At 42.2% G+C, this 576716-nt stretch overlaps 7 protein-coding genes and 8 long non-coding RNA genes across 25 annotated transcripts; 8 read left to right on the forward strand and 7 right to left on the reverse strand.

Annotated features, from left to right (window-relative positions):
* Positions 1-22122: 22122 nt before the first annotated feature.
* Positions 22123-29393, reverse strand: LOC145419211 (uncharacterized). Of its 4 annotated transcripts, none has more exons than XR_013904914.1 (4): positions 28920-29393; positions 28530-28568; positions 23027-23116; positions 22123-22836 (listed from the first exon to the last, which is right to left on the reverse strand). XR_013904914.1 is itself a non-coding variant. In XM_080296809.1 (4 exons), the coding sequence occupies exons 1-4, from the start codon at positions 25747-25749 to the stop codon at positions 22516-22518; spliced, it is 1590 nt and encodes a 529-aa protein (XP_080152935.1). In that variant the 5' UTR covers positions 25750-25764; the 3' UTR covers positions 22123-22515. The 4 variants fall into 4 exon arrangements, 1 of the variants encoding a protein (XP_080152935.1); XR_013904913.1 differs by having other exon boundaries at positions 29058-29392; XM_080296809.1 differs by lacking the exons at positions 28530-28568; positions 28920-29393 and adding exons at positions 24478-24633; positions 24727-25764.
* Positions 29394-30004: 611 nt separating this feature from the next.
* On the forward strand, positions 30005-435903 carry LOC113016963 (NACHT, LRR and PYD domains-containing protein 12-like). Of its 3 annotated transcripts, XM_080296779.1 has the most exons (8): positions 30005-31660; positions 31765-33550; positions 38897-39070; positions 66009-66206; positions 131562-131738; positions 162382-162558; positions 164934-165110; positions 165786-166263. In XM_080296779.1, exons 1-8 carry the CDS (start codon positions 31387-31389, stop codon positions 165796-165798), a joined length of 2976 nt encoding a protein of 991 aa, XP_080152905.1. In that variant the 5' UTR covers positions 30005-31386; the 3' UTR covers positions 165799-166263. The 3 variants fall into 3 exon arrangements, with proteins under 3 accessions (XP_080152905.1, XP_080152907.1, XP_080152906.1); XM_080296781.1 differs by lacking the exons at positions 66009-66206; positions 131562-131738; positions 162382-162558; positions 164934-165110; positions 165786-166263 and adding exons at positions 51180-51356; positions 215410-215583; positions 435429-435903 and having other exon boundaries at positions 30006-31660; XM_080296780.1 differs by lacking the exons at positions 131562-131738; positions 162382-162558; positions 164934-165110; positions 165786-166263 and adding exons at positions 85433-85606; positions 86282-86756 and having other exon boundaries at positions 30007-31660.
* LOC113017486 (uncharacterized) lies at positions 177872-179387 on the forward strand. Its single transcript, XM_026160638.2, has 2 exons — positions 177872-177970; positions 178406-179387. Exons 1-2 carry the CDS (start codon positions 177903-177905, stop codon positions 179385-179387), a joined length of 1050 nt encoding a protein of 349 aa, XP_026016423.2. The 5' UTR covers positions 177872-177902.
* Positions 230795-232307, forward strand: LOC113018304 (uncharacterized). Its single transcript, XM_026161360.2, has 2 exons — positions 230795-230893; positions 231329-232307. The coding sequence occupies exons 1-2, from the start codon at positions 230826-230828 to the stop codon at positions 232305-232307; spliced, it is 1047 nt and encodes a 348-aa protein (XP_026017145.2). The 5' UTR covers positions 230795-230825.
* On the reverse strand, positions 237561-242194 carry LOC113018301 (uncharacterized). Of its 3 annotated transcripts, none has more exons than XR_013904926.1 (7): positions 242055-242194; positions 240745-241923; positions 240172-240618; positions 238883-239013; positions 238521-238628; positions 238294-238415; positions 237561-238151 (listed from the first exon to the last, which is right to left on the reverse strand). It is a non-coding gene; the product is annotated as an uncharacterized LOC113018301 (long non-coding RNA). The 3 variants fall into 3 exon arrangements; XR_013904925.1 differs by lacking the exon at positions 242055-242194 and having other exon boundaries at positions 240172-240388; positions 240494-240618; positions 240745-240759; XR_013904927.1 differs by lacking the exon at positions 242055-242194 and having other exon boundaries at positions 240172-240388; positions 241366-241761.
* Positions 247165-247701, forward strand: LOC145424007 (uncharacterized). The gene is made up of 2 exons (XR_013904957.1): positions 247165-247444; positions 247548-247701. It is a non-coding gene; the product is annotated as an uncharacterized LOC145424007 (long non-coding RNA).
* LOC145424003 (uncharacterized) lies at positions 319663-321567 on the reverse strand. Its single transcript, XR_013904952.1, has 3 exons — positions 321470-321567; positions 320986-321112; positions 319663-320045 (listed from the first exon to the last, which is right to left on the reverse strand). It is a non-coding gene; the product is annotated as an uncharacterized LOC145424003 (long non-coding RNA).
* Positions 321645-322337, reverse strand: LOC145424002 (uncharacterized). The gene is made up of 3 exons (XR_013904951.1): positions 322124-322337; positions 321839-321967; positions 321645-321721 (listed from the first exon to the last, which is right to left on the reverse strand). It is a non-coding gene; the product is annotated as an uncharacterized LOC145424002 (long non-coding RNA).
* On the reverse strand, positions 323420-326441 carry LOC145423976 (uncharacterized). Its single transcript, XM_080296817.1, has 6 exons — positions 325359-326441; positions 324991-325219; positions 324612-324777; positions 324444-324526; positions 324098-324277; positions 323420-323849 (listed from the first exon to the last, which is right to left on the reverse strand). Exons 1-6 carry the CDS (start codon positions 325388-325390, stop codon positions 323709-323711), a joined length of 831 nt encoding a protein of 276 aa, XP_080152943.1. The 5' UTR covers positions 325391-326441; the 3' UTR covers positions 323420-323708.
* On the forward strand, positions 360298-364629 carry LOC145424041 (uncharacterized). The gene is made up of 2 exons (XR_013904997.1): positions 360298-360825; positions 364545-364629. It is a non-coding gene; the product is annotated as an uncharacterized LOC145424041 (long non-coding RNA).
* On the reverse strand, positions 366327-367185 carry LOC113016969 (uncharacterized). Its single transcript, XR_003271339.2, has 2 exons — positions 367062-367185; positions 366327-366919 (listed from the first exon to the last, which is right to left on the reverse strand). It is a non-coding gene; the product is annotated as an uncharacterized LOC113016969 (long non-coding RNA).
* LOC145424011 (uncharacterized) lies at positions 378691-382553 on the forward strand. The gene is made up of 2 exons (XR_013904961.1): positions 378691-381329; positions 382454-382553. It is a non-coding gene; the product is annotated as an uncharacterized LOC145424011 (long non-coding RNA).
* LOC113016971 (uncharacterized) lies at positions 393621-398231 on the forward strand. Of its 3 annotated transcripts, none has more exons than XR_003271342.2 (3): positions 393623-397059; positions 397188-397965; positions 398038-398231. It is a non-coding gene; the product is annotated as an uncharacterized LOC113016971 (long non-coding RNA). The 3 variants fall into 3 exon arrangements; XR_013904950.1 differs by having other exon boundaries at positions 393642-397330; positions 397831-397965; XR_013904949.1 differs by having other exon boundaries at positions 393621-397965.
* A 12121-nt stretch (positions 435904-448024) lies between the features above and the next one.
* Positions 448025-449876, forward strand: LOC145423971 (uncharacterized). Its single transcript, XM_080296812.1, has 2 exons — positions 448025-448110; positions 448546-449876. Exons 1-2 carry the CDS (start codon positions 448043-448045, stop codon positions 449624-449626), a joined length of 1149 nt encoding a protein of 382 aa, XP_080152938.1. The 5' UTR covers positions 448025-448042; the 3' UTR covers positions 449627-449876.
* A 95060-nt stretch (positions 449877-544936) lies between these two features.
* On the reverse strand, positions 544937-545842 carry LOC145423981 (uncharacterized). 2 transcript variants are annotated; one of them, XR_013904917.1, is made up of 3 exons: positions 545467-545842; positions 545260-545315; positions 544937-545128 (listed from the first exon to the last, which is right to left on the reverse strand). XR_013904917.1 is itself a non-coding variant. In XM_080296822.1 (3 exons), the coding sequence occupies exons 1-3, from the start codon at positions 545536-545538 to the stop codon at positions 544968-544970; spliced, it is 354 nt and encodes a 117-aa protein (XP_080152948.1). In that variant the 5' UTR covers positions 545539-545842; the 3' UTR covers positions 544937-544967. The 2 variants fall into 2 exon arrangements, 1 of the variants encoding a protein (XP_080152948.1); XM_080296822.1 differs by having other exon boundaries at positions 545260-545380.
* Positions 545843-576716: the final 30874 nt, after the last annotated feature.

Here is a 576716-nt window from a genome sequence, read left to right on the forward strand (position 1 = left end):
AGTTGAGGCTCAGGTGTGAAATGTCTGGTTTTCAGGGTTTTTATCGCTTTTCAGCGTTATTTTGTTATCGTTTTTATCATTAACTCGGTTTTCCTGGGTCTTTTCACGTGTGTTATGAATAAATCTTCTTTTTCGGTACCGGTACTAGTTTTATTTTGTTGTATTTATCCGTGACACCTTAAAGGCCGGTCCGTGAAAATATTGTCGGGCATAAACCGGTCGGTGGTGCAAAAAAGGTTGGAGACCGCTGACCTAGATCACGTAAATTACACAATTGAAAGCATGAAAGCATATGTGTATTGTTTGTGTATTTATGCACAAGCATTCATATATATTCAAATCATTAAAAAAAAAAAGTTCATTTGCCTGTTACTACCACACACCAAATCTGGTCGTTGGTACTTGCTGAACTGAGAGACACAACAGCAGAGGTCACTATTAATGCTATAAAAGAGGCCTTTGCAAGACATGCAGTTGCCGAGACTGTGGTATCGGACAACAGGCCGAAAGTTTCATCAGAACAGTTCAAGCACTTTGCTAAAGAGTACCAGTTCACACATGAAACGAGCAGCCCCAGGTACCCCCAAGCCAACGGGGAGGCAGAACGCGCTGATCGTACCATTAAAGACTTGAGAGGACTGTGACTACAGCAGAGCACTGCTAGCGTGCAGGGCCACCCCACTGGAACATGGGCTCTCACCGGCACAGTTGCTCATGGGGAGACACCTGCGTACCTCTCTGCCACAAGCTGCTGCGAAGCTGGTGCCAAAGTGGCCCGACCTACAGGCTTTTCGCGAGAAGGATGAGGAGGGGAGGCGTGAGCAGGCAAAACACTACAACCGCAGACATAGAGTCAGGACAGAAGGTGTGGATTACTACTGAAGGAACCACTGGAGCAGTAGTTGGACCTGCCAGTGCTCCCAGATCTTATGTGGTAGAGACAGACAGGTTTTCTAAGGAGAAATAGGAGCCACCTCACACCAACAGGGACTGTTACCAGATCTGGTCGAGCGGTGAGACCTCGTGTAAGATTGGATGTGTAATTCTCTGAAGTTATCCATTCAGGCCCTATTCAAAGCTGGCTTAGGCTGTTAGAGATGTTTACAATTATGTGTTTCGTTTAAATGTAAGTGAACAAGTGAGAGATGTGTATCATTTTAACGTTTGATAATGCTCTGCATTCCTGTTCTTGTGAGCTGAGTGAGTCATTGTGAAGTATGTCTTTAGCTAAAAGGAGGTGTAGCAGGAGACTACTGTACCCATAAGGCTGTGTGTGTGTGTGTGTGTGGGGGGGGGGGGGGGGGTATGATCTAAATTATAATATTGCTGACTGTCTGAGGCAAAATTTCCCCAAATCGAATCGAATCGAATCATGGATTGAATCGATTCGGGCAAGGGCGTCGATTTGGCATGGACGGAGGGGACATGTCCCCACCAATATCCAGCGATTATTGAATTGTCCTCACCAATAATTTGATCTCTTTGAGTAAAGAAAAGCAAACCTGATAGAAAGAAGAAAAAAAAAATCTGTCAACGTCTCATTCACCCAGCGGTGCCGAAAGAGTTAAATTACGTCCTGTACTGGAGTCCTACCTCATGTGACAAATATGGCCAATGTGATTGGCTGAACCTTTCAGGGAGCTCTGTTGAGTTTTAGCAGCGGCAAGCCTGCGCTCCCAGGAGGAGAGGAGGACGGCAGCAAAGAGGAAGAACCTGGATATAAGAAAGTATTTTTCAGAGAAACCTGTAAGTCACTTAAAGCCAAGTTCACTCATAATGTCACGGTCTGGCTGGCAGACCGTGGGGGTGTAGGGAAGGAGGACACAGGCGCGGTGCTCTATGTACAAGCAGTGCGTTTATTTACAGCGATGGACAGACATGACAATAAATCCCGTGCTCTCCCGACTCCCGTGACGTGTCCTCTTCCCAGTGCTAGTGCTCCTGTCTCCGCTTCTCCGTGATGAGCACCCCGTGCTCGCTGTCCTCTCGTCTCCCCGTAACTCCTGGGGACATAAGAGAGAGGAAGCCGTCAGACACACAATAATGCAGCAGACTCAAACTAGGAACTGGTCGAGAGACTGACGTGAAGCCACGCAATGATCCAGCGTCGGAGAGAGCTCCACCACACTCTCAAATAGCTCCTCCGACAGGCCTGATCAGCTGCAGGTGTGGCCAATCACCTGCCAGGGCCACACACACACACACACACACACACACACACACACACACACACACACACACACACACGTCTACAAGCAGGGAGAACGAGGGACAGCAATACAAAATACATACATTATAATATTAGTCCATAACTGCTCAGGGTCCTGGGTCTGACACATAAAATGTGTCCGTCACAATAACGTTGCAGGCTATGCTAGGCTTTGGCCCACATCAGTCTAAAACTGTATGTAACCATGAATAACGTGTTTTGGAAACTAACAGCACAACATGCAGCACTGTTAGTTCTCTCAGTCTCAGAGCAGCGTTTCTAATTCTAATCTAAGTGAAGCTGTCAGAGAAAACAGCAGCCTCGAGCAGCCAGGATATTAGTTTACAGAGGCTGTTAGAATTATATGCCTAACGTTAAAATGTTGGTGACACAAGAATTTCATCTTAATGGCACTGACGTATTCATAGGTCATAGTTATGATTTTGCAAATATTCCACCTTGTAGTGCAGTTTGCACAACTTGTTTTAAAAATGCACTCAGCCTACAAACATTACTGATCAGTCAAGATCTGCACAAAGTGACAGACACACTGAAGCAGCTCCACATTTTATTCTTATTGTCATGTATGTCCTATTTGTCAGGTGACAGAAGAAGCAACACAAAGCTCAGAGAGCAATGGTGACACAAGATCACAGGTGGAATTGGATGATGACGCAGAATGAGAAGAGCGAAAGTGGATCGCTAAATGAAACGGATGAACCAGAACTGGTTTGTAAAAATGCTGCAGCTTCAGTGGTGTGGAACTGGTTTAGCTTTCGTCCGTCAGATACACAACAAAGCACTATTTTTGGTAGAGCATGCTAGCGGGCCGTCGTTATTACCGTGTTGTTTGGAAAATACGGCGCACTTAAAATCAATCCTTTGATTTTTCTGAAAGTCGACAGAGCCCCTTATAACCCCGTGTGCCTTATGTATGAACTCTGGTTGTGTTTACTGACCTCGAAACGATTTTATGTGCACGGCGCTCGAAAATCTGTCAGATGTTTCAGTACGACTTTGCTAAGCTACCACCGCTTGATGGATTGTCGGAGCGTTACGGCTGTCGTAGGCAGGAGCCTCGCGGAGTGAGCCATGTCTCCGTGACGACCAGGACACAGCAGTCACGGACGATTGGCTGTGCGGCGAGAAGTAGGTTCAGTTCATCTATTTTGTTGACGACCGACCGTGCGCTGGTCAGAAAGATGCTCGGGAGCGGTGGTTTGAAAGGCTGCTTCTTTAGCCTGGCCAGCAGGCCCGACAGGCATCCCCGCTTTTGTTTGCGTTCCTTCCGCCGCCTGCGTTTCTTGGCAGAGCCGATAACAATCCACGGAGCACCCGATGTTCTCGCTATCTCTGGGGGGATGTTGTGCACCCTCTGATAATCACTGGTAATGGGGATCTGGCTGTTATATCCGATCTTGCATAATTCCAGATGGTTGTAGGAAAATTTGGCTTCACAATAAGGAAAACAAAAGAAGAAGAAAAAGTGGAGAAACAAAAAAGAAAGGCACCCAAGTGGAGAGCATAGAGCCGCTGCGTCTGTGCGCGCCGCCATCTAGTATACTTCTTCTAGTACACAGCCTGGAGGTGTGTTTGGGGTCATTGTCCTGTTGAAAACTGGTCCCTAAATGCAATTTCTCAACGAGAAGTTTGGGCTCGGGTGAGTCTGCGTGCTGAAGATATCTACCTATTTGGAACCATGGTAACAGGGTTCTGGCTGATCGGAGCTGGCTTGAGAAAGCGGAACCGGCTGTTCAAACCCCCACAAGGCTGCCCGCTGGGATTGGAACGATGGGAGAGGCGTGAGTTTCTCAAAATGGGCTCATTGAGTCAGCACGGATAAGATCTTGGAGAGGCTACGGCTGCTGTGGATACTCAGAATAAGATCTCTGACTGCAGACTGGATACATCTCGGAAAGGCTCGCTCGGAATAACATCTCTGGGCGCAAATTGGATGACATCTCGGGGAGGCACACTGCCGTGAGTTCTCAGAATCGGCTCCTTGAGCACAAGAATGACAACATCACAGAACGCAAGTATGGCGAAGCTCGCGGCTCTCCAACGGGAGATTGAGAGACCAGTGTTGGACTGTAGAACTGCTCTGAAATTCATATGAGCTGTTCGCACTAAAGTAAAAAGCACCATCACTTATGCGGAGACCCTCTCGGCGCCAGCTGTGGGCTCAAGGCTGGAGCCGAACAAAAACACCCTGATAACGACTGTGTTGAGTCTGTTCCTTCCCATTCCATGCAAGGCCACCTGGGTTGGCTGGAAGACTGTTTACTTAGCCTGGCAGGGCGAAGGACACTGTCTCAGCTGAACCCTGGACACGCACACACATACAGGGAGTGCAGAATTATTAGGCAAATGAGTATTTTGTCCACATCATCCTCTTCATGCATGCTGTCTTCCAAGCTGTATAGGCTCAAAAGCCTACTACCAATTAAGCATATTAGGTGATGTGCATCTCTGTTGATAGGTTTGTAGCTTGAACCCATCCGCTGGAACGTTGAAGACAATATAATTACACTGCAAAGCAAGACACAAGTAGGCAAAGACTTCATGTTTCTCGTGCACGGGAGAAATGACCGGACAAAGCGCCATTCCTTCGCTTGACCCCAGTCACTCTCGTCCGTCCTCCCGTACCACTGTTCTTTTATTGAGGTTACATGAATATGCATAGGTTCATTAACATATGACGTCTACATACACACAAAGAGTACCTTGCCTGTGTGTGTGTGTGTGTGTGTGTGTGTGTGTGTGTGTGTGTGTGTGTGTGTGACTTGTGTGAGGTCAAGATGTGACCCTGTGAAGACTCCCCAAAGCTGGTGCCAGAAGTCTGGGTCCATCTAACAAAAGGCTCTTATACTTAAACAGATATACGTGTGTTTGCTATACCATAAATCAGCAAAAGAAGATACGACCTCTCCTCTGTAGGGGAGTGAACTCACCCCCTCTTCATGCTACACAGAGTTGTTACAGACCTCCTAGAATGAGACATTCTTTCAATCTACAAATGATTATATACTTCTAAGCATATATAAGTAAATATTTCTAAGCATAAATGACAATCAACAATACAAAACCTATCACTCCCTATTCTGGTATTTTAAAGAGTACTTAGCAGAAATATTAAACAACCTAACTAATAGGGTTGCAAACTCCCAGCAAAAAAAAAACTAAAGGGAACCATCGCCCACCCTCTGCCTCGTGGTGCTAAATCCACATAATCGACTTTAATTTAATGCATGTATTTAAAAAAAATGCACAGAAATCAATTATTTTTCAACAACAATTAAATAGATTCAACATCTTTCTTCAACAGAACTGCAGACTGCACAGATGGTATCTTCCCAAAGGAAAAAGTACTATAACTTACTAGGGTATATATTAGACTTAATAGTTACTATATACAATATTAGATTTCTATACATTTTACGTTAGATAAAAACTTTGGTTATAAGATTCAGATAATTATTTATTAAAAGCGAGACATTTTAAACGAGAATAAGAAAGAAAAGTATTTCTTTGTGCCCCCCTTTTCCCTGTTAATGCCCCAGCTGGCCCCCTGGCAAAACCGTGCTAGACCCGCCCCTGCACAGTTACCAGCTGTCAGCTACTTATAGCATTAGGCATTAAAGTAATATTAAATAAATTCTAACAACAGCTTATCAAGCTTAAACGTGCTGCTGTGGTTTATCTGCTGGTTTCCTCTTTCTGGCGCAAAGTGGGAAACAAACAAGAGAGACGGAACTTGCGATCAGCTGATCATTGATTAGTTTCATGATTGAAGTAGCAGCAGGAGAGGGAGGGGGAGAGGAGACGCGGCAGTCGCTCCATATATCGGTTGTTAAGCTTAACGTGGGAATGCGTTACAAACATTGAGAGAGAAACTTACAAACTTGCTTTACTTCTCTAGGACAGCTTTCACTGAGAAGAAATGCCGATTTGGAAACATGTAGCGAGGCGCTAAATGCTCCACCAGACAACCGAGAGGTCTCTTGTTGTCACATGCAAGAAAGCATGCTCTGAAGAATATCCAGGTAGATAACTGTGGCGATATGTTGGTTATATTACTTTAAAGTGCAACTGGCTAATTCTTATTTTAGCCAACTCGAAAAGTAAAAATGATGCAACGACCTTGAAATAACACATTTATCTCACTGAAACATGTCATTTAAATAAAAACATTTACTGAAATTAAAATAAATATACTGAATATAATATGGCTCAGATTTAATGGAATATAATGATCCTTTTGTGTTGCTGTTAAAGAAAGGGATAATGTGTGAATACTGTTTTTAAACTATGGGCTACAAACTAAATCCTTTTATTATTTCTGTCCTCGGTTTTAACTCATTAATAATCATTAGGATGAAGCCCCCTAAAAAACAACGTAAAGGTCATGAAAATGTAAACAATTTGGCATTTTGATGATGCATCATCCACATTAAAAAGTAGAGATCATATCAGCCCTGTATTTACTTGTATCGGATACATAAAAAATCTTTCCGTATCGCACAGCACTACAGAAAGCTCTTTTCTAGGGTTGTATTAAACATCTGTAACTACCGTAACTCCTGATCCATTTCCTCAATTAAAAGAAGTCCAATGATTCCTGAGAGCAGCAACTCTGCACTTTTCATTAATATTTGCATCATTACGGTAATCCCAGGTACATTGTTGCAGCAGCCCCGTGAAGGCAAAGGTTGAGAGAATAGTGAGTGAGCGTGATGGAACAATGTTATCACACGTTTGGCTTCTTTTTACCATGTTTGTTTGTTTTGTTCTTTCATGTGTTATTTACCAAGATTTGGATGGTGTTCTGCCTCGAGTTACCATAATGTCCCGAACATCACAAAAAAAGCACAGAGTTGCTGCTTTCAAGAACTGCTGGAATTTCTCATTTGCCCCAATGGTTCAAGACTCAAGTTAGGCTAAAAACACTGGGACCAGTTTAAATGGGTTCATCTGTGTCAGCTGCATCGTCACTGCTGCTCTTATGTTATGTGTTTTTGTTGAAAACTAGGTGCTGTTTGGCCTTAATGATGTCAAACTTTTCATTCACTTGTTTGCTCCTAAATACGTTTCTATTGCAGGTCTTTTCCAGTTGAAAATGTGAGTGAGCACTACACAAATTACTGACACTGAAATACACTGAAAAGAAAAACAACTAAACTAAATCCAAACAAAAACAACTAAACGAAGTAGTTACACACGTTATAGAATATATATACTGGGCATACAAGCCTGGCCTAAGCTTTCTGTCAGGAAGACTGCAGCAGTCCAGGAGTTGGGTTAACTGTCTTTAAGTCCCACAGAAGAAATGTTTACATCAAAGTGCTTGCCAGGCTTAATCCAAATTAGGTACAGCCATACTTGAACTTATCATTGTATAGTATGTGGGACTATGAGCAATGGTTTTCTGGAAACAGAAACAGGCAATTTTATCATTAGTAGAGTCACAAATAACTAGAAAAACAATTGAAAACATAATGTACTCAACACAGCAATATCTCACAATATCCACAAGGGGTCACTATAGCTCATATATTGCCTAAATAGCACGTCATACAAATTGCCAATCATAAGGCACGGACATGGCAAGCTAGCCACAGTTAAACTAAACAATAGAAAAGTCCTTTATTTGTAATCTGGATGTAATGACTGCGGGAGATTACAGCCACTGCTATTAACTTAGTGCCAAATAATCCTACCAACATGGTATCAAAGAACTGAGGCATAACTTTAACATGCACAAACAATTATAACAGCTTCATGCGAGTCATCCTGCCAAAAGGACTAACACTCACAGGTTCATAAACACACAACTTAATCACACGAAACAACTGCGATGCTCTGCAGTGGCACCTTTAGTCACTCCCACTCTGCGTGCTGAGCACATGCCCACTGATACGCTTATTTCCTTTGAGTGTGCTTGATTTCTGCCTCTAGACATTCTGAGGCCGAGTCAGAGCAGGAAACTTGAGCACACGTGGTCTCATTAAATCAGACAGCTGGAGTCATTTAAAAAGGATCTTTTAAGCAGTGCTGTCCCTCAGCTTCATAGTAGATCCATCTATGGATCAGTTTGAAAATCCTAGCTGTCTTCTTTCTAGTTATCATGTTACAAGATTTTAAGAAAACTTGAACGCTGATCATGAGTTGAATGCCACTGATCTTCAAAATCATCCAAGCTTTTTGATAAATGCACACAAAAGTCGGGTGTCCATGCCACCCGCATGCAAGGTGACAAAAATACCCCAATCAGCCTTTCAAGCTGACAGCTAAAGAAACCATTTCACCAGATTTAGCTTCTTGGATATTGTGTTCACTGTACTGTGTTCAAAATGTACTTCTCATTTAATAGAAGAAATGTAATCATGTCAATATAGAGGATTTCAAATTCTCACTCCTGTTAATTAAAAAAAAGAAAAAAGTAGGATAAGACATGAGAAACTCCTTGAAAAGGACAGTCTCCATTATAGCACCTCATGGAAGCTTTGTTAGACGACCTGTCATTAAAAACTAGAAAGACCATCCAGCATCGGGAGCTTTCAGACTTCCAGGTATGACAACAAGCCTATTGCTGGTTTGCCCACTCTGACTGTGTCAGTATTTGCTCCACATACCAACTGCTCTGACCCTAAAGTAAGCCAGAATCCCACACAGCCATATGTAGGCACATTCCAACCACAAAGAATAACTGGGGATTCTTCATCCTGTAAACATCCTGAACAACTGGTTTTGGTGGTTTGATGGGAACAGATCCTCACCTGATCAGGAATACCAACGATCACCCCACCACTCATGTCTTGTGGGGAAATGTTTGCAGTCCTCAAGCTGTGAAAGTCATCAGGTGCAGCAGTCATGAATACCATGTAAACATCCCTGTTGGTAGGACAAAGAAATAACAGTGGGATTCATTCGAGAAAACAGAACTTGTTTGATTCCCTGTCTGACAAAAAGAAATTAATGCAACGTAAAAATTAGATTTAAAAAATCAGCAGCATCATATGTAACCAGGTCCTAAATTACATATTGTTATAATTACACAAAATTTGTTCTAAAGCCCAAACTGCTCCTGGTATATCTGACTTTTAGCACCTCCAAGCCTGTAGTCATCTTGGTTATTAGTTAGGCCCCTCCCCCGTGTGTCGCTATGTGTATAGGCACTGTTAATGCTAGCATGAACAGATCATTCTTGCTGGCTGTTGTAGTGGCTTGAGCTAACTCTCATCCCAACTGTTTATATTTGGTTATAGGAGCTGGAGTGGGCATTAATGCTCCACAATTTACAAGCTGGGACCTGCCGCTAATCCATGGTTAAAGCCTTTACCCACATCAACACTGCAGGCAGAGGCTAACATCTGCAATACTATTACAGTTTTTCTCGATTGCTAAAACACATTTCTTGAAACTACGCCTCATATCCTCACAACAGTAAACACAAATCCATAACATCTCACTCAATTCCCCAAACATCCTATTTCCAGGTCAAAATGAAGCTCTACACCCAAAACTATTCACTCCTGCTGAAAAACCAAACTTTGCCCTCAGACATCAAACACAAGCCCTCAAAAACACACACACTACAACAGAGTTTTGCACACTGGTACAAATAATTCAAAACAATAGTTCCAAAACAATTAGGTTGCTTATGGTTCTCCCCTTCAAAACCCTTGTCACATGATAAACACAAAAAGACGCAACCAATGTATGTACAGTGGCACATTGTCATTCATGTACTATACAGTACAACACACACCAGAAACATTATCCCACCTCAGCATCTTGTCTTTGGTCTGGGTCAGGCCAGAGAATCTCATCCACATCACAGGCTATATTGGCCCCAGCCAGGCAGCGGGGGTAAAATCCTCTTGCATGCCTGATCCACCCCTGGCATGCATCTACTGATATGTCTAGGCAGGCCTCTTCCATGGCCTGAAGGAGGTGAACACGGACATAAGGTTCTCGGTCATACACTTTCCACCGCCATGCCGAAAATAACTCCTCTATCGGGTTTAGAAAGGGAGAGTATGCAGGCAGAAAGATATTAGAAAACCTTGGGTTATTGGTAAACCAGTCACGAACCAGAGCAGCGTGATGGAAGCTGACGTTATCCCACACAACAACGTAGTGAGGCTGCTCTGGCTGTGCTGGTTCCCTATAGTCCAGCTGGAACATATGTTGTCTTAAACCATCAAGAAAAGCAAGGAGAAGCATAGTGTTATAGGGTCCTAGTACGGCATGGCGGTGGAGTACCCCTCGTTGGCTGATGGCTGCGCACATAGTGACATTCCCCCCATGCTGACCAGGGACATTTACAATAGCCTGATGGCCAATTATGTTCCTCCCCCTTTTCCTTCTTTTGGTCAGGTTAAAACCTGCCTCATCCACAAAGATTATTTCATGGGGAACAGGCCGTCCTTCAATCTCAAAGATTCTCTGCAAAACACATAACACAGTAGAGTCAATCGGTACCCTGAACCACAGTTCAAGAGTGCTGAAATGGCAGCATAAAATGGTAAATGGCCTGTATTTATATAGCGCTTTACTAGTCCCTAAGGACCCCAAAGCGCTTTACATATCCAGTCATCCACCCATTCACACACTGGTGATGGCAGCTACATTGTAGCCACAGCCACCCTGGGGCACACTGACAGAGGCGAGGCTGCCGGACACTGGCGCCACCGGGCCCTCTGACCACTACCAGTAGGCAACGGGTGAAGTGTCTTGCCCAAGGACACAACGACCGAGACTGTCCAAGCCGGGGCTCGAACCGGCAACCTTCCGATTACAAGGCGAACTCCCAACTCTTGAGCCACGATCGCCCATAAACTGCCATGCTGTGATGGTACACAATACTTTATACAGTATCAAAACTCATACCTGAACATATTCCACACGTTGGTTTTTCACTCTGTCAGAGTTTCGTTCGAAAGGGACTCGGTATGCCTGTTTCATCCGGAATTGATTCTTTCGGAGGATGCGGTCAATTGTGGAGAGGCTGATGGCATTTATGCCTCGAAAAAGATGATCATCCTCAATCACTCTCCTTTGAATCTCTTGCAGCGGATTACATTATTTGCAATTACCATGTTTACAAGTTCCCTCTCTTGCTCCTCCGACAAAAGCCTTAACCTGCCTCCACCAGGTGGTCGTCTCTGTGTCCTACAAAAATAGAAGCAGTCATTACTGTAACTGTCACACATTCATTTTACAGGAAAATAATGGAAACATACTGAAACTCAAGACACATAAGTTCAGTAACTTAAACGTTACTGTACAAAGCAGTCTTACTGCAAGTACACCTACCTGTTTTCCTCCCTGAAGCTTCTGATGATGGAGGCAACAGTGAAGCGACTCAAATTTGGTTGTACTCGTTGCCCAGCCTCCCTCATAGTCATCCCATGGACAAGGACATGGTCAACTAAAGTGGCTCGAATTTCATCTGAGACTGACTGTCTTCTTGCCCTTGCTCTTCCCCTTCCTTGTCGCCATCGTTCTCCACCTCCACCTCCTTCACCACGTCCTCTTTCTCCACCACGTCCTCTTCCTTTGCATCTCTTTGGATCCATTGTTTCAAACCTGAATGAGCTGACTTTGGCCCTTTTATCTATCCATCGCATGTTCTGATTGGTGTGTGCTAAATTTTGAATCCTAGTGTTTCCACCTGGTTAATTGTGTGCTAATTGAGCTCAAGCTATGCTGACTTAAGTTAACATTATTGCATGCTAGTGCTTTCTAAATGACTGGTGTAAGCACTGTAAAATGTAGGGATTTGTGTGTAGAGTTTTGCAGTAACAGTTCACCAAATTTGAGTCATGTGTCAAAGCAGGGAATAGTGTTTATAGTTCAGGGAAATGGGTGAGCTTTTTGAACAATAGCGTTACGGTTTTGAAATTTTAGTTTAGAGGCCTGGTTATAGTGTTTAAGCAATCGAGAAAAACTGTAATAATTACACATAACTGTAGCAACAACAAAGAGAGGCTCGAACAAGAAAGGCTTGAAACCCTTAGAAAAGACTGATCAGAGTTGGTTCAATGAACTCTGATCATGTTCATTCGGAGATAAGCTCGTGTGTGTTTAGAGACAGAAAGCCATCATGTTACCAGGATTCTCCAGAGAAACACAGAAATAAAGAGCAGAGCCTCCATCTTCATTTAGTGGACAGAGGAATATGATCACAAATCAGTGTGGGCCAAAATTTGTATCTTAAAAACTAGGAGGGGATAAAGTTATACCAACATACTGTAATATTTTTATAATATACACTAGCAAACTTTCATGCTGTGTGTGATATTAAAAATATTGTATTGTGTGATATCACATTCTATTGTGATACAGCATTTTAATCTGACCTTTGATTTCTAAATGCCTCATTAAACTGTCAAATGTACAAATATAGACAACTGTGGGATTTGTCTAAAGTATTTGCATATGCCATAGAAATGTTAGCACTCACAGTTTACTGGGCAAGGTTTATGCAACGTTTCAACAAGACCAGTCCACTTATGACAAACGCGATCATACAAGCATTATAGTACGATGCAGTCTCTGCATGATATGACTATCTATTCAGCTGTAACCTGACAGGGACAAAGTCTAGGAGACAGAAACTGAAGATAGACACCATTTACTGATGGACCTGTTATATTAGGTGACAATTCCACGTGAAAGTCAAAAGAAATGAATACATACAGGGCAAGTCTTTATGAGGCAAACATGATGTGCATCTCACACGAAAGCGATTTAGGTGATTTTCTGTGAGAAATGTGTAAAAAGATCCGTACTCTGAATTTCAGATACTATTGATCTGTTTGTTGTGTGTCTGAGGGTTTACGCAGGGACGTTTTGTGTAAGCACTGATTGCTACAGTAGCATCCAATCAATGCTTACAGTGCAAAGAAACTGGCCTACAGTCTGACAGCTGCATTAATGTCTACACAATCTAAGAGTTTGAAAGATGGACACACGTGAGATGATCATAAATCCACAACAGAATCCTTTCTGTCCTAACATACTGATGAGAAAATAACTGAAGCACTCGTGTCAAGAACAACAACAACAAAGGGAAACATGCCTAACTTGGATTTCAGTGATTGTGAAAACAAACCTATGCAAATGAATTTCCTCTGTGCGCTTTGCCTAATTCAGGAAATCACTATCAGTCAAGTTGAGTGTGAGTCAGTGAGTATGTTATGTTCACATAGACTGTTACCTCAGGGGCTAACTTACCAGATGAAATGAACCTTTATGGAACGGAAACCCAGAATTTGTTTCAAGTCACATTTTAGCTTAACCTGCATGGTGGAAAGTGCCTGTACCAGAGACATGATTGTTGCTGCTTAGGTTAAAATATCTAGTATATGTCAATAATGTAACAAAAAAGAAGAAGAAAATCTGTGGCGGTGTAAAAGTCCCACTAAATGCGTCTCTCGGTGTACATCTAAACTATATAACGATTAACCGCCAACTGTGAGTTCAATTTAAATTTTCCTTTACAAATGTGTGTTTGTTTAGGAAGGAAAGAAATGTGTGCGCACAGTGTTCGGCAATATAGACTCAAAGGCAGCAGCAAGACTGGCACGAGACTATTTCCACTGCACTGAGGGTGGGAACTCCAGGCCTCGGGGCCGCTGTCCTGCAGGGTTTAGATGTGTCCTTGATCCAACACAGCTGATTTAAATGGCTCATTTTGAACGTTGACATATACATCAAGGAATGGACCAGCCACTGCACTGATGTTAAACCAGTTCAGAAGTTCATTTATCATCATGAACCACCAATTTATGAGCAGACAAACCAAAGTACACTCCAAGATTCAGTTGCTTGTAGAAGCACGTTTAGCAGCAACAGCTCAAAGTCATTGTTTTCTGTATGACTATCAGTCTCTCACATCATTGGGGAGTCATTTAGGCTCACTCTTCTTTATAATGTTGCTTCACTTCATTGAGGTTTGCACAAATTTGTTTATGCAAAACTCACGACCACACTACTTCTATTAAGCTGAGCTTTAAACTTTCTAAAATATAAAACCTGCTAGACACCGGTGTTGTGCCAAAAAGTGATTGTCTGCCAAAAAGTGATTTCTGGTATTTGCCAAAAAGTGATTGCTCGTATTTAAACTGCTATAAGTAACTTGTTGGGCTATAATATGTGAAACATATGTCAAATGCTTCCCTCATGGATGACATAAAGTCATCTTGAGCCACAAACAACATTCGTGTAACAAGGTAGAAGCCGCGATCAGTTTTTGGCAGCGACTTTTATATAAACTTTATTTATGTAGTTAAAAAAAAATCTCATTAACATTAAAAATGTCTTTTGTAAGAGTAAGTTGGCCAAGAGGAAATATTACAATAGTTCAGTAAAAATATTTTAAGTGAGGATAAAGGAGCGGATTGGTTATAATGTAAGTACAGGGTGGGCCATTTATATGGATACACCGTAATAACATGGGAATGGTTGGTGATATTAAAGTCCTGTTTGTGGCACATTAGTATATGTGAGGGGCAAACTCCTCAAGATGGGTGGTGACCATGGTGGCCATTTAGAAGTCGGCCATCTTGGATACAACTTTTGTTTTTTCAATAGGAAGAGGGCCATGTGACACATCAAACTTATTGGTAATGTCACAAGAAAAACAATGGTGTGCTTGGTTTCAACGTAAACCTCCAGCAGAACCAGGCTCAGGGAGGGGCGGGGCCATCTGCTGACCGGTTGGGGTGAGAGAAGAAAGACAGGATGAAGACATGCTGTGGAAGCGAGACAGAGATTAATAACAGATATGATTCAATGCAGAGAGGTCTGTTAATACATAGTGAGTGAACCAACCAACCACAGCATCTGTGGTGAGAGAGTCATCAAGGAGTTCAGGCACTCCATCAAGCTCACAGTCACAGACTCAGGTGAGATTCTAGAGTTGCAGGGCTTCCTCCAGAGCAGCTGTTAGAAACACAGCTGCATCTTCTTTCTCTCACACACAGAAAAGAGTGAGACAGAGTGAGGCATCAGGGAGTTTAATTACCAGCTTTAAGACAAATGAATGAGAGTGCTGAATGATAGCACTCATGAGTGGTGCAGCATGCTTTAATTACTACCCACTAGTGAATGTGTCAGCAGCTGAAACTGTATTAATGGTGATTTAAAGAAACGAGTCCCAGTGTGTAGACCAGGCAAGCTGCTTCACTTGTAACACACTGGCAGAAACCCCAAGTCAGTTAGGATGACTACCTGAACATTTGAATGTTTCCACTGGTCACTGAGGTGGTACGTTACAGGGATCCAGTCTGTTCATTTACAGGACTCTACTAGAGCTGCTTTGCATGACTCACAGTTTAAATAATGCTTCTTTGTCTGATGCAGGGCCTTGGTTCACCCCATCAGTCGTGCAGGGGGTCGTCTGCTCTGCAAAAGTGCACTTTAATGTAAACTGTGCAGCAGTGCTGCAAACTAATCCAGACGAAATAAAAGCACAATGTCAGGAGCTACTGCAGTTCAGCATCAAACGTAGGCCAAATCAATCATTAATATGATTTTCATGATCATCTTGTTTGTCTTAATGTTCTTATGATTCAAAGAAACATCCAGCAGCTGTGAGATCGGCTGTACTGATTTAAAATGGAGTGTGTACGGCCCCAAAGCCTCTGAATGAGCTGCAGATGTGTTTCAAACTCCTGTAACAAAAGCAAACATGTCTGCATACCGGCTAACTTTGTCCACACACTGTTTCTGCTCTGCAGGTTTCACAGATGAAGATGCAAATAGTGGAGGATACGGGGATGGAGGAGATTGGGTTGGACTTTCATTAATATTTTGTCTGTTAGTTTGGGCTGTTTGTTGTTCCTGCTGCTTCCGCTGTCGTCATAATTACCTGCAAGGAACTAAAGCCATTATAGCAGCATCCTCCTGAAAACAACATCTGCTCTGCTTTTCCACAAGAATGAAGATGCAGAGGTCTGGCTTTAGGATCTGAGCTCAGATAACATCTGGAGTTTAAAGCATCATTTTAATCTTCTTCTGCACAAAATGGCTCAGTCGAGTGCTGCCAACTCCAAGAGGTTTTCGGAGGATCGGGTGATGGAGATCTATAAAGTAGGAGTAACATTATATAGCTACTATGTCAAAATTCTATAGTATGGTATATGATATGGCACAGCCCTGCTGTAAAGATCAAATGTGTGACAGTGAAAGGTGCTACAAAGAAGTCGGGAGAGAAATGCTGCAGAAAAGTCTCTTTAGCAAACAACGAGCAAACATAAAGCCCGTCCATTTCACATTTAAGGCAGGTAGTATGTTTGTTTTTCTAATGTTGACAAACTGACCCTCCATCCATCCACTTCTGCTGATCCTTTTCAGGGTCGCGGGGGCGCTGGAGCCTAACCCAGCTGTCTTAGAGCGAGACAGACTGAAGACCTGTCCAGTCCGCTGTCCCTACTAAGTGCATGTCCTTGAAACAGTGGAATAAAAACTAAAGCAATGACAAATAATGATCCTCATCATCAACATTACTACCGAAATGTGAACTAGCAAGTACAGCCTGAGCTCATAGAAACAACATCTTTGTAATCTGTAACAGTTTTGGATTTTTGGACATGTTAAACAACTTTTAAAGGGTTTTTCACAAAGATGCTGAACATTAAATGCAGGATGCCACAGACATCCATTTTAGCCAACAATCTGCCATCTTGACCTCCAGTGTTCAAATAAAACGGAGACATTGTGACATCAGCAGGAGACAGAGATCAGCTAGAGACACGCAGACAGTTTAAGCAGGCTGCTGTTCAAGTGGAGGCTGGTATGAATCCTGCTTCTGTTTATGTTTCCTGTTGAACAAAAACTTGACCAGAAACTGACATACCAACTTTCAGACTAGCAGATCCATCCTCCTTCCCTCCATCCTCTGTGTGTCCTTCTGTCTGACCTGCAGCTGAGAAACAGGTGTGAGGTGTCAGCTGTCAGGTAGGTGATGAGTGAAGAACAGAACAGAATCTATTTCCTCTTCAAACTGCTGTTAGACATGAGCTGTGTTCCAATTCGTCGGCTGCATCCTTCGGAGGACCCGGCCTTTGCGGTCTACGTGGGCCGGGATGGTGGGGACAGAGAGGCTGTAACTATATCTGCTGGTGTCACTGTGACCTCAGAGCAGTTTACATGAAACATGAAACGAATTACAACTTTTGCGATATTGACCAGCTCATGATGCAGAGTGTAGACTGTATCTGTGATAATGAAAATGATTTAAGGACTGGTTTATGACACGTCTATAAAAAATATAAAGTCTGTACAAATGTGAAACTACAAAGTTAAAAGCAGCTGGAACGACAGCTGTTCAAAGCTGAACACTTACATCAGCCAGAAGACAGAGTGAGTCCTCCATCTCTCTGAAGGAGGCCATCGTGGTGAGCACAGATGCAGCAGCAGTGTGGATGTGTCCACTCTCACAGTGTCTCTCTTTCAAGTTTGTCCTCACATTCTCAAAAAAAGAACATGTCTATGCAGATGCCCAGAGCCTAACAACACACCCGCTATAAAAACTTTTGCACCACCAGATTTTCATATACTTACATTTGAAAGTGTTCGTCTCCTGCATTAACTCCCACTTCGATCACTATCATTATCAGAAAAATATCTCCTGTATGGCCCGCAATGAATCCTGGGATATGTTGGGCCACAAAGGACACACCTGACCCATCCTTCAAATTCAGGGAAATGAAGGACGCATTTGGAAGACTTCAAATTTGAACAGCCTTCGTCGCGTCCATGTGATACAATTTCCTACAAATGTGGCATTCGAAGCATCCTCTCCCTGAATTTGGAAACACCCAATGTGATGATAGAGAGCAGGAAGAACCAGTCTCAACAAGAGACACACACACCTGATTTCCTGTAACTGCAGAGGGGAGGAGCCACCTGAGCAGGTGGGAACAGGAAGAGAAACAGCTGAGCCTCCGTCAGAGCAGCAGGAGGACGGTGGAGCTGAGGCAGGGTGAGTGTTAACACCACATTGTTGTAGTTTTGCTGTCAGAGTCTCTGAGTGTGTTTGTTTGTGTGACTGTAGAGAGAAGAAGAGTCACAGTGAGCTCTGTAGCTGTGATTGGCTCAATAATCACCTTCAATGGACTGAACGCAGAGAACGAGCCGAGGAACCTGACAAACCTGTTTGTGTGTGTCTGTGTGTGTGTGTGTGTGTACCTGTTTAGACATCTTTGTGAGGACAAAGAGTTGGTATGTAACTATACTTGTGGGGACTAATAGAGTCCCACAAAATGGCCGTCCCCACGAGTTTGAGGATATTTTTGAGGCTTTTTGGTGTCCTCACTAAAATCTGAAAACAAGTGTCTGTGTGTGTGTCTGTGTGTGTATGTGTCATAAAGAGAGTCGAGAGTCGTATAACGTGCCCACGAAATACTTATTTGTGCCCACGAAATATGTATAACATGCACACGAAATGCTAATTTGTGGGCACGAAACACTTGACCAATAACCGTGATCCTTCCCAGGCCCTTGCAGTTGGTTGACAATAAAATCTATCCCGGCGTCCAGGTCCTGTAAAGCAGCTGGGCTCTCAGTATCCTGTTTAAATGTCTCTCCGTAATAATGGTTCCTTGCATTGCAGGCTTTTCAAAATGCATTGTAGCTCATTCCCAGCCTAAAATAAAACTCACTCATACCGTCTCTGTCCACGGTGTATAGGTTTAGCCTGCTCTCATGCTTATGTCTCTACGCAGCTGTCCAGGAATTGTATCAATATGATGTGCGCACGTTATCTATTTCGTTGCCACAAATGAGTAATTCATTGCCACGTTATACCCATTTCATGCCCACAAATTAGCATTTCATGCGCACGTTATACCTATTTCGTGCCCTCGAAAATAGTATTTCGAGGGCACGAAATAGTATTTTGTGGCCACAATTTATTTATTTTTGGACCATGTCATCAGAGGGGCTCCGTACAATTCAGGTTCTGCAGCCTCAACGGTCCTCAAGGGCCACGTACTCAAGGACCGCTAAGGCCGGAAGTACGAGGCTTGTGAAATGGGCGGTCTAGCCTCCGTCGCGCTGCCCCGGTTGCCTAGCAACCATGATACTAACAGCTGGAAACGTTTCACACAGCTTTGTTTGACAGAAATGAAGGAGAACATATTTTAGACATCTTTGTGAAGGACGCATTTCGAGCAGCCTTTGAATTGGGAAAGCCTTCGGTGCGCCACTGTGACGTAATCGGCCTTAAAATGCAGCCTTTAAGGCTACAGACCCTGAATTGGGATACAGCCTTTATGAAAGTGCGACGTTTGAGCCACTTCCTGTTCTCAGTCCCGGCGTCCTGATCACCGAGGTTTCTGTTGCTCTGATAGCTGATATTGATTATATCGGTAAACAGGCTGTAGGCAGAAACATCAGGTCTGATCTGAAAATCCCTTCAGAAACAAACTTTAAGAGTTTTATGTCCGTGTGAGGCCGCACGCTGATTGGATAACCACCTGTCAGTCTCAGGGTATTAGCCAATGAGCGCGCAGATTCACAGTAAGATCTTATCACGTCATTCTTTTTAACTAAAACATCAACAGTAAAACTGTAACGTGTCCTGTGATCTATAAACACTCTGTGATGAATAATCTGAAGTCATTTTGAGCCTGACAGTAGTTTCCTGTCACAGAGCAGAAGCTGCAGGCAGTTTTTGGCACCTTTATATTTAATTTATTCCAAAATAAATCAATAAAGGTAGAAAAGAACTCTCAGTGACATTAAAAATCTATTTTTAAAGACAGATGTGACCAAGTGCAACAAATATAAGATGAGATGTTTACAGATATTTGAAGTATTGATCATATGTAGAACACAGAGCAGGTCCAATAACAGAGTCATCCTGCTCACAAACAGCAGTTTGGTTTCATGAGCTCACTTCCTGCAGTGATCCTCAGCTTCTCTCCAAAGGAGCCGTAACATGTGGGCTCCTCACCATGATGATGATCCCAAACACACTGAGTTCCTTCATCCACCTGATCATGTACTTATTAAATAATGTGATGGTTTTGGTGTTTTTTAAAGACTTTGAGCCTCTAAAATAACTGGTTTGGACTTTAGGGCCAAAGCTCCAACATTAGAAAGCCGTCAGTGTGATGCTTCCAGTACAACAGCACCTCTGAGTGTGTGTGTTTACCTCTCAGACTAACTCCACCCTGACATCAAGAAGATGGAGGAAGAGGACGGAGCAGCATCTGCAGCATCCAGCTGTGTGTCTGTGAGGAGTGACTGGTCCAGAGAAATACTTCCTCCAGTCTTCAGTGATGAACCTGCAGCAACAATGTTCTTCAATCATGGAGCTCAGCTGACCATGTAAGAGAGCTGCTGACTCAGAGTTCAAAGGTTGTTTCTATAAATGTTCTGCCAGTGACATCATAACTTAACCTAACACTGGTCTGTGTATGAAGTATCATTTAGTGGCCGTTGTTAAAGTTGTATAATGATGATGCTAGTTTGGGGTGTATTTTCCTGCTGATGCAAATGCATCTACTTTGCCCTTTGTCTGGTGCTTTGGACAAAGACGTCCAATGAAACTCAGAACGACACAGTTTGCACCACCAGCAGGCAGAGGAAGTGGCTGACATCCAGAAATCCTACCAGTGGCTGAACAAAGCTGGACTGAAAGACAGCACAGAGGCACTAATCATGGCAGCACAGGAACAAGCTCCGAGCACAAGACCCATAGAGCCCGGGGTCTACATGGCTCTTTTTGGGGGGGTTGTGTTGTATTAATAGTGACTTTGTTTCTTTGGACCTGACCAAAATCTTTTGTTTTTCAGTTCAGTTGCAACATTGACTAACACTAATGCAGGGGTCTTTTGTTATATTTCTGTAAGAGTTCAAATGTGTTCATTACATAAATAACATGTAATTTTCTCTGTAGCACTTCATGGATTTCATAAGCAACACACCTTAGTTGTTCACACAAAGCATAAAGGTAAAAAACAGTATATACAGTGTTATCTTCATTCTAGATGTCAAAAAGTATTTGTGGCTCCCAGTGTTTTCTTTTGCGTGGAAACTGGCTCCAAATGGCTCTTTGGGTCCTGAAGGTTGCTGACCCCTGACCTAATGGTATATTTTTTTTAGCTGGATCGTTCTATAAAAACATGAATCAAATCTGAGAAAAGTTTCCACCTGACCTGTTGAATGTTATTGAAGCCAGAAGTTTGCCTTCATACTGTGTTTCTTGCATGCCTTTTGTGGTGTACTAATTGATGTGAAATGAATGCAATGTGGTTGTGTTTGCAGAGGTCAGAGGTCACAGTCTCCAGCATCCAGCTGTGTGTCTGTGAGGAGTGACTGGTCCAAAGACAAACCTCCAGCCTTCAGTGATGAACCTGCAGCAACAGTGAACTTCAATCATGGAGCTCAGCTGACCATGTAAGAGAGCTGCTAAGTCAGAGTTCAAAGGTTGTTTCTATAAATGTTCTACCAGTGACATCGTAAATGATTCCTAATGGTGGTCCGGGTACGATAATGCTAGTACACTGAAAAAAATTTGGAGTGACATTTACTTAAAAAAAGCTAGGCAACTTTTTCCACACAGAAAGTGCTTGTAATCTTTACTCGGGCTATTTCTAAGTAATATTTACTTACTAGAACCATCTATTTTTTATGTGAAATACACAAGTAAATTGCACTGGCAATACTCATCTACAGGTTGTAACTTTTACTCAGAATACCATTGCATCCAATTACAAAACCCAAGTGAACATTGCTGATATTTCTTTGTGTTTCTTACTCATCTTTTCTTTGTTATATTCTATGTAATTATTAAGTAATATTTATTATGAATGTACTAGTTAATATTAATCGAATTGAATAAATATTCTTATTATTCTATTAAATAATAAATCAATATTTTCTAAAAACAAATATTTGCAGCTTAAGAGACACTTTTATTTCACAGTTGAAATGGCATAGATATATTTAAAATATCTACATAACATTATAACCACAAAAAACATGGCCATAGAACTTCTTGATCGCAAATTTCAAAACAGAGCATATACACATATACAAAAAAACAACAACATGCTATTCAAAAACTCAGTGTGCACTGTCCCCTTTCTTCTAATCAACTTTCAGAACACATACATCAACTCTGTCCATTAACAGTTGCAATCACTACCTTTGCAGACATTCTCAGAACGTTCAGGACAGAAAGAACTTGTATAAAACTGAGCAACATTTGAAATTACTGTCAGAAAACAGACAAAATGCAAACAAATTAATTGTGCTGGACAAAAGCACAAATAACACTGGAACACTCACACTAAAAGTTTCTTGTGGAGAGACTGGACCTTTGGTGACATTTTAAGGATGTCAAGCTCAAGAAACAGCTTCTGAAATACCTCAAACGTATATTTCAGTTTCAGTGGGTAACTTAAGTTGACAGCATAGATGACACCCATGAGCAGGAGGCAAGCGTTTGTCACACTTCCGCAGTCCTCCAGAATTTCTGTCCCCTCAATGATGACCGACACGTTCACAGGATCTTGGTTTTCCTGTGCCACATTGGGATGGATTACGATGATCTTCATCATGTGATTACTGCAGTCCTCTTTCAATGCTTCTTGGCTGACGTCCTCCTGTGAAAACAAACAAACCACAATTAGAAATAACTAGAATAGATTCCAAGTAAAAGAAAAGGTTAAGAGAAAAAAAAATGTAAAAATAAAAAAGAGGTAGAGAATCTTTGACCTTCAATATATCATCACAAGTGAAGACCAGATTATAAGGTTAGACAATTTTAATACAGTCATTATGATCATCAGATACCTGATGGTCTTTGATCAGCTCCTCTCCACTCTCTCCAAGATACTCAACTAAGCAACGAATGATAATGTCCCTTCTGCCATCGACATGATGCTATTAAACCCAAAAAGAAAATTTATTGCAGAAAATACACAACATAACATATGTAACATACATACATAACAGCACATACAGATATAAACAGAAAGTTACCCATGGAGAATGTAAGCCTGCAGCTACATTCTAACGTTGTGAAGTGTACAACTTAACATGAATTTCTCAACGATGTGTGTTAAGACAAGAGTCCAGTGCATGTCATAATCTGTGGGTCCAGAAACTGTCTCTGCCCAGTGAGGAAAGTTTTCTGCCTCATCACTGGACATGCAAATGAATTTTTTGCAACATATCAGTACCTCCTATCACAATATTAACCAGTCAAGGACAGGAATTCCCACACACAAGAGTAATATTTTGGGAAATAATTGTATTGGAGTCTATGGGCAGCAGGAAGGGATCTCGCTGCACTCAGAGGGTCACTTTGAAAATTCTGTAAATTTCTCTGCTTTTGAGCGCATATTAAGGGAGAGATGACAGGTTTGTATACACTTGTAGAGACAATCATGTGCATAAATTGTTAATTGTGGCCACAGTGTCAGGATCAGGAGAACAGTTTCAGCCAACACAGACACTGATCAGAATAAAGGACAAGTTCAGTATTTTACACTTAAAGCCCTGTTTTCAGTTTATGATGAAATCGAACGATTTTGATTGAAATTTGGACACATGCTGCTGGCCGGAGCTTTTTTGGTTTCTGTGGTAGCACATCCCCACCTCCACAATGGCTTCATAGGTGCACTGGAACAATCCTTCCTAAAATGCATAAAACTGTCGTTTACAAAGACGTGAAACTCACCGAGTGGTCAGAAGTGTTCACTGATATGTTCACACAAAAATCGCTGCAAAAGATACTTTCCAACTGGTTTTTATTGTAGTTTTTGTCCAACTCCATTGACTTGTATTAGATGTGCTGTGATGTACGGTATTAGTCCGCCGCTATTCCATTCTATTATTCAAGCTCTCGGCGGAAGAATGTACAGGTGTAAGGCGTTTGAAAAAATAGGTCCAGTTTTACAACAAATGGTAAAACACCTGTTGGAAAGCATTTTTGCAACGATTTGTGTGTGAACATATCAGTGAACACCCCTGACCACTCGGTGAGTTTCACGTCTTTGTATGAAGCCATTGTGGAGGTGGGGGTGTGCTACCACAGAAACCAAAAAAGCTCCGGCCAGCAGCATGTGTCCAAATTTCAATCAAAATCGTTCGATTTCATCATAAACAATCTGAAAACAAAGCTTTAAGTTTAAAATAACAAACTTGTCAACTTGTCCTTTAAATAAGAGTGATACATTCTCAGTGTGTATGACCTCATCTTTTCCATTAGATTATGTAATTAAAATAATTTAAAATTTTACCTTATTGAGTGAGTCCAACATTGGTTTTATTTTGGTCCCTGCAGTCCCGCCCTTCCTTCGAAATATCTCCAGGAGTTTGGTGGTGTACCTGTCCAATCTGGACAAAAACGTTCGCTCCAGATGAATTGTGGTTATTCGCTTAAACTCCTCTTTGATCTGAAATGAGAGATAAAACACAAAATCATGTCAAAGATGACTCATGAGATCTCACATACACTTAGTTGCTGCATGAACAAGAACTGGATTTACCTGATTTTCACAGAACAGAGAAGGCCACCTCTCTAAGAGGTCTTGGATTGCGGGGCAATCCTTGACAACCTCTTTTCTTCTCATAGCGAAAGACTTCTCCATTTTCTCATTAATTGCCCTCTCATTGTTCTTCTTCTTCATTTCCTTCAGCAAATCTAGTCTATCCATCTCTAAGGTTTCCTCAGTCTCACCGAATGGCAGTGGTGGCAGATAGTTGACTTCAGCTTTTTTGGCCCTTTTAAAGCCTTTAAGTGAACCCTCTTCACTGGAGCATCGTCTCTTCAGTGTGTTCACCTCGAGCTCTGGAATGGCTAATTGGCGACCTCTTAACTTTGCCCTGTAGTTGCCCATTTTATACTTTATCCTCTGTTGCCAACCATATAGGCCATTAAAAGAACCTGGCTCTTTGAGGCATGGGTATTTTGCTACCAAGGCTTCAGCAACAGCTAAAATCTGGACACCAGTTGGATATGCTGTGAAGCCAAATATAGTCTCTGCAAGCTTCTCAAGAATGCTACTAGTTACGCTTGGGTTGTTCAAAAGTGTGCCATCATTTTCATAAGCTTGCTTTCCTGCTTCCAGTGCAAGGTCTATATCATAAGAGAAGTCTGGTATTTCAAACTTAAATGGCCATGGCTTAGACCTGTAGGATGGTCCACTCTCATCTGGGGAGGACAACAGGATTGTGTCGCATACAGATGAGGAGGAGCTTGCTTCTGTAGATAGTGGAACTGGAGATTCGACTTCTGACATGTCCACAGTAGTGAGACTTAAGATTACTGGTTCAGTTTTTACTACTTTGAGGTTAGCTTTATCTTGTACTTCCTCAATCGAGGTCAAAGTGAAGAACTGACCATCGAAATCCATGTCCTGGTACATAACAGTGAATGGTCCTGTAATATCAAATGTCTCTCGAAGAACATCATTGAGGTCCTGAAGTGTGCTTGGGATGCCTGCAGGTAAAAGTAGTTTGTGGACATCATCCTCCCCAAAAATTATCCGCAGTTTCGCTGAGGGTGCCATATCAACAGGAAGAAGCTGCAACAACAGAAGAGAAATACAGACATTTATTCACAAGCTTCTCTCCTCACATTTCAAAAAGATAGGCAAATGTGGTGCTTTAAAGTTGTCAGGCGTCTTCCTGCAAGGGTGTATGAAGCCAAAGGATAAAAATCTTTAAGCTCTCTTTGCTCAAGTAACTGCACACTCCCTGTGTTCTCCAGCTCATAACTCCTCAGGTGTTCATTGTACCATGTATTTTGTTGTCTCACGAAAAAAGTCAGTTTGTTACAAATCACCATTATCTGTAACACTTCAGAAAAGTCAGGCAGTCCTGCAGTGGAACCACAACACAACAACATTCCCACTGCATAGTTGGTGCCTAAACTGCACACATTATTGGCAACATGCACAGCTGTAACAGCAGGGAATCTGCATTTCACCAGGTCTTTTAGATCATCCTTAAGCACATCTAAAGAGACCTCTGTTGTTTTTGTGACCGCAAGTGATGGTTTGACAGAATGTGATTGATGATATGCAACCATGAGCTGGTGCTTATTTGCAAGAGACAGCAAAATATTCCTGAAACAACCAGTGTGTCTTACCACCTTCTTGAAAAAGCTGTGTTTGGCCTCGAATCTCATTGTCCAGAGGGCAGCTAGGGGGCCAAATTCCCGAATGAGCTGAGGATAGTGCTCAAGGAAATGGTGCTTGGGAATGAGCTTATGTTGGGGGAAAACATCAAGGAATCTGCTTCGGTGTTCTGAAATGATGCTGTCAAGATAGCAAATGCTTTCTTCAGTATGGACTCGAGACATGACAAGGTCCACAATGTCTTTCAGTGTCATCAGCATCTGCCATACAGGCTCTTGTTGGGGTACTTTTAAACCTATAATCAGAGGCAAAAGACGTAATAAGCACCAATTTTCATGTGCGTTGCCCCCTACTGATTTTCGAGTCGAAAAGTTAGCAGGAATGAGATGAGGGCGATTTGTTTTATCACTCCACTTGTATGGGAAATTGGAAATGGCATCATTCAGTTCCATGAGAGAAAAATATTTTTTCTTGATCAAGTTATCAAATGCCAAAGCCAGTTCCACTGGAACAATACCCTCCAGCAGATCATGTAAAACATCTGGAGGGTAACCAGATGTAACATGAAAATGCTCAAGTTTTTCTGACAATGCACACTGTTTTTTTACACCATAACAATGAGGGTGATCTGGACTAGACACAGCTGTCTGTACATGCAGTGTATGTTGATCTTTGGTTCTTTGATGAAAAGACCCAGATCTCACTTCATTGGACTGAAACTTGGATCGCTCCCCAACACAAAACCGGCAGATGTATGACCCTGCAAAGCTTTCGACAAATCCTGCCACAGAGTGCGCCCCCAAATTATCTGCCACCACACTGACCACAGTCCCTTTAATGGCTTTCCCTAACGCTGGAACAAAAAGACCATCTTTCTCCAAGCTTTGGATATCTGTTAACAGTGGCTCTAAAACTCGCTGGAATCCAAACTGCTTGGTGTCTTCAGCCTTACACAGAATTGCAAGGTAGATTGATGTCAATGTGGAACGTAATTGCACCGGAATGTTTCCCAACACCCAATAGACAGCTGTGACTTTGTGCTTTTTTCGAGATGTCCCAAGAGGATTACATACCTCAAAGTCATCAATGTACAGGATGAGACTCACTCTGTTCTCCTCTACAGAGAAAAACTTGTTGTTTTGATAGTGAGATCCATCACGAAATGTCTGGTACTTAAAGTCATTTTCAGTTTTTTTTTCACCTTCAAATGTGTTTTCTTGAAAAGACTTACTTAGGACCTGCACCAAGGAGGGCAATATTGGGACATACTGGAAGGTTTTGCCCTTTTTTTTTTATCAAGTATGTGTTCTTCTGGTTCAACAACTGAAAAATGCTTCTTCATAAATTCTCTTCTCTTGTAATAAGTTGTGAAAGGGCCACCTGTCCCCAAGGCAGTACTTATAGGGTGTGTCTCACAAAGATTTTTCACTAAATCTGAGATAATGGCTGGATCCAGATCACAGTTATGGCTTTTCAAGGTGGACACCACCACATCTCTTAAAAGTGGACCAGATGCAGAGGTGGATATAAACTGAAGCTCATCTACTATTTCATCAATGCATTTGTTTGGGACATTGAACATGCTTTCTAACTTTAAAAATAGATGGCCAAATTTCTCTTTTATATCTTGAGACAACTCCTGTGGTTCCCCATCCCAAAGCTCTAAGCTCTCTTCCACATAGGTCTCATCCTGAGCAAACATGGGTTCATTAGGTTTGCTTTTTAATACTTCAGTTTTAAAATCCTCAAGGGTGTGTGACTGGTGTTTTCTGTGTCTATGTGTAGCAAAGGTGGAATAAATATTTGTACTGAAGTTGCAGTCTTTGAAGACACATGCAACTACTTCAAACTTCCTTAAGTGGTTGTTAAGATGCTCAAAATACTGCTTCTCTGAATTAAAAAAAACAGAGCAGCAAAGTAGACAAGTAAATGAAAGAGGTCCACTTTGTGTGACCATCTTCACATGGTGTCGAGACAAATGGGTCTTAAGGGCATTAAATGTTTTAAACGAGCAAGGGCAATCAGTGTGAAGACAAGGGAACGACTGGCTGCGACCACCATTTCCATGCTTTAGTCTGTAGTGTTTTAACAATCCCAACCTCTTCTCTGACTCAAAGCTACATATCTTACACATCCATCTCATGTTGTGGCACCTTAAACAGACAAATTATGTGACAAGTTAAACCTAATCGTTACTAATTTGATCTTACCTTGTGGAGTTCAAATTAGCAGTCAGAAGGTCCTATGTTCTGTAAAAAAAAAAGAAAAAAGAAAAAAAAAGAAAAAAGGTTATCTATATGCTTTTCAACTAATTTCTACTAACTCAAGGATGCACACTGATATTATTATTATTTTTTTTACATATGTTAGTTCGGTGGCAAATTTAAAACAGGTCAATATGAAGACTTGAGTGAAATCGAGTGCGTATATCGTTTTTTGTTTTGTTATTTTTCAAAATACACCTCATGGCAGCTGTGCAGCAATTATTTTAAACTGGACCGTGGTCGTTTTATTCACAAAGACGTTAGTTAAGGCAGCAGGCGTGTGTTGTTTAGGTGGCCATCTAAGCTGTAAAGTGCTGTGGGAAATTCTGGACATACCTCCTGCCAGGAAAGTTAGTCAGCAAGTCTAGCAGGAAAATACACTATTTGCTAGCGCAGCTTCTTTCAGTGCGGAGAAACTGACTTAAGTAGGTGAGCCAACAGGAACGTACAAAGTTTGTTCCGCTTAAAACTTACATTCATGGTTCTACTTCTTCCCGTTTCCGTCAAGTCTGCCAACCGTCGAAATGTGGACCATGGTATGTCTGAAGAAAGACCGCTCAAATGTGGGGAGGGGCTTTGACGTCATGCTCCGAATGCAGAGAAGGTGGCCATATTCACTGATGTCACTCCATTACATTTTACTTGGAAATATCAACTAATTAAGCCAATGAATTGGTTTAGTGAATATTACTTGGATCGAATGATTCAATTTACATACAAAACTGAGGACACATAATTACAAACAATCCTCAAGTAATGCACTACAAGAAAAACTGCTATTTTAAAGTAATAGCACTGAATTTGTAATTTTTTGTAAAATTTATATAGCTAATTGAAATAATAATTACAGGGCCAAAAAAACATTTTTTTCAGTGTATTAATCGTAGTAGTAATGCAATCCAAGGTAATGATTTCTTCTCTGTTGCTGTGAACGTCTCTGCAGCCGTCTGTACTCTAATCTGAGACAACTATTACTGACAGAAACCATCACATCATCCAGTTTGTGTGTTTGCAGCTGCTTAAAAGATTTTAAACAGAGATTAATCAGTAATTCATGTGATGTGTTTGTGTTTGCAGAGGTCAGAGGTCACAGTCTCCAGCATCCAGCTGTGTGTCTGTGAGGAGTGACTGGTCCAAAGAAATAGTTCCTCCAAACTTCAGTGATGAACCTGCAGCAACAATGTTCTTCAGTCATGGAGCTCAGCTGACCATGTAAGAGAGCTGCTGACTCATTTACGGGTGTTTGAAATTCTGTGACCACTTTGTAATTTTAGTTTATATTTTTAAAGTGTTTTTATTTGTAGTTGCCTGTATTTTTATTACACTGTGTGTAACGTGGTGGTTTGTGCTGTTTGGGATTGTTTTGGTGTATTTGTGTCAGAACATCAGATAAATGATTTCATCACATTTTAAAAGAAAGTATCAGGACAATAATCTGAACTGAGTCATCAGAAATAGAAAGATGGTCTCAACAGGCCACTGAGCTGATCTCCAAAGAAATGCAGAAGATTGAAGAGTCCGAGGCTGTTTATTTGTCACAGGCATCGTCATACACGTACAACACAGTGAAATGTGCTGAGCTGCTCCTGTGACTGGACAAAACATTAGAAACAATCATTAAATGAAATAATGAAACATTGTGCAGATGTAATGTTAAAGTGCTTTGTGCCACATTAGCACAGCATGTACTGACAGAGCAGTGCAAGCAGAACAAAGCAAATGAGCAAAGTGATGTAAACAGAGTAACTGAACAGAGTGAGCAGAGTAATATCAGCAGTAATGAAGCAGCAGGATCAGTGTAGCAGCGTGTGACGTCATAATGAATCAGGTATGATCTGAAATATGACAGTGAGACAAGAACATGATGTAAGGTCCTGTTTAAACCCTGATGGTGATGCTATGAGGGGAGCATGTTCTGATTTAGGACTTGGATGGTCTGAGGATAGAAGCTCCTCTCTGTTTGTGTCCTGATGGTGCAGAAGCTTCTGCCTGATTGTAGAAGGAGCTGAAGCCAGCATCATCCCAGAGGTGAAGCTCCTCTGTGTGCAGACCTGAGGTCAGATTCCTCCAGGCTGATGTTCAGGATCTACAGAAACGTGTGGTTGTAGTTATTGCTGCACTGTGTGCTGACAGCAGATACTCAGAACAAAGCGCTGCACACGTGTTCTTTACAAACATCTGTACATATCAAATATGGATCATGGCAGTGAATGAACACGTTTCTGTCATTTGTTTCATTGGCTTCTTTTTTCTGCCTGTGTTCATGTGATTAATGTCTAACACATAAACAGGTTTGTAATCAAACATCACATCATCAGGGAGGCATCATGAAACAAAGTTACTGCTGGAGGCTGAACTCAATTTGGTGGCAATGTTCAAAAATATCACTCAGATCATTTCAAAGCTTTTAGTTCTTCTTCTTCACTTCTGTAAAATAATAGAAAGAAAATCAGAACCAAGAAGTTCACTTCCTGATGACTGAACTCTTTCAAAATAAAGCTGAAAGCTCTGAATGTGACACCGCTGCTCCACCACAGTTTTTAGAGGAGGTCAAAGGTCAGTTGAAAGTGATGGATCCCAAACTTCCAGTACATCCAGTGAAGGACATAATCAGCTCTGTGATGAAGGCTTTTACTGTGGAGTTTGTAGGCTGATCACTCTGTGTTTAATAAGACAGGCAGGAACAGCAAAGGAAACTTGGATTCTGAACTCAAACACAAGTTTCTCCACTTTGACTTTTCTCTGTGACCATCAGAGCTTCTGCACAGTGTCATCAAATCTGGATGTTTGTCACTGACAGTCAATGATTTTAGTGATAAAGAAATGTGTTCACAGAGGGAGGAAGAGGAAGAGGAGTGGTGTCTGTGAGGAGGAGCAGCTGTCCTGCTGTGCTTTGTGTCAGGACGTCCTGAAGGATCCAGTCTCTAACAGCTGTGGACACTGGTTCTGCAGACAGTGCATCTCCTCATACTGGGACCAGTCTGCTTCATCAGGAGACTGGTCCTGTCCCCAGTGTGGAGAAAGATCCAGAAGCAGAGCTGGACTGCAGACAGCCAGTCAGAGCAGCTGTGTACAAAGTAAGACTGAACATCTGTCTGCTGATGGACTCATTTCTGAAAACTGGACTTCTTGTTGTTGTTCAGACATTGAAGAGTTTTCTTTCTGTTTTTCTTTCTTTCAGCAGATGTTGGTCTGCAGGAGGTTTTAGATGAACATAAGATCAGTCTGAGGAGGAGATGTGAACGTGTGACTGAAGGAAGTGATGAAACAGGAAGTAGAACCCTCCTCAACAGGATCTACACTGAGCTCTACATCACAGAGGGACAGAGTGAAGAGGTTCATAGCCAACATGAGGTGAGGCAGCTGGAGACAGCTTCCAAGATGGACGCCCTCCATGACACTCCAATCAGGTGCCAGGACATCTTTAAAGCCTTACCTGACCAACAGAGACCCATCAGAGTGGTTCTGACCAACGGCGTGGCTGGTGTTGGAAAAACCTTCTCAGTGCAGAAGTTCACTCTGGACTGGGCGGAGGGCTTGGAGAACCAACATGTCAGTGTGGTGGTTCTGCTTTCATTCAGGGAGCTGAACCTGATCAGAGAGGAGCAGTACAGTCTTCTGGAGCTGCTCCATGTTTTCCATCCAACATTACAGAAGGTCACAGCAGAGAAGCTGGCTGTCTCTCAGCTTTTGTTCATCTTTGACGGCCTGGATGAAAGCAGACTTTCATTGGATTTCACCAACAGGAAGCTGCTGTCTGATGTCACACAGAAGTCATCAGTCAGCCAGCTGCTGACAAACCTCATCCAGGGGAATCTGCTTCCCTCGGCTCTCGTCTGGATAACTTCCCGACCTGCAGCAGCCAATCAGATCCCTCCTACATGTGTTGACAGGCTAACAGAAGTACGAGGATTCACTGACGCCCAGAAGGAGGAGTACTTCAGGAGGAGATTCAGTGATGAAGAGCTGTCCAGCAGAATCATCTCCCACATGAAGACATCCAGGAGCCTCCACATCATGTGTAGAATCCCAGTCTTCTGCTGGATCACTGCTACAGTTCTGGAGCACATGTTGACTACAGAGCAGAGAGGAGAGCTGCCCAAGACCCTGACTGACATGTACTCACACTTCCTGCTGGTTCAGACAAAGAGGAAGAAGAACAAGTACCACGAGGGACATGAGACGAGTCCACAGGAGCTGACGGAGGCTGACAGGGAAGTTCTTCTGAAGCTGGGGAGGCTGGCGTTTGAACACCTGGAGAAAGGAAACATCATGTTCTACCAAGAAGACCTGGAGCAGTGTGGTCTGGATGTGACAGAGGCCTCGGTGTACTCAGGAGTTTGTACAGAGATCTTCAAAAGAGAGTGTGTGATCTTCCAGAAACCAGTCTACTGCTTTGTTCATCTGAGCATCCAGGAGTTTCTGGCTGCAGTCTACATGTTCCACTGTTTCACCAACAGGAAGTCAGAGGTGCTGAAGGACTTCCTGGGAAAAAAATACAAAGAGTCATCTCTGGACAATTTTTTGATGGAAACACTAACAAAATCCTTCAGGAGTAAAAATGGCCACCTGGACCTGTTTGTTCGCTTCCTTCATGGCCTCTGTCTGGAGTCCAACCAGAGACTCTTAGGAGGTCTGCTGGGTCAGACAGAGAACAGTCCAGAAACCATCCAGAGAGTCATCAAGAATCTAAAAGAAAGGAAGACAAAATCCTCTCCTGACAGAAGCATTAACATCTTCCACTGTCTGATGGAGATGAACGACATCTTATTATCTCAGGAGATCCAAGAGTTCCTGAAGTCAGAGAACAAATCAAAGGAACTCTCTGAGATCCACTGCTCAGCTCTGGCCTTCATGCTGCAGATGTCAGAGGAGGTTCTGGATGAGTTTGACCTGCAGAAGTACAACACATCAGCAGAGGGACGACGTCGACTGATTGCAGCTGTGAGGAACTTCAGAAAGGCTCGGTGAGTCCAGATGTGATCATTAATATTATCAATTAGTGATAGTTTAGTTACTCAGTCACACAGTAATAAATTCTGCTTTATTTTGTGTTCACAGTGAAGAGTTGTTTTCATGCTTTTAAAAATGTTTTGTTTTTTATCAGAACACTACATTTGTATTATTCTGGCAGAGACCTTGGTAGGAGAGTGCACCTTCACATGTATGTGGGTGTGTAACTGTGAGCTTTTCACCACGTCGTCGGTTTTTAGTCTTACGCTGAGTTTGCAGTCTGACATGTTTTATCTGTGTGCTGTTTCCGCTTGGTCGTGTTAACACGGTGCAGCAGACAGTAATGAGACTGTTGCTCATGTCTGTGCTGCTGTTGGTCTGTTAGCATTGCTCCTTAGGAGAGAAGACTGAAGTGAGACTTTACAAAGAACGTGTTTGTAGTAAAGTGAAACTGTGTGAAACAGTGAAGATGGTCCAAAGCAGCCTCTGTTTGTGCTTCTGATCACTGCTCTTTCTGTCTGATGTTATTGTCTTTATCTGGGCTCTGATTGCACTTTCTTAATTTTTCCAACTAATTATTGAACGTGTGAACAATCACATTATCTGTGACATCATCACCATCAGCATATGTGCTTCAGTTCTTTAGTTTTTCTTTCCTCTGTACTAAAGAGCTGAGATGGACAGCAGTGTGCCAGCATACATCCAAAATTAGAGTCAAAGGTCACTGCAGGTCATTATTTTTATACTGTCACCACTCGTGACTCCGCCCCTTTACAACAAAAGTCCCACAAACAGCGTGTGAGGTCACGAACACACCACAGCATCACCAAGTCACAAGGACGAGGCTCTGACAGGGACGACTCACAGCAGGAAGAGGTCAGTCTGTGCCCGTTGGCAGAGTGTTGGGCGTGATCACGTCGTATCTGCATTATTTGGTACGATCATCATAGAAATGATCAGAAATCATCACCAGACGAGAAGCTGAGCTTTGATTACTTGATGCCAGCATCATCATCATCATCCCTGGTGGTTGGTGACGTGTAGCAGCAGTGAGTGGGCCAGAGTGATTTGTGTGTTTGTTTTTCTTAAAGTGGATTGTTGAGTCATTCTGGCTCGTTTTGGTTTCACAGCCATCCTCCTCACCTGGATGCTGACTTGCCACTTAGTGAGAGCTCTGTGGAGATCTTCAGGTTCGCCAGTATAGTCGAGAGTCACTTTTATTCTTTTGGGACCCGACGCTGGAGATGTGGAGCTCACAGGGGCCTTACTTGCCGAGTTCTTCAGCGTGATTTCTCCACGGTGAACAGGTTTACCGTGGAGCACAAGAAAGCTGACCTTATTGCTTCGATGGAAACGGAGTAAGGCCGAGTTTTAGGACCACGGTAAGAAAAATATTCCCGATCATTTTAAGATAAAGTCGAGGTTAAAGTCAAAATTGTATTTGGAGAAAAAAGTTGAAATGTGGAGATTTGATGTTTCAAGACAAACTGCCAGGTTTGCTGTCCCCTCTACAAAACGCTTTGTTTAGATGAGTTAGTGAAACAAAGTGATCCACCGTCTTATGATAATAACTTTATTTCTAAAGCGCTTTCAAACAAAGTGCTGAACCAATATTTCATCATCCAGTTTTGCAGCATCCATCCTCTTTATTGTATGAAGGTGGAACCATCGATAACCTCGCATCCGTCCATTACAAGACATTTGATTTTGTACAAATCTTCCAGATTTGTGTTTTTCAGCTTTCTGCACCATCCTTTCAGCATCTTTATACTTTTCACCACACTGTGTTTATATAACACATGGATGTGTAACAGGAATCATTTCCCTTCTTTAGCTAACACCACTGCTGAAGTTTCACTGACTCAGAGAGTACAGCAGCTGTGGCACTTTGTCCTGAAACAGCAAATCTCCACATTTCTTCTTTATTCTCAAAGTCATTTTCACCTTTAATGTTGAAATTAAGGACATTATTTTTTCCTTAATGTGGCATGGGCCTTCTGTATAACAGAGACCCAGCAGTAACTAGTGAAGCCCAGTGTGAGGGTCTCTGTCTTTAAAATAATGAGAGCTGGTGATAAAGTGGTGGTGAGGGAATCACGGCTGAGACTGAACTTCGATCCGCCTCCCTGCATCCTTTTTACTTACCAAGAGAGTTTCCACAGATCCTTGTTACTGATGTGTACGTTCAACTGAGGGCGAATGTGGAAGTCGCCACTCAGACCACAGTAACGTCACACCAGACGCTCCCAGTTTATTTTGTCATTTTAATCAATGTACAGTTGGGAGGTCGCTCGCTGACGTTTGTTATGGCTCCATCAAGGAACCTAATAAATCTTTCTGTAGAGCTCTCTGTGGCATGTTTGACTGAAATGTGTTTTATTTGGTTCCCATCATGAAATCTGTCTTAAAGAGAACTAGACCTCAGTGCTGGTTCTGGTGTGGTCAGCGAGTCCATCCAGACCCTTCAAGACTGTTTTTCTTGGACTGATTAGGACTTATTTCAAAATGCTTGTGTGACTTGGATAAATTTACAGACTGTGCACATGTGCACTGGCTCCAGACGTGGGGTTGTCCTGCATAGTCAGTGGTGTCAGTAGATCATTAAGTAAAATAATATGTTACTAGATTCCTTTGAAAGAGCAACCATGGACGACAAAGCTGGGCGGAGTCTGCTCTAAGACACCAAATGAGCAAATGTTTGCTGACCTGTATCAGTGATCACCTTTTTGTTGGCCTGGTCCCCCAGTCCTCCCACTCCCCCCGGTCCTCGGTGGATGCTGTCACTTCCTCTGACACTGGCTCACCATTTATGTTGTGTCAAAAATCAAACGTGAAGATCTAATTTACTCTAAACTCTCTGACTGTTACTAATATAGTCATAAAATATGCAACAACCACTGGAGATGGAGATGAAGCTTCAACTTGCAGAAAATAGTTTATTAAAATCAGTTTGAATAAACCCAAGGCTCAGAGCAAAAGAGACAAAAGCGCCCCCAAGTGGTCAGACTGTAGACGAACAGAATAAACCCTATCAAAGACAAACACGCTGGAAGCATCTTTTCTAACACTCCAGTATTTATTAGCATTTATTATAAATTTATTGTGACTTTGAAGACGTTCAGTGTTTCCTTTGGTATAACGGAGGTCTGACTACAGTCCAGTAAACACACTGATTAGGATTATAGATTAAACTGCAGTAATACTTTCACAGTGTGCAGTGATGCACAGGTCCGAGTGGTTTTACACTGGAATTCTCAACAACAGGAAACTATAAGAATTTGTTACTCTAATAATAAACAAAGAAGAAGAAAAACATTTTTCATTTAGAGTTGATGAATATAAATGAATTTGAACTTTACAAACCAATCAAAGACAAACTGATCCATGTGAGTTTATAACAATATTCAAAGGCTGCTGCTGGACACAGACAGGTAACATCATTTTGACTTGCTGTCACCTGGATCTGGAGTCATAAACACTGAAGCGCTGAACATTAATACAAGTCTGTTTCTGCCAACTAGTGATAAACCTGCAGACTAATGGCTCAGAAAGCTAAAAGGAGCCAATCATTTCTGTGTTTAGTTCCCCTGAAATCAGATGTGATATCAGCAGCTCTGAGTTCATTCATCATTATTGTCCAGTGATGAGATTTCTGCTCCGTTTGGTGACAGTCAGCAGATTTTTCCTGAGTGTGGACGTGAACAGTCGTACCTGACAGCAGCAGGTAGCAAACAGAGATCGTCTTTCCAGCTGGAACTCTTCACTGAGCTGAGCTCATTCAAAATGTTCTGGATTCAAGACAGGAAACAGTCCACATGTGTGTCTTCACTCTGACTCTGGATCAGATCTCACTGACAGACTGTGGACATTATGGAAGCCTAAATGTGACACCATCTTCCTCCTTCATCTGCAGATTAAAGCCAAACAAAGATTCTCATTACAGTTTTTTCTGATTGCTTAAGCACATTTTTTGTAACTATTGGCTAATTTTGCAAAACTCTTCACACAAATAAGAAAACCTGTCACCCAATAATCAAAACATTGTAGTTCTCTTGCAAAAGCAAACACAGCTAGATTAACTCTTCACACCTTCGTAAAAATGGTGTTTCCGTATCAAACAGTACACACAAGCCATCATCTACTAAGCACACAATGCGCCAACTGCACACTGATGGTATGAATACAAAACACATCTGGCTTTTGCTTTCTCTGTGCACAAGGTAGGCTATGTCAGTTTGAGCTCATACTTCTGTCATAGATCCATAAGCATAGAGGGATCCAAACTTCAAGTACTGGTGTTTATTCAAACACATCAAAACAAACACAAGTGTTCATTTCCAAGTATAGGATTATTTGCAATCGCCATAATGACTATATGGGTTACTTGGTCTGCAGTGAACATGCTTCCTCTGCCCCCAGCATCTGGTCATCTAGCAATTCTGTAAAGTAACAATTTCAGTATTTTTACATCAGTGGTATTGGTGTGTTTCTCATTGGCATATGGCGGTGATACAAATCTTTGTGCGAAGTGACTGTACTAACCGATTCTCATTTCAAGATGTCCTTATGGTGCTTGCTACAGTGTAGCGGCTCGAGTTAGGCTGGACCCGTTGGCCAGCTACCCTCAGGGTCATTCCACGGTTGATTACATGGTCCACTATTGTAGCTCTGATGTCATCAGCAATTCTATTTCCTACTCTTCCTACCCTTCCTCTCCCCCCTCCTCATCCTCCTCTCCCCCCTCCTCGTCTTCCTCTTGCTCCTCCTTGTCCTTGTCGTCCTCTTCATCCTACTTCTTCACCTCCACGTCCTCTTCCTCGGCCTCCTCTACTTCTCACTCTTTCTGCTCCCTCCATTGTACTCCGCACACACAGCTTACCTGTATTATAGTGCTTAGGCTGATTGCAAAGTGAACTAATTATCTAAAAAAGCTTTCACATGTGAAAGTGTGCCAGACAGTTGGCAAATTAGTGTTAATGATAGCCATACATGTGTGTACTTTTGCTAGGAGTGTGTTGGAAATTTGGTAATTGAGTGTTGTGCAGTTTTTGTGCTTTTAGTTTTGCAAACTCAGTGAGTGGTTTTGCTATAAGTCTGAATAGTTTTAGAGATTGTGCTACAGGAATCACAGTTAGGGTTTAAGCATTCAGAAAAAACTGTAAAAGTCTGCAGGTCTGAGAGAGACTCAATCGTTGTGTCATGTCAAACACAGTAAGAGGAGCTGAAGCACAGATGTGAAGAGCAGATGTTCATCAGATTATGACCTCACTCTGTTTTGTCTTCATATACATTCAGTCTGTGTTTATAATGCAGACTTTCTGCTTTTATAATAACACATTTTATATTTTCTGTAATCTCAGACTGACTCTGTGTCGACTCTCAGGGACTCATTGTGAAGTTGTGGCCTCGGCTCTGAAGTCCATCCCCTCCCATCTGACAGAGCTGGACATTAGTAACAACGAGCTGCAGGATTCAGCAGTGAAGCTTCTGTGTGCTGGACTGGAGAGTCCAAACTGTCGACTGGAGACTCTGAGGTGAGTTCACTGACTGCAGCTGTTGTTGTTTTTCTATATTTCTGATCTTTGATATTTGAAACGTTCTTTAGTTCCTAAATGTTCAGGATGTGTCTGAAGACAAATGTGAAGAAGTTTGAGTGCTTTCAGAAATGTTGTGTCTTTCCAAACGACTGAACAACAGTTTTTCCTCTTGGCTCCAAATAGAAGTGACAGACTTGAGCAGGGTTCATTTAAAGGCTGACAGAAGTGGAGTGGTGACGGGGAGATGTTTGTCAGGACAGCTTTTCAGCCTCCACAGGTTCATGTTGTGCTCCGTCAGTCAGTGAAGATGAAGTCAGTACTGGTGAGGCTGTAGAGTGTGTGAGGGATGTGAATGAGGCTGTTGGAGATCTGATGATAGCAGATAAAAACAGGCTGCAGAGACTTTGAGCTTTTGTGGAAACAGACAGAGAAAAGAAAGACATGAATGTCAAAGCTAATAAAGGTGAAGTTAGGAGCTGTGACGATGTTCATGTATCAGAAGCTGATCGGGCTGCTACAGAGACGACCCACACAGCTGCTGTGGTGAGGTTTGTGTTAAAGCAGAGGAACACAGGCCCACACATGACAGCAAAGCAGGTTTCAGGCTCTGTGAGAGGATTTCAAACAGAAGCTGGAGAAGAGAAAGGACTACAGAAAGAAGGCAGCTGAGACCAGTCCAAGTGTTTCCATGGAGCCCAGTCTAACATTCATTTATACACTAACGTACAGAAGTGAACGGGAAAATGAATCCATAGTTTCAAATGTAGAAATAGTTCTCAGTTCATTTACAGAGTTTAATACAGTTCATGAGGAAATGTTCAAAACAGCAGCTGAGAAAAAATCTGCTTCACAAAGTTGGATCCAATTCCAATAGTTTGTGATGCACTTGAACGCAGCGTGAGCAGTTCACTGCCTAACCCCACAGAGACTGTCAGTCTGGACTTTTCTTTATTTCTATTGGCTGTCAGTGAGATTTCAGAGCAATCAGAGACTGTGGGTCTGTGTATGAAGTATAATTCATGTGCAGTTGTTGAAGTTGTAGAATGAGAAATGGCAGTTTGGGGTATTTCCTGCTTTCATTGTCCTGCTTGTGCTGATGAAAATGTTTATTGACGTGTGAATTCATTCTTCAATGCTCAATTCTGCCTGAACAACGAGAAACTTTGCTTATTTTTGTGTAACACAATTCAAAGTAGGGCTGGGTATCGTCACTGATTTCTAGAATCGATTCGATTCAATTCGATTGGAATGTGGGAAATTTTGCCTCAGACAGTCAGAAATATTATAATTCAGATCAGTATATTTACATATTTTTGTATCTATAAAAGGGAAGCTGGCACTTTCGCGACTTTATCAAAGGTGTGAGCATCACAGCAGAGGCCTTTGTGTCAAAGTAGCTGAAGATAAAACACAGAAAAACATGAAGCTGATTTTCCTGTTCTGGGATTTTATAAAAATATTCTGCAGTAGATCAAAAACACATAAACATTACCTGATGCTGCTGAAGTGAAGCAGAGCAAAGTTACACCGTTTTTATTACAAACACAGCGTTTTGCAGTTTTGCATAATTTTAAAAAGTTAAAATTTGTTCAGTATTGAACGGCAGAAATGAGGCTTTCTTTTCGAAAGTAAGTAAAAGGAAAAAAAACAGCGACCGACAGCGCTGTAAACAACGGTAGACTTGTGCGTAACAAGCAAGCGAATAATGCAGAAAACAGATTTTTAGATGGGAAACTGTTCTTGAAGTACAGAGAGAGAGAGAGAGAGAGAGAGAGAGCGAGCTGTGCATGAAGTGTGATTTTATCCTGGTGGAAACAAACAGCAAAAGTCAGAGTGAGTTCATGACGATGTTTATGTGAAGCGTAGTTTGGATCTTCTTTTGCTGCTGGTTCAGTCAATATTGTTTGGAGAGAGATAAAACTAACAGCTTTAGAATCAGTGTAAAAAGGACGTAATAGAATAGAATAGAATAGAATAGCCTTTATTGTCATTGTACAGAGTACAACGAAATTGGAGTGCCACTCCCTTGGTGCAAGATTCAATAATAAATATAAATGTAAAATATAAAAAGTACAATAAAACAATCGCAAGTATTCAAACAATAGTAAGTAAGATATATGCAGGATAGCAGCATTAATATAATGACAGTATGAATAGCAGCATAATATAATGGCAGTGACGGTATGGTATAGCTAAGCAGGTTCAAACAGGTTAAACACAAAGCTCGGAGCCGCTGAAACATCAGAATCAGCGAGCTGTCGGCTTTCAACCCCGACCGTGTCTGTGTCATCGGGTGAGAAAAGCGACATCTCACTGATTCTGATTCGCGGGTCGCGCTGTGTGTTTAAGTCTTTGTGCAGAATCCGTGTTCCTGCTCTCATTTACTGTCTTAGCTGTTGTTGAAATTTTGTGAGATTTCACCAGAAATTCTGGAATTTCAAGCAAAATAAATTTATATTAAAAAATAGATTCAGGATTTTAATTAATCGATTTTACGTTATCCAAGCCAGAATCGATTTTAATCGATAAATCGATTATAAAAACCCACCCCCTAAAAGCGTCCTATTAGACCCATTAAACACTAACATAGATGAATACTCAGATTTAAACCTTTATTGTTTCACAAAGGCTTAAAAAGGGAACGTCCACAGTTTAGTGTGCAGCAGATTTTATTAAAGCAGTCTGACAGGAGCAAAGCAAAAACACAAAGAATAAGTGTTTCACATATTAATACATATAACATAATAATAAAAGAAAAGCAAAATAATGATACAAAAGAATGAAAAAGTTGTCCAGAGCAGCAGGATGTCTGAGGTCTGCAGAAACACAAAAACACAGCAGCTAAAAATAGTTGTTGAAAGAAAACGAGGTGGGAGCTGCTGATTCCTGAGCTTTGATACTGGATTAGCTTCAGTAGTTATTCCCATCACTGCTGTAGGAGCTACATTTAGTCACAGCTGATTGTCTTCTTTGACCAATCATAAGACTACTGTTGTAAAAACAAGCAGACAAAGAACCAATGAGAGTGAAGAACAGGATAAAGAGCTCGTGTGATGGAGGCAAAGCAATAATCAGCAGACTGTAGCAGTTTCTATCTGGATGAAAGTAGAAGGAGCTCAGCGGAGCTCAGTCCCATATCTTTGGTTAGAAACAACATCAGTGATTTCCTGCTGCTCGAGATGATTCCAGCAGCTCTCATTAGTTTTCAGTTTTCAGTTTTATTTGTCATATGGAAGTTAGCACAGGGTCAACATTGCAATGAAATGTGTTTGATGAGCAGCAGTCACTCAGCAGCATGATACAGTAGGAGAAAATATAATAAAATAAAATAAAATAATAAAGACAGATTGAAGTCTTTCAGGCTTTAGTGCCGACTTCCCTGACAGAGGCTGGACTCCATGGTCTGCACAGGAGGCTTCTACACTGTGTGGAGGTGACTCCTGGACTTGAAGACAGGCTGCAGGTACATGTGTGATGAAGAGGACCTACAGCAGTGTGATGGAGCTGCAGGTGTGAAGGAAGTCCTGCTGTCCTGTCCCACCCTCATCTTTGCTTCCTCTGTCTTCTCTGGACTTGTCCTCCTGTTTCAGAAACAGCACTGCTTCATGCCGAGGGTGGACGGGAGCGTTGGCTCTGATTCTTTTACCGTCCACCACAAGGAGACACTGATGCTGACCTCCTGATTCATCTGCATGTGTTCTGCTTCACACTGCTCACCTCCACCAAAGACTTCACAAACATCTTCTTTCTTTGAGTCCAGTTTGTCCCACAAACACTTCCAAATCTCCTCCTCTGAGATTCTGCAGCTTCTTGCAGTGTGACTCAGCTGACTTCTGACAGACCACAGACTGGCACAGCATCCACATGTGTCTCCTTTCAAACAGGCTCTTGATGTTTCCTCCCACATCATTCTGGCCTCTCAGTCTCCTTTGTTCTCCAGCTCTGTAGCTCCAGCTGGTGAAGCTTCAGTTTTCCATGTTGGTAACAGTAAACTACAGCCTCTGCTGTCAGCTGGGTAACTAAACAGAGCTGCAGCACGTCTCTGCGGTGGTGCTACATCCAGCCTGCAGACGGCCGTCTACATGTTGTAGTGGTTTACAGTCACCAGGGGGCGCTGTCCCAGCCATGCAGGCAGTGGGCTGCTCTGCTTGTGCTGTTGTTGGTGAAGCTGAAGTGAAAGCGAGAGTTAAAACCCTGAACAGTGTCCACTGAGCTTCTCATGCTCTTCTCATGCTCAAAGAAGTTTAACAGGAAGGACGACTCGTCCCTCAGGCGTCCAGCTGTCCGTGACCGTGTCCACAGCAGAGTGTGACCGAGGCTTCATGCTAACACGCACACATAAAGCTAATACCACCACGAGCAGCTGCTCAGTGGATTTGGAGGACAAATGTCTGCAGCTTCTCACAGGCAGTATGCAGAATGTGGATCTCCACAAAGACTGTGGAGAGCTCGTCCCACACTCTAAATCCAAACTTGTCTGCACAAAACTTCTCACACGTTCCCGTCACAAGTGTCTTCTAAGTGAAGCTACCAGGTTCAGGTCCAGCTTGTTTATCTGGAGCTGCAGGAGATGATCCATCCTCACAAAGCAACACAGCAGATATGCAAACACACAACACAACCAAAGGATTCTCTCTGCATGTCTGTGGCTGATGCTGCTGGAACGAAGCTGTTTGAAACCTTGTTGTTCTGCACTTTGGGACCAGAAGAGGAAACTGAAGCTCTGTGCAGAGGGTCCAATGGAAGCAGCCAAGCGCTGTAAGTGTCTGCTGTACAGGGATGCTGGTTCAGCTGTGGCTCAGTTTCACAGTGTGACTCAATAAAAGCAGCAGGAAATCAAAGCTTGATGCTTTCATCAGTGTGGAAATAAGAAAGTTTCCTGTGACAGACGCTGGAGCTCTTTCACTCTCAGCTTCACAGTTTCAGCTTCAAACTTCTTCCAACATGTTTCTAACACGGCCACATTCCACCTTAATGGAGCTGATATCTTGTGCATCAGCACATTTTCTAAAGGCAGCGATCACATCTTTAGTTTTGGATGTTTAACTGCAGATTGTTTGTGTTTATAGCACATTAATTACAGCAGCAGCGTTGACCACAGTGCTGTACAAGAATCCAAGATAACGATTAAAATAACTCCTAATATTAATATCACACATCAAATATCAAATAACTCTCATGCTGTATTAAAAGCCAGTGAATACAAATGTGTTTTCAGAGCAGATTTACAGAGACTGACAGCAGGAGCTGGGGCTGTTCGATAGAACGATGTATATATGATGACCATATGAAAACGTCTATCGTTTCATATCACGCTCTTTGTTTCCTGCTTATGTGTTTGTGTTTTCCAGATAAAGCTTTCAAAATAAATCTGAAGATCCTGTTGAGAGTTTTCAAAATAAACACAATACAGTACTGCGGTCGCTCGTTTATCGAGTTACGTTCTAAAAATAAGTCTCAGAATGAAGTAGCAGCTTTATGTTTTACAAGTATTATAGAAGTTTTAAGGCAGTTAAACCCTCACTGCACACTTTCTACACTTTTCTCAGACAGGCATGAACATTTTCACACTTTTCTCTCTTGTTTAAACAAAGTTCAAACCTTCATAGAAAAATAAGTTCATTATTAAAGAGTGAAAACAAAGTGTTTCTGAAATGTGTCAAATCAGCCTTTTGCTGGCATTAAATGAGCTTCTGTGTGAGGAGCACTCGTCCATGGCCTGGGCTCCTCGCTGTCAGGTAAAGTTTCATAAAGCTTTTGAGTTTTTCTGCAGATAATGTTGGTGTCCAGCACGATGTTCTTTTTCCTGCGGTCACTGAGCCACAAAGCCAAAGCTGACTCCATCCTTACGATGTTCTTGTTGTGGACAGTTACAATCTTTTTGCCTCCTTGTTGAAACTATGATGGTCAGCATCTTCCTCTGCCTTTGGCTGCTACCACAGGTGCAAAACGTCTCGTCATCATTGTTGTTTGTTGGGACAAAACGTACAAACATACAGTGCAGCACTGCAGAGTCACACTGCTGTAAATTTGAACACATTCTGTACTGTACAGGAGACACGGCACGAGATTGGCTGACAATGGTCTACAGCCAATCAGGACGCAGAACACAATGCGCTGTACAAAACAAAAACATGCAAAATTGCACAAAAAAGATCAGCGAAACAGCGAGGCCGCCAAAGGTGAACTGTGTTACAGCGAGGGACCAGCGTATATGTGGTTGTTGGGACGATAAATGTCTTTGAGCTTGTGTCAGAAGACGAGCTGCAGCTTTCTGGACCAGCTGCAGTCTTGCCAGGCAGGTCCCACTAACTCCAACATATAAGGAGTTACAATAATCCAGCTGGGACGTCATGAAAACGTGGATCGCCCGTTCAAGGTTTTTAAAAGATAGAAATGATCTCACCTTAGATAAAAGCCTCAGTTTGAAGAAAGACCGCTGTACAACTGAGCTCAGCTGTTTTTCAAATTGCCGTCAAATATAAGCCCCAAATGTAATAATGCGATTTAATAAAAGAGCTGAACCAGTCTAATAGAGCGCCCTTGATGCCGCCATGCTCCAATGGTGAGGTCAAGATGCTGTGGTCAAGGCAGCGGTCAGATCCAAAAGCATAGCTGAGTCTCCTGATCAGTGGCTGATAAAAGATCATTAAGAACTTTCCAAAGTGCAGTTTCAGTGCTGTGAAGAGCTTTAAAACCAGACTGAAACCTTTACAACAGATTGCAGCTGAACAAATATAATCTTTTACAAAATCTTCGACAGGAAGGGAAGCTTTGAAATAGGCCTGAAATTTGAGCGGACAGAGGATCCAGATCAGGTTTTTAGTACAGGCTGTACAACAGCATGTTTAAAACAGGCTGTACAACACCTGAACTAAGACTGCTGTTAAAAATCGCTAAGATGTCGGAACCGACAACCTTTAAAATCTTTTTAAACACGTGTTGGAACAACTTCATTTGGACAAGATGATGTCTTTATAGCATCACATCGTTCCTCCACCTGATCAAACCACACAGGCTCAAACTGATCAAAAACAGCTGAGCAGGTGAATATTTTAGCCCCGGTGCGATCTCGGGCGAGAGTATCGATGATGGCCAAAGGGCAGCGTCCAGCTCTACGGCCGCTGAAGAGCAGACTCAACAGACGCGCGTGATGTGGATCCTACTGCTCTAAAACTGGAGCTTCTTCAATCCATTAAAGAGGACATTAGTACGCTGTTAAAAGAAGAAGTCAGAAATGCATTGAAAGAAGATTTTGACAATATAAGGGCTGACGTGCAAGGACTGAGAAATGAGATCGCTAAAAGCATGGCGGCGACGTGCGGCGAAGTTGATGGAGTAAAGGTTACAGTGAAAGAAGCTGAGGATGGGCTGTCAATGTGGAGCAATGAGGTGACCACCCTGCAGTCTACAGTAGAGAGTATGAAGGAGGAGCTGTCTGACCTGAAGGATAAATGTGATGAAGGCAGGAAGCGGAGAGCTAACATCCACATCATAGGGATCCCAGAGGGCCTAGACTCGAGCTCCTCCACGGCCGTATCCGTGCTACTACGTGAAGTGCTGGGTATGGATAAAGACGTTATTGTCGACCGCTCACACAGGAGCCCTATCCTGAGAAAGCCAGCTGGTAACCCGCACGCCGTCATAGCCGAGCGTCACTACTACCAGGATTGTGTGGCTACGCCGTGCCAGGGCCCAAGCCCCGCTTGAGTTTAACGGACAACCTATTGCAATATTACAACTGGGCGATATGACCCAAAGTTCATATCTCGATATTCTTTAGCTGGATGGCGATATACGATATATATCTCGATATTTTTAAAGCCAGAAAGTTCGAACAAAAAGAGAGTTCTTAGTCAAAGCTGTGTCCCAAATCTCACACAGGCACATTTATTAACATACAGCGTAGATGTACATGAAACAATTACTCAGGAATAAATGATCAGCATTTATTAAATAATAATGCTCCATAAATAAAAGAAAACAATGTTGTGTTTGTGCATAACAAAAAGCTCACAATCGTGCAGTCAAAATGTAAACAGACGCTGAGCATAATAACAAGCAGCTGCTCTGTTCCCAGGTTCTACTGCGTGACTGACAGCCTGGAGTTTGAAACCCTCTTTGTAACCGTGTCTCTTACAGGTGCCATTTATGGTCCTTATACACACTCAATACAGTAATATTACGTTGAAGCAGAGTACGTATCACTCCGCGAGGCTCCTCGTAGCTGTAATGCTCCAACAATCCATCAAGCGGTGCGGCCTCGTAGCTGAGCAAAGTCGTACCAAAACATCTTTTGAAAGGTTTCTGAGCGCCGTGTAGCACATAAAATCGGTTCGAGGTCAGTAAGCACAACCAGAATTCATCCATAAGCCGCACTGTCGATTTATGAGAAAATTACAGGATTTTAAGTGCAGAAAATATAGTTTATGGTTTTCATTTGATCTTAGCAAATATCTACGCCTCTAATTGGGACGATCACAGATTTTTCACTAATGTCTTTGCGCGGCTCGCCAATATGTCATCACACAATATCATCTTTGAGGGAGACCTAAACTGCTCATTATCTGCTATGGACCACAGTTCACACAAAAGTACACTTAGTCCAAAGTCAGCATGCGTCATTCAGAGCTTTCTTGATCATTATGGGCTGGCTGATGTATGGAGATTTCATAATCCTGCTTCACGTCAATACTCTTTTTTTTTCTAATGTCCATAAAACATATATTTGTATAGAAAAACGTCTCCCTTTAGTTACAGAATGTGATTATAAGACTCTGGTGATTTCTCCTCTTGTTTTTTCAATGTGTATTCCTGATGCCTGCTCCAACTATCAGCCATGGAGATTCAACTCAGTGTTGTTAGCAGATGAAGAGTTTGTCAGTTACAAAAGGTCTCAAAGACATTTTTTTTCTATCAATCAGACCCCAGAGATGTCATCATCAGTCATTTGGGAATCTCTAAAAGCATCTGAGAGGCCAAATAATTTCATTTTGTGCCAAACAAAGTGCAACACTGAAAGAACATCATCCATAAATATTGAGTAAGAACTGGACTCTCATACAGCGAGACTCAAATGCCTTTAAACATCAGCTTATCCTGCTGATCCAAGTCCAACACTGAGTTTGTAAAAACATGTTTGTCAATCATTTTGTTTGGTTTCTGAGGAAAATGATTCAATAAGTTGCTGCTAATACACAACATTTCATCATATTTCCTCATAACCCTCTTTTGTCTGACCATTTGATCCCATTTGAATTTGCAATAAAGGATCCACAGAGTTTGGTGACAATAATGACAGTAGATGTTTGTGTGAAAGTGCTGGAAGCAAATGAGTGTGTGATGTTCTTTCAGTGTTGCACTTTGTAGACGCTCCCTGAGCACTGGTCTCACAGCCAGCTGCACATAGAGACCAGTGTTGTTAGTCCAGGTCAGAAGATGACTTGTTGGAATGAAAATGAGCTTGTAGTTTGTCTGCTTTAATAATGTGACTGGAAAAAGGTGTTGGACTTCAAATATGTCCATTTCTGTCACACTTCACCTTTAAAAGTGAAGCCATGTGGTTCCTGGAAGGAAAAACACGACTTTTTCAAGTCTTTGTCCTGTTTTTATGAGAAATGTACGACTTTAATGTGAAACATTCAGAGTTTTTTCTCTTGTTGTGTTTGTTTGAAGCTGCTTCCTGTTGGCTTCAGCTGTTTGGAGTTTCCATTTTCTAAACTTCTACATTCTGAACCTTCTTCAGCTCTGAACAGGTGATGAAACACTGAATGATTTCAAGCACTTTGTCTAATAAACTTACATCTTTCATTCTTTATACAGATTGAAGAGATGTGGTTTGTCAAAGATCAGCTGTGATTATCTGGCAGCAGCACTGAAGTCCAACCCCTCCCATCTGAGAGAGCTGGACCTGAGCTTCAACAACAACCTTCAGGATCCAGGAGTGAAGCATCTGTGTGGTTTCCTGGAGAGTCCAGGATGTAAACTTGAAACTCTGAGGTCAGTCAGCATGTTTTAGTTGTGCTGAGATGAATATGATGTGAAAGTTGTGCTGACACTAAACTGCAGACATCAGGCTGATATTATACTGATCCACACTGAGGATCTTCATGGTAAAGTCTGTTTTCTTCTTCTCTGGTTTAGTCCATTGACTGCAGCAGAACAATGTTCACATTTCAAACAGTGATACTCAACGTATGGCCCGCGGCCCACACGCGGTCTGCCCACCTTTCCTGATTCAGAGAGAGGGGACCCTGATTAACTGTGTAGCTTCTTCCTCACAGTTCTAAGTATCAGACACAACAATGAATAATCCACAGCTGACTGTCTTTAGAGGGTCAAAGGTCACGGCACACAGCAGACAGTCAGAAATATTCTAACTCTGATCATTTATCAGTTGTGACCCTGTGAGACTTGATCAGAGGTGTGATCATCATAGCAGAGGCCTTTGTGTCAAAGTCACTGAGGATCAAACAGAAACACATGAAGCAGATTTTCCTCTTCTGGCTTTTTATAGCAGATAACCTTCAAAATATTCTGCAGTCGATCAAAAACTGAAGCAAACCATGAAGCAACATGTGAACATGAGCTGATGCTGCTGAAGTGAAGCAAAGTTACAGAGGTTTGATTACAGACACAGCTGAGAGTTTGTAATCTGTCATCATTTTAAAAAGCTTCCATGGAACAGCAGAAATGAGGCTTTACTGTCAGAGGCCGACAGCACTGAACACAACAGCAGACTGGTGGCTAATAAACAGTGAATGATGCAGAAACAGATGTTTGAAGCTGTTCTTGGAGTACACTGAGAGAGAGAGAGCTGTGCAGGCAGGAACAGCCAAAGTCAGAGAGGATTCATGAGCATGTTTATCAAACGTGAAGCAGAGTTTGGATCTTCTTTTGCTGCTGCTTCACTCAGTTTTGGTTGGAGACAGATGAAACCTGCAGCTTCAGGATCTGTGAGCTGTCCACTTTCAGCCCCGACGGCGTGTCCGTGTACGTGCCGTCGAGTGAACGATCCACGCTCTGTGTTTCCATCTTTGTGTGTTTAGCTGCTCTCATTTACTGTTTTATCTGTTTGCTGCTTGTTGAAATAGTTTGTGAGCTTTAACCTGAGATTCTGGCAAAATACATTTATATTAAACATCGATTCAGGATTGAATGAATCAACATCGTTTTATTCAAATTAAAACCATTTAAATGGGAACATGAATTTTTTACAGCCGCCTCTAATGCTGGGTAATGTCAGCTGGTCCATGTGCAGCTGGCTGTGAGGCTCAGGGAGCGTCTACAAAGTGCAACACTGAAAGAACATCATCCATAAATATTGAGTAAGAACTGGACTCTCATACAGCGAGACTCAAATGCCTTTAAACATCAGCTTATCCTGCTGATCCAAGTCCAACACTGAGTTTGTAAAAACATGTTTGTCAATCATTTTGTTTGGTTTCTGAGGAAAAAGATTCAATAACTTGCTGCTAATACACAACATTTCATCATATTTCCTCATAACCCTCTTTTGTCTGACCATTTGATCCCATTTGAATTTGCAATAAAGGATCCACAGAGTTTGGTGACAATAATGACAGTAGATGTTTGTGTGAAAGTGCTGGAAGCAAATGAGTGTGTGATGTTCTTTCAGTGTTGCACTTTGTAGACGCTCCCTGAGCACTGGTCTCACAGCCAGCTGCACATAGAGACCAGTGTTGTTAGTCCAGGTCAGAAGATGACTTGTTGGAATGAAAATGAGCTTGTAGTTTGTCTGCTTTAATAATGTGACTGGAAAAAGGTGTTGGACTTCAAATATGTCCATTTCTGTCACACTTCACCTTTAAAAGTGAAGCCATGTGGTTCCTGGAAGGAAAAACACGACTTTTTCAAGTCTTTGTCCTGTTTTTATGAGAAATGTTCGACTTTAATGTGAAACATTCAGAGTTTTTTCTCTTGTTGTGTTTGTTTGAAGCTGCTTCCTGTTGGCTTCAGCTGTTTGGAGTTTCCATTTTCTAAACTTCTACATTCTGAACCTTCTTCAGCTCTGAACAGATGATGAAACACTGAATGATTTCAAGCACTTTGTCTAATAAACTTACATCTTTCATTCTTTATACAGATTGAAGGACTGTGGTTTGTCAGAGATCAGCTGTGATTATCTGGCAGCAGCACTGAAGTCCAACCCCTCCCATCTGAGAGAGCTGGACCTGAGCTCCAACTACAAGCTGCAGGATCCAGGAGTGAAGCATCTGTGTGGTTTCCTGGAGAGTCCAGGATGTAAACTTGAAACTCTGAGGTCAGTCAGCATGTTTTAGTTGTGCTGAGATGAATATGATGTGAAAGTTGTGCTGACACTAAACTGCAGACATCAGGCTGATATTATACTGATCCACACTGAGGATCTTCATGGTAAAGTCTGTTTTCTTCTTCTCTGGTTTAGTCCATTGACTGCAGCAGAACAATGTTCACATTTCAAACAGTGATACTCAACATATGGCCCGCGGCCCACACGCGGCCTGCCCACCTTTACTGATTCAGAGAGCTGTGTTTGTGTGGGCGGGGCTCAGACAGCTCCGCCCACTCAGTTTTTTCCCTCCTGATTCATCTGCATGTGTTCTGCTTCACACTGCTCACCTCCACCAAAGACTTCACAAACATCTTCTTTCTTTGAGTCCAGTTTGTCCCACAAACACTTCCAAATCTCCTCCTCTGAGATTCTGCAGCTTCTTGCAGTGTGACTCAGCTGACTTCTGACAGACCACAGACTGGCACAGCATCCACATGTGTCTCCTTTCAAACAGGCTCTTGATGTTTCCTCCCACATCCTTCTGGCCTCTCAGTCTCCTTTGTTCTCCAGCTCTGTAGCTCCATCTGATGAAGCTTCAGTTTTCCATGTTGGTAACAGTAAACTACAGCCTCTGCTGTCAGCTGGGTAACTAAACAGAGCTGCAGCACGTCTCTGCGGTGGTGCTACATCCAGCCTGCAGACGGCCGTCTACATGTTGTAGTGGTTTACACTCACACGACGTGCGGCGAAGTTGATGGAGTAAAGGTTAGAGTGAAAGAAGCTGAGGATGGGCTGTCAATGTGGAGCGATGAGGTGACCACCCTGCAGTCTACAGTAGAGAGTATGAAGGAGGAGCTGTCTGACCTGAAGGATAAATGTGATGAAGGCAGGAAGCGGAGAGCTAACATCCACATCATAGGGATCCCAAAGGGCCTGGACTCGAGCTCCTCCACGGCCGTATCCGTGCTACTACGTGAAGTGCTGGGTATGGATAAAGACGTTATTGTCGACCGCTCACACAGGAGCCCTATCCTGAGAAAGCCAGCTGGTAACCCGCACGCCGTCATAGCCGAGCGTCACTACTACCAGGATTGTGTGGCTACGCCGTGCCAGGGCCCAAGCCCCGCTTGAGTTTAACGGACAACCTATTGCAATATTACGACTGGGCGATATGACCCTAAATTCATATCTCGATATTCTTTAGGTGGATGGCGATATACGATATATATCTCGATATTTTTAAAGCCAGAAAGTACGAACAAAAAGAGAGTTCTTAGTCAAAGCTGTGTCCCAAATCTCACACAGGCACATTTATTAACATACAGCGTAGATGTACATGAAACAATTACTCAGGAATAAATGATCAGCATTTATTAAATAATAATGCTCCATAAATAAAAGAAAACAATGTTGTGTTTGTGCATAACAAAAAGCTCACAATCGTGCAGTCAAAATGTAAACAGACGCTGAGCATAATAACAAGCAGCTGCTCTGTTCCCAGGTTCTACTGCGTGACTGACAGCCTGGAGTTTGAAACCCTCTTTGTAACCGTGTCTCTTACAGGTGCCATTTATGGTCCTTATACACACTCAATACAGTAATATTACGTTGAAGCAGAGTACGTATCACTCCGCGAGGCTCCTCGTAGCTGTAATGCTCCAACAATCCATCAAGCGGTGCGGCCTCGTAGCTGAGCAAAGTCGTACCAAAACATCTTTTGAAAGGTTTCTGAGCGCCGTGTAGCACATAAAATCGGTTCGAGGTCAGTAAGCACAACCAGAATTCATCCATAAGCCGCACTGTCGATTTATGAGAAAATTACAGGATTTTAAGTGCAGAAAACATAGTTTATGGTTTTCCTTTGATCTTAGCAAATATCTACGCCTCTAACTGGGACGATCACAGATTTTTCACTAATGTCTTTGCGCGGCTCGCCAATATGTCATCACACAATATCATCTTTGAGGGAGACCTAAACTGCTCATTATCTGCTATGGACCACAGTTCACACAAAAGTACACTTAGTCCAAAGTCAGCATGCGTCATTCAGAGCTTTCTTGATCATTATGGGCTGGCTGATGTATGGAGATTTCATAATCCTGCTTCACGTCAATACTCTTTTTTTTTCTAATGTCCATAAAACATATATTTGTATAGAAAAACGTCTCCCTTTAGTTACAGAATGTGATTATAAGACTCTGGTGATTTCTCCTCTTGTTTTTTCAATGTGTATTCCTGATGCCTGCTCCAACTATCAGCCATGGAGATTCAACTCAGTGTTGTTAGCAGATGAAGAGTTTGTCAGTTACAAAAGGTCTCAAAGACATTTTTTTTCTATCAATCAGACCCCAGAGATGTCATCATCAGTCATTTGGGAATCTCTAAAAGCATCTGAGAGGCCAAATAATTTCATTTTGTGCCAAACAAAGTGCAACACTGAAAGAACATCATCCATAAATATTGAGTAAGAACTGGACTCTCATACAGCGAGACTCAAATGCCTTTAAACATCAGCTTATCCTGCTGATCCAAGTCCAACACTGAGTTTGTAAAAACATGTTTGTCAAACATTTTGTTTGGTTTCTGAGGAAAATGATTCAATAAGTTGCTGCTAATACACAACATTTCATCATATTTCCTCATAACCCTCTTTTGTCTGACCATTTGATCCCATTTGAATTTGCAATAAAGGATCCACAGAGTTTGGTGACAATAATGACAGTAGATGTTTGTGTGAAAGTGCTGGAAGCAAATGAGTGTGTGATGTTCTTTCAGTGTTGCACTTTGTAGACGCTCCCTGAGCACTGGTCTCACAGCCAGCTGCACATAGAGACCAGTGTTGTTAGTCCAGGTCAGAAGATGACTTGTTGGAATGAAAATGAGCTTGTAGTTTGTCTGCTTTAATAATGTGACTGGAAAAAGGTGTTGGACTTCAAATATGTCCATTTCTGTCACACTTCACCTTTAAAAGTGAAGCCATGTGGTTCCTGGAAGGAAAAACACGACTTTTTCAAGTCTTTGTCCTGTTTTTATGAGAAATGTACGACTTTAATGTGAAACATTCAGAGTTTTTTCTCTTGTTGTGTTTGTTTGAAGCTGCTTCCTGTTGGCTTCAGCTGTTTGGAGTTTCCATTTTCTAAACTTCTACATTCTGAACCTTCTTCAGCTCTGAACAGATGATGAAACACTGAATGATTTCAAGCACTTTGTCTAATAAACTTACATCTTTCATTCTTTATACAGATTGAGGAGCTGTGGTTTGTCAGAGATCAGCTGTGATTATCTGGCAGCAGCACTGAAGTCCAACCCCTCCCATCTGAGAGAGCTGAACCTGAGTAATGACTACTCCTGGTTTTCGACCAACAACAACAACCTTCAGGATCCAGGAGTGAAGCATCTGTGTGGTTTCCTGGAGAGTCCAGGATGTAAACTTGAAACTCTGAGGTCAGTCAGCATGTTTTAGTTGTGCTGAGATGAATATGATGTGAAAGTTGTGCTGACACTAAACTGCAGACATCAGGCTGATATTATACTGATCCACACTGAGGATCTTCATGGTAAAGTCTGTTTTCTTCTTCTCTGGTTTAGTCCATTGACTGCAGCAGAACAATGTTCACATTTCAAACAGTGATACTCAACGTATGGCCCGCGGCCCACACGCGGCCTGCCCACCTTTCCTGATTCAGAGAGAGGGGACCCTGATTAACTGTGTAGCTTCTTCCTCGCAGTTCTAAGTATCAGACACAACAATGAATAATCCACAGCTGACTGTCTTTAGCAGGTCAAAGGTCACGGCACACAGCAGACAGTCAGAAATATTCTAACTCTGATCATTTATCAGTTGTGACACTGTGAGACTTGATCAGAGGTGTGATCATCACAGCAGAGGCCTTTGTGTCAAAGTCACTGAGGATCAAACAGAAACACATGAAGCAGATTTTCCTCTTCTGGCTTTTTATAGCAGATAACCTTCAAAATATTCTGCAGTCGATCAAAAACTGAAGCAAACCATGAAGCAACATGGGAACATGAGCTGATGCTGCTGAAGTGAAGCAAAGTTACAGAGGTTTGATTACAGACACAGCTGAGAGTTTGTAATCTGTCATCATTTTAAAAAGTTTCCATGGAACAGCAGAAATGAGGCTTTACTGTCAGAGGCCGACAGCACTGAACACAACAGCAGACTGGTGGCTAATAAACAGTGAATGATGCAGAAACAGATGTTTGAAGCTGTTCTTGGAGTACACTGAGAGAGAGAGAGCTGTGCAGGCAGGAACAGCCAAAGTCAGAGAGAATTCATGAGCATATTGATCAAACGTGAAGCAGAGTTTGGATCTTCTTTTGCTGCTGCTTCACTCAGTTTTGGTTGGAGACAGATGAAACCTGCAGCTTCAGGATCTGTGAGCTGTCCACTTTCAGCCCCGACGGCGTGTCCGTGTACGTGCCGTCGAGTGAACGATCCACGCTCTGTGTTTCCATCTTTGTGTGTTTAGCTGCTCTCATTTACTGTTTTAGCTGTTTGCTGCTTGTTGAAATAGTTTGTGAGCTTTAACCTGAGATTCTGGCAAAATACATTTATATTAAACATCGATTCAGGATTGAATGAATCAACATCGTTTTATTCAAATTAAAACCATTTAAATGGGAACATGAATTTTTTACAGCCGCCTCTAATGCTGGGTAATGTCAGCTGGTCCATGTGCAGCTGGCTGTGAGGCTCAGGGAGCGTCGACAAAGTGCAACACTGAAAGAACATCATCCATAAATATTGAGTAAGAACTGGACTCTCATACAGCGAGACTCAAATGCCTTTAAACATCAGCTTATCCTGCTGATCCAAGTCCAACACTGAGTTTGTAAAAACATGTTTGTCAATCATTTTGTTTGGTTTCTGAGGAAAATGATTCAATAACTTGCTGCTAATACACAACATTTCATCATATTTCCTCATAACCCTCTTTTGTCTGACCATTTGATCCCATTTGAATTTGCAATAAAGGATCCACAGAGTTTGGTGACAATAATGACAGTAGATGTTTGTGTGAAAGTGCTGGAAGCAAATGAGTGTGTGATGTTCTTTCAGTGTTGCACTTTGTAGACGCTCCCTGAGCACTGGTCTCACAGCCAGCTGCACATAGAGACCAGTGTTGTTAGTCCAGGTCAGAAGATGACTTGTTGGAATGAAAATGAGCTTGTAGTTTGTCTGCTTTAATAATGTGACTGGAAAAAGGTGTTGGACTTCAAATATGTCCATTTCTGTCACACTTCACCTTTAAAAGTGAAGCCATGTGGTTCCTGGAAGGAAAAACACGACTTTTTCAAGTCTTTGTCCTGTTTTTATGAGAAATGTACGACTTTAATGTGAAACATTCAGAGTTTTTTCTCTTGTTGTGTTTGTTTGAAGCTGCTTCCTGTTGGCTTCAGCTGTTTGGAGTTTCCATTTTCTAAACTTCTACATTCTGAACCTTCTTCAGCTCTGAACAGATGATGAAACACTGAATGATTTCAAGCACTTTGTCTAATAAACTTACATCTTTCATTCTTTATACAGATTGAAGAGCTGTGGTTTGTCAAAGATCAGCTGTGATTATCTGGCAGCAGCACTGAAGTCCAACCCCTCCCATCTGAGAGAGCTGGACCTGAGCTCCAACAACAAGCTGCAGGATCCAGGAGTGAAGCATCTGTGTGGTTTCCTGGAGAGTCCAGGATGTAAACTTGAAACTCTGAGGTCAGTCAGCATGTTTTAGTTGTGCTGAGATGAATATGATGTGAAAGTTGTGCTGACACTAAACTGCAGACATCAGGCTGATATTATACTGATCCACACTGAGGATCTTCATGGTAAAGTCTGTTTTCTTCTTCTCTGGTTTAGTCCATTGACTGCAGCAGAACAATGTTCACATTTCAAACAGTGATATTCAACGTATGGCCCGCGGCCCACACGCGGCCTGCCCACCTTTCCTGATTCAGAGAGAGGGGACCCTGATTAGCTGTGTAGCTTCTTCCTCACAGTTCTAAGTATCAGACACAACAATGAATAATCCACAGCTGACTGTCTTTAGAGGGTCAAAGGTCACGGCACACAGCAGACAGTCAGAAATATTCTAACTCTGATCATTTATCAGTTGTGACACTGTGAGACTTGATCAGAGGTGTGATCATCACAGCAGAGGCCTTTGTGTCAAAGTCACTGAGGATCAAACAGAAACACATGAAGCAGATTTCACGGCACACAGCACTCTGTGAAACAGTTTGGAGCAGGAATTCTTGCACATTTACAAACTAACACTGCTGCACGGCATGCTGGGTAATGCTAGCTGCTCAGGTATGGGCGTGCTAACAGCTGTGAGGCTCCGTGGCTGCAGAACACTGAAGAAGAGAAAAGAGAGGTGGAGGATGAAGAAAAGAGGCAGAGATGAAGCAGACGTTTTGTCATGGAACGCTGTGCGGCAGGCAGGAGTAGGACCCAAAATGCAGGACTCACAGGCACGAGGGAATAAACTCAAAAGGCAGCTTTATTGCGTAACAGAAGATGATAGGCGATACAAAACTAGACTGGGAAAAACTAACATAAGGCTCACCAGGAAACACGGGGAATCACACACAGCATGAGGGACGACGTCACGCTGAACAGAGGGAGACGCAGACAGAAATACACAGAGGGTTAACGAGGGAAGTGGGAACACACGGGGAACACAGGTGACACTGATAATCATAACGAGACAGGGCGGGGTGAACTGAACACTGACGGGAGAGGTGAAACAGGAAGTACAGGAGGAGAGAGAGCACGAGTAGAACACCAACGTAACAGGCAGGGGAGACATGGAATAAACACGAAAGGGGACGAGGGCTCATAAATACATAGAGGGCACACAGGGGGAAGAGAGAGCACGGGGAGAACTTAGACATAATGGGCAGGGGAAGCATGGAATAAAACATAAGGAGAGACGAGGGCTCACAGATACACAGAGGGGCACACAGGGAGACATGAAGGGCAAGGGATCAAAACTAGAAGCCATGGAATAAATCACACACAAGTACAATAATACGAAAATCACAAAGAACTAAAAACGCTGGGTCAGGAGACCCAGGACCGTGACAGTACCCCCCCCTCAAGGGCTGGCTCCAGACAGCCCAAACACAGAAAAACAAAACCAAACAGAAAACAACCCAGGGCGGGCGGCGGGGGCCCAGGACGGAGGGCTCGGAACAGAAAACAAAGAGCACAGCAAACACCGGAGCCCAAGAAAATAACTCAAATACAGAGCAGTTCAGGAGGCCGGCCGTGCGCAAGGCAACGGCGGCGACGCGGAAACAGTTCAGGAGGCCGGCCGTGCGCAAGGCAACGGCGGCGACGAAGGAGACGACGGAGTAGTTCAGGAGGCCGACCGCGCGGGAGGCGGCGGCGACGATGACAGCGCTGGTCCGGGGGCCGGCCGTGCGGAAGGCGACGGCGGCCACTCAGGCGATGACGGTGCAGTTCAGGGGGCCGGCCGCGCGGAAGGCAGCGGCGGCGGCTCTCCAGTGTCAGGTGTACTGGCCGAGGCCCGGTGGGCACAGGACCAGTCGAGACGGGACCAGGCGAAGCACAGGCTGAGGAGGCTGCAGCAGACGAAGACTCTGAGGAGGCTGCAGCAGACGAAGACTCTGAGGAGGCTGCAGCAGACGAAGACTCTGAGGAGGCTGCAGCAGACGAAGAGGCTGAGGCCGGGCCAGGCGGAGCTGCAGAGGCTGAGGCCGGGCCAGGCGGAGCTGCAGAGGCTGAGGCCGGGCCAGGCGGAGCTGCAGAGGCTGAGGCCGGGCCAGGCGGAGCTGCAGAGGCTGAGGCCGGGCCAGGCGGAGCTGCAGAGGCTGAGGCCGGGCCAGGCGGAGCTGCAGAGGCTGGCCCAGGCGATGACGAAGCGGTCGCAGATGGCGGCTGGACAGGCTCCTCGGGCCCTCCAGCTGATGCGGCGTGAGGCTGGACAGGCTCCTCGGACCCTCCAGCGGAGACGTGAGGCTGGACAGGCTCCTCGGACCCTCCAGCGGAGACGTGAGGCTGGACAGGCTCCTCGGACCCTCCAGCGGAGACAGGAGGCTGAACGGGCCCCTCGGACCCTCCAGCGGAGACAGGAGGCTGAACGGGCCCCTCGGACCCTCCAGCGGAGACAGGAGGCTGAACGGGCCCCTCGGACCCTCCAGCGGAGACAGGAGGCTGAACGGGCCTCTCGGACCCTCCAGCGGAGACAGGAGGCTGAACGGGCCTCTCGGACCCTCCAGCGGAGACGAGGAGGTGCTGGCCGGGCTCACTGGAACCCCCAGCGGATGAGGCAGATGGCGGCGTGGGAGCCACGGAGTCCTGGATGAGCTCATCCGAGCTTCCAGCAGGAGCTGATGTAGAGCCAGAGAGGTTTGGGACCCCTGGCTGAATGTTAAGCCGAACAGAAGACCGTATTGCTATCGGGGACTGGGCCAATGGTTCAGGTGCGAGCTGAGCTGCTGGACACACGGGGACCTGAGCTGCTGGACACACGGGGACCTGAGCTGCTGGACACACGGGGACCTGAGCTGCTGGACACACGGGGACCTGAGCTGCTAACGGTGGAGAAGTAAATGACTGCACAGGGGACTGAACTGATGTCTGTAGTAACGGTGGTGGTGAGAGTGGAGTAGGTGGTGGAGTTAATGACTTCACAGGGGAATGAACTAGAGGTAGTGACGGTTGTGGTGCTGGTGGTTGAGTGGGTGACTGTGCTAAAGGAGGCTGCACTGGGGACAGCAGGGCTGCTGGAGACTGCACTGGGGACACTGGAGACTGCACTGGGGACACTGGAGACTGCACTGGGGAAAGCAGAGCTGCAGGTGACTGCGCTAGAGACCGCAGTGATGGTTGTAGTGGAGGTGTGACGGGTGGAGGAGTGGCTGAAGTGGCTGCGGGTCGGGCGGCTAGTGGCTCAGCTACAGAGCATATTAACGGCAGGGCTATGGGTTGAATGACTGACTGAGTAGCAGCCTGAGTGGCTGGGTGAAGCGACGGTTGTGGTGGAAGAGAAACAGGTGGTAGTGTGGATGATGGAGCTAAGGGCGACTGAGTGGCAGACCGAACTGATGACTGAAGCGATGGTAGAGGTGAAAATGGAGCTTGTGGTGGAGTTAATGGCTGAGCTAGCGGGGACACAGGAGACTGAGCTGCGGGTGGCGGCGAGGGAGCTAACTGAGCTGCGGGTGGCGGCGAGGGAGCTAACTGAGCTGCGGGTGGCGGCGAGGGAGCTAACTGAGCTGCGGGTGGCGGCGAGGGAGCTAACTGAGCTGCGGGTGGCGGCGAGGGAGCTAACGGAGCTGCGGGTGGCGGCGAGGGAGCTAACGGAGCTGCGGGTGGCGGCGAGGGAGCTAACGGAGCTGCGGGTGGCGGCGAGGGAGCTAACGGAGCTGCGGGTGGCGGCGAGGGAGCTAACGGAGCTGCGGGTGGCGGCGAGGGAGCTAACGGAGCTGCGGGTGGCGGCGAGGGAGCTAACGGAGCTGGAAGTAGCAGCGAGGGAGCCGACGGAGCTTCTGGCAGCACAGAAGGTGAATTAGAAGGCCGAATGTCCGGCTGTGGGGTGGCGCGTCGGCGGCGTGAATGCCGTTTCTTTTTTGATGATGGCTCTGACGGGCCGAGCGGCTCCACATCCGGCCCTTCAGGCAGGTGGGTAGTAGCAGCTGGGGGATGAAGGTGGAGCTCGTTGCGGATTAAATCCTGTTCGAGTGGGTGGAGCGCACTGAGTAGCCAGGGAAGACCAGAGAACAAGCGCTGTAGTCTGGTTTCCACAGCACGGCGAAATTCCTTCCCCTCATGTTCGAGCCACAGATGCAGGAGTCTTTCCACGGAGTAGATTATGTCCAGACGCAGTTCTTCTGGTGGGTTGAGTGCTGCTGGGTCCATATCTGGTGACGTCGTACTGTCATGGAACGCTGTGCGGCAGGCAGGAGTAGGACCCAAAATGCAGGACTCACAGGCACGAGGGAATAAACTCAAAAGGCAGCTTTATTGCGTAACAGAAGATGATAGGCGATACAAAACTAGACTGGGAAAAACTAACATAAGGCTCACCAGGAAACACGGGGAATCACACACAGCATGAGGGACGACGTCACGCTGAACAGAGGGAGACGCAGACAGAAATACACAGAGGGTTAACGAGGGAAGTGGGAACACACGGGGAACACAGGTGACACTGATAATCATAACGAGACAGGGCGGGGTGAACTGAACACTGACGGGAGAGGTGAAACAGGAAGTACAGGAGGAGAGAGAGCACGAGTAGAACACCAACGTAACAGGCAGGGGAGACATGGAATTAACACGAAAGGGGACGAGGGCTCATAAATACATAGAGGGCACACAGGGGGAAGAGAGAGCACGGGGAGAACTTAGACATAATGGGCAGGGGAAGCATGGAATAAAACATAAGGAGAGACGAGGGCTCACAGATACACAGAGGGGCACACAGGGAGACATGAAGGGCAAGGGATCAAAACTAGAAGCCATGGAATAAATCACACACAAGTACAATAATACGAAAATCACAAAGAACTAAAAACGCTGGGTCAGGAGACCCAGGACCGTGACACGTTTAGTTCCAGAGAGAAGCTGTGTCTGTGTGGGCGGGGCTCAGACAGCTCCGCCCACTCAGTTTGTTCCCTCCTGATTCATCTGCATGTGTTCTGCTTCACACTGCTCACCTCCACCAAAGACTTCACAAACATCTTCTTTCTTTGAGTCCAGTTTGTCCCACAAACACTTCCAAATCTCCTCCTCTGAGATTCTGCAGCTTCTTGCAGTGTGACTCAGCTGACTTCTGACAGACCACAGACTGGCACAGCATCCACATGTGTCTCCTTTCAAACAGGCTCTTGATGTTTCCTCCCACATCATTCTGGCCTCTCAGTCTCCTTTGTTCTCCAGCTCTGTAGCTCCAGCTGGTGAAGCTTCAGTTTTCCATGTTGGTAACAGTAAACTACAGCCTCTGCTGTCAGCTGGGTAACTAAACAGAGCTGCAGCACGTCTCTGCGGTGGTGCTACATCCAGCCTGCAGACGGCCGTCTACATGTTGTAGTGGTTTACAGTCACCAGGGGGCGCTGTCCCAGCCATGCAGGCAGTGGGCTGCTCTGCTTGTGCTGTTGTTGGTGAAGCTGAAGTGAAAGCGAGAGTTAAAACCCTGAACAGTGTCCACTGAGCTTCTCATGCTCTTCTCATGCTCAAAGAAGTTTAACAGGAAGGACGACTCGTCCATCAGGCGTCCAGCTGTCCGTGACCGTGTCCACAGCAGAGTGTGACCGAGGCTTCATGCTAACACGCACACATGAAGCTAATACCACCACGAGCAGCTGCTCAGTGGATTTGGAGGACAAATGTCTGCAGCTTCTCACAGGCAGTATGCAGAATGTGGATCTCCACAAAGACTGTGGAGAGCTCGTCCCACACTCTAAATCCACACTTGTTTGCACAAAACTTCTCACACGTTCCCGTCACAAGTGTCTTCTAAGTGAAGCTACCAGGTTCAGGTCCAGCTTGTTTATCTGGAGCTGCAGGAGATGATCCATCCTCACAAAGCAACACAGCAGATATGCAAACACACAACACAACCAAAGGATTCTCTCTGCATGTCTGTGGCTGATGCTGCTGGAACGAAGCTGTTTGAAACCTTGTTGTTCTGCACTTTGGGACCAGAAGAGGAAACTGAAGCTCTGTGCAGAGGGTCCAATGGAAGCAGCCAAGCGCTGTAAGTGTCTGCTGTACAGGGATGCTGGTTCAGCTGTGGCTCAGTTTCACAGTGTGACTCAATAAAAGCAGCAGGAAATCAAAGCTTGATGCTTTCATCAGTGTGGAAATAAGAAAGTTTCCTGTGACAGACGCTGGAGCTCTTTCACTCTCAGCTTCACAGTTTCAGCTTCAAACTTCTTCCAACATGTTTCTAACACGGCCACATTCCACCTTAATGGAGCTGATATCTTGTGCATCAGCACATTTTCTAAAGGCAGCGATCACATCTTTAGTTTTGGATGTTTAACTGCAGATTGTTTATGTGTTTATAGCACATTAATTACAGCAGCAGCGTTGACCACAGTGCTGTACAAGAATCCAAAATAACGATTAAAATAACTCCTAATATTAATATCACACATCAAATATCAAATAACTCTCATGCTGTATTAAAAGCCAGTGAATACAAATGTGTTTTCAGAGCAGATTTACAGAGACTGACAGCAGGAGCTGGGGCTGTTCGATAGAACGATGTATATATGATGACCATATGAAAACGTCTATCGTTTCATATCACGCTCTTTGTTTCCTGCTTATGTGTTTGTGTTTTCCAGATAAAGCTTTCAAAATAAATCTGAAGATCCTGTTGAGAGTTTTCAAAATAAACACAATACAGTACTGCGGTCGCTCGTTTATCGAGTTACGTTCTAAAAATAAGTCTCAGAATGAAGTAGCAGCTTTATGTTTTACAAGTATTATAGAAGTTTTAAGGCAGTTAAACCCTCACTGCACACTTTCTACACTTTTCTCAGACAGGCATGAACATTTTCACACTTTTCTCTCTTGTTTAAACAAAGTTCAAACCTTCATAGAAAAATAAGTTCATTATTAAAGAGTGAAAGCAAAGTGTTTCTGAAACGTGTCAAATCAGCCTTTGCTGGCATTAAATGAGCTTGGTTCTGTGTGAGGAGCACTCGTCCATGGCCTCGCTGTCAGGTAAAGTTTCATAAAGCTTTTGAGTTTTTCTGCAGATAATGTTGGTGTCCAGCACGATGTTCTTTTTCCTGCGGTCACTGAGCCACAAAGCCAAAGCTGACTCCATCCTTACGATGTTCTTGTTGTGGACAGTTACAATCTTTTTGCCTCCTTGTTGAAACTATGATGGTCAGCATCTTCCTCTGCCTTTGGCTGCTACCACAGGTGCAAAACGTCTCGTCATCATTGTTGTTTGTTGGGGACAAAACGTACAAACATACAGTGCAGCACTGCAGAGTCACACTGCTGTAAATTTGAACACATTCTGTACTGTACAGGAGACACGGCACGAGATTGGCTGACAATGGTCTACAGCCAATCAGGACGCAGAACACAATGCGCTGTAAAAAACAAAAACATGCAAAATTGCACAAAAAAGATCAGCGAAACAGCGAGGCCGCCAAAGGTGAACTGTGTTACAGCGAGGGACCAGCGTATATGTGGTTGTTGGGACGATAAATGTCTTTGAGCTTGTGTCAGAAGACGAGCTGCAGCTTTCTGGACCAGCTGCAGTCTTGCCAGGCAGGTCCCACTAACTCCAACATATAAGGAGTTACAATAATCCAGCTGGGACGTCATGAAAACGTGGATCGCCCGTTCAAGGTTTTTAAAAGATAGAAATGATCTCACCTTAGATAAAAGCCTCAGTTTGAAGAAAGACCGCTGTACAACTGAGCTCAGCTGTTTTTCAAATTGCCGTCAAATATAAGCCCCAAATGTAATAATGCGATTTAATAAAAGAGCTGAACCAGTCTAATAGAGCGCCCTTGATGCCGCCATGCTCCAATGGTGAGGTCAAGATGCTGTGGTCAAGGCAGCGGTCAGATCCAAAAGCACAGCTGAGTCTCCTGATCAGTGGCTGATAAAAGATCATTAAGAACTTTTCAAAGTGCAGTTTCAGTGCTGTGAAGAGCTTTAAAACCAGACTGAAACCTTTACAACAGATTGCAGCTGAACAAATATAATCTTTTACAAAATCTTCGACAGGAAGGGAAGCTTTGAAATAGGCCTGAAGTTTGAGCAGACAGAGGATCCAGATCAGGTTTTTAGTACAGGCTGTACAACAGCATGTTTAAAACAGGCTGTACAACACCTGAACTAAGACTGCTGTTAAAAATCGCTAAGATGTCGGAACCAACAACCTTTAAAATCTTTTTAAACACGTGTTGGAACAACTTCATTTGGACAAGATGATGTCTTTATAGCATCACATCGTTCCTCCACCTGATCAAAAACAGCTGAGCAGGTGAATATTTTAGCCCCGGTGCGATCTCGGGCGAGAGTATCGATGATGGCCAAAGGGCAGCGTCCAGCTCTACGGCCGCTGAAGAGCAGACTCAACAGACGCGCGTGATGTGGATCCTACTGCTCTAAAACTGGAGCTTCTTCAATCCATTAAAGAGACACAAAACCACAAAGACTTGTATAAAACTATCTTCCTTTATTCTCGAAGCTTAAAGAGGATTTTGGAAAATGTGAGTTTTGCCTCTTTATATTTATGGTGGGGATGCAGAACAAGGAGCAAAGATGAATGTGATGCTGAATCAGCAGAAGACTTGGACTCATTTGATTCCAGCTTTGATATCATTGAGTTCAATATGTCCATTTCTTTCACACTTCACCTTTAAAAGTGAAGCCATGTGGTTCCTGGAAGGAAAAACACGACTTTTTCAAGTCTTTGTCCTGTTTTTATGAGAAATGTACGACTTTAATGTGAAACATTCAGAGTTTTTTCTCTTGTTGTGTTTGTTTGAAGCTGCTTCCTGTTGGCTTCAGCTGTTTGGAGTTTCCATTTTCTAAACTTCTACATTCTGAACCTTCTTCAGCTCTGAACAGATGATGAAACACTGAATGATTTCAAGCACTTTGTCTAATAAACTTACATCTTTCATTCTTTATACAGATTGAGGAGCTGTGGTTTGTCAGAGATCAGCTGTGATTATCTGGCAGCAGCACTGAAGTCCAACCCCTCCCATCTGAGACAGCTGGACCTGAGTAATGACTCCTCCTCTTCTTCAACTAAGAACAACCTGCAGGATCCAGGAGTGAAGCATCTGTGTGGTTTCCTGGAGAGTCCAGGATGTAAACTTGAAACTCTGAGGTCAGTCAGCATGTTTTAGTTGTGCTGAGATGAATATGATGTGAAAGTTGTGCTGACACTAAACTGCAGACATCAGGCTGATATTATACTGATCCACACTGAGGATCTTCATGGTAAAGTCCATTTTCTTCTTCTCTGGTTTAGTCCATTGACTGCAGCAGAACAATGTTCACATTTTTTTTAAACAATGTCTTTTTTATTAAGAGGTTTCCTTTTATACACGTAAACATCAACGTATATATTATACATATAAACAGAAAGAGAAGAGAAGGATTACAGATGATCTGTACATTAGGGTTAAGTAGTACATTTAAGCTGTGAAATGAGTTCAAAAATGTATCTTTGGCTGTGAAATAAAAGAAAAAAAAGAAAAAAGGGAAAGAAAGAGAAAAAAGAGAATATAAACAAATGTATAAAATATCCCAAAGTAACAAAATCCCTGCAAAACAATCCCATTCATTCCCACCCAGGTCACTGCCTGCACCCGCACACTGTATTTCCACACCTGACTTAAGAGAGTTTGCTGAAAAATTCTTATAGATTTTGAAAAGCATCAAGGAAGGGTCCCCACATGTCTTGAAATTTCCCAGTGGAGTTCTGAAGTGAGTGTCTTATCTTTTCCAGTTTTAGACAGGCCATGAGGTCATATAACCACTGTTTGTGAGTGGGAGGGGCAGCGTCCCGCCACCTCAGTAGGATTGCCCTCCTGGCCAACAGGGAACAGAATGATAATGCCTGTTTTTTTAGAGGTAGAAGCACCTCATTCCCACTGATGCCAAACAGAGCAAGAAGGGGGCCGGGGGCCAGCGTCACACTGAGAATCCTGGACAGGGTACGAAAAACCTCTGACCAGAACTGAGTGAGATTGGGACAAGACCAGTACATGTGGACCAGTGAGGCTTCAGCAGTTTTGCATCTGTCACAATATGGAGAGATTTCAGGGTAGATACGGGATAATCTGGATTTTGAGAAATGGGCTCTATGCACCACTTTGAACTGGATTAAACAATGGCGGGCACATAGTGATGTTGTGTTGACATGTTTGAGTATAGAGGCCCATGTTTCGTCAGAGATTGTCATGTTTTAAGTCTTCTTCCCACAGTGTCTTGAGCTTGGATGAAGAGGTATGTGTCAAATTTAACATTTTATTGTAAAGCAAGGAAATCAGCCCTCTATTGGTGGGATTGAGTTGTAGGATAGTTTCTAGTAGTGTAGGCTCTGGTGGAGGGCTTGAGCCTGAAGTCTGGGAACAAATAAAGTGCCTGACTTGCAAGTATCTGAAAAAGTGTGATGGTGGAAGAATATATTTATTAGCAAGTTGTTCAAATGATGCTAGTTTGTTGGCTATGAATAGGTCCTTGAAGCAAGTTATTCCACTTCTGTGCCACTCCGCAAACCCACCATCCTGGGTAGAAGGTTTAAAGAGATGGTTAGATGCAATGGGGCTGAGAAGGGAGAAGTCACAAAGTTTAAAATATTTCCTAAACTGGCCCCATATTTTTAATGAGTGCACCACTACAGGGTTGGGAATGAAGTTGAATGAAGAGGATGAGAGTGGAGAACAAAGTGCAGCTGGTAAGGCTATACTGTTGTCACTATGCAATTCCATAGTGACCCAGTCAGGACAACCACTCCGATTATGGTAAAAATACCAAAACACCAAACATCGTATGTTAGCAGCCCAATAATAAAAACGAAAGTTGGGAAGTGCAAACCCACCCTCAATTTTAGATTTTTGAAGATGCATCTTATTAAGCCTTGGGCGTTTACTCTGCCACAGATAAGATGAGATGACAGAGTCCAGCTTATTGAAAAAAGTGTTGGGAATGAAAATGGGTGTGGCCTGGAAAAGGTATAGAAATGTGCGGCCTGAATTGATACGTCCTACCAGAGACATAGAGAGTGGTGTCCAGTGGGTAAGGGACCGCTTCACTTGGTTCAGCAATGCACTCACATTTTCTGTGAAAAGGTTTTTATGTTTTTTTGTCACTGTGATTCCCAAATATGTAATTTTTGTCCTTTCAACTCTGAAGGGCAAGCAGGTGAAGTCTAACATACTGGCTTTGCTACTTAGCGGGAAGAGCTCACTTTTATTAAGGTTCAGTTTATACCCTGAAATCTGACCAAATTGACTAAGCAGATTCAATGCAGATGGTAGTGAGGCTAAGGGCTTAGAAATAAAGAGCAGGAGATCATCTGCATAGAGCGAGACCTTATGTTCTGTATTGTTTCTCCAAATGCCGTGTACCTCTTTGCAACTGTGGAACGCAATGGCAAGGGGTTCTATGGCCAGATCAAAAAGCAGGGGGCTGAGAGGACATCCCTGGCGTGTGCCTCTGTGAAGTTTGAAAGGTTTTGACAATTGGAGGTTAGTTCGTATTGTAGCAGATGGTTGAAAATAGAGTAATTTAATCCATGAAGTAAATTTTGCTCTAAAGCCAAATCTATCAAGGACTGCAAAGAGATAATCAAACTCAACTCGATCAAAGGCCTTTTCAGCGTCAAGCGAGACCACACATTCATCAGAGTCTGTAGAGCTGGAGTAGACTATGTTAAATAGCCTCCTTATGTTAAAATATGAATGACGACCTTTAATGAAGCCTGTCTGGTCTTTCGAAATAATTTGTGGAAGAACTATTTCTAGTCTACGGGCAAGTATCTTGGCTAATATTTTAACGTCTGTGTTCAGTAGAGAAATGGGTCTATAGGAGGCACATTCCAACGGATCTTTTCCTTTCTTTTTAATAAGTGTAATACAGGCTTCATAGAATGATCGAGGAAGAGATCCTTGTTCCTTGCAGTCTGTGAGGGTTGCACTAAGCTGCGTGGACAGTAATGAAGAGAAGTGTTTGAAAAATTCTGACGGAAAACCATCCGGACCCGGACACTTACCAGAGTGCATCGAAGCTATAGCCAAGGAAACTTCTAACTGGGAGATGGGTTCATCCAGCCTTGTTTTAAGTTCTGGTGGAATTTCAGGAATGTTCACATTTCAAACAGTGATACTCAACGTATGGCCCGCGGCCCACACGCGGCCTGCCCACCTTTCCTGATTCAGAGAGAGGGGACCCTGATTAACTGTGTAGCTTCTTCCTCACAGTTCTAAGTATCAGACACAACAATGAATAATCCACAGCCGACTGTCTTTAGCAGGTCAAAGGTCACGGCACACAGCAGACAGTCAGAAATATTCTAACTCTGATCATTTATCAGTTGTGACACTGTGAGACTTGATCAGAGGTGTGATCATCACAGCAGAGGCCTTTGTGTCAAAGTCACTGAGGATCAAACAGAAACACATGAAGCAGATTTTCCTCTTCTGGCTTTTTATAGCAGATAACCTTCAAAATATTCTGCAGTCGATCAAAAACTGAAGCAAACCATGAAGCAACATGTGAACATGAGCTGATGCTGCTGAAGTGAAGCAAAGTTACAGAGGTTTGATTACAGACACAGCTGAGAGTTTGTAATCTGTCATCATTTTAAAAAGTTTCCATGGAACAGCAGAAATGAGGCTTTACTGTCAGAGGCCGACAGCACTGAACACAACAGCAGACTGGTGGCTAATAAACAGTGAATGATGCAGAAACAGATGTTTGAAGCTGTTCTTGGAGTACACTGAGAGAGAGAGAGCTGTGCAGGCAGGAACAGCCAAAGTCAGAGAGAATTCATGAGCATATTGATCAAACGTGAAGCAGAGTTTGGATCTTCTTTTGCTGCTGCTTCACTCAGTTTTGGTTGGAGACAGATGAAACCTGCAGCTTCAGGATCTGTGAGCTGTCCACTTTCAGCCCCGACGGCGTGTCCGTGTACGTGCCGTCGAGTGAACGATCCACGCTCTGTGTTTCCATCTTTGTGTGTTTAGCTGCTCTCATTTACTGTTTTAGCTGTTTGCTGCTTGTTGAAATAGTTTGTGAGCTTTAACCTGAGATTCTGGCAAAATACATTTATATTAAACATCGATTCAGGATTGAATGAATCAACATCGTTTTATTCAAATTAAAACCATTTAAATGGGAACATGAATTTTTTACAGCCGCCTCTAATGCTGGGTAATGTCAGCTGGTCCATGTGCAGCTGGCTGTGAGGCTCAGGGAGCGTCGACAAAGTGCAACACTGAAAGAACATCATCCATAAATATTGAGTAAGAACTGGACTCTCATACAGCGAGACTCAAATGCCTTTAAACATCAGCTTATCCTGCTGATCCAAGTCCAACACTGAGTTTGTAAAAACATGTTTGTCAATCATTTTGTTTGGTTTCTGAGGAAAATGATTCAATAACTTGCTGCTAATACACAACATTTCATCATATTTCCTCATAACCCTCTTTTGTCTGACCATTTGATCCCATTTGAATTTGCAATAAAGGATCCACAGAGTTTGGTGACAATAATGACAGTAGATGTTTGTGTGAAAGTGCTGGAAGCAAATGAGTGTGTGATGTTCTTTCAGTGTTGCACTTTGTAGACGCTCCCTGAGCACTGGTCTCACAGCCAGCTGCACATAGAGACCAGTGTTGTTAGTCCAGGTCAGAAGATGACTTGTTGGAATGAAAATGAGCTTGTAGTTTGTCTGCTTTAATAATGTGACTGGAAAAAGGTGTTGGACTTCAAATATGTCCATTTCTGTCACACTTCACCTTTAAAAGTGAAGCCATGTGGTTCCTGGAAGGAAAAACACGACTTTTTCAAGTCTTTGTCCTGTTTTTATGAGAAATGTACGACTTTAATGTTCTTTTTTTTTTTTTTTAACTAAATTTTTATTATAATTTACAACATTGCAACTTGTACTTGTCAGTGTTCACAAGTAGGACAGTTACAGGAACCGCAATGCAGAAATGTAGATTAAAATAAGAACTGCAATTAGGAAGCACAAAACAAAACCCAAGCAAGCAAACAAACAAACAGACAACAACAAAAACAAAAAGAAAACAAAAACTTTATGTAATATTAAATAACATGTGACAAACTTAGCCATAAATGAACAAAACGAAAGAGACCTATGCTAAATTATTGAAACAGTAAAGCATGTATGGGTCGCCAACGCTCAGTAAACAATTCTCTCTGAATCCGCAGAGCAGATGTTATTTCCTCCATCTGGTAAATTTCTCTTGCTTTATCAATCCACATATTATATGAAGATGGGTCAAGATTCAGCCATTTAATAGTGATACACTTTAGTGCTGCTGTAAGATTCTTAAGAGATACGTTTTATTGTTTCCCGCAAAACCATTTGGTAAGACTCCTAAAATGGCTAACTGTTGGTCTTTTGTTAATGGTTGTTGGAAAACTGTACTGAGAACTTTAAATATGTCATTCCAAAGTGAGCAGATTTTTGGGCATGACCAGAATATATGTGAGTGGGTTCCTAAAGAAGTACCACAATTTCGCCAGCAGGTGTCAGGATTTGTAGGCTTCATTTTGGCAATTATCTCTGGGGTTCTAAAATATCTCATGACCACCTTCCATTTAAATTCTCTCCACAGCCCAGAATTAGTCACCAGATGGGCTTCACCGAACACCTCTTCCCAGGTGTCCTCTGAGATTTGAGTGCCAGTCTCAGCTTCCCACCTTGCCTTAATATCCAAAGTTGCATTTGTATTGAAACTCATAAATGCGTTATAAAAATGACTGATTAATTTTGGGGAGGAATTACTTTGAAATGTTTTTAGAAATATTTCCTCAATGGGTGAGGGCTCCAAAACTTGCCTCCATTCTTTATGTTTTGTCAAAAAGCTTCTTAGCTGCAGAAATCTAAAAAAGTCAGAAGAAGGAAGCCGAAACTGACCTCAACTGTTCAAATGAGCTCAGGTGCCCATTCCTCACAACATGACAAAGTTTATGAAGCCCGCTATTTGACCATGCTCTGAAGCCAGAGTCTTCCACAATAGGAGAAAAACCCTGCAGGGAGGAGAGCCTTGATAACATTGAAATTTCTTTTGGAAGACCAAATGATTTTTTGATTCTACGCCAAATCTTTAGTGTGACCCTCGTCCGTTCCCCCATATGCACATTTTTAATTGAAATGTTAGAACAAAGCAGGGATTCCAATGATCTTTCGCACATTGTCTTCTCAATGTTTAGCCACTGAGTTTCAGACAAATCCCGCACCCATACAGTCAGGGGTCTCATGAGCTGCCCAGAAATAATATTTCAGGTTTGGAACAGCCAATCCCCCCTGCAGCTTTGACAGTTTTAATGTTTGGAACTTGATCCTTGGGCGTTTGCCTTGCCATATAAATTAGGAAAAAAGTTTATCTAAATTATCAAATGTAGAGTTGGGAATGTTAATAGGCAGCATTTGAAAAAGGTCTAGAAGTCTTGGCAATACATTCATACGTATACTCTCGATCCGACCCAAGAAAGACAGAGGCAGGACTGTCCATCTCTCTAAGTCTTTTTTTATTTTTGCAGCTATAACTTCATAATTTATTTTAAACAAGTCTGATAATGAGTGAGGAATTTGAATTCCTAAATACTTGATACCTTCGTTTGGCCATTTAAAGCCACATCGCTCCTTGAATGTTAGTGAAATGTTTCCTCCTATATCCATTGCCAATGTTTTGTCAATATTAACTGTGTAACCAGAGAGGTAAACGTATGTACTAATAATTTCTTTTAAATGAGGTAAACTGAGTGCAGGATTTGAAATGTATAAAAGTACATCGTCTGCATAGATGGACAATTTATGCTGTTCTCCATTAATTGAAAGGCCCTGAATTTCATGTTCTGATCACCACCTGCACTCATGTATATATCTATCTACTTAGCACTTTTAATTCTTATTCTTATTTTTATTTTAATGTCTATTTTAGCGTAATTTATGACAGTATGTTTGCACTGAAGCACCGCAGCAATTTCCTAATGTTGTAAACCTGCTCAACATTTGGCAATAAAACCCTTTCTGATTCTGATTCTGATTCATCTCTAATCAGAATCAGAATACTTTATTGATCCCTGGGGGAAATTATTTTTTTGTTACAGTGCTCCATTATAAACCAACATAAACCAACATTAAGACAAGACAGACAATATGCTAACTAAGAATAGTACAATATATACATATTAGGGGTGCAACGATACACAAAATTCACGGTTCGGTTCGGTTCGATACTTTGGTGTCACGGTTCGATATTTTTTCGATACAAAAAGAAATGTTCATGCCTTTTTAATTTGTCATTTATTAAAATTATAAATATATATTTTAACTCAAAAGTACAGTTTTTAAATTTAACCCTAACCCTTGTGCGTGTTTTTTATTTTGACAGCGAATGCGCACCTGGGGACCACTTATGTGCAGCCCTGGTTACAGTGGGGCAAAAAAGTATTTAGTCAGCCACCGATTGTGCAAGTTCCCCCACTTAAAATGATGACAGAGGTCAGTAATTTGCACCAGAGGTACACTTCAACTGTGAGAGACAGAATGTGAAAAAAAATCCATGAATTCACATGGTAGGATTTGTAAAGAATTTATTCGTAAATCAGGGTGGAAAATAAGTATTTGGTCACCTCAAACAAGGAAAATCTATGGCTCTCACAGACCTGTAACGTCTTCTGTAAGAAGCTTTTCTGTCCCCCACTCGTTACCTGTATGAATGGCACCTGTTTGAACTCATCATCTGTATAAAAGACACCTGTCCACAGCCTCAAACAGTCAGACTCCAAACTCTGCCATGGCCAAGACCAAAGAGCTTTCGAAGGACACCAGGAAAAGTATTGTAGACCTGCACCAGACTGGGAAGAGTGAATCTACAATAGGCAAGCAGCTTGGTGTGAAAAAATCAACTGTGGGAGCAATCATCAGAAAATGGAAGACATACAAGACCACTGATAATCTCCCTCGATCTGGGGCTCCACGCAAGATCTCATCCTGTGGGGTCAAAATGATCATGAGAACGGTGAGCAAAGATCCCAGAACCACACGGGGGGACCTGGTGAATGACCTGCAGAGAGCTGGGACCAAAGTAACAAAGGTCACCATCAGTAACACACTACAACGGCAGGGAATCAAATCCCGCAGTGCCAGACGTGTTCCGCTGCTGAAGCCAGTGCATGTCCAGGCCCGTCTGAAGTTTGCCAGAGAGCACATGGATGATACAGCAGAGGATTGGGAGAATGTCATGTGGTCAGATGAAACCAAAGTAGAACTTTTTGGTATAAACTCAACTCGTCGTGTTTGGAGGAAGAAGAATACTGAGTTGCATCCCAAGAACACCATACCTACTGTGAAGCATGGGGGTGGAAACATCATGCTATGGGGCTGTTTTTCTGCCAAGGGGACAGGACGACTGATCCGTGTTAAGGACAGAATGAATGGGGCCATGTATCGTGAGATTTTGAGCCAAAACCTCCTTCCATCAGTGAGAACTTTGAAGATGAAACGAGGCTGGGTCTTCCAACATGACAATGATCCAAAACACACCGCCTGGGCAACAAAGGAGTGGCTCCGTAAGAAGCATTTGAAAGTCCTGGAGTGGCCTAGCCAGTCTCCAGACCTCAACCCCATAGAAAATCTGTGGCGGGAGTTGAAAGTCCGTGTTGCTCGGCGACAGCCCCAAAACATCACTGCTCTCGAGAAGATCTGCATGGAGGAATGGGCCAAAATACCAGCTACTGTGTGTGCAAACCTGGTAAAGACCTATAGTAAACGTTTGACCTCTGTTATTGCCAACAAAGGTTATGTTACAAAGTATTGAGTTATATTTTTGTTATTGACCAAATACTTATTTTCCACCCTGATTTACGAATAAATTCTTTATAAATCCTACCATGTGGATTCATGGATTTTTTTTTCACATTCTGTCTCTCACAGTTGAAGTGTACCTCTGGTGCAAATTACTGACCTCTGTCATCATTTTAAGTGGGGGAACTTGCACAATCGGTGGGTGACTAAATTCTTTTTTGCCCCACTGTATATAGCTCATCATATTGCAGCCACAGAAATTATTTTGTCCATGAAACCATAAAGCTGCACTTTCTTTTTGCCTTATAGTCTGATTTGTCATAACTTTTCCGTTTTGTGGTAAGCTTTTCTTTGGCTGTCACTTCTTCACCCTGACCTGTCTTATTTGGCTCAGCAGAACTAAAATATATATCCTGCTGCTTTTACACATGGACTCACATAAGCTCAGCGATTCTCTGCGCGATCAACCTCTCACATGTTTAAGCTGCGGGAGATTTCACTTGTCATGTTTGCATAGTAAGCTAACGATTAATAAGACGATGTCAGAGGAATTGGTGCACAAATTATCACCACTCACCAATCAGTGCTGTCGCTCTCTACACACAGTTCGCGCGATTGCAAAGTGAAAGCAAAAAACAATGCCAATGACATAATTACCCAGCTACATTTCCGAAAGAATGCAAAAGCATTGACATATATTTTTCCTTCCTACAATAGCCCGACGGGCAGGGCAGAGATAGATTTTGGTAGCCCGACTGGAAAAATCGCTAGCCTCAGGACGTCGGGCTAGCGATATTGCGAGCCCTGTATCTGACTGAGGAATCACTCATCTTTGGAAAAGAGAGTTTATTACAGAGAAATGTCTCTTTCCAAAATAAAAGCTATACTATACGCTTCTTCTGGGCTATATTCTCAGCAGCATATTAAACATATCAGGTCCCCATAAGGAGAATCATGTGCTAACGGCTGTCTAAATGACTCTGGTAAAGTTTGTAGCATGCGTGCTTGTTGTTTTTGTCTGCTTCCACTTGTCTTTGCACTAGGATGATGTCGGAGTAAATGTGCAGTCATATTCGTTGTGTTCCCACTAGTGCTTTCAGGTTAATCTCGTTGAAATGACCTTAACGCCACAACACGGCAAATCTCCTTTAACGAGCTACCCCTGATCGCCCCGTGCATCGGGCTAGACGGCCAACACGTTAACGAGCTAACTGCGCTAACACACTAGCTCCATGACGCACTTACCTTCAGGGTCATACGTCACATGAAAACCAAAATAATTCCAAACGCCAGATCTGAATGAGGGTGGGGGAGGTTCAATTTGCCATGTTGCAAGGAGAGCTTAACTTCTGTCTCGCTAGCTTGCCCTGCGCTCTTCCTTCTGACTATGCTGTCTGTGTTGAGCGCTCAGTGGATCTGCGCTCGACAAGTGCAGCCTAGGCGGAGTAGTCAAACGCAGATTCACTGAGCGCTCAACGCAGACAGCATCGTCAGAAAGAAAGTTGATAAAATAAATTACAAATTTTGTATTGTTCGATACATATGTGTACCGAACCGAAAGCACTGTATCGAACGGTTCAATATCGATACGAATATCGTTGCACCCCTAATACATATATATATATATATATATATATATATATATATATATATATATATATATATATATATATATATATATATATATATATATATATATATATGTGTATATGTATATGTATATATATGTATATGTATATATGTATATGTATATATGTATATATATATGTATATATATATATGTATATGTATATATGTATATATATATATATATATATATATATATATATATATATATATATATATATATATATATATATATACATACACGATCAGTTCCTTGGTCTTTGCCACGTTGAGCTGCAGATGATTCTGCTCACACCACGTGACAAAGGAGTCGACCACAGCCCGGTACTCTGTCTCATCATCCCTGCTGATGCATCCAACCACCGCAGAGTCATCAGAAAACTTCTGAAGATGGCAGGTCTCTGTGCAGTGGCTGAAGTCTGTGGTGTAGAGGGTGAAGAGGAAGGGGGAGAGGACAGTCCCCTGTGGTGCCCCTGTGTTGCTGATTACCTTGTCAGACACACACTGTGGGAGACGTACATATTGTGGTCTTCCTGTCAGGTAATCAACAATCCAGGACACCAGAGAAGCATCCACCTGCATTGCTGCTAACTTATCGCCCAGGAGGGTCGGCCTGATGGTATTGAAAGCACTAGAAAAGTCAAAAAACATGACCCTCACAGTGCTCGCCGGCTGGTCCAGATGGGTGTAGATACGATTGAGCAGGTAGATGATGGCGTCCTCAGTTCCGAGACGAGGCTGATAAGCGAACTGAAGGGGATCCAGATGTGGTCTTACTATGGGTCGCAGCTGGTCCAGGATGAGCCTTTCCAGGGTCTTCATGATGTGGGAGGTCAGTGCCACGGGCCTGTAATCCTGGGGGCCACTGGGACGTGGCGTCTTTGGTACAGGGACGAGGCATGATGTCTTCCACATCACTGGGACCCTCTGCAGACTCAGACTCAGCATAAACAGTTTATGAAAGACTCCACACAGCTGGGGGGCACAGGTCTTGAGGACGAGGGGACTCACTCCGTCTGGTCCAGCAGACTTGCCTGAGTGAAGTCTCCTCATTTGCATCTCAACCTGGTATTGAGTGAAGGTGATGGGTGGGGGAGAGGTGTCAGGAATCTCACAGGAGGCAACAGCGCCATGTGAAGAGAGAGGCTGGCGCAGTGGTGTGGCTCTGGATTCCAGACTGACTACAGGTGAGGTTGTGGGGGTGTGAGCAGACACTGTGGTGTCGAATCTATTGAAAAACAGATTCGCGTTGGTGGTTCTTTGTGTCCGGGGGTGGGCGTCAAGGTACACACCGGCTCACTCTTTGGCGGCCGCTTATCGGGGCCTGGAGCTTGGGGCTCGCTCGGGCCACTTCGGAGGTGGGGTGCCCCCGACCTCTCGGCCTGGGGCTCGGTCACTCAGGCACAGCTGGCTGCCGGCGGAGCTCACGGGCGCGTCACTGCAACCCCCCCTGGCTTCTGCTCCGCGGCTGCTGGGTGAGCCCTCATCTGGGACTCTCCTCAGCTCTTTCTGGGACAGTGGCGCGGCTGCCCCTCTGTTGGTCTTCCTTGGTCTCTTGTGTTCTGGGGGCCTCTGGATGTCTGGAGTTTTGATCTCCTCCATACCTGCTTCATGCCCTGGAGGATGGGGCTGTGGCCCCCCCCACACCCTCTAGCAGATCATTACATGAAGGAACCTTTTAAAAACAAGCGCGTCCATGCTCACAGGTGTACACACGGGTGATCACACCCACAAACTACACCCTTTTGGCTCCTACCTCAAAGCACACTGTGTTCTGCTGATCTTATGTGCTGCACAATAATGTTTAATATTTAGTATTTACTGTCATATTCCCATATATCATTGTGATGTTGTTTATTCTATTACTCTTGTTTTCTTCTGCTTGTTCTCTTTTTTCTTTCTCAGCAGGTGATCCAGGTGATTGATATATGCATTTTTTTTTTCTGCCCATTCTGTTGGTTTTTGTTTTTTGCCCTTCTCCCCCGTCCCTCTTCTCAGCTGTTTCTCTTTCCCTCTTTCTTTCTCCCCTTCTTTCCCCCAGTCAAGTCTGTCCCGTATTCAGCAAGTGAAAATAAAATAAACAATAAAAGGTGAATCAAATGGACCATTACGGCAAGGCTGGGATGGTCAATTTGGTAAAGTAAATCCGTTGGGCATCTTTCTTTGCCTTTAGACAACAATTCTGATGGCAAAAGAGCCAAACGGGACAGGCAAAACCCCCCCCAAAAAAACAGAAAAACAGATTCAACTCGTTGGCTCTATTCTCACCTCCCTCAGCTCCCCTGCTGTTGGTTGGCCTGAATCCAGTGATGGTCTTCATGCCCCTCCACACCTCTCTCATGCTGTTCTGCTGGAGTTTCCACTCCAGCTTCCTTCTGTAATTGTCCTTAGCCTCTCTGATCTTGTCCTTTAGTAACACCTGGACCTTCCTCACCTCCTCTTTATTGCCCCCTCTGAAAGCCCTCTTCTTGTTGTTGAGGAGGGCTTTGATGGGCTTTAATCAACTGCGCCAGAGGCTCAATACTTATATCGAACAGCAGGGGCGACAGTGAGCATCCTTGTCTACACCCACGTTCCAGTGGAAATCTGGCTGATATTGTTCCATTTACCCGTACAGCCGCCATTGGGTTGGAATAAAGAATCTGTATCCACTTAATTAAGTTTGGCCCAAATTTGAATCTTTCAAGTGTATGGCCCAAGTACTGCCAGGAAACCCTGTCGAATGCTTTTTGCGCATCAAGAGACAGAATCATTGTTTCTTCTTGTTTGGTCTTGTACAAGGACATTAAGTTCAACAATCTACGAACATTGTCCCCATAGTGCCTTCCTGCAATGAACCCCGTTTGATCTGGATTTATAACCTGTGTAATAATTTTACTAACTCTTTTGGCTAAAATCGTGGTGAGAATGCGCAAATCAGTATTAAGTAATGAGATTGGCCTGTATGATTGACAGTTTGTGGGGTCCTTGCCCTCTTTATGGATTACGACAATTGTAGCATCGTTCCAGGACGGCACCATAGTCCCAGTCTCCAGAGCGCAGTGGTAAGCTTTCAGTAATAAGGGTGCGACTTTGTCCTTAAGTTTTTTTATAGAATTCGTTAATAAAACCATCAGGGCCAGGACTGTTTTTAGTTTTAAGGTTTGAAATCACCTGTAAAATTTCTTGTTGTCGAATTGGTTCATCTAACTCCTTTGCTACAGACTCTGACAGTGTTTTTAAATTGATCTTTTCTAAGAAATCAGATAGTGTATTGTTATCTTTACATGTATCTGAATTTTTATATAATGACTCGAAAAAATTGGCAAAACAACTTGCAATTTGATTTGGTTTAGTAATCAGGGTTTGATCTGACTTCAACTTTTGGACCATATTACAAGTTTGCTGTTTCCTGAGTCTTATTGCCAGCAATCTACTAGCCCTACTACCCTGTTCATAGTACTTTTGTTTAGTGAATCTGAAATTGCCCTCAATTTTCTCGTTTATTAAACTATTAAGCTCACTACGTAACATTTTAAGATCGGAAAGCAAATTGGCTGTCTGTGCTTTTTTGTGTTGTTGCTCTAGGTGTTTTATTTTGGCCTCCAATTGCCTTGGCGCAATCCCAGAGAGTTAAAGGCGATATCTCTGGAGTTGTGTTCAACTGCAAGTATTTAGTTCAGTATGTATGAACTCAAAAAACTGCCAATCATTTAGGAGTGAGGCATTTAGTCGCCAGACTTTAATGTTCTTGATGCTCCTGTACCATCTCTCTGTCATCCTCCTCGCTCCCTCTTTGCACTCACAGTCTTTGTGCATCATTAACACTCACATGAGGAAAACCAAAGTTTTACTGGGCAGAAGATGATCATCAGTGACGCTGTCTTTAAAATACTCTTGTTAGAAATGTACGACTTTAATGTGAAACATTCAGAGTTTTTTCTCTTGTTGTGTTTGTTTGAAGCTGCTTCCTGTTGGCTTCAGCTGTTTGGAGTTTCCATTTTCTAAACTTCTACATTCTGAACCTTCTTCAGCTCTGAACAGATGATGAAACACTGAATGATTTCAAGCACTTTGTCTAATAAACTTACATCTTTCATTCTTTATACAGATTGAAGACCTGTGGTTTGTCAGATATTGGCCTTGATTATCTGGCAGCAGCGCTGAAGTCCAACCCCTCGTATCCCACAGAGGTGGACCTGAGTGGAACCTACAGCAACCTGCAGGATCCAGGAGTGAAGCATCTGTGTGGTTTCCTGGAGAGTCCACGATGTCGATTTGAAACTCTGAGGTCAGTCAGCATGTTTTAGTTGTGCTGAGATGAATATGATGTGAAAGTTGTGCTGACACTAAACTGCAGACATCAGGCTGATATTATACTGATCCACACTGAGGATCTTCATGGTAAAGTCTGTTTTCTTCTTCTCTGGTTTAGTCCATTGACTGCAGCAGAACAATGTTCACATTTCAAACAGTGATACTCAACGTATGGCCCGCGGCCCACACGCGGCCTGCCCACCTTTCCTGATTCAGAGAGAGGGGACCCTGATTAACTGTGTAGCTTCTTCCTCACAGTTCTAAGTATCAGACACAACAATGACTAATCCACAGCTGACTGCCTTTAGCAGGTCAAAGGTCACGGCACACAGCAGACAGTCAGAAATATTCTAACTCTGATCATTTATCAGTTGTGACACTGTGAGACTTGATCAGAGGTGTGATCATCACAGCAGAGGCCTTTGTGTCAAAGTCACTGAGGATCAAACAGAAACACATGAAGCAGATTTTCCTCTTCTGGCTTTTTATAGCAGGTAACCTTCAAAATATTCTGCAGTCGATCAAAAACTGAAGCAAACCATGAAGCAACATGTGAACATGAGCTGATGCTGCTGAAGTGAAGCAAAGTTACAGAGGTTTGATTACAGACACAGCTGAGAGTTTGTAATCTGTCATCATTTTAAAAAGTTTCCATGGAACAGCAGAAATGAGGCTTTACTGTCAGAGGCCGACAGCACTGAACACAACAGCAGACTGGTGGCTAATAAACAGTGAATGATGCAGAAACAGATGTTTGAAGCTGTTCTTGGAGTACACTGAGAGAGAGAGAGCTGTGCAGGCAGGAACAGCCAAAGTCAGAGAGAATTCATGAGCATATTGATCAAACGTGAAGCAGAGTTTGGATCTTCTTTTGCTGCTGCTTCACTCAGTTTTGGTTGGAGACAGATGAAACCTGCAGCTTCAGGATCTGTGAGCTGTCCACTTTCAGCCCCGACGGCGTGTCCGTGTACGTGCCGTCGAGTGAACGATCCAGGCTCTGTGTTTCCATCTTTGTGTGTTTAGCTGCTCTCATTTACTGTTTTAGCTGTTTGCTGCTTGTTGAAATAGTTTGTGAGCTTTAACCTGAGATTCTGGCAAAATACATTTATATTAAACATCGATTCAGGATTGAATGAATCAACATCGTTTTATTCAAATTAAAACCATTTAAATGGGAACATGAATTTTTTACAGCCGCCTCTAATGCTGGGTAATGTCAGCTGGTCCATGTGCAGCTGGCTGTGAGGCTCAGGGAGCGTCTACAAAGTGCAACACTGAAAGAACATCATCCATAAATATTGAGTAAGAACTGGACTCTCATACAGCGAGACTCAAATGCCTTTAAACATCAGCTTATCCTGCTGATCCAAGTCCAACACTGAGTTTGTAAAAACATGTTTGTCAATCATTTTGTTTGGTTTCTGAGGAAAAAGATTCAATAAGTTGCTGCTAATACACAACATTTCATCATATTTCCTCATAACCCTCTTTTGTCTGACCATTTGATCCCATTTGAATTTGCAATAAAGGATCCACAGAGTTTGGTGACAATAATGACAGTAGATGTTTGTGTGAAAGTGCTGAAAGCAAATGAGTGTGTGATGTTCTTTCAGTGTTGCACTTTGTAGACGCTCCCTGAGCACTGGTCTCACAGCCAGCTGCACATAGAGACCAGTGTTGTTAGTCCAGGTCAGAAGATGACTTGTTGGAATGAAAATGAGCTTGTAGTTTGTCTGCTTTAATAATGTGACTGGAAAAAGGTGTTGGACTTCAAATATGTCCATTTCTGTCACACTTCACCTTTAAAAGTGAAGCCATGTGGTTCCTGGAAGGAAAAACACGACTTTTTCAAGTCTTTGTCCTGTTTTTATGAGAAATGTACGACTTTAATGTGAAAGATTCAGAGTTTTTTCTCTTGTTGTGTTTGTTTGAAGCTGCTTCCTGTTGGCTTCAGCTGTTTGGAGTTTCCATTTTCTAAACTTCTACATTCTGAACCTTCTTCAGCTCTGAACAGATGATGAAACACTGAATGATTTCAAGCTCTTTGTCTAATAAACTTACATCTTTCATTCTTTATACAGATTGGACAGCTGTGATTTGTCAGAGATCAGCTGTGATTATCTGGCAGCAGCACTGAAGTCCAACCCCTCCCATCTGAGACAGCTGGACCTGAGAAACAACGACAACCTGCAGGATCCAGGAGTGAAGCATCTGTGTGGTTTCCTGGAGAGTCCAGGATGTAAACTTGAAACTCTGAGGTCAGTCAGCATGTTTTAGTTGTGCTGAGATGAATATGATGTGAAAGTTGTGCTGACACTAAACTGCAGACATCAGGCTGATATTATACTGATCCACACTGAGGATCTTCATGGTAAAGTCTGTTTTCTTCTTCTCTGGTTTAGTCCATTGACTGCAGCAGAACAATGTTCACATTTCAAACCTTCAAAGAAGAAGAAAAATCCTCCACTGGAAAATTCACTGTGAAACTCTCAAACTCTTCATTGCACCTTAAAGTCTGTGTGACACTGAAATCCAAAGCAAAATGTGCGTTTGCTTTACAGACAGCAGTCCAACACAAACATACACACATCATCCAAAACACAGTCCAACATCCAAATCTCCTCCACTGCCAGCATGAATGATGGGAAAGAGAAGGAGGAACACTCTGACATTCAGGGTTAGAATGAGTTTCATCAAGCAGACTGTGAAGATCAAAGCTGCATTAGAAAGCTTACATGAATGAATGAGTGGACAGAAGTGGACAGAGATCATCTGAAGCACTTCAAAGGCTTTAAATCAGCACATTTCTCTTTATTCTTTATCAACTCTGTTAGTTTCTCTCAGTTTTCTGTGGAATGAAGCTAACAGCAGGCTAATAAGATGCTGACCAATAGGTTTCTATTAAAGGTTGTAATTTGCATATGAAAAAGTGCTTTGGCTCAGCAGGGATCAGCTTACAGGTAGAATACAGCTGCTGGATGGGATTAGCATGTCATAGCTATCTACCAAACTGCTAACTGGGGGATTTCAGGCCATCTATGGATCATTTTTGCTAACTGTTTATTCAGCTTAGGCTCACAGGGCTGCAGCCTGTGCCCTAGCTGTCATAGGGCAAGAGGCGTGGTCCACCTGCACAGGTGAGCAGTCCATCACAGGGCCAACAGAGAGCGACAGAGAAGCACTCCCTCACATCCACACCTACAGCCAATGTAGAAGCACCAATGAACCTAAGCAGCATTTCATTGGACTGTGGGAGAACATCCAACCTCCACAGAAAGGCCCAGCTGACCAACAAGCTTCAACCTACAACCTTCTTGCTCTAAGGCACTAGTGCTAACCACTTTTGCCCATTTCAGCCCAAATCCTGCATCTTCCTGTTTCTGACTCCAGGCCAGCTCCACTAACACTTTCTCATCAGACACTGCCACCTAGTGGAGGAAGTCTTAGTTCCATTTGAAGCTTCAGATTACAGCTAGTTCCTTTACAAAGAGGTGGAGGTGGTGGGGCCACAGCACCATCATCACTACTTAACCTTTGTTTCCATATGCTGGGAACTTCCTGTTGTTCCAAGGAGGACTGGAAAATGTGTGAAAATCTCCCAGTCAGTTCCTCACAGCACACTTCAGTCATTTCCCTCCCACAGCATCAGGACCAGGGCTTTTTCTCTCTTTGGTCCCACTAAGAGATTTCCACACAAACACCTCATCAGTGGGACTCTCAGAGCTACCAGCCCTTTGCTACAATCACAAAGCTCTTCATTGAAATCAATGATATCAAAGCTGGAATCAAATGAGTCCAAGTCTTCTGCTGATTCAGCATCACATTCATCTTTGCTCCTTGTTCTGCATCCCCACCATGGACTTCATTCCTTTCCAAGCCAGCCTTGAGTGTCCTTTATTCAGCTCATCCTCTGCTTTACTTTTACACCTGATTTTAGCTGCTTTATCTCTCTTTCAACAGGTTTCTGTGCCTCAATCTTTTTCTTCTCTCCCTCATAACAAGACAGCTTCTTCTGCCTGAGAACATGTTGGAGTGATTTACTAATCCAGGGCTGCTTATTGGGGAAAATACTTCCTGTTTCCAAAGTAATCCCCATTTTTCCCAGAAAGAAATGTCAGTAGAAATCGATGATCTAAGTGAGAACATGAGCCTTTAAAAAGTCCCAGTGGGTGCAGTCAAAGCAGTCCCTCAGTCCCAGTATAGAGTCTTTGGTCCAGACTGGAACAGCTGTGTGCCCAGTTTGAGCTCTCTTCAGTGCTGTGACCTGACAGACCCAGAGGGGCCATCACATCACATTTAGAAGCTCCCCTGATGGAGCCACAACACATGTCCAATACTTAGTCTGTCTTGTTGGACCAACTGGAAGAAATGATTCAAGGACTTAGTCACAGAACAGAGATTCAAATCTCCAAAATCCAACTGGCTGCATCAGGACATATAGTCTGAAACTCTGCACAGTTTCCTGTTTGAAGCTGCTTCCTGTTGGCTTCAGCTGTTTGGAGTTTCCATTTTCTAAACTTCTACATTCTGAACCTTCTTCAGCTCTGAACAGATGATGAAACACTGAATGATTTCAAGCACTTTGTCTAATAAACTTACATCTTTCATTCTTTATACAGATTGATGAACTGTGGTTTGTCAAAGATCAGCTGTGATTATCTGGCAGCAGCACTGAAGTCCAACCCCTCCCATCTGAGACAGCTGGACCTGTACTACAACAACCTGAAGGATCCAGATGTGAAGCAGCTGTCTGATCTTCAGCAGAGTCCAGACTACAGACTGGAGACTCTGAGGTCAGTAGAGTGATGGAGTGAGTGGGTGGTGCTGTCAGCAGTATTGTACTAAACACAGTCAGTATGAAACAAAGATCCAGTGTTTCCTGTAAAGCTGCAGCTTCTCAGTGAAGCTGTGAGAGGAGAACGGTGACAGGCTTCAGGATTGGACACAAACACTTCCTGTTTCTCACCTTTATGGTCACCATAGTAACGGCTGACACGCTCTGATCAAACACTGTCAACAGCCAATCAGCTCTCTGAACAAAGCAGCACGCAGACCAATGACTGCATTGATTTCCAAGTTTAAAGCAGTGAAGAACACAGTCTGTAGGTGAGGAAGAATTTAGTGAGAGCAGATGTTTGGATGGAATTCCTCCAGTTAACAGCTGGAACCGTCCATCTGGATTGTTGGGCTTGTTGTTGGGGTTCCTACAGAGCTCAGAGTGGACACACCAAGGTTCTTCTAATGAATGAAAGTCCAAACTCAAACTAGGAGGGAAAAACATTTTCAGCAACTTCAATAAAAATCCAAAGATTAGAAAAAGTGAAGCAACAATGAGTCCTAGTACAGTCCCAGCACTGACGTCCCTGCTGCTCTTTATACTGGATGTGCTGCATCACTGACTGACAGCTGATGAAGAGTCTCTGGAAACACTCGTTTATCTCCTCTGCTCTTCCTCCTTCTCTCTGCAGGTGGAGGTGATGATGGTAAACAGGACGGTGTGTGTGCTGAGAGAGGAGCAGCTGTGTCCTGATGATCCAGAGAGGTTGAAGCAGCAGCAGCTTGTGTGTAGAGACGCTCTGACTGGGCCATGTTACTGGGAGGTGGAGAGGAGAGCTTCATCCAGCAGTGACTGACAGAGGAATGAAGTGCAGATGACTGTCATTGCTGCAGAGTGAACTGCTCTGAGAACAGCTCCACTGTCAGACACAATGTAGAGTCCAGCATCAGCCCTGTGTGTCCCTCTGGATCTGACAGAGGATCATCAGTGTATCTGGACTGCTCTGCTGCTGCTCTGTCCTTCTACAGTCTCTGCACAGTCTCTGTCTCACTCTGGAAAGATTTTACAACTTGTTGTAATTACAGAACGTTAATATAATATTCAAACATGTGATCTTCTCTTTATTTCTGAATCTTTACCAAATAAAGAAAAACCAAACTAACAAACAGAAGCTGTCGTGTCCTTTTTCACCACATCTGTGAATCTTTTCTGTGTTTTTCCTCTTTTCCTCCTTCCTGCAGCTCCATCTTCATCATTCTGTGTCCAGTATATGTGAACACGTCCAAAGCATCTGAGCCTCATGTTACCCGTTTGTGTGAGTTACGCCTGTCGTTGTGTTGTGGTGTATAAATAAGGGGCAGGAGACAGCGCTGGATCTCTGAGTTCTTTACTCTCAATTTCTGCAACATCTGCAATATATAGAAATGCAAACCTGTGAGCTGTGTGTGTTGTGCGTCTGCTCGGCCACCTCTCCTCCGGCCGTGCTGGAAGCAGCTGTGCGTTTGACAGTTTTATCGACTCGACAATAATCGAACAAATTAAATGTTCAAAAATATCAACTTAAGCACTTCAAAGTCAACAAAAAGCTTAAAACAATGAAATAATATTTCACTGACAAAACAACAGCTCATAAGAACGATACACAAAATAATACAGAAACAAACAAAAGTTATTAACCAGGATCCATGTTTTTGTCACAAACACTGAATCAGCTGATTCACTCTTTATGTTTCTGAGTTTGTTTTGTGATTATAGTTCTGGTTTCTGTTTCTGTGTCTTCACTGTGTCCCACGTCTCCTTACTTTGGACTGTCTGTCCTGTCACTGAAGGTGTCTGCCCAACAAGGACGTGGTGCTGAATGCATCCAGACCCCTGCTGACTGTCTTTGCAGCTTCGGTCAAAGGTACAGTGTCCACTGTGACCCTGAGAGCAGGACACAGCCAGAGGTGAGTCAGCAGTTACAAACTAAATGCTGCTGACATGAATCAAACTGCTGGATAACCCACTGCTCATGAAAATGGCACCTTTCTGTTGCTTTTTGAGATTACTGAGAATATTTGAATTGTGACTCAGATGGCAGATCCAGGCTCTCAGCCTCCAGCTGAAACTTCCAGTCCTCCCCCAGCCAGAAGCTCTGATGCTGGGCTGAGAGACTTTGATCCTTCCCTGGATCCAGAAATCCAGGAGGGAGAAGGAGAACAGGACCTCCTTCCTGATCTGGAGAGGCCTGAGGGAAAGAAAGATGGAGCAGACAGAGCTTTGAACAAATCCAAACCTCCTGAGCTTCACCTCCACAAAGGTGCAGACACTGATGCACAGATTCACATGTGACACCTGCAGCGTCCAGCTTGTGCCGCTGACATTATCTCCACTCTGATACAAGCCTCATTCACTCGCTCACACACGTTCATACAATCACCTTTTCCTCACAGTCACACACATGAATGTAATGAGGGGAACTCGGGGTTCACTGTCATTCCTCAGGATCCTTTGATATGCAGACTGGAGGCTCTGTGGATGAAACCACCGACTGTCTGAACCACTCTGAAGTGTTCATGATGGACTTCATCCTGATTAACACTACAATACTTGTTAGAGGCCTTTTATATGTAATAATATTCTTTTCCATTAAAGCTCTGAACATTCTCACTCTTTCTTGACCAGGTGTGACAGGTGAAGGACACCGGCGAATAGGAGGACAGAAGCTGAGAGCCATTAGTCACATGACTTCAGCTGCTGCTGCCTCACCAACCACTGGCCCCTCGGTGAGTCTAGAGTTACAGCAGTGACCACAGGAAGTGCACACGTGTGATCTAAAGCTACATGTGGGCCTGTGACCATCAGTCTTCTCACTGTGGTAGACGGGTTTGTGAGTCCCTGTGATGCTGGGAGTGTCCAGGACAGTCGCTCCTGATCGGGTCTCTCATGGAAAGCTGGTCCCAGGAATTCCTGGAAAATTCCTCCACAAAAGAGAACTGGGAACATAAGTGCAGAGTGACAGAGGTGCTCAGCAACCCTGCTGTTATATGGGAATAGAACCAGAATAGTCGGCAACCACTTGAGTTAAGTTAGCCAAAGAGATGCGACTCAGACTGACTTCATCATGTTGGCAACGTGTCTGCATTGATAAACTCCAGTTATTCACAAATCAGAGAATAATTCCAGTCATTCAGAGACAGATTGTGATTGTTTGGAGGATGTAATCGTTTCCCTTCAGGGAGTGTGTTGGACGCTCAGTGTCCGGGTGATTAGCTGATGCAACTACTTAGAATCAGTTTGTGAATATGAAGAAAATCAGTGCAGTCACTGGACAAACTCTGATTCTTCCTAGTTTCACTCTTGTTTCAGTCCAGTGTGACTGAGGTGGTAAAAAATGATCTGACTTTTAGCCACACAGCTGTCTGCTAGAGAAAAAGCCTTTGTGCACAACTTTCTTAAAGGCAAACGGCACCATGTTCACTGCAGCTGCAGCAAACGCAGCAAAGAGTGAAAGTTGGACTGAGAATGTTGTGACTGTTTCATGAGAAAGAGCAGGAAAACAAGCATCACACACCCAGACACAGTGCTGGGATTAGAATTAGACTTTAGAGCCAAATGTAGGACAAAAGCTTTAATATGAAAGAGGAAAACCCAACAACAGCCAGAGCATGAAGCTCAAATCTATACCAATCACCAAGAAAGCTGACAGGCCAGTGACACGTCAGAGACGCCGTTCAAATCATAAAGAAGTTGGTTTATTGACAAAATGTAAAAAACCAAAAGAATCAAGTCAACCTTCAGTTTCGAGCGAGTAGACCAATCAGGCACAGCAGCAGCTCTAGAATAAGCAACAATTTGATGTATTACAAACAACCTTTCATATACACACATACATATGGCTCATATGCTGTTTAAAAAGGCCTCAAAGACCCAACAGATTACACAAAGTACAAAAACACTTTCATTCAGACAACAGTCAGCTGTGCACGAGACAGAGAGCCGACTACAGTTAGTAACATGGACTCACTTTGTTTCAGACACGACACAAAGTAACACAAAGCCACAAAGAGCAGAAACATCAAAGAGGAGGCAGAGCAGCAGCAACTCTCCATGAGCTGTGAGGCTAACAGCCACCCACACTTCCTGTGATGCATAATGAAAACAACATTAACCTGAAGGATGATAACAACAGAAAGAAGTCTAAGCTAACGTTACACAGCGCTCACACAACGCTGACTGTACAGGCCTCACACAGCTACGACCTGCATCCACAACACCTGATTCTACTGAACACAAACAAGTTAATGATATATGAGCAATCCAGGGAAGGCTTCCAGGAAGGTGAGGATCCAAAGACAGCTCTACAACAGCATCAGTCAGCAACAATGTTACTAATCACTGACTCTTTCATCCTTTTATACTCAATCAAAAAGTGCTGTGTTCACATTTGTTTCTGCTGAAATCCAGAGACTGAAAATGCGTCTTTTTAAAGTTTGAATAAACTGACTGAACTTCTCACGAGTCCAACCGTGAGGAACACTTCCCCCCATGACACATCACAGGAGAACGTCTCAGTGGAGGGGGGACAGTAGCTCAGTTTAGGCAGTCACTCTCAGAATCGATGCCTCCAGTCAGGGTCAAACGTGGTCCTCAGAAACCTGCAGATGTTTGGGCCAAGCTCTCACTGGTCTCTGCGTCTGTAGACTGAGCTGATGTTTCTCCAGGTGTCTGGTAAAAGGACGATGCTGCTGTCCAATGAGGCGAGGAGAGAAGTAGCCAAACAGGCGAGAGCCGTGAAGGAGGAACGGCGGGCAGCTCTGGATGCCCGACATAAATACCTGATGAGCAGGCTGGCCGACGCCGGCAGCCTGGAGGAGGCGGCGGTGGAAGACGCCATCGTCTCTGATGACAGAGTAAGTTCAGAGACGTGATCCTTCCTCAGAGTTGAACCTTTGAGTCATTAATGTCTGATTCTTCCAGTTCAGTCTGATCCATGAATTCTTTGCTGCAAACGGATCCAAGAAGCTGATTTTCTTCTATCAGGATGTCAAACAGGTAACTTTGATCACATTTCTTTTTTTTTTTCTTTTCTTTTTTTTCTTTTTTTTTCTTTTTTTTTACTCTCTTCCTCTTTTCTCTTCTTTTTAGTGCTCGGAGACTAACCCTCTCTGCACAGGAGGAACAAACTGTGCGCACTTAGTTTGTTTCTTAGCACTAATTAGCAGATATGTGTCTTGCCAATCAAGTTTGCTAGTATTAGCAGCTAGCTTAGCCGTCAAGCTTTTTATCTAAATATGGTCATTGGCAACTCCAAAAAAGCAGTGGTGAAAATGCCAACAATGACGTCAACATTTTCTCAGAGCAGTGGGGAGCACTACAGTGTTTCTGTCGTATGGCAGCACCTATTGTAAGGAGAAAAATGCTGAAATGTGACTCGCTGATCTTGCTATGGCTATGATAACATTATTCAGTTCATTGTTATGTAAAATATGTTTATACTATTTAAGGTATTCATTGCAATGGGTGGTTCCACACTGCAGTCTCTAATCTTGCAAGGAAAGAGAGGAGCTTCCCTCTGTAATGGAAGGACATTTTGAAATAAAGACGGCTGCAACTTTTCCTTCTCTTTTTCTGGACCTCCAGCGCACCTTTAGCGAACAAAGAAAAGCACAAATGAAAACAGGAATAAAATAAAATCTTTTGAACAAGTGTCTATTTGTGAATCACTGTATTATTTCATTTATTTGTTTCTGTTTATTTATGTTTTGAACTATCATAATATTTTCTCCAAACTTCTGATGATAGTAGAATTTGGATTTGAATCCAAAATATGACTATCCAATAAAACCAGTAAATGTGTATTTGTATCAGACATCATTTGGGTTCATTGCAATTTCAGAACAAATTCTTATTATTAGTAGTAGTAGCAGTATAAACCTCTATTACAAATGTATTCTTTACCTGTCATTATAAATTTGCCATTGTATTGATTTGATTTATAAATTAAGCCAAATAAATTATTAATTTTACAACTGAGAGTCCTATGTGTATGTTTTGCCACCATCATGGCTCTCGTCAATGAACTATTTTTAGACATGCTGTAACTGTCATGTGCTCAAACGACTTTCTGTAAACACAATGAAGATTTCTATCCTTCCTGGTAAACTATTTGTGAAGTTTCAAGAACTTTGCTCCTCTGAAAAAGCATCACTCAGAGGAATGTTGGCAGTGACTCAGAGAGACGATCAGACATGTAGAGCACCATAAACTCAGTGACTGAAGGGTCACACATTCAGCTTTGGATTCACTGTAAAACGTGAAGCTGGAGATGATTTCATTCACCAGCAACAGCAGACAGCTGAATGGAAAAGTTCAAAGGTTTAAAACCACAACATTTGGAAATCCGGAGGATGTCATTTAATGTTGTGTCAGAGATAATTCCCCCCAAGTTATTAGTGAATATTTCATAATAGAAATGACCAGGTTTCCCTATTGACAAGGGTGTCATATTTGATACATGGGTTTTTGAGATCCTAACCTACTTATATGTTTTGTTTTGTTTTTTGCAGTTATTTAATTTTTTTATATGACTGTCCTTGATTATTTTACTATCTTGTGTATTTTAAAATTTAAAAAAACTGACAGTGTAAGAGTCAAGGCAGGGATTACTGTCATAGCGCTTTGAAATTATTTAAACTAAGAAGGAAGGATCATAGTAAAATACACGTTTAGAAGTTGAAATGTTGAAATGTAAATCTGTAAGTAACAATTTGTAATACCTTTATTATATTATCTTCTACATTTCCAGTTAAGATTTAAAGCTCGGCTTAAATTTTGTCAGATTTATTTTTAACGTAAGTGACCTCTCGGGGGATTTTAAGGGTTCCAAGGAAGACAAGTAACTTGCTTAAACTGACATAATTATTGCATGTTTGCCGGAGTCAGCAAGCTGAAGAAAAATTTGGATCTTACTGGAATCAGATCAGAGACATAACATCAGAAGTGGTGGGGAGGTTGGGAAATTCAGGAGGCAGGAGGATAAAAACAAGCTCAGACATATCTGACGTTCAGTTCAAAGAACTCAATAAAACAGAAAAACTCTTTGATGCAGTTCTTGGAAGCAAACGTGGGATGGTTTTCATCAGCAGGCAGGTTTCTTTCAAAATGAAACTACAGTTCAGATCAGACTCAGATCCATCTGTTCAGTCACTTTCTACTGCTTTATTCAATTCAGGGTTGTGGTGGAGCTGGAGCCTGTCCCAGTTTCACAGGACGAGATGCAGGGGACACACCCTGAACAGGTTGCCAGTCTGCCACAGGGCCAACAAAGAGAGACAGAGTCCTGCAGGAATGTGGGTTACTCGGTTTTGCCAAGAGAAAAGTATAGAATAGTTTGCCAGTCAGCAATTAACATATAACCACTCCAAGGTTCACCCAGTGCTATTTGAATAAATTTGCGCCAGAGGCTTTACAAAGCATTTCAAACAAACACCGTACCATATGGTTACAAAGCATTTCAAACAAACACCGTACCATATGCACAAAAATGCTAAAAGTTGAGTAAAAGTTAAGAGAAGGATATTGTAGGGGAGACCGGGGATAGTTGTAACGTGGGTCAGTTGTAACACTTCCAATTTCTCCAATCAGGGCTAAGTTTCAAATGATGTGACTCATCCTGTGCATGCCCAACTCAGTTCTGCTATCACATGTGAAAAATCAGCACATTTTGTCAAACACAGACAATTTAACACGAAAAAAAGTAATTTGTATGCCAAAAAGTAAGTTTTTCTACTTTATTTCAATTTCTAATAGCATTATCTGCTTTGCAGTTAAACTCATCAAACTTGAATTATGTTATTTGTATGTCTATGGGGATATATTCTGTGTAGGTCTTTAGTGCTAATGTTTTAGCCGTTGGCTGTAATGTTAGCTAGTTCATGGCTATAGGAGTCTGGGTCAGTTGTAACAGCAACAGTCTGGGTTAGTTGTAACAATAATGCAGATGTTACAACTTACCACACTATTACTTTAACTTATATTAAACAAGTTGGGGCAGCGACATCAGCAGAGAGAGGTTCACTGGTCACATTTCTATATGTGGTTAATGCCATTGGCAACACAATTACTTCACTGTTTGTGTTCCCACACATACATTATGCAGACCTCTGCATCAGAGATGGACCAGTAGGAAGTACTGGTAGTGGAAATAAATCAGGATGGGTGCAAGAAACAGATTTCCTCATCTTTCTGAAGCACTTTGCAAACCACACCAAGGTAAGCCATGATAAAAAGTAATGGAACTGCGATGCTGGTGAACAACTACATTTTTTCAGCTTCATTGTTATGTTCAAAATTGGTGCAAGAGTTGTAGGTTATGATGCCCACTGAGCCAATGAGGCCAAACTCAAGGAAGACCAACCAAAATTAATGAAATATTCAGTTGCAGAAAATTCCATAATTTGTCTTTTTTGGGGGGTTGGAATATGTTCAAAAGTTAGATTTCTGCATTCTGTCACACACACACACAGCTACATAAATGGCTCTAAGTGCATTCATGTGTTGAATAAACAAAGATTACATGTTAATATTTTGTTAGTACCCTTATTTCATTGTGTTACATTTTACCCCAGGATATGTTACAACTAAGCCAGACTATGGGGTTAATTGTAACATTTCACTTTTTTTTTTTTTTGTGTCCCGTTTGGATCTTTAGCCATCAGAATTGTTGTCTTAAGGCCAAGAAAGATGCCAAGCGGATTTATTTTACCAAGTGGATCATCATGGCCTTGCCATATTGGTCCATTTGATTGACCTTTATTATAATTATGAATTTATTTTATTTTCAGTTGCTACAAACGGGACAGACATGACTGGGGGACAGGACAGGGGGAAAGAATGAAAGAAAGAGAGGGAGAGAAAGAAAACCAAAGGGGAGAAGAGACGGTGAGAAGGGGGGAAGAAAGAAAAAAAAAACAAAAAAAAAAACACCAACAAAAAAACAAACAAACACCTGGGTCACCTGTATGGAGAAAAAAATACAGAAGAGAAAGCAAACAACAAAGAACAACATAATAAAAAAAACAGCACCATCACAATAAACTAGCTAGCAGTAGATATCAGTAGATACTAAATAATAAACGATATTGTGCAGCACGCAAGATAGACAGCGCACAGTGTGCTTTGAGGCAGCAGCCAAGAAAGCTAGTCTGCGTCTGTGAACACCCGTGTGTACACCTGTGTGCATACCTGTGTGGATCAGCATGCTTGTATTCCAAAGGTTTCTCCATGTAACGATCTGCTAGGGAGTGTGGGGAGCCACAGCCCCGTCCTCTATGGTATCAAGCAGGTATGGAGGAGATCAAAACTCCAGACATCCAGAGGCCCCCAGAACACAAGAGACCAAGGAAGACCAACAGAGGGGCCGCCGCGCCACTGTCCCAGTTTGATCACATTTCAATGACTGACACATGAAGGTCTAACCGCTCTTCATAATCTGCTGTCCTGTTTGTTGCAGCGTACTTTGTATTCATATCTTTTAATATCTGCCTTTCTCCCAGAGTCTGTCCTCCCGTCAGTCTTCCTTTGTGGACGCATCAAACTCAGCTGTGGCTCAGAGGAAACTCTTCCTCACTACGGGGAACTCTGAGGTTGGCTTCAGCTTTTTGTGTTTAGTTAATGTGAGAATCACAGAAAAATGCTGATATGAGTGGAAGCTTCTGCTGGGAAATTGGCAAAGAGCAGATTATTGAACAGCGAGGCAGACAGTTCATTTCAGTGATGCCAGTTTATTAGAAACGAGGACTGGAAGTCAGGACGGCCGTTCTCTGGATAAACCTGACAGCTGAGGTGGAGAGCAGGATTTATCCACAGACGGCTTCTTCCAAGCAAATGTCCTGAACACACCTGAGCTGAGGGTTACACAGAAACGTGTCTTAAAGCACGAGCCTGGATCAGACTCGAGGACTCAGAGCTCAGGTGTGTGACGTCACATTGATCCACCTCTCGGGGTTTTTGTGTTCTGATGTATCTGGTTTCTCTTTAAGCTCCAAACAATACCGAGCCTACGATTCATCATTGTCCTGCTCAGAGATGATGAGCCTGAGCGTGTTTGTGTTTCCATGGATCAAACTGTGCTGTTTTGTTTGGTTAACGAGGTGATTAAAGTCTTTGACCAAACACTGGATGACTGACAGCTGCAGGCTGAACATCAGGAGGTCGAGAGGCCGAAGTCTGAGGAGCTCAAAGCTCCACAAACACTTATTCACAGAAAAAAGGACTACAAACATGGAGGAGCAGCAATCAGAACATGAGCTAAAGGCTACATGCTAATAACATTTCCCCTGGATGTGGTTTTAACAGGATCATGAATGATGAAGTATTTAAAGTCAGTTCCAGCCTGAGTCGGTGCCGTGTTGGCAGCTCTGATATGCAGAAACGTTCAAACATGGGACAGGAATAAAAACACTCCTGTGACGTCAGAGTTTATGAATGATGACAAACTGTTGCTTGTTTTTAGAAACTTTGTTGATGCTTAAAATGATCAGGAAATAAAAGCTGAATAGATCCACTTCAAACAGGAGAAGCTTTCCAGTTTGCATCAGCTGGGAAACTCGCTCATATCCAGTGTTGGGCAAGTTACTTTCAAATAGTCATTCAAAATTCATTAAGTCATTAATTATAGTTACTAATTACTTCTTCAAAAAGTAACTTAGTTAGTAACTGAGTGACAAGGTTCTAGATGTAATTAATTACTAGGAAAAGTAACTATTGTGTAACTTTAAAAATACCCTCTGGGCTCCAGGGTATAATCGGCCATTGTGACTCCTTTTGTCAGGGTCCTGGGTCGCAGCGTTTTGTGTTTCCTTTTGGTTTCATCTTGTGTTTGGTGTTTATTCTGATTTTGTTTTAGTTCTTAGGGTTTGGTTCTTATGTTTAGTGCTTCCGTGTTTTATCAGCCCTGCCTGTGTCTGTCCTCTGTGCTCTGTTCGTGTCCTTGTGTTGTAAAACAGTCTGTGTGTTTCCTGTTTTACTTTGAAGGTTTGTGTCTCGTCTTGTGGTTCAGCTGTGCTCCCCTCCTGTGTGTCATCCCCTCATTACCTCGTGTGTATTTATAGTGTGTGTCTGCCTGTGTTGCTTGTGGCGTCGTCTGCATTACTCTGTGTGTCTCCGTGTCCATCGGTGTTTCTCCACGTCTCTCTGCCTTCTTCGTGTCATCTCTGTGTTTCCCTGCTGCCCTCATGTTTTCTGCTTTGTCTGTTAGTTTGTCCCAGTTTAGGTTGATGTTCGCTTCTTCCCTCACCTTTGTTATTTTCACTGTAAATAAATCTCCACCGCCGTCTGCATCTTGGTCCTCATTCACTCCACCACACGACTGCTGCCCCAGCCGTGACAGCTTTTTATGTTTCCTCTACATTTACCTTTAAAAATTATTTACTTTGCCGTGTTTGGTATCATTCTTTTCAGCACAACCTCACGTGTCTGAATCTGCAGTTATGTTTTCATTTTGACAAACTGTATTAACACAATTGATCTAAAATCAGACAGAAAACAAAAAAGTTATATTTTTTACTGTAACAACCACGAACATGTTTAACAAATCATTTTTATAACTTTAAATGTAAATATAAATTTGAAAATTATACACACAAGTTTTGCAAACAACAAAGTTATTTGCAGCCATTTACCTTTTACCCTTTTTTTAATAACCATTAAACTATTTCCAGAACAATCAGCTGTTCTGCATTCAATAAGACGCCACACGAATTATTTGTGCGACTCCAAAATAATAATTAGTGTCCAGTATAAAGGAGAAGATCACAGCCTGATACCTGCAGGTCTGACAGCAGCTCATAAGCAGAGAGTGCTCGCTGCTGTCCTTAGACACTAAACATGAAACTATTGAGGAACAAACACGCGTATATATTGTTTATCATGACTCTGGTTTTACTGGCCTATCAACACAGTTTATAAACTGGTATATGTCACCTTGTTGCTTTGTCTGTAAGTGGTCATGTGATTGTCTTACCACGACTCCTTTATTCTTCCTCAGGCAAACAGCAGCACTCATGCGATTGTTTTGCCCCCTGAGCTCCAGCTGTTGTGCCAAAAAGTGATGGTCTGTCTGCGGGAGCGCACAGCTGCTTAAAGCTGCAGCGCCCAGATTACTTACAGCTACTTCCTGCAGCTGATATAAGCTGCTGTAAGCTGAACACAGCTTCAACCGTCTGTTTGTTGAAAAATAGTAACGGACCGCCCCACATTTTCTTGTTAGTAATTGTAACGGCGTTGTAACGATAGGAATAGTAATTAGATTACTCTTTACTGAAAAAGTAGTGCCGTTACTCCCATTACTGGTAACGAGCAGCCTGCAGAGCTCTCCAACCACCCCGTCTTTAAAGCCCATGAAAGGTTTTCCTTTGCATGGTGAACTTTGGTGACAGAGTGCAGAGGAAGTGCTCTGTCTGCGTCACGTTAAAGGAATCTGAACTCCATCACGTTCTGTATTTCCAGCCTTTACTGGGGAAATGTCTGTTCTTCCTGAGAACCACTGAGAAGGCCATAACCACCGCTAACGTGCAGCAGGTCAGTAACTGGTCTGGGTCACCTCCTCACCTGCACATTTAACAAACCGCACAGACCTCATTGGTTGACTGTGACGTGGATGCAGCCAATCATTCTGATCTTCTCGTGCAACCTGATGTTTCCAGGAAGTGAACTTTGGCGTGTTGGACTGCGGCGGCGGCGTCCTGAACAGTCTGGAAACTCTGCTGACTCACATCATGTTACCTGCTCTCAGGTCGCAGCAGGTAAAACACCTCCATCCATTCAGGCTTTCACTGAGCACAAAAAGGGAGATGTTTTAAGCTTCCAGTGATCACATGACGCCATATATGAAGACTTTGTTGATGGTGGGAAGGAAGAACTCTCTTTAAACAGGAAGAGACTGAAAGCAAAGAAAGGGGCAGGGAGGGGCAGCCATGAGGGGTCAATCCTGTGAAGAGAAGCCAGTGTAGGAGAAATCTGCTCTCTCTTTCTAGTCCCTGTCAGGACTCTTGCTGCAGCATTTTGGATCAACTGAAGGCTTTTCAGGGAGTTTTTTGGACATCCTGATAATAATGAATTACAGTCGTCCAGCCTGGAAGTAATAAATGCATGAACTAGTTTTTCAGCGTCACTCTGAGACAGGATATTTCTAACTTTAGAGATGTTGCACAAATGGAAGAACGCAGTCTTACATGTTTGTTTAATATGTGCGTTGAAGGACATGTGCTGGTCAAACATGACTCCAAGGTTCCTCACAGTGTTACTGGAGGCCACACCTTGGGCTCATCTGTACCTGCTGGTTTCTCTTTGTGGGCTTTGACTGTAGAGCAGCTGTTACATAATGATCCATGAAAAGTCTTATTTGTGTGCAGTGCTCCTCCTGATGCTTTTGGCTGTGAATGAGGTAAAAAGTGAAACAGGAAAACACATTAACCTTTGTTGTTATTGCTGACCTTTGACCCTGTGCCCAGTCGTGGGGCTCTGTGCAGGACGGCGCCTCGTGTCCACACGTCCAGTCCTTCCTGTCCTCGGTGGATCAGTTTGTCAGTAATCTGAGCTCAGCCCGACTGAACATGGAGAGAAAGTTGCAGCTGCAGCACGTGGAGCTTCCTGACGCCATCAGCCAGCTGAGCAGCCCTGCAGACTACAGAGCAGCAGGTATGACGCTCAAGCTGTTCACATCTCACACAAACAATAAGACTGTTGGAAATACAGGAAACATCATTTAAAGCTTTAAAAATCAACTCTCAGGTAAATCAAACCAGTTTATCTGTGGAAGCTAAAGGAAGCATCTGACCTGAGACGATGGCTTCTTTGAAATAATGAGTCCGTGTTCACGCGTGTTTAGAGGAACTCGTGTGTTTCGCTCTCAGCCAATAACAGTGAGCTGGTGGAGCGTCTGGAGGAGGTGTCGACCCTGTGGACCAATCAAATCAAGCAGGTGCTGACGGAGAACGAGCAGATGAGGAAAGAGGCCGACGACGTCGGGCCGTCGGCCGAGCTGGAGCACTGGAAGAGCCGCACGGTGACCTTCAACAGGTAGACGCGTCCTCTCAGCTGGATCTCCTGCAGCGTCAGCATTTACAGGTTTCACTTTAAACTCAGTTTATCAAACATGATCTGACGTCTGTGGACAGAAGCTCCTCAGACCTGCAACAGTTTAGTCTCCACTCTGAGACTTCAGGACAAAACCACTTTTACACAATATAACTTTCTGTTCTTTCTCTTTCTGCTCTTTAAAGTTGAAATGTTCCAAAATATTCATGTTTGTTTGTTTGTAGAATAGTTTTTAACCCTTTCATGCATGAATTATGACGACATCAATCAGGATTTATTCTTTAGTATTTTTATTCATCTTTAGGGATGAAAACAGATTTTTGAACTTCATTTTTTTAAACATGTATTTTTCCATCTTGGTTTGAAGAAATGTTTTGTGCACTTACACTGGCTGACCAGTAGGTGGCAGGTATGGCGCGACACATCAGAGTCCAATGTAGAGTTTATGTGCAAGTACAACATCAACACTGACACGAATACAAGCAAACAGCCTTTGAACTCTGTGTGTGTGTGTGTGTGTGTGTGTGTGTGTGTGTGTGTGTGTGTGTGTGTGTCAGGCCGGTGCTGCTGCAGTGAGTCTCTGACTGCTGTAATCTGAATGCGGCGTATCAGCGAAGCTTCCACAGCGTCAGAGACAAACTGAGAGGAAACCTGAGAACAGACAGTTTGACTTCAGGTGATCAGTAACTGACTCTGAGTCAGAGCGTGTCAGCAGCGTCATGCTAACCTTTACACACGTGTGTGCGTGTTTTCAGTGAGAACTACATCTTCGGGAAGTTTGACTCTTTCTACCGCCGTCTGGAGAAGATGGCCGACATGGCGTCCACGCTGGAGAGCCTGGCTGCTCTGCAGAGCATGAAGGTGGATGATTGTCAGATTAGAAACAAGTGACTCCATCAGATATTCATCAATGCACAATAATAATTATAATAAGACATTTATAATATAAAAATGGTCGAATTAAAGTCGATGCAAAGCTACAGTGATGAATGGACATTTGTAATGATCTTGTATAAATGTATTTCCTCCTTTTATTATTTATTAATCGTGTCAAAAGTCTATTTTCCAGAAATGAGACGGATTCAAACTGAGCTCAGGTGTGTTTCAGGTGGAGGGCGTGGAGAAGATCTATGTTAGCTACCAGACCATCGTCTCCACGACTGAGTCCAAGACCTGTGACGTCCTGGATCAGCGCAAACTGGAGGAGATTTCAAGGGGAAACAATAGAATCAGATAAACAGAATAACATACGAGACAAAATAGAAAAATACTATATCTGTCATTTATGACAATAATCATTGAATTATACTTTGAATCTCAGCGTTTACGTGAATCCTAGTTCGGTCTTCACAGTATTGGCCAACAATAACAATGATTGATTGGATCATTACTCACATTTCTTTTTTAAAATCAGCTGAGAAAAGATCTCATTTCAGTTTTTCATCAGAGGTGAAGGTCACCGACTGCCAGACAGTCACAGGACTTATAAAGATACAGAAGACTTGATTTTCAGTCTCATGTGCATCCCTGTGCTCTGCTGCCAAAACTGAATCTGGATTTATTTGAAAATTCTGAAATGATTCTGATCATTCTCCACTTTTATTATTATGGTCTGTGTGTCAGATTGGGCCTGAATATTCTTCCAGATATGCTTCCTGACAGAAATCTTCTTCTGTTCTTAATCCTGTGTTTGTGGAGCAGCTTTGTGCTTTCAGTGTCTGTAAAAGTGTGTTAAGAAAACAAAAAAGGCTCCACAGTGTGTTTGTGCTTTGGTGTTTTAATGGTTTCTTCTTCTTTGTAATAATAGAAAAGCTGGTGCTCAGAGGAAGAGGGCGGCTTTACTTGGTGTCAGTGACAGAAATGAAAAGAAGCTGAAACGAGTGAGAAGGACGATGAAGGAAACATCTGTGCTGTGTCTGCTCTGTAAGGAGAATCTCTGTGTTTCTTTGACTTCTTGCACTTTGACTGTCGGCTCTCCTGATAACTGATGATGGAGGAGAAGACATGAAAACAAAACAGCTGAATAGAAACTACTGACTCTGCAGGACCCGTTGTCCTCAGTCACCATGTTGACCTCAAAAGGTCTCGATCACAAATGTGGTGTTACAGATGTCACCAATTACAAGCCAAATGTTGTGTATTACAAATGTGTTATTATCATGTAATTGTAAGTTTGTATGCTGTCTCATCATCACATCCTAAAATAAGAGCTCTTTAACACCTCAGCAGAGATCAGGTGCTGTTGTTCTTTTGAACACTTCACCTTTTAAAAGACTGAAAATGATAAGAAATGAGAGGCAGAGTGAAGAGAAGGGGCTCGACACACATCCTTGGGGAGCCTGTGTTCAGTGTTCTTGTGCTGGAGGTGTTGCTGCCGACCTGTCTGCTGTCTTCCTCTCAGGACATCCAGCAGCCAGTGACACAGCGAGGTGCTGATGCCCAGCAGATCCAGTTTGTGAATGAGTTGCTGGGGAAAGATGGTGTTGAACGCTGAAGTCTGTGAACATCATTCTAACGTATGAGTGTCCAGATGTGTGAGGGCTGAATAAGAGGGCAGTTGAAATCGCATCATCGGTCGAGCGGTTTGAGCGGTATGTGACTGACATGGATCCAGGTTGGAGGGAAGTTTTGATTTGATGCATGACTAACTGTTCAAAGCTCTTCATAATGATGGAGGTGAGTGGGACCGGACAGTCGTCCTTCATGCAGGAGGGACACGACTACTTCAGCACAGGAATGATGGTGGAGAGTTTGAGGCTTGTGAGAACAACAGCCTGACTCAGTGAAGGATTAAAGATGTCTGTGAAGTATGATTGGACTACAAATGTTCCAACCAACGTTCATCAGTCCTATAAATGAGATGGTGATATTCACACAGGTCACTTTTTGATGGGCGGAGCAATGTAATCATGCACTGACTGATTTTACACGTTTGGTTTTTAAATGCTTTTCTTGTTTGTTTCACTACTAATATAGCTACTTTTGGATTATTTCTGTATTTATTTATGTGAGATGTTCTTTTTTTATTTTGTGTTTGTTATTTGGTCGAGTGTGTGAGACAGATAAAGACTGGAACGGCCTGTAAACACAGTTATAGTGGAAAAAAGAAGCCAGTTTCTCTGTTTCCCTCCCACTGTGGTGTTTTTGTTCTAAATTTGAATCAAATGTTTTGGGTTTTTCTGAACACAGACTGCTGCCTGTGCACTTGTGCCTTAATTAAAAAACAAATATTTGATGGAAGTTGAGTCTCTGAAGGCACACAGGTGTTTGTGCCAAGCAGGAGCTCTCTTTAAAGCACTTGTTGGTAAAAATGAATCCATTCAGTGTGACTGGACCTTCATGTTCTCTACCTGATCTCCCCTGATGGCTTTTTTTTACCCATGTTACACTACAGTGCTATTGATCCGTATCATCCCCTCCCTGCTCAGCATGACCTCCATGACTGTTAGTAATAAAATGTGCGCACGGGAGCATCATCATCATCACAGTGGAGCTTCATCACAGCTTAATCTGTAGGAGTTGTGCGGGACTGTGGGTGTTCAGAGGATGTGAAATGGCACTGCCTCTATAATCTGAGCTTTGTCTTGGACTACAAGAGCTAATCTGCCTATGGGGCCTCTTAAAGCAACACAACAGTCTATTCATCCAAGGCTGCTACTAAACGAGATGCGCAGATGTGGCCATACATCATTCTCCATATGTGATCCTCTCGGGCACCTGCTTTAGGCACTTGTAGCATCAAATTAATCCCCCCCCCCCCCCCCCCTTTATGTGGTGTAAAGGGAAACAAGGGCACAAGAGAATGAGTGTAAACTATCAAAGGTGGACAGGAGGGCAAATGATGATGAATATCCACCGCGTCACTGCTTGGGAATCTAGTCAACAAGTCTTCGGCTTTCCAGTTCTCCTTTCTTCTGTTGTGTGTGTGCGCGTGTGTGCGTGCAGTTGTGTACCAGAGAGAGAGAGACCTGCTCCACAAGAAGGAGGGAGAGAGGAGCGAGAGAAAGAGGAAGGCTGCGTGTAGTTACATGCAAACTGCATCTGCATCTCTCTGAGACTGAGCTCAGTACTGCTGCTGTTAGAACACATGTTTTCAGAGCCGTTGCAGGGGAGATATGAACTTAAAAACAACAACATGCTTGGACACTGCCAGCATCATGGACGGGTTTTTAAATCCCACACAGTTGCAAAGCAGAAGATGAAGCGTCGCCAAATATGTTTCCAAACCAACTTCCTTCCAAGCCAAAGAAGAAAATATGATGTCCAAATCACGGACAAGCAGCATCCCACAGCTGTTTATGTTTTTAAAACGATTCTGCACAGAGAAGCATTTTTTGAAAACTGTATTGATTAGGGCTGTTCGATATAACGATATGTGTCGGATGACGATACAAAAACATCTATCGTTTCATTTTACGCTATCGTTTGTTTCGTGGTGTCGCAAAATAAACTGTTTACAGCAATATTTTTTCATGTTTTGATGGTCACTGTAGAGGCTATATTCATTTCTTAAAGTTCTCTTTCTCTTATATTTAATATAACCACACTACGGACGGACAAGCGCCTGTTTTTATGCATTGTCGTTAGCAACAACGATGGTAAAACCATCGACTGTCCGCTTGTTTATTTTCCACATAAACCTTTCACAATAAAGCCATAAAGCCTGTTGAGACTTTTCAAAATAAACTGAATCACGTGAAAGATGCAGAGTGTTTACGGATGAGAAGCAAAAACTAAAGCTTAGACTCAAACGTTAGAACAGGCTTGTCCCTGCAGCACGCCGTGTAATAAATACTCACAAAGAAAACGGCGGCCGTTACAACTTATGTCTAAAAATGTATCGTTTCAATTAAAACACTCGACTCCAGGTACACGACGCCCAGCTTGAAACACTTCACGCAAGTCGAGCTGCCCGAGATTCACAGAATTTACAGAAAATGTAAAATTTTTGCAGGAGCGATTCTAGGATCAGAGCTTCGGGGGGCTGAGCACCCAGAGAGCTGCCCAGCCAGCCAAGATACACTTTACTCATCACAATGAGACTTCTTCCCCGTCTCTGTCGGTCCCTGCATCCTCCCTGTCCTCATGTTGTCTTCGTCTCCTTTATCAGTCATCATAATTTTACCATCTCTGTGCAAGTCTGCAAATTTCTTTATTAAATCAAAAGATTCTTAAATCCATCAAGTCTCTCTGTGCCTGGGTCCTCGTCACAAAACATGACATCACTGTTTTGTACTTTTTAACAATTTAATCCCACATTTGTGAAAAAAAAGCAAAACACTTTTTTGAAAAGTCTGTAACAAAACCATCAATTCTGATCAAGGTTATTTAAATGCTGCCAAAGAAGAATGGATTGGAATAAAAAAAATACATATCCTAACCTTAATTACTGGAGGAGAATAATGAATGATGCTCATAGTGAGAAAGAAGTAAACTGAGTGCATATTTTGGACAGAGATTCACTTTTAATGTGTTTGTATAATATAATACAGATGCATAAAAAACATAATTACATTAATAAATAAATAAATTATTACAAATAAATTATTACAAAATATTTAAAAAACGAATATAAAAATGGAGGCAACTTTGCCTGTGGTAGAATGTATACAATGCATGAAAAAATCTTTACTGCAGATACTAATTTTGTGTTTTTAGATTTATGAGTTTCATGCTTTCATAGTGGTGCTTGGGAGAGCTTGACATTTTTATCAGGTGGTCCACACTGTAAAAAGTGTGAAAAACACTGATAAGTGTATGTGTGCTTCTGGAAAACATTTAAAGCTGCAGTACAGAATCTTTGAAACAAGCTTAAAACATTTGTAGAATATAAACAGAGCATCTGCTTCTCTTTACAGCTCCTCACTCCACCAGGGCTGTTTGGCTCTGATGGTGTGCAAATGTGATGCACGTACTGCGGCAGTCATACAGACAACTGGACGGTCCAAAAGTTGGCCGACCTATTACTGGCTGAGGTTTTAGTAGAGTTGTGGCTGAACCACATAAAAATATATCATTAATTTTAATCTCCCCAATCAATGATAATGTTATGTTGGAATGTTGTTAAAGAGGGTCAAAATGTTTCAACCCAGTTTGTTTTGCAGATTCTGTTTAGCAGCTTTAATATAGGGAGAACACAACTTCCAGATATTGTGAGTAAAATCAGGTTTTTTCTCTTTGTCAGTTTAACAGTTTCTGTTGTGCCTGTCACTGTTCCCTGTCTGTTTTCTTACCTGGTTCTTCCTGACCTTGTACTTTCTCCTCACGTTCCCCTCTTTCCTCTCTCCCTCTTTCGACTGACAATCATACACAAATAGATTCTATTCAATCAGATGAAAAATTAAATTAATATGAAAAAATACTATTAAGATCACTAACAAAAAGTCCTCTCTCAGTCTACTTTCAACCAAAAGGCAAATAACCAAACCACACGAACATCTAATAAAAGATATAAACATTGAAACACTGATCCAACATTATTCTTGATTCACGGATCATTTGATCTTACACTTTTACCTGAATGTGGCTCCTTTTTTTGAAAAAACTTCCTTATATCCATTATGAACCTGGCTGTCTCTCTGTACACACACACACACACACACACACACACACACACACACACACACACACACACACACACACACACACACACACACAACAGGAGTTATAAGGTTAATGGGCATTCAGTCAGTTAGCTAGTTAGCATCCATTTAAAACAGGACAGTGGTAACAACAGCAGGCTACGGACAATTATAAGTTTTAGATTTTAAATAGTCTGTATACATTTCAATGGGAGCAACAGGACGGTCAAATGTCGCTGATTTTACTACAGAGCAGGACGGATTGTAGGGTAGCAAACATCGTGGGAAAACACGCTTTCAACACTGCAGGTTACCTGGTGTAATGTTTTTCAGCTAAAAGAAACATGGCCTGACTCCTACCTAACTATATAAAGAGTAACTGAAGGTTAAATGCAGCCAATATGTCCTGTTTTAAGCCAGGCACTTACACCTCCGCTCTGCTGCGTCTCAGCCACCATCCTCTGGCAGAAAGGGCGCTAAAGCCAGAGCAGGGGAGAGCTGGAACAAACCACTTTAGGAGGGGGGGGAGGTTATCTATACTTTTGTTGTTAAAGTGTTACGTCTCAACCAAGTCTGTATGCTTTTTATATTTTTAGTAGTGTGTCACACAAACAGCAAATATTTTCAAAAAAGTAAGAAATCTTTGGGGGTGCTTTGATTCATTTTGGGGGGTGCTGAAGCACCCAGGCTAACTGGGAACATTCCCGCATCAATCAAGTCAAACTTCTGTTATTGAAGCTAGCCGCCCACAATGGTGGAGAGAAAAGTTGATTCTGAAAGCAGAGCCTTTCAGCGCCAGTGGGAGACTGAATATATGTTTACAGACATGCTGGTAAACCCATGTATCTTATTAGTGGAGCTAATGTGGCTGTAATTAAGGAATTTAATTTAAGACGGCACTTCGAGACAAAACGTCAGGATAACCTGAAAAACCTAAATGCAGAGCAGAAACTACAGAAAGTAGAAGAGCTAAAGAAGAATCTGACATTTCAGCAGACGTTTGTCACTGTGATAGATTGATTATTTGTTGAAGTTCATAATGGAGTAAAAAGTTGTGGTTAAAAGTTACCCAATATATTATTCAATTTATTTCAAATATGTAAATGTATAAACAAGGGTAAACGAAGTCCCATCAAAGAGATGTAATGTAACACAGGCTAAAATAGTTAAAAGAGTTCATGACTATGTTCAACCGGATAATAATCCTTAATGCGACTACAACCTGTGTAACATTCAATCTGTGATCTACTTGTTGAGCCTGGGGAATAATCCATGTGATTTAGTGATCACGATTGATTAGTTATGCCTGCCGTTGCCGGAAGGGGGAGCTCTGGCCACGAAGCAATGAAGCTGCTGAAGGAGAAGCATCGTGTCTGAGCGTCGTCATTGACTTATCCCCTTTTCAGCCCCTTTTCAGGGTGTAACATCACCAGAGCAAAATCACAAAGTGAAGCTGTTGTGAGAGCAAGTTTTATTGTAGCAGAGGAGCCAAATCAGCCCGATACCACTCTGAAGAGCTGCATGATGAAGCTGTGCGACGTCTTGTGTCCAAACAAAACGCAGATTTTTGCAAATGTGAGCCTGAGCAGAAATACGATTGCTGATCGGGTTTGTGAGATGGCCACTGATTTAAGAACACAGTTGTGTGAAAGAAGCAAAAACTTTATTGTTTGCTGTGGATGAAAGTACAGACATGATGGACATTGCACAGCTGGCCATCTTCATCCGTGGAGAGGAAATACTGAACATTAAATCGATGCACGGGACAACGACAGGGAAAGACATTTTTGAAAACGTATGTTAAAGTGTAACCGACATGAAACTGCCCTTGTGTGTGCTTTTTTTGCTTTTTCTGGGGGTTTTGGCAGCATGTTCATATTTCTAACTTGCATAATTTTGACAGGATATATTTTTATGAAGAGCAAAATATTTAAAGTTTATTTAATCTGGAATATTATTCCTGTCTGTTTTTATTCATATTTATGTTTAAAAAAACATTGTTTTAGTGTGTTCAATAAATGTTTATCTTGTTTGGCCCACGACCTAAAGTGTGCCTTGAGTTTTGGCCCCTTGTGCGATTGAGTTTGACGCCCCTGATCTAATCTGACTGAGCTGGAGCTGTTTTGCAAAGAAGAATGTGCAAAGATTTCAGTCTGTAGATGTGCAAAGCTGGTACAGACAGACCCTAAAAGACTGGCAGCTGGAACTGCAGCAAAAGCTGGTTCTACAAAGTATTGACTCAGGGGCTGAATAATTACACACACCCCACTTTGCAGTTATTTATTTGTACAAAATGTTTGGAATCATGTATGATTTTCGTTCCACTTCTCACGTGTGCACCACTTTGTGTTGGTCTTTCACCTGGAATTCCACTAACATTGATTCATGTTTGTGACTGTAATGTGACAAAATGTGGAAAAGTTCATGGGGGCCGAATATTTTTGCAAGCCACTGTGTCACGATCCTGGGTCTTATGACCCAGTGTTTTGAGTTTTAGTTCTTTTGATGTTTATAGTGTATGTTTAAGCTTATTAGGTTTCCTATGTTCGTTTGCTTATTAGCTCCCCCTTGTGTTTTCAACCCCTGTGAAGTCTCCCTTGCCCTTCGTGTGTTTCATGTCTGTTGTCTTATGTTGTCATGTCTGCCTCTCGTGTTTCCTGTTTTATTTTGAAGAGATCTCGTGTTTTTATATTATGGATTATGTTTTGAGTCCTTTGTTGTACTGTTTCCTGTTTCCCTAGATTTCAGTTATGGTTATCATAGGTTTAGTTCTTTGGCTTTGTAATATGGCTTCCCTGTGTTCAATGTTGTGTCTACTGTGACCTCTTTATACCATGTTTCTGGTCCCTATGTTCTGTCTTCTCAGTTGCTGTTAAGTTTGCATGTTTAGAGTTCAGTGTGTTTCCTGTTTTATTTTGAAGGTCCATGTCTCATGTGAGTGTTTCTAGTTTTGCTTCCCTTGTCTCGTCCAGCCTGATTACTCCCAGCTGTGCTCTCCTTCTGTGTCTCATTCCCTCGTTATCCCTCAGTGTATTTAAGCCCTGTGTTTCTCTTTGTCAGTGTCGTAGTCTCCCTCATGGCTGTGTTTCCCTGTGTGTCAGTTTATCCATGCCCCAGTTTAGTTTTGTTATATTTTTGTGCCATTCTGCAATAAAGCAGCTTTTTGAGTTTTATTCCTGCGTGGTGAGTTTTGCGTTTGGGTCCTTCTCTTGCCTGTACACAGCCGAAACATGACACACTGTATATTTGAGATGGGCAGTTCACAGTCAGCCTGACACCTGCTGGCAGTCAGGTGATGATGACGCAGACGAGCTTTAGTCTACATCAAACATCTGTGATACCAGATTATTAATAACATGTGCAAACAAGGAAATTATAAAAAATATGAGCAGTGATTGTAAAGAACAGTGTGTTTCAAAAAATGCAATTTTATCCCTGTGTCAACATACGAGGCTAACACACCAAAGTCCCCCAAACTTTCAGTTCTGCTCCATCTTTTTAGCACCAAATCACAAGAACAGTGACCTCAAAGCATTTTGTACTCGACTGAAATAGTTTACATTAATACAGAGGAAATGCTAACAATCACGGCTCCCTGTGAACAAGCACTTAGCAACAGTGTGAAGGAAAAACTCCCTTGTAACAGGAGGAAACCTCCAGCAGGTCCAAGCTCAGGGAGGCGCGGCCATCTGCTGGTGTATTGGTGGTAAAAGGAGGGAGAAAAGGAAAAGAAAGCACGGGGAGACGCCACAACACACAGACTAAAGGAAAGGGGGGACAAAATTCACTGGCAGTGCTGATATAGAAACATGTGGGCAGTGAAAACATTTCCAAGTTCTTGTATTTATTTTTAAATCCTTCTATTTTCTCACCCCACCTACCTGTCTGAGCTGCGTTACTCCTACTGATGAGAGGTCACATGAAGGTGCTTTTCAACTTGATAAATTACCCCAGACTTTTTCAATCAATAGGTAAGAGTGTGTTCACATGAAAGAGGCAGTGTTCCCATGTTTACGATTCTGACCAATCAGAAACAGACACAGGTCTATTGGCATCAGAGCCACTGATGGTGTGTGTGTGTCCATGACTCACACAGAAATCAAAGCGACGCCCAGACAAGAGGCCACCTTTCGCTGTCCGTGTCCCAGAGCTGCAGCCATCACCCTGCTGCAGTGGAGCAGACGTGGCCTGGATCCTCTGTTCTATCGTAACTTGTTTCAAAGACAGCAGCCTGAGTCCTTTGGAGACCGAGTGGAGTTGAAGGATGGAGACCTCACTTTGATTCTGAAGAACGTCATCATCAGCGATAACGGCACAAACAAGTGTCGGATTGTGTTCAGGAACAAAAAGAGCACAGAGAGATCGTTCAGTGCTTCATCAAGCTCACAGTGAGGCCTCGGGTGAGTTTGGATCATCCTACTACTGCTGTTACTGCAAAATATACAGAAAATGCAAAAAATCCTCTTGATTTTCTCATGTTAAATATTCCAGTTCTTTGATCTTTGGGCTGAAGGAAGAACAGCACTCGGTGTATAAATGCTCAAACAACAATCTCTTTATTCCAGACAAGCACTTTGACCATAAACCATCCGGATGGGGAGATGAGCGCGGGAGGGTGTCCGCCTGATCTCCAAGTGTCTGAGCGTTTCTCACATTCTTATAGCTTCAGCCCCTCCAAGCTAAACATCCACATTCTTTCTCTCTCAGTGAGCCCGAGTTATGACCTCGGCTTCCTGTGCAGCATGTTCTGTTCTTTTCTAAGAGAGACGTTTCTGTGATTGTGAGGAACATCAGCATCAGCGATACAGGAAGATATGAATGTAAGATTACAGCCAACCACAGCATCTGTGGTGAGAGAGTCATCAAGGAGTTCAGGCACTCCATCAAGCTCACAGGCACAGACTCAGGTGAGATTCTAGAGTTGCAGGGCTTCCTCCAGAGCAGCTGTTAGAAACACAGCTGCATCTTCTTTCTCTCACACACAGAAAAGAGTGAGACAGAGTGAGGCATCAGGGAGTTTAATTACCAGCTTTAAGACAAATGAATGAGAGTGCTGAATGATAGCACTCATGAGTGGTGCAGCATGCTTTAATTACTACCCACTAGTGAATGTGTCAGCAGCTGAAACTGTATTAATGGTGATTTAAAGAAACGAGTCCCAGTGTGTAGACCAGGCGAGCTGCTTCACTTGTAACACACTGGCAGAAACCCCAAGTCAGTTAGGATGACTACCTGAACATTTGAATGTTTCCACTGGTCACTGAGGTGGTACGTTACAGGGATCCAGTCTGTTCATTTACAGGACTCTACTAGAGCTGCTTTGCATGACTCACAGTTGAAATAATGCTTCTTTGTCTGATGCAGGGCCTTGGTTCACCCCATCAGTCGTGCAGGGGGTCGTCTGCTCTGCAAAAGTGCACTTTAATGTAAACTGTGCAGCAGTGCTGCAAACTAATCCAGACGAAATAAAAGCACAATGTCAGGAGCTACTGCAGTTCAGCATCAAACGTAGGCCAAATCAATCATTAATATGATTTTCATGATCATCTTGTTTGTCTTAATGTTCTTATGATTCAAAGAAACATCCAGCAGCTGTGAGATCGGCTGTACTGATTTAAAATGAAGTGTGTACGGCCCCAAAGCCTCTGAATGAGCTGCAGATGTGTTTCAAACTCCTGTAACAAAAGCAAACATGTCTGCATACCGGCTAACTTTGTCCACACACTGTTTCTGCTCTGCAGGTTTCACAGATGAAGATGCAAATAGTGGAGGATACGGGGATGGAGGAGATTGGGTTGGACTTTCATTAATATTTTGTCTGTTAGTTTGGGCTGTTTGTTGTTCCTGCTGCTTCCGCTGTCGTCATAATTACCTGCAAGGAACTAAAGCCATTATAGCAGCATCCTCCTGAAAACAACATCTGCTCTGCTTTTCCACAAGAATGAAGATGCAGAGGTCTGGCTTTAGGATCTGAGCTCAGATAACATCTGGAGTTTAAAGCATCATTTTAATCTTCTTCTGCACAAAATGGCTCAGTCGAGTGCTGCCAACTCCGAGAGGTTTTCGGAGGATCGGGTGATGGAGATCTATAAAGTAGGAGTAACATTATATAGCTACTATGTCAAAATTCTATAGTATGGTATATGATATGGCACAGCCCTGCTGTAAAGATCAAATGTGTGACAGTGAAAGGTGCTGCAAAGAAGTCGGGAGAGAAATGCTGCAGAAAAGTCTCTTTAGCAAACAACGAGCAAACATAAAGCCCGTCCATTTCACATTTAAGGCAGGTAGTATGTTTGTTTTTCTAATGTTGACAAACTGACCCTCCATCCATCCACTTCTGCTGATCCTTTTCAGGGTCGCGGGGGCGCTGAACCCTAACCCAGCTGTCTTAGAGCGAGACAGACTGAAGACCTGTCCAGTCCGCTGTCCCTACTAAGTGCATGTCCTTGAAACAGTGGAATAAAAACTAAAGCAATGACAAATAATGATCCTCATCATCAACATTACTACCGAAATGTGAACTAGCAAGTACAGCCTGAGCCCATAGAAACAACATCTTTGTAATCTGTAACAGTTTTGGATTTTTGGACATGTTAAACAACTTTTAAAGGGTTTTTCACAAAGATGCTGAACATTAAATGCAGGATGCCACAGACATCCATTTTAGCCAACAATCTGCCATCTTCACCTCCAGTGTTCAAATAAAACGGAGACGTTGTGACATCAGCAGGAGACAGAGATCAGCTAGAGACACGCAGACAGTTTAAGCAGGCTGCTGTTCAAGTGGAGGCTGGTATGAATCCTGCTTCTGTTTATGTTTCCTGTTGAACAAAAACTTGACCAGAAACTGACATACCAACTTTCAGACTAGCAGATCCATCCTCCTTCCCTCCATCCTCTGTGTGTCCTTCTGTCTGACCTGCAGCTGAGAAACAGGTGTGAGGTGTCAGCTGTCAGGTAGGTGATGAGTGAAGAACAGAACAGAATCCATTTCCTCTTCAAACTGCTGTCAGACATGAGCTGTGTTCCAATTCGTCGGCTGCATCCTTCGGAGGACCCGGCCTTTGCGGTCTACGTGGGCCGGGATGGTGGGGACAGAGAGGCTGTAACTACATCTGCTGGTGTCACTGTGACCTCAGAGCAGTTTACATGAAACATGAAACGAATTACAACTTTTGCGATATTGACCAGCTCATGATGCAGAGTGTAGACTGTATCTGTGATAATGAAAATGATTTAAGGACTGGTTTATGACACGTCTATAAAAAATATAAAGTCTGTACAAATGTGAAACTACAAAGTTAAAAGCAGCTGGAACGACAGCTGTTCAAAGCTGAACACTTACATCAGCCAGAAGACAGAGTGAGTCCTCCATCTCTCTGAAGGAGGCCATCGTGGTGAGCACAGATGCAGCAGCAGTGTGGATGTGTCCACTCTCACAGTGTCTCTCTTTCAAGTTTGTCCTCACATTCTCAAAAAAAGAACATGTCTATGCAGATGCCCAGAGCCTAACAACACACCCGCTATAAAAACTTTTGCACCACCAGATTTTCATATACTTACATTTGAAAGTGTTCGTCTCCTGCATTAACTCCCACTTCGATCACTATCATTATCAGAAAAATATCTCCTGTATGGCCCGCAATGAATCCTGGGATATGTTGGGCCACAAAGGACACACCTGACCCATCCTTCAAATTCAGGGAAATGAAGGACGCATTTGGAAGACTTCAAATTTGAACAGCCTTCGTCGCGTCCATGTGATACAATTTCCTACAAATGTGGCATTCGAAGCATCCTCTCCCTGAATTTGGAAACACCCAATGTGATGATAGAGAGCAGGAAGAACCAGTCTCAACAAGAGACACACACACCTGATTTCCTGTAACTGCAGAGGGGAGGAGCCACCCGAGCAGGTGGGAACAGGAAGAGAAACAGCTGAGCCTCCGTCAGAGCAGCAGGAGGACGGTGGAGCTGAGGCAGGGTGAGTGTTAACACCACATTGTTGTAGTTTTGCTGTCAGAGTCTCTGAGTGTGTTTGTTTGTGTGACTGTAGAGAGAAGAAGAGTCACAGTGAGCTCTGTAGCTGTGATTGGCTCAATAATCACCTTCAATGGACTGAACGCAGAGAACGAGCCGAGGAACCTGACAAACCTGTTTGTGTGTGTGTCTGTGTGTGTGTGTGTACCTGTTTAGACATGTTTGTGAGGACAAAGAGTTGGTATGCTACTATGTGGGCTAATAGAGTCCCACAAAATGGCCGTCCTCACGAGTTTGAGGATATTTTTGAGGCTTTTTGGTGTCCTCACTAAAATCTGAAAACAAGTGTCTGTGTGTGTGTCTGTGTGTGTATGTGTCATATAGAGAGTCGAGTTCACGGTCGCACACTTTCTATCTCAGAGGCTGTATCCCAATTCTTCGGAGCCCCTCTGATGACATGGTCCAAAAAATAAATCAATTGTGGCCACAAAATACTACTTCGTGCACACGAAATGCTAATTTGTGGGCACGAAACACTTGACCAATAACCGTGATCCTTCCCAGGCCCTTGCAGTTGGTTGACAATAAAATCTATCCCGGCGTCCAGGCCCTGTAAAGCAACTGGGCTCTCAGTATCCTGTTTAAATGTCTCTCCGTAATAATGGTTCCTTGCATTGCAGGCTTTTCAAAATGCATTGTAGCTCATTCCCAGCCTAAAATAAAACTCACTCATACCGTCTCTGTCCACGGTGTATAGGTTTAGCCTACTCTCATGCTTGTGTCTCTACGCAGCTGTCCAGGAATTGTATCAATATGATGTTGCCACAAATGCGTAATTCGTTGCCACGTTATACCCATTTCGTGCTCTCGAAAATAGTATTTCGAGGGTATTTTGTGGCCACAATTTATTTATTTTTGGACCATGTCATCAGAGGGGCTCCGTACAATTCAGGTACTATTATTATACTATTAGTGTTAATTGTACTTTCTGCAGTGTTTAAATGATTACATATACACACAGTTACTGTCCCTCCACACATACGACTTGGTTCTCCTTCTATGCCCCAGCTTTGTTTACTTTTTCCCACCGAGGCTTCTAGACTTCTGATTGGCCAGCATTTCTGCACGGTTAGGAATATATCTCCACCTGTTGCTTTGGCATGTTCCTAGCAGTGTTTTCCTTCATTTCTGCCTTTACGTGTGGACGGGATTATTTTTGAAAACAAAAACGGAAAATCTCCGTTCTCAAAAATACCCGTGTACGTGTGGACGTAGCCTCAGTCTATGTATTTACTGCTTTGTGGTGAAGGTCCGTGTCTCATGTCAGTGTGTTTAGTTTGCGTTTCCTCTGTCTCATCTTGTCAATCACTCCCAGCTGTGTCCTGGGACAGGGATAAAGGGCAAAAAAACAAAAACCAACTAAATAAGCAGACAAAAAAAAAAAAAAATATATATATATATATATATATACACACACACACATACATCAATCACCTGGATCACCTGTTGAGAAAGAAAAAAGAAAACAAGCAGAAGAAAACGAGAGCAATACAATAAACAACATCACAATGATATATAGTAATATAACAGTAAATACTAAATATTAAACATTATTGTGCAGCACATAAGATCAACAGAACACAGTGTGCTTTGAGGTACACTCTAAGAACTAAAACTGATAATTACTTAAATATTTTGGTGCAACACACTGACATTTTAGACCTTCTTCAGAATACTGTATATACTATGGGCATCATGGTGCTGATCCAGAATCCTTACATTATTATTTATTACTAGAGCTACAATAATAAAGCAATGAGGAGGGGGAAGTAATAAATATGAAATAATGTATTTATGATGATTCCATTTGTTTCACTATCCACTCTGTGCAGGGGCAAAGCTTATTACATGTATAGAGATACAATCATTTTACTGCTGTAAAATCCAAATTTTGTCTTATTTAAAATATAAATCTAATATAATCTGCATCTTAATGTATGTTCTTTAAAATACAGTGTGTTTTTTAATATATTATAATTATAATAATGCATAATTATGTGGACATGTATATTAGATCGTTTTTTAGTGAAATATAATCCCCCCAGAAAGGCAGGAAATGCTCTGTAACTTACTTTAAAACTAAATATGTTCACTCAAACGGTGACAGAGCTACAGACCCATGACAGCCTTACACAGGTAGCCAGCAGCTATGACCAGCACTACATGTGCAGTTAATAAAAGGACAGGTAATGTTTGTCACGCTGTTGCACACACAGCACGCTCGTTTGTTTCAGTTCGTCAAATTGCCACAAGACAACTTACCAACGTGTACGTAATAAGCTAATACTCCTGTGTGCTACACACTACAGTGTACGCTGTACACCTACTTACTGGTTTTGTCGCATCAGTCTGTGTCTCTGAGTTAACTTGTGTTTCTCTTACAGCTCCGGACCGCAAAAGATGCGCGTGCTCTTTGTGAGCTCGTTCCCGGCTCGTAACCAGCGCGTTCTGCCATCAAGGGCGATCATTGGTTAAATGTGATCATGTGACTGATGCAAGCCAGATCCTTTTATTTAGCAAAACTGTGATTAATAGTTAAATATTATTGTTGAAGGGCACAGACAGGACTCCGCACGCACGCACACATAAAAATAAATAATACTTTTTTTTTTTAAAAAAAGTTGCCTCAACAAAAGGGCACCTTGGGCACCCATCAGGAAAGGGGCGGGTGCTCAAGCCCCTCTAGCCCCCCCCCCCTCTGCACGTGCCTGTCGCAGAGAACGGGGGTGTGAGAAGACTCCAAAACCTCCCTCCGCCCGCTCATTGTAGTGTTGATGCATGTGTGTTCTAAGGTGCATTTCCCCAGCTTTGGAAAATTCAGAGGCACAGATGAAGCTGGGGTACACAAAAACTGTAAAGCCAGGTGGAAAAGGTTCAGATAAGATGTCTTCCTGTTCCCCCAGTACGTTAAAGGATCCTCTGATCTTGGAATGTTTCTCTCCGACACTCTCCACAATACTAAGGGGTTGGCAGTCCGTTATAATAAAACTCAGGACTGCATGGTCCAGAACAGACTTCCTAGGTGCTTGATTTCAAAATAATAAAACGCATGTTAATTAAAAAATGATGATAAAGCAGTTCAGTGTCAATATAGGCCGACCTGTGTTCATTCTCGGTGTGTTTGTCTCCTCATTTTCATGTTTGGTTCTGTAATGCCTGAACACTGAGGAGGTGCTTTTGATTGTGTAACAAAGCTCAGCAGAATAGAAAATAAATAATTTACACTGCAAGTCACATTGCTGTTTTTCCTATTCTGATAGATTACACTGAAACAAAGACAGACAAACTATTCCCTTATTTGCAGTTAAAAGATCAAAATGATCCCACACAGCAGAAACATTTTTTTTTCTTTCAAGCTCAATTTTGTTATGGAGAGATGTTTTTATTTATTTATTTTTTTTATCTTTGCGAGAGTAATTTTGGTTTTTTTGGGGGGTTTTTTGGTGGCGACTCATCCCATTGACAGATGCAGATGCGGTACCTTTTAAACACAGTTTAGCGCGTTGGTAATGAGCGATACAGCAGCTGTATCGATCACGTGACTTTTTCTTAAAGCGACACACGCACCGATACAGGTTTCGCTCTGTGAGCTTGATACAAGCGTCGGTGCATCAGTGTTGCTGGACCCATCACTACTATATAGTGATGTGTTGTGGTGCTTTGCTCCCACCCCTTGTGTTCCGTGTTTTCGTCTTCCCTTCGTGTAATTCTTCATATTCGTGTACTGTTAGTTTTCCCAGTTTAGGTTTTTGCTTAGTTTCCATGCTCACCTTCGCCATTTCTGTTTGTATCACCATGTGATGAATAAACTCACTTGCATCTGAGCTGCCTGCATAAAGGGTCCTTTAATAATTTACACACGGCTCGCAAACCGTGACAAAAACACTGGAAAAATTGGGCTGTTCTAAAACGTTTGACGGGTAGTGTATATATTTAGTTTATATATTTTCTTTATTTATAATAGTTTGTTTTATATTGTAGCAAAGTGTTACTTGGATACTTCTCTATGTGCTTCTTCATGTGCAATTTTGTTGCATTCTGAGCCTAAGAAATTTATTGGTGGTAGTGATGAACTGCTGTTAGAATCAAGTTAAATTCTGATAAATCAGACAATTACCTCTCCAGCTGTTGTTACAGTCTTTGTTTATCGGGTCCTTACAGGGTAAAAGATGACGACACCTAAAGAAATCCTTCTGGGGACTTTGAAGGATTTGGGACGTGATGACTTTGAAGAATTTAAGTGGCATCTGAAGAACGGGTCTGTAGAAGGTTTACCAGCAATCCCAGAGAGTGAACTGGAGAATGCAGAGAGGACGGACATAGTGGATCTGATGTTTGATACCTACTCTATCAACACTTTTGAAGTCACTAAAAATCTTTTGGGGAGGATAAACAAGAATGATCTGTTGGAGAATTTAAATAAAACCATCCCAGAACCCACAGGTAAGTCAGGGAATGACTAAACAAAAAACACATAAACAATAAAAACATTAGTTAACATTACACAGGTGCCATTAAAATCTATATAAATAATAAATCCAAAACACTTGCCAACACTTTCAGGAGTGAGAGACTGCAGAAAGCCAACAGTTTGTGTTTTATGCATCTGCACAAATAACCTCCTGTGTACACATGAATATCTGCTCTTTGGGTTGGTTTGATTAAAATGGGACCAGCAGCAGGTTTTCTGCTCATTTTACAGATTTATATTGTCAGATTGGTTTTAGAGCTGTTTTATCAACATAAATGAGGCGACAACAACAGTTTGGGACACGTCACAAATATGATCAAAGTGCTTTTTCTTAAATCTATTTACCAGTTGAAGGTAAAGTTAAAAAAAATGGCTGCCATTTCTTTCTGCTGTTTGGAGACCCAAACAAAAAAATGCCCACACAGTAAATGCTTTTTATTATGGTTGATAAACAGGACACTAAGGTGATTGGTCAAAGGTTGGAGGAAAGCCACAGTTCTCCTTATTTGACTAAAATCCACCATTTCAGCTCATGTTTTTTCTTCTGCAGCTTTCTGGGAGATTCCACTTCAGCCTTCTGCTGGCAACGCTCCCGTTACCAAGCTTCCCTTAGGTAGTGTCATTAGAAGACATAGCATACATTTACACTGCTATGCAGATGACACCCAGCTCCATCTGTCCATGAAGTCAGATAACACACACCAATTAGTTAAACTGCAGGAATGTCTTAAAGACATAAAGACCTGGATGGCCGCTAACTTTCTGCTTCTTAATTCAGATCAAACTGAGGTTATTGTACTCGGCCCTGAAAATCTTAGAAATATGGTATCTAAGCAGATTCTTACTCTGGATGGCATTACCTTGGCCTCCAGTAACACTGTGAGGAACCTTGGAGTCATTTTTGACCAGGACATGTCCTTCAACGCACATATTAAACAAATATGCAAGACTGCTTTCTTCCATTTGTGCAACATCTCTAAAGTTAGAAATATCCTGTCTCAGAGTGACGCTGAAAAACTAGTTCTGTCATGGTCCTGGGTCGTTCAGCGTTTTGTTTCATTTTTGGTATCACCTTGTGTACTTTGTGTTAATTCTGATTTTGTATTAGTTCTTAGGTTGATCTCTACCTGTGTCTTTCCTCTGTGTTCTGTTCGTGTCCCCGAGTTTGTGTTGTAAAACAGTCTGTTTCCTGTTTTACTTTGAAGGTTTGTGTCTCGTCTTGTGAATTAGGATCAGCTGTGCTCCCCTCCTGTGTGTCATTCCCTCATTACCTTGTGTGTATTTATAGTATGTGTCTGCCTGTGTTCCTCGTTGTGTCGTCTGCATTACTGTGTTAATCAGTGTTACTACTCGTCTCTCTATCCAGCCTTCTTTGTGTCATCTCTGTGTATTCCCCGCTGTCCTTATGTTTTCAGGTTTGTCTGTTACAGTGGCTTGCAAAAGTATTCGGCCCCCTTGAACTTTTCCACATTTTGTCACATTACAGCCACAAACATGAATCAATTTTATTGGAATTCCAGGTGAAAGACCAACACAAAGCGGTGTACACGTGAGAAGTGGAATGAGAATCATACATGACTCCAAACATTTTTTACAAATAAATAACTGCAAAGTGGGGTGTGCGTAATTATTCAGCCCCCTTTGGTTTGAGTGCAGTCAGTTGCCCATAGACGTTGCCTGATGAGTGCTAATGACTAAATAGAGTGCACCTGTGTGTAATCGAATAACGCCGAACAAAGAGAGCGCTGATCAGAAATGCAGCCAAGAGGCCCATGGTGCCTCTGGACGAGCTGCAGAGATCTACAGCTCAGGTGGGGGAATCTGTCCATAGGACAACTATTAGTCGTGCACTGCACAAAGTTGGCCTTTATGGAAGAGTGGCAAGAAGAAAGCCATTGTTAACAGAAAACCATAAGAAGTCCCGTTTGCAGTTTGCCACAAGCCATGTGGGGGACACAGCAAACATGTGGAAGAAGCTGCTCAGGTCAGATGAGACCAAAATGGAACTTTTTGTTCAAAATGCAAAACGCTATGTGTGGTGGAAAACTAACACTGCACATGACTCTGAACACACCATCCCCACTGTCAAATATGGTGGTGGCAGCATCATGCTCTGGGGGTGCTTCTCTTCAGCAGGGACAGGGAAGCTGGTCAGAGTTGATGGGAAGATGGATGGAGCCAAATACAGGGCAATCTTGGAAGAAAACCTCTTGGAGTCTGCAAAAGACTTGAGACTGGGGCGGAGGTTCCCCTTCCAGCAGGACAACGACCCTGAACATAAAGCCAGGGCAACAATGGAGTGGTTTAAAACAAAACATGTCCATGTGTTAGAACGGCCCAGTCAAAGTCCAGATCTAAATCCAATCCAGAATCTGTGGCAAGATCTGAAAACTGCTGTTCACAAACGCTGCCCATCTAATCTGCCTGAGCTGGAGCTGTTTTGCAAAGAAGAATGGGCAAGAATTTCAGTCTGTAGATGTGCAAAGCTGGTAGAGACAGACCCTAAAAGACTGGCAGCTGTAACTGCAGCAAAAGCTGGTTCTACAAAGTATTGACTCAGGGGGCTGAATAATTACGCACACCCCACTTTGCAGTTATTTATTTGTACAAAATGTTTGGAATGATGTATGATTTTCGTTCCACTTCTCACGTGTGCACCACGTTGTGTTGGTCTTTCACCTGGAATTCCACTAACATTGATTCATGTTTGTGGCTGTAATGTGACAAAATGTGGAAAAGTTCAAGGGGGCCGAATACTTTTGCAAGCCACTGTAGTTTTTCCAGTTTAGGTTTATGTTTAGTTCTGCCCTCACCTTGGTTTGTTCACTGTAAATAAAACCTCACTCGCATCTCCACCACTGTCTGCAACTTGGGTCCTCATTTAACTCCACCGCACGACTGCTGCCCCAGCCGTGACAAGTTTATGCATTTATTACGTCAAGGCTGGACGACTGTAATTCATTATTATCAGCAAGTCCTAAAAACTCGCTGAAAAGGCTTCAGTTAATCCAAAATGCTGCAGCAAGAGTCCTGACAGGGACTAGAAAGAGAGAGCAGATTTCTCCTGTATCGACTTCCTGTTAAATCCAGAATTGAATTCAAAATCCTGCTCCTCACATACAAGGTCTTAAATAATCAGGCCCCATCTTATCTTAATGACCTTGTAGTACCATATCCCCCTATTAGAGCACTTCGCTCTCGCTCTGCAGGCCTACTTGTTGTTCACAGAGTATTTAAAAGTAGAATGGGAGGCAGAGCCTTCAGTTTTCAGGACCCAAAAAGATAGTTGGGGTTTTTTCTGTTGTATTATTGTAGGTTCTTTATCTTACAATATAAAGCACATTGGGGTGACTGTTGTTGTTATTTGGAGGAATTAATAAAAAAAACTTTTATACTTGAAATTCTTTCATTTATTCTACATATTTATTCATCACTGGCTCCATAGTGTTGTTTATGTAATATGTGAAATGTTGCTAGTATTGATTTGGTGCTGTATAAATAAACATAATTAATTCGAATGTGTCTCTATAAAACCTGCCCTCAGTTATAACCCAAGTGTCAGGGCTCAATGGCTCATGAAAAGGAATGGAGTCAAGCACAGAACCAAAAAACGGAGGCTGAGTGACTTTTAACAGAAATGTATTTTACTAGATTTCTTGACGGAGAAAGCTGAATCACGGCTAAATTCAACAGCAAGCGAGGTATTATGAGAAGTGCAGAGCTGAGGCCAGAACATAAGCTGAGGCAGGTCAAAGGAACAACAGGGGCAGAATCGGGCGAATAGAAACTATCCAGGATCACTGGAACAAAGGAGATAATAATCAGAGTGGTCCACAGTGTAGTGAATGAGTCCAAGATTTAAAAACTAAGAGGTGTTACGTGGCTGCAGGTGGAGATCAGCTGGAGGAGGAGATGAATTAAATCTGGGTACAGAGTGAGATGTGGGTGCACAGGGAGGCAGGCAGGTGAGGATGGCAGTTTGCAAGAGTGAGTTTTCCCAGCAGTGGCAGGCCAGAATCCTGAGGCGTGACTTATGGCGAGAGTTGGAAGATGTATCCAGGTGCCGACTAGGGAACAGGAAAAGAGGGTTACGCGAAACAAGCTGAGGAGCACAAGACAAAATGTGAGGCAGAGAACTGACTGTGCTAAGCACACAATCTGGAGAAGGTTCATTGTGAGTGCTGCTCATAAATACTGCCGGAGTAATTGGCAACAGGTGAGGAGCACGGAGGAGTGAGGAGGGCTCCACCCAGGGGAGGAGAGCTGATGCTGTGGAAAGTTACTCAGACTCACTCGGATCATGACACCAAGAGTCCAGTGAACTGAACACATAACCACAGTAACCAGAATGCAGTTTTCTCATTTGTGTCATTTGCTGTTTATTCATGCAGAGATTCTCACTGAGTGTCAGCTCAAACTCAAGTCAGACCTGAAGCAGAAGTTCCAGTGTGTGCTCGAGGGGATTTCTACAACAGAAAACCCGACCCTCCTGAGTCAGATCTACACAGAGCTCTACATCACAGGGGGAGGGACTGCAGAGGTTAATGATGAACATGAGGTCAGACAGATTGAAACAGCATCCAGGAAACCAGACAGACCAGAAACAACCATCAGACAAGAAGACATCTTTAAACTCCCACCTGGAAGAGATAAACCAATCAGAACAGTGCTGACAATGGGAGTGGCTGGCATTGGGAAAACAGTCCTAACACAGAAGTTCACTCTGGACTGGGCTGAAGACAAAGCCAACCAGGACATCCAGTTCATGTTTCCATTCACTTTCAGAGAGCTGAATCTGCTGAAAGAGGAAAAGTTCAGCTTGGTGGAACTTGTTCATCACATCTTTACTGAAACCAAAAAAGCAGGAATCTACACCTTTGAAGACTTCCAGGTTGTGTTCATCTTTGATGGTCTGGATGAGTGTCGACCTCCTCTGGACTTCCACAAAACTACAATCCTGACTGACCCTAGAAAGTCCACCTCAGTGGATGTGCTGCTGATAAACCTCATCAGGGGGAAACTGCTTCCCTCTGCTCGCCTCTGGATAACCACACGACCTGCAGCAGCCAATCAGATCCCTCCTGACTGTGTTGGCGTGGTGACAGAGGTCAGAGGGTTCACTGACCCACAGAAGGAGGAGTACTTCAGGAAGAGATTCGGAGATTCGGAGCAGGCCAGCAGCATCATCTCCCACATCAAGACATCACGAAGCCTCCACATCATGTGCCACATCCCAGTCTTCTGCTGGATCACTGCTACAGTTCTGGAGTTTGTCATGAAGAACAAAGAGAGCAAAGATCTGCCTAAGACTCTCACAGAGCTCTACCTACGTCTTGTGCTATTTCACCTAAAAACGAAGGACATCAAGTATGATGGAGGAGCTGAGACAGAGTCGTGCAGGAAGATCATTGAGTCTCTGGGAAAACTGGCCTTTGATCAGCTGCAGAAAGGAAACCTGATCTTCTATAAATCAGACCTGACAGAGTGTGGCATCGATATCAGAGCAGCCTCAGTGTACTCAGGAGTGTTCACACAGATCTTTAAAGCTGATGAGTGCCACATGTTCAACAACGTTGTTTACTGTTTCATCCATCTGAGCATTCAGGAGTTCTTTGCTGCTCTTCATGTCTATCTGACCTTCATCAACTCTGGAGTCAACCTGCTTAAGAAACAATCTCCTCGCTTTAAAATCTTCCAGAAAACACTTACTGTAAAAGACTTCTACCAGAGTGCTGTGGACAAAGCCTTAGAGAGTCCAAATGGACACCTGGACTTGTTCCTCCGCTTCCTCCTGGGTCTTTCACTGCAGACCAATCAGGATCTCCTATGCATGCTGACACAGACAGGAAGTAGCTCACAGACCAATCAGGAAACAGTTCACTACATCAAGAAGAAGCTCAGTGGGAAACTGTCTGCAGAGAAAAGCATCAACCTGTTCCACTGTCTGAATGAACTGGATGATCGTTCTCTAGTGGAGGAGATCCAACAGTCCCTGAGATCAGGACGTCTCTCCACAGATCAACTGTCTCCTGCTCAGTGGTCGGCTCTGGTCTTCATCTTACTGTCATCAGATCTGGATGAGTTCGACCTGGAGAAATACTCCCGTTCAGAGAAGGCATTGTTGAAGCTGCTGCCAGTGGTCAAAGCATCCAAGAAAGTGCTGTAAGTGAATCTATGAACAAATATGTTTAATAATGCTAGATGAATAAAAGAATATGTCTCCATTGTTATTCTTCCTCAGGCTGAGAGATTGTAAACTCTCAAAAAGAAGCTTTGAAGCTTTGTCTGAAATTCTCAGCTCCCCATCCAATCATCTGAGAGAGCTGGACCTGAGCTCGAACTACCTGCAGGATTCAGACTTGGATTTGCTGTGTGTTGGACTAAAGAGTCCTGATTGTAAACTTGAAACTCTCAGGTAAGGATACAGACTTTTTGACACTTTTTGACTCTTAAATCTGTAAGTTTATCTTGATGTGGACGTTCAAAGTCAGCACAATTTTCCTTTTAAGTTCCTGAGTTTATATTTTTGACTGTCAGGTTGTCTGGACAGATGTTTTTATTTTATTTTGTTTTTTTTACTTGTCCATAAAGTCAGAACTAAACCCACATGTAGATGACTTTCTGTTACTGGAGCAGCCTTCCTGAAGACAGCAGTGTGTTTTCATGCTTTTAAAGCCAAACTCACCTTTCAGACCTGGCTTTCATTTATTATCTATTTTTGTTTGTTTATTATATATTTATTTCTACTGTTTAACTACTGCTCACATCTTTTATCCTCCTTTTTAATTGTTCATTTCTTTTTACCCAGTGTTTCTATATTGCACTTTGTATTTGTCTATATTTATCATGCACTACTTTGCTCATTTATTGTTTGGTTTTAATGTTATTAAATTTCGGTTCTTTTGGTATTCGTTATGGCCAAAAAGACACGGCTCAAAAGTGGTCTTTTTACTTTTTAAGTTATTAAATTTGTAACTCTAGTGATTTGTGTGTGTGACAGAGAGGCACTGCCAGGGATTTTTGACACAAGTTGTTCTTGTAAAATCAGTCTGTGAAGGTTCTCAGACATCCAGGTCATCATAGTCTAAGAAGCTTGGAAAGAAAAGCGTCTGGACTTCTTTAAGTTTCCTTGAAGATGTTTCACCTCTTATGAGAGAAGCGTCTTCAGTTCTAAGGGTCAAATGGTGGAGTGGGGCAGTCAGTGAAAGGGCAATGGTGGTGGCTCAGGGTTTGTATGTTTGGGGGGTTCAGAGGGAAAAGATGAATGCAGGTCTGGAGTTGGTGTGTGAGAGCAGGGAGTGAATCTGATCAAACATGAGTGTCATGAAGCCTGTTTGCAGTTGTTTGCACTGTTTTCCACTCTGGATGTTGTTTCTGTTCAGCTGTGAGTAGAAAAGGCTCCATTCTACAACCTGTTTGTGTTAGTTGTTCAATAGAAACATTATTTGGTGCTGATGTTGCACTTCTTTTATTCACAACCAAAGAGTTTTTGAAGTCTGCATCAGACTGATTTAAATGACTTTTGAATATTACTTTAAATACTTAGATTTAAAATTCTGATAAAAGTTTAAATACAAAGATCAGTATTGTCTAATGTTTTGGCTGCAGTGTGTTTTTGCAGACAGGTATAACAGAACATCTTTAGTGTTTAGATTTTTTAAACTTGAGTATGAATTTATACAAAATGCAGCAAGATATTAAAAAAAAAAGTGGCATCGTTCCATCTCTGCTTTGATTAGAGACACAGCTCTAATCAAAGAGGTGGTCCGCTTGCCTCCGCCCCGGAGAGAAGGGTTACATCTCCTGGGTTTAGGTGTTTTCCAATTTGTCATCATTTTGAAAAGTTTACATTTCTTCAGTGTTGAGCAGCAGAAATGAGACTTTCCTGTCAGAGGTCATTTTTGAAAAAATGAGGTAAATCAACCATGAAAACCATGAAGCAACATGTGAACATGAGCTGATGCTGCTGAAGTGAAGCAAAGTTACAGAGGTTTGATTACAGACACAGCTGAGAGTTTGTAATCTGTCATCATTTTAAAAAGTTTCCATGGAACAGCAGAAATGAGGCTTTACTGTCAGAGGCCGACAGCACTGAACACAACAGCAGACTGGTGGCTAATAAACAGTGAATGATGCAGAAACAGATGTTTGAAGCTGTTCTTGGAGTACACTGAGAGAGAGAGAGCTGTGCAGGCAGGAACAGCCAAAGTCAGAGAGAATTCATGAGCATATTGATCAAACGTGAAGCAGAGTTTGGATCTTCTTTTGCTGCTGCTTCACTCAGTTTTGGTTGGAGACAGATGAAACCTGCAGCTTCAGGATCTGTGAGCTGTCCACTTTCAGCCCCGACGGCGTGTCCGTGTACGTGCCGTCGAGTGAACGATCCACGCTCTGTGTTTCCATCTTTGTGTGTTTAGCTGCTCTCATTTACTGTTTTATCTGTTTGCTGCTTGTTGAAATAGTTTGTGAGCTTTAACCTGAGATTCTGGCAAAATACATTTATATTAAACATCGATTCAGGATTGAATGAATCAACATCATTTTATTCAAATTAAAACCATTTAAATGGGAACATGAATTTTTTACAGCCGCCTCTAATGCTGGGTAATGTCAGCTGGTCCATGTGCAGCTGGCTGTGAGGCTCAGGGAGCGTCTACAAAGTGCAACACTGAAAGAACATCATCCATAAATATTGAGTAAGAACTGGACTCTCATACAGCGAGACTCAAATGCCTTTAAACATCAGCTTATCCTGCTGATCCAAGTCCAACACTGAGTTTGTAAAAAGATGTTTGTCAATCATTTTGTTTGGTTTCTGAGGAAAAAGATTCAATAAGTTGCTGCTAATACACAACATTTCATCATATTTCCTCATAAGCCTCTTTTGTCTGACCATTTGATCCCATTTGAATTTGCAATAAAGGATCCACAGAGTTTGGTGACAATAATGACAGTAGATGTTTGTGTGAAAGTGCTGGAAGCAAATGAGTGTGTGATGTTCTTTCAGTGTTGCACTTTGTAGACGCTCCCTGAGCACTGGTCTCACAGCCAGCTGCACATAGAGACCAGTGTTGTTAGTCCAGGTCAGAAGATGACTTGTTGGAATGAAAATGAGCTTGTAGTTTGTCTGCTTTAATAATGTGACTGGAAAAAGGTGTTGGACTTCAAATATGTCCATTTCTGTCACACTTCACCTTTAAAAGTGAAGCCATGTGGTTCCTGGAAGGAAAAACACGACTTTTTCAAGTCTTTGTCCTGTTTTTATGAGAAATGTACGACTTTAATGTTCTTTTTTCTATACTCAATTTTTATTATAATTTACAACATTGCAACTTGTACTTGTCAATGTTCACAAGTAGGACAGTTACAGGAACTGCAATGCAGAAATGTAGATTAAAATAAGAACTGCAATTAGGAAGCACAAAACAAAACCCAAGCAAGCAAACAAACAGACAACAACATAACAAAAAGAAAACAAAACATAAACTTTATGTAATATTAAATAACATGTGACAAACTTAGCCATAAATGAACAAAACGAAACAGACCTATGCTAAATTATTGAAACAGTAAAGCATGTATGGGTCGCCAACGCTCAGTAAACAATTCTCTCTGAATCCGCAGAGCAGATGTTATTTCCTCCATCTGGTAAATTTCTCTTGCTTTATCAATCCACATATTATATGAAGGTGGGTCAAGATTCAGCCATTTAATAGTGATACACTTTAGTGCTGCTGTAAGATTCTTAAGAGATACTTTTTATTGTTTCCCGCAAAACCCTTTGGTAAGACTCCTAAAATGACTAACTGTTGGTCTTTGTTAATGGTTGTTGGAAAACTGTACTGAGAACTTTAAATATGTCATTCCAAAGTGGGCAGATTTTTGGGCATGACCAGAATATATGTGAGTGAGTTCCTAAAGAAGTACCACAATTTCGCCAGCAGGTGTCAGGATTTGTAGGCTTCATTTTGGCAATTATCTCTGGGGTTCTAAAATATCTCATGACCACCTTCCATTTAAATTCTCTCCACAGCCCAGAATTAGTCACCAGATGGGCTTCACCGAACACCTCTTCCCAGGTGTCCTCTGAGATTTGAGTGGCAGTCTCAGCTTCCCACCTTGCCTTAATATCCAAAGTTGCATTTGTATTGAAACTCATAAATGTGTTATAAAAATGACTGATTAATTTTGGGGAGGAATTACTTTGAAATATTTTTAGAAATATTTCCTCAATGGGTGAGGGCTCCAAAACTTGCCTCCATTCTTTATGTTTTGTCAAAAAGCTTCTTAGCTGCAGAAATCTAAAAAAGTCAGAAGAAGGAAGCCGAAACTGACCTCAACTGTTCAAATGAGCTCAGGTGCCCATTCCTCACAACATGACAAAGTTTATGAAGCCCGCTATGTGACCATGCTCTGAAGCCAGAGTCTTCCACAATAGGAGAAAAACCCTGCAGGGAGGAGAGCCTTGATAACATTGAAATTTCTTTTGGACGACCAAATGATTGTTTGATTCTACGCCAAATCTTTAGTGTGACCCTCGTCCGTTCCCCCATATGCACATTTTTAATTGAAATGTTAGAACAAAGCAGGGATTCCAATGATCTTTCGCACATTGTCTTCTCAATGTTTAGCCACTGAGTTTCAGACAAATCCCGCACCCATACAGTCAGGGGTCTCATCTGAGCTGCCCAGAAATAATATTTCAGGTTTGGAACAGCCAATCCCCCCTGCAGGTTTGACAGTTTTAATGTTTGGAACTTGATCATCCCTCATGTGTATTTAGTCTCTGTGTCGCGTCATCTGTGTTCCCACCCTCCATATTTTCATGCCCAGTCTTTTGTATTCTTAGCCATAGCTTTCCGTGTCTTCATGATTTATTATAGTATTAGTTCCCCAGTTTAGTTCTCTTCACTGTGATTCTGCCTTGTTTGATGTCTTCAGCCGAAATAAAGGCACGCTTTTCGTTCAAAACTCAGTTTCATGTCTGCGCCAGTGTCTGCGCCTGAGTCCTCCACACACTCTCCATACGGTCAGCCACTGTGACCGTGACACTAAACTACATGCTGTGTGCAGCCACTCTCCTGAGCCTGTACTATATACACAGCGGTTACAATGACAAACTGAATACAATCTCATATCTACAAAACAGGCTGAGTCAAAGTTGCAGCTACGCTTATGAACATGGAGAAAAAACAGGCGAGTTATCAGCTCACCAGCTACGACTAAGAACAGCTAACCAACTATCCTTGAGATCCACAATGATTTCAATAAGGTGTTTTATATTCCCTCCTTGGGAGAAGATGCGATCGCTAGTCTGGAGGAACCTGTCTCTAATGTTGGAATTGAAACGGCCGTACGGAGCATGCAGTCTGGAAAATCTGCTGCCCCGACGGGTATCCATCTGATTTTTTCATAAAGTTTTCTGACCGACTGAATTCACTGTTAAAATCAACTTTTGAAGAATCCTTCCTCTCACAGTCGTTGCCTCCAACAATGCATCAAGCAGTGATGTGTTTAATTGTAAAACAGGAAAAAGACCATTTAGATTGTCGTTCATGTCGTTTAATATCTTTGTTCAACACAGACACCAAGATCCTGGCTCAAGTGTTGGCCCGTCGCTTACACAAGTATTTGTCCTCCATTATTTCACCAGACGGGCTTTATTAGGCACTCTTTTTTGAACATTAGAGCTCTATTAAATATCATTTATACCCATGTTAAAGGTGATACATTGGAAACTGTAATTTGGCTTGACGCAGAAAAGGCGTTGGATCGGGTGAGATGGGATTTTTTTTTATACGCTTAAAAAATGTGGCTTTAATTTTGTATCTTGGATAAAAGTATTGTATTGCTCCCCTCTAACAGCCGTCCGGACTAACAATAATCTGCCCCCCAGGACAGGGATGCCCTCTGTCTCCTTTTTGCCATTGAACCGCTAGCTGTTGCTCTGAGACAATGTGTTGGTGTTGAGGGAAAACATCGAGGGGGTATCGAACATGAAGTCTCTCTTTATGCCGACGACATGATTTTATTTATTTCCAACCCATCGAACAGCCTCCGCAAACTTTTGGATAGACTTACAATAATAATAATAATACGTTTTATTTATAGGCGCCTTTAAGAGCCTCAAGGTCACCTTAATGCATACTTAAGGAATTTGGGACAATTTCTGGATATAAAGTGAATTTTGGGAAGAGCGAGGCAAAGTCTATCTGTACGACAACTGGGGAGTTTTGTGTATTTTAGCCCCTTTTAAACCCAGCTATAACAAGTTTAAGTACTCGGGCATCTGGGTGACAAGAAAACCACAAAGACTTGTATAAAACTATCTTCCTTTATTGTCGAAGCTTAAAGAGGATTTTGGAAAATGTGAGTTTTGCCTCTTGATATTTATGGTGGGGATGCAGAACAAGGAGCAAAGATGAATGTGATGCTGAATCAGCAGAAGACTTGGACTCATTTGATTCCAGCTTTGATATCATTGATTTCAATATGTCCATTTCTGTCACACTTCACCTTTAAAAGTGAAGCCATGTGGTTCCTGGAAGGAAAAACACGACTTTTTCAAGTCTTTGTCCTGTTTTTATGATAAATGTACGACTTTAATGTGAAACATTCAGAGTTTTTTCTCTTGTTGTGTTTGTTTGAAGCTGCTTCCTGTTGGCTTCAGCTGTTTGGAGTTTCCATTTTCTAAACTTCTACATTCTGAACCTTCTTCAGCTCTGAACAGATGATGAAACACTGAATGATTTCAAGCACTTTGTCTAATAAACTTACATCTTTCATTCTTTATACAGATTGAGGAGCTGTGGTTTGTCAGAGATCAGCTGTGATTATCTGGCAGCAGCACTGAAGTCCAACCCCTCCCATCTGAGACAGCTGGACCTGAGCGACAACAACAAGCTGCAGGATCCAGGAGTGAAGCATCTGTGTGGTTTCCTGGAGAGTCCAGGATGTAAACTTGAAACTCTGAGGTCAGTCAGCATGTTTTAGTTGTGCTGAGATGAATATGATGTGAAAGTTGTGCTGACACTAAACTGCAGACATCAGGCTGATATTATACTGATCCACACTGAGGATCTTCATGGTAAAGTCTGTTTTCTTCTTCTCTGGTTTAGTCCATTGACTGCAGCAGAACAATGTTCACATTTCAAACAGTGATACTCAACGTATGGCCCGCGGCCCACACGCGGCCTGCCCACCTTTCCTGATTCAGAGAGAGGGGACCCTGATTAACTGTGTAGCTTCTTCCTCACAGTTCTAAGTATCAGACACAACAATGAATAATCCACAGCTGACTGTCTTTAGCAGGTCAAAGGTCACGGCACACAGCAGACAGTCAGAAATATTCTAACTCTGATCATTTATCAGTTGTGACACTGTGAGACTTGATCAGAGGTGTGATCATCACAGCAGAGGCCTTTGTGTCAAAGTCACTGAGGATCAAACAGAAACACATGAAGCAGATTTTCCTCTTCTGGCTTTTTATAGCAGATAACCTTCAAAATATTCTGCAGTCGATCAAAAACTGAAGCAAACCATGAAGCAACATGTGAACATGAGCTGATGCTGCTGAAGTGAAGCAAAGTTACAGAGGTTTGATTACAGACACAGCTGAGAGTTTGTAATCTGTCATCATTTTAAAAAGTTTCCATGGAACAGCAGAAATGAGGCTTTACTGTCAGAGGCCGACAGCACTGAACACAACAGCAGACTGGTGGCTAATAAACAGTGAATGATGCAGAAACAGATGTTTGAAGCTGTTCTTGGAGTACACTGAGAGAGAGAGAGCTGTGCAGGCAGGAACAGCCAAAGTCAGAGAGAATTCATGAGCATATTGATCAAACGTGAAGCAGAGTTTGGATCTTCTTTTGCTGCTGCTTCACTCAGTTTTGGTTGGAGACAGATGAAACCTGCAGCTTCAGGATCTGTGAGCTGTCCACTTTCAGCCCCGACGGCGTGTCCGTGTACGTGCCGTGGAGTGAACGATCCACGCTCTGTGTTTCCATCTTTGTGTGTTTAGCTGCTCTCATTTACTGTTTTATCTGTTTGCTGCTTGTTGAAATAGTTTGTGAGCTTTAACCTGAGATTCTGGCAAAATACATTTATATTAAACATCGATTCAGGATTGAATGAATCAACATCGTTTTATTCAAATTAAAACCATTTAAATGGGAACATGAATTTTTTACAGCCGCCTCTAATGCTGGGTAATGTCAGCTGGTCCATGTGCAGCTGGCTGTGAGGCTCAGGGAGCGTCTACAAAGTGCAACACTGAAAGAACATCATCCATAAATATTGAGTAAGAACTGGACTCTCATACAGCGAGACTCAAATGCCTTTAAACATCAGCTTATCCTGCTGATCCAAGTCCAACACTGAGTTTGTAAAAAGATGTTTGTCAATCATTTTGTTTGGTTTCTGAGGAAAAAGATTCAATAAGTTGCTGCTAATACACAACATTTCATCATATTTCCTCATAACCCTCTTTTGTCTGACCATTTGATCCCATTTGAATTTGCAATAAAGGATCCACAGAGTTTGGTGACAATAATGACAGTAGATGTTTGTGTGAAAGTGCTGGAAGCAAATGAGTGTGTGATGTTCGTTCAGTGTTGCACTTTGTAGACGCTCCCTGAGCACTGGTCTCACAGCCAGCTGCACATAGAGACCAGTGTTGTTAGTCCAGGTCAGAAGATGACTTGTTGGAATGAAAATGAGCTTGTAGTTTGTCTGCTTTAATAATGTGACTGGAAAAAGGTGTTGGACTTCAAATATGTCCATTTCTGTCACACTTCACCTATAAAAGTGAAGCCATGTGGTTCCTGGAAGGAAAAACACGACTTTTTCAAGTCTTTGTCCTGTTTTTATGAGAAATGTACGACTTTAATGTGAAACATTCAGAGTTTTTTCTCTTGTTGTGTTTGTTTGAAGCTGCTTCCTGTTGGCTTCAGCTGTTTGGAGTTTCCATTTTCTAAACTTCTACATTCTGAACCTTCTTCAGCTCTGAACAGATGATGAAACACTGAATGATTTCAAGCACTTTGTCTAATAAACTTACATCTTTCATTCTTTATACAGATTGAAGAGCTGTGATTTGTCAGATATTGGCCTTGATTATCTGGCAGCAGCACTGAAGTCCAACCCCTCGTATCCCACAGAGGTGGACCTGAGTGGAACCTACAGCAACCTGAAGGGTTCAGGAGTGAAGCATCTGTGTGGTTTCCTGGAGAATCCACGATGTCGATTTGAAACTCTGAGGTCAGTCAGCATGTTTTAGTTGTGCTGAGATGAATATGATGTGAAAGTTGTGCTGACACTAAACTGCAGACATCAGGCTGATATTATACTGATCCACACTGAGGATCTTCATGGTAAAGTCTGTTTTCTTCTTCTCTGGTTTAGTCCATTGACTGCAGCAGAACAATGTTCACATTTCAAACAGTGATACTCAACGTATGGCCCGCGGCCCACACGCGGCCTGCCCACCTTTCCTGATTCAGAGAGAGGGGACCCTGATTAACTGTGTAGCTTCTTCCTCACAGTTCTAAGTATCAGACACAACAATGAATAATCCACAGCTGACTGTCTTTAGCAGGTCAAAGGTCACGGCACACAGCACTCTGTGAAACAGTTTGGAGCAGGAATTCTTGCACATTTACAAACTGACACTGCTGCACAGCATGCTGGGTAATGCTAGCTGCTCAGGTATGGGCGTGCTAACGGCTGTGAGGCTCTGTGGCTGCAGAACACTGAAGAAGAGAAAAGAGAGGTGGAGGATGAAGAAAAGAGGTGGAGATGAAGCAGAAGTTAAGCTCCAGAGAGGAAATGTTTCTGTGTGGGTAGGTGATAGGTTTGTAGCTTGAACCTATTCGCTGGAACGTTGAAGACAATATAATTACACAGCAAGCAAGACACGAAGTAGGCAAAGTTCTTCTTGTTACTCATTCAATTCAATTCAATTCAATTTTATTTATATAGCGCCAAATCACAACAAAAGTCGCCTCAAGGCGCTTCATAGATACAGAGAAAAACCCAACAATCATATGACCCCCTATGAGCAAGCACTTTGGCGACAGTGGGAAGGAAAAACTCCCTTTTTACAGGAAGAAACCTCCAGCAGAACCAAGCTCAGGGAGGGGCGGCCTTCTGCTGGTTGGGGTGAGAGAAGGAAGACAGGATAAAAGACATGCTGTGGAAGAGAGACAGAGGCTAATAACAGATATGATTCAATGCAGAGAGGTCTGTTAACACATAGTGAGTGAGAAAGGTGACTGGAAAGGAAAAACTCAATGCATCATGGGAATCCCCTGGCAGCCTACGTCTATTGCAGCATAACTAAGGGAGGATTCAGGGTCACCTGGTCCAGCCCTAACTATATGCTTTAGCAAAAAGGAAAGTTTGAAGCCTAATCTTAAAAGTAGAGATAGTGTCTGTCTCCCGAATCCGAACTGGAAGCTGGTTCCACAGAAGAGGGGCCTGAAAACTGAAGGCTCTGCCTCCCATTCTACTTTTAAATACTCTAGGAACAACAAGTAGGCCTGCAGAGCGAGAGCGAAGTGCTCTAATAGGGTGATATGGTACTACAAGGTCATTAAGATAAGATGGGGCCTGATTATTTAAGACCTTGTATGTGAGGAGCAGGATTTTGAATTCAATTCTGGATTTAACAGGAAGCCAATGAAGGGAAGCCAAAACAGGAGAAATCCGCTCTCTCTTTCTAGTCCCTGTCAGGACTCTTGCTGCAGCATTTTGGATTAGCTGAAGGCTTTTCAGTGAGTTTTTTGGACATCCTGATAATAATGAATTACAGTAGTCCAGCCTTGACGTAATAAATGCATGAACTAGTTCTTCAGCATCACTCTGAGACAGGATATTTCTAACTTTAGAGATGTTGCGCAAATGGAAGAACGCAGTCTTACATATTTGTTTAATATGTGCGTTGAAGGACATTTCTTGGTCAAAAATGACTCCAAGGTTCCTCACAGCGTTACTGGAGGCCAAGGTAATGCCATCCAGAGTAAGAATCTGGTTAGATACCATATTTCTAAGCTTTTCAGGGCCGAGTACAATAAGCTCAGTTTTATCTGAAATGAGAAGCAGAAAGTTATGCATGAGGGAGACCTGCCTGGAGCCAAGTGTCGTTCCCCATAGCACTCCTTTTATTGTGGTTACATGAATATGCATAGGGTCATTAACATATGACGTCTACATAGGTATACATGTGAACAAAGAATACTGTTTGTGTGTTTGTGTGTGTGTGTGTGTGTGTGGGGGGGGGGGGGGGGGGGGGGGGGGTCAGAGTGTGACCCCATAAATGACTTCCCTAAACCTGCTGGTCTGGAAGTCCAACAGTTCATCTAAACAAAAGGCACTTAGCATAAAACAGATACAGCCACGTTTATCCTGCCATAAAACAATAAAACAAGGTACGACCTCTTCCCATGCTCCCAGGATGTAGGCGTGCATTCCAGTGTGGAATACACACCCAGACTTTGCAGCCTGCTAAAGATCACACATCCTATCAGTACGCAATTGATTATACACCTCTAAGCATATATGGTTAAATATTTCTAAGCATAAATGACAATCAACAATACAAAACCTAACAGCGGGGCTCAGGCAGCTCCGCCCACACAGTGACAGTGAAGCAGGTGAAGAGTAATAAATGAAGACAGCAGACAGGATTTGATAAGCTGATGTACAAACATGTAGAAACGGGTCCATACAGACTGAAGCGTGTCTCCTTTGCATCTTCCATATTTGATACTGAGAGTTTCCAGAAGAGCAAACATCAAACACGCCTCCAAACATGTGACGAGTCAGACTGACATCATTTCTACAGAGAACAGTGTGAGCTCTCAGCAGGTCACTTCAATAAGAAGGACAAAGTGCAGCAGGAATGACTAAACCCACTAACAGTCTGATATCCCCGTGTTCCTGTTGTTCTACAGCATCATCATTAATGCTGCTCCACCACCATCACTGCAGCTGACCAATCAGCTTCTGTCACGTCATGTGACGCTCTGTGACTCAGACTGGAGAAATGCTAAATGGCTAACCTGAAGCTAACCTGAGAAACAGTCAAAGTACTGATGATTCCTACAAAGTGTGTGTGTTCAGTATGAGATGAGTGTGAACGAAACCATGGAGGAGCGGGCCGTGGCTGCTCTCACACACGTTTGCTGCAGGGGCGGAGCTACAGAAATGTTCATAGGGGGCAAAATCAAAGCCATTATTGTTGACACATATGCAGCTGTTACATCCTGTAATATGCATTAAATATGGTTCAAATACATTAAATGCATTAAATATACATGTTTCATATAAATAAAGTCTACAACTGTGTTTTCTTCAGCCCACATAAGGAAACAGTTGAGTCAGATAAATGTCGTGTCCAAATTCATGGGCTGCATCCTCCTGAGGCCGCATTTGTAGACCGATTACGTCACAGCGACACGTCGAAGGCTGTCCAAATTCGTAGACTCCTCCGAATGCAGCCGACAAATGCGTCCTCCTTTTCCCCGAATTTGAAGGATGGGTCGGGTGTGTCCTTCGTGGCCTACCATATCCCAGAATTCATAGCGCGGCCCAGCCAAACTCCAGTTTCCAACAATGGCGGCCGCTACTAAGTTTTAAAATTACTCATACTAATCTTTCTGGGTCAGAAAATAAACTTTTAACATATTTTCAGGCGAGAAAGTAGTTGTGTAAACATCAAATATCAGCTCGGTTTATCAAGATATCGCATATTTGCAAAAGTGCTTCGACGTTTTCGGAGACGTCTGCTACCCACCAGCTCGAAAGCCAGCCAGGAGCTCGAGGTTACTGATGCGGCCGAGAACGGCACAACTCCCGGCACATCATTTTCAGATCACCGCGGACTTTCGCTACTCGGGTTAAACGTAAGATATAAGTCACTTAGACAACCTAAAAATGTTATTGTTGGGCTCTTTTCAGTGTTTTGTTTGTTCGTGAGTAAATCGGTTTGGCTGAGATTAAAGTTATTAGATTAGATTAGATAAAATAAAACTTAATCCCCCAGGTGGGTTCCTCCTTGGTTTTTACACAGCTGACTAAACGTCAAACAGAAAACTGATTAAACAGAAGTGTGAGACAGTCGAGAATTTATGCCAGTGTCCTGTTATATTTTAGATAGCAAGGAGCAGACGGCTGAGTTTATTAAACTCCACCGAGACAGCGGTGACGCTAATCAGAAGGCTAGACTGTCCAATTTCACGGCCGTTTACTTCCGGCCTACCCGAACTTCTGAGGACCCAGCCCACGTAGACCGCGAAGGCCAGGTCCTCAGGAGGATGCAGCCCATGAATTTGGACACGACCAAAGACAGAAGGCCTTTTCCACGTCCCTCTGCTCAGTGTTAAAGTGCTGATGATGTTCAAGCTCAGGCAGCAGGAGGGATTTCTAAGCATCCTTCACTGATCCACAACAAAGGTCCAGAGTTTGATCCCTCCTAGTAGGACAGGAAACATACTGATAAGAGTTTCAAAGTGTCTTTGTAAGCAGACATGATTGAAATGAGCCAGTCTGAGTTTGGTTCCTGCAGTTTGTGCTTCATAAACAGAGCTGAAGCAGAGGCAGCGTGTGCCTGCAGGTGAATGTACACTGCTGTTATAAGAGCTGTGGAAACTCAGGTCAAAAGGACGTAACCACACTGCTGACAGTTCCAGGACAGTCACAGAGTTACAGCATGAACTGCAAACATGAATGATGACAGTAGATGATTGTGTGAAAGTGCTAGAAGCAAATGAGTGTGTGATGTTCTTTCAGTGTTGCACTTTGTAGACGCTCCCTGAGCACTGGTCTCACAGCCAGCTGCACATAGAGACCAGTGTTGTTAGTCCAGGTCAGAAGATGACTTGTTGGAATGAAAATGAGCTTGTAGTTTGTCTGCTTTAATAATGTGACTGGAAAAAGGTGTTGGACTTCAAATATGTCCATTTCTGTCACACTTCACCTTTAAAAGTGAAGCCATGTGGTTCCTGGAAGGAAAAACACGACTTTTTCAAGTCTTTGTCCTGTTTTTATGAGAAATGTACGACTTTAATGTGAAACATTCAGAGTTTTTTTCTCTTGTTGTGTTTGTTTGAAGCTGCTTCCTGTTGACTTCAGCTGTTTGGAGTTTCCATTTTCTAAACTTCTACATTCTGAACCTTCTTCAGCTCTGAACAGATGATGAAACACTGAATGATTTCAAGCACTTTGTCTAATAAACTTACATCTTTCATTCTTTATACAGATTGAAGAGCTGTGATTTGTCAGATATTGGCCTTGATTATCTGGCAGCAGCGCTGAAGTCCACGTATCCCACAGAGGTGGACCTGAGTGGAACCTACAGCAACCTGAAGGGTTCAGGAGTGAAGCATCTGTGTGATTTCCTGGAGAATCCACGATGTCGATTTGAAACTCTGAGGTCAGTCAGCATGTTTTAGTTGTGCTGAGATGAATATGATGTGAAAGTTGTGCTGACACTAAACTGCAGACATCAGGCTGATATTATACTGATCCACACTGAGGATCTTCATGGTAAAGTCTGTTTTCTTCTTCTCTGGTTTAGTCCATTGACTGCAGCAGAACAATGTTCACATTTCAAACAGTGATGCTCAACGTATGGCCCGCGGCCCACACGCGGCCTGCCCACCTTTCCTAATTCAGAGAGAGGGGACCCTGATTAACTGTGTAGCTTCTTCCTCACAGTTCTAAGTATCAGACACAACAATGAATAATCCACAGCTGACTGTCTTTAGCAGGTCAAAGGTCACGGCACACAGCACTCTGTGAAACAGTTTGGAGCAGGAATTCTTGCACATTTACAAACTGACACTGCTGCACAGCATGCTGGGTAATGCTAGCTGCTCAGGTATGGGCGTGCTAACGGCTGTGAGGCTCTGTGGCTGCAGAACACTGAAGAAGAGAAAAGAGAGGTGGAGGATGAAGAAAAGAGGTGGAGATGAAGCAGAAGTTTTGCTCCAGAGAGGAGCTGTGTCTGTGTGGGTGAGGCTCAGGCAGCTCCGCCCACACAGTGACAGTGAAGCAGGTGAAGAGTAATAAATGAAGACAGCAGACAGGATTTGATAAGCTGATGTACAAACATGTAGAATGATGGTGGCAGCTACAGAAACAGGTCCATACAGACTGAAGCGTGTCTCAGTCTGAATGTACACTGCTGTTATAAGAGCTGTGGAAACTCAGGTCAAAAGGACGTAACCACACTGCTGACAGTTCCAGGACATTCACAGAGTTACAGCATCATTTGTGAACATAAAGACAGAAAGCTCATCCAAATCCTGGGATTAAAAGTCTGTCCTGGTGGTGTCCAGTCAAACACGTCTCTGTGAAAGCTTCAATCCAACAGGCTCCAAAGTCCTTCTGCTCATTTCCTCGCCGGGTTCTTGATGCTCCTGTACCATCTCTCTGTCATCCTCCTCGCTCCCTCTTTGCACTCACAGTCTTTGTGCATCATTAACACTCACATGTGGAAAACCAAAGTTTTACTGGGCAGAAGATGATCATCAGTGACGCTGTCTTTAAAATACTCTTGTTAGAAATGTTCGACTTTAATGTGAAACATTCAGAGTTTTTTCTCTTGTTGTGTTTGTTTGAAGCTGCTTCCTGTTGGCTTCAGCTGTTTGGAGTTTCCATTTTCTAAACTTCTACATTCTGAACCTTCTTCAGCTCTGAACAGATGATGAAACACTGAATGATTTCAAGCACTTTGTCTAATAAACTTACATCTTTCATTCTTTATACAGATTGGAGAGCTGTGATTTGTCAGAGATCAGCTGTGATTATCTGGAAGCAGTGCTGAAGCTCAACCCTTCGTATCCCAGAGAGGTGGACCTGAGCTACCACAAGCTGCAGGATTCAGGAGTGAAGCAGCTGTGTGTTCTTCTGGAGAATCCACAACATCAAATTGAAACTCTGAGGTCAGTCTCCACGTTTTAGTTGTGCTGACACTGTCGATCTGTGGAACTAAAACCTTTATACAGGAAGTCTGGTTCAGCTCTTTGTAGACCTTCTAATCTCTGATGCTCTGAGTCTTACTCAGTAGATGATGCAGAGTTGTGAAGCCGATGTGGGTGAGGACACTCGCCCAGCTCTAACTACTTTGACGTCCAGGCGGCTTCCCTGCTTGTCCTGATACAAACAAACCTGAGTAACCTTGCAGGTCAGATCTCATCAGTCACACCTGTTATGGCAGCTCTCCTCTAGATTGTAGTTCTTGTTAACCTGGGATGGTTTTAGAAGCCTGGACCACAGACTGCAAGGGAAGATATTACTGGGAAAGGCCAAAGCAACCTATTAGACCCATTAAACACTAACATAGATGAATACTCAGATTTAAACCTTTATTGTTTCACAAAGGGTTAAAAAGGGAACGTCCACAGTTTAGACTGCAGCAGATTTTATTAAAGCAGTTTGACAGGAGCAAAGCAAAAACACAAAGAATAAGTGTTTCACATATTAATACATATAACATAATAATAAAAGAAAAGCAAAATAATGATAAAAAAGAATGAAAAAGTTGTCCAGAGCAGCAGGATGTCTGAGGTCTGCAGAAACACAAAAACACAGCAGCTAAAAATAGTTGTTGAAAGAAAACGAGGTGGGAGCTGCTGATTCCTGAGCTTTGATACTGGATTAGCTTCAGTAGTTATTCCCATCACTGCTGTAGGAGCTACATTTAGTCACAGCTGATTGTCTCCTTTGACCAATCAGAAGACTACTGTTGTAAAAACAAGCAGACAAAGAACCAATGAGAGTGAAGAACAGGATAAAGAGCTCGTGTGATGGAGGCAAAGCAATAATCAGCAGACTGTAGCAGTTTCTATCTGGATGAAAGTAGAAGGAGCTCAGCGGAGCTCAGTCCCATATCTTTGGTTAGAAACAACATCAGTGATTTCCTGCTGCTCGAGATGATTCCAGCAGCTCTCATTACAGCAGCTGATGAGAGAAACAGCTGATGGCTCACAGCTCGTGCACTGTTGGATCTCCAGATGTTCACGTGGCTGAAGTCTGTGAAGAAACTTTGGTCCACGTAGTTCACACGGCCTCAGATTGGACTGAGCTCCCTGGATCACTGCAGCATCCTCAGCTGGTACATGGACGTCTCTGCTCCTCAGTCTTGGAGCCCCTGCAGGTCCGTCCACACCACCGGGGTCTTCTCACTCACCTTTCCTTTGTCCTCGTCCTTCATCGGCCGTGCTGTGTCTTTGTTCCTGAGGTGTTGTTCCCACGATGCAGCGCTGATGTTCCCTCCTTGAATGCACAACAAGTACGGTGCTGGTCTTTCTCGGGTGGAGCAGAGACAGATTGAAGTCTTTCAGGCTTTAGTGCCGACTTCCCTGACAGAGGCTGGACTCCATGGTCTGCACAGGAGGCTTCTACACTGTGTGGAGGTGACTCCTGGACTTGAAGACAGGCTGCAGGTACATGTGTGATGAAGAGGAGCTACAGCAGTGTGATGGAGCTGCAGGTGTGAAGGAAGTCCTGCTGTCCTGTCCCACCCTCATCTTTGCTTCCTCTGTCTTCTCTGGACTTGTCCTCCTGTTTCAGAAACAGCACTGCTTCATGCCGAGGGTGGACGGGAGCGTTGGCTCTGATTCTTTTACCGTCCACCACAAGGAGACACTGATGCTGACCTCCTGATTCATCTGCATGTGTTCTGCTTCACACTGCTCACCTCCACCAAAGACTTCACAAACATCTTCTTTCTTTGAGTCCAGTTTGTCCCACAAACACTTCCAAATCTCCTCCTCTGAGATTCTGCAGCTTCTTGCAGTGTGACTCAGCTGACTTCTGACAGACCACAGACTGGCACAGCATCCACATGTGTCTCCTTTCAAACAGGCTCTTGATGTTTCCTCCCACATCATTCTGGCCTCTCAGTCTCCTTTGTTCTCCAGCTCTGTAGCTCCAGCTGGTGAAGCTTCAGTTTTCCATGTTGGTAACAGTAAACTACAGCCTCTGCTGTCAGCTGGGTAACTAAACAGAGCTGCAGCACGTCTCTGCGGTGGTGCTACATCCAGCCTGCAGACGGCCGTCTACATGTTGTAGTGGTTTACAGTCACCAGGGGGCGCTGTCCCAGCCATGCAGGCAGTGGGCTGCTCTGCTTGTGCTGTTGTTGGTGAAGCTGAAGTGAAAGTGATAGGTTTGTAGTTTGAACCTATCCACTGGAACGTTAAGGACAATCTGCTACGCAGCAAAAAGCAAGACACAAGGCACCAAAGTTCTCTGGTTTACTCATGCATGAGGGAGACCTGGCTGGAGCCAAGCGTCGTTCCACCACTTGACCACCATCAGACTCTCAGCCAGGCTCCCCATAGCACTCCTTTTATTGTGGTTACATGAATATGCATAGGGTCATTAACATATAGCATCTCACATAGGTATACATGTGAACAAAGAATACTGTGTGTGTGTGTGTGTGTGTGTGTGTGTGTGTGTGTGTGTGTGTGTGTGTGTGTGTGTGTGTGTGTGTGTGTGTGTGTGTGTGTGTGGTACTGCTGATCAAAGGGTCATATAACATCCTTGGTCAGGAAGAGGGTAGACCCCCCTTCACCCTAGATGGTTCACCCTAGATAACATGGTGAGGAAGTCCAGCAGTTCATCTAAACAAAAAGCACTTAGACTAGAACAGACGTAGCTACGTTAATCCTGCCATAAAACAATAAGAGAAGGTACGACCTCTCTCGTGCTCCCAGGATGTGGGTGTGCATTCCAGTGTGGAATACACACCAAGCCCCTGCAGCCTGCTAAAGATCACACATCCTATCACTACACAATTGATTATACACCTCTAAGAATATATGGTTAAATATTTCCTAATACAAATGACAATAATAAAATCTAAACCCATCATCACCACCCTGTATTGTCATTTTTTAAGGCTATACGGCATATATATATCTTCAGCTCTATACCACTTGTCAACATTTTCAGTGCAGGCTTCATTTCATACACACATATTAGCCTTAGCATCCATGTCACTCTGCTGCAACAGTATGAAATTGGTAAAGGTGTTAGCAATCATTTTATTCACCATCGATCTTACACATGGCAAGATGCAACCTGTAAACAAGCAAAGCAAAGCCAATAATGTAAGAATGGGAGTCAAAAACTTTAGAAACATATTCCACCATGGTCCAGATGTCAACCAGGCTATCCAGCCTTGTGACGTGTCTCCTCCTGATGTGTGGTCCGCCACATATTTCTGCAGAGCAGTTAAGTTCTGCAGTGCCTCATAGATGTCTCCTCCAGTCGTATATCCATCCGGAATAAACGTACAACATGTCTCTCCAATCAGCTTACACACTCCTCCTTGTGATGCTGTTATCAAGTCTAGGGTCAGCCTGTTCTGCAGTACCATCGTTCTGATGGCCTTTTGCTCCTCCACTAAGGCTGTTCCCAGAGTCTTAGTGAGATTAATGTGTCGCAGTAAGGCATATCGGTTGATCTCCACATGATCCCGCACCTCTGCAACTCCGATGTTTGGGATCAAACTTTGGAAGAATTTAGCTCCTCCACTCCAAATGCGGAATTCTCGTGGCACTCCAGTGTCTACTGTCACTCCAAAAGAGTTAGGTGAGGCTATATTCACCTCACGCTTCCGTCGGTTGCTAGGGTGATGTTCAACTCTGTCCATGAAGAAGACATGATCCGATAACTTCACCACGGCACACAATCCTCCCCATCCCTCAGGGAGTGATAGATAGGCTTTATGTCCACACAAGAAATACCAATCAGCCAAAACTCTTGTTCCTTTACTGCTCGGCACCATCCTTGCACATCCTGTCCACTTCTGACTCTTTGCTTTTACTGGTATCCTGTAAGCCCGGTTGGACTTGCATTCAGTCCTCCTTAATGTCAAGTTCTCAGCTCACTTTGCACTGGTCAAGCATTTCATACACCTGCTCTCATTCTCTGGAGGGCAGTAGGTGTATATGTATCCACATAAACGAAGCGGCAGCTCCCCCACTGACAGTGATCCATTGTTCATCACACACAACGGCAGTTGAGCTGTATTCAGCTTGTTCAGCAATATTATGTCTGGCAGTGGGTCTGACACTTGAGGCCAGGCCAATAAGTCAGTTTGCTCAGAACAATTCACATCTATAAGTGGCGACTTACTCCAGGTGATGTTCAGAGGTGTACTATAGTTGGCCTGGGACCAGAGGACTCTGTTGCCAGGATGAGTTGCTAAGCCCAACAGACACCAACTCCTGTCCTCTGGTATGCTGTACGGCCACAGTCCAGATGTATATGCGGATAACGGCATATGAGCACACACATAGCAGTCCGTCCTATTGTTCAAGTGAGCAGTTGTATTCATAAACTGCCACCAAAAGTTTGTAGAATAGCCATGAGGGTATTGGGTGTGGTTTCCTTGGACATACAGGGTCTCCACAGCTGACCATGATGACATCAAAGCCATGACATCAGGTTGTGTAAAGCGCTTTGGGGTCCTTAGGGACTAGAAAAGCGCTATACAAATACAGGCCATTTACCATTTACCATTACACCCAGCAGGGTAGACAACACTTTACCAGCCATTCTGATGAGTACCTGTGGCTCAGTTGGTTTCTTCACCGGATTGAGACGAAGGGCCCTAGAGGCTTTCCCCCCCTTTGTACCCGGTCTTCCTGCCACTTACTCCGAGCTGGCCTGGATGTGTGTCACCTTTTTGCAGTGGCTTTGGTGTATCCAGGTGGGTCGTTCTGCAATCTTCACAGCAGTTGGTGTTGTCAGCAGAGCCTGGTATGGTCCGTCCCACCGTGGCTTCGACCAGCACTTCCTCTTTATGACCTTTATCAGTACCCAGTCCCCTGGCTTCAGACGTTCTTCCTGTACAGAAACAGAATCATCTGGCAGATTATTTGCACTCATGACTTCTTTGCTTTTCAGCATTTTAATCATCCAGTCTGCTAGTGTGTTTTCTTCTTCTGCTTTATCATTATCATTACAAAACACTGGAACTCTAAATGGCCTGCCATATATTATTTCAAAAGGCGTTAGGCCATTATCAGTTGGCGTGATTCTCATATACATTTTCACTAGCTCAATGCAGTCTACCCATGTTCTGCCTGTTTCCTCCATTGTTTTCCTGAGTCTCAGCTTTACTGTGCCATTAGTCCTTTCAACCAGCCCTGCACTTTGTGGGTGATATGAGCAATGGTTTTTCAGCGTTATCCCCAGATGTTGTGACATTTTCTCAATTACTTCATTCACAAAATGAGGACCATTGTCACTGTAAATAGTCTGGGGGATCCCATGCTCTGGGATCACATTTTTGCATATCACTTTAGCCACTGAAATAGCATCTGCTTTCTTAGTGGGGACAACTTCTACCCACTTTGAGAACGGGCACACAATCACCAGGCAGTACCTGTAGGTGTTACAGTTAGACAACTCAATGAAATCCATATGGATTACTTCAAATGGGTAGCTGGGTCTGGGAAACTTTCCTCTCCTAGGTCTGAGGTTTCCCTGAGCATTATGTTTACAACATATTAAACATGCTTTACAAAAATGTTTTGAATAAGCATTGAATCCCAGTGTGAAAAACTGCCGTTCGACTGCTGCCACCATCCCAGCTGTCGAGACATGGCAGAGCCCGTGGCTCAAACTTGCAGCAGTCCTATATAGGTTCTTAGGCAATATAGGTTTATCACAAAGATAGTAGACATCACCTCGCAGGCTTGCTCCTTTAGTGAGCCACAGCTGCTTCTCAGCTGGAGGTGAGTGTGACTGCATGTCTGCTAACACATCATGTGTGATGGGCGTAGTTTGCTCCTGTGACGCCAGAACATGAACCCCATGTGTTCCAAGGGCCGCTTCCTTTGCAATTTTATCTGCAAAGGCGTTGCCTAGTACAATGGGGTCAGTGCCACGTGTGTGTGCTGCACATTTACAAACCGCAACTTTACTAGGCAGTAAGACTGCTTTCAACAGGGCCTGCAACAATGTCGCATGCTCCACAGGTTTACCTGTTGATGTTGTCATGCCTCGTCTTGACCACTGAGCGGCAAAGAAATGAAGTGTAGCATATGCATACTGACTGTCAGTATATATAGTCACTGCCTCCTGTCTCTTCTGCGCCTGTTCTAACCACAATTTAGCGGACGCCACTTGTAACTCTCTCTCCTGTTTCAATTTCCCTGTCGCACAAGCTGCTTTCACTGTCAACTGGTCTACTAACATTTGACATTGTCCTACAACCAATTTACCTTCAAAATCATATTTCTTGCGCCAATGTCCTAAATACTTTGCGCTACCGGGAGCGAATTTCACCATAAACTTCTCGTCACCCTCTGACACACTCTTGGTTGCTTGGGAACCCATAATAACAACAACAGCTGCCGACGTCACAGACCACGTGTTCTGCTCCGCACACACTCACACAACAACAACAACAACAAAAAATATCCTCACACACAAACAACAAAAATTAGGCCTATTGTCTCAACGCAGTCTCACACAGTGACTGCGTGCTTTGTCGCACACAGTGGCAAAGACTTACATAGCAGTGATCACGCGCTTTATCGCACACAGTGATAAAGACTTTCAACGCAACCTCACACAGTGGATGCGCGCTTTGCTGCACACAGCGGCAAAGAATAGTCGCACACAGTGACTACACGCTTTATCGCACACAGTGATAAAGACTTTACAACTCAGCCTCACACAGTGGCTTAGATTTTTCACATACCTACTTGGTGTTGCTTATTGCGAGTAGCATCAGTCCCGAATCCCGTCAATCGTCATCCATCGAGGAGAAAAAACAGACGGCTAATCCACCGGCTCGATGACGAATTCTCACGCCTCGGGACTTTGCTGCAGGACCTCTATAAGTCCTGGCTGACGTCAGTCTGTCGGCGTGTCTCTTTTCCCCTCGGTGAATGTCGACTCCAGGGATCCGGCTCTCGAAGGACCAATTAATGATAGGTTTGTAGTTTGAACCTATCCACTGGAACGTTAAGGACAATCTGCTACGCAGCAAAAAGCAAGACACAAGGCACCAAAGTTCTCTGGTTTACTCATGCATGAGGGAGACCTGGCTGGAGCCAAGCGTCGTTCCGCCACTTGACCACCATCAGACTCTCAGCCAGGCTCCCCATAGCACTCCTTTTATTGTGGTTACATGAATATGCATAGGGTCATTAACATATAGCATCTCACATAGGTATACATGTGAACAAAGAATACTGTGTGTGTGTGTGTGTGTGTGTGTGTGTGTGTGTGTGTGTGTGTGTGTGTGTGTGTGTGTGTGTGTGTGTGTGTGGTACTGCTGATCAAAGGGTCATATAACATTCCTTCCTTGGTCAGGAAGAGGGTAGACCCCCCTTCACCCTAGATGGTTCACCCTAGATAACATGGTGAGGAAGTCCAGCAGTTCATCTAAACAAAAAGCACTTAGACTAGAACAGACGTAGCTACGTTAATCCTGCCATAAAACAATAAGAGAAGGTACGACCTCTCTCGTGCTCCCAGGATGTGGGTGTGCATTCTAGTGTGGAATACACACCAAGCCCCTGCAGCCTGCTAAAGATCACACATCCTATCACTACACAATTGATTATACACCTCTAAGAATATATGGTTAAATATTTCCTAATACAAATGACAATAATAAAATCTAAACCCATCAGAAAGCGAGAGTTAAAACCCTGAACAGTGTCCACTGAGCTTCTTATGCTATTCTCATGCTCAAAGAAGTTTAACAGGAAGGACGACTCGTCCATCAGGCGTCCAGCTGTCCGTGACCGTGTCCACAGCAGAGTGTGACCGAGGCTTCATGCTAACACGCACACATGAAGCTAATACCACCACGAGCAGCTGCTCAGTGGATTTGGAGGACAAATGTCTGCAGCTTCTCACAGGCAGTATGCAGAATGTGGATCTCCACAAAGACTGTGGAGAGCTCGTCCCACACTCTAAATCCAAACTTGTCTGCACAAAACTTCTCACACGTTCCCGTCACAAGTGTCTTCTAAGTGAAGCTACCAGGTTCAGGTCCAGCTTGTTTATCTGGAGCTGCAGGAGATGATCCATCCTCACAAAGCAACACAGCAGATATGCAAACACACAACACAACCAAAGGATTCTCTATGCATGTCTGTGGCTGATGCTGCTGGAACGAAGCTGTTTGAAACCTTGTTGTTCTGCACTTTGGGACCAGAAGAGGAAACTGAAGCTCTGTGCAGAGGGTTCAATGGAAGCAGCCAAGCGCTGTAAGTGTCTGCTGTACAGGGATGCTGGTTCAGCTGTGGCTCAGTTTCACAGTGTGACTCAATAAAAGCAGCAGGAAATCAAAGCTTGATGCTTTCATCAGTGTGGAAATAAGAAAGTTTCCTGTGACAGACGCTGGAGCTCTTTCACTCTCAGCTTCACAGTTTCAGCTTCAAACTTCTTCCAACATGTTTCTAACACGGCCACATTCCACCTTAATGGAGCTGATATCTTGTGCATCAGCACATTTTCTAAAGGCAGCGATCACATCTTTAGTTTTGGATGTTTAACTGCAGATTGTTTATGTGTTTATAGCACATTAATTACAGCAGCAGCGTTGACCACAGTGCTGTACAAGAATCCAAAATAACTATTAAAATAACTCCTAATATTAATATCACACATCAAATATCAAATAACTCTCATGCTGTATTAAAAGCCAGTGAATACAAATGTGTTTTCAGAGCAGATTTACAGAGACTGACAGCAGGAGCTGGGGCTGTTCGATAGAACGATGTATATATGATGACCATATGAAAACGTCTATCGTTTCATATCACGCTCTTTGTTTCCTGCTTATGTGTTTGTGTTTTCCAGATAAAGCTTTCAAAATAAATCTGAAGATCCTGTTGAGAGTTTTCAAAATAAACACAATACATTACTGCGGTCGCTCGTTTATCGAGTTACGTTCTAAAAATAAGTCTCAGAATGAAGTAGCAGCTTTATGTTTTACAAGTATTATAGAAGTTTTAAGGCAGTTAAACCCTCACTGCACACTTTCTACACTTTTCTCAGACAGGCATGAACATTTTCACACTTTTCTCTCTTGTTTAAACAAAGTTCAAACCTTCATAGAAAAATAAGTTCATTATTAAAGAGTGAAAGCAAAGTGTTTCTGAAATGTGTCAAATCAGCCTTTGCTGGCATTAAATGAGCTTGGTTCTGTGTGAGGAGCACTCGTCCATGGCCTGGGCTCCTCGCTGTCAGGTAAAGTTTCATAAAGCTTTTGAGTTTTTCTGCAGATAATGTTGGTGTCCAGCACGATGTTCTTTTTCCTGCGGTCACTGAGGCACAAAGCCAAAGCTGACTCCATCCTTACGATGTTCTTGTTGTGGACAGTTACAACCTTTTTGCCTCCTTGTTGAAACTATGATGGTCAGCATCTTCCTCTGCCTTTGGCTGCTACCACAGGTGCAAAACGTCTCGTCATCATTGTTGTTTGTTGGGGACAAAACGTACAAACATACAGTGCAGCACTGCAGAGTCACACTGCTGTAAATTTGAACACATTCTGTACTGTACAGGAGACACGGCACGAGATTGGCTGACAATGGTCTACAGCCAATCAGGACGCAGAACACAATGCGCTGTAAAAAACAAAAACATGCAAAATTGCACAAAAAAGATCAGCGAAACAGCGAGGCCGCCAAAGGTGAACTGTGTTACAGCGAGGGACCAGCGTATATGTGGTTGTTGGGACGATAAATGTCTTTGAGCTTGTGTCAGAAGACGAGCTGCAGCTTTCTGGACCAGCTGCAGTCTTGCCAGGCAGGTCCCACTAACTCCAACATATAAGGAGTTACAATAATCCAGCTGGGACGTCATGAAAACGTGGATCGCCCGTTCAAGGTTTTTAAAAGATAGAAATGATCTCACCTTAGATAAAAGCCTCAGTTTGAAGAAAGACCGCTGTACAACTGAGCTCAGCTGTTTTTCAAATTGCCGTCAAATATAAGCCCCAAATGTAATAATGCGATTTAATAAAAGAGCTGAACCAGTCTAATAGAGCGCCCTTGATGCCGCCATGCTCCAATGGTGAGGTCAAGATGCTGTGGTCAACGCAGCGGTCAGATCCAAAAGCACAGCGGAGTCTCCTGATCAGTGGCTGATAAAAGATCATTAAGAACTTTTCAAAGTGCAGTTTCAGTGCTGTGAAGAGCTTTAAAACTAGACTGAAACCTTTACAACAGATTGCAGCTGAACAAATATAATCTTTTACAAAATCTTCGACAGGAAGGGAAGCTTTGAAATAGGCCTGAAGTTTGAGCGGACAGAGGATCCAGATCAGGTTTTTAGTACAGGCTGTACAACAGCATGTTTAAAACAGGCTGTACAACACCTGAACTAAGACTGCTGTTAAAAATCGCTAAGATGTCGGAACCGACAACCTTTAAAATCTTTTTAAACACGTGTTGGAACAACTTCATTTGGACAAGATGATGTCTTTATAGCATCACATCGTTCCTCCACCTGATCAAACCACACAGGCTCAAACTGATCAAAAACAGCTGAGCAGGTGAATATTTTAGCCCCGGTGCGATCTCGGGCGAGAGTATCGATGATGGCCAAAGGGCAGCGTCCAGCTCTACGGCCGCTGAAGAGCAGACTCAACAGACACGCGTGATGTGGATCCTACTGCTCTAAAACTGGAGCTTCTTCAATCCATTAAAGAGGACATTAGTACGCTGTTAAAAGAAGAACTCAGAAATGCATTGAAAGAAGATTTTGACAATATAAGGGCTGACGTGCAAGGACTGAGAAATGAGATCACTAACAGCATGGCGGCGACGTGCGGCGAAGTTGATGGAGTAAAGGTTACAGTGAAAGAAGCTGAGGATGGGCTGTCAATGTGGAGCGATGAGGTGACCACCCTGCAGTCTACAGTAGAGAGTATGAAGGAGGAGCTGTCTGACCTGAAGGATAAATGTGATGAAGGCAGGAAGCGGAGAGCTAACATCCACATCATAGGGATCCCAGAGGGCCTGGACTCGAGCTCCTCCACGGCCGTATCCGTGCTACTACGTGAAGTGCTGGGTATGGATAAAGACGTTATTGTCGACCGCTCACACAGGAGCCCTATCCTGAGAAAGCCAGCTGGTAACCCGCACGCCGTCATAGCCGAGCGTCACTACTACCAGGATTGTGTGGCTACGCCGTGCCAGGGCCCAAGCCCCGCTTGAGTTTAACGGACAACCTATTGCAATATTACGACTGGGCGATATGACCCAAAGTTCATATCTCGATATTCTTTAGCTGGATGGCGATATACGATATATATCTCGATATTTTTGAAGCCAGAAAGTTCGAACAAAAAGAGAGTTCTTAGTCAAAGCTGTGTCCCAAATCTCACACAGGCACATTTATTAACATACAGCGTAGATGTACATGAAACAATTACTCAGGAATAAATGATCAGCATTTATTAAATAATAATGCTCCATAAATAAAAGAAAACAATGTTGTTTTTGTGCATAACAAAAAGCTCACAATCGTGCAGTCAAAATGTAAACAGACGCTGAGCATAATAACAAGCAGCTGCTCTGTTCCCAGGTTCTACTGCGTGACTGACAGCCTGGAGTTTGAAACCCTCTTTGTAACCGTGTCTCTTACAGGTGCCATTTATGGTCCTTATACACACTCAATACAGTAATATTACGTTGAAGCAGAGTACGTATCACTCCGCGAGGCTCCTCGTAGCTGTAATGCTCCAACAATCCATCAAGCGGTGCGGCCTCGTAGCTGAGCAAAGTCGTACCAAAACATCTTTTGAAAGGTTTCTGAGCGCCGTGTAGCACATAAAATCGGTTCGAGGTCAGTAAGCACAACCAGAATTCATCCATAAGGCGCACTGTCGATTTATGAGAAAATTACAGGATTTTAAGTGCAGAAAATATAGTTTATGGTTTTCATTTGATCTTAGCAAATATCTACGCCTCTAATTGGGACGATCACAGATTTTTCACTAATGTCTTTGCGCGGCTCCCCAATATGTCATCACACAATATCATCTTTGAGGGAGACCTAAACTGCTCATTATCTGCTATGGACCACAGTTCACACAAAAGTACACTTAGTCCAAAGTCAGCATGCGTCATTCAGAGCTTTCTTGATAATTATGGGCTGGCTGATGTATGGAGATTTCATAATCCTGCTTCACGTCAATACTCTTTTTTTTCTAATGTCCATAAAACATATATTTGTATAGAAAAACGTCTCCCTTTAGTTACAGAATGTGATTATAAGACTCTGGTGATTTCTCCTCTTGTTTTTTCAATGTGTATTCCTGATGCCTGCTCCAACTATCAGCCATGGAGATTCAACTCAGTGTTGTTAGCAGATGAAGAGTTTGTCAGTTACAAAAGGTCTCAAAGACATTTTTTTTCTATTAATCAGACCCCAGAGATGTCATCATCAGTTTGTCTGCTTTAATAATGTGACTGGAAAAAGGTGTTGGACTTCAAATATGTCCATTTCTTTCACACTTCACCTTTAAAAGTGAAGCCATGTGGTTCCTGGAAGGAAAAACACGACTTCTTCAAGTCTTTGTCCTGTTTTTATGAGAAATGTACGACTTTAAAATGAAACATTCAGAGTTTTTTCTCTTGTTGTGTTTGTTTGAAGCTGCTTCCTGTTGGCTTCAGCTGTTTGGAGTTTCCATTTTCTAAACTTCTACATTCTGAACCTTCTTCAGCTCTGAACAGATGATGAAACACTGAATGATTTCAAGCACTTTGTCTAATAAACTTACATCTTTCATTCTTTATACAGATTGATGAGCTGTGGTTTGTCAGAGATCAGCTGTGATTATCTGGCAGCAGCACTGAAGTCCAACCCCTCCCATCTGAGAGAGCTGGACCTGAGCTCCAACAACAAGCTGCAGGATTCAGGAGTGAAGCATCTGTGTGGTTTCCTGGAGAGTCCAGGATGTAAACTTGAAACTCTGAGGTCAGTCAGCATGTTTTAGTTGTGCTGAGATGAATATGATGTGAAAGTTGTGCTGACACTAAACTGCAGACATCAGGCTGATATTATACTGATCCACACTGAGGATCTTCATGGTAAAGTCTGTTTTCTTCTTCTCTGGTTTAGTCCATTGACTGCAGCAGAACAATGTTCACATTTCAAACAGTGATACTCAACGTATGGCCCGCGGCCCACACGCGACCTGCCCACCTTTCCTGATTCAGAGAGAGGGGACCCTGATTAGCTGTGTAGCTTCTTCCTCACAGTTCTAAGTATCAGACACAACAATGAATAATCCACAGCTGACTGTCTTTAGCAGGTCAAAGGTCACGGCACACAGCAGACAGTCAGAAATATTCTAACTCTGATCATTTATCAGTTGTGACACTGTGAGACTTGATCAGAGGTGTGATCATCACAGCAGAGGCCTTTGTGTCAAAGTCACTGAGGATCAAACAGAAACACATGAAGCAGATTTTCCTCTTCTGGCTTTTTATAGCAGATAACCTTCAAAATATTCTGCGGTCGATCAAAAACTGAAGCAAACCATGAAGCAACATGTTCAGTTCAGTTCAGTTCATTTTTATTTCAAACATTTCAAACATGTGCCTTCACAATCATTACAAAATATCATTCCATTATTTGTTTGAAAAGGAGTAGGCTGAAGTATTTGCTTATTTGTTCCTACCCCCTCAAGTTTTACCTCTCATTCATTTAATTTTTTTTTGTCTTAAATTAAACAAACAACATATGAAACATATAAACATATGAAGTAAAACAAAACATAACATACATAAATCAAAAACAAGAAATTAGCAAGCCCCACCACAGTATAGTTTCTTTCATATGAAAAATACAGAATGTGTATATTTGCAGATACACAAGTTATGGAAAAACAACAAACCAAAACAAAACAAAAAAACAAAAAAACAACCAAAAAAGAACCGCAACACCATTACCAGCAACATTACCATCCTGGGTTAACCCCGTTTTCTTCATTCTTATACTTATTTAAAATTAGGTTTTTATATTTTACTTTAAACTGTTTTATGTTTTGACTGTCTTTTATTTCTTCTGTTAGACTGTTCCATAATTTAACTCCTGCAATTGAGATTGACATAGTTCTTAAAGTTGTTCTAGCACTTTGTATTTTTAAATTCCATTTCCCTCTTAAGTTATACCCACCTTCTCTTTCTATGAACAATTTACAGATTTCTTTGGGAAGCAATTTATTTCTGACTTTATACATTATTTGCGCTGTTTTAAGCTTCACCAAGTCTTGGAATTTAATAGCTTGCATTTTGACAAAGAGTGCATTTGTATGGTCCCTGTACCCTACATTATTTATTAATCTAATGGCCCTTTTCTGTATTATAGTTATTGTTTGTGTGTTACTTTTGTATGTGTTTCCCCAGACCTCTACACAGTAGCTCATATATGGCAGTAGTAAAGCACAGTATAAAATGTGCAGTGCTTTCTGATCCAACATATGCTTTGCTTTTCCCAGGACGGCAATGCCCCGTATGGAACGCCAGGACTGCCATAATGAATTAATTAAATACACCATTAAATAATTAATTAAATGTGTCAATAATTAATTAAAATTGGAATTAATTAATTAAATAAATAGTTATGACACATGTAATTAATTAATTATTGACACATTTAATTAATTATTTATGTATTTCACATTTTAATTAATTATTGACACATTTAATTAATTAATTATTGACACATTTAATTAATTATTTATGTATTTCACATTTTAATTAATTATTGACACATTTAATTAATTATTGACACATTTAATTAATTATTTAATGATATATTTATTTATTTCATTTTGGCAGTCCCGGCGCCTGGCTCTCGTCATGAAATAATTTTATCTGTCAGCCTCACCCATCAAACTCAGGGGGCGGGGTTAACGCTGCCCATGCAGCTTCTCTAACATTTGATTGGTTGCCGTGCAAAGTAAGTCAAAACAGGTCGATCCTAGATAATCGATTGCTTGTGTAGACTTGGGGCAGCCAGTTATCCCAGAATGCAGATCAAATCACAGGCAGCAATGGTGGTGGTGTAGTTTTAAAATACCCCGTTTTTCTGTCACCAGCTACACTTTTAACAGTGTTTTAGCCGCGAATGTCGCGCCGTATGTCTGGTCAGGTTGTCAACATAGAACATGCTTGCAAAAGTGCTCAGATGTTTTCAGAGATTTCACTAGCTCTGCTAACAGTTAGCATGCAGAGCGCACCGAGGGGGTACATTAACCGGTTTGTTTACATATTCCACTCTCCGTGTTCCACATGTTGCATTCGCAGATTCTCATTTTCACCGAACGATCGTCTCTTTCCGCCTGGTCTTGTGTCTCTGTGCTTCTGTAACATAAAGAACGAGCTGACATTTTTCTCACGAAACCAGCGATCAGCTCAGCAGACCCTCAGTTTACCTGCATGCATCCTCCTCCTCATCTGTCAGCTGTTTAACACCTGCTGCTAATTCAAGAAACACGCCTAGTTACCTGGTGATAGTCACAGTTTAACTGGGCAGCCGGTGCTCGATATAACGCAATGTCAGCGCATTTTTCTGCACAAGATAAGTAAATATAGTGTTTTCCCCGAGCGCAGAGCTGCTGGAGCTTGTTTCCTTACAGAGCACTTTATAGGCGAACAGCTTCATCAGCGGCTGATGTCCAATCACCAGCACACAGCTTTCAAACCTCAGCTGAGTTTTAGCTCTCAGTGGTTAAACGCTGGACTTCATTCACTCAGGTTCTGTCTGTCGGGTCACGTTTACTTCGCTGTTTTATTTACAACTGAGCAAATCGGTTTGGCTGAGGTTAAAGTTACGTTTCATAACTGCATAGTTTCACAGACGTTTAATGAACCACTGGCACATGTGTTAGACTGAACTATCATCTAAATATCATCTGTTTTTTAATAGTTATTCAACTGTATTCTAAGCACCAGCTGTCTGTTAGAATGTGATTTTTTTTCTCTCTCTGTTGGCAGAGGTATAAAAATGCGCAGGAAAATCTGACGTGCATGGCGAACTTCACCGACGATATTTAGGGAGGAATAAACACACATCAAACATAAATGAACCATTTGCCTGTCTCCATAATTGAGAGAATTTTCTCTTCTTATATCAACACTCTCTCTCTCTCTCTCTTTTTTTTTTTTGCTTTTTCGGTCATGTTATGTTTACCTGTCAAAGGCTTGTTACAAACTATGAAACACATTGTGCAGACTTCTGGATGTTAGAAGAAAACGAATACTGCTCATGAATGAGACTAAAGGCAGGAAGGTGTCCTTTAAAACTAAACATGTTAATAGGACCTCCCTGTTTATATCATAGTTTATGATATAGCACGTGTATTTCAGTAATAGCCTGCTGAGGCCACTATACGTGCTGGCCTCATATCAAATGTGAAGGCAGACTGAGTCTATGTTTGACGTTTGTTTATATCTAATCTTCCTTTTCAAACATTTAAACAGCAGCGAGTCTGCAGCTGAGGGAATACAAATTCAAATTGTCGGAACAGGTTTGCTCGTTTCTTGGATTCATTTGGTGATTTATTAAATGTATAACTGTAATTCTAATCTGCTGCTGAGTCTCTTACACTTTTCTTTATGCTGTATATTTTCACGTCTCTGGAATAGTTGGCAGTTAGATAGTCAGCTGGGAAACTCATGGAGCTGAGGATATCGTGGATATGCTGACCTCGCTGCGTGGTGTACAGAGCGAGGTCAGCATGATTAATATTCACAATAAAAATATTAGCCGAACATCATGAAGTCTGTATGTGTTTCATAGTGTCGAACAACCTTTGTACAGTTAAAGCCAGCAGTTACTACATGACGGAAACACCAACGTTATCTCTTTTATGTGTTTATACACAGGTCACGCTGATTACTGAACAAAAACCCAAAGATCAGATGTTAAACAGATTTGCTCTCTCTCCTCCTTAAACATTGTGGCATGAATAAGGCACGGCGGGACCACAGAGCGACGTTCAGAGCCAACTTTATTTGATTCACATCACACCACACCACCACCAACCCCTGAGTCCCCGTGTTTTAACACGGCGGGCGTGATTGCGGATGCCGTGCAGGTGCGTCCGCACGGCCCCGCAGACCACGCCCCACCACATACCCCCATCGCCCGATTGAGGCCGGGGAGTGATCCGGCCAAACCTACTCCCCCCCGCGACCTGGGGCGAGACTCGGCCCCTACACATCGGCGCCCCAGCCCCCGACCAAGCGACGGGGAAGCGTCCGTTCTGGTGGCCGCCCGCGCATCCAGCGGCAACGGCGAAGCTGGTCCGGAGGTCGGCCGCGTAGCAAGCGGACACGGCCCCACCGGCATGGCCGTGTGCTCCTGCACACAGGCGGCTGGGCAGACGCCAGGCGCGCAGAATCGACTGGTGGCAGCGAGGCTGGACTAGCCAGCCCGCCGATCCCCGGCCTAGCGGGGCTGTCCCGCTCCTCTGCCTCCAACTCCGGCTGCACAGGCTGCCCTGGAGCAGGGACCTCCGTCTCCCCGCACAGCTGCTCCGCCACCGCCTCCGCCACTCCCGTTTGGAGCGGCTCCCCGCACTGCGCCTCCGCCCCCAGCAGGCACCGCCCCTCGCCCCCCTCCGGGTGGAGCGACTCCTCTGCCTCCGACAGGTGTAGACCCTCGCCCGCCTCGTCCTCGGCCTCCGATTGGAGCGGCTCCTCCACCGCTCCCGGCAGGAGCAGCCCTTCACCCGGCTGCTGCTCCTCCTCCTCCGGCAGGCTCGGACCCCCGCGTGGCTCGTCCACCACCTCCGGCTGCCGAGGTGACCCACACGGCTCCTCCACTGTCCTCGAGACACACTTGTGGGGGTGGCGCCCAGGCCCAGAGCAGCGCTGCCAGCTCTGCCATCTTCCCCAGGTGGCGTTCGCTCTCCTGCCGCAGCTCCTCCTGTTGGCGACGCACCTCCGCCGCCTGCTTCCGCTGGGTGGCCGCTATTTCGGCCACCATCTCGGCCAGCTCTTTCCTTTCCTGGCTCTGGTAGGTACCCGCCATGCCGCCTCCTGGGTTTCGGCACCAATGTGGCATGAATAAGGCACGGCGGGACCACAGAGCGACGTTCAGAGCCAACTTTATTTGATTCACATCACACCACACCACCACCAACCCCTGAGTCCCCGTGTTTTAACACGGCGGGCGTGATTGCGGATGCCGTGCAGGTGCGTCCGCACGGCCCCGCAGACCACGCCCCACCACAACATGTTTTTAATGTTAGTTATAATTCAGAATTGGCGACTGAAACACGTAGGACACATAAGAACATCAGGAAATAAAACACCGATAAATATAACCTCAGTAAAAGAAGTCAGCGGGGGTTACTACAGCTGTGTACCGGGGCCTGCGCTTTGTCGGTGGGATTGCTTGCGAGGCGAGCGGGTCTATCCCACGCTTTGCCGTGAGACTGGGACGACATCTCCGAAATCATCGAAACACTTTTGCAAAGAGGCTGTATCTTGACAAACCGACCAGACACATGAAGATTAAACCACTACATTCTCGGCTAAAAAAATATTAAAACGGTATTTGGTAACACACAAACAGGGTTTTTCAAAGCTCAGTTCTGTTAGCTTCCACATGCCGGTTGTTGTGTGCTAGAAACAATGGCCACCAGGCCAAAGCAATGGTTTTGACTCGATCAGCGTTAACCCCGCCCCCTGAGTTTGATGGGTGAGGCTGACAGATAAAATTATTTCATGATGAGAGCCAGGCGTCAGGACTGCCAAAATGAAATAAATAAATATATCATTAAATAATTAATTAAATGTGTCAATAATTAATTAAATGTGTCAATAATTAATTAAATGTGTCAATAATTAATTAAAATGTGAAATACATAAATAATTAATTAAATATGTCAATAATTAATTAATTAAATGTGTCAATAATTAATTAAAATGTGAAATACATAAATAATTAATTAAATGTGTCAATAATTAATTAATTACATATATCATAACTATTTATTTAATTAATTAATTCCAATTTTAATTAATTATTGCCACATTTAATTAATTATTTAATGGTGTATTTAATTAATTCATTATGGCAGTCCTGGCGTTCCATAGCCCCGTGCCAATTTCCCCCGAACATAAGTAATGTGTGGCTTCCAACAGAGCTTGTGGTCAATGATCACCCCAAGAAATTTTATTTCATTTACTCTTTCTAAATATACATTGTCAACACATATTTCTACTTCGATGTTTTTCTTTTGGTTTCCAAACAACATAAATTTGGTTTTATCGAGATTCAATGATAATTTATTTATATCAAACCACTTCTTTAATATCGTTAATTCCTGTGTGATCATTTCCAAAACCTGTGGCAATTCCCCACCTGCACACAGTATATTTGTGTCATCTGCAAATATTACAAACTTTAAAATCTCCGATACTCTGCAGATATCATTTAAGTACATAATAAACATTTTTGGACCCAGTACTGAACCTTGAGGTACTCCACAAGCTATATCCATCAAATTAGATTTATATTCATTTATTTGTACATATTGTTGCCTATTCCCTACATAGCTTTTTAACCATTCCAAAACCACTCCCCTAAACCCGTACTTTTCCAGTTTTTTTAATAGAATTTCATGATTAACAGTATCAAACGCCTTCTTTAGATCTAAGAAAACTCCGAGCGCATACCTCTTATTATCCATACATTCCGTTATCTTTTCCATTAAATCTATCAGTGCCAAAGCTGTTGATCTGTTGTTTCTGAACCCATACTGACTATCTGTCCTTAATTCATATTTTTCCACAAAACTGTCAAATCTTTTTATGAAGAGTTTTTCCATTATCTTAGAGAACTGGGAGAGTATTGACACTGGTCTATAGTTTGTGAAATGATGTCTTTCACCGGTTTTGTAAATGGGAATAACTTTAGCAACTTTCATTTTTTGTGGAAAAACTCCTTTTTGAAACGACAAGTTGAATATATATTTTAATGGTTTTACGATACCATCAATAACTGTCTTTACCATTACCATATCAATATCATTCCAGTCTGTACTGGTTTTGTTCTTAAGTCCTCTAACCATGTCATAAATCTCTTTCTCTTCCACTGCTCTTAAAAACATTGAGCTACTATTCCTTTCAATATTTTCACCAGTGTCCCTTTCTATTCCATCAACCTTTATTTCTTCTGCCAGTTTTGGCCCTATGTTTACGAAGAATTCATTAAAGCCATTTACTATCTCCTCCATGTTATTAATACTTCTTGTCCCTTCTATAAAGTACCCAGGGTAATCATTATTCCTTGATTCATTTTTGATTATTCTGTTTAATACATTCCATATATCTCTTGTGTTATCTTTATTGTGTTCTAACCTTTTAATGTAATACTCTCTTTTACAGGATCTCATTATATTAGTTAATTTATTTTTGTAAGTTTTATACTTCATTTCAGTTTCTATTGTTCTCTTTTTTATGAATTCTCGATATAGGGTATTCTTTTTTTTGCTGGCATTTTGTAGTCCTTTTGTCATCCATGGTCTTCCTGCATAGTTGTGTTTCCTATTGATTTCAATTACTGGGCAGTTTTTATCAAGTAATGTGTTAAATGTTCTTAAAAATCCTTCGTAAGCTTTATTAACTTCTGTTTGTTCATATACAATATTCCAATCTTGCTTTAAAAGTTCATTTCTAAGACAATTTAAATGGGAACATGAATTTTTTACAGCCGCCTCTAATGCTGGGTAATGTCAGCTGGTCCATGTGCAGCTGGCTGTGAGGCTCAGGGAGCGTCTACAAAGTGCAACACTGAAAGAACATCATCCATAAATATTGAGTAAGAACTGGACTCTCATACAGAGAGACTCAAATGCCTTTAAACATCAGCTTATCCTGCTGATCCAAGTCCAACACTGAGTTTGTAAAAACATGTTTGTCAATCATTTTGTTTGGTTTCTGAGGAAAATGATTCAATAAGTTGCTGCTAATACACAACATTTCATCATATTTCCTCATAACCCTCTTTTGTCTGACCATTTGATCCCATTTGAATTTGCAATAAAGGATCCACCGAGTTTGGTGACAATAATGACAGTAGATGTTTGTGTGAAAGTGCTGGAAGCAAATGAGTGTGTGATGTTCTTTCAGTGTTGCACTTTGTAGACGCTCCCTGAGCACTGGTCTCACAGCCAGCTGCACATAGAGACCAGTGTTGTTAGTCCAGGTAAGAAGATGACTTGTTGGAATGAAAATGAGCTTGTAGTTTGTCTGCTTTAATAATGTGACTGAAAAAAGGTGTTGGACTTCAAATATGTCCATTTCTGTCACACTTCACCTTTAAAAGTGAAGCCATGTGGTTCCTGGAAGGAAAAACACGACTTCTTCAAGTCTTTGTCCTGTTTTTATGAGAAATGTACGACTTTAATGTGAAACATTCAGAGTTTTTTCTCTTGTTGTGTTTGTTTGAAGCTGCTTCCTGTTGGCTTCAGCTGTTTGGAGTTTCCATTTTCTAAACTTCTACATTCTGAACCTTCTTCAGCTCTGAACAGATGATGAAACACTGAATGATTTCAAGCACTTTGTCTAATAAACTTACATCTTTCATTCTTTATACAGATTGTGGAGCTGTGGTTTGTCAGAGATCAGCTGTGATTATCTGGCAGCAGCACTGAAGTCCAACCCCTCCCATCTGAGACAGCTGAACCTGTTCAACAACAACAAGCTGCAGGATCCAGGAGTGAAGCATCTGTGTGGTTTCCTGGAGAGTCCAGGATGTAAACTTGAAACTCTGAGGTCAGTCAGCATGTTTTAGTTGTGCTGAGATGAATATGATGTGAAAGTTGTGCTGACACTAAACTGCAGACATCAGGCTGATATTATACTGATCCACACTGAGGATCTTCATGGTAAAGTCTGTTTTCTTCTTCTCTGGTTTAGTCCATTGACTGCAGCAGAACAATGTTCACATTTCAAACCTTCAAAGAAGAAGAAAAATCCTCCACTGGAAAATTCACTGTGAAACTCTCAAACTCTTCATTGCACCTTAAAGTCTGTCTGACACTGAAATCCAAAGCAAAATGTGCGTTTGCTTTACAGACAGCAGTCCAACACAAACATACACACATCACCCAAAACACAGTCCAACATCCAAATCTCCTCCACTGCCAGCATGAATGATGGGAAAGAGAAGGAGGAACACTCTGACATTCAGGGTTAGAATGAGTTTCATCAAGCAGACTGTGAAGATCAAAGCTGCATTAGAAAGCTTACATGAATGAATGAGTGGACAGAAGTGGACAGAGATCATCTGAAGCACTTCAAAGGCTTTAAATCAGCACATTTCTCTTTATTCTTTATCAACTCTGTTAGTTTCTCTCAGTTTTCTGTGGAATGAAGCTAACAGCAGGCTAATAAGATGCTGACCAATAGGTTTCTATTAAAGGTTGTAATTTGTATATGAAAAAGTGCTTTGGCTCAGCAGGGATCAGCTTACAGGTAGAATACAGCTGCTGGATGGGATTAGCATGTCATAGCTATCTACCAAACTGCTAACTGGGGGATTTCAGGCCATCTATGGATCATTTTTGCTAACTGTTTATTCAGCTTAGGCTCACAGGGCTGCAGCCTGTGCCCTAGCTGTCATAGGGCAAGAGGCGTGGTCCACCTGCACAGGTGAGCAGTCCATCACAGGGCCAACAGAGAGCAACAGAGAAGCACTCCCTCACATCCACACCTACAGCCAATGTAGAAGCACCAATGAACCTAAGCAGCATTTCATTGGACTGTGGGAGAACATCCAACCTCCACAGAAAGGCCCAGCTGACCAACAAGCTTCAACCTACAACCTTCTTGCTCTAAGGCACTAGTGCTAACCACTTTTGCCCATTTCAGCCCAAATCTTGCATCTTCCTGTTTCTGACTCCAGGCCAGCTCCACTAACACTTTCTCATCAGACACTGCCACCTAGTGGAGGAAGTCTTAGTTCCATTTGAAGCTTCAGATTACAGTTAGTTCCTTTACAAAGAGGTGGAGGTGGTGGGGCCACAGCACCATCATCACTGAGTGCCATAGGACACTTAACCTTTGTTTCCATATGCTGGGAACTTCCTGTTGTTCCAAGGAGGACTGGAAAATGTGTGAAAATCTCCCAGTCAGTTCCTCACAGCACACTTCAATCATTTCCCTCCCACAGCATCAGGACCAGGGCTTTTTCTCTCTTTGGTCCCACTAAGAGATTTCCACACAAACACCTCATCAGTGGGACTCTCAGAGCTACCAGCCCTTTGCTACAATCACAAAGCTCTTCATTGAAATCAATGATATCAAAGCTGGAATCAAATGAGTCCAAGTCTTCTGCTGATTCAGCATCACATTCATCTTTGCTCCTTGTCCTGCATCCCCACCATGGACTTCATTCCTTTCCAAGCCAGCCTTGAGTGTCCTTTATTCAGCTCATCCTCTGCTTTACTTTTACACCTGATTTTAGCTGCTTTATCTCTCTTTCAACAGGTTTCTGTGCCTCAATCTTTTTCTTCTCTCCCTCATAACAAGACAGCTTCTTCTGCCTGAGAACATGTTGGAGTGATTTACTAATCCAGGGCTGCTTATTGGGGAAAATACTTCCTGTTTCCAAAGTAATCCCCATTTTTCCCAGAAAGAAATGTCAGTAGAAATCGATGATCTAAGTGAGAACATGAGCCTTTAAAAAGTCCCAGTGGGTGCAGTCAAAGCAGTCCCTCAGTCCCAGTATAGAGTCTTTGGTCCAGACTGGAACAGCTGTGTGCCCAGTTTGAGCTCTCTTCAGTGCTGTGACCTGACAGACCCAGAGGGGCCATCACATCACATTTAGAAGCTCCCCTGATGGAGCCACAACACATGTCCAATACTTAGTCTGTCTTGTTGGACCAACTGGAAGAAATGATTCAAGGACTTAGTCACAGAACAGAGATTCAAATCTCCAAAATCCAACTGGCTGCATCAGGACATATAGTCTGAAACTCTGCACAGTTTCCTGTTTGAAGCTGCTTCCTGTTGGCTTCAGCTGTTTGGAGTTTCCATTTTCTAAACTTCTACATTCTGAACCTTCTTCAGCTCTGAACAGATGATGAAACACTGAATGATTTCAAGCACTTTGTCTAATAAACTTACATCTTTCATTCTTTATACAGATTGATGAGCTGTGGTTTGTCAAAGATCAGCTGTGATTATCTGGCAGCAGCACTGAAGTCCAACCCCTCCCATCTGAGAGAGCTGCACCTGAGCTACAACTACAACCTGAAGGATCCAGATGTGAAGCAGCTGTCTGATCTTCAGCAGAGTCCAGACTACAGACTGGAGACTCTGGTGTAAGTAGAGTGATGGAGTGAGTGGGTGGTGCTGTCAGCAGTATTGTACTAAACACAGTCAGTATGAAACAAAGATCCAGTGTTTCCTGTAAAGCTGCAGCTTCTCAGTGAAGCTGTGAGAGGAGAACGGTGACAGGCTTCAGGATTGGACACAAACACTTCCTGTTTCTCACCTTTATGGTCACCATAGTAACGGCTGACACGCTCTGATCAAACACTGTCAACAGCCAATCAGCTCTCTGAACAAAGCAGCACGCAGACCAATGACTGCATTGATTTCCAAGTTTAAAGCAGTGAAGAACACAGTCTGTAGGTGAGGAAGAATTTAGTGAGAGCAGATGTTTGGATGGAATTCCTCCAGTTAACAGCTGGAACCGTCCATCTGGATTGTTGGGCTTGTTGTTGGGGTTCCTACAGAGCTCAGAGTGGACACACCAAGGTTCTTCTAATGAATGAAAGTCCAAACTCAAACTAGGAGGGAAAAACATTTTCAGCAACTTCAATAAAAATCCAAAGATTAGAAAAAGTGAAGCAACAATGAGTCCTAGTACAGTCCCAGCACTGACGTCCCTGCTGCTCTTTATACTGGATGTGCTGCATCACTGACTGACAGCTGATGAAGAGTCTCTGGAAACACTCGTTTATCTCCTCTGCTCTTCCTCCTTCTCTCTGCAGGTGGAGCTGGTGATGATGGTAAACAGGACGGTGTGTGTGCTGAGAGAGGAGCAGCTGTGTCCTGATGATCCAGAGAGGTTGAAGCAGCAGCAGCTTGTGTGTAGAGACGCTCTGACTGGGCCATGTTACTGGGAGGTGGAGAGGAGAGCTTCATCCAGCAGTGACTGACAGAGGAATGAAGTGCAGATGACTGTCAGTGCTGCAGAGTGAACTGCTCTGAGAACAGCTCCACTGTCAGACACAATGTAGAGTCCAGCATCAGCCCTGTGTGTCCCTCTGGATCTGACAGAGGATCATCAGTGTATCTGGACTGCTCTGCTGCTGCTCTGTCCTTCTACAGTCTCTGCACAGTCTCTGTCTCACTCTGGAAAGATTTTACAACTTGTTGTAATTACAGAACGTTAATATAATATTCCAACATGTGATCTTCTCTTTATTTCTGAATCTTTACCAAATAAAGAAAAACCAAACTAACAAACAGAAGCTGTCGTGTCCTTTTTCACCACATCTGTGAATCTTTTCTGTGTTTTTCCTCTTTTCCTCCTTCCTGCAGCTCCATCTTCATCATTCTGTGTCCAGTATATGTGAACACGTCCAAAGCATCTGAGCCTCATGTTACCCGTTTGTGTGAGTTACGCCTGTCGTTGTGTTGTGGTGTATAAATAAGGGGCAGGAGACAGCGCTGGATCTCTGAGTTCTTTACTCTCAATTTCTGCAACATCTGCAATATCTAGAAATGCAAACCTGTGAGCTGTGTGTGTTGTGCGTCTGCTCGGCCACCTCTCCTCCGGCCGTGCTGGAAGCAGCTGTGCGTTTGACAGTTTTATCGACTCGACAATAATCGAACAAATTAAATGTTCAAAAATATCAACTTAAGCACTTCAAAGTCAACAAAAAGCTTAAAACAATGAAATAATATTTCACTGACAAAACAACAGCTCATAAGAACGATACACAAAATAATACAGAAACAAACAAATAAAAGTTATTAACCAGGATCCATGTTTTTGTCACAAACACTGAATCAGCTGATTCACTCTTTATGTTTCTGAGTTTGTTTTGTGATTATAGTTCTGGTTTCTGTTTCTGTGTCTTCACTGTGTCCCACGTCTCCTTACTTTGGACTGTCTGTCCTGTCACTGAAGGTGTCTGCCCAACAAGGACGTGGTGCTGAATGCATCCAGACCCCTGCTGACTGTCTTTGCAGCTTCGGTCAAAGGTACAGTGTCCACTGTGACCCTGAGAGCAGGACACAGCCAGAGGTGAGTCAGCAGTTACAAACTAAATGCTGCTGACATGAATCAAACTGCTGGATAACCCACTGCTCATGAAAATGGCACCTTTCTGTTGCTTTTTGAGATTACTGAGAATATTTGAATTGTGACTCAGATGGCAGATCCAGGCTCTCAGCCTCCAGCTGAAACTTCCAGTCCTCCCCCAGCCAGAAGCTCTGATGCTGGGCTGAGAGACTTTGATCCTTCCCTGGATCCAGAAATCCAGGAGGGAGAAGGAGAACAGGACCTCCTTCCTGATCTGGAGAGGCCTGAGGGAAAGAAAGATGGAGCAGACAGAGCTTTGAACAAATCCAAACCTCCTGAGCTTCACCTCCACAAAGGTGCAGACACTGATGCACAGATTCACATGTGACACCTGCAGCGTCCAGCTTGTGCCGCTGACATTATCTCCACTCTGATACAAGCCTCATTCACTCGCTCACACACGTTCATACAATCACCTTTTCCTCACAGTCACACACATGAATGTAATGAGGGGAACTCGGGGTTCACTGTCATTCCTCAGGATCCTTTGATATGCAGACTGGAGGCTCTGTGGATGAAACACCGACTGTCTGAACCACTCTGAAGTGTTCATGATGGACTTCATCCTGATTAACACTACAATACTTGTTAGAGGCCTTTTATATGTAATAATATTCTTTTCCATTAAAGCTCTGAACATTCTCACTCTTTCTTGACCAGGTGTGACAGGTGAAGGACACCGGCGAATAGGAGGACAGAAGCTGAGAGCCATTAGTCACATGACTTCAGCTGGCTGATGCAATTAGAATCAGTTTGTGAATATGAAGAAAATCAGTGCAGTCACTGGACAAACTCTGATTCTTCCTAGTTTCACTCTTGTTTCAGTCCAGTGTGACTGAGGTGGTAAAAAATGATCTGACTTTTAGCCACACAGCTGTCTGCTAGAGAAAAAGCCTTTGTGCACAACTTTCTTAAAGGCAAACGGCACCATGTTCACTGCAGCTGCAGCAAACGCAGCAAAGAGTGAAAGTTGGACTGAGAATGTTGTGACTGTTTCATGAGAAAGAGCAGGAAAACAAGCATCACACACCCAGACACAGTGCTGGGATTAGAATTAGACTTTAGAGCCAAATGTAGGACAAAAGCTTTAATATGAAAGAGGAAAACCCAACAACAGCCAGAGCATGAAGCTCAAATCTATACCAATCACCAAGAAAGCTGACAGGCCTGTGACACGTCAGAGACGCCGTTCAAATCATAAAGAAGTTGGTTTATTGACAAAATGTAAAAAACCAAAAGAATCAAGTCAACCTTCAGTTTAGAGCGAGTAGACCAATCAGGCACAGCAGCAGCTCTAGAATAAGCAACAATTTGATGTATTACAAACAACCTTTCATATACACACATACATATGGCTCATATGCTGTTTAAAAAGGGCTCAAAGACCCAACAGATTACACAAAGTACAAAAACACTTTCATTCAGACAACAGTCAGCTGTGCACGAGACAGAGAGCCGACTACAGTTAGTAACATGGACTCACTTTGTTTCAGACACGACACAAAGTAACACAAAGCCACAAAGAGCAGAAACATCAAAAAGGAGGCAGAGCAGCAGCAACTCTCCATGAGCTGTGAGGCTAACAGCCACCCACACTTCCTGTGATGCATAATGAAAACAACATTAACCTGAAGGATGATAACAACAGAAAGAAGTCTAAGCTAACGTTACACAGCGCTCACACAGCGCTGACTGTACAGGCCTCACACAGCTACGACCTGCATCCACAACACCTGATTCTACTGAACACAAACAAGTTAATGATATATGAGCAATCCAGGGAAGGCTTCCAGGAAGGTGAGGATCCAAAGACAGCTCTACAACAGCATCAGTCAGCAACAATGTTACTAATCACTGACTCTTTCATCCTTTTATACTCAATCAAAAAGTGCTGTGTTCACATTTGTTTCTGCTGAAATCCAGAGACTGAAAATGCGTCTTTTTAAAGTTTGAATAAACTGACTGAACTTGTCACGAGTCCAACCGTGAGGAACACTTCCCCCCATGACACATCACAGGACAACGTCTCAGTGGAGGGGGGACAGTAGCTCAGTTTAGGCAGTCACACTCAGAATCGATGCCTCCAGTCAGGGTCAAACGTGGTCCTCAGAAACCTGCAGATGTTTGGGCCAAGCTCTCACTGGTCTCTGCGTCTGTAGACTGAGCTGATGTTTCTCCAGGTGTCTGGTAAAAGGACGATGCTGCTGTCCAATGAGGCGAGGAGAGAAGTAGCCAAACAGGCGAGAGCCGTGAAGGAGGAACGGCGGGCAGCTCTGGATGCCCGACATAAATACCTGATGAGCAGGCTGGCCGACGCCGGCAGCCTGGAGGAGGCGGCGGTGGAAGACGCCATCGTCTCTGATGACAGAGTAAGTTCAGAGACGTGATCCTTCCTCAGAGTTGAACCTTTGAGTCATTAATGTCTGATTCTTCCAGTTCAGTCTGATCCATGAATTCTTTGCTGCAAACGGATCCAAGAAGCTGATTTTCTTCTATCAGGATGTCAAACAGGTAACTTTGATCACATTTCAATGACTGACACATGAAGGTCTAACCGCTCTTCATAATCTGCTGTCCTGTTTGTTGCAGCGTACTTTGTATTCATATCTTTTAATATCTGCCTTTCTCCCAGAGTCTGTCCTCCCGTCAGTCTTCCTTTGTGGACGCATCAAACTCAGCTGTGGCTCAGAGGAAACTCTTCCTCACTACGGGGAACTCTGAGGTTGGCTTCAGCTTTTTATGTTTAGTTCATGTGAGAATCACAGAAAAATGCTGATATGAGTGGAAGCTTCTGCTGGGAAATTGGCAAAGAGCAGATTATTGAACAGCGAGGCAGACAGTTCATTTCAGTGATGCCAGTTTATTAGAAACGAGGACTGTGGGGCTGCTGGAAGTCAGGACGGCCGTTCTCTGGATAAACCTGACAGCTGAGGTGGAGAGCAGGATTTATCCACAGACGGCTTCTTCCAAGCAAATGTCCTGAACACACCTGAGCTGAGGGTTACACAGTGTGTCCTGTGTGATCTCTGCTTTATGGTGGTTGAATCTCACAAATGTGACCATCAGACCTGACGACTTATTTGTGATGTTTTCATTAAAAATATCCTGGGTGAGGTGTTTGGGGCCTGTCCCATGAGGAGGAGTCTCCAGGGCAGACCCAGGACACACTAGAGAGGTTATATCTCTCAGCAGGCCTGGGAATGCCTCAGTATTGTCCTGGATATGCTGGAGGAAGTGGTTGTTTAGGGAGGTCTGGGATTCTCTGCTTAGACTGCTGCACCTGTGACCCGGGACCAGATAAACAGGAAATGGATGTTTGAAATTCAAAGAAATCCTCTTTTAATAATGAGGAAAAAAGACAGCAGGAGATCCATCGCAACTAACAAAACACTTCAAACACATCAATGCATCAACTTTAATCAACTTCATTTGGTTCAAATGAAGGAATCTAACAAAGCACTCACTAAAATGAAACACCAGTTAGTTTCCCGAGCTCAACAGGTCGAACACCTGAGTTTGGTTTGCGGTGCAGTTTTTATTTCTTCTAGATAACTTGGGTTATTTGCACAGGAAGGTTTTTTAAATGTATTTCTTAAGTACGATCTTATATGGGGGTTGATTTTATAGCATAACAGAATAATGTAATAACTCTAATAGAGTATAAAACATTTGCAGAATGAAGTACAAGGTGAAGAAAAGTCAGAACGTCCCTATTTGAAAATACAGCCTCAGAAGGTCAGAGATGGACAAATTCAGCTACAGAAACATGTGGCCATTTTTTTAAAGCCATAGAGCATATTACAGACGACACAAAGAGCAAACACTGTAAACTTCTAACCACAGACCTCACACAGCTCACACACGTCAGAGTGAAGCTGTCATTTCCTGAAGCTTCCACACAAGAGAACTGGCAACAAGGTGGAGTCCTCATGGATCACTAGCAGAGAAATGTGGGTGGGTGCCAGACCACATGGACTCGACTCACTTTATTTCATACAAAGGAGCAGACTAATGCTGTCATCCTTAAAGACTAACTAGAAACAAGCAGTGCGCTCGCATCGACTCGACTTGTTTTGCAAGTTTGAAGTGAGATGGTACTTTGGAGTCAGCCTCCCGAGATGATGGCTGGTTTTTGAAAAACATCTCATATTTATACAATGAGTAGCAGACTTTCCTGACTTGCAGAGGTCAACGTCCTCCTCAGTCATGCGCCATGAGTGGCACAGATACTATTCATCAAATAACTAACATGGCCTTGATTGTTACTCCAGAGACTTATCTGCGATGTAGCTTTATAGCATTTTCATTAGCAATCGTATGATTTGTGTTACAATGACCTTTGTGGACGGGCCCGGACCCCCAGGCCTCGTCCGTGACGCCGACGGTGAGCGCAACGTTTTTGTTTTCTTGCGCTTAAAATAACCTGATCAGCGTTCTGCGGACGGTTTGTTTACATTTCTCACATCTGTGATTGTTCACACGGGTTGGACACGAGCAGAGAGGGCTTTCAAGATGAAAAAGCCAACGTGAAACTTTAACGGACGACAAAGTTTTTCAATCAAATCTCCGTCACACCCTTCCTTGACCTCATCACGTTATCCACCTTAGTCAAGGAACAGTGGTTCGGGAAAATATGCATTTGTTTTTTGGACCAGTTTAAAACGTATCTCGACTCGTGATGTGCGGATCGATACTGAAATATCGATTCCTCCGATACCCGTCATTGTGTCCGGCCCCTTGGCGTGCACACTCACAACAATGGCTGAGCGTAAACAGAGTCATGTGCAGACGTATTTTACCTCCACGAACAGCTGAGACGTGGTTTGCCATACATGTGGCAAGAATGTGAGGTGTTGTGGTAACACCGCTGACCTGGTCAAACACCTCAGAGTGAATCACATCACAGAATATGACGAGCGTATGTTGAGGCGAACTGAAGAGGAGGAGAGGGAGAGGTGCTGCCAGGGCGAGACAGACGTCTCTCACAGAGTCCTTTAATGCTGCAGGCAGGCAACAAATAGCCACAACTTCAGGTTTTTCATTTCTATATGATAATTCTGCATCATTAAGTGATAAGAACAAGTAATCTGATGTCCTGTGATCATTACGACGCTATAATTTGAGATAAAATAAAAGATAGAGTAAAAAAAATAAGTTTTTGTTCAGAGTATCGGTATCAGATCAGTATCGTCGATACCACCCTGAATTTTACTTGGTATCAGATCAGAAAGGAAATCAGTGGAAATCAAATCCTGCTTCTACAGGTGTCCAGTTCATTCACTCTGACCCCTCCAGATAAGCGTTGCCAGTTCTCACTGTGCTGTAGATCACATTTTCTTGTGTTTGGGGTTATAACGGTTACTTTTGAGGTCTGTGTTATAAAGCAAGTTAATCCTGAATTTAACTGGAGAAGACAAATTCCCACTGCGTGGTGTAGTGCACAGCCAGGCATTCTTTACATTAGTTCGTTTGACAAAACCAAAAAGCCGAAAGTATTTACTTGGAGTTTGGTTTGATGAAATAAGTGCCAGAATCAGTGAATACAAATGATTCCAATGACATGAAAACTGGTCGAAGGACAAATCCCTCAAGAAAAGCACGACTAGCACATTAAGTTTGTTTGTAATCATCATCATCTCTAACACCATGCGCACAACAGTGATTTTGTTACAGAACACTAAGATAGTAAAATCTGGGAAATGATGATATTTCTTTCCAAAACTTCCTGTCTGGAAGACATTAAAGCTGCTGTGCCACCTGCAGCTTCTTTCAATCTATGTTATGTGAATATATCTTTTTTTTTTGGGTTTGAACATCCATTCAAACTCACTCTCTGCCTAGCAAGTCTCATTCCCTCATTTCCTTGGGGTCCAGCTTCACATACGTGGCACTGAGCCTTTTCCTTTGTCACCTCTTTCTGCTACATGCCTAGCCTCCCAGTTTCTTGGTCTATTTTCTTCATTTCACTAACTACACTTCTTTTTCTTTGTAAATCTCTTCCTTCAAATACTTTCAAAATCACTTTTCTTTTTTCCCTTTCTTCTGTGCAGAGAAGTCGTCAAACCCCTTCTTGGCAGTTTATCTCAATAAAGCTGTACTATCCCAGCCATCTGGTAAGTCTTCCCTACTACCCAGAGCCTGTTTATACTCCTGCATGTCTCTGCCTTCACTCACTTCCTCTTCTTGATGTCCAAACTCATCCTTCAAACTACCATTTGATGCTGCATAGCTGCATTCTCCCTGACACCTCCTTGTCTCCTGTCTTTTTGATTTCACCTTCTGCATAATATTTAGTTGCCCTGTGTGCAGCTTCCTCCACTTTCATATATTTCTACAAGTTCCTCCCTGTTCTTGAAGTATGTGTGCACCACGGCCATTTCCACTTGGAAAATCTGCCCCACATCTGTCTTTCTAGATTTCTCTCCTAAACACCACACCTACCCAACACCTCATAACCTCTGTTCCCTTCACCTAAATGTCCATTGAAGTCTGTGTCAATCACCACTGTAGTATGTGGTCTCTTGCACACAAAATGTGTCTACCCTCCACCTCCATAATATGAGTCCGCCAGCCCTCCCATTGCCAGTCAGAGTCCATAACAAGTCAAAAACATAAACAGCTCGAACGTATTATTTATTTAAAAGAGAGAGAGAGAGAGAGAGAGAGAGAGAGAGAGAGCTCAGTTGTCCTTGCTCTAGCATCAAGAGTCAGTGACTGGCTGTTCACTGCAGGCTCAGCAGTCCAATGGCCGATCAGCAACAACACAAATAAAAAAATAAGACACGTTCTTGATTATGACAACAAACCACATCCAAAAAAATATGACAGCAACACTTTAAGTTTTGTGTGCATTCATCATGTGCAACTCTGCAGAAAGTCTCATGTCAAGGATGTGTGGACAGGGGGGCTATTAAAAAGTTCCAGTATACAGAATAGAAAACCATCAAATGAATGAAATAAAATCTGTTGTCACAGTGGTTTTTGAAGGAACAATTACTTCACAGATGGACAGCCTCATTATATTTGAGTTAAACCTGATGATACACACTTCACGTCACCCTAGTTACATGTTTTTATTTGCCATGTGTATGTTATCCAAGGGAGGAAGAAAATGAAAAAGAAAACTTTTGATGTGTCCAGACATTTCTTCACATCAGCTGCCAGCAACCAGTTTCAGCATGTACAACTGTTGCAGTAAGTGTGCTCATGCAGACCAACTATGCTGGTCCACTGTTCTTACAGTTTTTTCTGATTGCTTGAGCACATTTATTGTAACTATTGGCTAATTTTGCAAAACTCTTCACACAAATAAGAAAACCTGTCACCCAATAATCAAAACATTGTAGTTCTCTTGCAAAAGCAAACACAGCTAGATTAACTCTTCACACCTTTGTAAAAATGGTGTTTCCGTATCAAACAGTACACACAAGCCATCATCTACTAAGCACACAATGCGCCAACTGCACACTGATGGTATCTGGCTTTTGCCTTCCCTGTGCACAAGGTAGGCTATGTCAGTTTGAGCTCATACTTCTGTCATAGATCCATAAGCATGGAGGGATCCAAACTTCAAGTACTGGTGTTTAGTCAAACACATCAAAACAAACACAAGTGTTTATTTCCAAGTATAGGATTATTTGCAATCGCCATAATGACTATATGGGTTACGTGGTCTGCAGTGAACATGCTTCCTCTCGCCCCTCCTCGTCTTCCTCTTGCTCCTCCTTGTCCTTGTCGTCCTCTTCATCCTACTTCTTCACCTCCACGTCCTCTTCCTCGGCCTCCTCTACTTCTCACTCTTTCTGCTCCCTCCATTGTACTCCACACACACAGCTTACCTGTATTATAGTGCTTAGGCTGATTGCAAAGTGAACGAATTATCTAAGAAAGTTTTCACATGTGAAAGTGTGCCAGACAGTTGGCAAATTAGTGTTAATGATAGCCATACATGTGTATACTTTTGCTAGGAGTGTGTTGGAAATTTGGTAATTGAGTGTTGTGCAGTGAATTCTGCCTACAGTTTTGCAAAGTGTGTGTTACAAAATTGCAAACTGAGTGCAAAGCAGTTTTTGTGCTTTTAGTTTTGCAAACTCAGTGAGTGGTTTTGCTATAAGTCTGACTAGTTTTAGAAATTGTGCTACAGGATTCACAGTTAGTGTTTAGGCATTCGGTAAAAACTGTAATGGTGCTGCATGTTGAGAAAGAAGTGAAACAAATGTTTTGTTTAACAAGTCCACTAGTGTTAGAATAACTTGGCATTTCCAATCTGTTTCTGCTGTAGTTCAATGAAAGGTTTCAGTTACTTAAGTTTGAGAAAAACCAAAAAAACCATTGGCCAGCTTCCCTCAGGGTCACTCCACGGTTGATGACATGGTCCACTATTGTAGCTCTGATGTCATCAGCAATTCTATTTCTTACTCTTCTTACCCGTCCTCTCCCCCCTCCTCGTCCTCCTCTTGCTCCTCCTTGTCCTTGTCGTCCTCTTCATCCTACTTCTTCACCTCCACGTCCTCTTCCTCGGCCTCCTCTCACTCTTCCTGCTCCCTCCATTGTACTCCACACACAGAGCTTACCTGTATCATAGTGCTTAGGCTGATTGCAAAGTGAACTAATTATCTAAAAAAGCTTTCACATGTGGCAGTGTGCCAGACAGTTGACAAAATAGTGTAAATAATGGCCATAAATGTGTATAGTTTTGCTAGGAGTGCGTTGATCATTTGGAAATTGAGTGCAAAGCAGTGAGTTGTGTTTACAGTTCTGCAAAAAGAGTGCTGTGCAGTGGATTGTAGCTACAGGTTTGCAAAGTGTGTGTTACAAAATGGCAAACTGAGTGCAAAGCAGTGTTTGTGCTTTTAGTTTTGCACACTCAGTGAGTGGTTTTGCCATAAGTGTCAATAGTTTTAGGAATTGTGCTGTAAGAATCACAGTTAGGGTTTAAGCATTCAGAAAAACCTGTAATAAACGCACACGCATGCGTCTTCAGCATTACTGGGTTTCTGCAGCTCCTGGTTTCCTGTTTAATACATTCACACAAGCAATCAAACGCTATGAATCGTTCCACAATGTTTGCAGTCACTTTTCTTATCCCTCCTGACTCAAGAGCATAAAGCGATCTACGTTAGCTCTGGGAATTCTGACGGTCGTTCAGTAAATCTTTGTTTAATCTCTTTATTTGCTTTTTGGAGAAGTGAAGGTACAAAAACCTCGTCAATCAAATTTGCTTCGGTGGACAGAAAACAGCCGTTGTAGACTGTTTGGGGTTACCTTTTATAAGTATTGAATTTTCAAAAGTGAAGTCAGTTCTTCTGACCAGGTTCAGACCAGGATGAACACAAGTATGATACTGGACCCACTAGAGAACTGGTCCCAGCTGTGGGTTCACCTCCTCCTGCTGAACTCATAGGACAGACTCTAATGTAGCATCATGTTCATCGGTCACTCCTGACCTCCTGTGAAGCATGACGGATGTGTAATTAATGACTTCAGTATTTGGGGCATTATTGCTCTAAAAATCATATTAATAGTATTATTATTATTGTGCTTTAGGCTGCACTGATAACGCAGAGGTCTCTTCTTCCTCTGGGCTGTTTAAAGGGCCAGTTTGTCCAAAGCTGTGTATATACCAGCTGCTGTCAGGCTTCAGATGTCTGCATTAGTCCACAGTCCACTGTTTGTAAGCCATTGCTTTACTGCAAAAGTTCCCATCTACTGTAAAGAAATGGAGATAAGCAGGCACATAATATGAAAAGGCATGCTGTAGCTGACTTTGTCTTTTCTGATCCATCGGTTTGTGTGGCTCTTTCCACAGGAAGGACCTAACCCACACTTTATTTACTTATATGATAAGTTTAGTGGAGTGTAGTGCAAAATACACAGTGTTTACTTTTAATTTAACAACATGAAGCTGCATCAAGTTTCCATGGTGACTGCTCAAGAAATTCTGCATTCATAAATAAACATCAGACTGTCAAAAGAGCTCATCTGTGCGAGACCACCGAGCTGAGAGCGTTTTCAGGTCCAGATCCCCCGTACGCCATCGTTGGAGAGCAGTTGACGTTTTTCTTCCTGACTTTGATTTGAACACGTTTAAATGGAAAAGAGTCAAGGAATCTATAAGCCTATCAGGGTATGTGACGCTTTTGCTTTTACTGCATTTCAGTCATTTGAAGAATTTGATGTCGTTTTAAAAGTTGACAAACTGAGAATCATTTTAAGTAACAATGACTAAATTGCTATTTCTTTGACAGGTGTTGTTCAACACACCGATTTATGAAACAGCTGTAAAGATCTGCTGGTATCTTCCGGGCTACAAGGCTCAGGTTAGACCCAGATTCATGCAAACCAAAGCTGACAGAAAATATCAGGTCATTTCTGAGGACCTGAGAGTGGTGGTGATTAAATGTCTCCTTTACTTTTAGGTTGCGATAATGACGGAGTTTCTCAGACTTCAGCAGGAAGATCTAATTCCACCGAACCTCACTGCTGAAGATCTGAGAGATCTTTTGGTGGAGAAGAGCAGGGAGACGCTCAGAGAGCAGTGAGTTACTGTCACGCCTGAAAGTCTGTTTGTGATGACGTGTAAGTGCTGAGAGAAAACCTCTGCTTTGCTTTCTTTTGAAGGCTGTGGGAGTTTGAGTTAGAGGATTTTGACGAAGAGGAAGCCAAACCTCTTCTAAGGCTGGTAAGACGAGAAAACCCACAAGACTTTTTTTTCATTACATGCACATAACCTTTACACATAAGCGCACTGTAAATGTGTTTTCTGTTTCAGGTGTGGGCGGTGAACGTCAGCAATAAAATGAGGGACGTTGAATTTGAAGCCAGGTTGCTTCTTCAGTTCCCAGAGGCCGTACCTCCTAAATTTCAGTGAGTCACATGTAACATACAGTTATTAACCCTGTAAGACCCAACCCATCAAAAAACAGCCAGAAAATTCAGATTCTTTGGAACTGAGATGTTTATCAACCCTTTAAACAAAAGCCACACATGAGTTCTTTGCTATGTCATGTTGTGTATGATTTACTTTTATTGTGTATTTATTTTTTGTATCACATTTGATACACTGGGTGTTTTTGGCAACTTTTTGTTAACGACAATGTTAACTTTAGACTAAAAAAGAGTTTTGTCCACAACATTTAGAAATTATAGCAAGTATTGATCATGTTGATGAGATCGAGGTCTCAGAAACTCATGTATGATACAAAGGTGGTTACAGGGTTAACAGTCCAGCTACAGTGTTTCAATATTTAAATGATGCTTTGAATATGTTTAACAGATAACTCTTATCATGTTTTTCTACAGAGCACCTAAACTCCTCAGCGCGGTGAAGGATTACGTTGAAATCCTGAAAAAGAAGCAGCAGGAACAGCCTAACAGCAAACTGCTCACCGCGCAGGAGGTAGTGGTCGAGGTAGTTCCCCGCGTTCTCCAGGGCTTCTGGGAGCTTCCTCCTCGTCCCCTCCTAAACATGGCCTCCCAGAGTCTAAGTATCCTCTCCACCAGTGTCACCAAGGCCACTTTAGATCGTGTCTCCAAGAGCCTCACGGCGATGGAAACACAGGCCGTCTTCACCCGCTCTATCCGAGACGATCTGGTCGACAGCATCCTGACGGAGATTAGACAGAAATTTCCTGAAGAAATTCTGTCTATCCAAGTTGCAAACTTTGCACCCCTGTTGCTGAAGACCATTGCTGATGTAGCAAGGATCCGGATATGTGAAATCTTTGAGCCCCCTTCAAGTCCTGATGTGAAGAGCACAAATGGTGAGCGCTCCTCTGACGGCCTTTCAGTGGCAAATGTTCCACCAGCCGAAGAAGCTCTGTCAGAAAGTGTTGCAGAGCCCGACGCTCCCTGTGAGGAACTTCTTTCTGAAAGGGCATCCAGTCTGAGTACTCGAGACCTTACGATCGAAGGAGCTCTGTCAGAAAGTGTTGCAGAGCCCGACGCTCCCTGTGAGGAACTTCTTTCTGAAAGGGCATCCAGTCTGAGTACTCGAGACCTTACGATCGAAGGAGCTCTGTCAGAAAGTGTTGCAGAGCCCGACGCTCCCTGTGAGGAACCCTATGGCGAGTCCAAATCCTGTGTTGAAGGTGAAGATCATATGATCAACGGATCTTGTTCTGAAATTGGGCCGGTTCCTGATGTTCCCTTTGAGGAACCTTTTCCAGAACCTGAAGCCATAATGAAGTCCGAAGACCGTCAGATCAAGAAGAAGAAAAAGGGCTTCTTCAAAAGACTGAGAAGTCTGTTCTGCTGCTGTTGCAGACCAAAAGTCACCGACTGACACTGAAGCTGTGACCCAGTGTTGGTGTTGCAGTAACTCTAAATATGTAAATATGTTCCTTAATGATTGTTCTTCATGTTTTTGGGGGTTTCTTTAGTTTTCAGTGGGCTGGGTGTTTTTTCTCCTCCGTGTTCTTTACTTGATTCTTGTTCATAGTTCCTGATTTGTTTTCCTAGTTCTTGTTTCTTAGTTTGTAGTTTCTTGAGTCCACCTGAGTTTCCAGCAATAAAAGCTGCCGATTCAAGTTTCATTCCACGTAAGAGTCCTGTGTTTGGGTCCTACTACCTGCCTGTCACAGCACACCATGACAGAAACTTTATAAACTCATTCATATTTCTACACGAGTCTCCAGCTATGTTAAAGATTTTTTTTCTTTCAAACATTTGTAAGAATCTCTTATGGTTCTCAAAATACTTCCACAAGTCCAGTAAGTGTAGTGCAGTAACATATTGATGGTATTATTTTTAATAATTATTTATTATTTTTAATGCACTTTGAACTGAAACTGGTATATAAAATGTACTTCCTGTAGAAAATGCAGTGTGAATGCTAATAGCTGAATAGCTTGAGTTGAATTTTTATAATTGCTGAAATCTTTGGTGAAAAACATGTTACAGTTTTTGCCCGTTGCTTGAACACATTTTGCAAAACGTCGCTCATTGTGCCAAAACTCTAAACACAAGTAAACATGACACATCAAAATATACCATTCACATCTGTGCCAAACTGAAACTCTGCTGTCAAAACCTAACATTCCTCTGTCAAGATGTAACTCTGTTGACAAAATGACACATACTTGCATCACATGCAGATCAGATCAGGGGGACACACTAGTCTACTTCATATAAAACACTGCAGTCTTTCATTGTCATTGTTTATTCTGAAGGCACATTTTCAGGAGACACAAACAACCAAAAAAAGCAAATAGGCCTACTCAATATTGTCCACTGCAGCACCATCAATTCAGATAAAGCAAAACACAAACATAATACAGTAATAGAAAAAACACTATACTGTACACACAAAAAATCATGACAATTGTGCATACGTGGGCTCATGGATCCCGCCGTCTGTTGGGGTCTGGCCACAGGACCTCATCGACATCGCAAGCAGTGTCTTCTCCCGCTGGGCACCGGGGAAAATATCCTCTTGCATGTCGAAACCATCCATGGATTGCTGTCACCTGAATGTAAATAGAAATATATGTGGTGGCCCCTAGAGACAAAACACGTACAAACTCCAAAGCACATTTCTAGCTTGAACTGAACTTCCAAAACAGAGCTACCTAGAACAGCGGTCCCCAACCCCCGGGCCTCGGACTGGTACCGGTCCGTGAGTCGTTTGGTACCGGGCCGCGAGAGTTGAGGCTCAGGTGTGAAATGTCTGGTTTTCAGGGTTTTTATTGCTTTTCAGCGTTATTTTGTTATCGTTTTTATCATTAACTCGGTTTTCCTGGGTCTTTTCACGTGTGTTATGAATAAATCTTCTTTTTCGGTACCGGTACTAGTTTTATTTTGTTGTATTTATCCGTGACACCTTAAAGGCCGGTCCGTGAAAATATTGTCGGGCATAAACCAGTCGGTGGTGCAAAAAAGGTTGGAGACCGCTGACCTAGATCACGTAAATGACACAATTGAAAGCATGAAAGCATATGTGTATTGTTTGTGTATTTATGCACAAGCATTCATATATATTCAAATCATTAAAAAACAAAAGTTCATTTGCCTGTTACTACCACACACCAAATCTGGTCGTTGGTACTTGGTGAACTGAGAGACACAACAGCAGAGGTCACTATTAATGCTATAAAAGAGGCCTTTGCAAGACATGCAGTTGCCGAGACTGTGGTATCGGACAACAGGCCGCAAGTTTCATCAGAACAGTTCAAGCACTTTGCTAAAGAGTACCAGTTCACACATGAAACGAGCAGCCCCAGGTACCCCCAAGCCAACGGGGAGGCAGAACGCGCTGATCGTACCATTAAAGACTTGAGAGGACTGTGACTACAGCAGAGCACTGCTAGCGTGCAGGGCCACCCCACTGGAACATGGGCTCTCACCGGCACAGTTGCTCATGGGGAGACACCTGCGTACCTCTCTGCCACAAGCTGCTGCGAAGCTGGTGCCAAAGTGGCCCGACCTACAGGCTTTTCGCGAGAAGGATGAGGAGGGGAGGCGTGAGCAGGCAAAACACTACAACCGCAGACATAGAGTCAGGACAGAAGGTGTGGATTACTACTGAAGGAACCACTGGAGCAGTAGTTGGACCTGCCAGTGCTCCCAGATCTTATGTGGTAGAGACAGACAGGTTTTCTAAGGAGAAATAGGAGCCACCTCACACCAACAGGGACTGTTACTGGTCGAGCGGTGAGACCTCGTGTAAGATTGGATGTGTAATTCTCTGAAGTTATCCATTCAGGCCCTATTCAAAGCTGGCTTAGGCTGTTAGAGATGTTTACAATTATGTGTTTCGTTTAAATGTAAGTGAACAAGTGAGAGATGTGTATCATTTTAACGTTTGATAATGCTCTGCATTCCTGTTCTTGTGAGCTGAGTGAGTCATTGTGAAGTATGTCTTTAGCTAAAAGGAGGTGTAGCAGGAGACTACTGTACCCATAAGGCTGTGTGTGTGTGTGTGTGTGGGGGGGGGGGGGGGGGGGGTATGATCTAAATTATAATATTGCTGACTGTCTGAGGCAAAATTTCCCCGAATCGAATCGAATCATGGATTGAATCGATTCGGGCAAGGGCGTCGATTTGGCATGGACGGAGGGGACATGTCCCCACCAATATCCAGCGATTATTGAATTGTCCTCACCAATAATTTGATCTCTTCGAGTAAAGAAAAGCAAACCTGATAGAAAGAAGAAAAAAAAAGATCTGTCAACGTCTCATTCACCCAGCGGTGCCGAAAGAGTTAAATTACGTCCTGTACTGGAGTCCTACCTCATGTGACAAATATGGCCAATGTGATTGGCTGAACCTTTCAGGGAGCTCTGTTGAGTTTTAGCAGCGGCAAGCCTGCGCTCCCAGGAGGAGAGGAGGACGGCAGCAAAGAGGAAGAACCTGGATATAAGAAAGTATTTTTCAGAGAAACCTGTAAGTCACTTAAAGCCAAGTTCACTCATAATGTCACGGTCTGGCTGGCAGACCGTGGGGGTGTAGGGAAGGAGGACACAGGCGCGGTGCTCTATGTACAAGCAGTGCGTTTATTTACAGCGATGGACAGACATGACAATAAATCCCGTGCTCTCCCGACTCCCGTGACGTGTCCTCTTCCCAGTGCTAGAGCTCCTGTCTCCGCTTCTCCGTGATGAGCACCCCGTGCTCGCTGTCCTCTCGTCTCCCCGTAACTCCTGGGGACATAAGAGAGAGGAAGCCGTCAGACACACAATAATGCAGCAGACTCAAACTAGGAACTGGTCGAGAGACTGACGTGAAGCCACGCAATGATCCAGCGTCGGAGAGAGCTCCACCACACTCTCAAATAGCTCCTCCGACAGGCCTGATCAGCTGCAGGTGTGGCCAATCACCTGCCAGGGCCACACACACACACACACACACACACACACACACACACACACACACACACACACGTCTACAAGCAGGGAGAACGAGGGACAGCAATACAAAATACATACATTATAATATTAGTCCATAACTGCTCAGGGTCCTGGGTCTGACACATAAAATGTGTCCGTCACAATAACGTTGCAGGCTATGCTAGGCTTTGGCCCACATCAGTCTAAAACTGTATGTAACCATGAATAACGTGTTTTGGAAACTAACAGCACAACATGCAGCACTGTTAGTTCTCTCAGTCTCAGAGCAGCGTTTCTAATTCTAATCTAAGTGAAGCTGTCAGAGAAAACAGCAGCCTCGAGCAGCCAGGATATTAGTTTACAGAGGCTGTTAGAATTATATGCCTAACGTTAAAATGTTGGTGACACAAGAATTTCATCTTAATGGCACTGACGTATTCATAGGTCATAGTTATGATTTTGCAAATATTCCACCTTGTAGTGCAGTTTGCACAACTTGTTTTAAAAATGCACTCAGCCTACAAACATTACTGATCAGTCAAGATCTGCACAAAGTGACAGACACACTGAAGCAGCTCCACATTTTATTCTTATTGTCATGTATGTCCTATTTGTCAGGTGACAGAAGAAGCAACACAAAGCTCAGAGAGCAATGGTGACACAAGATCACAGGTGGAATTGGATGATGACGCAGAATGAGAAGAGCGAAAGTGGATCGCTAAATGAAACGGATGAACCAGAACTGGTTTGTAAAAATGCTGCAGCTTCAGTGGTGTGGAACTGGTTTAGCTTTCGTCCGTCAGATACACAACAAAGCACTATTTTTGGTAGAGCATGCTAGCGGGCCGTCGTTATTACCGTGTTGTTTGGAAAATACGGCGCACTTAAAATCAATCCTTTGATTTTTCTGAAAGTCGACAGAGCCCCTTATAACCCCGTGTGCCTTATGTATGAACTCTGGTTGTGTTTACTGACCTCGAAACGATTTTATGTGCACGGCGCTCGAAAATCTGTCAGATGTTTCAGTACGACTTTGCTAAGCTACCACCGCTTGATGGATTGTCGGAGCGTTACGGCTGTCGTAGGCAGGAGCCTCGCGGAGTGAGCCATGTCTCCGTGACGACCAGGACACAGCAGTCACGGACGATTGGCTGTGCGGCGAGAAGTAGGTTCAGTTCGTCTATTTTGTTGACGACCGACCGTGCGCTGGTCAGAAAGATGCTCGGGAGCGGTGGTTTGAAAGGCTGCTTCTTTAGCCTGGCCAGCAGGCCCGACAGGCATCCCCGCTTTTGTTTGCGTTCCTTCCGCCGCCTGCGTTTCTTGGCAGAGCCGATAACAATCCACGGAGCACCCGATGTTCTCGCTATCTCCGGGGGGATGTTGTGCACCCTCTGATAATCACTGGTAATGGGGATCTGGCTGTTATATCCGATCTTGCATAATTCCAGATGGTTGTAGGAAAATTTGGCTTCACAATAAGGAAAACAAAAGAAGAAGAAAAAGTGGAGAAACAAAAAAGAAAGGCACCCAAGTGGAGAGCATAGAGCCGCTGCGTCTGTGCGCGCCGCCATCTAGTATACTTCTTCTAGTACACAGCCTGGAGGTGTGTTTGGGGTCATTGTCCTGTTGAAAACTGGTCCCTAAATGCAATTTCTCAACGAGAAGTTTGGGCTCGGGTAAGTCTGCGTGCTGAAGATATCTACCTATTCGGAACCATGGTAACAGGGTTCTGGCTGATCGGAGCTGGCTTGAGAAAGCGGAACCGGCTGTTCAAACCCCCACAAGGCTGCCCGCTGGGATTGGAACGATGGGAGAGGCGTGAGTTTCTCAAAATGGGCTCATTGAGTCAGCACGGATAAGATCTTGGAGAGGCTACGGCTGCTGTGGATACTCAGAATAAGATCTCTGACTGCAGACTGGATACATCTCGGAAAGGCTCGCTCAGAATAACATCTCGGGGAGGCACACTGCCGTGAGTTCTCAGAATCGAATCCCCCCTGCCATCCAGGAGGGCAGGGGGGTGCCGCTCAAGAACCAGGAAACGGGCAGGGAAAATCATCACAGACCCCTCACACCCTGCACACAGACTTTTTGATCTGCTGCCCTCTGGCAGACGGTACAGAAGCCTGCAGACCAGGACCACCCGACACAGGAACAGTTTCTTTCCCCTCGCCATCTCCCTTCTTAACAGTTGACCTGTCACACTGCTCCCACTGCCAGACTGCAGCTGCACCTTATGTACATTTGTAGTATTCATTCCACCTCATTCATTTCTGTCTTTTATGTATATACGTTTAGATTCGTTATTTATAGTTGCTGTTGTGGATAAGGCGTAGCTTTGGGTCACGTGGTGTCAGTAATAGTGATTGCTATATCATCTGTTCACGTCCTGAGGGAATTTTTGTGAATGAGTGGGTGATGGGGGAAGTCGACTTTTGCTGACCGCTCAAGCTTGGAATGTTTTGATCACTGTTTTTCTACTGATTTTAAGGATTTGATAACAAATAAAGGAGTTTTAACCTGGAACTTTGACTTACGTTTTAAACAGCGGGCGCGTCAACATTATTCGCCTATTCAGCTGCTCGGCGACTCAAAGGCTTGACAGTCGCCAATAGTTGCTTTACACAGCTTTGTGTATGTGTGTATATAGACACGTGTGTGTGTGTGTGTGTGTGTGTGTGTGTGTGTGTGTGTGTGTGTGTGTGTGTGTGTGTGTGTGTGTGTGTGTGTGTGTGTGTGTGTGCCCTCACAGAAGGAAGGTCACAGCAGGAGCTTTTCTCGAACGCATTTCCAATCAGTTTTTTACAAGAAGTGTGGCTCATACAACGGTATAAATGTATTCTTTTTTTTTTTTTTTTTTTTTTTTTTTTTTGATCTTTAAGTTTATTGACTTTTATATTACAGAACAAGCAAAGAATAATAGTACAGTTAACATGAGATTTATATTAAAGAACAGTCCCCAAAATAAACAAATATAAATTAAAAGGAACAACAACAATAATAATAATAATAAAAATAAATAAATAATAAAATAAAACAAAACCGATGCACAGCATGGGTAAAACAAACAGGACGCGAACGAAAAATAAAAACAACAAAAACAAAGAAACGGTCAACAAAGAAAACAACAGCAAAAAAAAAAAAAAAAAAAGAAGACCACACACACACAAAGAAACCCAAAACTCAGCACCAAGTATCACCCTCTAAATTAATTCCCTTCATAATGTCTCAGAAACTCAGTTAAAGGTAACCATATTTCTTCAAAATCTGCTCCCTTTCCTCTGACAATATAAGTAAGTCGTTCTAATACAATACATGATGCCATCTCCTTCACCCACATATGACTTGAGGGTACATCCACTTTCTTCCAATACAAAGATATTAAGCGCCTAGCTTGCAGGAGGCCAAAGTCAATTAACTTTAGCTGTCTGGTGCTAAAGTCACAGTTCTTTGGATATATACCCAACACACACATTTTTGCTTCAACAGGTATATTTACTCCAACAATCTAGATAAAGTTTGCGTGATTAATTTCCAGTACTGTTGTAATTCTGGACAGCTCCATACACAGTGGAGCAGAGTGCCCCTCTCGTCTAAACATTTACTGCAGCTATCTGGGATGACAGGCGACCAGCGATTCAGTTTGACTGGGGTTATGTAAGTCCTCATCAACCACTTATATTGGAGGAGTTTCATCCTTGTATTAATTGATTGCCTTTGGGCTTTCAAACATGCAGTTTCCCAGTCCACCTCGTGTATCTCCTCTTGGATGTCAGCCCTCCATGCGTCCAACTTGTCAGTGGCAGAATCCCCATCATGCGTTAACAGAGCTGTATAAACTGAAGAGATATGACCTCTGCCCACTGGCTTTTGAAGTATGACATTCTCCAAGTGTGATAATGGTGGCTCAGATACAATCCGTTTATATTTTGACATAATGAAATGTTTAACTTGTAGATATTTAAAAAAATGTTTTTTGGGGATGCAGTATATTCGGCATAGCTGATCAAATGTAAGAAGGTTGCCATCCTTATAAAGATCTGCCACCCTCTGTACACCTTTATCTGCCCAGATTTTGAAACCCCCATCCACTCTTCCTGCTTTAAAACATGTGTTGCCCCAAATAGGTGAAAAACGAGAGATAGAAGACTTATCTCCCATATACTGATGGGCCCTATACCAAACATCTATTGTGTTTTTTAAAAAAGGGTTATTTGTCATTTTTTTTAAATTGCTCGGGCTCGCAGAATATAAATACAGATTTAACTGAAGATTTGTTACTGATGTTTGTTCAATTTGTAACCAGGCCGGGGGTGTCTCAGCGGAAAAGTAGAACATGGCTGAGCGCAGTTGTGCAGACCAGTAATACAGTCTAAGATTAGGGAGTTGTAACCCCCCTCTTTCATATGGTAGGTACAACAAGCGAAGTCTTAGTCTAGGTTTTTTATTATTCCAAATAAATCTATTAAAGATACCGTTTAGTTTATCAAAGAATTCTTTTGGAAGAGGCAGAGGAAGTGACTGGAAGAGATATAAAAATTTGGGCAATATATTCATTTTAATCATGTTTATACGGCCAATCACTGATATGGGCATTGTCATCCATTTATTTAGAGATTCCTCCACTTCACTAATCAGAGGATCATAGTTTGTTGCTACAATGGTATCAATGTCCGGGGTGATTTTAACTCCAAGATACACAAATCCTTCTTTTGCATTAATAAATGGGGTTTGTATAATAGGATTTAGCCTTTCATCCTTGTTCAGAAATAGGATTGAGGATTTTGAGTCGTTTATGTTATAGCCAGAGAATTGTCCGAATAACTCCATTTGTTGCATTAATTTTGGTATACTAACAGACAGCCTAGTCAGAAACACTATCAGGTCATCAGCATACAGAGCCAATCTATGCTCCTGATCTCCTAACTGGACACATAAATGTATTCTTTGTGATACTTTATAAATATGAAACTCTAAAGATTTTGAGTTCATGCACATTGTGAAACAAGAATCTAAATATTTGTGTCACAATGATTTCTATAAAAGCATTTTGTTTATGGGGATAATGTGACAAATCTTTTGTTACCCTATTAATGATCAGTGATAATTGAAGAGGAACCCTGGCTCGGGACATTTTCATGACAAGTGTCAGCGCAGACATCTACTAACGAGAGAACATGTTTTATCATCATAAACACGGTGATGTGAAGCATCGTTAAAGTGTCACTTCAGTAATGTTGACTCATGTTTTTAATAATGACTTTAAAACACTCATTTCTGTGGTTTATTTTAAGTTTACAGAATATAACATGTGGTAAGACGACGAGTTTTACTTCTCACTGTCCGTGTTATGTGTATCTATTTATCATGTATGCTACTTTGCCGAAAATGTTTCATTGTGTTCATGAAATAAACCAGACTTTCACTGTCTGCATCTTTTACTGTTTTCTGCTTTTGTTCACTCCAAGTTTGACAAACCTACAGATATCCAGAGTTAACTCACTAACAATGTGGAGCAGTCTCAGTGTATTTAGCTGCTTTTTCCCTGAACACAACCAACTGAGAGAAACGCCTGTAGGCCTCACTTTGGTCATTTTGAACGCTGAAGGAGATTTGTTCCATAGACACCTTATACTAGTGTTTCCTGCACTACTATGTTCTATTTAAATCCAGATTCCTTTTATAGTTTGCAGTGAAATTTGTTAAACCGTTGCTTAATGGGACAGAAGTACACGTCACTCTTTACTAACACATTTATAGATGAGTTTATTGCTGAACGACACAGCTAGCAGTCTCACACACTCTTTAGGTTTTTCAAGTTTTGTGTGTAATGGTTTAGTCTATCAAACCTTACCCTTTTCTCCCCAGTATCACAACAGTGTGACTCCCAAAGTACAGATCAGTAAACAACCAATGATTCTAAATCCAGAACAGAAAGATACAGTTGGAAGATGAATGATTGCGTTTTTATGATGTGTAGTAAAACGACCCCCTCTTCTTCTTCTCTGTGTTGTTGTTGTTCTTGACTACAGAGAATTGTTTTTACTAAAATGAAACATTTTCAGATGAAAATGTTTCATTTTATTTCACTGTAACACCCCCTCAATGCCATTTTTAGGATATTCTTGGTGATCCCATGTTTTCATATTTATGCTTTTGGCACTGAGGGTATCTGATACGCACGTTGTCACTGTGTTTTGTGCTACCAGCTGTGAGGGCTCTGCTTTTGCTTTGAGCAGTCTGTTTTTATTTTGTCTCGCGAGTGTGTGTTTTTCAAACCAGATCCTCCTCAGTTTGATTTTGTTACCACAAACTTTGTGTGAAGTTCACAACAGAGGTAAAGAGATTTAAACACACCAGTTTAAGGACGCAGCGATTGGACCAGCTGCACAGGGCTGGTGAAGCAGAGAGTGTCGGGGGAGATGTGCAACAGAAGCAGAGGGAACATTTTACTAGATGATAAATGGCACATTTAGGTGATTAAGGATTTGTTGACAAGATTAAAAGACACGTCCGTCAGAGTTCAACAACATTACAGTTTGATTAAATAAAAAGTTTTTAAACTACACAAGGTTCATTTTCTCCTCTGATAGTAAGCATATTAAACAGGTCAAGAAAGAAAGAGTATAAAGAAAAATAGTAAATGTGTGTCTAATTAAACTCTTCCTGTGAACCTTATATCATCCTTTAATATGTTCGGTGTTACAAACTTGAAGAAGCACAGAAAAGATCATCAGACATTAATCTAATCAGTTTTCAGCCTTCATTCATATTGAAAAGTTGAAATCTTCCCTGCTAGACCCAAGTGCAGCGTTTAACACCGTTGGCCAGAACATTTTATTACAGCTATTATTAAATGGAGAGTCCTCTTCACACACTGAGGTTAATTATGAAGCTCCACAGGCTTCTGTGCAAAGACCAGTTCTGTTTACATTATACGTGCTTTAGAAGACATAGCATACATTTTCACTGCTATGCATATGATACCCGCTTTTATTGGTTAAACTGCCGGGATGTCTTAGACACATAATGAGCTTTAATTTTCTGCTTCTAAGTTCAGATAAAACTGAGGTTATTGTAACGGGGCGTAAAAATCTTAGAAACACTGTGGCTAACACGATCCTTACTCTGGATGGCATCGCCTTAAGCTGCCTGTTGCAGTCATTTGGCACATTACAAGTCAAATTGAAGCACACGATCCCAAAGCACAACATCAACATTTATTTACATACAAAAATGAAAATTCTTTTTACAGAAAAGAATTGTAACTTCACAATATTGCATTAAGATGAGCAGACAGATTTTAATCTCAGCATCGTGCACACAGATTTTTCAGGACACTGGAAGAGTTCCTGCCGTGGATTTAGATGTTAGTGTTGTGTGGATGATCCCATTCTGTCATCTTTGTGTTACTAACACTGATGCTTTTACACTTTAGGACCCTCGAGACCTCTGCTGCTCAGCCATCCTGATCGCTGCCTCCACTTTAACCAGAGGCTGTAACCTCTGATCATTTCACCTGCACCGACAGTAAAACTCTTCTCCAGAACCAAACGTGCCATAAACCCATCACAGCTTCATCATCAGCTCAGTCTCAGCAACATGCAGACGACCGAGCAGCAGAAACTCTGCAGGGAACGTCTGAAGTCTGTTCTTCAGTTTTCCCAGCTCACTGTTTATTGAACATGAGACAGAAAAATAACTTCACCTTTAATGTGAAACTTTTATCGCCTGTGACATGTTTGCAGGAAGTTTTCATGCTGTGATTTAGTGTCACAGCCATAAATATCACACAAGGTAAAAACTACAAGTCCCAGCATCCTCTGTGTTTAGGGAGGAGCAGTGAAAGTGAAAGTGTTGATTCTCCGTTCAGAGCAGCAGGAGGAGGAAGGTGGAGCTGAGGCAGGTGAGTGTTAACATGAATATGTTTCTTCTTATAACATAAAATAATTCCACGCTGTTCGTGTCTGTGGGTGAAACGTGAGGCCGGTCGGCTCCTCTGAGCGCTGGTTTCCTGTAAGTAGAGAGGAAGTGAGTTTAGCTGAGAGAGCAGGAGGAGAGTGAGAGCTGTGCTGAGGCAGCTGAGTGTTAACACCGCTCTGACATTACTGTGTCTCTGTGGCGGGAACAACAGGCTCCGTCAGTGGAGGCAAAAATAATCAGACTTTGGTTTTTCAAAGGAAACTACTTTATGTTGGGAGAAGCCGCGCGCTCATTGGATAACGACTTGTCAATCTCAAGTTATTAGCCAATGAGCGCACAGGTTCACAGTAAGACCCGCCCTTATCACGACGTCTTTAAAACTAAACGTCCAAATTCATCGGCTGCATCCTCCCGAGGACCCGGCCTTCGCGGTGTACGTGGGCTGGGTCCTCAGAAGGTTGGATATGCTGGAAGTAGTGAGGGCCAAATGAAGCTTTCCGAAGCACTGAAGCTTGTATTGAAAAACTGTTCATTACTCGAAGCTTTTCAACACAGTCCTCTCCGGTGACATCTGGTGGTGAAAATTTTGAAGAGCAGCTTGAATCTGCAAAATAAAACGGACTGCTCAATCATCACTGCTCACTCAAGAGCAGGGACGTGCAGAGGGGGGGGGCTAGAGGGGCTTGAGCACCCGCCCCTTTCCTGATGAGTGCCCAAAGTGCCCTTTTGTTGAGGCAACTTTTAAATTTTCTTTATTCATTTATTTATTTATTTATTTATTTATTTATTTATTTATTTATTTTATGTGTGCGTGCGTGCGGAGTCCTGTCTGTGCCCTTCAACAATAATATTTAACTATTAATCATAGTTTTGCTAAATAAAAGGATCTGGCTTGCATCAGTCACATGATCACATTTAACCAATGATCGCCCTCGACGGCAGAACGCGCTGGTTACGAGCCGGGAACGAGCTCACAAAGAGCACGCGCATCTTTTGCGGTCCGGAGCTGTAGGAGAAACACAAGTTAACTCAGAGACACAGACTGATGCGACAAACCCAGTAAGTAGGTGTACAGCGTACACTGTAGTGTGTAGCACCCAGGAGTATTAGCTTATTACGTACACGTTGGTAAGTTGTCTTGTTGCAACTGACGAACTGAAACAAACGAGCGTGCTGTGTGTGCAACAGCGCGACAAACATTACCTGTCCTTTTATTAACTGCACAAGTAGTGCTGGTCACAGCTGCTGGCTACCTGTGTAAGGCTGTCATGGGTCTGTAGCTCTGTCACCGTTTTAGTGAACATATTTAGTTTTAAAGTAAGTTACAGAGCATTTCCTGCCCTTCTGAGGGGATTATATTTCACTAAAAAACGATCTAATATGCATGTCCACATAATAATAATTATAATTATAATATATTAAAAAACACACGCTGTATTTTAAAGAACATACATTAAGAAGCAGATTATATTAGATTTATATATTTAATAAGACAAAATTTGGATTTTACAGCAGTAAAATGATTGTATCTCTACAGTTTAAAAATGTAATAAGCTTTGCCCTGCACAGAGTGGATAGTGAAACAAATGCAATCATCATAAATACATTATTTCATATTTATTACTTCCCCCTCCTCATTGCTTTATTATTGTAGCTCTAGTAATAAATAATAATGTAAGGATTCTGGATCAGCACCATGATGCCCACAGTATATACAGTATTCTGAAGAAGGTCTAAAATGTCACTGTGTGTGCATGTGTGTGTTTTATTTAGCTGGATTTAAAAAAATTATTACTCATGATATAACATTGTGCAGACATGGCTGGTAAGGACATGAGGAGGAAACAGTAGGAGCTGTGTGAGGCTACTAAAGGCAGGGCTATAACATTTTTCTCTCATCATTTTATTATAGATTAAGTGCAAGAGTTGTTAGGTGTGGATAATTAGATTATAGTTTATTGCAATAGCAAGTTGTGCCTTGTTCTCAGATAGACAGCAAGTGGAGAGTGATATATGAAATGATGGGATGGAAGGAAGAAGAGAAGCAAAGAGTGATTCACAGGCAGAGCCTAATTTGTTTCTCACAGTTTTTTGTTGCCTTATGGTTCCAAGCGCTGTCACCAATCTTTGCATTTTGTTATTATCTCATGACACTTGTTTAATCAGCTACCATCTCTCCTGTGGACTTTTTAATGTCTAGAGTCTCAGATCAACACAGCCCTGCCCTTTCCATATTAGATTGTTGATGAATGTGTGTTGTTGTTATTCAGCCTGGTTCAATGTGCCCCTTTTTAACTTTGAGCACCCGCCCCTTTAAACCTCTCTGCACGGCCCTGGACTTATATATCATGTTTAACCTGAGTAGCGAAAGTCCGCGGTGATCTGAAAATGATGTGCCGGGAGTTGTGCCGTTCTCGGCGGCTTCAGTGACCCTCGAGCTCCCGGCTGGCTATAGTGCTGGTGGGTAGCAGACGTCTCCGAAAACGTCGAAGCACTTTTGCAAATATGCGGTATCTTGATAAACCGAGCAGATATTTGATGTTTACACAGCTACTTTCTCGCCTGAAAATATGTTAAAAGTTTATTTTGTGACCCAGAAAGATTAGTATGAGTAATTTTAAAACTTAGTAGCGGCCGCCAAATTGAGGAACTGGATTTGGTGGTCATGAAAATGGCATTAAACAAGTCCCCAGGGACAGATGGACTCACTACAAATTTTTATCAATTCTTCTGGAAGGACCTAAGAACTTTATTGTTTGATGCATTAAAGGAATCGATAGAGAAAAAAAGAACTGATGCCGAGCATGAAACAAGCGCTGATAACCCTGATCCCTAAATCGGGTAAGGATAAAAGAATTTTAGACAATTTAAGACCCATCACCTTAAACACTGACTATAAGATCCTGTCTGGAGCTGTAGCTGAGAGGCTAAAGAAAGGCATCTCAAACATTATCAGTGAAACACAATCAGGTTTTCTGAAAGGAAGACTAATTCATAACAATATTGGGCTGGTTTTGGACCTCCTTGAGTACAGTGAAATAATCCAAGATGTCACGGTCCTGAGTCTGTGGACTCAGTGTTTTTCTGTTTGTATTAGTTATCTTTGATTTCATGATGTGTTTTGATTCTCTTGGGTTTGATTTTTGTCGCTAGTATTCCTAACTCCCTAGGTCCTTGGCATTTCTTGTGTTCTCCTTCTTAGGTCGTGGTTCTGTGTTACTTCTGTTAGTATACAGTCATCTCTGTCAGTGTGTCTCTTGTTCTGTCACTGTATCCCCTAGTTTAGTCCACGTCTGTTCAGTTTCCTGTTTTACTTTGAAAGTCTGTGTACTATGTCAATGTGTTGAGTTTTGCCGCCCCTTGTCTTGTCATGTCTGATGAGTCCCAGCTGTGTTCTCCTCCTGTTTCACATTCCCTAATCACCTCAGTATGTATTTAAGCCCTGTGTTTTTCTCTGCCAGTTGTTGCGTCCTCCACGTTTGTTGTGTGTGTATTCGTTGTCGTCTACCTTCAGCATCTCCAGTCTAGTTAGTTTAAATTGTTGGTTATGTATCGCCAAGGGTGACTCACCAGGAAATAAAGCTGTCGTTTAAGTTAATGTTTTGTCTCCGAGTCCTGCACGTGGGTCCAGCCACTGACAGCCACACAACTCATCGTGACACAAGAGAGAGGATACATCCTGTTCTTAGATTTTTACAAAGCATTTGACTCAGTTGAACATACGTTCATATTCAAAACTCTGCAGTCTTTTGGTTTTGGAGAGGAATTTATCAATGTTATAGAGATGCTATATAATGACATTAACAGCTCTGTTTTGCTAGAACATGGTACATGTTCAAGGTTTGAGGTTAATAGAGGGATAAGGCAGGGATGTAGCAGCTCACCACTTCTGTTCATCATGGTTGCTGAGCTGTTGTCTATTTTGATTAAAAACAGTCACATTGAGGGGTTAACTGTGATGGGTGAACAGATAATAATCAGTCAGCTCGCAGATGATACCACCCTGTTTCTAAAAAATGAGGACCAGATTCCTTTAGCCTTACAGGCGATCAACCATTTCTCCAAAGCTTCTGGCCTACAGCTGAATATTAATGAATAAGAAATTCTAGCTCTGCATGAGTGGCCCCTGCAAGCAATAGATAATATACAGATCAAAAAAGAGGTGAAGTATCTGGGCATTGTAATTTGCAAGGATAAGACATCAACTGAAAATAAGAATATCTGTACCAATATAGAAAAGTGTAAGTCAATTTTAAACAGGTGGCTGCAAAGGGACATAACTCTGTTTGGGAGAATCTTGCTAACCAAAATGGACAGTCTGTCCAGACTAATCTATCCAGCCTTTTCTCTGCCCATATCTCCAAAACGAATTCAATCTATAAATAATCTTAATTTTAGGTTCATATGGAGGAACAAATGTCATTATATAAAGAAAAATGATATGATTAAGAATTATGAAGAGGGTGGGGCTAATGCCATTGACTTTGATGTTATGAATGGTGTACTAAAACTGAAATGGTTAAGATCTTTCATTAGGAACAAAAATTCCTTTTGGAACATTATTCCCAGTGTGATTTTTGGCAAAATGGGTGGAATAGACTTTTTGTTACGTTGTGACTTTGATTGCAGTTCGTTACCTGTTAAACTCTCAGCTTTCCATCAGCAGGTCCTTCTCTACTGGAAGATCTTAAGGGATTTGGGCTGTAGCTCATTTTACGGATGATAATGGGGTCTTATTAAAACATGATACGTTTTGTGAGAAATTTGATGTAAGATGTACTGCTAACAGATATAAATCCCTAGTGAAAGCCATCCCAGTCCCTTTGAGATCAATGATAAAAGAAGATATTGTGCACTCTAAAATTTCTCCTGGACTGAGGCAGCTCTGCATAGCTGGAGCTGAATTTGGTGACAGCAGGTTTACAAACAAAGTGATCAGGAATATTTTGATCAACGACATTTGCCCTAATCCGGTTAAAAGAAATTATATCCTTAAAGAATTTGAGACCATGGAGGTTAAGGCAATAAGAAAAAAGTATATTTCACTTCCTCTTTCCCCTAAAGTAAAAGAGGTTCACTTTAAAATCATTAATGAGGTTTATCCAACCAATGAATTCTTAAGACGGAAATTTAACTTAGATGTGAACGCCTGCACATTTTGTGAAAATGATATTGAAAGTCTGGATCACTTGTTTTTCTACTGTGAATCAGTGCACTCCTTCTGGACTGACATGTGGAGCTGGCTACAGTCCAGGAGAATTCAGTTACCACATTTGACGGTGACAGTAATAAAGTTTGGAATACTTGCTGAGAATGCAGATTTTGACCTGTTGATTAGGACGATTTTGTTAATGGGAAAATTTTTTCTTCACAAATGCAGATACTTTAAAGCTAAACCATGTATAAACAGATGGCTGAATGACTTTAGACTCTGGGCTAAATCGCTGAAACTTGTGAATAACAAGAAAGCTCATAAACTTGTTGTTTTATTTAATGAGTTTAGTCTATGTTAAAAAAAAAGAAACCTCCCTATTTTATAATCATGACTGCCATTTTTTGCTCATGGTATTTTTTGCCTTTGGTTCAAATCCTTCAAAATACATACAAAATCAGTATTGATACTGACGTAAATTAATAGAAATAGAGATGGACCGATACGTAATATCGTGTGACGCCCACAAGTGTATGGTCACAATTGTAATTTTGTTGTGAATTGTTTTTGATGTAAAAGACCTGATTTTATGGTGGTATTGCACTTTTCATTTAGCGTTATGGACAATGTAATTGCGTGGCATTGCCACAAGGGGGAGATAGTGGTGAGTGCGATAGGCCGTTGCAACGCGTCTCTGCCTCAGACGAGGAAGAGCCTGCAGACCGAACGCAACTGATGTCTCCTGTCTCTGCTTTTCTGTTAAAAAAACAGGTTAGTGGTTCAAGTTTGCTCACTGCAATGTACATATAAAGGCAAGAAACCTTTTTCTGTCTTTGTTTAAAGACCACGAATGTTGTGAGAGAGTGTGTTTTCACTGATTGAGAGAAAGCTAACTATACCGCCATTTGTAATGGCAGCCGCCATTTCACTCGTAGTCTAAATAGGCAGCTGGTCTTATTACCTGTTTTATTTTGTGACAAATGGAGCTCTTAGACACTTCTTTTATCCTGGCATTATTGGAAGTTACAGTTGATTAGGACCTACCCAGTTCTTATGTGTCAAATGTAAATAGTCTGATGTATACTGTTTGTGGATGATTGTGAACTGTTTGTGAGCAAGGGAAGAATATTTTTGTTTATTGGTTACAAATGTAATATATTGTTTGAATCTGTTAAAGTATAAGAAAAGTATAAAGGTGACATAAGCGGGTTAATTGCAGTGTTAGTGGTGCTGCACAGAAATGTTTTGATGCTGAAATGCAGTAAAATTGGTTACAGATTTATTGTAAATAAGGACGTTCATATACAATGATTATTTTGTAAGTTTATTCTTGCGAGAGTGCAAGGTAACCAAAAGGGTTTGAGCTATGGACCTAATTGAATGTTTGTGTTGTTAAAAGAGAAATGTGTGTGTCTAAATGAAAAGAAAAGGACGTTGTTAAACTCTGTTAATAAATCAGACGAGGAAGAGCCTGCAGACCGAACGCAACTGATGTCTCCTGTCTCTGCTTTTCTGTTAAAAAAACAGTTTAAAAACAGACCCCATCGAAGGCCTGTAACAATCGCATTGGTCCATCTCTATTTCCCTTTCTGGATTAAGTAAGGTTGTAAAAGCAGCTCGATGTACAACCTGTTCTTTGGATCCTCTACCAGCCTGGGCTATAAAGGAACTGTGGTCAGCATTAGGACCCTACAACCTGTTTCTTTTAAATACTTCATTGAGTCTTTCCTGAATGTTTTAAATCAGCTGTGGTAGTACCAATCTTGAAAAAGCCTGGGCTGGATGTTGACATGGTCGCAAATAGGGCAGGGTATCGACACTGAATTCTAGAATCAATTTGATTCCGATTCACAAGGTCCTGAATCAATTCGATCCACGATTCGATTCAATTCGATTTGAATCTGGGAAATTTTGCCTCAGACAGTCAGAAATATTATAATTCAGATCAGTACATTTACATATTTTTGTATCTATAAAAAGGAAGCTGACACTCGCAAGACTTTATCAAAGGTGTGAGCATCACAGCAGAGGCCTTTGTGTCAAAGTAGCTGAAGATAAAACAGAAAAACATGAAGGTGGTTTTATAAAAATATTCTACAGTAGATCAAAAACGAAAGAAAACCATTAATCAACATATGAACATTACCTCTGAAGTTACAGCGGTTTTATTAGAGACACAGCGTTTTGCAATTTGCATAATTTTAAAAAGTTTAAATTTGTTCAGAAGCCTGTTGAACGGCAGAAATTAGGTTTTCTTTTTGGAAGTAAGTAAAAGGAAAAAAACAGCGGCCGACAGCGCTGTAAACAACGGTAGACTTGTGCGTAACAAGCAAGCGAATAATGCAGAAAACAGATTTTTAGACAGGAAACTGTGTGTGTGAGAGAGAGAGAGAGAGAGAGAGAGAGAGCTGTGCATGACGTGTGATTTTATCCTGGTGGAAGCAAAACAGCAAAAGTCAGAGTGAGTTCATGACGATGTTTATGTGAAGCGTAGTTTGGATCTTCTTTTGCTGCTGGTTCAGTCAATATTGTTTGGAGAGAGATAAAACTAACAGCTTTAGAATCAGCGTAAAAAGGACGTAAACACAAAGCTCGGAGCCGCCGAAACATCAGAATCAGCGAGCTGTCGGCTTTCAGCCCCGACCGTGTCCGTGCCATCGGGTGAGAAAGGCGACATCGCACTGATTCTGATGTGTCGGCGGCTCTGAGCTTTGTGTTTACGTCTTTGTGCAGAATCCGTGTTCCTGCTCTCATTTACTGTTTCAGCTGTTTGGTGGTTGTTAAAGTTTTGTGAGGTTTAACCTGAGATTCTGGCGTTGGTGCAAAATGCAGCTGCTCGCATTTTAACAAGAACTGGGAAATTTGAGCACATTACCCCTGTTCTGAGATCTCTTCACTGGCTACCTTGTCAGGTTCGAGCAGATTTTAAGGTCCTGCTGCTCACCTACAAGGCTTTAAACGGATTGGCACCTTCATACCTCTCCGACCTTTTACACCTTTATGTTCCATCTCGTGCTCTCCGATCTCAGGACTCTGGTCTTCTAAAAGTTCTTAGAGCCAGAAAAAAGACAATTGGAGAGCTTTTTCTTTTCATGCCCCGTTTCTGTGGAACAACCTCCCACAAGATATTCGGCAGGCTGCTCTGTGGAGGTTTTTAAAACCAAGTTGAAGACACATTTGTTCACCCGATCCTACATGTCTTAATTCTATGGCTTTTAGTTTTTACATTTTTATTGTTTTTAACTTGTATTGTGTCTTTTACCTGTATTGCTATGTATCGCTTTTATTTTATTTATCTCTTTAGTTGTACAGCACTTTGTTTGAAAGCGCTTTATAAATAAAGTTATTATTATTATTATTATTATTACAAGGTCCACGTTTACGGGAACATCTGCTACAGATATGGGAGAATATTTGATTTCTATTGTAGACAGAAGCCACGGGTGTGTTCAGTCAAACGTTTAGAATAAACTTTGGTCTATAAATGTGTTTCATGATTTATTTTTAACTCCAACTGCTTATTTGTACTATGCTTTCATTTCAGAGCGCAATGAGAAATAAAAAGGATATTTTCAATAAAACTGTCACGATCCTGGGTCTGTGACTCAGTGTTTTCTGTTTTGTATTGTTAATCTTTGATTTCATGATGTATCTTTGTTTATTCTTACGTTTTGGTTCTGTGTTTTGTTGTACCTCTAAGTTCAGTCTTTCTATTTCCTGCTTTGTTGTGAAGGTCCGTGTCTCATGTCAGTGTGTTTGGTTTGCGTTTCCTCTGTCTCGTCTTGTCAATCACTCCCAGCTGTGTCCTCCTTCTGTGTCTCATTCCCTCGTTATCCCTATGTGTATTTAAGCCTTGTGTTTGCCTCTGTTAGTTGCTGGTTTGTCTGTGTATCTGTCAGGGTCCTGGGTCTCCTGAGCTAGTGGTTTCAGTTCTTTGTGATTTTTGTGTTATGTCAGTTTAGTTTGTGAGTTATTCTATGCTTCCTAGGTTTTGATTCCCTGTCCCCCTTGTTTCTCTGTGCGCTCTGTTCTGTGTTTAGTCTTCTCTGTCCATTTGTTCCGCCCTGTGTTGTTGCCTTCTGTGTCTCCCTCTGTGTAACTGTCTATATAGTGATGTGTTGTGGTGCTTTGCTTCCACCCCTTGTGTTCCGTGTTTTCGTCTTCCCTTCGTGTACTTCTTCATATTCGTGTACTATTAGTTTTTAGGTTTTTGCTTAGTTTCCATGCTCACCTTCGCCATTTCTGTTTGTATCACCATGTGATGAATAAACTCACTTGCATCTGAGCTGCCTGCATAAAGGGTCCTTTGATAATTTACACACGGCTCGCAAACCGTGACAAAAACACTGGAAAAATTGGGCTGTTCTAAAACGTTTGACGGGTAGTGTATATATTTAGTTTATATATTTTCTTTATTTATAATTGTTTGTTTTATATTGTAGCAAAGTGTTACTTGGATACTTCTCTATGTGCTTCTTCATGTGCAATTTTGTTGCATTCTGAGCCTTAGAAATTTATTGTGATGAACTGCTGTTAGAATCAAGTTAAATTCTGATAAATCAGACAATTACCTCTCCAGCTGTTGTTACAGTCTTTGTTTATCGGATCCTTACAGGGTAAAAGATGACGACACCTAAAGAAATCCTTCTGGGGACTTTGAAGGATTTGGGACGTGATGACTTTGAAGAATTTAAGTGGCATCTGAAGAACGGGTCTGTAGAAGGTTTACCAGCAATCCCAGAGAGTGAACTGGAGAATGCAGAGAGGACGGACATAGTGGATCTGATGTTTGATACCTACTCTATCAACACTTTTGAAGTCACTAAAAATCTTTTGGGGAGGATAAACAAGAATGATCTGTTGGAGAATTTAAATAAAACCATCCCAGAACCCACAGGTAAGTCAGGGAATGACTAAACAAAAAATACATAAACAATAAAAACATTAGTTAACATTACACAGGTGCCATTAAAATCTATATAAATAATAAATCCAAAACACTTGCCAACACTTTCAGGAGTGAGAGACTGCAGAAAGCCAACAGTTTGTGTTTTATGCATCTGCACAAATAACCTCCTGTGTACACATGAATATCTGCTCTTTGGGTTGGTTTGATTAAAATGGGACCAGCAGCAGGTTTTCTGCCCATTTTACAGATTTATATTGTCAGATTGGTTTTAGAGCTGTTTTATCAACATAAATGAGGCGACAACAACAGTTTGGGACACGTCACAAATATGATCAAAGTGCTTTCTCTTAAATCTATTTACCAGTTGAAGGTAAAGTTAAAAAAAATGGCTGCCATTTCTTTCTGCTGTTTGGAGACCCAAACAAAAAAATGCCCACACAGTAAATGCTTTTTATTATGGTTTATAAACAGGACACTAAGGTGATTGGTCAAAAGTTGGAGGAAAGCCACAGTTCTCCTTATATGACTGAAATCCACCATTTCAGCTCATGTTTTTTCTTCTGCAGCTTTCTGGGAGATTCCACTTCAGCCTTCTGCTGGCAACGCTCCAGTTACCAAGCTTCCCTTAGGCAGCATCATTAGAAGACATAGCATACATTTACACTGCTATGCTGATGACACCCAGCTCCATCTGTCCATGAAGCCAGATAACACACACCAATGAGTTAAACTGCAGGAATGTCTTAAAGACATAAAGACCTGGATGGCCGCTAACTTTCTGCTTCTTAATACAGATCAAACTGAGGTTATTGTACTCGGCCCTGAAAATCTTAGAAATATGGTATCTAACCAGATTCGTACTCTGGATGGCATTACCTTGGCCTCCAGTAACACTGTGAGGAACCTTGGAGTCATTTTTGACCAGGACATGTCCTTCAACGCACATATTAAACAAACATGTAAGACTGCTTTCTTCCATTTGTGCAACTAAAGTTAGAAATATCCTGTCTCAGAGAGACTCTGAAAAACTAGTTCATGCATTTATTACTTCCAATTCATTATTATCAGGAAGTCCAAAAAATTCCCTGAAAAGCCTTCAGTTAATCCAAAATGCTGCAGCAAGAGTCCTGACAGGGACTAGAAAGAGAGAGCAGATTTCTCCTGTATCGGCTTCCCTTCATTGGCTTCCTGTTAAATCCAGAATTCAAAATCCTGCTCCTCACATACAAGGTCTTAAATAATCAGGCCCCATCTTATCTTAATGACCTTGTAGTACCATATGACCCTATTAGAGCACTTCGCTCTCACACTGCAGGCCTACTTGTTGTTCACAGAGTATTTAAAAGTAGAATGGGAGGCAGAGCCTTCAGTTCTCAGGACCCAAAAAGATAGTTGGGTTTTTTTCTGTTGTATTATTGTAGGTTCTTTATCTTACAATATAAAGCACATTGGGGTGACTGTTGTTGTTATTTGGAGGAATTAAAAAAAACGTTTATACTTGAAATTCTTTCATTTATTCTACATATTTATTCATCACTGGCTCCATAGTGTTGTTTATGTAATATGTGAAATGTTGCTAGTATTGATTTGGTGCTGTATAAATAAACATAATTAAATCGAATGTGTCTCTATAAAACCTGCCCTCAGTTATAACTAGAGTTGGATGTCTCGAGACCGGTCTCGAGACCACTTTTACGTGGTCTTGGTCTCGTCTTGGTCTCGACGGACTTTTGTCTTGGTCTCGGTCTTGGTCTCGCTGTTTCGGTCTTGCGTTCTCAAATCGACATAGTGTTCGGGAGATTTGGAGTCAACCATCAGCGGAGCGGGGGGGGTGGCTTACTGGGCTTAAGCCCGGGTCATTTTTTCAGAAGCATGGGGTCTTTTGGAGTGTAATTTTTTAGTTAGATGCCTGACTGACAACTGTATAAAACAAAAACAACACACGAAGCACAGAGCGCACCGTCGTAAATTCCCCCTAATTTTGGTATGATCCGAGCTCAGGCACTAGGCGACTGAGCACAGCACCCATGTGAGCCAGGGGGGAGAAGCTGCTGGCTGCGAGTTTGCTGCAGACAGAGGAGAACTTAAGTTTGACCAGGTACCAAAGCAAATCATTCGTACTGAACTAATAATGTAAATATGACGGTGTATCACAAAAGATTGATATCAAACTGATCACTTGGTTGCGTTACTTGCTCTTCGAGTGAATCAACAAATGGCGAAATGAAAAGCCGAACAGCAACAATGCTGTTTCTTTAGAGATTTACATTTCATATTTTCAGTTGTTACCCTCCACGGCTAAACAAACTCTCTAAATCGGTTTCAATTGTGTACTGATGTACACAATCTTAATGTACAACCTTAAACCTGCTGCTGGTCCCATTTTAATCAAACCAACCCAAAGAGCAGATATTCATGTGTACACAGGAGGTTATTTGAAACCAGATATTTACATACACTTTATGGAGAAAACATAAAAACTTTTTTTTACTGTTAAACATCAATTTAGAGTAAACTTTTGTTTTAGATAAATAAATGTTGAAATATCTTTTGAATTAGTTAAATGTCAGAATAAAAAGAGGGAGCTGTCTATTTTAATCACTTTCATCAAATTTAGGAGTACATGTACACTAAGTTTATTGTTAATTAATAAGAAACTCCAGACGATTCGATTCTGAGCTGAAGAAGCTTCTGATAGGTTAGTAGAGTCCATGTGAGTAAACTGGTGGCACAGCTGTGGATGCATATAAGGCAAAACACAGAGCCTGTTTCTTTGACATGGGGAAATCAAGAGATATCAACCAAAACACCAGGAAAAGAACTGTGGAGCTCCATAAGTGTGGCTCAATCTGAATACAATTTGGTGCCATTTGCTATTAAGAAATACAGATAGTTTCTCTCTTTACTCTTAAAGTTAACAAATATGTTTTTTATATTTATCAATTTAAAAAAATAAACATTTAGTCTGATTTGATGTTACAATTAAAAAGTGTTTGTGTTTTTATCTGAAGAGTACATAAATATGTGGTTTCAACTGTATAGTTGATGATGTTGGTGTTTGGCTTGATTGTCAGCACAAAGAGGGAGAGAGAGAGGAGCAGAGAGGGAGAGAGAGAATGAGGACAGAACAGAGATGAACAAGAGCAGGTGAGACACACATGTTAGTCAAATGGTTGTTTGCCAAAACTCATCAGAACATGTATCTAGTACCTAGTGTTTCTTTTTAGATACCATTTGTTACTTTTCAAATTCTATATTTATTACGTTTGCACAACAAGGCTACATAATTATATAAACTTTTCTCAATCTAAATATTGTACTTTGGTAGAATTAAAAAATAAGTGTAGTGCAGGTCTATGATGATTTTTTAGTGCTACTATCATCTAGTTCTGATTCTGGTTCTGTCTTGGTTACTGTTGTAGTCCTGTTTTAATTCCAGATCAGTTCTGGGTCTGGTTGAATTGGGGTTTAGTCCCTGTGTCTTGATACAGGCCCGACTTTGTTCTGCCTTGTTGCTTAATTAAAAAACTAGTTTAAGGTGTCCTGCATATGTATATAGAATAGCATCTGGCTGCAGTTTAAAGACTTTTTTTGTCTCGGTCTTGGTCTCGTCTCGTCTCAGTCTCGGTCTTGGTCTCGTCTCAACTTGGTCTTGGTCTTGTCTTGGTCTCGATACCCTCTGGTCTTGGTCTTGTCTTGGTCTCGGATTAGGCGGTCTTGACTACAAGTCTAGTTATAACCCAAGTGTCAGGGCTCAATGGCTCATGAAAAGGAATGGAGTCAAGCACAGAACCAAAAAACGGAGGCTGAGTGACTTTTAACAGAAATGTATTTTACTAGATTTCTTGACGGAGAAAGCTGAATCACGGCTAAATTCAACAGCAAGCGAGGTATTATGAGAAGTGCAGAGCTGAGGCCAGAACATAAGCTGAGGCAGGTCAAAGGAACAACAGGGGCAGAATCGGGCGAATAGAAACTATCCAGGATCACTGGAACAAAGGAGATAATAATCAGAGTGGTCCACAGTGTAGTGAATGAGTCCAAGATTTAAAAACTAAGAGGTGTTACGTGGCTGCAGGTGGAGATCAGCTGGAGGAGGAGATGAATTAAATCTGGGTACAGAGTGAGATGTGGGTGCACAGGGAGGCAGGCAGCTGAGGATGGCAGTTTGCAAGAGTGAGTTTTCCCAGCAGTGGCAGGCCAGAATCCTGAGGCGTGACTTATGGCGAGAGTTGGAAGATGTATCCAGGTGCCGACTAGGGAACAGGAAAAGAGGGTTACGCGAAACAAGCTGAGGAGCACAAGACAAAATGTGAGGCAGAGAACTGACTGTGCTAAGCAGACAATCTGGAGAAGGTTCATTGTGAGTGCTGCTCATAGATACTGCCGGAGTAATTAGCAACAGGTGAGGAGCAGGGAGGAGTGAGGAGGGCTCCACCCAGGGGAGGAGAGCTGATGCTGTGGAAAGTTACTCAGACTCACCCGGATCATGACACCAAGAGTCCAGTGAACTGAACACATAACCACAGTAACCAGAATGCAGTTTTCTCATTTGTGTCATTTGCTGTTTATTCATGCAGAGATTCTCACTGAGTGTCAGCTCAAACTCAAGTCAGACCTGAAGCAGAAGTTCCAGTGTGTGCTCGAGGGGATTTCTACAACAGAAAACCCGACCCTCCTGAGTCAGTTCTACACAGAGCTCTACATCACAGGGGGAGGGACTGCAGAGGTCAATGATGAACATGAGGTTAGACAGATTGAAACAGCATCCAGGAAACCAGACAGACCAGAAACAACCATCAGACAAGAAGACATCTTTAAACTCCCACCTGGAAGAGATAAACCAATCAGAACAGTGCTGACAATGGGAGTGGCTGGCATTGGGAAAACAGTCCTAACACAGAAGTTCACTCTGGACTGGGCTGAAGACAAAGCCAACCAGGACATCCAGTTCATGTTTCCATTCACTTTCAGAGAGCTGAATCTGCTGAAAGAGGAAAAGTTCAGCTTGGTGGAACTTGTTCATTACTTCTTCACTGAAACCAAAGAAGCAGGAATCTACATCTTTGAAGACTTCCAGGTTGTGTTCATCTTTGATGGTCTGGATGAGTGTCGACCTCCTCTGGACTTCCACAAAACTACAATCCTGACTGACCCTAGAAAGTCCACCTCAGTGGATGTGCTGCTGATAAACCTCATTAGGGGGAAACTGCTTCCCTCTGCTCGCCTCTGGATAACCACACGACCTGCAGCAGCCAATCAGATCCCAGACTGTGTTGGCGTGGTGACAGAGGTCAGAGGGTTCACTGACCCACAGAAGGAGGAGTACTTCAGGAAGAGATTCAGAGATGAGGAGCAGGCCAGCAGCATCATCTCCCACATCAAGACATCACGAAGCCTCCACATCATGTGCCACATCCCAGTCTTCTGCTGGATCACTGCTACAGTTCTGGAGTTTGTCATGAAGAACAAAGAGAGCAAAGATCTGCCTAAGACTCTCACAGAGCTCTACCTACGCCTTGTGCTATTTCACCTAAAAACGAAGGACATCAAGTATGATGGAGGAGCTGAGACAGAGTCATGCAGGAAGATCATTGAGTCTCTGGGAAAACTGGCCTTTGATCAGCTGCAGAAAGGAAACCTGATCTTCTATGAATCAGACCTGACAGAGTGTGGCATCAATATCAGAGCAGCCTCAGTGTACTCAGGAGTGTTCACACAGATCTTTAAAGCTGATGAGTGCCACATGTTCAACAACGTTGTTTACTGTTTCATCCATCTGAGCATTCAGGAGTTCTTTGCTGCTCTTCATGTCTATCTGACCTTCATCAACTCTGGAGTCAACCTGCTTAAGAAACAATCTCCTCGCTTTAAAATCTTCCAGAAAACACTTACTGTAAAAGACTTCTACCAGAGTGCTGTGGACAAAGCCTTAGAGAGTCCAAATGGCCACCTGGACTTGTTCCTCCGCTTCCTCCTGGGTCTTTCACTGCAGACCAATCAGGATCTCCTATGCATGCTGACACAGACAGGAAGTAGCTCACAGACCAATCAGGAAACAGTTCACTACATCAAGAAGAAGCTCAGTGGGAAACTGTCTGCAGAGAAAAGCATCAACCTGTTCCACTGTCTGAATGAACTGGATGATCGTTCTCTAGTGGAGGAGATCCAACAGTCCCTGAGATCAGGACGTCTCTCCACAGATCAACTGTCTCCTGCTCAGTGGTCAGCTCTGGTCTTCATCTTACTGTCATCAGATCTGGATGAGTTCGACCTGGAGAAATACTCCCGTTCAGAGAAGGCATTTTTGAAGCTGCTGCCAGTGGTCAAAGCATCCAAGAAAGTGCTGTAAGTGAATCTATGAACAAATATGTTTAATAATGCTAGATGAATAAAAGAATATGTCTCCATTGTTATTCTTCCTCAGGCTGAGAGATTGTAAACTCTCAAAAAGAAGCTTTGAAGCTTTGTCTGAAATTCTCAGCTCCCCATCCAATCATCTGAGAGAGCTGGACCTGAGCTCGAACAAGCTGCAGGATTCAGGATTGGATTTGCTGTGTGTTGGACTAAAGAGTCCTGACTGTAAACTTGAAACTCTCAGGTAAGGATACAGACTTTTTGACACTTTTTGACTCTTAAATCTGTAAGTTTATCTTGATGCGGACGTTCAAAGTCAGCACAATTTTCCTTTTAAGTTCCTGAGTTTATATTTTTGACTGTCAGGTTGTCTGGACAGATGTTTTTATTTTATTTTATTTTTTTACTTGTCCCTAAAGTCAGAACTAAACCCACATGTAGATGACTTTCTGTTACTGGAGCAGCCTTCCTGAAGACAGCAGTGTGTTTTCATGCTTTTAAAGCCAAACTCACCTTTCAGACCTGGCTTTCATTTATTATCTATTTTTGTTTGTTTATTATATATTTATTTCTACTGTTTAACTACTGCTCACATCTGTTATCCTCCTTTTTAATTGTTCATTTCTTTTTACCCAGTGTTTCTATATTGCACTTTGTATTTGTCTATATTTATCATGCACTACTTTGCTCATTTATTGTTTGGTTTTAATGTTATTAAATTTCGGTTCTTTTGGTATTCTTTACGGCCAAAAAGACACGGCTCAAAAGTGGTCTTTTTACTTTTTAAGTTATTAAATTTGTAACTGTAGTGATTTGTGTGTGTGACAGAGAGGCACTGCCAGGGATTTTTGACACAAGTTGTTCTTGTAAAATCAGTCTGTGAAGGTTCTCAGACATCCAGGTCATCGTAGTCTAAGGAGCTTGGAAAGAAAAGCGTCTGGACTTCTTTAAGTTTCCTTGAAGATGTTTCACCTCTTATGAGAGAAGCGTCTTCAGTTCTAAGGGTCAAATGGTGGAGTGGGGCAGTCAGTGAAAGGGCAATGGTAGTGTCTCAGGGTTTGTATGTTTGGGGGGTTCAGAGGGAAAAGATGAATGCAGGTCTGGAGTTGGTGTGTGAGAGCAGGGAGTGAATCTGAACAAACATGAGTGTCATGAAGCCTGTTTGCAGTTATTTGCACTGTTTTCCACTCTGGATGTTGTTTCTGTTCAGCTGTGAGTAGAAAAGGCTCCATTCTACAACCTGTTTGTGTTAGTTGTTCAATAGAAACATTATTTTGTGCTGATGTTGCACTTCTTTTATTCACAACCAAAGAGTTTTTGAAGTCTGCATAAAAATGATTTAAATGACTTTTGAATATTACTTTAAATACTTAGATTTAAAGTTCTGAAAAAAGTTTAAATACAAAGATCAGTATTGTCTAATGTTTTGGCTGCAGTGTGTTTTTGCAGACAGGTATAACAGAACAGCTTTAGTGTTTAGATTTTTTAAACTTGAGTATGAATTTATACAAAATGCAGCAAGATATTAAAAAAAAAAAGTGGCATCGTTCCATCTCTGCTTTGATTAGAGACACAGCTCTAATCAAAGAGGTGGTCCGCTTGCCTCCGCCCCAGAGAGAAGGGTTACATCTCCTGGGTTTAGGTGTTTTCCAATTTGTCATCATTTTGAAAAGTTTACATTTCTTCAGTGTTGAGCAGCAGAAATGAGACTTTCCTGTCAGAGGTCATTTTTGAAAAAATGAGGAGAATCAACCATGAAAACCATGAATCAACATGTGAACATGAGCTGATGCTGCTGAAGTGAAGCAAAGTTACAGAGGTTTGATTACAGACACAGCTGAGAGTTTGTAATCTGTCATCATTTTAAAAAGTTTCCATGGAACAGCAGAAATGAGGCTTTACTGTCAGAGGCCGACAGCACTGAACACAACAGCAGACTGGTGGCTAATAAACAGTGAATGATGCAGAAACAGATGTTTGAAGCTGTTCTTGGAGTACACTGAGAGAGAGAGAGCTGTGCAGGCAGGAACAGCCAAAGTCAGAGAGAATTCATGAGCATATTGATCAAACGTGAAGCAGAGTTTGGATCTTCTTTTGCTGCTGCTTCACTCAGTTTTGGTTGGAGACAGATGAAACCTGCAGCTTCAGGATCTGTGAGCTGTCCACTTTCAGCCCCGACGGCGTGTCCGTGTACGTGCCGTCGAGTGAACGATCCACGCTCTGTGTTTCCATCTTTATGTGTTTAGCTGCTCTCATTTACTGTTTTATCTGTTTGCTGCTTGTTGAAATAGTTTGTGAGCTTTAACCTGAGATTCTGGCAAAATACATTTATATTAAACATCGATTCAGGATTGAATGAATCAACATCGTTTTATTCAAATTAAAACCATTCAAATGGGAACATGAATTTTTTACAGCCGCCTCTAATGCTGGGTAATGTCAGCTGGTCCATGTGCAGCTGGCTGTGAGGCTCAGGGAGCGTCTACAAAGTGCAACACTGAAAGAACATCATCCATAAATATTGAGTAAGAACTGGACTCTCATACAGCGAGACTCAAATGCCTTTAAACATCAGCTTATCCTGCTGATCCAAGTCCAACACTGAGTTTGTAAAAACATGTTTGTCAATCATTTTGTTTGGTTTCTGAGGAAAATGATTCAATAACTTGCTGCTAATACACAACATTTCATCATATTTCCTCATAACCCTCTTTTGTCTGACCATTTGATCCCATTTGAATTTGCAATAAAGGATCCACAGAGTTTGGTGACAATAATGACAGTAGATGTTTGTGTGAAAGTGCTGGAAGCAAATGAGTGTGTGATGTTCTTTCAGTGTTGCACTTTGTAGACGCTCCCTGAGCACTGGTCTCACAGCCAGCTGCACATAGAGACCAGTGTTGTTAGTCCAGGTCAGAAGATGACTTGTTGGAATGAAAATGAGCTTGTAGTTTGTCTGCTTTAATAATGTGACTGGAAAAAGGTGTTGGACTTCAAATATGTCCATTTCTGTCACACTTCACCTTTAAAAGTGAAGCCATGTGGTTCCTGGAAGGAAAAACACGACTTTTTCAAGTCTTTGTCCTGTTTTTATGAGACATGTACGACTTTAATGTGAAACATTCAGAGTTTTTTCTCTTGTTGTGTTTGTTTGAAGCTGCTTCCTGTTGGCTTCAGCTGTTTGGAGTTTCCATTTTCTAAACTTCTACATTCTGAACCTTCTTCAGCTCTGAACAGATGATGAAACACTGAATGATTTCAAGCACTTTGTCTAATAAACTTACATCTTTCATTCTTTATACAGATTGGAGAGCTGTGGTTTGTCAGAGATCAGCTGTGATTATCTGGCAGCAGCACTGAAGTCCAACCCCTCCCATCTGAGAGAGCTGGACCTGAGCAGGAACTACAACCTGAAGGATCCAGGAGTGAAGCATCTGTGTGGTTTCCTGGAGAGTCCAGGATGTAAACTTGAAACTCTGAGGTCAGTCAGCATGTTTTAGTTGTGCTGAGATGAATATGATGTGAAAGTTGTGCTGACACTAAACTGCAGACATCAGGCTGATATTATACTGATCCACACTGAGGATCTTCATGGTAAAGTCTGTTTTCTTCTTCTCTGGTTTAGTCCATTGACTGCAGCAGAACAATGTTCACATTTCAAACAGTGATACTCAACGTATGGCCCGCGGCCCACACGCGGCCTGCCCACCTTTCCTGATTCAGAGAGAGGGGACCCTGATTAACTGTGTAGCTTCTTCCTCACAGTTCTAAGTATCAGACACAACAATGAATAATCCACAGCTGACTGTCTTTAGCAGGTCAAAGGTCACGGCACACAGCAGACAGTCAGAAATATTCTAACTCTGATCATTTATCAGTTGTGACACTGTGAGACTTGATCAGAGGTGTGATCATCACAGCAGAGGCCTTTGTGTCAAAGTCACTGAGGATCAAACAGAAACACATGAAGCAGATTTTCCTCTTCTGGCTTTTTATAGCAGATAACCTTCAAAATATTCTGCAGTCGATCAAAAACTGAAGCAAACCATGAAGCAACATGTGAACATGAGCTGATGCTGCTGAAGTGAAGCAAAGTTACAGAGGTTTGATTACAGACACAGCTGAGAGTTTGTAATCTGTCATCATTTTAAAAAGTTTCCATGGAACAGCAGAAATGAGGCTTTACTGTCAGAGGCCGACAGCACTGAACACAACAGCAGACTGGTGGCTAATAAACAGTGAATGATGCAGAAACAGATGTTTGAAGCTGTTCTTGGAGTACACTGAGAGAGAGAGAGCTGTGCAGGCAGGAACAGCCAAAGTCAGAGAGAATTCATGAGCATATTGATCAAACGTGAAGCAGAGTTTGGATCTTCTTTTGCTGCTGCTTCACTCAGTTTTGGTTGGAGACAGATGAAACCTGCAGCTTCAGGATCTGTGAGCTGTCCACTTTCAGCCCCGACGGCGTGTCCGTGTACGTGCCGTCGAGTGAACGATCCACGCTCTGTGTTTCCATCTTTGTGTGTTTAGCTGCTCTCATTTACTGTTTTAGCTGTTTGCTGCTTGTTGAAATAGTTTGTGAGCTTTAACCTGAGATTCTGGCAAAATACATTTATATTAAACATCGATTCAGGATTGAATGAATCAACATCGTTTTATTCAAATTAAAACCATTTAAATGGGAACATGAATTTTTTACAGCCGCCTCTAATGCTGGGTAATGTCAGCTGGTCCATGTGCAGCTGGCTGTGAGGCTCAGGGAGCGTCTACAAAGTGCAACACTGAAAGAACATCATCCATAAATATTGAGTAAGAACTGGACTCTCATACAGCGAGACTCAAATGCCTTTAAACATCAGCTTATCCTGCTGATCCAAGTCCAACACTGAGTTTGTAAAAACATGTTTGTCAATCATTTTGTTTGGTTTCTGAGGAAAAAGATTCAATAACTTGCTGCTAATACACAACATTTCATCATATTTCCTCATAACCCTCTTTTGTCTGACCATTTGATCCCATTTGAATTTGCAATAAAGGATCCACAGAGTTTGGTGACAATAATGACAGTAGATGTTTGTGTGAAAGTGCTGGAAGCAAATGAGTGTGTGATGTTCTTTCAGTGTTGCACTTTGTAGACGCTCCCTGAGCACTGGTCTCACAGCCAGCTGCACATAGAGACCAGTGTTGTTAGTCCAGGTCAGAAGATGACTTGTTGGAATGAAAATGAGCTTGTAGTTTGTCTGCTTTAATAATGTGACTGGAAAAAGGTGTTGGACTTCAAATATGTCCATTTCTGTCACACTTCACCTTTAAAAGTGAAGCCATGTGGTTCCTGGAAGGAAAAACACGACTTTTTCAAGTCTTTGTCCTGTTTTTATGAGAAATGTACGACTTTAATGTGAAACATTCAGAGTTTTTTCTCTTGTTGTGTTTGTTTGAAGCTGCTTCCTGTTGGCTTCAGCTGTTTGGAGTTTCCATTTTCTAAACTTCTACATTCTGAACCTTCTTCAGCTCTGAACAGATGATGAAACACTGAATGATTTCAAGCACTTTGTCTAATAAACTTACATCTTTCATTCTTTATACAGATTGGAGAGCTGTGGTTTGTCAGAGATCAGCTGTGATTATCTGGCAGCAGCACTGAAGTCCAACCCCTCCCATCTGAGAGAGCTGGACCTGTTCTACAACAACAAGCTGCAGGATCCAGGAGTGAAGCATCTGTGTGGTTTCCTGGAGAGTCCAGGATGTAAACTTGAAACTCTGAGGTCAGTCAGCATGTTTTAGTTGTGCTGAGATGAATATGATGTGAAAGTTGTGCTGACACTAAACTGCAGACATCAGGCTGATATTATACTGATCCACACTGAGGATCTTCATGGTAAAGTCTGTTTTCTTCTTCTCTGGTTTAGTCCATTGACTGCAGCAGAACAATGTTCACATTTCAAACCTTCACAGAAGAAGAAAAATCCTCCACTGGAAAATTCACTGTGAAACTCTCAAACTCTTCATTGCACCTTAAAGTCTGTGTGACACTGAAATCCAAAGCAAAATGTGCGTTTGCTTTACAGACAGCAGTCCAACACAAACATACACACATCATCCAAAACACAGTCCAACATCCAAATCTCCTCCACTGCCAGCATGAATGATGGGAAAGAGAAGGAGGAACACTCTGACATTCAGGGTTAGAATGAGTTTCATCAAGCAGACTGTGAAGATCAAAGCTGCATTAGAAAGCTTACATGAATGAATGAGTGGACAGAAGTGGACAGAGATCATCTGAAGCACTTCAAAGGCTTTAAATCAGCACATTTCTCTTTATTCTTTATCAACTCTGTTAGTTTCTCTCAGTTTTCTGTGGAATGAAGCTAACAGCAGGCTAATAAGATGCTGACCAATAGGTTTCTATTAAAGGTTGTAATTTGTATATGAAAAAGTGCTTTGGCTCAGCAGGGATCAGCTTACAGGTAGAATACAGCTGCTGGATGGGATTAGCATGTCATAGCTATCTACCAAACTGCTAACTGGGGGATTTCAGGCCATCTATGGATCATTTTTGCTAACTGTTTATTCAGCTTAGGCTCACAGGGCTGCAGCCTGTGCCCTAGCTGTCATAGGGCAAGAGGCGTGGTCCACCTGCACAGGTGAGCAGTCCATCACAGGGCCAACAGAGAGCGACAGAGAAGCACTCCCTCACATCCACACCTACAGCCAATGTAGAAGCACCAATGAACCTAAGCAGCATTTCATTGGACTGTGGGAGAACATCCAACCTCCACAGAAAGGCCCAGCTGACCAACAAGCTTCAACCTACAACCTTCTTGCTCTAAGGCACTAGTGCTAACCACTTTTGCCCATTTCAGCCCAAATCCTGCATCTTCCTGTTTCTGACTCCAGGCCAGCTCCACTAACACTTTCTCATCAGACACTGCCACCTAGTGGAGGAAGTCTTAGTTCCATTTGAAGCTTCAGATTACAGTTAGTTCCTTTACAAAGAGGTGGAGGTGGTGGGGCCACGGCACCATCATCACTGAGTGCCATAGGACACTTAACCTTTGTTTCCATATGCTGGGAACTTCCTGTTGTTCCAAGGAGGACTGGAAAATGTGTGAAAATCTCCCAGTCAGTTCCTCACAGCACACTTCAATCATTTCCCTCCCACAGCATCAGGACCAGGGCTTTTTCTCTCTCTGGTCCCACTAAGAGATTTCCACACAAACACCTCATCAGTGGGACTCTCAGAGCTACCAGCCCTTTGCTACAATCACAAAGCTCTTCATTGAAATCAATGATATCAAAGCTGGAATCAAATGAGTCCAAGTCTTCTGCTGATTCAGCATGACATTCATCTTTGCTCCTTGTTCTGCATCCCCACCATGGACTTCATTCCTTTCCAAGCCAGCCTTGAGTGTCCTTTATTCAGCTCATCCTCTGCTTTACTTTTACACCTGATTTTAGCTGCTTTATCTCTCTTTCAACAGGTTTCTGTGCCTCAATCTTTTTCTTCTCTCCCTCATAACAAGACAGCTTCTTCTGCCTGAGAACATGTTGGAGTGATTTACTAATCCAGGGCTGCTTATTGGGGAAAATACTTCCTGTTTGCAAAGTAATCCCCATTTTTCCCAGAAAGAAATGTCAGTAGAAATCGATGATCTAAGTGAGAACATGAGCCTTTAAAAAGTCCCAGTGGGTGCAGTCAAAGCAGTCCCTCAGTCCCAGTATAGAGTCTTTGGTCCAGACTGGAACAGCTGTGTGCCCAGTTTGAGCTCTCTTCAGTGCTGTGACCTGACAGAGCCAGAGGGGCCATCACATCACATTTAGAAGCTCCCCTGATGGAGCCACAACACATGTCCAATACTTAGTCTGTCTTGTTGGACCAACTGGAAGAAATGATTCAAGGACTTAGTCACAGAACAGAGATTCAAATCTCCAAAATCCAACTGGCTGCATCAGGACATATAGTCTGAAACTCTGCACAGTTTCCTGTTTGAAGCTGCTTCCTGTTGGCTTCAGCTGTTTGGAGTTTCCATTTTCTAAACTTCTACATTCTGAACCTTCTTCAGCTCTGAACAGATGATGAAACACTGAATGATTTCAAGCACTTTGTCTAATAAACTTACATCTTTCATTCTTTATACAGATTGATGGACTGTGGTTTGTCAGAGATCAGCTGTGATTATCTGGCAGCAGCACTGAAGTCCAACCCCTCCCATCTGAGAGTGCTGAACCTACAACTTAACAACCTGAAGGATCCAGATGTGAAGCAGCTGTCTGATCTTCAGCAGAGTCCAGACTACAGACTGGAGACTCTGTGGTCAGTAGAGTGATGGAGTGAGTGGGTGGTGCTGTCAGCAGTATTGTACTAAACACAGTCAGTATGAAACAAAGATCCAGTGTTTCCTGTAAAGCTGCAGCTTCTCAGTGAAGCTGTGAGAGGAGAACGGTGACAGGCTTCAGGATTGGACACAAACACTTCCTGTTTCTCACCTTTATGGTCACCATAGTAACGGCTGACACGCTCTGATCAAACACTGTCAACAGCCAATCAGCTCTCTGAACAAAGCAGCACGCAGACCAATGACTGCATTGATTTCCAAGTTTAAAGCAGTGAAGAACACAGTCTGTAGGTGAGGAAGAATTTAGTGAGAGCAGATGTTTGGATGGAATTCCTCCAGTTAACAGCTGGAACCGTCCATCTGGATTGTTGGGCTTGTTGTTGGGGTTCCTACAGAGCTCAGAGTGGACACACCAAGGTTCTTCTAATGAATGAAAGTCCAAACTCAAACTAGGAGGGAAAAACATTTTCAGCAACTTCAATAAAAATCCAAAGATTAGAAAAAGTGAAGCAACAATGAGTCCTAGTACAGTCCCAGCACTGACGTCCCTGCTGCTCTTTATACTGGATGTGCTGCATCACTGACTGACAGCTGATGAAGAGTCTCTGGAAACACTCGTTTATCTCCTCTGCTCTTCCTCCTTCTCTCTGCAGGTGGAGGTGATGATGGTAAACAGGACGGTGTGTGTGCTGAGAGAGGAGCAGCTGTGTCCTGATGATCCAGAGAGGTTGAAGCAGCAGCAGCTTGTGTGTAGAGACGCTCTGACTGGGCCATGTTACTGGGAGGTGGAGAGGAGAGCTTCATCCAGCAGTGACTGACAGAGGAATGAAGTGCAGATGACTGTCAGTGCTGCAGAGTGAACTGCTCTGAGAACAGCTCCACTGTCAGACACAATGTAGAGTCCAGCATCAGCCCTGTGTGTCCCTCTGGATCTGACAGAGGATCATCAGTGTATCTGGACTGCTCTGCTGCTGCTCTGTCCTTCTACAGTCTCTGCACAGTCTCTGTCTCACTCTGGAAAGATTTTACAACTTGTTGTAATTACAGAACGTTAATATAATATTCCAACATGTGATCTTCTCTTTATTTCTGAATCTTTACCAAATAAAGAAAAACCAAACTAACAAACAGAAGCTGTCGTGTCCTTTTTCACCACATCTGTGAATCTTTTCTGTGTTTTTCCTCTTTTCCTCCTTCCTGCAGCTCCATCTTCATCATTCTGTGTCCAGTATATGTGAACACGTCCAAAGCATCTGAGCCTCATGTTACCCGTTTGTGTGAGTTACGCCTGTCGTTGTGTTGTGGTGTATAAATAAGGGGCAGGAGACAGCGCTGGATCTCCGAGTTCTTTACTCTCAATTTCTGCAACATCTGCAATATCTAGAAATGCAAACCTGTGAGCTGTGTGTGTTGTGCGTCTGCTCGGCCACCTCTCCTCCGGCCATGCTGGAAGCAGCTGTGCGTTTGACAGTTTTATCGACTCGACAATAATCGAACAAATTAAATGTTCAAAAATATCAACTTAAGCACTTCAAAGTCAACAAAAAGCTTAAAACAATGAAATAATATTTCACTGAAAAATCAACAGCTCATAAGAACGATACACAAAATAATACAGAAACAAACAAATAAAAGTTATTAACCAGGATCCATGTTTTTGTCACAAACACTGAATCAGCTGATTCACTCTTTATGTTTCTGAGTTTGTTTTGTGATTATAGTTCTGGTTTCTGTTTCTGTGTCTTCACTGTGTCCCACGTCTCCTTACTTTGGACTCTGTGTTATATTTCCTGTTTTACTTTGACAGTCCTGTGTTACTGTTTCCTGTCTCGTGTGTGTAATTGGTCCCAGCTGTGTTTCCCTCCTGTCTCCCGTTCCCTGATTACTAAACTGCGTCCACGCCGCCGGCGCTCCTCTCCACAGCTGGATTCCAGGATTTCAGAGCATCCAGCTGTGGTGAGTGATGGAGACACTTTCTCTGCTCCCTCAGTAATCAGGACAGTTTATTGAACATCAGAGGACATAAAGGACTGTTTTTCACCTGCCCGTTCTGAACCTGGACATTAAAGACTGCTGGCTTCAAGGACATTAATCCCAGTGTCAGCCAGCCAATAACAGCCTGTGTTTTTCAGCTCTTTAGGAGTCAGAAATGAGAAAGACACAGACTGCTAACCTCTCCCTGCAGGAAATAAGCTCCGCCTCTTCCTTTCCTGTATATGAGTGATTGTGACATGAGACACAATGAGTTTCCTGTTTATTGTGACTTAAAGCGAGCAGCAAAGACACTAAACTGTGTGTTTCCAGCTGAAGCTGCTTTTTGTGTTGCTCCCACAATCCTGTCTGAAACAGTCAGTGAGGAAAACTCAGTTTATGCTTCCAAGCTCATTGTGAGAGGGCACATTGTGTTCCTGCAAGTGCTGATTTTGTCTGCATCCCTGAGTTTAGTGAGCTGCCTCCAAGGACTTGTGAAGCCCAGTGTGTTAAGGCTGCATCTCCCAGATGTTTCCACCTTTCCAGCAGAGACGATAAATGTTCCCACAAAGGCTCAAAGACGGTTTGATTTTGTGAGTGTTGGCCTCAAGAGATTGCTCAGTGAGCACCTGAGTGTTTCTGGGACATCGGACACTAACTCGAACTTCAAGTCTGGTTCTGAAGCTGCACATGCAAAGACTGTTTCTGGTTGTAGAGACCTGGCTGTTCCAGGGATTGTAACCTCCCCAGAGGCTGAGCTGCTGACCTCAGCTGACTCTGGAGCGTTGAAGGTAACTAAGTTTGCACCGCTCGGGTGAGCCATCTCAGCTGCAACAGCCTCCACAGAGAGCTCACGCAAGCTTACCCAGCCTGCTGAGGATTTTATGCTGCTGCAGCCCAAAAGGCATCCTGAGCTGGCTGACAGCCACCCACAGCTTCAGCTGCCTCAGCCAGGGGTCTCCACACCTGCTGGCCCTGCATCTGCTCTGACTGGGGGCTCCGGAGAGCCGCGCCAGCCATCCATCTCTGCTGGGGCTCCTGTTTGAGAATGTAGGAGTGTAAACTTCAAATATCTGCTCGGTTTGTCAAGATATCACATATTTGCAAAAGTGCTCTGACGTTTTTGGAGACGTCTGTTACCCACCATCTGGATAGCTAACCGGGAGGTCGAGGGTCATTAGAGCCGGCGAGAACAGCAGACTCCCGGCACATCGTTTTTGGACCCCCACGGCCTTTGGCTGTTCAGGTTTAAACATGATATATAAGTCACTTAGATCACGTAAAAATGTTATCGTTTGGCTTTTTTCAGTGTTGTTTGTTTGGTTTGGCTGAAGTTACAGTTTTCACACAGCTGAATAAACGTCAAACAGAAAAGTGATTAAACAGAAGTGTGAGACGGTCGAGAGTTTACTCCAGTGTCCTGTTAGATTTTAGACAGCAAGGAGCAGACGGCTGAGTTTATTAAACTCCACCGAGACAGCGGTGACGCGGATCTGAAGGCCAGACCGTCACAGCCGCTCACTTCCCGCCTACCCGACCTTTGGAGGACCCGGCCCACGTAGACCTTGAAGGCCGGGTCCTCAGGAGGATGCAGCCTGTGAGTTTGGACACGCCGTGACACATGATGTTCTACAGCTGATGTGTTTAAATGAGCTCTACAGGTGATCAGACTTATTAACGTTACCAGCATAATAAACTGTCCTGTCACTGAAGGTGTCTGCCCAACAAGGACGTGGTGCTGAATGCATCCAGACCCCTGCTGACTGTCTTTGCAGCTTCGGTCAAAGGTACAGTGTCCACTGTGACCCTGAGAGCAGGACACAGCCAGAGGTGAGTCAGCAGTTACAAACTAAATGCTGCTGACATGAATCAAACTGCTGGATAACCCACTGCTCATGAAAATGGCACCTTTCTGTTGCTTTTTGAGATTACTGAGAATATTTGAATTGTGACTCAGATGGCAGATCCAGGCTCTCAGCCTCCAGCTGAAACTTCCAGTCCTCCCCCAGCCAGAAGCTCTGATGCTGGGCTGAGAGACTTTGATCCTTCCCTGGATCCAGAAATCCAGGAGGGAGAAGGAGAACAGGACCTCCTTCCTGATCTGGAGAGGCCTGAGGGAAAGAAAGATGGAGCAGACAGAGCTTTCAACAAATCCAAACCTCCTGAGCTTCACCTCCACAAAGGTGCAGACACTGATGCACAGATTCACATGTGACACCTGCAGCGTCCAGCTTGTGCCGCTGACATTATCTCCACTCTGATACAAGCCTCATTCACTCGCTCACACACGTTCATACAATCACCTTTTCCTCACAGTCACACACATGAATGTAATGAGGGGAACTCGGGGTTCACTGTCATTCCTCAGGATCCTTTGATATGCAGACTGGAGGCTCTGTGGATGAAACACCGACTGTCTGAAGCACTCTGAAGTGTTCATGATGGACTTCATCCTGATTAACACTACAATACTTGTTAGAGGCCTTTTATATGTAATAATATTCTTTTCCATTAAAGCTCTGAACATTCTCACTCTTTCTTGACCAGGTGTGACAGGTGAAGGACACCGGCGAATAGGAGGACAGAAGCTGAGAGCCATTAGTCACATGACTTCAGCTGCTGCTGCCTCACCAACCACTGGCCCCTCGGTGAGTCTAGAGTTACAGCAGTGACCACAGGAAGTGCACACGTGTGATCTAAAGCTACATGTGGGCCTGTGACCATCAGTCTTCTCACTGTGGTAGACGGGTTTGTGAGTCCCTGTGATGCTGGGAGTGTCCAGGACAGTCGCTCCTGATCGGGTCTCTCATGGAAAGCTGGTCCCAGGAATTCCTGGAAAATTCCTCCACAAAAGAGAACTGGGAACATAAGTGCAGAGTGACAGAGGTGCTCAGCAACCCTGCTGTTATATGGGAATAGAACCAGAATAGTCGGCAACCACTTGAGTTAAGTTAGCCAAAGAGATGCGACTCAGACTGACTTCATCATGTTGGCAACGTGTCTGCATTGATAAACTCCAGTTATTGACAAATCAGAGAATAATTCCAGTCGTTCAGAGACAGATTGTGATTGTTTGGAGGATGTAATCGTTTCCCTTCAGGGAGCGTGTTGGACGCTCAGTGTCCGGGTGATTAGCTGGCTGATGCAACTACTTAGAATCAGTTTGTGAATATGAAGAAAATCAGTGCAGTCACTGGACAAACTCTGATTCTTCCTAGTTTCACTCTTGTTTCAGTCCAGTGTGACTGAGGTGGTAAAAAATGATCTGACTTTTAGCCACACAGCTGTCTGCTAGAGAAAAAGCCTTTGTGCACAACTTTCTTAAAGGCAAACGGCACCATGTTCACTGCAGCTGCAGCAAACGCAGCAAAGAGTGAAAGTTGGACTGAGAATGTTGTGACTGTTTCATGAGAAAGAGCAGGAAAACAAGCATCACACACCCAGACACAGTGCTGGGATTAGAATTAGACTTTAGAGCCAAATGTAGGACAAAAGCTTTAATATGAAAGAGGAAAACCCAACAACAGCCAGAGCATGAAGCTCAAATCTATACCAATCACCAAGAAAGCTGACAGGCCTGTGACACGTCAGAGACGCCGTTCAAATCATAAAGAAGTTGGTTTATTGACAAAATGTAAAAAACCAAAAGAATCAAGTCAACCTTCAGTTTAGAGCGAGTAGACCAATCAGGCACAGCAGCAGCTCTAGAATAAGCAACAATTTGATGTATTACAAACAACCTTTCATATACACACATACATATGGCTCATATGCTGTTTAAAAAGGGCTCAAAGACCCAACAGATTACACAAAGTACAAAAACACTTTCATTCAGACAACAGTCAGCTGTGCACGAGACAGAGAGCCGACTACAGTTAGTAACATGGACTCACTTTGTTTCAGACACGACACAAAGTAACACAAAGCCACAAAGAGCAGAAACATCAAAAAGGAGGCAGAGCAGCAGCAACTCTCCATGAGCTGTGAGGCTAACAGCCACCCACACTTCCTGTGATGCATAATGAAAACAACATTAACCTGAAGGATGATAACAACAGAAAGAAGTCTAAGCTAACGTTACACAGCGCTCACACAGCGCTGACTGTACAGGCCTCACACAGCTACGACCTGCATCCACAACACCTGATTCTACTGAACACAAACAAGTTAATGATATATGAGCAATCCAGGGAAGGCTTCCAGGAAGGTGAGGATCCAAAGACAGCTCTACAACAGCATCAGTCAGCAACAATGTTACTAATCACTGACTCTTTCATCCTTTTATACTCAATCAAAAAGTGCTGTGTTCACATTTGTTTCTGCTGAAATCCAGAGACTGAAAATGCGTCTTTTTAAAGTTTGAATAAACTGACTGAACTTCTCACGAGTCCAACCGTGAGGAACACTTCCCCCCATGACACATCACAGGACAACGTCTCAGTGGAGGGGGGACAGTAGCTCAGTTTAGGCAGTCACACTCAGAATCGATGCCTCCAGTCAGGGTCAAACGTGGTCCTCAGAAACCTGCAGATGTTTGGGCCAAGCTCTCACTGGTCTCTGCGTCTGTAGACTGAGCTGATGTTTCTCCAGGTGTCTGGTAAAAGGACGATGCTGCTGTCCAATGAGGCGAGGAGAGAAGTAGCCAAACAGGCGAGAGCCGTGAAGGAGGAACGGCGGGCAGCTCTGGATGCCCGACATAAATACCTGATGAGCAGGCTGGCCGACGCCGGCAGCCTGGAGGAGGCGGCGGTGGAAGACGCCATCGTCTCTGATGACAGAGTAAGTTCAGAGACGTGATCCTTCCTCAGAGTTGAACCTTTGAGTCATTAATGTCTGATTCTTCCAGTTCAGTCTGATCCATGAATTCTTTGCTGCAAACGGATCCAAGAAGCTGATTTTCTTCTATCAGGATGTCAAACAGGTAACTTTGATCACATTTCAATGACTGACACATGAAGGTCTAACCGCTCTTCATAATCTGCTGTCCTGTTTGTTGCAGCGTACTTTGTATTCATATCTTTTAATATCTGCCTTTCTCCCAGAGTCTGTCCTCCCGTCAGTCTTCCTTTGTGGACGCATCAAACTCAGCTGTGGCTCAGAGGAAACTCTTCCTCACTACGGGGAACTCTGAGGTTGGCTTCAGCTTTTTATGTTTAGTTCATGTGAGAATCACAGAAAAATGCTGATATGAGTGGAAGCTTCTGCTGGGAAATTGGCAAAGAGCAGATTATTGAACAGCGAGGCAGACAGTTCATTTCAGTGATGCCAGTTTATTAGAAACGAGGACTGTGGGGCTGCTGGAAGTCAGGACGGCCGTTCTCTGGATAAACCTGACAGCTGAGGTGGAGAGCAGGATTTATCCACAGACGGCTTCTTCCAAGCAAATGTCCTGAACACACCTGAGCTGAGGGTTACACAGTGTGTCCTGTGTGATCTCTGCTTTATGGTGGTTGAATCTCACAAATGTGACCATCAGACCTGACGACTTATTTGTGATGTTTTAATTAAAAATATCCTGGGTGAGGTGTTTGGGGCCTGTCCCATGAGGAGGAGTCTCCAGGGCAGACCCAGGACACACTAGAGAGGTTATATCTCTCAGCAGGCCTGGGAATGCCTCAGTATTGTCCTGGATATGCTGGAGGAAGTGGTTGTTTAGGGAGGTCTGGGATTCTCTGCTTAGACTGCTGCACCTGTGACCCGGGACCAGATAAACAGGAAATGGATGTTTGAAATTCAAAGAAATCCTCTTTTAATAATGAGGAAAAAAGACAGCAGGAGATCCATCGCAACTAACAAAATACTTCAAACACATCAATGCATCAACTTTAATCAACTTCATTTGGTTCAAATGAAGGAATCTAACAAAGCACTCACTAAAATGAAACACCAGTTAGTTTCCCGAGCTCAACAGGTCGAACAGCTGAGTTTGGTTTGCGGTGCAGTTTTTATTTCTTCTAGATAACTTGGGTTATTTGCACAGGAAGGTTTTTAAATGTATTTCTTAAGTACGATCTTATATGGGGGTTGATTTTATAGCATAACAGAATAATGTAATAACTCTAATAGAGTATAAAACATTTGCAGAATGAAGTACAAGGTGAAGAAAAGTCAGAACGTCCCTATTTGAAAATACAGTCTCAGAAGGTCAGAGATGGACAAATTCAGCTACAGAAACATGTGGCCATTTTTTTAAAGCCATAGAGCATATTACAGACGACACAAAGAGCAAACACTGTAAACTTCTAACCACAGACCTCACACAGCTCACACACGTCAGAGTGAAGCTGTCATTTCCTGAAGCTTCCACACAAGAGAACTGGCAACAAGGTGGAGTCCTCATGGATCACTAGCAGAGAAATGTGGGTGGGTGCCAGACCACATGGACTCGACTCACTTTATTTCATACAAAGGAGCAGACTAATGCTGTCATCCTTAAAGACTAACTAGAAACAAGCAGTGCGCTCGCATCGACTCGACTTGTTTTGCAAGTTTGAAGTGAGATGGTACTTTGGAGTCAGCCTCCCGAGATGATGGCTGGTTTTTGAAAAACATCTCATATTTATACAATGAGTAGCAGACTTTCCTGACTTGCAGAGGTCAACGTCCTCCTCAGTCATGCGCCATGAGTGGCACAGATACTATTCATCAAATAACTAACATGGCCTTGATTGTTACTCCAGAGACTTATCTGCGATGTAGCTTTATAGCATTTTCATTAGCAATCGTATGATTTGTGTTACAATGACCTTTGTGGACGGGCCCGGACCCCCAGGCCTCGTCCGTGACGCCGACGGTGAGCGCAACGTTTTTGTTTTCTTGCGCTTAAAATAACCTGATCAGCGTTCTGCGGACGGTTTGTTTACATTTCTCACATCTATGATTGTTCACACGGGTTGGACACGAGCAGAGAGGGCTTTCAAGATGAAAAAGCCAACGTGAAACTTTAACGGACGACAAAGTTTTTCAATCAAATCTCCGTCACACCCTTCCTTGACCTCATCACGTTATCCACCTTAGTCAAGGAACAGTGGTTCGGGAAAATATGCATTTGTTTTTTGGGACTACTTTAAAACGTATCTCAACTAGTGATGTGCGGATCGATACTGAAATATCGATTCCTCCGATACCCGTCATTGTGTCCGGCCCCTTGGCGTGCACACTCACAACAATGGCTGAGCGTAAACAGAGTCATGTGCAGACGTATTTTACCTCCACGAACAGCTGAGACGTGGTTTGCCATACATGTGGCAAGAATGTGAGGTGTTGTGGTAACACCGCTGACCTGGTCAAACACCTCAGAGTGAATCATATCACAGAATATGACGAGCGTATGTTGAGGCGAACTGAAGAGGAGGAGAGGGAGAGGTGCTGCCAGGGCGAGACAGACGTCTCTCACGGAGTCCTTTAATGCTGCAGGCAGGCAACAAATAGCCACAACTTCAGGTTTTTCATTTCTATATGATAATTCTGCATCATTAAGTGATAAGAACAAGTAATCTGATGTCCTGTGATCATTACGACGCTATAATTTGAGATAAAATAAAAGATAGAGTAAAAAAATAAGGTTTTGTTCAGAGTATCGTATCAGATCAGTATCGTCGATACCACCCTGAATTTTACTTGGTATCGGATCAGAAAGGAAATCAGTGGAAATCAAATCCTGCTTCTACAGGTGTCCAGTTCATTCACTCTGACCCCTCCAGATAAGCGTTGCCAGTTCTCACTGTGCTGTAGATCACATTTTCTTGTGTTTGGGGTTATAACGGTTACTTTTGAGGTCTGTGTTATAAAGCAAGTTAATCCTGAATTTAACTGGAGAAGACAAATTCCCACTGCGTGGTGTAGTGCACAGCCAGGCATTCTTTACATTAGTTCGTTTGACAAAACCAAAAAGCCGAAAGTATTTACTTGGAGTTTGGTTTGATGAAATAAGTGCCAGAATCAGTGAATACAAATGATTCCAATGACATGAAAACTGGTGGAAGGACAAATCCCTCAAGAAAAGCACGACTAGCACATTAAGTTTGTTTGTAATCATCATCATCTCTAACACCATGCGCACAACAGTGATTTTGTTACAGAACACTAAGATAGTAAAATCTGGGAAATGATGATATTTCTTTCCAAAACTTCCTGTCTGGAAGACATTAAAGCTGCTGTGCCACCTGCAGCTTCTTTCAATCTATGTTATGTGAATATATCTTTTTTTTTTTGGGTTTGAACATCCATTCAAACTCACTCTCTGCCTAGCAAGTCTCATTCCCTCATTTCCTTGGGGTCCAGCTTCACATACGTGGCACTGAGCCTTTTCCTTTGTCACCTCTTTCTGCTACATGCCTAGCCTCCCAGTTTCTTGGTCTATTTTCTTCATTTCACTAACTACACTTCTTTTTCTTTGTAAATCTCTTCCTTCAAATACTTTCAAAATCACTTTTCTTTTTTCCCTTTCTTCTGTGCAGAGAAGTCGTCAAACCCCTTCTTGGCAGTTTATCTCAATAAAGCTGTACTATCCCAGCCATCTGGTAAGTCTTCCCTACTACCCAGAGCCTGTTTATACTCCTGCATGTCTCTGCCTTCACTCACTTCCTCTTCTTGATGTCCAAACTCATCCTTCAAACTACCATTTGATGCTGCATAGCTGCATTCTCCCTGACACCTCCTTGTCTCCTGTCTTTTTGATTTCACCTTCTGCATAATATTTAGTTGCCCTGTGTGCAGCTTCCTCCACTTTCATATATTTCTACAAGTTCCTCCCTGTTCTTGAAGTATGTGTGCACCACGGCCATTTCCACTTGGAAAATCTGCCCCACATCTGTCTTTCTAGATTTCTCTCCTAAACACCACACCTACCCAACACCTCATAACCTCTGTTCCCTTCACCTAAATGTCCATTGAAGTCTGTGTCAATCACCACTGTAGTATGTGGTCTCTTGCACACAAAATGTGTCTACCCTCCACCTCCATAATATGAGTCCGCCAGCCCTCCCATTGCCAGTCAGAGTCCATAACAAGTCAAAAACATAAACAGCTCGAACGTATTATTTATTTAAAAAAGAGAGAGAGAGAGAGAGAGAGAGAGAGAGAGAGAGAGAGAGAGAGAGCTCAGTTGTCCTTGCTCTAGCATCAAGAGTCAGTGACTGGCTGTTCACTGCAGGCTCAGCAGTCCAATGGCCGATCAGCAACAAAACAAATAAAAAAATAAGACACGTTCTTGATTATGACAACAAACCACATCCAAAAAAATATGACAGCAACACTTTAAGTTTTGTGTGCATTCATCATGTGCAACTCTGCAGAAAGTCTCATGTCAAGGATGTGTGGACAGGGGGGCTATTAAAAAGTTCCAGTATACAGAATAGAAAACCATCAAATGAATGAAATAAAATCTGTTGTCACAGTGGTTTTTGAAGGAACAATTACTTCACAGATGGACAGCCTCATTATATTTGAGTTAAATCTGATGATACACACTTCACGTCACCCTAGTTACATGTTTTTATTTGCCATGTGTATGTTATCCAAGGGAGGAAGAAAATGAAAAAGAAAACTTTTGATGTGTCCAGACATTTCTTCACATCAGCTGCCAGCAACCAGTTTCAGCATGTACAACTGTTGCAGTAAGTGTGCTCATGCAGACCAACTATGCTGGTCCACTGTTCTTACAGTTTTTTCTGATTGCTTAAGCACATTTTTTGTAACTATTGGCTAATTTTGCAAAACTCTTCACACAAATAAGAAAACCTGTCACCCAATCATCAAAACATTGTCGTTCTCTTGCAAAAGCAAACACAGCTAGATTAACTCTTCACACCTTCGTAAAAATGGTGTTTCCGTATCAAACAGTACACACAAGCCATCATCTACTAAGCACACAATGCGCCAACTGCACACTGATGGTATGAATACAAAACACATCTGGCTTTTGCTTTCTCTGTGCACAAGGTAGGCTATGTCAGTTTGAGCTCATACTTCTGTCATAGATCCATAAGCATAGAGGGATCCAAACTTCAAGTACTGGTGTTTATTCAAACACATCAAAACAAACACAAGTGTTTATTTCCAAGTATAGGATTATTTGCAATCGCCATAATGACTATATGGGTTACTTGGTCTGCAGTGAACATGCTTCCTCTGCCCCCAGCATCTGGTCATCTAGCAATTCTGTAAAGTAACAATTTCAGTATTTTTACATCAATGGTATTGGTGTGTTTCTCATTGGCATATGGCAGTGCTACAAATCTTAGTGCGAAGTGACTGTGCTAACCGATTCTCATTTCAAGATGTCCTTATGGTACTTGCTACAGTGTAGCGGCTCGAGTTAGGCTGGACCCGTTGGCCAGCTACCCTCAGGGTCATTCCACGGTTGATGACATGGTCCACTATTGTAGCTCTGATGTCATCAGCAATTCTATTTCTTACTCTTCCTACCCTTCCTCTCCCCCCTCCTCATCTTCCTCTCCCCCCTCCTCGTCCTCCTCTTGCTCCTCCTTGTCCTTGTCGTCCTCTTCATCCTACTTCTTCACCTCCACGTCCTCTTCCTCGGCCTCCTCTACTTCTCACTCTTTCTGCTCCCTCCATTGTACTCCGCACACACAGCTTACCTGTATCATAGTGCTTAGGCTGATTGCAAAGTGAACTAATTATCTAAAAAAGTTTTCACATGTGAAAGTGTGCCAGACAGTTGGCAAATTAGTGTTAATGATAGCCATACATGTGTATACTTTTGCTAGGAGTGTGTTGGAAATTTGGTAATTGAGTGTTGTGCAGTGAATTCTGCCTACAGTTTTGCAAAGTGTGTGTTACAAAATTGCAAACTGAGTGCAAAGCAGTTTTTGTGCTTTTAGTTTTGCAAACTCAGTGAGTGGTTTTGCTATAAGTCTGAATAGTTTTAGAGATTGTGCTACAGGAATCACTCCTTGTCCTTGTCGTCCTCTTCATCCTACTTCTTCACCTCCACGTCCTCTTCCTCGGCCTCCTCTCACTCTTCCTGCTCCCTCCATTGTACTCCACACACAGAGCTTACCTGTATCATAGTGCTTAGGCTGATTGCAAAGTGAACTAATTATCTAAAAAAGCTTTCACATGTGGCAGTGTGCCAGACAGTTGACAAAATAGTGTAAATAATGGCCATAAATGTGTATAGTTTTGCTAGGAGTGCGTTGATCATTTGGAAATTGAGTGCAAAGCAGTGAGTTGTGTTTACAGTTCTGCAAAAAGAGTGCTGTGCAGTGGATTGTAGCTACAGGTTTGCAAAGTGTGTGTTACAAAATGGCAAACTGAGTGCAAAGCAGTGTTTGTGCTTTTAGTTTTGCACACTCAGTGAGTGGTTTTGCTATAAGTATCAATAGTTTTAGGAATTGTGCTGTAAGAATCACAGTTAGGGTTTAAGCATTCAGAAAAACCTGTAATAAACGCACACGCATGCGTCTTCAGCATTACTGGGTTTCTGCAGCTCCTGGTTTCCTGTTTAATACATTCACACAAGCAATCAAACGCTATGAATCGTTCCACAATGTTTGCAGTCACTTTTCTTATCCCTCCTGACTCAAGAGCATAAAGCGATCTACGTTAGCTCTGGGAATTCTGACGGTCGTTCAGTAAATCTTTGTTTAATCTCTTTATTTGCTTTTTGGAGAAGTGAAGGTACAAAAACCTCGTCAATCAAATTTGCTTCGGTGGACAGAAAACAGCCGTTGTAGACTGTTTGGGGTTACCTTTTATAAGTATTGAATTTTCAAAAGTGAAGTCAGTTCTTCTGACCAGGTTCAGACCAGGATGAACACAAGTATGATACTGGACCCACTAGAGAACTGGTCCCAGCTGTGGGTTCACCTCCTCCTGCTGAACTCATAGGACAGACTCTAATGTAGCATCACGTTCATCGGTCACTCCTGACCTCCTGTGAAGCATGACGGATGTGTAATTAATGACTTCATTATTTGGGGCATTATTGCTCTAAAAATCATATTAATAGTATTATTATTATTGTGCTTTAGGCTGCACTGATAACGCAGAGGTCTCTTCTTCCTCTGGGCTGTTTAAAGGGCCAGTTTGTCCAAAGCTGTGTATATACCAGCTGCTGTCAGGCTTCAGATGTCTGCATTAGTCCACAGTCCACTGTTTGTAAGCCATTGCTTTACTGCAAAAGTTCCCATCTACTGTAAAGAAATGGAGATAAGCAGGCACATAATATGAAAAGGCATGCTGTAGCTGACTTTGTCTTTTCTGATCCATCGGTTTGTGTGGCTCTTTCCACAGGAAGGACCTAACCCACACTTTATTTACTTATATGATAAGTTTAGTGGAGTGTAGTGCAAAATACACAGTGTTTACTTTTAATTTAACAACATGAAGCTGCATCAAGTTTCCATGGTGACTGCTCAAGAAATTCTGCATTCATAAATAAACATCAGACTGTCAAAAGAGCTCATCTGTGCGAGACCACCGAGCTGAGAGCATTTTCAGGTCCAGATCCCCCGTACGCCATCGTTGGAGAGCAGTTGACGTTTTTCTTCCTGACTTTGATTTGAACACGTTTAAATGGAAAAGAGTCAAGGAATCTATAAGCCTATCAGGGTATGTGACGCTTTTGCTTTTACTGCATTTCAGTAATTTGAAGAATTTGATGTCGTTTTAAAAGTTGACAAACTGAGAATCATTTTAAGTAACAATGACTAAATTGCTATTTCTTTGACAGGTGTTGTTCAACACACGGATTTATGAAACAGCTGTAAAGATCTGCTGGTATCTTCCGGGCTACAAGGCTCAGGTTAGACCCAGATTCATGCAAACCAAAGCTGACAGAAAATATCAGGTCATTTCTGAGGACCTGAGAGTGGTGGTGATTAAATGTCTCCTTTACTTTTAGGTTGCGATAATGACGGAGTTTCTCAGACTTCAGCAGGAAGATCTAATTCCACCGAACCTCACTGCTGAAGATCTGAGAGATCTTTTGGTGGAGAAGAGCAGGGAGACGCTCAGAGAGCAGTGAGTTACTGTCACGCCTGAAAGTCTGTTTGTGATGACGTGTAAGTGCTGAGAGAAAACCTCTGCTTTGCTTTCTTTTGAAGGCTGTGGGAGTTTGAGTTAGAGGATTTTGACGAAGAGGAAGCCAAACCTCTTCTAAGGCTGGTAAGACGAGAAAACCCACAAGACTTTTTTTTTCATTACGTGCACATAACCTTTACACATAAGCGCACTGTAAATGTGTTTTCTGTTTCAGGTGTGGGCGGTGAACGTCAGCAATAAAATGAGGGACGTTGAATTTGAAGCCAGGTTGCTTCTTCAGTTCCCAGAGGCCGTACCTCCTAAATTTCAGTGAGTCACATGTAACATACAGTTATTAACCCTGTAAGACCCAACCCATCAAAAAACAGCCAGAAAATTCAGATTCTTTGGAACTGAGATGTTTATCAACCCTTTAAACAAAAGCCACACATGAGTTCTTTGCTATGTCATGTTGTGTATGATTTACTTTTATTGTGTATTTATTTTTTGTATCACATTTGATACACTGGGTGTTTTTGGCAACTTTTTGTTAACGACAATGTTAACTTTAGACTAAAAAAGAGTTTTGTCCACAACATTTAGAAATTATAACAAGTATTGATCATGTTGATGAGATCGAGGTCTCAGAAACTCATGTATGATACAAAGGTGGTTACAGGGTTAACAGTCCAGCTACAGTGTTTCAATATTTAAATGATGCTTTGAATATGTTTAACAGATAACTCTTATCATGTTTTTCTACAGAGCACCTAAACTCCTCAGCGCGGTGAAGGATTACGTTGAAATCCTGAAAAAGAAGCAGCAGGAACAGCCTAACAGCAAACTGCTCACCGCGCAGGAGGTAGTGGTCGAGGTAGTTCCCCGCGTTCTCCAGGGCTTCTGGGAGCTTCCTCCTCGTCCCCTCCTAAACATGGCCTCCCAGAGTCTAAGTATCCTCTCCACCAGTGTCACCAAGGCCACTTTAGATCGTGTCTCCAAGAGCCTCACGGCGATGGAAACACAGGCCGTCTTCACCCGCTCTATCCGAGACGATCTGGTCGACAGCATCCTGACGGAGATTAGACAGAAATTTCCTGAAGAAATTCTGTCTATCCAAGTTGCAAACTTTGCACCCCTGTTGCTGAAGACCATTGCTGATGTAGCAAGGATCCGGATATGTGAAATCTTTGAGCCCCCTTCAAGTCCTGATGTGAAGAGCACAAATGGTGAGCGCTCCTCTGACGGCCTTTCAGTGGCAAATGTTCCACCAGCCGAAGGAGCTCTGTCAGAAAGTGTTGCAGAGCCCGACGCTCCCTGTGAGGAACTTCTTTCTGAAAGGGCATCCAGTCTGAGTACTCGAGACCTTACGATCGAAGGAGCTCTGTCAGAAAGTGTTGCAGAGCCCGACGCTCCCTGTGAGGAACTTCTTTCTGAAAGGGCATCCAGTCTGAGTACTCGAGACCTTACGATCGAAGGAGCTCTGTCAGAAAGTGTTGCAGAGCCCGACGCTCCCTGTGAGGAACCCTATGGCGAGTCCAAATCCTGTGTTGAAGGTGAAGATCATATGATCAACGGATCTTGTTCTGAAATTGGGCCGGTTCCTGATGTTCCTGATGAACCTTTTCCAGAACCTGAAGCCAGAATGAAGTCCGAAGACCGTCAGATCAAGAAGAAGAAAAAGGGCTTCTTCAAAAGACTGAGAAGTCTGTTCTGCTGCTGTTGCAGACCAAAAGTCACCGACTGACACTGAAGCTGTGACCCAGTGTTGGTGTTGCAGTAACTCTAAATATGTAAATATGTTCCTTAATGATTGTTCTTCATGTTTTTGGGGGTTTCTTTAGTTTTCAGTGGGCTGGGTGTTTTTTCTCCTCCGTGTTCTTTACTTGATTCTTGTTCATAGTTCCTGATTTGTTTTCCTAGTTCTTGTTTCTTAGTTTGTAGTTTCTTGAGTCCACCTGAGTTTCCAGCAATAAAAGCTGCCGATTCAAGTTTCATTCCACGTAAGAGTCCTGTGTTTGGGTCCTACTACCTGCCTGTCACAGCACACCATGACAGAAACTTTATAAACTCATTCATATTTCTACACGAGTCTCCAGCTATGTTAAAGATTTTTTTTCTTTCAAACATTTGTAAGAATCTCTTATGGTTCTCAAAATACTTCCACAAGTCCAGTAAGTGTAGTGCAGTAACATATTGATGGTATTATTTTTAATAATTATTTATTATTTTTAATGCACTTTGAACTGAAACTGGTATATAAAATGTACTTCCTGTAGAAAATGCAGTGTGAATGCTAATAGCTGAATAGCTTGAGTTGAATTTTTATAATTGCTGAAATCTTTGGTGAAAAACATGTTACAGTTTTTGCCCGTTGCTTGAACACATTTTGCAAAACGTCGCTCATTGTGCCAAAACTCTAAACACAAGTAAACATGACACATCAAAATATACCATTCACATCTGTGCCAAACTGAAACTCTGCTGTCAAAACCTAACATTCCTCTGTCAAGATGTAACTCTGTTGACAAAATGACACATACTTGCATCACATGCAGATCAGATCAGGGGGACACACTAGTCTACTTCATATAAAACACTGCAGTCTTTCATTGTCATTGTTTATTCTGAAGGCACATTTTCAGGAGACACAAACAACCAAAAAAAGCAAATAGGCCTACTCAATATTGTCCACTGCAGCACCATCAATTCAGATAAAGCAAAACACAAACATAATACAGTAATAGAAAAAACACTATACTGTACACACAAAAAATCATGACAATTGTGCATACGTGGGCTCATGGATCCCGCCGTCTGTTGGGGTCTGGCCACAGGACCTCATCGACATCGCAAGCAGTGTCTTCTCCCGCTGGGCACCGGGGAAAATATCCTCTTGCATGTCGAAACCATCCATGGATTGCTGTCACCTGAATGTAAATAGAAATATATGTGGTGGCCCCTAGAGACAAAACACGTACAAACTCCAAAGCACATTTCTAGCTTGAACTGAACTTCCAAAACAGAGCTACCTAGAACAGCGGTCCCCAACCCCCGGGCCTCGGACTGGTACCGGTCCGTGAGTCGTTTGGTACCGGGCCGCGAGAGTTGAGGCTCAGGTGTGAAATGTCTGGTTTTCAGGGTTTTTATTGCTTTTCAGCGTTATTTTGTTATCGTTTTTATCATTAACTCGGTTTTCCTGGGTCTTTTCACGTGTGTTATGAATAAATCTTCTTTTTCGGTACCGGTACTAGTTTTATTTTGTTGTATTTATCCGCGACACCTTAAAGGCCGGTCCGTGAAAATATTGTCGGGCATAAACCGGTCGGTGGTGCAAAAAAGGTTGGAGACCGCTGACCTAGATCACGTAAATGACACAATTGAAAGCATGAAAGCATATGTGTATTGTTTGTGTATTTATGCACAAGCATTCATATATATTCAAATCATTAAAAAACAAAAGTTCATTTGCCTGTTACTACCACACACCAAATCTGGTCGTTGGTACTTGGTGAACTGAGAGACACAACAGCAGAGGTCACTATTAATGCTATAAAAGAGGCCTTTGCAAGACATGCAGTTGCCGAGACTGTGGTATCGGACAACAGGCCGCAAGTTTCATCAGAACAGTTCAAGCACTTTGCTAAAGAGTACCAGTTCACACATGAAACGAGCAGCCCCAGGTACCCCCAAGCCAACGGGGAGGCAGAACGCGCTGATCGTACCATTAAAGACTTGAGAGGACTGTGACTACAGCAGAGCACTGCTAGCGTGCAGGGCCACCCCACTGGAACATGGGCTCTCACCGGCACAGTTGCTCATGGGGAGACACCTGCGTACCTCTCTGCCACAAGCTGCTGCGAAGCTGGTGCCAAAGTGGCCCGACCTACAGGCTTTTCGCGAGAAGGATGAGGAGGGGAGGCGTGAGCAGGCAAAACACTACAACCGCAGACATAGAGTCAGGACAGAAGGTGTGGATTACTACTGAAGGAACCACTGGAGCAGTAGTTGGACCTGCCAGTGCTCCCAGATCTTATGTGGTAGAGACAGACAGGTTTTCTAAGGAGAAATAGGAGCCACCTCACACCAACAGGGACTGTTACCAGATCTGGTCGAGCGGTGAGACCTCGTGTAAGATTGGATGTGTAATTCTCTGAAGTTATCCATTCAGGCCCTATTCAAAGCTGGCTTAGGCTGTTAGAGATGTTTACAATTATGTGTTTCGTTTAAATGTAAGTGAACAAGTGAGAGATGTGTATCATTTCAACGTTTGATAATGCTCTGCATTCCTGTTCTTGTGAGCTGAGTGAGTCATTGTGAAGTATGTCTTTAGCTAAAAGGAGGTGTAGCGGGAGACTACTGTACCCATAAGGCTGTGTGTGTGTGTAGCTTGTATCAACAGTTGTAACAGGCTAAGCCACCTGAGACACTGCATTGAATGATTGTTCCTGTCTTAATGGTTTCAGCTCAGATGTTCTGCTTTTTCCTTTCAGTAGATCAAAGCAGCTCGTGCTCCTTCTGCTTCCAATTTAGAAGAAGAAGAAGAAGAAGGCGAAGGCTTCAGCGAAGTGGCGTTCATGGTCTCAGTGAACAGTCACGGTCACACACTGCATGTGGTTTTAAAAGCAACATGTCTGTTCACCACAACAATGGAGATGTGTAATATTAGTGCAGCTACGGTTTGTTCTTGAACATCAGTTCTGTTTTCTACTTTGATCACTTAGACCAAAAAAGTGTTGTTTTCAGATTCTTTCTTTTACATCTATAAAGCACCTGTTCATTTTTTTATTACAGTTAGTTTCACATGAATGTTAGTGTTTCCTTTATGATCTTTTAATGCTTACACTACACTGTACACGTCTACATTAGAGACATTTCTGTTTCCTGTTTCTGTTGACTCAGAGTTGTGAAATGTTCTTTTATTTGATGCACAATATGAAGTTCATAATTTTCTTACAAATAAAACTCTAATGACAAACATGAACAGCTGTGCTTATTTCTGAGACATGAGTTTTTGAATGTGTTGATATTTAGACAGTGTGCATCTGTCTGCTGAAACTGTGATGGTGAACCTGAGGTGATGGTCAACAGAAGGCTAATATATATCAATATAAAACAATATTGAAGTAATGTCTTTACCCTCTGCAGCATGTGGACGCTGTGCACGCAATCACCTTATTCACTGTAGTAAACATGCACCGCTAGCTCACGTGACCGACTGTCTCCATGGTTACATTGTATATTATTAGCTATGTAAACAGCTTCCAAAGATACCGCCATAGCTCTCTGCAGCTGTAACACTTTCACACTTTGCAAATCATTTCATGTTTTTGATCGTTATGAAGACAGAATATGTTTTTAAGGTCATGCTAGGCGGTTGCTATGGTGGTTGCTGTGGACTTGGGTGGACCGCGTCCGATTCCTGTTATTAGCTGTCCGCCACAGGAAGGCTGCGTTCCATTTACAAGTAGTGACAGTCTGCCGCAACTCGAACTCAAACCCCGCTTTGTTCTTTAATTATAGGCCTTTTATAGCCGTTCATGACACGCACACACACACATAAAGCACTTTGCCTCACCATGAGAATGCAACTTCACCTAACCTAACCTTAAAGTATCTGATATAGGATAGAAAAATGAAGCAACCAGAGATTTAATGATGAAGACTCTGGGTTCTGTAGTTCACGTTTTACAGTCCTGAATGACTCTTTGAATATGATTTATTGAAGAGGAGATTAGAATGCACTTTACATTTAGACTGTTGCTGTTTCATTTTTTACATTGTTGCCGTGTTATGTCATGAATAAGGTTCACCTGCTGGGGGTTTGATGGATCAGCTGGACAATACAGTCAAAGACAGACTTCATTCATCATATGCAAGAATCCTAGTTGGATTTTTGTTGTCACTCATGTTTTTGAACCAAATATTGAAAACAATTCTGACAGACTGGATACCTGGTCAGGGTGTACATTACCTTGTACTCAAGCATCCCAGGACAGAGCCCTGCCCCACCATGAGCCTGGGTGGATACGTGGTTATTAATATAAAAGGACCAATACTGAATATGAATATTTCATGAAAATTGAATTATAATACAAATTAGTAATAAGGGTTTCTCTGCGCCCTTATCTACCCCATACTCAGCTGCGGGCAGAGAGGGTGACAGGCGAGGATGGCACTGAAGAGAAGATGCTCGGTTTCTGGAGTCTCCTGGTCCTGTCAGTAGGATGCATCTGCTGTGTCTTCTCGTGGATGCTCACCTACCTTGACTCGTTCCAGCCTGGTATGGATTTCCCAACACAGTGGCCCACGTCAGAGACGTTTAATATTGATTACATATGTCTGAATTGCTAACCCTAACCCTAGCTCAACAGACCACAATGCCCTGGACTGTCAGTATTATTACATGCTGTGAACATAAGTACCTTTGATCACAGTTTATATTGTAAAAGAGAAGGAATATTGAAAAAAAAGATCAACATTGTGATATTATTTCTTCCAAACTGACCAGAAACATGCTTGTCAGACTCTCACAGCAAAGGATCAGACTCACTGTGCATGACAGCTCAGGCCAATGATGTCTGTTAGATTGTCAGTTGTTTAGTGCTTCTGTACAGTTAGGGTCACCGTCTCTATTTCAGAATAATTAATATGCGGAAAACACTAAAAGTTGATTGTCTTCCAGTATTCTAGCATAATTAAAAAACTTTGACTTTGTAAGTACATATTATTAGTCCTAATGCCAGCATGATTCTTCATAACTCCTGCTTTGAAATACTGAACTTTAAAATGTACCTGATGAAAGATCATTTACAGTGGCACTCTGTCAGGATCATTCTGACTGTAAGATCACTGTATTAATCTGAATCCTTCTGAAATGTGCTGTGAATGAATGCTGATGCAACTCACTGTGGGAAAGCTGTTAATAAAAGGAATCTGTGACACATGCAACACATTCACAGAGGAAGAGGACACAAAGGGAGGACACACAGAGGCTGTGTTGAAGTCAGAAATCCAAATCTTTATTAAAAAACAGGCAGCGGTAACAAACAGGAAGACAAGCAGTCCATCAAACAGACTACAGGGTCAAACATACAGAGAATTCAAACAGCAGTAAAAAATAACTGGACACTGAAAAACTTAAAGCAATGTGTGACGCAATAGAAGGAAGCAGCGCAGTATATTCACTGAATTATCATCAATTACAAAAGAGAAAAACGACGATTTCTAAGGATTATTTTCTTAAATGCAGTTAGTGTGGCTGGTAAAGATGGAAACATACAGAATGTAAACTGTGTGAGTTTGTGAACTTTGTTAGTAACAAATGAGGTAAAAACCCAAAACAGACAAAACACAGAAAGAGGCTCTCAGTATTCATTCATAATTAGAAAGAAACATTCTGGTCGTGGATTTTTACAGTCTTAGTTCCGCTCGCTGTCATCATTATAATCATCATGATCAATGGCGAGGTCCTGAGGTGGGTGGGGCTGTCTCTGGTGATGTCACCATGAAGGAACAGCATCTGGCACGTGTTGCTGAAACATCCCAGTACACTGGTGTAGTTTCCTCTCCAGCTGTTTGACATGTGACACTTGAACATTAAGGGGAAGAAGAAGAAACAGTGTTAGGTCAGGTGACCACATGGTTTCTAAAGTAACTGACAGGAAGTAACCAGGCCGTTAGAAATGGATGGCATGTGTTTAGAGTTACTGGAGTTGGGTAACTCTACTTACCAAAAGCAGAAGCACACAGATGAAGGATCAGATGCTGAATGTTGCAGGAACATGCTCATGTGTGGTGGTCATTCAGTGCTGCTCCGGCAGGTTACACAGTCCAAGACTGATATGCTGCCCATCTGAGAGTTTGAAAACACACATGCAAAGATTTATTTTGTATTACAGTCAAAGTTGGATGTTCATTTTTGTCCTTTAAAAATGTTTGTGTATTTGAAAGCACTAACATTTAAGGATGACTTGGATCGTCTCCTTTAAAGGGGAGACAAGTGTATCCACTGATCCACGTCACTTTACCTGGATGATGACTCCTCCGCCCTCACTCAGAAACACTCCTAATATAACCAAGCAAATAAATAATATTGAAGATTTACTTACATCATTACAAAAACAGCAAAAACATCTCCCTTTGATTCTATTTCTCCATTCCTGCTGAACATCAGGCAACAAATATCTCAATAAATCACAGTAAAATGTAAAGCACATGTTTTCTCTGCTTTGTCTAACCTCTGCAGAGCTTCTGTCAAGAAAATCATAACTGTAAGCATAAAACCAAAATATACATTTCATAACACGTCACTGGACAAACCTCGGTCAGTTGATTTCCTCTGTGCAGTGCAGACGAACATCAGTCAGCAAGTGACTCTGCTGGTTCTTCTGAGGAAACACCACCGTCTCTCCACACCGTCACCATCTGTGAGCACAAACTGCCGCTCTGCTCTGCCAGCATGTAGGAATCACATATCACACACACAAGGGTGAAGAAACATCAGAGCTCAACTTTGGATACTTTAGATCTTAACAGATCAAAGCAGCTCTTAGTTTCAACAATCAGACAAACAATGATACCAAACTGATTCTGTATGAATACAATATGGTATTTTCAATACAGGTGTCAAATTAATTTATTAAAACAAATACAGATATATGTATATTTTTTTTGATAAATTAGTTTGCTAAATTATAAGAATATATTTTTTTATTTTTTTTCATTTAACAATTGCAACTGAAAGAAATTAAATATTGAACAAAAATATATTGTCACATTCTGAGCATGCTCAGCATGCTGACAGACTTGAAGTTGCTACAGATTTTAAGAATGTCACAGGCTGGGTCTCTGACCCAGCGCTCTGAGTTCATTTTTGTATTTGTCTCATTTTGATATGTGATTAGTTTTGTGTCATTTCCTATCTAGCTTTAGTTTAAGCTGTTATTTATTATTGTTCCCTTGGTTTTCTATGTTTTGGGTTCTTGTATTATTCTTCACGTATTAGGTCTGTTAAGTTGTGTTGTCATGTCTAGTTTTAGTATTTCCCGTTTTATTCTGACAGTGTCATGTGTTCTTTGTTCATTGTATTTAGCTTTCCTCCTCCTGGTCCTGTCATTTAGGTTTATGTCAGTCAGCTGTTTCCCCCATGTGTCTCCACTTCCCCTGATCACCTCATGTATGTATTTAAGCCCTCTGTTTTCTGCATGTCATTGTCGGGTCGTCTGTTTACCTCACCTCAGTCATAGGTCTAGTTTTTGTCTGTTATTTCCACGTTAGTCATAGTCTTAGCCTGTTTATTTCCACCTCAGTCATAGTTATAGTTTTTGGTCTCAGTACCGTTTAGTATTTTGTTTCTTAGTGTCTTGTCAGTTTACTTTGGTTTCCTGGTTTACTTCTGCCGTCATCTAATAAAGGATCACTTTTTCTGTTCAACCTTCAACTCCTCGTCCTCATCTGCTTTTGGGTCCTGTTTCCATTACACACCGGCGCACCCCGCCGTGACAAAGAAGTGATAATTATGGGGAAGAAACTTCTCTTGTTCATCCGTTTAATCAAACATTTGATGCCTCAGCTGTCTCAGTCTATAGCGTTCTGCAACTACAACTAACCTGAAGCTTGGATTTGGCTGCAGGTGCCCCTGTACATCCTTCTCAGATGTGGGTACCAGTTAATCCCACTTCTTCCTGACCTTTGCTTCATCACAAGACCAAAGGTGGCATCCCGTGTCACAGTCTTATCATCATCCAGAAGAAACATTTGAAGAAACATCATGGAGAAGAAACATTTACGCGCCTCCTGGTTTTGTTTTCTGATCCTGCGAAAAGACTGAGGACAAAGCCCAGAGAACACGAGATACACAACATTCAGACTCAACAGCCTCCATAAATGAAGAGCACCAGGTTGGTTCAGTTATAGTAGATATGAGCATACTTCACATTACTGGGTATGAATAATAATGAGGAGGCAAACTTTGAAGATGCAGAGCATGATGTCCCATCATCAGACTGTAAACAAACATCCACCAGGCTTCTTTGTTGCCAAAATTGATGATTCTCCTATCAGGGATCAGTAGCGTGTATTAACGTGTGGTATAAGCAGCAGTCACTGAAATATTACTGTTTCAGATAAGAAATCTAGGACATAAAAGCCAGGGTGGGCGGGATCTCTGCAAACTGACTTACCTCTGCAAGTGTGAAGCTCAACAAAAATCTGACTCTCCAGTCACAGATAGGGGTGGGTATTGATAAGATTTTCACGATTTGATTCCATTTTCGATTCTGTTTAACGATTCGATTCTTTATCTATTCTTTTTAAAAAAAGGAGAACACTAAGGTCGATTAGCTTAGAACTTTGTTTTATAGCTTCTCTTTGAACAAGATATAAATTTAGGAGTAACATGGCCTTACAAACGCAGCAGTGAGATCTTAAGAGATCCAGCCTACGGCTCTTCAATGGGGTGTCACAGGGTCCCCAGGAAAAGAAATTGTAAATGTAAAATAATAAAATAAATATTCTTCTGTAGCAATAACAAAGTATAACATAAATTAATCTGTAGCAATTACACAAGAATATCCAGTAATGTCCCTGTGTACAAAAGGCCAGCCAGTTCGCAGAACTCATGAACGGAGCCACATCTGCGGAGTAAGATATCAGCATACTGCTGCCGTTTAGCCAATGAGCGGTGAGGCAACCCATTCTCTTCGCCAATCAGAAGACACAATTCTACCTCATCACTACGCACACGTCGACGCAGAGAGTTCGGTCGGAGCTGCAGGTGGGAAGAGTCAGCAGAGTTTACTCACCGTGTGGATTTTCGTTCCTTCTAATGCTGTTAGCGGTGTGCGTCCATGAGACTGTAAGTTTCTGTGTTTTATCGTGTTTGTTCTTTGCTGCGGCCATTATCCTCCCTTGTTTAATCCTTGGCGCATACTTTGTTTACCGATTGTTACTGCCGTTTACTGCGAAGCAGCCTCTGCCGTGCGGTCATTAAGGGACCGTCACTAATTTCTCATGTTAGCTCTGATGTAAAGTGCCTAGTTAGGATTTATGTAAATAGTAAAATTAGCATTTGTTGACACTCCCTTATTTTGGTTGAATGTTCCACTATCCAGTATTGTTTGTATTGTTGTATTACACATTTAATTCACTCTGTTCACATAATTATGGAAGACTTTTATGTTCTTTCCAACAGAAACCACACCATCACTCACCACACGGCATATAGCATTTTACAGCCTGTTAAATCCCCTCACTCACATTATGGATGTGTGCTTCGGATTCTTGTTAATAAATGAGTGAACGGCAGATACCTGAGTGGCAGTGGATTTTGTGGATACGCCATCTGTTCTTATCGGACAACCCTGTTGAGATTGTGGATTCATAGAGTCAGCACCTTATCATCTACATCATTCATAGTCAGGAGGTCAAGTCCATCCCTCTTAAAGTGACCTCCTCCATTACACCCTGCCTACAATTAAACACATTCACTTACCGAAAATCAGGGGCATCTGCTGTGGCAAATGGGTGCAAACCTTTTACCACAAACTTAGTCACTGCTTCGTCTATCCTGGCCTGAAAGGACACCGGTAGACTGCAGCAACAACTGCCAGCACCTGAGCCAGCCAGACTCTGTCTCTCTCATCATGGTCACCTAAATGCACAGTAATAGCAGGTTTTGTAATAAGGCAGATCGCGCTAACATAATATGCACTGTTAGTTGATTATTTACCTGCCGCATTAACGGGAGAGGACGTGCAAACGTTACTGCTGCTGCTGGGTTGAGATTCACGAGATTCATTTAAGGTCATCGCGTCTTTTGTGAGCAAATGCTTTTGCATATTCGTAGTGTTTCCTCCCTTAAATGAAATATCCACTTTGCAAGTATTGCAAGTTCCCCTGTTGTCATCCGTTCTCGTAAAGTATAATCAAACTTTTGAGCGTTTGAGCCGCTTAGGCGCCGTGTTTCCTGCCAGGTAAATGATGCTCCGCAATGTGGTGACGTCATTCGGGGCGACTGGAATTGATAAGGGAATCGTTTGCAAAAATGGCAAACAGTTCCAAGGAATTGAAACAGTGGGAACCGGTTCTCCACAAGAACCGGTTTTCGATACCCATCCCTAGTCACAGACAAACAAAAACTCCAGCTGGGAGATAGAAAACGCTGTCTGGGTCTTGCTGGATGTTGCTGGTCAGAGTCCCACATTAGCAGAGTGCTTCTTGGTCCCACTGACCCATGTGGACAGCGACTGTGGAGAACTGTTCTGGAAAACAGAAAAAGACAATTAAAATAACAAAAAGCCAAACAGGATTTCCACAAAGACTCTCCTGGAATCAGCAATCAAAAAAAATCACTGGTTCATATTTCAATCAAATATGAACAGGTTCCTTAACTGTATGCAGTTCAGATCTGATTTAATTTAATTTCCTTCACACAGCACATTCGTCCAGGCTGACAGGTAAACATAGAATTAATCTCAGGTAACATGACTCATAGTAGAGATTCAGTAAGAAAGATTGCAGGCTCTAATATTATTACCACACAATCCAAGGACACACCAACAGCTCCGATTTGTAGAACTATTTAAACAAATGTCTTCTGAATATTCAATTCATGTTCACAGTGGGAGGAGGGGGGGGGTGTAGAATATTTCTAACATTTTGAGTTATTTTCCAGTGTTAGAAAATCAGCACTGCTCAGTGTTAGCCATTTCTCCAGGCTGGAGAAATTGATCAGGAGGGCTAGCTCTGTGGTCGGCATGAAGCTGGACACTCTGGTGACAGTGGCAGAGAAAAGGACATTAAAGAAACTGATGGACATTATGGACAATGCCAGGCATCCTCTGCACACGGCCATAAACAACCAGAAGAGTCTGTTCAGTGACAGGTTGCTTCTCCCCAAGACAAGAACTAACAGACTTAAAAACTCCTTTGTCCCACACGCCATCAGACTGTTTAACTCCTCTCTGGAGGGGAGAGGGAGGGGAAACAGGAAACAGGAGGACAAAGGAGGGGGGAACAACTAAGCTGTAGTGCCTCTTCACCTCACTGTACAATACCTTGTGCAATACTTTTTGTAAATAGTCAACAGTGCAATAGACTCAAGACTTGAAATGTGCAATTCACTTGTATTTTTATTTTTTATTCCTATTTATTCTATTTATCCCCTTTGTATATTTTATTTATATTTGTTTCTGTATTTATATATATGTGTGTGTGTGTGTGTGTGTGTGTGTGTGTGTGTGTGTGTGTGTGTGTGTGTGTGTGTGTATATATATATATATATTTATATATATATAACAATTCTGTAACTGTAACTTCGGTCGTTGCTGTGCTTTTTTTGGAAATCGAATTTCCCAGAGGAACCCACCCGAGGGATTAATAAAGTTCTATCTTATCTTATCTCTTATCTTGTTAATCTTCAAAACTGACTAGGTTACTTTTAAACATATAACACTGTCAAAAGTGTTAATTTAACACTCAACAGTGTTGTATTTAACACTCAGAGGTGTGGACCCATATAGACACTCTCCAGTGTTAATTTAACACTGGAGATTTTGCTGTGCACACTCGAGAGTCAGGCAGCTTAAATGTGTTTGTCTTCATCTGTAGTTACGTTTCATTGGCTGGAAATGTGCTAACTGGAATCCTTCATGAGTCCAGATGAACAAAAACAAGTGTTTACTGCTCCACGCTGCACGAATCTGAATCAAAATCACTCAGACGCGCCCACGTAGGCATTCCACTAAAACCATGTGACCACCTTCACCTTTAAACCTGTCGTGAATATAATTTTAGACTCTTCACTTTATTTTGAAAGAACAGATTTGCAGGAAGTGCGGCTGCTGCAGAAACTCTTCACTTTTCACTGGCTTTAATCTTGAAGGTTTCTCCAGATGTGGAACTTTCATGCTAAACATTCAACATCTGACGACCGTCTCCGTGTAAAACACTGACAAACTCAAACTTTATACGGTAACTGACAGATTTATTCCTCCATTTTCAGGCATTTCACAATGAACTTGGATTAGTTTGATGATTTTATTCACGTTGGTGAATAAAACCAGCCAAGAGGCTGATTCCTGCAGAAGAGGAGGAGGCAGAGTGGAGGAATCTGCAGGTTCTGTCTCTAACACACAACCAGAGCTTCAATCATAACGAGCACATAATAAAACCATGATCCCCCCTGATCGACTCTTTTAGCCTGTTTCCTCTGGATCGAACAGGATCTAACAAACCCCAGCTTCTGCTGGGACACTGGTCATCATGGGAGGAAAAAGATGGCTGCCATGTTGCTGTTTCCTTTCTTACACCAGGGTTATACTTCCTGTATCTGTGGGTCTGAGTTTTTAATCAGAGGATGAACTTAAAGCTTTCAGTCTGCTCTACAACCCACCACCTATCCACACGTCTGCTAAGTGGACTGGAAATCAGTAAAACTTCTACCAGACTTTAGTAAATATTGCATTAAGATGAGCAGACAGATTTTAATCTCAGCATCGTGCACACAGATTTTTCAGGACACTGGAAGAGTTCCTGCCGTGGATTTAGATGTTAGTGTTGTGTGGATGATCCCATTCTGTCATCTTTGTGTTACTAACACTGATGCTTTTACACTTTAGGACCCTCGAGACCTCTGCTGCTCAGCCGTCCTGATCGCTGCCTCCACTTTAACCAGAGGCTGTAACCTCTGATCATTTCACCTGCACCGGCAGTAAAACTCTTCTCCAGAACCAAACGTGCCATAAACCCGTCACAGCTTCATCATCAGCTCAGTCTCAGCAACATGCAGACGACCGAGCAGCAGAAACTCTGCAGGGAACGTCTGAAGTCTGTTCTTCAGTTTTCCCAGCTCACTGTTTATTGAACATGAGACAGAAAAATAACTTCACCTTTAATGTGAAACTTTTATCGCCTGTGACATATTTGCAGGAAGTCTTCGTGCTGTGATTTAGTGTCACAGCCATAAATATCACACAAGGTAAAAACTACAAGTCCCAGCATCCTCTGTGTTTAGGGAGGAGCAGTGAAACAATGTACATTTCAAATTCCTTTAATTTTAAATATGTTTATATTGTCTATCCTGTAAAATAGTCAGATGTCTATTCATATTAATGTACAGAATTCACCTGCTTGCTGCTACTACTGTACATTCACCCAATATATATATATATATAATGTTCTTCCTCTACCCCCCCAATTTTTGCACATGTTGAGGAGCGTGTCAGGCTACATTTCACTGTGTGTTATACTTATATAACTATGCATGTGGCAAATAAAGAACCTTGAACCTTGAACCTTGAAAGTGAAAGTGTTGATCCTCCGTTCAGAGCAGCAGGAGGAGGAAGGTGGAGCTGAGGCAGGTGAGTGTTAACATGAATATGTTTCTTCTTATGACATAAAATAATTCCACACTGTTCGTGTCTGTGGGTGAAACGTGAGGCCGGTCGGCTCCTCTGAGCGCTGGTTTCCTGTAAGTAGAGAGGAAGTGAGTTTAGCTGAGAGAGCAGGAGGAGAGTGAGAGCTGTGCTGAGGCAGGTGAGTGTTAACACCGCTCTGACATTACTGTGTCTCTGTGGCGGGAACAACAGGCTCCGTCAGTGGAGGCAAAAATAATCAGACTTTGGTTTTTCAAAGGAAACTACTTTATGTTGGGAGAAGCCGCGCGCTCATTGGATAACGACTTGTCAATCTCAAGTTATTAGCCAATGAGCGCGCAGGTTCACAGTAAGACCCGCCCTTATCACGACGTCTTTTAAAAACTAAAATGGCGACAGAAACTTTTTTTTTTTTAATTAAACTTTATTTACAAACAACAGTATAACATACAAGGCACCATAATTAATCCGATTATGTTACATCCTCGGTTGAGCATCAGAGGCGGAGCCAGATATTTGAAACACCCGGGGCTTAGCCCAAAGAGTAGTATGCATGTGGGATTTTTTTTTTTTTTTTTGGGGGGGGGGGGAGAAATGACTGAAAGATTAATAGGCTCTGTTCAAAAAAGAATGACTTCATATAGGGAAAAATATATATCACATGTGCAGGACACCTTAAACGAGTTTTTTAATTAAGCAGCAAGGCAGAACAAGGTCAGGGCTGTATCAAGACACGAGGACTAAACCCCAATTCAACCAGACCCAGAACTGATCCAGAATTAAAACAGGACTACAACAGTTCAAAATCAGGACTACTGAGGACTTAACCAAGACAGAACCAGAATCAGAACTAGATGATAGCACTAAAAATCATCATAGACCTGCACTACACTTGTTTTTTACAGTTTTTTCTGAATGCTTAAACCCTAACTGTGATTCCTGTAGCACAATCTCTAAAACTATTCAGACTTATAGCAAAACCACTCACTGAGTTTGCAAAACTAAAAGCACAAAAACTGCTTTGCACTCAGTTTGCAATTTTGTAACACACACTTTGCAAAACTGTAGGCACAATTCACTGCACACTTTCACATCTGGCACACTTTCACATGTGAAAACTTTTTTAGATAATTAGTTCACTTTGCAATCAGCTTAAGCACTATAATACAGGTAAGCTGTGTGTGCGGAGTGCAATGGAGGGAGCAGAAAGAGTGAGAAGTAGAGGAGGCCGAGGAAGAGGACGTGGAGGTGAAGAAGTAGGATGAAGAGGACGACAAGGACAAGGAGGAGCAAGAGGAAGATGAGGAGGAGGGAGAGGAAGATGAGGAGGGGGGAGAGGAAGGGTAGGAAGAGTAAGAAATAGAATTGCTGATGACATCAGAGCTACAATAGTGGACCATGTCATCAACCGTGGAATGACCCTGAGGGTAGCTGGCCAACGGGTCCAGCCTAACTCGAGCCGCTACACTGTAGCAAGCACCATAAGGACATCTTGAAATGAGAATCGGTTAGTACAGTCACTTCGCACAAAGATTTGTAGCACTGCCGTATGCCAATGAGAAACACACCAATACCATTGATGTAAAAATACTGAAATTGTTACTTTACAGAATTGCTAGATGACCAGATGCTGGGGCAGAGGAAGCATGTTCACTGCAGACCAAGTAACCCATATAGTCATTATGGCGATTGCAAATAATCCTATACTTGGAAATAAACACTTGTGTTTGTTTTGATGTGTTTGAATAAACACCAGTACTTGAAGTTTGGATCCCTCTATGCTTATGGATCTATGACAGAAGTATGAGCTCAAACTGACATAGCCTACCTTGTGCACAGAGAAAGCAAAAGCCAGATGTGTTTTGTATTCATACCATCAGTGTGCAGTTGGCGCATTGTGTGCTTAGTAGATGATGGCTTGTGTGTACTGTTTGATACGGAAACACCATTTTTACAAAGGTGTGAAGAGTTAATCTAGCTGTGTTTGCTTTTGCAAGAGAACGACAATGTTTTGATTATTGGGTGACAGGTTTTCTTATTTGTGTGAAGAGTTTTGCAAAATTAGCCAATAGTCACAAACAATGTGCTTAAGCAATCAGAAAAAACTGTAATTCTACCAAAGTCCACTATTTAGATTCAGAAAAGTTTATATAATTATTTAGCCTTGTTGTACAAACAAGCCTGCAGAACTTAATAAATATAGAATTTGAAAAATAACAAACCTAAAAAGAAACACTAGGTACGAGATACATGAGGACCTATGATACGCTGATACTTTTGGTAAACAACCATTTGACTAACATGCGTGTCTCACCTGCTCTTGTTCATCTGTTCTGTCCTCGTTCTCCTCTCTCTCCCTCTTTGTGCTGACAATCATCAAATATACAGTTGAAACCAGATATTTACTCTTCAGATAAAAACACTTTTTTAATTGTAACATCAAATCAGACTAAATGTTTATTTTTTTAGATTGATAAATATAAAAACATATTTGTTAACTTTAAGAGTAAAGAGAGAAACTATCTGTATTTCTTAATAGCAAATGGCACCAAATTGTATTCAAACTGAGCCACACTTATGAAGCTCCACAGTTCTTTTTCTGGTGTTTTGGTTGACATCTCTTGATGTTCCCATGTCAAAGAAACAGCCTCTGTGTTTTGCCTTATATGCATCCACAGCTGTGCCACCAGTTTACTCACATGGACTCTACTAACCTATCAGAAGCTTCTTCAGCTCAGAATGGAATCGTCTGGAGTTTTCTTATTAATTAACAATAAACTTAGTGTATATGTACTCCTTAATATGATGAAAGTGATAATAAATAGAAGCTCTGTCTCTCTTTATTCTGACATTTAACTAATTCAAAAGATATTTCAATATTTATCTAAAACAAAAGTTTACTCTAAATTGATGTTGTACAGTAAAAATGTTTTATGTTTTCTCCCTAAAGAGTAAATATCTGGTTACAAATGTGAATATCCTGCTGTGTACTGAAATCCCTCTTGTTTTGCATAGAAATATACTGAACAACATACAAAACATAATATATAAAATAACATCTACCTGAGTTTTTTCTTTGAAAGAACCCTCTAATGTCCATTCTTATGTTTCAGTACATAACTGAAACCGATTTAGTCGGGGAGGGTAAGAACTGAAAATATGAAATAAACACACGTAAGCTAAGACTCTCTAAAAAAATAGCATTTGTTCGGCTTTTCATTTCGCCATTTATTGATTCACTCGAAAAGCAAGTAACGTAATATTGGTCAAGTGATCAGTTTGATATCAATCTTTCGTGATGCACTGTCATATTTACATTATTTGTACAGTACGAATGATTTTCTTTGGTACCTGGTCAAACTTCAGCTCTCCTTAGTATGGCTGGCTGCGTTTCTCCAACAGCGCACTCACTGCTGGCAGCAGCTGCCCCGCCCCCTCGCTCAGTCGCTTAGTGCCTGAGCTCGGATCATACCAATATCAGGGGGGATTCACGCACAGTCGTAAATTCCCACAGTGTGCACTATGTGCTTCGAATATTGTGTGTACTTTTTGTTTGATACAGTTGTCAGCCAGGCATCTAACTATGAAAAATTACACTCCAAAAGACCCCGGGCTTCTGACAAAACAACCCGGGCTTAAGCCCAGTAAGCCACCCCCACGCTCCGCCCCTGTTGAGCATTATAGCAAAACAAACAAACAAACAAACAAAACGAACAAAAAAAAAACAACAACAACAACAATAAGCACAAAGCTAAAAGAGTTAGCACAAAAAGAAAGAACAGTCATTGAAGGATTTGAACCAAAGGCAAAAAATAACGTGCAAAAAAAGGGCAGTCGTGATTATAAAATAGGGAGTTTTTTTTTTAACATAGGTTAAACTCTTTAAATAAAACAACAAGTTTATGGGCTTTCTTGTTATTCACAAGTTTCAGCGATTTAGCCCAGAGTCTAAAGTCATTCAGCCATCTGTTTATACATGGTTTAGCTTTAAAGTATCTGCATTTGTGAAGAAAAAATTTTCCCATCGTAAAGAAAACTCCCTTAAAATATGGACAATAACAAACCTGCTAAATTCCTTCCAGAATCTCTGTGTAAAAGAACAGTACCAAAAAAGATGTGTCACAGTTTCTGGATGATCCCCACAGAAAGTACAATTAGTATTAATGTCCCTTTTAAATTTTACCATGTAGTGACTGGCTGCATAACATTTATGTAGAATTTTAAATGAGACTTCTTTCACCTTATTTACAATCAAATATTTATGGGGGACCATCCAGACTGTCTTCCACTTGATATCTGGAACATATCGGTTCCAATAAGATATTACATATGGGAGAGAGACGATATCTTCTTGGAATAAACTACGTATTCTCTTATTGCTGTTACCAAGTTCCTGTGAAAAGCAGATTTTTCCTATTGGTAACTCAGCTGGATCAGGGAGAGCATAGGTGTCAAACTCTGGCCCGCGAAGCCATACCAAATTATTATTAGAGCTGGCCTACTGGTATTATACAGCTAATATATATATTGTTTAGTATTAAGCTTTGCTTGTTCCATATTCAGTTTTTCAGAAAAACTTGTTTGAGTCCATAAGAAGAGATTCATTCTTAAATCTGGAGGAAGATTTTTTTTTCAGTAAATATTAATGTTAGCCCGCGACCTTGTTCCAGTTTTGAATTTTGGCCCACTGTGTATTTGAGTTTGACACCCCTGAGGGAGAGTGACTGAGGTAGATATTGAGCTGTCAGTGTTTTTATATAATATTAAAGTCCCTGAGGGTATGGCACCAAGCACCATTGAGAATTCCTGAACACTGATTGGAAAATTATATAGTGCAATAAAGTCGTTGTAAGTAAGTAGTTGTCCCTCTTTATTAACCAATAGGATCCCATTTTGGACCCAAGTTCCCAGGAAAAGTGATTTATTTTTCTATAAAATATCTCTGTTGTTCCAGATAAGGTATTTGTGAGGTGAGAAGTTGTGTTTATAAATGAGGGTCCACGCTAAGAGGACCTGCTTATGGAAGGATGAAAGCTTTACAGGGAGTTTCTCAACATTGTAATTACAATTTAAAACAAAATTAAAGCCACCAAAACGAGAGAAAATATAATGTGGTATAAAGTTCCAGATAGAGGTAGGGTTTTTAAGAAAATGTTTGGCCCAATTAATTTTGAAAGTGTTATTTAAAGTAGAAAAGTCTAAAACGTTAAGCCCACCTGATTCGTACTTATTCATCACAACAGTTTTTCTAATATAATGCGTACGGTTTTTCCATATAAAATTAAAGAGCATACGGTCAATATCTTTACTAATTTTCTTATCCAGATGTAAGGAGACAGCAGCATATGTTAATCGGGATATCCCTTCTGCTTTAGTAATTAACACTGTACCTGATTTTTGGTCTTTGGATATTAACAGATTGGGATTGGGGCTGCAGCTGCAGTAATGCGGACGCTGGACGCCGGTCAGTCGTGGTGAAGAGGGAGCTGAGTGTAAAAGCGAAGCTCTCAATTTACCGGTCGATCTACGGTCGATCTACGTCCCTACCCTCACCTATGGCCACGAGCTGTGGGTAGTGACCGAAAGAACGAGATCGCGGATACAAGCGGCAGAAATGAGCTTCCTCCGAAGGGTGGCTGGCCTCTCCCTTAGAGATAGGGTGAGAAGTTCGGCCATCTGGGAGGGGCTCAGAGTAGAGCAGCTGCTGCTCCACATCGAAAGGAGCCAGCTGAGGTGGTTCGGGCATCTGACAAGGATGCCCCCTGGGTGAGGTGTTTCAGGCATGTCCCACCGGGAGGAGGCCCCGGGGCAGACCCAGGACACGCTGGAGAGGTTATATCTCTCGGCTGGCCTGGGAACGCCTTGGTGTTCCACCGGATAAGCTGGAGGAGGTGGCTGGGGAGAGGGAGGTCTGGGCCTCTTTGCTTAGGCTGCTGCCCCCGCGACCCGGCCTCGGATAAAGCGGATGAAGATGGATGGATGGATATTAACAGTCCCAAGTATGTGACTTCTTGTCTAACAGAGATATTACAGATAGTATTTGCAGGGCAGTCTTTAATTGCTAGTAACTCACACTTTTTTAGATTTAGGCATAAACCAGAGGCCTCAGAGAAATCACTAATTTAGTAAGAGCTGGAGGGATTTGGTTTGCATTCTTCAAGAAGAGTGTGGTGTCATCGGCTAACTGGCTGATGACGAGCTCCTTATCAGCTATGGTGATTCCTTGTACAACACTGTTTGAAATATTAGTTGCAAGAATTTGTGTACAAAGTAAAAATAAATATGGTGAAATAGGACATCCTTGGCGAATACCACGTTTCAGGTCAAATCTCGGGGTGGAGCCGTTAATCATTTTAATAGATCTATTGCCATTTGTGTATAAGGTTTTGACAGCTTTACAGAAAAACTTGCCAAAGCCAAATTTTTCCAAAGAGTGGAAAATAAATTGATGTTCAATTGTATCAAAAGCCTTATAAAAATCCAGGAAGAGAATGAAGCTATTGTCAGATACCAAATCAGAGTAATCAAGTAAATCCAAAACCAGTCTAATGTTATTAGAAATGTGTCTGTTTCTCATAAAGCCCGATTGTGTCTCATCAATAATTGTTTCCAAGACCTCTTTAATTCTGTTAGCAAGTATTAAAGCCATAACCTTATAGTCATTATTGAGCAGGGAGATGGGTCTCCAATTATCAATAAAGAGTAAGTCTTTGTTTGGTTTTGGAATAAGTGTTATGAGACCTTGAGTTAGAGAAGGAGGGAGGATGTTATTCTCTATACTTTCTGTAAAAACCTGCAGTAAAAATGGAGCCAGGAGATTAGAAAATGATTTATAAAACTCTGCAGTCAAACCATCTGTGCCGGGAGATTTGTTGGCCTTAAGTGCAGAAATGGAATTACAAACTTCCTCCACAGTCAGAGGGCTGTCACAATAACTTCTATCTTCCACAACAATAGATTTTAGGTTTTTAATATTATTGAAAAATCCTGTTGAGACAGCCTCATTATATTTTGAGTTGTATAGTTTAGTATAGAATTCGGCACAGAAATGTGAAATTTCTCCAGGATTGTCAGAGACAATGCCATTAATATTTAGTTGATGAATAGAGTTTGTTTTTGATCTGTATTTTTCAAGTCTGAAAAAGTAAGCAGAATTTTGTTCACCCTCCTCCAGCCACCTCTTCCTGGATCTTATGAAAGCACCCTCAGCCTTGAGTCGTTATAAACCGTCCAATTTATTTTGAAGTTCTAGTAAACTTAATTTATCTTCCTCTGAGATTTCTTCTGGGGACTTCTGGTAATAAGAGGCAATTCTGCTTATTACTTCTTGTTCTTCAGCTTTCCTTAATTTAGCAATTTGACTCCCATATCTTCTCAAGAATTTGCATGCTTCAAATTTAAAAAGTTCCCAATTGGTACAAAAGGACTTCTCTCTGTTAGCTTTGTTCCAATAATAAACAATTAATTTATTAATCTGCATGTTAACCATTTTATCTTTTAGTAAAGAATTATTTAACTTCCAATAAGAGAATTTATGAGGTATATTATCCAGTGTAAACATTCGGACGTTAATGTAAATTGCTCTATGATCAGTGAGGGGCGTGGCAAGTATATTAATGGTAATATTATCTTTATCAATACAGTCAGAAACAAGCCAAAAGTCAATACGTGATTGCCTGGATCCTGTCTTATTGCTCCAAGTAAAGAGTCTATCATCTGGAAATTTTTCTCTCCAAATATCCACAAGATTAAATTTTCCCATGAAATTTTTTAAGTTTGCACTGTATGAAGACTGCTGCCCTGGAGGCCACCTATCAACCGTATTGTCTAAAGCAATGTTAAAGTCTCCACCAATTAAGAGGACTGAATTTGGGTATTTGGAGAGCCAGAAATCAATTCTTTCTTCTAAGGAGTCAAGTAATTTATCATTTTCAGTTTTATTATTGTAACCATATATATTTACTGCAATGAAAGTACTGTTATTGTGTCTGATTAGTGAGCAGAGGTAGTGTCCTAAGGTGTCACAGTCAGAGTGTAACACATCTCCAGAAAAATAATTTTTAAGCGTGCCAACTCCAGCAGAACGCTCAGAGCCATGGGACAACCAGACTTCATTACCCCATTGTGATTTCCAAAAATTTGTATCAGCAGGTGTGGAATGACTCTCTTGGAAAAAGCAAAAATCTGTTTTAAATTGTTTGGCAAATAAAAACAAAGCTTTGCGTTTACATGTTTGTCTTAAACCCCTGGTATTAAGAGAAACAAATGAAAAAGACAAAGTTATTAGAAAAAAGAAAGAGAAAAAGTAAGTTCTAAACTTCTACAACTAAGAATAGATCTATAGGATAAGGGGACCGGGTGCTGCACAATTTAGGTAGTAGAACAGTAAAAACCCTGAGTGACTAAGCTTATAAAAATACAGTATTTAACTATCTGCTATGGTTTAAATATAGCTTTTTATAGATAAACACACTCTTCAACACAAAATAAAACTTTAACCTGAGGGTGAAAATATCAAGTTCACCATGTAAACAAGCTTACAGAAATGTCATTTCGGAGACTGAATAAGCGTCTCTATGAAGGAGGGAAAACTTCTGATCCACTGATGAATCCTCGGCCTCCCACGAAATAAGCCGGCTTACCCTCCTTACGGGCTTTGTCTATCATCGGCCACAGTTTGTCACGACGTTCTCTGTCCTCCCTGGACAGATCTTCAGCGAACCTCAAATGATTGTCCTGCAGGTAGGAGGATGTTTTGGCTGCTTTCCATACAGCATCTCTGTAGATTCGGGAGGTGAACTGCACGATGATGCCTCTAGGTCTGGTGCTACCTTGTCGCTTGGCTCCGAGTCGGTGTACGGTGTCGATGACGTCAGGCAGCCTATGATTTTGTTCTGGCAGAACAGACTGGCATATCACAGTCACCTTTCCCCTTGCGTCTTCTTTCTCAGCCTCCCTGACTCCATGTAGTCTGAGATTCCACCTCCTGGAATATCTTTCCAACTCAGAGATTCTCTGTTGGCAGTTGTCCACTCGACCTTCCTCTTTAGTTACTTTTTTTTCCAAGTCGCAAACTTTCCCCTTCATATCTTTCATTTCCGCGCACACAAAATCAATCGTCTTTTTGAGACCCTCAATCTGGAGCGTATTCTCTTTCACCATGTTGGAGTTCTCTCTCACCATGCTCTCAATGTTATCAGACCTGGTGTTTATTAGTGCCGACAGACGAGAAATTATCTCATTTACATCAACTGGGTCAGAGTTGCTGCGTTCGTACATCACCTTCTTCGGAGCTGGCGATTTGAGAGGTGTAACAGGGAGAGGTGGGAACTCATCCACTTCTTCTTCGGCTAACGTGAGTGCCACCGTAGTAGCTGCGTAGTTATGGAAGCTATCCATTAGCACGTTGCTGGGCGTAGCACTCTCCTCGTTAGCATTCTCAGGCGCTATCTTAGACTTGGAACTTTCCAGTCCCCTTTTCGCTCCTTTCTGATTAAGCATTCTGCTGCTTCTTGCCCTATGATTGCTGCATCTTCTCTTATTTAGTGAATTGTTAGTGTTAGCAGCATAAAGTTGAGGTTTTACCGTTGTTCACGAACTTTCTGTGCAGAACTCGGTAGAGAGCGTCTACTCACTCCGCCATTTGGCACACCCCCGATCGGGTAGTGACAGTGTCCAAATTCATCGGCTGCATCCTCCCGAGGACCCGGCCTTCGCGGCGTACGTGGGCTGGGTCCTCAGAAGGTTGGATATGCTGGAAGTAAACAGCTGGGGAAATTGGACGGTCTAGCCTTCTGATTAGCGTCACCGCTGTCTCGGTGGAGTTTAATAAACTCGGCTGTCTGCTCCTTGCTATCTGCAATATAACAGGACACTGGAGTAAATTCTCGACCGTCTCATACTTCTGTTTAATCAGTTTTCTGTTTGATGTTTATTCAGCTGTGTAAAAACCAAGGAGGAACCCACCCAGGGGATTAATAAAGTTTTATTTTATCTAATCTAATCTAATAACTTTAATCTCAGCCAAACCGATTTACTCACGAACAAACAAAACACTGAAAAAAGCCAAACAATAACATTTTTAGGTTGTCTAAGTAAGTTATGCAGGCCCGTGCAGAGGGGGGCTGGAGGGGCTTGAGCACCCGCCCCTTTCCTGATGGGTGCCCAAAGTGCCCTTTTGTTGAGGCAACTTTTAAAAAACATTATTATTATTTTTTTTTTTTTATGTGTGTGTGCGTGCGGAGTCCTGTCTGTGCCCCTCAACAATAATATTTAACTATTAATCACAGTTTTGCTAAATAAAAGGATCTGGCTTGCATCAGTCACATGATCACATTTAACCAATGATCGCCCTTGACGGCAGAACGCGCTGGTTACGAGCCGGGAACGAGCTCACAAAGAGCACGCGCATTTTTAGCGGTCCGGAGCTGTAGGAGAAACACAAGTTAACTCAGAGACACAGACTGATGCGACAAACCCAGTAAGTAGGTGTACAGCGTACACTGTAGTGTGTAGCACACAGGAGTATTGGCTTATTACGTACACGTTGGTAAGTTGTCTTGTTGCAACTGACGAACTGAAACAAACGAGCGTGCTGTGTGTGCAACAGCGTGACAAACATTACCTGTCCTTTTATTAACTGCACATGTAGTGCTGGTCATAGCTGCTGGCTCACTGGGTAAGGCTGTCATAGGTCTGTAGCTCTGTCACCGTTTTAGTGAACATATTTAGTTTTAAAGTAAGTTACAGAGCATTTCCTGCCTTTCTGGGGGGATTATATTTCACTAAAAACGATCTAATATACATGTCCACATAATTATGCATTATTATAATATTTTAAAAAACACACGCTGTATTTTAAAGAACATACTTTAAGAAGCAGATTATATTAGATTTATATTTAAAATAAGACAAAATTTGGATTTTACAGCAGTAAAATGATTGTATCTCTATACATGTAATAAGCTTTGCCCTGCACAGAGTGGATAGTGAAACAAATGGAATCATCATAAATACATTATTTCATATTTATTACTTCCCCCTCCTCATTGCTTTATTATTGTAGCTCTAGTAATAAATAATAATGTAAGGATTCTGGATCAGCACCATTATGCCCATAGTATATACAGTATTCTGAAGAAGGTCTAAAATGTCAGTGTGTGTGCATGTGCTTGTTTTATGTATATGGATTCTTTTAAATTATTACTCATGATATAACATTGTCCAGACATGGCTGGTAAGGACATGAGGAGGAAACAGTAGGAGCTGTGTGAGGCTACTAAAGGCAGGGCTATAACATTTTTCTGTCATCATTTTATTATAGATTAAGTGCAAGAGTTGTTAGGTGTGGATAATTAGATTATAGTTTATTGCAATAGCAAGTTGTGCCTTGTTCTCAGATGGACAGCAAGTGGAGAGTGATATATGAAATGATGGGATGGAAGGAAGAAGAGAAGCAAAGAGTGATTCACAGGCAGAGCCTAATTTGTTTCTCACAGTTTTTTGTTGCCTTATGGTTCCAAGCGCTGTCACCAATCTTTGCATTTTGTTATTATCTCATGACACTTGTTTAATCAGCTACCATCTCTCCTATGGACTTTTTAATGTCTACAGTCTCAGATCAACACAGCCCTGCCCTTCAGCACTATCCACAGCAACCCCTCAACAGCAACATTGTACCCATCAGGTAAAACATCGACTACGTTTGCTTTGCCTTGTCGCCACCTCACAACAGTGATATAGTATGATGCAATCCCATATTAGATTGTTGATGAATGTGTGTTGTTGTTATTCAGCCTGGTTCAATGTGCCCCTTTTTAACTTTGAGCACCCGCCCCTTTAAACGTCTCTGCACGGCCCTGGACTTATATATCACGTTTAACCTGAGTAGCGAAAGTCCGCGGTGATCTGAAAATGATGTGCCGGGAGTTGTGCCGTTCTCGGTGGCTTCAGTGACCCTCGAGCTCCCGGCTGGCTATAGTGCTGGTGGGTAGCAGACGTCTCCGAAAACGTCGAAGCACTTTTGCAAATATGCGGTATCTTGATAAACCGAGCAGATATTTGATGTTTACACAGCTACTTTCTCGCCTGAAAATATGTTAAAAGTTTATTTTGTGACCCAGAAAGATTAGTATGAGTAATTTTAAAACTTAGTAGCGGCCGCCAAATTGAGGAACTGGATTTGGTGGTCATGAAAATGGCATTAAACAAGTCCCCAGGGACAGATGGACTCACTACTAATTTTTATCAATTCTTCTGGAAGGACCTAAGAACTTTATTGTTTGATGCATTAAAGGAATCGATAGAGAAAAAAAGAACTGATGCCGAGCATGAAACAAGCGCTGATAACCCTGATCCCTAAATCGGGTAAGGATAAAAGAATTTTAGACAATTTAAGACCCATCACCTTAAACACTGACTATAAGATCCTGTCTGGAGCTGTAGCTGAGAGGCTAAAGAAAGGCATCTCAAACATTATCAGTGAAACACAATCAGGTTTTTTGAAAGGAAGACTAATTCATAACAATATTGGGCTGGTTTTGGACCTCCTTGAGTACAGTGAAATAATCCAAGATGTCACGGTCCTGAGTCTGTGGACTCAGTGTTTTTCTGTTTGTATTAGTTATCTTTGATTTCATGATGTGTTTTGATTCTCTTAGGTTTGATTTTTGTCGCTAGTATTCCTAACTCCCTAGGTCCTTGGCATTTCTTGTGTTCTCCTTCTTAGGTCGTGGTTCTGTGTTACTTCTGTTAGTATACAGTCATCTCTGTCAGTGTGTCTCTTGTTCTGTCACTGTATCCCCTAGTTTAGTCCACGTCTGTTCAGTTTCCTGTTTTACTTTGAAAGTCTGTGTACTATGTCAATGTGTTGAGTTTTGCCGCCCCTTGTCTTGTCATGTCTGATGAGTCCCAGCTGTGTTCTCCTCTTGTTTCACATTCCCTAATCACCTCAGTATGTATTTAAGCCCTGTGTTTTTCCCTGCCAGTTGTTGCGTCCTCCACGTTTGTTGTGTGTGTATTCGTTGTCGTCTACCTTCATCATCTCCAGTCTAGTTAGTTTAAGTTGTTGTTTATGTATCGCCAAGGGTGACTCACCAGCAAATAAAGCTGTCGTTTAAGTTAATGTTTTGTCTCCGAGTCCTGCACGTGGGTCCAGCCACTGACAGCCACACAACTCATCGTGACACAAGAGAGAGGATACATCCTGTTCTTAGATTTTTACAAAGCATTTGACTCAGTTGAACATACGTTCATATTAAAAACTCTGCAGTCTTTTGGTTTTGGACAGGAATTTATCAATGTTATAGAGATGCTATATAATGACATTAACAGCTCTGTTTTGCTAGAACATGGTACATGTTCAAGGTTTGAGGTTAATAGAGGGATAAAGCAGGGATGTAGCAGCTCACCACTTCTGTTCATCATGGTTGCTGAGTTATCTATTTTGATTAAAAACAGTCACATTGAGGGGTTAACTGTGATGGGTGAACAGATAATAATCAGTCAGCTCGCAGATGATACCACCCTGTTTCTAAAAAATGAGGACCAGATTCCTTTAGCCTTACAGGTGATCAACCACTTCTCCAAAGCTTCTGGCCTACAGCTGAATATTAATGAATAAGAAATTCTAGCTCTGCATGAGTGTCCCCTGCAAGCAATAAATAATATACAGATAAAAAAAGAGGTGAAGTATCTGGGCATTGTAATTTGCAAGGATAAGACATCAACAGAAAATAAGAATATCTGTGCCAATATAGAAAAGTGTAAGTCTATTTTAAACAGGTGGCTGCAAAGGGACATAACTCTGTTTGGGAGAATCTTGCTAACCAAAATGGACAGTCTGTCCAGACTAATCTATCCAGCCTTTTCTCTGCCCATATCTCCAAAACGAATTCAATCTATAAATAATCTTAATTTTAGGTTCATATGGAGGAACAAATGTCATTATATAAAGAAAAATGATATGATTAAGAATTATGAAGAGGGTGGGGCTAATGCCATTGACTTTGATGTTATGAATGGTGTACTAAAACTGAAATGGTTAAGATCTTTCATTAGGAACAAAAATTCCTTTTGGAACATTATTCCCAGTGTGATTTTTGGCAAAATGGGTGGAATAGACTTTTTGTTACGTTGTGACTTTGATTGCAGTTCGTTACCTGTTAAACTCTCAGCTTTCCATCAGCAGGTCCTTCTCTACTGGAAGATCTAAAGGGATTTGGGCTGTAGCTCATTTTACGGATGATAATGGGGTCTTATTAAAACATGATACGTTTTGTGAGAAATTTGATGTAAGATGTACTGCTAACAGATATAAATCCCTAGTGAAAGCCATCCCAGTCCCTTTGAGATCAATGATAAAAGAAGATATTGTGCAGTCTAAAATTTCTCCTGGACTGAGGCAGCTCTGCATAGCTGGAGTTGAATTTGGTGACAGCAGGTTTACAAACAAGGTGATCAGGAATATTTTGATCAACGACATTTGCCCTAATCCGGTTAAAAGAAATTATATCCTTAAAGAATTTGAGACCATGGAGGTTAAGGCGATAAGAAAAAAGTATATTTCACTTCCTCTTTCCCCTAAAGTAAAAGAGGTTCACTTTAAAATCATTAATGAGGTTTATCCAACCAATGAATTCTTAAGACGGAAATTTAACTTAGATGTGAACGCCTGCACATTTTGTGAAAATGATATTGAAAGTCTGGATCACTTGTTTTTCTACTGTGAATCAGTGCACTCCTTCTGGACTGACATGTGGAGCTGGCTACAGTCCAGGAGAATTCAGTTACCACATTTGACGGTGACAGTAATAAAGTTTGGAATACTTGCTGAGAATGCAGATTTTGACCTGTTGATTAGGACGATTTTGTTAATGGGAAAAATTTTTTCTTCACAAATGCAGATACTTTAAAGCAACATATAAACAAGATGGCTGAATGACTTTAGACTCTGGGCTAAATCGCTGAAACTTGTGAATAACAAGAAAGCTCATAAACTTGTTGTTTTATTTAACGAGTTTAATCTATGTTAAAAAAAAGAAACCTCCCTATTTTATAATCATGACTGCCATTTTTTGCTCATGGTATTTTTTGCCTTTGGTTCAAATCCTTCAAAATACATACAAAATCAGTATCGATACTGACGTAAATTAATAGAAATAGAGATGGACCGATACGTAATATCGCATCGGTCCATCTCTATTTCCCTTTCTGGATTAAGGAAGGTTGTAAAAGCAGCTCGATGTACAACCTGTTCTTTGGATCCTCTACCAGCCTGGGCTATAAAGGAACTGTGGTCAGCATTAGGACCCTACAACCTGTTTCTTTTAAATACTTCATTGAGTCTTTCCTGAATGTTTTAAATCAGCTGTGGTAGTACCAATCTTGAAAAAGCCTGGACTGGATGTTGACATGGTCGCAAATAGGGCAGGGTATCGTCACTGAATTCTAGAATCGATTTGATTCCAATTCACAAGGTCCTGAATCAATTCGATCCACGATTTGATTCAATTCGATTTGAATCTGGGAAATTTTGCCTCAGACAGTCAGAAATATTATAATTCAGATCAGTACATTTACATATTTTTGTATCTATAAAAAGGAAGCTGACACTCGCAAGACTTTATCAAAGGTGTGAGCATCACAGCAGAGGCCTTTGTGTCAAAGTAGCTGAAGATAAAACAGAAAAACATGAAGGTGGTTTTATAAAAATATTCTACAGTAGATCAAAAGCGAAAGAAAACCATTAATCGACATATGAACATTACCTCTGAAGTTACAGCGGTTTTATTAGAGACACAGCGTTTTGCAATTTGCATAATTTTAAAAAGTTTAAATTTGTTCAGAAGCCTGTTGAACGGCAGAAATTAGGTTTTCTTTTCGGAAGTAAGTAAAAGGAAAAAAAACAACGGTAGACTTGTGCGTAACAAGCAAGCGAATAATGCAGAAAACAGATTTTTAGACAGGAAACTGTGTGTGAGAGAGAGAGAGAGAGAGAGAGCGAGCTGTGCATGACGTGTGATTTTATCCTGGTGGAAGCAAAACAGCAAAAGTCAGAGTGAGTTCATGACGATGTTTATGTGAAGCGTAGTTTGGATCTTCTTTTGCTGCTGGTTCAGTCAATATTGTTTGGAGAGAGATAAAACTAACAGCTTTAGAATCAGCGTAAAAAGGACGTAAACACAAAGCTCGGAGCCGCCGAAACATCAGAATCAGCGAGCTGTCGGCTTTCAGCCCCGACCGTGTCCGTGCCATCGGGTGAGAAAGGCAACATCTCACTGATTCTGATGTGTCGGCGGCTCTGAGCTTTGTGTTTACGTCTTTGTGCAGAATCCGTGTTCCTGCTCTCATTTACTGTTTCAGCTGTTTGGTGGTTGTTAAAGTTTTGTGAGGTTTAACCTGAGATTCTGGCGTTGGTGCAAAATGCAGCTGCTCGCATTTTAACAAGAACTGGGAAATTTGAGCACATTACCCCTGTTCTGAGATCTCTTCACTGGCTACCTTGTCAGGTTCGAGCAGATTTTAAGGTCCTGCTGCTCACCTACAAGGCTTTAAACGGATTGGCACCTTCATACCTCTCCGACCTTTTACACCTTTATGTTCCATCTCGTGCTCTCCGATCTCAGGACTCTGGTCTTCCAAAAGTTCTTAGAGCCAGAAAAAAGACAATTGGAGAGCTTTTTCTTTTCATGCCCCGTTTCTGTGGAACAACCTCCCACAAGATATTCGGCAGGCTGCTCTGTGGAGGTTTTTAAAACCAAGTTGAAGACACATTTGTTCACCCGATCCTACATGTCTTAATTCTATGGCTTTTAGTTTTTACATTTTTATTGTTTTTAACTTGTATTGTGTCTTTTACCTGTATTGCTATGTATCGCTTTTATTTTATTTATCTCTTTAGTTGTACAGCACTTTGTTTGAAAGCGCTTTATAAATAAAGTTATTATTATTATTATTATTACAAGGTCCACGTTTACGGGAACATCTGCCACAGATATGGGAGAATATTTGATTTCTATTGTAGACAGAAGCCACGGGTGTGTTCAGTCAAACGTTTAGAATAAACTTTGGTCTATAAATGTGTTTCATGATTTATTTTTAACTCCAACTGCTTATTTGTACTATGCTTTCATTTCAGAGTGCAATGAGAAATAAAAAGGATATTTTCAATAAAACTGTCACGATCCTGGGTCTGTGACTCAGTGTTTTCTGTTTTGTATTGTTAATCTTTGATTTCATGATGTATCTTTGTTTATTCTTACGTTTTGGTTCTGTGTTTTGTTGTACCTCTAAGTTCAGTCTTTGTATTTCCTGCTTTGTTGTGAAGGTCCGTGTCTCATGTCAGTGTGTTTAGTTTGCGTTTCCTCTGTCTCGTCTTGTCAATCACTCCCAGCTGTGTCCTCCTTCTGTGTCTCATTCCCTCGTTATCCCTCTGTGTATTTAAACCTTGTGTTTGCCTCTGTTAGTTGCTGGTTTGTCTGTGTATCTGTCAGGGTCCTGGGTCTCCTGAGCTAGTGGTTTCAGTTCTTTGTGATTTTTGTGTTATGTCAGTTTAGTTTGTGAGTTATTCTATGCTTCCTAGGTTTTGATTCCCTGCCCCCCTTGTTTCTCTGTGCACTCTGTACTGTGTTTAGTCTTCTCTGTCCATTTGTTCCGCCCTGTGTTGTTGCCTTCTGTGTCTCCCTCTGTGTAACTGTCTATATAGTGATGTGTTGTGGTGCTTTGCTCCCACCCCTTGTGTTCTGTGTTTTCGTCTTCCCTTCGTGTACTTCTTCATATTCGTGTACTATTAGTTTTTAGGTTTTTGCTTAGTTTCCATGCTCACCTTCGCCATTTCTGTTTGTATCACCATGTGATGAATAAACTCACTTGCATCTGAGCTGCCTGCATAAAGGGTCCTTTGATAATTTACACACGGCTCGCAAACCGTGACAAAAACACTGGAAAAATTGGGCTGTTCTAAAACGTTTGACGGGTAGTGTATATATTTAGTTTATATATTTTCTTTATTTATAATAGTTTGTTTTATATTGTAGCAAAGTGTTACTTGGATACTTCTCTATGTGCTTCTTCATGTGCAATTTTGTTGCATTCTGAGCCTTAGAAATTTATTGTGATGAACTGCTGTTAGAATCAAGTTAAATTCTGATAAATCAGACAATTACCTCTCCAGCTGTTGTTACAGTCTTTGTTTATCGGGTCCTTACAGGGTAAAAGATGACGACACCTAAAGAAATCCTTCTGGGGACTTTGGAGGATTTGGGACGTGATGACTTTGAAAAATTTAAGTGGCATCTGAAGAACGGGTCTGTAGAAGGTTTACCAGCAATCCCAGTGAGTAAACTGGAGAATGCAGAGAGGACGGACATAGTGGATCTGATGTTTGATACCTACTCTATCAACACTTTTGAAGTCACTAAAAATCTTTTGGGGAGGATAAACAAGAATGATCTGTTGGAGAATTTAAATAAAACCATCCCAGAACCCACAGGTAAGTCAGGGAATGACTAAACAAAAAACACATAAACAATAAAAACATTAGTTAACATTACACAGGTGCCATTAAAATCCATATAAATAATAAATCCAAAACACTTGCCAACACTTTCAGGAGTGAGAGACTGCAGAAAGCCAACAGTTTGTGTTTTATGCATCTGCACAAATAACCTCCTGTGTACACACATGAATATCTGCTCTTTGGGTTGGTTTGATTAAAATGGGACCAGCAGCAGGTTTTCTGCCCATTTTACAGATTTATATTGTCAGATTGGTTTTAGAGCTGTTTTATCAACATAAATGAGGCGACAACAACAGTTTGGGACACGTCACAAATATGATCAAAGTGCTTTCTCTTAAATCTATTTACCAGTTGAAGGTAAAGTTAAAAAAATGGCTGCCATTTCTTTCTGCTGTTTGGAGACCCAAACAAAAAAATGCCCAGACAGTAAATGCTTTTTATTATGGTTGATAAACAGGACACTAAGGTGATTGGTCAAAGGTTGGAGGAAAGCCACAGTTCTCCTTATATGACTGAAATCCACCATTTCAGCTCATGTTTTTTCTTCTGCAGCTTTCTGGGAGATTCCACTTCAGCCTTCTGCTGGCAACGCTCCCATTACCAAGCTTCCCTTAGGCAGCATCATTAGAAGACATAGCATACATTTACACTGCTATGCAGATGATACCCAGCTCCATCTGTCCATGAAGTCAGATAACACACACCAATGAGTTAAACTGCAGGAACGTCTTAAAGACATAAAGACCTGGATGGCCGCTAACTTTCTGCTTCTTAATTCAGATCAAACTGAGGTTATTGTACTCGGCCCTGAAAATCTTAGAAATATGGTATCTAACCAGATTCTTACTCTGGATGGCATTACCTTGGCCTCCAGTAACGCTGTGAGGAACCTTGGAGTCATTTTTGACCAGGACATGTCCTTCAACGCACATATTAAACAAACATGTAAGACTGCTTTCTTCCATTTGTGCAACTAAAGTTAGAAATATCCTGTCTCAGAGAGACTCTGAAAAACTAGTTCATGCATTTATTACTTCCAGGCTGGACGACTGTAATTCATTATTATCAGGATGTCCAAAAAACTCGCTGAAAAGCCTTCAGCTAATCCAAAATGCTGCAGCAAGAGTCCTGACAGGGACTAGAAAGAGAGAGCAGATTTCTCCTGTTTTGGCTTCCCTTCATTGGCTTCCTGTTAAATCCAGAATTCAAAATCCTGCTCCTCACATACAAGGTCTTAAATAATCAGGCCCCATCTTATCTTAATGACCTTGTAGTACCATATCACCCTGTTAGAGCACTTCGCTCTCGCTCTGCAGGCCTACTTGTTGTTCACAGAGTATTTAAAAGTAGAATGGGAGGCAGAGCCTTCAGTTTTCAGGACCCAAAAAGATATTTGTTTTTTTTTTCAGTTGTATTATTGTAGGTTCTTTATCTTACAATATAAAGCACATTGGGGTGACTGTTGTTGTTATTTGGAGGAATTAAAAAAAAACTTTTATACTTGAAATTCTTTCATTTATTCTACATATTTATTCATCACTGGCTCCATAGTGTTGATTATGTAATATGTGAAATGTTGCTAGTATTGATTTGGTGCTGTATAAATAAACACAATTAAATCAAATGTGTCTCTATAAAACCTGCCCTCAGTTATAACCCAAGTGTCAGGGCTCAATGGCTCATGAAAAGGAATGGAGTCAAGCACAGAACCAAAAAACGGAGGCTGAGTGACTTTTAACAGAAATGTATTTTACTAGATTTCTTGACGGAGAAAGCTGAATCACGGCTAAATTCAACAGCAAGCGAGGTATTATGAGAAGTGCAGAGCTGAGGCCAGAACATAAGCTGAGGCAGGTCAAAGGAACAACAGGGGCAGAATCGGGCGAATAGAAACTATCCAGGATCACTGGAACAAAGGAGATAATAATCAGAGTGGTCCACAGTGTAGTGAATGAGTCCAAGATTTAAAAACTAAGAGGTGTTACGTGGCTGCAGGTGGAGATCAGCTGGAGGAGGAGATGAATTAAATCTGGGTACAGAGTGAGATGTGGGTGCACAGGGAGGCAGGCAGCTGAGGATGGCAGTTTGCAAGAGGGAGTTTTCCCAGCAGTGGCAGGCCAGAATCCTGAGGCGTGACTTATGGCGAGAGTTGGAAGATGTATCCAGGTGCCGACTAGGGAACAGGAAAAGAGGGTTACGCGAAACAAGCTGAGGAGCACAAGACAAAATGTGAGGCAGAGAACTGACTGTGGTAAGCACACAATCTGGAGAAGGTTCATTGTGAGTGCTGCTCATAGATACTGCCGGAGTAATTGGCAACAGGTGAGGAGCAGGGAGGAGTGAGGAGGGCTCCACCCAGGGGAGGAGAGCTGATGCTGTGGAAAGTTACTCAGACTCACCCGGATCATGACACCAAGAGTCCAGTGAACTGAACACATAACCACAGTAACCAGAATGCAGTTTTCTCATTTGTGTCATTTGCTGTTTATTCATGCAGAGATTCTCACTGAGTGTCAGCTCAAACTCAAGTCAGACCTGAAGCAGAAGTTCCAGTGTGTGCTCGAGGGGATTTCTACAACAGAAAACCCGACCCTCCTGAGTCAGATCTACACAGAGCTCTACATCACAGGGGGAGGGACTGCAGAGGTCAATGATGAACATGAGGTCAGACAGATTGAAACAGCATCCAGGAAACCAGACAGACCAGAAACAACCATCAGACAAGAAGACATCTTTAAACTCCCACCTGGAAGAGATAAACCAATCAGAACAGTGCTGACAATGGGAGTGGCTGGCATTGGGAAAACAGTCCTAACACAGAAGTTCACTCTGGACTGGGCTGAAGACAAAGCCAACCAGGACATCCAGTTCATGTTTCCATTCACTTTCAGAGAGCTGAATCTGCTGAAAGAGGAAAAGTTCAGCTTGGTGGAACTTGTTCATCACATCTTTACTGAAACCAAAAAAGCAGGAATCTACATCTTTGAAGACTTCCAGGTTGTGTTCATCTTTGATGGTCTGGATGAGTGTCGACCTCCTCTGGACTTCCACAAAACTGCAATCCTGACTGACCCTAGAAAGTCCACCTCAGTGGATGTGCTGCTGATAAACCTCATCAGGGGGAAACTGCTTCCCTCTGCTCGCCTCTGGATAACCACACGACCTGCAGCAGCCAATAAGATCCTTTGTGACATTGTTGACATGGTGACAGAAGTCAGAGGGTTCACTGACCCACAGAAGGAGGAGTACTTCAGGAAGAGATTCAGAGATGAGGAGCAGGCCAGCAGCATCATCTCCCACATCAAGACATCACGAAGCCTCCACATCATGTGCCACATCCCAGTCTTCTGCTGGATCACTGCTACAGTTCTGGAGTTTGTCATGAAGAACAAAGAGAGCAAAGATCTGCCTAAGACTCTCACAGAGCTCTACCTACGTCTTGTGCTATTTCACCTAAAAACGAAGGACATCAAGTATGATGGAGGAGCTGAGACAGATTCATGCAGGAAGATCATTGAGTCTCTGGGAAAACTGGCCTTTGATCAGCTGCAGAAAGGAAACCTGATCTTCTATAAATCAGACCTGACAGAGTGTGGCATCGATATCAGAGCAGCCTCAGTGTACTCAGGAGTGTTCACACAGATCTTTAAAGCTGATGAGTGTCACATGTTCACCGGTGTCGTTTACTGTTTCGTCCATCTGAGCATTCAGGAGTTCTTTGCTGCTCTTCATGTCTATCTGACCTTCATCAACTCTGGAGTCAACCTGCTTAAGAAACAATCTCCTCTCTTTAAAATCTTCCAGAAAACACTTACTGTAAAAGACTTCTACCAGAGTGCTGTGGACAAAGCCTTAGAGAGTCCAAATGGACACCTGGACTTGTTCCTCCGCTTCCTCCTGGGTCTTTCACTGCAGACCAATCAGGATCTTCTATGCATGCTGACAGAGACAGGAAGTAGCTCACAGACCAATCAGGAAACAGTCCAGTACATCAAGAAGAAGCTCAGTGGGAAACTGTCTGCAGAGAAAAGCATCAACCTGTTCCACTGTCTGAATGAACTGGATGATCGTTCTCTAGTGGAGGAGATCCAACAGTCCCTGAGATCAGGACGTCTCTCCACAGATCAACTGTCTCCTGCTCAGTGGTCGGCTCTGGTCTTCATCTTACTGTCATCAGATCTGGATGAGTTCAACCTGAAGAAATACTCCCGTTCAGAGAAGGCATTTTTGAAGCTGCTGCCAGTGGTCAAAGCATCCAAGAAAGTGCTGTAAGTGAATCTATGAACAAATATGTTTAATAATGCTAGATGAATAAAAGAATATGTCTCCATTGTTATTCTTCCTCAGGCTGAGAGATTGTAAACTCTCAAAAAGAAGCTTTGAAGCTTTGTCTGAAATTCTCAGCTCCCCATCCAATCATCTGAGAGAGCTGGACCTGAGCTCGAACAAACTGCAGGATTCAGGATTGGATTTGCTGTGTGTTGGACTAAAGAGTCCTGACTGTAAACTTGAAACTCTCGGGTAAGGATACAGACTTTTTGACACTTTTTGACTCTTAAATCTGTAAGTTTATCTTGATGCGGACGTTCAAAGTCAGCACAATTTTCCTTTTAAGTTCCTGAGTTTATATTTTTGACTGTCAGGTTGTCTGGACAGATGTTTTTATTTTATTTTATTTTTTTACTTGTCCCTAAAGTCAGAACTAAACCCACATGTAGATGACTTTCAAATTCAAATTCAAATTCAAATTTTATTTGTCACGTACACAGTCATACACAGTACGATATGTAGTGAAATGCTTGGACAACTGCTCGTGACCTAAAGAAAACAAAAAAGGAAAAGGCTATGAATAAGATAGGAAATAAATATGAAAAATTAAAAAGGGTAAATTTAACTAGGAAGGAATAAAATATAAATTAAGGTTAAAAATGAAATAACTGTACAACACAAATTAGAATGAAGGGTAAATTTAACTGGGAAAGAATAAGATAATATACATAAATTAAAGTTGAAAATAAAATAACTGTACAACAAAATACACAATATAGAACTATATAAGAATGTATGAAGAAATATAAATAAATATATACACAATAACAGCAGCTGTACAAGTATTAGCTTGAAATGAAGAATATAGTGTCCAGTGTTGTGCAATCCACATTATGTCTTGTGCAGTGCAAATATGCTTAAAGTGATTTAAGTGATGAAGTGAAAACAATGTCCAGAATGTCCAGTGTGTGTGTGTAAGAACTGTATGTGTGGGTCAGTACTGTGTGGTGGTGTGATTGAGAGACCGTATCGCCTGCGGGAAGAAGCTCCTCCTCAGTCTCTCTGTGTTGGTCTTCAGGGAGCGGAATCGCTTTCCTGACCTCAACAGAGAGAACAGTCTGTTGTTGGGATGGCTGAGGTCCTTCACGATCTTCCTGGCCTTGGTCCAGCACCGCCTGCTGTAGATTGAGTGCAGGTCAGGGAGCTCGGAGCGGATGGTGCGCTCAGCTGATCGCACAACCCTCTGTAGAGCTCGTCTGTCCTGCATGGTGCTGTTCCCGAACCAGGTTAAGATGTTTCCCGTCAGGATGCTCTCTATGGTGCACGAGTAAAAGTTCCTGAGCACCTTGGAGGGCAGTTGGAAGTCTCTCAAGCCGCGTCCGGGTACACACCGGCTCACTCCTTGGCGGCTCGCTCGGGCCACTTCGGAGGTGGGGTGCCCCCGGCCTCTCGGCCTGGGGCTCGGTCACTCAGGCACAGCTGGCTGCCGGCGGAGCTCACGGGCGCGTCACTGCAACTCCCCCTGGCTTCTGCTCCGCGGCTGCTGAATGAGCCCTCATCTGGGACTCTCCTTAGCTCTTACTGGGACAGTGGCACGGCTGCCCCTCTGTGGGTCTTCCTTGGTCTCTTGTGTTCTGGGGGCCTCTGGATGTCTGGAGTTTTGATCTCCTCCATACCTGCTTGATACCATAGAGGACAGGGCTGTGGCTCCCCACACTCCCTAGCAGATCATTACATGGAGAAACCTTTGGAATGCAAGCATGCTGATCCACACAGGTATGCACACAGGTGTACACATGGGTATTCATAGACGCGGACTACAGCTTTCTTGGCTGCTGCCTCAAAGCACACTGTGCGCTGGCTATCTTGCGTGCTGCACAATATCGTTTATTATTTAGTAACTATCGATATCTACTGCTAGCTAGTTTATTGTGATGGTGCTTTTTTTTTCTTATTATGTTGCTCTTTGTTGTTTGCTTTCTCCTCTGTTTTTTTTTCTCCATACAGGTGACCCAGGAGTTTTGTTTTTTTTGTTTGTTTGTTTTTTTCTCTCTTCCCCCCCTTCTCACCGTCTCTTCTCCCCTTTGGTTTTCTTTTTTTCTCTCCCTCTCTTTCTTTCATTCTTTCCCCCTGTCCTATCCCACAGTCATGTCTGTCCCGTTTGTAGCAACTGAAAATAAAATAAATTCATAATTATAATAAAGGTCAATCAAATGGACCAATATGGCAAGGCCATGATGATCCACTTGGTAAAATAAATCCACTTGGCATCTTTCTTGGCCTTAAGACAACAATTCTGATGGCTAAAGATCCAAACGGGACAAAAAAAAAAAAAAAGGAAGTCTCTCGAGCGTCTGAGGTGGTAGAGACGCTGTTGGGCCTTTTTCACCACGGTGTTGATGTGACAGGACCATGACAGGTCCTGCGTGATGTGAACTCCGAGGTATTTGAAGTTGTCCACTCTCTCCACTGGGCACTCGTTGATGACGGGGGTCTGGTAGTTCCTCTCCTGCTTAGTGCTGAAGTCCACTATCAGCTCCTTTGTCTTACTGATGTTTAGAAGGAGGTTGTTCCTCTGGCACCAGTTCTCCAGATTCCTAATCTCCTTCAGGTAGGCCGTCTCGTTGTTATCAGAGATCAGGCCCACCACGACGGTGTCGTCAGCAAACTTGATGATGGTGGTGGAGCTGGTAGTGGCCACACAGTCATATGTGTACAGAGAGTACAGCAGGGGGCTCAGAACACACCCCTGGGGGGCTCCAGTGCTGAGAGTGGTGGAGGCTGAGACATGTCCGCCCATCCTTACTGCCTGTGGTCTGCCAGTTAGGAAGTTGGAGATCCACTGACACATAGATGAGCTGAGTCCCAGATGCTCCAGCTTGGTGGTGAGTGTGGAGGGAATTATGGTGTTAAATGCAGAGCTGTAGTCTATAATAATAATAATGGATACTTTATTGATCCCCATGGGGAAATTACTTGTTTTTCTCTGCATTTGACCCATTCACTCGGTGAAGCAGTGGGCAGCCCACTAAGCAGGCGCCCGGGGAGCAGTGTGTAGGGACGGTACCTTGCTCAGGGGTACCTCAGGGTAGCCGTTAAGTGGATTCGAACCGCCGACCTTCCGATCATGGGGTGCCCACTTTACCTACTGAGCTATCCCTGCCCCCTATGAAGAGCATTTTAACATAATTCCCCCTTCTAGTGTCCAAGTGAGTAAGTGATGTGTGGAGGAGATGAGAGATGGCATCGTCTGTGGAACGATTTGGACGGTAAGCGAACTGTAGTGGGTCCAGTGTGTCTGGTAGTGAAGAAATGATGAAGTCTCTGACCAGGCGTTCAAAACACTTCATCACTACTGAGGTGAGGGCTACAGGGCGATAGTCATTGAGAGAAGCAGGGTGGGGTTTCTTCGGGACAGGAACAATGATGGACTCTTTGAAGCATGTGGGGATCACCGACTGAGATAAAGAGATGTTGAATATCTCAGTGAACACAGGAGCTAGCTGGTATGCGCAGTCTCTTAGGATACGACCTGGGATGCCGTCTGGTCCTGCTGCTTTCCTGGTGTTCACTCTCTTGAAGGCTCTCCTTACTTCATGCTCGGAGATGACGAGCACGTTTCCGGTGCTGGCAGTATCTTCCTGTCTACAGCCGTTAGCGCCGCTAGCACTAGCATTGTTGGAGTCCTTAGCTGCAGCCTCGAAGCGAGCATAGAAAGTTACTGGAGCAGCCTTCCTGAAGACAGCAGTGTGTTTTCATGCTTTTAAAGCCAAACTCACCTTTCAGACCTGGCTTTCATTTATTATCTATTTTTATTTGTTTATTATATATTTATTTCTACTGTTTAACTACTGCTCACATCTTTTATCCTCCTTTTTAATTGTTCATTTCTTTTTACCCAGTGTTTCTATATTGCACTTTGTATTTGTCATCTATATTTATCATGCACTACTTTGCTCATTTATTGTTTGGTTTTAATGTTATTAAATTCCGGTTCTTTTGGTATTCGTTATGGCCAAAAAGACACGGCTCAAAAGTGGTCTTTTTACTTTAAAAGATTATCTTTATTTTACATATCCGGATATGGAGACCTGAACACACAACCCCAGGTCTGAAGCACAAAACAGCAAGCCTAGTCATTTATATAGACATCACACACACTTTAAGTTTCGACCAAACACTCTGCTTAGTTTCACTTTTCGCCTGCAAAAGCATGTAATTTCCTGTCAGTCCTGTCGGCACAGAGTGTACTCAGATTTGGGCCTTTCTTATAAAGCAATATAATCAGCATATAAGTATTTAAGATTATAAATTTAAACCTCAACAATGTTCTTACCTGGGGTCCGTTCTTCGTACCTCGCTTACTACATCCAAGATCAAATCATCGCGCCAACTTTGAGCTTGCTATTCCGGTACTCCGAACACACCTGTTGTTGACGATTAGTATAGCTGGATGAAGTAATGTGAGATCACTGGGTGGCTTAACAGGGGCTACGCATCGATAGTAGAAACATTGATCGGCAACCCTTTGTTTGTTCATTGATTTCACACAGATACATACAGGTCATTTCCTAAAAAAGGGAAATGTACTATTAACATTCTATTACATGTATGTGATTATTACAGATGTAATTCATATTTCAGAGTAGTAATTGCAAATTACTTTGTGTAATCAAGATGAGAGACCACGGCTATAAAAGAGAAGGTGGATTTGGGAAGTCTGTCGCAGCCATGTCCTGTCCGTATACGCGAGCCACCCATTGCGGAAGGTGCAAGATTGATAAGGAGAGTCCTCAGAATTCAGCGTATATTGCGGGACAGACAGGATCCTTTAGCTCAGCGCGACAGTGTGCTCATAGAGAGATATCGATATTCCCATGAGGGTATTATTTACTTAACCAACTTGTTGACGAGGGGGTGCAGGACCACCACCTGTCTTTTTTGCTCTGCCCTTTTCTTGGTTGCTGTTATGAACAAACAGATTATTCCAGGGTCTCTTTCCAAGAGACTAAAAGCAATATAAGTGATAAATATTACCATTCTGTAGAATATTCTTATATTTCACTTTTACTTGTTCCCATGTTCTAGTGGGTCCTGTTGTGGCTCTAATGTGAAAGGGGATATAATGTAATATAATATAATATAATGTAATATAATATTGGATAATATAGTGTAATATAATAAATCTACCCTACCGCCTACTGGTGTTGGCCAGAGGGGCCGATGGCGCGATATGACAGCCTGGCTTCTGTCAGTCTGCCCCAGGGCAGCTGTGGCTACAACTGATTAAACTCTGAAACTCCTGAAATCCCTCACTCAAGAGTTCTTGCTCTGCTGCCGAAAAATACAGAGCGCGCTCCTTCGACATTTCCGCCGACCAATCAGAGGGTTGCCGATCAATGTTTCTGCTATCGATGTGTAGCCCCTTTTACGACACCCAGTGATCTCACATTACTTCATCCAGCTGTACTAATCGTCAACAGCAGGTGTGTTCGGAGAACCGGATTAGCGAGCTCACCGTTAGCGCGATGGTTTGGTCTTGGATGTGTCATTTGATCTTGGATGTAGTAAGCGACGTACGAAGAACGGGCCCCAGGTCTCTGGTTTGTTTGTTTGTTTGTTTGTTTGTTTGTTTTGCTCAGTTCTGTTTTTCTGAGGTTTTTTAAGTTATTAAATTTGTAACTCTAGTGATTTGTGTATGTGACAGAGAGGCACTGCTAGGGATTTTTTGACACAAGTTGTTCTTGTAAAATCAGTCTGTGGAGGTTCTCAGACATCCAGGTCACCGTAGTCTAAGGAGCTTGGAAAGAAAAGCGTCTTCTTTAAGTTTCCTTGAAGATGTTTCACCTCTTATGAGAGGGTCAAATGGTGGAGTAGGGCAGTCAGTGAAAGGGCAATGGTGGTGGCTCAGGGTTTGTATGTTTGGGGGGTTCAGAGGGAAAAGATGAATGCAGGTCTGGAGTTGGTGTGTGAGAGCAGGGAGTGAATTCAGCATCCTGACAACCTGGATGAAGCTGTTCTGGCCCGGAGGCTCTTCAGTCTCCTCCCTGATGGCAGCAGGTCCTGACAAGCATGTTGATAGTGTCACCACCCGATTGTTGGGGGGTGGAGTCTTCTGTGCTGGGGTGTCGTTCTGTGTCTCAAAGCAAGAGAAAATTTCACTTAGCTCTTACGGTAATGTGGTGGACCCGACAGCGGTCTGAGGAGTGGGCTTGTAGTCTGTGATGGTCTGTATCCCTTGCCACAGCCTCTGAGTATCTCTGCTGTCACTGAAGCTTTGCAAAATCCTCCTGGAGCACTGCATTTCCACCTCTCTGATGCATGTGACAGGTTTGCCCTTGCTGTTGTTAGGCTCACCTCATCCCCAGCTTTCAAGGCTGCATTTCTCACCCTCAGGAGCCTGTAGACCTCACCTGTGAGCCATGGTTTCTGATTGGCCTGGACAGTGGTCTCTATGACCTCATCGATGCCTTTTGAGATGTAGCCAATGACAGTTTCTGTATATTCCTGCAGGTCTGTGGTGTTGTCATGTGTGGCGGCCTGTTTAAGGATCTCCCAGTCTGTGGTGGAAAAGCAGTATTGCAGGTCCTTCTGGCCACACACGTACCTGCTTACGAACTGGTTTAGTGACTTTGACCAGGGGCCTGTATGCTGGCATTAGCATAACAGTGATGTGATCAGAGGCACCAAAGTGGGTGGGGGGCTTTGTAATCTCCTCTCTTGGTGGTGAAAACATTATCCAAAAAGTCGTTTCCTTGTGTTGGAAATTCAATGTGTCTATGCAGTAGTAAACATAGGGGGTGTCCAAATTCATGGGCTGCATCCTCCTGAGGACGCATTTGTAGACCGATTACGTCACAGCGACACGATGAAGGCTGTCCAAATTCATAGACTCCTCCGAATGCAGCCGACCAATGCGTCCTCTTTTTCCCCAAAATTAAAGGATGGGTCGGGTGTGTCCTTCGTGGCCCACCATATCCCAGAATTCATAGCGTGGCCCATCCAATTCCACTTTCCGGCAATGGCGGTCGCTACTAAGTTTTCAATATTACTCTTATTACTCTTTCTGGGTCACAAAATAAACTTTTAACATGTTTTCAGGTGAGAATGTAGCTGTGTAAACTTTAAATATCTGCTCAGTTTATCAAGATATTGCATATTTGCAAAAGTGCTCCGACGTTTCTGAGACGTCTGTTACCCACCAGCTCGATAGCTAGCCGAGAGCTCGAGGGTCAGTAGAGCCGCCGAGAACAGCAAACTCCCGGCACATCATGTTCAGATCACCGCGGTCTTTCGCTACTCAGGTTAAACGTAATATATAAGTGACTTAGACAACCTAAAAATGTTATTGTTTGACTTTTTTCAGTGTTTTATTTGTTCCTGAGTAAATCAGTTTGGCTGAGATTAAAGTTATTAGATTAGATTAGACAAAATAAACCTTTACAGTGGCAAAAGTATTCGGTCCCCTTGAACTTTCCCACATTTTGTCACGTTACAGCCACAAACATGAATCAATTTTATTGGAATTCCACGTGAAAGACCAACACAAACTGGTGTACACATGAGAAGTGGAATGAAAATCATACATGACTCCAAACATTTTTTACAAATAAATAACTGCAAAGTGCGGTGTGTGTAATTATTCAGCCCCCTTTGGTCTGAGTGCAGTCAGTTGCCCATAGACGTTGCCTGATGAGTGCTAATGACTAAATAGAGTGCACCTGTGTGTAATCTAATGTCAGTACAAATACAGCTGCTCTGCGACGGCCTCAGAGGTTGTCTAAGAGAATATTGAGAGCAACAACACCATGAAGTCCAAAGAACACAGCAGACAGGTCAGGGATAAAGTTATTGAGAAATTTAAAGCAGGCTTAGGCTACAAAAAGATTTCCCAAGCCTTGAACATCCCACGGAGCACTGTTCAATAGTGATGGGCAGATGAAGCCTCATGAAGCACTGAAGCTTTTCATCCAATTGGTTCACCCCAACGCGAAGCTTCTTGAAGCTTCATTTGCTCTAGCAGGACACCTACTGGACGTAAAAATATTAGTTGGCATGAATTTGAAGAGTGTGGCATTTTGCACACAGCCTGTGAATGTCAACAACAAAAGGAGTGTGTAAAACATCTATATTGTAGTGATGGCAGTATACTGTGTATATTTATGCTGGCAGTATGGAAAATGATTATTTGGAAATGCCTAAAATGGAAATGATCATATACTGTGAGGTGAGGTGTGGACAGTGGTTGTGCTTTTGTAACATTGAGGCAAGGACAGTGATTAGTAGGGGTGCAACGATACACAAAATTCACGGTTCGGTTCGGTTCGATACTTTGGTGTCACGGTTCGATATTTTTTCAATACAAAAAAAATGTTCATGCCTTTTTAATTTGTCATTTATTAAAATTATAAATATATATTTTAACTCAAAAGTACAGTTTTTAAATTTAACCCTAACCCTTGTGCGTGTTTTTTATTTTGACAGCGAATGCGAACCACTTATGTGCAGCCCTGGTTATTTAGCTCGTCATATTGCAGCCACAGAAATTCTTTTGTCCATGAAACCATAAAGCTGCACTTTCTTTTTGCCTTATAGTCTGATTTGTCATAACTTCAGACGATGCTGTCTGTGTTGAGCGCTCAGTGGATCTGCGCTGGACAGTACAGCCTAGGCGGAGTAGTTGAACGCAGATTCACTGAGCGCTCAACACAGACAGCATCGTCAGAAGGAAAGTTGATAAAATAAATTACAAATTTTGTATTGTTCGATACATATGCGTACCGAACCGAAAGCACTGTATCGAACGGTTCAATATCGATACGAATATCGTTGCACCCCTAGTGATTAGTGTTTAGGGGACACATCATTGGTTTTTATTTAAAAACAACAGTTTCTCCACTGTGGCAGGTCGTAGGCGATTTCTTTTTTTTCCAAACTGTCTCTAACTCTCACTAACCGCAACTCTCCATCAAACGCCCACATTTTGAATGGGGTCTGAGGGGTTTATATCGCTGTCATAGCTCGCGGCAAAGTTTGAACCGCTTCCTGAACCAGTCACGTGGTACAGCCGGACAGCGAGGCTTCGGACGTCATCATTTTCAGCTCCTCCCATAAATGAAGCAAGCCTCGATACGCGCTTCGCGGAAACGCCCCCTCCATTACTCGACACACGCTTCGAAGCCTCGATACAGAACGTCACATCACTACTGTTCAAGCCATCATTCAGAAATGGAAGAAGTATGGAACAACTGTAAACCTACCAAGACAAGGCTGTCCACCTAAACTCACAGGCCGAACAAGGAGAGCGCTGATCAGAAATGCAGCCAAGAGGCCCACGGTGACTCTGGATGAGCTGCAGAGATCTACAGCTCAGGTGGGGAATCTGTCCATAGGACAACTATTAGTCGTGCACTGCACAAAGTTGGCCTTTATGGAAGAGTGGCAAGAAGAAAGCCATTGTTAACAGAAAACCATAAGAAGTGCCGTTTGCAGTTTGCCACAAGCCATGTGGGGGACACAGCAAACATGTGGAAGAAGCTGCTCTGGTCAGATGAGACCAAAATGGAACTTTTTGTTCAAAATGCTCTGTGTGGAAAACTAACAGTGCACATCACTCTGAACACACCATCCCCACTGTCAAATATGGTGGTGGCAGCATCATGCTCTGGGGGTGCTTCTCTTCAGCAGGGACAGGGAAGCTGGTCAGAGTTGATGGGAAGATGGATGGAGCCAAATACAGGGCAATCTTGGAAGAAAACCTCTTGGAGTCTGCAAAAGACTTGAGACTGGGGCGGAGGTTCCCCTTCCAGCAGGACAACGACCCTGAACATAAAGCCAGGGCAACAATGGAGTGGTTTAAAACAAAACATATCCATGTGTTAGAACGGCCCAGTCAAAGTCCAGATCTAAATCCAATCAGGAGTCTGTGGCAAGATCTGAAAACTGCTGTTCACAAACGCTGCCCATCTAATCTGACTGAGCTGGAGCTGTTTTGCAAAGAAGAATGGGCAAAGATTTCAGTCTGTAGATGTGCAAAGCTGGTAGAGACAGACCCTAAAAGACTGGCAGCTGGAACTGCAGCAAAAGCTGGTTCTACAAAGTATTGACTCAGGGGCTGAATAATTACACACACCCCACTTTGCAGTTATTTATTTGTACAAAATGTTTGGAATCATGTATGATTTTCGTTCCACTTCTCACGTGTGCACCACTTTGTGTTGGTCTTTCACCTGGAAGTCCAATAAAAAATGATTCGTGTTTGTGGCTGTAATGTGACAAAATGGGGAAAAGTTCAAGGGGACCGAATACTTTTGCAAGCCACTTTATTAATCCCCCGGGTGGTTTTCACACAGCTGAATAAACGTCAAACAGAAAACTGATTAAGCAGAAGTGTGAGATGGTCGAGAGTTTACTCCAGTGTCCTGTTATATTTTAGATAGCAAGGAGCAGACAGCTGAGTTTATTAAACTCCATCGAGACAGTGGTGATGCTAATCTGAAGGCTAGACCGTCCCATTTCATAGCCGTTTACTTCTGGCCTACCCGACCTTTGGAGGTATAGTTCTCATCACGCTGATTTATGTCCAAGTTTGATTCTAATTCCGACAGCGGTGATGTTAAAATGGGGTGTAACGTCATCATAGCAGCTTTGACTCAGAGTGATGCTGAAAAACTAGTTCATGCATTTATTACGTCCAGGCTGGACGACTGTAATTCATTATTATCAGGATGTCCAAAAAACTCGCTGAAAAGCCTTCAGCTAATCCAAAATGCTGCAGCAAGAGTCCTGACAGGGACTAGAAAGAGAGAGCAGATTTCTCCTGTTTTGGCTTCCCTTCATTGGCTTCCTGTTAAATCCAGAATTGAATTCAAAATCCTGCTCCTCACATACAAGGTCTTAAATAATCAGGCCCCATCTTATCTTAATGACCTTGTAGTACCATATCACCCTATTAGAGCACTTCGCTCTCGCTCTGCAAGCCTACTTGTTGTTCCTAGAGTATTTAAAAGTAGAATGGGAGGGAGAGCCTTCAGTTTTCAGGCCCCTCTTCTGTGGAACCAGCTTCCAGTTTGGATTCGGGAGACAGACACTATCTCTACTTTTAAGATTAGGCTTCAAACTTTCCTTTTTGCTAAAGCATATAGTTAGGGCTGGACCAGGTGACCCTGAATACTCCCTTAGTTATGCTGCAATAGACGTAGGCTGCCGGGGGATTCCCATGATGCATTGAGTTTTTCCTTTCCAGTCACCTTTCTCACTCACTATGTGTTAACAGACCTCTCTGCATTGAATCATATCTGTTATTAACCTCTGTCTCTCTTCCACAGCATGTCTTTTATCCTGTCTTCGTTCTCTCACCCCAACCGGTCGCAGCAGATGGCCCCGCCCCTCCCTGAGCCTGGTTCTGCCGGAGGTTTCTTCCTGTTAAAAGGGAGTTTTTCCTTCCCACTGTCGCCAAAGTGCTTGCTCATAGGGGGTCATATGATTGTTGGGTTTTTCTCTGTATCTATGAAGCGCCTTGAGGCGACTTTTGTTGTGATTTGGCGCTATATAAATAAAATTGAATTGAATTGAATTGAATTGACTGGCAGCTGCAGTCACGGAGAAACTTGCGTATCTCTGTCCGGGAATAGCAGATAGAGCGTAGACTCTGAGAGGACGGCCAGCGTTTACGCTACGAAGACACGGCCGAGTGTTTTAACCTGACAGCCTGAGGTGTTCTTCAGTAAACTGGACTACCCGACAGAAGGACCCGAGGCCCCGCTGCACTTTTTCGGTAAGTTAAACGTGTTTGTAAGCTACTCCGTAACTACCGTCCTTTGCTCGGTCCTGAGACCTAGCTAGCTAAGATGAGCACTCGGCCGTCAGGGTTTGTTTAGCTAACCCGTGCAGGTGAATGAATTTACTCTGACTAAAGAAATCAAGAGAAACGCCCCGGGCTGCTCAGTCACTAATTACCGTTACTGTACTTTTATTACAAGTATTATACTGTAAAGGCAACAGGCTGCACCCTGCTGCAGCTCCTGTGCAGAGCTGAATATTAAATATCTTATTAAACAGCACCATGTTTTCAGTCTCCACATGTGTAAAGACAGTAACACCTACTTTAAAAACCTGGCACTTCAGTAACTCCTCATTAATCTGTAAAAACTGATCAAATAGCAAAGCCTGATATTTACTGAAACCAACGACTTCCTCTTGGCAGCTTAAGTTAAAATTTTAATTTTTTGACTGATTAATTTTTTAGCGCTGACTGTATTTTTTATACTGAGTTTGTTGCAAATATTCAGGTTAAAAACTGTCTGAAATATTGTTAATGAGGTATGTTCACAAAGACACATGTGCAGAACTCTGTACAGCTTCCATCCTTTAAGACAAATAGTTTGAAGCATTAATATTTCTTCTTCAATACCAGTGCTGATACCAGTGCTGATACCAGTGCTGATACCAGTGCTGATACCACCTCCGTATGTTGTGACCAGGATGCAGCAGCACTGAAACCTGCTCCATCATCACATCTTTGCAGATGTCCATTTATAAAGCTCCAACAACTCAAAGGTGAACATGATATAGGAACATCTGTTCGTATATAAGGCTTTTTTTAAATAAACAGCTCATATGTCAGCTGTCAGCAGAACTGTAGGACTGAAAAAATGTAAGAGAAGAGAAGAACACTCCCGAGTGTGTGAGGACAGAAGGATCAGCTTTGTTTCAGATTTGAGAGATAAACTTTATTTATTTATTTATTTATTTATTTATTTAGGACAGTGCATGTTAATGAACATAAATGTAAAAAAAAAATTACATGAATGTAAACATACCAGATTATAGCCAAGGACTAATTTCCATCTGTTGTCCTTAAGCATAAAAAATAGACATAATAATTCATAAAAATTCATCATTCATTCATAATAAAAACTCCGTCACCAAACTTACACATACACACCATTCTGTTCCCAAATAAAACATTAAAACTGTACAATTCATACATGATCGCACACTTGATTTGTCCATAACCAGTTTTTAACCTTTGCCTTAAACAAACTGAGTGTAGAGCATTCTCTAATGGGTTGAGGAAGACTGTTCCACAGATGGCCTCCCTGGACAGAGAGGACGTTCTGCCCAAATGCTGTCCGTCTGTGGGGTATAAACAAGTCTCCTCGGATTGTAGCTCGAGTGGTCCTGTCTGAGCTTTCTTTATGCCTAATGAACTGCTTTAATGGTGGTGGAGCAAGGGAGTGTAAGACTTTATATATTAAACTCACTCTTTTAAGTTTCACCTAGTTATTGAAGTTCAGTAATTTATGTTTTTTAACACATGACAGTGGTGGTGGGAAGTCGGTTTTTTGTCAAGTAGTTTTAAACGTCTTTTATAAATGTTTTCAATAGTTTTAAGTGTTGTTGGACAAGCAAGTGACCAGGACGTCAAACAATAGTCCATATGAGAGATGATCATTGAGTAAAAATAAGTTTTTGCAACATTCATATTTAAATTATTACGTATATGATTAAAATTTCGATTATTAAATTTAAGTACCTGGGACACTTTATTTATGTGACTCTTCAAGGATAATGTTGGGTCTAGAATGACCCCAAGATATTTAAATTCTGGAGCTAATTCAAGCTCTACTCCATCATATTTATATTTCAGTTTGTGATGATTGTGTTCTTGTTGTGACTACAGGAGCCGTCCTCAGATTCAGACCTCAGCACCACCCAGTGACAGCAGACAGATCATCCTATAGCTTCACTCTTTGTAGTAACTCCATAATTAACTGATGAAAACAGTCCAAAGGTTAAAGTACCACATGCGCTGTCAGTGACAGCTGCAGCTGTTTAAAGATAAAGTTAAAAGGATGAATCACCCATGTAACTGTGTCACTGTATATCAGCATCAACAGGACCTGAGTTTGGTGTTTCAGAGAGCTGTTGTCTACGTCTGTGTGCTGTCATTGCTCAGTCTGACCGAACGATGGACAGACTCAAGTTTGACTTTGAATCAAACTGTGTTGTTAAACAGTTTCATGGTTCAAAAAACAAAACAATCAAAAACACTTTTTTCATACTTGTGTTAAGTTTTGTATAGAAATGAGACAAAATTGATTGTGAGGTTAAATGTGATAGAAACAGCTCACACTGACATCCATCCTGATCAAACATGAGTGTCACGAAGCCTGTTTGCAGTTGTTTGCACTGTTTTCCACTCTGGATGTTGTTTCTGTTCAGCTGTGAGTATAAAAGGCTCCATTCTACAACCTGTTTGTGTTAGTTGTTCAATAGAAACATTATTTTGTGCTGATGTTGCACTTCTTTTATTCACAACCAAAGAGTTTTTGACGTCCGCATCAAAATACAAAGATCAGTATTGTCTAATGTTTTGGCTGCAGTGTGTTTTTGCAGACAGGTATAACTGAACAGCTTTAGTGTTTAGATTTTTTAAACTTGAGTATGAACTTATACAAAATGCAGCAAGATATTAAAAAAACGTTTGATTATAAAATCGACTATATTGGATTCATATCGATATCGGACATAAAAGTGGCATCGTTCCATCTCTGCTTTGACTAGAGACACAGCTCTAATCAAAGAGGTGGTCCGCTTGCCTCCGCCCCAGAGAGAAGGGTTACATCTCCTGGGTTTAGGTGCGGCTTGCCCCTCTGACGGCGGGGGTACCTGGACTTGGGATATAGAGTATGTTTGGGGAGTGCGACGGTCTGTGCAGTTTCTATTTGTGTCTGTCTACACGTTGGGTGAGTGCCGAGTATTTGGTTGTGCATATGGGGTGGGAATGCACGTTGGTGTCCGCGTGCGCCTGTTCGTCTGTGTCTATGTGTCAGGTTGGGTCTTAGACTCAACCTCTCTGGGTACATCTCAGGCCCTCCAAAGTACGGAGGCCTATCTCCCCTCACCACACTCCCTGCCGGTGGCTGATGCCCTCAGACGTTGGTGTGTTGGTGGTCCTTGTCGTCTGGGGCTGGGCGCTCATGTATGTACCGGCTCACTCCTGGTGGCCGATTGGCAATTCCCCCCCTTTTGGTGGTCCTCCTCGGGTCCTTGTACTCTGGGGCCTCTGGATATCTGGGGCCTGGATCTCCTCCATACCTGCTTCATACCCTGGAGGACGGGGCTGTGGCCCCCCCACACTCCCTAGCAGATCGTTACATGGAGAAACCTTTGGAATACAAGCATGCTGATCCACACAGGTGTGCACACAGGTGTACACACGGGTGTTCACAGACGCGGACTACACCTTTATGGCTGCTGCCTCTAAGCACATTGTGCGCTGTCTATCTTGCGTGCTGCACAATATCGTTTATTATTTAGTATCTACTGTTACCTACTTTTTTTTTTCTTCCCCCCCCTTCTCACCGTCTCTTCTCCCCTTTGGTTTTCTTTCTCTCCCTCTCTTTCTTTCATTCTCTCTCCCTGTCCTATCCCCCAGTCATGTCTGTCCCGTTTGTAGCAACCGAAAATAAAATAAATTCATAATTATAATAAAGGTCAATCAAATGGACCAATATGGAAAGGCCATGATGATCCACTTGGTAAAATAAATCCGCTTGGCATCTTTCTTGGCGTTAAGACAACAATTCTGATGGCTAAAGATCCAAACGGGACACACAAAAAAAAAGAGACACAGCTCTGTGTTTTCCAATTTGTCATCGTTTTGAAAGTTTACATTTCTTCAGTGTTGAGCAGCAGAAATGAGACTTTCCTGTCAGAGGTCATTTTTTAAAAAATGAGGTGAATCAACCATGAAAACCATGAATCAACATGTGAACATGAGCTGATGCTGCTGAAGTGAAGCAAAGTTACAGAGCTTTGATTAATATTGAGTAAGAACTGGACTCTCATACAGCGAGACTCAAATGCCTTTAAACATCAGCTTATCCTGCTGATCCAAGTCCAACACTGAGTTTGTAAAAACATGTTTGTCAATCATTTTGTTTGGTTTCTGAGGAAAATGATTCAATAACTTGCTGCTAATACACAACATTTCATCATATTTCCTCATAACCCTCTTTTGTCTGACCATTTGATCCCATTTGAATTTGCAATAAAGGATCCACAGAGTTTGGTGACAATGATGACAGTAGATGTTTGTGTGAAAGTGCTGGAAGCAAATGAGTGTGTGATGTTCTTTCAGTGTTGCACTTTGTAGACGCTCCCTGAGCACTGGTCTCACAGCCAGCTGCACATAGAGACCAGTGTTGTTAGTCCAGGTCAGAAGATGACTTGTTGGAATGAAAATGAGCTTGTAGTTTGTCTGCTTTAATAATGTGACTGGAAAAAGGTGTTGGACTTCAAATATGTCCATTTCTGTCACACTTCACCTTTAAAAGTGAAGCCATGTGGTTCCTGGAAGGAAAAACACGACTTTTTCAAGTCTTTGTCCTGTTTTTATGAGAAATGTACGACTTTAATGTGAAACATTCAGAGTTTTTTCTCTTGTTGTGTTTGTTTGAAGCTGCTTCCTGTTGGCTTCAGCTGTTTGGAGTTTCCATTTTCTAAACTTCTACATTCTGAACCTTCTTCAGCTCTGAACAGATGATGAAACACTGAATGATTTCAAGCACTTTGTCTAATAAACTTACATCTTTCATTCTTTATACAGATTGAAGAGCTGTGGTTTGTCAGATATTGGCCTTGATTATCTGGCAGCAGCACTGAAGTCCAACCCCTCGTATCCCACAGAGGTGGACCTGAGTGGAATCTACAGCAACCTGAAGGGTTCAGGAGTGAAGCATCTGTGTGGTTTTCGGGAGAATCCACGATGTCGATTTGAAACTCTGAGGTCAGTCAGCATGTTTTAGTTGTGCTGAGATGAATATGATGTGAAAGTTGTGCTGACACTAAACTGCAGACATCAGGCTGATATTATACTGATCCACACTGAGGATCTTCATGGTAAAGTCTGTTTTCTTCTTCTCTGGTTTAGTCCATTGACTGCAGCAGAACAATGTTCACATTTCAAACAGTGATACTCAACGTATGGCCCGCGGCCCACACGCGGCCTGCCCACCTTTCCTGATTCAGAGAGAGGGGACCCTGATTAACTGTGTAGCTTCTTCCTCACAGTTCTAAGTATCAGACACAACAATGAATAATCCACAGCTGACTGTCTTTAGCAGGTCAAAGGTCACGGCACACAGCACTCTGTGAAACAGTTTGGAGCAGGAATTCTTGCACATTTACAAACTGACACTGCTGCACGGCATGCTGGGTAATGCTAGCTGCTCAGGTATGGGCGTGCTAATGGCTGTGAGGCTCTGTGGCTGCAGAACACCGAAGAAGAGAAAAGAGGTGGAGGATGAAGAAAAGAGGCGGAGATGAAGCAGAAGTTTTGCTCCAGAGAGGAGCTGTGTCTGTGTGGGCGGGGCTCAGACAGCTCCGCCCACACAGTGACAGTGAAGCAGGTGAAGAGTAATAAATGAAGACAGCAGACAGTATTTGATAAGCTGATGTACAAACATGTAGGTCGTGTCCAAATTCATGGGCTGCATCCTCCTGAGGCCGCATTTGTAGACCGATTACGTCGCAGCGACACGTCGAAGGCTGTCCAAATTCGTAGACTCCTCCGAATGCAGCCAACAAATGCGTCCTCCTTTTCCCTGAATTTGAAGGATGGGTCGGGTGTGTCCTTCGTGGCCTACCATATCCCAGAATTCATAGCGCGGCCCAGCCAAACTCCAGTTTCCAACAATGGCGGCCGCTACTAAGTTTTAAAATTACTCATACTAATCTTTTTCGGTCACAAAATAAACTTTTAACATATTTTCAGGCGAGAAAGTAGCTGTGTAAACATCAAATATCTGCTCGGTTTATCAAGATACCGCATATTTGCAAAAGTGCTTCGACGTTTTCGGAGACGTCTGCTACCCACCAGCTCGATAGCTCGCCGGGAGCTCGAGGGTCACTGAAGCCGCCGAGAACGGCACAACTCCCGGCACATCATTTTCACATCACCGCGGACTTTCGCTACTCAGGTTAAACGTGATATATAAGTCACTTAGACAACCTCAAAATGTTATTGTTTGGCTTTTTTCAGTGTTTTGTTTGTTCGTGAGTAAATCGGTTTGGCTGAGATTAAAGTTATTAGATTAGATTAGATAAAATAAAACTTTATTAATCCCCCAGGTGGGTTCCTCCTTGGTCTTTACAGAGCTGACTAAACGTCAAACAGAAAACTGATTAAACAGAAGTATGAGACGGTCGAGAATTTACGCCAGTGTCCTGTTATATTTTAGATAGCAAGGAGCAGACGGCTGAGTTTATTAAACTCCACCGAGACAGCGGTGACGCTAATCAGAAGGCTAGACCGTCCAATTTCCCCAGCCGTTTATTTCCAGCCTACCCGACCTTCTGAGGACCCAGCCCACGTAGACCGCAAAGGCCGGGTCCTCGGGAGGATGCAGCCCATGAATTTGGACACGACCGTAGAATGATGGTGGCAGCTACAGAAACAGGTCCATACAGACTGAAGCGTGTCTCAGTCTGAATGTACACTGCTGTTATAAGAGCTGTGGAAACTCAGGTCAAAAGGACGTAACCACACTGCTGACAGTTCCAGGACATTCACAGAGTTACAGCATCATTTGTGACCATAAAGACAGAAAGCTCATCCAAATCCTGGGATTAAAAGTCTGTCCTGGTGGTGTCCAGTCAAACACGTCTCTGTGAAAGCTTCAATCCAACAGGCTCCAAAGTCCTTCTGCTCATTTCCTCGCCGGGTTCTTGATGCTCCTGTACCATCTCTCTGTCATCCTCCTCGCTCCCTCTTTGCACTCACAGTCTTTGTGCATCATTAACACTCACATGTGGAAAACCAAAGTTTTACTGGGCAGAAGATGATCATCAGTGACTCTGTCTTTAAAACACTCTTGTTAGAAATGTACGACTTTAATGTGAAACATTCAGAGTTTTTTCTCTTGTTGTGTTTGTTTGAAGCTGCTTCCTGTTGGCTTCAGCTGTTTGGAGTTTCCATTTTCTAAACTTCTACATTCTGAACCTTCTTCAGCTCTGAACAGATGATGAAACACTGAATGATTTCAAGCACTTTGTCTAATAAACTTACATCTTTCATTCTCTATACAGATTGAGGGGCTGTGATTTGTCAGAGATCAGCTGTGATTATCTGGAAGCAGTGCTGAAGCTCAACCCTTCGTATCCCAGAGTGGTGGACCTGAGAGACCACAAGCTGCAGGATTCAGGAGTGAAGCAGCTGTGTGTTCTTCTGGAGAATCCACAACATCAAATTGAAACTCTGAGGTCAGTCTCCACGTTTTAGTTGTGCTGACACTGTCGATCTGTGGAACTAAAACCTTTATACAGGAAGTCTGGTTCAGCTCTTTGTAGACCTTCTAATCTCTGATGCTCTGAGTCTTACTCAGTAGATGATGCAGAGTTGTGAAGCCGATGTGGGTGAGGACACTCGCCCAGCTCTAAGTACTTTGACGTCCAGGCGGCTTCCCTGCTTGTCCTGATACAAACAAACCTGAGTAACCTTGCAGGTCAGATCTCATCAGTCACACCTGTTATGGCAGCTCTCCTCTAGATTGTAGTTCTTGTTAACCTGGGATGGTTTTAGAAGCCTGGACCACAGACTGCAAGGGAAGATATTACTGGGAAAGGCCAAAGCAACCTATTAGACCCATTAAACACTAACATAGATGAATACTCAGATTTAAACCTTTATTGTTTCACAAAGGGTTAAAAAGGGAACGTCCACAGTTTAGACTGCAGCAGATTTTATTAAAGCAGTTTGACAGGAGCAAAGCAAAAACACAAAGAATAAGTGTTTCACATATTAATACATATAACATAATAATAAAAGAAAAGCAAAATAATGATACAAAAGAATGAAAAAGTTGTCCAGAGCAGCAGGATGTCTGAGGTCTGCAGAAACACAAAAACACAGCAGCTAAAAATAGTTGTTGAAAGAAAACGAGGTGGGAGCTGCTGATTCCTGAGCTTTGATACTGGATTAGCTTCAGTAGTTATTCCCATCACTGCTGTAGGAGCTACATTTAGTCACAGCTGATTGTCTCCTTTGACCAATCAGAAGACTACTGTTGTAAAAACAAGCAGACAAAGAACCAATGAGAGTGAAGAACAGGATAAAGAGCTCGTGTGATGGAGGCAAAGCAATAATCAGCAGACTGTAGCAGTTTCTATCTGGATGAAAGTAGAAGGAGCTCAGCGGAGCTCAGTCCCATATCTTTGTTTAGAAACAACATCAGTGATTTCCTGCTGCTCGAGATGATTCCAGCAGCTCTCATTACAGCAGCTGATGAGAGAAACAGCTGATGGCTCACAGCTCGTACACTGTTGGATCTCCAGATGTTCACGTGGCTGAAGTCTGTGAAGAAACTGTGGTCCACGTAGTTCACACGGCCTCAGATTGGACCGAGCTCCCTGGATCACTGCAGCATCCTCAGCTGGTACATGGACGTCTCTGCTCCTCAGTCTTGGAGCCCCTGCAGGTCCGTCCACACCACCGGGGTCTTCTCACTCACCTTTCCTTTGTCCTCGTCCTTCATCGGCCGTGCTGTGTCTTTGTTCCTGCGGTGTTGTTCCCACGATGCAGCGCTGATGTTCCCTCCTTGAATGCACAACAAGTACGGTGCTGGTCTTTCTCGGGTGGAGCAGAGACAGATTGAAGTCTTTCAGGCTTTAGTGCCGACTTCCCTGACAGAGGCTGGACTCCATGGTCTGCACAGGAGGCTTCTACACTGTGTGGAGGTGACTCCTGGACTTGAAGACAGGCTGCAGGTACATGTGTGATGAAGAGGAGCTACAGCAGTGTGATGGAGCTGCAGGTGTGAAGGAAGTCCTGCTGTCCTGTCCCACCCTCATCTTTGCTTCCTCTGTCTTCTCTGGACTTGTCCTCCTGTTTCAGAAACAGCACTGCTTCATGCCGAGGGTGGACGGGAGCGTTGGCTCTGATTCTTTTACCGTCCACCACAAGGAGACACTGATGCTGACCTCCTGATTCATCTGCATGTGTTCTGCTTCACACTGCTCACCTCCACCAAAGACTTCACAAACATCTTCTTTCTTTGAGTCCAGTTTGTCCCACAAACACTTCCAAATCTCCTCCTCTGAGATTCTGCAGCTTCTTGCAGTGTGACTCAGCTGACTTCTGACAGACCACAGACTGGCACAGCATCCACATGTGTCTCCTTTCAAACAGGCTCTTGATGTTTCCTCCCACATCATTCTGGCCTCTCAGTCTCCTTTGTTCTCCAGCTCTGTAGCTCCAGCTGGTGAAGCTTCAGTTTTCCATGTTGGTAACAGTAAACTACAGCCTCTGCTGTCAGCTGGGTAACTAAACAGAGCTGCAGCACGTCTCTGCGGTGGTGCTACATCCAGCCTGCAGACGGCCGTCTACATGTTGTAGTGGTTTACAGTCACCAGGGGGCGCTGTCCCAGCCATGCAGGCAGTGGGCTGCTCTGCTTGTGCTGTTGTTGGTGAAGCTGAAGTGAAAGCGAGAGTTAAAACCCTGAACAGTGTCCACTGAGCTTCTCATGCTCTTCTCATGCTCAAAGAAGTTTAACAGGAAGGACGACTCGTCCATCAGGCGTCCAGCTGTCCGTGACCGTGTCCACAGCAGAGTGTGACCGAGGCTTCATGCTAACACGCACACATGAAGCTAATACCACCACGAGCAGCTGCTCAGTGGATTTGGAGGACAAATGTCTGCAGCTTCTCACAGGCAGTATGCAGAATGTGGATCTCCACAAAGACTGTGGAGAGCTCGTCCCACACTCTAAATCCACACTTGTCTGCACAAAACTTCTCACACGTTCCCGTCACAAGTGTCTTCTAAGTGAAGCTACCAGGTTCAGGTCCAGCTTGTTTATCTGGAGCTGCAGGAGATGATCCATCCTCACAAAGCAACACAGCAGATATGCAAACACACAACACAACCAAAGGATTCTCTCTGCATGTCTGTGGCTGATGCTGCTGGAACGAAGCTGTTTGAAACCTTGTTGTTCTGCACTTTGGGACCAGAAGAGGAAACTGAAGCTCTGTGCAGAGGGTCCAATGGAAGCAGCCAAGCGCTGTAAGTGTCTGCTGTACAGGGATGCTGGTTCAGCTGTGGCTCAGTTTCACAGTGTGACTCAATAAAAGCAGCAGGAAATCAAAGCTTGATGCTTTCATCAGTGTGGAAATAAGAAAGTTTCCTGTGACAGACGCTGGAGCTCTTTCACTCTCAGCTTCACAGTTTCAGCTTCAAACTTCTTCCAACATGTTTCTAACACGGCCACATTCCACCTTAATGGAGCTGATATCTTGTGCATCAGCACATTTTCTAAAGGCAGCGATCACATCTTTAGTTTTGGATGTTTAACTGCAGATTGTTTATGTGTTTATAGCACATTAATTACAGCAGCAGCGTTGACCACAGTGCTGTACAAGAATCCAAGATAACTATTAAAATAACTCCTAATATTAATATCACACATCAAATATCAAATAACTCTCATGCTGTATTAAAAGCCAGTGAATACAAATGTGTTTTAAGAGCAGATTTACAGAGACTGACAGCAGGAGCTGGGGCTGTTCGATAGAACGATGTATATATGATGACCATATGAAAACGTCTATCGTTTCATATCACGCTCTTTGTTTCCTGCTTATGTGTTTGTGTTTTCCAGATAAAGCTTTCAAAATAAATCTGAAGATCCTGTTGAGAGTTTTCAAAATAAACACAATACATTACTGCGGTCGCTCGTTTATCGAGTTACGTTCTAAAAATAAGTCTCAGAATGAAGTAGCAGCTTTATGTTTTACAAGTATTATAGAAGTTTTAAGGCAGTTAAACCCTCACTGCACACTTTCTACACTTTTCTCAGACAGGCATGAACATTTTCACACTTTTCTCTCTTGTTTAAACAAAGTTCAAACCTTCATAGAAAAATAAGTTCATTATTAAAGAATGAAAGCAAAGTGTTTCTGAAACGTGTCAAATCAGCCTTTGCTGGCATTAAATGAGCTTCTGTGTGAGGAGCACTCGTCCATGGCCTGGGCTCCTCGCTGTCAGGTAAAGTTTCATAAAGCTTTTGAGTTTTTCTGCAGATAATGTTGGTGTCCAGCACGATGTTCTTTTTCCTGCGGTCACTGAGCCACAAAGCCAAAGCTGACTCCATCCTTACGATGTTCTTGTTGTGGACAGTTACAACCTTTTTGCCTCCTTGTTGAAACTATGATGGTCAGCATCTTCCTCTGCCTTTGGCTGCTACCACAGGTGCAAAACGTCTCGTCATCATTGTTGTTTGTTGGGACAAAACGTACAAACATACAGTGCAGCACTGCAGAGTCACACTGCTGTAAATTTGAACACATTCTGTACTGTACAGGAGACACGGCACGAGATTGGCTGACAATGGTCTACAGCCAATCAGGACGCAGAACACAATGCGCTGTAAAAAACAAAAACATGCAAAATTGCACAAAAAAGATCAGCGAAACAGCGAGGCCGCCAAAGGTGAACTGTGTTACAGCGAGGGACCAGCGTATATGTGGTTGTTGGGACGATAAATGTCTTTGAGCTTGTGTCAGAAGACGAGCTGCAGCTTTCTGGACCAGCTGCAGTCTTGCCAGGCAGGTCCCACTAACTCCAACATATAAGGAGTTACAATAATCCAGCTGGGACGTCATGAAAACGTGGATCGCCCGTTCAAGGTTTTTAAAAGATATAAATGATCTCACCTTAGATAAAAGCCTCAGTTTGAAGAAAGACCGCTGTACAACTGAGCTCAGCTGTTTTTCAAATTGCCGTCAAATATAAGCCCCAAATGTAATAATGCGATTTAATAAAAGAGCTGAACCAGTCTAATAGAGCGCCCTTGATGCCGCCATGCTCCAATGGTGAGGTCAAGATGCTGTGGTCAAGGCAGCGGTCAGATCCAAAAGCACAGCGGAGTCTCCTGATCAGTGGCTGATAAAAGATCATTAAGAACTTTTCAAAGTGCAGTTTCAGTGCTGTGAAGAGCTTTAAAACCAGACTGAAACCTTTACAACAGATTGCAGCTGAACAAATATAATCTTTTACAAAATCTTCGACAGGAAGGGAAGCTTTGAAATAGGCCTGAAATTTGAGCAGACAGAGGATCCAGATCAGGTTTTTAGTACAGGCTGTACAACAGCATGTTTAAAACAGGCTGTACAACACCTGAACTAAGACTGCTGTTAAAAATCGCTAAGATGTCGGAACCAACAACCTTTAAAATCTTTTTAAACATGTGTTGGAACAACATCATTTGGACAAGATGATGTCTTTATAGCATCACATCGTTCCTCCACCTGATCAAACCACACAGGCTCAAACTGATCAAAAACAGCTGAGCAGGTGAATATTTTAGCCCCGGTGCGATCTCGGGCGAGAGTATCGATGATGGCCAAAGGGCAGCGTCCAGCTCTACGGCCGCTGAAGAGCAGACTCAACAGACGCGCGTGATGTGGATCCTACTGCTCTAAAACTGGAGCTTCTTCAATCCATTAAAGAGGACATTAGTACGCTGTTAAAAGAAGAAGTCAGAAATGCATTGAAAGAAGATTTTGACAATATAAGGGCTGACGTGCAAGGACTGAGAAATGCGATCGCTAACAGCATGGCGGCGACGTGCGGCGAAGTTGATGGAGTAAAGGTTACAGTGAAAGAAGCTGAGGATGGGCTGTCAATGTGGAGCGATGAGGTGACCACCCTGCAGTCTACAGTAGAGAGTATGAAGGAGGAGCTGTCTGACCTGAAGGATAAATGTGATGAAGGCAGGAAGCGGAGAGCTAACATCCACATCATAGGGATCCCAGAGGGCCTGGACTCGAGCTCCTCCACGGCCGTATCCGTGCTACTACGTGAAGTGCTGGGTATGGATAAAGACGTTATTGTCGACCGCTCACACAGGAGCCCTATCCTGAGAAAGCCAGCTGGTAACCCGCACGCCGTCATAGCCGAGCGTCACTACTACCAGGATTGTGTGGCTACGCCGTGCCAGGGCCCAAGCCCCGCTTGAGTTTAACGGACAACCTATTGCAATATTACGACTGGGCGATATGACCCAAAGTTCATATCTCGATATTCTTTAGCTGGATGGCGATATACGATATATATCTCGATATTTTTAAAGCCAGAAAGTACGAACAAAAAGAGAGTTCTTAGTCAAAGCTGTGTCCCAAATCTCACACAGGCACATTTATTAACATACAGCGTAGATGTACATGAAACAATTACTCAGAAATAAATGATCAGCATTTATTAAATAATAATGCTCCATAAATAAAAGAAAACAATGTTGTGTTTGTGCATAACAAAAAGCTCACAATCGTGCAGTCAAAATGTAAACAGACGCTGAGCATAATAACAAGCAGCTGCTCTGTTCCCAGGTTCTACTGCGTGACTGACAGCCTGGAGTTTGAAACCCTCTTTGTAACCGTGTCTCTTACAGGTGCCATTTATGGTCCTTATACACACTCAATACAGTAATATTACGTTGAAGCAGAGTACGTATCACTCCGCGAGGCTCCTCGTAGCTGTAATGCTCCAACAATCCATCAAGCGGTGCGGCCTCGTAGCTGAGCAAAGTCGTACCAAAACATCTTTTGAAAGGTTTCTGAGCGCCGTGTAGCACATAAAATCGGTTCGAGGTCAGTAAGCACAACCAGAATTCATCCATAAGGCGCACTGTCGATTTATGAGAAAATTACAGGATTTTAAGTGCAGAAAATATAGTTTATGGTTTTCCTTTGATCTTAGCAAATATCTACGCCTCTAATTGGGACGATCACAGATTTTTCACTAATGTCTTTGCGCGGCTCCCCAATATGTCATCACACAATATCATCTTTGAGGGAGACCTAAACTGCTCATTATCTGCTATGGACCACAGTTCACACAAAAGTACACTTAGTCCAAAGTCAGCATGCGTCATTCAGAGCTTTCTTGATCATTATGGGCTGGCTGATGTATGGAGATTTCATAATCCTGCTTCACATCAATACTCTTTTTTTCTAATGTCCATAAAACATATATTTGTATAGAAAAACGTCTCCCTTTAGTTACAGAATGTGATTATAAGACTCTGGTGATTTCTCCTCTTGTTTTTTCAATGTGTATTCCTGATGCCTGCTCCAACTATCAGCCATGGAGATTCAACTCAGTGTTGTTAGCAGATGAAGAGTTTGTCAGTTACAAAAGGTCTCAAAGACATTTTTTTTCTATCAATCAGACCCCAGAGATGTCATCATCAGTCATTTGGGAATCTCTAAAAGCATCTGAGAGGCCAAATAATTTCATTTTGTGCCAAACAAAGTGCAACACTGAAAGAACATCATCCATAAATATTGAGTAAGAACTGGACTCTCATACAGCGAGACTCAAATGCCTTTAAACATCAGCTTATCCTGCTGATCCAAGTCCAACACTGAGTTTGTAAAAACATGTTTGTCAATCATTTTGTTTGGTTTCTGAGGAAAAAGATTCAATAACTTGCTGCTAATACACAACATTTCATCATATTTCCTCATAACCCTCTTTTGTCTGACCATTTGATCCCATTTGAATTTGCAATAAAGGATCCACAGAGTTTGGTGACAATAATGACAGTAGATGTTTGTGTGAAAGTGCTGCAAGCAAATGAGTGTGTGATGTTCTTTCAGTGTTGCACTTTGTAGACGCTCCCTGAGCACTGGTCTCACAGCCAGCTGCACATAGAGACCAGTGTTGTTAGTCCAGGTCAGAAGATGACTTGTTGGAATGAAAATGAGCTTGTAGTTTGTCTGCTTTAATAATGTGACTGGAAAAAGGTCTTGGACTTCAAATATGTCCATTTCTGTCACACTTCACCTTTAAAAGTGAAGCCATGTGGTTCCTGGAAGGAAAAACACGACTTTTTCAAGTCTTTGTCCTGTTTTTATGAGAAATGTACGACTTTAATGTGAAACATTCAGAGTTTTTTCTCTTGTTGTGTTTGTTTGAAGCTGCTTCCTGTTGGCTTCAGCTGTTTGGAGTTTCCATTTTCTAAACTTCTACATTCTGAACCTTCTTCAGCTCTGAACAGATGATGAAACACTGAATGATTTCAAGCTCTTTGTCTAATAAACTTACATCTTTCATTCTTTATACAGATTGAAGAGCTGTGGTTTGTCAGAGATCAGCTGTGATTATCTGGCAGCAGCACTGAAGTCCAACCCCTCCCATCTGAGAGAGCTGGACCTGTACTACAACAACAAGCTGCAGGATCCAGGAGTGAAGCATCTGTGTGGTTTCCTGGAGAGTCCAGGATGTAAACTTGAAACTCTGAGGTCAGTCAGCATGTTTTAGTTGTGCTGAGATGAATATGATGTGAAAGTTGTGCTGACACTAAACTGCAGACATCAGGCTGATATTATACTGATCCACACTGAGGATCTTCATGGTAAAGTCTGTTTTCTTCTTCTCTGGTTTAGTCCATTGACTGCAGCAGAACAATGTTCACATTTCAAACCTTCAAAGAAGAAGAAAATTCCTCCAGTGGAAAATTCACTGTGAAACTCTCAAACTCTTCATTGCACCTTAAAGTCTGTCTGACACTGAAATCCAAAGCAAAATGTGCGTTTGCTTTACATACAGCAGTCCAACACAAACATACACACATCATCCAAAACACAGTCCAACATCCAAATCTCCTCCACTGCCAGCATGAATGATGGGAAAGAGAAGGAGGAACACTCTGACATTCAGGGTTAGAATGAGTTTCATCAAGCAGACTGTGAAGATCAAAGCTGCATTAGAAAGCTTACATGAATGAATGAGTGGACAGAAGTGGACAGAGATCATCTGAAGCACTTCAAAGGCTTTAAATCAGCACATTTCTCTTTATTCTTTATCAACTCTGTTAGTTTCTCTCAGTTTTCTGTGGAATGAAGCTAACAGCAGGCTAATAAGATGCTGACCAATAGGTTTCTATTAAAGGTTGTAATTTGTATATGAAAAAGTGCTTTGGCTCAGCAGGGATCAGCTTACAGGTAGAATACAGCTGCTGGATGGGATTAGCATGTCATAGCTATCTACCAAACTGCTAACTGGGGGATTTCAGGCCATCTATGGATCATTTTTGCTAACTGTTTATTCAGCTTAGGCTCACAGGGCTGCAGCCTGTGCCCTAGCTGTCATAGGGCAAGAGGCGTGGTCCACCTGCACAGGTGAGCAGTCCATCACAGGGCCAACAGAGAGCGACAGAGAAGCACTCCCTCACATCCACACCTACAGCCAATGTAGAAGCACCAATGAACCTAAGCAGCATTTCATTGGACTGTGGGAGAACATCCAACCTCCACAGAAAGGCCCAGCTGACCAACAAGCTTCAACCTACAACCTTCTTGCTCTAAGGCACTAGTGCTAACCACTTTTGCCCATTTCAGCCCAAATCCTGCATCTTCCTGTTTCTGACTCCAGGCCAGCTCCACTAACACTTTCTCATCAGACACTGCCACCTAGTGGAGGAAGTCTTAGTTCCATTTGAAGCTTCAGATTACAGTTAGTTCCTTTACAAAGAGGTGGAGGTGGTGGGGCCACAGCACCATCATCACTGAGTGCCATAGGACACTTAACCTTTGTTTCCATATGCTGGGAACTTCCTGTTGTTCCAAGGAGGACTGGAAAATGTGTGAAAATCTCCCAGTCAGTTCCTCACAGCACACTTCAATCATTTCCCTCCCACAGCATCAGGACCAGGGCTTTTTCTCTCTTTGGTCCCACTAAGAGATTTCCACACAAACACCTCATCAGTGGGACTCTCAGAGCTACCAGCCCTTTGCTACAATCACAAAGCTCTTCATTGAAATCAATGATATCAAAGCTGGAATCAAATGAGTCCAAGTCTTCTGCTGATTCAGCATCACATTCATCTTTGCTCCTTGTTCTGCATCCCCACCATGGACTTCATTCCTTTCCAAGCCAGCCTTGAGTGTCCTTTATTCAGCTCATCCTCTGCTTTACTTTTACACCTGATTTTAGCTGCTTTATCTCTCTTTCAACAGGTTTCTGTGCCTCAATCTTTTTCTTCTCTCCCTCATAACAAGACAGCTTCTTCTGCCTGAGAACATGTTGGAGTGATTTACTAATCCAGGGCTGCTTATTGGGGAAAATACTTCCTGTTTCCAAAGTAATCCCCATTTTTCCCAGAAAGAAATGTCAGTAGAAATCGATGATCTAAGTGAGAACATGAGCCTTTCAAAAGTCCCAGTGGGTGCAGTCAAAGCAGTCCCTCAGTCCCAGTATAGAGTCTTTGGTCCAGACTGGAACAGCTGTGTGCCCAGTTTGAGCTCTCTTCAGTGCTGTGACCTGACAGACCCAGAGGGGCCATCACATCACATTTAGAAGCTCCCCTGATGGAGCCACAACACATGTCCAATACTTAGTCTGTCTTGTTGGACCAACTGGAAGAAATGATTCAAGGACTTAGTCACAGAACAGAGATTCAAATCTCCAAAATCCAACTGGCTGCATCAGGACATATAGTCTGAAACTCTGCACAGTTTCCTGTTTGAAGCTGCTTCCTGTTGGCTTCAGCTGTTTGGAGTTTCCATTTTCTAAACTTCTACATTCTGAACCTTCTTCAGCTCTGAACAGATGATGAAACACTGAATGATTTCAAGCACTTTGTCTAATAAACTTACATCTTTCATTCTTTATACAGATTGTGGAGCTGTGGTTTGTCAGAGATCAGCTGTGATTATCTGGCAGCAGCACTGAAGTCCAACCCCTCCCATCTGAGACAGCTGGAGCTGTACTACAACAACCTGCAGGATCCAGATGTGAAGCAGCTGTCTGATCTTCAGCAGAGTCCAGACTACAGACTGGAGACTCTGAGGTCAGTAGAGTGATGGAGTGAGTGGGTGGTGCTGTCAGCAGTATTGTACTAAACACAGTCAGTATGAAACAAAGATCCAGTGTTTCCTGTAAAGCTGCAGCTTCTCAGTGAAGCTGTGAGAGGAGAACGGTGACAGGCTTCAGGATTGGACACAAACACTTCCTGTTTCTCACCTTTATGGTCACCATAGTAACGGCTGACACGCTCTGATCAAACACTGTCAACAGCCAATCAGCTCTCTGAACAAAGCAGCACGCAGACCAATGACTGCATTGATTTCCAAGTTTAAAGCAGTGAAGAACACAGTCTGTAGGTGAGGAAGAATTTAGTGAGAGCAGATGTTTGGATGGAATTCCTCCAGTTAACAGCTGGAACCGTCCATCTGGATTGTTGGGCTTGTTGTTGGGGTTCCTACAGAGCTCAGAGTGGACACACCAAGGTTCTTCTAATGAATGAAAGTCCAAACTCAAACTAGGAGGGAAAAACATTTTCAGCAACTTCAATAAAAATCCAAAGATTAGAAAAAGTGAAGCAACAATGAGTCCTAGTACAGTCCCAGCACTGACGTCCCTGCTGCTCTTTATACTGGATGTGCTGCATCACTGACTGACAGCTGATGAAGAGTCTCTGGAAACACTCGTTTATCTCCTCTGCTCTTCCTCCTTCTCTCTGCAGGTGGAGCTGATGATGGTAAACAGGACGGTGTGTGTGCTGAGAGAGGAGCAGCTGTGTCCTGATGATCCAGAGAGGTTGAAGCAGCAGCAGCTTGTGTGTAGAGACGCTCTGACTGGGCCATGTTACTGGGAGGTGGAGAGGAGAGCTTCATCCAGCAGTGACTGACAGAGGAATGAAGTGCAGATGACTGTCAGTGCTGCAGAGTGAACTGCTCTGAGAACAGCTCCACTGTCAGACACAATGTAGAGTCCAGCATCAGCCCTGTGTGTCCCTCTGGATCTGACAGAGGATCATCAGTGTATCTGGACTGCTCTGCTGCTGCTCTGTCCTTCTACAGTCTCTGCACAGTCTCTGTCTCACTCTGGAAAGATTTTACAACTTGTTGTAATTACAGAACGTTAATATAATATTCAAACATGTGATCTTCTCTTTATTTCTGAATCTTTACCAAATAAAGAAAAACCAAACTAACAAACAGAAGCTGTCGTGTCCTTTTTCACCACATCTGTGAATCTTTTCTGTGTTTTTCCTCTTTTCCTCCTTCCTGCAGCTCCATCTTCATCATTCTGTGTCCAGTATATGTGAACACGTCCAAAGCATCTGAGCCTCATGTTACCCGTTTGTGTGAGTTACGCCTGTCGTTGTGTTGTGGTGTATAAATAAGGGGCAGGAGACAGCGCTGGATCTCCGAGTTCTTTACTCTCAATTTCTGCAACATCTGCAATATATAGAAATGCAAACCTGTGAGCTGTGTGTGTTGTGCGTCTGCTCGGCCACCTCTCCTCCGGCCGTGCTGGAAGCAGCTGTGCGTTTGACAGTTCAACTTAAGCACTTCAAAGTCAACAAAAAGCTTAAAACAATGAAATAATATTTCACTGACAAAACAACAGCTCATAAGAACGATACACAAAATAATACAGAAACAAACAAATAAAAGTTATTAACCAGGATCCATGTTTTTGTCACAAACACTGAATCAGCTGATTCACTCTTTATGTTTCTGAGTTTGTTTTGTGATTATAGTTCTGGTTTCTGTTTCTGTGTCTTCACTGTGTCCCACGTCTCCTTACTTTGGACTCTGTGTTATATTTCCTGTTTTACTTTGACAGTCCTGTGTTACTGTTTCCTGTCTCGTGTGTGTAATTGGTCCCAGCTGTGTTTCCCTCCTGTCTCCCGTTCCCTGATTACTAAACTGCGTCCACGCCGCCGGCGCTCCTCTCCACAGCTGGATTCCAGGATTTCAGAGCATCCAGCTGTGGTGAGTGATGGAGACACTTTCTCTGCTCCCTCAGTAATCAGGACAGTTTATTGAACATCAGAGGACATAAAGGACTGTTTTTCACCTGCCCGTTCTGAACCTGGACATTAAAGACTGCTGGCTTCAAGGACATTAATCCCAGTGTCAGCCAGCCAATAACAGCCTGTGTTTTTCAGCTCTTTAGGAGTCAGAAATGAGAAAGACACAGACTGCTAACCGCTCCCTGCAGGAAATAAGCTCCGCCTCTTCCTGTCCTGTATATGAGTGATTCTGACATGAGACACAATGAGTTTCCTGTTTATTGTGACTTAAAGCGAGCAGCAAAGACACTAAACTGTGTGTTTCCAGCTGAAGCTGCTTTTTGTGTTGCTCCCACAATCCTGTCTAAAACAGTCAGTGAGGAAAACTCAATGTGACTTCAGAGTGACAGAGGTAAGCGACTCATGTTGTAACTGACGTCAGACGCCGGAGATTTTGGCGGAAAATTAAAGCGAACGGTAGTTTAGAATTGAACAAATTCCTTTAAGCTTCAGTATTACCAAATACACTTATCAATAGTCTTCTAACTAACAATATTTGTCTAAATCATCTCCAACACCCTGGAGAACAACGGGGAGAGTTTAGAGGCTCTCCAAGATTACATTGATCAGTGCTTCCAGGATCTTGTGATGAAGAAGGCTCAGAGTGCAAAAACTTCATCAAAACCCACCTGAAGCTGCTGGAGGACACGGTGAAGAACATCGCCTTTGATAGAGTGCATCGCATCGGCCCCATGCGGGCTGCGACCAGGAGACCACGTCCTACTGTGGCCAAGTTCGGCCACTTCAAACAAAAGGAACAGGTGAAAAGTCTCCGTGTCCATCGGTGTTTCTCCACGTCTCTCTTCCTTCTTCGTGTCATCTCTGTGTTTCCCTGCTGCCCTCATGTTTTCTGCTTTGTCTGTTAGTTCTTCCCAGTTTAGGTTGATGTTCGCTTCTTCCCTCACCTTTGTTATTTTCACTGTAAATAAATCTCCACTCGCATCTCCACCGCCGTCTGCATCTTGGTCCTCATTCACTCCACCACACGACTGCTGCCCCAGCCGTGACAACGTTTGATGTTTCCTCTACATTTACCTTTAAAAATTATTTACTTTGCCTTGTTTGGTATCATTTGGTATCAGATGGCCGACTTCTAAATGGCCACCATGGTCACCACCGAACTTGAGGAGTTTGCCCCCTCACATATACTAATGTGCCACAAACAGGACTTTAACATCACCAACCATTCCCATGTTATTACGGTGTATCCATATAACTGGCCCACCCTGTACAGTTATGCTTTCATTTTGACATACTGTATTAACACAATTCAGGGAGGATTCTAGGATCAGAGCTTCGGGGGGCTGAGCACCCAGAGAGCTGCCCAGCCAGCCAAGATACACTTTACTCGTCACAATGAGACTTCTTCCCCGTCTCTGTCGGTCCCTGCATCCTCCCTGTCCTCATCGTCTGTTGTCTTCGTCTCCTTTATCAGTCATCATAATTTTACCATCTCTGTGCAAGTCTGCAAATTTCTTTATTAAATCAAAAGATTATTAAATCCATCAAGTCTCTCTGTGCCTGGGTCCTCGTCACAAAACATGACATCACTGTTTTGTACTTTTTAACAATTTAATCCCACATTTGTGAAAGAAAAGCAAAACACTTTTTTGAAAAGTCTGTAACAAAACCATCAATTCTGATCAAGGTTATTTAAATGCTGCCAAAGAAGAATGGATTGGAATAAAAAAAATACATATCCTAACCTTAATTACTGGAGGAGAATAATGAATGATGCTCACAGTGAGTAAGAAGTAAACTGAGTGCATATTTTGGACAGAGATTCACTTTTAATGTGTTTGTATAATATAATACAGATGCATAAAAACACTCCTGAAACAGAATAAATTATTACAAATAAATTATTACAAAATATTAAAAAATATTATGGATACTTTTGTTGTTAAAATGTTACCTCTCAACCAAGTTCTGCCTTTTATATTTTTAGTAGTGTGTCACACAAACAGCAAATATTGTCAAAAAAAAGTAAGTAAGTGCTGAAGCACCCCCAAAAATGAACCAAAGCACCCCAAAAATGAACCAAAGCACCCCAAAAATGAACCAAAGCACCCCAAAAATGAACCAAAGCACCCCAAAAATGAACCAAAGCACCCCCAAAAATGAACCAAAGCACCCCCCAAAATGGGCTAAAATCGCCCCTGTTAACAAATAATAGCCCAACAGTCACTTTTATGCTTACTGTAGCTGTTAGCTAAAAACACTAATTTAGCCTAGTTTGCCCTGAATTCAGCTTTGACAGACATGATCGACTGTTTCCAGTAGAATTCCTCGTTGTCATCTTGTTCCCTCTCAGAGCCCCGTATGCTTGCAGAGACCCCTACAGTAGGGAAATGTGCCAAAGAACGTCCAAAACATTGCATTTTAGGTTTATTTATGCCTTACACACAATCCCAACTCTTTAGCTAACTTAACAACTTTGGCTAAAGTCTATAGTTAGTCTTACTCGTTTGTACAACATTTCTGGATCGCCACTGTTTGAAATGATATGACATATGACTCTCACTGAAACAGCAAACTTTGTAGAAAACACAACACTTCTGATTCTCTATCTAGCTGTTTGGTCACAGCTGTAGATTACATTATAAGTGGTTGTTCACTCTTGTCAATAATTACATTTCTAAATTCTATTTGTGCAGTTACATGTAAACAAAGTCCAATATTGTATCTAAATGATTGTGTTATGGTGGGACAGTTTCCAATTTTGTTGTATTATTGTACTAGGTATGACTGTGCAAGAGTTATCTTATCTTCCTTGCTTGCACCACACTCTTTGCAGAAATGGTGCACAGCAGCACTGCATCATGTTATTGTGTTGTATAATATACCAGAACTAATACAAAGCAACATCCATGTACACTATAGGTCCATGCCAATGTGCCCAAATGGGACCTCCATAAATGGTAAGGGGCGCAAAGGCACTTTAAGACCAGTGGGCACACCGTCGGTGCACATCCGCTCGGATGCTTTTTTCTATTCATTTATTTCCCTGTTTATTTATCGATGCACAAAAGCAATTATCTCAGAGACACCATCCTCTTAACAGAGACTCAAATCAGGAACCTGCAGATTATTAGTCAGCAGCTTTAACTTCCTGTCTTTGTCTCACTAAACCTTCCACGTGGAAACTTGAGCTGCCCACTCAAGCACAGTAGGCTTTAACTGGCTCTGCTCAAGTCACTTCAGTATCTGAGAAACTGTCTCGATGCATGCCAAAGAACACTTTGACAATACGCTTGTGTTGAGTCAAATCCACCACAAGCATATTCTATGGCAGTTTAATTCCACTCCACATAAAAATAGTCACGTATTATTTCCCCCCACCACACTTCCTGCCAGTAGCTGGTGCCCCCACCCACAGTGCATTAGTGGTTCTCTGTGTTTAGTGGCTCACTCTGGGCGGCTGCTCGGTGGGGCCCGGCCCCCTGGCTCTGTTGGGCCTGTGCTGCGGGTGGGGTGCCCTCAGGTCTCGGCCCTCTGGGCCCATTTACTGCTCAGTAACATTTAATATCTATTATTTACTACTACTTACTAGCCTACTTACTGCATATTATTGGTTGTTGCTGTGGGTTCCCCACTGTGTTGGTTTTTCCTTGTGTTTTTCAGCAGATGATGAAATAGATTTTCAGTATTTTTTCTCTCTTCCTCTCCATCTATTTCTCTTCTTCTCTATTTTTCCCTCTTCTTCTGTTAACTTTCTCCCCAGCTTATCTTTTTTCTTCTTTCCTGACCCCCGTTCTGATTCTAATGACTCAAAATAAAATAAAATCATCATCAAATATGACTATCAAGTGGACCAGTATAGCAAAAACCATAATGGTGGCAGAGGCCACAGAGCCAAGTGGCAGGATTTTCAACGTTCAAACCAGATAAAAAACAGAAATTAAATGGTGTTAAAAGCCATGAATTAAGGCAATTCATTCACAACATAATTACAAGTTTTACTGGACGTTAATATTTTTCTCTTTTTTCAGTGCAAAACAAACTAACAGTACACATGATGCTGGCAAGTTAAAATGTCAGTGTCTTTTATAGATAGCATGTCTAGCATCATAGTTTTATAGATCACGTAGTCAGGATAAAAACTCCATCTCTGATTGTTATTGTACATGACTGTGACATGCAGCGGCCTCAGCATCATGATGAAGGCGACCGGAGGAGATAGTTTGGTAGACATCGATGTTTTGCTGATGAAGGCTCATGTAGCGGTCCTCTTTGTCCTAAACAACAATTTACACTGTCATTTACATTTAATTAAAGTGCAGCTTAAAAAACAGACATAATGCACTGCAGCCTCGGCACAATTAAGTGTAAAACAGAACTATGGAAAACTCACAAACATCTGGCGAGTTTCAGATCCTGTTAAGTTAGTTAGACCTGATCTGTTTTCTCTGTTAGGATAAAAACATCAGAGGTCATGGGGTGAAAAATACCTCAAAAACAAGACTAGCTATGTCTACAACTAATGTGTGGTGTTTTAAAAGAACCTATGAGATACTTTGAACACCACAGTGGCTGCTGTATGCAGTAATGTGCTCAAGTGATTTCAAAGGGTCATTTCATGAGTTTAAGTGCGTCAGTAAAAGTTTTCACCTGCGAGGATTTCTCCTCAGGCTGTAACCACAGGTTATCACAGCCACACTGATGAGTGAAGCAGCAGCAGAAATGATGGGAACTGTAGCCATGAACTTCATGCCAGAAGAATCTCCATCGTCTGTTGAATGTTGCCACACACACACAAAAAAACTTCATTTTGAAAACATGAAAAGTCACGAAATTTGCATTAACCTGTTATATTAAAGTGGAAAACATGTTTATCTTTTCATTACATTAGAGTTACAATTGCATCATTCAAACACTTCACTGATGAAATAACACCAAAGTTGTGATTGGAGCAGTTTTATAATGAAATTTAAAAAAAAATTAGCCAGAAGAAGAGCTTAAAAACATTCCAGATGTTCATCTCCTGACTGAAACCTTATATTAATCCGCTGCAGGCGGGAATGACGACCTCAAACCATGTATGGCAGAAAAGAAAGTGTTAACGCAGTTCCAAACATCCACCTTGAATCTGCGGTGTGGGTATAAATAGAAAATGTTTTTACCTCTCACAGTCACACTGAGATGGAGAACATACAATCCACCACGAAATCCACACTCACAGGTGTAGTTCCCACTGTCTTCAGATGTTAAGTTGAGCAGGTGGAGAAACACAGTCTCATTTTCTTTGATCAGTGTGAACCTGGAGTCACAGCCATGAATAAAGCCTCGGTCGTAACGATAGAGCAGACGACGCTGTTCTCCTCGGCTCCTCTCTGTGCTGATCTCACACAGTATCATCACAGTAATATTCAGAGTTGTTTTGCTGCATATTTGAGTGGAATCGGGTTTCTTTCCAATTGTCTTCACAAGAGTCTCTATAAATTGTTCCAGTTAAAATGAAACAAAATCGGGATTATAGTTTCTATATATTTGTTGTTGTGGGAAAATCAATCACATATATTATTTCACTAACCTAACTAAAGCTTTCTTCTTAAACACCTGGCTTTACAGCTTTTCTTTTTTAATTATATATATTTACCTTCACTGCTAAAAACCACAAGCAGAAGCAGGAGAAAGCAGAGTTTCCGTGCAGTCATGCTGGTGAGGAAGTAACTGTGGCTGACAGTGTGAGGTAGACTATAGTGAAAGCAGGAAGACTTGCACCCTCCTTATTTCACCTCTTGTGTCTACACTGAAACTTTTACTATGTCTAAAATAGAAGTGCATAAAAGTGGAAGGACAGTAGAAGGTAAACCACCAACATTGTTTAAGCCAGACTGATCTCTCTGTTTATCTGGATGGACATTGTGTTCAAATTATGATGAGATGTTTGTTCAAAAACAAAACTAGTCTGATACAAAGAGTCATGTTTGCCACAGTTTATTGTGTTTGTATTGTATTAAATCTGAGAGCCTGAGTTGGAGTATTATGACTGAATGGTCTCCATTACTGGGAAACAAATATCCAGTGTGAAAAGATGGACGTTTATTATAATATATGAATATTATTATATTAGTATGTCACCTAAAGTTTTATATACTTTAAAATGTTTCATAGAGCTTTATTATCCACTCCCACAGTTCCTGCGCTTCTTGCTGAGCGTGTCTTGTTGTCGTGTTGATGGTTCACTGAGATGAGAGTCTGGTAGGAATCACTCGATGGCTGCTGAAGGTTTGTATAGGGCTGATCTGGCTCATCGTCATCCTTTAGAAAAGTGAAATATTTTAGGTATTAATCAAGTTCAACCCGGTCTACCCACACACTCTATTGATCTTTAAATCTCTCCATCTGTTGCCTGGATTATTTAATGTTTCTGCTCATTTCTGTAAGAGCTTCTTCACAAAATAAAGGACACTGAAGTTGGCACTAATAGTATTATAACACTAATCTGTAATTATCTATATAAGTAACATCCTAAAACATAAATGTACATGTTTTACCAAGTCTGCCAGAGCTCATATTATATTTTTACATGCTGTAGTGCCATTTTTGGGAGCATTTCAAGTTGATATACATCAATACAACCATTATAGCCCAAATTCTAATAATATGTCTGCATTAAGTGCACAGTAATTACATAAATTGCAAAAAAAATGCAATAAACTACCAAAAAATTGAAAATCGTTTTTGTTTTTGAACATATATTTCTAGTTAGAGAAATTTAAGAGGCTTATCTCTCAAAACTGTAAATACAAAATAGTTGCACAAAATAGTTTCCCACCACAGGAAATTTATTTTGAGTGTCTTCATAGTTTTATTTCTGAAATACACCAATTTTTATATAATGCAGGAAAAACAAAAATAAATATTATAATGCAAAATTAATCATCAAAATAAACTATTTCCAGCAGTGCAATTTGAGTTCTAAGCATCCCAGAAACGACACAGAAAGTCATAAAGTCAAACATAACTTTTAAAAACACCAGTATAGGCTCATAAGGCCCTGATGGTAAAAAACTACATTTCTGCAAACTTTTAACTAGCTGCTGTAGATCGTAGCAATAAATTGCTCACCAAACCGTTGGGATTTTCAGGTACAGACACTCCAGATGTTCCTGACCTTAAGCAGCCACGCTGATAAGAGAGGATGTCAGCATTAGTGTAACACTATTCACATTCAAACAGAGAAAAATCAAGTAAGAACATCTACATTTATATTATCTTCTCTCTTAATAATGATAATTATTTTTGGAAGGATAAAAAGTGTTCATTCTAGACATGATGTTTAACATACAGCGAATTCTCATTTATTGAAATGTGATGTTTCCTTTTACTTTCTCTACATCTATATCATCTTTGAGTTACTACAGCAAAAATAGTCTCACCCATTACTTTTCCTCCAGTAGATAAATCCCACGATAACTCCAGTTATAAAGATGATCACAACACCGGGCAGATAAACGGAAAAAGATTTGTCTGCTGAAGTGTGGGCCTCGTTTGTGTCTAAATCATTGAAAAGATGCATTTGTCAGTAAAATCATTTACTTTCATTTCCTGGAAATCAAAACACAAATCAAACACAGTTTACGTCTACTGAAACTCTGAGTGAAGTAATGAAACCCCAGTTTTATAACCACAGAGCTTTAAATATTGTCACTGTGCTCTTTTCTTTTGTCTTCTTCTTCTTCTTTTGCATCTTTTCTGAATATTACTATGAACTGAAATTGGTCCAACTGCTTATATACATTCACTGGCCACTTTATGAGGTATACTTGTTCAGGGTGTAACACAAATATTTCAGTGTTCATTTCATTTGTCAATCACATGTCAGCTTCATCTTCCTGGTTAAATAAAGGTTAATAAAATAATAAAATGTCAGCAAATCAATGCTCAAACAGAGCAACATGGCACATGTTACTGGTCCCAGTGCTTCACAAACTGCTGATCTGCTGGGATTTTCCCACACAATCATCTCTGTTCACAGACAATGGTCTGAAAAATAGAAAATATCCAGTGAGCTGTGATTCTCTGGGTAAAAATGCTGTTTACACATCAAACCTTGAGGCAGAGCGGACCACACTGGATATCACTGCTGTCCTCTAACAACAGCAAGCTGAGGCTACAGTTTGCAAGTCTGGACAACAGAAGACTAAAAAAACGATGCCTTGCCCGATGAGTTGATTTCTAACAGTTCAGACTGCTGGTGGTGTAATGCTCTGTGGGGGATTTTCTTTGCAAACTTTGGACCCTGTAGTGACCACTGAGCATCATTTAAACACCACAGCCTGCCTGAAGGTTGTTGCTGACCACATTCATGTCTTTATGCCCAAAAAATACCCATCGTCTGATGGCTGCTTCCAGCAGGATACCACACCATGTCACGGCGCTCAAATCATGTACGGCCTGCGCAGTCACCAGATCTCAATCCAGCAGAGCACCTTTGGGATGTGGTGGAACGGAAAGTTTGCTTCAAGTAAGAGCAGCTGACGAATCTGCAGCAACTGTGTGATGATGTAATTTCAATATGTCTTGAGAATCTTTGAGGAATGTTTTTAGCGCCTTGTTGTGCCACAAAAAATGAAGACATGTTTGATGGCTGAAGGTGGTCCAACTCGGTTCAAAGATGTACCTGATAAATGAGTCAGTGAGAGTATTTAAACTGCTGTAAGTGAAAATAAGAAGAAAAGAAATGAACAAATTACAAGAATAAAAAACACATAAGCAGGTCAATACAATGCTAACACAGTGCTGAATAACTGTGTCAGATAAAGAAACCAAAATGCATTTACCTTCCACAGTGACACTGATATGGACAATATATGTCCCTTCAGTGTTTGTACACTCACAGGTGAAGTTCCCACTATCAGCTGGTGTTAAACTGGTCAGCTCCAGAAAGGCAGTCTGATTTTCTTTTGTTATTGAGAACCTGGGGTCACATTCATGAGTAACGTTCTCTCCGTGTCGATACAGCAGATGACACTCTCCTCCTGTGTCCCTCTGTCTTTTGATCTTACAGATAATCAAAACAATAGTAGTCTGACTTTCCTTGTTGCAAATCCGAGTGACATCGTGTTCTCTCCTGACTGTCTTCACAACAGTCTCTGTAAACAGGGACAGCAAAATACGGTAAATACAAGATTCAGCCTGTGTCAGAGAGGACTTTAGTTTCTATATTTTGTGAATGTTAAACCATCTTTTTAATCCCATAATAATGTGTTTAGTTTAAACTAAAAGCAAGGAGGTTATAAATTTAAAAATATTAATAATGCATAATGAAAATAGTTTCCTTGTATTACCTTCAGCATCATGGGACACAGCTAGTGGTAACAGCAAAATCAAGCAAAGTTTTGATACGTCCATGCTTGTTAACATGTCTGTAAGCCACCGACAGTGAAGAGGAAGATGTGCGGAAAGAAACAAGCTGAAGCTTTCCTGGCTAAGCAGATGTCAGACTGTTGCCCTTCACGGGGCAAGTGTGAAATGATGTAAAAAGGAAGTGTACTGACAGGACTTTCATATTAAAAGGCTGTAAAGTTGAAACACTGTGCGAGCTCCCACACAAAAAGAAAACAAGCTAATTTTTCTTTATCACAGAGGAATTATTACACTGCTAACTGTCATGTTCGCTGAAACTGAAGGATGGATAATATTGTAAAAGTAACAACAAAACTACCATTTATCATAACATTATAAGCATTTTAAACTAAAACAGCGTGTTACGTCATCAAACCGCTTCATCCAATCACTCAGATACTTACAAAGTTTTGACTGCATTACCTTTAAAATTTGTACGAAGATGAGCATAAAATGAATAAAACTGACATGCTTGCATTTGTTGTGTAGTGCAACAGGTGTATGTGGCTGAGGGATTCCCATGATGCAATGCGTATTTCTTCTTCAGTCACCTTTCCTACTCACTGTGTGTTAATGCAGCTCTCTGCATTGAATCATACCTGTTATTAACCTCTGTCTCTCTTCCACAGCGTGTCTTTATCCTGTCTTCCTTCTCTCATCCCAACCAGTCGCAGCAGATGGCCCCGCCCCTCCCTGAGCCTGGTTCTGCTGGAGGTTTCTTCCTGTTAAAAGGGAGTTTTTCCTTCCCACTGTCTCCAGACTGCTCACTCATAGGGAGTCATATGATTGTTGGGCTTTTTCTCTGTATGTATTATTGTAGGGTCTGCCTTACAATATAAAGCGCCTTGAGGCGACTTTATATTGTTGTGATTTGTCGCTGTGCAAATAAAATTGAATTGAAAATTGAATTGTGAAGGCCACACCAGAAGCCACACAATTGGGAAGTCAGTAACGTCAGACACCAGCATCTTTATTTTAATTTTAATGCACATTTCCACAAACATAAATAACGACACATGTCCCATAAACTATTTCTGGTTAATGTTTTACTGGTGCTGGAGGTCTGTTGGACTGCTGAGGGTAACTGGAGAGAAAATGATGTGTTGTTTTCACTGGACGTTAAGGCGTCTGGGAAGGGATCTCAGACCATTTACATCCTGGGCCATCTGACCTCAGGAAATCACATGATAAGGTGGGGCCAGGTTTCACAATGAGCTCACCCGAAACCCTGGCTGATTAGGACCCACACCCGCTTTCACACCTTGGCTCATGTGATTAGGTAGAGGATCATCAGGGGTCCTTTGTCCCTCTTTGGGGGGAAACTCCCACTGGTTTTAAGTCTGGGACTCCCCACCATTGACCCTTAGAACTGAAGAAGCTTCTCGGATGAGAGGTGAAACGTCTTCAAGCAACTCAAGAAGTCCAGACGCTTTTCTTTGCAAGCTCCTTAGACTACGATGACCTGGATGACTGAGAACCTTCACAGACTTAAGTATTAAATTAATAGTTGGTTTTCATTCTTTGTTTTTAGATATTTTTTTTTCTATTCGTATCCCCTCGTGTATTTAACTGGCCAGTTCAGTCCAATTTACTTTGGGAAATATTTAATCTGAGGTAGGGTTGCACCGATACCGGTATCTGGTATCGGCCTCGATACCACATTTTCTAAAGTACTCGTTAAAAGTTCCCCGATACCGAGGACCGATACCACGGTCTGAGACCTGTCTATGTTTGAGCGGCATGTAAGGGGTTAATCACAGGCGCCGAGTGCCCGCCCCCAGGCCCCGGCTGCATCTCAGAGCTGGGAGAAGGCGAGGCGAGACAAGTCAGCCGTGTGGAACTATTTCAAAGTGAACGAAGACACGAAAACAAAGGCGGACTGCAAATTATGCTCATCGAAATTGTCCAGAGGAGGCTCAAAAGGTAGCGCATTTAACACAAGTAATTTAATCAAGCACCTAAAATCCCAACACGACAACGAGTACAAAGAGTTTACCCACGCTTATTTACCCACGCTTATTAGCACAGAGGAGCATAGCTGATGCTAAAGCAGTGGGACGGAAAATAGTTGGGCATTTTAAACATTTTAAACGCCTTAGCCTACTCCCGCCTCGAGGACATTCAGGGACAGCTCAACCAGCCAATAAAGAGACTGCAGCAGGACGTACAGACACGCTGGAACAGCACCTATTACATGACATCAGTCCTATTTTTCCACATATTAATACATTTATGAATTTTGTGCAGGTATAAAGAGCGCTTCTTCTCCAACAACACTGCTCCAGAGGCCAAGCTGCACCTGAAGCAGGAGCTTCTAGAGGTGAGGCAGAGGGGAGTCGGGCAGAAGCTGCAGAACCTCCTGCTAAACTGTTCCTCAAGGCCCAGGCTGCCGCTGGCAGCAGGTGCTGCCATTGAGCTCGACACATACCTCGGAGAGGCCCCAAGCCCTCGTGAAGACAGTCCTCTGAAGTACTGGGGTGTCAACAAAATCAGGTTCCCCACTTTGGCTAAAATAGCCTGTAAATAGCTCTCAGCCCCATGTAGCAGTGTGGACAGTGAAAGGCTTTTTAGCTCAGTGTCACACATTATAGATGAAAACAGAAACAGTCTGACTGCTGATGATGCAGAAAAGCTACTTTTCTTAAAAAACCCTGCCACTCACTGTTTCTCTCCATTTAGTGAGTCATCTTAGACTTGATGTTAATACCTACCTCAGCTGCACTGACTGCCACAGTTCTATGTCAGTGGATGTTGTTAGTTTATTCACATATTGTGCACTAAATGGCAAAGATGTTTATTAATGCCCCTTGTGTTGTCCAAAGCGGCAGAGTTTAAAATAAACTGAAAAATACTTGAGTTGCACTGTCACTGTTTAAATTTTTTTATAATTATTTATTCTGTAATATGTTGCATACAACATGCTTTTATTTTAAATAAATGTTCTTAATTCCAAACCAGTCCCTTGTTTGTTTGTTGTTAAATTATAGGACTAAAGCTGTTACCTGTAAATTTAAATCATGTTTTTATTAAGTACTCGGTATCGGCGAGTACTGAAATGCAAGTACTCGTACTCGTTTCCAAAAAAGTGGTATCGGTGCATCCCTAATCTGAGGTAAACATTTTGCTTTTCATTTGACCCCTGACCTGTCTGCTGTAATGCAGGAGGCAGGTTTATGACCTATACTGCAGCCAGACACCACAGGAAGCCTTCCTCCATGTTTTCTTTACAGTAATTGATTCAGCCAGTTTAAGTCTCCTTTGTTTTTGTGCATTAGATCACTGTGTGGGTTGTGTTGAGTGGTTATGTATTTGTAAGTAGCCATTATGACTTGACTAGTGGTGTTTATCTCTTTTAAGGGTCTAGTATCATCAGTTAATTAGTTTTTACTGTTTGAAGAATTATAACCATCATAAGCAACCGAATCATCTCAACATGTATTTGCTCAAAAATGTATTTATTACCACAAACATGTATTTAATTATCAACAAAAGGAAAATCAACAGTTTCTAGAACTCCAACAGGGGCAGGACTTGGAGGTACTGGGATTTCAGGAGGCAGCAGAATGGTACACTGGTCAGTGTCATTATTATTGACCTGTGATGGTGGATGGCCTTGGAGGGAGCTGAGAGGTAACTCAGACCTCTTGTCTTCAGGACACGTAAAGCAAACATACTCCTTCTCAGCAGCTGGAGACTTAGAGACATCCCAACTCATCAGCCTCATGCGTTTGGGCATCAAATGTTCCTCTTCATCATTAACAGAAAAAGCAGTAGAATACCTGCGCTTTCTGCAGAGACCTACCTCTGCAGTGGGTGGAGGTCTCGGAGGCAGAGGAACATCGCTAGGACACATGAAAAACATCACGTCATCATCCAGGGATGAACCATCGTTTTTCAAATCTGGATGCATGATCTTGTCTGTGTCCTTTGCATGAAAGCTGGCATCAGCAGGTGGAGGATTTGAAGAAACTGGTACATCAGAACTCATCAGCCTCATGCGTTTGGGCATCAAATGTTCCTCTTCATCATTAACAGAAAAAGCAGTAGAATATCTGCGCTTTCTGCAGAGACCTACCTCTGCAGTGGGTGGAGGCACTGGGATTTCAGGAGGCAGCAGAATGGTACACTGGTCAGTGTCATTATTATTGACCTGTGATGGTGGATGGCCTTGGAGGGAGCTGAGAGGAAACTCAGACCTCTTGTCTTCAGGACACATAAAGCAAACATACTCCTTCTCAGCAGCTGGAGACTTAGAGACATCCCAACTCATCAGCCTCATGCGTTTGGGCATCAAATGTTCCTCTTCATCATTAACAGAAAAAGCAGTAGAATATCTGCGCTTTCTGCAGAGACCTAACTCTGCAGTGGGTGGAGGTCTCGGAGGCAGAGGAACATCAGTAGGACACATGAAAAATGTCACTTCATCATCCAGGGATGAACGATCGTTTTTCAAATCTGGATGCATGATCTTGTCTGTGTCCTTCGACTGAAAGCTGGCATCAGCAGGTGGTGGACTTAGGAGCTCACATGCAGGTGCGCTGATAGGTCGGAACATGAAAGCGGGAACTTCATTGTCCAGAGCACAACGGTCTGCATTGGATGAGCGTGGGAGCTTCTCCTTTGCCTGTGGAGGAGGCAGACTTTGACTTTGTGTTGCAGAGGAACATTTAAGTCATCTGACGTTTTGCTCTGTTACATATTATTATTGTTGTTGTTGGATTTTTCTTTAAAAATTCACACGATTTAATGTTTAGAAACAGACACAGTGAAGGGTAACTTACCACAGCTCGAGCCATTTTAGGCGTCTGTCAAGGCAAAGACGCAGGATTTGGTTTCTCTGTGTAAGATTACAGGACAGTTGTCAGTTTCTTTTTCAAGTCAGTTGGATAAATTCATATCACACTTCTCAAACTGTATCATTAAAGCATTGTTTAGGTGGACAAATATGAAAGATATGAAGATAAAAACAGTAACAGCTGGCAATCAAGGGAAAACAACCTTACGAAAAAGGTCTTAATCATTATTGTTTTAAAGTAAATCTTTCAGTCCTTACTTCAGTGATTGTTTGAAGTCTCTGTGCTTGTTGTCAGTCGCAGATTTGTGTAAAATATTTGCAGTTTGTGAATAAAGTTTGCAGGAGCTCCAAAGTTTGTCTGTTCAATACCAAAGTAATGAGGAGACTGAGTGCAGGTTTGGAATCCTCAGTGACAGAAGAATGCAGCAATGTTTGAATTTGAATTTGTTATTGTTTTATTAACAACAACTACCAGGATCATACCATAGCAACACAGTGATGCCCAATCAAATGTCAGGTACAAGGGATAGCCCACATACACATCCAACAGCACAGTAAAGCAATGGGCACCAATGCCACCAGTCAGGCCTTAAAAATACCTGAGTTATATAACAGCACACTGACAGTGTCTCATCCAAAAATATAAAATGTATAAATACAGTTAATATCATTTTCATTTAAATTTTATTTAATTCTCTTCATATAGTGCCAAACAGATGTCTCAAGTCGCCACTGTTACAACATAGATAAACATGAACATGAAATCCATTATTTAATTCTCTTCCATTCACTCCAGTTCAATTCAATAGCTATATAGATGGATAGACAGATACTGTATTATATACTATATTGATTCCAAATGGAGAATTAATGTGTTATATCACCAGGATAATGAATTCAAGTAGTACAATCTCCAATAAACAGACAACACAGTTCAAGTTCAAAGTGCAATATGTGCAGGATCCAGGCTTTATATTGTAAGATGCAAAATGTTTATATATACATAATATTGTTGAAAAAATAAAGAAAGTTAAAAATCAAAATAAGTTTATTGTCACTGTGGCTGATGTGATTGCAATATGAACCCGGAAGCAGACAAGGGAGAGATGGAACTGAATCTTAACAAAAAAACAAACCATTTATTAGGTTGAAAAACACGAACACAAAACAAGGCCCAGCAAACAGGAGCGGAAACTAAAACTAAAACCTATCCTGGGAATAACTCGGTATGACTATGACAACTATGACAAGAAAAACATGAACATGAATCCGAGGAGGTGCATGCGAGAAACTCTGATGAAAAAACATGAACATGAACATGGACCTAAACAGAATCAGGAGATAACCTGAAACCCGGAATAACGTGAACGGAGGAAAACGCACCAACACTGCCCAGAGGAAGACAGCGGACTTAAATACACAGAAGAGAAAGGAGGGAAGTGGAAACACAGCTGACACAAATGAACCTGACACCACAGGGGAAGCAAAATGAAACACACTGAACATGGAAACACAACCCTTTCATAATAAAAGACGAAACAAGGAGAGACGTGGACGTGTGATGGGCTGAGTTGCCAAATGGCTGGTAGGCTTTTAGCTAGGCTTTAGCTTCAGCCAAGTGGAAGCTAAATTGGCTAGTCATTCATAAGTAAATTAGGTTGTTACCTGAGAATTCTGGAGGGGAGTGGGGGTGTGTGAATGATTGCTGATTTCTAACTGCCAACTGCCTCTTTGTTTGTCTGGGGGGGAGCTGCTAAAAGCGGTGAACTTCCTTTTGTGTTTGTCTTGATGCATTCTCAATCATCCAGGAAATTAAATCTCCAAAAGTCACCAACTTGGAGTGGTTAGTTTCCTGAGCCACAAGGAAACTTGTGTTTCAGTTTGCCATCTTAGGGAGAAATCAACACACATGGGTGTATGTCCTTTGTTGCTGACATTTATTGATAAAAACAGTACAAAAAAACCAACCATTTGTACACATATTTACAAATAATAAGAAAAAGTGAGTGAGTACATTTCAACATTTGCAGCAATCACTCACAATCCTGGCACTGCCATGGTATCTGTAGTCTGCATTTACCACATGTGTATCTGTAGCAGTGAACACATCGCACAGTGGCATGATTGTTCTTGCATTTGTGTTTGACCTGACACATGGCTCTTTTTCCAGGGCTCGGTGTGGAGGGTTGTGTCCGAAGCAACTGTTCTTTTCTTGCCTTCTTCCCAGCTACATGAGAGTGAGCCAACTCTCTTGCAAGCTCCACCAGGAAGTCCACCCGTCTTTCCTTCGTCCCGGTGCATGCTTGATACAGCACATCCTGCGGAGCTCCATAGGATAATTCTAAAAAATGCTTTAGTTCCTCACATTTTAATGCAACCCACTGAATTAAAGCTGAAACTACATCTGAGTTGTATCATTTCAAATTCATTGTTGTAATTTACAGAACCAAAGTTAGAGAAAGTTGTTTCTGTCCAAAGTCTTATAGACATAACTGTATGATTTTCAATGATTTCAAGGACAGCTGAAGATAAAAAGTATTCAACAAGGAGAGACCAGGAATTAGTGACGTGCAGAGTTTGAATAAGAAGCTGTAATTAGACTGAATGCAAGACGAGAGCAAAGCCATGGCAACAGCAGGAAGTGGAGCAGGACCTGCGTGTGTCCATGAAGCTCGATGTTTTTGTGCACAGATCACATGCAGTCTGAAATGTTGTGCAGTCCAGACTGTATATTTTGCTGAGTGAAATACAAAAGCTTCCTTCATGGATGGAAAAGAAACTGTTTCAGTGTCAAATGAAACACTTTCTGTTGATTTCAACTCCCAGAACTGAGTTCAGCTGAGCTCCACGGTGCAACAATTAGACTCCACTATGTTTTCTCTGCTTTGTAACAGCAACAGGCTGTTTAGGGCAAGATTTGCTAAAAGGCTCAAAACAGCGCTTACAGACATGGTTCGTTTTTTGGGCCAATTACAAAAGTTCTGCTGTTTTCTAAACACAGGAGATGTGAGTTCAAATCTATAAAACACAAATATAAGACATGCTTATTTGTATTAAATATCTGGATAATGATCTGTAGATGTTAAAAACATTAATAACACAGTTTGAATGTCCAGAATTGGGTCTTCATCAGGGCCACAAAAATCTTTGAGATTCTGTCTCTGACACACAATCCTGTCGCTGCGCTCGATTTGTAAACACTAACAGCTGTTTGACTCCAGAACCCAGTTTGTGTTGGTGCGAGGCATTAGTGGATCTCTCTCTTAGAGTAGAGTTAGAGTTACTACAGTTTCTTAGGAAACTGAAGAAGGCCCGTCTCCCTCCTCCAGATTCCCGTGCAAATGTCAGACAATTCAAAATCCTGTTTGACTTTATAAAGGAGACACAAATGTGCAACAATCTTGACAGAGTGCCACAGTGTCACAGACAGTTGCACTGCCTTTGATGAGAAACACTGAGTGATAGTAAAACTAAACAATCACTGCAACACACTGATACAGGAGAAGTTGTGATTGTTCTTTTCATTTGTCCTGTTGTGTAGTTTGGCTGTAGTGTGCCCCCCACCCACCCCCCTTTCAAGAAGCCAGCTGTATGATCGTCCACATTAAGAGAAGGAGTTAAAAGTGGGAGTCAAAACCTCCAACTTAAAGTGGAACATTAATGTCACACAAATGCAGACACAGACTCAGTGCCATTTTTATATTGTTAGATTCAGAGATTTTATTGAAGTTCTCAGTTATATTAGGGACATACAGAATGCTTTCTAATGGAATAAGAGGAGAGAGTGAAGCAACTGTGCCACCCTAAGGACCATGGAGTGGGATTAATGATGAGTTGTGCTCATTTGATACCAACTAATGTGTGTTGGGTGCATTGTGGGCGCCGCCCAGGAGCGAACCAAATCCCAAGACTGGCAATTGGGACATTGAATGTCACCTCTCTGGTGGGGAAGGAGGCTGAGTTAGTGCGTGAGGTTGAGAGGAACCGGTTAGATATAGTCAGGCTCACCTCAACACACGGCTTGGGCTCTGGAACCAGCCTCCTGGAGAGGGGCTGGACTCTGTCTCAGTCTGGAGTTGCCCCTGGTGAGAGGCCTGGGGTGGGTATCCTGGTGTCCCTTCAGCTTGCTGCCTGTATGTTGGGGTTCCTCCCAGTGGATGAGAGGGTTTGTTATCTGTGCCTCCGGGTTGGGGTTCAGAGTACCCAGCCTTCTTGGAGTCCCTAGTTGGGACACTGGAGGGTCCTACTGGGAGACTTAAATGCTCATGTGGGCAACAACAGTGAAACCTGGAGGGGCGTGATTGGGAGGAATGGACCCCAGGACCTGAACCCGAGTGGTGTTTTGTTATTGAACTTCTGTGCAAACCACAGCTTGGCCATAACGAACACCATGTTCGAACATAAGAGTGTCCATAAGTGCACGTGGCACCAGGACACTCTAGGCCACAGGTTGGTGATTTGTTGAGTCTTCTCAGTTTGTGCTAAATCATTGAGTTGATTCTCAGTACTGTTCATTACAGTTCCTGACCTGTTCTTTCCTGTACCTAGATTTCCTGACCCTGTGTGGATTGCCTGTTGCTGGATTGGCATGAGAGTGTAACGGTGTGAGGGTGAGTGGCTGAAGAGGAGTGAGCGTGCGAGCCTGGAAGAGGTGAGTGTAACACAGACGATGCGACGAGGAGCACAGGCAGACAGGAGGGGACACAGCTGGAACTAATGGGCATAACGAGACACAAACCTACAAAGTAAAACAGGAAACTCACAGGCTGTTTCACAATACCAACTTGGGGACACGAACAGAACAGAAAGACACAGGTAGGGACAATAGAAACACTAAACACACAACTCAAACCCTAAGAACAAATACAAAACAGCAGAAACTGGAAAATAATATGGTATAATAATAATATGGTACATGGCACAGTTGCTGTTAGTGTCAAAAACTAAAATACAGGATCAAAACACATTAGATAGACATTTTTAATTGAAGGCCAATTCATGCATATGTTAAACTGTGTACTTAAAAATTTCTATCGATTAGACCACAGCATAAAGTGCCATTGTGCACTATAATAATACTACTAACAGAATAATACATTTCAATCTACACACACGCACACATATACATTCAAATACATATATATACACACACACACATTTTCTCTCTTATTCACCCCCAAACCAACCTGATGCTTGTAGTATCTCCACAGCCATCAATTTTCTTTACTCTGCCATTTTCTCTTTTGATGTTTTTAATTTCACGACGGGAAAATCTGGAAATACTTTCATCACTGCCCGTGACATCTACCGAGAAATACTCAAAATTTTAATTGTGAAAAAAAAAAACACAATTCTGCTCAATATAAAATTTCTGATGTTTATAATCTTGCATAAACAGTATGAAAAACAAAGAGCAATAAATAGATTTAAGTCTTTATGAACACCAGGTAACTTCTAACACTCAGTTGTTGAAATGGACATCGTGGATGAATAACTATGTGATATACCTTGTAAACATAGAGAACAAAATGGACAGGGTTAAAAATAACACTCCACTCTACAGTAAGGGCCAGAGCCATGTATATTCTTTTAAGCTGATGAATAACTGAAATAGGGAACATCTCTAGTTACTAGTTATTAGATATAGTCTGCTTCCAATGTGTGGGCAGCTGACTTCTTTTAACATCTGTTGGGCAATACTCAGTACATTCTATAAAAATGTTGTGGAGAGTCGCAACCTGTGTTATGCTAGTGCCACAGAGACTCAATAAAGTGAGTCCACAGGGTGGCCCTACAGTCTCGTAAGGTGCTGTCAGAGATGTGGATGTTTTCCAAGTTAACCACAATGCTGGACAATACATACCACCTGCATCATGATGTGCTAGCCATTCACCAGAGCGTGCTCAGTGAGAGAATGAGATTACTGATAATGCACCATTATGACACAGGAAATAATTCCCTACGGTGACTTGCTCTCTTTAAAGTATAAGTACTATCTGCAATCGCTGTGCAGCCTTAATATTTGCAAATCCTAAAAAGAGTATGTCACAAAATCTGCATGACTTAGGGCACCAAAGTATTAACCATATACTTAATTTGTGCAGTATACTGTGAAATTTAGAATTAAGATGTATTCATATCTATTACAGCTACTGTTATGGATGTGGATATTCTTCTGACCATGGCATGATGGCATGGCAAACAAGTAAGAAATTATATACAAATGTATATTATCATCACTTACCATCACCACTAATACTCCACAGCTGAAGCCATCCTTCTGCACTGGATGGGTCAAGACACCTCCCTTCCATTTAATGTCGACCCATTCTGTTTTTGCGTGGCGGGTTCTCCTCATTTTTAAGTAATCACTGCACATTATTACAAAGCAGAATACAATTTGGTATATGTCATATTTCCTAATTTAAAAAAAAAAGATATTTTACAGAATTAAAGAGAATTTTATTTATTTTTTATTTATTTATTTTTTGGCCCTTCTCGTTTGGCTCTTTTGCCATCAGAATTATTGTCTTAATAATTTGTTCACCTGATAATTTTTATAATAACCGTACTGATTTATTTTGCAAATGAGACCTGGCCAAGAGGATGCCAACAGAGAAACACGCATTGTGGGGCCAGGTACAAAAAGCTTCTACAAAAATGCAGTTGTAGTAAACTAACTTGTAAAGCCTATTTGCATATAACAAAATGTGTTGAAGCCTAAGTACCTGAATTTACGTGCAGCGAGTTTAGAGTCTTCCTCCTCTGATGAACTTGGGGCAGGATCAAGGAGATAAACAGTGTGATTCACTGCATTGATGAATTGTAGCAAAGATAAATCATTAAAACAATATTAATATATCGTCATTAAAAAAATACACAGGCTTTAAAGTTATAATCTTGTTGCTTACCAGAAACTTCCAGTGTACATTTTTAATGTTAACAAACGTGACAATGGCCTGCTACTGATCGAAGTTTACCTGTCAGAAAACATTTATGTATTTCTTACAGTTTGTGGAATTCTATTAGCATTCAATCAGTAATTCTTTCTAAATGTATTTGAACATAATTCTATGGACATTGGACAGTCATCTTACGTTCCGCAAGCTTTGGCGAGAAAGCTGTGTCCGATCACCAAAGAAAATCAAGCCCGCTGTGTAATGGTTCATAATGTAGATCCCCTTTTGCTCCTTTTTTGCCAGACAATGAAAAAGCCCTTCAATTACCTACGTAAAGAATTTTCATAAACACAAAGCTATGTAATTTATATAATTTAAATTGTGTTAATGATAAATAATTACATGATAATGTCCTTTTAATTGAATTACATTACACAGTCGAATTATTGTGGTTATGAGTGCTTAAATTAATCATTGATATACCTCGCCTGTTAGCCACAGGTGTGGTCGAAGGGTTCGCAAATCACTGTGGCGGATAATTATGGACGTACCATGGTTTGTTGAGGGAAGCACAGAAACCACAACCTCTGTGTCCCTTTTCTTCCACAAAGACAGGACCTCCTCATTAAAGAAAAACACACTTAACATACGATCTTACCAGCTATTGAACATGATTTTGTTATTTCTAACAAAGGTTTATGGACTGTTATTAACAATATGTCTTTGGAAAATTCATTCAAAATGTATCACTCCAAGTCTTGAATGGTAAATGAACTGGTTCTTATAAAGCGCTTTTCTACTCTTCTGAGCACTCAAAGCAATTTACACAACTTGTGCATTCACCCAAGCAGATTTTTCTAAGTGTGTTCTAAGTAACATTCACACACAATCGATGGATGCACTGGAGAGCAATTTATGGTTAGTATCTTGGATTTTTGGTATGCAGACTAGGAGAAGCCAGTAATCAAACCAGCAACCTTCAAATCAGTAGATGACCTGCTCTACCACCTGAGCTACAGCCACCCTTGAGCACTGGTAACTATATAAACTCAAAGCTGTAATGGCAACACTTGCAAAGTTAATTTTCCCATACTCTAACTATGTTCCCGAATGCTTTTTCCCATTCAGTTTCTACTGAGGAAAAAATATTTATTTATTTAGTTATTCTCAAAATTTACCATGTAATCACTGCATTCATTTTGAATTTTGGTGCCTCCCACTTAAGTTAAGGTTACAACTAGTCAACCAAAATCCTGGATATTCACATCGAATGAGTTGAACATGAATATCAACATGTAAATAAATAAGATTTGCCCTTCATACACGTGTCCATGACTGATTACTGTGTCATGGAAAGGATCTTCTATGGAAAAAGAAAGCATTACTATTACTTTGATGAATCCTTTATGTTAGCAGTTGTCAATCCTACCTGGAATTCTGGAGTTTCCAAGGTAACATCCTCAACTCTACCAGTCTGCACAGGGGAACTCGGGGCCATAGAGGAAGCAACCTATATAAATATCGTGTACAAGAAATACAAAAAATGTTATGCAAAATATTGGTCTTTATATATGAACGATAAATTTGCGCAACATTTTATACCGTCTTTGAAGATCTCCTGAAAGGAAATGGCTTGCGGAGTACTGTGTCACGGTCCTGAGTCTGTGGGCTCTGTGTTTTTCTGTTTGTATTAGTTATCTTTGTTTTCATGATGTGTTTTGATTCTCTTGGGTTTGATTTCTGTCACTGTATCCCCTAGTTTAGTCCACGTCTGTTCAGTTTCCTGTTTTACTTTGAAAGTCTGTGTACTATGTCAATGTGTTGAGTTTTGCCGCCCCTTGTCTTGTCATGTCTGATGAGTCCCAGCTGTGTTCTCCTCCTGTTTCACATTCCCTAATCACCTCAGTATGTATTTAAGCCCTGTGTTTTTCCCTGCCAGTTGTTGCGTCCTCCACGTTTGTTGTGTGTGTATCCATGGTCGTCTACCTTCAGCATTTCCTGTCTAGTTAGTTTAAGTTGTTGTTTATGTATCGTCCAAAGGTGACTCTCCAGCAAATAAAGCCGTCGTTTAAGTTAATGTTTTGTCTCCGAGTCCTGCACGTGGGTCCAGCCACTGACAGCCACACAACTCATCGTGACATACTGTTACATATCTCCTCTTCTTTTTTTGGCGACGTTCCTTCCATTTTTCTTCGTCCACTCTAAATTTCTGAACCAAAAATATGAGTCATTGAACATTGTTTAGGAATTACAAGTGAAAGGCTGTGACAACATTTTCCTTAATTTACAATAAACCAAAACACACAAAAATGTCCAGTAAGACACACAGGTGCAACCAAGCTATAACATCACAACGTGGGGCACCTCAATATGCCACCACATCAAGAAGACTTTTTTTTAATGTTCCATTTTGAAACGGCAAAGCATTGATGGACATCAGCCAGTCATTTTGCAAACCTTTCTTTGAAGCATTCTTTTTGAGTCTTCGTACTCCTTCAGCAGCGCTGTGTGACTGATTTGATACTGGACAACAAAGTCATCCAGCCTGGTGAGCCTTCCCGAATGTAGACGGATATGTTTCAGATCCCACTGGCTCTTCTCCATTATCCCCTGCGTTTTATTATTCTCAGTAATATTCTGAAAAATCAAATTAAGAAATCATTAAATGTGATTTTTTTTAAACATACACATTGTTGTTGTGTGCAATGTTGTATGATCTGCAATACAGATGACTCCTCTGGACCCGCCGTTTCTCAATCACACCACACAAATATGTATATATACTAAAAATCATGTGTCTTACTTGTCTCTTGATCTTTCTTAAGGCATTGTATTTGTTGTGGTACTGCTCATACATTTTCCCAGTGCCATGTCTTCCAAGGTCACCTTTGGATTTTGAAGATTAGAATAATATTGATGTGTGTAATTTCATTTTATAAACTAATTACTTGTCTACTTTAAAATGGCTTACCTAACATTATTGCAGACCATAATCCAGAAAAAGGAAGAAGATATTTGCTGATGTGCTCCATGAGCCCCTTGCTGTAGTAAGGGTTTGCCTCACCATCCATCTCCAATGATGTGTTGGAAATGAGCTTCTTAAAATGTCTCCCAAAGAGGTTGTTTCCCTTGACTCCCTAGCCAACAGACAAAACAGAATAATTATGTGATTTGAACATTGTGTGCACTCGTCTTTCATATCTATAATCTAAAAACCCAACATTATGTTGTATAAAACATTTAAAATTACTTGTGACTTGTGATTATTATGCTATTCCAAAGTATTTAAAAAGATATATAAGAGGCAAAAGTTTAGCCTTTAGTTTTAATAAAAATTGACTTCAGTTTACCTTCAGGTCCTCATCAGCTTTTGAGTTTCTGTCATTGCCATCAACATCAACATTGGCTTTCTGCATCAACAACTGAAGGTTGTGAAAATGTTTTTCAACATTCTCACCACTACACGGACTCCCAAAAACAACTGCAGCACTTTGAACCATGTCAGTGAGGTCTTTTAAGGAAGTTGCAGTAGTGAAGACTCCAAAAGTGTGCATTGCAAGATGGTAGTTCTTTGGTGCACTGCAGTTAAAGAAAAAATTGTCTTTAAGTGTTTCCAAAACAGTAATAATGTTTTCCCAAATTGAAAAATGAAATGCCATGTCACATGTCACAATAAAAAACAAACAAGTGAATACCGTATTAAAAGGACTACACTTACTACTTTTTACAGATCTCCTTGGCATTCTTCATAACATGACTAAGGCATCTGTGAAGAATTGGAACCTCGAAGTCTTCCTTGTTTCCTTTCCCCGAAGCGATGTTATAATAATGATTTATTGTGTCAGAGAGATTTTTTTTGCAAAAGCTAAACAGATAGCTTGCATTAGGACCATAGATCCATCACACATAAGCATTAAAGGTGAACGCATGGCTTTGCGCCCAAAGGCCCTTGCAACATCAGTCAGAAATGCTTCCAAAAAATATGTAACTGAGGCAGTGGTATGGTCACATGTTAAATATGTAGCCACTGGTAGGGGAGAGGATGTTTTCCGTGGATTTCTTACTACAAGTTCGTAAACATAGAAAGGAGGCGAACCCTTTCTTTTTTTCATGATACTTCCTGTAGCATCCAAATAAAGTATGTCCTCCCGACAGCGGCTCTGGAAAATCTCAATGCTCCTGGAAGACCATAAAAAAAACACCTTTTGGATGTAACATCACTTTCTGCAATACATCCTCTGGGTTGTTCTTCTTGTTTGCCACCATTAACTGGAGACTCATAATCTCATTATGATGAAGACGACTTTTCTTTTGGATTTCCAAGGCTATGTTTCTCAACACTTGAGGAGTTGGAACTTCATCTCTACAGCCCGATTGCACAACATCATCATCCATTTTGCTCATTGTTTCCAGATACATGGCTCTAGGTAATTGCTTTTCCAATTCATGGCCAATTTTATCTCTCTTATGAGCTCTTACAGGTCTTCTTCTTAGTTCATAGTGGTTGTGCACACACTCGAGACCTTGAAAATTGACTTTTGCCTTTAGATCGTCTTCATTATCTACAGTGACAGTGACAGTGACTGGACAATCCTCAAAACTGCAGTAACCCAGACACCAGAAGAAAGGGCCCTTTCTTACTGAGTCCAAAGCCTTGACTCTGTGCCTTTTGAAGGCAAAGGAACAATATGGAAACACTGTCCGTATTCCGTCTGAAATCAGATTTGTCCACTGTAGTCCCTTGTATCCTCTTTGGGATCTCTTATTTTTTATATTAGTCCATTCTTTCCTTTTGAGGAAAAAAAAATTTGTTGCAAGTGGGACCCTGATTCTTATGAATCCATCATCAGATGAGTTGCTGTTAGGCTAAAAAAGAGGAAAAATTTATTTTGTGAGAAAACATTTTGTCCATGTTACATAACTGCCGTAATATCAGTAAATATACCTGAAATACTTGTGTATTTTAAGTATATTAACAACCAGTGTTTCTAATGTCAGAATATATAGCAAAAATTCATGTTGAGAAGTGTCATGAAATATAAATTTCATTCTATGTTACAACATTTGATAAAATTCTTTATTTAATTGTATATTGTGTTTTTAAAAATATTTTTTATGTAATATAAAGTGGTCATTTAAACAATGATCCTAGCGCCAATCATAACTTATGTGAAAGCATTTTTAATGACTGACCTGCTCAGGAGACAGCTGTCCATCCTCCTCCAAGGAGATGTCCGGTGACAGAGAAGCGGCAGCTGATAGTTCTTCTGGTTGCTATTACATGAGTTGAGAGGTGTAACTTTAGTGTAATTACATGGAAGTGTTAAGGAGAAATTATGATAGTACAGACAGACTGACCTGCGCAGGAGACAGCTGTCCATCTTCCTGCGAGGAGATGTCCGGTGACAGAGAAGCGGCAGCTGATAGTTCTTCCTGTTGAAAATGACATTACCCGTAACAATATTAATTTTAGGGATAATTTCAACAGTAACACATTGACTAAAATTTGGTATACCAACATATTTGATATCAAACACATAGAATTTTATTTATGGAACCTGCTCTGGTGGCTTTTGTCCATTATCTGAATCCCCTTTGACTGGTATAGACAAGTTCTGTAGAGAACAGGCATACATTTTTAATAAATTTGATTTTAACTAAATAATTCAATACAATATATATTTTTTTAAATAAGTGAAAAGAACTAACCTGACGAAATGCATCACAAATTCTGTAGCGGTTATTTTGATTATTCTGAATACCAAGTGTCAGGCAAACTTGACCTCAGGGGCCTTCTTTATGAAGTGCATGGTCCTCCAGTTGGATGCCATGTTTTTTCAGCTGTTCCACAGTTTCAATAATTTCATTGATTGTAATCGTTTTATTTTTGTTCTAAAACAGAAGATATAGCATTTTCAGTTTTATTTTTCATGGAAAATGTATATGAAAGAAAAGAAGAAAAAAATACATACCCCAAATAAGCAGAAGCGGTAGACTCTAAGTGTAAAAAAGAAATCATTACATTGTCATTTATATCATTGAAATCATAACATTTTATAAAGAATATGTATAATATTCTCAATGAATTGAGAACAATTTTAAATCGGTGCCACTAATTACAAAACTATCAACTTTGTTTCTATTCAAGTACTATTTGAACATGTTTTTGTGAAATGCAATGCCCCTGAAGAAAATGTGCAGCACTTGATGTTAAAAAGCCATTGCCTGTTAGCAACAGATGTGCCTGTTATAGAACACGTGTTAATTAATTTCTGCCGTATGCTACAACTTTGCCTGAGTCCTGTGCGCAAATCTTTTTTTGTTTTTGCTCATAGCGAAGCCTGTTATCGAAAAAAACCCCCAGTAATAATATGGTGAAATAAATGTAATTTTAAGAAAAAAGACATTTTAACAATCAGAAATAGACTAGCTAATATCTTAGGCTAGGCTACAAGTAGGGATGGGTATCGTTTAGGTTTTATCCAATACCGGTGCCAAATCGGTACTTTTGAAACGGTGCCGGTGCTCAAACGGTGCTTAAAGAATGGAGAACACAAAATTGGTCCAAAAACCTCTCATGTTCAGCTGGTTTTTTGTAAAAAGATAACAATGTTAGCCTTTTCTACAGCTATGGGGCATATATGGTATCACTCTTGGCTGGAAGCAGTGCTTAAACAATGGAAAAAACACAAACTTTGTCCAAAAACCTCTCATGTTTAGCTGTTTTCCACTTTTTCTTTGGTCATTTTAGCCTTTTTGGCCAGGGTGAAGGGAGTATCTGCCATCAAACAAGAAGACAGCCGCATGTAGCTATGATGATGTTTGCTAGTTCACCTTACATGCATTAATGTAATAACGTGGTTAGCCTACTCAAAGTAAATTACACACGAACAACATTACGCTACTCACGCAGAGAAGAACGGCTGCTGCTGCATCATCATCCTCATCATTTCTGCTACACTGGCAGGGCTAGGGGCCAGGACTCTCCTCTTTGGGTTTTTGGGGATGTTGCTAAATCCGGGTCTGATAACAGGCACCACACCCGCAGTAGATGCGCTCGGTGTGAGGTCTCGCAGCAAGTTATCAAATATGGCGCATTTCTCGGCTTTAAAAAAAAAACGCTATGCGTCGCCAGGTGTTTCATCAGATTCGAGGTGTTACCTCCTTTGACAGTATCACAGTATCAGCTTAAAGCACTTGTTGCAGGCTGCTGAGTTTGCATATTTTGCTGTGAAGTACAGCCAGACTTTTGACCGCTTCATCTTGGGCATTTTTAATCTGTAGCTCTGCTCTAAAAGAACGTACGTACCTGGACCCGCCTACTATCCTCAGAAACATAAAATGATTGGCTAGAAGTGTATCACAGCTCAGGAAAAAAAAGCACCGAAATAAAGCACCGAAATGTGCGCTGCTTTTCGGTCTGGTTACTACCGTTTATGGCACCGGACACCGGTACCCATCCCTAGCTACAAGACTTGATTACTCAATTACATGTAATTGGAGATGAACTACTTTGTTAGCAAATTTTAAAAGTTAATATTTAAAGTTTATACTTAAAAAACGAACTCACCCCTTCTCCTTCTTCGGCATTTTTTCTGCACAAGACTTTTATGTTCAAAATGACATGTTTTCACCTCTAGTTTTTGGAATGTCGACAGAGTCAGACACTCAAAGCTCGCATGTCCAGTAGTGGGCGGTATAGGCTCTCCAACAGATTTTGTTTTTTTCAAGTGGACCATTATGGCTTTGCAATATTGCTCCACTTGATTAAAATTTTAAAATATCTCTATTTATTCAATCATTTTATTGTAAAATTTAAATTTGCAGTTATTATCAAAGGAATACACATAAGTGGTTGATAGGAAATATTAAGACTTAGACAAGAGACGTTCAAAAGATGGGGAAAAACAGAGGGGATGTGGGACGGTGACACAAGACAGTAAATTCCATTGGATTACCTACTGGAAGAAAAAAACAGAAAAGAAAACAAGCAAAAATATAACACAGTACACAACAGCAAGTATCACATCCACAACCTAGATAAGTATAAGTAACAGTAGATAATAAATATTGGTGTCAGCACGGCCCCTGCCAAGAAACATTACCATCTACATGTATTTAAAATTGAGACATGGGCACCGGCAACTTAGGAGAGGTTGAATACACAGACCATCCCTTGGACGCCATTCAGCATGCCCAGCACAAGTGATGTTGATGTATAGATTGTGGAATAAAATTGAGGTACAGGTGGTCGGAAGGGGACACAGCAGGAATGTCTCACACCCACCTCAGTGAAACAACTGTACGCCAAAGCCCTGCATGTGTGGCGGTGTGATGGAGTGGGGATGAGGAGGGGAGGGAAGTGAAGGCAAAGTACTCTCTCGTGGGGCCAGGTCCCCCGCTGACCCAAGTAGGCACCCCTGGAAGCCACAGAGGCCCATCCGGACGGGGGCCTACATTAGCACCACCACCAAGCCCCACGGAGCCTTGGGTGGTGGGCGCACATCGTAACCCACCACAGAGGAAAATACATCCACCCAAACATTCAATAATCTCTCTGACTGCATAAGACGAAAGACACCACAGCTGAGTTTATTGTCCACCTCTGTACTAATTTTAAAGTTAACTATTGTCTTTTTTTTGTGGGTTTTAAATGTGGTGAATACTTGACAAACAAATTAAAAAGAAAAAACCAAAAAGACAATTATAAATTAAAGGGCCTTGGAGATGTCATTCAAACTAACACCATTGCACATCAAAACATAAATGTGAGTAACAGAAAGAATAAAAAAACATTTCAGAATAATTCTAAGGTGGAATTACCCTGTGGAAACAGGAACTTTCCATTTTAGAGCATTTTGAAATCACTAAAAGTTAGGTCAATTATGGACAATTTGAAAGGGCTTTTATTTTTGAAAGCAAAATCAGAATTACTTGATATTGATATGGTATCACTGTGGGGTTGTATACTGTTGATCTAAAGTGGAATTACCCTGTGGAAACAAGAATTTTTCATTTTAGAGCATTTTGAATCGTTAGAAGATTAAGTCAAATATCGGCAATTTCAAAGGGCCATTACTATGAAAAGCAAAATCAGACTGACTTGATATTGATATGGTATCACTGTGAAAAAGACTGCGGTTGGAAAGTGTTGATACAAAGTTCAAATAGTATTTGGAAATACGACTTTTGCTTTTCAGAGCATTATGAAGTCATTGAAAGAGTAGTTCAAAAATGAAGATTCACAGGGCTTTTACTTTGAAATCCAAACTAAGATGGCCTTGATAGTGACAGGGCACAATTAGGGTACAAGGCTGTGTCATATAGATCGTTCATTAGAGTTTGTAAAATAAAATAAAAAAGCCTAAATTATATGTTATTATGTTCTTAACATATCTGTTAATTGTTAATTAGATGCATTTTTTTTCTTTTTCTGCCCATTCTGTTGGTTTTTGGTTTTTTGCCCTTCTCCCCCGTCCCTCTTCTCAGCTGTTTCTCTTTCCCTCTTTCTTTCTCCCCTTCTTTCCCCCAGTCAAGTCTGTCCCGTATTCAGCAAGTGAAAATAAAATAAACAATAAAAGGTGAATCAAATGGACCATTACGGCAAGGCTGGGATGGTCAATTTGGTAAAGTAAATCCGTTGGGCATCTTTCTTTGCCTTTAGACAATAATTCTGATGGCAAAAGAGCCAAACGGGACAGGCAAAAAAAAAAAAAAAAAAGTCCAGTCACACCTCCAACACTTAACACCCACAACTACTACTTGGCTCTATATTAGGAGCCACTGACTCACCTGCCAAACACCACCTTTTACAGCACCTACTGTTTATAATGCTGCTCCTCTCTGTCCTTTCCACAACACCTACCTGCATGGTTTTGCTGAGAATACCAAGCCACAAGGTGACATTCACATGATTTAATTAGGAAAGAAACTAGCATACATTCAAGCGGATCCCAAGAGTGAGTTACTTAAAAGACAGTAAATGCACAACTTCCTCAAAGCACTTCAAATATGTGTGAAATTGAAGCCAAAAAATTCCCAGCTAACTTTCCAGGAAGTCCTCCATGCCTGTGCTTTGAATTGGTTTCTTTTTAGATAGATTGCAAACAGTTTGACATGTTGACGTATGTAAAGTGCAGTAAAAATAGAAAGAAAATGCACATGCACTCATGTATATATCTTTCTACGTAGCACTCTTAATTCTTACTCTCATGTATATATCTCATGTATATCTCATGCACATATCTTTCCACGTAGCACTTTTAATTCTTATCCCTACTTTTATTTTTTCCATGTCTATTTAAGTGTTATTTATGACACCATGTTTGCACTGAAGCACCGCAGCAATTTCCTAATGTTGTAAACCTGCTCAACATTTGGCAATAAACCCCATTCTGATTCTGATTCTGATTCTGAAAAGAAAGTAGAAAAGAGAAAAAAAACAAAAAAAAACATATCTGTTAATTCACTCGAAGTTGGCTTTTATTTTGAAATCCGGTTTCCACATCCATTCCCGTAATACTTTGAATACACAAAGAACGTAAAACAAACTGGAGGCTGGCTTGACTGCAAGTCTCGAATTGGAGGCTGGCTTGACACCAGTGCTGCACTGACTGTGGGACTGTAATGTGTTAAAAGCAGGTTGAAGACGGCTCAGAAACATTTGAAGATTAAAATTTAGCATTATGGCTGCTGGTGGTTTGTAAAGCCTCTACTCAGCTGTATTTTTGTTACTAATTTATGTTTGTTGTTGTTTAACACAGATTTCAGAAGAGCAAATATGCTTAATAGTTTAACTAGATTTCAATTGTCAGTGTGGGACTGCTGAGTCACCTGAAGAACTCATTTCATTCATTCTCCACATGATGTTCATATACAGAAATGTTTCACAGGAACTGATTTCTCCCAAAGGGTGAACTAGTGTGATTCCATAGATTACCTCTGTATGAATGTACTTCTTAAATGAAGGCAAGTGTTTGTCCTTTTCTGTTCCTCAGGTACAGTACGTGATATCAAGGGCAGGCGGTCAACACTGGGGGAAGACAAGAAGCAGACGTACTTCCAAGAAGGAGCTGCAGTGAGGTCAGAGGTCAGAATCTGAAACAGCTCAGGTTTATATTTTAGAGGTTATAAAAAATCAAAATGGATTTATAAAGAAACCTTTAAATAATAGTCATAATTATGCTTATTATAAGAAATATCAAACATTTAAGTGGATTTTCTGTTACACATATTGTGTTAGCCCTGCAATAAACTGGCAGCCTGTCTTTGTCCTGTATCAGCTGGGATAGGCTTCATCCTCCCGCAACCCTGAATTGGATACATTGTATTCCAATTATGTAATCTGATCATTTACAAACTCAAGGTATCTAATCAAAATGTAAGTAATAATTATAAAATGGGAAAGCAGAAATAAGTGTGACATGAATGTAAATGTGTGAGCTGACATAGAGGACAGCTACATGTAGTCTGAAAAACCTCCTGTTAAAGGAGGAACCAGTTAGAAGCTGTTTTCAAAGTAGCTGAGCAGATTTCATCTCAAGTAAGCGATTAAGTGTTTGTTCGTTTGTTCTGCCACTTAAAGAGCATTTAAGGACGTCTTTCGAGTGTCCAGTTGAATTAATTCTACTGGCTCTCATGGTCATTTGTTATTATAGACATATTTTTCATGTTCATCCAGCTATTTAGTAAATTCTATCTATTTAGTAATATCCGTCAGCTATAAAATGTAATATAAATATAAAAATATCTAAATATCTCCTGTCCTTTATGTTTTAATGATGTAAGTCTGTTATCGTGTTACATTAGCATTCCTCACATATCAATGAGATGCTGTACAGTACAATCCTACTGACACAGCAGAAGGATAACGACAGCTATTCAACATCGTTACACGACACATTCGAGCTGCATGACACAGACAAAGTGACTAAATCATCTTTTTTGTGGTTTATTGTCTTCAAACCAGCAGACAAAGCTGATGGCAGAAGATGTCAGAGAAGAACTTCAAGCCGTGGACTGAAAAGGTATTTTTTTCTTGTTATCAAAAGACATTTGGAGTGGCAGCTTCTACAAGTGGTTGTGCTAAAGTAAAGCTTACAGTCTAAGAAATAACAGTGTTGATGTTCAGCACAAAGAGAAAAGAGCCACCAAAAAGCTGTCAGCCACAGATGTGCTATAAGAGTTAGAAACTTTACTTATGGAGAAACTTTCTAAGTCTAACAGGGGACAGGTACTCCTGCCCAAATAACATGATATAACCCCACATACAGCCCAGCCATAAAGTAAACCAAGCCATTTAGTTAAAGACAGCATGGGACCAAATGCATGTAACCAGCCTGCATCAACCTGGCATTTCTTCCTCCTGAATTAAATGAATGAATGGATGAAAGTTAAATGACTACAAACCTAAAGCCACTAGTTCCCACACTGGAGCTCCCTGACACTGTGTGTTAACCGTATTTAGCTTGAATCAACAGTTGTAACAGGCTAAGCCACCTGAGACACTGCATTGAATTTGTTCCTGTCTTAATGATTTCAGCTGACTGGTTTCAGCTCAGATGTTCTGCTTTTTCCTTTCAGTAGATCAAAGCAGCTCGTGCTCCTTCTGCTTCCAATTTAGAAGAAGAAGAAGAAGGCGAAGGCTTCAGCGAAGTGGCGTTCATGGTCTCAGTGAACAGTCAAGGTCACACACTGCATGTGGTTTTAAAAGCAACATGTCTGTTCAGTACAACGATATGTAATATTAGTGCAGCTACGGTTTGTTCTTGAACATCAGTTCTGTTTTCTACTTTGATCACTTAGACCAAAAAAGTGTTGTTTTCAGATTCTTTCTTTTACATCTATAAACCACCTGTTCATTTTTTTTATTACAATTAGTTTCACATAAATGTTAGTGTTTCCTTTATGATCTTTTAATGCTTACACTACACTGTACATGTCTACATTAGAGACATTTCTGTTTCCTGTTTCTGTTGACTTAGAGTTGTGAAATGTTCTTTTATTTGATGCACAATATGAAGTTCATAATTTTCTTACAAATAAAACTCTAATGACAAACATGAACAGCTGTGCTTATTTCTGAGACATGAGTTTTTGAATGTGTTCATATTTAGACAGTGTGCATCTGTCTGCTGAAACTGTGATGATGAACCTGAGGTGATGGTCAACAGAAGGCAAATATACATCAATATAAAACAATATTGAAGTAATGTCTTTACCCTCTGCAGCGTGTGGACGCTGTGCACGCAATCACCTTATTCACTGTAGTAAACATGCACCGCTAGCTCACGTGACTGACTGTCTCCATGGTTACATCGTATATTATTAGCTATGTAAACAGCTTCCAAAGATACCGCCATAGCTCTCTGCAGCTGTAACACTTTCACACTTTGCAAATCATTTCATGTTTTTGATAGTTATGAAGACAGAATGTGTTTTAAGGTCATGCTAGGCGGTTGCTATGGTGGTTGCTGTGGACTTGGGTGGACCGCGTCCGATTCCTGTTATTAGCTGTCCGCCACAGGAAGGCTGCGTTCCATTTACAAGTAGTGACAGTCTGACGCAACTCGAACTCAAACCCCGCTTTGTTCTTTAATTATAGGCCTTTTATAGCCGTTCATGACACGCACACACACACATAAAGCACTTTGCCTCACCATGAGAATGCAACTTCACCTAACCTAACCTTAAAGTATCTGATATAGGATAGAAAAATGAAGCAACCAGAGATTTAATGATGAAGACTCTGGGTTCTGTAGTTCACGTTTTACAGTCCTGAATGACTCTTTGCATATGATTTATTGAAGAGGACTTTAGAATGCACTTTACATTTAGACTGTTGCTGTTTCATTTTTTACATTGTTGCCGTGTTATGTCATGAATAAGGTTCACCTGCTGGGGGTTTGATGGATCAGCTGGACAATACAGTCAAAGACAGACTTCATTCATCATATGCAAGAATCCTAGTTGGATTTTTGTTCCCTCAGGGCTCTATCCTGGCCATTTGTGGCCACTTTGCTTTTCGTTTTTCAACCATTTTTGTTCTGTTAATGCCAGTGGAATGAAACTTCCCAAAGGTGTGTATTTTTGTCAGATTTTTTAATTTTCAACATCAGCTCCTTAATAATGTCAATAATATTCACTATACACTAAATAGTTCCTCTTGGTTCTATCGTGGCCATTTGTGGCCAATTGAAACCCATTATAACCACCTTTTTTGATTCCTTGTTACTGACAGTACTATATCATGCAATTTAGGTAAAATTGCTTTCATTCTAAAGTCAACACATGAAAATTGTAGTTTTTAATGTTTTTTACCAAATGACATCATTTACCCATTTTTGGCCAAGCAAGCAATTTCATGTAATATTCTGAGTTTCTAGTAGCAGCCTTTGATGGCCTACCACACTCCAATGGACCAAAAAAATGAAACAATTTTGACATAGGTTTGATCTTAAGGATCTAATAGTTTGTGTTTATGCATGACATTGCAGTACAAACATGTATTTGCAAGATAGACTGGAATAAATTCAAACATTACATAGGCTGCAGTGAATTTCTGTGGATGCAGGATATTGAGCTTTGAGGTTCCCAGTCAAACTCAGCTTTGAAGCACATGCTAAAAGCACTTTTACTCTTGTATTTTTCATCAAAAGATACCATACCCAAAATATCAACTCTAGAAATAAAAACAAAAACAAAAAAAACCCCAATCACAGGACATTTTGCAGAGTTCAAACCTGCAGCTGCAGCTGGAGCGCAAACAACAACAAACACTGTTTGTAAACGTGTCCTGGAGTTTCTGCAGGTGCAGACAGAGCTACTGCTGTAAGTAAGCCTAACAGCTTCCAGATAATGTATTCTGTCAATATGGCAAGAAGGTCATCACTGCTTCAAGCACTGCCTATATGATCTGGTCAGAGAGCAAGGACAGCAGCAGTCATCTGTCCTTGAAGAAAATACATCTGCCCAAGATGAAGAAACCTGCTCTCCAGAAGATGAGGGGACAATCTTCAAAGAGGCTGGCTGCATCACCACTGATGAGTTCTAGCCAGTGCCCGAATCCTCTTCTTTGGGGGAGGATTGGGGTTGGGGGGCATGGAGGTGGAGCCCCCCCCCCCAATGATTGGAGGGCTCCACTCACTCCACTCCAGACCACTGGAGGGCTCCACTCACACCCAGTTCTCAGGAAGTGTTGTTGCTGTGTTTTGGAGTGAAAGTGTTGAGTTCTGTGGTGATGAGCAATAAACGAGCAGTGTTTATCGACAGCTCTCGTGTCGTCTGTGTTTATTTCCACATTGGTGGCGCCGACTCCGCTCTGGATGCATCAGCAGCCGCCAGCCCTCTGCCTCCGGCTGCAGCTACGTTTGCTGTGGCGCTCGAGCTGTCGGACTTTTGGCTTCACGATCCCCCATCGTGGTTCGTGCACGTGGAGGCCCAGTTCGCCCTTCGTGGCATCTCGGCTGACGACACGAAATATCACCATGTGGTGGCTTCTCTCGACCCGCTAGCCACCCGTCGTGCGTTGACGCTCCTCCGGGATCCACCCACCCGAGAGAAGTACGCCGCCCCTAAAGAGCTGCTTCTTCGGCGCTATGCCCTCACCGACGCAGAGCGAGCCGAGAAGCTCCTCTCCCTCTCAGGCCTGGGTGGTGGTACGGCTCTCGAACTGATGGAGCACATGCTATCCTTTCTCGGACCGGACGACGGGGGATTCCTCTTCGCCCACATTTTCCTCAGACAGCTGCCGGCGGCCGTCTCGTTGGCGCAGTAGGCAGTGTGTCAGTCTCATAATCTGAAGGTGAGAGCCGGCCTCGCCAACTCTCCGCTTCTGGGCACGAAGGATTATGGCTCCCTGGCTGAGGACGCGGATCGTATTCTCTGGCTCAATATTGAGCTCTTTTATTTGGTCATTAAATTGCCTCACTGGCCACTAACACACCATGTGTGACATTGCTTTTGGCCATTCATCTCTTCCCCCCCCCCCAAAAAAAAGAAAGAATAAATAAATAAATAAAGTAAAAATAAAGCATTGTGACAGTTACTGTTACTGACCTGCAATGATGATAAAAAACATATTAGGTTTCACCATTTATATGCTAAAACATGTGAACTTTATTACTATTTTTACTATAATAATACATAACCTGACTGGTATTCAAAGGGTATAATATCAGTATAATTTGAATTATATTTTGGTTTTTATGACTAGAAGCGGTGCTAATTTAAAAAATCAAGTCAATGAAAGTAGAAAAATGTTTTAATATATGAATTTTATAGCATTTTGTAAATGTAAACAGGGGGTGGCCATTTTTGGCCACGAACAAACTGAGAGGGATTTTTTTTTGTTTTTCTCTCACTGCACAAAAAAACAAAGATGCATAAAACTCATTGATACTTTTAATTATTGCTATGCATCTAACCTTCATCATGGTTAGAAAATAAATCAGTTTGCATGTATTATTTAGAAAAAAATGGGGATTTTATGCTTTTATCCCTATGTAAATCATTACAATTATGTGATTTAACTGGTATTTAAAGGGTTAAAATTATGAATTTGATTGAAATTTTGATTTTCATGAACAGCCCTGATGCTAATCTAAAAAATCATGTAAAAAAACTGGACATTTATAGCATTTTGTAAATGTAAACAAGGGGTGGCCACTTTTGGCCACGAACAGTCTGAAAGGGTTTTTTTATGTTTTTCTGCCACTGCAGAAAAAAACAATGTTGCATAAATGTCATTGATGGTGTTAATTATTACTATGCATCTATTTCTTACAAATAAAACTCTAATGACAAACATGAACAGCTGTGCTTATTTCTGAGACATGAGTTTTTGAATGTGTTCATATTTAGACAGTGTGCATCTGTCTGCTGAAACTGTGATGTGAACCTGAGGTGATGGTCAACAGAAGGCAAATATACATCAATATAAAACAATATTGAAGTAATGTCTTTACCCTCTGCAGCGTGTGGACGCTGTGCACGCAATCACCTTATTCACTGTAGTAAACATGCACCGCTAGCTCACGTGACTGACTGTCTCCATGGTTACATCGTATATTATTAGCTATGTAAACAGCTTCCAAAGATACCGCCATAGCTCTCTGCAGCTGTAACACTTTCACACTTTGCAAATCATTTCATGTTTTTGATAGTTATGAAGACAGAATGTGTTTTTAAGGTCATGCTAGGCGGTTGCTATGGTGGTTGCTGTGGACTTGGGTGGACCGCGTCCGATTCCTGTTATTAGCTGTCCGCCACAGGAAGGCTGCGTTCCATTTACAAGTAGTGACAGTCTGCCGCAACTCGAACTCAAACCCCACTTTGTTCTTTAATTATAGGCCTTTTATAGCCGTTCATGACACGCACACACACACATAAAGCACTTTGCCTCACCATGAGAATGCAACTTCACCTAACCTAACCTTAAAGTATCTGATATAGGATAGAAAAATGAAGCAACCAGAGATTTAATGATGAAGACTCTGGGTTCTGTAGTTCACGTTTTACAGTCCTGAATGACTCTTTGCATATGATTTATTGAAGAGGACTTTAGAATGCACTTTACATTTAGACTGTTGCTGTTTCATTTTTTACATTGTTGCCGTGTTATGTCATGAATAAGGTTCACCTGCTGGGGGTTTGATGGATCAGCTGGACAATACAGTCAAAGACAGACTTCATTCATCATATGCAAGAATCCTAGTTGGATTTTTGTTCCCTCAGGGCTCTATCCTGGCCATTTGTGGCCACTTTGCTTTTCGTTTTTCAACCATTTTTGTTCTGTTAATGCCAGTGGAATGAAACTTCCCAAAGGTGTGTATTTTTGTCAGATTTTTTAATTTTCAACATCAGCTCCTTAATAATGTCAATAATATTCACTATACACTAAATAGTTCCTCTTGGTTCTATCGTGGCCATTTGTGGCCAATTGAAACCCATTATAACCACCTTTTTTGATTCCTTGTTACTGACAGTACTATATCATGCAATTTAGGTAAAATTGCTTTCATTCTAAAGTCAACACATGAAAATTGTAGTTTTTAATGTTTTTTACCAAATGACATCATTTACCCATTTTTGGCCAAGCAAGCAATTTCATGTAATATTCTGAGTTTCTAGTAGCAGCCTTTGATGGCCTACCACACTCCAATGGACCAAAATAATGAAACAATTTTGACATAGGTTTGATCTTAAGGATCTAATAGTTTGTGTTTATGCATGACATTGCAGTACAAACATGTATTTGCAAGATAGACTGGAATAAATTCAAACATTACATAGGCTGCAGTGAATTTCTGTGGATGCAGGATATTGAGCTTTGAGGTTCCCAGTCAAACTCAGCTTTGAAGCACATGCTAAAAGCACTTTTACTCTTGTATTTTTCATCAAAAGATACCATACCCAAAATATCAACTCTAGAAATAAAAACAAAAACAAAAAAAACCCCAATCACAGGACATTTTGCAGAGTTCAAACCTGCAGCTGCAGCTGGAGCGCAAACAACAACAAACACTGTTTGTAAACGTGTCCTGGAGTTTCTGCAGGTGCAGACAGAGCTACTGCTGTAAGTAAGCCTAACAGCTTCCAGATAATGTATTCTGTCAATATGGCAAGAAGGTCATCACTGCTTCAAGCACTGCCTATATGATCTGGTCAGAGAGCAAGGACAGCAGCAGTCATCTGTCCTTGAAGAAAATACATCTGCCCAAGATGAAGAAACCTGCTCTCCAGAAGATGAGGGGACAATCTTCAAAGAGGCTGGCTGCATCACCACTGATGAGTTCTAGCCAGTGCCCGAATCCTCTTCTTTGGGGGAGGATTGGGGTTGGGGGGCATGGAGGTGGAGCCCCCCCCCCCCCAATGATTGGAGGGCTCCACTCACTCCACTCCAGACCACTGGAGGGCTCCACTCACACCCAGTTCTCAGGAAGTGTTGTTGCTGTGTTTTGGAGTGAAAGTGTTGAGTTCTGTGGTGATGAGCAATAAACGAGCAGTGTTTATCGACAGCTCTCGTGTCGTCTGTGTTTATTTCCACATTGGTGGCGCCGACTCCGCTCTGGATGCATCAGCAGCCGCCAGCCCTCTGCCTCCGGCTGCAGCTACGTTTGCTGTGGCGCTCGAGCTGTCGGACTTTTGGCTTCACGATCCCCCATCGTGGTTCGTGCACGTGGAGGCCCAGTTCGCCCTTCGTGGCATCTCGGCTGACGACACGAAATATCACCATGTGGTGGCTTCTCTCGACCCGCTAGCCACCCGTCGTGCGTTGACGCTCCTCCGGGATCCACCCACCCGAGAGAAGTACGCCGCCCCTAAAGAGCTGCTTCTTCGGCGCTATGCCCTCACCGACGCAGAGCGAGCCGAGAAGCTCCTCTCCCTCTCAGGCCTGGGTGGTGGTACGGCTCTCGAACTGATGGAGCACATGCTATCCTTTCTCGGACCGGACGACGGGGGATTCCTCTTCGCCCACATTTTCCTCAGACAGCTGCCGGCGGCCGTCTCGTTGGCGCAGTAGGCAGTGTGTCAGTCTCATAATCTGAAGGTGAGAGCCGGCCTCGCCAACTCTCCGCTTCTGGGCACGAAGGATTATGGCTCCCTGGCTGAGGACGCGGATCGTATTCTCTGGCTCAATATTGAGCTCTTTTATTTGGTCATTAAATTGCCTCACTGGCCACTAACACACCATGTGTGACATTGCTTTTGGCCATTCATCTCTTCCCCCCCCCCCCCCAAAAAAAAAAGAAAGAATAAATAAATAAATAAAGTAAAAATAAAGCATTGTGACAGTTACTGTTACTGACCTGCAATGATGATAAAAAACATATTAGGTTTCACCATTTATATGCTAAAACATGTGAACTTTATTACTATTTTTACTATAATAATACATAACCTGACTGGTATTCAAAGGGTATAATATCAGTATAATTTGAATTATATTTTGGTTTTTATGACTAGAAGCGGTGCTAATTTAAAAAATCAAGTCAATGAAAGTAGAAAAATGTTTTAATATATGAATTTTATAGCATTTTGTAAATGTAAACAGGGGGTGGCCATTTTTGGCCACGAACAAACTGAGAGGGATTTTTTTTTGTTTTTCTCTCACTGCACAAAAAAACAAAGATGCATAAAACTCATTGATACTTTTAATTATTGCTATGCATCTAACCTTCATCATGGTTAGAAAATAAATCAGTTTGCATGTATTATTTAGAAAAAAATGGGGATTTTATGCTTTTATCCCTATGTAAATCATTACAATTATGTGATTTAACTGGTATTTAAAGGGTTAAAATTATGAATTTGATTGAAATTTTGATTTTCATGAACAGCCCTGATGCTAATCTAAAAAATCATGTAAAAAAACTGGACATTTATAGCATTTTGTAAATGTAAACAAGGGGTGGCCACTTTTGGCCACGAACAGTCTGAAAGGGTTTTTTTATGTTTTTCTGCCACTGCAGAAAAAAACAATGTTGCATAAATGTCATTGATGGTGTTAATTATTACTATGCATCTATTTCTTACAAATAAAACTCTAATGACAAACATGAACAGCTGTGCTTATTTCTGAGACATGAGTTTTTGAATGTGTTCATATTTAGACAGTGTGCATCTGTCTGCTGAAACTGTGATGTGAACCTGAGGTGATGGTCAACAGAAGGCAAATATACATCAATATAAAACAATATTGAAGTAATGTCTTTACCCTCTGCAGCGTGTGGACGCTGTGCACGCAATCACCTTATTCACTGTAGTAAACATGCACCGCTAGCTCACGTGACTGACTGTCTCCATGGTTACATCGTATATTATTAGCTATGTAAACAGCTTCCAAAGATACCGCCATAGCTCTCTGCAGCTGTAACACTTTCACACTTTGCAAATCATTTCATGTTTTTGATAGTTATGAAGACAGAATGTGTTTTTAAGGTCATGCTAGGCGGTTGCTATGGTGGTTGCTGTGGACTTGGGTGGACCGCGTCCGATTCCTGTTATTAGCTGTCCGCCACAGGAAGGCTGCGTTCCATTTACAAGTAGTGACAGTCTGCCGCAACTCGAACTCAAACCCCACTTTGTTCTTTAATTATAGGCCTTTTATAGCCGTTCATGACACGCACACACACACATAAAGCACTTTGCCTCACCATGAGAATGCAACTTCACCTAACCTAACCTTAAAGTATCTGATATAGGATAGAAAAATGAAGCAACCAGAGATTTAATGATGAAGACTCTGGGTTCTGTAGTTCACGTTTTACAGTCCTGAATGACTCTTTGCATATGATTTATTGAAGAGGACTTTAGAATGCACTTTACATTTAGACTGTTGCTGTTTCATTTTTTACATTGTTGCCGTGTTATGTCATGAATAAGGTTCACCTGCTGGGGGTTTGATGGATCAGCTGGACAATACAGTCAAAGACAGACTTCATTCATCATATGCAAGAATCCTAGTTGGATTTTTGTTCCCTCAGGGCTCTATCCTGGCCATTTGTGGCCACTTTGCTTTTCGTTTTTCAACCATTTTTGTTCTGTTAATGCCAGTGGAATGAAACTTCCCAAAGGTGTGTATTTTTGTCAGATTTTTTAATTTTCAACATCAGCTCCTTAATAATGTCAATAATATTCACTATACACTAAATAGTTCCTCTTGGTTCTATCGTGGCCATTTGTGGCCAATTGAAACCCATTATAACCACCTTTTTTGATTCCTTGTTACTGACAGTACTATATCATGCAATTTAGGTAAAATTGCTTTCATTCTAAAGTCAACACATGAAAATTGTAGTTTTTAATGTTTTTTACCAAATGACATCATTTACCCATTTTTGGCCAAGCAAGCAATTTCATGTAATATTCTGAGTTTCTAGTAGCAGCCTTTGATGGCCTACCACACTCCAATGGACCAAAATAATGAAACAATTTTGACATAGGTTTGATCTTAAGGATCTAATAGTTTGTGTTTATGCATGACATTGCAGTACAAACATGTATTTGCAAGATAGACTGGAATAAATTCAAACATTACATAGGCTGCAGTGAATTTCTGTGGATGCAGGATATTGAGCTTTGAGGTTCCCAGTCAAACTCAGCTTTGAAGCACATGCTAAAAGCACTTTTACTCTTGTATTTTTCATCAAAAGATACCATACCCAAAATATCAACTCTAGAAATAAAAACAAAAACAAAAAAAACCCCAATCACAGGACATTTTGCAGAGTTCAAACCTGCAGCTGCAGCTGGAGCGCAAACAACAACAAACACTGTTTGTAAACGTGTCCTGGAGTTTCTGCAGGTGCAGACAGAGCTACTGCTGTAAGTAAGCCTAACAGCTTCCAGATAATGTATTCTGTCAATATGGCAAGAAGGTCATCACTGCTTCAAGCACTGCCTATATGATCTGGTCAGAGAGCAAGGACAGCAGCAGTCATCTGTCCTTGAAGAAAATACATCTGCCCAAGATGAAGAAACCTGCTCTCCAGAAGATGAGGGGACAATCTTCAAAGAGGCTGGCTGCATCACCACTGATGAGTTCTAGCCAGTGCCCGAATCCTCTTCTTTGGGGGAGGATTGGGGTTGGGGGGCATGGAGGTGGAGCCCCCCCCCCCCAATGATTGGAGGGCTCCACTCACTCCACTCCAGACCACTGGAGGGCTCCACTCACACCCAGTTCTCAGGAAGTGTTGTTGCTGTGTTTTGGAGTGAAAGTGTTGAGTTCTGTGGTGATGAGCAATAAACGAGCAGTGTTTATCGACAGCTCTCGTGTCGTCTGTGTTTATTTCCACATTGGTGGCGCCGACTCCGCTCTGGATGCATCAGCAGCCGCCAGCCCTCTGCCTCCGGCTGCAGCTACGTTTGCTGTGGCGCTCGAGCTGTCGGACTTTTGGCTTCACGATCCCCCATCGTGGTTCGTGCACGTGGAGGCCCAGTTCGCCCTTCGTGGCATCTCGGCTGACGACACGAAATATCACCATGTGGTGGCTTCTCTCGACCCGCTAGCCACCCGTCGTGCGTTGACGCTCCTCCGGGATCCACCCACCCGAGAGAAGTACGCCGCCCCTAAAGAGCTGCTTCTTCGGCGCTATGCCCTCACCGACGCAGAGCGAGCCGAGAAGCTCCTCTCCCTCTCAGGCCTGGGTGGTGGTACGGCTCTCGAACTGATGGAGCACATGCTATCCTTTCTCGGACCGGACGACGGGGGATTCCTCTTCGCCCACATTTTCCTCAGACAGCTGCCGGCGGCCGTCTCGTTGGCGCAGTAGGCAGTGTGTCAGTCTCATAATCTGAAGGTGAGAGCCGGCCTCGCCAACTCTCCGCTTCTGGGCACGAAGGATTATGGCTCCCTGGCTGAGGACGCGGATCGTATTCTCTGGCTCAATATTGAGCTCTTTTATTTGGTCATTAAATTGCCTCACTGGCCACTAACACACCATGTGTGACATTGCTTTTGGCCATTCATCTCTTCCCCCCCCCCCCCCAAAAAAAAAGAAAGAATAAATAAATAAATAAAGTAAAAATAAAGCATTGTGACAGTTACTGTTACTGACCTGCAATGATGATAAAAAACATATTAGGTTTCACCATTTATATGCTAAAACATGTGAACTTTATTACTATTTTTACTATAATAATACATAACCTGACTGGTATTCAAAGGGTATAATATCAGTATAATTTGAATTATATTTTGGTTTTTATGACTAGAAGCGGTGCTAATTTAAAAAATCAAGTCAATGAAAGTAGAAAAATGTTTTAATATATGAATTTTATAGCATTTTGTAAATGTAAACAGGGGGTGGCCATTTTTGGCCACGAACAAACTGAGAGGGATTTTTTTTTGTTTTTCTCTCACTGCACAAAAAAACAAAGATGCATAAAACTCATTGATACTTTTAATTATTGCTATGCATCTAACCTTCATCATGGTTAGAAAATAAATCAGTTTGCATGTATTATTTAGAAAAAAATGGGGATTTTATGCTTTTATCCCTATGTAAATCATTACAATTATGTGATTTAACTGGTATTTAAAGGGTTAAAATTATGAATTTGATTGAAATTTTGATTTTCATGAACAGCCCTGATGCTAATCTAAAAAATCATGTAAAAAAACTGGACATTTATAGCATTTTGTAAATGTAAACAAGGGGTGGCCACTTTTGGCCACGAACAGTCTGAAAGGGTTTTTTTATGTTTTTCTGCCACTGCAGAAAAAAACAATGTTGCATAAATGTCATTGATGGTGTTAATTATTACTATGCATCTATTTCTTACAAATAAAACTCTAATGACAAACATGAACAGCTGTGCTTATTTCTGAGACATGAGTTTTTGAATGTGTTCATATTTAGACAGTGTGCATCTGTCTGCTGAAACTGTGATGTGAACCTGAGGTGATGGTCAACAGAAGGCAAATATACATCAATATAAAACAATATTGAAGTAATGTCTTTACCCTCTGCAGCGTGTGGACGCTGTGCACGCAATCACCTTATTCACTGTAGTAAACATGCACCGCTAGCTCACGTGACTGACTGTCTCCATGGTTACATCGTATATTATTAGCTATGTAAACAGCTTCCAAAGATACCGCCATAGCTCTCTGCAGCTGTAACACTTTCACACTTTGCAAATCATTTCATGTTTTTGATAGTTATGAAGACAGAATGTGTTTTTAAGGTCATGCTAGGCGGTTGCTATGGTGGTTGCTGTGGACTTGGGTGGACCGCGTCCGATTCCTGTTATTAGCTGTCCGCCACAGGAAGGCTGCGTTCCATTTACAAGTAGTGACAGTCTGCCGCAACTCGAACTCAAACCCCACTTTGTTCTTTAATTATAGGCCTTTTATAGCCGTTCATGACACGCACACACACACATAAAGCACTTTGCCTCACCATGAGAATGCAACTTCACCTAACCTAACCTTAAAGTATCTGATATAGGATAGAAAAATGAAGCAACCAGAGATTTAATGATGAAGACTCTGGGTTCTGTAGTTCACGTTTTACAGTCCTGAATGACTCTTTGCATATGATTTATTGAAGAGGACTTTAGAATGCACTTTACATTTAGACTGTTGCTGTTTCATTTTTTACATTGTTGCCGTGTTATGTCATGAATAAGGTTCACCTGCTGGGGGTTTGATGGATCAGCTGGACAATACAGTCAAAGACAGACTTCATTCATCATATGCAAGAATCCTAGTTGGATTTTTGTTCCCTCAGGGCTCTATCCTGGCCATTTGTGGCCACTTTGCTTTTCGTTTTTCAACCATTTTTGTTCTGTTAATGCCAGTGGAATGAAACTTCCCAAAGGTGTGTATTTTTGTCAGATTTTTTAATTTTCAACATCAGCTCCTTAATAATGTCAATAATATTCACTATACACTAAATAGTTCCTCTTGGTTCTATCGTGGCCATTTGTGGCCAATTGAAACCCATTATAACCACCTTTTTTGATTCCTTGTTACTGACAGTACTATATCATGCAATTTAGGTAAAATTGCTTTCATTCTAAAGTCAACACATGAAAATTGTAGTTTTTAATGTTTTTTACCAAATGACATCATTTACCCATTTTTGGCCAAGCAAGCAATTTCATGTAATATTCTGAGTTTCTAGTAGCAGCCTTTGATGGCCTACCACACTCCAATGGACCAAAATAATGAAACAATTTTGACATAGGTTTGATCTTAAGGATCTAATAGTTTGTGTTTATGCATGACATTGCAGTACAAACATGTATTTGCAAGATAGACTGGAATAAATTCAAACATTACATAGGCTGCAGTGAATTTCTGTGGATGCAGGATATTGAGCTTTGAGGTTCCCAGTCAAACTCAGCTTTGAAGCACATGCTAAAAGCACTTTTACTCTTGTATTTTTCATCAAAAGATACCATACCCAAAATATCAACTCTAGAAATAAAAACAAAAACAAAAAAAACCCCAATCACAGGACATTTTGCAGAGTTCAAACCTGCAGCTGCAGCTGGAGCGCAAACAACAACAAACACTGTTTGTAAACGTGTCCTGGAGTTTCTGCAGGTGCAGACAGAGCTACTGCTGTAAGTAAGCCTAACAGCTTCCAGATAATGTATTCTGTCAATATGGCAAGAAGGTCATCACTGCTTCAAGCACTGCCTATATGATCTGGTCAGAGAGCAAGGACAGCAGCAGTCATCTGTCCTTGAAGAAAATACATCTGCCCAAGATGAAGAAACCTGCTCTCCAGAAGATGAGGGGACAATCTTCAAAGAGGCTGGCTGCATCACCACTGATGAGTTCTAGCCAGTGCCCGAATCCTCTTCTTTGGGGGAGGATTGGGGTTGGGGGGCATGGAGGTGGAGCCCCCCCCCCCCAATGATTGGAGGGCTCCACTCACTCCACTCCAGACCACTGGAGGGCTCCACTCACACCCAGTTCTCAGGAAGTGTTGTTGCTGTGTTTTGGAGTGAAAGTGTTGAGTTCTGTGGTGATGAGCAATAAACGAGCAGTGTTTATCGACAGCTCTCGTGTCGTCTGTGTTTATTTCCACATTGGTGGCGCCGACTCCGCTCTGGATGCATCAGCAGCCGCCAGCCCTCTGCCTCCGGCTGCAGCTACGTTTGCTGTGGCGCTCGAGCTGTCGGACTTTTGGCTTCACGATCCCCCATCGTGGTTCGTGCACGTGGAGGCCCAGTTCGCCCTTCGTGGCATCTCGGCTGACGACACGAAATATCACCATGTGGTGGCTTCTCTCGACCCGCTAGCCACCCGTCGTGCGTTGACGCTCCTCCGGGATCCACCCACCCGAGAGAAGTACGCCGCCCCTAAAGAGCTGCTTCTTCGGCGCTATGCCCTCACCGACGCAGAGCGAGCCGAGAAGCTCCTCTCCCTCTCAGGCCTGGGTGGTGGTACGGCTCTCGAACTGATGGAGCACATGCTATCCTTTCTCGGACCGGACGACGGGGGATTCCTCTTCGCCCACATTTTCCTCAGACAGCTGCCGGCGGCCGTCTCGTTGGCGCAGTAGGCAGTGTGTCAGTCTCATAATCTGAAGGTGAGAGCCGGCCTCGCCAACTCTCCGCTTCTGGGCACGAAGGATTATGGCTCCCTGGCTGAGGACGCGGATCGTATTCTCTGGCTCAATATTGAGCTCTTTTATTTGGTCATTAAATTGCCTCACTGGCCACTAACACACCATGTGTGACATTGCTTTTGGCCATTCATCTCTTCCCCCCCCCCCCCAAAAAAAAAGAAAGAATAAATAAATAAATAAAGTAAAAATAAAGCATTGTGACAGTTACTGTTACTGACCTGCAATGATGATAAAAAACATATTAGGTTTCACCATTTATATGCTAAAACATGTGAACTTTATTACTATTTTTACTATAATAATACATAACCTGACTGGTATTCAAAGGGTATAATATCAGTATAATTTGAATTATATTTTGGTTTTTATGACTAGAAGCGGTGCTAATTTAAAAAATCAAGTCAATGAAAGTAGAAAAATGTTTTAATATATGAATTTTATAGCATTTTGTAAATGTAAACAGGGGGTGGCCATTTTTGGCCACGAACAAACTGAGAGGGATTTTTTTTTGTTTTTCTCTCACTGCACAAAAAAACAAAGATGCATAAAACTCATTGATACTTTTAATTATTGCTATGCATCTAACCTTCATCATGGTTAGAAAATAAATCAGTTTGCATGTATTATTTAGAAAAAAATGGGGATTTTATGCTTTTATCCCTATGTAAATCATTACAATTATGTGATTTAACTGGTATTTAAAGGGTTAAAATTATGAATTTGATTGAAATTTTGATTTTCATGAACAGCCCTGATGCTAATCTAAAAAATCATGTAAAAAAACTGGACATTTATAGCATTTTGTAAATGTAAACAAGGGGTGGCCACTTTTGGCCACGAACAGTCTGAAAGGGTTTTTTTATGTTTTTCTGCCACTGCAGAAAAAAACAATGTTGCATAAATGTCATTGATGGTGTTAATTATTACTATGCATCTATTTCTTACAAATAAAACTCTAATGACAAACATGAACAGCTGTGCTTATTTCTGAGACATGAGTTTTTGAATGTGTTCATATTTAGACAGTGTGCATCTGTCTGCTGAAACTGTGATGTGAACCTGAGGTGATGGTCAACAGAAGGCAAATATACATCAATATAAAACAATATTGAAGTAATGTCTTTACCCTCTGCAGCGTGTGGACGCTGTGCACGCAATCACCTTATTCACTGTAGTAAACATGCACCGCTAGCTCACGTGACTGACTGTCTCCATGGTTACATCGTATATTATTAGCTATGTAAACAGCTTCCAAAGATACCGCCATAGCTCTCTGCAGCTGTAACACTTTCACACTTTGCAAATCATTTCATGTTTTTGATAGTTATGAAGACAGAATGTGTTTTTAAGGTCATGCTAGGCGGTTGCTATGGTGGTTGCTGTGGACTTGGGTGGACCGCGTCCGATTCCTGTTATTAGCTGTCCGCCACAGGAAGGCTGCGTTCCATTTACAAGTAGTGACAGTCTGCCGCAACTCGAACTCAAACCCCACTTTGTTCTTTAATTATAGGCCTTTTATAGCCGTTCATGACACGCACACACACACATAAAGCACTTTGCCTCACCATGAGAATGCAACTTCACCTAACCTAACCTTAAAGTATCTGATATAGGATAGAAAAATGAAGCAACCAGAGATTTAATGATGAAGACTCTGGGTTCTGTAGTTCACGTTTTACAGTCCTGAATGACTCTTTGCATATGATTTATTGAAGAGGACTTTAGAATGCACTTTACATTTAGACTGTTGCTGTTTCATTTTTTACATTGTTGCCGTGTTATGTCATGAATAAGGTTCACCTGCTGGGGGTTTGATGGATCAGCTGGACAATACAGTCAAAGACAGACTTCATTCATCATATGCAAGAATCCTAGTTGGATTTTTGTTCCCTCAGGGCTCTATCCTGGCCATTTGTGGCCACTTTGCTTTTCGTTTTTCAACCATTTTTGTTCTGTTAATGCCAGTGGAATGAAACTTCCCAAAGGTGTGTATTTTTGTCAGATTTTTTAATTTTCAACATCAGCTCCTTAATAATGTCAATAATATTCACTATACACTAAATAGTTCCTCTTGGTTCTATCGTGGCCATTTGTGGCCAATTGAAACCCATTATAACCACCTTTTTTGATTCCTTGTTACTGACAGTACTATATCATGCAATTTAGGTAAAATTGCTTTCATTCTAAAGTCAACACATGAAAATTGTAGTTTTTAATGTTTTTTACCAAATGACATCATTTACCCATTTTTGGCCAAGCAAGCAATTTCATGTAATATTCTGAGTTTCTAGTAGCAGCCTTTGATGGCCTACCACACTCCAATGGACCAAAATAATGAAACAATTTTGACATAGGTTTGATCTTAAGGATCTAATAGTTTGTGTTTATGCATGACATTGCAGTACAAACATGTATTTGCAAGATAGACTGGAATAAATTCAAACATTACATAGGCTGCAGTGAATTTCTGTGGATGCAGGATATTGAGCTTTGAGGTTCCCAGTCAAACTCAGCTTTGAAGCACATGCTAAAAGCACTTTTACTCTTGTATTTTTCATCAAAAGATACCATACCCAAAATATCAACTCTAGAAATAAAAACAAAAACAAAAAAAACCCCAATCACAGGACATTTTGCAGAGTTCAAACCTGCAGCTGCAGCTGGAGCGCAAACAACAACAAACACTGTTTGTAAACGTGTCCTGGAGTTTCTGCAGGTGCAGACAGAGCTACTGCTGTAAGTAAGCCTAACAGCTTCCAGATAATGTATTCTGTCAATATGGCAAGAAGGTCATCACTGCTTCAAGCACTGCCTATATGATCTGGTCAGAGAGCAAGGACAGCAGCAGTCATCTGTCCTTGAAGAAAATACATCTGCCCAAGATGAAGAAACCTGCTCTCCAGAAGATGAGGGGACAATCTTCAAAGAGGCTGGCTGCATCACCACTGATGAGTTCTAGCCAGTGCCCGAATCCTCTTCTTTGGGGGAGGATTGGGGTTGGGGGGCATGGAGGTGGAGCCCCCCCCCCCCCAATGATTGGAGGGCTCCACTCACTCCACTCCAGACCACTGGAGGGCTCCACTCACACCCAGTTCTCAGGAAGTGTTGTTGCTGTGTTTTGGAGTGAAAGTGTTGAGTTCTGTGGTGATGAGCAATAAACGAGCAGTGTTTATCGACAGCTCTCGTGTCGTCTGTGTTTATTTCCACATTGGTGGCGCCGACTCCGCTCTGGATGCATCAGCAGCCGCCAGCCCTCTGCCTCCGGCTGCAGCTACGTTTGCTGTGGCGCTCGAGCTGTCGGACTTTTGGCTTCACGATCCCCCATCGTGGTTCGTGCACGTGGAGGCCCAGTTCGCCCTTCGTGGCATCTCGGCTGACGACACGAAATATCACCATGTGGTGGCTTCTCTCGACCCGCTAGCCACCCGTCGTGCGTTGACGCTCCTCCGGGATCCACCCACCCGAGAGAAGTACGCCGCCCCTAAAGAGCTGCTTCTTCGGCGCTATGCCCTCACCGACGCAGAGCGAGCCGAGAAGCTCCTCTCCCTCTCAGGCCTGGGTGGTGGTACGGCTCTCGAACTGATGGAGCACATGCTATCCTTTCTCGGACCGGACGACGGGGGATTCCTCTTCGCCCACATTTTCCTCAGACAGCTGCCGGCGGCCGTCTCGTTGGCGCAGTAGGCAGTGTGTCAGTCTCATAATCTGAAGGTGAGAGCCGGCCTCGCCAACTCTCCGCTTCTGGGCACGAAGGATTATGGCTCCCTGGCTGAGGACGCGGATCGTATTCTCTGGCTCAATATTGAGCTCTTTTATTTGGTCATTAAATTGCCTCACTGGCCACTAACACACCATGTGTGACATTGCTTTTGGCCATTCATCTCTTCCCCCCCCCCCCCCAAAAAAAAAGAAAGAATAAATAAATAAATAAAGTAAAAATAAAGCATTGTGACAGTTACTGTTACTGACCTGCAATGATGATAAAAAACATATTAGGTTTCACCATTTATATGCTAAAACATGTGAACTTTATTACTATTTTTACTATAATAATACATAACCTGACTGGTATTCAAAGGGTATAATATCAGTATAATTTGAATTATATTTTGGTTTTTATGACTAGAAGCGGTGCTAATTTAAAAAATCAAGTCAATGAAAGTAGAAAAATGTTTTAATATATGAATTTTATAGCATTTTGTAAATGTAAACAGGGGGTGGCCATTTTTGGCCACGAACAAACTGAGAGGGATTTTTTTTTGTTTTTCTCTCACTGCACAAAAAAACAAAGATGCATAAAACTCATTGATACTTTTAATTATTGCTATGCATCTAACCTTCATCATGGTTAGAAAATAAATCAGTTTGCATGTATTATTTAGAAAAAAATGGGGATTTTATGCTTTTATCCCTATGTAAATCATTACAATTATGTGATTTAACTGGTATTTAAAGGGTTAAAATTATGAATTTGATTGAAATTTTGATTTTCATGAACAGCCCTGATGCTAATCTAAAAAATCATGTAAAAAAACTGGACATTTATAGCATTTTGTAAATGTAAACAAGGGGTGGCCACTTTTGGCCACGAACAGTCTGAAAGGGTTTTTTTATGTTTTTCTGCCACTGCAGAAAAAAACAATGTTGCATAAATGTCATTGATGGTGTTAATTATTACTATGCATCTATTTCTTACAAATAAAACTCTAATGACAAACATGAACAGCTGTGCTTATTTCTGAGACATGAGTTTTTGAATGTGTTCATATTTAGACAGTGTGCATCTGTCTGCTGAAACTGTGATGTGAACCTGAGGTGATGGTCAACAGAAGGCAAATATACATCAATATAAAACAATATTGAAGTAATGTCTTTACCCTCTGCAGCGTGTGGACGCTGTGCACGCAATCACCTTATTCACTGTAGTAAACATGCACCGCTAGCTCACGTGACTGACTGTCTCCATGGTTACATCGTATATTATTAGCTATGTAAACAGCTTCCAAAGATACCGCCATAGCTCTCTGCAGCTGTAACACTTTCACACTTTGCAAATCATTTCATGTTTTTGATAGTTATGAAGACAGAATGTGTTTTTAAGGTCATGCTAGGCGGTTGCTATGGTGGTTGCTGTGGACTTGGGTGGACCGCGTCCGATTCCTGTTATTAGCTGTCCGCCACAGGAAGGCTGCGTTCCATTTACAAGTAGTGACAGTCTGCCGCAACTCGAACTCAAACCCCACTTTGTTCTTTAATTATAGGCCTTTTATAGCCGTTCATGACACGCACACACACACATAAAGCACTTTGCCTCACCATGAGAATGCAACTTCACCTAACCTAACCTTAAAGTATCTGATATAGGATAGAAAAATGAAGCAACCAGAGATTTAATGATGAAGACTCTGGGTTCTGTAGTTCACGTTTTACAGTCCTGAATGACTCTTTGCATATGATTTATTGAAGAGGACTTTAGAATGCACTTTACATTTAGACTGTTGCTGTTTCATTTTTTACATTGTTGCCGTGTTATGTCATGAATAAGGTTCACCTGCTGGGGGTTTGATGGATCAGCTGGACAATACAGTCAAAGACAGACTTCATTCATCATATGCAAGAATCCTAGTTGGATTTTTGTTCCCTCAGGGCTCTATCCTGGCCATTTGTGGCCACTTTGCTTTTCGTTTTTCAACCATTTTTGTTCTGTTAATGCCAGTGGAATGAAACTTCCCAAAGGTGTGTATTTTTGTCAGATTTTTTAATTTTCAACATCAGCTCCTTAATAATGTCAATAATATTCACTATACACTAAATAGTTCCTCTGGGTTCTATCGTGGCCATTTGTGGCCAATTGAAACCCATTATAACCACCTTTTTTGATTCCTTGTTACTGACAGTACTATATCATGCAATTTAGGTAAAATTGCTTTCATTCTAAAGTCAACACATGAAAATTGTAGTTTTTAATGTTTTTTACCAAATGACATCATTTACCCATTTTTGGCCAAGCAAGCAATTTCATGTAATATTCTGAGTTTCTAGTAGCAGCCTTTGATGGCCTACCACACTCCAATGGACCAAAATAATGAAACAATTTTGACATAGGTTTGATCTTAAGGATCTAATAGTTTGTGTTTATGCATGACATTGCAGTACAAACATGTATTTGCAAGATAGACTGGAATAAATTCAAACATTACATAGGCTGCAGTGAATTTCTGTGGATGCAGGATATTGAGCTTTGAGGTTCCCAGTCAAACTCAGCTTTGAAGCACATGCTAAAAGCACTTTTACTCTTGTATTTTTCATCAAAAGATACCATACCCAAAATATCAACTCTAGAAATAAAAACAAAAACAAAAAAAACCCCAATCACAGGACATTTTGCAGAGTTCAAACCTGCAGCTGCAGCTGGAGCGCAAACAACAACAAACACTGTTTGTAAACGTGTCCTGGAGTTTCTGCAGGTGCAGACAGAGCTACTGCTGTAAGTAAGCCTAACAGCTTCCAGATAATGTATTCTGTCAATATGGCAAGAAGGTCATCACTGCTTCAAGCACTGCCTATATGATCTGGTCAGAGAGCAAGGACAGCAGCAGTCATCTGTCCTTGAAGAAAATACATCTGCCCAAGATGAAGAAACCTGCTCTCCAGAAGATGAGGGGACAATCTTCAAAGAGGCTGGCTGCATCACCACTGATGAGTTCTAGCCAGTGCCCGAATCCTCTTCTTTGGGGGAGGATTGGGGTTGGGGGGCATGGAGGTGGAGCCCCCCCCCCCAATGATTGGAGGGCTCCACTCACTCCACTCCAGACCACTGGAGGGCTCCACTCACACCCAGTTCTCAGGAAGTGTTGTTGCTGTGTTTTGGAGTGAAAGTGTTGAGTTCTGTGGTGATGAGCAATAAACGAGCAGTGTTTATCGACAGCTCTCGTGTCGTCTGTGTTTATTTCCACATTGGTGGCGCCGACTCCGCTCTGGATGCATCAGCAGCCGCCAGCCCTCTGCCTCCGGCTGCAGCTACGTTTGCTGTGGCGCTCGAGCTGTCGGACTTTTGGCTTCACGATCCCCCATCGTGGTTCGTGCACGTGGAGGCCCAGTTCGCCCTTCGTGGCATCTCGGCTGACGACACGAAATATCACCATGTGGTGGCTTCTCTCGACCCGCTAGCCACCCGTCGTGCGTTGACGCTCCTCCGGGATCCACCCACCCGAGAGAAGTACGCCGCCCCTAAAGAGCTGCTTCTTCGGCGCTATGCCCTCACCGACGCAGAGCGAGCCGAGAAGCTCCTCTCCCTCTCAGGCCTGGGTGGTGGTACGGCTCTCGAACTGATGGAGCACATGCTATCCTTTCTCGGACCGGACGACGGGGGATTCCTCTTCGCCCACATTTTCCTCAGACAGCTGCCGGCGGCCGTCTCGTTGGCGCAGTAGGCAGTGTGTCAGTCTCATAATCTGAAGGTGAGAGCCGGCCTCGCCAACTCTCCGCTTCTGGGCACGAAGGATTATGGCTCCCTGGCTGAGGACGCGGATCGTATTCTCTGGCTCAATATTGAGCTCTTTTATTTGGTCATTAAATTGCCTCACTGGCCACTAACACACCATGTGTGACATTGCTTTTGGCCATTCATCTCTTCCCCCCCCCCCCCAAAAAAAAGAAAGAATAAATAAATAAATAAAGTAAAAATAAAGCATTGTGACAGTTACTGTTACTGACCTGCAATGATGATAAAAAACATATTAGGTTTCACCATTTATATGCTAAAACATGTGAACTTTATTACTATTTTTACTATAATAATACATAACCTGACTGGTATTCAAAGGGTATAATATCAGTATAATTTGAATTATATTTTGGTTTTTATGACTAGAAGCGGTGCTAATTTAAAAAATCAAGTCAATGAAAGTAGAAAAATGTTTTAATATATGAATTTTATAGCATTTTGTAAATGTAAACAGGGGGTGGCCATTTTTGGCCACGAACAAACTGAGAGGGATTTTTTTTTGTTTTTCTCTCACTGCACAAAAAAACAAAGATGCATAAAACTCATTGATACTTTTAATTATTGCTATGCATCTAACCTTCATCATGGTTAGAAAATAAATCAGTTTGCATGTATTATTTAGAAAAAAATGGGGATTTTATGCTTTTATCCCTATGTAAATCATTACAATTATGTGATTTAACTGGTATTTAAAGGGTTAAAATTATGAATTTGATTGAAATTTTGATTTTCATGAACAGCCCTGATGCTAATCTAAAAAATCATGTAAAAAAACTGGACATTTATAGCATTTTGTAAATGTAAACAAGGGGTGGCCACTTTTGGCCACGAACAGTCTGAAAGGGTTTTTTTATGTTTTTCTGCCACTGCAGAAAAAAACAATGTTGCATAAATGTCATTGATGGTGTTAATTATTACTATGCATCTATTTCTTACAAATAAAACTCTAATGACAAACATGAACAGCTGTGCTTATTTCTGAGACATGAGTTTTTGAATGTGTTCATATTTAGACAGTGTGCATCTGTCTGCTGAAACTGTGATGTGAACCTGAGGTGATGGTCAACAGAAGGCAAATATACATCAATATAAAACAATATTGAAGTAATGTCTTTACCCTCTGCAGCGTGTGGACGCTGTGCACGCAATCACCTTATTCACTGTAGTAAACATGCACCGCTAGCTCACGTGACTGACTGTCTCCATGGTTACATCGTATATTATTAGCTATGTAAACAGCTTCCAAAGATACCGCCATAGCTCTCTGCAGCTGTAACACTTTCACACTTTGCAAATCATTTCATGTTTTTGATAGTTATGAAGACAGAATGTGTTTTTAAGGTCATGCTAGGCGGTTGCTATGGTGGTTGCTGTGGACTTGGGTGGACCGCGTCCGATTCCTGTTATCAGCTGTCCGCCACAGGAAGGCTGCGTTCCATTTACAAGTAGTGACAGTCTGCCGCAACTCGAACTCAAACCCCACTTTGTTCTTTAATTATAGGCCTTTTATAGCCGTTCATGACACGCACACACACACATAAAGCACTTTGCCTCACCATGAGAATGCAACTTCACCTAACCTAACCTTAAAGTATCTGATATAGGATAGAAAAATGAAGCAACCAGAGATTTAATGATGAAGACTCTGGGTTCTGTAGTTCACGTTTTACAGTCCTGAATGACTCTTTGCATATGATTTATTGAAGAGGACTTTAGAATGCACTTTACATTTAGACTGTTGCTGTTTCATTTTTTACATTGTTGCCGTGTTATGTCATGAATAAGGTTCACCTGCTGGGGGTTTGATGGATCAGCTGGACAATACAGTCAAAGACAGACTTCATTCATCATATGCAAGAATCCTAGTTGGATTTTTGTTCCCTCAGGGCTCTATCCTGGCCATTTGTGGCCACTTTGCTTTTCGTTTTTCAACCATTTTTGTTCTGTTAATGCCAGTGGAATGAAACTTCCCAAAGGTGTGTATTTTTGTCAGATTTTTTAATTTTCAACATCAGCTCCTTAATAATGTCAATAATATTCACTATACACTAAATAGTTCCTCTTGGTTCTATCGTGGCCATTTGTGGCCAATTGAAACCCATTATAACCACCTTTTTTGATTCCTTGTTACTGACAGTACTATATCATGCAATTTAGGTAAAATTGCTTTCATTCTAAAGTCAACACATGAAAATTGTAGTTTTTAATGTTTTTTACCAAATGACATCATTTACCCATTTTTGGCCAAGCAAGCAATTTCATGTAATATTCTGAGTTTCTAGTAGCAGCCTTTGATGGCCTACCACACTCCAATGGACCAAAATAATGAAACAATTTTGACATAGGTTTGATCTTAAGGATCTAATAGTTTGTGTTTATGCATGACATTGCAGTACAAACATGTATTTGCAAGATAGACTGGAATAAATTCAAACATTACATAGGCTGCAGTGAATTTCTGTGGATGCAGGATATTGAGCTTTGAGGTTCCCAGTCAAACTCAGCTTTGAAGCACATGCTAAAAGCACTTTTACTCTTGTATTTTTCATCAAAAGATACCATACCCAAAATATCAACTCTAGAAATAAAAACAAAAACAAAAAAAACCCCAATCACAGGACATTTTGCAGAGTTCAAACCTGCAGCTGCAGCTGGAGCGCAAACAACAACAAACACTGTTTGTAAACGTGTCCTGGAGTTTCTGCAGGTGCAGACAGAGCTACTGCTGTAAGTAAGCCTAACAGCTTCCAGATAATGTATTCTGTCAATATGGCAAGAAGGTCATCACTGCTTCAAGCACTGCTTATATGATCTGGTCAGAGAGCAAGGACAGCAGCAGTCATCTGTCCTTGAAGAAAATACATCTGCCCAAGATGAAGAAACCTGCTCTCCAGAAGATGAGGGGACAATCTTCAAAGAGGCTGGCTGCATCACCACTGATGAGTTCTAGCCAGTGCCCGAATCCTCTTCTTTGGGGGAGGATTGGGGTTGGGGGGCATGGAGGTGGAGCCCCCCCCCCCAATGATTGGAGGGCTCCACTCACTCCACTCCAGACCACTGGAGGGCTCCACTCACACCCAGTTCTCAGGAAGTGTTGTTGCTGTGTTTTGGAGTGAAAGTGTTGAGTTCTGTGGTGATGAGCAATAAACGAGCAGTGTTTATCGACAGCTCTCGTGTCGTCTGTGTTTATTTCCACATTGGTGGCGCCGACTCCGCTCTGGATGCATCAGCAGCCGCCAGCCCTCTGCCTCCGGCTGCAGCTACGTTTGCTGTGGCGCTCGAGCTGTCGGACTTTTGGCTTCACGATCCCCCATCGTGGTTCGTGCACGTGGAGGCCCAGTTCGCCCTTCGTGGCATCTCGGCTGACGACACGAAATATCACCATGTGGTGGCTTCTCTCGACCCGCTAGCCACCCGTCGTGCGTTGACGCTCCTCCGGGATCCACCCACCCGAGAGAAGTACGCCGCCCCTAAAGAGCTGCTTCTTCGGCGCTATGCCCTCACCGACGCAGAGCGAGCCGAGAAGCTCCTCTCCCTCTCAGGCCTGGGTGGTGGTACGGCTCTCGAACTGATGGAGCACATGCTATCCTTTCTCGGACCGGACGACGGGGGATTCCTCTTCGCCCACATTTTCCTCAGACAGCTGCCGGCGGCCGTCTCGTTGGCGCAGTAGGCAGTGTGTCAGTCTCATAATCTGAAGGTGAGAGCCGGCCTCGCCAACTCTCCGCTTCTGGGCACGAAGGATTATGGCTCCCTGGCTGAGGACGCGGATCGTATTCTCTGGCTCAATATTGAGCTCTTTTATTTGGTCATTAAATTGCCTCACTGGCCACTAACACACCATGTGTGACATTGCTTTTGGCCATTCATCTCTTCCCCCCCCCCCAAAAAAAAGAAAGAATAAATAAATAAATAAAGTAAAAATAAAGCATTGTGACAGTTACTGTTACTGACCTGCAATGATGATAAAAAACATATTAGGTTTCACCATTTATATGCTAAAACATGTGAACTTTATTACTATTTTTACTATAATAATACATAACCTGACTGGCATTCAAAGGGTATAATATCAGTATAATTTGAATTATATTTTGGTTTTTATGACTAGAAGCGGTGCTAATTTAAAAAATCAAGTCAATGAAAGTAGAAAAATGTTTTAATATATGAATTTTATAGCATTTTGTAAATGTAAACAGGGGGTGGCCATTTTTGGCCACGAACAAACTGAGAGGGATTTTTTTTTGTTTTTCTCTCACTGCACAAAAAAACAAAGATGCATAAAACTCATTGATACTTTTAATTATTGCTATGCATCTAACCTTCATCATGGTTAGAAAATAAATCAGTTTGCATGTATTATTTAGAAAAAAATGGGGATTTTATGCTTTTATCCCTATGTAAATCATTACAATTATGTGATTTAACTGGTATTTAAAGGGTTAAAATTATGAATTTGATTGAAATTTTGATTTTCATGAACAGCCCTGATGCTAATCTAAAAAATCATGTAAAAAAACTGGACATTTATAGCATTTTGTAAATGTAAACAAGGGGTGGCCACTTTTGGCCACGAACAGTCTGAAAGGGTTTTTTTATGTTTTTCTGCCACTGCAGAAAAAAACAATGTTGCATAAATGTCATTGATGGTGTTAATTATTACTATGCATCTATTTCTTACAAATAAAACTCTAATGACAAACATGAACAGCTGTGCTTATTTCTGAGACATGAGTTTTTGAATGTGTTCATATTTAGACAGTGTGCATCTGTCTGCTGAAACTGTGATGTGAACCTGAGGTGATGGTCAACAGAAGGCAAATATACATCAATATAAAACAATATTGAAGTAATGTCTTTACCCTCTGCAGCGTGTGGACGCTGTGCACGCAATCACCTTATTCACTGTAGTAAACATGCACCGCTAGCTCACGTGACTGACTGTCTCCATGGTTACATCGTATATTATTAGCTATGTAAACAGCTTCCAAAGATACCGCCATAGCTCTCTGCAGCTGTAACACTTTCACACTTTGCAAATCATTTCATGTTTTTGATAGTTATGAAGACAGAATGTGTTTTTAAGGTCATGCTAGGCGGTTGCTATGGTGGTTGCTGTGGACTTGGGTGGACCGCGTCCGATTCCTGTTATTAGCTGTCCGCCACAGGAAGGCTGCGTTCCATTTACAAGTAGTGACAGTCTGCCGCAACTCGAACTCAAACCCCACTTTGTTCTTTAATTATAGGCCTTTTATAGCCGTTCATGACACGCACACACACACATAAAGCACTTTGCCTCACCATGAGAATGCAACTTCACCTAACCTAACCTTAAAGTATCTGATATAGGATAGAAAAATGAAGCAACCAGAGATTTAATGATGAAGACTCTGGGTTCTGTAGTTCACGTTTTACAGTCCTGAATGACTTTTTGCATATGATTTATTGAAGAGGACTTTAGAATGCACTTTACATTTAGACTGTTGCTGTTTCATTTTTTACATTGTTGCCGTGTTATGTCATGAATAAGGTTCACCTGCTGGGGGTTTGATGGATCAGCTGGACAATACAGTCAAAGACAGACTTCATTCATCATATGCAAGAATCCTAGTTGGATTTTTGTTCCCTCAGGGCTCTATCCTGGCCATTTGTGGCCACTTTGCTTTTCGTTTTTCAACCATTTTTGTTCTGTTAATGCCAGTGGAATGAAACTTCCCAAAGGTGTGTATTTTTGTCAGATTTTTTAATTTTCAACATCAGCTCCTTAATAATGTCAATAATATTCACTATACACTAAATAGTTCCTCTTGGTTCTATCGTGGCCATTTGTGGCCAATTGAAACCCATTATAACCACCTTTTTTGATTCCTTGTTACTGACAGTACTATATCATGCAATTTAGGTAAAATTGCTTTCATTCTAAAGTCAACACATGAAAATTGTAGTTTTTAATGTTTTTTACCAAATGACATCATTTACCCATTTTTGGCCAAGCAAGCAATTTCATGTAATATTCTGAGTTTCTAGTAGCAGCCTTTGATGGCCTACCACACTCCAATGGACCAAAATAATGAAACAATTTTGACATAGGTTTGATCTTAAGGATCTAATAGTTTGTGTTTATGCATGACATTGCAGTACAAACATGTCTTTGCAAGATAGACTGGAATAAATTCAAACATTACATAGGCTGCAGTGAATTTCTGTGGATGCAGGATATTGAGCTTTGAGGTTCCCAGTCAAACTCAGCTTTGAAGCACATGCTAAAAGCACTTTTACTCTTGTATTTTTCATCAAAAGATACCATACCCAAAATATCAACTCTAGAAATAAAAACAAAAACAAAAAAAACCCCAATCACAGGACATTTTGCAGAGTTCAAACCTGCAGCTGCAGCTGGAGCGCAAACAACAACAAACACTGTTTGTAAACGTGTCCTGGAGTTTCTGCAGGTGCAGACAGAGCTACTGCTGTAAGTAAGCCTAACAGCTTCCAGATAATGTATTCTGTCAATATGGCAAGAAGGTCATCACTGCTTCAAGCACTGCCTATATGATCTGGTCAGAGAGCAAGGACAGCAGCAGTCATCTGTCCTTGAAGAAAATACATCTGCCCAAGATGAAGAAACCTGCTCTCCAGAAGATGAGGGGACAATCTTCAAAGAGGCTGGCTGCATCACCACTGATGAGTTCTAGCCAGTGCCCGAATCCTCTTCTTTGGGGGAGGATTGGGGTTGGGGGGCATGGAGGTGGAGCCCCCCCCCCCCAATGATTGGAGGGCTCCACTCACTCCACTCCAGACCACTGGAGGGCTCCACTCACACCCAGTTCTCAGGAAGTGTTGTTGCTGTGTTTTGGAGTGAAAGTGTTGAGTTCTGTGGTGATGAGCAATAAACGAGCAGTGTTTATCGACAGCTCTCGTGTCGTCTGTGTTTATTTCCACATTGGTGGCGCCGACTCCGCTCTGGATGCATCAGCAGCCGCCAGCCCTCTGCCTCCGGCTGCAGCTACGTTTGCTGTGGCGCTCGAGCTGTCGGACTTTTGGCTTCACGATCCCCCATCGTGGTTCGTGCACGTGGAGGCCCAGTTCGCCCTTCGTGGCATCTCGGCTGACGACACGAAATATCACCATGTGGTGGCTTCTCTCGACCCGCTAGCCACCCGTCGTGCGTTGACGCTCCTCCGGGATCCACCCACCCGAGAGAAGTACGCCGCCCCTAAAGAGCTGCTTCTTCGGCGCTATGCCCTCACCGACGCAGAGCGAGCCGAGAAGCTCCTCTCCCTCTCAGGCCTGGGTGGTGGTACGGCTCTCGAACTGATGGAGCACATGCTATCCTTTCTCGGACCGGACGACGGGGGATTCCTCTTCGCCCACATTTTCCTCAGACAGCTGCCGGCGGCCGTCTCGTTGGCGCAGTAGGCAGTGTGTCAGTCTCATAATCTGAAGGTGAGAGCCGGCCTCGCCAACTCTCCGCTTCTGGGCACGAAGGATTATGGCTCTCTGGCTCAATATTGAGCTCTTTTATTTGGTCATTAAATTGCCTCACTGGCCACTAACACACCATGTGTGACATTGCTTTTGGCCATTCATCTCTTCCCCCCCCCCCCAAAAAAAAGAAAGAATAAATAAATAAATAAAGTAAAAATAAAGCATTGTGACAGTTACTGTTACTGACCTGCAATGATGATAAAAAACATATTAGGTTTCACCATTTATATGCTAAAACATGTGAACTTTATTACTATTTTTACTATAATAATACATAACCTGACTGGTATTCAAAGGGTATAATATCAGTATAATTTGAATTATATTTTGGTTTTTATGACTAGAAGCGGTGCTAATTTAAAAAATCAAGTCAATGAAAGTAGAAAAATGTTTTAATATATGAATTTTATAGCATTTTGTAAATGTAAACAGGGGGTGGCCATTTTTGGCCACGAACAAACTGAGAGGGATTTTTTTTTGTTTTTCTCTCACTGCACAAAAAACAAAGATGCATAAAACTCATTGATACTTTTAATTATTGCTATGCATCTAACCTTCATCATGGTTAGAAAATAAATCAGTTTGCATGTATTATTTAGAAAAAAATGGGGATTTTATGCTTTTATCCCTATGTAAATCATTACAATTATGTGATTTAACTGGTATTTAAAGGGTTAAAATTATGAATTTGATTGAAATTTTGATTTTCATGAACAGCCCTGATGCTAATCTAAAAAATCATGTAAAAAAACTGGACATTTATAGCATTTTGTAAATGTAAACAAGGGGTGGCCACTTTTGGCCACGAACAGTCTGAAAGGGTTTTTTTATGTTTTTCTGCCACTGCAGAAAAAAACAATGTTGCATAAATGTCATTGATGGTGTTAATTATTACTATGCATCTATTTCTTACAAATAAAACTCTAATGACAAACATGAACAGCTGTGCTTATTTCTGAGACATGAGTTTTTGAATGTGTTCATATTTAGACAGTGTGCATCTGTCTGCTGAAACTGTGATGTGAACCTGAGGTGATGGTCAACAGAAGGCAAATATACATCAATATAAAACAATATTGAAGTAATGTCTTTACCCTCTGCAGCGTGTGGACGCTGTGCACGCAATCACCTTATTCACTGTAGTAAACATGCACCGCTAGCTCACGTGACTGACTGTCTCCATGGTTACATCGTATATTATTAGCTATGTAAACAGCTTCCAAAGATACCGCCATAGCTCTCTGCAGCTGTAACACTTTCACACTTTGCAAATCATTTCATGTTTTTGATAGTTATGAAGACAGAATGTGTTTTTAAGGTCATGCTAGGCGGTTGCTATGGTGGTTGCTGTGGACTTGGGTGGACCGCGTCCGATTCCTGTTATTAGCTGTCCGCCACAGGAAGGCTGCGTTCCATTTACAAGTAGTGACAGTCTGCCGCAACTCGAACTCAAACCCCACTTTGTTCTTTAATTATAGGCCTTTTATTATAGGCCTTGTCACTCATGTTTTTGAACCAAATATTGAAAACAATTCTGACAGACTGGATACCTGGTCAGGTGTACATTACCTTGTACTCAAGCATCCCAGGACAGAGCCCTGCCCCACCATGAGCCTGGGTGGATACGTGGTTATTAATATAAAAGGACCGATACTGAATATGAATATTTCATGAAAACTGAATTATAATACAAATTAGTAATAAGGGTTTCTCTGCGCCCTTATCTACACCATACTCAAAGAGCTGCCGGCAGAGAGGGTAACAGGAGAGGATGGCACTGAAGAGAAGATGCTGGGTTTCTGGAGTCTCCTGGTCCTGTCAGTATTAGTAGGATGCATCTGCTGTCTTCTCGTGGATGCTCACCTACCTTGACTCCTTCCAGCCTGGTATGGATTTCCCAACACAGTGGCCCACGTCAGAGACGTTTAATATTGATTACATATGTCTGAATTGCTAACCCTAACCCTAGCTCAACAGACCACAATGCCCTGGACTGTCAGTATTATTACATGCTGTGAACATAAGTAGCTTTGATCACAGTTTATGTTGTAAAAGAGAAGGAATATTGGAAAAAAGATCAACATTGTGATATTATTTCTTCCAAACTGACCAGAAACATGCTTGTCAGACTCTCACAGCAAAGGATCAGACTCACTGTGCATGACAGCTCAGGCCAATGATGTCTGTTAGATTGTCAGTTGTTTAGTGCTTCTGTACAGTTAGGGTCACCGTCTCTATTTCAGAATAATTAATATGCGGAAAACACTAAAAGTTGATTGTCTTCCAATATTCTAGCATAATTAAAAAACTTTGACTTTGTAAGTACATATTATTAGTCCTAATGCCAGCATGATTCTTCATAACTCCTGCTTTGAAATACTGAACTTTGAAATTGACCTGATGAAAGATCATTTACAGTGGCACTCTGTCAGGATCATTCTGACTGTAAGATCACTGTATTAATCTGAATCCTTCTGAAATGTGCTGTGAATGAATGCTGATGCAACTCACTGTGGGAAAGCTGTTAATAAAAGGAATCTGTGACACATGCAACACATTCACAGAGGAAGAGGACACAAAGGGAGGACACGCAGAGGCTGTGTTGAAGTCAGAAATCCAAATCTTTATTAAAAAAAACAGGCGGCGGTAACAAACAGGAAGACAAGCAGTCCCTCAAACAGTCTACAGGGTCAAACATACAGAGAATTCAAACAGCAGTAAAAAATAACTGGACACTGAAAAACTTAAAGCAATGTGTGACGCAATAGAAGGAAGCAGCGCAGTATATTCACTGAATTATCATCAATTACAAAAGAGAAAAACGACGATTTCTAAGGATTATTTTCTTAAATGCAGTTAGTGTGGCTGGTAAAGATGGAAACATACAGAATGTAAACTGTGTGAGTTTGTGAACTTTGTTAGTAACAAATGAGGTAAAAACCCAAAACAGACAAAACACAGAAAGAGGCTCTCAGTATTCATTCATAATTAGAAAGAAACATTCTGGTCGTGGATTTTTACAGTCTTAGTTCCGCTCGCTGTCATCATTATAATCATCATGATCAATGGCGAGGTCCTGAGGTGGGTGGGGCTGTCTCTGGTGATGTCACCATGAAGGAACAGCATCTGGCACGTGTTGCTGAAACATCCCAGTACACTGGTGTAGTTTCCTCTCCAGCTGTTTGACACGTGACACTTGAACATTAAGGGGAAGAAGAAGAAACAGTGTTAGGTCAGGTGACCACATGGTTTCTAAAGTAACTGACAGGAAGTAACCAGGCCGTTAGAAATGGATGGCATGTGTTTAGAAATACTGGAGTTGGGTAACTCTACTTACCAAAAGCAGAAGCACACAGATGAAGGATCAGATGCTGAATGTTGCAGGAACATGCTCGTGTGTGGTGGTCATTCAGTGCTGCTCCGGCAGGTTACACAGTCCAAGACTGATATGCTGCTCCTCCTCCTTTATGCATTCCAAGGAAGAGGGAGGAAGTTACAAACTGATCCTACCACACTTCACGTGTCTCGCTATGAAACCTAACGGATCAATGGTTAAGCTGTTTTGTGCCCTTGGCCTTATCAGCACCTGTAAAGGGAGTTGTTTTCTCAAACTGCTGACGCTGAAGTAAGTTCATCTAGTTTTAGAAACTTTCACTGAACAGTAACAGTGTCACAACTAAGCATATGCATAAGCACTTAAATACTTTAAATGAGAATAACAGAACATTTCTTTTACAGAGGCTAGAGCCTGTCCCAGTAGTCATAGGTAGAGCACACCTGGACAGGTCACCAGTCTGTCAGAGGACTAACACAGAGACAGACATCAGAGTAACAAATCTATTTAAAATTAATGTAAGTTTGCTGCAGCTGTATGTATGAACATGTGTTTCTGTGCTCACAGTCCACCTCTCAGGAACCTGCAGTTCACTTTTAGTCTACTTTAAACAGACCTCACAAAAGGCTGATGTGGCTGGATCAGTAGTCTGATTTAAGTACGATACCTTTGGCCAGGGATTCATCTGGTGCATCGCTTCACTGCAGTCTTACGTATTTTCCCCACACCTGAATAAAAAATACTGATATATACAAATAACAGCTTCAGCTGATGCAGCCTGACTCAATCCTAAATGTTCAGCACACAGAGACACAGAGGTGCCGTTTAAAGTTTAGTGTTAACCTGAGTCACTGATCATTTGCAGTATTACAGAGTCTGGCAGTCTTTGCATGATGCACACTACACTGTAAGTTTCTAGCTGACTCTCAGGTGTGACAGGTGTGCCAGCAGGAAAGAGTAATAATAACCTGCATCCTGAGGTTTGTCATGCAGGATTAAAGGAGCCAGGCTTTGTTCACACAGCTAGGATTGTATTTTACACTGACCCTGGGTCAGTATAAGTATCATACAGTTTAAACGAAGCACTGAAACTTTTGTGTTCATACTGGAGTGCAAAATTAAAGCCAATGGAAGATGGACAAGAAAAGTTCAAAGCCATCAGGTGCTCAGTTTAGAAAAATTAGAAAAGAAGAGGAGGAGAAATGAGCCAAAGATACAGGTAAGCAGATGTGTCATTGGATAATGGCAGGTCATCCTGAAACAATCAGAATCAGAATACTTTATTAATCCCTAAGGAAATTATGTGGATTACAGTTGCGCCAAAAAGAAATGGTAAAAATAGTAACAGTAACAGACTAAACTCCAAACATTGTGTTACAGATTTTAATATATTTGTGGGGACCAAAATGCCCGTCCCCACAAGTTTGAAGACATTTGTGAGTCTCAGAATGTGGTTTTAGTGTCAGGGACAGTCAGGTCAGGGTTAGGCATTCAGTCTTAATGGTTAGAGTAAAAGGCTGAGGAGAGCATGATGTCAAATAGATGTCCCCACAAGGATATGAAAACACAACCGTGTGTGTGTGTTACTGTGAATTTGTGAGACAAGTGAAGATTTCAGAATCAGTGAGAAATGTTTCACTTCCTGTTGGTGAAGAAGAGCAGACTCCTCTTCAGCCACAGAAATGAAGAAGCTTTTATTTTGTCAGCCTGACAAACACGAGCTCAGCCACGAGCAGAAGCGACCCTGCAGAGGTGAAGGTCACAGTCAGAATCAGCGCCAGAGAACCGCACAAGGACGGCCTCATTGGTCACGGCTGAGTTCATTATGTGATGGTAACAAGCTGATTATTACAGAACAGGAAACACACGTCTGCTCATCAAACACCAGCTGCTGCTGCTTTTATCAGTCTGACAACAAAACCTCACAAGAAAGAAGTTTTTGTGAGTTTGCAGCGTTCCTCTAAACTGAAAACTAAAACAGCCTGAAAATGGGAACACGCACCCACACTCGAGTCAGGCAGCTTAAATGTGTTTGTCTTCACCTGTAGTTACGTTTCATTGGCTGGAAATGTGCTAACTGGAATCCTTCATGAGTCCAGATGAACAAAAACAAGTGTTTACTGCTCCACGCTGCACAAATCTGAATCAAAATCACTCAGACGCGCCCATGTAGGCATTCCACTAAAACCATGTGACCACCTTCACCTTTAAACCTGTCGTGAATATAATTTTAGATTCTTCACTTTATTTTGAAAGAACAGATTTGCAGGAAGTGCGGCTGCTGCAGAAACTCTTCACTTTTCACTGGCTTTAATCTTGAAGGTTTCTCCAGATGTGGAACATTCATGCTAAACATTCAACATCTGACGACCGTCTCCGTGTAAAACACTGACAAACTCAAACTTTATACGGTAACTGACAGATTTATTCCTCCATTTGCAGGCATTTCACAATGAACTTGGATTAGTTTGATGATTTTATTCACGTTGGTGAATAAAACCAGCCAAGAGGCTGATTCCTGCAGAGGAGGTGTCACGGCTGCCGAGGCGAGCCGTGTGGCTATAGAAGGAGGACCCAAGATGCAGGCAGTGGATGAGATACCGGTGGTTTATTTACAGAGGTGTAGTGGCAAACAAACAGTGGGGCATAACAAACAACTAAAGACACCTAAACTGGGAGAACTAAAAATAACAGACCTGGGAGCATATGACAACGGATGATGAATAGCAGAGAGACGCAGACGAGGAACAGGACACCGTGGAACACAGGGTAACAGACTGACACGGAGGAACACAGACGAACCGGCAACAGGCAGGAGAACACACAGGGCTTAAATACACACACACACACACACCAGTAATCAGGGGATGAGAGACAGGAGGGCAACGCAGCTGGGAGGAATCTGGGCTGACGGGACAGGGGAAACGTAAACTGATCACACTCACATATGACACGGACCTTCACAATAAAACAGGAAACTCAGATACATGGAACCAGACAAGACATTGAACTAAACAGACAGATTCACAAACAGATGGGGAGACACCATAGACAGACAGATACAGACGCAGACTCAGAGGCAGATCGAAAATAACACAGAACTTAAACAATCATCATCTAGAAAATGATAACAAACTAAAAGCGCTGGGTCACCGACCCAGGACCATGACAGTACCCCCCCCTCAAGGGCTGGCTCCAGACAGCCCAGCAGAAACACAAAAAACAGACCAAAACCAAAAAAGAAAAAAACACCCGACCAGGGTGGGCGGAGGGGGCCCAGGACGGAGGGACAGAGTCCAAAAGGCCCAGATGGTCAAGTTCAGGAGGCCGACCATGCGAACGGCAGCGGGGCCGGTCCCGATGCTGGCCACGCAGTAGGCAGCGGCGTGGAAACAGTTCTGGGGGCCGACCGTGCGGACGGCAACAGCGGCGTGGAAACAGTTCTGGGGGCCGACCGTGCGGACGGCAACAGTGGCGTGGAAACAAGTCCGGAGGCCGGCCACGTGGAAGGCAGTGGCGGCGTTCAGGAGGGCGTCCACGGTGGCGGAGATGCCCAACAGGCGGCCAGGCAGATGACCGACGATGTGGAGGTGGTAGTAGGGGACCTGAAGGCTGCGTGGCCCCTGCAGCCCCAGGTGAAGCGGAGGCTGGACCAGACGAGGCGGAAGCTGAAGCGGAGGCTGGACCAGACGAGGCGGATGCTGAAGCGGAGGCTGGACCAGACGAGGCGGACGCTGAAGCGGAGGCTGGACCAGACGAGGCGGACGCTGCTGATGAGGAGGCTGAAGCCGAGGCTGGACCAGACGACGAGGATGCAGAGGCTGGACCAGACGACGAGGATGCAGAGGCTGGACCAGACGACGAGGATGCAGAGGCTGGACCAGACGACGAGGATGCAGAGGCTGGACCAGACGACGAGGATGCAGAGGCTGGACCAGACGACGAGGATGCAGAGGCTGGACCAGACGACGAGGATGCAGAGGCTGGACCAGACGACGAGGATGCAGAGGCTGGACCAGACGACGAGGATGCAGAGGCTGGACCAGGCGACGAGGATGCAGAGGCTGGACCAGGCGACGAGGATGCAGAGGCTAGACCAGGCGACGAGGATGCAGAGGCTGGACCAGGCGACGAGGATGCAGAGGCTGGACCAGGCGACGAGGATGCAGAGGCTGGACCAGGCGACGAGGATGCAGAGGCTGGACCAGGCGACGAGGATGCAGAGGCTGGACCAGGCGACGAGGATGCAGAGGCTGGACCAGGCGACGAGGATGCAGAGGCTGGACCAGGCGACGAGGATGCAGAGGCTGGACCAGGCGACGATGAAGACACGGAGGCTGGACCAGGCGAGGATGAAGCAGTGGCTGGACCAGGTGAAGCGGATGAAGCCGAAGCATGCGCTGGACCAGGCGACGCTGAGGATGCTGAATCCGGACCAGGCGACGGCGTGGAGGATGCAGCAGAGGCCGGGCCAGGCAACGGCGTGGGAGATGCAGACGGAGGCGCTGCAGCAGGTGGCGGCATGGATGAAACTGCTGCTGCAAGCGTGGATGAGGCTGCTGGTGGAGCAGCTGGTGGTTGGACGGGCTCCTCGGGCCCCCCAGCTGACGAGGAAGGAGGCTGGACGGGCTCCTCGGGCCCCCCAGCTGACGAGGCAGAAGGCTGGACGGGCTCCTCGGGCCCCCCAGCAAAAACAGTCTCAGAACCAGTGGGCACTGGAGCCCCTGGCACACACAGAACAGAACCAGCAGGTGCGGAGACCTCTGGCAGGAACACGACAGGACCAGCAGGCACACGGGCCTCTGGCAGGAACGCAACAGGACCAGCAGGCACACGGGCCTCTGGCAGGAACGCAACAGGACCAGCAGGCACACGGGCCTCTGGCAGGAACGCAACAGGACCAGCAGGCACACGGGCCTCTGGCAGGAACGCGACAGGACCAGCAGGCACACGGGCCTCTGGCAGGAACGCGACAGAACAGGACCAGCAGGCACACGGGCCTCTGGCAGGAACGCGACAGAACAGGACCAGCAGGCACACGGGCCTCTGGCAGGGACAGAACAGGACCAGCAGGCACACGGGCCTCTGGCAGGGACAGAACAGGACCAGCAGGCACACGGGCCTCTGGCAAACACATAGCGGCCTGCAGCTGCGCAGAGCATTGACCCTGCTCAGGCAGCGACAGCTCTGTGCAGTCCTCAGCTGGCTTCTTAAACTCCAGGGGTCCAGAGTCTAATGGGGGCTGAAACCCAGCCTCTGGGGAGGCCCTGGAGTGCATCTCAGTCCCAGAACTGGCCAGCCTTTGAGGAATGTTGACATTGTTCTTGGGTTTGTCTCTCTGCTTAGAGTACGGAGTTGTTGAACTGTCCGTTATGGGTTGGACTGACATGGCTTGCTGTACAGGAGGAGTAGGTGAAGGTGATGGCTGAACAGGTTAGTGGAGCAACTGACACAGGATGCAGGGCTGGTGACTGCTGAACTGAGGATAAAGCTAATGATTCTTCTGCTAACCGGGCTACTGACTGGGCCATGGATTGTAACAGGGTTTGTAATAAGTCTGGCTGTGACTGTAATTGAGCTATGGATTGTGAGGCTGAATGTGGCCGGGCGGCTAACTGGGCTTCTGGCCGGGCGGCTAACTGAGCTTCTGGCCGGGCGGCTAACTGAGCTTCTGGCCGGGCGGCTAACTGAGCTTCTGGCCGGGCGGCTAACTGAGCTTCTGGCCGGGCGGCTAACTGAGCTTCTGGCCGGGCGGCTAACTGAGCTTCTGGCGATAAACAGTTTTTGTCCAGTGCCGTACAGAACATCACCCCTGAGTAAACGGTCCCACAGTTCAGACCAACAATACTGTCCTGTCCACTCACCACAGCTGGCTGCTCGGAAATCCCCAGGTCCGACTGTGGCGAGGAGCGTCGGCAGCGTGAGCGCCGTTTCCCCCTCGAAGGCTGGGTTGACGGGCCGGGCAGAACATCCTCTGTCGGACTGGGCAGTGAAGCATGAGCTGCAGGGTGGGTGGTAGCAGCCGGGGGGTGAAGACGGAGTCCATTCAGAATGAAATTCTGTGCGAGCGGGTGAAGTGAGCTGAGCAGCCAGGGGAGACCAGAAACCAAGCGCTGTAGCCGATTAGCCACGGCTTGGCGAAATTCTCTCCCCTCGTGCTCCAGCCACGCGTTGATTAATTTGTCCACGGAGTAAACAATGTCCTCCCGGGGCTCCTTGGGCGGGTTGAATGCTGCTGGGTCCATAGTGGCCGGTTCGTACTGTCACGGCTGCCGAGGCGAGCCGTGTGGATATAGAAGGAGGACCCAAGATGCAGGCAGTGGATGAGATACCGGTGGTTTATTTACAGAGGTGTAGTGGCAAACAAACAGTGGGGCATAACAAACAACTAAAGACACCTAAACTGGGAGAACTAAAATAACAGACCTGGGAGCATATGACAACGGATGATGAATAGCAGAGAGCCGCAGACAAAGAACAGGACACCGTGGAACACAGGGTAACAGACTGACACGGAGGAACACAGACAAACCAGCAACAGGCAGGAGAACACACAGGGCTTAAATACACACACCAGTAATCAGGGGATGAGAGACAGGAGGGCAACACAGCTGGGAGGAATCTGGGCTGACGGGACAGGGGAAACGTAAACTGATCACACTCACATATGACACGGACCTTCACAATAAAACAGGAAACTCAGATACATGGAACCAGACAAGACATTGAACTAAACAGACAGATTCACAAACAGATGGGGAGACACCATAGACAGACAGATACAGACGCAGACTCAGAGGCAGATCGAAAATAACACAGAACTTAAACAATCATCATCTAGAAAATGATAACAAACTAAAAGCGCTGGGTCACCGACCCAGGACCATGACAGGAGGAGGCAGAGTGGAGGAATCTGCAGGTTCTGTCTCTAACACACAACCAGAGCTTCAATCATAACGAGCACATAATAAAACCATGATCCCCCCTGATCGACTCTTTTAGCCTGTTTCCTCTGGATCGAACAGGATCTAACAAACCCCAGCTTCTGCTGGGACACTGGTCATCATGGGAGGAAAAAGATGGCTGCCGTGTTGCCGTTTCCTGTCTTACACCAGGGTTATACTTCCTGTATCTGTGGGTCTGAGTTTTTAATCAGAGGATGAACTTAAAGATTTCAGTCTGCTCTACAACCCACCACCTATCCACACGTCTGCTAAGTGGACTGGAAATCAGTAAAACTTCTACCAGACTTTAGTAAATATTGCATTAAGATGAGCAGACAGATTTTAATCTCAGCATCGTGCACACAGATTTTTCAGGACACTGGAAGAGTTCCTGCCGTGGATTTAGATGTTAGTGTTGTGTGGATGATCCCATTCTGTCATCTTTGTGTTACTAACACTGATGCTTTTACACTTTAGGACCCTCGAGACCTCTGCTGCTCAGCCGTCCTGATCGCTGCCTCCACTTTAACCAGAGGCTGTAACCTCTGATCATTTCACCTGCACCGACAGTAACACTCTTCTCCAGAACCAAACGTGCCATAAACCCATCACAGCTTCATCATCAGCTCAGTCTCAGCAACATGCAGACGACCGAGCAGCAGAAACTCTGCAGGGAACGTCTGAAGTCTGTTCTTCACTTTTCCCAGCTCACTGTTTATTGAACATGAGACAGAAAAATAACTTCACCTTTAATGTGAAACTTTTATCGCCTGTGACATATTTGCAGGAAGTTTTCATGCTGTGATTTAGTGTCACAGCCATAAATATCACACAAGGTAAAAACTACAAGTCCCAGCATCCTCTGTGTTTAGGGAGGAGCAGTGAAAGTGAAAGTGTTGATCCTCCGTTCAGAGTAGTGATGGGATTTCCGGCTCTCTTTAGAGAACCGGCTCTTTCGGCTCCAAACCGGCTCTTCAGGTTGTTTTGTTGCTTTAATTAATTTATTATTAACAATAATATAAAATTATGCACAAAAGGAATTACTAACGTAAAAAAAAGTGGTTATGGTAGATATATGCGGTGGCCCCTAGAGACAAAACACGTACAAACTCCAAAACACATTTCTAACTGAACTTCCAAAGCAGAGCTACTAGATCACTTAAATTACACAATTGAAATTGTTTGTGTATTTATACATAGGCACTCATATATATTCAAATAATTAAAAAACATTTTCATTTACCTGTTACTACCACACACCAAATCCGGTCATTGGTACTTGCTGGCTTGTGTAGCCACTAGGTAACAAAAGCTCAACACTGCACCCAGCATCCTGGAGCACTTCTGTTGTCTTTTGTACGTGTTTTGAGTTTTTACGTGCTTCTGAGTTTGTACGTGTTTTTACATGTTTTGGAGTTTTTACGTGTTTTGGAGTTTGTACGTGATTTGAAGTTTGTATGTGCTTTGTCTCTAGGGGCCACCATCAATATACTTTTATTTATTCACTCCACATAAAATGTAATAAATAAATCATATAATACAAAAATCAACTATTCACATTTCAACTTTTAACTATTTAAATTTTCAGCTTTTTCCTTTTAAACAAATTTAAAGTGAAACAACACAAAACACTGCAAACCACAACACAATTAAATATAAATTAAAATATGAAAACAAAAAGAACATGCACATTCTCTGTCATATGGACCTGCATGAATAAACTTTCTGAATCCTTTATCATCTGCAACTGAAAATAGTTGTGGATGATTACTATACCTTTCTAATGTGACGTTGTTGGCCCTGGCTCTTTCTCTCTCTCTCCCTCTGGCTCTGTTCCTGTGCTGCTGAGTAGTGATGTGCGGATCGATCCTGAAATATCGATTTCTCCGATACCAGCCATTTATGTTCTAGAATCGATTCTCACATTAAATATCGATATTTTAGTAATTTAGAGTAAATTTGTAGTTTATCATTAACAGGAACACAGTGGAAAGAAACTATAACATTCGGATTGTCTACATTCAAAGGAACTACTTCCTCTTCCGCCTTTCATAGTCATGTGCGAAATACGGCTGTATAAATGTCTCGCAGCCCCTTGGCGTGCGCAGTGTTGCCAACTTAGCGACTTTGTCGCTATATTTAGCGAGTTTTCAGACCCCTTAGCGACTTTTTTTTTCTAAAAAGCAACTAGCGACAAATCTGGCGACTTTTTCTGGTGTTATTGGCGACTTATTTATGACGACTTTTTGACGTGAAAGGGCGTGTTGCTCTTACTCTCAACAAGCAGCGGTGCGGCCGTGGGCACCTCACCCGTGCTAAAGCGCTCACGGGCGGAGGATAGTCCTCCCCCAGCTGCAGGAGACGTTCACACCTGTGCGTCCAAACTGCAAATGAACCGCGCATGAGCGAAGCCGCTGCTCCCGCACTGACTGTAATGCAGTCAGTTCTTCTTTTACTGTTATGCTGTTTTGTGGATCACAAGATTTAAAACTACTTATACACACACACACACACAGTAACTCCACCAGAGCGCCTATTTTGGGTCACTTTTGCCGGTCCAAGCCCGGATAAAGGAGCAGGGTTGGAATTGTGACATTAAAAAACAATAATTGCTAAAAGAAATTTAATTTGTAGTTCTAAATAAATTCTAAATGCATTTCGGACGTTTTTTGCTCACTTTATGTTTCTTCCACGATGTTATTTCTCTCTCCAACAGCGTAGGTTACAATTACATTAGCATGACCAATTATGCAAATTAGGCGATGGCGTAATTTAGCGACTTTTAGGACAACCAATGGCGATTTTCCTTACTGAGGAGTTGGCAACACTGGGCGTGCGCACTCACAACAATGGCTGAGCGTCATGTGCGGACGTATTTTACCTACACAAACAGCTGAGACGTGGTTTGCGATACATGTGGCAAAAAAGTGCTCCAAGAGTGAGGTGTTGTGGCCATATTAGGGAAAAGGGCTGTTGGGGGGGCTAAATACATTTTACAGGGTTTATTTATCGGATAAAATACGTTAAATGTCACCGTTATTATTGGCCGGTCCGGAAACAGCGGGGGTGTCCAAATTCAGAGGCTGCTTCCACCTGAGGACCCGGCCTTCGCGGTCTAAAGAAAGCCGGGTAGTACGTCACAGGCTCCCTCGGTGGAGTGAAACTCTGCTGTCTGCTCCTTGCTATCTAACATATAACCGGGCACTGATGTAATCTCTTGACCGTCTCACACTTCTGTTTAATCATTTTTTGTTTGACGTTTATTCAGCTGTATGAAAACCCCGGAGGAACCCTCCTGAGGGATTAATAAATTTCAATTTAATTTAATCTAATCTAATAACTTCAATCTCAGCCAAACCGATTTACTCACGAACAAATAAAACACTGAAAAAGCCAAACAATAACATTTTTAAGTTATCAAAGTGACTTATATATCATGTTTAACCCGAGTAGCAAAAGACCACAGCGGTTTGAAGATGATGCGTCGGTCGGCTCAGATATTTGAAGTTTACACAGCTACATTCTCACCTGAAAATATGTTAAAAGTTTTTTTGCGACCCAGAAAGGGAAATAAGAGTAATATTAAAACTAAATCGCTGCCACCATTGTTGGAAACTGGAATTGGCTGGCCGCGCTATGAATTCTGCAATATGGTTTTGTTGTCCTGGAAAATCGGGAGAAATTCAGGAGAATGGTGGCTCCGGGAGATTTTCGGGAGGGCACTGAAATTCGGTATTCTCCTGGAAAAATCGGGAGGGTTGGCATGTATGGTTGTGGCAACATCACTAACCTTGTCAAACACGTCAGAGTAAATCATATCACAGAATATGACGAGCTTATGTTGAGACGAACTGAAGAGAAGGACAGGTGCTGCTAGGGCAAGACAGACGTCTCTCACGGAGTCCTTTAGTGCTGCAGGCAGGCAAGGTGTTCAAATAGCGCACAACTTCAGTTTTTTTATTTCTATATAATGAACCTTACATTATTAAGTGATAAGAACAAGTAATCTGATGTCCTGTAATCATTATGATGCTATAATTTGAGATACAATAAATAAAATAAGTTTTTGTACAAAGTATCGGTATCGGATCAGTATCGTCGATACCACCCTGAATATTACTTGGTATCGGATCGGAAAGAAAATCAGTGGTATCGCACATCACTACTGCTGAGTGTAACTACCGCCCCTCCCCCCTCTGCCCAGCGTAGAGCACAAAGCTCGTGTGCAGAGTGAAGCAGAAAAAAAGTGCGAGAGAGAGAGAGAGGGGCTGAGAGAAAGAAAAAAAAACACGGGACGTCGTTCACGTCTAAGATCCGGCTCTAAGAGCCATTTTGTTCGCGAACGACCCATCACTGGTTCAGAGCAGCAGGAGGAGGAAGGTGGAGCTGAGGCAGGTGAGTGTTAACATGAATATGTTTCTTCTTATGACATAAAATAATTCCACGCTGTTCGTGTCTGTGGGTGAAACGTGAGGCCGCTCGGCTCCTCTGAGCGCTGGTTTCCTGTAAGTAGAGAGGAAGTGAGTTTAGCTGAGAGAGCAGGAAGAGAGTGAGAGCTGTGCTGAGGCAGGTGAGTGTTAACACCGCTCTGACATTACTGTGTCTCTGTGGCGGGAACAACAGGCTCCGTCAGTGGAGGCAAAAATAATCAGACTTTGGTTTTTCAAAGGAAACTACTTTATGTTGGGAGAAGCCGCGCGCTCATTTGATAACGGCTTGTCAATCTCAAGTTATTAGCCAATGAGGGTGCAGGTTCACAGTAAGACCCGCCCTTATCACAACATTTTTAAAAACTAAAATGCGACAGAAACTCTGGTCGTGTCTGTCCCTACCCGATCAGTACCGGAAACCCGATTGGTACCCCGCATGCGCAAATCTTACATCACTTCCTCTCTTTGCCAACATTGCAACATTCAATATATTTGAATGACACAGTTAGCGCCCAGTTAGCTCTTAGCATTTCTCAACAGCTCTGCCTCCTTTTCAACTACCGGGACATTTAAACAATGGATAATCCGTATCCGCAACAAATTTTTGCTTTTCTCCTCAACAGAGAGCGTCCCCCGATTGAACAACAGCGCCGTAAAATAAGAAGAATGGTGCCTAATGACAGAGTTAATAATACAGACTTTATAATTCGTCACGTGAAGATTCAGCAGCCAGATGAAGTGTTTACTGGCAATTGACAGTGATAGCGGACATTATCATCACTTTTCCAACAATCCTCTCCACACAGACAAGCATAAACACACTCGATTATCACTAAATCAAATTTAACACACGTTTGTAATGACGCTAATTCAGTTTACAATAGGGTTCATTCTCTCAGCCAGCAGGTGGCGGTATCCTCGTACACTGGGGAGTACACTGCCATTAAACGAACAGAAGAAGAAGAAAACCCCTGCACATGCGCGGTACGGATCGGGTAGACCCGATTTGTACGGTCCGACTTTGCACATGCGCAGTAAGGATCGGGAGTCCCGATCTGTCACTATCTTTTTATTTTTTTGTTTTTGTCTACATTATCCGGTTGTTCAGTGATGACGCGACGAATCCTACTTCCGGGTCTAAAGTAGTCTGCGTTTAATATGGGATTTGTGTTGTTAACATGTTTAATGTTATGTATTTTCTTCTATTTGATCTCAAAAAGCTCCTAAAACAGTCAGCGATCACTGTTGACCTCCCTCGGCTTTTATTACCGCTAATCATTTATTTAAGCTCAGTTTTTAAAACCTTAGGATGTAACTACAGCCCAGCCCATGCAGCAGTATATGAATGACTAACCTCGTATTGTGGATGGATTATCTCAGTTGTTCTCCTGGCTGAAGTTTGGTCCGTTTACAGCATCCTGCCATGCGATTACATTTGTTCCTGACCACCGAGAACACTCACGGTAACTTTTATCAAGTGGAAAAAAAGTTAGCTTGTTTATATTATGCTAACATAGCTGTGTCGCTAGCGGTCACGTAGCACATCATTATATACCAGCTAGCCAAACTTCAGTAACCCTACAAACGTCACTGCTGTTTAGCTTTCTGTCTTCATTTATGTTGGAAGTGATAACAGAGCTGTACGTTTTAATTTGTTTCCAAAACCCCGCAGTCAGGACATGCTATATTGTATTTAGATAGAAGCTAGCGAGCTAACTCCCTGCTAACTTCTAACTCCGTTAAATGTCATAAATTCCGTTTTCATGGATGCCTGGATGTTAAACTCAATTGTTACACCTGGTAGAGCAGAACGCTGATCATTTTTATTAAAGATGAAAGAATTTAGACAGTTTTTCAACTCTCAGTAATGCCATAGTGATCGTTTGATATATGGACCTGCAGCGGAGTTTAGACCCAGACACGGCTAGTGACGTCAGACTGAACAACCGGATATTAAATGTTTCATTATCGGAAACATTTTAAGAGATACTTGTTATTCTTAACATCTTAACAGGTACTCTGACCTGTAACTATCGTAAAATGCTTCGACCGGAAGTAGACACCTTTCGCGCATGCGGGGTACCGATCGGGTTTCCGGTACGGATCGGGTAGTGACAGTGTCCAAATTCATCGGCTGCATCCTCCTGAGGACCCTGCCTTTGCGGCGTACGTGGGCTGGGTCCTCAGAAGGTCGGATATGCCGGAAGTAAACGGCTGGGGAAATTGGACGGTCTAGCCTTCTGATTAGGCTCACCGCTGTCTCGGTGGAGTTTAATAAACTCGGTCCTCTGCTCCTTGCTATCTGCAATATAACAGGACACTGGAGTAAATTCTCGACCGTCTCATACTTCTGTTTAATCAGTTTTCTGTTTGATGTTTATTCAGCTGTGTAAAAACCAAGGAGGAACCCACCCGGGGGATTAATAAAGTTTTATTTTATCTAATCTAATCTAATAACTTTAATCTCAGCCAAACCGATTTACTCACGAACAAACAAAACACTGAAAAAGTGTAAAGTGTAATACAGGCATGTGCAGGGGGGGGGGCTGGAGGGGCTTGAGCACCCGCCCCTTTCCTGATGGGTGCCCAAAGTGCCCTTTTGTTGAGGCAATTTTTAAAAAAAATTTATTTATTTATTTTTATATGTGTGTGCGTGCGGAGTCCTGTCTGTGCCCCTCAACAATAATATTTAACTATTAATCACAGTTTTGCTAAATAAAAGGATCTGGCTTGCATCAGTCACATGATCACATTTAACCAATGATCGCCCTTGACGGCAGAACGCGCTGGTTACGAGCTGGGAACGAGCTCACAAAGAGCACGCGCATTTGTTGCGGTCCGGAGCTGTAGGAGAAACACAAGTTAACTCAGAGACACAGACTGATGCGACAAACCCAGTAAGTAGGTGTACAGCGTACACTGTAGTGTGTAGCACCCAGGAGTATTGGCTTATTACGTACACGTTGGTAAGATGTCTTGTGGTAATTTGACGAACTGAAACAAACGAGCGTGCTGTGTGTGCAACAGCGTGACAAACATTACCTGTCCTTTTATTAACTGCACAAGTAGTGCTGGTCATAGCTGCTGGCTACCTGTGTAAGGCTGTCATGGGTCTGTAGCTCTGTCACCGTTTTAGGGAACATATTTAGTTTTAAAGCAAGTTACAGAGCATTTCCTGCCTTTCTGGGGGGATTATATTTCACTAACGATCTAATATGCATGTCCACATAATTATTATTATAATTATAATATATTAAAAACACACGCTGTATTAAAAAAAAAACATACATTAAGAAACAGATTATATTAGATTTATGTTTTAAATAAGACAAAAATTGGATGTTACAGCAGTAACATTATTGTATCTCTACAGTTTAAACATGTAATAAGCTTTGCCCTGCACAGAGTGGATAGTGAAACAAATGGAATCATCATAAATACATTATTTCATATTTATTACTTCCCCCTCCTCATTGCTTTAATATTGTAGCTCTAGTAATAAATAATAATGTAAGGATGCCCACAGTATATACAGTATTCTGAAGAAGGTCTAAAATGTCACTGTGTGTGCGTGCATGTGTGTGTTTTATTTAGATGGATTTAAAAAAAAAAAAATTACTCATGATATAACATTGTCCAGACATGGCTGGTAAGGACATGAGGAGGAAACAGTAGGAGCTGTGTGAGGCTACTAAAGGCAGGGCTATAACATTTTTCTGTCATCATTTTATTATAGATTAAGTGCAAGAGTTGTTAGGTGTGGATAATTTGATTATAGTTTATTGCAATAGCAAGTTGTGCCTTGTTCTCAGATAGACAGCAAGTGGAGAGTGATGTATGAAATGATGGAAGGAAGAAGAGAAGCAAAGAGTGATTCACAGGCAGAGCCTAAATTATTTCTCACAGTTTTTTGTTGCCTTATGGTTCCAAGCGCTGTCACCAATCTTTGCATTTTGTTATTATCTCATGACACTTGTTTAATCAGCTACCATCTCTCCTGTGGACTTTTTAATGTCTACAGTCTCAGATCAACACAGCCCTGCCCTCCAGCACTATCAGCAGCAGGAGCAGCAGAAACACCTCAACAGCAACATTGTACCCATCAGGTAAAACATCGGCTACGTTTGCTTTGCCTTGTCGCCACCTCACAACAGTGATATAGTATGATGCAATCCCATATTAGATTGTTGATGAATGTGTGTTGTTGTTATTCAGCCTGGTTCAATGTGCCCCTCTTTAACTTTGAGCACCCGCCCCTTTAAACGTCTCTGCACGGCCCTGGACTTATATATCACGTTTAACCTGAGTAGCGAAAGTCCGCGGTGATCCGAAAATGATGTGCCGGGAGTTGTGCCGTTCTCGGCGGCTTCAGCGTCTCCGAAAACGTCGAAGCACTTTTGCAAATATGCGGTATCTTGGTAAACCGAGCAGATATTTGATGTTTACACAGCTACTTTCTCGCCTGAAAATATGTTAAAAGTTTATTTTGTGACCCAGAAAGATTAGTATGAGTAATTTTAAAACTTAGTAGCGGCTGCCAAATTGAGGAACTGGATTTGGTGGTCATGAAAATGGCATTAAACAAGTCCCCAGGGACAGATGGACTCACTACTAATTTTTATCAATTCTTCTGGAAGGACCTAAGAACTTTATTGTTTGATGCATTAAAGGAATCGATAGAGAAAAAAGAACTGATGCCAAGCATGAAACAAGGGTTGATAACCCTGATCCCTAAATCGGGTAAGGATAAAAGAATTCTAGACAATTTAAGACCCATCACCTTACTAAACACTGACTATAAGATCCTGTCTGGAGCTGTAGCTGAGAGGCTAAAGAAAGGCATCTCAAACATTATCAGTGAAACACCATCAGGTTTGTTGAAAGGAAGACTAATTCATAACAATATTAGGCTGGTTTTGGACCTCCTTGAGTACAGTGAAATAATCCAAGAGAGAGGATACATCCTGTTCTTGGATTTTTACAAAGCATTTGACTCAGTTGAACATACGTTCATATTCAAAACTCTGCAGTCTTTTGGTTTTGGACAGGAATTTATCAATGTTATAGAGATGTTATATAATGACATTAACAGCTCTGTTTTGCTAGAACATGGTACATGTTCAAGGTTTGAGGTTAATAGAGGGATAAGGCAGGGATGTAGCAGCTCACCACTTCTGTTCATCATGGTTGCTGAGCTGTTGTCTATTTTGATTAAAAACAGTCACATTGAGGGGTTAACTGTGATGGGTGAACAGATAATAATCAGTCAGCTCGCAGATGATACCACCCTGTTTCTAAAAAATGAGGACCAGATTCCTTTAGCCTTACAGGTGATCAACCACTTCTCCAAAGCTTCTGGCCTACAGCTGAATATTAATGAATAAGAAATTCTAGCTCTGCATGAGTGGCCCCTGCAAGCAATAAATAATATACAGATAAAAAAAGAGGTGAAGTATCTGGGCATTGTAATTTGCAAGGATAAGACATCAACTGAAAATAAGAATATCTGTGCCAATATAGAAAAGTGTAAGTCAATTTTAAACAGGTGGCTGCAAAGGGACATAACTCTGTTTGGGAGAATCTTGCTAACCAAAATGGACAGTCTGTCCAGACTAATCTATCCAGCCTTTTCTCTGCCCATACCTCCAAAACTAATTAAATCTATAAATAATCTTAATTTTAGGTTCATATTGAGGAACAAATGTCATTATATAAAGAAAAATGATATGATTAAGAATTATGAAGAGGGTGGGGCTAATGCCATTGACTTTGATGTTATGAATGGTGTACTAAAACTGAAATGGTTAAGATCTTTCATTAGGAACAAAAATTCCTTTTGGAACATTATTCCCAGTGTGATTTTTTGGCAAAATGGGTGGAATAGACTTTTTGTTATGTTATGACTTTGATTGCAGTTCGTTACCTGTTAAACTCTCAGCTTTCCATCAGCAGGTCCTTCTCTACTGGAAGATCTAAAGGGATTTGGGCTGTAGCTCATTTTACGGATGATAATGGGGTCTTATTAAAACATGAGACGTTTTGTGAGAAATTTGATGTAAGATGTACTGCTAAGAGATATAAATCCCTAGTGAAAGCCATCCCAGTCCCTTTGAGATCAATGATAAAAGAAGATATTGTGCACTCTAAAATTTCTCCTGGACTGAGGCAGCTCTGCATAGCTGGAGTTGAATTTGGTGACAGCAGGTTTACAAACAAGGTGATCAGGAATATTTTGATCAACGAAATTTGCCCTAATCTGGTTAAAAGAAATTATATCCTTAAAGAATTTGAGACCATGGAGGTTAAGGCGATAAGAAAAAAGTATATTTCACTTCCTCTTTCCCCTAAAGTAAAAGAGGTTCACTTTAAAATCATTAATGAGGTTTATCCAACCAATGAATTCTTAAGATGGAAATTTAACTTAGATGTGAACGCCTGCACATTTTGTGAAAATGATATTGAAAGTCTGGATCACTTGTTTTTCTACTGTGAATCAGTGCACTCCTTCTGGACTGACATGTGGAGCTGGCTACAGTCCAGGAGAATCCAGTTACCACATTTGACGGTGACAGTAATAAAATTTGGAATACTTGCTGAGAATGCAGATTTTGACCTGTTGATTAGGACGTTTTTGTTAATGGGAAAATTTTTTCTTCACAAATGCAGATACTTTAAAGCTAAACCATTTATAAACAGAAGGCTGAATGACTTTAAACTCTGGGCTAAATCGCTGAAACTTGTGAATAACAAGAAAGCTCATAAACTTGTTGTTTTATTTAACGAGTTTAGTCTATGTTAAAAAAAAAGAAACCTCCCTATTTTATAATCATGACTGCCCTTTTTTGCTCATGGTATTTTTTGCCTTTGGTTCAAATCCTTCAATGACTGTTCTATATTTTTGTACTAACTATTTTAGCTTTGTGTTTATTGTTTTTTTTGTTTTTTTTATGGGTTTTTTTTTTTGCTAGAATGCTCAACCGAGGATGTTACATATTCGGATTAATGGTGGTGCCTTGTATGTTATACTGTTGTTTGTAAATAAAGTTTGTAAACAAACAAACAAACAAAAACTTAGTAGCAGCTGTGTCCCAATTCAGGGTCTGCACGCTTGAGGTACGCGCACTACGTACGGTGCGTACTATAAGTACAAAAAGTGCGGAAGTGAGAGGCTTGTGAAATGGGACAGTCTAGCCTGCGTCGCGCTGTTCAGGTTGCCTAGCAACCATGATACTAACCGCGAGAAATGTTACATACAGCTTTGTGTGACAGAAATGAAGGAGAAAAATGTTTTGTTGGTCATTCATTTTTGTCATGACATCACTTTGATTAGTTGAGTATCTTGAGTATCTATCTAAGTGCTGCGTTTGACACTGTGCATCACTGCATTTTATTGGATAGGCTTGAACATTTTATTGGAATTACAGGAAATGTTTTATCATGGCTGAAATCTCACCTGTTTGGGAGGTCTCAGACTGTTAGTTTTAAAAACGATCTCTCCGAGACCTGTGCAGTGAGGCATGGGGTCCCTCAGGGCTCCATACTGGGACCATTGCTGTTTTCTATGTACCTGCTGCCTCTTGGTGTTCTTTTACATTCTTTTAATGTAACCTTTCATTGTTACGCTGATGACCTGCAGCTTTATGTTCCTTTAACCATTGGAAATTGTGCTGAAGTCTCTAAACTAGAATGTTGTTTATCTGCAATTAAGGGCTGGTTATCGGACAATTTCTTGCTCCTAAATACTGATAAGACAGAGGTGATGGTCATTGGGCCACACAAATTTCAGCACTTGTCCCAAAATTAGATCTTGAGAATTGATGACAGTGTCATGAATTGCAGGAACAAGGTAAAAAACTTGGGTGTGTGGTTCGACATGGTGAAAGAGATAACAAAGACCGCCTTTTATCATTAGAGGAACATCGCCAGAATCAGACAAGTTTTGTCAAGCGACACTGCAGAGGTTCTTGTCCATGCATTTGTGTCTTCCCGTATTGATTATTGCAATGCTCTTCTTTCTGGCCTACCAAAGAAACGTTTTAGAGGTCTGCAGATGGTGCAAAATGCAGCTGCTCGCATTTTAACAAGAACTGGGAAATTTGAGCACATTACCCTGTTCTGAGATGTCTTCACTGGCTACCTTGTCAGGTTCGAGCAGATTTTAAGGTTCTGCTGCTCACCTACAAGGCTTTAAAAGGATTGGCACCTTCATACCTCTCCGACCTTTTAACCCTTTATGTTCCATCTCGTGCTCTCCGATCTCAGGACTCTGGTCTTCTAAAAGTTCTTAGAGCCAGAAAAAAGACAATTGGAGAGCTTTTTCTTTTCATGCCCCGTTTCTGTGGAACAACCTCCCACAAGATATTCGGCAGGCTGCTCTGTGGAGGTTTTTAAAACCAAGTTGAAGACACATTTGTTCACCCGATCCTACATGTCTTAATTCTATGGCTTTTAGTTTTTACATTTTTATTGTTTTTAACTTGTATTGTGTCTTTTACCTGTATTGCTATGTATCGCTTTTATTTAATTTATCTCTTTAGTTGTACAGCACTTTGTTTGAAAGCGCTTTATAAATAAAGTTATTATTATTATTATTATTACAAGGTCCACGTTTACGGAAACATCTGCTACAGATATGGGAGAATATTTGATTTCTATTGTAGACAGAAGCCACGGGTGTGTTCAGTCAAAGGTTTAGAATAAACTTTGGTCTATAAATGTGTTTCATGATTTATTTTTAACTCCAACTGCTTATTTGTACTATGCTTTCATTTCAGAGTGCAATGAAAAATAAAAAGGATATTTTCAATAAAACTGTCACGATCCTGGGTCTGTGACTCAGTGTTTTCTGTTTTGTATTGTTAATCTTTGATTTCATGATGTGTCTTTGTTTATTCTTACGTTTTGGTTCTGTGTTTTGTTGTACCTCTAAGTTCAGTCTATGTATTTCCTGCTTTGTTCTGAAGGTCCGTGTCTCATGTCAGTGTGTTTAGTTTGCGTTTCTTCTGTCTCGTCTTGTCAATCACTCCCAGCTGTGTCCTCCTTCTGTGTCTCATTCCCTCGTTATCCCTCTGTGTATTTAAGCCTTGTGTTTGCCTCTGTTAGTTGCTGGTTCGTCTGTGTATCTGTCAGGGTCCTGGGTCTCCTGATCTAGTGTTTTCAGGTCTTTGTGATTTTTGTATTATGTCAGTTTAGTTTGTGAGTTATTCTATGCTTCCTAGGTTTTGATTCCCTGCCCCCCTTGTTTCTCTGTGCACTCTGTTCTGTAGTGATGGGCAGATGAAGCTTCATGAAGCACTGAAGCTTTTCATCCAGTTGGTTCACCCCAGCACAGAGCTTCTTGAAGCTTCATTTGCTCTAGTAGGACACCTACTGGACGTAAAAATATTAGTTGGCATGAATTTGAAGAGTGTGGCCTTTTGCACACAGCCTGTAAACGTCAACAACAAAAGGAGTGTGTAAAGCATCTATATTGTATTGATGCAGTATACTGTGTATATTTATGCTGGCTGTATGGAAAATGATCATTTGGAAATGCTTAAAATGGAAATGATCATTTACTGTGAGGTGAGGTGAGGTTGGGGTGTGGACAGTAGTTGTGCTTTTGTAACGTTGAGGTATGGACAGCTCCTGCCTGTTCACATTTTATTCTGTAAAAACTAAATTTTCACTGCTTTTATGGCCTTTTTAGTGGGGAGAACATAGCTAGGATTTAACGATTTAACAAATCTTTTAAATCCTTTGTCCTCCACAATGCTAAATGGCTGGGAGTCCTCGATCACCATGCTAACCAGGTCTTCATCTATTTGAGATTGTTCTCCTTAGGGCTGCTCGATTATGGCAAAAATGATAATCACAATTATTTTCACTGAAATTGAGATCTCGATTATTTGACGATATTTATTTAACAATAACAATGTATTGGATAATGACTTTAAAAATTGTCAAAAAATAATATAAAACAGTGTGCAAATACTGATAACAGTGCAAATGTCTGCAATATAAAAAATAAATGAAAAATGTAAACATCTATGTTTAGTGAACTTTGCAGTGTTGCTCTGTGGTGCAGCTACACTGTAGCAAAGTTTACACACTGTGTCTACTTGATCCACGTCTGACTCCGCGAACCCATAATGTTTCCACACCACTGAAGTTTTTTTTACCTCTCTTTTCAACCAACAGCAGTCACTCTCCTCTCCAAATAACTTCTGCTTAGCTTTCCGAGCTTCCCTCGGGTCCTCTTAATCAGCGGTCCCCGCGATTAAGCAGTACCGGTCCGTGAGTCATTTGGTACCGGGCCGCGAGAGTTGAGGCTCAGGTGTTAAATGTATAGTTTTCAGGGTTTTTATCGGTTTTCAGCGTTATTTTGTTATCGTTTTTATCGTTTACTCGGTTTTCCTGGGTCTTTTCACGTGTGTTATGAATAAATTTCATTTTTTTCGGTACCGGTACTAGTTTTATTTTGTTGTATTTATCCGCGACACCTTAAAGGCCGGTCCGTGAAAATATTGTCGGGCATAAACCGGTCCATGGCGCAAAAAAGGTTGGGGACCACTGCTCTTAATTGTTGTGACACGTGTTTGAAATGCAGAGAGGTGCGCTCGATTTGCCACACTGAGCAGCGCGAGAGTAAAGCACGAGGGAGGGGCTAATAATCGGCTCAGTCATTTTTAATGATCGTTGAAAGCCCAGATCGTAATTGTGATTAAAATTTGATTAATTGAGCAGCCCTAGTTCTCCTGAGGAAAGACAATAAAGACAAAGCACAAATATAAATATCACACACGTAACTTATAACAGTTGTATAATATTGTTATATCATTTAGTAACATTACTGCATGCTATATTATCATGGCATTTGATGGCTCACCTGGTCTTGCTCCACAATCGGTGTCCCCCTTATTCTCATGCAAAGCTCTGTAGTGCCTAAGCATGGATGAGGTGTTGTTGTTATATCCCAGCTCCCTGGCACATAGCAAACACTTCACATTGTACAAACGTAAAGACAGCTTAACATAAATTGTATTGCACCATCAGTATTATGAAAATACATCTTCTGTAGAAATTTACATACATTGTTGGGAGGAATAAGATCAAAATGTTCCCACACAGGGGAGGACATCCTCCTCTTCTTAGCTGGCTCCATTCTCTCCTGACTTTCTCTCCTCACTCTCATAAACCTCCAAACTGTCTCCAAACTCTCACTAACCGCAGCTCTCCATCAAACACCCACATTTTGAATGAAGTCTGAGGGGTTTATATCGCTGTCATAGCTCGCGGCAAAGTTCGAACCACTTCATGAACCAGTCACGTGGTACAGCCGGGCAGCGAGGCTTCGGACGTCATCATTTTCAGCTCCTCCCATAAATGAAGCAAGCTTCGATACGCGCATCGCGGAAACGCCCCCTCCATTACTCGACACAAGCTTCGAAGCCTCGATACAGAACGTCACATCACTACTGTTCTGTGTTTAGTCTTCTGTCCATTTGTTCTGTCCCTGTGTTGTTGCCTTCTGTGTCATCCTCTGTGTAACTGTCTATATAGTGATGTGTTGTGGTGCTTTGCTCCCACCCCTTGTGTTCCGTGTTTTCGTCTTCCCTTCGTGTATTTCTTCATATTCATGTACTGTTAGTTTTCCCGGTTTAGGTTTTTGCTTAGTTACCATGCTCACCTTTGCCATTTCTGTTTGTATCACCGTGTGATGAATAAACTCACTTGCATCTGAGCTGCCTGCATAAAGGGTCCTTTAATAATTTACACATGGCTCGCAAACCGTGACAAAAACACTGGAAAAATTGGGGTGTTCAAAAACGTTTGACGGGTAGTGTATATATATTTAGTTTATATATTTTCTTTATTTATAATAGTTTGTTTTATATTGTAGCAAAGTGTTACTTGGATACTTCTCTATGTGCTTCTTCATGTGCAATTTTGTTGCATTCTTAGAAATTTATTGGTGGTAGTGATGAACTGCTGTTAGAATCAAGTTAAATTCTGATAAATCAGACAATTACCTCTCCAGCTGTTGTTACAGTCTTTGTTTATCGGCTCCTTACAGGGTAAAAGATGACGACGCCTAAAGAAATCCTTCTGGGGACTTTGAAGGATTTGGGACGTGAAGATTTTGAAGAATTTAAGTGGCATCTGAAGAACGGGTCTGTAGAAGGTTTACCAGCAATCCCAGAGAGTGAACTGGAGAATGCAGAGAGGACAAACATAGTGGATCTGATGTTTGATACCTACTCTATCAACACTTTTGAAGTCACTAAAAATCTTTTGGGGAGGTTAAGCAGGAATGATCTGTTGGAGAATTTAAATAAAACCATCCCAGAACCCAAAGGTAAGTCAGGGAATGACTAAACAAAAAACCCATAAACAATAAAAACATTAGTTAACATTACACAGGTGCCATTAAAATCCATATAAATATTAACTCCAAAACACTTGCCAACACTTTCAGGAGTGAGAGACTGCAGAAAGCCAACAGTTTGTGTTTTATGCATCTGCACAAATAACCTCCTGTGTACACATGAATATCTGCTCTTTGGGTTGGTTTGATTAAAATGGGACCAGCAGCAGGTTTTCTGCCCATTTTACAGATTTATATTGTCAGATTGGTTTTAGAGCTGTTTTATCAACATAAATGAGGCGACAACAACAGTTTGGGACACGTCACAAATATGATCAAAGTGCTTTTTCTTAAATCTATTTACCAGTTGAAGGTAAAGTTAAAAAAAATGGCTGCCATTTCTTTCTGCTGTTTGGAGACCCAAACAAAAAAATGCCCACACAGTAAATGCTTTTTATTATGGTTGATAAACAGGACACTAAGGTGATTGGTCAAAGGTTGGAGGAAAGCCACAGTTCTCCTTATTTGACTGAAATCTCAGCTCATGTTTTTTCTTCTGCAGCTTTCTGGGAGATTCCACTTCAGCCTTCTGCTGGCAACGCTCCCATTACCATACTTCCTTTAGGCAGCATCATTAGAAGACATAGCATACATTTACACTGCTATGCAGATGACACCCAGCTCTATCTGTCCATGAAGCCAGATAACACACACCGATTAGTTAAACTGCAGGAATGTCTTAAAGACATAAAGACCTGGACGGCCGCTAACTTTCTGCTTCTTAATTCAGGTAAAACTGAGGTTATTGTACTGGGCCCTGAAAATCTTAGAAATATGGTATCTATTTTATTGGAATTACAGGAAATGTTTTATCATGGCTGAAATCTCACCTGTTTGGGAGGTCTCAGACTGTTAGTTTTAAAAACGATCTCTCCGAGACTTGTGCAGTGAGGCATGGGGTCCCTCAGGGCTCCATACTGGGACCATTGCTGTTTTCTATGTACCTGCTGCCTCTTGGTGTTCTTTTACATTCTTTTAATGTAACCTTTCATTGTTACGCTGATGACCTGCAGCTTTATGTTCCTTTAACCATTGGAAATTGTGCTGAAGTCTCTAAACTAGAATGTTGTTTATCTGCAATTAAGGGCTGGTTATCGGACAATTTCTTGCTCCTAAGTACTGATAAGACAGAGTTGATGGTCATTGGGCCACACAAATTTCAGCACTTGTCCCAAAATTAGATCTTGAGAATTGATGACAGTGTCATAAATTGCAGGAACAAGGTAAAAAACTTGGGTGTGTGGTTCGACATGGTGCTCTCCTTTGGATCTCATGTGAAAGAGATAACAAAGACCGCCTTTTATCATTAGAGGAACATCAGCCAGAATCAGACAAGTTTTGTCAAGCGACACTGCAGAGGTTCTTGTCCATGCATTTGTGTCTTCCCGTATTGATTATTGCAATGCTCTTCTTTCTGGCCTACCAAAGAAACGTTTTAGAGGTCTGCAGATGGTGCAAAATGCAGCTGCTCGCATTTTAACAAGAACTGGGAAATTTGAGCACATTACCCTGTTCTGAGATGTCTTCACTGGCTACCTTGTCAGGTTCGAGCAGATTTTAAGGTCCTGCTGCTCACCTACAAGGCTTTAAACGGATTGGCACCTTCATACCTCTCTGACCTTTTACACCTTTATGTTCCATCTCGTGCTCTCCGATCTCAGGACTCTGGTCTTCTAAAAGTTCTTAGAGCCAGAAAAAAGACAATTGGAGAGCTTTTTCTTTTCATGCCCCGTTTCTGTGGAACAACCTCCCACAAGATATTCGGCAGGCTGCTCTGTGGAGGTTTTTAAAACCAAGTTGACACATTTGTTCACCCGATCCTACATGTCTTAATTCTATGGCTTTTAGTTTTTACATTTTTATTGTTTTTAACTTCTATCTTAGAAATATGGTATCTAACCAGATTCTTACTCTGGATGGCATTACCTTGGCCTCCAGTAACACTGTGAGGAACCTTGTAGTCATTTTTGACCAGGACATGTTTCAATGCACATATTAAACAAACATGTAAGACTTCATTCTTACATTTGTGCAACATCTCTAAAGTTAGAAATATCCTGTCTCAGAGAGACTCTGAAAAACTAGTTCATGCATTTATTAATTCCAGGCTGGACGACTGTAATTCATTATTATCAGGAAGTCCTAAAAACTCGCTGAAAAGCCTTCAGCTAATCCAAAATGCTGCAGCAAGAGTCCTGACAGGGACTAGAAAGAGAGAGCAGATTTCTCCTGTTTTGGCTTCCTGTTAAATCCAGAATTCAAAATCCTGCTCCTCACATACAAGGTCTTAAGTAATCAGGCCCCATCTTACCTTAATGACCTTCTAGTACCATATCCCCCTATTAGAGCACTTCGCTTTCGCTCTGCAGGCCTACTTGTTGTTCACAGAGTATTTAAAAGTAGAATGGGAGGGAGAGCCTTCAGTTTTCAGGACCCAAAAAGATAGTTGGGTTTTTTCAGTTGTATTATTGTAGGTTCTTTATCTTACAATATAAAGCACATTGGGGTGACTCTTGTTGTTATTTGGAGGAATTAAAAAGAAAACTTTTATACTTGAAATTCTTTCATTTATTCTACATATTTATTCATTACTGGCTCCATATTGTTGTTTATGTAATATGTGAAATGTTGCTAGTATTGATTTGGTGCTGTATAAATAAACATAATTAAATCAAATATGTCTCTATAAAACCTGCCCTCAGTTATAACCCAAGTGTCAGGGCTCAATGGCTCATGAAAAGAAATGGAGTCAAGCACAGAACCAAAAAACGGAGGCTGAGTGACTTTTAAAATAAATGTATTTTACTAGATTTCTTGACAGAGAAAGCTGAATCACGGCTAAATTCAACAGCAAGCGAGGTATTATGAGAAGTGCAGAGCTGAGGCCAGAACATAAGCTGAGGCAGGTCAAAGGAACAACAGGGGCAGAAATGGGCGAATAGAAACTATCCAGGATCACTGGAACAAAGGAGATAACAGGGCCGTGCAGAGAGGTTTAAAGGTGCGGGTGCTCAAAGTTAAAAAGGGGCACATTAACAACAACACACATTCATCAAGAATCTAATATGGGCAACAAGGCAAAGCAAACGTCGCCGATGTTTTACCTGATGGGTACATGGTAAATGGCCTGCATTTGTATAGCGCTTTTCTAGTCCTTAAGGACCCCAAAGCACTTTACACTACATTCAGTCACCCATTCACACACAGGCGATAGCAAGCTACATTGTAGCCACAGCCACCCTGGGGCGCACTGACAGAGGCGAGGCTGCCGGACACTGGCGCCACCGGGCCCTCTGACCACCACCAGTAGGCAAACATGGGGTTGGTATCTTGCCCAAGGATATTTGGCATGCAGCCAGGAGGCAGCCTGGGATCGAACCACCGACCTTCTGATTAGTGGCTGACCTGCTCTGCCACCTGAGCTACAGCCACAGTACAATGTTGCTGTTGAGGTGTTTCTGCTGCTCCTGCTGCTGATAGTGCTGGAGGGCAGGGCTGTGTTGATCTGAGACTGTAGACATTAAAAAGTCCACAGGAGAGATGGTAGCTGATTAAACAAGTGTCATGAGATAATAACAAAATGCAAAGATTGGTGACAGCGCTTGGAACCATAAGGACACAAAAAACTGTGAGAAATAATTTAGGCTCTGCCTGTGAATCACTCTTCGCTTCTCTTCTTCCTTCCATCCCATCATTTCATATATCACTCTCCACTTGCTGTCTATCTGAGAACAAGGCACAACTTGCTATTGCAATAAACTATAATCTAATTATCCACACCTAACAACTCCAGCACTTAATCTATAATAAAATGATGACAGAAAAATGTTATAGCACTGCCTTTAGTAGCCTCACACAGCTCCTACTGTTTCCTCCTCATGTCCTTACCAGCCATGTCTGGACAATGTTATATCATGAGTAATATTTTTTTTAAAAATCCATCTAAATAAAACACACACATGCACGCACACACAATGACATTTTAGACCTTCTTCAGAATACTGTATATACTATGGGCATCATGGTGCTGATCCAGAATCCTTACATTATTATTTATTACTAGAGCTACAATAATAAAGCAATGAGGAGGGGGAAGTAATAAATATGAAATAATGTATTTATGATGATTCCATTTGTTTCACTATCCACTCTGTGCAGGGGCAAAGCTTATTACATGTTTAAACTGTAGAGATACAATAATTTTACTGCTGTAAAATCCAAGTTTTGTCTTATTTAAAATATAAATCTAATATAATCTGCATCTTAATGTATGTTCTTTAAAATACAGCGTGTTTTTAATATATTATAATTATAATAATGCATAATTATGTGGACATGCATATTAGATCGTTTTTTAGTGAAATATAATCCCCCCAGAAGGGCAGGAAATGCTCTGTAACTTACTTTAAAACTAAATATGTTCACTAAAACGGTGACAGAGCTACAGACCCATGACAGCCTTACACAGGTAGCCAGCAGCTATGACCAGCACTACATGTGCAGTTAATAAAAGGACAGATAATGTTTGTCACGCTGTTGCACACACAGCACGCTCATTTGTTTCAGTTCGTCAGCTGCAACAAGACAACTTACCAACGTGTACGTAATAAGCTAATACTCCTGGGTGCTACACACTACAGTGTACGCTGTACACCTACTTACTGGGTTTGTCGCATCAGTCTGTCTCTGAGTTAACTTGTGTTTCTCCTACAGCTCCGGACCGCAACAAATGCGCGTGCTCTTTGTGAGCTCGTTCCCGGCTCGTAACCAGCGCGTTCTGCCGTCAAGGGCGATCATTGGTTAATGTGATCATGTGACTGATGCAAGCCAGATCCTCTTATTTAGCAAAACTGTGATTAATAGTTAAATATTATTGTTGAAGGGCACAGACAGGACTCCGCACGCACACACACATTAAAAAAAAAATAATAATAATTTTTAAAAAAAAAATTGCCTCAACAAAAGGGCACTGTGGGCACCCATCAGGAAAGGGGCGGGTGCTCAAGCCCCTCTAGCCCCCCCTTCTGCACGTGCCTGGGAGATAATAATCAGAGTGGTCCACAGTGTAGTGAATGAGTCCAAGATTTAAAAACTAAGAGGTGTTACGTGGCTGCAGGGGGAGATCAGCTGGAGGAGGAGATGAATTAAATCTGGGTACAGAGTGAGATGTGGGTGCACAGGGAGGCAGGCAGGTGAGGATGGCAGTTTGCAAGAGTGAGTTTTCCCAGCAGTGGCAGGCCAGAATCCTGAGGCGTGATGTGAGTGAAGTTGGCCCCCCCCACCTTCTTCAAATCCAACAAAAGTGGTATCAAACGTTTGTGCTACGTTTATGCTGGTTTGTGCTGCAAAATTTTTGTTTGTGCCGCTATCATTTTAAAGATATTAATAAAAATTTCTAGAGGTCATCAGAGGTCAACCAGCCCCCCCATATTAATGGAATCAAACAAAATTGGTGTCAGTCAGTTGTGCTATGTTTGTGCTGGTTTGTGCTGCTAAAATTGTCGTTTGTGCTGCTTCTGTTTTAAAGATATTAATGAAAAGGTAAAGGTCAAAAGGACAGCCAGCCCCCCCATATTAATGGAAACAAACAAAATTGATGTCAAATGTTTGTGCTGGTTTGTGCTGGTTTGTGCTGCAAAAATGTTTGTTTGTGCTGCTATCATTTTAAAATTTTTAATAAAATAACGTCTTGATGCGTGCTTAATCATCCAGGTAAGTAAATCCCAAAAGGTTGATTCTGTTCATCTGGACATTTTCAGTTGGAGAAACGTTTCGTCACTCATCCAAGTGACTTCTTCAGTCTCAGCTGACTGCAGGTTTCCCCAACCTTATAAACACTACATTTGCATAGTGAAGGAAACTAGCACCACTGAATGAACAATGGGCTGAGGGGTTAGTTCCATGATTGTTAGTATGCAAATTCTTATGACCATTGATCAATGACAACTAATCAAAGCCTACTGATTAATGGCCATGAGTACCATTCACAGAAAGTGGGGAATGGCTACAATCACAGCATTGTAGGATGGCGAACGATGTACCCTTGGGCCCCCCTTCTCGATTCAGAGATGGTCAGCATCCTGACAGCCCGATGGACAAAGCTGTCTCTCAGTCTGTGTGTTCTGGCCCGGAGGCTCTTCAGTATCCTTCCTGATGGCAGCAAACTGAAGACGCTGCTGAAGGGATGAGTGGAGTCACCTGTAATGGAGAGGACCTTCCAGGTGAGGCAGGTGCAGCTGCTCTCACTACCCGTAGTCATTTTTTCCTGCAGAACCTAGTGCAGGAGTCATACTTGTGCTTCTCAGTTTGCAGAGGAAGTAGAGTCGCTGTTGGTCTTCTCCACATTCAGGGACAGGTTGTTGTTGCTGCACCACTCTGCCAGATGGTTAACTTCACCCCTGTAGTAGATCTCGTCGTGGGTCAGCAGAGTGAAGAGAAGGGGGCTCAACACACTAACTGACTAACCGTTCAAAGCACTTCATAATGATGGAGGTGAGTTTGACAGGACGGTAGTCCTTAAAGCAGGAGGTAGATGACTTCTTGGGTACAGTAATGATGGTGGAGGCCTTGAGGCATGTGGGAACGGCGGTACTGATTTTGGCAAGGGATCTCCACACACTGTCTGGGGATTGTGTCACCACGGTCTGCAGAGTGGGCTTGTAGTCTGTGATGGTTTGTATTCCTTGCCACTGCCTCAAGTATCTCTGCTGTCGCTGAAGCTTTGCTGTAGCTGATGCCACGTGACAGGTTTGCCCTTGCTGTTCTTTGGCTCACCTAATTCCCGGCTCTGAAGGCTTGCATTTTGCAACCTTAGGAGCATTTAAACCTGACCTGTGAGCCATGGTTTCTGATTGGCCCAGACAGTGATAGGCCTGGTGTCACGACCTGCAGGATCGGCAAGGTGCTGATCAGAATCTCTCCACTCCTAGCCATCCTTCTCTTCTCTTTTTCCCTCTCTCTCCCCCTCTCTCCTTCTCTGCCCTGTTTTGCAGGGGTGGAACTCATGGCGGCTTCACGCCCTCGGTCCACGCCTTCCTGGATTGGGAACACCTGGGCCTCATCAGACCAGCTGGTATATTAGAAGGAGGAGATCAGCTGTTCAACACTGGATTGTTGTGAAGGCTCTAGTCAGTACACGTCTAGCTCAAGTTTCCTGTGCCTCCGTCTCAGAGACTTAACGAGTGTTTCTTTGTTCCTAGATTCCCCGTGTGGAGTGTGGAGGGAGCGACTGGTTGCTAGCGGAGAAGAGAGAGGTTGAACTGAGCGCGTGTGTGATTTTCCCCGTTTTCCCTGGAGCCCTGCCCCTCACGTCTTGTATATAGCACTAACCCCGCACTGTCTGTACATACACTTGGTGAAGATCTGTAAATAAACCGTCTCTGTTTAAACGCTACTCATGAGTCCTGCGAGTGGATCCTCTAAGCAACCCGTGACACCTGGTCTCTGTGACATCATCGATGCATTTTGGGATGTAGGCAGTAACAGTTTCTGTATATTCCTTAAAGTCTGTGGTGTTGTCGTGTGTAGCTGCCTGTGGTGGAAAAGCAGTCTTGCAGTGCCTCTGAGGACCCTTCTGGCCACACCTGTACCTGCTTACGAACTGGTTTGGTGACTTTGTCCAGGGGCCTGTGGGAACCCATGGCACACCTAGGTTTCTGCCTGTACTGACCCTTATGCAAAATAGGTGGAATTAAGACACAGTTCCAAAAGCAAACACAACTGATCAGTGCTGAGAGTGGTCTTGTTGCTGAGGTTGGGGTGATCCTGTAATCTTATGAACGACCTCCAACGCTTCTATGACTGGGATGCAAGTGAAGACAGATGTAACATCTCTCTCTCACTGTACATGTACTGTTTATAAAATTAGGGAAACATAACCTGCACAAACAAAGTAATTTGCAGGACAAATGTTTGACATCAATTTTGTTCGATTTGAAGAAGGTAGGGGGGCCAATTTCACTCACATGTGTTTATAAGGTTGGGGAAACCTGCAGTCAGCTGAGACTGAAGAAGTCACTTGGATGAGTGACGAAACGTTTCTCCAACTGAAAATGTCCAGATGAACAGAATCAACCTTTTGGGATTTACTTACCTGGATGATTAAGCACGCATCAAGACGTTATTTTATTAAAAATTTTAAAATGTTAGCAGCACAAACAAACATTTTTGCAGCACAAACCAGCACAAACGTTTAACATCAATTTTGTTTGATTCCATTAATATGGGGGGGCTGGTTGACCTCTGATGACCTCTAGAAATTTTTATTAATATCTTTAAAATGATAGCGGCACAAACAAAAAATGTTGCAGCACAAACCAGCACAAACGTAGCACAAACGTAGCACAAACGTAGCACAAACGTTTGACATCAATTTTGTTTGATTTGGGTAATGTGGGGGGGCTGGTTGACCTTTTGACCTTTACCTTTTCATTAATATCTTTAAAACAGAAGCAGCACAAACGACAATTTTAGCAGCACAAACCAGCACAAACATAGCACAACTGATTGACACCAATTTTGTTTGATTCCATTAATATGGGGGGGCTGGTTGACCTTTGATGACCTCTAGAAATTTTTATTAATATCTTTAAAATGATAGCAGCACAAACAAAAATTTTTGCAGCACAAACGTAGCACAAACGTTTGATACCACTTTTGTTGGATTTGAAGAAGGTGGGGGGGGGGCAACTTCACTCACATTGAGGCGTGACTTATGGCGACAGTTGGAAGATATATCCAGGTGCCGACTAGGGAACAGGAAAAGAGGGTTACGCGAAACAAGCTGAGGAGCACAAAACAAAATGTGAGGCAGAGAACTGACTGTGGTAAGCAGACAATCTGGAGAAGGTTCATTGTGAGTGCTGCTCATAGATACTGCCGGAGTAATTAGCAACAGGTGAGGAGCAGGGAGGAGCGAGGAGGGCTCCACCCAGGGGAGGAGAGCTGATGCTGTGGAAAGTTACTCAGACTCACCCGGATCATGACACCAAGAGTCCAGTGAACTGAACACATAACCACAGTAACCAGAATGCAGTTTTCTCATTTGTGTCATTTGCTGTTTATTCATGCAGAGATTCTCACTGAGTGTCAGCTCAAACTCAAGTCAGATCTGAAGCAGAAGTTCCAGTGTGTGCTTGAGGGGATTTCTACAACAGAAAACCCGACCCTCCTGAGTCAGATCTACACAGAGCTCTACATCACAGGGGGAGGGACTGCAGAGGTCAATGATGAACATGAGGTCAGACAGATTGAAACAGCATCCAGGAAACCGGACAGACCAGAAACAACCATCAGACAAGAAGACATCTTTAAACTCCCACCTGGAAGATATAAACCAATCAGAACAGTGCTGACAATGGGAGTGGCTGGCATTGGGAAAACAGTCCTAACACAGAAGTTCACTCTGGACTGGGCTGAAGACAAAGCCAACCAGGACATCCAGTTCATGTTTCCATTCACTTTCAGAGAGCTGAATGTGCTGAAAGAGGAAAAGTTCAGCTTGGTGGAACTTGTTCATCACTTCTTTACTGAAACCAAAGAAGCAGGAATCTGCAGCTTTGAAGACTTCCAGGTTGTGTTCATCTTTGATGGTCTGGATGAGTGTCGACCTCCTCTGGACTTCCACAAAACTACAATCCTGACTGACCCTAGAAAGTCCACCTCAGTGGATGTGCTGCTGATAAACCTCATCAGGGGGAAACTGCTTCCCTCTGCTCGCCTCTGGATAACCACACGACCTGCAGCAGCCAATCAGATCCCTCCTGACTGTGTTGGCGTGGTGACAGAGGTCAGAGGGTTCACTGACCCACAGAAGGAGGAGTACTTCAGGAAGAGATTCAGAGATTCGGAGCAGGCCAGCAGCATCATCTCCCACATCAAGACATCACGAAGCCTCCACATCATGTGCCACATCCCAGTCTTCTGCTGGATCACTGCTACAGTTCTGGAGTTTGTCATGAAGAACAAAGAGAGCAAAGATCTGCCTAAGACTCTCACAGAGCTCTACCTACGCCTTGTGCTATTTCACCTAAAAACGAAGGACATCAAGTATGATGGAGGAGCTGAGACAGAGTCGTGCAGGAAGATCATTGAGTCTCTGGGAAAACTGGCCTTTGATCAGCTGCAGAAAGGAAACCTGATCTTCTATGAATCAGACCTGACAGAGTGTGGCATCGATATCAGAGCAGCCTCAGTGTACTCAGGAGTGTTCACACAGATCTTTAAAGCTGATGAGTGCCACATGTTCAACAACGTTGTTTACTGTTTCATCCATCTGAGCATTCAGGAGTTCTTTGCTGCTCTTCATGTCTATCTGACCTTCATCAACTCTGGAGTCAACCTGCTTAAGAAACAATCTCCTCGCTTTAAAATTTTCCAGAAAACACTTACTGTAAAAGACTTCTACCAGAGTGCTGTGGACAAAGCCTTGAAGAGTCCAAATGGACACCTGGACTTGTTCCTCCGCTTCCTCCTGGGTCTTTCACTGCAGACCAATCAGGATCTCCTATGCATGCTGACACAGACAGGAAGTAGCTCACAGACCAATCAGGAAACAGTTCACTACATCAAGAAGAAGCTCAGTGGGAAACTGTCTGCAGAGAAAAGCATCAACCTGTTCCACTGTCTGAATGAACTGGATGATCGTTCTCTAGTGGAGGAGATCCAACAGTCCCTGAGTTCAGGACGTCTCTTCACAGATCAACTGTCTCCTGCTCAGTGGTCGGCTCTGGTCTTCATCTTACTGTCATCAGATCTGGATGAGTTCGACCTGGAGAAATACTCCCGTTCAGAGGAGGCATTGTTGAAGCTGCTGCCAGTGGTCAAAGCATCCAAGAAAGTGCTGTAAGTGAATCTATGAACAAATATGTTTAATAATGCTAGATGAATAAAATAATATGTCTCCATTGTTATTCTTCCTCAGGCTGAGAGATTGTAAACTCTCAAAAAGAAGCTTTGAAGCTTTGTCTGAAATTCTCAGCTCCCCATCCAATCATCTGAGAGAGCTGGACCTGAGCTCGAACAAGCTGCAGGATTCAGAATTGGATTTGCTGTGTGTTGGACTAAAGAGTCCTGACTGTAAACTTGAAACTCTCGGGTAAGGATACAGACTTTTTGACACTTTTTGACTCTTAAATCTGTAAGTTTATCTTGATGCGGACGTTCAAAGTCAGCACAATTTTCCTTTTAAGTTCCTGAGTTTATATTTTTGACTGTCAGGTTGTCTGGACAGATGTTTTTATTTTATTTTATTTTTTTACTTGTCCCTAAAGTCAGAACTAAACCCACATGTAGATGACTTTCTGTTACTGGAGCAGCCTTCCTGAAGACAGCAGTGTGTTTTCATGCTTTTAAAGCCAAACTCACCTTTCAGACCCGGCTTTCATTTATTATCTATTTTTGTTTGTTTATTATATATTTATTTCTACTGTTTAACTACTGCTCACATCTGTTATCCTCCTTTTTAATTGTTCATTTCTTTTTACCCAGTGTTTCTATATTGCACTTTGTATTTGTCATCTATATTTATCATGCACTACTTTGCTCATTTATTGTTTGCTTTTAATGTTATTAAATTCCGGTCCTTTGGTATTCTTTACGGCCAAAAAGACACGGCTCAAAAGTGGTCTTTTTACTTTAAAAAATTATCTTTATTTTACATATCCGGATATGGAGACCTGAACACACAACCCCAGGTCTGAAGCACAAAACAGGAAGCCTAGTCATTTATATAGACGTCACACACACTTTAAGTTTCGATCAAACACTCTGCTTAGTTTCACTTTTTGCCTGCAAAAGCATGTAATTTCCTCTCAGTCCTGTCGGCACAGAGTGTACTCAGAGTTGGGCCTTTCTTATAAAGCAATATAATCAGCATATAAGTATTTAAGATTATAAATTTAAACCTCAACAATGTTCTTACCTGGTCTCTGGTTTGTTTGTTTGTTTGTTTGTTTGTTTGTTTGTTTGTTTGTTTGTTTGTTTGTTTGTTTGTTTGTTTGTTTGTTTGTTTGTTTGTTTGTTTGTTTGTTTGTTTGTTTGTTTGTTTGTTTGTTTGTTTGTTTGGTTGTTTGGTTTGCTCAGTTCTGTTTTTCTTAGGTTTTTAAGTTATTAAATTTGTAACTGTAGTGATTTGTGTGTGTGACAGAGAGGCACTGCCAGGGATTTTTGACACAAGTTGTTCTTGTAAAATCAGTCTGTGAAGGTTCTCAGACATCCAGGTCACCGTAGTCTAAGGAGCTTGGAAAGAAAAGCGTCTGGACTTCTTTAAGTTTCCTTGAAGATGTTTCACCTCTTATGAGAGAAGCGTCTTCAGTTCTAAGGGTCAAATGGTGGAGTGGGGCAGTCAGTGAAAGGGCAATGGTGGTGGCTCAGGGTTTGTATGTTTGGGGGGTTCAGAGGGAAAAGATGAATGCAGGTCTGGAGTTGCTGTGTGAGAGCAGGGAATGAATTCTGATCAAACATGAGTGTCATGAAGCCTGTTTGCAGTTATTTGCACTGTTTTCCACTCTGGATGTTGTTTCTGTTCAGCTGTGAGTATAAAAGGCTCCATTCTACAACCTGTTTGTGTTAGTTGTTCAATAGAAACATTATTTTGTGCTGATGTTGCACTTCTTTTATTCACAACCAAAGAGTTTTTGAAGTCTGCATCAAACTGATTTAAATGACTTTTGAATATTACTTTAAATACTTTAGATTTAAAATTCTGATAAAAGTTTAAATACAAAGATCACTATATTCTAATGTTTTGGCTGCAGTGTGTTTTTGCAGACAGGTATAACAGAACAGCTTTAGTGTTTAGATTGTTTAAACTTGAGTATGAATTTATACAAAATGCAGCAAGAGATTAAAAAAAACGTTTGATTATAAAATCGACTATATTGGATTCCTATCGATATCGGACATGAAAAGTGGCATCGTTCCATCTCTGCTTTGATTAGAGACACAGCTCTGTGTTTTCCAATTTGTCATTTTGAAAATTTACATTTCTTCACTGTTGAACAGCAGAAATGAGACTTTCCTGTCAGAGGTCATTTTTTAAAAATGAGGTGAATCAACCATGAAAACCATGAATCAACATGTGAACATGAGCTGATGCTGCTGAAGTGAAGCAAAGTTACAGAGGTTTGATTAGGTAATGAGTCCTAATGAGTCCAAGTCTTCTGCTGAATCAGCAGAAGACTTGGACTCATTTGATTCCAGCTTTGATATCATTGATTTCAATATGTCCATTTCTTTCACACTTCACCTTTAAAAGTGAAGCCATGTGGTTCCTGGAAGGAAAAACACGACTTTTTCAAGTCTTTGTCCTGTTTTTATGAGAAATGTACGACTTTAATGTGAAACATTCAGAGTTTTTTCTCTTGTTGTGTTTGTTTGAAGCTGCTTCCTGTTGGCTTCAGCTGTTTGGAGTTTCCATTTTCTAAACTTCTACATTCTGAACCTTCTTCAGCTCTGAACAGATGATGAAACACTGAATGATTTCAAGCACTTTGTCTAATAAACTTACATCTTTCATTCTTTATACAGATTGGAGCGCTGTGGTTTGTCAGAGATCAGCTGTGATTATCTGGCAGCAGCACTGAAGTCCAACCCCTCCCATCTGAGAGAGCTGGACCTGAGCGACAACTACAACCTGCAGGATCCAGGAGTGAAGCATCTGTGTGGTTTCCTGGAGAGTCCAGGATGTAAACTTGAAACTCTGAGGTCAGTCAGCATGTTTTAGTTGTGCTGAGATGAATATGATGTGAAAGTTGTGCTGACACTAAACTGCAGACATCAGGCTGATATTATACTGATCCACACTGAGGATCTTCATGGTAAAGTCTGTTTTCTTCTTCTCTGGTTTAGTCCATTGACTGCAGCAGAACAATGTTCACATTTCAAACAGTGATACTCAACGTATGGCCCGCGGCCCACACGCGGCCTGCCCACCTTTACTGATTCAGAGAGCTGTGTTTGTGTGGGCGGGGCTCAGACAGCTCTGCCCACTCAGTTTGTTCCCTCCTGATTCATCTGCATGTGTTCTGCTTCACACTGCTCACCTCCACCAAAGACTTCACAAACATCTTCTTTCTTTGAGTCCAGTTTGTCCCACAAACACTTCCAAATCTCCTCCTCTGAGATTCTGCAGCTTCTTGCAGTGTGACTCAGCTGACTTCTGACAGACCACAGACTGGCACAGCATCCACATGTGTCTCCTTTCAAACAGGCTCTTGATGTTTCCTCCCACATCATTCTGGCCTCTCAGTCTCCTTTGTTCTCCAGCTCTGTAGCTCCATCTGATGAAGCTTCAGTTTTCCATGTTGGTAACAGTAAACTACAGCCTCTGCTGTCAGCTGGGTAACTAAACAGAGCTGCAGCACGTCTCTGCGGTGGTGCTACATCCAGCCTGCAGACGGCCGTCTACATGTTGTAGTGGTTTACACTCACACGACGTGCGGCGAAGTTGATGGAGTAAAGGTTAGAGTGAAAGAAGCTGAGGATGGGGTGTCAATGTGGAGCGATGAGGTGACCACCCTGCAGTCTACAGTAGAGAGTATGAAGGAGGAGCTGTCTGACCTGAAGGATAAATGTGATGAAGGCAGGAAGCGGAGAGCTAACATCCACATCATAGGGATCCCAGAGGGCCTGGACTCGCGCTCCTCCACGGCCGTATCCGTGCTACTACGTGAAGTGCTGGGTATGGATAAAGACGTTATTGTCGACCGCTCACACAGGAGCCCTATCCTGAGAAAGCCAGCTGGTAACCCGCACGCCGTCATAGCCGAGCGTCACTACTACCAGGATTGTGTGGCTACGCCGTGCCAGGGCCCAAGCCCCGCTTGAGTTTAACGGACAACCTATTGCAATATTACGACTGGGCGATATGACCCAAAGTTCATATCTCGATATTCTTTAGCTGGGTGGCGATATACGATATATATCTCGATATTTTTGAAGCCAGAAAGTTCGAACAAAAAGAGAGTTCTTAGTCAAAGCTGTGTCCCAAATCTCACACAGGCACATTTATTAACATACAGCGTAGATGTACATGAAACAATTACTCAGAAATAAATGATCAGCATTTATTAAATAATAATGCTCCATAAATAAAAGAAAACAATGTTGTTTTTGTGCATAACAAAAAGCTCACAATCGTGCAGTCAAAATGTAAACTAACAGACGCTGAGCATAATAACAAGCAGCTGCTCTGTTCCCAGGTTCTACTGCGTGACTGACAGCCTGGAGTTTGAAATCCTCTTTGTAACCGAGTCAGGAGTGGACAAACATCTTGAGAAAGTTGAGGGTAAACAGGAATGTTTCCTCTGGATGAGTCCGACTCTACCAGAGGAAAAGGGGAAAGATGCAGAGAAGACAGCGCGAATGTAACAGGTGCCATTTATGGTCCTTATACACACTCAATACAGTAATATTACGTTGAAGCAGAGTACGTATCACTCCGCGAGGCTCCTCGTAGCTGTAATGCTCCAACAATCCATCAAGCGGTGCGGCCTCGTAGCTGAGTAAAGTCGTACCAAAACATCTTTTGAAAGGTTTCTGAGCGCCGTGTAGCACATAAAATCGGTTCGAGGTCAGTAAGCACAACCAGAATTCATCCATAAGGCGCACTGTCGATTTATGAGAAAATTACAGGATTTTAAGTGCAGAAAATATAGTTTATGGTTTTCCTTTGATCTTAGCAAATATCTACGCCTCTAATTGGGACGATCACAGATTTTTCACTAATGTCTTTGCGCGGCTCCCCAATATGTCATCACACAATATCATCTTTGAGGGAGACCTAAACTGCTCATTATCTGCTATGGACCACAGTTCACACAAAAGTACACTTAGTCCAAAGTCAGCATGCGTCATTCAGAGCTTTCTTGATCATTATGGGCTGGCTGATGTATGGAGATTTCATAATCCTGCTTCACGTCAATACTCTTTTTTTCTAATGTCCATAAAACATATATTTGTATAGAAAAACGTCTCCCTTTAGTTACAGAATGTGATTATAAGACTCTGGTGATTTCTCCTCTTGTGTTTTCAATGTGTATTCCTGATGCCTGCTCCAACTATCAGCCATGGAGATTCAACTCAGTGTTGTTAGCAGATGAAGAGTTTGTCAGTTACAAAAGGTCTCAAAGAGATTTTTTTTCTATCAATCAGACCCCAGAGATGTCATCATCAGTCATTTGGGAATCTCTAAAAGCATCTGAGAGGCCAAATAATTTCATTTTGTGCCAAACAGAATAGAATAGAATAGAATTAGAATAGAATTCAACTTTATTGTCATTGCACATGCACAGGTACAGGGCAACGAAATGCAGTTTGCATCCATCCAGAAGTGCTTTAGTGATATAGATATATTACAATATATATTAGCAATAATATAGATATGTGAGTATATTACAGAAATGGGTCTATTATGGTATGTTATAATGTACACGGTATGAAGTATGTTGTGAATATTCTATAACTATAAGTATGTACAGGCTGTAGTGAGTACAAGCTATGTACAGGATATGAACAGGATATAAATATGAAAAACTATACAGAATATGAAATAAATAACTTTACAGAATCTGAGATATACAGCTATACAGAAATGGGAACTATGCAAGTTGTAAACAGTTGTAGGATTAAAGATTATCGAATGTACAGAATGATTATTTACACAGAGCTATACAGTAGTGCAGTTAAGATAAGTGAGGGTGTAGATAGTTTCTACAGAGGCTATATAAAGTGCTGGTGGTTGTGAGTGGTGATTCAGTCCATGTTATTATTGTGTGTTTGAGGGTACAGTTGTCCATTGTGGGTGTGTGTATGTTCAGTCCATGAGTTTAACGTGGGTCAGATGTCAGGAGGCAGAGTTCAGGAGTCTGACAGCTGTGGGGAAGAAGCTGTTCCGGTACCTGGTGGTCTTAGTTCGGAGGCTCCTGTAGCGCCTCCCGGAGGGCAGGAGGGTGAAGAGTCCATGTGATGGGTGACTGGGGTCTTTGATGATTTCCCCAGCCCTTTTCAGACACCGCTTCCTGTAGATGTCCTTTATGGCAGGAAGTGGTGCTCCGGCGATGCGCTGGGCAGTTTTCACGACCCTCTGCAACGCCTTCCGGTCCGAGGCAGAGCAGTTCCCGTACCAGACTGTTATACAGTTGGTCAGGATGCTCTCGATGGTGCAACGATAGAAGTTCACCAGGATGTCTGAGGACAGGTGGTTCTTCCTCAGAGTCCTCAAGAAGAAGAGGCGCTGGTGAGCCTTCTTGACCAGCTTGGAGCAGTTGGTCGTCCAGATGAGATCCTCGGAGATGTGGACTCCCAGGAACTTGAAGCTGCTCACACGCTCCACAGCTGTCCCCTTAATGTGGATGGGTGGATGTGGGTCAGCATTCCTCCTGTAGTCCACGATGAGCTCCTTGGTCTTCTCAGTGTTAAGCAGCAGGTTGTTTCTGTCGCACCACTCAGCCAGACGATCCACCTCCTCCCTGTAGGCGGCCTCATCGTTGTCACTGATGAGGCCAATCACCGTGGTGTCATCTGCAAACTTAATGATGGTGTTGGAACCATCAGCAGGTCTGCAGTCGTGGGTGAAGAGGGAGTAGAGGAAAGGGCTCATCACACAGCCTTGTGGTATACCGGTGTTCATTGTGATGGTAGATGAGCAGTGGTTACAGTGGCGTGTCTAGAAAATTTTTGTTGGGGGGGCCAGGTAGGGGCACAGATTTGGAGAAGGGTGGCAGATTTAATTGGCAGATAATGTTTTAAAAAAAAATTCTACCAACCCTTAACCATAATTCAATAATCCTATAAACCTAATAACCAAATGCACTTTTAACTCTTATTAGAATGAGATTTTAACCACTACGGTGCAAAGTTTTTAGATACTGCGTTGATAAAGTACAAGAGATACAATCAGTGCTTTGTCAGTGTTTACTCAGCAGTCAAGGACATCAATATTTGCATAGTATTTTTACTGACATATAGTGCACATATGTTTTGGGCAAAAACATTTTTGAAAATTAAAATACGAACATTTGTAACAAACAATTGACAAATTAGCCAATGCCAATGCAAAACTTTATCTGCCTGTTAAAAAAAGAAGATAATCTTCTCACAAACTGGTGTTTGATTTTGAAACAGGAAAAAAGTGGGGAAACAACTGAAAAGACTAACATTTGAATGAAACCTGAAAGCAAGTAAATACTTTCTATGCTGCCTTATCGTAAACTTTGGTAATATTGATAAAGAACAACACTGGCTGATGATAAAATACAGTCAGCTGGCATGGTGACACTGCCAGTATTAACCTGCAGGGCTGGACTGGGACAAAAAAATTGGGCATTTTTACTACAGACCGACCCACCAGGTAGTAAAGCCATAAAGACTTTGACTGAAAACAAACCCTGTTGTGACAGTGATGTACAGTCTTGTTGGTATATGTATGATTTCTATACATTTTACGTCAGATAAAAACTTTGGTTGTAAGATTTAGATAATTATTTAATAAAAACTAGGTATTTTAAATGAGAATAAGAAAGAAAAGTATTTCTTTGTGCCCACCTTTCCCTGTTAATGCCCTACCTGGCCCCCTGGCAAAACTTTGCTAGACCCGCCCCTGCACAGTTACCAGCTGTCAGCTACATAAAAAAGGATCCTGGTGTTATTTGTCTCTCAGAAACAGTTCATAACTTCCCTTCAACTCATTCATGTCACCTAAAAGGTAAACCTGTTTCTCCATCACCTGTTCAGCTCTGATGGTTCAGTAAGGACATCTCCTGGTTTCATCTTCATGTTTCCCTCTCACCACATATCTAAACAGACATCATGACCAGCAGCTTTACAGCTGTGGCTCCAGCAAACATCAGCTGATACTAGAAATTAATATTAAATACATTCTAACAACAGCTGATCAAGCTTAAACGTGCTGCTGTTGTTTAGCGCAACATCTGCTGGTTTCCTCTTTCTGGCGCAAAGTGGGCGATAAACAAGAGAGAAAAGCCGATCAGCTGATCATTGATCAGTTTCATGATTGAAGTAGCAACAGGAGAGGGAGGGGGAGAGAATGAGAGAAGAGGCAGCTGTGCAGCATAAAGACAGAATAAATCCAGCTTTGTGTCTTTTTTCCATTCTAGCTAAAGTCCGGGACAAACTGCGTCTCTTCTCAGCTCAATACGAAACGTGTAATATTTTCTCTGAATGAGGGACCATTCCATTTTTTTAAGGAGCCGTTGGCAACTCTACTAACCTTATGAATAAAATAAAGTTCACTATCAGTAACATCATAGCACCACCCAGCTGTATAAAAACTGGCTAGAACGCAGTATGAGTTATTGCAACTGACAGTAAAAAGTCAGCAACATGAAAATAAACTCCACCTAAACTTGGTTTATATCTGACCCAGATAGACTGCAGGTCATAACTTCTTACCTGAAGTTCAGTTCACCTGACACTCGGACTGGTGGCTGCTTCGGGTCTCTCCTCCTGCCTCCCCTTCCCTCATCCACCTGTTGCCTCTGTGGAAGCCCCGTCATAGCCACCACCAAACAACGGAGTTATTTCTACACATCGACCTGCATCTGGCCAATCCACCACCTCTCATTGTTCATGCCATTACAAAAAAAATAAAAAATAAGTCACTGGGGATATGCCCGGTATGCCCGATGGCCAGTCCAGCTATGTTAACCTGCAACCAAATCTGCAGCTCCATACAGCAATGTTACGACTTAGATTATATCTTATAACGCATAACTCTTATGTTAGCTGCCCTCAGTAGCATACTGTCTGAAATATTCCACAGCTGCAATAATTCTTTAAGTGTTATTTTTTTCCTTGGTATTCTAATTTCACCGAAGTTTACTAAACTCAACAAACTTGATATTACTTACCGGGACATTTATTCTGTCCTCATTTTCTTTCACCGAAAAATTGTTTCCTGCAGTGCCATCTTTCGCGCTTGGCTCGCCTACCTTTGCTAACGTGATGCGCATAGCGCAGAAGCGATGCTGCATTCACTTACACTCGGATATCTGAGCGTCACCGTGAAAACATAATCGGACATTTGATATTTGATTGAATTTTATTGTTTTGCCTTTGGGGTGGCACCTGGGGTGGCCAGTCTGGTTTGGGGGGTGGCCTGTGCCCCCCCAGGCCACCCCGCTGGACACGCCATTGAGTGGTTATCCAGCCGGACATGTTGGGGGCGGTTGGAATAAAATAGGGACCGAGCGCCTCTCTCAGTTAGCTGATGAAATGACTAAACTACATGCTGTGTACAGCCACTCTCCTGAGCCTGTATTATATACACAGCGGTTACAATGACAAACTGAATACAATCTCATATCTACAAAACAGGCTGAGTCAAAGTTGCAGCTACGCTTATGAACATGGAGAAAAAACAGGCGAGTTATCAGCTCACCAGCTACGACTAAGAACAGCTAACCAACTATCCTTGAGATCTACAATGACCAGGGAATAAGGTCTACAGACAACCAAACTATCCTTGAGATCCACAATGATTTCAATAAGGTGTTTTATATTCCCTCCTTGGGAGAAGATGCGATCGCTAGTCTGGAGGAACCTGTCTCTAATGTTGAAATTGAAACGGCCGTACGGAGCATGCAGTCTGGAAAATCTGCTGCCCCGACGGGTATCCATCTGATTTTTTCATAAAGTTTTCTGACCGACTGAATTCACTGTTAAAATCAACTTTTGAAGAATCCTTCCTCTCACAGTCGTTGCCTCCAACAATGCATCAAGCAGTGATGTGTTTAATTGTAAAACAGGAAAAAGACCATTTAGATTGTCGTTCATGTCGTTTAATATCTTTGTTCAACACAGACACCAAGATCCTGGCTCAAGTGTTGGCCCGTCGCTTACACAAGTATTTGTCCTCCATTATTTCACAAGACGGGCTTTATTAGGCACTCTTTTTTGAACATTAGAGCTCTATTAAATATCATTTATACCCATGTTAAAGGTGATACATTGGAAACTGTCATTTGGCTTGACGCAGAAACGGCGTTGGATCGGGTGAGATGGGATTTTTTTTTTTTTATACGCTTAAAAAATGTGTCTTTAATTTTGTATCTTGGATGAAAGTATTGTATTGCTCCCCTCTAACAGCCGTCCAGACTAACAATAATCTGCCCTCCAGGACAGGGATGCCCTCTGTCTCCTTTTTGCCATTGAACCGCTAGCTGTTGCTCTGAGACAATGTGTTGGTGTTGAGGGAAAACATCGAGGGGGTATCGAACATGAAGTCTCTCTTTATGCCGACGACATGATTTTATTTATTTCCAACCCATCGAACAGCCTCCACAAACTTTTGGATAGACTTACAATAATAATAATAATACATTTTATTTATAGGCGCTTTTAAGAGCCTCAAGGTCACCTTAATGCATACTTAAGGAATTTGGGACAATTTCTGGATATAATGTGAATTTTGGGAAGAGCGAGGCAAAGTCTATCTGTACGACAACTGGGGAGTTTTGTGTATTTTAGCCCCTTTTAAACCCAGCTATAACAAGTTTAAGTACTCGGGCATCTGGGTGACAAGAAAACCACAAAGACTTGTATAAAACTATCTTCCTTTATTGTAGAAGCTTAAAGAGGATTTTGGAAAATGTGAGTTTTACCTCTTTATATTTATGGTGGGAATGCAGAACAAGGAGCAAAGATGAATGTGATGCTGAATCAGCAGAAGACTTGGACTCATTTGATTCCGGCTTTGATATCATTGATTTCAATATGTCCATTTCTGTCACACTTCACCTTTAAAAGTGAAGCCATGTGGTTCCTGGAAGGAAAAACACGACTTTTTCAAGTCTTTGTCCTGTTTTTATGAGAAATGTACGACTTTAATGTGAAACATTCAGAGTTTTTTCTCTTGTTGTGTTTGTTTGAAGCTGCTTCCTGTTGGCTTCAGCTGTTTGGAGTTTCCATTTTCTAAACTTCTACATTCTGAACCTTCTTCAGCTCTGAACAGATGATGAAACACTGAATGATTTCAAGCACTTTGTCTAATAAACTTACATTTTTCATTCTTTATACAGATTGAAGAGCTGTGGTTTGTCAGAGATCAGCTGTGATTATCTGGCAGCAGCACTGAAGTCCAACCCCTCGTATCCCACAGAGGTGGACCTGAGTGGAACCTACAGCAACCTGCAGGATCCAGGAGTGAAGCATCTGTGTGATTTGCTGGAGAATCCACGATGTCGATTTGAAACACTGAGGTCAGTCAGCATGTTTTAGTTGTGCTGAGATGAATATGATGTGAAAGTTGTGCTGACACTAAACTGCAGACATCAGGCTGATATTATACTGATCCACACTGAGGATCTTCATGGTAAAGTCTGTTTTCTTCTTCTCTGGTTTAGTCCATTGACTGCAGCAGAACAATGTTCACATTTCAAACAGTGATACTCAACGTATGGCCCGTGGCCCACACGCGGCCTGCCCACCTTTCCTGATTCAGAGAGAGGGGACCCTGATTAACTGTGTAGCTTCTTCCTCACAGTTCTAAGTATCAGACACAACAATGAATAATCCACAGCTGACTGTCTTTAGCAGGTCAAAGGTCACGGCACACAGCAGACAGTCAGAAATATTCTAACTCTGATCATTTATCAGTTGTGACACTGTGAGACTTGATCAGAGGTGTGATCATCACAGCAGAGGCCTTTGTGTCAAAGTCACTGAGGATCAAACAGAAACACATGAAGCAGATTTTCCTCTTCTGGCTTTTTATAGCAGATAACCTTCAAAATATTCTGCAGTCGATCAAAAACTGAAGCAAACCATGAAGCAACATGTGAACATGAGCTGATGCTGTTGAAGTGAAGCAAAGTTACAGAGGTTTGATTACAGACACAGCTGAGAGTTTGTAATCTGTCATCATTTTAAAAAGTTTCCATGGAACAGCAGAAATGAGGCTTTACTGTCAGAGGCCGACAGCACTGAACACAACAGCAGACTGGTGGCTAATAAACAGTGAATGATGCAGAAACAGATGTTTGAAGCTGTTCTTGGAGTACACTGAGAGAGAGAGAGCTGTGCAGGCAGGAACAGCCAAAGTCAGAGAGAATTCATGAGCATATTGATCAAACGTGAAGCAGAGTTTGGATCTTCTTTTGCTGCTGCTTCACTCAGTTTTGGTTGGAGACAGATGAAACCTGCAGCTTCAGGATCTGTGAGCTGTCCACTTTCAGCCCCGACGGCGTGTCCGTGTACGTGCCGTGGAGTGAACGATCCACGCTCTGTGTTTCCATCTTTGTGTGTTTAGCTGCTCTCATTTACTGTTTTAGCTGTTTGCTGCTTGTTGAAATAGTTTGTGAGCTTTAACCTGAGATTCTGGCAAAATACATTTATATTAAACATCGATTCAGGATTGAATGAATCAACATCGTTTTATTCAAATTAAAACCATTTAAATGGGAACATGAATTTTTTACAGCCGCCTCTAATGCTGGGTAATGTCAGCTGGTCCATGTGCAGCTGGCTGTGAGGCTCAGGGAGCGTCTACAAAGTGCAACACTGAAAGAACATCATCCATAAATATTGAGTAAGAACTGGACTCTCATACAGCGAGACTCAAATGCCTTTAAACATCAGCTTATCCTGCTGATCCAAGTCCAACACTGAGTTTGTAAAAACATGTTTGTCAATCATTTTGTTTGGTTTCTGAGGAAAATGATTCAATAACTTGCTGCTAATACACAACATTTCATCATATTTCCTCATAACCCTCTTTTGTCTGACCATTTGATCCCATTTGAATTTGCAATAAAGGATCCACAGAGTTTGGTGACAATAATGACAGTAGATGTTTGTGTGAAAGTGCTGGAAGCAAATGAGTGTGTGATGTTCTTTCAGTGTTGCACTTTGTAGACGCTCCCTGAGCACTGGTCTCACAGCCAGCTGCACATAGAGACCAGTGTTGTTAATCCAGGTCAGAAGATGACTTGTTGCAATGAAAATGAGCTTGTAGTTTGTCTGCTTTAATAATGTGACTGGAAAAAGGTGTTGGACTTCAAATATGTCCATTTCTGTCACACTTCACCTTTAAAAGTGAAGCCATGTGGTTCCTGGAAGGAAAAACACGACTTTTTCAAGTCTTTGTCCTGTTTTTATGAGAAATGTACGACTTTAATGTGAAACATTCAGAGTTTTTTCTCTTGTTGTGTTTGTTTGAAGCTGCTTCCTGTTGGCTTCAGCTGTTTGGAGTTTCCATTTTCTAAACTTCTACATTCTGAACCTTCTTCAGCTCTGAACAGATGATGAAACACTGAATGATTTCAAGCACTTTGTCTAATAAACTTACATCTTTCATTCTTTATACAGATTGGAGCGCTGTGGTTTGTCAGAGATCAGCTGTGATTATCTGGCAGCAGCACTGAAGTCCAACCCCTCCCATCTGAGAGAGCTGGACCTGAGCTCCAACAACAAGCTGCAGGATCCAGGAGTGAAGCATCTGTGTGGTTTCCTGGAGAGTCCAGGATGTAAACTTGAAACTCTGAGGTCAGTCAGCATGTTTTAGTTGTGCTGAGATGAATATGATGTGAAAGTTGTGCTGACACTAAACTGCAGACATCAGGCTGATATTATACTGATCCACACTGAGGATCTTCATGGTAAAGTCTGTTTTCTTCTTCTCTGGTTTAGTCCATTGACTGCAGCAGAACAATGTTCACATTTCAAACAGTGATACTCAACGTATGGCCCGCGGCCCACACGCGGCCTGCCCACCTTTCCTGATTCAGAGAGAGGGGACCCTGATTAACTGTGTAGCTTCTTCCTCACAGTTCTAAGTATCAGACACAACAATGAATAATCCACAGCTGACTGTCTTTAGCAGGTCAAAGGTCACGGCACACAGCAGACAGTCAGAAATATTCTAACTCTGATCATTTATCAGTTGTGACACTGTGAGACTTGATCAGAGGTGTGATCATCACAGCAGAGGCCTTTGTGTCAAAGTCACTGAGGATCAAACAGAAACACATGAAGCAGATTTTCCTCTTCTGGCTTTTTATAGCAGATAACCTTCAAAATATTCTGCAGTCGATCAAAAACTGAAGCAAACCATGAAGCAACATGTGAACATGAGCTGATGCTGCTGAAGTGAAGCAAAGTTACAGAGGTTTGATTACAGACACAGCTGAGAGTTTGTAATCTGTCATCATTTTAAAAAGTTTCCATGGAACAGCAGAAATGAGGCTTTACTGTCAGAGGCCGACAGCACTGAACACAACAGCAGACTGGTGGCTAATAAACAGTGAATGATGCAGAAACAGATGTTTGAAGCTGTTCTTGGAGTACACTGAGAGAGAGAGAGCTGTGCAGGCAGGAACAGCCAAAGTCAGAGAGAATTCATGAGCATATTGATCAAACGTGAAGCAGAGTTTGGATCTTCTTTTGCTGCTGCTTCACTCAGTTTTGGTTGGAGACAGATGAAACCTGCAGCTTCAGGATCTGTGAGCTGTCCACTTTCAGCCCCGACGGCGTGTCCGTGTACGTGCCGTCGAGTGAACGATCCACGCTCTGTGTTTCCATCTTTGTGTGTTTAGCTGCTCTCATTTACTGTTTTATCTGTTTGCTGCTTGTTGAAATAGTTTGTGAGCTTTAACCTGAGATTCTGGCAAAATACATTTATATGAAACATCGATTCAGGATTGAATGAATCAACATCGTTTTATTCAAATTAAAACCATTTAAATGGGAACATGAATTTTTTACAGCCGCCTCTAATGCTGGGTAATGTCAGCTGGTCCATGTGCAGCTGGCTGTGAGGCTCAGGGAGCGTCTACAAAGTGCAACACTGAAAGAACATCATCCATAAATATTGAGTAAGAACTGGACTCTCATACAGCGAGACTCAAATGCCTTTAAACATCAGCTTATCCTGCTGATCCAAGTCCAACACTGAGTTTGTAAAAACATGTTTGTCAATCATTTTGTTTGGTTTCTGAGGAAAAAGATTCAATAACTTGCTGCTAATACACAACATTTCATCATATTTCCTCATAACCCTCTTTTGTCTGACCATTTGATCCCATTTGAATTTGCAATAAAGGATCCACAGAGTTTGGTGACAATAATGACAGTAGATGTTTGTGTGAAAGTGCTGGAAGCAAATGAGTGTGTGATGTTCTTTCAGTGTTGCACTTTGTAGACGCTCCCTGAGCACTGGTCTCACAGCCAGCTGCACATAGAGACCAGTGTTGTTAGTCCAGGTCAGAAGATGACTTGTTGGAATGAAAATGAGCTTGTAGTTTGTCTGCTTTAATAATGTGACTGGAAAAAGGTGTTGGACTTCAAATATGTCCATTTCTGTCACACTTCACCTTTAAAAGTGAAGCCATGTGGTTCCTGGAAGGAAAAACACGACTTTTTCAAGTCTTTGTCCTGTTTTTATGAGAAATGTACGACTTTAATGTGAAACATTCAGAGTTTTTTCTCTTGTTGTGTTTGTTTGAAGCTGCTTCCTGTTGGCTTCAGCTGTTTGGAGTTTCCATTTTCTAAACTTCTACATTCTGAACCTTCTTCAGCTCTGAACAGATGATGAAACACTGAATGATTTCAAGCACTTTGTCTAATAAACTTACATCTTTCATTCTTTATACAGATTGCAGAGCTGTGGTTTGTCAGAGATCAGCTGTGATTATCTGGCAGCAGCACTGAAGTCCAACCCCTCCCATCTGAGAGAGCTGGAGCTGAGCTGGAACAACCTGCAGGATCCAGGAGTGAAGCATCTGTGTGATTTGCTGGAGAATCCACGATGTCGATTTGAAACACTGAGGTCAGTCAGCATGTTTTAGTTGTGCTGAGATGAATATGATGTGAAAGTTGTGCTGACACTAAACTGCAGACATCAGGCTGATATTATACTGATCCACACTGAGGATCTTCATGGTAAAGTCTGTTTTCTTCTTCTCTGGTTTAGTCCATTGACTGCAGCAGAACAATGTTCACATTTCAAACAGTGATACTCAACGTATGGCCCGCGGCCCACACGCGGCCTGCCCACCTTTCCTGATTCAGAGAGAGGGGACCCTGATTAACTGTGTAGCTTCTTCCTCACAGTTCTAAGTATCAGACACAACAATGAATAATCCACAGCTGACTGTCTTTAGCAGGTCAAAGGTCACGGCACACAGCAGACAGTCAGAAATATTCTAACTCTGATCATTTATCAGTTGTGACACTGTGAGACTTGATCAGAGGTGTGATCATCACAGCAGAGGCCTTTGTGTCAAAGTCACTGAGGATCAAACAGAAACACATGAAGCAGATTTTCCTCTTCTGGCTTTTTATAGCAGATAACCTTCAAAATATTCTGCAGTCGATCAAAAACTGAAGCAAACCATGAAGCAACATGTGAACATGAGCTGATGCTGCTGAAGTGAAGCAAAGTTACAGAGGTTTGATTACAGACACAGCTGAGAGTTTGTAATCTGTCATCATTTTAAAAAGTTTCCATGGAACAGCAGAAATGAGGCTTTACTGTCAGAGGCCGACAGCACTGAACACAACAGCAGACTGGTGGCTAATAAACAGTGAATGATGCAGAAACAGATGTTTGAAGCTGTTCTTGGAGTACACTGAGAGAGAGAGAGCTGTGCAGGCAGGAACAGCCAAAGTCAGAGAGAATTCATGAGCATATTGATCAAACGTGAAGCAGAGTTTGGATCTTCTTTTGCTGCTGCTTCACTCAGTTTTGGTTGGAGACAGATGAAACCTGCAGCTTCAGGATCTGTGAGCTGTCCACTTTCAGCCCCGACGGCGTGTCCGTGTACGTGCCGTCGAGTGAACGATCCACGCTCTGTGTTTCCATCTTTGTGTGTTTAGCTGCTCTCATTTACTGTTTTAGCTGTTTGCTGCTTGTTGAAATAGTTTGTGAGCTTTAACCTGAGATTCTGGCAAAATACATTTATATTAAACATCGATTCAGGATTGAATGAATCAACATCGTTTTATTCAAATTAAAACCATTTAAATGGGAACATGAATTTTTTACAGCCGCCTCTAATGCTGGGTAATGTCAGCTGGTCCATGTGCAGCTGGCTGTGAGGCTCAGGGAGCGTCTACAAAGTGCAACACTGAAAGAACATCATCCATAAATATTGAGTAAGAACTGGACTCTCATACAGCGAGACTCAAATGCCTTTAAACATCAGCTTATCCTGCTGATCCAAGTCCAACACTGAGTTTGTAAAAACATGTTTGTCAATCATTTTGTTTGGTTTCTGAGGAAAAAGATTCAATAAGTTGCTGCTAATACACAACATTTCATCATATTTCCTCATAACCCTCTTTTGTCTGACCATTTGATCCCATTTGAATTTGCAATAAAGGATCCACAGAGTTTGGTGACAATAATGACAGTAGATGTTTGTGTGAAAGTGCTGGAAGCAAATGAGTGTGTGATGTTCTTTCAGTGTTGCACTTTGTAGACGCTCCCTGAGCACTGGTCTCACAGCCAGCTGCACATAGAGACCAGTGTTGTTAGTCCAGGTCAGAAGATGACTTGTTGGAATGAAAATGAGCTTGTAGTTTGTCTGCTTTAATAATGTGACTGGAAAAAGGTGTTGGACTTCAAATATGTCCATTTCTGTCACACTTCACCTTTAAAAGTGAAGCCATGTGGTTCCTGGAAGGAAAAACACGACTTTTTCAAGTCTTTGTCCTGTTTTTATGAGAAATGTACGACTTTAATGTGAAACATTCAGAGTTTTTTCTCTTGTTGTGTTTGTTTGAAGCTGCTTCCTGTTGGCTTCAGCTGTTTGGAGTTTCCATTTTCTAAACTTCTACATTCTGAACCTTCTTCAGCTCTGAACAGATGATGAAACACTGAATGATTTCAAGCACTTTGTCTAATAAACTTACATCTTTCATTCTTTATACAGATTGGAGCGCTGTGGTTTGTCAGAGATCAGCTGTGATTATCTGGCAGCAGCACTGAAGTCCAACCCCTCCCATCTGAGAGAGCTGGAGCTGAGCTGGAACAACCTGAAGGATCTAGGAGTGAAGCATCTGTGTGGTTTCCTGGAGAGTCCAGGATGTAAACTTGAAACTCTGAGGTCAGTCAGCATGTTTTAGTTGTGCTGAGATGAATATGATGTGAAAGTTGTGCTGACACTAAACTGCAGACATCAGGCTGATATTATACTGATCCACACTGAGGATCTTCATGGTAAAGTCTGTTTTCTTCTTCTCTGGTTTAGTCCATTGACTGCAGCAGAACAATGTTCACATTTCAAACAGTGATACTCAACGTATGGCCCGCGGCCCACACGCGGCCTGCCCACCTTTCCTGATTCAGAGAGAGGGGACCCTGATTAACTGTGTAGCTTCTTCCTCACAGTTCTAAGTATCAGACACAACAATGAATAATCCACAGCTGACTGTCTTTAGCAGGTCAAAGGTCACGGCACACAGCAGACAGTCAGAAATATTCTAACTCTGATCATTTATCAGTTGTGACACTGTGAGACTTGATCAGAGGTGTGATCATCACAGCAGAGGCATTTGTGTCAAAGTCACTGAGGATCAAACAGAAACACATGAAGCAGATTTTCCTCTTCTGGCTTTTTATAGCAGATAACCTTCAAAATATTCTGCAGTCGATCAAAAACTGAAGCAAACCATGAAGCAACATGTGAACATGAGCTGATGCTGCTGAAGTGAAGCAAAGTTACAGAGGTTTGATTACAGACACAGCTGAGAGTTTGTAATCTGTCATCATTTTAAAAAGTTTCCATGGAACAGCAGAAATGAGGCTTTACTGTCAGAGGCCGACAGCACTGAACACAACAGCAGACTGGTGGCTAATAAACAGTGAATGATGCAGAAACAGATGTTTGAAGCTGTTCTTGGAGTACACTGAGAGAGAGAGAGCTGTGCAGGCAGGAACAGCCAAAGTCAGAGAGAATTCATGAGCATATTGATCAAACGTGAAGCAGAGTTTGGATCTTCTTTTGCTGCTGCTTCACTCAGTTTTGGTTGGAGACAGATGAAACCTGCAGCTTCAGGATCTGTGAGCTGTCCACTTTCAGCCCCGACGGCGTGTCCGTGTACGTGCCGTCGAGTGAACGATCCACGCTCTGTGTTTCCATCTTTGTGTGTTTAGCTGCTCTCATTTACTGTTTCATCTGTTTGCTGCTTGTTGAAATAGTTTGTGAGCTTTAACCTGAGATTCTGGCAAAATACATTTATATTAAACATCGATTCAGGATTGAATGAATCAACATCGTTTTATTCAAATTAAAACCATTTAAACGGGAACATGAATTTTTTACAGCCGCCTCTAATGCTGGGTAATGTCAGCTGGTCCATGTGCAGCTGGCTGTGAGGCTCAGGGAGCGTCTACAAAGTGTAACACTGAAAGAACATCATCCATAAATATTGAGTAAGAACTGGACTCTCATACAGCGAGACTCAAATGCCTTTAAACATCAGCTTATCCTGCTGATCCAAGTCCAACACTGAGTTTGTAAAAACATGTTTGTCAATCATTTTGTTTGGTTTCTGAGGAAAATGATTCAATAACTTGCTGCTAATACACAACATTTCATCATATTTCCTCATAACCCTCTTTTGTCTGACCATTTGATTCCATTTGAATTTGCAATAAAGGATCCACAGAGTTTGGTGACAATAATGACAGTAGATGTTTGTGTGAAAGTGCTGGAAGCAAATGAGTGTGTGATGTTCTTTCAGTGTTGCACTTTGTAGACGCTCCCTGAGCACTGGTCTCACAGCCAGCTGCACATAGAGACCAGTGTTGTTAGTCCAGGTCAGAAGATGACTTGTTGGAATGAAAATGAGCTTGTAGTTTGTCTGCTTTAATAATGTGACTGGAAAGAGGTGTTGGACTTCAAATATGTCCATTTCTGTCACACTTCACCTTTAAAAGTGAAGCCATGTGGTTCCTGGAAGGAAAAACACGACTTTTTCAAGTCTTTGTCCTGTTTTTATGAGAAATGTACGACTTTAATGTGAAACATTCAGAGTTTTTTCTCTTGTTGTGTTTGTTTGAAGCTGCTTCCTGTTGGCTTCAGCTGTTTGGAGTTTCCATTTTCTAAACTTCTACATTCTGAACCTTCTTCAGCTCTGAACAGATGATGAAACACTGAATGATTTCAAGCACTTTGTCTAATAAACTTACATCTTTCATTCTTTATACAGATTGAAGAGCTGTGGTTTGTCAGAGATCAGCTGTGATTATCTGGCAGCAGCACTGAAGTCCAACCCCTCCCATCTGAGAGAGCTGGACCTGAGCTCCAACAACAACAAGCTGCAGGATCCAGGAGTGAAGCATCTGTGTGGTTTCCTGGAGAGTCCAGGATGTAAACTTGAAACTCTGAGGTCAGTCAGCATGTTTTAGTTGTGCTGAGATGAATATGATGTGAAAGTTGTGCTGACACTAAACTGCAGACATCAGGCTGATATTATACTGATCCACACTGAGGATCTTCATGGTAAAGTCTGTTTTCTTCTTCTCTGGTTTAGTCCATTGACTGCAGCAGAACAATGTTCACATTTCAAACAGTGATGCTCAACGTATGGCCCGCGGCCCACACGCGGCCTGCCCACCTTTCCTGATTCAGAGAGAGGGGACCCTGATTAACTGTGTAGCTTCTTCCTCACAGTTCTAAGTATCAGACACAACAATGAATAATCCACAGCTGACTGTCTTTAGCAGGTCAAAGGTCACGGCACACAGCAGACAGTCAGAAATATTCTAACTCTGATCATTTATCAGTTGTGACACTGTGAGACTTGATCAGAGGTGTGATCATCACAGCAGAGGCCTTTGTGTCAAAGTCACTGAGGATCAAACAGAAACACATGAAGCAGATTTTCCTCTTCTGGCTTTTTATAGCAGATAACCTTCAAAATATTCTGCAGTCGATCAAAAACTGAAGCAAACCATGAAGCAACATGTGAACATGAGCTGATGCTGCTGAAGTGAAGCAAAGTTACAGAGGTTTGATTACAGACACAGCTGAGAGTTTGTAATCTGTCATCATTTTAAAAAGTTTCCATGGAACAGCAGAAATGAGGCTTTACTGTCAGAGGCCGACAGCACTGAACACAACAGCAGACTGGTGGCTAATAAACAGTGAATGATGCAGAAACAGATGTTTGAAGCTGTTCTTGGAGTACACTGAGAGAGAGAGAGCTGTGCAGGCAGGAACAGCCAAAGTCAGAGAGAATTCATGAGCATATTGATCAAACGTGAAGCAGAGTTTGGATCTTCTTTTGCTGCTGCTTCACTCAGTTTTGGTTGGAGACAGATGAAACCTGCAGCTTCAGGATCTGTGAGCTGTCCACTTTCAGCCCCGACGGCGTGTCCGTGTACGTGCCGTCGAGTGAACGATCCACGCTCTGTGTTTCCATCTTTGTGTGTTTAGCTGCTCTCATTTACTGTTTTATCTGTTTGCTGCTTGTTGAAATAGTTTGTGAGCTTTAACCTTATGGAACGCCAGGACTGCCATAATGAATTAATTAAATACACCATTAAATAATTAATTAAATGTGGCAATAATTAATTAAAATTGGAATTAATTAATTAAATAAATAGTTATGACACATGTAATTAATTAATTATTGACACATTTAATTAATTATTTATGTATTTCACATTTTAATTAATTATTGACACATTTAATTAATTATTGACACATTTAATTAATTATTTAATGATATATTTATTTATTTCATTTTGGCAGTCCTGGCGCCTGGCTCTCGTCATGAAATAATTTTATCTGTCAGCCTCACCCATCAAACTCAGGGGGCGGGGTTAACGCTGCCCATGCAGCTTCTCTAACATTTTATTGGTTGCCGTGCAAAGTAAGTCAAAACAGGTCGATCCTAGATAATCGATTGCTTGTGTAGACTTGGGGCAGCCAGTTATCCCAGAATGCAGATCAAATCACAGGCAGCAATGGTGGTGGTGTAGTTTTAAAATACCCCGTTTTTCTGTCACCAGCTACACTTTTAACAGTGTTTTAGCCGCGAATGTCGCGACGTATGTCTGGTCAGGTTGTCAACATAGAACATGTTTGCAAAAGTGCTCAGATGTTTTCAGAGATTTCACTAGCTCTGCTAACAGTTAGCATGCAGAGTGCACCGAGGGGGTTACGTTAACCGGTTTGTTTACATATTCCACTCTCCGTGTTCCACATGTTGCATTCGCAGATTCTCATTTTCACCGAACGATCGTCTCTTTCCGCCTGGTCTTGTGTCTCTGTGCTTCTGTAACATAAAGAACGAGCTGACATTTTTCTCACGAAACCAGCGATCAGCTCAACAGACCCTCAGTTTACCTGCATGCATCCTCCTCCTCATCTGTCAGCTGTTTAACACCTGCTGCTAATTCAAGAAACACGCCTACGTTACCTGGTGATAGTCACAGTTTAACTGGGCAGCCGGTGCTCGATATAACGCAATGTCAGCGCATTTTTCTGCACAAGATAAGTAAATATAGTGTTTTCCCCGAGCGCAGAGCTGCTGGAGCTCGTTTCCTTACAGAGCACTTTATAGGCGAGCCAGCTTTATCAGCGGCTGATGTCCAATCACCAGCACACAGCTTTGAAACCTCAGCTGAGTTTTAGCTCTCAGTGGTTAAACGCTGGACTTTATTCACTCGGGTTCTGTCTGTCGGGTCACGTTTACTTCGCTGTTTTATTTACAACTGAGCAAATCGGTTTGGCTGAGGTTAAAGTTACGTTTCATAACTGCATAGTTTCACAGACGTTTAATGGTTCACTGGCACATGTGTTAGACTGAACTATCATCTAAATATCATCTGTTTTTTAATAGTTATTCAACTGTATTCTAAGCACCAGCTGTCTGTTAGAATGTGATTTTTTTTCTCTCTCTGTTGGCAGAGGTATAAAAATGCGCAGGAAAATCTGACGTGCATGGCAAACTTCACCGACGATATTTAGGGAGGAATAAACACACATCAAACATAAATGAACCATTTGTCTGTCTCCATAATTGAGAGAATTTTCTCTTCTTATGTCAACACTCTCTCTCTCTCTCTCTCTCTCTCTCTCTCTCTCTCTCTCTCTTTTTTTTTTTCTTTTTTTTTGCTTTTTCGGTCATGTTATGTTTACCTGTCAAAGGCTTGTTACAAACTATGAAACACATTGTGCAGACTTCTGGATGTTAGAAGAAAACGAATACTGCTCATGAATGAGACTAAAGGCAGGAAGGTGTCCTTTAAAACTAAACATGTTAATAGGACCTCCCTGTTTATATCATAGTTTATGATATAGCACGTGTATTTCAGTAATAGCCTGCTGAGGCCACTATACGTGCTGGCCTCATATCAAATGTGAAGGCAGACTGAGTCTATGTTTGACGTTTTTTATATCTAATCTTCCTTTTCAAACATTTAAACAGCAGCGAGTCTGCAGCTGAGGGAATACAAATTCAAATTGTCGGAACAGGTTTGCTCGTTTCTTGGATTCATTTGGTGATTTATTAAATGTATAACTGTTATTCTAATCTGCTGCTGAGTCTCTTACACTTTTCTTTATGCTGTATATTTTCACGTCTCTGGAATAGTTGGCAGTTAGATAGTCAGCTGGGAAACTTTGTGTTAACTCATGGAGCTGAGGATATCGTGGATATGCTGACCTCGCTGCGTGGTGTACAGAGCGAGGTCAGCATGATTAATATTCACAATAAAAATATTAGCCGAACATCATGAAGTCTGTATGTGTTTCATAGTGTCGAACAACCTTTGTACAGTTAAAGCCAGCAGTTACTACATGACGGAAACACCAACGTTATCTCTTTTATGTGTTTATACACAGGTCACGCTGATTACTGAACAAAAACCCAAAGATCAGATGTTAAACAGATTTATTTGCTCTCTCTCCTCCTTAAACATGTTTTTAATGTTAGTTATAATTCAGAATTGGCGACTGAAACACGTAGGACACATAAGAACATCAGGAAATAAAACATCGATAAATATAACCTCAGTAAAAGAAGTCAGCGGGGGTTACTACAGCTGTGTACCGGGGCCTGCGCTTTGTCGGTGGGATTGCTTGCGAGGCGAGCGGGTCTATCCCACGCTTTGCCGTGAGACTGGGACGACATCTCCGAAATCATCGAAACACTTTTGCAAAGAGGCTGTATCTTGACAAACCGACCAGACACATGAAGATTAAACCACTACATTCTCGGCTAAAAAAATATTAAAACGGTATTTGGTAACACACAAACAGGGTTTTTCAAAGCTCAGTTCTGTTAGCTTCCACATGCCGGTTGTTGTGTGCTAGAAACAATGGCCACCAGGCCAAAGCAATGGTTTTGACTCGATCAGCGTTAACCCCGCCCCCTGAGTTTGATGGGTGAGGCTGACAGATAAAATTATTTCATGATGAGAGCCAGGCGTCAGGACTGCCAAAATGAAATAAATAAATATATCATTAAATAATTAATTAAATGTGTCAATAATTAATTAAATGTGTCAATAATTAATTAAATGTGTCAATAATTAATTAAAATGTGAAATACATAAATAATTAATTAAATATGTCAATAATTAATTAATTAAATGTGTCAATAATTAATTAAAATGTGAAATACATAAATAATTAATTAAATGTGTCAATAATTAATTAATTACATATATCATAACTATTTATTTAATTAATTAATTCCAATTTTAATTAATTATTGCCACATTTAATTAATTATTTAATGGTGTATTTAATTAATTCATTATGGCAGTCCTGGCGTTCCATATAACCTGAGATTCTGGCAAAATACATTTATATTAAACATCGATTCAGGATTGAATGAATCAACATCGTTTTATTCAAATTAAAACCATTTAAATGGGAACATGAATTTTTTACAGCCGCCTCTAATGCTGGGTAATGTCAGCTGGTCCATGTGCAGCTGGCTGTGAGGCTCAGGGAGCGTCTACAAAGTGCAACACTGAAAGAACATCATCCATAAATATTGAGTAAGAACTGGACTCTCATACAGCGAGACTCAAATGCCTTTAAACATCAGCTTATCCTGCTGATCCAAGTCCAACACTGAGTTTGTAAAAACATGTTTGTCAATCATTTTGTTTGGTTTCTGAGGAAAATGATTCAATAAGTTGCTGCTAATACACAACATTTCATCATATTTCCTCATAACCCTCTTTTGTCTGACCATTTGATCCCATTTGAATTTGCAATAAAGGATCCACAGAGTTTGGTGACAATAATGACAGTAGATGTTTGTGTGAAAGTGCTGGAAGCAAATGAGTGTGTGATGTTCTTTCAGTGTTGCACTTTGTAGACGCTCCCTGAGCACTGGTCTCACAGCCAGCTGCACATAGAGACCAGTGTTGTTAGTCCAGGTCAGAAGATGACTTGTTGGAATGAAAATGAGCTTGTAGTTTGTCTGCTTTAATAATGTGACTGAAAAAAGGTGTTGGACTTCAAATATGTCCATTTCTGTCACACTTCACCTTTAAAAGTGAAGCCATGTGGTTCCTGGAAGGAAAAACACGACTTTTTCAAGTCTTTGTCCTGTTTTTATGAGAAATGTTCGACTTTAATGTGAAACATTCAGAGTTTTTTCTCTTGTTGTGTTTGTTTGAAGCTGCTTCCTGTTGGCTTCAGCTGTTTGGAGTTTCCATTTTCTAAACTTCTACATTCTGAACCTTCTTCAGCTCTGAACAGATGATGAAACACTGAATGATTTCAAGCACTTTGTCTAATAAACTTACATCTTTCATTCTTTATACAGATTGAAGGACTGTGGTTTGTCAGAGATCAGCTGTGATTATCTGGCAGCAGCACTGAAGTCCAACCCCTCCCATCTGAGAGAGCTGGACCTGAGCGACAACTACAACCTGCAGGATCCAGGAGTGAAGCATCTGTGTGGTTTCCTGGAGAGTCCAGGATGTAAACTTGAAACTCTGAGGTCAGTCAGCATGTTTTAGTTGTGCTGAGATGAATATGATGTGAAAGTTGTGCTGACACTAAACTGCAGACATCAGGCTGATATTATACTGATCCACACTGAGGATCTTCATGGTAAAGTCTGTTTTCTTCTTCTCTGGTTTAGTCCATTGACTGCAGCAGAACAATGTTCACATTTCAAACAGTGATACTCAACGTATGGCCCGCGGCCCACACGCGGCCTGCCCACCTTTCCTGATTCAGAGAGAGGGGACCCTGATTAACTGTGTAGCTTCTTCCTCACAGTTCTAAGTATCAGACACAACAATGAATAATCCACAGCTGACTGTCTTTAGCAGGTCAAAGGTCACGGCACACAGCAGACAGTCAGAAATATTCTAACTCTGATCATTTATCAGTTGTGACACTGTGAGACTTGATCAGAGGTGTGATCATCACAGCAGAGGCCTTTGTGTCAAAGTCACTGAGGATCAAACAGAAACACATGAAGCAGATTTTCCTCTTCTGGCTTTTTATAGCAGATAACCTTCAAAATATTCTGCAGTCGATCAAAAACTGAAGCAAACCATGAATCAACATGTGAACATGAGCTGATGCTGCTGAAGTGAAGCAAAGTTACAGAGGTTTGATTACAGACACAGCTGAGAGTTTGTAATCTGTCATCATTTTAAAAAGTTTCCATGGAACAGCAGAAATGAGGCTTTACTGTCAGAGGCCGACAGCACTGAACACAACAGCAGACTGGTGGCTAATAAACAGTGAATGATGCAGAAACAGATGTTTGAAGCTGTTCTTGGAGTACACTGAGAGAGAGAGAGCTGTGCAGGCAGGAACAGCCAAAGTCAGAGAGAATTCATGAGCATATTGATCAAACGTGAAGCAGAGTTTGGATCTTCTTTTGCTGCTGCTTCACTCAGTTTTGGTTGGAGACAGATGAAACCTGCAGCTTCAGGATCTGTGAGCTGTCCACTTTCAGCCCCGACGGCGTGTCCGTGTACGTGCCGTCGAGTGAACGATCCACGCTCTGTGTTTCCATCTTTGTGTGTTTAGCTGCTCTCATTTACTGTTTTATCTGTTTGCTGCTTGTTGAAATAGTTTGTGAGCTTTAACCTGAGATTCTGGCAAAATACATTTATATTAAACATCGATTCAGGATTGAATGAATCAACATCGTTTTATTCAAATTAAAACCATTTAAATGGGAACATGAATTTTTTTACAGCCGCCTCTAATGCTGGGTAATGTCAGCTGGTCCATGTGCAGCTGGCTGTGAGGCTCAGGGAGCGTCTACAAAGTGCAACACTGAAAGAACATCATCCATAAATATTGAGTAAGAACTGGACTCTCATACAGCGAGACTCAAATGCCTTTAAACATCAGCTTATCCTGCTGATCCAAGTCCAACACTGAGTTTGTAAAAACATGTTTGTCAATCATTTTGTTTGGTTTCTGAGGAAAAAGATTCAATAAGTTGCTGCTAATACACAACATTTCATCATATTTCCTCATAACCCTCTTTTGTCTGACCATTTGATCCCATTTGAATTTGCAATAAAGGATCCACAGAGTTTGGTGACAATAATGACAGTAGATGTTTGTGTGAAAGTGCTGGAAGCAAATGAGTGTGTGATGTTCTTTCAGTGTTGCACTTTGTAGACGCTCCCTGAGCACTGGTCTCACAGCCAGCTGCACATAGAGACCAGTGTTGTTAGTCCAGGTCAGAAGATGACTTGTTGGAATGAAAATGAGCTTGTAGTTTGTCTGCTTTAATAATGTGACTGGAAAAAGGTGTTGGACTTCAAATATGTCCATTTCTGTCACACTTCACCTTTAAAAGTGAAGCCATGTGGTTCCTGGAAGGAAAAACACGACTTTTTCAAGTCTTTGTCCTGTTTTTATGAGAAATGTTCGACTTTAATGTGAAACATTCAGAGTTTTTTCTCTTGTTGTGTTTGTTTGAAGCTGCTTCCTGTTGGCTTCAGCTGTTTGGAGTTTCCATTTTCTAAACTTCTACATTCTGAACCTTCTTCAGCTCTGAACAGATGATGAAACACTGAATGATTTCAAGCACTTTGTCTAATAAACTTACATCTTTCATTCTTTATACAGATTGAGGAACTGTGGTTTGTCAAAGATCAGCTGTGATTATCTGGCAGCAGCACTGAAGTCCAACCCCTCCCATCTGAGAGAGCTGGACCTGAGCTCCAACAACAACCTGCAGGATCCAGGAGTGAAGCATCTGTGTGGTTTCCTGGAGAGTCCAGGATGTAAACTTGAAACTCTGAGGTCAGTCAGCATGTTTTAGTTGTGCTGAGATGAATATGATGTGAAAGTTGTGCTGACACTAAACTGCAGACATCAGGCTGATATTATACTGATCCACACTGAGGATCTTCATGGTAAAGTCTGTTTTCTTCTTCTCTGGTTTAGTCCATTGACTGCAGCAGAACAATGTTCACATTTCAAACAGTGATACTCAACGTATGGCCCGCGGCCCACACGCGGCCTGCCCACCTTTCCTGATTCAGAGAGAGGGGACCCTGATTAACTGTGTAGCTTCTTCCTCACAGTTCTAAGTATCAGACACAACAATGAATAATCCACAGCTGACTGTCTTTAGCAGGTCAAAGGTCACGGCACACAGCAGACAGTCAGAAATATTCTAACTCTGATCATTTATCAGTTGTGACACTGTGAGACTTGATCAGAGGTGTGATCATCACAGCAGAGGCCTTTGTGTCAAAGTCACTGAGGATCAAACAGAAACACATGAAGCAGATTTTCCTCTTCTGGCTTTTTATAGCAGATAACCTTCAAAATATTCTGCAGTCGATCAAAAACTGAAGCAAACCATGAAGCAACATGTGAACATGAGCTGATGCTGCTGAAGTGAAGCAAAGTTACAGAGGTTTGATTACAGACACAGCTGAGAGTTTGTAATCTGTCATCATTTTAAAAAGTTTCCATGGAACAGCAGAAATGAGGCTTTACTGTCAGAGGCCGACAGCACTGAACACAACAGCAGACTGGTGGCTAATAAACAGTGAATGATGCAGAAACAGATGTTTGAAGCTGTTCTTGGAGTACACTGAGAGAGAGAGAGCTGTGCAGGCAGGAACAGCCAAAGTCAGAGAGAATTCATGAGCATATTGATCAAACGTGAAGCAGAGTTTGGATCTTCTTTTGCTGCTGCTTCACTCAGTTTTGGTTGGAGACAGATGAAACCTGCAGCTTCAGGATCTGTGAGCTGTCCACTTTCAGCCCCGACGGCGTGTCCGTGTACGTGCCGTCGAGTGAACGATCCACGCTCTGTGTTTCCATCTTTGTGTGTTTAGCTGCTCTCATTTACTGTTTTAGCTGTTTGCTGCTTGTTGAAATAGTTTGTGAGCTTTAACCTGAGATTCTGGCAAAATACATTTATATGAAACATCGATTCAGGGTTGAATGAATCAACATCGTTTTATTCAAATTAAAACCATTTAAATGGGAACATGAATTTTTTACAGCCGCCTCTAATGCTGGGTAATGTCAGCTGGTCCATGTGCAGCTGGCTGTGAAGCTCAGGGAGCGTCTACAAAGTGCAACACTGAAAGAACATCATCCATAAATATTGAGTAAGAACTGGACTCTCATACAGCGAGACTCAAATGCCTTTAAACATCAGCTTATCCTGCTGATCCAAGTCCAACACTGAGTTTGTAAAAACATGTTTGTCAATCATTTTGTTTGGTTTCTGAGGAAAACGATTCAATAACTTGCTGCTAATACACAACATTTCATCATATTTCCTCATAACCCTCTTTTGTCTGACCATTTGATCCCATTTGAATTTGCAATAAAGGATCCACAGAGTTTGGTGACAATAATGACAGTAGATGTTTGTGTGAAAGTGCTGGAAGCAAATGAGTGTGTGATGTTCTTTCAGTGTTGCACTTTGTAGACGCTCCCTGAGCACTGGTCTCACAGCCAGCTGCACATAGAGACCAGTGTTGTTAGTCCAGGTCAGAAGATGACTTGTTGGAATGAAAATGAGCTTGTAGTTTGTCTGCTTTAATAATGTGACTGGAAAAAGGTGTTGGACTTCAAATATGTCCATTTCTGTCACACTTCACCTTTAAAAGTGAAGCCATGTGGTTCCTGGAAGGAAAAACACGACTTTTTCAAGTCTTTGTCCTGTTTTTATGAGAAATGTACGACTTTAATGTGAAACATTCAGAGTTTTTTCTCTTGTTGTGTTTGTTTGAAGCTGCTTCCTGTTGGCTTCAGCTGTTTGGAGTTTCCATTTTCTAAACTTCTACATTCTGAACCTTCTTCAGCTCTGAACAGATGATGAAACACTGAATGATTTCAAGCACTTTGTCTAATAAACTTACATCTTTCATTCTTTATACAGATTGTGGGGCTGTGGTTTGTCAGAGATCAGCTGTGATTATCTGGCAGCAGCACTGAAGTCCAACCCCTCCCATCTGAGAGAGCTGGAGCTGAGCTGGAACAACAACCTGCAGGATCCAGGAGTGAAGCATCTGTGTGGTTTCCTGGAGAGTCCAGGATGTAAACTTGAAACTCTGAGGTCAGTCAGCATGTTTTAGTTGTGCTGAGATGAATATGATGTGAAAGTTGTGCTGACACTAAACTGCAGACATCAGGCTGATATTATACTGATCCACACTGAGGATCTTCATGGTAAAGTCTGTTTTCTTCTTCTCTGGTTTAGTCCATTGACTGCAGCAGAACAATGTTCACATTTCAAACCTTCAAAGAAGAAGAAAAATCCTCCACTGGAAAATTCACTGTGAAACTCTCAAACTCTTCATTGCACCTTAAAGTCTGTGTGACACTGAAATCCAAAGCAAAATGTGCGTTTGCTTTACAGACAGCAGTCCAACAGAAACATACACACATCATCCAAAACACAGTCCAACATCCAAATCTCCTCCACTGCCAGCATGAATGATGGGAAAGAGAAGGAGGAACACTCTGACATTCAGTGTTAGAATGAGTTTCATCAAGCAGACTGTGAAGATCAAAGCTGCATTAGAAAGCTTACATGAATGAATGAGTGGACAGAAGTGGACAGAGATCATCTGAAGCACTTCAAAGGCTTTAAATCAGCACATTTCTCTTTATTCTTTATCAACTCTGTTAGTTTCTCTCAGTTTTCTGTGGAATGAAGCTAACAGCAGGCTAATAAGATGCTGACCAATAGGTTTCTATTAAAGGTTGTAATTTGTATATGAAAAAGTGCTTTGGCTCAGCAGGGATCAGCTTACAGGTAGAATACAGCTGCTGGATGGGATTAGCATGTCATAGCTATCTACCAAACTGCTAACTGGGGGATTTCAGGCCATCTATGGATCATTTTTGCTAACTGTTTATTCAGCTTAGGCTCACAGGGCTGCAGCCTGTGCCCTAGCTGTCATAGGGCAAGAGGCGTGGTCCACCTGCACAGGTGAGCAGTCCATCACAGGGCCAACAGAGAGCGACAGAGAAGCACTCCCTCACATCCACACCTACAGCCAATGTAGAAGCACCAATGAACCTAAGCAGCATTTCATTGGACTGTGGGAGAACATCCAACCTCCACAGAAAGGCCCAGCTGACCAACAAGCTTCAACCTACAACCTTCTTGCTCTAAGGCACTAGTGCTAACCACTTTTGCCCATTTCAGCCCAAATCCTGCATCTTCCTGTTTCTGACTCCAGGCCAGCTCCACTAACACTTTCTCATCAGACACTGCCACCTAGTGGAGGAAGTCTTAGTTCCATTTGAAGCTTCAGATTACAGTTAGTTCCTTTACAAAGAGGTGGAGGTGGTGGGGCCACAGCACCATCATCACTGAGTGCCATAGGACACTTAACCTTTGTTTCCATATGCTGGGAACTTCCTGTTGTTCCAAGGAGGACTGGAAAATGTATGAAACTCTCCCAGTCAGTTCCTCACAGCACACTTCAATCATTTCCCTCCCACAGCATCAGGACCAGGGCTTTTTCTCTCTTTGGTCCCACTAAGAGATTTCCACACAAACACCTCATCAGTGGGACTCTCAGAGCTACCAGCCCTTTGCTACAATCACAAAGCTCTTCATTGAAATCAATGATATCAAAGCTGGAATCAAATGAGTCCAAGTCTTCTGCTGATTCAGCATCACATTCATCTTTGCTCCTTGTTCTGCATCCCCACCATGGACTTCATTCCTTTCCAAGCCAGCCTTGAGTGTCCTTTATTCAGCTCATCCTCTGCTTTACTTTTACACCTGATTTTAGCTGCTTTATCTCTCTTTCAACAGGTTTCTGTGCCTCAATCTTTTTCTTCTCTCCCTCATAACAATGAGAACATGAGCCTTTAAAAAGTCCCAGTGGGTGCAGTCAAAGCAGTCCCTCAGTCCCAGTATAGAGTCTTTGGTCCAGACTGGAACAGCTGTGTGCCCAGTTTGAGCTCTCTTCAGTGCTGTGACCTGACAGACCCAGAGGGGCCATCACATCACATTTAGAAGCTCCCCTGATGGAGCCACAACACATGTCCAATACTTAGTCTGTCTTGTTGGACCAACTGGAAGAAATGATTCAAGGACTTAGTCACAGAACAGAGATTCAAATCTCCAAAATCCAACTGGCTGCATCAGGACATATAGTCTGAAACTCTGCACAGTTTCCTGTTTGAAGCTGCTTCCTGTTGGCTTCAGCTGTTTGGAGTTTCCATTTTCTAAACTTCTACATTCTGAACCTTCTTCAGCTCTGAACAGATGATGAAACACTGAATGATTTCAAGCACTTTGTCTAATAAACTTACATCTTTCATTCTTTATACAGATTGAGTTTCTGTGGTTTGTCAAAGATCAGCTGTGATTATCTGGCAGCAGCACTGAAGTCCAACCCCTCCCATCTGAGACAGCTGTACCTGTGGGGAAACAACCTGAAGTATCCAGATGTGAAGCAGCTGTCTGATCTTAAGCAGAGTCCAGACTACAGACTGGAGACTCTGGAGTAAGTAGAGTGATGGAGTGAGTGGGTGGTGCTGTCAGCAGTATTGTACTAAACACAGTCAGTATGAAACAAAGGTCCAGTGTTTCCTGTAAAGCTGCAGCTTCTCAGTGAAGCTGTGAGAGGAGAACGGTGACAGGCTTCAGGATTGGACACAAACACTTCCTGTTTCTCACCTTTATGGTCACCATAGTAACGGCTGACACGCTCTGATCAAACACTGTCAACAGCCAATCAGCTCTCTGAACAAAGCAGCACGCAGACCAATGACTGCATTGATTTCCAAGTTTAAAGCAGTGAAGAACACAGTCTGTAGGTGAGGAAGAATTTAGTGAGAGCAGATGTTTGGATGGAATTCCTCCAGTTAACAGCTGGAACCGTCCATCTGGATTGTTGGGCTTGTTGTTGGGGTTCCTACAGAGCTCAGAGTGGACACACCAAGGTTCTTCTAATGAATGAAAGTCCAAACTCAAACTAGGAGGGAAAAACATTTTCAGCAATTTCAATAAAAATCCAAAGATTAGAAAAAGTGAAGCAACAATGAGTCCTAGTACAGTCCCAGCACTGACGTCCCTGCTGCTCTTTATACTGGATGTGCTGCATCACTGACTGACAGCTGATGAAGAGTCTCTGGAAACACTCGTTTATCTCCTCTGCTCTTCCTCCTTCTCTCTGCAGGTGGAGGCCATGATGGTAAACAGGACGGTGTGTGTGCTGAGAGAGGAGCAGCTGTGTCCTGATGATCCAGAGAGGTTGAAGCAGCAGCAGCTTGTGTGTAGAGACGCTCTGACTGGGCCATGTTACTGGGAGGTGGAGAGGAGAGCTTCATCCAGCAGTGACTGACAGAGGAATGAAGTGCAGATGACTGTCAGTGCTGCAGAGTGAACTGCTCTGAGAACAGCTCCACTGTCAGACACAATGTAGAGTCCAGCATCAGCCCTGTGTGTCCCTCTGGATCTGACAGAGGATCATCAGTGTATCTGGACTGCTCTGCTGCTGCTCTGTCCTTCTACAGTCTCTGCACAGTCTCTGTCTCACTCTGGAAAGATTTTACAACTTGTTGTAATTACAGAACGTTAATATAATATTCAAACATGTGATCTTCTCTTTATTTCTGAATCTTTACCAAATAAAGAAAAACCAAACTAACAAACAGAAGCTGTCGTGTCCTTTTTCACCACATCTGTGAATCTTTTCTGTGTTTTTCCTCTTTTCCTCCTTCCTGCAGCTCCATCTTCATCATTCTGTGTCCAGTATATGTGAACACGTCCAAAGCATCTGAGCCTCATGTTACCCGTTTGTGTGAGTTACGCCTGTCGTTGTGTTGTGGTGTATAAATAAGGGGCAGGAGACAGCGCTGGATCTCTGAGTTCTTTACTCTCAATTTCTGCAACATCTGCAATATCTAGAAATGCAAACCTGTGAGCTGTGTGTGTTGTGCGTCTGCTCGGCCACCTCTCCTCCGGCCGTGCTGGAAGCAGCTGTGCGTTTGACAGTTTTATCGACTCGACAATAATCGAACAAATTAAATGTTCAAAAATATCAACTTAAGCACTTCAAAGTCAACAAAAAGCTTAAAACAATGAAATAATATTTCACTGACAAAACAACAGCTCATAAGAACGATACACAAAATAATACAGAAACAAACAAATAAAAGTTATTAACCAGGATCCATGTTTTTGTCACAAACACTGAATCAGCTGATTCACTCTTTATGTTTCTGAGTTTGTTTTGTGATGATAGTTCTGGTTTCTGTTTCTGTGTCTTCACTGTGTCCCACGTCTCCTTACTTTGGACTCTGTGTTATATTTCCTGTTTTACTTTGACAGTCCTGTGTTACTGTTTCCTGTCTCGTGTGTGTAATTGGTCCCAGCTGTGTTTCCCTCCTGCCTCCCGTTCCCTGATTACTAAACTGCGTCCACGCCGCCGGCGCTCCTCTCCACAGCTGGATTCCAGGATTTCAGAGCATCCAGCTGTGGTGAGTGATGGAGACACTTTCTCTGCTCCCTCAGTAATCAGGACAGTTTATTGAACATCAGAGGACATAAAGGACTGTTTTTCACCTGCCCGTTCTGAACCTGGACATTAAAGACTGCTGGCTTCAAGGACATTAATCCCAGTGTCAGCCAGCCAATAACAGCCTGTGTTTTTCAGCTCTTTAGGAGTCAGAAATGAGAAAGACACAGACTGCTAACCGCTCCCTGCAGGAAATAAGCTCCGCCTCTTCCTGTCCTGTATATGAGTGATTGTGACATGAGACACAATGAGTTTCCTGTTTATTGTGACTTAAAGCGAGCAGCAAAGACACTAAACTGTGTGTTTCCAGCTGAAGCTGCTTTTTGTGTTGCTCCCACAATCCTGTCTAAAACAGTCAGTGAGGAAAACTCAGTTTATGCTTCCAAGCTCATTGTGAGAGGGCACATTGTGTTCCTGCAAGTGCTGATTTTGTCTGCATCCCTGAGTTTAGTGAGCTGCCTCCAAGGACTTGTGAAGCCCAGTGTGTTAAGGCTGCATCTCCCAGATGTTTCCACCTTTCCAGCAGAGACGATAAATGTTCCCACAAAGGCTCAAAGACTGTTTGATTTTCTGAGTGTTGGCCTCAAGAGATTGCTCAGTGAGCACCTGAGTGTTTCTGGGACATCGGACACTAACTGGAACTTCAAGTCTGGTTCTGAAGCTGCACATGCAAAGACTGTTTCTGGTTGTAGAGACCTGGCTGTTCCAGGGATTGTAACCTCCCCAGAGGCTGAGCTGCTGACCTCAGCTGACTCTGGAGCCTTGAAGGTAACTAAGTTTGCACCGCTCGGGTGAGCCATCTCAGCTGCAACAGCCTCCACAGAGAGCTCACGCAAGCTTACCCAGCCTGCTGAGGATTTTATGCTGCTGCAGCCCAAAAGGCATCCTGAGCTGGCTGACAGCCACCCACAGCTTCAGCTGCCTCAGCCAGGGGTCTCCACACCTGCTGGCCCTGCATCTGCTCTGACTGGGGGCTCCGCAGAGCCGCGCCAGCCATCCATCTCTGCTGGGGCTCCTGTTTGAGAATGTAGGAGTGTAAACTTCAAATATCTGCTCGGTTTGTCAAGATATCACATATTTGCAAAAGTGCTCTGACGTTTTTGGAGACGTCTGTTACCCACCATCTGGATAGCTAACCGGGAGGTCGAGGGTCATTAGAGCCGGCGAGAACAGCGGACTCCCGGCACATCGTTTTTGGACCCCCACGGCCTTTGGCTGTTCAGGTTTAAACATGATATATAAGTCACTTAGATCACGTAAAAATGTTATCGTTTGGCTTTTTTCAGTGTTGTTTGTTTGGTTTGGCTGAAGTTACAGTTTTCACACAGCTGAATAAACGTCAAACAGAAAAGTGATTAAACAGAAGTGTGAGGCGGTCGAGAGTTTACTCCAGTGTCCTGTTAGATTTTAGACAGCAAGGAGCAGACGGCTGAGTTTATTAAACTCCACCGAGACAGCGGTGACGCGGATCTGAAGGCCAGACCGTCACAGCCGCTCACTTCCCGCCTACCCGACCTTTGGAGGACCCGGCCCACGTAGACCTTGAAGGCCGGGTCCTCAGGAGGATGCAGCCTGTGAATTTGGACACGCCATGACACATGATGTTCTACAGCTGATGTGTTTAAATGAGCTCTACAGGTGAACAGACTTATTAACGTTACCAGCATAATAAACTGTCCTGTCACTGAAGGTGTCTGCCCAACAAGGACGTGGTGCTGAATGCATCCAGACCCCTGCTGACTGTCTTTGCAGCTTCGGTCAAAGGTACAGTGTCCACTGTGACCCTGAGAGCAGGACACAGCCAGAGGTGAGTCAGCAGTTACAAACTAAATGCTGCTGACATGAATCAAACTGCTGGATAACCCACTGCTCATGAAAATGGCACCTTTCTGTTGCTTTTTGAGATTACTGAGAATATTTGAATTGTGACTCAGATGGCAGATCCAGGCTCTCAGCCTCCAGCTGAAACTTCCAGTCCTCCCCCAGCCAGAAGCTCTGATGCTGGGCTGAGAGACTTTGATCCTTCCCTGGATCCAGAAATCCAGGAGGGAGAAGGAGAACAGGACCTCCTTCCTGATCTGGAGAGGCCTGAGGGAAAGAAAGATGGAGCAGACAGAGCTTTGAACAAATCCAAACCTCCTGAGCTTCACCTCCACAAAGGTGCAGACACTGATGCACAGATTCACATGTGACACCTGCAGCGTCCAGCTTGTGCCGCTGACATTATCTCCACTCTGATACAAGCCTCATTCACTCGCTCACACACGTTCATACAATCACCTTTTCCTCACAGTCACACACATGAATGTAATGAGGGGAACTCGGGGTTCACTGTCATTCCTCAGGATACTTTGATATGCAGACTGGAGGCTCTGTGGATGAAACACCGACTGTCTGAACCACTCTGAAGTGTTCATGATGGACTTCATCCTGATTAACACTACAATACTTGTTAGAGGCCTTTTATATGTAATAATATTCTTTTCCATTAAAGCTCTGAACATTCTCACTCTTTCTTGACCAGGTGTGACAGGTGAAGGACACCGGCGAATAGGAGGACAGAAGCTGAGAGCCATTAGTCACATGACTTCAGCTGGCTGATGCAACTACTTAGAATCAGTTTGTGAATATGAAGAAAATCAGTGCAGTCACTGGACAAACTCTGATTCTTCCTAGTTTCACTCTTGTTTCAGTCCAGTGTGACTGAGGTGGTAAAAAATGATCTGACTTTTAGCCACACAGCTGTCTGCTAGAGAAAAAGCCTTTGTGCACAACTTTCTTAAAGGCAAACGGCACCATGTTCACTGCAGCTGCAGCAAACGCAGCAAAGAGTGAAAGTTGGACTGAGAATGTTGTGACTGTTTCATGAGAAAGAGCAGGAAAACAAGCATCACACACCCAGACACAGTGCTGGGATTAGAATTAGACTTTAGAGCCAAATGTAGGACAAAAGCTTTAATATGAAAGAGGAAAACCCAACAACAGCCAGAGCATGAAGCTCAAATCTACACCAATCACCAAGAAAGCTGACAGGCCTGTGACACGTCAGAGACGCCGTTCAAATCATAAAGAAGTTGGTTTATTGACAAAATGTAAAAAACCAAAAGAATCAAGTCAACCTTCAGTTTAGAGCGAGTAGACCAATCAGGCACTGCAGCAGCTCTAGAATAAGCAACAATTTGATGTCTTACAAACAACCTTTCATATACACACATACATATGGCTCATATGCTGTTTAAAAAGGGCTCAAAGACCCAACAGATTACACAAAGTACAAAAACACTTTCATTCAGACAACAGTTAGCTGTGCACGAGACAGAGAGCCGACTACAGTTAGTAACATGGACTCACTTTGTTTCAGACACGACACAAAGTAACACAAAGCCACAAAGAGCAGAAACATCAAAAAGGAGGCAGAGCAGCAGCAACTCTCCATGAGCTGTGAGGCTAACAGCCACCCACACTTCCTGTGATGCATAATGAAAACAACATTAACCTGAAGGATGATAACAACAGAAAGAAGTCTAAGCTAACGTTACACAGCGCTCACACAGCGCTGACTGTACAGGCCTCACACAGCTACGACCTGCATCCACAACACCTGATTCTACTGAACACAAACAAGTTAATGATATATGAGCGATCCAGGGAAGGCTTCCAGGAAGGTGAGGATCCAAAGACAGCTCTACAACAGCATCAGTCAGCAACAATGTTACTGATCACTGACTCTTTCATCCTTTTATACTCAATCAAAAAGTGCTGTGTTCACATTTGTTTCTGCTGAAATCCAGAGACTGAAAATGCGTCTTTTTAAAGTTTGAATAAACTGACTGAACTTCTCACGAGTCCAACCGTGAGGAACACTTCCCCCCATGACACATCACAGGACAACGTCTCAGTGGAGGGGGGACAGTAGCTCAGTTTAGGCAGTCACACTCAGAATCGATGCCTCCAGTCAGGGTCAAACGTGGTCCTCAGAAACCTGCAGATGTTTGGGCCAAGCTCTCACTGGTCTCTGCGTCTGTAGACTGAGCTGATGTTTCTCCAGGTGTCTGGTAAAAGGACGATGCTGCTGTCCAATGAGGCGAGGAGAGAAGTAGCCAAACAGGCGAGAGCCGTGAAGGAGGAACGGCGGGCAGCTCTGGATGCCCGACATAAATACCTGATGAGCAGGTTGGCCGACGCCGGCAGCCTGGAGGAGGCGGCGGTGGAAGACGCCATCGTCTCTGATGACAGAGTAAGTTCAGAGACGTGATCCTTCCTCAGAGTTGAACCTTTGAGTCATTAATGTCTGATTCTTCCAGTTCAGTCTGATCCATGAATTCTTTGCTGCAAACGGATCCAAGAAGCTGATTTTCTTCTATCAGGATGTCAAACAGGTAACTTTGATCACATTTCAATGACTGACACATGAAGGTCTAACCGCTCTTCATAATCTGCTGTCCTGTTTGTTGCAGCGTACTTTGTATTCATATCTTTTAATATCTGCCTTTCTCCCAGAGTCTGTCCTCCCGTCAGTCTTCCTTTGTGGACGCATCAAACTCAGCTGTGGCTCAGAGGAAACTCTTCCTCACTACGGGGAACTCTGAGGTTGGCTTCAGCTTTTTATGTTTAGTTCATGTGAGAATCACAGAAAAATGCTGATATGAGTGGAAGGTTCTGCTGGGAAATTGGCAAAGAGCAGATTATTGAACAGCGAGGCAGACAGTTCATTTCAGTGATGCCAGTTTATTAGAAACGAGGACTGTGGGGCTGCTGGAAGTCAGGACGGCCGTTCTCTGGATAAACCTGACAGCTGAGGTGGAGAGCAGGATTTATCCACAGACGGCTTCTTCCAAGCAAATGTCCTGAACACACCTGAGCTGAGGGTTACACAGTGTGTCCTGTGTGATCTCTGCTTTATGGTGGTTGAATCTCACAAATGTGACCATCAGACCTGACGACTTATTTGTGATGTTTTCATTAAAAATATCCTGGGTGAGGTGTTTGGGGCATGTCCCATGAGGAGGAGTCTCCAGGGCAGACCCAGGACACACTAGAGAGGTTATATCTCTCAGCAGGCCTGGGAATGCCTCAGTATTGTCCTGGATATGCTGGAGGAAGTGGTTGTTTAGGGAGGTCTGGGATTCTCTGCTTAGACTGCTGCACCTGTGACCCGGGACCAGATAAACAGGAAATGGATGTTTGAAATTCAAAGAAATCCTCTTTTAATAATGAGGAAAAAAGACAGCAGGAGATCCATCGCAACTAACAAAACACTTCAAACACATCAATGCATCAACTTTAATCAACTTCATTTGGTTCAAATGAAGGAATCTAACAAAGCACTCACTAAAATGAAACACCAGTTAGTTTCCCGAGCTCAACAGGTCGAACACCTGAGTTTGGTTTGCGGTGCAGTTTTTATTTCTTCTAGATAACTTGGGTTATTTGCACAGGAAGGTTTTTTAAATGTATTTCTTAAGTACGATCTTATATGGGGGTTGATTTTATAGCATAACAGAATAATGTAATAACTCTAATAGAGTATAAAACATTTGCAGAATGAAGTACAAGGTGAAGAAAAGTCAGAACGTCCCTGTTTGAAAATACAGCCTCAGAAGGTCAGAGATGGACAAATTCAGCTACAGAAACATGTGGCCATTTTTTTAAAGCCATAGAGCATATTACAGACGACACAAAGAGCAAACACTGTAAACTTCTAACCACAGACCTCACACAGCTCACACACGTCAGAGTGAAGCTGTCATTTCCTGAAGCTTCCACACAAGAGAACTGGCAACAAGGTGGAGTCCTCATGGATCACTAGCAGAGAAATGTGGGTGGGTGCCAGACCACATGGACTCGACTCACTTTATTTCATACAAAGGAGCAGACTAATGCTGTCATCCTTAAAGACTAACTAGAAACAAGCAGTGCGCTCGCATCGACTCGACTTGTTTTGCAAGTTTGAAGTGAGATGGTACTTTGGAGTCAGCCTCCCGAGATGATGGCTGGCTGGTTTTTGAAAAAAATCTCATATTTATACAATGAGTAGCAGACTTTCCTGACTTGCAGAGGTCAACGTCCTCCTCAGTCATGCGCCATGAGTGGCACAGATACTATTCATCAAATAACTAACATGGCCTTGATTGTTACTCCAGAGACTTATCTGCGATGTAGCTTTATAGCATTTTCATTAGCAATCGTATGATTTGTGTTACAATGACCTTTGTGGACGGGCCCGGACCCCCAGGCCTCGTCCGTGACGCCGACGGTGAGCGCAACGTTTTTGTTTTCTTGCGCTTAAAATAACCTGATCAGCGTTCTGCGGACGGTTTGTTTACATTTCTCACATCTGTGATTGTTCACACGGGTTGGACACGAGCAGAGAGGGCTTTCAAGATGAAAAAGCCAACGTGAAACTTTAACGGACGACAAAGTTTTTCAATCAAATCTCCGTCACACCCTTCCTTGACCTCATCACGTTATCCACCTTAGTCAAGGAACAGTGGTTCGGGAAAATATGCATTTGTTTCTTGGACCAGTTTAAAACGTATCTCAACTAGTGATGATGAAAAAAAATAAGTTTTTGTTCAGAGTATCGTATCAGATCAGTATCGTCGATACCACCCTGAATTTTACTTGGTATCGGATCGGAAAGGAAATCAGTGGAAATCAAATCCTGCTTCTACAGGTGTCCAGTTCATTCACTCTGACCCCTCCAGATAAGCGTTGCCAGTTCTCACTGTGCTGTAGATCACATTTTCTTGTGTTTGGGGTTATAACGGTTACTTTTGAGGTCTGTGTTATAAAGCAAGTTAATCCTGAATTTAACTGGAGAAGACAAATTCCCACTGCGTGGTGTAGTGCACAGCCAGGCATTCTTTACATTAGTTCGTTTGACAAAACCAAAAAGCCGAAAGTATTTACTTGGAGTTTGGTTTGATGAAATAAGTGCCAGAATCAGTGAATACAAATGATTCCAATGACATGAAAACTGGTGGAAGGACAAATCCCTCAAGAAAAGCACGACTAGCACATTAAGTTTGTTTGTAATCATCATCATCTCTAACACCATGCGCACAACAGTGATTTTGTTACAGAACACTAAGATAGTAAAATCTGGGAAATGATGATATTTCTTTCCAAAACTTCCTGTCTAGAAGACATTAAAGCTGCTGTGCCACCTGCAGCTTCTTTCAATCTATGTTATGTGAATATATCTTTTTCTTTTTGGGTTTGAACATCCATTCAAACTCACTCTCTGCCTAGCAAGTCTCATTCCCTCATTTCCTTGGGGTCCAGCTTCACATACGTGGCACTGAGCCTTTTCCTTTGTCACCTCTTTCTGCTACATGCCTAGCCTCCCAGTTTCTTGGTCTATTTTCTTCATTTCGCTAACTACACTTCTTTTTCTTTGTAAATCTCTTCCTTCAAATACTTTCAAAATCACTTTTCTTTTTTCCCTTTCTTCTGTGCAGAGAAGACGTCAAACCCCTTCTTGGCAGTTTATCTCAATAAAGCTGTACTATCCCAGCCATCTGGTAAGTCTTCCCTACTACCCAGAGCCTGTTTATACTCCTGCATGTCTCTGCCTTCACTCACTTCCTCTTCTTGATGTCCAAACTCATCCTTCAAACTACCATTTGATGCTGCATAGCTGCATTCTCCCTGACACCTCCTTGTCTCCTGTCTTTTTGATTTCACCTTCTGCATAATATTTAGTTGCCCTGTGTGCAGCTTCCTCCACTTTCATATATTTCTACAAGTTCCTCCCTGTTCTTGAAGTATGTGTGCACCACGGCCATTTCCACTTGGAAAATCTGCCCCACATCTGTCTTTCTAGATTTCTCTCCTAAACACCACACCTACCCAACACCTCATAACCTCTGTTCCCTTCACCTAAATGTCCATTGAAGTCTGTGTCAATCACCACTGTAGTATGTGGTCTCTTGCACACAAAATGTGTCTACCCTCCACCTCCATAATATGAGTCCGCCAGCCCTCCCATTGCCAGTCAGAGTCCATAACAAGTCAAAAACATAAACAGCTCGAACGTATTATTTATTTAAAAGAGAGAGAGAGAGAGAGAGAGAGAGAGAGAGAGAGAGAGCTCAGTTGTCCTTGCTCTAGCATCAAGAGTCAGTGACTGGCTGTTCACTGCAGGCTCAGCAGTCCAATGGCCGATCAGCAACAAAACAAATAAAAAAATAAGACACGTTCTTGATTATGACAACAAACCACATCCAAGAAAATATGACAGCAACACTTTAAGTTTTGTGTGCATTCATCATGTGCAACTCTGCAGAAAGTCTCATGTCAAGGATGTGTGGACAGGGGGGCTATTAAAAAGTTCCAGTATACAGAATAGAAAACCATGAAATGAATGAAATAAAATCTGTTGTCACAGTGGTTTTTGAAGGAACAATTACTTCACAGATGGACAGCCTCATTATATTTGAGTTAAATCTGATGATACACACTTCACGTCACCCTAGTTACATGTTTTTATTTGCCATGTGTATGTTATCCAAGGGAGGGAAAAAATGAAAAAGAAAACTTTTGATGTGTCCAGACATTTCTTCACATCAGCTGCCAGCAACCAGTTTCAGCATGTACAACTGTTGCAGTAAGTGTGCTCATGCAGACCAACTATGCTGGTCCACTGTTCTTAATGGTGCTGCATGTTGAGAAAGAAGTGAAACAAATGTTTTGTTTAACAAGTCCACTAGTGTTAGAATAACTTGGCATTTCCAATCTGTTTCTGCTGTAGTTCAATGAAAGGTTTCAGTTACTTAAGTTTGAGAAAAACCAAAAAAACCGTTGGCCAGCTTCCCTCAGGGTCACTCCACGGTTGATGACATGGTCCACTATTGTAGCTCTGATGTCATCAGCAATTCTATTTCTTACTCTTCTTACCCGTCCTCTCCCCCCTCCTCGTCCTCCTCTTGCTCCTCCTTGTCCTTGTCGTCCTCTTCATCCTACTTCTTCACCTCCACGTCCTCTTCCTCGGCCTCCTCTCACTCTTCCTGCTCCCTCCATTGTACTCCACACACAGAGCTTACCTGTATCATAGTGCTTAGGCTGATTGCAAAGTGAACTAATTATCTAAAAAAGCTTTCACATGTGGCAGTGTGCCAGACAGTTGACAAAATAGTGTAAATAATGGCCATAAATGTGTATAGTTTTGCTAGGAGTGCGTTGATCATTTGGAAATTGAGTGCAAAGCAGTGAGTTGTGTTTACAGTTCTGCAAAAAGAGTGCTGTGCAGTGGATTGTAGCTACAGGTTTGCAAAGTGTGTGTTACAAAATGGCAAACTGAGTGCAAAGCAGTGTTTGTGCTTTTAGTTTTGCACACTCAGTGAGTGGTTTTGCTATAAGTATCAATAGTTTTAGGAATTGTGCTGTAAGAATCACAGTTAGGGTTTAAGCATTCAGAAAAACCTGTAATAAACGCACACGCATGCGTCTTCAGCATTACTGGGTTTCTGCAGCTCCTGGTTTCCTGTTTAATACATTCACACAAGCAATCAAACGCTATGAATCGTTCCACAATGTTTGCAGTCACTTTTCTTATCCCTCCTGACTCAAGAGCATAAAGCGATCTACGTTAGCTCTGGGAATTCTGACGGTCGTTCAGTAAATCTTTGTTTAATTTCTTTATTTGCTTTTTGGAGAAGTGAAGGTACAAAAACCTCGTCAATCAAATTTGCTTCGGTGGACAGAAAACAGCCGTTGTAGACTGTTTGGGGTTACCTTTTATAAGTATTGAATTTTCAAAAGTGAAGTCAGTTCTTCTGACCAGGTTCAGACCAGGATGAACACAAGTATGATACTGGACCCACTAGAGAACTGGTCCCAGCTGTGGGTTCACCTCCTCCTGCTGAACTCATAGGACAGACTCTAATGTAGCATCACGTTCATCGGTCACTCCTGACCTCCTGTGAAGCATGACGGATGTGTAATTAATGACTTCAGTATTTGGGGGCATTATTGCTCTAAAAATCATATTAATAGTATTATTATTATTGTGCTTTAGGCTGCACTGATAACGCAGAGGTCTCTTCTTCCTCTGGGCTGTTTAAAGGGCCAGTTTGTCCAAAGCTGTGTATATACCAGCTGCTGTCAGGCTTCAGATGTCTGCATTAGTCCACAGTCCACTGTTTGTAAGCCATTGCTTTACTGCAAAAGTTCCCATCTACTGTAAAGAAATGGAGATAAGCAGGCACATAATATGAAAAGGCATGCTGTAGCTGACTTTGTCTTTTCTGATCCATCGGTTTGTGTGGCTCTTTCCACAGGAGGGACCTAACCCACACTTTATTTACTTATATGATAAGTTTAGTGGAGTGTAGTGCAAAATACACAGTGTTTACTTTTAATTTAACAACATGAAGCTGCATCAAGTTTCCATGGTGACTGCTCAAGAAATTCTGCATTCATAAATAAACATCAGACTATCAAAAGAGCTCATCTGTGCGAGACCACCGAGCTGAGAGCATTTTCAGGTCCAGATCCCCCGTACGCCATCGTTGGAGAGCAGTTGACGTTTTTCTTCCTGACTTTGATTTGAACACGTTTAAATGGAAAAGAGTCAAGGAATCTATAAGCCTATCAGGGTATGTGACGCTTTCGCTTTTACTGCATTTCAGTAATTTGAAGAATTTGATGTCGTTTTAAAAGTTGACAAACTGAGAATCATTTTAAGTAACAATGACTAAATTGCTATTTCTTTGACAGGTGTTGTTCAACACACCGATTTATGAAACAGCTGTAAAGATCTGCTGGTATCTTCCGGGCTACAAGGCTCAGGTTAGACCCAGATTCATGCAAACCAAAGCTGACAGAAAATATCAGGTCATTTCTGAGGACCTGAGAGTGGTGGTGATTAAATGTCTCCTTTACTTTTAGGTTGCGATAATGACGGAGTTTCTCAGACTTCAGCAGGAAGATCTAATTCCACCGAACCTCACTGCTGAAGATCTGAGAGATCTTTTGGTGGAGAAGAGCAGGGAGACGCTCAGAGAGCAGTGAGTTACTGTCACACCTGAAAGTCTGTTTGTGATGACGTGTAAGTGCTGAGAGAAAACCTCTGCTTTGCTTTCTTTTGAAGGCTGTGGGAGTTTGAGTTAGAGGATTTTGACGAAGAGGAAGCCAAACCTCTTCTAAGGCTGGTAAGACGAGAAAACCCACAAGACTTTTTTTTCATTATGTGCACATAACCTTTACACATAAGCGCACTGTAAATGTGTTTTCTGTTTCAGGTGTGGGCGGTGAACGTCAGCAATAAAATGAGGGACGTTGAATTTGAAGCCAGGTTGCTTCTTCAGTTCCCAGAGGCCGTACCTCCTAAATTTCAGTGAGTCACATGTAACATACAGTTATTAACCCTGTAAGACCCAACCCATCAAAAAACAGCCAGAAAATTCAGATTCTTTGGAACTGAGATGTTTATCAACCCTTTAAACAAAAGCCACACATGAGTTCTTTGCTATGTCATGTTGTGTATGATTTACTTTTATTGTGTATTTATTTTTTGTATCACATTTGATACACTGGGTGTTTTTGGCAACTTTGTGTTAACGACAATGTTAACTTTAGACTAAAAAAGAGTTTTGTCCACAACATTTAGAAATTATAGCAAGTATTGATCATGTTGATGAGATCGAGGTCTCAGAAACTCATGTATGATACAAAGGTGGTTACAGGGTTAACAGTCCAGCTACAGTGTTTCAATATTTAAATGATGCTTTGAATATGTTTAACAGATAACTCTTATCATGTTTTTCTACAGAGCACCTAAATTCCTCAGCGCGGTGAAGGATTACGTTGAAATCCTGAAAAAGAAGCAGCAGGAACAGCCTAACAGCAAACTGCTCACCGCGCAGGAGGTAGTGGTCGAGGTAGTTCCCCGCGTTCTCCAGGGCTTCTGGGAGCTTCCTCCTCGTCCCCTCCTAAACATGGCCTCCCAGAGTCTAAGTATCCTCTCCACCAGTGTCACCAAGGCCACTTTAGATCGTGTCTCCAAGAGCCTCACGGCGATGGAAACACAGGCCATCTTCACCCGCTCTGTCCGAGACGATCTGGTCGACAGCATCCTGACGGAGATTAGACAGAAATTTCCTGAAGAAATTCTGTCTATCCAAGTTGCAAACTTTGCACCCCTGTTGCTGAAGACCATTGCTGATGTAGCAAGGATCCGGATATGTGAAATCTTTGAGCCCCCTTCAAGTCCTGATGTGAAGAGCACAAATGGTGAGCGCTCCTCTGACGGCCTTTCAGTGGCAAATGTTCCACCAGCCGAAGAAGCTCTGTCAGAAAGTGTTGCAGAGCCCGACGTTCCCTGTGAGGAACTTCTTTCTGAAAGGGCATCCAGTCTGAGTACTCGAGACCTTACGATCGAAGGAGCTCTGTCAGAAAGTGTTGCAGAGCCCGACGTTCCCTGTGAGGAACTTCTTTCTGAAAGGGCATCCAGTCTGAGTACTCGAGACCTTACGATCGAAGGAGCTCTGTCAGAAAGTGTTGCAGAGCCCGACGTTCCCTGTGAGGAACTTCTTTCTGAAAGGGCATCCAGTCTGAGTACTCGAGACCTTACGATCGAAGGAGCTCTGTCAGAAAGTGTTGCAGAGCCCGACGCTCCCTGTGAGGAACCCTATGGCGAGTCCAAATCCTGTGTTGAAGGTGAAGATCATATGATCAACGGATCTTGTTCTGAAATTGGGCCGGTTCCTGATGTTCCCTTTGAGGAACCTTTTCCAGAACCTGAAGCCAGCATGAAGTCCGAAGACCGTCAGATCAAGAAGAAGAAAAAGGGCTTCTTCAAAAGACTGAGAAGTCTGTTCTGCTGCTGTTGCAGACCAAAAGTCACCGACTGACACTGAAGCTGTGACCCAGTGTTGGTGTTGCAGTAACTCTAAATATGTAAATATGTTCCTTAATGATTGTTCTTCATGTTTTTGGGGGTTTCTTTAGTTTTCAGTGGGCTGGGTGTTTTTTCTCCTCCGTGTTCTTTACTTGATTCTTGTTCATAGTTCCTGATTTGTTTTCCTAGTTCTTGTTTCTTAGTTTGTAGTTTCTTGAGTCCACCTGAGTTTCCAGCAATAAAAGCTGCCGATTCAAGTTTCATTCCACGTAAGAGTCCTGTGTTTGGGTCCTACTACCTGCCTGTCACAGCACACCATGACAGAAACTTTATAAACTCATTCATATTTCTACACGAGTCTCCAGCTATGTTAAAGTTTTTTTTCTTTCAAACATTTGTAAGAATCTCTTATGGTTCTCAAAATACTTCCACAAGTCCAGTAAGTGTAGTGCAGTAAAATATTGATGGTATTATTTTTAATAATTATTTATTATTTTTAATGCACTTTGAACTGAAACTGGTATATAAAATGTACTTCCTGTAGAAAATGCAGTGTGAATGCTAATAGCTGAATAGCTTGAGTTGAATTTTTATAATTGCTGAAATCTTTGGTGAAAAACATGTTACAGTTTTTGCCCGTTGCTTGAACACATTTTGCAAAACGTCGCTCATTGTGCCAAAACTCTAAACACAAGTAAACATGACACATCAAAATATACCATTCACATCTGTGCCAAACTGAAACTCTGCTGTCAAAACCTAACATTCCTCTGTCAAGATGTAACTCTGTTGACAAAATGACACATACTTGCATCACATGCAGATCAGATCAGGGGGACACACTAGTCTACTTCATATAAAACACTGCAGTCTTTCATTGTCATTGTTTATTCTGAAGGCACATTTTCAGGAGACACAAACAACCAAAAAAAGCAAATAGGCCTACTCAATATTGTCCACTGCAGCACCATCAATTCAGATAAAGCAAAACACAAACATAATACAGTAATAGAAAAAACACTATACTGTACACACAAAAAATCATGACAATTGTGCATACGTGGGCTCATGGATCCCGCCGTCTGTTGGGGTCTGGCCACAGGACCTCATCGACATCGCAAGCAGTGTCTTCTCCCGCTGGGCACCGGGGAAAATATCCTCTTGCATGTCGAAACCATCCATGGATTGCTGTCACCTGAATGTAAATAGAAATATATGTGGTGGCCCCTAGAGACAAAACACGTACAAACTCCAAAGCACATTTCTAGCTTGAACTGAACTTCCAAAACAGAGCTACCTAGAACAGCGGTCCCCAACCCCCGGGCCTCGGACTGGTACCGGTCCGTGAGTCGTTTGGTACCGGGCCGCGAGAGTTGAGGCTCAGGTGTGAAATGTCTGGTTTTCAGGGTTTTTATTGCTTTTCAGCGTTATTTTGTTATCGTTTTTATCATTAACTCGGTTTTCCTGGGTCTTTTCACGTGTGTTATGAATAAATCTTCTTTTTCGGTACCGGTACTAGTTTTATTTTGTTGTATTTATCCGCGACACCTTAAAGGCCGGTCCGTGAAAATATTGTCGGGCATAAACCGGTCGGTGGTGCAAAAAAGGTTGGAGACCGCTGACCTAGATCACGTAAATGACACAATTGAAAGCATGAAAGCATATGTGTATTGTTTGTGTATTTATGCACAAGCATTCATATATATTCAAATCATTAAAAAAAAAAAGTTCATTTGCCTGTTACTACCACACACCAAATCTGGTCGTTGGTACTTGCTGAACTGAGAGACACAACAGCAGAGGTCACTATTAATGCTATAAAAGAGGCCTTTGCAAGACATGCAGTTGCCGAGACTGTGGTATCGGACAACAGGCCGCAAGTTTCATCAGAACAGTTCAAGCACTTTGCTAAAGAGTACCAGTTCACACATGAAACGAGCAGCCCCAGGTACCCCCAAGCCAACGGGGAGGCAGAACGCGCTGATCGTACCATTAAAGACTTGAGAGGACTGTGACTACAGCAGAGCACTGCTAGCGTGCAGGGCCACCCCACTGGAACATGGGCTCTCACCGGCACAGTTGCTCATGGGGAGACACCTGCGTACCTCTCTGCCACAAGCTGCTGCGAAGCTGGTGCCAAAGTGGCCCGACCTACAGGCTTTTCGCGAGAAGGATGAGGAGGGGAGGCGTGAGCAGGCAAAACACTACAACCGCAGACATAGAGTCAGGACAGAAGGTGTGGATTACTACTGAAGGAACCACTGGAGCAGTAGTTGGACCTGCCAGTGCTCCCAGATCTTATGTGGTAGAGACAGACAGGTTTTCTAAGGAGAAATAGGAGCCACCTCACACCAACAGGGACTGTTACCAGATCTGGTCGAGCGGTGAGACCTCGTGTAAGATTGGATGTGTAATTCTCTGAAGTTATCCATTCAGGCCCTATTCAAAGCTGGCTTAGGCTGTTAGAGATGTTTACAATTATGTGTTTCGTTTAAATGTAAGTGAACAAGTGAGAGATGTGTATCATTTTAACGTTTGATAATGCTCTGCATTCCTGTTCTTGTGAGCTGAGTGAGTCATTGTGAAGTATGTCTTTAGCTAAAAGGAGGTGTAGCGGGAGACTACTGTACCCATAAGGCTGTGTGTGTGTGTGTGTGTGTGTGGGGGGGGGGGGGGGGGGGGGGGGGGTATGATCTAAATTATAATATTGCTGACTGTCTGAGGCAAAATTTCCCCAAATCGAATCGAATCATGGATTGAATCGATTCGGGCAAGGGCGTCGATTTGGCATGGACGGAGGGGACATGTCCCCACCAATATCCAGCGATTATTGAATTGTCCTCACCAATAATTTGATCTCTTCGAGTAAAGAAAAGCAAACCTGATAGAAAGAAGAAAAAAAGATCTGTCAACGTCTCATTCACCCAGCGGTGCCGAAAGAGTTAAATTACGTCCTGTACTGGAGTCCTACCTCATGTGACAAATATGGCCAATGTGATTGGCTGAACCTTTCAGGGAGCTCCGTTGAGTTTTAGCAGCGGCAAGCCTGCGCTCCCAGGAGGAGAGGAGGACGGCAGCAAAGAGGAAGAACCTGGATATAAGAAAGTATTTTTCAGAGAAACCTGTAAGTCACTTAAAGCCAAGTTCACTCATAATGTCACGGTCTGGCTGGCAGACCGTGGGGGTGTAGGGAAGGAGGACACAGGCGCGGTGCTCTATGTACAAGCAGTGCGTTTATTTACAGCGATGGACAGACATGACAATAAATCCCGTGCTCTCCCGACTCCCGTGACGTGTCCTCTTCCCAGTGCTAGTGCTCCTGTCTCCGCTTCTCCGTGATGAGCACCCCGTGCTCGCTGTCCTCTCGTCTCCCCGTAACTCCTGGGGACATAAGAGAGAGGAAGCCGTCAGACACACAATAATGCAGCAGACTCAAACTAGGAACTGGTCGAGAGACTGACGTGAAGCCACGCAATGATCCAGCGTCGGAGAGAGCTCCACCACACTCTCAAATAGCTCCTCCGACAGGCCTGATCAGCTGCAGGTGTGGCCAATCACCTGCCGCTGGAATGTTGAAGACAATATAATTACACTGCAAAGCAAGACACAAGTAGGCAAAGACTTCATGTTTCTCGTGCACGGGAGAAATGACCGGACAAAGCGCCATTCCTTCGCTTGACCCCAGTCACTCTCGTCCGTCCTCCCGTACCACTGTTCTTTTATTGAGGTTACATGAATATGCATAGGTTCATTAACATATGACGTCTACATACACACAAAGAGTACCTTGCGTGTGTGTGTGTGTGTGTGTGTGTGTCTGACTTGTGTGAGGTCAAGATGTGACCCTGTGAAGACTCCCCAAAGCTGGTGCCAGAAGTCTGGGTCCATCTAACAAAAGGCTCTTATACTTAAACAGATATACGTGTGTTTGCTATACCATAAATCAGCAAAAGAAGATACGACCTCTCCTCTGTAGGGGAGTGAACTCACCCCCCTCTTCATGCTACACAGAGTTGTTACAGACCTCCTAGAATGAGACATTCTTTCAATCTACAAATGATTATATACTTCTAAGCATATATAAGTAAATATTTCTAAGCATAAATGACAATCAACAATACAAAACCTATCACTCCCTATTCTGGTATTTTAAAGAGTACTTAGCAGAAATATTAAACAACCTAACTAATAGGGTTGCAAACTCCCAGCAAAAAAAAAAACTAAAGGGAACCATCGCCCACCCTCTGCCTCGTGATGCTTAATCCACATAATCGACTTTAATTTAATGCATGTATTTAAAAAAAATGCACAGAAATCAATTATTTTTCAACAACAATTAAATAGATTCAACATCTTTCTTCAACAGAACTGCAGACTGCACAGATGGTATCTTCCCAAAGGAAAAAGTACTATAACTTACCAGGGTATATATTAGACTTAATAGTTACTATATACAATATTAGATTTCTATACATTTTACGTTAGATAAAAACTTTGGTTATAAGATTCAGATAATTATTTATTAAAAGCGAGACATTTTAAACGAGAATAAGAAAGAAAAGTATTTCTTTGTGCCCCCCTTTTCCCTGTTAATGCCCCAGCTGGCCCCCTGGCAAAACCGTGCTAGACCCGCCCCTGCACAGTTACCAGCTGTCAGCTACTTATAGCATTAGGCATTAAAGTAATATTAAATAAATTCTAACAACAGCTTATCAAGCTTAAACGTGCTGCTGTGGTTTATCTGCTGGTTTCCTCTTTCTGGCGCAAAGTGGGAAACAAACAAGAGAGACGGAACTTGCGATCAGCTGATCATTGATCAGTTTCATGATTGAAGTAGCAGCAGGAGAGGGAGGGGGAGAGGAGGCGCGGCAGTCGCTCCATATATCGGTTGTTAAGCTTAACGTGGGAATGCGTTACAAACATTGAGAGAGAAACTTACAAACTTGCTTTACTTCTCTAGGACAGCTTTCACTGAGAAGAAATGCCGATTTGGAAACATGTAGCGAGGCGCTAAATGCTCCACCAGACAACCGAGAGGTCTCTTGTTGTCACATGCAAGAAAGCATGCTCTGAGGAATATCCAGGTAGATAACTGTGGCGATATGTTGGTTATATTACTTTAAAGTGCAACTGGCTAATTCTTATTTTAGCCAACTCGAAAAGTAAAAGTGATGCAACGACCTTGAAATAACACATTTATCTCACTGAAACATGTCATTTAAATAAAAACATTTACTGAAATTAAAATAAATATACTGAATATAATATGGCTCAGATTTAATGGAATATAATTACCCTTTTGTGTTGCTGTTAAAGAAAGGGATAATGTGTGATTACTGTTTTTAAACTATGGGCTACAAACTAAATCCTTTTATTATTTCTGTCCTCGGTTTTAACTCATTAATAATCATTAGGATGAAGCCCCCTAAAAAACAACGTAAAGGTCATGAAAATGTAAACAATTTGGCATTTTGATGATGCATCATCCACATTAAAAAGTATAGATCATATCAGCCCTGTATTTACTTGTATCGGAGACATAAAAAATCTTTCCGTATCGCACAGCACTACAGAAAGCTCTTTTCTAGGGTTGTATTAAACATCTGTAACTACCGTAACTCCTGATCCATTTCCTCAATTAAAAGAAGTCCAATGATTCCTGAGAGCAGCAACTCTGCACTTTTCATTAATATTTGCATCATTACGGTAATCCCAGGTACATTGTTGCAGCAGCCCCGTGAAGGCAAAGGTTGAGAGAATAGTGAGTGAGCGTGATGGAACAATGTTATCACACGTTTGGCTTCTTTTTACCATGTTTGTTTGTTTTGTTCTTTCATGTGTTATTTACCAAGATTTGGATGGTGTTCTGCCTCGAGTTACCATAATGTCCCGAACATCACAAAAAAAGCACAGAGTTGCTGCTTTCAAGAACTGCTGGAATTTTTCATTTGCCCCAATGGTTCAAGACTCAAGTTAGGCTAAAAACACTGGGACCAGTTTAAATGGGTTCATGTGTGTCAGCTGCATCGTCACTGCTGCTCTTATGTTATGTGTTTTTGTTGAAAACTAGGTGCTGTTTGGGCTTAATGATGTCAAACTTTTCATTCACTTGTTTGCTCCTAAATACGTTTCTATTGCAGGTCTTTTCCAGTTGAAATGTGAGTGAGCACTACACAAATTACTGACACTGAAATACACTGAAAAGAAAAACAACTAAACTAAATCCAAACAAGAACAACTAAACGAAGTAGTTACACACGTTATAGAATATATATACTGGGCATACAAGCCTGGCCTAAGCTTTCTGTCAGGAAGACTGCAGCAGTCCAGGAGTTGGGTTAACTGTCTTTAAGTCCCACAGAAGAAATGTTTACATCAAAGTGCTTGCCAGGCTTAATCCAAATTAGGTACAGCCATACTTGAACTTATCATTGTATAGTATGTGGGACTATGAGCAATGGTTTTCTGGAAACAGAAACAGGCAATTTTATCATTAGTAGAGTCACAAATAACTAGAAAAACAATTGAAAACATAATGTACTCAACACAGCAATATCTCACAATATCCACAAGGGGTCACTATAGCTCATATATTGCCTAAATAGCACGTCATACAAATTGCCAATCATAAGGCACGGACATGGCAAGCTAGCCACAGTTAAACTAAACAATAGAAAAGTCCTTTATTTGTAATACCGCTGGATGTAATGACTGCGGGAGATTACAGCCACTGCTATTAACTTAGTGCCAAATAATCCTACCAACATGGTATCAAAGAACTGAGGCATAACTTTAACATGCACAAACAATTATAACAGCTTCATGCAAGTCATCCTGCCAAAAGGACTAACACTCACAGGTTCATAAACACACAACTTAATCACACGAAACAACTGCGATGCTCTGCAGTGGCACCTTTAGTCACTCCCACTCTGCGTGCTGAGCACATGCCCACTGATACGCTTATTTCCTTTGAGTGTGCTTGATTTCTGCCTCTAGACATTCTGAGGCCGAGTCAGAGCAGGAAACTTGAGCACACGTGGTCTCATTAAATCAGACAGCTGGAGTCATTTAAAAAGGATCTTTTAAGCAGTGCTGTCCCTCAGCTTCATAGTAGATCCATCTATGGATCAGTTTGAAAATCCTAGCTGTCTTCTTTCTAGTTATCATGTTACAAGATTTTAAGAAAACTTGAACGCTGATCATGAGTTGAATGCCACTGATCTTCAAAATCATCCAAGCTTTTTGATAAATGCACACAAAAGTCGGGTGTCCATGCCACCCGCATGCAAGGTGACAAAAATACCCCAATCAGCCTTTCAAGCTGACAGCTAAAGAAACCATTTCACCAGATTTAGCTTCTTGGATATTGTGTTCACTGTACTGTGTTCAAAATGTACTTCTCATTTAATAGAAGAAATGTAATCATGTCAATATAGAGGATTTCAAATTCTCACTCCTGTTAATTAAAAAAAAGAAAAAAGTAGGATAAGACATGAGAAACTCCTTGAAAAGGACAGTCTCCATTATAGCACCTCATGGAAGCTTTGTTAGACGACCTGTCATTAAAAACTAGAAAGACCATCCAGCATCGGGAGCTTTCAGACTTCCAGGTATGACAACAAGCCTATTGCTGGTTTGCCCACTCTGACTGTGTCAGTATTTGCTCCACATACCAACTGCTCTGACCCTAAAGTAAGCCAGAATCCCACACAGCCATATGTAGGCACATTCCAACCACAAAGAATAACTGGGGATTCTTCATCCTGTAAACATCCTGAACAACTGGTTTTGGTGGTTTGATGGGAACAGATCCTCACCTGATCAGGAATACCAACGATCACCCCACCACTCATGTCTTGTTGGGAAATGTTTGCAGTCCTCAAGCTGTGAAAGTCATCAGGTGCAGCAGTCATGAATACCATGTAAACATCCCTGTTGGTAGGACAAACAAATAACAGTGGGATTCATTCGAGAAAACAGAACTTGTTTGATTCCCTGTCTGACAAAAAGAAATTAATGCAACGTAAAAATTAGATTTAAAAAATCAGCAGCATCATATGTAACCATGTCCTAAATTACATATTGTTATAATTACACAAAATTTGTTCTAAAGCCCAAACTGCTCCTGGTATATCTGACTTTTAGCACCTCCAAGCCTGTAGTCATCTTGGTTATTAGTTAGGCCCCTCCCCCGTGTGTCGCTATGTGTATAGGCACTGTTAATGCTAGCATGAACAGATCATTCTTGCTGGCTGTTGTAGTGGCTTGAGCTAACTCTCATCCCAACTGTTTATATTTGGTTATAGGAGCTGGAGTGGGCATTAATGCTCCACAATTTACAAGCTGGGACCTGCCGCTAATCCATGGTTAAAGCCTTTACCCACATCAACACTGCAGGCAGAGGCTAACATCTGCAATACTATTAATAATTACACATAACTGTAGCAACAACAAAGAGAGGCTCGAACAAGAAAGGCTTGAAACCCTTAGAAAAGACTGATCAGAGTTGGTTCAATGAACTCTGATCATGTTCATTCGGAGTTAAGCTCGTGTGTGTTTAGAGACAGAAAGCCATCATGTTACCAGGATTCTCCAGAGAAACACAGAAATAAAGAGCAGAGCCTCCATCTTCATTTAGTGGACAGAGGAATATGATCACAAATCAGTGTGGGCCAAAATTTGTATCTTAAAAACTAGGAGGGGATAAAGTTATACCAACATACTGTAATATTTTTATAATATACACTAGCAAACTTTCATGCTGTGTGTGATATTAAAAATATTGTATTGTGTGATATCACATTCTATTGTGATCCAGCATTTTAATCTGACCTTTGATTTCTAAATGCTTCATTAAACTGTCAAATATACAAATATAGACAACTGTGGGATTTGTCTAAAGTATTTGCATATGCCATAGAAATGTTAGCACTCACAGTTTACTGGGCAAGGTTTATGCAAAGTCTCAACAAGACCAGTCCACTTATGACAAACGCGATCATACGAGCATTATAGTACGATGCAGTCTCTGCATGATATGACTATCTATTCAGCTGTAACCTGACAGGGACAAAGTCTAGGAGACAGAAACTGAAGATAGACACCATTTACTGATGGACCTGTTATATTAGGTGACAATTCCACGTGAAAGTCAAAAGAAATGAATACATACAGGGCAAGTCTTTATGAGGCAAACATGATATGCATCTCACACGAAAGCGATTTAGGTGATTTTCTGTGAGAAATGTGTAAAAAGATCCGTACTCTGAATTTCAGATACTATTGATCTGTTTGTTGTGTGTCTGAGGGTTTACGCAGGGACGTTTTGTGTAAGCACTGATTGCTACAGTAGCATCCAATCAATGCTTACAGTGCAAAGAAACTGGCCTACAGTCTGACAGCTGCATTAATGTCTACACAATCTAAGAGTTTGAAAGATGGACACACGTGAGATGATCATAAATCCACAACAGAATCCTTTCTGTCCTAACATACTGATGAGAAAATAACTGAAGCACTCGTGTCAAGAACAACAACAACAAAGGGAAACATGCCTAACTTGGATTTCAGTGATTGTGAAAACAAACATATGCAAATGAATTTCCTCTGTGCGCTTTGCCTAATTCAGGAAATCACTATCAGTCAAGTTGAGTGTGAGTCAGTGAGTATGTTATGTTCACATAGACTGTTACCTCAGGGGCTAACTTACCAGATGAAATGAACCTTTATGGAACGGAAACCCAGAATTTGTTTCAAGTCACATTTTAGCTTAACCTGCATGGTGGAAAGTGCCTGTACCAGAGACATGATTGTTGCTGCTTAGGTTAAAATATCTAGTATATGTCAATAATGTAACAAAAAAGAAGAAGAAAATCTGTGGCGGTGTAAAAGTCCCACTAAATGCGTCTCTCGGTGTACATCTAAACTATATAACGATTAACCGCCAACTGTGAGTTCAATTTAAATTTTCCTTTACAAATGTGTGTTTGTTTAGGAAGGAAAGAAATGTGTGCACACAGTGTTCGGCAATATAGACTCAAAGGCAGCACCAAGACTGGCACGAGACTATTTCCACTGCACTGAGGGTGGGAACTCCAGGCCTCGGGGCCGCTGTCCTGCAGGGTTTAGATGTGTCCTTGATCCAACATAGCTGATTTAAATGGCTCATTTTGAACGTTGACATATACATCAAGGAATGGACCAGCCACTGCACTGATGTTAAACCAGTTCAGAAGTTCATTTATCATCATGAACCACCAATTTATGAGCAGACAAACCAAAGTGCACTCCAAGATTCAGTTGCTTGTAGAAGCACGTTTAGCAGCAACAGCTCAAAGTCATTGTTTTCTGTATGACTATCAGTCTCTCACATCATTGGGGAGTCATTTAGGCTCACTCTTCTTTATAATGTTGCTTCACTTCATTGAGGTTTGCACAAATTTGTTTATGCAAAACTCACAACCACACTACTTCTATTAAGCTGAGCTTTAAACTTTCTAAAATATAAAACCTGCTAGACACCGGTGTTGTGCCAAAAAGTGATTGTCTGCCAAAAACTGATTTCTGGTATTTGCCAAAAAGTGATTGCTCGTATTTAAACTGCTATAAGTAACTTGTTGGGCTATAATATGTGAAACATATGTCAAATGCTTCCCTCATGGATGACATAAAGTCATCTTGAGCCACAAACAACATTCGTGTAACAAGGTAGAAGCCGCGATCAGTTTTTGGCAGCGACTTTTATATAACCTTTATTTATTTAGTTAAAAAAAAATCTCATTAACATTAAACATGTCTTTTGTAAGAGTAAGTTGGCCAAGAGGACAGCAGCAATGGCAGCAAATATTACAATAGTTCAGTAAAAATATTTTAAGTGGGGATAAAGGAGCGGATTGGTTATAATGTAAGTACAGGGTGGGCCATTTATATGGATACACCGTAATAACATGGGAATGGTTGGTGATATTAAAGTCCTGTTTGTGGCACATTAGTATATGTGAGGGGCAAACTCCTCAAGATGGGTGGTGACCATGGTGGCCATTTAGAAGTCGGCCATCTTGGATACAACTTTTGTTTTTTCAATAGGAAGAGGGCCATGTGACACATCAAACTTATTGGTAATGTCACAAGAAAAACAATGGTGTGCTTGGTTTCAACGTAAACCTCCAGCAGAACCAGGCTCAGGGAGGGGCGGGGCCATCTGCTGACCGGTTGGGGTGAGAGAAGGAAGACAGGATGAAGACATGCTGTGGAAGCGAGACAGAGATTAATAACAGATATGATTCAATGCAGAGAGGTCTGTTAATACATAGTGAGTGAACCAACCAACCACAGCATCTGTGGTGAGAGAGTCATCAAGGAGTTCAGGCACTCCATCAAGCTCACAGTCACAGACTCAGGTGAGATTCTAGAGTTGCAGGGCTTCCTCCAGAGCAGCTGTTAGAAACACAGCTGCATCTTCTTTCTCTCACACACAGAAAAGAGTGAGACAGAGTGAGGCATCAGGGAGTTTAATTACCAGCTTTAAGACAAATGAATGAGAGTGCTGAATGATAGCACTCATGAGTGGTGCAGCATGCTTTAATTACTACCCACTAGTGAATGTGTCAGCAGCTGAAACTGTATTAATGGTGATTTAAAGAAACGAGTCCCAGTGTGTAGACCAGGCGAGCTGCTTCACTTGTAACACACTGGCAGAAACCCCAAGTCAGTTAGGATGACTACCTGAACATTTGAATGTTTCCACTGGTCACTGAGGTGGTACGTTACAGGGATCCAGTCTGTTCATTTACAGGACTCTACTAGAGCTGCTTTGCATGACTCACAGTTGAAATAATGCTTCTTTGTCTGATGCAGGGCCTTGGTTCACCCCATCAGTCGTGCAGGGGGTCGTCTGCTCTGCAAAAGTGCACTTTAATGTAAACTGTGCAGCAGTGCTGCAAACTAATCCAGACGAAATAAAAGCACAATGTCAGGAGCTACTGCAGTTCAGCATCAAACGTAGGCCAAATCAATCATTAATATGATTTTCATGATCATCTTGTTTGTCTTAATGTTCTTATGATTCAAAGAAACATCCAGCAGCTGTGAGATCGGCTGTACTGATTTAAAATGAAGTGTGTACGGCCCCAAAGCCTCTGAATGAGCTGCAGATGTGTTTCAAACTCCTGTAACAAAAGCAAACATGTCTGCATACCGGCTAACTTTGTCCACACACTGTTTCTGCTCTGCAGGTTTCACAGATGAAGATGCAAATAGTGGAGGATACGGGGATGGAGGAGATTGGGTTGGACTTTCATTAATATTTTGTCTGTTAGTTTGGGCTGTTTGTTGTTCCTGCTGCTTCCGCTGTCGTCATAATTACCTGCAAGGAACTAAAACCATTATAGCAGCATCCTCCTGAAAACAACATCTGCTCTGCTTTTCCACAAGAATGAAGATGCAGAGGTCTGGCTTTAGGATCTGAGCTCAGATAACATCTGGAGTTTAAAGCATCATTTTAATCTTCTTCTGCACAAAATGGCTCAGTCGAGTGCTGCCAACTCCAAGAGGTTTTCGGAGGATCGGGTGATGGAGATCTATAAAGTAGGAGTAACATTATATAGCTACTATGTCAAAATTCTATAGTATGGTATATGATATGGCACAGCCCTGCTGTAAAGATCAAATGTGTGACAGTGAAAGGTGCTGCAAAGAAGTCGGGAGAGAAATGCTGCAGAAAAGTCTCTTTAGCAAACAACGAGCAAACATAAAGCCCGTCCATTTCACATTTAAGGCAGGTAGTATGTTTGTTTTTCTAATGTTGACAAACTGACCCTCCATCCATCCACTTCTGCTGATCCTTTTCAGGGTCGCGGGGGCGCTGGAGCCTAACCCAGCTGTCTTAGAGCGAGACAGACTGAAGACCTGTCCAGTCCGCTGTCCCTACTAAGTGCATGTCCTTGAAACAGTGGAATAAAAACTAAAGCAATGACAAATAATGATCCTCATCATCAACATTACTACCGAAATGTGAACTAGCAAGTACAGCCTGAGCTCATAGAAACAACATCTTTGTAATCTGTAACAGTTTTGGATTTTTGGACATGTTAAACAACTTTTAAAGGGTTTTTCACAAAGATGCTGAACATTAAATGCAGGATGCCACAGACATCCATTTTAGCCAACAATCTGCCATCTTCACCTCCAGTGTTCAAATAAAACGGAGACGTTGTGACATCAGCAGGAGACAGAGATCAGCTAGAGACACGCAGACAGTTTAAGCAGGCTGCTGTTCAAGTGGAGGCTGGTATGAATCCTGCTTCTGTTTATGTTTCCTGTTGAACAAAAACTTGACCAGAAACTGACATACCAACTTTCAGACTAGCAGATCCATCCTCCTTCCCTCCATCCTCTGTGTGTCCTTCTGTCTGACCTGCAGCTGAGAAACAGGTGTGAGGTGTCAGCTGTCAGGTAGGTGATGAGTGAAGAACAGAACAGAATCTATTTCCTCTTCAAACTGCTGTTAGACATGAGCTGTGTTCCAATTCGTCGGCTGCATCCTTCGGAGGACCCGGCCTTTGCGGTCTACGTGGGCCGGGATGGTGGGGACAGAGAGGCTGTAACTACATCTGCTGGTGTCACTGTGACCTCAGAGCAGTTTACATGAAACATGAAACGAATTACAACTTTTGCGATATTGACCAGCTCATGATGCAGAGTGTAGACTGTATCTGTGATAATGAAAATGATTTAAGGACTGGTTTATGACACGTCTATAAAAAATATAAAGTCTGTACAAATGTGAAACTACAAAGTTAAAAGCAGCTGGAACGACAGCTGTTCAAAGCTGAACACTTACATCAGCCAGAAGACAGAGTGAGTCCTCCATCTCTCTGAAGGAGGCCATCGTGGTGAGCACAGATGCAGCAGCAGTGTGGATGTGTCCACTCTCACAGTGTCTCTCTTTCAAGTTTGTCCTCACATTCTCAAAAAAAGAACATGTCTATGCAGATGCCCAGAGCCTAACAACACACCCGCTATAAAAACTTTTGCACCACCAGATTTTCATATACTTACATTTGAAAGTGTTCGTCTCCTGCATTAACTCCCACTTCGATCACTATCATTATCAGAAAAATATCTCCTGTATGGCCCGCAATGAATCCTGGGATATGTTGGGCCACAAAGGACACACCTGACCCATCCTTCAAATTCAGGGAAATGAAGGACGCATTTGGAAGACTTCAAATTTGAACAGCCTTCGTCGCGTCCATGTGATACAATTTCCTACAAATGTGGCATTCGAAGCATCCTCTCCCTGAATTTGGAAACACCCAATGTGATGATAGAGAGCAGGAAGAACCAGTCTCAACAAGAGACACACACACCTGATTTCCTGTAACTGCAGAGGGGAGGAGCCACCCGAGCAGGTGGGAACAGGAAGAGAAACAGCTGAGCCTCCGTCAGAGCAGCAGGAGGACGGTGGAGCTGAGGCAGGGTGAGTGTTGTTGAAAACACGCAGTTCTTTGAATCTTTGGGCTGAAGGAGGGACAATACTCGGTGTATCAATGCTCAATCAACAATCATTTATTTCCATACAATTCAACAGTCAGAGCATTACAACGTCCGGACGGGAGAGATGCTACCAGAGGGTCAGGCACATGTCTCAAAATGGTGACGGGTTGCTCAGCTTTTTATAGTCTCTAGTGGCCCCCAGCTAGTCGTAAAAGCCAAAACATCACATTTTTTTCTCTGTTACAGCGCCTAAGTTATGACCTCGGCAGTTGTTTCTCTGCTTTCTGTAAGGTGGGGGTGTGGAATGTGGTCTGTCTATCTCCCCTGTCTTAGACACAGAGTCTCCTGCTTACAACCTTCTCTTCATGATTCAACAATTAAGCATGTCAAGAAAACAGTGTAACACATTCCCAGCAGATCAAGGATACAGAGTGATGCACATTTATCTAATGAACTAATATGTGAATATGTTCTGTTAACTCAAAAGTATAATGAGAACTAAACTACATACAGATCACACACTCTATTTTAAAGGGTATAATATGATCTACAACAATATCATAATTCAACTATTTTGATTACATCTATAAGGTAACATATAATAACAGAATAATATCACAATACCCTCTTTTGATCTCTCATTAAAGAGATCACTAATAACAAGCACTTCAGCGTTGCAAGGTCCAAGTTTTCTTGATCCTGAGGCCCTCTGTCCCCCTTTAACGGGTGGACCATATGGGGGATGACCTCTGTGTTCACGCAGTTCAGATGCAAGCAAAGGTAGATTTACAACCATAACAGCAGTTACAGATGACACTCCCATCACTCCCCATTTTCCCACAGCTTTTTTTTGGTGCTCCAGTTTTCCACTCCCATTTTAATGCCCCCTTATACCTTTCAAATGTACTTAGACTAGAACCTCTGTCTAAGGAGCTTTTAACCTTTATTTTTATTGCTGCAGCTACCAGTGTCTTCCAGTTGGGTGATTCTCAGCTTCTTTCTTCGACCTCCGGGGTTAGACCACCCTTTAGTCATTGCACAGTTCTGGGGATTATTCCGCCCCGATTTCAAACAAGGATCTGTGTGTTTTGGGTTCACCGGCGTGTCCCCCTTTTTGCCAAAAGCCTCTCGAACCTCGTTGGTCTGGTGTTCCCGGATTTCCGCCAACCCCTTCATGGTTATTGCTGTGTCTGTGGGATCCATCTTCTCCAGGAGCCCAAACGTCATGACACTTGACCCCAGTTGCTGTCTCGGCAGTCCCTACATCTGTCCCTGCTGTGAAGGGTCCTCACATCTCCGGGTCCCCGTCTGGTGTCTGTTCCTTTCTCTGTAAGAGACAGAAAACCAAAACACCTCTCTTCCTAACCCTAATAATCTAATGTTATTATCTACTGACCTTCTAGTGATTCAGAATTGGTCTAAAACATTCAGAATGTCCCAGGGACTTATTCTAATATCTTATGTGTGTGTAAGCATGTTTGCATTTAGCCCTCCGCACTCAAGGCATTTCTTACACTTTATCAGTCCGGACAGTCACGCCGAACGAAGCTTCTGACCTTCAAAAGGCCGAGTGCCAACTCGTTATAAGCACATTTGCAAGGTGTGTCTGAAAATTATTGAAACCCCTCTTTTTAACAAAAGACAAAAAATTAACAAATCTTCTAAACGCTATTCAGTTCATTTCAATGAGTAATGATTAAACATGAAAGTGATAGTTTCTGCTTTTTCACTGATTCTCTAAAAGGTCCGTCTTCTCGGACCGCTATTAGCTTAAGCTTTACCATTCCTAAATTATTAAACACAGAAATAACGTCATAAGATGTTCATAAAACCATTGTTTGATGTTCGGACTCAACTCCCCCTTTTTGACACACTCCCATGTGTCAATTCATTGGAGCTAGACAATTAAAAGAGAAGGTTAGTGACATCATATCTCAGAAAGTATCAGAAATTCTTCTCTCGAGTACCGTTGCTCCAGCCTTGTCATCCCTGAGGATCTTCGATCCCGAAAATGTCCCTTCTCCTCATGTAATAAAGTCTGTCATCCTTCCATGCCCTGGTAACTGGTCCATCCAGAGCTGTAACATTTTGAAATGTACATACAACAAGCCAAACCACACCTTGGTCACACCAACCCTTTCCTGCCCCGAAGATGTCCAATGCCATCCTAGTATGGACTGTCAAAAGTGGCTTTAACGCTGACTATCCTGACAATCCATTTTAGAACGTTTCCTGGTCAGATTTGCCAATCTCTGCACCAGGGTTTTAAACTTTTCGCCATTTCCATTAGTTGTTATTTTTATTTAGTTTCGACTCCAGATTTTCAATTTTTACCAGTTGTAATTAGCTTTTACCAATTCTTTGCTAGTTTAGTGTAGTTTTTATTTTCTGAAAATCCTTAGTTTCAATTTAGTTTTATTTGTGTTTTGCAAAAATTAAGTGTAACAAAATCCCAGTTCCATCATATCAGTCATGCTCTTCTGGTTATCCTTGGGTGTTGAGACTAATAACTATTAACTCTTGCCGCACCGTGTGGTCCTAATTTTGGTTGAAGTGAATTGATAACCTTTTGAAGGCGATTGTTTCACACCTTTATTTAGATGTCCCAGTCCTGTTGTCTCGGGATACATCACGCTGCCTTATCTGGGGTTAGCTGTTTTCTGGGGATGCGGGTTGAGTGGATGAGCTCTTCAAGGAGGGGGAGTGTGCTCCCCCTGATGAGGTCTTCTAGGTAAGCTAGGTTAACCTTCTTGTGTGAGCTTTTCAAGTGCACTTTAAGGTTAGTGGGACTTTTAGTTTTTTGCTTGTAGCTCTCATACTCTACTTGCCACTCCTCTAAGTCCTGATGTTTCTTAGAGAGGGCAACAGTACCTTTAAAATTATATCACATGTGTGGGGGTGTGGCCTTGCCAATTGTTTTGCCCACCTTTTCAAAATGGCTGGCGTGCCCACAAGCATATTTCATGGAAAAAGAAAGGTAAGCTTGATATTTACATTTAAAATGTTTTGTTAAACTCAGATTTTTATTTTATTCTTTTTGCAAGTACCCCTCCTCGGTGGCGAGAAACTGTTGGTGTGGTCAAGTGGGTGCTCTGGAAACAAACGCTCAGGACAGAACAGTTATCAGTCATGTACTTCCTACAAATTTTGCATATGTTTTATTCCATATTGATCCTCTGAGTGTAATGGTACATTTTAATTTGAATTTATCCAAACTAAACACAATATTTTCTTTATTTACTTTGCTCTTGTTCTTTTGCAGTACCACATCCTATCAAATGTCCCTGTCGATTATATTCTACATTTAATACTTACTATTTCAAGTGAGAACCTAAATCATGTGGACCAATGTTTATTATTGCATATCTCTATTCTGAATGTGGCAAGTCATTCATAGGTATTGTTCAATTTTGGCGATTTTCCTCTATAAAATTTAATTGACTTTTTACAGTGGCCTGCTATGGTTAATGATAACATATTCCAGTCATGAGTGGTATCAAAAGTCTTCTCCACTGTAGCATTTGGCATTCCCAATAATACAACATGATACCTTAATCAAAACACAGCTAATATAGCACAGTTTTCTTGATGCAAACATCAGTAACTCAAAATCAGCAACCACAGTGTTAAGTCTGCAGTTCATACTTATGTGAAGCTAGAGTCTCCTCCTCCAGTCTCTCTTATCCTCCTGCTCCTGAAAAAACAAAACAAAGCGAAGCATCCACCCTTCTCTTGTCGGCTGGGTGAATTGTTTATGAATTGTTTATTGGCATTTACTAATCCTAAAGTGGGTGCAGTCATTGTCTCAGTATCAAGTTAGTCAAAACTTTTAGTCGTCAGTCCATCACAGTCCATTCACATGCATACCTCCATACACATTCATACCAGATGTTGCTGATAATGGAGTCTCACGCGCAACCTATTCGAGCATCCATCACCAGCAAGATGACGTCATCATTTTAAAAGAAAACAATTCCTTGTTGTTTTTTTGGGCCGGATTGACTCGGTGCAATCCTTTTAGACTCAGAACTTCTCAGTGTTCCCTATAAGTGAATTTCTCCCAAGCCAATTACAATCATGGAGAAGCACACTTTGCAACTGTTTACAGTAATAATATTTTATAGCGCTTTAAATTTCAATCTTTCAGGCCTTGTTTAAAGAGCTGATTGTTAAATCATGAACTCACAAAATATCAACATATCACCACCGGTGGATCACACCTCTCAGATGTTTTTTCTCCAGTGCACTGTAACAAAAACGAAAACAGACATAACCAACAAAATACTACTAAAATAACACAAACTAAGGCCCGTTGCAGACATGTCCAAGCATAAAACTATCCCTCTCTCGCTTACGAGAAAGAACACAAGCCAAAGCTCACTGATAAAATCAAGCTAGCGCTAAGCAAAACCAAACAATCAACCAGAAATTCACAGGAACATTTTGCTTCCTGCCGGGACAATATTGTGTGGGAATGAGAACCTCAGGTGCCGTAACACCTTTTGTTCCTCCTTGAATTAAAACTCAATCACAGAAAATGCCGTACTCCGACCTAAAACTTACACTATTAATTCATCAATTTCACTCTGTGCCACTGTTCCTCATCAGGGCTATGTGAAGCACAGCAAAGAATTCAGTCAAGGCCTTGAGCCATAAACAGACATCACGCACAGACATTGTTTTCATAACCAAACTTTTTTAGACCTTATTCCTAAAATCTACATAAATGCCCTCTGGGTGACATATAACACATTCTAAGTATTTAATGGTAATCAATGGCTCCTCATAAAAATTATGCATTGGGATGTTTGTGTGCAGCATTTTGCATATCAACATAAGCAAAGCATTCTTCATTGCATCAGCGTGTGTGTGTGTGCGTGTGGATCACTCTTCATTGCACAAGCGTGTGCATGTGTATGTGTGTGCATCACTTCTCAGTGAATCAACATTCCCGTGTGTGTGTGTGTGTGTGTGTGTGTGTGTGTGTGTCATTTCTCACTCACTCAACGAGTGCACGTGTTCATGTGTGTATTTCACTTCATTCTGAATCTGTGTGTTTGGAGACGTGTGTGTGTTTGTGTGTGTGTGTGTTCATCACTTTCCTGTTCTGGTGTTCTGGGTAAACCACGGCCTGAAGCATGCCCTGGGGTCCTGCCCCCCTCCTTTTTCAGTTTGTTTGCGACCATTGCTGCTGCTGCTGCTGCTCAAAATTCAGTCCATCCTGGTTCTGACCCCAATTGGGGCAGTCCTTTCTCCAGTGTCGATGTTCACCGCAGGTGAAACCTGCATCTTCTTCTGTGTTTTTGTCCATTCTGAGGTGCCTTCTGTCCTCAGTTACTCCTCTTGTCTCGGTCACGCCCTTTTTCGCCACCCGATCATCCGTGTTGGTCCATCACTGTCCTGCACAGTGTGAATGCAAAGTTATCAAGGTCAGCATTCTTTCGCTCGGCCTTACTTTTCATTCGGGCTTGGCGGGCGTCTCGTCACAGCTCTGTCAGCTGACGCAGTCTGGGAATTTTCCCCCGTGTAGTGAAACGGGCCTTAGGTTTAGTGCTCTCCGTCTCGGCTGCATGAGATCACATTCCTGCAGGTCTGTTGACATTCTCAGGTCGTTGTTGTGGGTCCAGCTGTTGCAGCATTTGGTCAGTGTCACGTATGGGGGAGAGCAGGAGTCCAGTCAGCCTCGGCTTTCAGGGCCGGCAAAGCAGCCTGTAATTAAATATGTATAGAAAAAACAAAAACAAAACAAAACAAAAACAAACAAAAAACAAAAACAAACGAACAGGAAAATGATGTTGTGTTGGCTGTGTTATTCAGAGGGGAGGCAACGGGGCCAGGCCCTGTGTCAGCCTTCTCTCCCCCTTTTTTTGTTTTTTGTCTCCCGATATAATCAACTCCTAACCCACCAAGTTGACAGGACAACACCGGTATATGTTAAAATTCTTAAGATCATGTTTAAAAACCCAAAAAAGGAACTTTCTTTCATTCAGTAATCACTTTTATTAATCAATCAACAGAAAACATGTCACAATTTGAATCTTTTAACCACTAAATTTGTTGTGTCTTGCCTGGTTGGTTAGACCAGTGTTCCTTTTTTTTTTTTTTAGTTAAATTGTTGTCCTGCAACCCAGAGGGTTTCTTTGTCAGTAATGTATAGACTTCATCATTTAAGTATGTTAATTTTTCTTTAACCTTGCTGGAAAATCTTCACGTGTTCATGAGTGTAAGCTGTTTCTTCATTGCGTGTATGTGCATTTGTATAAAAGCAGGTTAATTTTATCTTTTCTCAAACTAGGCGTTACCTTAAAAGGAGCCTTTCTCTCAGATTTCTCTGCTTGTGTGTGTTTTTGTTTCACCTTTTTGTTGTGATGCTCCGGACGCCTTCCCAACCTCCACAAGTCCGTTGGCCCCAATTTTATGTGTTAAAACTTCTCTTAATTTCTCCTCTAATTCTCTCCTCGCTGCTGTCTGTTTCACAGCTGCTGATTCGTGCTGGGTGTGGTTCCCATTACCTATAATTTTGCTTCGGCCGCTGTGCTTGTGGGGGCAGTTGGTCCAGGTCCGCAGCTTCCTGTATTAACACACTAAGAGAGTTATTTTAATTTCATTTTCATCACTTTTAAACCGATAAGCAGGCAACACGCCTACCTTGACAGCGTAAACTGTACGCCAGTCTCCCAACACATTCCTCTCTCTACCCCTCCATAATTCTCCACTGCACACCTCTTACTATCTCTCCTTTTTATTTTTATTACACCACAGAGTAATACACCCAATTATGCCCGTCTATCTCTATGTGGCTCCAAATTCCCTCTTTATTTTAATTTCACACTCGTCAGGGGACAGGCACACAACAATTTCAACCACTGAAACGAGGAATTCAACCTTTTATATTTCTTTACTAAATCTAGACTCAACGTTTGTTCGCAAAATGTGTCTTGTTCTAGTCCGGAAATAAATGTGAACCCGTGATTACACGGTCGTTCCAGTGTTATTTCCGTAGCTATGCGGGGGCCCTCACCTCCCCAAGTCACCACCTCGGCACCCGGACGCCGCCGGTCCTGGCCAAGCGTCCCTGGACAGGAGGGTCGCCACTCCTAGGGCAAATGTTCCACAGGTACACTAGGCATCAACCTTTGATCCTAAAATGTGTATTTGCTCTAATGTCCTCCTAATCAAACACATTAACCGTCACTGTCACTGTGTTCACGCTTCACACTCCACACAAAACACACTCAGAGCGCGCCTCAGTCACACTCTCCCTCAGTGCGCGCTTCACCCACAAGACAGCACCCAGAGCGCGCCTCGCAGCTTCACACACACTCTCTCACCCAGAGCGCGCTTTCACACTCACACACAACACTTTTCCTCAGCGGGAATTTTACACAGAAACCTCTGAGCTCAACTATTAGATCTTCTTAAAGCACACTGCACCATAGACCAAAATACCCTTTTCTCTGCGATTATGACCGCCACCACGGGGCAAAGTCGCATCATAAAAGTGATGCTTGCATCCCCGAAGTTATACCAGACATCATAAACCAGGTTTTGCTCTATGTACTTCTTGGCAAGTAAAATTTTACTTTGTTTTATGACCGCAGCCCTTAAAAAAAAAACTCGACTGACGCCACAAACCACCGTCAAACCTCTGTTCAATGTACTAAAATTAGCACCAACCACTACTGCACTTCACGGCCGCATATCACCGGAACACGCCGTATCATAAACCAAACCTACGGACGTGTTTCGCTCTCGCGTTGCCAGTGTTTAACCGCACCGTGAAGCCAGCATCTGCTTTTCCTTAAATCAACTTCTATTTCACAGCCGGCAAGAGCCAGGACGTAACCGACATCATAAACAAACTTCAAACCTCGACTTCAATGTACTGAACTTATGGCCGCGTCTTCAGAATAAATTCTAACGTATTATTGCTACAGAAGCCAGTATTAGACAAAATTAAATGTGGAAGGTAAAGTGGCTGCACTCTAGTCCAACGTAGTATGTTATTAGTATCTCGGTAGAGGCAGATTACTGCAATCTAGACCAACGTAGTGTGTTATTAGTATCTCGGTAGAAGCAGATTACTGCAATCTAGACCAACGTAGTATGTTATTAGTATCTCGGTAGAAGCAGTTTATTTAACACCCTGGAATTCAGCCTCAACTTATGTTGTTAGTATCTTGCGCCAAAAACCAGACACCGACAAATTTACTGTGAAAATACATGTAACTCAGTGAACAGATTAATTTGGAAAGCCCAATATGCACATTTGGTATTTTTAATACAACAGGCTGTGCTTACCTTTTTATTTTTGGACCGGTCCTCTGTTCACCTCGCCTCACGATCTCACCAAAGGTCAAATCTACACCTCCTCAGCACACCAAAGATCCGGGTCACACGGCACCAAGTTGTTGAAAACACGCAGTTCTTTGAATCTTTGGGCTGAAGGAGGGACAATACTCGGTGTATCAATGCTCAATCAACAATCATTTATTTCCATACAATTCAACAGTCAGAGCATTACAACGTCCGGACGGGAGAGATGCTACCAGAGGGTCAGGCACATGTCTCAAAATGGTGACGGGTTGCTCAGCTTTTTATAGTCTCTAGTGGCCCCCAGCTAGTCGTAAAAGCCAAAACATCACATTTTTTTCTCTGTTACAGCGCCTAAGTTATGACCTCGGCAGTTGTTTCTCTGCTTTCTGTAAGGTGGGGGTGTGGAATGTGGTCTGTCTATCTCCCCTGTCTTAGACACAGAGTCTCCTGCTTACAACCTTCTCTTCATGATTCAACAATTAAGCATGTCAAGAAAACAGTGTAACACATTCCCAGCAGATCAAGGATACAGAGTGATGCACATTTATCTAATGAACTAATATGTGAATAAGTTCTGTTAACTCAAAAGTATAATGAGAACTAAACTACATACAGATCACACACTCTATTTTAAAGGGTATAATATGATCTACAACAATATCATAATTCAACTATTTTGATTACATCTATAAGGTAACATATAATAACAGAATAATATCACAGTGTTAACACCACATTGTTGTAGTTTTGCTGTCAGAGTCTCTGAGTGTGTTTGTTTGTGTGACTGTAGAGAGAAGAAGAGTCACAGTGAGCTCTGTAGCTGTGATTGGCTCAATAATCACCTTCAATGGACTGAACGCAGAGAACGAGCCGAGGAACCTGACAAACCTGTTTGTGTGTGTGTCTGTGTGTGTGTGTGTACCTGTTTAGACATGTTTGTGAGGACAAAGAGTTGGTATGCTACTATGTGGGCTAATAGAGTCCCACAAAATGGCCGTCCTCACGAGTTTGAGGATATTTTTGAGGCTTTTTGGTGTCCTCACTAAAATCTGAAAACAAGTGTCTGTGTGTGTGTCTGTGTGTGTATGTGTCATAAAGAGAGTCGAGTTCACGGTCGCACACTTTCTATCTCAGAGGCTGTATCCCAATTCTTCGGAGCCCCTCTGATGACATGGTCCAAAAAATAAATCAATTGTGGCCACAAAATACTACTTCGTGCGCACGAAATGCTAATTTGTGGGCACGAAACACTTGACCAATAACCGTGATCCTTCCCAGGCCCTTGCAGTTGGTTGACAATAAAATCTATCCCGGCGTCCAGGCCCTGTAAAGCAACTGGGCTCTCAGTATCCTGTTTAAATGTCTCTCCGTAATAATGGTTCCTTGCATTGCAGGCTTTTCAAAATGCATTGTAGCTCATTCCCAGCCTAAAATAAAACTCACTCATACCGTCTCTGTCCACGGTGTATAGGTTTAGCCTACTCTCATGCTTGTGTCTCTACGCAGCTGTCCAGGAATTGTATCAATATGATGTTGCCACAAATGCGTAATTCGTTGCCACGTTATACCCATTTCGTGCTCTCGAAAATAGTATTTCGAGGGTATTTTGTGGCCACAATTTATTTATTTTTGGACCATGTCATCAGAGGGGCTCCGTACAATTCAGGTACTATTATTATACTATTAGTGTTAATTGTACTTTCTGCAGTGTTTAAATGATTACATATACACACAGTTACTGTCCCTCCACACATACGACTTGGTTCTCCTTCTATGCCCCAGCTTTGTTTACTTTTTCCCACCGAGGCTTCTAGACTTCTGATTGGCCAGCATTTCTGCACGGTTAGGAATATATCTCCACCTGTTGCTTTGGCATGTTCCTAGCAGTGTTTTCCTTCATTTCTGCCTTTACGTGTGGACGGGATTATTTTTGAAAACAAAAACAGAAAATCTCCGTTCTCAAAAATACCCGTGTACGTGTGGACGTAGCCTCAGTCTATGTATTTACTGCTTTGTGGTGAAGGTCCGTGTCTCATGTCAGTGTGTTTAGTAGAGATGGACCGATCCGATATTACGTATCGGTATCGGTCCGATACTGACCTAAATTACTGGATCGGATATCGGAGAAAAATAAAAAATGTAATCCGATCCATTAAATATCACGAAAGCACCTCACAAAACTTGCAACACGCCGTAACTCGCCTCAGAACGTTAGCACGTCGGAGCAGTATGCATCACGTGATAGAGCGGCTGCCGCATGCGGGACCTGTCGGTGGTCTGGATAGCATGTGGAGCTTCGCTAGCAACCCAGCATTTCATCTCCGACAAAGTTATCCCCGAGAGAAGTACAGCAAGTGTGTAAGTCCATCTCTGAATGTTTGTAAAGCACTCCTGCGTTAAGCTTAACAAACGATATATGGAGCGACTGCCTCTCCGGCTGCTACTTCAATCATGAAACTGCTTAACGATCAGCTGATCGGCTTTTCTGTCGCGAGTCCGTCTCTCTTGTTTGCTTTTGGCCCACTTTGCACCAGAAAGAGGAAACCAGCGGCTAAACAACAGCAGCACGTTTAAGCTTGATCAGCTGTTGTTAGAATGTATTTAATATTACTTTCTACTCCAGGATCTTTTTCTACGTAGCTGACGCTGGTAACTGTGCAGGGGCGGATCTAGCAAAGTTTAGCCAGGGGGGCCGATAGGGCATTAACAGGGAAAAGGGGAGCAGAAAGACATACTTTTCTTTCTTATTGTCATTTAAAATGTCGAGCTTTTAATAAATAATTATCTGACACCCAAAGTTTTAATTTGATGCAAAATGAATAGAAGTCCATTACTGTATATAGTAACTATTAAGTCTAATATATATATATATATATATATATATATATATATATATATATATATATATATATATATATATATATATATATATATACATACATATACCCTAGTAAGCTATAGTACTTTTTCCTTTGGGAAGGTACCATCTGTGCAGTCTGCAATTTTGTTGAAGAAAGATGTTGAATCTATTTAATATTTTAATATATTGAAAAATAATTGATTTCTGTGCATTTTTTTTCACACTGCATCAAATTAAGGTTGATTACGTCGATTAAGCATCATGAGGTGGAGCGTGAGGGGTGGTTCCTTATTTTTTATTTATTTATTTTTGTTGTTGCTGGGAGTTGGAACCCTATTAGTTAGGTTGCTTAATATTTACGCTAAGTACTCTTTAAAATACCAGAATAGGGAGGATGGTGTAGGTTTAAGTTTATTAGATTGATCAGTGTTGCTGAACTATGAAATATTTTTTTTGCATACAGGTATAACAGAATAGCTTTAGTGTAGTTGTTGTTTTAAACTTGAGTATGAACTTATACAAAATGCAGCAAGATATTTAAAAAAAAACTGTTTTGTTAAAACACACTATATCGGATTCATATCGGTATCGGCAGATATCCAAATTTATGATATCGGTATCGGTATCGGACATAAAAAAGTGGTATCGTGCCATCTCTAGTGTTTAGTTTGCGTTTCCTCTGTCTCATCTTGTCAATCACTCCCAGCTGTGTCCTGGGACAGGGATAAAGGGCAAAAAAACAAAAACCAACTAAATAAGCAGACAAATATATATATATATATATATATATATATATATATATACACACACACACATACATCAATCACCTGGATCACCTGTTGAGAAAGAAAAAAGAAAACAAGCAGAAGAAAACGAGAGCAATACAATAAACAACATCACAATGATATATAGTAATATAACAGTAAATACTAAATATTAAACATTATTGTGCAGCACATAAGATCAACAGAACACAGTGTGCTTTGAGGTACACTCTAAGAACTAAAACTGATAATTACTTAAATATTTTGGTGCAACACACTGACATTTTAGACCTTCTTCAGAATACTGTATATACTATGGGCATCATGGTGCTGATCCAGAATCCTTACATTATTATTTATTACTAGAGCTACAATAATAAAGCAATGAGGAGGGGGAAGTAATAAATATGAAATAATGTATTTATGATGATTCCATTTGTTTCACTATCCACTCTGTGCAGGGCAAAGCTTATTACATGTATAGAGATACAATCATTTTACTGCTGTAAAATCCAAATTTTGTCTTATTTAAAATATAAATCTAATATAATCTGCATCTTAATGTATGTTCTTTAAAATACAGCGTGTTTTTAATATATTATAATTATAATAATGCATAATTATGTGGACATGTATATTAGATCGTTTTTAGTGAAATATAATCCCCCCAGAAGGGCAGGAAATGCTCTGTAACTTACTTTAAAACTAAATATGTTCCCTAAAACGGTGACAGAGCTACAGACCCATGACAGCCTTACACAGGTAGCCAGCAGCTATGACCAGCACTACTTGTGCAGTTAATAAAAGGACAGGTAATGTTTGTCACGCTGTTGCACACACAGCACGCTCGTTTGTTTCAGTTCGTCAAATTGCCACAAGACAGCTTACCAACGTGTACGTAATAAGCTAATACTCCTGTGTGCTACACACTACAGTGTACGCTGTACACCTACTTACTGGGTTTGTCGCATCAGTCTGTGTCTCTGAGTTAACTTGTGTTTCTCCTACAGCTCCGGACCGCAAAAAATGCGCGTGCTCTTTGTGAGCTCGTTCCCGGCTCGTAACCAGCGCGTTCTGCCGTCGAGGGCGATCATTGGTTAAATGTGATCATGTGACTGATGCAAGCCAGATCCTTTTATTTAGCAAAACTGTGATTAATAGTTAAATATTATTGTTGAAGGGCACAGACAGGACTCCGCAAGCACACACACATAAAAAAAAAATAATACTTTTTTTTTTTTAAAAAGTTGCCTCAACAAAAGGGCACCTTGGGCACCCATCAGGGAAGGGGCGGGTGCTCAAGCCCCTCTAGCCCCCCCCTCTGCACGTGCCTGTCGCAGAGAACGGGGGTGTGAGAAGACTCCAAAACCTCCCTCCGCCCGCTCATTGTAGTGTTGATGCATGTGTGTTCTAAGGTGCATTTCCCCAGCTTTGGAAAATTCAGAGGCACAGATGAAGCTGGGGTACACAAAAACTGTAAAGCCAGGTGGAAAAGGTTCAGATAAGATGTCTTCCTGTTCCCCCAGTACGTTAAAGGATCCTCTGATCTTGGAATGTTTCTCTCCGACACTCTCCACAATACTAAGGGGTTGGCAGTCCGTTATAATAAAACTCAGGACTGCATGGTCCAGAACAGACTTCCTAGGTGCTTGATTTCAAAATAATAAAACGCATGTTAATTAAAAAATGATGATAAAGCAGTTCAGTGTCAATATAGGCCGACCTGTGTTCATTCTCGGTGTGTTTGTCTCCTCATTTTCATGTTTGGTTCTGTAATGCCTGAACACTGAGGAGGTGCTTTTGATTGTGTAACAAAGCTCAGCAGAATAGAAAATAAATAATTTACACTGCAAGTCACATTGCTGTTTTTCCTATTCTGATAGATTACACTGAAACAAAGACAGACAAACTATTCCCTTATTTGCAGTTAAAAGATCAAAATGATCCCACACAGCAGAAACATTTTTTTTCTTTCAAGCTCAATTTTGTTATGGAGAGATGTTTTTTTTTTTTTTTTTTTTATCTTTGCGAGAGTAATTTTGGTTTTTTGGGGGGTTTTTTGGTGGCGACTCATCCCATTGACAGATGCAGATGCGGTACCTTTTAAACACAGTTTAGCGCGTTGGTAATGAGCGATACAGCAGCTGTATCGATCACGTGACTTTTTCTTAAAGCGACACACGCACCGATACAGGTTTCGCTCTGTGAGCTTGATACAAGCGTCGGTGCATCAGTGTTGCTGGACCCATCACTACTATATAGTGATGTGTTGTGGTGCTTTGCTCCCACCCCTTGTGTTCCGTGTTTTCGTCTTCCCTTCGTGTAATTCTTCATATTCGTGTACTGTTAGTTTTCCCAGTTTAGGTTTTTGCTTAGTTTCCATGCTCACCTTCGCCATTTCTGTTTGTATCACCATGTGATGAATAAACTCACTTGCATCTGAGCTGCCTGCATAAAGGGTCCTTTAATAATTTACACATGGCTCGCAAACCGTGACAAAAACACTGGAAAAATTGGGCTGTTCTAAAACGTTTGACGGGTAGTGTATATATTTAGTTTATATATTTTCTTTATTTATAATAGTTTGTTTTATATTGTAGCAAAGTGTTACTTGGATACTTCTCTATGTGCTTCTTCATGTGCAATTTTGTTGCATTCTGAGCCTAAGAAATTTATTGTGATGAACTGCTGTTAGAATCAAGTTAAATTCTGATAAATCAGACAATTACCTCTCCAGCTGTTGTTACAGTCTTTGTTTATCGGGTCCTTACAGGGTAAAAGATGACGGCACCTAAAGAAATCCTTCTGGGGACTTTGAAGGATTTGGGACGTGATGACTTTGAAGAATTTAAGTGGCATCTGAAGAACGGGTCTGTAGAAGGTTTACCAGCAATCCCAGTGAGTAAACTGGAGAATGCAGAGAGGACGAACATAGTGGATCTGATGTTTGATACCTACTCTATCAACACTTTTGAAGTTGCTAAAAATCTTTTGGGGAGGATAAACAGGAATGATCTGTTGGAGAATTTAAATAAAACCATCCCAGAACCCACAGGTAAGTCAGGGAATGACTAAACAAAAAATACATAAACAATAAAAACCTTAGTTAACATTACACAGGTGCCATTAAAATCCATATAAATAATAAATCCAAAACACTTGCCAACACTTTCAGGAGTGAGAGACTGCAGAAAGCCAACAGTTTGTGTTTTATGCATCTGCACAAATAACCTCCTGTGTACACATGAATATCTGCTCTTTGGGTTGGTTTGATTAAAATGGGACCAGCAGCAGGTTTTCTGCCCATTTTACAGATTTATATTGTCAGATTGGTTTTAGAGCTGTTTTATCAACATAAATGAGGCGACAACAACAGTTTGGGACACGTCACAAATATGATCAAAGTGCTTTCTCTTAAATCTATTTACCAGTTGAAGGTAAAGTTAAAAAAATGGCTGCCATTTCTTTCTGCTGTTTGGAGACCCAAACAAAAAAATGCCCACACAGTAAATGCTTTTTATTATGGTTGATAAACAGGACACTAAGGTGATTGGTCAAAGGTTGGAGGAAAGCCACAGTTCTCCTTATTTGACTGAAATCCACCATTTCAGCTCATGTTTTTTCTTCTGCAGCTTTCTGGGAGATTCCACTTCAGCCTTCTGCTGGCAACGCTCCCGTTACCAAGCTTCCCTTAGGCAGCATCATTAGAAGACATAGCATACATTTACACTGCTATGCAGATGATACCCAGCTCCATCTGTCCATGAAGTCAGATAACACACACCAATTAGTTAAACTGCAGGAACGTCTTAAAGACATAAAGACCTGGATGGCCGCTAACTTTCTGCTTCTTAATTCAGATCAAACTGAGGTTATTGTACTCGGCCCTGAAAATCTTAGAAATATGGTATCTAAGCAGATTCTTACTCTGGATGGCATTACCTTGGCCTCCAGTAACACTGTGAGGAACCTTGGAGTCATTTTTGACCAGGACATGTCCTTCAACGCACATATTAAACAAATATGTAAGACTGCTTTCTTCCATTTGTGCAACATCTCTAAAGTTAGAAATATCCTGTCTCAGAGTGACGCTGAAAAACTAGTTCTGTCATGGTCCTGGGTCGTTCAGCGTTTTGTTTCATTTTTGGTATCACCTTGTGTACTTTGTGTTAATTCTGATTTTGTATTAGTTCTTAGGTTGATCTCTACCTGTGTCTTTCCTCTGTGTTCTGTTCGCGTCCCCGAGTTTGTGTTGTAAAACAGTCTGTTTCCTGTTTTACTTTGAAGGTTTGTGTCTCGTCTTGTGAATTAGGATCAGCTGTGCTCCCCTCCTGTGTGTCATTCCCTCATTACCTTGTGTGTATTTATAGTATGTGTCTGCCTGTGTTCCTCGTTGTGTCGTCTGCATTACTGTGTTAATCAGTGTTACTACTCGTCTCTCTATCCAGCCTTCTTTGTGTCATCTCTGTGTATTCCCCGCTGTCCTTATGTTTTCAGGTTTGTCTGTTACAGTGGCTTGCAAAAGTATTCGGTCCCCTTGAACTTTCCCACATTTTGTCACATTACAGCCACAAACATGAATCAGTTTTATTTGAATCCCAGGTGAAAGACCAACACAAAGTGGTGCACACGTGAGAAGTGGAATGAGAATCATACATGACTCCAAACATTTTTTACAAATAAATAACTGCAAAGTGGGGTGTGCGTAATTATTCAGCCCCCTTTGGTTTGAGTGCAGTCAGTTGCACATAGACGTTGCCTGATGAGTGCTAATGACTAAATAGAGTGCACCTGTGTGTAATCGAACAAGGCCGAACAAGGAGAGTGCTGATCCGAAATGCAGCCAAGAGGCCCATGGTGACTCTGGACGAGCTGCAGAGATCTACAGCTCAGGTGGGGGAATTATTAGTCGTGCACTGCACAAAGTTGGCCTTTATGGAAGAGTGGCAAGAAGAAAGCCATTGTTAACAGAAAACCATAAGAAGTCCCGTTTGCAGTTTGCCACAAGCCATGTGGGGGACACAGCAAACATGTGGAAGAAGGTGCTCAGGTCAGATGAGACCAAAATGGAACTTATTGTTCAAAATGCAAAACGCTATGTGTGGTGGAAAACTAACACTGCACATGACTCTGAACACACCATCCCCACTGTCAAATATGGTGGTGGCAGCATCATGCTCTGGGGGTGCTTCTCTTCAGCAGGGACAGGGAAGCTGGTCAGAGTTGATGGGAAGATGGATGGAGCCAAATACAGGGCAATCTTGGAAGAAAACCTCTTGGAGTCTGCAAAAGACTTGAGACTGGGGCGGAGGTTCCCCTTCCAGCAGGACAACGACCCTGAACATAAAGCCAGGGCAACAATGGAATGGTTTAAAATAAAACATGTCCATGTGTTAGAACGGCCCAGTCAAAGTCCAGATCTAAATCCAATCCAGAATCTGTGGCAAGATCTGAAAACTGCTGTTCACAAACGCTGCCCATCTAATCTGCCTGAGCTGGAGCTGTTTTGCAAAGAAGAATGGGCAAGAATTTCAGTCTGTAGATGTGCAAAGCTGGTAGAGACAGACCCTAAAAGACTGGCAGCTGTAACTGCAGCAAAAGCTGGTTCTACAAAGTATTGACTCAGGGGGCTGAATAATTACGCACACCCCACTTTGCAGTTATTTATTTGTACAAAATGTTTGGAATGATGTATGATTTTCGTTCCACTTCTCACGTGTGCACCACTTTGTGTTGGTCTTTCACCTGGAATTCCACTAACATTGATTCATGTTTGTGGCTGTAATGTGACAAAATGTGGAAAAGTTCAAGGGGGCCGAATACTTTTGCAAGCCACTGTAGTTTTTCCAGTTTAGGTTTATGTTTAGTTCTGGCCTCACCTTGGTTTGTTCACTGTAAATAAAACCTCACTCACATCTCCACCACTGTCTGCAACTTGGGTCCTCATTTAACTCCACCGCACGACTGCTGCCCCAGCCGTGACAAGTTTATGCATTTATTACGTCAAGGCTGGATGACTGTAATTCATTATTATCAGCAAGTCCTAAAAACTCGCTGAAAAGGCTTCAGTTAATCCAAAATGCTGCAGCAAGAGTCCTGACAGGGACTAGAAAGAGAGAGCAGATTTCTCCTGTATCGACTTCTTGTTAAATCCAGAATTGAATTCAAAATCCTGCTCCTCACATACAAGGTCTTAAATAATCAGGCCCCATCTTATCTTAATGACCTTGTAGTACCATATCACCCTATTAGAGCACTTCGCTCTCGCTCTGCAGGCCTACTTGTTGTTCACAGAGTATTTAAAAGTAGAATGGGAGGCAGAGCCTTCAGTTTTCAGGACCCAAAAAGATAGTTGGGGTTTTTTCTGTTGTATTATTGTAGGTTCTTTATCTTACAATATAAAGCACATTGGGGTGACTGTTGTTGTTATTTGGAGGAATTAAAAAAAAAACTTTTATACTTGAAATTCTTTCATTTATTCTACATATTTATTCATCACTGGCTCCATAGTGTTGTTTATGTAATATGTGAAATGTTGCTAGTATTGATTTGGTGCTGTATAAATAAACACAATTAAATCAAATGTGTCTCTATAAAACCTGCCCTCAGTTATAACCCAAGTGTCAGGGCTCAATGGCTCATGAAAAGGAATGGAGTCAAGCACAGAACCAAAAAACGGAGGCTGAGTGACTTTTAACAGAAATGTATTTTACTAGATTTCTTGACGGAGAAAGCTGAATCACGGCTAAATTCAACAGCAAGCGAGGTATTATGAGAAGTGCAGAGCTGAGGCCAGAACATAAGCTGAGGCAGGTCAAAGGAACAACAGGGGCAGAATCGGGCGAATAGAAACTATCCATGATCACTGGAACAAAGGAGATAATAATCAGAGTGGTCCACAGTGTAGTGAATGAGTCCAAGATTTAAAAACTAAGAGGTGTTACGTGGCTGCAGGTGGAGATCAGCTGGAGGAGGAGATGAATTAAATCTGGGTACAGAGTGAGATGTAGGTGCACAGGGAGGCAGGCAGCTGAGGATGGCAGTTTGCAAGAGTGAGTTTTCCCAGCAGTGGCAGGCCAGAATCCTGAGGCGTGACTTATGGCGAGAGTTGGAAGATGTATCCAGGTGCCGACTAGGGAACAGGAAAAGAGGGTTACACGAAACAAGCTGAGGAGCACAAGACAAAATGTGAGGCAGAGAACTGACTGTGCTAAGCACACAATCTGGAGAAGGTTCATTGTGAGTGCTGCTCATAAATACTGCCGGAGTAATTGGCAACAGGTGAGGAGCAGGGAGGAGTGAGGAGGGCTCCACCCAGGGGAGGAGAGCTGATGCTGTGGAAAGTTACTCAGACTCACTCGGATCATGACACCAAGAGTCCAGTGAACTGAACACATAACCACAGTAACCAGAATGCAGTTTTCTCATTTGTGTCATTTGCTGTTTATTCATGCAGAGATTCTCACTGAGTGTCAGCGCAAACTCAAGTCAGACCTGAAACAGAAGTTCCAGTGTGTGCTCGAGGGGATTTCTACAACAGAAAACCCGACCCTCCTGAGTCAGATCTACACAGAGCTCTATATCACAGGGGGAGGGACTGCAGAGGTCAATGATGAACATGAGGTCAGACAGATTGAAACAGCATCCAGGAAACCAGACAGACCAGAAACAACCATCAGACAAGAAGACATCTTTAAACTCCCACCTGGAAGAGTTAAACCAATCAGAACAGTGCTGACAATGGGAGTGGCTGGCATTGGGAAAACAGTCCTAACACAGAAGTTCACTCTGGACTGGGCTGAAGACAAAGCCAACCAGGACATCCAGTTCATGTTTCCATTCACTTTCAGAGAGCTGAATCTGCTGAAAGAGGAAAAGTTCAGCTTGGTGGAACTTGTTCATCACATCTTTACTGAAACCAAAAAAGCAGGAATCTACATCTTTGAAGACTTCCAGGTTGTGTTCATCTTTGATGGTCTGGATGAGTGTCGACCTCCTCTGGACTTCCACAAAACTGCAATCCTGACTGACCCTAGAAAGTCCACCTCAGTGGATGTGCTGCTGATAAACCTCATCAGGGGGAAACTGCTTCCCTCTGCTCGCCTCTGGATAACCACACGACCTGCAGCAGCCAATAAGATCCTTTGTGACATTGTTGACATGGTGACAGAAGTCAGAGGGTTCACTGACCCACAGAAGGAGGAGTACTTCAGGAAGAGATTCGGAGATTCGGAGCAGGCCAGCAGCATCATCTCCCACATCAAGACATCACGAAGCCTCCACATCATGTGCCACATCCCAGTCTTCTGCTGGATCACTGCTACAGTTCTGGAGTTTGTCATGAAGAACAAAGAGAGTCAAGATCTGCCTAAGACTCTCACAGAGCTCTACCTACGCCTTGTGCTATTTCACCTAACAACGAAGGACATCAAGTATGATGGAGGAGCTGAGACAGAGTCATGCAGGAAGATCATTGAGTCTCTGGGAAAACTGGCCTTTGATCAGCTGCAGAAAGGAAACCTGATCTTCTATAAATCAGACCTGACAGAGTGTGGCATCGATATCAGAGCAGCCTCAGTGTACTCAGGAGTGTTCACACAGATCTTTAAAGCTGATGAGTGCCACATGTTCACCGGTGTCGTTTACTGTTTCGTCCATCTGAGCATTCAGGAGTTCTTTGCTGCTCTTCATGTCTATCTGACCTTCATCAACTCTGGAGTCAACCTGCTTAAGAAACAATCTCCTCTCTTTAAAATCTTCCAGAAAACACTTACTGTAAAAGACTTCTACCAGAGTGCTGTGGACAAAGCCTTAGAGAGTCCAAATGGACACCTGGACTTGTTCCTCCGCTTCCTCCTGGGTCTTTCACTGCAGACCAATCAGGATCTTCTATGCATGCTGACAGAGACAGGAAGTAGCTCACAGACCAATCAGGAAACAGTCCAGTACATCAAGAAGAAGCTCAGTGGGAAACTGTCTGCAGAGAAAAGCATCAACCTGTTCCACTGTCTGAATGAACTGGATGATCGTTCTCTAGTGGAGGAGATCCAACAGTCCCTGAGATTAGGACGTCTCTCCACAGATCAACTGTCTCCTGCTCAGTGGTCGGCTCTGGTCTTCATCTTACTGTCATCAGATCTGGATGAGTTCGACCTGGAGAAATACTCCCGTTCAGAGAAGGCATTTTTGAAGCTGCTGCCAGTGGTCAAAGCATCCAAGAAAGTGCTGTAAGTGAATCTATGAACAAATATGTTTAATAATGCTAGATGAATAAAAGAATATGTCTCCATTGTTATTCTTCCTCAGGCTGAGAGATTGTAAACTCTCAAAAAGAAGCTTTGAAGCTTTGTCTGAAATTCTCAGCTCCCCATCCAATCATCTGAGAGAGCTGGACCTGAGCTTGAACTACCTGCAGGATTCAAAATTGGATTTGCTGTGTGTTGGACTAAAGAGTCCTGACTGTAAACTTGAAACTCTCGGGTAAGGATACAGACTTTTTGACACTTTTTGACTCTTAAATCTGTAAGTTTATCTTGATGCGGACGTTCAAAGTCAGCACAATTTTCCTTTTAAGTTCCTGAGTTTATATTTTTGACTGTCAGGTTGTCTGGACAGATGTTTTTATTTTATTTTATTTTTTTACTTGTCCCTAAAGTCAGAACTAAACCCACATGTAGATGACTTTCAAATTCAAATTCAAATTCAAATTCAAATTTTATTTGTCACGTACACAGTCATACACAGTACGATATGTAGTGAAATGCTTGGACAACTGCTCGTGACCTAAAGAAAACAAAAAAGGAAAAGGCTATGAATAAGATAGGAAATAAATATGAAAAATTAAAAAGGGTAAATTTAACTAGGAAGGAATAAAATATAAATTAAGGTTAAAAATGAAATAACTGTACAACACAAATTAGAATGAAGGGTAAATTTAACTGGGAAAGAATAAGATAAAATATATAAATTAAAGTTGAAAATAAAATAACTGTACAACAAAATACACAATATAGAACTATATAAGAATGTATGAAGAAATATAAATAAATATATACACAATAACAGCAGCTGTACAAGTATTAGCTTGAAATGAAGAATATAGTGTCCAGTGTTGTGCAATCCACATTATGTCTTGTGCAGTGCAAATATGCTTAAAGTGATTTAAGTGATGAAGTGAAAACAATGTCCAGAATGTCCAGTGTGTGTGTAAGAACTGTATGTGTGGGTCAGTACTGTGTGGTGGTGTGATTGAGAGACCGTATCGCCTGCAGGAAGAAGCTCCTCCTCAGTCTCTCTGTGTTGGTCTTCAGGGAGCGGAATCGCTTTCCTGACCTCAACAGAGAGAACAGTCTGTTGTTGGGATGGCTGAGGTCCTTCACGATCTTCCTGGCCTTGGTCCAGCACCGCCTGCTGTAGATTGAGTGCAGGTCAGGGAGCTCGGAGCGGATGGTGCGCTCAGCTGACCGCACAACCCTCTGTAGAGCTCGTCTGTCCTGCATGGTGCTGTTCCCGAACCAGGTTAAGATGTTTCCCGTCAGGATGCTCTCTATGGTGCACGAGTAAAAGTTCCTGAGCACCTTGGAGGGCAGTTGGAAGTCTCTCAAGCGGCGTCCGGGTACACACCGGCTCACTCCTTGGCGGCTCACTCGGGCCACTTCGGAGGTGGGGTGCCCCCGGCCTCTCGGCCTGGGGCTCGGTCACTCAGGCACAGCTGGCTGCCGGCGGAGCTCACGGGCGCGTCACTGCAACTCCCCCTGGCTTCTGCTCCGCGGCTGCTGAATGAGCCCTCATCTGGGACTCTCCTTAGCTCTTACTGGGACAGTGGCGCGGCTGCCCCTCTGTGGGTCTTCCTTGGTCTCTTGTGTTCTGGGGGCCTCTGGATGTCTGGAGTTTTGATCTCCTCCATACCTGCTTGATACCATAGAGGACAGGGCTGTGGCTCCCCACACTCCCTAGCAGATCATTACATGGAGAAACCTTTGGAATGCAAGCATGCTGATCCACACAGGTATGCACACAGGTGTACACATGGGTATTCATAGACGCGGACTACAGCTTTCTTGGCTGCTGCCTCAAAGCACACTGTGCGCTGTCTATCTTGCGTGCTGCACAATATCGTTTATTATTTAGTAACTATCGATATCTACTGCTAGCTAGTTTATTGTGATGGTGCTTTTTTTTTCTTATTATGTTGCTCTTTGTTGTTTGCTTTCTCCTCTGTTTTTTTTTTCTCCATACAGGTGACCCAGGAGTTTTGTTTTTTTTGTTTGTTTGTTTTTTTCTCTCTTCCCCCCCTTCTCACCGTCTCTTCTCCCCTTTGGTTTTCTTTCTCTCCCTCTCTTTCTTTCATTCTTTCCCCCTGTCCTATCCCACAGTCATGTCTGTCCCGTTTGTAGCAACTGAAAATAAAATAAATTCATAATTATAATAAAGGTCAATCAAATGGACCAATATGGCAAGCCCATGATGATCCACTTGGTAAAATAAATCCGCTTGGCATCTTTCTTGGCCTTAAGACAACAATTCTGATGGCTAAAGATCCAAACGGGACAAAAAAAAAAAAAAGGAAGTCTCTCGAGCGTCTGAGGTGGTAGAGACGCTGTTGGGCCTTTTTCACCACGGTGTTGATGTGACAGGACCATGACAGGTCCTGCGTGATGTGAACTCCGAGGTATTTGAAGTTGTCCACTCTCTCCACTGGGCACTCGTTGATGACGGGGGTCTGGTAGTTCCTCTCCTGCTTAGTGCTGAAGTCCACTATCAGCTCCTTTGTCTTACTGATGTTTAGAAGGAGGTTGTTCCTCTGGCACCAGTTCTCCAGATTCCTAATCTCCTTCAGGTAGGCCGTCTCGTTGTTATCAGAGATCAGGCCCACCACGACGGTGTCGTCAGCAAACTTGATGATGGTGGTGGAGCTGGTAGTGGCCACACAGTCATATGTGTACAGAGAGTACAGCAGAGGGCTCAGAACACACCCCTGGGGGGCTCCAGTGCTGAGAGTGGTGGAGGCTGAGACATGTCGGCCCATCCTTACTGCCTGTGGTCTGCCAGTTAGGAAGTTGGAGATCCACTGACACATAGATGAGCTGAGTCCCAGATGCTCCAGCTTGGTGGTGAGTGTGGAGGGAATTATGGTGTTAAATGCAGAGCTGTAGTCTATAATAATAATAATAATAATAATGGATACTTTATTGATCCCCATGGGGAAATTACTTGTTTTTCTCTGCATTTGACCCATTCACTCAGTGAAGCAGTGGGCAGCCCACTAAGCAGGCGCCCGGGGAGCAGTGTGTAGGGACGGTACCTTGCTCAGGGGTACCTCAGGGTAGCCGTTAAGTGGATTCGAACCGCCAACCTTCCGATCATGGGGTGCCCACTTTACCTACTGAGCTATCCCTGCCCCCTATGAAGAGCATTTTAACATAATTCCCCCTTCTAGTGTCCAAGTGAGTAAGTGATGTGTGGAGGAGATGAGAGATGGCATCGTCTGTGGAACGATTTGGACGGTAAGCGAACTGTAGTGGGTCCAGTGTGTCTGGTGGTGAAGAAATGATGAAGTCTCTGACCAGGCGTTCAAAACACTTCATCACTACTGAGGTGAGGGCTACAGGGCGATAGTCATTGAGAGAAGCAGGGTGGGGTTTCTTCGGGACAGGAACAATGATGGACTCTTTGAAGCATGTGGGGATCACCGACTGAGATAAAGAGATGTTGAATATCTCAGTGAACACAGGAGCTAGCTGGTATGCGCAGTCTCTTAGGATACGACCTGGGATGCCGTCTGGTCCTGCTGCTTTCCTGGTGTTCACTCTCTTGAAGGCTCTCCTTACTTCATGCTTGGAGATGACGAGCACGTTTCCGGTGCTGGCAGTATCTTCCTGTCTGCAGCCGTTAGCGCCGCTAGCACTAGCATTGTTGGAGTCCTTAGCTGCAGCCTCAAAGCGAGCATAGAAAGTTACTGGAGCAGCCTTCCTGAAGACAGCAGTGTGTTTTCATGCTTTTAAAGCCAAACTCACCTTTCAGACCTGGCTTTCATTTATTATCTATTTTTATTTGTTTATTATATATTTATTTCTACTGTTTAACTACTGCTCACATCTTTTATCCTCCTTTTTAATTGTTCATTTCTTTTTAACCAGTGTTTCTATATTGCACTTTGTATTTGTCATCTATATTTATCATGCACTACTTTGCTCATTTATTGTTTGGTTTTAATGTTATTAAATTCCGGTTCTTTTGGTATTCGTTATGGCCAAAAAGACACGGCTCAAAAGTGGTCTTTTTACTTTAAAAGATTATCTTTATTTTACATATCCGGATATGGAGACCTGAACACACAACCCCAGGTCTGAAGCACAAAACAGCAAGCCTAGTCATTTATATAGACATCACACACACTTTAAGTTTCGACCAAACACTCTGCTTAGTTTCACTTTTCGCCTGCAAAAGCATGTAATTTCCTGTCAGTCCTGTCGGCACAGAGTGTACTCAGATTTGGGCCTTTCTTATAAAGCAATATAATCAGCATATAAGTATTTAAGATTATAAATTTAAACCTCAACAATGTTCTTACCTGGGGTCCGTTCTTCGTACCTCGCTTACTACATCCAAGATCAAATCATCGCGCCAACTTTGAGCTTGCTATTCCGGTACTCCGAACACACCTGTTGTTGACGATTAGTATAGCTGGATGAAGTAATGTGAGATCACTGGGTGGCTTAACAGGGGCTACGCATCGATAGTAGAAACATTGATCGGCAACCCTTTGTTTGTTTATTGATTTCACACAGATACATACAGGTCATTTCCTAAAAAAGGGAAATGTACTATTAACATTCTATTACATGTATGTGATTATTACAGATGTAATTCATATTTCAGAGTAGTAATTGCAAATTACTTTGTGTAATCAAGATGAGAGACCACGGCTATAAAAGCGAAGGTGGATTTGGGAAGTCTGTCGCAGCCATGTCCTGTCCGTATACGCGAGCCACCCATTGCGGAAGGTGCAAGACCGTTAAGGAGAGTCCTCAGAATCCAGCGTATATTGCGGGACAGACAGGATCCTTTAGCTCAGCGCGACAGTGTGCTCATAGAGAGATATCGATATTCCCGTGAGGGTATTATTTACTTAACCAACTTGTTGACGAGGGGGTGCAGGACCACCACCTGTCTTTTTTGCTCTGCCCTTTTCTTGGTTGCTGTTATGAACAAACAGATTATTTCAGGGTCTCTTTCCAAGAAACGAAAAGCAATATAAGTGATAAATATTACCATTCTGTAGAATATTCTTATATTTCACTTTTACTTGTTCCCATGTTCTAGTGGGTCCTGTTGTGGCTCTAATGTGAAAGGGGATATAATATAACAATATAATATAATGTAATATAATATAATATAATGTAATATAATATTGGATAATATAGTGTAATATAATAAATCTACCCTACCGCCTACTGGTGTTGGCCAGAGGGGCCGATGGCGCGATATGGCAGCCTGGCTTCTGTCAGTCTGCCCCAGGGCAGCTGTGGCTACAACTGATTAAACTCTGAAACTCCTGAAATCCCTCACTCAAGAGTTCTTGCTCTGCTGCCGAAAAATACCGAGCGCGCTCCTTCGACATTTCCGCCGACCAATCAGAGGGTTGCCGATCAATGTTTCTGCTATCGATGTGTAGCCCCTTTTACGACACCCAGTGATCTCACATTACTTCATCCAGCTGTACTAATCGTCAACAGCAGGTGTGTTCGGAGAACCGGATTAGCGAGCTCACCGTTAGCGCGATGATTTGGTCTTGGATGTGTCATTTGATCTTGGATGTAGTAAGCGAGGTACGAAGAACGGGCCCCAGGTCTCTGGTTTGTTTGTTTGTTTGTTTTGCTCAGTTCTGTTTTTCTGAGGTTTTTTAAGTTATTAAATTTGTAACTCTAGTGATTTGTGTGTGTGACAGAGAGGCACTGCTAGGGATTTTTTGACACAAGTTGTTCTTGTAAAATCAGTCTGTGGAGGTTCTCAGACATCCAGGTCACCGTAGTCTAAGGAGCTTGGAAAGAAAAGCGTCTTCTTTAAGTTTCCTTGAAGATGTTTCACCTCTTATGAGAGGGTCAAATGGTGGAGTAGGGCAGTCAGTGAAAGGGCAATGGTGGTGGCTCAGGGTTTGTATGTTTGGGGGGTTCAGAGGGAAAAGATGAATGCAGGTCTGGAGTTGGTGTGTGAGAGCAGGGAGTGAATTCAGCATCCTGACAACCTGGATGAAGCTGTCTCTCAGTCTCCTGGTTCTGGCCCGGAGGCTCTTCAGTCTCCTCCCTGATGGCAGCAGGTCCTGACAAGCATGTTGATAGTGTCACCACCCGATCGTTGGGGGGTGGAGTCTTCTGTGCTGGGGTGTCGTTCTGTGTCTCAAAGCAAGAGAAAATTTCACTTAGCTCTTATGGTAATATGGTGGACCCGACAGCGGTCTGAGGAGTGGGCTTGTAGTCTGTGATGGTCTGTATCCCTTGCCACAGCCTCTGAGTATCTCTGCTGTCACTGAAGCTTTGCAAAATCCTCCTGGAGCACTGCATTTCCACCTCTCTGATGCATGTGACAGGTTTGCCCTTGCTGTTGTTAGGCTCACCTCATCCCCAGCTTTCAAGGCTGCATTTCTCACCCTCAGGAGCCTGTAGACCTCACCTGTGAGCCATGGTTTCTGATTGGCCTGGACAGTGGTCTCTATGACCTCATCGATGCCTTTTGAGATGTAGCCAATGACAGTTTCTGTATATTCCTGCAGGTCTGTGGTGTTGTCATGTGTGGCGGCCTGTTTAAGGATCTCCCAGTCTGTGGTGGAAAAGCAGTATTGCAGGTCCTTCTGGCCACACACGTACCTGCTTACGAACTGGTTTAGTGACTTTGACCAGGGGCCTGTATGCTGGCATTAGCATAACAGTGATGTGATCAGAGGCACCAAAGTGGGTGGCGGGCTTTGTAATCTCCTCTCTGGGTGGTGAAAACATTATCCAAAAAGTCGTTTCCTTGTGTTGGAAATTCAATGTGTCTATGCAGTAGTAAACATAGGGGGTGTCCAAATTCATGGGCTGCATCCTCCTGAGGACGCATTTGTAGACCGATTACGTCACAGCGACACGATGAAGGCTGTCCAAATTCATAGACTCCTCTGAATGCAGCCGACCAATGCGTCCTCTTTTTCCCCAAAATTAAAGGATGGGTCGGGTGTGTCCTTCATGGCCCACCATATCCCAGAATTCATAGCGTGGCCCATCCAATTCCACTTTCCGGCAATGGCGGTCGCTACTAAGTTTTCAATATTACTCTTATTACTCTTTCTGGGTCACAAAATAAACTTTTAACATATTTTCAGGTGAGAATGTAGCTGTGTAAACTTTAAATATCTGCTCAGTTTATCAAGATATCGCATATTTGCAAAAGTGCTCCGACGTTTCTGAGACGTCTGTTACCCACCAGCTCGATAGCTAGCCGAGAGCTCGAGGGTCAGTAGAGCCGCCGAGAACAGCAAACTCCCGGCACATCATGTTCAGATCACCGCGGTCTTTCGCTACTCAGGTTAAACGTAATATATAAGTGACTTAGACAACCTAAAAATGTTATTGTTTGACTTTTTTCAGTGTTTTATTTGTTCCTGAGTAAATCAGTTTGGCTGAGATTAAAGTTATTAGATTAGATTAGACAAAATAAACCTTTACAGTGGCAAAAGTATTCGGTCCCCTTGAACTTTCCCACATTTTGTCACGTTACAGCCACAAACATGAATCAATTTTATTGGAATTCCACGTGAAAGACCAACACAAACTGGTGTACACGTGAGAAGTGGAATGAAAATCATACATGACTCCAAACATTTTTTACAAATAAATAACTGCAAAGTGGGGTGTGCGTAATTATTCAGTCCCCTTTGGTCTGAGTGCAGTCAGTTGCCCATAGACGTTGCCTGATGAGTGCTAATGACTAAATAGAGAGCACCTGTGTGTAATCTAATGTCAGTACAAATACAGCTGCTCTGCGACGGCCTCAGAGGTTGTCTAAGAGAATATTGAGAGCAACAACACTATGAAGTCCAAAGAACACAGCAGACAGGTCAGGGATAAAGTTATTGAGAAATTTAAAGCAGGCTTAGGCTACAAAAAGATTTCCCAAGCCTTGAACATCCCACGGAGCACTGTTCAATAGTGATGGGCAGATGAAGCCTCATGAAGCACTGAAGCTTTTCATCCAATTGGTTCACCCCAACGCGAAGCTTCTTGAAGCTTCATTTGCTCTAGCAGGACACCTACTGGACGTAAAAATATTAGTTGGCATGAATTTGAAGAGTGTGGCATTTTGCACACAGCCTGTGAATGTCAACAACAAAAGGAGTGTGTAAAACATCTATATTGTAGTGATGGCAGTATACTGTGTATATTTATGCTGGCAGTATGGAAAATGATTATTTGGAAATGCCTAAAATGGAAATGATCATATACTGTGAGGTGAGGTGTGGACAGTGGTTGTGCTTTTGTAACATTGAGGCAAGGACAGTGATTAGTAGGGGTGCAACGATACACAAAATTCACGGTTCGGTTCGGTTCGATACTTTGGTGTCACGGTTCGATATTTTTTCGATACAAAAAAATGTTCATGCCTTTTTAATTTGTCATTTATTAAAATTATAAATATATATTTTAACTCAAAAGTACAGTTTTTAAATTTAACCCTAACCCTTGTGCGTGTTTTTTATTTTGACAGCGAATGCGAACCACTTATGTGCACCCCTGGTTATTTAGCTCGTCATATTGCAGCCACAGAAATTCTTTTGTCCATGAAACCATAAAGCTGCACTTTCTTTTTGCCTTATAGTCTGATTTGTCATAACTTCTCCGTTTTGTGGTAAGCTTTTCTTTGGCTGTCACTTCTTCACCCTGACCTGTCTTATTTGGCTCAGCAGAACTAAAATATATATTCTGCTGCTTTTACACACACACACATAACGCTCAGCGATTCTCTGCGCGATCAACCTCTCACATGTTTAAGCTGCGGGAGATTTCACTTGTCATGTTTGCATAGTAAGCTAACAATTAATAAGACAATGTCAGAGGAATTGGTGCACAAATTATCATCACTCACAGATCAGTGCTGTCGCTCTCTATACACAGTTCGCACGATTGCAAAGTGAAAGCAAAAAAACAAGCGCAAATTCAAACGCGATTTCAATATGTCACATATTGACAGTGGCTCACCGATGCCAATGACATAATTACCCATCTACATTTCCGAAAGAATGCAAAAGCATTGACATATATTTTTCCTTCCTACAATAGCCCGACGGGCAGGGCAGAGATAGATTTTGGTAGCCCGACTGAAAAAAATCGCTAGCCCCGGGACGTCGGGCTAGCGATATTGCGAGCCCTGTATCTGATTGAGGAATCACTCATCTTTGTCTTTGCACTAGGATAATGTCGGTGTAAATGTGCAGTCATATTCGTTGTGTTCCCACTAGTGCTTTCAGGTTAATCTTGTTGAAATGACCTTAACGCCACAACACGGCAAATCTCCGTTAACGAGCTACCGCCGATCGCCCCGTGCATGGGGCTAGACGGCCAACACGTTAACGAGCTAACTGCGCTAACACACTAGCTCCCACCCATGTAATTGAGCATTGCATGGCACATCCAACATACTGTTTTACTTTAGTCCATGACTCGCTTACCTTCAGGGTCATACGTCACATGAAAACCAAAATAATTCCAAATGCCAGATCTGAATGAGGGTGGGCAAGGTCCAAGTTGCAAGGAGTGCTTAACTTCTGTCTCGCTAGCTTGCCCTGCGCTCTTCCTTCTGATGATGCTGTCTGTGTTGAGCGCTCAGTGGATCTGCGCTGGACAGTACAGCCTAGGCGGAGTAGTCGAACGCAGATTCACTGAGCGCTCAACACAGACAGCATCGTCAGAAGGAAAGTTGATAAAATAAATTACAAATTTTGTATTGTTCGATACATATGCGTACCGAACCGAAAGCACTGTATCGAACGGTTCAATATCGATACGAATATCATTGCACCCCTAGTGATTAGTGTTTAGGGGACACATCATTGGTTTTTATTTAAAAACAACAGTTTCTCCACTGTGGCAGGTCGTAGGCGATTTCTTTTTTTTCCAAACTGTCTCTAACTCTCACTAACCGCAACTCTCCATCAAACGCCCACATTTTGAATGGGGTCTGAGGGGTTTATATCGCTGTCATAGCTCGCGGCAAAGTTTGAACCGCTTCCTGAACCAGTCACGTGGTACAGCCGGACAGCGAGGCTTCGGACGTCATCATTTTCAGCTCCTCCCATAAATGAAGCAAGCCTCGATACGCGCTTCGCGGAAACGCCCCCTCCATTACTCGACACACGCTTCGAAGCCTCGATACAGAACGTCACATCACTACTGTTCAAGCCATCATTCAGAAATGGAAGAAGTATGGAACAACTGTAAACCTACCAAGACAAGGCTGTCCACCTAAACTCACAGGCCGAACAAGGAGAGCGCTGACCAGAAATGCAGCCAAGAGGCCCATGGTGACTCTGGACGAGCTGCAGAGATCTACAGCTCAGGTGGGGAATCTGTCCATAGGACAACTATTAGTCGTGCACTGCACAAAGTTGGCCTTTATGGAAGAGTGGCAAGAAGAAAGCCATTGTTAACAGAAAACCATAAGAAGTGCCGTTTGCAGTTTGCCACAAGCCATGTGGGGGACACAGCAAACATGTGGAAGAAGCTGCTCTGGTCAGATGAGACCAAAATGGAACTTTTTGTTCAAAATGCTCTGTGTGGAAAACTAACAGTGCACATCACTCTGAACACACCATCCCCACTGTCAAATATGGTGGTGGCAGCATCATGCTCTGGGGGTGCTTCTCTTCAGCAGGGACAGGGAAGCTGGTCAGAGTTGATGGGAAGATGGATGGAGCCAAATACAGGGCAATCTTGGAAGAAACCCTCTTGGAGTCTGCAAAAGACTTGAGACTGGGGCGGAGGTTCACCTTCCAGCAGGACAACGACCCTAAACATAAAGCCAGGGCAACAATGGAGTGGTTTAAAACAAAACATGTCCATGTGTTAGAACGGCCCAGTCAAAGTCCAGATCTAAATCCAATCAGGAGTCTGTGGCAAGATCTGAAAACTGCTGTTCACAAACGCTGCCCATCTAATCTGACTGAGCTGGAGCTGTTTTGCAAAGAAGAATGGGCAAAGATTTCAGTCTGTAGATGTGCAAAGCTGGTAGAGACAGACCCTAAAAGACTGGCAGCTGTAATTGCAGCAAAAGCTGGTTCTACAAAGTATTGACTCAGGGGGCTGAATAATTACACACACCCCACTTTGCAGTTATTTATTTGTACAAAATGTTTGGAATCATGTATGATTTTCGTTCCACTTCTCACGTGTGCACCACTTTGTGTTGGTCTTTCACCTGGAATTCCAATAAAAAATGATTCGTGTTTGTGGCTGTAATGTGACAAAATGGGGAAAAGTTCAAGGGGACCGAATACTTTTGCAAGCCACTTTATTAATCCCCCGGGTGGTTTTCACACAGCTGAATAAACGTCAAACAGAAAACTGATTAAGCAGAAGTGTGAGATGGTCGAGAGTTTACTCCAGTGTCCTGTTATATTTTAGATAGCAAGGAGCAGACAGCTGAGTTTATTAAACTCCATCGAGACAGTGGTGATGCTAATCTGAAGGCTAGACCGTCCCATTTCATAGCCGTTTACTTCTGGCCTACCCGACCTTTGGAGGTATAGTTCTCATCACGCTGATTTATGTCCAAGTTTGATTCTAATTCCGACAGCGGTGATGTTAAAATGGGGTGTAACGTCATCATAGCAGCTTTGACTCAGAGTGATGCTGAAAAACTAGTTCATGCATTTATTACGTCCAGGCTAGACGACTGTAATTCATTATTATCAGGATGTCCAAAAAACTCGCTGAAAAGCCTTCAGCTAATCCAAAATGCTGCAGCAAGAGTCCTGACAGGGACTAGAAAGAGAGAGCAGCTTTCTCCTGTTTTGGCTTCCCTTCATTGGCTTCCTGTTAAATCCAGAATTGAATTCAAAATCCTGCTCCTCACATACAAGGTCTTAAATAATCAGGCCCCATCTTATCTTAATGACCTTGTAGTACCATATCACCCTATTAGAGCACTTCGCTCTCGCTCTGCAAGCCTACTTGTTGTTCCTAGAGTATTTAAAAGTAGAATGGGAGGCAGAGCCTTCAGTTTTCAGGCCCCTCTTCTGTGGAACCAGCTTCCAGTTTGGATTCGGGAGACAGACACTATCTCTACTTTTAAGATTAGGCTTCAAACTTTCCTTTTTGCTAAAGCATATAGTTAGGGCCAGAGGTGTGGACTCGAGTCACATGACTTGGACTCGAGTCAGACTCGAGTCATTAATTTTATGACTTTAGACTTGACTTGAAAAAATGTTCTAAGACTTGTGACTTGACTTGGACTTTTACACCAATGACTTGGGACTTGAATTGGACTTGAACCGGTTTACTTGAAAAGACTTGATATTTTACCCCAAATATAAAATTTAACATGCATATTATATAGAGATTGAAAATGTGACGTCATTCACGGGTAGAACCGCAAAGGATTCTGGGAACTCGTGGCAAGCGGTACTAGCGCACGCAGGCTTTCAATTAAAATCAGTTATACAGCGATAAAAAGAAACACAAAAATGTCAAGAAGCTGTTGTGTTATTAACTGCAATAGCTGGTCGCATGACAGCCACGGGAAGCCGACGGGTAAAGAGATCGGTTGTTATCGGATTACGTCGTTGAAGAGAAATTGTTCGAGCCATGTTTCCGAAGTAACAAAGATGCGACTGGATTGCAGCCATTCAAAGACCAATTATAACGTCCCAGAACACTCCAGCTCACAGGTTAGTCTGCTCCAAGCATTTCTACAAAGGTCAGTCTGCTGTTGTAGTTAAGGCGTCATTTTTCTTAACATAATTGGTGATATAGGTTACAAGCAAGTCTGGTGCTGAACAGAAATTGTCGCGCTATGCTCCTTTGTTTATTGTGCATAAATAGTGAATTGTCCTGACAGAATATTGTGTTTCGCTTCTGTTATTATGGTACATTGACAAAAACATATACTTTTATTCACAGGGTAAAACAGTTGTTTTGTATCACTAATTGTCCAGTGCGATTACAGCATACAGTATTATTGTCACTGCTACATTTCTGTGATGCTACCAGAAATTATTTCCACTGCTAATTAACTACCGTTGAGCTCAAAGGTCCTATTAATAAACGGTTAACGAATGTGTATTTATGACGACGATTTGTGAGACTGGTAAACTTATGATACGTACGATGGTCTTTCGTTCTACACGGTGCGTTTCAAGGTCCTGCACCCATCCGTCGGTAAACTGTACCTGGGCTTGTTGCAGTGACCGGAAGTTACTAAACTTCATGAGTGTATGCACTCACTCCAAGAAGCGTATAATTATAAATATGCATATAAATATGCTACGATGAGATAGCTGACTTCATCTAACTAGCAAATGTTTTCCAGGCTACGTTGGTGATGCAGTTTTTTTTTAAATTATATATTTTTTAAAATATCATTTATTTATGTATGATATTTTTGTCATGCGATTTTAAAGCCGGTCCTACAAGCGCATCCAAGAATAACATGCAGCTTATCTCAGAACTGTCGGTGAAAATTATTCTTGGAGCTAGGTTTAATTGAGCTGCATTTTAAAGAGGTGCAATTTCACAATTTGTGTATATTTTCTAAGTTCACTATTTTGTCATGTGTTGAGAAAAACACAGATTTAAAAATTACATGGTCTAATATTTACATTTAGCATATAACTGCAACATGCTTTTTTTTCGTTTTTTTTTTAAAGACTAGAAAGGACTTGAAATTCAAAATTTCAGACTTGTGACTTTACTTGGACTTTTACACCAGTGACTTGAGACTCGACTCTGACTTGCCTGACATTACTTGAGACTTGACTTGAGACTTGAAGATAAAGACTTGAGACTTACTTGAGACTTGCAAAACAATGACTTGGTCCCACCTCTGGTTAGGGCTGGACCAGGTGACCCTGAATACTCCCTTAGTTATGCTGCAATAGATGTAGGCTGCCGGGGGATTCCCATGATGCATTGAGTTTTTCCTTTCCAGTCACCTTTCTCACTCACTATGTGTTAACAGACCTCTCTGCATTGAATCATATCTGTTATTAACCTCCGTCTCTCTTCCACAGCATGTCTTTTATCCTGTCTTCGTTCTCTCACCCCAACCAGCAGATGGCCGCCCCTCCCTGAGCCTGGTTCTGGGAGGTTTCTTCCTGTTAAAAGGGAGTTTTTCCTTCCCACTGTCGCCAAAGTGCTTGCTCATAGGGGGGTCATATGATTGTTGGGTTTTTCTCTGTATCTATGAAGCACCTTGAGACGACTTTTGTGATTTGGCGCTATATAAATAAAATTGAATTGAATTGAATTGAATTGAATTGACTGGCAGCTGCAGTCACGGAGAAACTTGCGTATCTCTGTTCGGGAATAGCAGATAGAGGTAGACTCTGAGAGGACGGCCAGCGTTTACGCTACGAAGACACGACCGAGTGTTTTAACCTGACAGCCTGAGGTGTTCTTCAGTAAACTGGACTACCCGACAGAAGGACCCGAGGCCCCGCTGCACTTTTTCGGTAAGTTAAACGTGTTTGTAAGCTACTCCGTAACTACCGTCCTTAGCTCGGTCCTGAGACCTAGCTAGCTAAGATGAGCACTCGGCCGTCAGGGTTTGTTTAGCTAACCCGTGCAGGTGAATGAATTTACCCTGACTAAAGAAATCAAGAGAAACGCCCCGGGCTGCTCAGTCACTAATTACCGTTACTGTACTTTTATTACAAGTATTATACTGTAAAGGCAACAGGCTGCACCCCGCTGCAGCTCCTGTGCAGAGCTGAATATTAAATATCTTATTAACCCGTTTGTGCCCAGATTTTTTTCAGAGTTGTAAGGCATATCATTTTATCAGTTGAGTCCCTCTGAATCATGTTATGTATTTATTTTTTCCATTTTGTACTTTTTTTTGAAGAAAATAGCATTTTTATGACTGGCAACAATTGTTGCCAGTAGTCACACAGCTTGTCACTAGGTCAAATGTCACCTAATAATAATAATAATAGAGAAGTAATAATAATAATATAATAAGAACAAAATAATAATATAGTCATAATAAATAATAACAAAAAGGTGGAGCCTCAGGTTCCCCCTGTATAAAATTCAAAACATCAAACAATTTGAACTGATTTCTTTATTCTCAATTTTTTTATACTCAAAAACTCAACAAACATTTTTTTCTTAGAACCTCTAAAAACATATATACATATATAACATATTTCTTCCCATACATTCCATCATCTTTCATGCATGTTCTACTCAGTGTGGTACTTCTTGAAGCACTCCACATGTAGTGGCACATCACACTTTCCACACGCAAATGATGTGCGTCCGCCGCAGTTCTTGCATCGCTTGTACCTGCTACCAGTGTTGCAGGGCCAGTGGTTCAAATTATCAAACCTGGTGGCATCAGTTATCGCCACCGCCATTGAAGATCTTCTGCCCTGCCTACTTGGCTTTGTTCCATGGCGCAGGAGGAGGGTCTGGGCTACCAGCCTCTGGAAGGAGAGGAGATCCTTCTCCCCGCTTTTCCAGGACCTAAATGAATGACAAAACAAGCATGATAGATGCATGAATGTGCATCGTTTCATCCTTTCTACAACGTCATGCCCCATATGTAGAATGTTCTGTAAAAGCAATATCACACTTGAGTTTGTGATGTTGGTCTGGATATCATCACTGTTGCTCTTGTCGACCGAAGAGCACTAGCGATGACCTCGAGTCAAACATCACCAACTCGATTGTGATATCACTAAATAACATACAGCCTTGTGTACCTGTAATAGCACCAGCTGTTCACCATGGCACTGTTCAGGGCCCAGCTGAAGCATGGCCACCACCACTTCTTGGACCGGATGTTGACTCTGTAGCGGCTGACAAACTGGTCATGCAGGTCCACTCCTCCCATGTGTGTGTTGTAGTCCTGGATACACTTGGGCTGTCTGACCTTGTCCATAGTCCGCTTCTGTTTATTCCATCTCTTCGCCTCAGTTTCGGTGAACTCCCTCTCCATGTTCGACACCACGGTGACCACGCTGTTGTCATTCCACCTTACAATCAGCTTCTCTGCCTCAACCAGATACTCAGCATCTCCTCTGGGTGTCTTCTTGAAGGTCTGGGGTGCTGTGAAGGGAACGTTATGGAGCTGAGTTTGTCGCATCGTGCCACAGCTGCCATAGCCTCTCAGGGTCATCTCATCCACCAGGGACAGGGTTGTGAAGAGGTTGTCGTGGTAAAACTTGACTCCAGGTGGCACTTCAGCTTTCTCTGCCAGGCCAAGGCCAAGGCCAGCTTTGGCCGCAATTTTGATTTTTTTGAATTTCCTGTCTTGGTTCTTAGTTTTGTGGAGCATGGGCCCAACAATCTGACTGGTCACATTTTCATTTGTGCCACTGACCTTTCTAGTCTCTGTCTGACTCACTGAGGATGAGCACCCAGGATCATCATCGGGGGGATTTGGCAGCTGCATGTCCGAATTAGGTAGAAAGCCTTCACCTTTGAGTATTCTTGATGGGAGGCGGTTATGGTCACCAGTGGCCTCATCATCAGATTGGTCACTGTCACAGTCTGTGTCATGTGCGTGCATTTCTGACTCAGGCACAACTGTGATGTCCGCCACAGTTTCAGAGTCCTGCAGCATGGCCAGGATCTCTGCTACGGTGTACCTAAGGAAAGGACAACATACATGTTAGCTAGCAAGCGAATTTTAGCTAGCAAGAAAATGATGTATGGTAATGTATAAAAATCCTATACACAGAGGCCTTGAATACCTGTGAATTTATTTAGCTAGGAATTATTCTAAAAGGACTAAAATGAGCCATTGTACATCATTCTACAATTTTAAATAAGTAAATTAGGAGCAATCCTGCAGACAGTGTTTTCCTTTAGTTAGCGACATGCTATGTGCCCACTGGCAACTTTTGTTGCCACTCACAGAAATAAGCCCATGAACAAAAAAATATTTATCCTAGGTACAATTTTTTTGGGGAGGGTTACTCTAGAGACTTGAATGATTAAATAATTATAAATATGTTTGGGGGGAAAGTCATAAGAAATTTATGAAAATTACCTCTTTCCAGGATGATTTGCATCCGCCATGTCTTCAGCCAGAAAGAGCGGGAAGCAGATGATGTCATGCGATAGGAAGCACTTGGAAACGATTTTTTAAAAATCAAAACCTTTGTCTAAGTTGTCTACTAGCATATAAGTGGAAAAAGTTGCATTAGTACCTTTGAGATTTTTTATTGTGAGTCGAAAATGACAGTGATAAACTTTGGCAACAATTGTTGCCAGTGGGGCAAAACGGGTTAAACAGCACCATGTTTTCAGTCTCCACATGTGTAAAGACAGTAACACCTACTTTAAAAACCTGGCACTTCAGTAACTCCTCATTAATCTGTAAAAACTGATCAAATAGCAAAGCCCGATATTTACTGAAACCAACGACTTCCTCTTGGCAGCTTAAGTTAAAATTTTAATTTTTCGACTGATTAATTTTTTAGCGCTGACTGTATTTTTTATACTGAGTTTGTTGCAAATATTCAGGTTAAAAACTGTCTGAAATATTGTTAATGAGGTATGTTCACAAAGACACATGTGCAGAACTCTGTACAGCTTCCATCCTTTAAGACAAATAGTTTGAAGCATTAATATTTCTTCTTCAATACCAGTGCTGATACCAGTGCTGATACCAGTGCTGATACCAGTGCTGATACCACCTCCGTATGTTGTGACCAGGATGCAGCAGCACTGAAACCTGCTCCATCATCACATCTTTGCAGATGTCCATTTATAAAGCTCCAACAACTCAAAGGTGAACATGATATAGGAACATCTGTTCGTATATAAGGCTTTTTTTAAATAAACAGCTCATATGTCAGCTGTCAGCAGAACTGTAGGACTGAAAAAATGTAAGAGAAGAGAAGAACACTCCCGAGTGTGGGAGGACAGAAGGATCAGCTTTATTTCAGATTTGAGAGATAAACTTTATTTATTTATTTATTTATTTATTTATTTATTTAGGACAGTGCATGTTAATGAACATAAATGTAAAAAAAAAAAATTACATGAATGTAAACATACCAGATTATAGCCAAGGACTAATTTCCATCTGTTGTCCTTAAGCATAAAAAATAGACATAATAATTCATAAAAATTCATCATTCATTCATAATAAAAACTCCGTCACCAAACTTACACATACACACCATTCTGTTCCCAAATAAAACATTAAAACTATACAATTCATACATGATCGCACACTTGATTTGTCCATAACCAGTTTTTAACCTTTGCCTTAAACAAACTGAGTGTAGAGCATTCTCTAATGGGTTGAGGAAGACTGTTCCACAGATGGCCTCCTGGACAGAGAGGACGTTCTGCCCAAATGCTGTCCGTCTGTGGGGTATAAACAAGTCTCCTCGGATTGTAGCTCGAGTGGTCCTGTCTGAGCTATCTTTATGCCTAATGAACTGCTTTAATGGTGGTGGAGCAAGGGAGTGTAAGACTTTATATATTAAACACACTCTTTTAAGTTTCACCTAGTTATTGAAGTTCAGTAATTTATGTTTTTTAACACATGACAGTGGTGGTGGGAAGTCGGTTTTTTGTCAAGTAGTTTTAAACGTCTTTTATAAATGTTTTCAATAGTTTTAAGTGTTGTTGGACAAGCAAGTGACCAGGACGTCAAACAATAGTCCATATGAGAGATGATCATTGAGTAAAAATAAGTTTTTGCAACATTCATATTTAAATTATTACGTATATGATTAAAATTTCGATTATTAAATTTAAGTACCTGGGACACTTTATTTATGTGACTCTTGAAGGATAATGTTGGGTCTAGAATGACCCCAAGATATTTAAATTCTGGAGCTAATTCAAGCTCTACTCCATCATATTTATATTTCAGTTTGTGATGATTGTGTTCTTGTTGTGACTACAGGAGCCGTCCTCAGATTCAGACCTCAGCACCACCCAGTGACAGCAGACAGATCATCCTATAGTTTCACTCTTTGTAGTAACTCCATAATTAACTGATGAAAACAGTCCAAAGGTTAAAGTACCACATGCGCTGTCAGTGACAGCTGCAGCTGTTTAAAGATAAAGTTAAAAGGATGAATCACCCATGTAACTGTGTCACTGTATATCAGCATCAACAGGACCTGAGTTTGGTGTTTCAGAGAGCTGTTGTCTACGTCTGTGTGCTGTCATTGCTCAGTCTGACCGAACGATGGACAGACTCAAGTTTGACTTTGAATCAAACTGTGTTGTTAAACAGTTTCATGGTTCAAAAAACAAAACAATCAAAAACACTTTTTTCATACTTGTGTTAAGTTTTGTATAGAAATGAGACCAAATTGATTGTGAGGTTAAATGTGATAGAAACAGCTCACACTGACATCCATCCTGATCAAACATGAGTGTCATGAAGCCTGTTTGCAGTTATTTGCACTGTTTTCCACTCTGGATGTTGTTTCTGTTCAGCTGTGAGTATAAAAGGCTCCATTCTACAACCTGTTTGTGTTAGTTGTTCAATAGAAACATTATTTTGTGCTGATGTTGCACTTCTTTTATTCACAACCAAAGAGTTTTTGACGTCCGCATCAAAATACAAAGATCAGTATTGTCTAATGTTTTGGCTGCAGTGTGTTTTTGCAGACAGGTATAACTGAACAGCTTTAGTGTTTAGATTTTTTAAACTTGAGTATGAACTTATACAAAATGCAGCAAGATATTAAAAAAAGTTTGATTATAAAATCGACTATATTGGATTCATATCGATATCGGACATAAAAAGTGGCATCGTTCCATCTCTGCTTTGACTAGAGACACAGCTCTAATCAAAGAGGTGGTCCGCTTGCCTCCGCCCCAGAGAGAAGGGTTACATCTCCTGGGTTTAGGTGCGGCTTGCCCCTCTGAGGGCGGGGGTACCTGGACTTGGGATATAGAGTATGTTTGGGGAGTGCGACGGTCTGTGCAGTTTCTATTTGTGTCTGTCTACACGTTGGGTGAGTGCCGAGTATTTGGTTGTGCATATGGGGTGGGAATGCACGTTGGTGTCCGCGTGCGCCTGTTCGTCTGTGTCTATGTGTCAGGTTGGGTCTTAGACTCAACCTCTCTGGGTACATCTCAGGCCCTCCAAAGTACGGAGGCCTATCTCCCCTCACCACACTCCCTGCCGGTGGCTGATGCCCTCAGACGTTGGTGTGTTGGTGGTCCTTGTCGTCTGGGGCTGGGCGCTCATGTATGTACCGGCTCACTCCTGGTGGCCGATTGGCGATTCCCCCCCTTTTGGTGGTCCTCCTCGGGTCCTTGTACTCTGGGGCCTCTGGATATCTGGGGCCTGGATCTCCTCCATACCTGCTTCATACCCTGGGGGACGGGGCTATGGCTCCCCACACTCCCTAGCAGATCGTTACATGGAGAAACCTTTGGAATACAAGCATGCTGATCCACACAGGTGTGCACACAGGTGTACACACGGGTGTTCACAGACGCGGACTACACCTTTATGGCTGCTGCCTCTAAGCACATTGTGCGCTGTCTATCTTGCGTGCTGCACAATATCGTTTATTATTTAGTATCTACTGTTATCTACTACTAGCTAGTTTATTGTGATGGTGCTGTTTTTATTATGTTGCTTGCTTTCTCTTCTGTTTTTTTTTTCTCCATACAGGTGATCCAGGTGTTTTGTTTGTTTTTCTTTTTTTCTTCCCCCCTTTCTCACCGTCTCTTCTCCCCTTTGGTTTTCTTTCTCTCCCTCTCTTTCTTTCATTCTTTCTCCCTGTCCTGTCCCCCAGTCATGTCTGTCCCGTTTGTAGCAACCGAAAATAAAATAAATTCATAATTATAATAAAGGTCAATCAAATGGACCAATATGGAAAGGCCATGATGATCCACTTGGTAAAATAAATCCGCTTGGCATCTTTCTTGGCCTTAAGACAACAATTCTGATGGCTAAAGATCCAAACGGGACACACAAAAAAAAAGAGACACAGCTCTGTGTTTTCCAATTTGTCATCGTTTTGAAAGTTTACATTTCTTCAGTGTTGAACAGCAGAAATGAGGCTTTCCTGTCAGAGGTCATTTTTAAAAAAATGAGGTGAATCAACCATGAAAACCATGAAGCAACATGTGAACATGAGCTGATGCTGCTGAAGTGAAGCAAAGTTACAGAGGTTTGATTACAGACACAGCTGAGAGTTTGTAATCTGTCATCATTTTAAAAAGTTTCCATGGAACAGCAGAAATGAGGCTTTACTGTCAGAGGCCGACAGCACTGAACACAACAGCAGACTGGTGGCTAATAAACAGTGAATGATGCAGAAACAGATGTTTGAAGCTGTTCTTGGAGTACACTGAGAGAGAGAGAGCTGTGCAGGCAGGAACAGCCAAAGTCAGAGAGAATTCATGAGCATATTTATCAAACGTGAAGCAGAGTTTGGATCTTCTTTTGCTGCTGCTTCACTCAGTTTTGGTTGGAGACAGATGAAACCTGCAGCTTCAGGATCTGTGAGCTGTCCACTTTCAGCCCCGACGGCGTGTCCGTGTACGTGCCGTCGAGTGAACGATCCACGCTCTGTGTTTCCATCTTTGTGTGTTTAGCTGCTCTCATTTACTGTTTTATCTGTTTGCTGCTTGTTGAAATAGTTTGTGAGCTTTAACCTGAGATTCTGGCAAAATACATTTATATTAAACATCGATTCAGGATTGAATGAATCAACATCGTTTTATTCAAATTAAAACCATTTAAATGGGAACATGAATTTTTTACAGCCGCCTCTAATGCTGGGTAATGTCAGCTGGTCCATGTGCAGCTGGCTGTGAGGCTCAGGGAGCGTCTACAAAGTGCAACACTGAAAGAACATCATCCATAAATATTGAGTAAGAACTGGACTCTCATACAGCGAGACTCAAATGCCTTTAAACATCAGCTTATCCTGCTGATCCAAGTCCAACACTGAGTTTGTAAAAACATGTTTGTCAATCATTTTGTTTGGTTTCTGAGGAAAATGATTCAATAACTTGCTGCTAATACACAACATTTCATCATATTTCCTCATAACCCTCTTTTGTCTGACCATTTGATCCCATTTGAATTTGCAATAAAGGATCCACAGAGTTTGGTGACAATAATGACAGTAGATGTTTGTGTGAAAGTGCTGGAAGCAAATGAGTGTGTGATGTTCTTTCAGTGTTGCACTTTGTAGACGCTCCCTGAGCACTGGTCTCACAGCCAGCTGCACATAGAGACCAGTGTTGTTAGTCCAGGTCAGAAGATGACTTGTTGGAATGAAAATGAGCTTGTAGTTTGTCTGCTTTAATAATGTGACTGGAAAAAGGTGTTGGACTTCAAATATGTCCATTTCTGTCACACTTCACCTTTAAAAGTGAAGCCATGTGGTTCCTGGAAGGAAAAACACGACTTTTTCAAGTCTTTGTCCTGTTTTTATGAGAAATGTACGACTTTAATGTGAAACATTCAGAGTTTTTTCTCTTGTTGTGTTTGTTTGAAGCTGCTTCCTGTTGGCTTCAGCTGTTTGGAGTTTCCATTTTCTAAACTTCTACATTCTGAACCTTCTTCAGCTCTGAACAGATGATGAAACACTGAATGATTTCAAGCACTTTGTCTAATAAACTTACATCTTTCATTCTTTATACAGATTGAAGAGCTGTGGTTTGTCAGAGATCAGCTGTGATTATCTGGCAGCAGCACTGAAGTCCAACCCCTCCCATCTGAGAGAGCTGGACCTGAGCTGTAACGACCTGCAGGATCCAGGAGTGAAGCATCTGTGTGGTTTCCTGGAGAGTCCAGGATGTAAACTTGAAACTCTGAGGTCAGTCAGCATGTTTTAGTTGTGCTGAGATGAATATGATGTGAAAGTTGTGCTGACACTAAACTGCAGACATCAGGCTGATATTATACTGATCCACACTGAGGATCTTCATGGTAAAGTCTGTTTTCTTCTTCTCTGGTTTAGTCCATTGACTGCAGCAGAACAATGTTCACATTTCAAACAGTGATACTCAACGTATGGCCCGCGGCCCACACGCGGCCTGCCCACCTTTCCTGATTCAGAGAGAGGGGACCCTGATTAACTGTGTAGCTTCTTCCTCACAGTTCTAAGTATCAGACACAACAATGAATAATCCACAGCTGACTGTCTTTAGCAGGTCAAAGGTCACGGCACACAGCAGACAGTCAGAAATATTCTAACTCTGATCATTTATCAGTTGTGACACTGTGAGACTTGATCAGAGGTGTGATCATCACAGCAGAGGCCTTTGTGTCAAAGTCACTGAGGATCAAACAGAAACACATGAAGCAGATTTTCCTCTTCTGGCTTTTTATAGCAGATAACCTTCAAAATATTCTGCAGTCGATCAAAAACTGAAGCAAACCATGAAGCAACATGTGAACATGAGCTGATGCTGCTGAAGTGAAGCAAAGTTACAGAGGTTTGATTACAGACACAGCTGAGAGTTTGTAATCTGTCATCATTTTAAAAAGTTTCCATGGAACAGCAGAAATGAGGCTTTACTGTCAGAGGCCGACAGCACTGAACACAACAGCAGACTGGTGGCTAATAAACAGTGAATGATGCAGAAACAGATGTTTGAAGCTGTTCTTGGAGTACACTGAGAGAGAGAGAGCTGTGCAGGCAGGAACAGCCAAAGTCAGAGAGAATTCATGAGCATATTTATCAAACGTGAAGCAGAGTTTGGATCTTCTTTTGCTGCTGCTTCACTCAGTTTTGGTTGGAGACAGATGAAACCTGCAGCTTCAGGATCTGTGAGCTGTCCACTTTCAGCCCCGACGGCGTGTCCGTGTACGTGCCGTCGAGTGAACGATCCACGCTCTGTGTTTCCATCTTTGTGTGTTTAGCTGCTCTCATTTACTGTTTTATCTGTTTGCTGCTTGTTGAAATAGTTTGTGAGCTTTAACCTGAGATTCTGGCAAAATACATTTATATTAAACATCGATTCAGGATTGAATGAATCAACATCGTTTTATTCAAATTAAAACCATTTAAATGGGAACATGAATTTTTTACAGCCGCCTCTAATGCTGGGTAATGTCAGCTGGTCCATGTGCAGCTGGCTGTGAGGCTCAGGGAGCGTCTACAAAGTGCAACACTGAAAGAACATCATCCATAAATATTGAGTAAGAACTGGACTCTCATACAGCGAGACTCAAATGCCTTTAAACATCAGCTTATCCTGCTGATCCAAGTCCAACACTGAGTTTGTAAAAACATGTTTGTCAATCATTTTGTTTGGTTTCTGAGGAAAATGATTCAATAACTTGCTGCTAATACACAACATTTCATCATATTTCCTCATAACCCTCTTTTGTCTGACCATTTGATCCCATTTGAATTTGCAATAAAGGATCCACAGAGTTTGGTGACAATAATGACAGTAGATGTTTGTGTGAAAGTGCTGGAAGCAAATGAGTGTGTGATGTTCTTTCAGTGTTGCACTTTGTAGACGCTCCCTGAGCACTGGTCTCACAGCCAGCTGCACATAGAGACCAGTGTTGTTAGTCCAGGTCAGAAGATGACTTGTTGGAATGAAAATGAGCTTGTAGTTTGTCTGCTTTAATAATGTGACTGGAAAAAGGTGTTGGACTTCAAATATGTCCATTTCTGTCACACTTCACCTTTAAAAGTGAAGCCATGTGGTTCCTGGAAGGAAAAACACGACTTTTTCAAGTCTTTGTCCTGTTTTTATGAGAAATGTACGACTTTAATGTGAAACATTCAGAGTTTTTTCTCTTGTTGTGTTTGTTTGAAGCTGCTTCCTGTTGGCTTCAGCTGTTTGGAGTTTCCATTTTCTAAACTTCTACATTCTGAACCTTCTTCAGCTCTGAACAGATGATGAAACACTGAATGATTTCAAGCACTTTGTCTAATAAACTTACATCTTTCATTCTTTATACAGATTGAAGAGCTGTGGTTTGTCAGAGATCAGCTGTGATTATCTGGCAGCAGCACTGAAGTCCAACCCCTCCCATCTGAGAGAGCTGGACCTGAGCTGTAACGACCTGCAGGATCCAGGAGTGAAGCATCTGTGTGGTTTCCTGGAGAGTCCAGGATGTAAACTTGAAACTCTGAGGTCAGTCAGCATGTTTTAGTTGTGCTGAGATGAATATGATGTGAAAGTTGTGCTGACACTAAACTGCAGACATCAGGCTGATATTATACTGATCCACACTGAGGATCTTCATGGTAAAGTCTGTTTTCTTCTTCTCTGGTTTAGTCCATTGACTGCAGCAGAACAATGTTCACATTTCAAACAGTGATACTCAACGTATGGCCCGCGGCCCACACGCGGCCTGCCCACCTTTCCTGATTCAGAGAGAGGGGACCCTGATTAACTGTGTAGCTTCTTCCTCACAGTTCTAAGTATCAGACACAACAATGAATAATCCACAGCTGACTGTCTTTAGCAGGTCAAAGGTCACGGCACACAGCAGACAGTCAGAAATATTCTAACTCTGATCATTTATCAGTTGTGACACTGTGAGACTTGATCAGAGGTGTGATCATCACAGCAGAGGCCTTTGTGTCAAAGTCACTGAGGATCAAACAGAAACACATGAAGCAGATTTTCCTCTTCTGGCTTTTTATAGCAGATAACCTTCAAAATATTCTGCAGTCGATCAAAAACTGAAGCAAACCATGAAGCAACATGTGAACATGAGCTGATGCTGCTGAAGTGAAGCAAAGTTACAGAGGTTTGATTACAGACACAGCTGAGAGTTTGTAATCTGTCATCATTTTAAAAAGTTTCCATGGAACAGCAGAAATGAGGCTTTACTGTCAGAGGCCGACAGCACTGAACACAACAGCAGACTGGTGGCTAATAAACAGTGAATGATGCAGAAACAGATGTTTGAAGCTGTTCTTGGAGTACACTGAGAGAGAGAGAGCTGTGCAGGCAGGAACAGCCAAAGTCAGAGAGAATTCATGAGCATATTTATCAAACGTGAAGCAGAGTTTGGATCTTCTTTTGCTGCTGCTTCACTCAGTTTTGGTTGGAGACAGATGAAACCTGCAGCTTCAGGATCTGTGAGCTGTCCACTTTCAGCCCCGACGGCGTGTCCGTGTACGTGCCGTCGAGTGAACGATCCACGCTCTGTGTTTCCATCTTTGTGTGTTTAGCTGCTCTCATTTACTGTTTTATCTGTTTGCTGCTTGTTGAAATAGTTTGTGAGCTTTAACCTGAGATTCTGGCAAAATACATTTATATTAAACATCGATTCAGGATTGAATGAATCAACATCGTTTTATTCAAATTAAAACCATTTAAATGGGAACATGAATTTTTTACAGCCGCCTCTAATGCTGGGTAATGTCAGCTGGTCCATGTGCAGCTGGCTGTGAGGCTCAGGGAGCGTCTACAAAGTGCAACACTGAAAGAACATCATCCATAAATATTGAGTAAGAACTGGACTCTCATACAGCGAGACTCAAATGCCTTTAAACATCAGCTTATCCTGCTGATCCAAGTCCAACACTAAGTTTGTAAAAACATGTTTGTCAATCATTTTGTTTGGTTTCTGAGGAAAATGATTCAATAACTTGCTGCTAATACACAACATTTCATCATATTTCCTCATAACCCTCTTTTGTCTGACCATTTGATCCCATTTGAATTTGCAATAAAGGATCCACAGAGTTTGGTGACAATAATGACAGTAGATGTTTGTGTGAAAGTGCTGGAAGCAAATGAGTGTGTGATGTTCTTTCAGTGTTGCACTTTGTAGACGCTCCCTGAGCACTGGTCTCACAGCCAGCTGCACATAGAGACCAGTGTTGTTAGTCCAGGTCAGAAGATGACTTGTTGGAATGAAAATGAGCTTGTAGTTTGTCTGCTTTAATAATGTGACTGGAAAAAGGTGTTGGACTTCAAATATGTCCATTTCTGTCACACTTCACCTTTAAAAGTGAAGCCATGTGGTTCCTGGAAGGAAAAACACGACTTTTTCAAGTCTTTGTCCTGTTTTTATGAGAAATGTACGACTTTAATGTGAAACATTCAGAGTTTTTTCTCTTGTTGTGTTTGTTTGAAGCTGCTTCCTGTTGGCTTCAGCTGTTTGGAGTTTCCATTTTCTAAACTTCTACATTCTGAACCTTCTTCAGCTCTGAACAGATGATGAAACACTGAATGATTTCAAGCACTTTGTCTAATAAACTTACATCTTTCATTCTTTATACAGATTGAAGAGCTGTGGTTTGTCAGATATTGGCCTTGAATATCTGGCAGCAGCACTGAAGTCCAACCCCTCGTATCCCACAGAGGTGGACCTGAGTGGAACCTACAGCAACCTGAAGGATACAGGAGTGAAGCATCTGTGTGGTTTCCTGGAGAATCCACGATGTCGATTTGAAACTCTGAGGTCAGTCAGCATGTTTTAGTTGTGCTGAGATGAATATGATGTGAAAGTTGTGCTGACACTAAACTGCAGACATCAGGCTGATATTATACTGATCCACACTGAGGATCTTCATGGTAAAGTCTGTTTTCTTCTTCTCTGGTTTAGTCCATTGACTGCAGCAGAACAATGTTCACATTTCAAACAGTGATACTCAACGTATGGCCCGCGGCCCACACGCGGCCTGCCCACCTTTCCTGATTCAGAGAGAGGGGACCCTGATTAACTGTGTAGCTTCTTCCTCACAGTTCTAAGTATCAGACACAACAATGAATAATCCACAGCTGACTGTCTTTAGCAGGTCAAAGGTCACGGCACACAGCACTCTGTGAAACAGTTTGGAGCAGGAATTCTTGCACATTTACAAACTGACACTGCTGCACGGCATGCTGGGTAATGCTAGCTGCTCAGGTATGGGCGTGCTAATGGCTGTGAGGCTCTGTGGCTGCAGAACACCGAAGAAGAGAAAAGAGAGGTGGAGGATGAAGAAAAGAGGCGGAGATGAAGCAGAAGTTTTGCTCCAGAGAGGAGCTGTGTCTGTGTGGGCAGGGCTCAGACAGCTCCGCCCACACAGTGACAGTGAAGCAGGTGAAGAGTAATAAATGAAGACAGCAGACAGTATTTGATAAGCTGATGTACAAACATGTAGGTCGTGTCCAAATTCATGGGCTGCATCCTCCTGAGGCCGCATTTGTAGACCGATTACGTCACAGCGACACGTCGAAGGCTGTCCAAATTCGTAGACTCCTCCGAATGCAGCCAACAAATGCGTCCTCCTTTTCCCCGAATTTGAAGGATGGGTTGGGTGTGTCCTTCGTGGCCTACCATATCCCAGAATTCATAGCGCGGCCCAGCCAAACTCCAGTTTCCAACAATGGCGGCCGCTACTAAGTTTTAAAATGACTCATACTAATCTTTTTCGGTCACAAAATAAACTTTTAACATATTTTCAGGCGAGAAAGTAGCTGTGTAAACATCAAATATCTGCTCGGTTTATCAAGATACCGCATATTTGCAAAAGTGCTTCGACGTTTTCGGAGACGTCTGCTACCCACCAGCTCGATAGCTCGCCGGGAGCTCGAGGGTCACTGAAGCCGCCGAGAACGGCACAACTCCCGGCACATCATTTTCAGATCACCGCGGACTTTCGCTACTCAGGTTAAACGTGATATATAAGTCACTTAGACAACCTCAAAATGTTATTGTTTGGCTTTTTTCAGTGTTTTGTTTGTTCGTGAGTAAATCGGTTTGGCTGAGATTAAAGTTATTAGATTAGATTAGATAAAATAAAACTTTATTAATCCCCCAGGTGGGTTCCTCCTTGGTCTTTACAGAGCTGACTAAACGTCAAACAGAAAACTGATTAAACAGAAGTATGAGACGGTCGAGAATTTACGCCAGTGTCCTGTTATATTTTAGATAGCAAGGAGCAGACGGCTGAGTTTATTAAACTCCACCGAGACAGCGGTGACGCTAATCAGAAGGCTAGACCGTCCAATTTCCCCAGCCGTTTATTTCCAGCCTACCCGACCTTCTGAGGACCCAGCCCACGTAGACCGCAAAGGCCGGGTCCTCGGGAGGATGCAGCCCATGAATTTGGACACGACCGTAGAATGATGGTGGCAGCTACAGAAACAGGTCCATACAGACTGAAGCGTGTCTCAGTCTGAATGTACACTGCTGTTATAAGAGCTGTGGAAACTCAGGTCAAAAGGACGTAACCACACTGCTGACAGTTCCAGGACATTCACAGAGTTACAGCATCATTTGTGACCATAAAGACAGAAAGCTCATCCAAATCCTGGGATTAAAAGTCTGTCCTGGTGGTGTCCAGTCAAACACGTCTCTGTGAAAGCTTCAATCCAACAGGCTCCAAAGTCCTTCTGCTCATTTCCTCGCCGGGTTCTTGATGCTCCTGTACCATCTCTCTGTCATCCTCCTCGCTCCCTCTTTGCACTCACAGTCTTTGTGCATCATTAACACTCACATGTGGAAAACCAAAGTTTTACTGGGCAGAAGATGATCATCAGTGACGCTGTCTTTAAAATACTCTTGTTAGAAATGTACGACTTTAATGTGAAACATTCAGAGTTTTTTCTCTTGTTGTGTTTGTTTGAAGCTGCTTCCTGTTGGCTTCAGCTGTTTGGAGTTTCCATTTTCTAAACTTCTACATTCTGAAGCTTCTTCAGCTCTGAACAGATGATGAAACACTGAATGATTTCAAGCACTTTGTCTAATAAACTTACATCTTTCATTCTCTATACAGATTGGAGCGCTGTGATTTGTCAGAGATCAGCTGTGATTATCTGGAAGCAGTGCTGAAGCTCAACCCTTCGTATCCCAGAGTGGTGGACCTGAGAGACCACAAGCTTCAGGATTCAGGAGTGAAGCAGCTGTGTGTTCTTCTGGAGAATCCACAACATCAAATTGAAACTCTGAGGTCAGTCTCCACGTTTTAGTTGTGCTGACACTGTCGATCTGTGGAACTAAAACCTTTATACAGGAAGTCTGGTTCAGCTCTTTGTAGACCTTCTAATCTCTGATGCTCTGAGTCTTACTCAGTAGATGATGCAGAGTTGTGAAGCCGATGTGGGTGAGGACACTCGCCCAGCTCTAACTACTTTGACGTCCAGGCGGCTTCCCAGCTTGTCCTGATACAAACAAACCTGAGTAACGTTGCAGGTCAGATCTCATCAGTCACACCTGTTATGGCAGCTCTCCTCTAGATTGTAGTTCTTGTTAACCTGGGATGGTTTTAGAAGCCTGGACCACAGACTGCAAGGGAAGATATTACTGGGAAAGGCCAAAGCAACCTATTAGACCCATTAAACACTAACATAGATGAATACTCAGATTTAAACCTTTATTGTTTCACAAAGGGTTAAAAAGGGAACGTCCACAGTTTAGACTGCAGCAGATTTTATTAAAGCAGTTTGACAGGAGCAAAGCAAAAACACAAAGAATAAGTGTTTCACATATTAATACATATAACATAATAATAAAAGAAAAGCAAAATAATGATAAAAAAGAATGAAAAAGTTGTCCAGAGCAGCAGGATGTCTGAGGTCTGCAGAAACACAAAAACACAGCAGCTAAAAATAGTTGTTGAAAGAAAACGAGGTGGGAGCTGCTGATTCCTGAGCTTTGATACTGGATTAGCTTCAGTAGTTATTCCCATCACTGCTGTAGGAGCTACATTTAGTCACAGCTGATTGTCTCCTTTGACCAATCAGAAGACTACTGTTGTAAAAACAAGCAGACAAAGAACCAATGAGAGTGAAGAACAGGATAAAGAGCTCGTGTGATGGAGGCAAAGCAATAATCAGCAGACTGTAGCAGTTTCTATCTGGATGAAAGTAGAAGGAGCTCAGCGGAGCTCAGTCCCATATCTTTGTTTAGAAACAACATCAGTGATTTCCTGCTGCTCGAGATGATTCCAGCAGCTCTCATTACAGCAGCTGATGAGAGAAACAGCTGATGGCTCACAGCTCGTACACTGTTGGATCTCCAGATGTTCACGTGGCTGAAGTCTGTGAAGAAACTGTGGTCCACGTAGTTCACACGGCCTCAGATTGGACCGAGCTCCCTGGATCACTGCAGCATCCTCAGCTGGTACATGGACGTCTCTGCTCCTCAGTCTTGGAGCCCTGCAGGTCCGTCCACACCACCAGGGTCTTCTCACTCACCTTTCCTTTGTCCTCGTCCTTCATCGGCCGTGCTGTGTCTTTGTTCCTGCGGTGTTGTTCCCACGATGCAGCGCTGATGTTCCCTCCTTGAATGCACAACAAGTACGGTGCTGGTCTTTCTCGGGTGGAGCAGAGACAGATTGAAGTCTTTCAGGCTTTAGTGCCGACTTCCCTGACAGAGGCTGGACTCCATGGTCTGCACAGGAGGCTTCTACACTGTGTGGAGGTGACTCCTGGACTCGAAGACAGGCTGCAGGTACATGTGTGATGAAGAGGAGCTACAGCAGTGTGATGGAGCTGCAGGTGTGAAGGAAGTCCTGCTGTCCTGTCCCACCCTCATCTTTGCTTCCTCTGTCTTCTCTGGACTTGTCCTCCTGTTTCAGAAACAGCACTGCTTCATGCCGAGGGTGGACGGGAGCGTTGGCTCTGATTCTTTTACCGTCCACCACAAGGAGACACTGATGCTGACCTCCTGATTCATCTGCATGTGTTCTGCTTCACACTGCTCACCTCCACCAAAGACTTCACAAACATCTTCTTTCTTTGAGTCCAGTTTGTCCCACAAACACTTCCAAATCTCCTCCTCTGAGATTCTGCAGCTTCTTGCAGTGTGACTCAGCTGACTTCTGACAGACCACAGACTGGCACAGCATCCACATGTGTCTCCTTTCAAACAGGCTCTTGATGTTTCCTCCCACATCATTCTGGCCTCTCAGTCTCCTTTGTTCTCCAGCTCTGTAGCTCCAGCTGGTGAAGCTTCAGTTTTCCATGTTGGTAACAGTAAACTACAGCCTCTGCTGTCAGCTGGGTAACTAAACAGAGCTGCAGCACGTCTCTGCGGTGGTGCTACATCCAGCCTGCAGACGGCCGTCTACATGTTGTAGTGGTTTACAGTCACCAGGGGGCGCTGTCCCAGCCATGCAGGCAGTGGGCTGCTCTGCTTGTGCTGTTGTTGGTGAAGCTGAAGTGAAAGTGATAGGTTTGTAGTTTGAACCTATCCACTGGAACGTTAAGGACAATCTGCTACGCAGCAAAAAGCAAGACACAAGGCACCAAAGTTCTCTGGTTTACTCATGCATGAGGGAGACCTGGCTGGAGCCAAGCGTCGTTCCACCACTTGACCACCATCAGACTCTCAGCCAGGCTCCCCATAGCACTCCTTTTATTGTGGTTACATGAATATGCATAGGGTCATTAACATATAGCATCTCACATAGGTATACATGTGAACAAAGAATACTGTGTGTGTGTGTGTGTGTGTGTGTGTGTGTGTGTGTGTGTGTGTGTGTGTGTGTGTGTGTGTGTGTGTGTGTGTGTGTGGTACTGCTGATCAAAGGGTCATATAACATCCTTGGTCAGGAAGAGGGTAGACCCCCCTTCACCCTAGATGGTTCACCCTAGATAACATGGTGAGGAAGTCCAGCAGTTCATCTAAACAAAAAGCACTTAGACTAGAACAGACGTAGCTACGTTAATCCTGCCATAAAACAATAAGAGAAGGTACGACCTCTCTCGTGCTCCCAGGATGTGGGTGTGCATTCTAGTGTGGAATACACACCAAGCCCCTGCAGCCTGCTAAAGATCACACATCCTATCACTACACAATTGATTATACACCTCTAAGAATATATGGTTAAATATTTCCTAATACAAATGACAATAATAAAATCTAAACCCATCAGAAAGCGAGAGTTAAAACCCTGAACAGTGTCCACTGAGCTTCTCATGCTCTTCTCATGCTCAAAGAAGTTTAACAGGAAGGACGACTCGTCCATCAGGCGTCCAGCTGTCCGTGACCGTGTCCACAGCAGAGTGTGACCGAGGCTTCATGCTAACACGTACACATGAAGCTAATACCACCACAAGCAGCTGCTCAGTGGATTTGGAGGACAAATGTCTGCAGCTTCTCACAGGCAGTATGCAGAATGTGGATCTCCACAAAGACTGTGGAGAGCTCGTCCCACACTCTAAATCCAAACTTGTCTGCACAAAACTTCTTACACGTTCCCGTCACAAGTGTCTTCTAAGTGAAACTACCAGGTTCAGGTCCAGCTTGTTTATCTGGAGCTGCAGGAGATGATCCATCCTCACAAAGCAACACAGACAGCAGATATGCAAACACACAACACAACCAAAGGATTCTCTCTGCATGTCTGTGGCTGATGCTGCTGGAACGAAGCTGTTTGAAACCTTGTTGTTCTGCACTTTGGGACCAGAAGAGGAAACTGAAGCTCTGTGCAGAGGGTCCAATGGAAGCAGCCAAGCGCTGTAAGTGTCTGCTGTACAGGGATGCTGGTTCAGCTGTGGCTCAGTTTCACAGTGTGACTCAATAAAAGCAGCAGGAAATCAAAGCTTGATGCTTTCATCAGTGTGGAAATAAGAAAGTTTCCTGTGACAGACGCTGGAGCTCTTTCACTCTCAGCTTCACAGTTTCAGCTTCAAACTTCTTCCAACATGTTTCTAACACGGCCACATTCCACCTTAATGGAGCTGATATCTTGTGCATCAGCACATTTTCTAAAGGCAGCGATCACATCTTTAGTTTTGGATGTTTAACTGCAGATTGTTTATGTGTTTATAGCACATTAATTACAGCAGCAGCGTTGACCACAGTGCTGTACAAGAATCCAAAATAACTATTAAAATAACTCCTAATATTAATATCACACATCAAATATCAAATAACTCTCATGCTGTATTAAAAGCCAGTGAATACAAATGTGTTTTAAGAGCAGATTTACAGAGACTGACAGCAGGAGCTGGGGCTGTTCGATAGAACGATGTATATATGATGACCATATGAAAACGTCTATCGTTTCATATCACGCTCTTTGTTTCCTGCTTATGTGTTTGTGTTTTCCAGATAAAGCTTTCAAAATAAATCTGAAGATCCTGTTGAGAGTTTTCAAAATAAACACAATACAGTACTGCGGTCGCTCGTTTATCGAGTTACGTTCTAAAAATAAGTCTCAGAATGAAGTAGCAGCTTTATGTTTTACAAGTATTATAGAAGTTTTAAGGCAGTTAAACCCTCACTGCACACTTTCTACACTTTTCTCAGACAGGCATGAACATTTTCACACTTTTCTCTCTTGTTTAAACAAAGTTCAAACCTTCATAGAAAAATAAGTTCATTATTAAAGAGTGAAAGCAAAGTGTTTCTGAAACGTGTCAAATCAGCCTTTGCTGGCATTAAATGAGCTTCTGTGTGAGGAGCACTCGTCCATGGCCTGGGCTCCTCGCTGTCAGGTAAAGTTTCATAAAGCTTTTGAGTTTTTCTGCAGATAATGTTGGTGTCCAGCACGATGTTCTTTTTCCTGCGGTCACTGAGCCACAAAGCCAAAGCTGACTCCATCCTTACGATGTTCTTGTTGTGGACAGTTACAACCTTTTTGCCTCCTTGTTGAAACTATGATGGTCAGCATCTTCCTCTGCCTTTGGCTGCTACCACAGGTGCAAAACGTCTCGTCATCATTGTTGTTTGTTGGGACAAAACGTACAAACATACAGTGCAGCACTGCAGAGTCACACTGCTGTAAATTTGAACACATTCTGTACTGTACAGGAGACACGGCACGAGATTGGCTGACAATGGTCTACAGCCAATCAGGACGCAGAACACAACGCGCTGTACAAAACAAAAACATGCAAAATTGCACAAAAAAGATCAGCGAAACAGCGAGGCCGCCAAAGGTGAACTGTGTTACAGCGAGGGACCAGCGTATATGTGGTTGTTGGGACGATAAATGTCTTTGAGCTTGTGTCGGAAGACGAGCTGCAGCTTTCTGGACCAGCTGCAGTCTTGCCAGGCAGGTCCCACTAACTCCAACATATAAGGAGTTACAATAATCCAGCTGGGACGTCATGAAAACGTGGATCGCCCGTTCAAGGTTTTTAAAAGATAGAAATGATCTCACCTTAGATAAAAGCCTCAGTTTGAAGAAAGACCGCTGTACAACTGAGCTCAGCTGTTTTTCAAATTGCCGTCAAATATAAGCCCCAAATGTAATAATGCGATTTAATAAAAGAGCTGAACCAGTCTAATAGAGCGCCCTTGATGCCGCCATGCTCCAATGGTGAGGTCAAGATGCTGTGGTCAAGGCAGCAGTCAGATCCAAAAGCACAGCTGAGTCTCCTGATCAGTGGCTGATAAAAGATCATTAAGAACTTTCCAAAGTGCAGTTTCAGTGCTGTGAAGAGCTTTAAAACCAGACTGAAACCTTTACAACAGATTGCAGCTGAACAAATATAATCTTTTACAAAATCTTCGACAGGAAGGGAAGCTTTGAAATAGGCCTGAAATTTGAGCGGACAGAGGATCCAGATCAGGTTTTTAGTACAGGCTGTACAACAGCATGTTTAAAACAGGCTGTACAACACCTGAACTAAGACTGCTGTTAAAAATCGCTAAGATGTCGGAACCGACAACCTTTAAAATCTTTTTAAACACGTGTTGGAACAACATCATTTGGACAAGATGATGTCTTTATAGCATCACATCGTTCCTCCACCTGATCAAACCACACAGGCTCAAACTGATCAAAAACAGCTGAGCAGGTGAATATTTTAGCCCCGGTGCAATCTCGGGCGAGAGTATCGATGATGGCCAAAGGGCAGCGTCCAGCTCTACGGCCGCTGAAGAGCAGACTCAACAGACGCGCGTGATGTGGATCCTACTGCTCTAAAATTGGAGCTTCTTCAATCCATTAAAGAGGACATTAGTACGCTGTTAAAAGAAGAAGTCAGAAATGCATTGAAAGAAGATTTTGACAATATAAGGGCTGACGTGCAAGGACTGAGAAATGAGATCGCTAACAGCATGGCGGCGACGTGCGGCGAAGTTGATGGAGTAAAGGTTAGAGTGAAAGAAGCTGAGGATGGGCTGTCAATGTGGAGCGATGAGGTGACCACCCTGCAGTCTACAGTAGAGAGTATGAAGGAGGAGCTGTCTGACCTGAAGGATAAATGTGATGAAGGCAGGAAGCGGAGAGCTAACATCCACATCATAGGGATCCCAGAGGGCCTGGACTCGAGCTCCTCCACGGCCGTATCCGTGCTACTACGTGAAGTGCTGGGTATGGATAAAGACGTTATTGTCGACCGCTCACACAGGAGCCCTATCCTGAGAAAGCCAGCTGGTGACCCGCACGCCGTCATAGCCGAGCGTCACTACTACCAGGATTGTGTGGCTACGCCGTGCCAGGGCCCAAGCCCCGCTTGAGTTTAACGGACAACCTATTGCAATATTACGACTGGGCGATATGACCCAAAGTTCATATCTCGATATTCTTTAGCTGGATGGCGATATACGATATATATCTCGATATTTTTAAAGCCAGAAAGTTCGAACAAAAAGAGAATTCTTAGTCAAAGCTGTGTCCCAAATCTCACACAGGCACATTTATTAACATACAGCGTAGATGTACATGAAACAATTACTCAGGAATAAATGATCAGCATTTATTAAATAATAATGCTCCATAAATAAAAGAAAACAATGTTGTTTTTGTGCATAACAAAAAGCTCACAATCGTGCAGTCAAAATGTAAACAGACGCTGAGCATAATAACAAGCAGCTGCTCTGTTCCCAGGTTCTACTGCGTGACTGACAGCCTGGAGTTTGAAACCCTCTTTGTAACCGTGTCTCTTACAGGTGCCATTTATGGTCCTTATACACACTCAGTACAGTAATATTACGTTGAAGCAGAGTACGTATCACTCCGCGAGGCTCCTCGTAGCTGTAATGCTCCAACAATCCATCAAGCGGTGCGGCCTCGTAGCTGAGCAAAGTCGTACCAAAACATCTTTTGAAAGGTTTCTGAGCGCCGTGTAGCACATAAAATCGGTTCGAGGTCAGTAAGCACAACCAGAATTCATCCATAAGGCGCACTGTCGATTTATGAGAAAATTACAGGATTTTAAGTGCAGAAAATATAGTTTATGGTTTTCCTTTGATCTTAGCAAATATCTACGCCTCTAATTGGGACGATCACAGATTTTTCACTAATGTCTTTGCGCGGCTCCCCAATATGTCATCACACAATATCATCTTTGAGGGAGACCTAAACTGCTCATTATCTGCTATGGACCACAGTTCACACAAAAGTACACTTAGTCCAAAGTCAGCATGCGTCATTCAGAGCTTTCTTGATAATTATGGGCTGGCTGATGTATGGAGATTTCATAATCCTGCTTCACGTCAATACTCTTTTTTTTCTAATGTCCATAAAACATATATTTGTATAGAAAAACGTCTCCCTTTAGTTACAGAATGTGATTATAAGACTCTGGTGATTTCTCCTCTTGTTTTTTCAATGTGTATTCCTGATGCCTGCTCCAACTATCAGCCATGGAGATTCAACTCAGTGTTGTTAGCAGATGAAGAGTTTGTCAGTTACAAAAGGTCTCAAAGAGATTTTTTTTTCTATCAATCAGACCCCAGAGATGTCATCATCAGTCATTTGGGAATCTCTAAAAGCATCTGAGAGGCCAAATAATTTCATTTTGTGCCAAACAAAGTGCAACACTGAAAGAACATCATCCATAAATATTGAGTAAGAACTGGACTCTCATACAGCGAGACTCAAATGCCTTTAAACATCAGCTTATCCTGCTGATCCAAGTCCAACACTGAGTTTGTAAAAACATGTTTGTCAATCATTTTGTTTGGTTTCTGAGGAAAAAGATTCAATAACTTGCTGCTAATACACAACATTTCATCATATTTCCTCATAACCCTCTTTTGTCTGACCATTTGATCCCATTTGAATTTGCAATAAAGGATCCACAGAGTTTGGTGACAATAATGACAGTAGATGATTGTGTGAAAGTGCTGGAAGCAAATGAGTGTGTGATGTTCTTTCAGTGTTGCACTTTGTAGACGCTCCCTGAGCACTGGTCTCACAGCCAGCTGCACATAGAGACCAGTGTTGTTAGTCCAGGTCAGAAGATGACTTGTTGCAATGAAAATGAGCTTGTAGTTTGTCTGCTTTAATAATGTGACTGGAAAAAGGTGTTGGACTTCAAATATGTCCATTTCTGTCACACTTCACCTTTAAAAGTGAAGCCATGTGGTTCCTGGAAGGAAAAACACGACTTTTTCAAGTCTTTGTCCTGTTTTTATGAGAAATGTACGACTTTAATGTGAAACATTCAGAGTTTTTTCTCTTGTTGTGTTTGTTTGAAGCTGCTTCCTGTTGGCTTCAGCTGTTTGGAGTTTCCATTTTCTAAACTTCTACATTCTGAACCTTCTTCAGCTCTGAACAGATGATGAAACACTGAATGATTTCAAGCACTTTGTCTAATAAACTTACATCTTTCATTCTTTATACAGATTGAGGAGCTGTGGTTTGTCAGAGATCAGCTGTGATTATCTGGCAGCAGCACTGAAGTCCAACCCCTCCCATCTGAGACAGCTGGACCTGAGTAATTACTCCTCCTCTTCTTCAACTAAGAACAACCTGCAGGATTCAGGAGTGAAGCATCTGTGTGGTTTCCTGGAGAGTCCAGGATGTAAACTTGAAACTCTGAGGTCAGTCAGCATGTTTTAGTTGTGCTGAGATGAATATGATGTGAAAGTTGTGCTGACACTAAACTGCAGACATCAGGCTGATATTATACTGATCCACACTGAGGATCTTCATGGTAAAGTCTGTTTTCTTCTTCTCTGGTTTAGTCCATTGACTGCAGCAGAACAATGTTCACATTTCAAACAGTGATACTCAACGTATGGCCCGCGGCCCACACGCGGCCTGCCCACCTTTCCTGATTCAGAGAGAGGGGACCCTGATTAACTGTGTAGCTTCTTCCTCACACTTCTAAGTATCAGACACAACAATGAATAATCCACAGCTGACTGTCTTTAGCAGGTCAAAGGTCACGGCACACAGCAGACAGTCAGAAATATTCTAACTCTGATCATTTATCAGTTGTGACACTGTGAGACTTGATCAGAGGTGTGATCATCACAGCAGAGGCCTTTGTGTCAAAGTCACTGAGGATCAAACAGAAACACATGAAGCAGATTTTCCTCTTCTGGCTTTTTATAGCAGATAACCTTCAAAATATTCTGCAGTCGATCAAAAACTGAAGCAAACCATGAAGCAACATGTGAACATGAGCTGATGCTGCTGAAGTGAAGCAAAGTTACAGAGGTTTGATTACAGACACAGCTGAGAGTTTGTAATCTGTCATCATTTTAAAAAGTTTCCATGGAACAGCAGAAATGAGGCTTTACTGTCAGAGGCCGACAGCACTGAACACAACAGCAGACTGGTGGCTAATAAACAGTGAATGATGCAGAAACAGATGTTTGAAGCTGTTCTTGGAGTACACTGAGAGAGAGAGAGCTGTGCAGGCAGGAACAGCCAAAGTCAGAGAGAATTCATGAGCATATTTATCAAACGTGAAGCAGAGTTTGGATCTTCTTTTGCTGCTGCTTCACTCAGTTTTGGTTGGAGACAGATGAAACCTGCAGCTTCAGGATCTGTGAGCTGTCCACTTTCAGCCCCGACGGCGTGTCCGTGTACGTGCCGTCGAGTGAACGATCCACGCTCTGTGTTTCCATCTTTGTGTGTTTAGCTGCTCTCATTTACTGTTTTATCTGTTTGCTGCTTGTTGAAATAGTTTGTGAGCTTTAACCTGAGATTCTGGCAAAATACATTTATATTAAACATCGATTCAGGATTGAATGAATCAACATCGTTTTATTCAAATTAAAACCATTTAAATGGGAACATGAATTTTTTACAGCCGCCTCTAATGCTGGGTAATGTCAGCTGGTCCATGTGCAGCTGGCTGTGAGGCTCAGGGAGCGTCTACAAAGTGCAACACTGAAAGAACATCATCCATAAATATTGAGTAAGAACTGGACTCTCATACAGCGAGACTCAAATGCCTTTAAACATCAGCTTATCCTGCTGATCCAAGTCCAACACTGAGTTTGTAAAAACATGTTTGTCAATCATTTTGTTTGGTTTCTGAGGAAAAAGATTCAATAAGTTGCTGCTAATACACAACATTTCATCATATTTCCTCATAACCCTCTTTTGTCTGACCATTTGATCCCATTTGAATTTGCAATAAAGGATCCACAGAGTTTGGTGACAATAATGACAGTAGATGTTTGTGTGAAAGTGCTGGAAGCAAATGAGTGTGTGATGTTCTTTCAGTATTGCACTTTTTAGACGCTCCCTGAGCACTGGTCTCACAGCCAGCTGCACATAGAGACCAGTGTTGTTAGTCCAGGTCAGAAGATGACTTGTTGGAATGAAAATGAGCTTGTAGTTTGTCTGCTTTAATAATGTGACTGGAAAAAGGTGTTGGACTTCAAATATGTCCATTTCTGTCACACTTCACCTTTAAAAGTGAAGCCATGTGGTTCCTGGAAGGAAAAACACGACTTTTTCAAGTCTTTGTCCTGTTTTTATGAGAAATGTACGACTTTAATGTGAAACATTCAGAGTTTTTTCTCTTGTTGTGTTTGTTTGAAGCTGCTTCCTGTTGGCTTCAGCTGTTTGGAGTTTCCATTTTCTAAACTTCTACATTCTGAACCTTCTTCAGCTCTGAACAGATGATGAAACACTGAATGATTTCAAGCACTTTGTCTAATAAACTTACATCTTTCATTCTTTATACAGATTGAAGGACTGTGGTTTGTCAGATATTGGCCTTGATTATCTGGCAGCAGCACTGAAGTCCAACCCCTCGTATCCCACAGAGGTGGACCTGAGTGGAACCTACAGCAACCTGCAGGATCCAGGAGTGAAGCATCTGTGTGGTTTCCTGGAGAATCCACGATGTCGATTTGAAACTCTGAGGTCAGTCAGCATGTTTTAGTTGTGCTGAGATGAATATGATGTGAAAGTTGTGCTGACACTAAACTGCAGACATCAGGCTGATATTATACTGATCCACACTGAGGATCTTCATGGTAAAGTCTGTTTTCTTCTTCTCTGGTTTAGTCCATTGACTGCAGCAGAACAATGTTCACATTTCAAACAGTGATACTCAACGTATGGCCCGCGGCCCACACGCGGCCTGCCCACCTTTCCTGATTCAGAGAGAGGGGACCCTGATTAACTGTGTAGCTTCTTCCTCACAGTTCTAAGTATCAGACACAACAATGAATAATCCACAGCTGACTGTCTTTAGCAGGTCAAAGGTCACGGCACACAGCACTCTGTGAAACAGTTTGGAGCAGGAATTCTTGCACATTTACAAACTGACACTGCTGCACGGCATGCTGGGTAATGCTAGCTGCTCAGGTATGGGCGTGCTAATGGCTGTGAGGCTCTGTGGCTGCAGAACACCGAAGAAGAGAAGAGAGAGGTGGTGGAGGATGAAGAAAAGAGGCGGAGATGAAGCAGAAGTTTTGCTCCAGAGAGGAGCTGTGTCTGTGTGGGCAGGGCTCAGACAGCTCCGCCCACACAGTGACAGTGAAGCAGGTGAAGAGTAATAAATGAAGACAGCAGACAGTATTTGATAAGCTGATGTACAAACATGTAGGTCGTGTCCAAATTCATGGGCTGCATCCTCCTGAGGCCGCATTTGTAGACCGATTACGTCACAGCGACACGTCGAAGGCTGTCCAAATTCGTAGACTCCTCCGAATGCAGCCAACAAATGCGTCCTCCTTTTCCCCGAATTTGAAGGATGGGTCGGGTGTGTCCTTCGTGGCCTACCATATCCCAGAATTCATAGCGCGGCCCAGCCAAACTCCAGTTTCCAACAATGGCGGCCGCTACTAAGTTTTAAAATGACTCATACTAATCTTTCTCGGTCACAAAATAAACTTTTAACATATTTTCAGGCGAGAAAGTAGCTGTGTAAACATCAAATATCTGCTCGGTTTATCAAGATACCGCATATTTGCAAAAGTGCTTCGACGTTTTCGGAGACGTCTGCTACCCACCAGCTCGATAGCTCGCCGGGAGCTCGAGGGTCACTGAAGCCGCCGAGAACGGCACAACTCCTGGCACATCATTTTCAGATCACCGCGGACTTTCGCTACTCAGGTTAAACGTGATATATAAGTCACTTAGACAACCTCAAAATGTTATTGTTGGGCTTTTTTCAGTGTTTTGTTTGTTCGTGAGTAAATCGGTTTGGCTGAGATTAAAGTTATTAGATTAGATTAGATAAAATAAAACTTTATTAATCCCCCAGGTGGGTTCCTCCTTGGTCTTTACAGAGCTGACTAAACGTCAAACAGAAAACTGATTAAACAGAAGTATGAGACGGTCGAGAATTTACGCCAGTGTCCTGTTATATTTTAGATAGCAAGGAGCAGACGGCTGAGTTTATTAAACTCCACCGAGACAGCGGTGACGCTAATCAGAAGGCTAGACCGTCCAATTTCCCCAGCCGTTTATTTCCAGCCTACCCGACCTTCTGAGGACCCAGCCCACGTAGACCGCAAAGGCCGGGTCCTCGGGAGGATGCAGCCCATGAATTTGGACACGACCGTAGAATGATGGTGGCAGCTACAGAAACAGGTCCATACAGACTGAAGCGTGTCTCAGTCTGAATGTACACTGCTGTTATAAGAGCTGTGGAAACTCAGGTCAAAAGGACGTAACCACACTGCTGACAGTTCCAGGACATTCACAGAGTTACAGCATCATTTGTGACCATAAAGACAGAAAGCTCATCCAAATCCTGGGATTAAAAGTCTGTCCTGGTGGTGTCCAGTCAAACACGTCTCTGTGAAAGCTTCAATCCAACAGGCTCCAAAGTCCTTCTGCTCATTTCCTCGCCGGGTTCTTGATGCTCCTGTACCATCTCTCTGTCATCCTCCTCGCTCCCTCTTTGCACTCACAGTCTTTGTGCATCATTAACACTCACATGTGGAAAACCAAAGTTTTACTGGGCAGAAGATGATCATCAGTGACTCTGTCTTTAAAATACTCTTGTTAGAAATGTACGACTTTAATGTGAAACATTCAGAGTTTTTTCTCTTGTTGTGTTTGTTTGAAGCTGCTTCCTGTTGGCTTCAGCTGTTTGGAGTTTCCATTTTCTAAACTTCTACATTCTGAACCTTCTTCAGCTCTGAACAGATGATGAAACACTGAATGATGTCAAGCTCACACTTTGTCTAATAAACTTACATCTTTCATTCTCTATACAGATTGGAGCGCTGTGATTTGTCAGAGATCAGCTGTGATTATCTGGAAGCAGTGCTGAAGCTCAACCCTTCGTATCCCAGAGAGGTGGACCTGAGAGACCACAAGCTGCAGGATTCAGGAGTGAAGCAGCTGTGTGTTCTTCTGGAGAATCCACAACATCAAATTGAAACTCTGAGGTCAGTCTCCACGTTTTAGTTGTGCTGACACTGTCGATCTGTGGAACTAAAACCTTTATACAGGAAGTCTGGTTCAGCTCTTTGTAGACCTTCTAATCTCTGATGCTCTGAGTCTTACTCAGTAGATGATGCAGAGTTGTGAAGCCGATGTGGGTGAGGACACTCGCCCAGCTCTAACTACTTTGACGTCCAGGCGGCTTCCCTGCTTGTCCTGATACAAACAAACCTGAGTAACCTTGCAGGTCAGATCTCATCAGTCACACCTGTTATGGCAGCTCTCCTCTAGATTGTAGTTCTTGTTAACCTGGGATGGTTTTAGAAGCCTGGACCACAGACTGCAAGGGAAGATATTACTGGGAAAGGCCAAAGCAACCTATTAGACCCATTAAACACTAACATAGATGAATACTCAGATTTAAACCTTTATTGTTTCACAAAGGGTTAAAAAGGGAACATCCACAGTTTAGACTGCAGCAGATTTTATTAAAGCAGTTTGACAGGAAGTAAAGCAAAAACACAAAGAATAAGTGTTTCACATATTAATACATATAACATAATAATAAAAGAAAAGCAAAAGAATGATACAAAAGAATGAAAAAGTTGTCCAGAGCAGCAGGATGTCTGAGGTCTGCAGAAACACAAAAACACAGCAGCTAAAAATAGTTGTTGAAAGAAAACGAGGTGGGAGCTGCTGATTCCTGAGCTTTGATACTGGATTAGCTTCAGTAGTTATTCCCATCACTGCTGTAGGAGCTACATTTAGTCACAGCTGATTGTCTCCTTTGACCAATCAGAAGACTACTGTTGTAAAAACAAGCAGACAAAGAACCAATGAGAGTGAAGAACAGGATAAAGAGCTCGTGTGATGGAGGCAAAGCAATAATCAGCAGACTGTAGCAGTTTCTATCTGGATGAAAGTAGAAGGAGCTCAGCGGAGCTCAGTCCCATATCTTTGTTTAGAAACAACATCAGTGATTTCCTGCTGCTCGAGATGATTCCAGCAGCTCTCATTACAGCAGCTGATGAGAGAAACAGCTGATGGCTCACAGCTCGTACACTGTTGGATCTCCAGATGTTCACGTGGCTGAAGTCTGTGAAGAAACTGTGGTCCACGTAGTTCACACGGCCTCAGATTGGACCGAGCTCCCTGGATCACTGCAGCATCCTCAGCTGGTACATGGACGTCTCTGCTCCTCAGTCTTGGAGCCCCTGCAGGTCCGTCCACACCACCGGGGTCTTCTCACTCACCTTTCCTTTGTCCTCGTCCTTCATCGGCCGTGCTGTGTCTTTGTTCCTGCGGTGTTGTTCCCACGATGCAGCGCTGATGTTCCCTCCTTGAATGCACAACAAGTACGGTGCTGGTCTTTCTCGGGTGGAGCAGAGACAGATTGAAGTCTTTCAGGCTTTAGTGCCGACTTCCCTGACAGAGGCTGGACTCCATGGTCTGCACAGGAGGCTTCTACACTGTGTGGAGGTGACTCCTGGACTCGAAGACAGGCTGCAGGTACATGTGTGATGAAGAGGAGCTACAGCAGTGTGATGGAGCTGCAGGTGTGAAGGAAGTCCTGCTGTCCTGTCCCACCCTCATCTTTGCTTCCTCTGTCTTCTCTGGACTTGTCCTCCTGTTTCAGAAACAGCACTGCTTCATGCCGAGGGTGGACGGGAGCGTTGGCTCTGATTCTTTTACCGTCCACCACAAGGAGACACTGATGCTGACCTCCTGATTCATCTGCATGTGTTCTGCTTCACACTGCTCACCTCCACCAAAGACTTCACAAACATCTTCTTTCTTTGAGTCCAGTTTGTCCCACAAACACTTCCAAATCTCCTCCTCTGAGATTCTGCAGCTTCTTGCAGTGTGACTCAGCTGACTTCTGACAGACCACAGACTGGCACAGCATCCACATGTGTCTCCTTTCAAACAGGCTCTTGATGTTTCCTCCCACATCATTCTGGCCTCTCAGTCTCCTTTGTTCTCCAGCTCTGTAGCTCCAGCTGGTGAAGCTTCAGTTTTCCATGTTGGTAACAGTAAACTACAGCCTCTGCTGTCAGCTGGGTAACTAAACAGAGCTGCAGCACGTCTCTGCGGTGGTGCTACATCCAGCCTGCAGACGGCCGTCTACATGTTGTAGTGGTTTACAGTCACCAGGGGGCGCTGTCCCAGCCATGCAGGCAGTGGGCTGCTCTGCTTGTGCTGTTGTTGGTGAAGCTGAAGTGAAAGTGATAGGTTTGTAGTTTGAACCTATCCACTGGAACGTTAAGGACAATCTGCTACGCAGCAAAAAGCAAGACACAAGGCACCAAAGTTCTCTGGTTTACTCATGCATGAGGGAGACCTGGCTGGAGCCAAGCGTCGTTCCACCACTTGACCACCATCAGACTCTCAGCCAGGCTCCCCATAGCACTCCTTTTATTGTGGTTACATGAATATGCATAGGGTCATTAACATATAGCATCTCACATAGGTATACATGTGAACAAAGAATACTGTGTGTGTGTGTGTGTGTGTGTGTGTGTGTGTGTGTGTGTGTGTGTGTGTGTGTGGTACTGCTGATCAAAGGGTCATATAACATCCTTGGTCAGGAAGAGGGTAGACCCCCCTTCACCCTAGATGGTTCACCCTAGATAACATGGTGAGGAAGTCCAGCAGTTCATCTAAACAAAAAGCACTTAGACTAGAACAGACGTAGCTACGTTAATCCTGCCATAAAACAATAAGAGAAGGTACGACCTCTCTCGTGCTCCCAGGATGTGGGTGTGCATTCTAGTGTGGAATACACACCAAGCCCCTGCAGCCTGCTAAAGATCACACATCCTATCACTACACAATTGATTATACACCTCTAAGAATATATGGTTAAATATTTCCTAATACAAATGACAATAATAAAATCTAAACCCATCAGAAAGCGAGAGTTAAAACACTGAACAGTGTCCACTGAGCTTCTCATGCTATTCTCATGCTCAAAGAAGTTTAACAGGAAGGACGACTCGTCCATCAGGCGTCCAGCTGTCCGTGACCGTGTCCACAGCAGAGTGTGACCGAGGCTTCATGCTAACACGCACACATGAAGCTAATACCACCACGAGCAGCTGCTCAGTGGATTTGGAGGACTAATGTCTGCAGCTTCTCACAGGCAGTATGCAGAATGTGGATCTCCACAAAGACTGTGGAGAGCTCGTCCCACACTCTAAATCCAAACTTGTCTGCACAAAACTTCTCACACGTTCCCGTCACAAGTGTCTTCTAAGTGAAGCTACCAGGTTCAGGTCCAGCTTGTTTATCTGGAGCTGCAGGAGATGATCCATCCTCACAAAGCAACACAGACAGCAGATATGCAAACACACAACACAACCAAAGGATTCTCTCTGCATGTCTGTGGCTGATGCTGCTGGAACGAAGCTGTTTGAAACCTTGTTGTTCTGCACTTTGGGACCAGAAGAGGAAACTGTGCAGAGGGTCCAATGGAAGCAGCCAAGCGCTGTAAGTGTCTGCTGTACAGGGATGCTGGTTCAGCTGTGGCTCAGTTTCACAGTGTGACTCAATAAAAGCAGCAGGAAATCAAAGCTTGATGCTTTCATCAGTGTGGAAATAAGAAAGTTTCCTGTGACAGACGCTGGAGCTCTTTCACTCTCAGCTTCACAGTTTCAGCTTCAAACTTCTTCCAACATGTTTCTAACACGGCCACATTCCACCTTAATGGAGCTGATATCTTGTGCATCAGCACATTTTCTAAAGGCAGCGATCACATCTTTAGTTTTGGATGTTTAACTGCAGATTGTTTATGTGTTTATAGCACATTAATTACAGCAGCAGCGTTGACCACAGTGCTGTACAAGAATCCAAGATAACTATTAAAATAACTCCTAATATTAATATCACACATCAAATATCAAATAACTCTCATGCTGTATTAAAAGCCAGTGAATACAAATGTGTTTTCAGAGCAGATTTACAGAGACTGACAGCAGGAGCTGGGGCTGTTCGATAGAACGATGTATATATGATGACCATATGAAAACGTCTATCGTTTCATATCACGCTCTTTGTTTCCTGCTTATGTGTTTGTGTTTTCCAGATAAAGCTTTCAAAATAAATCTGAAGATCCTGTTGAGAGTTTTCAAAATAAACACAATACATTACTGCGGTCGCTCGTTTATCGAGTTACGTTCTAAAAATAAGTCTCAGAATGAAGTAGCAGCTTTATGTTTTACAAGTATTATAGAAGTTTTAAGGCAGTTAAACCCTCACTGCACACTTTCTACACTTTTCTCAGACAGGCATGAACATTTTCACACTTTTCTCTCTTGTTTAAACAAAGTTCAAACCTTCATAGAAAAATAAGTTCATTATTAAAGAGTGAAAGCAAAGTGTTTCTGAAACGTGTCAAATCAGCCTTTGCTGGCATTAAATGAGCTTCTGTGTGAGGAGCACTCGTCCATGGCCTGGGCTCCTCGCTGTCAGGTAAAGTTTCATAAAGCTTTTGAGTTTTTCTGCAGATAATGTTGGTGTCCAGCACGATGTTCTTTTTCCTGCGGTCACTGAGCCACAAAGCCAAAGCTGACTCCATCCTTACGATGTTCTTGTTGTGGACAGTTACAACCTTTTTGCCTCCTTGTTGAAACTATGATGGTCAGCATCTTCCTCTGCCTTTGGCTGCTACCACAGGTGCAAAACGTCTCGTCATCATTGTTGTTTGTTGGGACAAAACGTACAAACATACAGTGCAGCACTGCAGAGTCACACTGCTGTAAATTTGAACACATTCTGTACTGTACAGGAGACACGGCACGAGATTGGCTGACAATGGTCTACAGCCAATCAGGACGCAGAACACAACGCGCTGTACAAAACAAAAGCATGCAAAATTGCACAAAAAAGATCAGCGAAACAGCGAGGCCGCCAAAGGTGAACTGTGTTACAGCGAGGGACCAGCGTATATGTGGTTGTTGGGACGATAAATGTCTTTGAGCTTGTGTCAGAAGACGAGCTGCAGCTTTCTGGACCAGCTGCAGTCTTGCCAGGCAGGTCCCACTAACTCCAACATATAAGGAGTTACAATAATCCAGCTGGGACGTCATGAAAACGTGGATCGCCCGTTCAAGGTTTTTAAAAGATAGAAATGATCTCACCTTAGATAAAAGCCTCAGTTTGAAGAAAGACCGCTGTACAACTGAGCTCAGCTGTTTTTCAAATTGCCGTCAAATATAAGCCCCAAATGTAATAATGCGATTTAATAAAAGAGCTGAACCAGTCTAATAGAGCGCCCTTGATGCCGCCATGCTCCAATGGTGAGGTCAAGATGCTGTGGCCAAGGCAGCAGTCAGATCCAAAAGCACAGCGGAGTCTCCTGATCAGTGGCTGATAAAAGATCATTAAGAACTTTCCAAAGGGCAGTTTCAGTGCTGTGAAGAGCTTTAAAACCAGACTGAAACCTTTACAACAGATTGCAGCTGAACAAATATAATCTTTTACAAAATCTTCGACAGGAAGGGAAGCTTTGAAATAGGCCTGAAATTTGAGCGGACAGAGGATCCAGATCAGGTTTTTAGTACAGGCTGTACAACAGCATGTTTAAAACAGGCTGTACAACACCTGAACTAAGACTGCTGTTAAAAATCGCTAAGATGTCGGAACCGACAACCTTTAAAATCTTTTTAAACACGTGTTGGAACAACATCATTTGGACAAGATGATGTCTTTATAGCATCACATCGTTCCTCCACCTGATCAAACCACACAGGCTCAAACTGATCAAAAACAGCTGAGCAGGTGAATATTTTAGCCCCGGTGCGATCTCGGGCGAGAGTATCGATGATGGCCAAAGGGCAGCGTCCAGCTCTACGGCCGCTGAAGAGCAGACTCAACAGACGCGCGTGATGTGGATCCTACTGCTCTAAAATTGGAGCTTCTTCAATCCATTAAAGAGGACATTAGTACGCTGTTAAAAGAAGAAGTCAGAAATGCATTGAAAGAAGATTTTGACAATATAAGGGCTGACGTGCAAGGACTGAGAAATGAGATCGCTAACAGCATGGCGGCGACGTGCGGCGAAGTTGATGGAGTAAAGGTTAGAGTGAAAGAAGCTGAGGATGGGCTGTCAATGTGGAGCGATGAGGTGACCACCCTGCAGTCTACAGTAGAGAGTATGAAGGAGGAGCTGTCTGACCTGAAGGATAAATGTGATGAAGGCAGGAAGCGGAGAGCTAACATCCACATCATAGGGATCCCAGAGGGCCTGGACTCGAGCTCCTCCACGGCCGTATCCGTGCTACTACGTGAAGTGCTGGGTATGGATAAAGACGTTATTGTCGACCGCTCACACAGGAGCCCTATCCTGAGAAAACCAGCTGGTAACCCGCACGCCGTCATAGCCGAGCGTCACTACTACCAGGATTGTGTGGCTACGCCGTGCCAGGGCCCAAGCCCCGCTTGAGTTTAACGGACAACCTATTGCAATATTACGACTGGGCGATATGACCCAAAGTTCATATCTCGATATTCTTTAGCTGGATGGCGATATACGATATATATCTCGATATTTTTAAAGCCAGAAAGTACGAACAAAAAGAGAGTTCTTAGTCAAAGCTGTGTCCCAAATCTCACACAGGCACATTTATTAACATACAGCGTAGATGTACATGAAACAATTACTCAGAAATAAATGATCAGCATTTATTAAATAATAATGCTCCATAAATAAAAGAAAACAATGTTGTGTTTGTGCATAACAAAAAGCTCACAATCGTGCAGTCAAAATGTAAACAGACGCTGAGCATAATAACAAGCAGCTGCTCTGTTCCCAGGTTCTACTGCGTGACTGACAGCCTGGAGTTTGAAACCCTCTTTGTAACCGTGTCTCTTACAGGTGCCATTTATGGTCCTTATACACACTCAATACAGTAATATTACGTTGAAGCAGAGTACGTATCACTCCGCGAGGCTCCTCGTAGCTGTAATGCTCCAACAATCCATCAAGCGGTGCGGCCTCGTAGCTGAGCAAAGTCGTACCAAAACATCTTTTGAAAGGTTTCTGAGCGCCGTGTAGCACATAAAATCGGTTCGAGGTCAGTAAGCACAACCAGAATTCATCCATAAGCCGCACTGTCGATTTATGAGAAAATTACAGGATTTTAAGTGCAGAAAATATAGTTTATGGTTTTCCTTTGATCTTAGCAAATATCTACGCCTCTAATTGGGACGATCACAGATTTTTCACTAATGTCTTTGCGCGGCTCCCCAATATGTCATCACACAATATCATCTTTGAGGGAGACCTAAACTGCTCATTATCTGCTATGGACCACAGTTCACACAAAAGTACACTTAGTCCAAAGTCATCATGCGTCATTCAGAGCTTTCTTGATAATTATGGGCTGGCTGATGTATGGAGATTTCATAATCCTGCTTCACGTCAATACTCTTTTTTTTCTAATGTCCATAAAACATATATTTGTATAGAAAAACGTCTCCCTTTAGTTACAGAATGTGATTATAAGACTCTGGTGATTTCTCCTCTTGTTTTTTCAATGTGTATTCCTGATGCCTGCTCCAACTATCAGCCATGGAGATTCAACTCAGTGTTGTTAGCAGATGAAGAGTTTGTCAGTTACAAAAGGTCTCAAAGAGATTTTTTTTTCTATCAATCAGACCCCAGAGATGTCATCATCAGTCATTTGGGAATCTCTAAAAGCATCTGAGAGGCCAAATAATTTCATTTTGTGCCAAACAAAGTGCAACACTGAAAGAACATCATCCATAAATATTGAGTAAGAACTGGACTCTCATACAGCGAGACTCAAATGCCTTTAAACATCAGCTTATCCTGCTGATCCAAGTCCAACACTGAGTTTGTAAAAACATGTTTGTCAATCATTTTGTTTGGTTTCTGAGGAAAAAGATTCAATAACTTGCTGCTAATACACAACATTTCATCATATTTCCTCATAACCCTCTTTTGTCTGACCATTTGATCCCATTTGAATTTGCAATAAAGGATCCACAGAGTTTGGTGACAATAATGACAGTAGATGTTTGTGTGAAAGTGCTGGAAGCAAATGAGTGTGTGATGTTCGTTCAGTGTTGCACTTTGTAGACGCTCCCTGAGCACTGGTCTCACAGCCAGCTGCACATAGAGACCAGTGTTGTTAGTCCAGGTCAGAAGATGACTTGTTGGAATGAAAATGAGCTTGTAGTTTGTCTGCTTTAATAATGTGACTGGAAAAAGGTGTTGGACTTCAAATATGTCCATTTCTGTCACACTTCACCTTTAAAAGTGAAGCCATGTGGTTCCTGGAAGGAAAAACACGACTTTTTCAAGTCTTTGTCCTGTTTTTATGAGAAATGTACGACTTTAATGTGAAACATTCAGAGTTTTTTCTCTTGTTGTGTTTGTTTGAAGCTGCTTCCTGTTGGCTTCAGCTGTTTGGAGTTTCCATTTTCTAAACTTCTACATTCTGAACCTTCTTCAGCTCTGAACAGATGATGAAACACTGAATGATTTCAAGCACTTTGTCTAATAAACTTACATCTTTCATTCTTTATACAGATTGTGGAGCTGTGGTTTGTCAGAGATCAGCTGTGATTATCTGGCAGCAGCACTGAAGTCCAACCCCTCCCATCTGAGAGAGCTGGACCTGAGTAATGACTCCTCTTCTTCAACTAAGAACAACCTGCAGGATTCAGGAGTGAAGCATCTGTGTGGTTTCCTGGAGAGTCCAGGATGTAAACTTGAAACTCTGAGGTCAGTCAGCATGTTTTAGTTGTGCTGAGATGAATATGATGTGAAAGTTGTGCTGACACTAAACTGCAGACATCAGGCTGATATTATACTGATCCACACTGAGGATCTTCATGGTAAAGTCTGTTTTCTTCTTCTCTGGTTTAGTCCATTGACTGCAGCAGAACAATGTTCACATTTCAAACAGTGATACTCAACGTATGGCCCGCGGCCCACACGCGGCCTGCCCACCTTTCCTGATTCAGAGAGAGGGGACCCTGATTAACTGTGTAGCTTCTTCCTCACACTTCTAAGTATCAGACACAACAATGAATAATCCACAGCTGACTGTCTTTAGCAGGTCAAAGGTCACGGCACACAGCAGACAGTCAGAAATATTCTAACTCTGATCATTTATCAGTTGTGACACTGTGAGACTTGATCAGAGGTGTGATCATCACAGCAGAGGCCTTTGTGTCAAAGTCACTGAGGATCAAACAGAAACACATGAAGCAGATTTTCCTCTTCTGGCTTTTTATAGCAGATAACCTTCAAAATATTCTGCAGTCGATCAAAAACTGAAGCAAACCATGAAGCAACATGTGAACATGAGCTGATGCTGCTGAAGTGAAGCAAAGTTACAGAGGTTTGATTACAGACACAGCTGAGAGTTTGTAATCTGTCATCATTTTAAAAAGTTTCCATGGAACAGCAGAAATGAGGCTTTACTGTCAGAGGCCGACAGCACTGAACACAACAGCAGACTGGTGGCTAATAAACAGTGAATGATGCAGAAACAGATGTTTGAAGCTGTTCTTGGAGTACACTGAGAGAGAGAGAGCTGTGCAGGCAGGAACAGCCAAAGTCAGAGAGAATTCATGAGCATATTGATCAAACGTGAAGCAGAGTTTGGATCTTCTTTTGCTGCTGCTTCACTCAGTTTTGGTTGGAGACAGATGAAACCTGCAGCTTCAGGATCTGTGAGCTGTCCACTTTCAGCCCCGACGGCGTGTCCGTGTACGTGCCGTCGAGTGAACGATCCACGCTCTGTGTTTCCATCTTTGTGTGTTTAGCTGCTCTCATTTACTGTTTTATCTGTTTGCTGCTTGTTGAAATAGTTTGTGAGCTTTAACCTGAGATTCTGGCAAAATACATTTATATTAAACATCGATTCAGGATTGAATGAATCAACATCGTTTTATTCAAATTAAAACCATTTAAATGGGAACATGAATTTTTTACAGCCGCCTCTAATGCTGGGTAATGTCAGCTGGTCCATGTGCAGCTGGCTGTGAGGCTCAGGGAGCGTCTACAAAGTGCAACACTGAAAGAACATCATCCATAAATATTGAGTAATAACTGGACTCTCATACAGCGAGACTCAAATGCCTTTAAACATCAGCTTATCCTGCTGATCCAAGTCCAACACTGAGTTTGTAAAAACATGTTTGTCAATCATTTTGTTTGGTTTCTGAGGAAAATGATTCAATAACTTGCTGCTAATACACAACATTTCATCATATTTCCTCATAACCCTCTTTTGTCTGACCATTTGATCCCATTTGAATTTGCAATAAAGGATCCACAGAGTTTGGTGACAATAATGACAGTAGATGTTTGTGTGAAAGTGCTGGAAGCAAATGAGTGTGTGATGTTCTTTCAGTGTTGCACTTTGTAGACGCTCCCTGAGCACTGGTCTCACAGCCAGCTGCACATAGAGACCAGTGTTGTTAGTCCAGGTCAGAAGATGACTTGTTGGAATGAAAATGAGCTTGTAGTTTGTCTGCTTTAATAATGTGACTGGAAAAAGGTGTTGGACTTCAAATATGTCCATTTCTGTCACACTTCACCTTTAAAAGTGAAGCCATGTGGTTCCTGGAAGGAAAAACACGACTTTTTCAAGTCTTTGTCCTGTTTTTATGAGACATGTACGACTTTAATGTGAAACATTCAGAGTTTTTTCTCTTGTTGTGTTTGTTTGAAGCTGCTTCCTGTTGGCTTCAGCTGTTTGGAGTTTCCATTTTCTAAACTTCTACATTCTGAACCTTCTTCAGCTCTGAACAGATGATGAAACACTGAATGATTTCAAGCACTTTGTCTAATAAACTTACATCTTTCATTCTTTATACAGATTGAAGAGCTGTGGTTTGTCAGAGATCAGCTGTGATTATCTGGCAGCAGCACTGAAGTCCAACCCCTCCCATCTGAGACAGCTGGACCTGTTCAAAAACAACAAGCTGCAGGATCCAGGAGTGAAGCATCTGTGTGGTTTCCTGGAGAGTCCAGGATGTAAACTTGAAACTCTGAGGTCAGTCAGCATGTTTTAGTTGTGCTGAGATGAATATGATGTGAAAGTTGTGCTGACACTAAACTGCAGACATCAGGCTGATATTATACTGATCCACACTGAGGATCTTCATGGTAAAGTCTGTTTTCTTCTTCTCTGGTTTAGTCCATTGACTGCAGCAGAACAATGTTCACATTTCAAACCTTCAAAGAAGAAGAAAAATCCTCCACTGGAAAATTCACTGTGAAACTCTCAAACTCTTCGTTCCACCTTAAAGTCTGTCTGACACTGAAATCCAAAGCAAAATGTGCGTTTGCTTTACAGACAGCAGTCCAACACAAACATACACACATCATCCAAAACACAGTCCAACATCCAAATCTCCTCCACTGCCAGCATGAATGATGGGAAAGAGAAGGAGGAACACTCTGACATTCAGGGTTAGAATGAGTTTCATCAAGCAGACTGTGAAGATCAAAGCTGCATTAGAAAGCTTACATGAATGAATGAGTGGACAGAAGTGGACAGAGATCATCTGAAGCACTTCAAAGGCTTTAAATCAGCACATTTCTCTTTATTCTTTATCAACTCTGTTAGTTTCTCTCAGTTTTCTGTGGAATGAAGCTAACAGCAGGCTAATAAGATGCTGACCAATAGGTTTCTATTAAAGGTTGTAATTTGTATATGAAAAAGTGCTTTGGCTCAGCAGGGATCAGCTTACAGGTAGAATACAGCTGCTGGATGGGATTAGCATGTCATAGCTATCTACCAAACTGCTAACTGGGGGATTTCAGGCCATCTATGGATCATTTTTGCTAACTGTTTATTCAGCTTAGGCTCACAGGGCTGCAGCCTGTGCCCTAGCTGTCATAGGGCAAGAGGCATGGTCCACCTGCACAGGTGAGCAGTCCATCACAGGGCCAACAGAGAGCGACAGAGAAGCACTCCCTCACATCCACACCTACAGCCAATGTAGAAGCACCAATGAACCTAAGCAGCATTTCATTGGACTGTGGGAGAACATCCAACCTCCACAGAAAGGCCCAGCTGACCAACAAGCTTCAACCTACAACCTTCTTGCTCTAAGGCACTAGTGCTAACCACTTTTGCCCATTTCAGCCCAAATCCTGCGTCTTCCTGTTTCTGACTCCAGGCCAGCTCCACTAACACTTTCTCATCAGACACTGCCACCTAGTGGAGGAAGTCTTAGTTCCATTTGAAGCTTCAGATTACAGTTAGTTCCTTTACAAAGAGGTGGAGGTGGTGGGGCCACAGCACCATCATCACTGAGTGCCATAGGACACTTAACCTTTGTTTCCATATGCTGGGAACTTCCTGTTGTTCCCAGGAGGACTGGAAAATGTGTGAAAATCTCCCAGTCAGTTCCTCACAGCACACTTCAATCATTTCCCTCCCACAGCATCAGGACCAGGGCTTTTTCTCTCTTTGGTCCCACTAAGAGATTTCCACACAAACACCTCATCAGTGGGACTCTCAGAGCTACCAGCCCTTTGCTACAATCACAAAGCTCTTCATTGAAATCAATGATATCAAAGCTGGAATCAAATCAAATGAGTCCAAGTCTTCTGCTGATTCAGCATCACATTCATCTTTGCTCCTTGTCCTGCATCCCCACCATGGACTTCATTCCTTTCCAAGCCAGCCTTGAGTGTCCTTTATTCAGCTCATCCTCTGCTTTACTTTTACACCTGATTTTAGCTGCTTTATCTCTCTTTCAACAGGTTTCTGTGCCTCAATCTTTTTCTTCTCTCCCTCATAACAAGACAGCTTCTTCTGCCTGAGAACATGTTGGAGTGATTTACTAATCCAGGGCTGCTTATTGGGGAAAATACTTCCTGTTTCCAAAGTAATCCCCATTTTTCCCAGAAAGAAACGTCAGTAGAAATCGATGATCTAAGTGAGAACATGAGCCTTTAAAAAGTCCCAGTGGGTGCAGTCAAAGCAGTCCCTCAGTCCCAGTATAGAGTCTTTGGTCCAGACTGGAACAGCTGTGTGCCCAGTTTGAGCTCTCTTCAGTGCTGTGACCTGACAGACCCAGAGGGGCCATCACATCACATTTAGAAGCTCCCCTGATGGAGCCACAACACATGTCCAATACTTAGTCTGTCTTGTTGGACCAACTGGAAGAAATGATTCAAGGACTTAGTCACAGAACAGAGATTCAAATCTCCAAAATCCAACTGGCTGCATCAGGACATATAGTCTGAAACTCTGCACAGTTTCCTGTTTGAAGCTGCTTCCTGTTGGCTTCAGCTGTTTGGAGTTTCCATTTTCTAAACTTCTACATTCTGAACCTTCTTCAGCTCTGAACAGATGATGAAACACTGAATGATTTCAAGCACTTTGTCTAATAAACTTACATCTTTCATTCTTTATACAGATTGAAGAGATGTGGTTTGTCAAAGATCAGCTGTGATTATCTGGCAGCAGCACTGAAGTCCAACCCCTCCCATCTGAGAGTGCTGGACCTGTACTTCAACAACCTGCAGGATCCAGATGTGAAGCAGCTGTCTGATCTTAAGAAGAGTCCAGACTACAGACTGGAGACTCTGAGGTCAGTAGAGTGATGGAGTGAGTGGGTGGTGCTGTCAGCAGTGTTGTACTAAACACAGTCAGTATAAAACAAAGATCCAGTGTTTCCTGTAAAGCTGCAGCTTCTCAGTGAAGCTGTGAGAGGAGAACGGTGACAGGCTTCAGGATTGGACACAAACACTTCCTGTTTCTCACCTTTATGGTCACCATAGTAACGGCTGACACGCTCTGATCAAACACTGTCAACAGCCAATCAGCTCTCTGAACAAAGCAGCACGCAGACCAATGACTGCATTGATTTCCAAGTTTAAAGCAGTGAAGAACACAGTCTGTAGGTGAGGAAGAATTTAGTGAGAGCAGATGTTTGGATGGAATTCCTCCAGTTAACAGCTGGAACCGTCCATCTGGATTGTTGGGCTTGTTGTTGGGGTTCCTACAGAGCTCAGAGTGGACACACCAAGGTTCTTCTAATGAATGAAAGTCCAAACTCAAACTAGGAGGGAAAAACATTTTCAGCAACTTCAATAAAAATCCAAAGATTAGAAAAAGTGAAGCAACAATGAGTCCTAGTACAGTCCCAGCACTGACGTCCCTGCTGCTCTTTATACTGGATGTGCTGCATCACTGACTGACAGCTGATGAAGAGTCTCTGGAAACACTCGTTTATCTCCTCTGCTCTTCCTCCTTCTCTCTGCAGGTGGAGGTTATGATGGTAAACAGGACGGTGTGTGTGCTGAGAGAGGAGCAGCTGTGTCCTGATGATCCAGAGAGGTTGAAGCAGCAGCAGCTTGTGTGTAGAGACGCTCTGACTGGGCCATGTTACTGGGAGGTGGAGAGGAGAGCTTCATCCAGCAGTGACTGACAGAGGAATGAAGTGCAGATGACTGTCAGTGCTGCAGAGTGAACTGCTCTGAGAACAGCTCCACTGTCAGACACAATGTAGAGTCCAGCATCAGCCCTGTGTGTCCCTCTGGATCTGACAGAGGATCATCAGTGTATCTGGACTGCTCTGCTGCTGCTCTGTCCTTCTACAGTCTCTGCACAGTCTCTGTCTCACTCTGGAAAGATTTTACAACTTGTTGTAATTACAGAACGTTAATATAATATTCAAACATGTGATCTTCTCTTTATTTCTGAATCTTTACCAAATAAAGAAAAACCAAACTAACAAACAGAAGCTGTCGTGTCCTTTTTCACCACATCTGTGAATCTTTTCTGTGTTTTTCCTCTTTTCCTCCTTCCTGCAGCTCCATCTTCATCATTCTGTGTCCAGTATATGTGAACACGTCCAAAGCATCTGAGCCTCATGTTACCCGTTTGTGTGAGTTACGCCTGTCGTTGTGTTGTGGTGTATAAATAAGGGGCAGGAGACAGCGCTGGATCTCTGAGTTCTTTACTCTCAAATTCTGCAACATCTGCAATATCTAGAAATGCAAACCTGTGAGCTGTGTGTGTTGTGCGTCTGCTCGGCCACCTCTCCTCCGGCCGTGCTGGAAGCAGCTGTGCGTTTGACAGTTTTATCGACTCGACAATAATCGAACAAATTAAATGTTCAAAAATATCAACTTAAGCACTTCAAAGTCAACAAAAAGCTTAAAACAATGAAATAATATTTCACTGACAAAACAACAGCTCATAAGAACGATACACAAAATAATACAGAAACAAACAAATAAAAGTTATTAACCAGGATCCATGTTTTTGTCACAAACACTGAATCAGCTGATTCACTCTTTATGTTTCTGAGTTTGTTTTGTGATTATAGTTCTGGTTTCTGTTTCTGTGTCTTCACTGTGTCCCACGTCTCCTTACTTTGGACTCTGTGTTATATTTCCTGTTTTACTTTGACAGTCCTGTGTTACTGTTTCCTGTCTCGTGTGTGTAATTGGTCCCAGCTGTGTTTCCCTCCTGCCTCCCGTTCCCTGATTACTAAACTGCGTCCACGCCGCCGGCGCTCCTCTCCACAGCTGGATTCCAGGATTTCAGAGCATCCAGCTGTGGTGAGTGATGGAGACACTTTCTCTGCTCCCTCGGTAATCAGGACAGTTTATTGAACATCAGAGGACATAAAGGACTGTTTTTCACCTGCCCGTTCTGAACCTGGACATTAAAGACTGCTGGCTTCAAGGACATTAATCCCAGTGTCAGCCAGCCAATAACAGCCTGTGTTTTTCAGCTCTTTAGGAGTCAGAAATGAGAAAGACACAGACTGCTAACCTCTCCCTGCAGGAAATAAGCTCCGCCTCTTCCTGTCCTGTATATGAGTGATTCTGACATGAGACACAATGAGTTTCCTGTTTATTGTGACTTAAAGCGAGCAGCAAAGACTAGTGATGGGCAGATGAAGCCCCATGAAGCACTGAAGCTTTTCATCCAATTGGTTCACCCCAACGCGAAGCTTCATGAAGCTTCATTTGCTCTAGCAGGACACCTACTGGACGTAAAAATAATAGCTGGCATGAATTTGAAGAGTGTGGCATTTTGCACACAGCCTGTAAATGTCAACAACAAAAGGAGTGTGTAAAACATGTATATTGTAGTGATGGCAGTATACTGTGTATATTTATAGTGGCAGTATGGGAAATGATTATTTGGAAATGCTTGAAATGGAAATGATCATTTACTGTGAGGTGAGGTGTGGTTGGGGTGTGGACAGTAGTTGTGCTTTTGTAACGTTGAGGTATGGACAGCTACACACTGAGGCTTTGAGCCTCAATCCTGCCTGTTCACATTTTATTCTGTAAAAACTAAATTTTCACTGCTTTTACGTCCTTTTTAGTGGGGAGAACATAGCTAGGATTTAATGATTTAACAAATCTTTTGAATCCTTTGTCCTCCACAATGCTAAATAGCTGGGAGTCCTCAATCACCATGCTGACCAGGTCTTCATCTATTTGAGATTGTTCTCCTGAGGAAAGACAATAAAGATAAAGCACAAATATAAATATCACACACGTAACTTATAACAGTTGTATAATATTGTTATATCATTTAGTAACATTACTGCATCCTATATTATCATTGCATTTGATGGCTCACCTGGTCTTGCTCCACAATCGGTGTCCCCCTTATTCTCATGCAAAGCTCTGTAGTGCCTAAGCATGGATGAGGTGTTGTTGTTGTCATATCCCAGCTCCCTGGCACATAGCAAACACTTCACCTTGTACAAAAGTCAAGACAGCTCAACATAAATTGTATTGCACCATCAGTATCATGAAAATACATCTTCTGTAGAAATTTACATACCTTGTTGGGAGGAATAAGATCAAAATGTTCCCACACAGGGGAGGACATCCTCCTCTTCTTAGCTGGCTCCATTCTCTCCTGACTTTCCTCACTCTCATAAACCTCCAAACGGTCTCCAAACTCTCACTAACCGCAACTCTCCATCAAACACCCACATTTTTGAATGAAGTCTGAGGGGTTTATATCGCTGTCATATCTCGCGGCAAAGTTCGAACCACTTCATGAACCAGTCACGTGGTACAGCCGGGCAGCGAGGCTTCGGACGTCATCATTTTCAGCTCCTCCCATAAATGAAGCAAGCCTCGATACGCGCTTCGCGGAAACGCCCCCTCCATTACTCGACACACGCTCCGAAGCCTCGATACAGAACGTCCCATCACTAGCAAAGACACTAAACTGTGTGTTTCCAGCTGAAGCTGCTTTTTGTGTTGCTCCCACAATCCTGTCTAAAACAGTCAGTGAGGAAAACTCAGTTTATGCTTCCAAGCTCATTGTGAGAGGGCACATTGTGTTCCTGCAAGTGCTGATTTTGTCTGCATCCCTGAGTTTAGTGAGCTGCCTCCAAGGACTTGTGAAGCCCAGTGTGTTAAGGCTGCATCTCCCAGATGTTTCCACCTTTCCAGCAGAGACGATAAATGTTCCCACAAAGGCTCAAAGACTGTTTGATTTTCTGAGTGTTGGCCTCAAGAGATTGCTCAGTGAGCACCTGAGTGTTTCTGGGACATCGGACACTAACTGGAACTTCAAGTCTTGTTCTGAAGCTGCACATGCAAAGACTGTTTCTGGTTGTAGAGACCTGGCTGTTCCAGGGATTGTAACCTCCCCAGAGGCTGAGCTGCTGACCTCAGCTGACTCTGGAGCCTTGAAGGTAACTAAGTTTGCACCGCTCGGGTGAGCCATCTCAGCTGCAACAGCCTCCACAGAGAGCTCACGCAAGCTTACCCAGCCTGCTGAGGATTTTATGCAGGTGTCTGGTAAAAGGACGATGCTGCTGTCCAATGAGGCGAGGAGAGAAGTAGCCAAACAGGCGAGAGCCGTGAAGGAGGAACGGCGGGCAGCTCTGGATGCCCGACATAAATACCTGATGAGCAGGCTGGCCGACGCCGGCAGCCTGGAGGAGGAGGCGGCGGTGGAAGACGCCATCGTCTCTGATGACAGAGTAAGTTCAGAGACGTGATCCTTCCTCAGAGTTGAACCTTTGAGTCATTAATGTCTGATTCTTCCAGTTCAGTCTGATCCATGAATTCTTTGCTGCAAACGGATCCAAGAAGCTGATTTTCTTCTATCAGGATGTCAAACAGGTAACTTTGATCACATTTCAATGACTGACACATGAAGGTCTAACCGCTCTTCATAATCTGCTGTCCTGTTTGTTGCAGCGTACTTTGTATTCATATCTTTTAATATCTGCCTTTCTCCCAGAGTCTGTCCTCCCGTCAGTCTTCCTTTGTGGACGCATCAAACTCAGCTGTGGCTCAGAGGAAACTCTTCCTCACTACGGGGAACTCTGAGGTTGGCTTCAGCTTTTTATGTTTAGTTCATGTGAGAATCACAGAAAAATGCTGATATGAGTGGAAGCTTCTGCTGGGAAATTGGCAAAGAGCAGATTATTGAACAGCGAGGCAGACAGTTCATTTCAGTGATGCCAGTTTATTAGAAACGAGGACTGTGGGGCTGCTGGAAGTCAGGACGGCCGTTCTCTGGATAAACCTGACAGCTGAGGTGGAGAGCAGGATTTATCCACAGACGGCTTCTTCCAAGCAAATGTCCTGAACACACCTGAGCTGAGGGTTACACAGTGTGTCCTGTGTGATCTCTGCTTTATGGTGGTTGAATCTCACAAATGTGACCATCAGACCTGACGACTTATTTGTGATGTTTTCATTAAAAATATCCTGGGTGAGGTGTTTGGGGCCTGTCCCATGAGGAGGAGTCTCCAGGGCAGACCCAGGACACACTAGAGAGGTTATATCTCTCAGCAGGCCTGGGAATGCCTCAGTATTGTCCTGGATATGCTGGAGGAAGTGGTTGTTTAGGGAGGTCTGGGATTCTCTGCTTAGACTGCTGCACCTGTGACCCGGGACCAGATAAACAGGAAATGGATGTTTGAAATTCAAAGAAATCCTCTTTTAATAATGAGGAAAAAAGACAGCAGGAGATCCATCGCAACTAACAAAACACTTCAAACACATCAATGCATCAACTTTAATCAACTTCATTTGGTTCAAATGAAGGAATCTAACAAAGCACTCACTAAAATGAAACACCAGTTAGTTTCCCGAGCTCAACAGGTCGAACAGCTGAGTTTGGTTTGCGGTGCAGTTTTTATTTCTTCTAGATAACTTGGGTTATTTGCACAGGAAGGTTTTTTAAATGTATTTCTTAAGTACGATCTTATATGGGGGTTGATTTTATAGCATAACAGAATAATGTAATAACTCTAATAGAGTATAAAACATTTGCAGAATGAAGTACAAGGTGAAGAAAAGTCAGAACGTCCCTATTTGAAAATACAGCCTCAGAAGGTCAGAGATGGACAAATTCAGCTACAGAAACATGTGGCCATTTTTTTAAAGCCATAGAGCATATTACAGACGACACAAAGAGCAAACACTGTAAACTTCTAACCACAGACCTCACACAGCTCACACACGTCAGAGTGAAGCTGTCATTTCCTGAAGCTTCCACACAAGAGAACTGGCAACAAGGTGGAGTCCTCATGGATCACTAGCAGAGAAATGTGGGTGGGTGCCAGACCACATGGACTCGACTCACTTTATTTCATACAAAGGAGCAGACTAATGCTGTCATCCTTAAAGACTAACTAGAAACAAGCAGTGCGCTCGCATCGACTCGACTTGTTTTGCAAGTTTGAAGTGAGATGGTACTTTGGAGTCAGCCTCCCGAGATGATGGCTGGTTTTTGAAAAAAATCTCATATTTATACAATGAGCAGCAGACTTTCCTGACTTGCAGAGGTCAACGTCCTCCTCAGTCATGCGCCATGAGTGGCACAGATACTATTCATCAAATAACTAACATGGCCTTGATTGTTACTCCAGAGACTTATCTGCGATGTAGCTTTATAGCATTTTCATTAGCAATCGTATGATTTGTGTTACAATGACCTTTGTGGACGGGCCCGGACCCCCAGGCCTCGTCCGTGACGCCGACGGTGAGCGCAACGTTTTTGTTTTCTTGCGCTTAAAATAACCTGATCAGCGTTCTGCGGACGGTTTGTTTACATTTCTCACATCTGTGATTGTTCACACGGGTTGGACACGAGCAGAGAGGGCTTTCAAGATGAAAAAGCCAACGTGAAACTTTAACGGACGACAAAGTTTTTCAATCAAATCTCTGTCACACCCTTCCTTGACCTCATCACGTTATCCACCTTAGTCAAGGAACAGTGGTTCGGGAAAATATGCATTTGTTTTTTGGACCAGTTTAAAACGTATCTCAACTAGTGATGTGCGGATCGATACTGAAATATCGATTCCTCCAATACCCGTCATTGTGTCCGGCCCCTTGGCGTGCACACTCACAACAATGGCTGAGCGTAAACAGAGTCATGTGCAGACGTATTTTACCTCCACGAACAGCTGAGACGTGGTTTGCCATACATGTGGCAAGAATGTGAGGTGTTGTGGTAACACCGCTGACCTGGTCAAACACCTCAGAGTGAATCATATCACAGAATATGACGAGCGTATGTTGAGGCAAACTGAAGAGGAGGAGAGGGAGAGGTGCTGCCAGGGCGAGACAGACGTCTCTCACGGAGTCCTTTAATGCTGCAGGCAGGCAACAAATAGCCACAACTTCAGGTTTTTCATTTCTATATGATAATTCTGCATCATTAAGTGATAAGAACAAGTAATCTGATGTCCTGTGATCATTACGACGCTATAATTTGAGATAAAATAAAAGAGAGTAAAAAAAATAAGTTTTTGTTCAGAGTATCGGTATCAGATCAGTATCGTCGATACCACCCTGAACTTTACTTGGTATCGGATCGGAAAGGAAATCAGTGGAAATCAAATCCTGCTTCTACAGGTGTCCAGTTCATTCACTCTGACCCCTCCAGATAAGCGTTGCCAGTTCTCACTGTGCTGTAGATCACATTTTCTTGTGTTTGGGGTTATAACGGTTACTTTTGAGGTCTGTGTTATAAAGCAAGTTAATCCTGAATTTAACTGGAGAAGACAAATTCCCACTGCGTGGTGTAGTGCACAGCCAGGCATTCTTTACATTAGTTCGTTTGACAAAACCAAAAAGCCGAAAGTATTTACTTGGAGTTTGGTTTGATGAAATAAGTGCCAGAATCAGTGAATACAAATGATTCCAATGACATGAAAACTGGTCGAAGGACAAATCCCTCAAGAAAAGCACGACTAGCACATTAAGTTTGTTTGTAATCATCATCATCTCTAACACCATGCGCACAACAGTGATTTTGTTACAGAACACTAAGATAGTAAAATCTGGGAAATGATGATATTTCTTTCCAAAACTTCCTGTCTGGAAGACATTAAAGCTGCTGTGCCACCTGCAGCTTCTTTCAATCTATGTTATGTGAATATATCTTTTTTTTTTTGGGTTTGAACATCCATTCAAACTCACTCTCTGCCTAGCAAGTCTCATTCCCTCATTTCCTTGGGGTCCAGCTTCACATACGTGGCACTGAGCCTTTTCCTTTGTCACCTCTTTCTAATACATGCCTAGCCTCCCAGTTTCTTGGTCTATTTTCTTCATTTCACTAACTACACTTCTTTTTCTTTGTAAATCTCTTCCTTCAAATACTTTCAAAATCACTTTTCTTTTTTCCCTTTCTTCTGTGCAGAGAAGACGTCAAACCCCTTCTTGGCAGTTTATCTCAATAAAGCTGTACTATCCCAGCCATCTGGTAAGTCTTCCCTACTACCCAGAGCCTGTTTATACTCCTGCATGTCTCTGCCTTCACTCACTTCCTCTTCTTGATGTCCAAACTCATCCTTCAAACTACCATTTGATGCTGCATAGCTGCATTCTCCCTGACACCTCCTTGTCTCCTGTCTTTTTGATTTCACCTTCTGCATAATATTTAGTTGCCCTGTGTGCAGCTTCCTCCACTTTCATATATTTCTACAAGTTCCTCCCTGTTCTTGAAGTATGTGTGCACCACGGCCATTTCCACTTGGAAAATCTGCCCCACATCTGTCTTTCTAGATTTCTCTCCTAAACACCACACCTACCCAACACCTCATAACCTCTGTTCCCTTCACCTAAATGTCCATTGAAGTCTGTGTCAATCACCACTGTAGTATGTGGTCTCTTGCACACAAAATGTGTCTACCCTCCACCTCCATAATATGAGTCCGCCAGCCCTCCCATTGCCAGTCAGAGTCCATAACAAGTCAAAAACATAAACAGCTCGAACGTATTATTTATTTAAAAAAGAGAGAGAGAGAGAGAGAGAGAGAGAGAGAGAGAGAGAGAGAGAGAGAGAGAGAGCTCAGTTGTCCTTGCTCTAGCATCAAGAGTCAGTGACTGGCTGTTCACTGCAGGCTCAGCAGTCCAATGGCCGATCAGCAACAAACCACATCCAAAAAAATATGACAGCAACACTTTAAGTTTTGTGTGCATTCATCATGTGCAACTCTGCAGAAAGTCTCATGTCAAGGATGTGTGGACAGGGGGGCTATTAAAAAGTTCCAGTATACAGAATAGAAAACCATCAAATGAATGAAATAAAATCTGTTGTCACAGTGGTTTTTGAAGGAACAATTACTTCACAGATGGACAGCCTCATTATATTTTAGTTAAACCTGATGATACACACTTCACGTCACCCTAGTTACATGTTTTTATTTGCCATGTGTATGTTATCCAAGGGAGGAAAAAAATGAAAAAGAAAACTTTTGATGTGTCCAGACATTTCTTCACATCAGCTGCCAGCAACCAGTTTCAGCATGTACAACTGTTGCAGTAAGTGTGCTCATGCAGACCAACTATGCTGGTCCACTGTTCTTAATGGTGCTGCATGTTGAGAAAGAAGTGAAACAAATGTTTTGTTTAACAAGTCCACTAGTGTTAGAATAACTTGGCATTTCCAATCTGTTTCTGCTGTAGTTCAATGAAAGGTTTCAGTTACTTAAGTTTGAGAAAAACCAAAAAAACAAATTGCGTTTACAATTGTAGTTTCATCTTGTTATAAGATATTTGAAATAAAAACAAACAAAAAACATGAACAAACAAACCACAAACAAACAAACCACAAACAAACAAACCACAAACAAACAAACCACAAACAAACAAACCACAAACAAACAAACCACAAACAAACAAACCACTACATTTTCAGAAATATTTCTGCAGTCTGATTTACAAGTATAAACTTTCTGACCAAAATGCCACAATTTCATCCCTCAAACAAGTTGTCAACTGTGTCAACGACCAATGAGGACATCACTGCTACACTTGATGATACTCACACCTTGAAAAAGTGCAAAGGTTTCCCAACAGGACTTCGACGGTTGGTCTTCTTGATCAAGCTATAATCTGTTCTCATCAAAACCACCATAAAACCAGTTTGACAGGATGATGCTGATAAATCCCTCTAGACCTTTTTGTGACAGTATTAAAAGCTTGCTGGAAATTCTCTGTACTCATATTTGTGCTCAGTATCTGTAGGAGCCATTTTTGTGTGGGTACCTCATGTATGCCACTAGGGGTCACCTTTTGTGTTACATATGGTGTGTCTATTTAAGGTAGATAGGTCATTAGCAGCAGGTGTGTTGTTGTTGGGAAGGAGCAAACAGATTGTGACCGCTGCGCTGTTATGTTAAATTGTGTTGGAATAAAGAATCTAAAGGACAAGATAAGTATGGTTTCAGTTATTGAACTAAGTTTAATACGTTTATTCATACCAGTGACATTGCATTAACCTGCCAACAAACAGCTCAGTGGCTTTAAATGTAGGCTTAGCCTCGACAGCATCTATAACACCATTAAAATGCAGTAATGGCCACACAAAAAATAAAACGTGACCATATTCAGTTTAAGCCATTTTATGTGGTTTAGTTTATACACTTGAATCACAGTAGATGATAGCTTTCTGTTTTTAAATGTCTCCATTTATTGCAAACACTATAGTTACTGTTCTGCCTTTTATAAGGTAAACTGGATATTATGGTTGCAAACGGCCCTAGAGCTCCCTCTAGTGGCTGCTTTGTAATATGGGTTTGACTACTTTGGGAAAGGAACAATGAGAAGGTGAAAAAATCAAAGATGGCGGAAAGTTATCGTTCTAAGCTGATATGGACCTTAAAATGTTGTTGCCTTGGACAAGATATGTCTGTAAGTATGAGTGACAATAAAATAATTATTATCTTTTGTTTTGTGTAAAAATGGTACGATAATTTGTACATTTGAAAGTTTTATCTTGTTATCAAATCACTTTGATTGTCACATCACATGTGCAGGTACACTGGTACAGTACATGTGAGTGAAATTCTTGTTTGCGAGCTTCACAAGCAACAGAGGTGTGCAAAAATACAATAACGTAAAACAAGCAAAATATAAGAACGGCTAAATCTGAGACTAATAAATATATGTACAATATATAATAGTACATGCATTACTGGATGTGTATACTAAATATGTTTTTCTACGTGCGCGCGTGTGTGTGTGTGTGTACATATTTTACAAATTAAATAGAGTAAACAATAAAATAAAATATACAGAGGTTGGTAGTTGGACATGTGCAAAACAAGTGGCATTTATATACAGTGTGTAGTAGGGCTGCTCAATTAATCGAATTTTATTCACGATTACGATCTGGGCTTTCAACGATCATTAAAAATGACTGAGCCGATTATTAGCCCCTCCCTCATTTATCCGCGACACCTTAAAGGCCGGTCCGTGAAAATATTGTCGGGCATAAACCGGTCCGTGGCGCAAAAAAGGTTGGAGACCGCTGATTAAGAGGACCCGAGGGAAGCTCGGAAAGCTAAGCAGAAGTTATTTGGAGAGTGACTGCCGTTGGTTGAAAAGAGAGTTTAAAAAAAAAAAACTTCAGTGGTGTTGCACACTATTTTATGTTATTTTTTTAAAGTCATTGTTAACCCTTTAAAGCCGGTCAGAGCAGCACGCTCCGTTTTGCGTAACTATTTTTAAATCCCTGTAGAACCTGAACCGTGTAAGCTAGCGCAATAATTTGTTTTGCATATGAAACCGGAGGAGTTGTACTTACATCTTATGCCATCAGCTTGTCCTAGGTCACGGTTTCGTTCCACATATAGCTTTGCAAAAATTGCATAAAAAGCACTTGCAAGAACAAAAACATAATATTCCAGAAACACGCTTTTCCGTTCCTATCAGCTGTTCGTAACACTTCCCACAGTGAAATGATGCACATGCTGTTTTCTTTGCAAATTTGCATCATAGGATTGTTTTTTGTTTTTCCTGCAGTATATAAAAATTGCTGTATCTCCAAAATAAAACTATGAAGACACTCAAAATAAATTTCCTGTGGTGGGAAACTATTTTTTGCAACTTTATTGTATTTAAAGTTTTGAGGGATAAACCTCTTAAATTTCTCCAAGTAGAAATATATGTAAACAAAACAAAAACGATTTTCAAATTTTTTTGTAGTTTATTGCACTTTTTTGCAATTTATGTAATTACTATGGACTTAATGCAGACATATTATTAAAATATGGGCTATAACAGTTGTATTGATGTATAGCAACTTGAAATGCTCCCACAAATGGCACTACAGCATGTAAAAAAAAAATAATATAAGCTCTGGTGGACTTGGTTCTATAGTAGGTCTTAAAGGGTTAAATAAATATCGTCAAATAATCGTGATTATCATTTTTGCCATAATCGAGCAGCCCTAGTGTGTAGTGCATAATGTTGAAGTTCCAGTAGTGAAGCTGAGGTGTCTATGACGTGTTCAGCAGTCTGATGGCCTGGTGGAAGAAGCTGTCTCTCAGTCTGCTGGTTGGGGACCGGATGCTGCAGAACCTCCTTCCTGATGGAAGTAGTCTGAACAGTTGATGGCTGGGGGGACTGGAGTCCTTGATGGTCCTCCTCGCTTTCCTCGGGCAGCGCTTCCTGTAGATGTCTTGGAGGGAGGGAAGCTCACCTCCAATTATCCGTTCAGAGCACCGCACTACTTGCTGGAGAGCTTTGCAGTTGTAGGCGGTGCTGTTGCCGTACCAGGTGGTGATGCATCCAGTGAGGATGCTCTCAATGGCACAGTGATAGAAGGTCCTGAGGATGCGGGGGCTCATGCCAAATCTTTTCAGTCTCCTGAGAAAGAAGAGGCGCTGCTGCGCCTTCTTCACTGTTTTGTTTATGTGTACTGACCACGTAAGATCCTCAGCCAGGTGTACACCAAGGAAGCGGAAGCTGCTCACTCTCCACAGCAGCGCCGTTGATGGTGATGGGGGTGTGTACTTCTCTGCTCCTCCGGAAGTCCACTATCAACTCCTTTGTCTTTGCGACGTTGAGGGTGAGATGGTTATCTTGACACCAGTGGGTCAGGGCGCTGACCTCCTCCCTGTAAGCCGTCTCATCACCGTTGGTGATAAGACCCACCACTGTAGTGTCGTCCGCAAACTTCACAATGATGTTGGAGTTGTTAGTGGCTGTGCAGTCATAGGTGTAGAGTGAGTACAGGAGAGGGCTCAGTACACACCCCTGTGGTGCACCAGTGTTCAGTGTGATGGGGGATGAGGTGATGCTGCCCAGTCTGACTACTTGGCGTCTATCAGACAGGAAGTTAAGGATCCAGCTGCAGAGGGAGCTGCTCAGTCCTAGATCCTGCAGTTTCCTGTCCAGCTTCGAGGGAACGATGGTATTGAATACTGAGCTGTAATCTACTGTTAGCTTGCAGTAAGAGTGTAACAAACTAGTTTACAATGTTAGTTAGCTAATACAGTATTTTGTACTTTCAGTTTTACGATGGTCAAAGAGAAGGCAATGGTCAGAGGCCATTCTTCAATAAATCAGCGCAGAAAGGAAAATAAGTCTGGTTATTGGAGCATCGTTATCTCGCTGTCTAGCTGGTGAAACTAAGGAACTCAGGGCGAGGACAGCAAAGTTACCAAAGGGGAAAAACTATCAAATTAAAACTGCATCATCTCAAAAATCACAAGTTCCTCTAAAATGTGTTTATTCTAGGGCTGCAGTTATTCATCATTTTAGTCATAAAGTATTTTATTGATTGTTCGGAAATTGAATTGGATTAGAAATAGTTTTCTTATTAACGAGCAATAATAATTATTATTCAAAAGAGAAAACACACGGGTCTTTTGGTTACCATTTTAGAAATTGCCATCCTTTAATGATTCATCTGTTAAAAAAAATATTTTGACTGCTTTTATCTAAAAAATATTTTGAGATGCTGAAATGCTGAAATAATAATAATAAAAAAAACAGACACTGATGTCAACATAAAGGTAAACACGCAATTTAGTTTCTTTAGTTTCTGGTTCTCTCCTGTATGGACTAGAGAACGCACGATACCACTTTTTTGTGTCCAGTATCGATATGAATCCGATACAGCGTATTTTTATAATCAATAAAACAGTTTTTTAAATATCTTTCTTTATTTTGTATAAGTTCATACTCAAGTTTTAAAAAATAAAACATTAAAGTTATTTAGTTATACCTGTATGCAAAAAACACACTGCACCCAAAATATTTCATAGTTCAGCAACACTGATCAATCTAATAAACTTAAACCTGCACCATCCTCCCTATTCTGGTATTTTAAAGAGTACTTAGCAGAAATATTAAACAACCTAACTAATAGGGTTGCAAACTCCCAGCAAAAAAAAAAACTAAAGGGAACCATCGCCCACCCTCTGCCTCGTGATGCTTAATCGACATAATCGACTTTAATTTAATGCATGTATTTAAAAAAAATGCACAGAAATCAATTATTTTTCAACAACAATTAAATAGATTCAACATCTTTCTTCAACAGAACTGCAGACTGCACAGATGGTATCTTCCCAAAGGAAAAAGTACTATAACTTACCAGGGTATATATTAGACTTAATAGTTACTATATACAATATTAGATTTCTATACATTTTACATTAGATAAAAACTTTGGTTATAAGATTCAGATAATTATTTATTAAAAGCGAGACATTTTAAACGAGAATAAGAAAGAAAAGTATTTCTTTGTGCCCCCCTTTTCCCTGTTAATGCCCCAGCTGGCCCCCTGGCAAAACTGTGCTAGACCCGCCCCTGCACAGTTACCAGCTGTCAGCTACTTATAGCATTAGGCATTAAAGTAATATTAAATAAATTCTAACAACAGCTTATCAAGCTTAAACGTGCTGCTGTGGTTTATCTGCTGGTTTCCTCTTTCTGGCGCAAAGTGGGAAACAAACAAGAGAGACGGAACTTGCGATCAGCTGATCATTGATTAGTTTCATGATTGAAGTAGCAGCAGGAGAGGGAGGGGGAGAGGAGGCGCGGCAGTCGCTCCATATATCGGTTGTTAAGCTTAACGTGGGAATGCGTTACAAACATTGAGAGAGAAACTTACAAACTTGCTTTACTTCTCTAGGACAGCTTTCACTGAGAAGAAATGCCGATTTGGAAACATGTAGCGAGGCGCTAAATGCTCCACCAGACAACCGAGAGGTCTCTTGTTGTCACATGCAAGAAAGCATGCTCTGAAGAATATCCAGGTAGATAACTGTGGCGATATGTTGGTTATATTACTTTAAAGTGCAACTGGCTAATTCTTATTTTAGCCAACTCGAAAAGTAAAAATGATGCAACGACCTTGAAATAACACATTTATCTCACTGAAACATGTCATTTAAATAAAAACATTTACTGAAATTAAAATAAATATACTGAATATAATATGGCTCAGATTTAATGGAATATAATTACCCTTTTGTGTTGCTGTTAAAGAAAGGGATAATGTGTGATTACTGTTTTTAAACTATGGGCTACAAACTAAATCCTTTTATTATTTCTGTCCTCGGTTTTAACTCATTAATAATCATTAGGATGAAGCCCCCTAAAAAACAACGTAAAGGTCATGAAAATGTAAACAATTTGGCATTTTGATGATGCATCATCCACATTAAAAAGTATAGATCATATCAGCCCTGTATTTACTTGTATCGGATACATAAAACATCTTTCCGTATCACACAGCACTACAGAAAGCTCTTTTCTAGGGTTGTATTAAACATCTGTAACTACCATAGGCATAACTTTAACATGCACAAACAATTATAACAGCTTCATGCGAGTCATCCTGCCAAAAGGACTAACACTCACAGGTTCATAAACACACAACTTAATCACACGAAACAACTGCGATGCTCTGCAGTGGCACCTTTAGTCACTCCCACTCTGCGTGCTGAGCACATGCCCACTGATACGCTTATTTCCTTTGAGTGTGCTTGATTTCTGCCTCTAGACATTCTGAGGCCGAGTCAGAGCAGGAAACTTGAGCACACATGGTCTCATTAAATCAGACAGCTGGAGTCATTTAAAAAGGATCTTTTAAGCAGTGCTGTCCCTCAGCTTCATAGTAGATCCATCTATGGATCAGTTTGAAAATCCTAGCTGTCTTCTTTCTAGTTATCATGTTACAAGATTTTAAGAAAACTTGAACGCTGATCATGAGTTGAATGCCACTGATCTTCAAAATCATCCAAGCTTTTTGATAAATGCACACAAAAGTCGGGTGTCCATGCCACCCGCATGCAAGGTGACAAAAATACCCCAATCAGCCTTTCAAGCTGACAGCTAAAGAAACCATTTCACCAGATTTAGCTTCTTGGATATTGTGTTCACTATACTGTGTTCAAAATGTACTTCTCATTTAATAGAAGAAATGTAATCACGTCAATATAGAGGATTTCAAATTCTCCCTCCTGTTAATTAAAAAAAAGAAAAAAGTAGGATAAGACATGAGAAACTCCTTGAAAAGGACAGTCTCCATTATAGCACCTCATGGAAGCTTTGTTAGACGACCTGTCATTAAAAACTAGAAAGACCATCCAGCATCGGGAGCTTTCAGACTTCCAGGTATGACAACAAGCCTATTGCTGGTTTGCCCACTCTGACTGTGTCAGTATTTGCTCCACATACCAACTGCTCTGACCCTAAAGTAAGCCAGAATCACACACAGCCATATGTAGGCACATTCCAACCACAAAGAATAACTGGGGATTCTTCATCCTGTAAACATCCTGAACAACTGGTTTTGGTGGTTTGATGGGAACAGATCCTCACCTGATCAGGAATACCAACGATCACCCCACCACTCATGTCTTGTTGGGAAATGTTTGCAGTCCTCAAGCTGTGAAAGTCATCAGGTGCAGCAGTCATGAATACCATGTAAACATCCCTGTTGGTAGGACAAAGAAATAACAGTGGGATTCATTCGAGAAAACAGAACTTGTTTGATTCCCTGTCTGACAAAAAGAAATTAATGCAACGTAAAAATTCGATTTAAAAAATCAGCAGCATCATATGTAACCAGGTCCTAAATTACATATTGTTATAATTACACAAAATTTGTTCTAAAGCCCAAACTGCTCCTGGTATATCTGACTTTTAGCACCTCCAAGCCTGTAGTCATCTTGGTTATTAGTTAGGCCCCTCCCCCGTGTGTCGCTATGTGTATAGGCACTGTTAATGCTAGCATGAACAGATCATTCTTGCTGGCTGTTGTAGTGGCTTGAGCTAACTCTCATCCCAACTGTTTATATTTGGTTATAGGAGCTGGAGTGGGCATTAATGCTCCACAATTTACAAGCTGGGACCTGCCGCTAATCCATGGTTAAAGCCTTTACCCACATCAACACTGCAGGCAGAGGCTAACATCTGCAATACTATTAATAATTACACATAACTGTAGCAACAACAAAGAGAGGCTCGAACAAGAAAGGCTTGAAACCCTTAGAAAAGACTGATCAGAGTTGGTTCAATGAACTCTGATCATGTTCATTCGGAGTTAAGCTCGTGTGTGTTTAGAGACAGAAAGCCATCATGTTACCAGGATTCTCCAGAGAAACACAGAAATAAAGAGCAGAGCCTCCATCTTCATTTAGTGGACAGAGGAATATGATCACAAATCAGTGTGGGCCAAAATTTGTATCTTAAAAACTAGGAGGGGATAAAGTTATACCAACATACTGTAATATTTTTATAATATACACTAGCAAACTTTCATGCTGTGTGTGATATTAAAAATATTGTATTGTGTGATATCACATTCTATTGTGATCCAGCATTTTAATCTGACCTTTGATTTCTAAATGCTTCATTAAACTGTCAAATATACAAATATAGACAACTGTGGGATTTGTCTAAAGTATTTGCATATGCCATAGAAATGTTAGCACTCACAGTTTACTGGGCAAGGTTTATGCAACGTTTCAACAAGACCAGTCCACTTATGACAAACGCGATCATACGAGCATTATAGTACGATGCAGTCTCTGCATGATATGACTATCTATTCAGCTGTAACCTGACAGGGACAAAGTCTAGGAGACAGAAACTGAAGATAGACACCATTTACTGATGGACCTGTTATATTAGGTGACAATTCCACGTGAAAGTCAAAAGAAATGAATACATACAGGGCAAGTCTTTATGAGGCAAACATGATGTGCATCTCACACGAAAGCGATTTAGGTGATTTTCTGTGAGAAATGTGTAAAAAGATCCGTACTCTGAATTTCAGATACTATTGATCTGTTTGTTGTGTGTCTGAGGGTTTACGCAGGGACGTTTTGTGTAAGCACTGATTGCTACAGTAGCATCCAATCAATGCTTACAGTGCAAAGAAACTGGCCTACAGTCTGACAGCTGCATTAATGTCTACACAATCTAAGAGTTTGAAAGATGGACACACGTGAGATGATCATAAATCCACAACAGAATCCTTTCTGTCCTAACATACTGATGAGAAAATAACTGAAGCACTCGTGACAAGAACAACAACAACAAAGGGAAACATGCCTAACTTGGATTTCAGTGATTGTGAAAACAAACATATGCAAATGAATTTCCTCTGTGCGCTTTGCCTAATTCAGGAAATCACTATCAGTCAAGTTGAGTGTGAGTCAGTGAGTATGTTATGTTCACATAGACTGTTACCTCAGGGGCTAACTTACCAGATGAAATGAACCTTTATGGAACGGAAACCCAGAATTTGTTTCAAGTCACATTTTAGCTTAACCTGCATGGTGGAAAGTGCCTGTACCAGAGACATGATTGTTGCTGCTTAGGTTAAAATATCTAGTATATGTCAATAATGTAACAAAAAAGAAGAAGAAAATCTGTGGCGGTGTAAAAGTCCTACTAAATGCGTCTCTCGGTGTACATCTAAACTATATAACGATTAACCGCCAACTGTGAGTTCAATTTAAATTTTCCTTTACAAATGTGTGTTTGTTTAGGAAGGAAAGAAATGTGTGCACACAGTGTTCGGCAATATAGACTCAAAGGCAGCACCAAGACTGGCACGAGACTATTTCCACTGCACTGAGGGTGGGAACTCCAGGCAATCAAAAGTGTTGTGCCAAAAAGTGATTGTCTGCCAAAAACTGATTTCTGGTATTTGCCAAAAAGTGATTGCTCGTATTTAAACTGCTATAAGTAACTTGTTGGGCTATAATATGTGAAACATATGTCAAATGCTTCCCTCATGGATGACATAAAGTCATCTTGAGCCACAAACAACATTCGTGTAACAAGGTAGAAGCTGCGATCAGTTTTTGGCAGCGACTTTTATATAACCTTTATTTATTTAGTTAAAAAAAAATCTCATTAACATTAAACATGTCTTTTGTAAGAGTAAGTTGGCCAAGAGGACAGCAGCAATGGCAGCAAATATTACAATAGTTCAGTAAAAATATTTTAAGTGAGGATAAAGGAGCGGATTGGTTATAATGTAAGTACAGGGTGGGCCATTTATATGGATACACCGTAATAACATGGGAATGGTTGGTGATATTAAAGTCCTGTTTGTGGCACATTAGTATATGTGAGGGGCAAACTCCTCAAGATGGGTGGTGACCATGGTGGCCATTTAGAAGTCGGCCATCTTGGATACAACTTTTGTTTTTTCAATAGGAAGAGGGCCATGTGACACATCAAACTTATTGGTAATGTCACAAGAAAAACAATGGTGTGCTTGGTTTCAACGTAAACCTCCAGCAGAACCAGGCTCAGGGAGGGGCGGGGCCATCTGCTGACCGGTTGGGGTGAGAGAAGGAAGACAGGATGAAGACATGCTGTGGAAGCGAGACAGAGATTAATAACAGATATGATTCAATGCAGAGAGGTCTGTTAATACATAGTGAGTGAACCAACCAACCACAGCATCTGTGGTGAGAGAGTCATCAAGGAGTTCAGGCACTCCATCAAGCTCACAGTCACAGACTCAGGTGAGATTCTAGAGTTGCAGGGCTTCCTCCAGAGCAGCTGTTAGAAACACAGCTGCATCTTCTTTCTCTCACACACAGAAAAGAGTGAGGCATCAGGGAGTTTAATTACCAGCTTTAAGACAAATGAATGAGAGTGCTGAATGATAGCACTCATGAGTGGTGCAGCATGCTTTAATTACTACCCACTAGTGAATGTGTCAGCAGCTGAAACTGTATTAATGGTGATTTAAAGAAACGAGTCCCAGTGTGTAGACCAGGCGAGCTGCTTCACTTGTAACACACTGGCAGAAACCCCAAGTCAGTTAGGATGACTACCTGAACATTTGAATGTTTCCACTGGTCACTGAGGTGGTACGTTACAGGGATCCAGTCTGTTCATTTACAGGACTCTACTAGAGCTGCTTTGCATGACTCACAGTTGAAATAATGCTTCTTTGTCTGATGCAGGGCCTTGGTTCACCCCATCAGTCGTGCAGGGGGTCGTCTGCTCTGCAAAAGTGCACTTTAATGTAAACTGTGCAGCAGTGCTGCAAACTAATCCAGACGAAATAAAAGCACAATGTCAGGAGCTACTGCAGTTCAGCATCAAACGTAGGCCAAATCAATCATTAATATGATTTTCATGATCATCTTGTTTGTCTTAATGTTCTTATGATTCAAAGAAACATCCAGCAGCTGTGAGATCGGCTGTACTGATTTAAAATGAAGTGTGTACGGCCCCAAAGCCTCTGAATGAGCTGCAGATGTATTTCAAACTCCTGTAACAAAAGCAAACATGTCTGCATACCGGCTAACTTTGTCCACACACTGTTTCTGCTCTGCAGGTTTCACAGATGAAGATGCAAATAGTGGAGGATACGGGGATGGAGGAGATTGGGTTGGACTTTCATTAATATTTTGTCTGTTAGTTTGGGCTGTTTGTTGTTCCTGCTGCTTCCGCTGTCGTCATAATTACCTGCAAGGAACTAAAGCCATTATAGCAGCATCCTCCTGAAAACAACATCTGCTCTGCTTTTCCACAAGAATGAAGATGCAGAGGTCTGGCTTTAGGATCTGAGCTCAGATAACATCTGGAGTTTAAAGCATCATTTTAATCTTCTTCTGCACAAAATGGCTCAGTCGAGTGCTGCCAACTCCAAGAGGTTTTCGGAGGATCGGGTGATGGAGATCTATAAAGTAGGAGTAACATTATATAGCTACTATGTCAAAATTCTATAGTATGGTATATGATATGGCACAGCCCTGCTGTAAAGATCAAATGTGTGACAGTGAAAGGTGCTACAAAGAAGTCGGGAGAGAAATGCTGCAGAAAAGTCTCTTTAGCAAACAACGAGCAAACATAAAGCCCGTCCATTTCACATTTAAGGCAGGTAGTATGTTTGTTTTTCTAATGTTGACAAACTGACCCTCCATCCATCCACTTCTGCTGATCCTTTTCAGGGTCGCGGGGGCGCTGGAGCCTAACCCAGCTGTCTTAGAGCGAGACAGACTGAAGACCTGTCCAGTCCGCTGTCCCTACTAAGTGCATGTCCTTGAAACAGTGGAATAAAAACTAAAGCAATGACAAATAATGATCCTCATCATCAACATTACTACCGAAATGTGAACTAGCAAGTACAGCCTGAGCTCATAGAAACAACATCTTTGTAATCTGTAACAGTTTTGGATTTTTGGACATGTTAAACAACTTTTAAAGGGTTTTTCACAAAGATGCTGAACATTAAATGCAGGATGCCACAGACATCCATTTTAGCCAACAATCTGCCATCTTCACCTCCAGTGTTCAAATAAAACGGAGACGTTGTGACATCAGCAGGAGACAGAGATCAGCTAGAGACACGCAGACAGTTTAAGCAGGCTGCTGTTCAAGTGGAGGCTGGTATGAATCCTGCTTCTGTTTATGTTTCCTGTTGAACAAAAACTTGACCAGAAACTGACATACCAACTTTCAGACTAGCAGATCCATCCTCCTTCCCTCCATCCTCTGTGTGTCCTTCTGTCTGACCTGCAGCTGAGAAACAGGTGTGAGGTGTCAGCTGTCAGGTAGGTGATGAGTGAAGAACAGAACAGAATCCATTTCCTCTTCAAACTGCTGTTAGACATGAGCTGTGTTCCAATTCGTCGGCTGCATCCTTCGGAGGACCCGGCCTTTGCGGTCTACGTGGGCCGGGATGGTGGGGACAGAGAGGCTGTAACTACATCTGCTGGTGTCACTGTGACCTCAGAGCAGTTTACATGAAACATGAAACGAATTACAACTTTTGTGATATTGACCAGCTCATGATGCAGAGTGTAGACTGTATCTGTGATAATGAAAATGATTTAAGGACTGGTTTATGACACGTCTATAAAAAATATAAAGTCTGTACAAATGTGAAACTACAAAGTTAAAAGCAGCTGGAACGACAGCTGTTCAAAGCTGAACACTTACATCAGCCAGAAGACAGAGTGAGTCCTCCATCTCTCTGAAGGAGGCCATCGTGGTGAGCACAGATGCAGCAGCAGTGTGGATGTGTCCACTCTCACAGTGTCTCTCTTTCAAGTTTGTCCTCACATTCTCAAAAAAAGAACATGTCTATGCAGATGCCCAGAGCCTAACAACACACCCGCTATAAAAACTTTTGCACCACCAGATTTTCATATACTTACATTTGAAAGTGTTCGTCTCCTGCATTAACTCCCACTTCGATCACTATCATTATCAGAAAAATATCTCCTGTATGGCCCGCAATGAATCCTGGGATATGTTGGGCCACAAAGGACACACCTGACCCATCCTTCAAATTCAGGGAAATGAAGGACGCATTTGGAAGACTTCAAATTTGAACAGCCTTCGTCGCGTCCATGTGATACAATTTCCTACAAATGTGGCATTCGAAGCATCCTCTCCCTGAATTTGGAAACACCCAATGTGATGATAGAGAGCAGGAAGAACCAGTCTCAACAAGAGACACACACACCTGATTTCCTGTAACTGCAGAGGGGAGGAGCCACCCGAGCAGGTGGGAACAGGAAGAGAAACAGCTGAGCCTCCGTCAGAGCAGCAGGAGGACGGTGGAGCTGAGGCAGGGTGAGTGTTAACACCACATTGTTGTAGTTTTGCTGTCAGAGTCTCTGAGTGTGTTTGTTTGTGTGACTGTAGAGAGAAGAAGAGTCACAGTGAGCTCTGTAGCTGTGATTGGCTCAATAATCACCTTCAATGGACTGAACGCAGAGAACGAGCCGAGGAACCTGACAAACCTGTTTGTGTGTGTGTCTGTGTGTGTGTGTGTACCTGTTTAGACATGTTTGTGAGGACAAAGAGTTGGTATGCTACTATGTGGGCTAATAGAGTCCCACAAAATGGCCGTCCTCACGAGTTTGAGGATATTTTTGAGGCTTTTTGGTGTCCTCACTAAAATCTGAAAACAAGTGTCTGTGTGTGTGTCTGTGTGTGTATGTGTCATAAAGAGAGTCGAGTTCACGGTCGCACACTTTCTATCTCAGAGGCTGTATCCCAATTCTTTGGAGCCCCTCTGATGACATGGTCCAAAAAATAAATCAATTGTGGCCACAAAATACTACTTCGTGCGCACGAAATGCTAATTTGTGGGCACGAAACACTTGACCAATAACCGTGATCCTTCCCAGGCCCTTGCAGTTGGTTGACAATAAAATCTATCCCGGCGTCCAGGCCCTGTAAAGCAACTGGGCTCTCAGTATCCTGTTTAAATGTCTCTCCGTAATAATGGTTCCTTGCATTGCAGGCTTTTCAAAATGCATTGTAGCTCATTCCCAGCCTAAAATAAAACTCACTCATACCGTCTCTGTCCACGGTGTATAGGTTTAGCCTACTCTCATGCTTGTGTCTCTACGCAGCTGTCCAGGAATTGTATCAATATGATGTTGCCACAAATGCGTAATTCGTTGCCACGTTATACCCATTTCGTGCTCTCGAAAATAGTATTTCGAGGGTATTTTGTGGCCACAATTTATTTATTTTTGGACCATGTCATCAGAGGGGCTCCGTACAATTCAGGTACTATTATTATACTATTAGTGTTAATTGTACTTTCTGCAGTGTTTAAATGATTACATATACACACAGTTACTGTCCCTCCACACATACGACTTGGTTCTCCTTCTATGCCCCAGCTTTGTTTACTTTTTCCCACCGAGGCTTCTAGACTTCTGATTGGCCAGCATTTCTGCACGGTTAGGAATATATCTCCACCTGTTGCTTTGGCATGTTCCTAGCAGTGTTTTCCTTCATTTCTGCCTTTACGTGTGGACGGGATTATTTTTGAAAACAAAAACGGAAAATCTCCGTTCTCAAAAATACCCGTGTACGTGTGGACGTAGCCTCAGTCTATGTATTTACTGCTTTGTGGTGAAGGTCCGTGTCTCATGTCAGTGTGTTTAGTTTGCGTTTCCTCTGTCTCATCTTGTCAATCACTCCCAGCTGTGTCCTGGGACAGGGATAAAGGGCAAAAAAACAAAAACCAACTAAATAAGCAGACAAAAAAAAAAAAAAAAATATATATATATATATATATATACACACACACACATACATCAATCACCTGGATCACCTGTTGAGAAAGAAAAAAGAAAACAAGCAGAAGAAAACGAGAGCAATACAATAAACAACATCACAATGATATATAGTAATATAACAGTAAATACTAAATATTAAACATTATTGTGCAGCACATAAGATCAACAGAACACAGTGTGCTTTGAGGTACACTCTAAGAACTAAAACTGATAATTACTTAAATATTTTGGTGCAGCACACTGACATTTTAGACCTTCTTCAGAATACTGTATATACTATGGGCATCATGGTGCTGATCCAGAATCCTTACATTATTATTCATTACTAGAGCTACAATAATAAAGCAATGAGGAGGGGGAAGTAATAAATATGAAATAATGTATTTATGATGATTCCATTTGTTTCACTATCCACTCTGTGCAGGGCAAAGCTTATTACATGTATAGAGATACAATCATTTTACTGCTGTAAAATCCAAATTTTGTCTTATTTAAAATATAAATCTAATATAATCTGCATCTTAATGTATGTTCTTTAAAATACAGCGTGTTTTTAATATATTATAATTATAATAATGCATAATTATGTGGACATGTATATTAGATCGTTTTTTAGTGAAATATAATCCCCCCAGAAAGGCAGGAAATGCTCTGTAACTTACTTTAAAACTAAATATGTTCACTAAAACGGTGACAGCTACAGACCCATGACAGCCTTACACAGGTAGCCAGCAGCTATGACCAGCACTACATGTGCAGTTAATAAAAGGACAGGTAATGTTTGTCACGCTGTTGCACACACAGCACGCTCGTTTGTTACAGTTTGTCAAATTGCCACAAGACAACTTACCAACGTGTACGTAATAAGCTAATACTCCTGTGTGCTACACACTACAGTGTACGCTGTACAGCTACTTACTGGGTTTGTCGCATCAGTCTGTGTCTCTGAGTTAACTTGTGTTTCTCCTACAGCTCCGGACCGCAAAAAATGCGCGTGCTCTTTGTGAGCTCGTTCCCGGCTCGTAACCAGCGCGTTCTGCCGTCGAGGGCGATCATTGGTTAAATGTGATCATGTGACTGATGCAAGCCAGATCCTTTTATTTAGCAAAACTGTGATTAATAGTTAAATATTATTGTTGAAGGGCACAGACAGGACTCCGCACGCACACACACATTAAAAAAAAATAATACTTTTTTTTTTTAAAAAGTTGCCTCAACAAAAGGGCACCTTGGGCACCCATCAGGAAAGGGGCGGGTGCTCAAGCCCCTCTAGCCCCCCCCCCTCTGCACGTGCCTGTCGCAGAGAACGGGGGTGTGAGAAGACTCCAAAACCTCCCTCCGCCCGCTCATTGTAGTGTTGATGCATGTGTGTTCTAAGGTGCATTTCCCCAGCTTTGGAAAATTCAGAGGCACAGATGAAGCTGGGGTACACAAAAACTGTAAAGCCAGGTGGAAAAGGTTCAGATAAGATGTCTTCCTGTTCCCCCAGTACGTTAAAGGATCCTCTGATCTTGGAATGTTTCTCTCCGACACTCTCCACAATACTAAGGGGTTGGCAGTCCGTTATAATAAAACTCAGGACTGCATGGTCCAGAACAGACTTCCTAGGTAATTGATTTCAAAATAATAAAACGCATGTTAATTAAAAAATGATGATAAAGCAGTTCAGTGTCAATATAGGCCGACCTGTGTTCATTCTCGGTGTGTTTGTCTCCTCATTTTCATGTTTGGTTCTGTAATGCCTGAACACCGAGGAGGTGCTTTTGATTGTGTAACAAAGCTCAGCAGAATAGAAAATAAATAATTTACACTGCAAGTCACATTGCTGTTTTTCCTATTCTGATAGATTACACTGAAACAAAGACAGACAAACTATTCCCTTATTTGCAGTTAAAAGATCAAAATGATCCCACACAGCAGAAACATTTTTTTTCTTTCAAGCTCAATTTTGTTATGGAGAGATGTTTTTTTTTTTTTTTTTTTTATCTTTGCGAGAGTAATTTTGGTTTTTTGGGGGGTTTTTGGTGGCGACTCATCCCATTGACAGATGCAGATGCGGTACCTTTTAAACACAGTTTAGCGCGTTGGTAATGAGCGATACAGCAGCTGTATCGATCACGTGACTTTTTCTTAAAGCGACACACGCACCGATACAGGTTTCGCTCTGTGAGCTTGATACAAGCGTCGGTGCATCAGTGTTGCTGGACCCATCACTACTATATAGTGATGTGTTGTGGTGCTTTGCTCCCACCCCTTGTGTTCCGTGTTTTCGTCTTCCCTTCGTGTAATTCTTCATATTCGTGTACTGTTAGTTTTCCCAGTTTAGGTTTTTGCTTAGTTTCCATGCTCACCTTCGCCATTTCTGTTTGTATCACCATGTGATGAATAAACTCACTTGCATCTGAGCTGCCTGCATAAAGGGTCCTTTAATAATTTACACACGGCTCGCAAACCGTGACAAAAACACTGGAAAAATTGGGCTGTTCTAAAACGTTTGACGGGTAGTGTATATATTTAGTTTATATATTTTCTTTATTTATAATAGTTTGTTTTATATTGTAGCAAAGTGTTACTTGGATACTTCTCTATGTGCTTCTTCATGTGCAATTTTGTTGCATTCTGAGCCTAAGAAATTTATTGTGATGAACTGCTGTTAGAATCAAGTTAAATTCTGATAAATCAGACAATTACCTCTCCAGCTGTTGTTACAGTCTTTGTTTATCGGGTCCTTACAAGGTAAAAGATGACGACACCTAAAGAGATCCTTCTGGGGACTTTGAAGGATTTGGGACGTGATGACTTTGAAGAATTTAAGTGGCATCTGAAGAACGGGTCTGTAGAAGGTTTCCCAGCAATCCCAGAGAGTGAACTGGAGGATGCAGAGAGGACGAACATAGTGGATCTGATGTTTGATACCTACTCTATCAACACTTTTGAAGTTGCTAAAAATCTTTTGGGGAGGATAAACAGGAATGATCTGTTGGAGAATTTAAATAAAACCATCCCAGAACCCACAGGTAAGTCAGGGAATGACTAAACAAAAAATACATAAACAATAAAAACCTTAGTTAACATTACACAGGTGCCATTAAAATCTATATAAATAATAAATCCAAAACACTTGCCAACACTTTCAGGAGTGAGAGACTGCAGAAAGCCAACAGTTTGTGTTTTATGCATCTGCACAAATAACCTCCTGTGTACACATGAATATCTGCTCTTTGGGTTGGTTTGATTAAAATGGGACCAGCAGCAGGTTTTCTGCCCATTTTACAGATTTATATTGTCAGATTGGTTTTAGAGCTGTTTTATCAACATAAATGAGGCGACAACAACAGTTTGGGACACGTCACAAATATGATCAAAGTGCTTTCTTTTAAATCTATTTACCAGTTGAAGGTAAAGTTAAAAAAATGGCTGCCATTTCTTTCTGCTGTTTGGAGACCCAAACAAAAAAATGCCCACACAGTAAATGCTTTTTATTATGGTTGATAAACAGGACACTAAGGTGATTGGTCAAAGGTTGGAGGAAAGCCACAGTTCTCCTTATATGACTGAAATCCACCATTTCAGCTCATGTTTTTTCTTCTGCAGCTTTCTGGGAGATTCCACTTCAGCCTTCTGCTGGCAACGCTCCCGTTACCAAGCTTCCCTTAGGCAGCATCATTAGAAGACATAGCATACATTTACACTGCTATGCAGATGATACCCAGCTCCATCTGTCCATGAAGTCAGATAACACACACCAATTAGTTAAACTGCAGGAATGTCTTAAAGACATAAAGACCTGGATGGCCGCTAACTTTCTGCTTCTTAATTCAGATCAAACTGAGGTTATTGTACTCGGCCCTGAAAATCTTAGAAATATGGTATCTAAGCAGATTCTTACTCTGGATGGCATTACCTTGGCCTCCAGTAACACTGTGAGGAACCTTGGAGTCATTTTTGACCAGGACATGTCCTTCAACGCACATATTAAACAAATATGCAAGACTGCTTTCTTCCATTTGTGCAACATCTCTAAAGTTAGAAATATCCTGTCTCAGAGAGACTCTGAAAAACTAGTTCTGTCATGGTCCTGGGTCGTTCAGCGTTTTGTTTCATTTTTGGTATCACCTTGTGTACTTTGTGTTAATTCTGATTTTGTATTAGTTCTTAGGTTGATCTCTACCTGTGTCTTTCCTCTGTGTTCTGTTCGTGTCCCCGAGTTTGTGTTGTAAAACAGTCTGTTTCCTGTTTTACTTTGAAGGTTTGTGTCTCGTCTTGTGAATTAGGATCAGCTGTGCTCCCCTCCTGTGTGTCATTCCCTCATTACCTTGTGTGTATTTATAGTATGTGTCTGCCTGTGTTCCTCGTTGTGTCGTCTGCATTACTGTGTTAATCAGTGTTACTACTCGTCTCTCTAGCCAGCCTTCTTTGTGTCATCTCTGTGTATTCCCCGCTGTCCTTATGTTTTCAGGTTTGTCTGTTACAGTGGCTTGCAAAAGTATTCGGCCCCCTTGAACTTTTCCACATTTTGTCACATTACAGCCACAAACATGAATCAGTTTTATTTGAATTCCAGGTGAAAGACCAACACAAAGCGGTGTACACGTGAGAAGTGGAATGAGAATCATACATGACTCCAAACATTTTTTACAAATAAATAACTGCAAAGTGGGGTGTGCGTAATTATTCAGCCCCCTTTGGTTTGAGTGCAGTCAGTTGCACATAGACGTTGCCTGATGAGTGCTAATGACTGAATAGAGTGCACCTGTGTGTAATCGAACAAGGCCGAACAAGGAGAGTGCTGATCCGAAATGCAGCCAAGAGGCCCATGGTGACTCTGGACGAGCTGCAGAGATCTACAGCTCAGGTGGGGGAATTATTAGTCGTGCACTGCACAAAGTTGGCCTTTATGGAAGAGTGGCAAGAAGAAAGCCATTGTTAACAGAAAACCATAAGAAGTCCCGTTTGCAGTTTGCCACAAGCCATGTGGGGGACACAGCAAACATGTGGAAGAAGGTGCTCTGGTCAGATGAGACCAAAATGGAACTTATTGTTCAAAATGCAAAACGCTATGTGTGGTGGAAAACTAACACTGCACATGACTCTGAACACACCATCCCCACTGTCAAATATGGTGGTGGCAGCATCATGCTCTGGGGGTGCTTCTCTTCAGCAGGGACAGGGAAGCTGGTCAGAGTTGATGGGAAGATGGATGGAGCCAAATACAGGGCAATCTTGGAAGAAAACCTCTTGGAGTCTGCAAAAGACTTGAGACTGGGGCGGAGGTTCCCCTTCCAGCAGGACAACGACCCTGAACATAAAGCCAGGGCAACAATGGAGTGGTTTAAAACAAAACATGTCCATGTGTTAGAACGGCCCAGTCAAAGTCCAGATCTAAATCCAATCCAGAATCTGTGGCAAGATCTGAAAACTGCTGTTCACAAACGCTGCCCATCTAATCTGACTGAGCTGGAGCTGTTTTGCAAAGAAGAATGGGCAAGAATTTCAGTCTGTAGATGTGCAAAGCTGGTAGAGACAGACCCTAAAAGACTGGCAGCTGTAACTGCAGCAAAAGCTGGTTCTACAAAGTATTGACTCAGGGGGCTGAATAATTACACACACCCCACTTTGCAGTTATTTATTTGTACAAAATGTTTGGAATGATGTATGATTTTCGTTCCACTTCTCACGTGTGCACCACTTTGTGTTGGTCTTTCACCTGGAATTCCACTAACATTGATTCATGTTTGTGGCTGTAATGTGACAAAATGTGGAAAAGTTCAAGGGGGCCGAATGCTTTTGCAAGCCACTGTAGTTTGTCCAGTTTAGGTTTATGTTTAGTTCTGCCCTCACCTTGGTTTGTTCACTGTAAATAAAACCTCACTCGCATCTCCACCACTGTCTGCAACTTGGGTCCTCATTTAACTCCACCGCACGACTGCTGCCCCAGCCGTGACAAGTTTATGCATTTATTACGTCAAGGCTGGACGACTGTAATTCATTATTATCAGCAAGTCCTAAAAACTCGCTGAAAAGGCTTCAGTTGGTTTTTCCGGTGACGTCATCCCAACGCATGGCAGCCTAACGAGTAGCGCTCTCTCATATATGATTTGTTCACCCCGCGAAGTGTCAAAATTATTACCAATTTTTGATAGATAGTAGAGTTACAAGCGGGGCGAACATGGGGAAAAGAGACAAACAGAAAAGCTCAGCAGAAGAACGTGTAAACGAAGGGCCTATGGCAGCGGCATCGCCATCTCGACATGAAGTCAATACTAGGGCCAATATGGATGAAGGCTCGGGCTTGACCATGATACTGGAAGAATTACGGGACTTTCGAAGAGAGTTCCAAGAATTTAAATCCGACTTGGTCAGAGCCAATAACAGGATAACCGAAGCAGAAACCCGCATTGCAAAGCTGGAAGACCGGGTCCAAAACGCGGAACAGGTGATGCTAAAGATGCTAAAAATTATCAACGAGCAAGAAAACAAAATTGTGGATCAGGAAAGCCGGGCCCGGCGAAAGAATCTGAGGCTGTATAATGTCCCTGAAGGAGTGGAGGGGTCTTCGATGACAGTTTTTGTGGAAAAAGTATTGACGGAATGCCTCGACCTCCCCCAGGGCACAGAGCTTGGTATTGAGAGATCACACCGGGCCCCGGGAGCAGTGAGGAACCGAGAGGGAACCCCACGTTCGATATTGATTTGTTTTGCACGTTACAACACCAAGGAAGAAGTTTTGCGTAAAGCGTGGGCCAAGAGGACTGTTCTGTTGAACGGTCAGAAAATATATTTCGATCAGGATTATGCACCAGCTATTCTGCGAAAACGTAAAGGCTACGCTGAAGCTAAAAGAGCTCTGAAACAACAGAACATAAGGTTCCAGACTCCTTATCCTGCTAAATTAAGGGTCTTCTATCAAGAGGGAACCATGCTTTATGCGACGGCGGAGGAAGCAACCGCGGACATGCGGACAAGGGGATTTCAGATTGATAAAGTTGCCCAGAAGCAGACTTTAATGGAACAGCTGTCAAATTTGACGTGGGCGAAGATTGGAAAGTCGCAGCGGTGTGACTCGGAGGGACATAGAGAAAGTCCCAATAGTGAGCAGCTTCAGCTATCTAGAAGGTGCTCTCCCTCTACGACAGGAGACTAATGGAGATATACTGTGCGGCCGCAATGGGTGAGATAACAAAAACTTTTCCCTTATTAGATGATTAAGATTGCAGAGAGACTGTGGAGAAATGCACCTTAAAGGAGCTAGCAGGGGCCCTTGCCCTCCAGTAAGGGGAGGTTTCCCCCTGTCTATGGGATATACGTGCCAGGGTCTGTTAGGACTGACCCCAACCTTGGAATCACATATTATTTTTGTTTTTTTGTCTTGTTTTGTTTTTTCTTTGTCCGATTCTGGACGATTGTGGTTGTTTATTATTTGGGTTGTTAAAGGGAGTTTACCAGTTGATAAATTAATTAAGTCTGGATATTTTATTTCGGATAAATGACTACTAGAGGAATTAAGGTTATATCTTTTAATGTGAATGGGCTCACGAACCCCATTAAACGAAGCCGAATCTTGAATAAAATGAAGAAAGATCGAGCGCAGATAGTATATTTACAAGAGACACACTTGAATAATAATGAACATGAAAAACTCAGGAGGATGGGTTTTACAAATATGTTCTCCTCAGCGTATGAATCAGGCCGCAGACGGGGCGTGGTAATCTTGATTTCCAGGGCACTGAACTTTGAAAAGTCATTTGAACTTAAAGATAAGGATGGGAGATTTATACTGGTACGGGGAACAGTTGATGGTAATCAGGTTACTCTAATGAATGTGTACGCCCCACCAGGAAGTGACCTAAGCTTTTTTAAGTACATTGTTAACATAATGGTGACAGAAACTCAAGGCCCTTTAATTTGCGGCGGTGATCTGAATATACGCCTACAACCGGACCTAGATAGCTCTAAAAGAAAGAAGCCGGGATCGAGTACATTATATAAAAGAATCTCAGCACTGTTCGATGAGGTGGGTTTAATTGATGTATGGAGAAATCGCTTTCCTACAAGGAGGGATTACTCTCATTTTTCAGCCCCACACTCACTTTACACGAGGATAGATTATTTTTTAATGTTTGGAAGAGATAGGGATAAAATCTTAACATGCGAGATGGGCTTGATAGATATAAGTGATCACGCACCGCTGTACCTAACGATTGATATGAATGTACACCCAAAAGTTTCAATTTGGAGATTGAATTCATCCCTGCTTAAAGATGTAGAATTTAGGAAAGTAATAAAGGCAGAGCTCAAAGATTACCTTGAAATTAATGATAATGGGGAGGTTTTACCCCCGATACTATGGGACGCATTAAAAGCTGTTATGAGGGGGAAGATTATAGCATTTGCCTCCTTCCAAAAAAAAGCAAGAGAGAAAAAAATGGAAGATTTACAAGCGATTCAAAAACAATTAGAAAGTGAGCACAAACATAAGCCTTCAGCGGGCACCTTGCAGAAACTAACAATGATTAGAAATGAAATAAATACGCAGAGTATACAGACGATAAAGAGAAAATTGTTATATTTGAAACAGAAACATTATGATGGAGGATCGCAATCAATGAAAATTTTAGCATGGAAACTTAAGAAGAAGATAGCGGAGAATACTGTAACTAAAATCAAACACCCAGAGACGGGGAATATAATGACTCATCCTTGCAAGATACAGAACGCCTTTGAATCATTTTATAAAACATTATATGCGGGAGTCCCAGGGGGGGCTGAACACGAAATGGACAACTTCCTGAACTCTTTATGCCTACCAAGCTTTAACGAGGAACAAAATAAAACGATGATAGCGGAGGTGACCGAAGCTGAACTTGTGAATGCCATCAATAGGCTGAAATCAAATAAGTCACCAGGCTCCGATGGTTACACCGCGGAGTGGTATCGGGAATTCAAACAGGATTTGATCCCTACACTACTTACTACTTTTAACTGGGTGTTAAAAACAGCGCAAATTCCACCGAGTTGGAAGGAGGCAATTATTTCGGCTATTCCGAAAGAAGGGAAAGACAAAATGGAGTGTGGCTCATATAGACCTATTTCTGTCCTTAACATAGATTATAGATTGTTTACTTCGATAATGGCCAGGAGAATGGAAGAATTTTTACCTGACTTAATTAGCAATGATCAAACGGGGTTTATAAGACGACGACAGACCCAGGATAATATACGTAGAACTCTTCATGTAATACATCAGATACAGACATCTAAGAGTACAGCCATGCTTATGAGTATTGATGCAGAAAAAGCCTTTGATTCTGTAAATTGGGACTTTCTATATAAAGTCCTGGATAAATTCGGCTTACATAAGGGAATTGTTGATACGGTGAGGGCACTATACACTAACCCCACCGCAAGAATTAAAGTTAATGGTTCTCTCTCAAATAGCTTCGTTCTGCAGAGAGGAAATAAACAAGGCTGTGCTTGGTCCCCGCTCCTGTTTGCATTGTACTTAGAACCCTTGGCACAATCAATTAGACAAAATAAAGACATTAAGGGGATCACTATTGCAGGACAGGAACACAAGCTCGCTTGTTATGCGGATGACATATTGATCTATTTAGATCAGCCCACTAACTCCTTGCCTTCGCTGATGAATCTGTGTCAAAAATTTGGGAAACTCTCTGGATATAAAATTAATATGTCTAAAACTCAAATTCTCAGCTATAACTACAACCCCCCAGCTCACATGGTTGTTCAATATCCAATGAATTGGCAAGCACAATCATTGAAATATCTAGGAGTTGTTATTCCCAAGGATTTAACTAAACTATTTGAGGAGAATTTTGGTTCTCTACAAAGGAGAATAGTGGGTGATATTAGGCGATGGAACATGATCCCCTTTCTTTCTTTACACTCACGAGTTGAATCTATTAAAATGAATATCTTGCCAAGAATATTATATTTATTCCAAACACTACCAATATCCATTGATCCAAGTCGTTTCAATGAATGGGATAAAATAATATCGCGGTTTATATGGGGGGGGAAGCGGCCGAGGGTTTGTTTTAAAACTTTACAATTACATAAGAAGGTGGGAGGATGGGGGTTGCCATCACTAAAAAATTATTATCGGGCTGCTCAGTTGAAAACGGTGGTTAATTGGTGTGATACAAGCTACCAAGCACACTGGAAGACTATAGAGGAGAATATATTTTCCTCCCCAATACAAGCTGTCCTGATGGACTCGAATATTCGAAAATATATTGACAAGATTCATAACCCCTGGGTGTCG

Source organism: Astatotilapia calliptera, chromosome 23, assembly GCF_964374335.1.
Source record: "Astatotilapia calliptera chromosome 23, fAstCal68.1, whole genome shotgun sequence".
In the NCBI taxonomy this organism is placed as follows: Eukaryota; Metazoa; Chordata; class Actinopteri; order Cichliformes; family Cichlidae; genus Astatotilapia; species Astatotilapia calliptera.

What these genes read in the sequence shown, in the direction of transcription:
- LOC145419211 (XM_080296809.1), bottom strand. Translation starts at nt 25,749, where the DNA reads ATGGCACCCTCAGCGAAACTGCGGATAATTTTTGGGGAGGATGATGTC. An exon ending in CTCTGTTCTGTGAAAATCAG is followed by an intron (nt 24,634 to 24,726) that starts GTAAATCCAGTT and finishes CTCTCATTTCAG; the next exon opens with ATCAAAGAGGAGTTTAAGCG. An exon ending in TGTTGGACTCACTCAATAAG is followed by an intron (nt 23,117 to 24,477) that starts GTAAAATTTTAA and finishes TGGGTTTAATAG; the next exon opens with CATCATGTCGATGGCAGAAG.
- LOC113018304 (XM_026161360.2), top strand. Translation starts at nt 230,826, where the DNA reads ATGAGGGACGTTGAATTTGAAGCCAGGTTGCTTCTTCAGTTCCCAGAG. An exon ending in GCCGTACCTCCTAAATTTCA is followed by an intron (nt 230,894 to 231,328) that starts GTGAGTCACATG and finishes GTTTTTCTACAG; the next exon opens with AGCACCTAAACTCCTCAGCG.
- LOC145423976 (XM_080296817.1), bottom strand. Translation starts at nt 325,390, where the DNA reads ATGAAGAATGCCAAGGAGATCTGTAAAAAGTA. An exon ending in TAAGAAAGATCAAGAGACAA is followed by an intron (nt 324,278 to 324,443) that starts GTAAGACACATG and finishes TTGATTTTTCAG; the next exon opens with AATATTACTGAGAATAATAA. An exon ending in AAAGAATGCTTCAAAGAAAG is followed by an intron (nt 323,850 to 324,097) that starts GTTTGCAAAATG and finishes TTTTTGGTTCAG; the next exon opens with AAATTTAGAGTGGACGAAGA.
- LOC145423971 (XM_080296812.1), top strand. Translation starts at nt 448,043, where the DNA reads ATGAGGGACGTTGAATTTGAAGCCAGGTTGCTTCTTCAGTTCCCAGAG. An exon ending in GCCGTACCTCCTAAATTTCA is followed by an intron (nt 448,111 to 448,545) that starts GTGAGTCACATG and finishes GTTTTTCTACAG; the next exon opens with AGCACCTAAATTCCTCAGCG.
- LOC113017486 (XM_026160638.2), top strand. Translation starts at nt 177,903, where the DNA reads ATGAGGGACGTTGAATTTGAAGCCAGGTTGCTTCTTCAGTTCCCAGAG. An exon ending in GCCGTACCTCCTAAATTTCA is followed by an intron (nt 177,971 to 178,405) that starts GTGAGTCACATG and finishes GTTTTTCTACAG; the next exon opens with AGCACCTAAACTCCTCAGCG.
- LOC113016963 (XM_080296779.1), top strand. Translation starts at nt 31,387, where the DNA reads ATGATTTTAGTGATAAAGAAATGTGTTCACAGAGGGAGGAAGAGGAAG. An exon ending in TGTCGACTGGAGACTCTGAG is followed by an intron (nt 39,071 to 66,008) that starts GTGAGTTCACTG and finishes TTCTTTATACAG; the next exon opens with ATTGAGGAGCTGTGGTTTGT. An exon ending in TGTAAACTTGAAACTCTGAG is followed by an intron (nt 162,559 to 164,933) that starts GTCAGTCAGCAT and finishes TTCTTTATACAG; the next exon opens with ATTGATGAGCTGTGGTTTGT.
- LOC145423981 (XM_080296822.1), bottom strand. Translation starts at nt 545,538, where the DNA reads ATGGAGCCAGCTAAGAAGAGGAGGATGTCCTCCCCTGTGTGGGAACAT. An exon ending in ATCTTATTCCTCCCAACAAG is followed by an intron (nt 545,381 to 545,466) that starts GTATGTAAATTT and finishes CTTTTGTACAAG; the next exon opens with GTGAAGTGTTTGCTATGTGC. An exon ending in CGATTGTGGAGCAAGACCAG is followed by an intron (nt 545,129 to 545,259) that starts GTGAGCCATCAA and finishes GTCTTTCCTCAG; the next exon opens with GAGAACAATCTCAAATAGAT.